We start from the raw sequence: 576716 nt of genomic DNA, 5'->3' as shown, positions 1-576716 counted from the left end.
GTTCACCAACATGTAAACAGGTAAATTGTGATATATCCAGATGAAGGAATATTACTCAGTAATAACAAGGAACTCAGTATACACAACAACCTGGGTGGATCTCAAAAGCATTATGTTAAGGGAAAGAAAACAAACACAAAAAAACTACACACCATTTGATTTCATTACATGAAATTCTAGAAAAGATAAAAGCATAGTGAGAGAAAGCAGATTGGTTGTTGCCTGGGTCTAGAAGTTGGGGCAGAAGATCAACTGCAAAGAGGCACAAGAAAACTTTTTAGGGTGAAGGAACTGTTTTATGTCTTGAATCCAATTACCAGAATTCATCAAACTGTGTATAATTACCAACATTCATCAAATATACACTTTAACTAGGTGACTTTTCTGTTATAATAAAGTAAAAAAATTAGCAGTAACCACAACAGTGTTGAAAAACAGACTAACAAGGTTTGATGGGAGAACAATATGTTATCAGTAGCATTGTATAGAATTGCGTGGTGTATACCATTGTATACCATTGGGTGGTGATGACAGAAAAACGACTTTGACTTTTAGTCATCCTTAAAGGAGAATGGGAATGAGGTATGGAAATAAAAACAAGATTTAGTCTGCATGATGACTGGGCCCCACAACTCCTCCCACACTGCTTCCAAAATACTTGTAGTCTCCGTGTTCCCCCAGGCATTTGAAGGGTTATTTTCTAGCAAAATAAATTAACCCCAGAGAAAAGTTCTTCAAATACGAATAGTGGTGGTCACCCAGTGGGTAGGTGGCTCACATCTAATCCCCTTAGAAAAAAAAATTCCTGCAAAGGGAAACACCACCCCTGCATACAGCTTCATCGTGCCTCACTCACAACCACTCATAGACAGTCTGGAATCAACAACATGATGTAATGAGAACAAGAAAAACATACAAAGAACAGAGAGATCAGGTATGGAACAGCAGGAAAATTTATGACTTATTATTAATATCTAATAAAGAACAAGAAAGATATTGCATCCAATCAATGCATAAATATTTGAAGCATAAATATATAACAAGTGAGACAACCGCTTGGCAGGAATAATTTCATTAATTCATTCTACAAAACATTTTGGGGACTCACTGCTGTTTTACATTGCGCTGGGCTTCATATTGTTGAATTAGATGGAATTTAAGTAATTCCAAGTAGTTAATTAGCTAATTTAATAGATTAATTTAAGTAGTGGAAAAATAGTAAAGTGTGCTTCACAAGACCATGTTTTGTGTTCTCACTAATAATTTACTTTTAAAAATCATTTATCCAGCATGGACCTCTGTTTATTCATTCCTGAACTGGGCATAAAAATATCTGATCCTGGGGCATGGAACGGGCAGTGACTGGAAGGGGGCACAAGCGATCTTTTGGAATTTTGGTAACATTCTCTTTCTTGATATGTGGATGTGTTCAATTTGAGAGAATTCATCAAGTGATACGCTTATGACTTGTGCACTTTTCAGTATGCATGTTGTACTTCAACAAAAAGGTTACTTCCAAACTTAGATGAGTTGTAAGGCCTCTTTCCAACCTGAATTAATTTATGATTCTATTACTGTTTTAAGTAAAGGATTATAGTAGAAAAAAGAAATCTGGACAGGAAATTTTAAAGCATGATTCTAGACCCAGTTTTTCACCAACTAGCTGTGACCTTTCACCAAACACCCAGTCCTTGAGGGACCACTTTTCTCACGTATACATTGAGGGGCTGAATCGATTTAGATTTTCTCTAACATCCCTCATGCTGGAAACATCTGTGATAATTGTTATAAACATTTAACCGCAACCAGTGGTTTAGCAAAGCATTGTCAAGTTGACTTGTTCGCAGCCCTTCTATTGTAAACACATAAGCATCAAATGAGACATTTTTGGTTTGTAAATTATACTAATGACAAGCATGACTTATTCTCATAATTGAGTTCTAGATCCTACCTGAAATCTTTCTACTATTAATTTGCTTAGGGAGCCATTCTCTCAGTAATAAAAATTGGGGATTAAGTAGTTTTACTGTACTCTGTAAATGCATTTTCGTGGGCATGCCTCAAAAGGCTTTTCTTCTCTCCTGCTTTGCTTTTACAGTCCTTCCCACACTATCCATTTCTTCCCCCTCAGAGAAAGAGCCTGACCCTCTAGCTTTATTCCTCTCTTGAAAAGCTCATAAAGCTTTTTAATTTAAAAATCATTGCTCTTTGGATCTGCCTATAAATCTTTATTTGAAACAGAGAAATAACGGGAGTTATTTTGAGGTTTTGACAAAGATTGTAAATTCTTTAATTCTTTTCTCTATAAACCATTTCATTTATAGGCCTAGTTCAGGGATTAATGGATCATCTAGCATGAGCTGTTTCTTGCCTCTGGATAAATGTTTTCCCCCAGAATTTAATAGACAGAAAGTACTTCTTAAAGCCTTAATGTTATTAACACTGTTAAAAAGATGAATTTTTCTAAAAACATTTTTATAGGAATCTCTCCCTAAGGTAGCTTCTTTGGAGACTCCCTTAGGCTTTTTTGGGGAGGGGGAGGGATTGTTATTGTTTTGTTTTTTAAAAAATAAATTATATATTTAAGATACACATCATGATGTTATGGGATGCATGTATATAGTTAAAAAGTTATTATAGTGAAGCAAATTAATATATCCATCGCCTCACATAGTTACTCATTTCTTTTTCTTTGTTTTTGTGGCAAGAGTAGCTAAAATCCACTCATTTAGCAGGAATCTCAAATACAGTACAATTTTATTACCTATAGTCCCTTGAGGCAATTTTCATGTTTGGGTCAGTTGCTGTTACATATTATTTCTGTTCTTTTACTACTTTGTTATTCTTTTGAAGAAAAGTGGGCAATCTGATGTTGGTCACTTTTTTTCTAAGCCTCTGGGAATTTGGACAATGGATCACTTTTCAAAATCATCTATCTTCGGCTTTCAGTTTTTCATCTTTCCTGTTCCCTTTAGAGACAGCATGTGGGCGCTGCTTTTCTGGGAGTTAACACTTAAGACAGTCAACCTAATGGGAAACTGTATTACATGCTTAACAAATTAGTCACTAATGTGTGCTTTCATGACATCTTGCTTTCAAATTTCATTATTTTTCCTCCTTTCTTAGAGGTCTCTGTACTAAAAAATACAAAGTCTTAAATGGCAAGAATTCACTATAAAAGATAGCTTGCCACATTATTCTTGAAGTGGGTATACATTTCTATTTTCCCTCACAAAGTTTATAGACTCAACAAAGAAATTGAAGAGACCTTGAAAAGAAATGCCCTTAAGTCACCTTAGAAAGGTAATTACCTCTCTTTTTCTTAAAAATATCCAGAAGTCTACCCAGGCCTCTGCTGGTAATGGACTGGGTTACCGCCAACTCTCAAGCAGACATAAAACCCTTCAGCATTCTCACTGTCACATTTTTCTTTCCTCTGGAAAAATCACTTTCTCTCCTCTTTGCCAAACAATATCCCTTTTGTAATTTTAAGTCCATTCTTCTCAATCCTTTCCTTTCAAAATAAGACTGACCCATAAAAAAACAATCATCTGTTTCTCGATGTGTCTAAAGATTTCTTCTCTTAGAGAGAAAGGGAGAGACCCTGAGATATGAGATCATGTTTCCTCCAGACCCTTTTCCTAAGATCGGAAACAAAAGCCTCTATGTCCCTATATCAGAATTTGCAAATCCAGTCTAAAGGGAAAGTACCGCTTACCGCGTAAGGATGTCCTGCCCTCCTTCAGATCAGCTGATCTCTAGTTAAATAATGGCAGCCACCAGAACCATGCACCCTGCACCCCATTGCCTGTTCTGTCCAGGTCACTGTGTCAAGCACTGGGAACACCAACAGGTCCAGGGGACTGTAGTCAACAAAACCATCTTGTTCACCTTACACTTATTCAGTGCTTTTATGCTTATAAGGATCTTTAGCAAACCTTATTACACGTGATTTTTACAACAACTCTCTGAGGGTGACCTGACGGGGAAATAGATTTTTCTCCCCCCGTTCATAGAAAGAGACTATGGGACTATTATAATACCACCTTTGCATTTTAGGAAACTGAAGAACTGGAATCCAGTTTCCCTTTCTCCAAGTCTTCACAACATCTACCTGCAGCCTCCAGTCTTAATCCTGACATATCCCTGGTATCATTTGGATACGGTTTGCTTACCCCTCACCAAATTTCCTGATGAAATTTATCCCCAGTGTTGGAGGTGGGACCTAATGGGAGGTATTTGTGTTATAGGGGCAGATCCTTCATGAAAAGATCAATGCCCCCTCTCTTGAGTGAGTGAGTTCTCACTCGTTTAGTTCTTGGGGAAAACATTTGTTTAAAAAAAGAGCCAGGCACCTCCTTCCCCACTCTCTTTCTTCCTCTCTCATCATGTGATCTCTGCACACACCTGTTCTTCTTTGCCTTCTGTCATGAGTGGAAGCAGCCTGAGGCCCTCACCAGATACAGATGCCCAGTCAGGATCTCTCCAGCCATCAAAATCATGAGCCAAAACAATCTTCTTTCTTTATAAATTACCCAGTGTCAAGTATTCCTTTATAGCAACTCAAAACAGACTAACACCATACCATAATAACTCCAATTGTTTGATTCTCTCCTCTCCTATAATTCTTTCATTGCAGATATGTTATATTGCCAGAGCACAAATGCCAGTTGCTTTTAAACTCAGAACCCAAATATGCTCTTTTTTTAAAAACTATTCTCATGTGTCAAGTTAATTGTACTAAATTCCTTTATCCAAGAAGGTTGAACTTAGTGATGATCCTTGTGGCAGCTTTCATTCTATCATGGTCGATAGTAGGCAAAGTCAAAAGTATATAGTTTCAGGAAAATCATCAATCAAATGGGTAAATACAAAACTATCCAGTGAGGAATAGAGCCTGCCATTACAAGTAAAGCAGAATTATAAAATACCATGGAGCGAATCTCTTAGTCTCCAACTGGCTAAGTCCCAGATATCATCTTTTTTCCTAAGCTCATCAGAAAGCAGGTTTTCAGCATGATCACTGTTTTATCTCACCACTGCTGTGAGTGAGTCTAAGAATATCATTAACAAGGAACATTGTCCCAGGACAGCTGCCACCCACATAATCCCCAGGATGGTTAATAAGTGTCTCTGTCTGCCTTGGCATTTGTCCTTGCCAATACACTATCAACAAAGCAAATGTACTTCAGGATGAGCGACCTCATCAAGGTTTGTGGAGTCATGCTGTCTGATTTTTAGAATAAATGATATCATTATTTATACCAACAAAAAAAAGTGTTTGTTGTTTGTATAGTATATGCAGGGCTCTGGGCTTGGACTGAATGATACAAGATGGCACCAGACACATATTTTTACCTGAAGGAACTGACAAGATAGTTGGGGATACAAGACTTGGATCTAAAAATTGAAAGTGCCGTTGCAATGTAGTACATTCACGTGTCACTGAATGATAGGAATACGTATTGAGAAACGCTTCATTAGGCAATTTCATCCTTGTGAGAACATCATGGTGTACTTACACAAACCTAGATGGTATAGCCTGTTCCACACCTAGGCTTTGTGGGGTAGTCTATTGCTTGCAGGCTACAAACCTGCACAGCATGTGACTGTGTGTACTGAATACTGCAGGCAATTGTAACATAATAGTAAGTATTTGTGTATCTAAACATAGAAAAAATATGTAAAAATACAGTATTATAATTTTATAAGAACACCATCACATGAGAGGTCCATCATTGATGGAAATCTCATTATGTGGTGCATAACTATACCTTTGAATCCAGGATGAGTGATGAGGAGTGAAAGCATATGGGAGCTCATAGGCTGGAACAGTTTGGAGAGTTGAAGCAGGCAGGAGAGTCCACTAAATCTGGATCTCACACACAATTTACTGGCTACGTTTACTCCTCATTCAGTCCTCAACATTATCATATGAGACAACATACTGTTATGGCCTGTGTTCCTCTTCTATTTTGCAAGTGAAAAAATTGAGGCTTGGAGGTAAGTAACTTGCCTAGTTCACACACCTGGTGTTCAGGCAGTCTGACACTGGAACACTAGCTCTTAACCACGTTGTAGATGAGGAAACCACCACCCTTCTCTGAACATTAAGATGATTGGGAAAGAGACCCATACAAAAGCTCAGAGAGAAAGATCACTGTAGCCAATGGACTCTGCTAACTGGAATTTATGATGAAATGCTGCAGAAGCTATCCAGGACGGTGGCTGGCTTTGCCACTTCAACTCCAGTTAGCAAGGATGACTAAAGAAACACAGCACCAGGAAAGGAACACCAACAAGTTGAGCAGGCAACATCCTCCAGGACACCAGAGTTTATGGAGAGAACTCTGGATAACAGACCTGGCAGACAAATATTTTAATATACACTGGGGTATAATATACACTGGGGTAACCAACCCCCAGAGTACAGCAGGCACTGTGGGGTGGGTCAGTGGCAGCTCCCAGAAGGAAGGTTAGTCACAAAAAGAACTAATATCCAGAAGTCATGGCATGACCTTTTTAACATTAAGTTAAACAAGGTACACCAACCTGCCACTGGCAGGAAAGGGTGCTGAATTTGTCATCAGAGTCAGATGTACTCTGGAAAGAGGAAAACCAAAGTCCAGTGGTAAGGTCCAAAGACAGAGACCAAGTAGCAGCAAAATTGACTTGATTCCAAGTCATATCTTTCCTGGCAAGAGCCTTGACATCTCTTTTCTCTGGGCCAGAATTGAGCAAAAGGCCCAAGATGAGATTGATTGAACCTATACTTAAGAATCAAAGATCCCTAGTTGTGGTTTAATAGGCCTTCAGAAGACGGGAACTAAGCAGCACCTATAATAATTTCTATTTTCTTTTAGCAAACATTTATTGAGTATCTACTATGTACCAGGCACACCTATAAGCGAAGGACTATGGTAGTGAGAAAGACAGACAGGTCTCTGTTCCCTTGGCACTTATATTCCAGAGGGAGCATAATTAAATAAATTAAGATGAGGCAAAAAAATGTTTTAAAAAAAGGTTTTTGCAAAGTCACAGAGGCAGTAAATGTCATGGGTTGTTTGAAAGAGAAATAACTAGTCTGGTTGCAGCAAAAAGTTTATGGAAGGAATCTAGGGAATTCATCCATGCACTGTATCCAGAATCACCAAAATGGTGCATGTTGGAGCTCAGTGAGTGGGCAGACCACCTGCCCAGTCCCTCCTGCCTGCAGAGGAGAACTCTAGGCTCAGAAAATGGGGGTGAATAGAAGCATGAAATGCAGATCTTAGTGAATGTAGGCCCTATTGCCTTTTATTTGGTGAGCACTCTGCAAATTATTAGTCCATGGATTTGGAGTGGCTTAAAGAAATGCAATGGTCATGGGAGCTGGATCCAGGCCCTCCTCTTTTACCCTTATCCATGACCTTGGGCAAACTCCTGAACTTCACCCAAAGCCTGGAGGCTGATGTTCCCAAAAGCCCCTTCCAATTCTGAAATCCTTTAATGCTTTAAATGATCTTAGCCTAGTGTATTATTCCATTTTCATACTGCTATAAACAACTGCCCAAGACTGGGTAATTTAAAAAGGAAAGATGTTTAATTGGCTCACAGTTCAGCATGGCTGGGGAGGCCTCAGGAAACTTACAATCATGGTGGAAGGTGACGGGGAAGCAAGGCACCTTCTTCACAAGGCGGCAGGAAGGAGAAGTGCCTAGCAAAGGGACACAAGTTCCTTGTGAAACCATCAGATGGCGTGAGAACTCACTCACGATCATGAGAACAGCATGGGAGAAACCATCCCCGTGGTTCAATCATCTCCACCTGGTCTCTCCCTTGACACGTGGGGATTACGGGGAATATGGGGATTATAATTCAAGATGAGGTTTGGGTGGGGACCTAAAGCCTAACCACATCACCCAGTTATCAGTGATGACTATTCAGAGGCATCAGCATGAGATGAGGAACAAGGGAGGCAACAGGCAAGCCGGCAGCAGGATTCAGGTTCTGGTCCTGATCACGGGCCCTGCTGGGGTCTTGAACAAATTACATAATCCCTCAATGTCCTCATCTATGAAGTGTGGGGTTGCACTAGTCCATCGCCAAGCCATCTCTCAGCTCTAGTCTTCTTTGAGCCTAGATTCTTAGCTCACTTTGACAGTGAAAAAAGACAAACACACAACTTTTTTTAAAAAGATACCAGCTCTCAATGAAAAATCTTAAAAACAAATAGCATTAATTGCCTGCTCCTTTACACCTCATCTCCTCCACTATACTTTGTAATTTTATGGAGTCAGTGGTATAAAATTTCAGTTTCAATGTTTGCTTTCAATGCTCATGCAGCATTTAAATAAATGCATTTTTAAGTAAAATGGAAAGGAGAATAGAGGGTCTAGAAAGAAGACAAAAGTCAATAAATTATTAAATCTATTTTTTTACAAATTAAATTGCATTGCATTGTGTACACAGGATTCTAATACAACCAAGCCCCCTCAGGCGGTTCACCCACATGGCTCTATAAATGCCATTAGCACTCTCCACAAGCTTTATAGCGCATAATGAATGTGCTTGTTCTAACAATACCATCAACTGTTTCTGAACCAAAGGCTGTCAAGATTTCCATTTCCTTTATTCTAGGTGGAAAAAAAAAACCCAACTCTAAGGGAGACTTGTAATCAGAGAGAAAAGTGACAGAATATTGGCTAATTTGCTTCCCTAAGGCCTCTTGGAAGTCCTTGCCTAGGGTCTTACTGTTTTATTATCCCAGTTTTTCTTATCACAGCTAAAATAATGGCGACAATTCAAGTTAAATCTTGCCGCTATAAAAATATTTTTTGTTTGCTTCAGGAAAAAGGACCCAAGTGTACAAACAAAAGTCAGAAAATATAATATGCACATTTCCATATTCATTCATGACTGTCATCTCTTAGCATTGCACTTAAATTACTGCAATGCAACTTTTAGAATGCACAAATAATAGTAGCTAGTGTATATTGAGCACTGACTCTGTGCCAGGCACTGTGCTAAATGATTTATATGTAGTGTCTCATCCAATCTTCCCAAAAACCAAATCTTGGAAGGCGTCAAATGCGTTGTCCTCTCAAAGCCAGCCCTGCCTCCTGGTTTTGCTATTTCAGTACCATGGTCCCATCACTCCACCTGCTATGTAGGCCTGGGAGTGCAGTTATTCTTATCAAAAGAGATTCAGAGACTCACCCTTTTGTGCAATGTCTGCCACACATGTTTTTTCACTTCCTTTCACTTGTTCACCTCATCTCTTCCTTCCCCACTGACCTCCTCTTTTCTTTATCAAAATGCTGCTGGTGCAGAAATGTCTAGCTTAAATCTCCCTCCTCACTGCCCACTTTCTCTCTACTTTCTGTCCCTGCCCCTTCCACATTCACACACCTACACACCTGTTTTCTAATTAACCTGGTCCTGGGTAATCTTGTCCAGCAATAAAGCCCACCCCCTCCCACAGCAAGGATTGACTTGGTTATGCAGTTGGCATTTTTACTTATGCTTACTGCTGGCTATCTCCTCAAATCCTTAAATCTTGTCTTTCCAAATAAAGTGCGATTCCTTGAGGGTAGGACCGTCTCTTCTGCAGCCACTAGCCTAGGGGCCCAGAAAAAGAAAATCAGGAATAGCTAAATAAGTCATGTATGTGGGATATAATAAACTAAGCAGTATTAATCATATTAACAATATATAGTGTTTACTAGGGGGTCAGACACTGTTCTAAGCACTTCAGATATATTAACAACTGTTAAATGTAGCTAGTGTTACATACGTGTGTTTCACTAATGAGAAAACAAAGTCACAGAAAGCTAGGTGACTTTCCCAAGGACACAAAGCTCGTAGATAGTTGGGTGAAGACTTGAACCAGGCTATCTGATTTCAACATCTATTCTTCTTGAACAACCAAAAAAAGAGTACTGGGGCTGTCTCCCTTAATCATCTTTTCTCCCTCAAATTTTCTATTTTCTATAGAAAAGAGAAATACATTTCTATTTTCTATAGAAAACAGAAATACATTTCTATTTTCTATAGAAAACAGAAATACATTTTCTATTCCCTTTCATTAGAGTTTCAATATCTGAAAAAAAAAAAAAGAAAACACTTAGTTGCCCAGATAACCGTAAACACACTAGGTGCCTGTCGTATACTTGTCAGCAAAATTTTAGCCCTCCATGAGTGAAAGGAGAGCTGGAATTCAAATTCATCCCCATGACTTAGGTATGTCTCCATTTGACTAATTTGCATTTATTTGGTTTGAACCCAAGAGAATGCTCAATGACCAGGCAAAAGTGGATGGCTGACCCTTAGAAGAAGCAAATCACTCCTATATGGTACTACTTCAGGCATATCAGGAAGGGAACACTACTATCAGACTTAAACTTGATTGGCCGGTGTCTGAATTTCCACCACCATAACTTCATCCTTTAGAGTAAGGTTTCAATGTTTGTTAAAAGTAAAATTCTCACAGAAAGAGAAGCACTTCAACTTGCAGCAGTCACTTCAATAAAGAGCTGAGATCATATTTCAATGAGTGGGAGTAGGAAGGAGTGCATTACTTGCCTTCTGTGTCTAGACAGGCAGCCTGGTCTGGTAAAAAGAAAGTATTAGGTATTAGCTGTGTATCAGAATAGCTGAATTCAATTTCTCACTTTGTTACTAAATTTGAAAAGCTTTGGACATCCAATTAGGCCCTCAGGACCTCAATGTCAGGTGTTGGAGGAGGATACTAGAATGATTTATAAGGCATCTTCCAGAGGTGTTGCCTACAGTGTCCCAACTGAAATACGTGCTCCCTAAGGCAGAGACCACGTATGTTTGGAGTCAACTCTAAATCCCAACACCCAGAACATAGCAGATATTCAGTGAATGTGTCTCAAAGAGTAAACGAATAATAACTTATAGCCAGGACAATGGCCTCTCCTAGAACTTTAGACCTTTATACTAACTGCTTCCCAGAAAATTTTTACCCAGATACGTCATTGTCATTTAAAACTCGAAATATCTAAGACTTGAATCACCACCTTGCTCCCAGTACCAGTTCCTTCTCCTTTTCAGTATCCTTGGCTTAAAAGGATCAACATTCCTGATATGTTGAAATTATATGGCTTGAAATGATCAACATCTCCTTTGCTTCTGTCTCTGAGCAGTCCTAAATCCCGTTAATTCCTGCTTAGAATTCCTCAGATCACCCTCTCCTTTCCGTCTCCTCTGCCAACCCTCAATCACGCTTATTACCTCTCGCTGGCATGTCTGAACCCTCCTGCCTTTCCCTCTTCTAAACAAGTCAGCCACATTTAACTTTCTGATACAATATTTTAAGAACATCATGTTTTAAATATATTCAACTATAATTTGTCAATTTCTAATTTTAAAAATAAAAATTGAAAGAGTATCATTTTTTTCCTCAGAAACCTTCAACAGCTCACCACTATCTATGTAAATGTGTGTTTGTCTTCCGTAGTCTCAGGTACAAACGTTGCATCAGCATAAGGTCCGGTCTGCAGACAGAAAACACCAGTAATTTGAGCTGGTAAAATTTAATATAAAGAATTGTTGGCTGGGCACAGTGGCTCACGCCTGTAATCCCAGCACTTTGGGAGGCCGAGATGGGTGGATCACGAGGTCAGGAGATCGAGACCATCCTGGCCAACATGGTGAACCCCGTCTCTACTAAAATACAAAAAATTAGCTTGCCTGTAGTCCCAGCTATTGGGGAGGCCGAGGCAGAGGAATCTGTTGAACCTGGGAGGCGGAGGTTGCAGTGAGCCGAGATCTTGCCACTGCATTCCAGCCTGGTGACAGAACAAGACTTTGTCTCAAAAAAAAAAAAAAAAAAATCGTTAACTAGGTAAAGATAGTTAAACACTAAAAGGTATAAAAGAAAATGCTAAGGTATTCTAAGGTAGCAACTCCAGAAAGCAGTTACTATCCCTAAGGCCAAGGGAAAGTGAATTAAGAAGGGATGTGGAAATTTAGAGGAAAGGGCCCTGCAAGACTTAGAAATACTCAGACTTCTGAGAAGGCATGGCTGCACAGAGATACACATATGACTGCTGTGAGAATGTAGAAACTTGATGGAGAGGCCACTTGGGAATCACCCAGCACTGAACTGTGGGAGCTTGTGCTGTGGTGAGCACTACAGGGATCTCCCGCACCCTTCCTCACGAGTCCACTTGCTATTGCCCAGGAACAATGCATGCTGGGCTTAATGCCTAGGTGATGGGTTGATGAGTGCAGCAAACCACCGTGGCACAAGTTTACCTATGTAACAAACCTGCGCATCCTGCACATGTACCCCAGAACTTAAAATTAAAATTAAAAAAAATTCTGCAACTTCAAATTTTGTACCAAATGGAGATTATAATTATTGATTTAAAATGAAAATGTGGGTAAGCTCCATTTGTACTTTTGCCTTAGGCCGTGGAAGTGTTAGGGGTGAGCCTGTGGAGGCACAGAGGGAGTGTTGAGGAGGAAGAGGTTAACCAGCAGGACAACATTTTGGCGGGGGTGAGTGGTGTTTTTTTTTTTGTTTGTTTTTTGTTTTTCTGAGCTCTTCTTTTGTATTATTTCTAAATAAAATACAAGAGTATTCAAGGTAAAGGGGAAAAAAGCATACTCAGTGAAACAGGCAAAGTCCTTTTTTCCTGCCATTAATACCTTGCAATCTCTTTTTATTATCTTTTACTGACAGAGTTGAGCATCAAATCAGAGAGCAAAGGAGAAGTGTCTGCAGCATTCAGCTCCACTATTACAAAGCAAGGCAAATAAGAGTGGGTTTGGAGCTGAGATGCACTGTTCTTTCCTTTGCTTTTAGAAAAAGAATATCAAAGTTCCCCACATCAGTTGGAAGTGACATTTCTTCTGAACTCCTATTTCACTTATTTTGGAGACCAACCATGTAACACTAATAGTGTGTTATTAGATATTCTAAATATTCTCACATAATGTGTTTTCCCTCATACTAGATTACAAATTCCTTAAGGACAATTGTCTTTTAAAATTTTTGTGTTAATTACAGAAATGGTATTTCAAATGTATAAAGTGAATATCCTTCTAACCATCGTCATGTCAAGACATAGAATGTGGTCAGCATCCCAGAAGTCCTCTGTGCCCTTCCCAATGACAACCCCCAACTCTGCTCCCAAGATAACCATTGGCTTCTACAATAATCACTTCTTAACTTTTCTTTATTACCCCAGTGTGCTTCCCTAAATCTTATAGCTCAGGTCTGTATTTTGTAATGTCTTTTAAATCGCTCAATTTATGCTTTCATCTCTGTCCTTTTTCCCCTATATTTTATTTGTGTAAGAAACTGGACAATTTATCCTATAGAATTTTCAACAGTTTATTGCATTCTCATGGTGTAGTATAATATGTTCCTCTGTCCTCTGTATTCTTTTGTAAATTGTGTTTTTTGTAAATCAAGAGGCACAATCAGATACAGGTTCAAAATTTTTAACAAAATTTGTTTAAAGGCTGTTTTGTTCTTTAGGGAGTACACGATATCTAATTCTCTTTTTGTGATGTCAGCAATCATTGATGTTCATTATCCAAGGGCTTTAACTCACTAGGGTTGCATACCAGTGACATTCCAATTCTATGATTCCTTGTCCATTTATTTACTGGGATACTTCTACAGAGGAAAGCTTCCCCTTTTCTACTATTTGGTTGCCTAATGTTACATTTCACCTAGAAAAAGCAAAACAAATGCCAGATTTCAAAATAAAGAGTTTGTTAAAAAAAAAAAAACAGTTACATGGAGTTTTATAATTCATTATAATCTTGTGGATTTTGCTATTGGCCTTATCGATGTTCAAACTGCCTTATCTTTAAGTTGGTTCCAACTTTTGACAAAACCTATTAGTCTTTGATAGCTTCCTTGATATCTGCTATGATGATACTCCAGGCTTATTGTACATTTTCTGTCCAGCACTGAAAGTAGCCATTTCCCCAAGATTCCCTGGTTTCTTTTAATGTGAAATAGTAATTCAAGACCAAAAACCAAGGGCTAGGGTGCTCATCTATAGTAGGCTCAATATAGTTTCCAGGCCTTTACAATGGACAGAAATACATATAACAGATTAAGCTAGGAGATATATAGAAATATATATATATACACACACACACATATACATATACACATACACACATATATAGTTATCATAATATATATACTTATATAGGGAGACAGTTATAATTTCTAGGTAATTTCAATGGGCAGACCTAGGAGGTAATTATCATAGACATAATGGACCAAGCTAGGAGAGAGAGAGAATATAACACTTTTTTTTTTTTTTTTTAGATGGAGTTTCACTCTTCTTGCCCAAGCTGGAGTGCAATGGCGAGATCTCGGCTCACTGCAACCTCCGTCTCCCAGGTTCAAGTGATTCTCCTGCCTCAGCCTCCTGAGTAGCTGGGATTACCAGCATGCGCCACCATGCTTGGCTAATTTTGTATTTTTAATAGAGACAGGGTTTCTCCATGTTGGTCAGGCTGGTTTTGAACTCTTGACCTCAGGTGATCCACCCACCTCTGCCTCCTAAAGTGCTGGGATTACAGGCATGAGCCACTGTGCCTGGCCGAATATAACACATATTCTGTAGAATAGAATAAACTAAGATAGAATGAATATCCTAGCTTGTCATTATATCTATACATTTTTATATATGTATAATGATTATGTGTATATTACTATATTGAAAATTATTTCTAATTGACATAAAAAAGCTCTTCTTCTTACTCCCACACTCAACACTTCTGGTCACCAAAATTGGTGGGGACTTTTCCCCATACAACAACCGATTCTCCAGTGGACACCAACTGAGTATCCTATAATTCAATTCAATTCTGACACAGTCTACCTGGAGTTAGAGTCAAATTCCCAGGTTAAGGGTTCAGTCCAAAGACTGCCCCCACTGCAGATGCTAATTAACATGTGGGCCTCTGAAACTTCTGACTGACTGGCTATAAATTGGAAGTAACCACTACAACCCGCTCAGGCTTGAGCATTTGCTAGAGAGGCTCATGTAACTCAGGGAAGCACTTTGTGTTTATTGGTGCATTATAAAGGATATTACAAATAATACAGATAAACAGCTAGATGGAAGAGATGCAGAGGTCAAGGTATGCAGGAAAAGGCAGGAAGCTTCTACGGCCTCTTGGGGCATGCCACCCTCCATGTCAGCAACCTGGAAGCTCCCCAAACTCCATGCTTCAGGAAAGTTTATGAAGGCTTCATTACATAGGCATGATTGATTATTAATTCAGTCTTCAGCCTCTCTCCTCTTCTGGGAGGATGAAAGGTGAGGCTAAAAGTTCCAGACTTTTAATCATGGCTTAGTCTTTCTGGTGACCAGCTCCCATTCAGGAGGCCACCAAGAGTCACCTTATTAGAACTCCTATCATCTAGGACATTCCAGAGGATTCAGGAGCTCTGTGTCAGGTGCTGCTGTCACTCAGGAAATTACAAAGGTCTTGGGAGCTCTGCGTTAGGAACCAGGTCAAAGAACAAATATTAGAACAAAAGATTCTCCTAGCACCCAGAAAATTCCAAAGGGTTACAAGTTCTGTGTCAGGAACCAGGTCAAAGACAAAATATTAGAACAAAGATGAACCTAGCTCCCTGATTACTCGGGAAATTACAAGGATTTTTGGAGCTCTGTGTCAGGAACTGGGGATAGAGATCAAATATATATATTTTTATTATGGTACAATTTCCTATTCCTTTAATAATAATTATGTATTTATCATTATAACTATTATTATTTCCTATAGAACGTACCTCTCTATCAGAACTTAGTCCTTTATATCTATTGATAATTCTATATAATTATATGCATGGTAAAATATATAAACAATAATTATATGACAATGATTATTTAATATATACAACTATATATGTAAATATCACTCATTTATTTAAAGATAAAATACCTCGTATGTTCACACTATAATTCAAATTCAGATTTCAATGTTACTTAAACTCTTCTACCTTATGTTCAAATCTCTTTTTGTCTTCAGCAAGAATCCTGGGTTGCAAGGACAATGGGGATGATTGAATGTTTTGTCCATGTCACACAAAACATTCTCAAAATAACACTATCAAAACTACTACCAGTATAATTACTGAAAAACTGTTTCAAATGTTTTTACATGATATTCTCATTCTCTCCTTGTTTTCTTTTAATTATGCTGTATCTATATTGTCAGAGCATAGAGCCATTACCACACTCTGTTCTTATGTCCTTCCTTTGTTCTTCACGTAAATATATGCTCAACGCCCACCATCCATCTTTATGTCAATATTTCTCTAGTAATTTTGGTTGTCTGAAGCTACTGTATACCCAAGGAAGGATTCACAGAAGCAGTATTTTTCAGTTCTGGCTTCCAGGTGACAGCTTGCTCCCTTTATACTTAAAAAAAAGTGTGGTTGAATATAAAATCTTGGGCTTACTGTTTCTTTCCCTTCAACATTTTAAATGTGTTACTCTGTTTTCTTCTGGTAGGAGAAATTGTTATTGAAAAGCATGATAACAATTCCTTTTTCTTTCCTTCATAAGTCACTTGGTCTATGGCTCAGATATTTGTTCTGGGTCAACTTTTCCAGGTATACAATGTGCTCCTTCAATACGTAACTTCACATTTTTTCATCTGATCAAAGTTTTGGTGCATTATAATCAGGTGCTTCTTCTAACTTGTTTTGATTTTTCATTCATGGATTCCTAATTTTTATATAGATACGTCAGATCTTCTCTGCCTGTCTTCTGAATTGATCATGTTCTTACTAACACTTTTCATCTCTTCCTTCATTTCCTTTTTCATTCCTTTCACTTTTTAATTGTGACAAAACACACATAACATAAAATTTACCATCGTAACCATTTTGAAGTGCACAGTCAGTGACATTAAGCACATTCACATTGTTGTGCAGTCAGCACCACCATCCATCTCCAGAACTCTTCGCATCTTGCAAAACTGAAATTTATACCCATCAAACAATGACTCTCCATTCCCGTCTCTCCCACCTAAGTCCCTGGCACCTTCATTTTTTTTTTTTTATATATTTAAAAATTTCCTTCTTTTCGTTTTCTATTTATTGTGAGTCATTACCAGTTGAGTCTATTTGCTCTTGTGTTATACTTCTAGTTAGACAATTTCTGAAATGAATGTTTAATTTTATGTTTAATTCTTTATTGATTTCTACCACTTTATTTCTAAGTTTTCTTTATTCTGGTTTATCTTTCAGATCTTCTTTCTGTTAGCTGTTTAAAAAATATAAATTATAGTTTTCTTTTTTTTTGTGTGAGAACATCTTTCTGGCATATCTTTATTATCTATAGAAATTCTACTCATTTTTTTCTCCCTGCCCTGTAATAAATTTGAATGTGATTTTAGCTCATTCTTTTCTGATGCTCATTTTTACACCAAATTAGATTTTCTGAAGTTTTAGAAAGGAAGCTTGGCTTGGAATCATTTTGGGTTCTTTACATTTAATGTCTCTCGACCACCCTCTTCTGGTTGTTTTTATAAAATGTCCAACGATATAAATACTTAAATTCTAAGATTTTCTGATTCTATTCTCCCTTACCACTTTTATCTGGACCTTATATTTCCTTGGTGTCTAGTGTCCCCGACCTGCTCATCTTAGATTCTCTTAACAATTTATTCTCAGTTTGGATCATAGCTTTGTCTTGGAGGAACCTTTGCTGGGTAACTTTGAGAGTGAAGGGACCTCAGAATATTCAATCTCCTTAGTCTTACCACGGACAGTTTTGGACCATGAAAGCCCCTCCTAGTTTCAGTTACTGTTTTCAATTTGGATCACTGAGTTTTCCAGATAAATGCTTGTTGGCTTCCTCGAAGTCAAGTTTGTCAGAGATCCCATTGCTTCCTCTTGGATAGATGCTGACACCAAGTAAATCTTTTAGCTATTGCTGATTGCTTTGCCCAGCTAATTTTTGTATTTTTAGTAGAGATGGGGTTTCACCATGTTGACCAGGCTGGTCTCAAACTCCTGACCTCAAGTGATCTGCCCACCTCTGCCTCCCAAAGTGCTGGGATAACAGGTGTCCTTTACAATTTTGACGCTCTTTGCTCTAACGTTACAAAGTGCCTAAAGAAAATGATACCTCTAACTTTTAAATTTGTTGCTCAAATAGTTATTAAACCTTTCCTATGTACAAGATATATTGAGCTGGAAACTAGAAAGCTCTGCTCTGAGATCTGGTGAAGTTGGCAGTGGCTTCTCCCAAATTCCCTCATAGAACACACAGAACAACTAAGATTACAAAAATAATTATGGGGCACAGACAACCTCCACAAAACTAGGGACCAGATATCCCCACAAATCCCAAATTATGAGCAACACTACACTACACTACAGCCTGGGCAACAGAGCCAGACCCTATCTCAAAAGAAAAACTTTGTAAAGGGGGCGAAGTTAATTCTTGTTATCAATCCACCAACTTTCCTGACAGCCAGCTCCTCCTTCTGTGCTTCTGGTGGGTGGCTCTCCTTTCTCTTATCTTCTCTCTTTTTTTTTTTTTTTCCTGTGAGACAGAGTCTTGCTCTGTCACCCAGACTGGAGTGCAATGGCAAAATTTCGGCTCACTGCAATCTCCTCCTCCCGGGTTCAAGCGATTCTCCTGCCTCAGCCTCCTGAGCAGCTGGGACTACAGGTGCACACCACCACACCCGGCTAATTTTTGTATTTTTAGTAGAGAAGGGGTTTCACCATGTTGGCCAGGATGGTCTTGATCTCTTGACTTCCTGATCCACCCTCTTCGTCCTCCCAAAGTACTGGGATTACAGGCATGAGCCACCACACCCAGCCCTTATCTCTTTTTTCTTTCCTCCTGAGGCATATTCCCTTCCTGCCCTCCTCGACCTATTTATACATTATACAATTTATACATTTATACATTTTGCTAATGTTTGCTTAAGATTTTTTTCTAAATTCATAAATTAGATTTTCCTTTCTCAAACTGTCCTTGGTTTGGTATAAAGATTATGCTGAAGTCTTATGATGATTTGTCAAATGTCCTCTCTTTTTCTATCCTCTGGAATAGTTTGTATAAGATTGGAATTATTCATTCTTAGAATATTTGCTGGAATATTTTGGTAAAACACTTTGTGTCTGTACATTTTGAGTATGATGATTTTTAACAAGTGAATCAATAAATTTGAGGAGAGTAAGAATATTAATATTTTCTGTTTCTTCTTGAGTCCATTTTTGTAAATTGCATTTTTCCAGGAATCTGTCCAATTCAGTTTTGCTGCTGTTTTGTTTTGCTGCTGTTTTGTTTTGTTTTGTTTTATCAAATGTATTCTTTTCAAATAATCAACTTTTGGCTTTGCTGGGCCTCTTTATTGCATGTTGGTATTCTATTTCATTAAATTCATATTCTTTATTATTTTTATCTTTCTACATTTTCTGGGTTTTTTTTTTCTTAACTTTCGAATATAGATGATTAATTTAATTTTCCTGTCTTTTCTTCTTATCTAATGCAAGTGTTTAAAGTTAAAACCTTTTCTCTGAGTACTGCCTTACCTGCCTCCAACAAGTTATAATAAAATAATTGTATTTTCTTTTAATTCTAAATATTTTCTGATTTATGATGTTTTTGACTCATAAACTACTTAGAACAGTTTCTTTCTTTTATTTTTTTAAAGAAAGTCTTGCTCTGTTACCTAGGTTGGGGTGCAGTGGCACAATCATGGCTCATTGTAGCCTTGAACTGCTGGGTTAAAGCAATCCTCCAGCCTCAATCTCCTAAGTAGCTGGGTGGGACCACAGGTGCATACCACCATGCCTGGCTAATTATTTTATTTTTTCAGAAATGGGATCTTGCTTTGTTGCCCTAGCTGATCTCAAACTCCTGGGCTCAAGTGATCCTCCTTCTTTGGCCTCCCATAATGCTGGGATTATAGGTGTGAGCCACTGTGCCCAGCCTAGAACAGTTTCTTAATTTTCAAACATACTGACTTTTTTTTCTAGTTATCTCTTTGCTATTGAATTCTAGAATGATTGTAATTTGGTCACAGAATGTAATTCCTATGGTGCCAAACCTTTGGAATTTGTTGAGACTTGCCTCATGGTCCAGTATGAATCAATTTGTATAAATGTTCCATGGGCCCTTGAAAAAAGTGAAATGTGTATTCTGCAGCTTACGTCCATTAAATTCAGCTTGTTAATTCTGGTGCTGAAATGGCCTAATCTGCATTGAGTCTTTTGTCTGCATTAAAATACTCTGAAAGAATACATAGGAGACTAGTACATTGCTTTGAGACAGGGAACCATGTGGCCATGGAGGAATGCAGAGCTCTCTCCATTCCAGATAGCATTGCATCTCCCCAGGCCTGGACCTTGCTATTAGAGGAACTGCAAAGGAGACCCCCAGACCACCTCCTGATCCTGGAAAGACTCCCAATCCCTGACACATGACACTCCCAGCTCACTACAACAGTCTGACAAAGACAGTAATCTTATGAAGGGGACTAAAATTGAAACCGACAGTATGTTTTCCCCTAAGAGAATGTCAGGAGTACACCACCCTTCCTCACACCCTTACTTATCTCAGTCAGTATGAACAGCTCAAGGTGTTGGGTCACATGCATTATTTTTTTACCTTTTTCATAAAATTCTGTACATCCGCTCATCTGACCTAATCCCACACACTGACCCATCCTAAAAACTTTCACTGCAATCTTGGGAACTGAGCCATGTATCAGCAAAATCGCCTGTATCTTCAACCTCTCCTCAAAATGCTCCTCCAACCTCTTACTTTGACTGAAACCTGCCACCTTGCTTTGTATTTAAGTGTCACAAAGTTGCTATTTGTTTTCTCACACCCCTACAGGGTCTGGAGCAGAGTGGATGTCCTCATTATTGCTTCTAGACCAGCGCTCTGGAAGTGTGGTCTACAGACCAGCAACAACCACGTCACCTGGGAGCTTGGAAATAGAGAATCTCAAGTCCCACCTGCAACCTACCGAATCAGAATATGCATTTTAACGAGACCCCCCAGTGCTTTGCATCAACACCATAATCTATTTTCAAGCAGAACACTCAAAGTAAGGAACAATCTGAAGCCCACAAAGCTACACCAGACATTGCTTCTGGTTTCTTCTATGACTGCCGCTTGTCTGTTTCTCCCACTTCCTTCCTTAGCTCCACACAGACTCTTGATGTTCCTCAAACACTCCAGCATGTTCCTGCTTCAGGAGCTTTTTATTTATAGCCTCCTCTGTCTGAGACACTTTCCCATCAGTTAACCTCACAGCCCACTCCCATACTCCATTCAGGCCTCTGCAGAACCCACTTTTCAGACAGCCCTCCTTGATTGACCTACATAAATACAGTAGCTGCCTACCTGCCCACAATTATTGCCTACTTTCTTTTTCTTCTAATAGCTTTAATATGTATATATTATTCATCTGTTTCTTTAATTCATTTTATCAATCTCTTCCTTTCTCTGTTTCTCTATCATCACACACACAACAATAAAAGGCCCACATCAGGAGAAATGTCCTCTATTTTTTTTGACTGCTGTTATCTCCAGCATGGAGAACATGTTTCCAGCATGGAAAACAATACCTGCATATTGTAAGTGCTCAATAAACTATTTCCTTACAAAGTAACAGATGAATGAGAAGCAAAGATGAAAAAAAATGCTGTCACTGTATAACCATATATACCTTCCAAATTTGAACCATGGGAACATTATTATCTGCTCAAGAAAAGATTACTTAAATGTTTATTGTTGCCGTCAGCAAAGATTTTAGTTATTTATTTTTTAATTTGTACTATTTTTATTGTTGTATTCCTATTGTTTTACTAATAACACTTTTTAAACTTTTAGCTTCATGGGTACATGTATAGTTTATTATATATGTACATTGCATGTCATGGGGGTTTGGTATACAGATTATTTCATCACCCAGGTAATAAGCACAGTACTCCTCCATAGGTAGTTTTTCACTCCTCATCCTCCTCCCAACCCCTACCCTCAAGTAGGCCTTTGTGTCTGTTGTTCCCTTCTTTGTGTCCACATATACTCAGTGTTTAGCTCCTACTTATAAGTAAGAACATGCTATTTGGTTTTCTGTTCCTGTGTTTGTTCATCCATGTTGCTGCAAAGGACCTGATCTCATTCTCATTCTCATGATCTCATTCTTTTTTACGGTTGTGTAGTAATCCATGCTATATATGTACCATATTTTCTTTATCCACTCTACTGTTGATGGGCATTTAGCTTGACTCAATGTCTTTGCTATTATGAATAGTGCTGCAGGGAACATTCACTTGCGTGTGTCTTCACGGCAGAATGATCTATATTCCTTTGGGCATATAGCCAGTAATAGGACTGCTGGGTCCAATGGTAATTCTAGTTTGAGTTCTTTGAGAAATCACCAAACTGCTTCTCACAGTGGCTGAACTAATTTACACTCCCACCAGCAGTATATGTGCATTCCCTTTTCTCCACAACCTTGCCAGCATCTGTTATTTTATGACTTTTCATTAATAGCCATTATGACTGATGTGAGCTTGTATCTCACTTTGATTTGCATTTCGCTAATGATCAGTGATGTTGAGCATTTTTTCATATGCTTGTTGACTGCATATATGTCTGCTTTTGAAAGGTCTGTTCATATCCTTTGCCCACTTTTTAATGGGGTTGTTTGTTTTTTGCCTGTGAATTTCTTTAAGTTCCTTACAGATGCTGAGTATTAGACATTTGTCAGATACATAGTTTGCAAATATTTTCTCACATTCTGTGTGTTGCCTGTTTACTTTGCTGATGGTTTCTTTTTGCTGTGCGGAAGCTCTTTAGTTTACTTAGGTACCATTTGTCAATTTTTTTGTTTTGTTGCAATTGTTTTTGGTGCCTTTGTCTTGAAATATTTTCTAGGTCTTAAGTCCAGAATGGTATTTCCTAGATTATCTTCCAGGGTTTTAATAGTTTTGGGCTTTACATTTAAGTCTTTAATCCATCTTGGGTTGACTTGTATATAGTGTAAGGAAGAGGTCCAGCTTCAATCTTCTGCATATGGCTAGCCAATTATCCCAGCACCATTTATTGAAAAGGGAATCCTTCCCCTATTGCTTGTTTTTGTTTACTTTGTTGAGATCAGAGGGTTGTAGTTGTGTGGCATTAATCCTGGGCTCTCTGTTCTGTTCCGTTGGTCTGTGTATCTGTTTTTATATCACTACCATGCTGTTTTGGTTACTGTAGTCTTGTATTGTCGTTTGAAGTCAGGTAATGTGATGCCTCAAGCTTTGTTCTTTTTGCTTAAGATTGCACTGGTTATTCAGGCTCTTTTTTCATTCAATATGAATTTTAAAATAGTTTTTTTTATAGTTCTGTGGAGAAGGTCATTGGTAGTTTGGTAGGATTAGCATTGAATCTGTAATTGCTTTGGGCTGTATGGGAATTTTAACATATCGATTCTTTCTCTCCAAGAGCATGGATTGTTTTCCATTTGTTTGTGTCATCTCTGATTTCTCGCAATTCTCATTGTAGAAATCTTTCACCTCCCTGGTTAGCTGTATTCCTAAGTATTTTATTCTTTTTGTGGCTATTGTAAATGAGATTATGTTCTTGATCTGGCTCTCAGTTTGGATGTTGTTGGTGTATAGGAATGCTACTGATTTTTGTACATTAATTTTGTATACCGAAATTTTGCTGAAGTTGTTTATCAAATTAAGGAGCTTTTGGGCTGAGACTATGGGGTTTTCTAGGTATAGAATCATATCATCTGCAAACAGGGATAGTCTGACCTTCTGTTTTCCTATTTGGTTGCATTTTGTTTCCTTCTCTTGCCTGATTCTTCTGGCTAGGACTTCCAGTACTATGTTGAATAGGAGTGGACAGAAAAGGCATCTTTATCTTGTTCCAGTTTTCAAGGTGTATGTTTCCAGCTTTTGCTCATTTAGTATAATATTGGCTGTGGGGTTGTCATAGGTGGTTCTTATTTTTGAAGTATGTTCCTTCAATGTCTAATTTGTTGAGGGTTTTTAACATGAAGCGGTGTTTAATTTTATGAAGTCTTTCAACATCAACTGAGATGATCACGTGGTTTTTGTTTTTTGTTCTGTTTATATGATGAATCACATTTATTGATTTGTATATGTTGGACCAAACTTGCATCCCAGGGATAAAACCTAATTGATTGTGGTGGATTAGCTGTTTCATGTGCTGCCAGATTCAATTTGCTACTACTTTGTAGAGGATATTTGCATCTATGTTCATCAAGATTATTGGCCTGAAGTTTTCTTTGTTGTGTCTCTGCCAGGTTTTGATATCAGGATGATGCTGCTCTCATAAAAGGAGTTAGGGAGGAGTCCCTCCTCCTCAATTTTTTGGAATAGTTTCATTAGTAATGGTACCAGCTCTCCTTTATACATCTGGTAGAATTGGGCTGTGAATCTTTATGGTCCTGGGCTTTTTCTGGTTGGTGGGCTTTTTCTGGTTGGTAGGCTTTTTATTACTGACTCAATTTCAGAACTCATTATTGGTCTGTTCAAGGATCCCATTTCTTTCTGATTCAATCTTGGGAGGTTGTATGTTTCAGGAAATTGTCCATTTCTTCTAGGTTTTCTAATTTGTGTGCATGGAGGTGTTCATTGTAGTTTCTGAGGGTTTCTTTTTTTTGTATTTCTGTGGGGTCAGTGGTAACATCCTCATTGTCATTTCTGATTGTGTTTATTTGAATTTTCTCTCTTTTTTTCTTTACTAGTCTAACTAGAACTCTTATTTATTCTTCCAAAGAACAAATTCCTAGATTTGTTAATCATCTTTTGTATGGTTTTTCACATCTCAGTTTCCTTCAGTTCAGCTCTGATTTTGGTTATTTCTTTTCTTCTGCTAACTTTGGGGTTGGTTCCTCTAGGTGTGATATTAGGTTGTTAATGTAAGATCTTTCTAACTTTTTGATGTGGACATTTAGCACTATAAATTTCCCTCTTAACACTGCTTTAGCTGTGTCCCAGAGATTCTGGTATGTTGTATCTTTGTGCTCATCAGCTTCAAATAATTTCTCAATTTCTGCCTTAATTTCTTTGTTTACCCAAAAGTCATTCAGGAGCAGGTTGTTTAATTTCCATGTAATTGTATGGTTTTGAGTGATTTTCTTAGTATTTATTTCTATTTTTATTGTGCCATGATCCAAGAATTGTTTGGTATGAATTCGGTTTTTTGAATTTGCTGAGAATTATTTTATGACCAATTGTGGTCAATTTTAGAGTATATGCCATGTGCAGACAGAAAGAATGTATATTCTGTTGGTTTGTGGTAGAGAGCTCTGTAGAGGTCTATTAGGTCCATTTGATCAAGTGTCGAGTTCAGGTCCTGAATATCCTTGTTAGTTTTCTTTACTGATGATGTGTCTAATACTGTCAGTGAGATGTTGAAGTCTCCCACTATTATTGTGTGGTTATCTATGTCTCCTCATGGGTCTTTAAGAACTTCCTTTATGAATCTGGGTGCTCCTGTGTTGGGTTCATATATTTTTAGGATAGTTAGTTTTTCTTGTTGAATTGAACCCTTTGCCATTTTGTAATGCCCTTCTTTGTCTTTTTTTATCCTTTGTTGGTTAAAGTATGTTTTGTCTGAAATTAGAATAGCAACCCTTGCTTTTTTCTGTTTTTCCTTTCTTTGGTAGATTTTTCTGCATCCCTTTACTTTGAGCCTGTGGATGTCACTGGATGCGAGATGGGTCTCTTGAAGACAGCATCCATTGGGTTTTGCTTCTTTATCTAACTTGTCTCTCTGTGCCTTTTAATTAGGAAAAAAAAAATGGAATGCTTCATGAGTTTGGCTGTCATTCTTGTGCAGGGGCCATACTAATCTTTTCTGTATTGTTCCAATTTTAGTATATGTGCTGCCAAAGCGAGCACTACTGAAATGGTTTTTAAAGTTGCCCTAACATCCACTGCTTCCCTCTATTCATTCACAAAGGAAGATGTGCTCCTTCTCTGGTTGAAAGACTACTCATCAAAATAGAATCTTTATTCCACTTTCTTCTGATTTCACATAAAATTGGCTCCAGCAATATTCCCTCACTCTACTTTATTTCCACTTAAACCTTTAAATGTAGTCAGCCTTTGAATGTAGTCAGGATTTTCCTTCAGAGAAAACAAGCAACCTGCCTAAAACAGACTATCCATTCATGCTTATCCAAGTCTCTTCTAAGTGTTGATTACACTTGCTGCCATTCACTTCTCAATGTGTTGCATTTTGCCCTTTGTTCCCACTAACCCACTTAACTTAAACTAACCCACTATTATCTCCGATTATTAGATACAATTTCTGTTTTTAATCTCACTGGATGGTGCTGTCCTGTTGTCCCCCTAGATTTTTATCTTTCCTTCTCATCCTTTTTCACTGACTCTTAAATGTTATGGTTCTCCAGGGTTTGCTTCAGACCCTTTCTTTCAATGTGACCTTCTTGAGTGGTCACATTCATTTTACAGTTTGTGTCTACATGTTGATAACTTGTAGAGTTAACTAATCTCTAACTCTGTCTCAGACTCGCCCACAGGTGTCTTTCTTATAAACAGCTAAAAACATGGAATAAAACAGATGAAGACATGGATATTACTATATCTGGGGAGGATACAAGGTCCTCCCTGGGATGGGCAATGTGGACCCTGCTTGTCTCTCTGGCCACATCTCCTTCTAACTCCAGCAACTCCCAAACATGTGATATTGTTCCTAGTCCTGTGCCTTTGCTCATGCTAACCATTATGCTTGTAACACCCTCACCCACCCCACTGCATTCCTTTCTTGGAATGACTAAGCATTCCTATCTCTCCAGGCTGGGCTAGGTGCCTTCCCGCATTCCCCATCCTCTGTAGCAACATCTCTCAAAGCATTGACTAATACTGTATTAAAACCATCTCTTTGTGAATTAGCTCTTGCCCTTTATCTGTGAGGTTCCTCAGGGCAGATGTTGGGTCTTATCGATCTTATTCTCAGTACCAAGCACAGGGTCTGTCATATTAAAAAGTGCTCAACAAACAGCTGTTTAACTGAACTGGTAATTACATTGACTATATTAGGCTCTAAGAAAAACTAAGGAAACAAGAGATGGTTTCCCCCTATTCTTTTGCAGGAATAAAACCACACAATAAAAGCCCTACCAGACAATTTTCACATGTGAATCCATCTGTTCTGTGAGTATACTCTGGAGGTGTTTGCTTCAGATCAAATCAGGCTATAAAAAGAGAACTGAATCTTGATCAGGGGTTGCCAGAGTATGGCCTTCTTTAGAGCTAAATGACAGCTCTAGTTATAGATTTTGTTTCTAAGGATGACATTGGTGCTGCAGTACATTGCAACAGGAATGCATCAGTGTGAGAGCACTTATGATGGTTTCCTTTCCCCCTCAGCATAAAAATAGCTTGTCCCTCTAGGAAAGATAGCCTGACTTTATTAATGAAAGTGAAATTCTTCCTAAGGCCCTAACAGTATATTTAAAATGAATAGAAAGCACCACCAATGACAGATAAGATGAATTTTGCCCAAATTGTCCTGGAGCCCTTTCCTATGTATTTTGGAGAATATGAAATAAATACATGGGTTACCATATCTTCTGAAAAGATATTGAAGACACATTTCTTTACTCTGACTTTCCTATATGTATTTCATTCTATACTTACACAACTTAAAGTTACTGTTCTGAGAAGTGGTTTCCAGTTTTCCCAATGAGAAGTAAAAATGAGTTCTTAAACCAGAAATAAAACTTTCATAAAGTCACTTTAAGGGTTTATATTGTATCCCCCAGCAACTTGTGATTAATAGATTGCATGTTTAACATTAATATCCATGTTTAAAGAGATCTCTGGTTACCTAACACAATTTCTTTATTCCTTTTAGCAACATAGTTCAATTTTTAAAATACAAGTGTTATTAAAAACATCTCAAATCTTTCCTTGCCTTGCTTTTTTCTAGACAATTGTATAAACTTGAAAGCACCAAGTAGCTATTACATCTTCCATTTTTACTTCTTGGACTTAGACTGTTTTACTTCCTATGAAGCAAATGCCTTTGATATATATACACTTTGATAATAACTGGTAACATTATCTGACCTTAAAGGTTATTGGTAGAGATGAACATATTATAATGTTTTCTTATTTCTAAAAAAAAAAAAATACATCCCGACTTCATAGCTTATAATTTTGCCCATATCAGATATGAAGGTAAGAAAAGCTACACAACCTATAATTTCTGTTTTTGATAATAGAGGATTATAAAACCTGTTCAGAATTTATCCTCATTCTGTAAGAATGTGCCCTATTCCAACAGACATTTCAGAACATCAATTACTATGCATGCAGTAATTTTGAGATATTATTTATAATTCCTTAAAATGAAACTAAGATCTTTCTACTCTAACCAGTTTTAAATAAGGATCCGTCAGTGAATCCAGGACTAGTACTACATGAAATTGTCAGAAAAAAAAATGTGTCTATTTTTTCAGGGAGAGAGGATCAGTGGTTTACATCAGATTCTCATTGTTCTCATTGTGATTAACAAAAGGCTAAATTCCACTGAAATAAGTAAAGCCTGCTCGTAGATATTCTTCCTTCTATCCTTTCTTTCATTTCTTCCAGTATCTTCTAGATTCAAAATTCACTGGAAAGTACATTGAACTAGAAGTCACAAAACCCAGGAGCTACTTCCAATTCTATTATTTACTAACCATGTGGCTTTGGGCAAATAGCATTTCTCTAAGCGTTAGTTCTCTTATCCTAAAATATAGATAATAATGCCCTACAGTTCCCCACCAAATGGGGAGGGCATAGCCTGAGTTATCAGAAACCAACAGCCGATTCCCCTTTCCTGAATGGAGATAAACATAACAATAAATCAACATAATAATTAGAATGTAAAAGAAGAAATCACTTTCATGGTTAAGACATTTTAAAATTTCACTCATCAGTTATGTAATGAAAAAGATGTCAAATCAGGAAAGGAAAAAATGTGATTTATTTAGTCAGTGGGGAGGACAGACACCCTGGTTGCCAACCATGCCGGTTCAGAGTGACAGCCCTGGAAGGCTGCTCTCGGATAAAGTCATTCCTGTCAGCATTCTCACTGACATTCTTTATAAGATACATTTTGCTACCATTACATTAAATTTAACTTATGTTATAAATGATGGGAAAGTTTTTGTCTTAAAAATAGTCACTCCATCTGTATTCTGAAATTATTCTATTTCACCGCCATTGTTTATTGTGCTGTCTCAACCAAGCACTGTAGTCCATTCCATATGGGACACATCAGAGTAGCAATCTTTTTGATGGTTCAAACCTCAAATAAAATAATGTATGCATAAAGATCCCTAAAGTATTTAGTTTAAGTGTTCTTGCACACAATTCAACAATTTCTGAGTGATGCTTTTTCTCCCATTTTCTTCCTTCTCTTTCTCTCTCTCACTCATCCTCTCAATAACAGACAACAACAAAAAATCAATATAATAATAACTAGATGTTAGTCTATTTTGTGTTGCTGTAAAGGAATACCTGAGATTGGATAATTTATGAAGAAAAGAAGTTTATTTGGCTCATGGTTATGCAGGCTGTGCAAGCATGGCACCAGCATCTGCTGGGCTTCGGATGAGGCTTCAGGAAGCGTTTACTCATGGAAGAAGGCAAAAGGGGAACAAATGTGTCCCATGGTGAGAGAGGAGGAGGTGCCAGGCTCTTTAAACAACCAGCTCTCACATGAACAAATAGAGTGAGAACTCTCATTCATTACCATGGGGAAGGCACCAACCCGTTCATGAGGGATCCGCCCGCATGACCAAAACAACTCCCATTAGGCTCCTGCCCCAACACTGGGGACCACGTTTCAACGTGACATTGGGAAGGGAACAAATTTCCAAACTATATCACTAGCATATAGTAGAACTTACTATCTGCCAACCATTCCACTCAATGCTAATAAACATATTTATGACATTAATGGATTCATGATCAATGTATTATTTCATTTAATGTTCTTTACAACCCTATGAGGTAGGTACTATTAATAATCCATTTTAAAGCCAAGGAAACTGAAGCACAGAGAGGCTAAGTCATTCTTGACATAAATGCTAAGTGATGGAGCTAAAATTAAAACTCTAGATATTAGGCTTCTGAGTCTCAAGCATCAAACACAATGTAATGAATGTGAAATAAGGGTAGGACACTAGCATTCTTTCAGCTGTCAACAAGTATTTCTTGAGTGTGTAGAAAGTGGTAGATCCTGTCCTATGGTGCTGGAACTATGAAGGTAAGTAAGATGTAATCCCAGCTCTCAAGAAGTTTACAGTCTATTTCTGTGCTGTCCAATATGGTAGCCCCAAACCACCATGTAGTTACTTTAATTTAAATTTAAGGAATTTTAATAAATAATTTAAATTAAATATTTATAATTTACACTTAAGATATAAATTATGATAAACTAAACTAAAACAATTTAATTGAATATAATTAAAATTAAATAAAACTTAAAATTTAGTTTTTGGTCATACTAGCCATATTTTGGATGCTTAATAGCCACATGTGACTAGCGGCTGCCGTACTAGACAGCACAGATTAGAACATTTTCATCATTGCAGCATGTTCTATAGGAAGTGCGGGTGTGCTTGTGTAGGGGTGGGGGGATCAAGTAAACAGGGAACTTTTCAGTAGCTTGTATCAGCGCTATGCAGAGTGACAGGGTGCCTTAGGAGCACAGAAAAGGGGACACCTGACTCAAGCCACAGGACTTAGAAATAGAAATGCTTTTCAGTGCAGGTGAATAGATCTAAGCCAAGATCCAGAAGGTTAAGTGAGAATTAGGCAGACAAAGTGAGGGAATGGATATTTTAGGCAGAGGTGAGATGTTTCTTAGCTATTTTTTAGCATGACTCTTCCAGATCAAATATTTGGTACTTAAGTACTATTCTCAAAGAATCTGAAATATTAAGGCAAAAATACCTGAGAGCCCAGGATGGAAATGGGTCATGGGATGGGGAAAGGAAATGCCCATCCTCATCCTGATGTTTTATACTCTGCCCTACAGCAATGCTGAGCTGCCAGCAAACAGGCGCAGTCTCCTCCAGCTTTTATCAGGCAGCCGCATTAATCAGAGACTTTCAACTATCATTCCATACCACAGCAATGTGAAATGCTCCAGGCTGTCACCTAGTCCTTTCAGGGTAGTTTCTCTTTATTTTATTTTAGTCCCATTTCTTAAAATGTAGGGACTGTCAGAGTGCAGTGACAATTATGAGAATTTCAAAGGTGACTTTGCCTATCAAGCCGATTTCCTAACAGCCTGATGGAGTGGATCATATCACTCATTATTTTCATGAGGAAGAATGCTGTAGTGTGGCGATTTACAGAAAAGGTTATTGAATATTGAGGTAATAATATTGTAACTTTTCCTCCACATTTCAAGGGCATAAGTTGGAAACTGTCATTAATATGGTGAAATCATAGATATTAACAAGGATTTAATAAGTTATACACACACACAAAAATCCATTCTCAAAGGAATACATTCAGAAGAATACTATTCATTAATTCATTGGCAAAGGATTATATGAATTCAAAAAGGAATTAAAACTGAATGACTTATGAGACTAAGTAGGAAGATATACAAATTTTCACTTTTAGGCCATCAATTTTCATTTTTCTGAGTTGAATAAGACTAAGGGGATTTTTGACTGAAAATAAACTTGGACATACAGGTTTGTCTTAACCTAAATTGGCCCCATGTTTTCTTTAATCTTTATTTACCTAGAAAGGCCCATGACTCTTTTTTCAAATTAGATTCTGTTTTTTTTCTCCTTACATAAAAAGACAACAGGAGAGGGAAGGCAGGGATAATTTCTGGGATCAAATATTTAAATTTTGTTGTCTCCTGAAATGTTTTTATTTCATAAATAGCCTCAGTGTGTGCCTCTGTAGTTATTGTTTCAGCCTACTGTTCTATAAACTAGAAGTAACCTCAACCATAAAACTCAGTATATTTATTATTATTTAATATTTTAATGCATTATTTAGCAAACGCATTCCATTTGTTAAACTTTTGTAGTACACAGAGCAGTATCCTATTTATCACCCTGGATCCACACAAGAGCCCTTTAATGTAGGCAAAACAATTAGCATTGCTGCCATTTTAGCAAAGAGAAAGTCTTGCTAGACTGAGAGAAAGTCTCAGCTAGGCTAAAATCGTGGCCCAAGATCATGGAACTGGTCCTCAAACACAGTCTCAAGATTCAGTGCTCTTTTCACTTTGAGCCAATAAATCTGGGGAAATAGAACAGCAACTAAACTAATAACTGTCATTCAAGGTCAGTCTGTTCATCTTAATTAACACAGGCTGGGAAGGCACAATCATTGATGGGTTCCTCTCCTTGAAGTTACATTATTGGCCTAGCTGGTTGTGATAGTGATTGGAAAAACAGAAACTAGCTCTAACGAGAAATATGTAACCTGGGTACAAATGAGTGGTGGCTCTGGAAACTCCAGCAAAGGCACGTACTCTGCAGTGGAAGCATGAGAAGGGAATGCTGGGGTGGGAAGGAGCACTGTAAGCCTGGAAAAGCAGCAGCACACATTTCTGATACTATTCCAAGGCTCTCATCCTTCTACTACAAGAGGAGGCATTGGTGATTCTATTGATTAAGAGAAGAGCACAGTGGAGCTGGAAAATGCCATAGAAATAATTTCTTTCAACCTCTTAATAAAGAAAGAAATGGATTTAAACAGGTTCTTCACCACCCCAGTGTCCCACAGCTTGACAAAGCCAGGACTAGAACCAATATCCTCGAACTGCAAGTGCAATGCTTTTTAACAGAGACTTTAATTCAGCATTAACCAAACTGTTCCATACAGCTTGAATATCCTGTGAGATGTGAACAGATACTTCTATAAATAAAGAAAACAAATAAATAAGGAAGGTTAGGCTTCCACATGCAAATAAGTTTGGGAAATGCAGTTAATCACTATTTTAAAACTTTATTTACTGTAAAAATTCTCAGAACCTTTACATGATAATAGGCACTATGTATTTTTAAGGGCAGCAGATATATTATGTATGATTTCCCCAATTTCTTTTTTACCATGGAACATTTCTTTGAGGAAAATCCTACTACTATCTATATCACAGCATATTACATTTCCACAGAGTATAGTTTGGGAAAAGCAGGTCTAATGTTATGAAATGTTCTCAATGGACTTTCCAGAGTTCTTCTGAGTGAGTTTTCATGTTTTTTTTTGTTTTAATGTTTGAAAATAGGGAATAAAAAGAAATAGTCTCAGCTTCTGGCAGCACAACTCTCTTTCTACAAAGAACTAGAAAATAATTTTATTAAATGTCTAGGCTCAAAGAAAGTAAGAACAGTCTTCAAGGGAGTCCTCCACTTCTAAAAAATACCATGAGCTAAAACCTGAGCACTGGGCCATATGTACATGCGAGTGCATGCGCACAAATACATGCACACACATGCGCGCGCACACACACACACTCCTAGGAGAAAGGAAGGCAGGGATGCCCTAAAGAAAGAGGCTGATATCGGCACAACACTCAAGAGAATAAGCCTTGACACAGAGGCAATAAGGACAAGCTGAACCTGAGGCTGAATTAAATTGAATTAAATTACAGACCCAGTGAAGATGCTAAATGGTAGCACATTCTGGCATCTAGCAGAAGCAAAAGTAAATTTCCGAAAAAGAAAAATATCCTCAACATAAGTCTTAGAATCACCGCAGGTTTGGATAGACCAGTTGTGGGCTCAAATCAGAATCACTGAACATAAGGAAACAAATAAGCATGAATGAAAGGCAGCAAGGAAAAAAAAAAGATTTCGGTCGCCAAGAATTTCATATACAACAATTATAAGAAAAATATTATAAAATAATTATGTAAGCAACATTTTTTTAGAAAACATAAAAGAATGGACTTCCACTTCCAGGAAGACAAAGTAGGACATACTTTTCCTTACTATTTTCACTAAGTACAACTAAAACCCCAAGCCATTATACAACAAACATAAGAAGCCTATAAAAGGTAGAGAAAAGGAAGCAAACCAGCTAAAAATCACGGGACCCAAGAAACAATAAGCCCCATGTGTTTTTTTTTTTTTGCTTCATATATTCCAGGCTTTGAGCTAACGAATCCAACAACCCAGAAACACCAGTGGGTACAGATAAGAAAAAAGTTCCAACAAAAGTCTGCTTTCTGTAGCCAATAGTCCAGCAAAGGAGCAGCCTATCAAGACAGAAAACTTCTAGATGATAACTACTCTATCCCTGTCAAACACCACAGGAAAACAGTGTGGCCCCATACCCAACCACACCAACAAAGGACAAGTAGGGCCTAGACTTCTACCTTCCAGTGTTGTTATGAGGCCCCCAAATACTCCCTCCAGAGTGATGTTAGAGAAGACTAAGTAGGGAAACAGGCTTTTATCCCCATTAGTCAATAACAATTTCCTTACCCATGGTGCTAGTGGAAACCACATATCATCCTAGACTTCTGTCCACACCCAGTAGTAGCAAGATACCATTCTGAATCCCCACTGATAGGGTGTCAGAATAGGCCTAGTGGAGAATTTTTTCACCATCACAGTGGTGATGGGGCCACAGCCACTATGGTGTTAGCGGAGATCACGTGGGAAGCCAGAACTACCACTCACTCCTAGCAGTAATGAGAAGCTTCACTATTGGTGTCAAAGGAAACTGAGTGGGAAACCTGAACTTTTATTTCCACATGTTATTAACATAGAAACATCCCTCCCTTTCCCTACTGGAGTGGTATTAGAAGGGGAAAATCACATCTTACTTATATGGGAGAAACAAGTAGAATGACAGCAGATTTCTTATGAGAAATCACAGAAGCCAGAGGAAAAAGTAGCAGAATGTTTTTTCAACTGCTGAAAGGAAGTGTCAACTGAGAATCCTAACTAGCAAAAATATGCTTCAGTAATGGAGAGAAAATCAAGACATTCTCAAATGAAGGAAATGAAGAAAAACTAAGAAAATCTGTCACCAGCAGACCTACCCCATATGAAAAGCTAATTAAAATTCACTGTGGCTGGGCATGGTGGCTCATGCCTGTAATCCCAGCACTTTGGGAGGCCGAGGTGGGTGGATCACCTGAGGTCAGGAGTTCGAGACCAGCCTGGCCAACATGGCAAAACCCCGTCTCTACTAAAAATACAAAAATTAGCCAGGTGTGGTAGCATGTGCCTGTAGTCCCAGCTACTTGGGAGGCTGAAGTAGGAGAATCTCTTGAACCTGGGAGGCAGAGGTTGCAGGGAGCCAAGACCGCACCACTGCACTCCAGCCTGGGTGACAGAGCGAGACACCATCTCAAAAAAAATTAAAAAAAAAAAATTCACTAAACAGAAAGAAGACAATAAAAGAAGGAAACTTGAAATATCAAACAGGAAGAAAGAACACAGTTGGCAAAAATATGGATAAATACTACTAACTTTCTTTCTCCTAAGTTTTTTTAAAAGTTGTATTTCACAAAAAATAATATTATATGGTGCCATTCTAAATGTATATATAGAAAACATTTAAAACAATTATAAATAGAGTGGGGTAAAAGGACATAAAAGGAGGTGATTTTCTATATTTCACTTGAACTGGTAATTTTATGACACCAGTAGACAGTGACAATTCTGTATATAAAATGTAATACTTAGAGCAACCACTAAAAAGTTATATAAAAAGGTATACTCAAAAGCTCTACAGAAACATCAAAATGGAATTATAACTAATGTTCAAATATCCCATAGGAAGGTGTAAAAAAGAAAGCAGAAAAGTTAAAAGCAGAGAAAACAAATAGAAAACAAAAAATAAGATGACAAACTTAAGTCCTAATATATGAAAAATGATAGGAAATATAAATGGCCTAAATACATAAATTAGAATAGAGATTAGCAAAGCAAATTTAAATCCACCAAAAGACATAAAAATCTTAAATGTGCATATGCCAAACAAAAGAGCTAAAAAAAATGTGAAGCAAAAACTGATAGAACTAAAGGAGAAATACACAATCGTCAATTATAGTAGAAGACTCCAACACTGCTCTCAACACTTGAGACAGCTAGATAGAAATCAGCAAGAACGTAAAAGAACTCAACATTATCATCCAACACCCTAATTGATATTTATAGAATACTCCACCCACCAACAACTGAATACATATTACTTTCAAGTTTCCGTAGAACATATATAAAGTAGACAATATCTGGGTCATAAAAATACCTCAACAAATTTAAAATAATAATATTTAAACTTATACAGTGTGTTCTCCAACCACAACATAATCAACCTAGAAATTAATAACCAAAAAAACAAAATCTCCAAACACTTGGAAACCCAACAATACATTTTTAAATAGGCTGTATGTCAGAGAGGGTGCCTCAAGGAATTTTTAAAAAAATATACATTGACTGAATGAAAATAAAAATAAAATATTTCAAAATTTGTGGAACATGACTAAAACAGTGAAGAAAGGGAAATTAATAGCTCTGAATGCATAGAATGGAAAAGAAAAAAAGTGCCAAGTTAATCACGTAAGGTCCCACCTCAAAAACCTAGAAAAACAGAAAGCAAATAAACCCAAGGCAAGCAGAAGGAAGAAGGTAATAAAGATAAGAGCAGGAATCACTGAAGTAAAACAGAAAAGCATTAGAAAATGTAAATAAATCAATGAGCTTGTTCCTTGAAAAGATCAATAAAGTTGACAAATCCGTAGCAGAACTGACAAATAAAAAAAGAGAAACCTTATGTTTATACAAAAACCTGTACATATATGTTATTAGCATATTTGTTTGTGATAACCAAACCTGGAATCAGTCCAGATATTCAGCAACAGGTGAATGGTTAAACAAACTGTGCAATACTGTGCAATACTCCTTAGCAGTGAAAAGGAATGAACTATGGATACACACAGCAACCTGGATGAATTTCCAGCAAATTATGAAGTGAAAAAGTCAATCTCACTTGTTATAGAATACATGATTCCATTTATGTAACATTGCTGAAAGTGACAAAATTATTGATTTCCAGGAGTCAAAGCCAGGATGACGTGGGAGGGAACTGGATGTGGCTATAAAAAGGTAACATGAGGGACCCTTGTGATGATGGAAATGTTCTATATATTAACTGTATCAATGTCAATATCCTGGGTATAATATTGTCCTATAGTTTGGCAAGATATTATCATTGTATAGTATCTTGTATTATTTCTTACAACTGCATGTGAATCTATAATTGTCAAAAAAATGACAATTTAAAGCATATAGTAAATAGGTAAAAGAATAAAATAAAAACAGACTACAAAAATGGTCAAAAATATTTTATTTTATTTTATTTTATTTTCTTCAACTTCTATTTTAAGTTCAGGGGTATATGTGCAGGATGTGCAGGGCTTTACATACTCTTGGGGCCGGAGTATGTAAAACTCCTGGGTCTCTATGTGTGACTGAGTGGCTGCTCTGCGGCGACTCCACACAAGTCTGTGTATCGGACCCAAGGCCCTGGTGATATGGGCTCACGACAGGATCTCCAGATCCGTGGGTTGCAAAGTTTCCCAGGCAGGTCACACAATCACTCACCGCTTCCCTTGGCTGGGGGTGGGGGGTTCATTTGGCTCCATGTGGCTCCCAGGTGGGCCAATGTCCACCAACCCCGCTCCTGCTTTCCTCAGTTCCATGTGGGTCAAGTTGTTTGCCTAGTCAGTCTCAATGTGAGAACCTGGATATTTCAGTTGAAGGTGCTGAATTCACTCATCCCTTTTCATTCCCCTCTGTGAGTGCTGCAGACCACACCTGCTTTTGATCAGTCATCTTGTTTGTTCCAAAAATATCTTTAAATTAGATCAGGCCAAGTGTGGTGGCTCACACTTGTAATCACAGCAATTTGAGAGGCCAAGGCAGGCAGATCACTTGAGGCCAGGAGTTTGAGACCAGCCTGAGAAACATGATGAAACCTTCCTATAAAAAATACAAAAATTAGCCGGGCATGGTGGTACATGCCTATAGTCTCAGCTACTCAGGAGGCTGAGGATTACTTGAGCCTGGGAGGTTGAGGATGCAGTGAGCCGAGATCATGACACTGCACTGCAGCTTGGGTGACAAAGCGAGTTTCTGTCTCAAAAGAAATTAAATCAAATTAAATTGGAACTTTTAGCATCTTTTGCTTCCTCTTTAATCACCAAAATTCCTCTCTCTAAGGAATAAGACATAAAAATTGCTGCTCTAACTTTGTCTAGGGGGAGAAAAGGGCCAAGAAGCTAAGGTACCGCTCTACCCAAACACACAGAACTGGCTCTCCTCCTTATAGTTCTAGTGTAAACAATTGCTGCAAATCTAAGAGCAAAAGGCTTCTGCCAGTCCCCTCGGTACTAATCCTTTAAGTTCAGTTTTTCATAAATTATGTCAATTGGAATCTGTCTAAATAACTTCTTAGGGCTGCCGGCAACATGTGGGACTTCTTACATCTCTTGCAGTCTGAAGCTACAAAGAACAATTTCTAAAAATTCTTTAGCATGCTCTCTAGTATTAGGAAGAATGTGAAGATGCCCAGATCTGCGATGCCATCGGCAGCAGAGGTAATTTACTAGGAAAACAAGCTCAAGCAGCAGAGGCAAAGGCTGATTTTCAGGTTGGCTTCCCTACCTGTCATCTTCCTCTTGACGTGTGAACATTTTTAAATGTCAAAGGGGTCATTCAGCAAGTTACAGAGACAAGAAGCCCTAGGGAGGAAAATATAGTTCTCCTCCTAACCTGGTCAACCTTCTCTATTACATATTTCCTTCAAGCACAGTAATCGCTTTCACTCTCACATTACCAACTCCCCTCATCGCTCCTTCCTATATCTTTTCAAATCAAGTCTCTAGAATTTTACAAATGAAAATCTAACCAAATCCCCTATTGTTACTGTTATGAATGACACCTGTTATACATCAAAGCCAACATCCACTCTTTTCTCTGGTGCAGCAGACAGACATTTGATGTCAAATACAACAGGATAAAATGAAAAGTACATGGAAGAAGAAGAAACATACATGTTGTTCCTAGTTGACAGTACAATGTAAAAAGGTAGGGACTGAATCACTTGATTGTCTTAATTATACTCAATTTTTCCAGACAGCACTTGGCACAGGCTTCAATATGCTATGTAGAGAAATTTAAAATTTAAGTCCATGGGGTAAAATCATATGGTTTAGAATGCTTTGCTTTCAGAATAGAAGTGTCTCTCTATAAAGCAACCTCCTTTTTTTCCAAAAGAAACACTCTGAAAAGAAGAGAGCATCTTCTATTTTTTTTTAACATTTCAATAGCATATTAGTAGGCAAAGTAGAAGCGAGTTTTATTAGATAAATAATAAATAACTTTCATTTGGACTAGAACCTCTTGAAAATGCCCTCACTAGAAGTCAGTAGTTTCGGTTTGTGTGTAGTCTCTTGTGGAAAGTTTAATATTTATTCAAGGAGTCACCAAAGAACATTAACAGGTCCAGAACTCGTTAGTTGTATAACCATATATTAGCTATGTAATCACTTATTGGCCCCATGAATGGGCAAATCACCTTTCCTCTCTCTATTGCAATTTTCAATTGATTCCAACCTGTCCCTACATACTTCTTGAGGATTATGAGCAAGCAGGCTCTATTTTATATTGATAATACTGAATTTCACATTCCATTCCATTCCATTCTAATCTATTCCACAATATGAATTAATTAGTTTATGACCCAACTCAAAATGCTATGAGGAAAAAAATGCATATTTCTTAAGCTCAGTGTTTGATAAATTATGTCTACTTGAAATAAAATCATGGTAGTAAAGGTTTCAATTAGAAATAATTTCTTCAACTCTAAACAGATTGCAAGAAAATGTGGTATGTGGGCAGAATGTGCAGAGATAAATGACTAATGGGGAAAAGTCATTTATCAGTTGATTCCTAGGAACTTGGATTTGGAAAAGACCTTAAAGAACATTTGGTCCAATGAAAGAATTTGTCTCCAGCAGCCAGAATACATGGTTTTCTCATAAGTTAATGAATACTTCATTTGATTAGTCTAAGACTGTGTTAGGCAGTTCTTTCATTCCTGGGCAGCTTACTTAGAAATGTCTTTTTTTCTGGTGAACCAGTTTCCCTACTTCTAACTGCCAAACTTAGACCTTAATTCTGCCTTTGCTGTAAGGCAGAAACAATGTTATCCCTTTCCCACCTGATAGCCCTGCCCAGTATTTGTAGACAGTCAGTCTGGCTTCCGTAATCTTCTTGGTTGTCGGTTAAATAACCCTTATGTGAAAGTGCTGGCATATCCAGTCTGTTTATAACAAAATCAACTTAACCATAATATGCTGCTTTGAAAATACCCCACAAAGAGTCAGAGTACAGTTTCAGGAAAACCATATTATTGGGTGTCAGAAAGTTTGGAGTTGGGTGTTGGCCCTAACACTTTCTAAATGTGTAAACTTGGGGAAGTCCTCTAGCATCTAACTGCTTGTACTGCCCTTGTAATGTTTTGTTATTGTATTAGTCCATTTCATACTGCTCTGAAGAAATACTTGAGACTGGGTAATTTATAAAGAAAAAGAGGTTTAATGGACTCACAGTCCCACACGGCTAGAGAGGCCTCAAAATCATGGCAGAAGGTGAAGGAGGAGCAAAGGTACGTCTTATATGGTGGCAGGCAAGAGAGCGTGTGCAGGGAATCTGCCCTTTATAAACCATCAGATGTCATGAGACTTATTCACTATCATGAGAACAACACAGGAAAAAACCACCCCCATCATTTAATTACCTCTGACCGTAGGGATTATGGGAGCTACAATTCAAGATGAGATTTGGGTGTGGACACAGCCAAATTATATCAGTTATCAAAGTTAAGCTAATTTTATCAAATGATTGGCTAGTATTCCCTTTTTTCTATAATCTGGAAGGATCTGTGTAAGAAGTCTGTTTTAAGTGATGAAGAAAGTAAAGTTCCATAAAGCAACAAATAGCATTTTAATAAGTTTCTGATAAGAGAAGATCTCTTTTTTTTCAGAATTAAATTTTATTTCACATTGATAGAAACCATGAAAAACATTTACATTTTCCCATGTTACAGCACAATATTTCAACGGAATATTTCTTGCCATAAATAATATCTTGCTGATTTGTAGAAGTGAAATAACAGTTTATGTTCTCCAAGGTAAAGAAAAATGACATAGTAAATGGTTGTTTAAAATTTTTAAATCCAGACATAAACATATGGCTTCATTATTAACATCCTATAAGGTCCATTACTAAATTATTTCCATTATCAATTAGCACCCATTTATAAAGATGCATTCTTAATATTGTTTTGGTCAGCTGGAATACAGCAGAAAAATTAACACAGTTCAGAAATATCAAGCATACATTTTTGCTACATATTAATCTGTATGGTAACTACATTTTATGTGTAGGGTTCTGACTAGCCTTTATTACCCATAAGTTTGTTTTCAAATAATTTTTACCAGTAATCTGGAAATTTTGACAATTTAAAATGATTGCTATTTTTATGTTTGCATGAAAAACTAATACAAAAAATAATTTGACTAAAATGAAAATTTCAAATAAGTCCACTGGCAGATGAAAGTAAAGCAAAAAATTACAATAAATTCCTCATCTTCTACAGTAGTTGGTTTCAAACATGTATACAAAGTAAACTCTATGCTATGGGAAAGTGAAATCATCTTAGAAGTTAGTTTTTAAGATCAGTCTTAAAGATATTTCAGAACATACTAGAATATGATCTAATTATTCTTTCAGCTGTTTACAGAAAAATAAAACCACAGAATTATTCCTGTTACCTGGGTTGAAGAACCTAATAGCTAGGTGTAAATTTGGATAAGGTACAGTAATTCGAAATAAGTAGTGCATGAAGTTTTAATGTCTGGTTTCTCTATAAAGCATAAATAGATTTTAAATACCTTATATCTGTGACCCAGAATGTCAAATTACAGCATGTATTGACAGTAGCTGTCTATGGCAGAGAGGCAATACTTGGTCTGCTATGAAGGACAAAAAAGAAAAAACATACTTTTTTTTTTCTTGAGAGAAAAGAGTATTAAATAGAAATAATATCAGGGAAAATAAAAGCCTGGTCCCAAAATAAAAGGGCCATTAAATGAAGAGAACGATTTTACTTTTTCTTGACAATAAACAGCATTATCCCTATTATTAGGAATAATGTAATACCACCTCATTCTTATTATGTATTATAATCATTATGTATATATGAACGCATATATAAAAATACAGACACTGCATAGTGACTAAGCAATTTTGGAATAAATCCATAGACTAAGTCACAACATGCATAAATTGTTTATATCTTAACTGCTCATTTATACCTGAACAAATTTTCATTAAGCATACTGCTAATTTTCAAATGATGTGGTAAAAAATCTGGTGGCAGTACTGTATTATTTTGCTGAATTACATTTGACAAAAAAGAAGCTACCTGCTTCATCTATTCTAATATAGTAGATCCTGGGTCGTCTTATAAGAATACATGTATAGAAACTTAAAAGATCATAAATTTCTCATGAGGAGACATTATTTGATCTGTGTTATTGGCATGTATTTGCAAAACATTTTAACACTGCAAAACATTAGAAATTTGAAGACTGGGCATGGGAAAAGGTTTATACTCTACTACAATGATGCTGGTGTACTTCTACACAAGGCCTCTTAGTGACGTCAATCAATTGGAGGTAGGAGTTTATCAATGAATTGCTTGACATTCATCATTTCCTGTTGACACGAACTGTGCATCATACCTTCATAGGTTTTAAAGGTCACATTGGCTGGATTCACCAATGTTTTTTAGTTTTTCAACCGTAAGAGAACCAAACATCAGGGGAACCAAAGGGTCACAATCCCCGTGGCACTGGAGAATAGAAATATCTCTATTAGCACCACCGATAGGACCCTGTGGAAAGGAAGCCCAAAGTGGAAGCCAGCAATTGAGTGCAGTGACACCTGCCAGTTTCTGGTGCGTGGTAAGGGCAGTATATAAAGATAAAGCTCCTCCCTGAGAAAACCCTCCCAAAATAATTCTGTTAGAAGGAATGCCATTCTTCACTTCTTGATCAATCAAAGCTTTTATATTTTGTGCTGCCTGTTTAATCCCAGATTCATCCTCCTGTGAATCTGGTGAAAGCCCAATAATATCAAACCATGAAGGCATAGCTATGTTCATATTTAATGTTAACAGGCCTAACAGGCGCATGCGGGCAGATATATTTGATATGTGAACTTATGATACCGGCAAAGGCTTCTGCCCATCCGTGCCCAGTATCTCCCAATCCATGCAGGAAAATCACCTCAGTGGTGGCCTTCCGGGGGGCGGGCACGATGGTGGGCAGCGGGGTTGACATGTTATTGCCGCACATACACCGCCTCAGCTCACAGCGCAAGCGGAAGGAAGAGCAGGCGCCCCGCCGCTGCCCAAGGGCGTGCGAGCGGCGAGTCCCAGCCGGCCCCACCGGCGAGAAGATCTCTTTCTAACTCACATTTATTCTGATATTAATTAAGAATTACAAATTGTACCTCTATTCTAGTTTGACTACTATAAGACTTTTTTAGGCACAGGGAAATTACAAGATAATTATCTGGGAATTTCAATGAAAAGAGCTAAGCTGTAAGAACAGAGTTTTCCAGCACTTCTAACCATCATCCAATTTTAGGTAATTGGATACGCACACATATACATAAAAATGCAACAAAAATTATATAATACATATTCTTGCTATTTGCAATGCCCAGTGATATTTTGGATTCTAGTTTGGTCTATATCTTTGTAGAAACATTCTGGTTGTGGCTGACATAGTTGATTTCATGACCCATTAATGTGTCACCAAATATAGCTTTAACACTCTAAGGGTCTTGGGATTTGTTTCAGACCATGACATTAATTCTCTGTATGACCCAAGTTGTTAATTTCTCTGTGTCTCAATTTCCTATAAAATTCCACTAAGCTTATATTTTTGCTGAAAGTATAATATGATACATATGTCTTAAGATTATTTTGAAGGAGGCAAAAAAACTTTTAAAAGTAAAAAGGTTGAATTCAGGGATTATTATCAGAGTCATAGCTCCTCCAGCAACCAAACTTTATGTCATAATACAGAAGTGTGGAGTTGGGAAGCAATTTTAAATAGTGAGTTTTAAGGATTATGTAAAATGTGCAACTACCATATGACCCAGCAATTGAAGTCTTGGGCATTTATTTTGGAGAAATAAAAACTTCTGTTCACATACAAACCTGTATGTGAATGTTCATAAAAGCTTTATTTGTCATAGCCTAAAACTGGAATCAGCTCAGATACCCTTCAACAGGTGAATGGTTAAACAAATTGATACATCTATACCATGGGATACTTACTTAGCAATAAAAAGGAACTAACTAGTGGTACATGTAGCCACTAAGATGAATCTCCAGAGAGTAATGTTGAGGTTTTTTTTTTTAAAGCCAATCTCCAAAAGTTACATACTATAGGCTTCCATTTATGTAATACTTTTGAAAAGACAAAAATTTAGAAATGGAGGAGAGATGAGCTGTTGCCAATGGTTAGGATCAGGACAGGGCTGGAGGAATGGAGTGAGTATGGTTATAAATGGGAGACAGGACAGGTATTTTTGGTGATGGAGCTGTTGTGTGTTGTGACTCTGATGGTTAGTACAAGAGCCTTCACATTTGATAAACTTGAATAGAACTAAACACACATGTGCATCAACATGAGTACACAAAAAACTGGGGAAACTTGAATAAGACAGGTGGATTGATTCAATGTCAATAACCTGCTTGTGTTATTGGACTATAGCACTGCAAGATGCTACCAGTGGTGGAAACTGCATAAAGGATATATGGGAGCTGCATGTATTATTGCTTACAACTAGATGTGAATCTATAATTATCTCAATAAAAACTCAATTAAAAATAGATTATTCAGAAGTTGTAGTACTCCCCTCTGTAAATACTCTCCTCTGCATGTGTGCTCACACACACACACACACAGACACACAAACACACACACACATACCTCTTCAGATCAGGGATACACTCCCAAACAATCTCTCTAAAGACCCAAGGTTAAGAATTCCTGTCTCTCTTTATGCCACCTCCACCTCAGCCCTTGTAGACATGGTGGCCTGCTCCCTGTGTCACCCTTCCCTTGACTGGGAACATTCCATGGTTTTTGCCCACCAAATCCACAAGTTACTCATTAATTAAAATAAGCCATCCATTTAAAAAAGAAGACAATTAGAGAGCAGTTTGTATTTCAATATGTTATTGGCAATCAGGAAATCTAGAAATCAATGCAGCCAGGTGTGAGAGACAAAGGTTCTTTCTGGTTGGGTACTCAGGAATTGCTTTTCAGGAAAGAGAAAGAATGATAGAGAAGGCTAAGATGTGTGGCTAGGACACAGGTAGAGTGTGGCCAGATTTTGCAGCGTCTTAGGTCCTGGCATGGTGAGCAGGGATTTCATTGTAGGAAGCGGAAGTATTTTAGGAAGATATCTGGAATGGCAAGGGAGAGTGTTAAAGATAGTGATATAGTTTGGATGCTGTCCCCACCCAAATCTCAAGTTGAACTGTAGTCCCAGTATTGGAGGTGGGGCCTGGTGAGAGGTGATTGGATCTTGGGAGCAGATTTCTCATAACTGGTTTAGTAGTATCCTCTTGGTACTGTGGTCAAGATAGTGAGTGACTTCTTGGGAGATCTGGTCATTGAAAAGTATATGCCCTGCCCTGCCTGCACCTGTCTTTGTCATGTGACACATCTGCTTCTGCTTTGCCTTCTGCCATGAGGCCCCTCCAGAAGCAGATGCCTGCACCATGCTTTCTGTACAGTCTGCAGAGCTGTAAACAAAGTGGCCAATCTGCCAGCTGCTTGTTTTCAGTCTGTGAGATGAGTACAAGAATTGAGAGTGTGAATTTGGAAACTTGTTCCTTCATTATGGATAGTTTGAGATTCATTACTTTACCATGGACATCTAGAGGTTAGGTGGTGTGGGCCTGGGAAGTGGTTAATCTAACAGAGAAAAGTGTAATCTGATAAAAGTTTAGACATGAGCTTTGAACAAGTGCTAAAAATTTGAAGTGGGATATGGCGTCATAAGCTATTATCAGAATACTGAAAGAAAAAAAAAGATAAACCTTATTAATAGGAAAACATTTCCCCCACAACTACTGTAGAAATTTCTGAGAAGAAAACCATAAGAATTCAATTCTTTTCATTCCAGACAAGGCTGCTTTTATTTTTCAAGAGAACATTAACGGAACAAGAAGTTTTTCAAATAAACACTCAGTAAGGGCGGGAACAGGCATAACTGATTTTTTTCAGTGTTTTATATTTCAAAAAAGCTATTAAAAGATTTGGATGCTTGAGGTATTACATAAATTATCCTATTATTGTAGCAATGAAAGGATTTCACACCCATACATTTATTCCTGATTTGATTTCCCTCCATGAAAATCCTTTGTTTTTTAAAAATATTTGTCACACTGCAAACATAATTCACAATAATCAAGCAATATACTTAAAAGGTAAGATTTTAAGTGCCTCATTAGGAGGGGGAAAAAAGCTGAACTCACATAGCTACTTAACAATCCACTTCTTTTCACATTGTATTTGCCAACCACCTAAAATTAATTGTCCTTAGAAACTTGTAACAGAAAGGTAATTTCACTTCACAATTTTTGTCTCTTATACCAAATAGCCTATTTGTTAGGGAGAATGGATGAACACTTGTTGGTTTCACGTCACTTGCAGACTCTGCAACTTGAAGGAAAGGCCAGCAGCACAGTGTTCTGGAATGTCCTGACACAAAGAAATATACATGATTAAATCCTAGGATATGTACAGAGATGATACTTTGAGGTGTTATCCTTCTATTCAAAAAAGTATTTTCTGTATCTGCCTCTTCCCACTGTCCCCTCCCCATTTAGGTCCATGGTCAGTACCTCAGGGGAGGGCAGAAATGAGCTCTCCAGTAGAAAACCCAGCTTTAGTACCCAAAAGCCTAAAAGGAGAGGACTGAGCAAGCATACATATGAAGGAAGATGGACTTCTCTAAGACCAGGAGAGGATTCCTCAAGGTTGGAAGGAGTAAAAAAAAAGAGAGCAGGATTCCCAAGAACCAAAGATATGGTCAGATGGTCATATCCCAGAGGTCAACTGCATTGTATGCCTGGGAAGGCGGGACCATAGACAGGCCAGGGAAGGATTTCTATGCCCTAAAAATGACACCACACAGCAAAAAGTGGGACCTGAGGGACCATGGGCACCAGGACTCTAAACACCTCAATGGCAATATGGGGGCCAGCAACCATTCTCCCTACCCCTACTTCAATTCAGTGAAACAGAGTAGGGTCTTGGAATTATTGAACCACACCAAGATGGTCATGTGGGGGTGGAACTTCAGGAAAGGGCTAATATTCTGCCCACTCTTAACAAACTAGGAGCTCAAAATCAAAAAACTAAGTTGAGTTATAGAATAGAAAGTCACAGTACTTACCCACCTGAGCTGATGGACTGAAATTCATCCTGCCACAAATACACACACACACATGCACATAAAAACACACAGAGCATGTGTATAGACACCGTTTAAGATTGGTGCCACTTGATAGACTATTATTTTTCACCTTGAACTATATGACAACTACAATATTCTATGTCATTAGAAATTTCCAAATTCATACTGTCTTAAAATGATTTGCATTAAAGGCAAAGCATTGTGTGTATTGTATGTATATAGGAAAACAGGTACAAAGGAGAGAAGCATTTCTTCATTATGGTGGCCTAGTAAATTCTTGTTTGCAAATATCACTGGAACCAGAATAGCTTGATGTGACCTACCAGATTTGCCTGAGTCTCACATTTACCAATGGTAGGCTTTCTCTACTATCACATTTTAGTCCTAAAGAAATGTCTTTCCAAGTTGATCTAGGATGGGAGTAGCAAATTTTTTCATTTACTTCATATCTGTCCAAATAAGCCTGCAAAAGCGTTATCTTCCTCTACAATATTATACTATCCCCAGCACAAAGACACATTTAGATATCCTAAATGGACAAGTCAAAGTGTAGATAATAAAAATTAACAAAAGAAGAATGGAAAACTATTAAAGACCTAACTTGCTTTCTTCTAGACTTTTGACTTCATTATCTGGGGAATATTCTTAATCCAAGAGACAAAACCAGGGGATAAACAAAAATTGTACATAAAATCTTCCATTTTAAATGAAGCTATCCAACTCAAAACAGTTCTAATGGGAATCAGCAAGCCCATTCAATTCCTGTTAGCAAATATGCTAAAAGAAACTAAATCAGTCAGTGCCTGTGAGGTGAGAAACAAGAGCAAATTGAAAAGCACCTCAAGTTTAAACATGAAGCAATTAAGAGAAAGAGACATGGCTAAATCTATCACAGTAAGCCTCCAGTCTATTAGCTTGTTTCTTAAAACTTGAAAGCAAAGTCAGAAACAAAAAAATCCTACTTAAATTCTTAAGTGCCATAATCAGAATGGGGCAAATGGTCTCCGTAAAACTGTTCACGTAAATGGATCAGGTGTCTGTCAAGAGTTGGGATTCAGGGATGCAAGGAGAAATCTCTACAGACACACATACACACATACACATGCACATACACACACACACACACACACACACCACCCCACTCCCATTTCCATGCTAAAACACACCCCCTCTAATCCTACAAAGTGTAGCATTTCCTCCTGAGGAGTACTTCCTTTGAGCAAAAGGATTACATTCAGAAAACCCTGCATAAGGCAGAAAACACCTCTGGAGGGATTAACATGACTAGCCTTTGCTGCAACCTGCAGGAATATGATTGCCGAGCAAGTAACAGGCAGTGCTCTGACTGGGGAAAACAACATGGTGTTCAGGAAGGGAACCCTGCTGGGAGCACCTTCATGAGCATCACTGGACTTTCAAAAGTAAGGTGCCTGATTAAGGAGAGTTAAAAGGAGAGGTGAGAGCCACCAAGGCCCTCACTATTCAAGAAATTCACTTTGGGGAAAAGGTTATGCAGTATTAAGGGCACAGGTTTTGGAATCAAAAGATCTAGGTTATAACCCTAGTCCTTTTCTTTACAAATAGTGTTAATCTTCTCAAATGCAAATTAGAATATAAATAATCATATGGTTTTAAGAACTCAAAGGGTAATGGCTAGTATCTATTAAACACTTTCTATGCACCAGTTACTCCATCTGGATTACATCAATGTTTCTCAAATTTTAATGTACACACAAGTCACTGAGACATCTTATTAAAATGCAGATGAGGTCGGGCGTGGTAGCACATGCGTATAATCCCAGCAATTCAAGAGGCCATGGCAGATGGATCACTTGAGGCCAGGAGCTTAAGACCAGTCTGGCCAACATGGTGAAATGAAAAATTAGCTGAGTGTGGTGGTGCACGCTTATAATCCCAGCGATCCCAGTGGCTGAGGCAGGAGAATCGCTTGAACCCACGAGGCGGAGGTTGCAGTGAGCCGAGATTGCACCACTGCACTCCAGCCTGGGCGACAGAGCGAGACCCTGTCTCAGAAAACAAAAACAAAAAAACAAACAACAACAACAACAAAAACAAATGCAGATGAATCAGCAGGTTTTGGGTGGGGCCGGAGCTTCTGCATTTCTAATAAGCTCCCAGGTGGCTGCTGTTGCTGGTGGTGGTTTACAGATCATAGTTTGAGTAGCAAGGGTTTATATCACTGAATCCTCACACCACACCTAGGAAGGCAGACTATTATTATCTATGCAAAGCCCCCTTTAGATGGGCTGGGGGAAAAGCACAAATGCTGTCATAGTGCTGGAATTTTTTAAAAAGACAGAAGGGAAGAAAGAAAGAAAGAAAGAAAGTAAGGCATTAGGCTGGCTTGTGTATGGCTTCTCCTTATTATTCAAGGTATAGACCCGAAGGCCAGCAGCCTCAGCATCACCTGGGAGCTTGTTAGAATGCGTACTCTCAGGCTTCAGGCTGGACCCACTGACTCCACATCTGCATTTTAGCAAGATCCCAGGGGATTCATGGGCATAATAAAGTGTAAGAAGCACTAGATTAAAGGGTTAGACTCAATTTTTAAATCGATATGCCTATTACTACTGAGAAATTTCCTTGTATAAAATTAAATTTTACATAAAAATTATAATTTTAAATAACAAAGGAAAACTATGAAATAAATCCCCTCCCCCTACATACACACACAGTAACAAGTAGAAATAGTCTTCCTAGTCACACCGTTTGTCAGAATGGCTCCACCACACTCTTGCTAAGATCTAACAATTTTGATTTAAAAAAAATCCTAACCAAAAGTAAAAACTAAACAACACTTTCAAGATAACTGCCCCTATATTCTATAAGTTGTCAAGTGCATAAAAAGTTGTAAACAAATTCTACTCCATTTAGGGCTCTTGAAATTCAACGCTAGGCATTACATATATTCTATTCCACAGATCTGCAAGGCTATATGTGCTTCTCCCATAAAGGATGTTAGGGAAACATTAGGAAGCTCAGATTCCATATTCAAGATGTCTATTTTATCTAAGAGGTGGTACAATTCTAGAGGAATTCTATCAAAGTTAAAGAACTACTGCAGAGGAAAAGAAAAGGGACTAATCAAACATCATTCGAGGAAAGACATCTTTACTGCATATTTGTGAGGCTTAGAAACTACCATCGGAAGAGCGATTTCTTAGCAAAATGACAGTGGACTGTCCCCTGCACATGGTCTTGGGATTGGTTGGGCCTAACTGAGGAGGCCCTTGCAGAACTCTGTCCAAAGTGCTCTGTAGGGAAGGAGAAAGGGAATGCCAGTCAGAGACAAAAGCTACAGAACAGGGAGCTGTGTTGTCCTGTCTCTCTCACACAGAGAAGAGCCTATGGCTATTAATCCCACTGTTATTCTTAACAGATGGGACTCAGTCAGTACATTTACATTTCCTAAAGACAGGAAGGGCTGAGATTCAGACCAGACTAGAGAAGAGACTTTTCAGTAATTACACATGAGCAAAGCATCCTCCCGAATCTTGGCTCACCACTTACTTGCTGATGATTGCCAGCAAGTTACTTAACCTGCATGTACCTCAGTTTCCTCATCTGAAAAATACAGGTGATAATGGGAGCTACTTCATAGACATTTTATACAGACTGAGTTAATATTTCTAAAGCACCCGGGTCAGGTGGTTTGGAGAGAAAGGCTGGAGTCTGCTTGTGGCAGCTCTTGAATGACTTGCTTTGGGGTGGATCTTAAAAACAACAAACCTGCATGTTCTGCACATGTATCCCAGATCTTAAAGTATAAAAAAAACAAACAAACAAACAAACAAAAAAAAACAAGAGGAAGACATTCAAGGCTTTGGATGGCATAAAAGTCAAAGTAACACAGAATATCTTTCCAGATATAACAACGCAAGACTTTTCTTCTTTGTCCTTGCATATAAATTCACTCATATATATCTTGAAAAAATGCTCAATGTCCTCATTTATTGTATTTTTTCATTTCAGTTTTTATTCATCTTTTGATTTTTACAATTGTTTTAAAATTTCTGGAGGGCTTACATTCATATTGCTTTAATAATTGTATTGCTATCATCACTAAGCCAAACTATAAGTATAGTTTGTAGTATGAAAATGTAGACCATGACAAAGGACATTCTTTTTCCCATCTTAATTGCTATCAAGAAAAATAACTGTTTAAAGCAAGCAAGACTTAATGTATTATATACCCATTATCAGCAAAATATTAGACTCATTGATTTCATAATTTATAAATGTAAGAATAAAGAGCCCCAGGGGTATGCTCCAAATGAGGCTAGGTTCAGGAATACAGAATTAATCATCCCACCTAGTGTTAAAACATCAGATTTATTATATTTAATTAAGTAACTCAATGATCTCTCCAACTCTAAGTTGTCTTTATACCAAGTATGGAAATACAGATATTAGCAGTCAAGGAAAGCATACAATCTTCAAATAGGATCATTTTCCTTATGAATAATTTTTGTCCTATTTGATCTAATTTTTTTTTCAACAAAGTACTGGTCGCCTGGTTCCCGCCTCACAGTCTCATCTCTGAGTCCAGTGATGGTGGGGAGGGGACATTTTCTTAGAGCCTCCACCCACTCCATCAACAGGGCCTCTCCTTCTGTATGCAGCCCATATTTGGTGTGAGCGCCCACTCAGTCCCCACACATGCTCAAGGGAGACTGAGATAAATACATGCTTCTTCTATTCCTCCCTCAGGTGGACAATTCTGATAAGCATCCTATTAAACATGCTGACAAAAAGGTACTGGTGGCATCAAGCCTCAGCCACCCACAGCAGGCCTGGGTGGTCCCTTCTTTGCCTTTTCACTTCCAACCTCACCTCCCACATAAACTACCTGATCACAAGTCTTTTTCTCAGGCTCTACTTTTGGGGGCTCTCTGGCCACAAGAGCCTGAAAGCACAAATCTAACACTGTACAGGGAAATAGTCATTTTGGCAAATTAAAGTGATGTCAAATATTTATACTAGTCCGTATCTATGGTCTGTCTATATTATAGAAGGGATATTCATTGAAGAAAATGAGTAGTGTTATATAAATATTCCCAACAGCAGTTTGACTTTATTTCATTCTTTTATTATTTTAAAGACTATCTGGGAAAGCTTTGAATGTATACAACAGTCATTTTGTCACTGCCATTGACATTTCCCCAGATCCTGGTTGACAATCCTACATTAAATCCAGGAATGTGCTAAATTGGGTGATAAGGCAGAAGGTTGAGCTTATGCCAGATATAATGACTATTGTAGCCTTTGTTTTAAATTGGGACATGTCAAAGATTACTTTTTAATGAAGATTCACTGATTATTAAGCAGTACCTTATTATCTTGGCAAAGTGATTTTATACAAAAATATCTTTATTAATAAAGAGAATGTGTTCAACACAGCTTTTTGAAAGCATCACTGCCACAGATAGAAATAATACAGAAGGCATAGGAATAAAGTCCAAGGTAACAGAACAATGATCTTTGTGTGAGAAAAATATTAAATAGGAAGGCATATAATCTTAAATATACTCAAAATATAAAATGCATCTGGAAACTCAGAAAACCCTATCTGAAAAATACAAAGAAGCATCTGGAAACTCTGGATCCAAGGCAGAGAAAGGAAGGAATTGTGCAAAATTCAGGGCCTTCTGTGCTGTTCTATATTGAGGAAAAGCAGGGGATAAAGGGACATAAAAAGCTCTGTCTTTAGTAGTTTGGGGAAATGTGTGTGGGGAGAACTAGGCACAACTAGCTGCAGGCCATACCATGATTTTCCCCATACTGTAGATGAGGAAACTGAGGCTCAAAATAACTTTCTCATGCTTCCAAAGCTCCAAGTGGCAGAGCAGCCGAGCCCTTGACTCATATGCTGTGTCATTTTTCTTGTTTTAACCAGGGCTGTCTCCACAGTGCCTACATGGCACCTGCTACATATGATGATCAATAAGTGTTTGTTTGGAATAAATGATTAAATGAAGGAATGATTAAGAAAAGGACAACGTGAGCACCTTTCCAGTCTCCCTTGGGGCATCAGGAGGCTACCCACACAAAAACAGTTTCACTGCTGATAACCCAGCAGAGTGAACCTCAAAGTTGGCTCTGCTAATATTGTAGTACCAGAGCATCCACTGTAGTGTGAGCAGGACAAGAAATATCTTACAGGTGCCTAAAATGTCTTTAATGAGTATAGGATATTGATCCCAAATTAGAAATTAAATGCTTCAAAAGAAAATGCCTAGTGGAGATAACCATGCATTGAAAGTCATTGCTATATCATTAGTCTAAATGACTAATGACAATGTTTTCCACTATTGTGTTAATTTGCTGGGGTGCAAGTTGTCAGCAAGTCAGCCTCCATGGGAGTCAGAGCAGTTACCAAATGGGGAAAAGGGAGCAGAAGGAAGAGGTACAACATGAAGAAACTGAAAAATTGCAAAACGTGAAGAAACTGCAAAACTCTGCTTCCATGGAACAAGTTTACCTTAAACTGGGCTAGAGTAAAAAGAATCTGCTCCTAGAGGAATTCTCAAACAAGTATGACTTAGAAGACCCACAGCTCTGTTTGCCAAACTTACAAAAAAATATTCTGTTTTTCTAACACAGTCAACCTCATTATAACCAAGCCCCTTAACTAAAAGTCTCAGACTGAATACGCTAGTTTCCAGCTAGGAAAACAGAACACTTTCTGGTTATTTCCAACTGAGTGACTGGTAACAAAAGCATTGAAATACAGTTTTAACAGGGAATTGGTTGCAAACATGTTGAAAGGGCTAAAGGAAGAAAACAGGATGGTGGCTGTACCCACGGCCCAGGAATTCTTCCTCTTTCTGAATCTGCCAGAGTCCCCATGGCAGAATTGGCACTGAGGTGGAGCAGAGACCTAATGCTTGCCACACTCTGACTTTGCTGGGCTCGAGAGTCCACAGGCTCACTGATCTGAGGGAGCCACCATCAATGCTGCACGGTGCAGGGGGCTGCACACGCACTCGCACTGCTGCAGAAGCAAAGGGGCTGCTGCCTTCCTTTCGCCTTCTGTTCTCAGGCGCGTCTTCTTCTAGCAGCTCATAATCAAAACCCAGTGGGCAGATGAGTCTTAAAAATGAAGTTTTCAAACTTGCCTCCCTGGGAGGACAGGAAAAATGTAAAATAAATAAATAAATAAATAAATAAATAAATAAATAAATAAATAGCAGATATAGGGCTTACTAGTAACAAACAGCAAGTGTAATGCCGTACCGAGGCAGCTTATTCTATGGATTTTACATGTAAATGTTGGAGATATAAAGTTTTTACAAGGACCTACTCAATTGGTACATTTTTAATCCCTGGTATTGGGCTGGCATGTGTCCAAGATGGTGTAGTTTAGGAAATTAGTCAAATATTCTGAATTACAAATCGTCAAATTACTATCCATGTACTTTATAAGGCCTTTAAAAAATTCCTATATCATGAATTGCATTTTCATATTTGAGGCCTACATATTGTCATTTAATAAAGACTCAGCTTTTAAAACATGTAAAAAATGTTTAGTTCTTTACTTCCTCATTATTGGTATTTTTGTGTAGCTGATGTGTTTTAAAATGATAGTTTGTTTCTAAGTAGAAAAGATCTTCTTTCCTCCATAGCTGAGGTTCTATAATTGTCCTTTTGTTTATAAGAAGGTCTCCAAAATAGTTCATCTTTATTGAATGGTAAGAGAAGAGATTAGGAGATTTAGTATCTTTTTGCTCTTCCAAGATTTAATTTCTGTTCTCATCAAAACTATAAACTCTTCAAAAATACAGGTTATGTCCCCATCTTCCTGGCTATTTCACCCCAGCAAACTGAAGGATTGAGGACACTCTGTAATTACTACAGGATGAAAGGATACTTACTGATTGTCTGGTTATTATTACCATTATGAAAGCAACATTTATTAAGTATCTATTTTGTTCATGGAAGTAGGCACTGGAGGTATAAAGAAATTAAGAAGTGCCCAAAAGGAGACTACAGCTTGATAAGGGAAACTAGACATCTTTAAAGGTAAATAAAAATGTATATTAAAAAGAACAATAAAACTGTCTTACTCATAGGATGAGTGACATATATAAAAATGCTAACATAGTGCTAAACTAATAAATGTTAGCTTTTTTACTGTTGATGTTACCATTATGTGTCAAGTGACTTGTGCACAGTAAATGCTATAGAACTTCAGGAGACATCACATCTTTTGCATGTCCCAGTTTAAAACAAAGACTAATCTCACCATGAGTGGATTAATAAAGAGAGTGGAAAGGATTTCTGAAGACTTGTTGTACAAACTGAGTCCTGAAAAACAGGTAGATATTTACAATAAGAGGAAGAGTAGACTAATCTTGTCACTGTTCCACAAACTTCATGTCTTTCTTATGCATACTAAGTAGTTTGCTCTGATTCAAGACTGACAGAGAAAGAATGAATTATGAAGATTCACCATAACTCTTTAATAGACAGAGTTACATTTGTAGCAAAAAGGATAGGATTCTGGAAAGATGACATTTTTTAACTTCTACCACCTCCCAATTTTAACCCATTTTTCTCTTCTAAACCTAGCAGCTGCTAAGGCCTGTAGGTAAAGGAAGCCAAGTCCATGTACCTTCCAGGAAAAGATGATCAGAGCAAGAAGCCTGAGGGGAGCTTGGCCCACAGAAGTTCCTATCTCCCTCCGTGCTCCAAGGCCTACATAGCCCATGTAAGCATGCCCACTCCTGAGGAGCTGGAGGGGAGACAAGCCAGTTGGCTGCCTTCTTTCTGGCCCCAGGGGCTGGAAGTCCTAACTGCAGGGGCTTTCTCCCAGTGCAAGAGACTAAAACCTACCTGTAACTCCTCTACCAACCCACAGGTAAAGACACCATCAGTCTTCACAGCTCTTGGAGTTCTCCCCATTTAAGGTACCCTAGCAAATGGATCAGAGACCCATTGAGCAGGCAAGGGAAAATAACAACACATGTAAGGGAGCCCGGAAGTCAGAGAGAAAAAGCGTCTCAGAATTTTCCCTAAAAAGGATGACTCCTAATGATAACCAGCCAACACATTTATGTAACCACCTCCCCAAAAGAAAAGAAAAGAAAAAGATTAAAACATTCAAGGGGTGAATTTAAGGAGAAGAGGGTTCCTATGTTGAAACAAGTTAGTGAACTGAAAATCAAGAAGAAATATCTCACAGCTCAAAACAAACATATAAAAATACAGAAATAATAAGTGAAAACATAAACAACTTGTAAGATAAATATAGGAGACCAAACATGCAAATAACATCAACGAAAGAAGACATTTAAGCTAGAAGAGAGGCAAAAATTAAACAGATTATTAAAAAATAGAAGACAATAGGAAAAAAATCACTCAGCTGAAGGGAGAAATTGGTCTTCAGATTATAAGGGATCATCATGTCCCACACATGCCCAAACAGCCTAAAATAGGGTAAATCTGAAAGTAAGCACACGGCTGAGACCACTTTTTTATTTACGGCTGAGCTCAGAATAGTGCCTTCCACATAGTAAGCACTCAATGAATATTTTTAAATGAATGAAAAATACTTTCTTACAAGCTTTCAGAGAGAAAGAACTAAGTATTTTAAAAGGTAAAATCAGACTGGCATTAATCTCCTCATGCAAAATTGGAAGTTAGATCAGGCAGAACAAAAAGAGAACAAAAACTGTGTGCCCCAAAGGTTCCATACACAGTCTTTTCCTATGAGACAACATTTCCCTATTAGACTGAGAGAAAGATAATTGTGCACTTGCTAGTTTTTGATATCACCCACATATCTGAAGAAAAACGTCTAAGAATGATGTCAAGAAGCAAATGTATCAGAACACAGATCTCAGGATAGAAAAGAATGAGGAAGAAAAGAAAAAATAGTGAGAAATTCTCATTCACAGAGCTTATTTCCAGAATATTAAGGTGGCTCAATATCAGGACTCTATCAACATTATCACTTACGTTAACGAATTAAAGGATAAATGTGTCATAGATGCAGAAAAGTTATCTTTGGTAAAATTCAGCAGCTATTTATTTAAATACTAAGGAAAATTGTTATATGAAAGCAGAGGTAAAATATGCAAATACCATTTACCAATTACCAGCAGTGAATATCATTCAAAACTGTGTAATACTAACCCATTAAAATTAAAATTAATTAATTAAAATAAATTAATTAAAATCAATAATCAATAGACAGTGATGCTATTATTGTCATTATTATTCAATAATGTATGGATTTTGGTAAATCCATTAAGACCAAAACATTTATAAATGATATATAATATATTATATATATATTATATATATAAGTATCGGATTTCTTTTGCCAGTGATATGAGTGTAGACTTAGAAAACATAAAATTCAATAGTCTAAAAAAATGAAAATCATAAAATTAGGTAAAGTGGGTAGATTAAAAGTAGCAGTTGTTCTCCATATTAGTAAAAAAACAACTAGAAATACAAATGGAAGGCAATGCTATTCATGGTAGCAACAAAAACTGTAAAATAAATATAACTATAAAAGCCCTAGATGAAGAAAACCATAAAATGTTATTATAAAGGACATCTGATTAAATGAAAAGACATGCCATGTTCTTCATTGTCATATAACATGGATGTTCATTCCCATAAAATTTATTTATAAATGGAATGATTTCCAATCAGAATCCCAACAGGGCTTTGAGCGTCATGGGAAAAGCAACAGAACTAGGGTATAATCTCAAGGTCCATAGGAAAAATTAAATACCCAAGAACAGTCAAGAAAATGCAAAAGAAGAATAGTGAGGGAGCACAAGCGTAGTGTGAAATCAAAACAGACTGGAACGAATCAGTGCTGACAGAGAACTAGGCAAATCCATCAGTGAAAGAAGACAGAAACTCCAGAAATAGATCCCCAAATATATAAGAATCTCATATGTGATAAAGACGGTATTTCAAATAATTGAAGAAGTGGGAGTTAATGTAATAAATGGTGCTGTCACAACTGGCTATCCTTTTTTTCTGGCCTTAAAGGAATGATAAGGGCTGGAGTGCAGTGGCACTATCTTGGCTCACTGCAAACTCTGCCTCCCGGGCTCAAGCGATTCTCCTGCCTCAGCCTCCTGAGTAGATTGGACTACAGGCACCTCCACCATGCCTGGCTAATTTTTGTATTTTTCGTAGAGATGGGGTTTTTCCATGTTGCCAGGCTGGTCTCGAACTCCTGATCTCAGGCAATCTGCCTGCCCCGGCCTCCCAAAGTAGTGAGCCACTGCGCCCAGCCCATAATTTTTTTTAATTAGTTAATTTTTAAAAATTGACAAAAGACTACATAATTAGAGTGTACAACGTGACAATATATGTATACACTGTGGAATGGCTAGATTAAGCTAATTAAGGTATCTATTACTTCACATGCTCTTTTTGTGGTGAGGACATTTAAAATCTACTCTGCAATTTTCTTTTTTTTCAACTTTTATTTCAGGTGTACATGTGCAGGTTTGTTATATAGGTAAACTCAGGTCACAGGGGTTTGTTGTACAAATTATTTCATCACCCATGTACCATGTACTAAGCCTAGTATCCAATTGTTATTTTTCCCAAATCTCTCCCTCCTTTCACCCCACACCCTCAAGTAGGCCCCAGTGTCTGTTGTTCCCCTCTTTGTGTCCATGTGTTCTCATCACTTAGCTCCCATTTATAAGAGAGAACATATGGTATTTGGTTTTCTGTTCCTGCGTTGAGTTTGCTAAGGACAGTGGCCTCCAGCTCCATCCGTGTTCCTGCAAAGGGCATGATCTCATTCTTTTTTTATGGCTGCTGAGTGTTCCATGGTGCATATGTACCACATTTTCTTTATCCAATCTATCATTGATGGGCATTTAGGTTGATTCCATGTCTTTGCTATTGTGAATAGTACTGCAGTGAACATTCGTGTTCGTGTGTCTTTATGGTAGAATGATTTATATTCCTTTGGATATATACCCAGCAATGGGACTTCTGGGTTGAATGGTATTTCTGTTTTGAGCTCTTTGAGGAATTGCCACACTGCTCTCCACAATGGTCACATCTATTTACATTCCCAGCAACAGTGTAAAAGTGTTCTCTTTTCTCCACAACCTCATCAGAATCTGTTATTTTTTTCTTTTTTTATTTTTTTGGCTTTGAAATACTCATTCTGACTTGTGTGAGATGGTATTTCATTGTGGCTTTGATTTGCATTTCTCTAATGATCAGTGATATTGAGCTTTTTTCATTTGCTTCTTGGCTGCATGTATGTCTTCTTTTGAAAAGTCTGTTCATATTCCTCTGCCCACTTATTTATGTGGTTGTTTTTTGCTTATAAACTTATTTAAGTTACTTATAGACGCTCAACATTAGACCGTTGTCAGGTGCATAGTTTGAAAATATTTTCTCACATTTTGTAGGTTGTCTGTTTACTCTGTTGATAGTTTCTTTTGCTTTGCAGAAGAACTTAAGTTTAATTAGATCCCATTTGTCAATTTTTCTTCTGTTGTAATTGCTTTTGGTGTCTTCATCATGAAATCTTCGCCCAATCTATGTCCAGAATGGTATGCCTAGGTTATCTTCCAGGGCTTGTATAGTTTTGGATTTTACATTTAAGTCTTTAATCCATCTTGAGTTGGATTTATGCATAGGGTTTCAGGAAGGGGTCCAGTTAATCTGCATATGGCTAGCCAGTTATCCCAGTACTATTTATTGGAAAAGGAGTCTTTTCCCCATTGCTTGTTTTCATCAGCTTTGTCAAAGATCAGATGGTTGTAGGTATGTGGCCTTATTTCTGGGCTCTCTAATCTGGTCCATTGGTCTATATGTCTGTTTTTGTACCAATACTATGCTGTTTTGTATACTATAGCCCTGTAGTATAGTTTGAAGTTGGGTAACGTGATGCCTCCAGCTTTGTTCTTTTTGCTCAGGATTGCCTTGGCTATTCAGGCTCTTTTTTAATTCCATATGAAATTTAAAATAGTTTTTTTTCTAGTTCTGTGAAGAATGTCATCATTAGTTTGAAAGGAATAGCACTGAATCTGTAAATTGCTTTGGGCAGTATGGACATTTTAATGATATTGATTCTTCTTCTCTAAGATCATGGAATATTTTTACATTTGTTTGTGTCATCTCTGATTTCTTTGAGAAGTGTTTTGTAATTCTCGTTGTAAAGATCTTTCCCCTCCCTGGTTAGCTGTACTCCTAGGTATTTTTTTCTTTTTGTGGCAACTGTGAGTGGAATCTTGTTCCTGATTTGGCTTTTGGCTTGGCTGTTATTTGTGTATAGAAATGCTAATAATTTTTGTACATGGATGTTATACTCTGAAAGTTTGCCGAAGTTGTTTATCAACTGAAGGAGCTTTTGGGCTGAGATGAAAAACTCACTGCTGGGGTTTTCTAGATATAGAATCATGCTTTCTGTAAATGGGTAGTTTGACCTCCTGTTTTCCTAGTTGGAGGAAATCTTGCCTGATTGCCTTTGCCGGAACTTCCAATACTATGTTGAATAGGATTGGTGAGAGAGGGCATGCTTGTCTTGTGTTGGTTTTCAAGAAGAATGCTTCCAGCTTTTGTACATTCAGTATGATGTTGGTTGTGGGTTTATCATAGATGGCTCTTATTATTTTGAGGTATGTTCCTTCAACACCTAGTTTATTGAGAGTTTTTAGTATGAAGGGATGTCGAATTTCGTTGAAAGCCTTTTCTGCATCTATTGAGATAGTCATGTTATTTTTGTCTTTAGTTTTGTTTATGTGATGAATCACATTATTGATTTGTGTATGTTGAACCAACCTTGCATTTCAAGGATTAAGCCTACTTGATCATGATGGATTAGCTTTTTGATGTGCTGCTGGATTATGTTTACAGGTATTTTGTTCAGGATTTTTGCCTCATTGTTCATGGAAGATATTGGCCTGAACTTTCTTTTGTTGTTGTGTCTTTGCCAGGTTTTATGATCAGGATGATGCTGGCCTCATAAAATGAGTTGGGGAGAAGTCCCTCCTCCTCAATTTTTTGGAATAGTTTCAGGTGGAATGGTACCGGTTCTTTATACATCTGGTAGATTTCAGCTGTGAATCCATCTGGTCCTGGCCTTTTTTTTTTTTTTTTTTTTGGTTGGTAGGCTATTTATTACTGATTCAGCATCAGAGCTTGTTATTGGTCTGTTCATGGAATCAGTTTCTTCATGGTCCATTCTTGGGAGGGTGTATGTGTTCAGGAATTTACCCAACTCTTCTAGGTTTCTAGTTTGTGTGCACTGTTTCAAGTCAGTGGTAACATCCCCTTTGTCACTTTTAATTGTGTTTATTTGGATCTTCTCTCTTTTCTTCTTTATTAGTCCAGCTAGAGGCCTATCTAATTAATGTTTTCAGAAAGCAAACTCCTGAATTTGTTAACATTTTGAATGGATTTTTTGTGTCTCTATTTCCTTCAGTACAGTTCTGATTTTAATTATTTCTTGTCTTCTGCTAGCTTTGCAGTTGATTTGTTCTTGATTTTCTAATTCTTTTGGATGTGAGGTTATGTTGTTAATTTATCTTTCAAACTTCTTTTTTTTTATTATTATACTTTCAGTTTTAGGGTACATGTGCACATTGTGCAGGTTAGTTACATACGTATACATGTGCCATGCTGGTGCACTGCACCCACTAACTCGTCATCTAGCATTAGGTATATCTCCCAATGCTATCCCTCCCCCCTACCCCCACCCCACCACAGTCCTCAGAGTGTGATATTCCCTTTCCTGTGTCCATGTGATCTCATTGTTCAATTCCCACTTATGAGTGAGAATATGCGGTGTTTGGTTTTTTGTTCTTGCGATAGTTTACTGAGAATGATGCTTTCCAATTTCATCCATGTCCCTACAAAGGACATGAGCTCATCATTTTTTATGGCTGCATAGTATTCCATGGTGTATATGTGCCACATTTTCTTAATCCAGCCTATCATTGTTGGACATTTTGTTTGGTTCCAAGTCTTTGCTATTGTGAATAATGCCGCAATAAACATACGTGTGCATGTGTCTTTATAGCAGCATGATTTATAATTCTTTGGGTATATACCCAGTAATGGGTTGGCTGGGTCAAATGGTATTTCTAGTTCTAGATCCCTGAGGAATCGCCACACTGACTTCCACAATGGTTGAACTAGTTTACAGTCCCACCAACAGTGTAAAAGTGTTCCTATTTCTCCACATCCTCTCCAACACCTGTTGTTTCCTGACTTTTTAATGATTGCCATTCTAACTGCTGTGAGATGGTATCTCATTGTGGTTTTGATTTGCATTTCTCTGATGGCCAGTGATGCTGAGCATTTTTTCATGTGTTTTTTGGCTGCATAAATGTCTTCTTTTGAGAAGTGTCTGTTCATGTCCTTCGCCCACTTTTTGATGGGGTTGTTTGTTTTTTTCTTGTAAATTTGTTTGTGTTCATTGTAGATTCTGGATATTAGCCCTTTGTCAGATGAGTAGGTTGCGAAAATTTTCTCCCATTTTGTTGGTTGCCTGTTCACTCTGATGGTAGTTTCTTCTGCTGTGCAGAAGCTCTTTAGTTTAATTAGATCCCATTTGTCAATTTTGGCTTTCGTTGCCATTGCTTTTGGTGTTTTAGACATGAAGTCCTTGCCCATGCCTATGTCCTGAATGGTAATGTCTAGGTTTTCTTCTAGGGTTTTTATGGTTTTCGGTCTAATGTGTAAGTCTTTAATCCATCTTGAATTGATTTTTGTATAAGGTGTAAGGAAGGGATCCAGTTTCAGCTTTCTACATATGGCTAGCCAGTTTTCCCAGCACCATTTATTAAATAGGGAATCCTTTCCCCATTGCTTGTTTTTCTCAGGTGTGTCAAAGATCAGATAGTTGTAGATATGCGGCATTATTTCTGAGGGCTCTGATCTGTTCCATTGATCTATATGTCTGTTTTGGTACCAGTACCATGCTGTTTTGGTTACTGTAGCCTTGTAGTATAGTTTGAAGTCAGGTAGTGTTATGCCTCCAGCTTTGTTCTGTTGGCTTAGGATAGACTTGGCGATGCGGGCTCTTTTTTGGTTCCATATGAACTTTAAAGTAGTTTTTTCCAATTCTGTGAAGAAAGGCATTGGTAGCTTGATGGGGATGGCATTGAATCTGTAAATTACCTTGGGCAGTATGGCCATTTTCATGATATCGATTCTTCCTACCCATGAGCATGGAATGTTCTTCCATTTGTTTGTATCCTCTTTTATTTCCTTGAGCAGTGGTTTGCAGTTCTCCTTGAAGAGGTCCTTCACATCCCTTGTAAGTTGGATTCCTAAGTATTTTATTCTCTTTGAAGCAATTGTGAATGGGAGTTCACTCATGATTTGGCTCTCTGTTTGTCTGTTGTTGGTGTATAAGAATGCTTGTGATTTCTGTAGATTGATTTTGTATCCTGAGACTTTGCTGAAGTTCTTTATCAGCTTAAGGAGATTTTGGGCTGAGACAATGGTGTTTTCTAGATATACAATCATGTCGTCTGCAAACAGGGACAATTTGACTTCCTCTTTTCCTAATTGAATACCCTTTATTTCCTTCTCCTGCCTAATTGCCCTGGCCAGAACTTCCAACATTATGTTGAATAGGAGTGGTGAGAGAGGGCATCCCTGTCTTGTGCCAGTTTTCAAAGGGAATGCTTCCAGTTTTTGCCCATTCAGTATGATATTGGCTGTGGGTTTGTCATAGATAGCTCTTATTATTTTGAAATACGTCCCATCAATACCTCATTTATTGAGAGTTTTTAGCATGAAGCGTTGTTGAATTTTGTCAAAGGCCTTTTCTGCATCTATTGAGATAATCATGTGGTTTTTGTCTTTGGCTCTGTTTATATGCTGGATTACATTTATTGATTTGTGTATATTGAACCAGCCTTGCATCCCAGGGATGGAGCCCACTTGATCATGGTGGATAAGCTTTTTGATGTGCTGCTGGATTCGGTTTGCCAGTATTTTATTGAGGATTCTTGCATCAATGTTCATCAAGGATATTGGTCTAAAATTCTCTTTTTTGGTTGTGTCTCTGCCCGGCTTTGGTATCAGAATGATGCTGGCCTCATAAAATGAGTTAGGGAGGATTCCCTCTTTTTCTATTGATTGGAATAGTTTCAGAAGGAATAGTATCAGTTCCTCCTTGTACCTCTGGTAGAATTCGGCTGTGAATCCATCTGGTCCTGGACTCTTTTTGGTTGGTAAACTATTGATTATTGCCACAATTTCAGATCCTGTTATTGGTCTATTCAGAGATTCAACTTCTTCCTGGTTTAGTCTTGGGAGAGTGTATGTGTCGAGGAATTTATCCATTTCTGCTAGATTTTCTAGTTTATTTGCATAGAGGTGTTTGTAGTATTCTCTGATGGTAGTTTGTATTTCTATGGGATCGGTGGTGATACCCCTTTATCATTTTTTATTGTGTCTATTTGATTCTTCTCTCTTTTTTTCTTTATTAGTCTTCCTAGTGGTCTATCAATTTTGTTGATCCTTTCAAAAAACCAGCTCCTGGATTCATTAATTTTTTGAAGGGCTTTTTGTGTCTCTATTTCCTTCAGTTCTGCTCTGATTTTAGTTATTTCTTGCCTTCTGCTAGCTTTTGAATGTGTTTGCTCTTGCTTTTCTAGTTCTTTTAATTGTGATGTTAGGGTGTCAATTTTGGATCTTTCCTGCTTTCTCTTGTGGGCATTTAGTGCTATAAATTTCCCTCTACACACTGCTTTGAATGCATCCCAGAGATTCTGGTATGTTGTGTCTTTGTTCTCGTTGGTTTCAAAGAACATCTTTATTTCTGCCTTCATTTTGTTATGTACCCAGTAGTCATTCAGGAGCAGGTTGTTCAGTTTCCATGTAGTTGAGCAGTTTTGAGTGAGTTTCTTAATCCTGAGTTCTAGTTTGATTGCACTGTGGTCTGAGAGATAGTTTGTTATAATTTCTGTTCTTTTACATTTGCTGAGGAGAGCTTTACTTCCAACTATGTGGTCAATTTTGGAATAGGTGTGGTGTGGTGCTGAAAAAAATGTATATTCTGTTGATTTGGGGTGGAGAGTTCTGTAGATATCTATTAGGTCCGCTTGGTGCAGAGCTGAGTTCAATTCCTGGGTATCCTTGTTGACTTTCTGTCTCGTTAATCTGTCTAATGTTGACAGTGGGGTGTTAAAGTCTCCCATTATTAATGTGTGGGAGTCTAAGTCTCTTTGTAGGTCACTCAGGACTTGCTTTATGAATCTGGGTGCTCCTGTATTGGGCGCATATATATTTAGGATAGTTAGCTCTTCTTGTTGAATTGATCCCTTTACCATTATGTAATGGCCTTCTTTGTCTCTTTTGATCTTTGTTGGTTTAAAGTCTGTTTTATCAGAGACTAGGATTGCAACCCCTGCCTTTTTTTGTTTTCCATTTGCTTGGTAGATCTTCCTCCATCCCTTTATTTTGAGCCTATGTGTGTCTCTGCACGTGAGATGGGTTTCCTGAATACAGCACACTGATGGGTCTTGACTCTTTATCCAATTTGCCAGTCTGTGTCTTTTAATTGGAGAATTTAGCCCATTTATATTTAAAATTAATATTGTTATGTATGAATTTGATCCTGTCATTATGATGTTAGCTGGTTATTTTGCTCGTTAGTTGATGCAGTTTCTTCCTAGTCTCGATGGTCTTTACATTTTGGCATGATTTTGCAGCAGCTGTTACCAGTTGTTCCTTTCCATGTTTAGCACTTCCTTCAGGAGCTCTTTTAGGGCAGGCCTGGTGGTGACAAAAATCTCTCAGCATTTGCTTGTCTGTAAAGTATTTTATTTCTCCTTCACTTATGAAGCTTAGTTTGGCTGGATATGAAATTCTGGGTTGAAAATTCTTTTCTTTAAGATTGTTGAATATTGGCCCCCACTCTTTTCTGGCTTGTAGGGTTTCTGCCGAGAGATCTGCTGTTAGTCTGATGGGCTCCCCTTTGAGGGTAACCCAACCTTTCTCTCTGGCTGCCCTTAACATTTTTTCCTTCATTTCAACTTTGGTGAATCTGACAATTATGTATCTTGGAGTTGCTCTTCTCGAGGAGTATCTTTGTGGCATTCTCTGTATTTCCTGAATCTGAACATTGGCCTGCCTTGCTAGATTGGGGAAGTTCTCCTGGATAATATCCTGCAGAGTGTTTTCCAACTTGGTTCCATTCTCCCCATCACTTTCAGGTACACCAATCAGACGTAGATTTGGTCTTTTCACATAGTCCCATATTTCTTGGAGGCTTTGCTCATTTCTTTTTATTCTTTTTTCTCTAAACTTCCCTTCTTGCTTCATTTCATTCATTTCATCTTCCATTGCTGATACCCTTTCTTCCAGTTGATCGCATTGGCTCCTGAGGCTTCTGCATTCTTCACGTAGTTCTCGAGCCTTGGTTTTCAGCTCCATCAGCTCCTTTAAGCACTTCTCTGTATTGGTTATTCTAGTTATACATTCTTCTAAATTTTTTTCAAAGTTTTCAACTTCTTTTCCTTTGGTCTGAATGTCCTCCCGTAGCTCAGAGTAATTTGATCGTCTGAAGCCTTCTTCTCTCAGCTCGTCAAAGTCATTCTCCATCCAGCTTTGTTCCGTTGCTGGTGAGGAACTGCGTTCCTTTGGAGGAGGAGAGGCACTCTGCTTTTTAGAGTTTCCAGTTTTTCTGTTCTGTTTTTTCCCCATCTTTGTGGTTTTATCTACTTTTGGTCTTTGATGATGGTGATGTACAGATGGGTTTTTGGTGTGGATGTCCTTTCTGTTTGTTAGTTTTCCTTCTAACAGACAGGACCCTCAGCTGCACGTCTGTTGGAATACCCTGCCGTGTGAGGTGTCTTGATGAAGGCATTTAATGCTACGAAATTCCCTCTTAACACTTCCTTAGCTGTGTCCCAGAGATTTTCTTATCTTTGTTTCCCTCTTAACACTATCTTAGCTGTGTCCCAGAGATATTGTATCTTTGTCCTCGTTAGTTTCAAAGAACTTCTTAATTTCTGCCTTAATTTAATTATTTACCCAAAAGTCACCCAGGAACATGTTGTTTATTTTCCATGTAATTTCATGATTTTTAGTGATTTTCTTCATCTTGACTTTTATTTTTATTGCACTGTGGTCTAAGAATGTGTTTGGTATGATTTTGGTTATTTTGCATTTGCTGAGAATTGTTTCATGTCCAATTATGTGGTCGATTTTAGGGTATGCACCATGTGGCGATGAGAAGAATGTATATTCTCTTGTTTTAGTGTGGAGAGTTCTGTAGAGGTCTATCAGATCCATTTGGTCCAATGTTGAGTTCAGGTCCTGAATATCTTTGTTAATTTTCTGCCTCAGTGATCTGTCTAATACTGTCAAGTGGAGTGTTGAAGTCTCCCACTATTACTGTGTGGGAGTGTACATCTCTTTGTAGGCCTCTAAGAACTTGCTTTATGAATCTGGGTGCTTCTGTGTTGGGTGCATATATATTTAGAATAGTTAATTCTTCTTGCTGAATTGAATCCTTTACCATTATGTAATACCCTTCTTTGTCTTTTTGTATCTTTGTTAGTTTAAAGTCTGTTTTGTCTGAAATTAGGGTTGCAACTCCTGCTTTTTTTAATTTCCATTTGCTTAGTAGATTTTTCTCCATCCCTTTATTCTGAGCCTGTGGGTATCATTACCTATGAAATGGGTCTCTTGAAGACAGCATACCATTCAGTCTTGCTTTTTTATCCTGCTTGCCACTCTGTGCCTTTTATGTGGGCTCTACTCCAGAGAGATGCAGGTCAGCAATTTCTCAGTGCAATCAGCCTGGGATGGGGAATCTGAGCTATGGGACCAAGCTGGGGTTCTCTGCCTAGTGACAAGCAAGGGGGGTGGCTGAGACCCATGAGAGACAGACTGGCATCTTTTTAGGTTAACTTCAGCTTGTTGGAGATATTGGTAAGACATTGAGGTTCTTTGTTACTTTGTTAGTCTGAGGGTAGCAGGTGTAGTACCACTGCAGAGGCAGTGGCAGGGAGGCTTTCTGTTGCCCCTGGGGCTCCACCTTTGAGAAACCCAAAGTTGCTGTTACTGAAAGTGCTCAGCCAGTGGGGTGGCATGGCTGCACTGCTGGCATGAGCTTGGGACTCCACTTGTTGAGGAGCAGGGGGTCAAGGGCTCACCAGGAGGAAAGACTTATCTCCTCTCCATATCGTGACTGTGGTGTGCTGTAACCTCAGGTGTAGTCTTCAGACTCTTTGTTTCTTCCCCAGACTGAGGGCAGCAAGGACAGAACTGCTGCTGTGGCCATGGCAGAGGGGCTGTTGGATTCCTCTGAAAGCTTCCTCCCAGGGAAACTCCAAGCCATTACAAGTGGGTATTCTTAGCTGTGGGTGGGGTGACTGTTCTGTGGTTACGAGCCAGGAACCCTGCCTAGTGAAGAGTTGGGGGGAGTGTTGGGGGTTCCCAGGAAAGGGGGGCTGGACTCCTCTCCATATGGGGATATGGTGTGCTAGAGATGCCAGTGTAATGACTCAGCCCTTTGTTCCTTCCCCAGCCCAAGGGCTGTTAGGGCAATACCACTGCAACTGTAATGACAGCGGGGTTGTGGGTTGACTCTGAGATTTCCTCCTTGGAGAAATGCTGGGCTGCCTCTGACTGTGGTGATCAGGCAGGGGCACGGGGGTTGTGCTGGAGTCCCAGGTAGGGTGGGCCTGCCTAGTGAGGAGAAGTGAGGACTGAGATCTGCATAGAGAAGAGTCTGGCCACTTTTCTGTGAGGTGGTTGCTCTGTGCTGGGGATCCGGACCAGTCCCCATTGTCCACAGACTCTCTAGAGCCTGGAGACAGCAAGGACAAGGGTTGTGAGACAGCAAAGTTGGAAACCCATCCCTTCCACTGGGAGCTCTGTCCCAGGGAGTTGTAGAGTTGCTACTGGCTCAATAGCCCCAATGGCAGGTGGCTAGAGACCCAGGCCTGGAGGACCCACCCAGTGAGGAGATACAGGATCAGGGACCCACATAAGAGAGTCTGGCCACTTTTTCATAGGGCTGCTGCAGTATACTGGGGGTCCACTCCAGTCCCCAGTCACATTGGATTTTCCAGTACCTAAAGGTATCAACAGTGAAGGCTGCTAAACAGCAAAGATGGTGACCCATCTCTCCCTCTGGGAGCTTCATCCCAGGGAGGTTTGAAAACCCTTGTTGGCCAGAAAACACTGGCAGGAGTGACTAGAGACCCCTATCAGAGATTCTGCCCAGTGAAGAGAAACAGGATTTAGGATCCATGTGAATAAGCAGTCTGATCTCTTCTCTGTAGAGCTGCTGGGCTGTACCGGGTGACTGCTTCAGTCCCTGGTTGCCTTGGAATTTTTAGAGCCCAAACAAAACAATGGCTAAGGCTGTGAAAATGGCTATCCGTTTTTTAAAATGTGTTGAGGCTTGTTTTAATGGTCAGCATATGCTCTTTGTATATTGATTTATTTCCCCATTCTTTGGCATACATTTAATACTGGAATATAAAATCCAAAAATAAAGTCCCAAATTATCACATAATGTTGGAAAAATGTGATAAATTCCCTCCATGAGAATACAGATTGTATATGGCAATTTCCACAAAATTAGAAGCTTAAAAACACCCATTTATTATCTCATAGTTTCTGTGATTGGAGTCCAGGTACCAAGCTCACCTGTGTTTTCTCCTCAGAATCTCACAAGATTAAATTAAGTTGTCAGCAGAGCTGTGTTTCCTCAGGATGCTCTTGGGAAGGCTCTGTTTCTAGGATAATTTAAGTTGGCAGAATTCAGTTCCAAGCAATTGAAGAACTGAAGTTCTTATTTCCTTGCTTGTCATCAGCTGGGAGTGGCTCTCAGCTTCTAAAGGCTATGCACATGTCTTCCCACATAAACCCTTTCAAACTTAGCAATGGTAGAACAAGTCCTGCACACTCTTTGATCTCTCTGACTCCCGCTTCTGAGGAAGTCTCTCTTCTGCTTCCAGCCAGGTAGAGTTCTCTGCTTTTAAGGAGCACATACTTAAATTGGGTCATTCAGATAATTCAGAATAATCTCCCTATTTTATGTTTATTTTATAATTTTTTTAATTTTTAATTTTTATGGGTACATAATAGGTATACATATTTATGGGATGCATGAGACATTTTGATACAGACATGCACACAATATGTAATAATCACATCAGGGTAAATGGGGCATCCATTATCTAAAGCATTTATCATTTCTTTGTGTTATAAACATTCTAATTGTACTCCCTCAGTTATTCTCAAATGTACAACAAATTATTGCTAATGGTAGTCACCTTGTTGTCCTATCAAATGCTAGATCTTATTTATTGTATCTAACTATATTTTAGTGCCCATGAACCATCCAAGTACCCCCACCCACACTACACTTCTCAGCCTCTGGTAACTATCCTTCTATTCTTTATCTCCATGAGCTCAATTGTTTTAATTTTTAGCTCCCACAAATAAGTAAGAGCATGTGAAGTTTGTCTTTCTATGCCTGGCTTATTTCATTCAACATAATGAACTCCAGTCGCATCCATGTTGTGGCAAATAACAGCATCACATTCTTTTTTATGGCTGAATAGTACTGCATTGTATATATGTACCACGTTTTCTTTATCCATTCATCTGTTGATGGATACTTAGGTTGCTTCCAAATCTTGGCTATTGTGAATAGTGCTGCAATAAACATGGCAGTGCAGGTATCTCTTAAATATACTGATGTCCTTTCTTTGGGGTATAAACCTAACAGTGGGAGCATTGGATCATATGGTAGTTCTATTTTTAGTTTTTTGAGAAACCTCCAAACTGTTCTCCACAGTTGCTATAAAATTTACATTTCCACCAACAGTGTATGAGGGTTCCCCTTTCTCCATATCCCTGCCAGCATTCATTCATTATTGTCTGTCTGTGGATAAAAGCCATTTTAAATGGGGTGACATGATAGCTCATTGCAGTTTTGATTTGCATTTCTCTGATGATCAGTGATGTTGGGCACCTTTTCATATACCTGTTTGTCATTTGTACATCTTCCTTCAAAAAATGTCTAATCAGATCTTTTGCACATTTTTAATTGGATGATTAGATTTTTTTCTGTTAAGTTGTTTGAACTCCTTATATATTCTGGTTATTAATCCATTGTCAGATGAGTAGTTCACAAATACTTTCTTCTATTCTGTGGGTAGTCACTTCACTTTGTTGATTGTTTCCCTTGCTGTGCAGAAGCTTATTAACTTTATGTGATCCCATTTACCCATTTTTGTTTTGGTTGCCTGTGTTTTGGGGGTATTACTCAAGAAATTTTTGCCCAGACCAATATCCTGGAGAGTCTCCCCAATGCTTTCTTTTAGTAGTTTTGTGGTTTAAGGTTTTAGATTTAACCTAAATTTTCTTTTTGTATATGGCAAGAGATAGGAGTCTAGTTTCATTATTCTGTATGGATATCCAGTTTTCTCAGCAGCATTTATAGAAGAGATTGTCTTTTCCCCATTGTATGTTCTTGGAACCTTTGTTGAAAATGAGTTCCCTGTAGATGTATGAATTTGTTTATGGGTTCTCTATTCTGTTCCATTGGTCTATGTGTCTTTTTTTTATGCCAGTACCATGCTGTTTTGATTACTATACCTTCATAATATAATTTGAAGCCAGGTAATGTGATTCCTCTAGTTTCATTCTTTTTGCTTAGGATGGCTTTGGCTATTCTGGGTCATCTGTAGTTTCATATTAATTTTGGGATTATTTTCTCTATTTCTGTGAAGAAGATCATTGGTATTTTGGTAGAGATCACTGAATTTGTAGTTTGCTTTGGGTGATATGGACATCTTAACAATAGTGATTCCTCCAGTCCATGAACATGAAATATCTTTCCATTTTTATGTCTTCTCATCAATTTCTTTCATCGAAGTTTTCTAGTTTCCATTGTAGAGATCTTTCACTTCTTTGGTTAAGTTTATTCTTAGGTATTTTATTCATAGCTATTGTAAGTGGGATTATTTTCTTGATTTCTTTTTCAGATTGTTCACTGTTGCATATAGCAATGTTATTGATTTTTATATGTAGATTCTGTATCCTGCAACTTTACTGAATATATTTATAAGTTATAATAGTTTTTTGGTGGGATATTTAGGTTTTTCCAAATATGAGATCATATCATCTGAAAACAAGGATAATTTGAATTCTTACTTTACAGTTTGGATGCCCTTTATTTCTTTCTCTTCTCTGATTGCTCTAGCTAGGACCATCAATACTATGTTGAATAACAGTGGTGAAAGTGGGCATCCTTGTCTTGTTCCAGATCTTAGAGGAAATGCTTTCAGTTTTTCCCCATTCAGTATGATACTAGCTGTGGATCTATCATATGTGGCTTTTATTATGTTGAGGTACATTCCTTCTATACCCGGTTTTTTGGGGATTTTTGTCATGAAGGCTGCGGCCGCCACAGCTGGGAATTTGCTGGGTCATGCCTGAAGCCAGTACAATACTAGATCTTGCCTAAGGCCCTTGGTGACTGCCCTCTAGCTACCACTGATGTTTATTCAAGGCCCAAAGGCTCTTTAGTCAGCAGATGGTGAATTCTGCTAGGACTAGTTTCTTTCCTTCAGGGCAGTGGGTTCCCTTCTGGCCCACGGTGGGTATAGATATATTGTCTGAGAGGTATGGCCTGGAATGGGGGCTTCAGGACTCTGCTTAGTGCTTGATTTTACTGTGGCTGAGCTAGTATCCAAGTTGGAAGACAAAGTCATCCTTACTCTTCCCTTTCTTCCCGGAGCTGTGAGCTGCACTCTCTGGAGCTGGGGGAGGGGTAACACAAGCACTCCCTTGGTCACCCCAGATGGTGTCTCACTGGGTGATGTGCACTCCAAGTCCACTGGCTCTGAACCCAGCACAGCACCAGGACTTGCCCAGTCCTTATGGTCTAGACTGATTTCAAGTTTGTTAGGACCCCAGAGTGCTTTTAGTCCATGGCAATGGGGCTAACCAGAAATCAGGTTTTGACCACTGGGATCGATGATTCTTTTCTGGCTATGGCTAGTTTAAATGCTCCCTGCATGAGTGCCAGCCAAATTCTGCCCTGTGTTGCTTTCTGCTATAATAGGATAATACTGACTTCTAATGCAAAGCCTCACAATCACTTTGCTCTCCCTCCCCGAAAATGCACAGATTCTCTCTCCATGCCATGCTGTGCTGCCAGGGAGTGAAAGAGGGGTGGCATAGGCAATTCAAGACTGTCTTTCCTACCCTCTTTAGTGCCCCTTTCCTTGACATGATGTTAAAAGCAGGTACTGTGATCGCTCACCTGATTTTTGGTACTTATGAAGGTGCTTTCTTGTGTGGGTAGCTATTCGGTTTGGTGTTCCTGTAGTGGGGGATGATTGCTGGAGGGTTATATTTGGCCATCTTGCTCCTCCTCCTTGATAATTTTTTTAAGAGATGGGGTCTCACTCTGTCCCCAAGGATAGAGTGCAGTGGCACAATCATAGCTCACTGCAGCCTCGAACTCCTGGGCTCAAGTGCTCCTCCCATCTCAGCCTCCTGAGAAGCTAGGATTACTAGTGTGAGTGTATTGATTTTTAATTAAGCTTCTCATTTTGAAATAATTGTAGATTAACATGCAGTTGAAAGAAAAGATAGAGAAATCACCCACACGCTTTACCTAGTTTCCCCCAATGCTAATATCTTATAAAACTATGGTACAAAATCACAACCAGAATATTGACATTGATACTGTCAAGATGCAGAGTATTTCCTTCACCACAAGAATCCCTCATGTTGATCTTTTATAGCACACCCACTTGCCCACACTTCCTCCTTAATTCCTTGACATCCACTAATCTGTTTTTCATTTCTGTAATTTTGTCATTTCAACAATATTATATAAATGAAATCATATAAAATATACTCTTGAAAATAATGTGTATTCCTCCATTATTAGATATAGTGTTATATGAAAAGTGTTCAGTTGTGGTAGATAATATTTTTCATGTTCTCTATGATCTTAGTAATTTTTTTTTGTCTAGTGATTCTATTATCTGTGGAGAGAAAGAGATCTTAAATCATGATGTAGATTTATCTGTTTCTCTTTTAATTCTGTACATTTTGGCTTTATACACTTTGAAGCTGTGTTAGTAAGCTTATACACATTTAAAATTGTTATGTCTTCCTAATTCATTAACCTTTTAATTATATGAAAATGTCCTTCTTTATCTTTAGTAATACTCTTTCTTGAAATCCAGAGATTTATCTGATATTAATGTAGTCACGCTAACCTTCTAATGCTTACTGTTTTCGTGGTAAGTCTTTTTCCATCCATTTACTTTCAGCCTGTGTCTTTACATTTAAATATACCCATTATAGATACCATATAATTGTATCTTTTTTTATCTGTTCCAAAAATCTCTGTCTTAATTGATGTGATTAGTCAATTAACATTTAGCATAATTATTGATATGTTTAGGTTTGGTCTGCCATTTTATTATATTTTATTAACTTTTCACATTTCACTTACAGTTAATATTTTATTACTTCTTATAAATTATAGAAATCTTGCAATCATATAGATCAATTTAACATTTTTCCAGTCATGATATTAAGTTACTAAATGAAATACACCTACATATATTGTAAACCCCAAAAGTCAGTATTCTAATTTTTACTTTAAAAAGTTATATAATTTATAAAGTAGTTAAGAAGCAAAAAGCAGAAATGCAAAAGCTCTTTTGCATTTACTCAGATGTTTACCATTTCCAGAGAAAAAGAAAGGATCTTTCTCAACTTGATAAAAAGCTAACATTATTCTAAGTGGTAACAGACTGAATGCCTTCTCTGTAAGGTTAGGATCAAAGCAAGGATTCTACTCTCAACACTTTTTTCAACATAGTGCTGTAAGTTCTAGCCAGTGCAATAGGGCAAAACAGTGAAATAAAAGTCATACATATCAGAAAGAACAGAATAAAATTGTCCCTGTTTTCAAATGACATGATTCTCTACGTAGAAAATCTGAAGAAAAGATTTAAAACTCTTAGAACTTATAAATGAATTCAGCAAGATTACATGATACAAGATAAACTTATGAAAATTAATTGTATTTCTATACACTAGCAATGAAACAATGGAAAGCAAAATTTAAATAGAATACCATTTATGATCACTCAAAAAACTGAAATACTTTGGTATAAATCTAACACAACATGCCCAGGAAATGTAAGCTGAAATGCTGATGTACACAATGCTGATGAAAGAAATCTTTAGCAATCTATATAAATAGATACACCACGTTTATAAATTGAAAGACTTAGTAAATAGGTCAATTCTCCTCAAATTTATATGCGTTTAACATTACTCCAACTGAAGTCCCAGCAAGATCTTCTCTAGATATAGATAAGATTGTTCTAAAATTTATATAGAAAAGCAAAAGAACTAGAATAGTGTTTTAAATTTTGAGAAGAAAGAATAAAGTGGGAAGAATCAGTCTACCTGATTTACTGTATAGCCACAGCTATCAAGACTGTGTTGTATTTGCAAAGGGATAGACACATAGATCAATGAAATATAATCAAGAACCCAGGAATAAATCCACACAAATATGTCCCACTGATTTTTGACAAAGGTGCCACAGCAATTCAAGAGAAAAAAGGTAGCCTTTTTCAACAAAGAGTGCTGGAGCAATTGGATATTCACTGGAAAAAAAGAAAAACAAACAAACAAAAAACCTCAACCTAATTCTCACATCTTATATGAAAATTAACTCAAAATGGATCATGGATTTATACGTAAAACATAAAACTTTAACCCTTTTAGAAAAGAAAACAGAGGCCAGGCACAGTGGCTCACCCTGCACCACAAAAAATACAAAAAAATTAGCCGGGCATGGTGGCGCATGCCTGTAGTCCCAACTACTCAGGAAGCTGAGGCAGAAGAATTGCTTGAACCCAGGAGGAGAAGGTTGTAGCAAACTGAGATCGTGACACTGCACTCCAGCCTGGGCAACAGAGTGAGACTCCATCTCAAAAAAAAAAAAATAGGAGAAAATCTCCTGGATTTAGGGCTAGGCAAGGAGTTGTTAGATTTGACACCAAAAGCACAATCTATAAAAGAAAAATTGATAAAATTCATCAAAATTAAAAATTTTTGGTCTGTGAAAGAGCTGTTAAAGAGAACAAAACAAGTTCAGAGCAATAGAAAGCATTTGCAAACTATATATCTGACCAAGGACTAATATTTAGCATATATTAAAACTCTCAAACTCAAAAGTAAAATTAAAATCCAATTTGAGTATGGGCAAAAGACATAAAGAGACATTTCCACAAAAAGGTGGTAGAAATGGGAAATAAATACATGAAAAGTTGTTCATGTGGTTGGTCATTAGGAAAAACCTACTTGGGGAAAACCTAATAAGGTTATCATTAGAGAAAACCACCATCAGATATCACTATATACCTATCGAAATAACCAAACAAAAAATGGTGGTAACACCAAATGCTGGTAAGGATGCAGAGAAATTATATCATTTCTATATTGCTGGTGGAGATGTATAGTACAGCCATTCTAGAAAACAGTTCCTTAAAAAAAAAAAAACTAAACATATAGTTATATGACCATATGACCCAGCAGTGGCACTCCTGGGCCTTTATCACAAAGAAATGAAAACCTGTTAACATAAAAACCTGTGCATCAAACTTTATAGCAGCTTTATTCATTAAAAGCCAAACACTACAAACAGTCCAGATGTCCTTCAATAGGGATGGTTAAACAAACTGTGGTATGCCCATATGGACACTACAAAGCAATAAAAAGTAATGATCATTGATAAACATGACCACCTAGATAAATGTTCAGAGAATTATGCTGAGAAAAAAAAAAAGCCAATTTCAAAAGATTACATGCTATTTGATTCCATTTACATGACATTCTTGAAATGACACAATTACAGAAATGGAGAGAAAATTAATGGTTGCTAGGAGTTAAGAAGGGAGTGGTGGGCAGGAGGGAAGTGGGTGTGGCTATAAAGGGCTACACGAGGAATCCTCATGGTAAAGGAAATATTCTGCACCTTGATTGCATCTATGTCACTACGCTGGTTCTGATATTGTACTATAGTTTTACAAGATGTTAGCATTAGGGGAAACTAAATGTGTATAAGAAATCTCTATTATTTCTTGTAACTGTAAGTAAATTTATAATTTCTCAAAATTTTAAAATTAATTTAAAAATCAATATACAAAAGTTAAGTGTGGAAAATATTGGGTATTTCACAAGTCCTTTAGAGGCACCTACAAAGAATATTTTACAGTATATTCTTGAACATGAGGGATGCATTTTCCTCCAGTTGCACCATCAGATCTAGTTTTCTTGTGGCCCATTCATTTCAGACTGTATTCTGGTGTCCAGGAAGACCTGCAACACCTCCAGCAAGGATTTAAAACAGCTCTGGGCCAGCTGACTCTCCCTTTGGGACCCTTACCAGGTCCATTAGAAACACTCACATATTTCTTGTTTTGACAGCTCTGGGACTGCAGACTGCCTAAGGCAAACAAACATTCTCTCTCTCTTTTTCTCTATTTCTGTCAGGGCATCCAACCAGTCTCTGCCTTATAATTTTTCACACATGAGTTACATACTAGTACATTTCTCTAACCACAAATGACACATGTTCTTCAGGTAAGCCCGCTTAAGACCTTTTTCGACCGAAGGTGAAGAGAAGATCTCATAGCTCTTTCTAAAACATTTTCTCCTCCAATAGCCTTTATAGTCTCAGCTTAATTGAGAGAACTATGGGTTGCAAAACTAACTTTTTAATGTTCTTTTGAAAATTTGCTTCTTGCTCTGGCCATTCATACGAGGTGTGTCATAGCTGTGTTAACTTAGTGCCCTAGTCAAAACTTCTAATTTAATGTTCTTCTTCATATATAATACCTAAACGGGGATTAAAAGTTGATAAGAGGACCGGGTGCGGTGGCTCATGCCTGTAATCCCAGCACTTTAGGAGGCCGAGGTGGGTGGATCATGAGGTCAAGAGATTAAGACCATCCTGACTAACACAGTGAAACCCCATCTCTATTAAAAACACAAAAAAATTAGCCAGGCGTGGTAGCACGTGCCTGTAGTCCCAGCTACTAGGGAGGCTGAGGCAGGAGAATCGCTTGAACCTGGGAGGCGGAGGTTGCAGTGAGCCAAGATTGCGCCACTGCACTCCAGCCTGGATGTCAGAGGGAGACTCCATCTCAAAAAAAAAAAAAAAAAAGTTGATAAGAATAAAATGATCCATGTAAATTTGTTTGAGTTCATTGTAAATTCTGGATATTAGCCCTTTGTCAGATGAGTAGGTTGCGAAAATTTTCTCCCATGTTGTAGGTTGCCTGCTCACTCTGATGGTAGTTTCTTTTGCTGTGCAGAAGCTCTTTAGTTTAATTAGATCCCATTTGTCAATTCTGGCTTTTGTTGCCATTGCTTTTGGTGTTTTGAACATGAAGTCCTTGCCCACGCCTATGTCCTGAATGGTAATGCCTAGGTTTTCTTCTAGGGTTTTTATGGTTTTAGGTCTAACGTTTAAATCTTTAATCCATCTTGAATTGATTTTTGTATAAGGTGTAAGGAAGGGATCCAGTTTCAGCTTTCTACATATGGCTAGCCAGTTTTCCCAGCACCATTTATTAAATAGGGAATCCTTTCCCCATTGCTTGTTTTTCTCAGGTTTGTCAAAGATCAGATAGTTGTAGGTATGCGGCGTTATTTCTGAGGGCTCTGTTCTGTTCCATTGATCTATATGTCTGTTTTGGTACCAGTACCATGCTGTTTTGGTTACTGTAGCCTTGTAGTATAGTTTGAAGTCAGGTAGTGTGATGCCTCCAGCTTTGTTCTTTTGGCTTAGGATTGACTTGGCGATGCGGGCTCTTTTTTGGTTCCCTATGAACTTTAAAGTAGTTTTTTCCAATTCTGTGAAGAAAGTCATTGGTAGCTTGATGGGGATGGCATTGAATCTGTAAATACAACCCCATCAAAAAGTGGGTAAAGGACATGAACAGACACTTCTCAAAAGAAGACATTTATGCAGCCAAAAAATACATGAAAAAATGCTCATCATCACTGGCCATCAGAGAAATGCAAATCAAAACCACTATGAGATATCATCTCACATCAGTTAGAATGGCAATCATTAAAAAGTCAGGAAACAACAGGTGCTGGAGAGGATGTGGAGAAATAGGAACACTTTTACACTGTTGGTGGGACTGTAAACTAGTTCAACCATTGTGGAAGTCAGTGTGGCGATTCCTCAGGGATCTAGAACTAGAAATACCATTTGACCCAGCCATCCCATTACTGGGTATATACCCAAATGACTATAAATCATGCTGCTATAAAGACACATGCACACGTATGTTTATTGCGGCATTATTCACAATAGCAAAGACTTGGAACCAACCCAAATGTCCAACAATGATAGACTGGATTAAGAAAATGTGGCACATATACACCATGGAATACTATGCAGCCATAAAAAATGATGAGCTCATGTCCTTTGTAGGGACATGGATGAAATTGGAAAGCATCATTCTCAGTAAACTATCGCAAGAACAAAAAACCAAACACTGCATATTCTCACTCATAGGTGGGAATTGAACAATGAGATCACATGGATACAGGAAGGGGAATATCACACTCTGGGGACTGTGGTGGGATGGGGGGAGGGGGGAGGGATAGCATTGGGAGATATACGTAATGCTAGATGACAAGTTAGTGGGTGCAGCGCACCAGCATGGCACATGTATACATATGTAACTAACCTGCACAATGTGCACATGTACCCTAAAACTTAAAGTATAATAAAAAAAAATAGATTTGGGGCAACACAAATGAAAAAAAAAAAAAGATCCAAAATGCAAATAGACAATTCACAGAAAATAATACCTTAAAGGCAAAAAGAATAAAGAAAAGATTCCAAAATACACTGATAGCGTGATTCACTTTAAGCCTATCAGACCGGCAAAAATTCAAAAGTTTATCTTACCAATCACTGATGGGGAGTCAGAGAAAAGGGTATCTTTGTACACTGCTGATGATAATGTAAATTTGTACTGCCTTTTTGGAAAGCAATCTGGAAACATCTGTTAAAATCAAAAATATGCATGGAAATAAAAGCTCAGTGTGCTAGTTCAGGTCAGTGTGCTAGTATGCCACATCAAGATTAACATGCAAAAGATTTATTAGAGAAAGTGCCTGTGAAGAATGATGACAGAGGAAGCAGGAGTAAGTGGAAACTCTATGGACTGTGATGCAGATCTGATACCTGTGAAAGGAGAAAGGGAAGGAAGGATTGCGTAAGAAGAGCCTGAGACTGCAGCACAACTCTGAGAACATTTCAGCTGTGCTGATAAGGAGTCCCCAAGCAGACTGCTCATTAGAAGAGTCCTGCATTGCAAAAGAATGAGACACACTCAGTCATTGGCTGGGGATTACAAATCCTTGTAACAAATTGCCTTGTTAACGAATGTCATAGTGATGAACCAAAAGAGCAAAGAGCTAGAGACTGTCAATTAACTATGCTCGCTGCAGCAGGGTATCTCAAAGAAGATCTAAGTGGCATGAGCACAGAGGCATGAGAGTATGGATATGAGGATATGGTGTTGAGAATTGTTCACGATGGCAAAACAACTAGAAACAAATTAAATACCCAAATTAGGGGAAAGGTTGAGTAAATTAAGTCCTATCCACGCCAAGGATTAATATGTAGTTCATCAAAAAGAGTGAAGTACGCCTTACTCTTGATCTAGAGGAGTTTCCACACATTAATGCTAAGAAAGCTAGTGTATGACAGCAACTCATTTATTAAAAATCAAAGACCAAGACTACACTTTCAGGGATCCTTTCTTCAGTTCGTTACTAGAGGTTTCTCTGAATATGTAGAGCACCAGAAACCACTAGAAGGAAATGCAGTGTGCTCTCTCCAGAGTGTGAAGCCAACCCTTGGTGTTGCTTGGCTGCAACTGCCGTTTACCATTGACAATTGTTCTCTTCCTCAAGAAGAATGAGAGGGAAAGAAGGCAGTCTGTGTGATTCCCATTAAAAAATAATAATTTTTTAAAAAATAAAAGACCAAAATACACAGTTACATGAGCTTAACAAAAAGTGCACAAGGCTACAAACCAGGCTGCTGGCCTGGTTTATTCATTAAAAGCCAAACACTAGAAACAGTCCAGATGTCCTTCAATAGGGATGGTTAAACCCTTTTATCACAGCCTGTCCACGTGACAGTCCTCCCACTAGACCAGGAGCCCCTTGAGGATTGCAACCTAACATGGCACCTGATACTTTCTGCTTAATAAGTACTTACTGAATGATTAAATAAATGAATGAATGAACTCAAAGGGAAGTTATAATTAACCAAATGGAACAGAGATAAGAAGCAGACATAGGAATCTTTTATACCTAAGAGATTGGAACTGGCAATACGCTATGAATGTAAAATCATGTATAAGCTTTTTATTATTAAATGACTTCCATGTCTCTTTATTCATTATTTTAATGCAAGTATTTCATCCCTCAGTTGTTAATCTACTTTCAAAGCCTAAAAGAAAGTTATCTTTAAGGTACCATAAAATTGTCACATTACTAAGGTTGAAAATAGAGTACCTACAACTGTTTTTTGAAAATAGAATCTTTTATCACTGGGCAGTACCAGCAATAGACATGCTGTTAGAATTCGCTGTAAATACAGTGACTGGCAAGTATGTACTTGCAGAGTCAATAAGCCTTCATTTCAAATACAGACTACCACCATTTAGCTGTTCTTCCTCAAATACCTCTCTGCTGCATCCCAATTAATTGTCAACATTTACAATCACCTGGCCCCACTAGGCTTCCTTCCCCCACCACAGAGCTCTCACCCACTGACTCAGCAAGAGCAGTTAAGAACATGCATAGGTCACAGGATGACCACAGTTATGTCCACTTCCACAGTAAATGTGACAGTTCACATGTCCACCAAAGGTAAAGGAAAAAAATAGACAAAACAACCTTGCTATCAAAAGTCTACACAATGGCAGTCTCATTCAACTAGAAGAAGGAACAAAATGAAAGGTGAGGAATCAATGTTAGAACCAGCCCTCCCATGAGGAACAGTTTTGATAGAAAATGAATGAAAGCAAGTAAACAGACTTCGGAAGCCCTGAAAGACAGTGAAACAGCCAAAGAAAAGACCAAGTTCAGGAAACTCTGTTGGGAAGATGATTAAAATGTCAAAAGACAGAATTGAAGAAAGGTATGTCAAAGGCAGTAAGGAAGCCCAAAGATCTGGGCTGTGTGTGTGTGTGTGTGTGTGTGTGTGTGTGTGTGTGGTGTGATATTCTCAGATGGGCATGCAATATTCTGATATAAGTACTTCTGAGCAGTTTTTACTTGCAAATGGATACAAATTACATGCTTTTTAATGATATTAGCCATATCAGTGGGTGGTGGTGAGAAAAGAAAAATGGAATCAGGGATGTATGGGTTCTGACTAGCTCTGTCATTAACCAGGCCCTGGGCAAGTCATTTAATTCAATAACCCTAAATCTGTTCATGACACACAATCCCCAGTTTTTCCAGACCTCTATAAAAATGTAAGGCCAGATCTCTGTTCCCTAAATCAGAGTCACCAGGGGAAATTGCCAGACCCAAGCCTAGAGACTCAACTTTGCTAGATCTGGGGTGAGCTCAGTAAGGTAATATGATTGATTTTTTTTTTTGATGGAGTTTTGCTCTTTGTTGCCAAGGCTGGAGTGCAGTGGTGCTATCTCGGCTCACTGCAAACTCCGCCGCCTCCCGGGTTCAAGCAATTCTCCTGTCTCAGCCTCCCGAGTAGCTGGGATTATAGGCACCTGCCACTATGCCCAGCTAATTTTTGTATTTTTAATAGAGACGGGGTTTCACCATGTTGGCCAGGCTGGTCTCGAACTCCTGACCTCAGATGATCTGCCTGCCTTGGCCTCCCAAAGTGCTGAGATTACAGGCGTGAGCCACCATATCCGGCTGGTAATATGAATGTGTTAAAAACTCCTTCAGCAACTCTGAAACTCAGTCAAGTTTGTGAAGCACTGTTCTGTATGATCTTTATGGTTCCCCCCAGCTCAAAAATCCCAGAGTGACTCCTGAGTCACCAAAAACAAACTGAGATGGTCATCCCATCATATTGAGTGTTTAATTTACACAAGCCATGGAAGTAACAGAGCTATTTATTTCATTTTCAAATAGACTCACTTACCAGACACAGCTAATTTTGTTTATTATCTGGTTGGGGGCTGAGAGGAAGGTGCATTTGGCACTGAATCATCTGCCTTTGTGTCAGTGAACCTCCAAGCCAAGTGATTAAAAGAATTGAAGTGGGCTGAGCATAGACTGGTGGATAAGCCTATTACAAGATCTAGAAAGAATTTATACGTTCCCAAGAGACTAAGTGAAAGCCATAAGTATAGAGAGAGCAAATGTTTTTATTTAATATTAACTTCCCCTTTCAGAGACCCCACTGAGCGCTGTGCAATGGGCTGGCACAGGCAATGACACAGACGAGTGAGAATCTGATTATAATGTATATGAGGAAAAAGTACCTCATTTAGGACTCCTCTCATCCTTCAGTCCTATTAGTTTCATTTACTAACAGTATAATATTGTTGAGCTCACCCCTTTATTAGAGGCTTCTTAAAACCACAAGTATGAAATTTTAATTTTGTACAAAATATTTGTGTTCTGACTTCTTATCTAGATTCAAAAATTCATTTTATAGCTGAAAAACATTATGCTATTTGTGGCCCCTTTAAAATGTCTTGAAATCTCTAATTGATTAAAACTATTTAACATTATGTTTCCTTATGGTATCGTGCACTAGGCTATAATAATTCATTTCATCACAGCTTCCCTAGGACCTCCTGTGATGTTTATGAGCTTGCTGCTATGGTGATTTTATTTTCATTTATAAAAGAATGTGTTACTACCTAGTCATCCCCATTTTCTAAGAAATCTTTTCTCTGAAATTAGAAACCAGGTATGAATTTTAACCTTTTGGGTCTGTGATAAGTGTTTTAATGGCTTCATTTAACAAACTATACTATTATTTAATTGCTTTGATTCATCTAATTTTGTGAAAAACCCAGGGAAATAGGGTTGATGTGAAAACTAAATTAATACTCACTGCCATGTATGAACTTCTTTCATACTCAGATGGCTCCTCAATGGCACTTCAGCTTCATGAGACACAATTCCCATGCTAATCCAAAGGTCTGGAATGACAAACTATTAGAAGAGGAAGGGATCTTAGAGCTTATCAAGTATAACTTCTTACTGGTTTGGAAATCTACCTATATATCAATCTATCTATCTATATCTATCTTGAAATGTGAGTAGTCAGCTTCTGCATGAATTCCTGGGACAGGAGAAAGCCTGCACCAGAGTTGGAAACTCCTAAGAATTACTTGGAAACCCCATCATGATATACAGGTGTTTACTACTAAACTCACGACTGTGACCTCTGAACAACTGAATAAGATTAATTCACTTCTCCTGACAGCCCTCAAATTGTTTGAAGACAGCGGTGCCTACAAAAACATCTCAAAGTTGCACATCCCAAGAGGCTGCAGGAAGAAGGCAGATGGTAGGCAGGGCTAACATGAATCTCCTACTTGCATGGTCAGAACAGTGTGTGGAGATTCACACTGTGAACTTTTGTTCCAAGAACTACTACAGGAAAACCAAAAGAATTTACCAGGAAAACCAAAAGAATTTACAGATCCTTTGAAAGAAATGGCATGCCATTGCAAACTCAGTGAGACAGAAGAAAAACTGTGAGTTCCCAAAGTGTGAGTGGGGAATAACCTGCCTCCAAACACACATCCCCACTGGGGAATCTGAAAACTCAGGTGGTGGGGGAAGGATTTAACCCTACCTAGAGCTGGAATGGATTTAGGGAGCTGTGCAAAATATAAAAGGAGAAGCAGCAATGGGAATAGCCTTTTAGGCACCCCCAGTCTCCAGCTTGAGCCCAGGGAAGTCATCCCTGACTATATCTCACAGGGCCCCTTGGGGAAGGCAGCCAGCAGAATTAGGGAGGGGTCACAGGGTGAATGAAACTGCCAGCTGAATTTTGTGATACTCTCTACTGGGCATCAACTTCCTTGAGCAGAATCTGGGGGGCAAAGAAGAACAGCTGCAGATATAGGCACAAGAGCTACTGCCATTGTGAACAGAAGAGCAGGGGCTGTGGCCTGAAAGCCATGCTTACTTTCTCAAGGAGGAGGCTTCTGGCCTAGGGCAAGTGTGAGTTTTGCACACAGGTTTCCCTGTTAGCAGGGCACTGCAGGAGCAAGATGGCCTTGCCAACTGTGTGGGAGGTAGATGAGGCCTTTTGCTACCGGCTATCTTGCACTTCCCTGGCAAACAATACTGCTAAACAGAGGCAGCCATACTCTCTTCTGTATGAACCACACCTTCATCCTCCACAGTGGCCATGGCAAGCTCTGCCCAAGAAGAGTTTGACTTCAGACACACCTAACCCTGCCCCCACCTGATGGTATTTCTCTAACTCAAATCCCTCTATAACACTGCAGCTGGTGTTCTATTATAAGTGCCACCTCCTGGCTGGAGGCCAACAAACTCAGGTCATTACAGCAACTCATGTCAGAATGACCCTCATCCCAGGAAGGAGAAAACAATACCTAATTCCACTGCCTGAAACATCCTGGCTAACCAGAGGTCCTGAGTGTATCCACACAGCAGCTTCACTGCTAGCACAGCCAGCATTCAAGAAAGCCAGCACACTAAACCTATCTACAGCCAAGGATTCTCACAGAGTCTACATCACCCCCCTGCCACCTCTACCAGAGCAGGTGCTGGTATCCATGGCTGGGAGACCTGAAGACTGATCACATCACAGGACACTTTGTAGACATTCCCAAGCCCTAGCCCAGAGGCTGGTACCCCACTGGGTGGCTATACCCAGAAGAGCAAATAACAATCATTGCAACCCAACTCCCAGGAAACCTCATCCCTATGGGAAAGGGGAGAACACAATATCAAGGGATCACCCACGGGATAAAAGAATCAAACAGTAGGCCTTAAGTTCCAGATCTTTTTGCTGGTGGGTAGTTTCTCACAACAGAGACACAATTGCAGTGCTGGGCACAGTAGGGAAAGTCTGCACCTCTACCCCAACAAGCATACACCCTCTAATCATGAAAGACCTTGCAGAAGGGGTCTTTGTTCCCCCTTGGCACTCCAATGCAGACAGAGCTGGGGCTTCCCTCACAGGACTGCAACATGGAGGCACCTATAGATAGCCTTTCTGGAAAAATCCAGGGTGAGTGCAGCCCCCAGGAGGAGTACCCCCAAGATTCAGGCCTACATAAGAAGCAGAGTCACAATTCTTCCCTACTTGGAACATCAACATTCCCTGGAGATAAAAACAGGTGCCTGTCTGAATAGCTGAAACATTAGGACAGAAGTGAGGCTGTGAGGTGAATAGTTTTCCTGCTGACCTGGCAGGAGAGTGGAGGTAGCTCCCACTCTTCACCCTGATAAAACCTCAACACATCTAATTGAGAGTTCCCCCAGTCACCCTCATCAAGGCTGGAACCTCAGCCCACTCTTGGGTATTACATCTTACTCACTCATCTTAGCTAAAACCAGTGCCTACCCAGGGATACCTCCCCTATTAGCTTTAAGCCTGAATCATCAACTCAGTAAATGAAACAATGGGAAAAAAATTAAATAAATAAACTATACACCATGAAAGAATAAGATAAGCTTCAAGAGATCCCTGCCATTTCAACTCCGTCAGAGACAGGCAACTCACTGACAAACCAAGAATATACCAGCATCAGAGAAAGACAGCATAAAAAGACTCTCTATAACTAATGAACTTATACAAAGTCTTCACCCCTACAAGCACAAGAACCAAATTAGGCTAAAATAAACACTATGGTCTGATCCTTAAGAGAGAGAAGAAGGCCGGGCACAGTGGCTGATGCCTGTAATCCCAGCACTTTGGGAGGCTAAGGGGGCAGATCACCTGAGGTCGGGAGTTCATGACCAGCTTGACCAACATGGAAAAACCCTGTCTTTACTAAAAATACAAAATTAGCCAGGCATGATGGCGCATGCCTGTAATCCCAGCTACTCAAGAGGCTGAGGCAGGAGGATCACTTGAACCTGGAAGGTGGAGGTTGCGGTGAGCTGAGATTGCACCATTGCACTCCAGCCTGGGCAACAAGAGCGACACTCCATCTCAAAAAAAAAGAGAGAGAGAGAGAGAGAAGAAAAAGAGAAATTTAAATTAAAAAAATACAGTTCAATCAAATATAAATTCAAGAAAAATTTGAAGAAATAGTCTACCAAAATGAGAAGGAAACAGAAAAGTAACTCTGATAAGATGACAAAACAGGGTTCTATAACACCTCCCAAATATTACACTAGCTCCCTGACAATGGATCCAAACCAAGAAGAGATCTCTGAATTGCCAGATAAAGGATTCAGAAGGTAGATTATTAAGATACTCAAGAAGATACCAGAGAAAGTTGAAAAACAACATAGAGAAATTAAAAAAAAAAAAACTATTTAGGATGTGAATGAAAAATTTTCCAGAGAAATAGATATCATAAAGAAAAAACAAGCACAACTTCTGGAAATGAAAGACACATGTGGGGAAATACAAAATGTAGTGGAGAATTTCAACAATAGGCTGCAACAAGTAGAAGAAAGGACTTCAGAGCTCAAAGATAAGGCTTTCAAATTATCCCTATCAGGCAAAGACAAAAGAGAATTTTAAAAAATATGAACAAAGCCTCCAAGAAATTTGAGATTGTTAAATGGCCAAACCTAAGAATAATTGGTGTTACTAAGGCAGAAGAAAAATCTGAAAGTTTGGAAAACTTATTTGAAGGAATAATTGAGGAAAAGTTCTCTGGCCTTGCTAAGAGATCCAGACATCCAAATACAAGAAGCTCAAAGAACACCCAGGATATTCATTACAAAAACATCATCACCTAGGCACACAGTCATCAAGTTATCTAAAGTCAAGATGAAGGAAAAAAATCTTAAGACCTCTGGGATTAAAGCATCAGGTAGCCTATAAAGGAAAAACTATGAGATTAACAGCTGATTTCTCAGCAGAAACCTTACAAGCCAGAAGGGATTTGGGTCCTATCTTTAGCCTCCTTAAACAAAATAATTGTTAGCCAAGAATTTTGTATCCAGCAAAACTAAGCTTCAGAAATGAAGGAGAGATAAAGTCTTTTTCAGACAAACAAATGCTGAGAGAATTTGCCACTACCAAACCAGAACTATATGAAATGTTAAATAGAGTTCTAAATTCTGAAGCAAAACCTCGAAATATACCAAAAATAGGACATCCTTAAAGCATAAATCTCACAGGGCCTACATAACAATAACACAATGAAAAAAAAAGTATTTGGGCTACAACTAACATGATGAATAGAACAGTACCTCACCTCTCATTACTAACATTGAATGTAAATGGTCTAAATGCCCCAGTTAAAGATACAGATTGGAAGAATGGGTAAAAATTAGCCAACCAAGTAACTGATGTCTTCAAGAGATTTACCTAACACATAAGGACTCACATAAACGTAAGGCAAAGGAGTGGAAAAAAAATATTCCACACAAATGGAAACCAAAAGTGAGCAAGGGTAGCTATTCTTATATCAGACAAGACAGACTTTAAAGCAACAAGAGTTTAAAAAGACAAAGAAGGATATTATATAATTATAAAAGAATTAGTCTAACAAGAAAATATCACAATCCTAAATATACACGCACCTAACACTGGAGCTCCCAAATTCATAAAACAATGACTACTAGACCTAAGAAATACAATAGACAGCAACACAATAATAGTGGGGGACTTCAGTACTCCACTGACAACCCTAGAGAGGTCATCAAGACAGAAAGTTGACAAAGAAACAATGGACTTAAACTGTACCCTAGAACAAATGGACTTAACACATATTTATAGAACATTCTACCCAACATCTGCAGAATATACATTTTTTTCATCCCCACATGGAACATTCTCCAAGATAGACCATATCATAGCCACAAAACAAGCCTCAATAAATTCAAGAAACTCAAAATCACATCAAGTACCATCTCAGCCCACAGTGGAATAAAACTGGAACTTTACTCCAATTTCCAGTTGGAAATACATGAAATACATGAAATGCATGAAATACATGAAAATTAAATAACCTGCTCTTGAATGATCTTTGGGTTAACAATAAAATCAAGATGGAAATTTAAAAATTCTTTGAACTGAATGATAATAGTGACACAACCAATCAAAACCTCTGGGATACAGCAAAAGTGATGTTAAGAGGAAAGTACATCGCATTAAATGCCTACATCAAAAAATCTAAAAGAGCACAAATAGACAACCTAAGCTCCCACCTCAAGAAACTAGAGAAACAAGAACAAACCCAACCCAAACCCAGCAGAAGAAAAGAAATAACAAAGATCAGAGCAGAACTAAATGAAATTGAAAGAAAAATAATATAAAAGATAAATGAAACAAAAAGATGATTCTTTGAAAAGATAAACAAAATTGATAGACCATTAGCAAGATTAACCAAGAAAAGAAGGGAGAAGATACAAATAAGCTCAATAAGAAACAAAATGGGAGCTTTTACAACTGATACCACAGAAATACAAATGATCATTCAAGGCCACTATAAATACTTTTACATGCACAATTAGAAAATCTAGAGGAGATGGAAAAATTCCTGGAAATAAACAACTCTCCTAGATGAAATCAAGAAGAAATAGAAACTCTGAACAGACTAATAACAACTAGCAAGATTGAAATAGTATTTTTTAAAATGCCAACAAAAAAGGTCCACGACCTAATGGATTCACAAATGAATTCTACCAGACCCTTAAAGGAAAAACAAACTGTAGAAATCACCACTAACAAAAGCTTTTCCATGTAACCAAAATCTGCATGTTTCCCAAAAACTATTGAAATATATATTTTTTTGTAAGTTGCACATCCCTACTTCCTACTGTGTCCCTCCCTCCCATGACATGGTTTTTCTAGGGCCCTTGCCCATTTCTTCTTTTAAATCTATTGTAGTTCCAGGATATAGGAATGTTTTGCCCTAGAAGGAAAAAGATTGTCTTTGTATAGAAGGGTTCATTCCTCTTTTAGAATTTAAAATTAAATATTTATTATAAAAAAAAAACCAAAGATGTGGTTTACACATTGTAATTACTCACCAGGCACCATCTACTCTTTGTATGAGCTTTTTATTTGGTAGATTAGTGCTCTCAAACAAAGACAATGTCATATTCATCTTTCAATCCTCTGCAACTAACAAACTGCCAGCACATGACCATCCAATATATGTTTGCCTTAATAAAATTTAAGACACTTCAGGTGAACTTCTAGAAACCCTCCAGTCTTGATTAATTGCACAATAAACACACCTCTAGTTCAAGATCTGCAAATGAATTAAAGTTCAGCTATTTGACTATAACAAAATGGTCTTGTGGATGCAATGTGGAACTTCTGTTCCCCAGTAATTTCTCTTTGGCATAATATACATCACTTTTCAGGATAATATAATTTTCAGTATTTTTCTAATCGTTTACAAAATCAAAGGACCTAATCCAGGAATTATATTTTCATTCCTACTTATAAAACATTACAATAGAACTATGTTTTCCTTTTAAAACCTATTTTAAAAAAACCTCTGTTGTTCATTAAAATATTAGCTATTAATAATAATAAATATTTCAACTGGACATCTTGTACCTTGGACACTTTTCAAAGCACTTCCAAAATATATGACATTATCATCAGCCATCCTTGTGAGATAGGCATCATTCTTTTGTTTGTTTGTTTTTTGAGATGGAGTTTCACTCTTTCGCCCAGGCTGGAGTGAAGTGGCGTGATCTCAGCTCACTGCAACGTCCGTCCCCCACCCCCACACCTCCCCCACTCTGGGGTTCAAGCGATTCTCCGACCTCAACTTCCCGAGTAGCTGGGATTACAGGCATGTGCTACCATGCCTGGCTAATTTTTGTATGTTTAGTAGCAATGGGGTTTCACCATGTTTGGCCAGGCTGGTCTCGAACTCCTGACCTCAGGTGATCCACCTGCCTCGGCCTCCACAAGCGCTAGGATTACAGGCATGAGCCACCACATCCAGCCTAGGTATCGTTCTTTAGTCTTTCATTCTTTTTTAGAGAGAAATCATAAAATTGCCTCTTTCTAAAACACATACATTAAAAAAAAAAAAATAAAACTTCCCCTACCTAAGGAATATCCCTGTAACCCACGGTTGTCACATTCCAAACTCTCTTGTCCTTTCTTGGCCTAAGAGCAACCCTAAAGAGAGCTGTATCTCTGAGACCAAGGCTATTTTGTACCCAAAGATTTGGGAGCAGCTCAGCCAGCCCCACAAGAACCCAAATAGTAATCCCTCATTTGTGCAACAAGTTTATGCAGGTCCCAAACACCACACTCCATCTTGTCCAACTTTAATAATGAAATTATGGTAAACTTTAAGTTTCCGTAAACCATGGCTCTTTTCAAGATATGCCAAGCAAATTCTCAAGGTGATAAGCTATGTGACAAAGCTGCCAAGTAGGGCAGCCTGCAGTGACCCCTTCTGCTGATTAGTCCCAGCCTTTGAAATGTCTAACTACAGCAAAGACCCCAAAATAAAGGTGCTTGACCCTACCTCTGCAAAAGTGATGTAGTGGTGTTGGTAGAAATAGAAAAAAAATTGCAACCAGGAGTAACTTTACTTCCTGCATGACAAAATTTCATTCGAGAAATATATATTGCACCCCCTCCATGTAACAGGCATGAATAATTTTAAATATTTAATTTTAAGTGAATTAAACTCCTTTGCATCTTGACTTATAGAATAACACATTTCTGAGAACCAAAGGAGAGTGAAGTTTGTTCATCTCAGGTAAGTAACCAGCCTGTATTACAGACTGAAGTATCAGCTTTCAATTTTTTTTATTGTTTCTACTCTTTCTTCTTCTTCTTCTTCTTGTTTCTACTTCTTCCTCGTCTTAGGTAATCATCTTAACTAATCCTTGGGCCAAAAACCCTCCCATGCAACTTCCATCAGTTGCAGTGTCTGTTATTTTCATCTGTCCAGTGTATTATAACCTGACACTGTTAGTTTATTTCATTAAAGCTCCCATATTTCTCTTTAAGTGTAACCAGATTTTGAAACTCATTTGAAAATATTTTGAAATGAAATTGTATAGGTACTTATTGACAGTGATAAGGGGATAATAGCCACAATAAATCCCAGGCTCATATCTAAATGCTGATGAAAATATTCTCAGGTCATGTGCTAAATTAAACCATGTTTCTTCAGGCGGACTTCTGCCAATTACATGTCGCAGTTTTGTTGACAAGAAGAAATTGCAAATATCTCTTAAAGAAAATTATTTGCAGAGGTTGAATTGTTAAATGCAGCATTGTAAATAGCACCAGTTATGTTTTGGATGTTAAAAGAAAAAAGTTTCATATGTAAATCAAAAAAATATATACAATAGTTTTTTCCCTGAATTTGTTTTTATATTTATTTACCAAAAAGTAGTAATTTTAAAATGGTATTTGCATGAACTCATTGCACAGTTACCTTTAGAAAAAAATCAAGTAATCATATTTAGAAGGCAGAGGAAAGAAAATAAAGGCACAGCCTAAAAAGAATCCAATTAATTCATAACAGGAAGTGAAAGTTGACAATCATTACTCTTGCCAAATTGCTTCCCAGACAGGATCTCAAATCAACTGTAAGTTGCCATTAAAGTCAACAAGATTTTATCCTGAAACTCATACTTTATTTGTGCCAGTTCTAATGATCATAAGAAGTTTTCTCCATTACAAGAATTATTGCATGGTATAGCACAGCCAGTCTGTAATTATATAATATGTTAATATAGTTATGTTTACATGTTCAATCAAAAAATATATATTTACTCTATACTTCCTAAGAGACTGGCTCTGGGCTGGATGCTGGAGTTACATCTGAAGGCAAAACAGACACCATCTCTGCCCTAATGGATCTTTTAATCTAGTGGTGCAGTTAGACATTAATCTCACTAATATATCATTGGAACTGCACTTCAGTAGCACGAGGTAAGGTCCAGGGTGTTATCAAAATGTGTACCCAACGGGACTTGATCTGAAGTGAGAGAGTGAACAAAGGCTGTCTTCTGGTTTCCGGGGAGATCAAACAGAAGAATGCAAATGAAGTCTTAGTGGCTTTTCTTGTTTTATTTGTTAATGATCTGACTTCCTGGCAGACTGAATTTGATAGATTCAGTGGTATATTATGCTATACCCATCCCTGGGGGGAGAAAAATATTTTAGCCTCGAGGTGCTCTCTTGACCTGTGTGCAAAATTATGCCATGTTCCTGGTCTCTTCCTTGAGCCAAAATCACGCTAAGTTCCTGTTTTTAATATGCCAATCACATTATAAAACAGGGTTAAACAGAATGAGAAAAGTAGACGTTGTAAAAATGCCTCTTGTTTTGTGTAATAAAATATTTATTATGATAAATAATCTTGTTTTGAGAAAGTACATCAAAGAGAGACATAATTCACAGATAGCATAGATTTACATATTGCAGAAACAGCATTATTAATGTTACCCATCAAAAGGATGGCATCTTTTTTGTCATAGATCTATATGCCAAAGTAAAAGTATTTAAATATTCAAAAGATTTCCAATTCTGCTAAACAGTATTTAGAAGTTTAAAGATAAGCTTTCTGAAGTTTAAAGATAAACTTTGTGAAAATACATAAGACTAATTCACCCTGAAATTTTCTGCATTTGTGAACTGAACCATGCAAATTTGAAAGTTTAAATATTTTGGACATCAGAGATGAACCGATATATTTAACTTCCTTTGGCATATACCCTCTGTTGATTACTAAGCAATATTGGTAGCCAGTACATAGCTACGTGTCCATTCAGAGAAGCATTTTGCCTGGATGGTCTGATGGGCTTAGGCTTGAGGGAATATCAGCACTTTCCTGGTTCCCTTAGTCCCCTGGTCCTGTTCTTCTCCCCTTTTCTGTTTCAGAGTCTTTGCCAGTTCCCACATCTTTTCACCTTCCTCCTAACAGGCTCTGAGAGTATGGACTCAACTTCCGTCTAAGACAGGCATTATCAACCTCTATTCCTGAATGTAAAGAAAAAGGGCTAGAGCTTATTTCTCCTTTCCAATGTCACAAAGCAAAAAAATACAGAAAAATTAAGGAACTTCTTGCAATATGCAGACTATGCTAATGCAGATCCCAAAATTCTGGATAAATATAGTATCACAATAATATCACATAGCTTAGATGAAAAGAAATCCTCAATTGGCCAGAAAACATACGTGAACTTTTCAAAACCAGGATGAAAAACATGAACAGATGATGTTTGGAGGTTGGAGAAATCATAAAAAATGGGTCTTGTTTTTTCCTGATATTTGTTTTAAATTTCACTTATTTTCATACCAATCAGTATTGTTTTTTTTTCTGGAGACGGAGTCTCACTCTGCTGCCCAGGCTGGAGTGCAGTGGCGTGATCTCGGCTCATTGCAACCTCCACCTCCCCGGTTCAAGCAATTCTCCTGCCTCAGCCTCCAGAGTAGCTGAGACTACAGGTGCTGCCACCACACCTGGCTAATTTTTTGTATTTTAGTAGAGACAGGGTTTCACCGTGTTACCCAGGCCGATCTCAAACTCCTGAGCTCAGGCAATCCAACTGCCCCGACCTCGCAAAGTGCTAGGTTTACAGGCATGAGACACCGTGCCCAGGCTCCAATCAGTATTTTCTATTCTTGCAGCACAAACTATTTTTATTTTATGTATGCAAATAATTTTTAAAATATCTATTTTTGTTACTTTGCATGAGAAATGTATTAATTTTTGCTCTTCTTAAATCTTTTGTAAGAGTTAATCAGAAGAAACATAATTTTTCAAAAGAGAGATCTTGTAAAGATTTTTTATGTAACTAATGTCATTAACTGTTATACTTAGAAGAAGACATACTTTAATAATCATTAGAACCATACAAAAATCAATTAAAATCCACAGGTTCCAATTTCTACTGACTTGAATATAACCCTGGGAAATTCAGTTGATATTTCTCTGTCTCAGTTTATCCACTTGCAAAATCAATTTAATAATATTCTTAATTTACTTTTAGTGTCAGTTGGAGACTTAATTAATGTTAATAAACTAATTTTCTTTGGTTAAAAGACTAGATAATTATGCATTACTTTAATGTTCTTAATTTTGAAAGTATTGTAAGATGTTTAAGTGATTAAGTCTGCAAATTTTTCATTGACTTTTATTTGAATTTGATTAATCACAATATGTTTTAATTTTTAAAGCATATATATGGTTTTTCAAAGTGATAAAACCTTTACCATTCAATAAAGCAAAACTACACCAAAACATTGTCTCCTTACTTTAAAACTCTGTGTCTCATTTCTTACATTGCTTTTGCTTTTAATTGTACTCAAAGCAAGTATATCTAAACTACGAGTGTTTATTTTCAGTTAAAAATATGTATAAATAGATTTTGAACGAGCTTTAAATGCTGGTCTCATTTATCTTATTTCTTCAAACATGGTGTGATTGTACGTGTGTGTGTGTGTGCGTGTAGTGGGATAGGAAAATTAGGTATGAGCTCAACGTATATGTGTGTTAGAAGTAAACCTCATTACAAATGTGTAATTGACATAAGTAGATCAAGGTGAACCAAAATAGGACTTGGATGTTTAAGAATCAAAATATATATTTCCTTATCATACCTCTTCTTCTAAAGATTTAACAGAAAAATAATTTTTCTGAGTTTTATCATAATGCCACTCTTTCTTAATATTCTAGCCTTCATTTTGCCTAATGCATTTTCTTCACTTCCTTTCTGTCCCCAAATGATAGGAGCTTCTTCTGAGAAAAGGTAATGTGGAGAAAACTGCCCTAAAATTAGCTATATACAAGAGATGACATAAAATATCAGCGCAAAGAAAGAAATAATAGGAGACCAAGGGGAAGCATGTCAGGGTCGGTGTTCTGGAGCATTTCTCTGCCTTTTTCATAAAGAAAGGCAGAAACTGTCAGTCCGCTAATAATGGTTTTTAGAAGATTTCAGTGTTCCAGGAATGGTGCTGAGGGACATTTGCAAATTCTGCCTTCACTAGCTGAAGAGTTGCTTTTTCCACAGGCTTTACACACGTTCCACTGGTGAAGACAGCCTGTGTCTCCAGTTCGGTCTATTTAAGAGCATCTGTGCTCATTATTGGCCCAGTCCCTCTGTTCATTTCCTTAGCCATTAACCTAGCTACATGTCCTTTCTCATTAAATCTCTCATCAAAACATTTGTTGGTGCTCTGGGGGAAATATAAAGTTTGGTCGGGCCTCAATTATCCACATAAAGGCTCTGTGTTGTACATTGCCCTTTTATTCCTCCTCCATTAAATCAAAGGGTGAGGGAGGAAGAGTGTATGATATAATACTGGAAAGATGTGTTGGAGTCAGATTACGGAAAGCCCCAAATGTTGTACTAAGGAATTTTGTACTTTATGAAGGATAGCAATGGGAAGCTATGGGAGGTGTTTGAGCAGTAGAGTATAATATTTTAATTATACTTAGAGAAAATACTTAGAATACATTAAAAGAAGGGAGGATGAAGCCAGAAAAATATTTAGGTTATTTTAATCAGTGAAGCAGTGATGTGATAACTCTATTGGAGATGGAGAGAAAATGGCAGGTGAAAGGGATTTCAGAAGAAGAGGTTGAGAGAGTCAGAGATTCTGCCAAATCTTCAAAATGAAGGATGAGGAGGATTGGGGTGACATCCTTAGAAATGAAGGATGAGGAGGATTGTGGTGACAACACAGAAGAAAGATCATAGGCATGTGGAGGTTTTACAAGCCAGTGGATCAGTCAGGTGAGACTAGAGGGGGAAGGCATTGTGAATGAGGGTGAGAGACTCCATAGGAAAGCTCAGTGAGGTCGAGGGAGGGTGAAAGAGCCAAGGAGAAAATATAGAGGAGAGCAGAGGGTGGAGGAGGGAATAGAAACTTCACCATTAGAGCAGGTGAAGGTGAGTGTGGAGAGGACAAGGTCAAAGAAAGAAAGGAGTTCAAGAAGGAGGAGAGTTCAGCAGTCTCAAAGATGGCTGAGAGATCAAGAAGTATGAGTGTGAAGAAAAGGCCACTGGATTTACCCCCCAGAGAGTAAGGGTACAGTCTTGACTAGCTGGACAGATAGTCCAGTTTTCAATTTTCCATGTTGCTGCTCCTCTCTCTAGCATGAAAAATTGCAAGTTGACTCTAAGACACATCCAACACTGCTGCATATCATTATGGTCTCTTCCCTTTTGTTTTTAGCCTATTGTCTTGCCTGTCCAATGGGCATTGTAAAACCTATGTCTGAGAACCACACCAACTCTCAAGCTCTGTGAGATGCTGGGAACCTGGTATCTAGATGACACGAAGTGTGCGTTGCAAAATTAACTCATTTTCCACATATAATCCATGGTTGTTATAATTCCAGCCCTATAGAGCAGTGAGTAAAATATTTCTTTTCAAAACAAGACTTTGATTTCTAGAAAATACTCTTTATTTTAAATGTGCAGGCCCTTTTCTAGGAGTAAATCGGAAGTGGCCTTTACCTCAAATAAGGGGAGTAGACTCTTTTCATCCATCTTAATCTGCAGTAAGTATCATTGTCCATCATGCCATCGCTGTCTGCTTTATTACCTAAGTGGAAACATGCACCTAAAAACACAGAAGGGCAGCCTGCAGCCTTTGTGTTGTGGAATTCAGAAGTCACGTGGCCTCTCACAAAGAAAATGGCCACCATTTGCCCAGCTTGTATTAGAGCCAGCTCTGTGGCTCTATTTTGTGATTGGCATAATACTTCACTCTAGGTGAGTAGATTGCCAAGTGCCAATGTGATGTGTTTTATTATCAGAAGTAGATTTACTATGAGGCTGCAATGAGGGTTAAGCTTGCATGGGCCCTTTCCATGTCACATATTATAAAATTTGCAGAAGTGAACTATTTTCACAAGATCAACTATAGTCCACCATGACTTTGAGACCCCACCCAACCCAACCCTAATCACACTTTCCCACCTGTCTATTGGTGTTGGGGCCGTGGGCATTTTTGGAATCCAGCCAAGAGAAACTTTATTTGAGAATCATTTAGTTTGAGATATCACTTCCAAGTTATTGCTAACTGTTCTGGTAAAAGAATGGCCTCAAAAAATCCTCCCATCACCCACTCTTGTGCCAACTCCCCTAACAACACAACAGAAAGCCAGACCAGAGGTTGTACGGCATTGTGGACCCATCTTGGAGAACCTGGTTCTAGAAGCATGCAGGTGGTACCAGGCCTGTCTGTAAAACAAATCTTGTGGCTCATACTAGGAGAAAGAAACTTGACAGTGGCTTTCCCAAACTTAACTACAATCCTAAAAGCTTACATGACATGAAAAATAATGAATTGTGATGCTGAAACAAATTTTTCTAATCTGTCAATGGTAAAAAAAAAAAAAAGAAAGAAGAAAGAAAGAAAGAAGAAAGAAAGAAAAAGAAAGAAAGAAGAAAAGAAAGAAAGAAAGAGAAAGAAAGAAAAAATTTTAATTAGCATGCTAAAAAGAAAGACTGAATTATCTTTCCAGGGTATTGAAAAAGATATTACAAAGTAGTCATCATATGAAGTAGTAGTCAAAAAATATGTAGAAAAAAAGTAAGACAAGTCATAGAAGTAAGTCCATCAGTTCATAAAAACATACTATTTATATTACTTTTCTGTATTTTATTATGCTGATAGGGCCAGCTCTATGAGTGTGCAACCTATGCAGTTGCAGGGCTCCACACTTAGAAGGGACCTGAGCTTGGTTTAATGTTCTGCTGAAATTCTTAATACTTTTTGAACAAGGGGACCCACAGTTTTCATTTTACACTGGGCCCTGGTGTGGTGGCTTAAGCCTGTAACCCCAGCCCTTTGGGAGGCTGAGGTGGGCAGATCACCTAAGGTCAGAATTTCGAGACCAGCCTGTCCAACATGACAAAATCCCATCTCTAATAAAAATACAAAAATTAGCCAGGCATGGTGGTGTGTGCCTGTAATCCCAGCTACTGAGGAGGCTGAGACAGGAGAATCACTTGAACCCTGGGAGGCAGAGCTTGCAGTGAGCTGAGATCGCACCACTGCACTCCAGCCCGGGCAACAGAGGGAGACTCTGTCTCAAAACAAAACACAAAAACAAAAACAAAACAAAACAAAAAAAACAGGAAAGAATTAGTACACTCATTGAGATGAGAAATGACAAATCCCAGATGAAGAGTTATTTCTCAGCTTTTTAGTATGTGTGTTTCCTTGTGATTTCTCATTCTGAATAACTGTATACTTTCATACCTAATATTGATTTCATAAATGGGTCTTCCTTTTCTTAAAGAAAGCCCCTGAAATTATATAAGCTTCATGCCCCACAAAACCTCCACCATGGTAAGTGTCCTTCAGGCTTTAGTTATCCAGAGCTGAGTAACAGCTGGCAAATTACTCAGACTGAATTCTTTCCCTTCTGTCCAACTTGTAATCATTTCTCAGCTTTTTTAGCTTTTACTTTCAGCAGAGGAAGGAGCAGGAGGCAGGAAAAACACAACTCGGCCAATTCTTGTCATTTGTTAAGAGCTCCAGAAATCAAATAGAAAGTGGAGGAGTTGAAGAGAAAGGATTTTGGTATTGTTTGCAACTTTCTTTTGAGAAGGCTAACCCTGTACCTTCATTTCCAACCTTCATGACTGCAGGGTGGTGTGTGTGCTTGTCTAATAATACCCTTATATTTTTCTTGGCAACGGCTCACGTTTCAAGTGGTGGGAGGACATTGCTCAGTCATGAATTTCCCTTGCTCTGTTTCTTCCCTCCACTGCAAGCTTGTTATGGTCGGGAAGCTGGAGACAGTAGCCCGCTCATTAATTTGGCTTTAGAAAGGGGCGGGTTTGGGTGAGCAGAGCCAAAGCTTAGATGTGTGTGACATTTCTCATGCACATCTTTCTCTCCACCTTCGGGAGTGACAGCCCCTAAATTCAATCTCACTTGAGTAGAGCTCTTTCCTATTTTAAGGCTGAATTCACATAAATTTTTCACTTTTATTAGAAGACAAACTTGTTTTCTTACACTGGTAATATTCTAAAGATAGTCATTCCTTTGGATAATGTTATGAATCATTTCTTAGTAGGTGGGTCTTTACCCATATTAACCATAGTTACTATATACAAAGTAAAAGAATATTTGAAACAATGAATAAACTGACTAATTTTCTTCAAGAAATCAATTACTGATAAATTCTAAGGAATTTGGCAGGAAGCTAGCCAGCAGTATAGGGAGTTTTTTCAATATATTAATTTTCATTTTTTTAGATGAGGTTTGAAATTAGATTCAGATTGCAAATTACAGCTTTGTATGGGCTCCCCACTGCTAGCTAGTGAAATCTTCTGGCTTCTGGGGATGAAGCAATTTGGCTTCCCATAATGGGACTGCAAGAACCTTATTTCCCACTGGTAGAATAATATGTCCACAGCCTGAAATGCAGGAATTCAACAATTGCTCTTTGACTGGGTCACCAGTAGGGACACGTTTAACTCTCTCTCACTCTCTCTCTTTCACACACACACACACACACACACACACACACACACACACACAAAGGCATGGAAAAATAGCGATCTGACTGTATATTTCAAATTCATTCTGAAACCTGCCCTCCAAGTCATCTTACTCAGCCTTCGGATATGGTTCACAAATTTGTATTTTCCTTTCTGTGAAAAGAACTAACCTTCGGGTGGTTTCTGGGCATGTGATGTATAAACAGTTGGCACCTCTCATACCCGGGCTACACAGTGGTGGATGCTTTCACAAGTTCTTTCTCCAGGCAGAAAAGGAAGTTTCTTTCAGTTGAGACGTCTGAAATATATCACAGATTACTTGATGACAAAGCACATGATGATTAATTGCTATGCATGCACCTTATAGGGGCTTCAGGAGTGGCCTAAAAGCTGGCTAACAGTACACACAGCTTCCATCTTTACAAGTTAAATATATACAAATGGACTGGCTGTCTTCATACTCAGTCAGGACTTTCTCTTTCTCTCTGGGGGATATTTCCCTAAAGGAGACTGTTGATTCAGTCATAGCACCTAGTTTTCAAATATATCTCCCACCTCAGAGTTTCTTGGAACTTCCTGCAGTTTCAATTAATTTTCTGCTTCTTCTGGTTACTTGGAGGTTGGGAGGAGAGGGGCGCAGAGAAAGAGAACAGATTTCATAACAGTTTGTCAAAATTATTTTGCCTCATGTGGTTTTCTGTTGCCCTTTCTGCTGTGTCTTTGAGTGTTTGGAAGCAATTTATGTTGCACTGAGACTGTTTTTCTTTCAGAAGTTCCTGCATTTGAAATTCAAATCTCAACTGTCAGCAGGCTGCTTGCTCCAAAGGCGCCTTTTCATAAGGCCCTTAGCAGGGTTCCTTATGGCATATTCCTCAAACAAGAAGCGTTCTTACTCCAAAAGCCCAGAAGATTCCCATTCTAGCTGGTGGGAAGAGAGAAGTATAAAACAGTAGGCTAATCCTTCTTGCTTTCATTTGGCAGGTACTACTGAGAGCTCTTTGCCTCCAATTCAGGTCATATAATCCCTGGCTTCACACACCTCTCATGGTTCTGTTCACTGGCTTGTCTTGTACACTCCTGTGCCTGTGTTGGCAGTGTTTGGCTAGAATGAGGACTCAGGGTTAGTAATCACCCAGGAAAACTCTCTCAATCTCTTTTTCTGTCTCTTTTGGCATCACTTTCCTTTTGACATAAGGTTCACAGTGCTTTCAAAGAATAAATAATATAAGATTTCTAAATCTTAAGTAATCACAACTTTATTCAAACTTACAACCTATGTTACCATATTTGTAATAGTTTCATGAACTATTCAACTTTGTTTAATACTAGGATTTTCCTTTCTACATTTGCTCATCCAAAAGGACCTTATTTGCTCCATTCCTCAAACAAGGTGGCCTGGGGAAGAGACATGGGGAGGGCCATATGGCAGTGGGCACAAAGTGTGAAGACTTTTGTGTCACATGTTAACACACACTAGAGATCATCCACCACAGAAGCGGCAGGAAATAGCCTAGGAGGTGAACAGATCCAGCTAGCTAGCTGCCATTAACCAGACTTTTTCATCGGCCACCCCAGAATGGCATGAATGGAGAGGTCACAGTGGTCAAACTGATAGAAAGATGTGCACCCAAGAGCATAGACTTCTATTTACCAAAGCCAATCTGGCTATTGCTGCCTCTGAATGTCTAACCTGCTAGGAAGAGAGACCAATATTGAGCCCCCAATATGGTTTATTCCTCAGAGACCAACTGACCACTGGGTGGCAAGTTGCTACCGGGGACCCCTTCTATCCTGGAAGGGCTGGCATTCACTCTCCCAGGGCTGGAAACCTATCCCCTGTATGGTTTTCCTTCACCTGTCCTCAAAACCTCATCCAGCACCACTATCTGGGGCCTAATTCATAGGCTTGAGATCCACACAGACTAGTATCTAACCGGGGCAAGCTTAAGGGAAATGTGGAGGGAAGCTATTACCACCCCGAGGAAAGAGTGAATCTGGAGTCTAGTGAGAATGGTAACTATGAAAGCACATGGAGGGGCACAGCCTCTGTTGGACCAAAGCAGGGAAGACTGGCAGAAAAAAAAAAATCTGAAACTTTTTATCCACCTTCCCTTCAATTTCGTGGTTCTTCCTCCCAGCCACCCGCCTCACCCCCATTGCCTGAATCCAACCTGGTGATGATATCCCAAAGTCTTCACCTTCTGGGAAATAGAGCAAGGCACAGAACAGAAAATGGATCTGGAAAGAGGATAAATGGAGGCTACTGCACACTCTGTCACTTCCCTCACCATGAGATATGGGGGATTGTGCCCCTGACCACTTGTTATATCACACAGTGTTCATGCAGAAGCAGCCAGCCTCATAGAGTTTGGGAATGGCTTTGTGAGGGCACGCTGAAGTGCCAGCTCAGAGACAGCACTCCGAAAGATAGGGTGCCATCCTTCTTGATACACTGTACACATTAAATTAGAAATTTCAAAATGGCACTCTCACCACAGCAAGAATACCTGGGTTTAGGAATGGAAGGGTTCTTCTCCCTGTTCCACTGTACTGTGGATGCACATGTGCAATAGCCCCAAAGCAAGGGTGGGATTACCAAGGGTTTTGACCCTGCAGCAGTGAAGGTTTGAATCACACCTTCCAAAGGCAAACCACCACAACCTGCTGAGGGGACAGCTGAGGGTGATGGGAATTTAGAGTAGAGAGTGGAGGACGGGGAGGAAGAGGAACGCATGTGGCCCTGAGACCAACTACAGTGGCAGGGACTTAGTTTGTTCTTAATAGAGTAACCTGCCTGTCTTAGTCTGCTCAGGCTGCTATAACAACAAACAGACAAACAAACAAACAAAACATCAACTGAGTGACTTATAAACAACAGAAATTTATTTCTCACAGTTCTGGAAGCTGAGAAGGCCAAAGTCAAGCTCTCACCAGATTCAGTATCTGGTGAAGATTCATTGCCTGATTCACAGGTGGCGCCTTCTAGCTGTGTTCTCAGTGGTGGAAGGGGCAAGGCAGCTCTCTCGGGCTTCTTTTATAAGGACACTAACCCCATTAGGAGGTGGGGCCTTTAGGAGGTGATTAGGTCATGAGGGCTTTGCCCTGCCAAAGGCCCACCCCCTAATACCACACTGGGGGTTAGGTTTCAACATACGAACATTCCGACCATAGCACTGCCTCTTTTAAGTTTCTCCTCAGAGAGGCCCACTGGAATCATTGAGGTTCTATTCCCAAACCTGGATGGAAAAAGTACATCTGTTCAGTACAAGGGGTGGATGTTATTGGCCATGAAAAGGAGCTTCCCAGATGTGCTGCAGCAAAGAGCACAGTGAGTTGACAGCCCCAGGGGCTGCCACACTCCTGCCTGGGCCCCATGTGCCTCAGCCTGCTGCTCCCTGCTAATGGTGGAGCATAGTAGGTGAACTACAGCAGGCTCTGCCTGTGAGACTCAGCACTCTTCTAATGGGCTCAGGGATTCCCTGCTGGCCTGGCCAGATCTTTCCCAGAACTGCTCCTCTGTGTGAGATTCTCGCTACCCAGTCCAGGGCTTCCTCTTCTTCACAGGGCTCTGACCTGCATCACAAGCTGAGGCTGTGTCTCAGAGGAACCACACAGGCAGTGGCGTTCCTAATGGCAGGACTAGCTTTTTAGCTCAATGATTTGTGGTTGGTTCAAGTCCTTCAAGAAGCAGCTGCTAAGATAAGACCCATTTATTGGGGGGCCCACATGTGAAGAATAAAGGGGGAGATCCAGAGAAGGCGATCCAGTGTTCACTTGACTGATGGCCACCAAAAAGATAAGTCCATATCCCAGAACCTGGGAATGTGGCCATATCTGGGGGGAAAAAAAAGAGTCTTTGCAGAAGTAACAAAGTTAGGGATCTTCAGATGACATCATCCAACATTATCCAGATGAGCCATAAATCCAATGATAATGACTTATAATGGAAAGACAGAGAAAGCTTTGGGGCAGAGATTGGAGTGATGCAAGCCAAGGAATTCTTTGAGCCATCAGAAGCTGGATGCAGTAAGGAAAAATTCTCCCACGAGCCTCTAGAGGAAGCACAGCCTTGCTGACACCTTGATTTAAACTGGCCTCCAAAACTGTGAGGGAATAAATTTCTGTTGCTTGAAGCCACCAACTGTGTGGTAATTTGTTACAGCTGCCCTGGCAAATTAATACTGGTAGGAAGAGCCTTCAGATCATAATGGAGGTCAGACCTTATAATGAGCAGGGAGGAAGGATGGAGTAGAAAGAATCAGAGACTGCAGTGCGGTTCCAAGGAAGGCTTTGCTAAGCCAATGAGGAGTACTCAAACCTGTTAAAGAAGTCTCTCCTTTGTCCTCCACAGGCTTTCCACCAATGAACCAAGACACAATATTGAGCAGAACAAGCCAGCCAGAAGAGAAAGCATGAGATTGTATTTCATCCATCCACAGTTCAAAAACAGGCAAACATGCCTCTTCTGTTTAGGAATGTCCACAGAAGTGGTACCACTACAAAAAAGAGCAAGATAGTGATGATCATGAAAGTCATGCTAGCAGTTACTCCTGGGTTATTTCTGGGAGGAGAGGAGCTGCAACATCAGGAGGGGGACAGGGAGCCCCTAGGAACTGGCAGAGTCCTATTTCTTCAAACCATGTTGTCATTACATGTGTGTTCACTTTATAGTAACTTTTAAACCATATTTACATTTTGATCCATTCTTCAATATTTGTAACATATTTCACAATTTAATAAAATAATAATAAGTTTAAGAGATTTAGGTCACAGGACACACAATGACAATTCACAAAATAAAAGGAATATAAGTGGCCAAAAAACTTGAGAAAAGAAGTTCAACTTCACTAGTAAGTTAAAAAATGCAAATAATTAAAGCGGGAGTTACAAGTTTTTACTTATCCATTGAAAAAGATGCAAAAAAAAAACCCCACAGTTAGTGATGCAAGGAAATGGGTAAGTTTGTACAATCCATGAAGTGGGTGGATATACACTGGCCCAGTTTTTCTATGTAGCAATATATATCAAAGCAGAACATACATCCTTATGAGCAAAAGGCCACATATACAAATATATTTTAAGATACTTTTTATTATTTTAATTATTAAATAATGTTAATGTTTTAATTGTTATTATTTATATATTCTTTATAATTATTTAAAGATAGTATTTAGACAAATATAAAAGATATTTAAGATGCGTATCAAGTCTTACATTTATAATAATTGGTATGCTATACATCCATATCTATTCAATCATTGCAAATTATCATGTGCAAAAGCCTTATTTATTCACAAGGAAAGATGAAATAAGGCAAAAGCCTCATTTATTCACAATAGGTTAAGAGAAAAAAAGTAGGTCAGAAAGCAATATGTAAAGTAAAATGATACATTAGTAAAAATATATGTGTGTGATGGGCAACTTGAAGTCAGGTCACTCACTGGATCCCTTGCAGACATTCCTCAGCACCAGCCCAGAGTCTGGTAGCCCCACTGGGTGGCTAGACCCAGAAGAGCAATAACAGACACTGCAGTCTGGCTATCAGGAAGTCTCCCTTGTAGGGGAAGGGAGAAATCACCACATCAAGGGAACACCCATGAAACAAAAGAATCTGAACGGCAGGCCCTGAGTCCCAGATCTTTCTGCTGGTGGGAAGTTTCTTACAGCAGAGACCCAATTGCAGTGTTGGGTGCAGTAGAGAAAGTCTTCACCTCTACTCCAACAGGTAGACAGCCTCTGTGATCATGAAGGGTCTTGGATAAAGGGTCCTTGTTTCCCCAGTACATCACTGCAGATGCAGCTGGGGCTTCTCCCATGGGAATATAGCATGTATGCACCTATAGACAGCCTTCTTGGAATAATTCAGGATGATTGAAGCCCCACAGGAGGAGTACTCTTCAGATTCAGGCTTGCACAAGAGGCAAAGTCACAGTTCCTCCCTACTTGGAACATCAACATTCCTACAGATGAAAAGATATGCCTGTCTGATCTGAATAGCCAGAACAGTGGGACAGGAGTAAAGCACAGAGGTAGATAGCTTTCCTGCTGGCCTGGCAGGAGATTTGAGGTGGCTTCCACCCTTCACCCTGATAAATCATCAGCACATCTAATTGAGAGCTTCCCCAGCCATCTTCATCAAGGCTGGGACCTCTGCCCACCATTGAGTATTACATCTACCCAACTGCTTTAGCTACAACTGGTGCCAAACTAGGGATACCTCCCTACTGGCCTGAAACCTGAAGTATCTACTCAGTAAATAAAATACTGGAGAAAAACTGAATAAATAAATAAAGTGTACACCACAGGAGAATGAGATAAGCTTCAATAGATCCCTGTTATTCCGACCCTATAGGAGACAGTAAACTTGCCCACACACCAAATGCACAACTACTTCAACCAGCATCTGGGAAAGTCAGCGCACAAAGATTCTTTGTAACTAAGGAACTCATATAGTCTTCACCCCTACAAGCACCAACAATCAAATTCAGCTATTATAAACTATAAACATTAAAGTCAGATCCTTAAGAGGGAAACAAATTTTTAAACACAGTCAAATCAAAAATAAATTCAAGAACATTTTGAAGAAATAGTTTATCCAATTGAGGAGACACCAGAAAAGTTAATACTGGTAATATGACAAAACAGGGTTCTATAACACTCCCAAAAGATCACACTAGCTCCCCAGCAATGGATCCAAACCAAGATGAAATCTTTGAAATACCAGATAAAGAATTCAGAAGGTTGATTATCAAGCTACTCAAAGAGATACCAGAGAAAGGTGAAAAACAACATAAAGAAAAATTTTTTAATCCAGGACATGAATGAAAATTTTTCCAGAGAGATACATATCATAAAGAAAAACCAATCAGAACTTCTGGAAATGAAAGACACACTTAGGGAATGCAGTGGAAAGTTTCAACAATAGGCTAGAACAAGTAGAAGAAGCAATTTCAGAGTTCAAAAACAAGACTATTAAATTAACCCAATCTGACAAAGATATAAAGAAAAAAAAGAAATGAACAAAGTTTCCAAGAAATATGGGATTATGTAAAATGGCCAGACCTAAGGATAACTGGTGTTCCAGACAGAGAAGAGAAGTCTAAAGGTTTGGAAAACTTATTTGAGGAAATAATTGAGGAAAACATCCCTGGCCTTGCTAGATATCTAGATATTCAAATACAAGAAGTAAAAAGAACTCCTGGGAAATTCATTGCAAAAAGATCATCACCAAGGCACATAGTCATCAGACTATCTAAAGTCCACATGAAGGAAATAATTTTAAGAGCTGTGAGACAAAAGAATCAGGTAACTTATAAAGGAAAACTCATCAGACTAACAGCAGATTTCTCAGCAGAAACCTTATAAGCCAGAACGGACTGGGGTCCTATCTTTAGCTTCCTTAAACAAAGTAACTGTCAGCCAAGAATTTTGTATCCAGCAAAACTAAGCTTCATAAATGAAAAAGAGACAAAGTCTTTTTCAGACAAAAAAAGGCTGAATGAATTGTCATTACCAAACTAGAACTACAAGAAAAGCTAAAAAGGAGTCCTAAATCTTGAAGCAAAAGTTCAATATGCACTAAAATAAAGCCTCCTTAAAGCATAAATCTCACAGGGCCTATAAAACAATAATACAATTTTTTGAAAAATCTAGGTAACAACTAATATGATGAATGAATGGTACTCCACATCTCAACATTAACATTGCATGTTAATGGCCTAAAAGTTCCACTTACAAGATACAGAATGGCAGAATGCATAAAAGCCACCAACCAAATATCTGCTGTCTTCAAGAGACTGCCCTAATACGTAAGGACTCACATAAATTTAAGGCAAAAGAGTGAAAAGTATACTCCAAGCAAATGGAAACCAAAAGTGAATAGGAGTAACTATTCTTATATCAGACAAAACTGACTTTAAAGCAATAAGAGTTAAAAAACAAAAAGACAAAGTAGGACATTATATAATGATAAAAGAATTAGTCCAACGAGAAGATATTATAATCCTAAATGTGTATGCACCTAACACTGGAGCTCCCAGATTTATAAAACAATTACTACTAGACCTAAGAAATGATATAGACAGCAACAAAATAATAGTAGGAGACTTCAATACTCATCTAACAGCACTGTACAGATCATCAAGACAGAAAGTCAACACAGAAACAATGGACTGAAACTATACCCTAGAATAAATGGACTTAACACACATTTATAGAACATTCTTCCCAACAACTGCAGAATATACATTCTTCTTGTCAGCACATAGAACATTCTCCAAGACAGACCATATGATAGGCCACAAAACAAGTTCAACAAATTTAAGAAAATAAAAATTATATCAAGTATCTTCTCAGACAACAATAGACTAAAACTGAAAGTCAACCCCAAAAGGAACCCTCAAAAGTATACAAATACATGAAAATTAAACAAAATGCTCTTGAATTATTTTTAGGTTAACAATGAAATCAAGATGGAAATTTAAAAATTCTTTGAAATGAATGATAATACTGACACAACTGATCAAAACCTCTGGGATACAGCAAAAGCAGTGTTAAGAGGAAACTACATAGCATTAAATGCCTACATCAAAAAATCTGAAAAAGCACAAATAGACAACCTAATTTCACACCTCAAGAAAGTAGAGAAACAAGAACAAACCAAACCCAAACCAGCAGAAGAAAATAAATAACAAAGATCAGAACTAAATAAAATTGAAACACACAAGAAAACCAATACAAAAGATAAATGAAACAAAATCTGATTCTTTGAAAAGAAAAACCAAAATGATAGACCCTTAGTGAGATTTAACCAAGAAAACAAGAGAGAAGATTCAAATAAGCTCAATGAGAAATGAAACTGGAGATATTACAGCCAGTACCACAGAAATATAAAAGATCATTTGAGGCTATTATGAACAACTTTACGCACACAAAACTAGAAAATTTAGAGGAAATTCCCAGAAATATACAACCATCCTAGATTAATAAATTCCCAGAAATATACAACCATCCTAGATTAAATCAGAAAGAAACAGAAACTCTGAACAGACCAATAACAAACAGTGAGATTGAATCAATAATTTTAAAAAAGTGCCAACCAAAAAAATGTCCACAACCAGATGGATGCACAGCTGAATTCTACCACACATTCAAAGAAGAATTGGTACCAATCCTATGGAAACTATTCCAAAAGATAAAAAGGAGTCCTCCCTGAATCATTCTATGAAACCAGTAACACCCTAATAAAAACCAGGAAAGGACATAATGAAAAAACAAACTACATTCCAATATCCCTGATGAACATAGATGCAAAAATCCTCAACAAAATACTAGCTAACCAAATCCAACAGCATATCAAAAAGATAATACATCATGATCAAGTGAGTTTCATCCTAGGGATGCAGGGATGCTTTAACATATGTAAGTCAACTACATCGCATAAACAGAATTAAAAACAAAAACCATATGATCATCTCAATAGACACAGAGAAAGCATTTGACGAAATCCAGCATCCCTTTATAATAAAAACCCTCAACAAAATAAGGGTAGAAGGATTTACCTCAAAGTAATAAAAGTCATATATGACAAACCCACAGCCAACATCATACTGAATGGGGAAAAGTTGAAAGCATTTCTTCTGAGAACTGGAACAAGAAAAGGATGCCCACGTTCACCACTTCTATTCAACATAGTACTGGATGTCCTAGCCAGAGCAATCAGACAAGAGAAAGAAATAAAGGGCTTCCAAATTGGAAAAGAGGAAGTCAAAATCTTACTGTTCTCAGACAAGAGAAAGAAATAAAGGGCTACCAAATTGGAAAAGAGGAAGTCAAAATCTTACTGTTCACTGACGATATGATTGTATACCTAGAAAACTCTGAAGACTCATCCAAAAAGCTCCTAGATCTGATAAATGAATTTAGTAGTTTCAGGATACAAAATCAATGTACACAAATCCATAGTACTGCTATATGCCAACAATGATGAAGCTGAGAATCAAATCAAGAACTAAATCCCTCTTACAACAACTGCAAAAAATAAAATAAAATATTTACAAATATACTTAACCAAGGAGATGAAGGCTCTCTACTAGGAAATCTACAAAACCCTCCTGACATAAATCACAGATGACACAAACAAATGGAAACGCATTCCATGCTTATGGATGAGAAGAATCAATATTGTAAAAATGACCATACTGTCAAAGCAATCTATAGATTTAATGCAATTCTCATCAAAATACTACCATTATTCTTACAGAACTAGAAAAAAAATCCTAAAATTCATACGGAATCAAAAAAGAGCCCACATAGCCAAACAATACTAAGCAAAAAGAACAAATCTGGAAGCATCACATTACCCAACTTCAAATTATACTACAAGGCTATTGTTACCTAGTACTATATTCTCCAGGATAGACCATATGATAAGCCACAAAACAAGCCTCAATAAATTTAAGAAAATTGAAATTATATCAAGTATCTTCTCAAGTTACCCAACTTCAAATTATACTACAAGACTATAGTTACCTAGTACTATAAAATCAGGCAGTGAGTACCATCATATTACCTGACTTCGATTACACTACAAAGCTGTAGTACTAATACCATATAGTATGGCATGGTGCTGGTATAAAAATAGGCACACAGGACAATGGAACAGAATAGAGAACTCGGAAATAAAGCAAATACTTATAGCCAACTGATTTCAACAAAGCGTACAGAAGATAAAGCGGGAAAAGGGCACCCTATTCAATAAATGGTGCTGGGAAAACTGGCAAGCCACCTATAAGAGAATAAAACTGGATCCGCATCCCTGACATCATACAAAAAATTAACTCAAGATGGATCAAAGACTTAAATCTAAGACCTGAAATCATAAAAATCTTAGAAGCTAACATCAGAAAAACTCTTCTGGACATTGGCTTAGGCAATGAATTCACTACTGAGACCCCAAAAGCAAATGCAACAAAAATAAAAATTAATTGGATCTAATTAAACTAAAAAAAAACCTCTGCACAGTAAATAACAATAATCAGCAGAGTAAATAGACAACCCACAGAGTGGGAGAAAATATTCCCAAGCTATGCATTCAATAAAGGACTAATGTCCAGAATCTACAAGGAACTCAAACAAATCAGCATCAGAAAAAAACAACCCCATCAAAAAGTGAGCAAGGGACATGAGTAGAAATTTCTCCAAAGAAGATACACAAATAGCCAACAAACACATGAAAAAATGCTCAACATCACTAATCATCAAGGACATGTAAATTAAAACAACAATGAGATACCACCTTACTCCTGCAAGAATGGCCACAAATAAAAAGTCAAAAAACAATAGATGTTGGCATAGATGTGGTAAAAAGGGAACAGTTTTACATTGCTGGTGGAAGTGTAAATTAGTACAAACACTATGGAAAACAGTAGGGAAATTCCTTAAAGAACTAAAAGTAGAACTACCATTTGATCCAGCAATCCCACTACTGGGTATCTACCCAAAGGAAAAGAAATCGTTATATGAAAAAGACACATGCACATGCATGTTTATAGCAGCACAATTCGCAATTGCAAAGATGTGGAACCAACCTAAGTGCTCATCAACCAACGAGTGGATAAAGAAAGTGTGGTATTTATACACCATGGAATACTACTCAGCCATAAAAAGGAATGAAATAATGTCTTTTACAGCAACTTGGATGAAGCTGCAGGCCATTATTCTAAATGAAGTAACTCAGGAATGGAAACCCAAATATTATATGTTCTCACTTACAAGTGGGAACTAAGCTATGAGGACACAAAGGCATAAGAATGATTTAATGGACTTTGGGGACTCTGAGGGGACAGTTGGGAGAGGGTGAGGAATAAAAGAGTACCTATTGGGTACAGTGTACACTGCTCAGGTGACAGATGCACTAAAATGTCAGAAATCACCACAAAAGAACTCATCTATGTAACCAAAAACCCACCTTACCCCAAAAAGATTGAAATTTTAAAAATCACCAATTAAAAAATGCACACATATGCTCACACATAACACTGAAAAAAATCTAAAGGAACAGAAAATAAACATAATTATCTCATGGTGAGATTATGATGATCTTTTTGATATGTTTTCATATATTGTAACTTTCTTTCAACTGGCAAATGTTATATTTATAACCAGGAAAAAAGTAAGTAAAATATTGGAAGTATTCTTTTTGAATTTTTAATTTTTGTGAATACATAGTAGTTGTATATATTTATGGGTTACATGAGATATTTTGATACAGGCATGAAACGTGTCATAATCACATCAGGGCAAATGGCATATGTATCACCTCAGGCATTTATTATTTATGTTACAAACAATCGAATTATACTTAGTTATTTTTAATGTACAATCAAATTATCTTTAACTATAGTTCTCCTGTTGTGTTATCAAATATTAAATCTTATTCATTTTTTCTAACTATTTTTGTACCCTTTACCATCCCCATTTTTCCCTGTATCCCACCCCTACTACCTTTCCCAGCTTCTGGTAACTATCCTTCTACTCTCTTTCTCCATGAGTTAATTGTTTTAATTTTTAGGTCCCACAGATAAGTAAGAACGTGAGAAATTTGTGTTTCTGTGCCTGTTTTATTTCACTTAATGACCTCCAGTTCATCCATGTTGCTGCAAACGACAGGATCACATTCTTTTTTTTTAATGGCTGAATAGTACTGTGTTGTGTATACATACCACTTTTTCTATATCTATGTATCCGTCCATCTATCCATTCATGGATACTTAGGTTGCTTTCAAATCTTGGCTATTGTGAATAGTTCTGCAATAAACATGGGAGTGCAGATATCTCTGATATACTGACTTCCTTTCTTTTGGGTGTACACCCAGCAGTGGAATTGCTGGATCATATGGTAGCTCTAGTTTTAGTTTTTTGAGGAACCTCCAAACTGGTCTTCATCATGGTTGTACTAATTTACATTCCCACCAACAGCGTACCAGGATTCCCTTTTCTCCACATTCTCACCAACATTCGTCATAGCCTCTTTTGGATAAAAGCCATTTTGACTGGGGTGAGATGATATCTCACTGTAGTTTTGATTTGCATTTCTCTTATGATCAATGGTGTTAAGCACCTTTTGTATACCTGTTTGCTATTTGTATGTCGTCTTTTGAGAAATGTCTACTCAGATCTTTTGCCCAGTTTTTAATTGAATTGTTAGATGTTTTCCTATAGACTTGTTTGAGATCCTTATATATTCTGGTTATTCATCCCTTGTCAGATGGATAGTTTGCAAATATGTTCTCCTATTCTGTGGGTGTCGCTTCATTTTGTTGATTGTTCCCCTCGCTGTGCAGAAGCTTTTTAACTTGACATGATCCTATTTGTCCATGGGAGTATTCCAATGTGTTCAGAGCCAGTCAAATGCTGTATAGCAGGGCACATGAACCAAAGTAAGTACCCAACTAAATTTTAAGCTTTTATTTTCTACAGGAACTCACTCGCAGTGCTACCATGTAAATATTTTTAGATGAATACTATTTCCTTTTTCCTGAAAGTTCTCAATATGTCTACCTACCACTTCTGAACATTGGCAACAAAGGCTTATGTAATTTTCCTTTTTGTATGTTATCATAACAAAGACAAACAAGTTTTAGAATCTAAAAATTCTTGCAGGAAGAATCTCTATCAATATTTATTCATTTATTCAATAATAGAGCATTTTTAGTCCAATGGTAAACTGAGACAAATAAATATGACATTATAATACAGAATGATGTTATGATGGAGCATATAGTAGAGCTGCTTAGAAAGCACCTGACCTACATTGTGGGCCTTGCTCCTCTCCATCCCTCCTCAGGGACTCCTAGCAGAAACTCAAATAATTTTGACTTCTTCAAAATCAATGACAAGATGTCTTTAAACTTCTCATGTAGGCGTACAAACAACTCTGATGTAGGTATGAAGGTGGTAGTGAAGGAGAAACGAAAGGAACATAAATCATACATAAATCTCATTATTTCTGACTCTTCATCAACAATGAATACACATTATAATCTGAATTAATTATACTGCCACACGGTTTATGGGGATATTTCTAGTTCAGTGCAGAGAGTGAAGGGTTTCACCACTGGTCACTTGATCCATAAAAGTTGGTGGATGCCTCATAGTATAGATAGATGCATTTCCCATCTATTGACCAAGGAGCAAGTTCAGGGAAAGTAACTTGATTTGTAACGATCAGCTATCTTTCTTCTTGCGGCATACATACAACGCTATATACTGTAAAATAGATGTATGTTAACATATGTTTATTCATAATTATTTATCTAATTGTTGCAAAAATACCAAATGTAAATCTTGCTTCTGCCTGGGTGATAATATTAAAAGGCTCCCATGTTCTTTGTGCAGTTTCTCAAATTGGCATCAGTGGTTCATTAATATTTAAGAGACCTGCAGTATCATATTAGCTAATCATACCAAAGACTCTCTTTGGAATCTGTCAAGCATAGACCTGGCTTCTATTTTTATAGCTTGATGTGCTCCATAGGCTGATCCGACTATTTTTAAAACTATCTATCAATCCCACTTTGACTAGAAGAAAATTGTCTGCATTAAAATGCATACTTTAACCAAGGTAAATATCACCTGAGATTAATATAATTTGAATTGCTTTTTCTGAGAAATAAAAATGGCAAATACATATCCTCCTTGGTTCTTTGCACAAGGGGGCCGATTTTTGTAAAACTAAAGGAGTAAGTCCTCGGGAAGGATTTGTATAATGTAAGACAGGACAAAGGATATCCACCGTCCCTCAGGCAACCCACATGGCTCTTCTGCTCTTGCTCTCCACTAAGTGCAGGTACTCCTAAACACGCACCAGAATATTCATCTGGATATGGAGTTATATGCAATGATCCCGCATGTGGTCTTGTCCAGGGGACCTACAGAACTAAATAGGAATATGCCTACATCAGGTGCAGAGACTATCTTTGTAGAGTTGACTTCATTCTCTGGTGACTGTGAAGAAACAGGAAAAATACTAAAGATTTCTCAGTTAGATTTAGTATTTACTGTATGTAATCATTGCCAGCCATTTCCAACAATAAGTAAACCATTATCAAGTGCTTACTGTATAAAAGGCACTCTCTCTGCTGGACCCTGTGGGAAAATCAGAAAGGTTAAAAAAGAACCTGCTCACAAGCCCTTACAACTTGGTTGGAAGGAGACTCTAAATATGAGCTGATGACCAACTAGTAAAATGAGGCATATATATGTACTAGATACTGGGGCAGGCTATGTAAGGAAGCCCTTATGAAAGCTGTTTATTTAATACTAAGCAAAATGTCCAAATTTTGGTGTATCGTACACTGGTTAATTCTCCCTGACCCGTAGTTTCCTCACTTTCCACAGAGCAATCTCCCATCTTTAACAGATGAAGCTTAACACAAGAGCAGCACAAAAACCGTGAAAAAGAAGGTAAGCTTATAGTGTTTCTTTAAAAATTTTTCCTCATTGTGTGTCTCTATCTCTTATAGTTTATGTTTAACACTAATTATCACCAATATTTTCAGGGTTTTTTAATAGCAAAAGCATTTATGAGTTTAGAAACATTTGTTTCATTCATTTCCTGTTATTTGGAGAAGGCCTGATTAAATGGTGTCTTAGCCCTGGTCTTCTAGAAAACAAAGCTTAAGGCAAAGATTAAATTGCTAAAAACATATTTGGGAAGTGCGAGCCCAGGGACGTAAGGATAAAGGAAAGGGAAGCAAAGGAAAATGTAATGCAAAGTGTTGCTACGTTAGCTATTGCTTCACAACTAGCCATGGAGAAATACAGAAGTTGCTCAGCAGGTGTGTTCACTCCACAGCAGAACTTCTCCAGAATGTTGTAAGGAGGAAGTACACCTTACAGTAGTCCACATTGCAGACAAAAGAAGGGGAACTAATAGCCCACTGCCATCTCGCTCTTCCCTTTGAGCAAGGTTTACCCCATTGGAGACTAACTCCCCTGAACTTTGAGGTTGCATGAATCAGCCCCATCTGTGAGTGCTCAGATCCTATTCAGCTCCCTGGTGACCGACAGATCTCATTCACTACAATGTAGTGCTTCACCCAAGTTCAAAAATGGAGGGCCAACCAGTGCAGGAGAGAGACAGAGAAGACATTATTATTACAGCATTATTGAGGACACTGGAGAAAGTGTACCAGATTTGTATCGGATGGAGATGGCTTACATAACATAATCTCAATTTCTCTTTACAGCTCTCAAAATATTTAACATAATCATTTTTAAACAGTAAGCATACAGTAGCTACTGGTTCAACAAGCAGCATGAGACATTGTAAGTCTATGGGTGGCAACCCCCAAACTTGCAGATATAATGTCTGTAATAAGCAGAAGAATGGCCCCAAAGATATCCATGTCCTAATCCCCAGATCTGTGAATATGTTAGGTTACTTGGCAAAAGGGACTTTGCAGGTGTGATTAAGCTGAGATAGGGAGATCAGCCTGGAATTATCCACGTGGGGAACTCTAATCACAAAAGTCCTTAAACATGTTGAAGGGAGGAACAAGGGAGGTCAGAGCAATGCCACGTGAGAAGGGCTTCACATGCCGCACTGCTTTGAAGATGGAGGGAAAAAAGGACACCAGTCGAGGAATGGAGGCAGACTCCAGAAGCCGGAAAGGGCAAGGAAACAGCTCCCACCCCGGGCCTATGGAAAGGACACAACCCTGCCTACACCTTGATTTTAGTCCAGTGAGACCAATCATGGCTTTCTGACCTACAGAACTGTAAGATAATACACTTTTGTTGCTTAAATCACTACTAAAGCAACAAGATGTGGTAATTTGTTATGTCAGCAATAAAAACGAATACTGTAGTCTCCCCTTATCTGTGGTTTCACTTTGTGCAACTTCAGTTACCTGCAGTCAACCACCATTTGAAAATACTAAATGGAAAATTCCAGAAATAATTCATGAGTTGAAATTGCATGCCGTTCTGAGTAGTGTGACAAAATCTCACTCCATCCTGCTCCATTCCCCCAGGAGGTGGATCATCCCTTGGTCCAGTGCATCCATGTGGTAGATTCTCCTTGCCTCTTATCACATAGTATCTGACTCGGTTATCAGATCAACTGCCAAGGTATCAAGTGTTTGTGTTCAAGGAACCATGATTTTACTTAACGATGGCCCCAAAGATCCAGAGGAGTGATGCCGGCAATTCGGATATGCTACAAACAAGCCATAAAGTGCTTCCTTTAAGTTAAAAGGTGAAAGTTCTTGACTTAACAAGAAAAAAAATGTCTTCTAAGGTTGCTAAGATCTATGGTAAGGACAAACCTTCTATCTGTGAAATTGTGAAGACGGAATAAGACTTTTGTGCTAGTTTTGCTGTTGCAGCTCAACTGAAACAGAAAAGCTATGGCCACAGTGTATGCTAAGTGCTTAGTTAAGAAGGAAAAGGCACTAAATCTATGGGTGGGAGACACAAACAGAAACATGTTTCAGTTGACTATAATCAAGTTTGGTTCTATTCTTGGTTTCAGGTATCCACTGGGAACCTTGAAACATGTCCCCCAAGGATAAGGGGACTGCTGCACAGTGTCTAGGAAATAAACAATTTCTGTGAGGCTCTTCTGTCCTTCTGTCACAAACCTTAGTTCATTCTTACCGTACCATCACTTTTTTTTAAGAAATAGAAGACTTAAATGGTGTATGTCTTAAATGATGTTGGTTTTATAATATCTCTAATTAGTTAGAAAAATAACGTGTTATAATGTTTAATGTGCAAATTTAAAACCATACCCACTAAAAGAGATGAATTTTTTTAATGATAAAGGAGCCCTTTACATGAATGGAAAGAAAAAGGAAACATGTAAATAGCATCATCAGTTGTTAAATATTGAGGAAAGCAAAGGAGGAAAAAGCAAGCAGGAAATTTGGTACCAGATTTGGCCCAATGTGAGGAAAAATCTTCTAAAAATTAAGTTGCATGAGATATCTCCCTATCTCAGAAACAAACTTGGGAGATGACTGTTTAAACACAGTTGGTATAAATATTTGATAGATATTATGAAGGAAATGAAAGCTTCTGATGTGTTACCTTTATGGTTCCCCAGCCTTAAAATCCTGTGATTAATCTAGGGAATAATTATATTAACTTTATTATATTAATGGCATAAAAAAGGAGAAATACAAAAAAAACAATAGAAACTAGATACCAGGAGTGTATCTACAGGCAAATGCAAAAAAGAAAAGTCAAGCTGAGTTAAGAGGAAAAAAGGAAACTCTGAAATGAAATGTCTATTACATTAACCATTGCTAGAAGTATACATTAAGATTGATTTGTGTGAGGTATCTCTCTAAAAGAAAAACTGTGCCATATCCCAGGTATTACAGAGACATAGTTAAAATAAGGAAATTGTGGCAGGAAGGATTTAAGATATCAAAGAGCTGTGTATATAAGAGATGCGTAAACATGACAAAGAGGAGATAGATGACATTAGTACTGGTGAATGACCTAATATTTTATAAGAGAAATGATGATATTAAGATCTCTGGCTGGCAAAAGGAAATCGTTTTGGCAAAATTTGCAATATGGACAAAAATGGTGGAAAGATAATTCTTAGACATGATGACATGGTAAGAAGTACATTTTAGGATAGATTTTCTGAATGTTATAAAAGATGGAAATGACAACACCACTGATCACAAGGGATTTGAATTGACCAGAAATTGTTTAGAGACTGCGCTATAAAAAAAAAAAAAAAGAAAAATCTGTTTCCTAAGTGTGCTGAAATGTGTTTACAGCCTTACATAAATTATTGAACAGTCAGCATCCTGAAAGCACATTTACACTTTCGTCCTTGGAAATGAATCAAATGTGTAATGAGGAAGACCAGAGCAGAGATGTAAAATGATTCCAGGCTGTCTACATTTACAGTATAATGGGCTTGGTGGGATTAAGATATGACTTAAAGGTTCACATCACTAACCTCTTTATGTTTCATCGCTCTCTTTGTGCAAAAAAGGTTCTGACTAAGTGAGCCCTATGTTTCTTACAGCTCCAGAGATTAAGGCTATGCTTTTCAGTATGGCCATGTAATATTTTTTTGACCTCAATCTAATTTTTTTTTAACCCAGGCCTCAGTGTAATAACTTATCATGCTCTTGTCTTTACGTTTCCATTTATAATGATTTGAAACTTTCCTCTCTTCAACAGTAGGAAACTTTTCCACTTTTCAACAACCCAAATCTACTTATTCCTTGGCCTACACCTGCAAATCTCATGTTTCACAGATTGTAGTTAGGGTCCTACCTAGTAACTACACTCTGAACTAGCCTGAAGTTTTTTTCCATCTCAGTTACTCACTCTGTCACTCACAACTCTTTAATTCATTTCTAGATCACATAGAAGCTTTTGAATATATATTAGTTCTCTATTGCTGCAAAACAGGATGAGAGATGGAACTGAAATGGGGTGAGGGTGAGTTCACTGAAAGTCTTTATGAGAATGACAGTGCACTTCAGATTCCCCACCCTAATCCTCATCCTTTATCTCTCGTCACTATCCCAACACTAAGGGCATAGTAGGGCATTTTACTCCTAGTCAAGATAGAGGGGTCATTTCTAAAGCAACTGAATTAACCATCTGGAAAAGCTTAAGGTTTAAGGTGTGGGATTGGAGTTTCAGCTAGCTTCCTACCAGCTAGTGCTTATCAGCAGACACACCCTGCCCTACCTCGTGATCCATATATGCACAGTATACTCAGAGCGATGTCCTGCCTATGGAAAAACTCACCTACTGTCACAAAGCAGGTGTGATATGTAGGTAGAGAGATTCTTCTGGCATCAACATTAGCATCAACATTAAAAAGAAAAACCAAGGCAAACTAACAGAAAATCTGACTCTGTTATCTGAAATGTTATTCAGGAGACAAAAGAGCACTAAAAAAAATAAAGCTACCAAGCACTGGGATGAGGCCATAGGAGACTAAGAAAAATAAGCAATGTTAGTAATATCTTTTGAAGAGAAAAGAAAGAAAGAAATGTCCATATCAAAAAAAAATATGCTTGCAAAGAAAATTTATGGAAGGACTACAGGTAAAAATAACAAGTATACCTTATTTAAATAAGCTGATTTTAAATTCAGAAACAAGCATAGAATCATAAAAAATATATATGTTAAAAAACGTCTCTGGCAGAAGGAATATCAGTTTCTATTAAGCTTTGAAGAATTTCTTCTCTTTCTCACTGCTACACAGGGAGGGAAAATTATATTCTAAGGTAGAAACAGAGGTGGCCTGGAAAGAGATGCTTGGGCCATCTTCCGAGGTCAATCACAGTGTGATCCAGAAAGCACTGAGTTCAGAGCAAGCAAACCTTGTGAAATGGGAGGTTTTCCCTTATTCCCCTCACCAGGTGTGCAATGGTGGTGTGGCTCACTTCTTTGGTGCTCCACTGCTCAAACCCCTAGGGGAAGCATGAGGATGGTCAGGTCATGGGGGGCAGTTTTGGGCTCCGACCCATGGCAGCATCTAGGGTTGAGTGTTTCCAGCTCCCGAAGCCCCAGTGGGTGTGTGTTACAGTGTGCTCTTTCGGCTTTGCTGTCTGCAAGTGGCTTGTGTTAAACAGCTCAATTAGACCCTTTGCCTTATTTCAAGGACAGCGGGCTTTCTGTATCCCAGGGTTCTTGCCCTAGTGTACTGGAAAAATCGGATCATGAAACAGGAGTGTTTGTCCTCACTTGGGTCCGTGGGCACAGGCCCGAGGGTGGAGCCCTCGCCAGGGACCCAGCCCTTCTCTACCCAGCACTTCCCTGACCCTCTACTGTATCACTTGGGCTCTAGTTCTGTCCCAGCCGGTAATTACTGAGCACCCTTAAACAAATCATTTCACATTTATGGGCCACTTCGTATGTAAAATGAGGCCATTTAATTACATGATCTGTGAGGCCCATTTCAGCTATGAATTGGTGATTTTTTTTTCACAGAGAGACTTCAGAAATGTACCAAAAGCAAAATCTGAACTAAGATGACCCATTTTTTGCTCTATTTTTATTCAAGAGAAAACAGCAGCATACAGACCACAGCCATTCAAGAAAGCCTCACCATCTACCTAAAGAATAGTTTTACATCCTCACTTTGAAATAGACATTTTGAAATACACCTAAACATACAGACAGAGAATAGAAATATACCAAAGGACATGTCGATACAAAGTAACATTTTTTAATTTATGGGGAAATGGCAAAAAATAATATCATGGCTTGATGTGTGGAGCTGATCAGAGTCCTGAGTGATGAGTAGGATTTACTTCCTGAGTCTGGATTTGTTAGAGCATCAACCATAAAAACAAAATTAGATAAGCTATAAATCAGGAGTCACCTCTAGCTTCATGTCTCTGCCTACCCTGACCAAAAGGAGGAATATTCAGCAGAAGTGACCATGGGCCCTTTCCACCCAGCCCTGCACAGGGGGAGATGACTTCTCTACTCACTCCTCTGTGAGTTTCCTTAATGACTTACCTCCCTGCAATTACTCCTTTCCACACAAAGAGATCTTCTCTATAGGCACTATAAATGCTGGCCTTCATTTGTGTAACACTTGCTAGTACACAAAACTCCCACTTGCTAGTACACAAAACTCCCTCACGTAAGGCCTTTCAATTGATACTCTCAACAACCATGTGAGATTAATAGAACAAGATGGAAGAACTCAGACTCAGAAAAGTTTTGCAGCTTGTGTTTCACAATCTGCTAAATCAAGGCAAGGCCAGCATTCCTTATAACATCAAAATAAAAAGGAAAACACAAGGCATCAAGTGACCAGAGCTCATTTAAGTGTTAGCTTTTGTTTCTCCTATAATTAAAATGTTAACCATGACCCATACATGCTGGGACACACTGTATGAAGGTTGGAGTCCTCGACCTTCCCAAAGACCTTGGGCTCCAGCACTGGGACAAGACAGACACACTTGGCTTATGGCTGCCTCTGCAAGCACAACCCAGTGACTGTCTCTCATGCACCTTGATCAGAAGACAGATTGAGTGCCCTTTGGAAAATTAATGAGTAAACTTCTCCCTTACCTATTTTTCTATCTATCCATTAATATCAAATTTTAGCAAAATTCTCCAACTACAAGAAATTTTGTACAAAGACCCTCAAGGCACTGCATAATTCTCTCTCTTGGTTGAAGATATGTAAACTACATAGGGGCCCAGTTTTATTCTTCGTAAAGAAGTAATAGTTACACCAATTAGCTCCATTCACTTCTGACAAAAGTGAAACATTTAAAATATGTACCCTTACACATCTCTATCATTCTATGCCTGTATCACTACTCATCTGTACCATTCTACACCTGTATCACTACATATCTGTATCATTCCACACCTGTATTACTATACAACTGTACATCCCACATCTGTATCACTACACATCTACATCATCCCACACCTGTATCACTACACATCTGTACATTCCACACCTGTATTACTACACATCTGTATCATCCCACACCTGTATTACTACACATCTGTATCATCCCACATCTGTATCACTACGCATCTGTACATTCCACATATGTATCACTATACACCTATATCACTACACATCTGTACCATTCCATATATGTATCACTACACATTGTATCATTTCATACCTATATCACTACACATCTGTACATTCCACACCTGTATCACTACGCACCTGTATTACTACAGATATGTATCGTTGCACACTTGTATTACAACACCTCTGTATCATGGGTCTGGGGCCCAATTTAGTGGATTTGGGTGGAGACTTCCCAGAATACCAGGGTAGATCTTCACAAAGTAGCACACACAATCACTCCTGTATTGTGTGTGTGTGTGTGTGTGTGTGTGCCTGCATCTGTATCTATCTATCATCTATCTATCTACCTATCTATATCTATCTATCTATCTAAATGGTTTTGAGTCTGTCTCCTCTTCTAGTCAATAAGCTTTTTCAGGAAAGAGACACTTACTCATTATTTTCCCCTATTCCCAGTATGGGTTAGGCAATCATTGAATATTTAATACCCACATAAATAAAAATATATGAGTCTTAGAATTAGACAAGCCTGTGTGGCATCCCTTTGCTACTATGTCTTAGCTGGGTGACCTTGAGCTAATTTTGTTTTTTTTTTTAAATCTGTATCTCAGACTTGTAGATAATCTGAATCTCAGATGTATAGAGTTCCTTTTCTATAAAGTGAAGATAGTGCTGCATAAGTTTCAGGGTTGCTGAGAGGATTAAGGGAAGAGTTATGAAAGTGCCTGGCACAGTCCAGGTATATTGAGGCACTCAGTAATGCTACTTTCCCTTCTCCCATAAAATTGAGATTGAAGTAATCATCAAATATGCATTGAATATCAAAAATGTACAAAAATTAATTTTCATCCAAATTTAGTACAAAAAAACAGGATATATTCTCACTAGCAAGGGCTACTCTAGAGGGGGACATAATATCATATTTGATACTTCCAAGAACTATGCTAGTTTATTGCCTGAAGAAATAACAGCTTTACATGCAGCAAGGATGAGCTTTCTGGCAGTTAAAACTGCTCTAAAGAATCACTATTTGTTGCCACTAGTTAACCCAGCCAATCGAGGCACACCCCGAAGGAGTCTTTTAGTGGAGAGAGTAAAGATTCCCAAGCTGCATTTTTAAATGCTTCTAAAAATGAACATCCCAAAGGGACGAATTTTTAAACGCTTAAGGGTATATGAATGGGGCATAGTATAAAATGAAGTCGAGATTTGGCAACCATCCAGCACAAGTATTTCTCTGCTGCTGAGGCAAACCCTCAAAAAGAGCAGGCAGCAGAGCCACAAGTCCTTCCTTGAAGAAGGATGTGGCTGGTGCCTCTCCATGTCCACTACTCCCATCCTGTCCCTGCAAAGCTCCCGTTAGAAACACCAGAAACTCACTCTGGTACTAAGACAGGAAGTGGGAATTCTGGAAAAATCTACAGGAAGCCCAGAGAACCAGCATCAAATAGGAAAAAGTTGGGAAAGGCATAGCCAAAACCCTGCCACCAAAACCTTCTCCTTAGCCGACACTGGACAGTGGACACCAACACAAGTCCACTCTAGACTATGCCTCAACCCCTCCAAACATCATGGCCAGCTGCCCCTTTAGGCCTCTCCCTAAAGAATTGTTTGTGACCTTAGGAAGCAATTAGAGGTGGTTTTCGGCAAAATCTATTTGCTGCTTGGGGTTCTAGGCAGCTTCCAGCTTGCTTCCACAAGATGAAAAGAAGACATATTTTTTCATTTGCTAGGGGAAAGAGGCCGTATCTCCCACCTATCTCGGGAATCTCTCAGAATCCAAAGGATATTTGGCTGCTATGTTGCCAAATGCAAATGTCCATCACAGCTCCCCATTCTCTGTTATTTTCCCTGTCTTACACTTGAGGAAATTTGCCAACAGAGCACAGGAAGTGGTAGAGTTCATGTAACTCCTTGAATATACACTTTTTCTGCACTCACTGACAAATCAAGTCTGATTTTAAAAAAATTAATTCAGTTTATCAGCTTCCTGACAAATCACTTTCATTGTTCTATGAAGGCATTGTCTAGGATTTACTATTGTTATAGTTCCTCCAGCCACTTAACTGCTTTTCTTTTCCCCTATAAAGGCATTTTCAGATACTATAAAATCTGAGAGTCTGCATCTCCTTTTCCATCCAAGAATAAATCACAGGGACAATACACTAAAGTTGCATGAAAATACACAAGCTGAGCTTCAGCCAAAGAGCCCGACTCACTCAGAAGCAACTGTGCTTATGCGTCAGGATGCTTTATGATACAGCTAAGTGAAGTCAAGTATCTCGCCCTCTCAAGTACAAAGATCCTTTAAATAGATGGCTATATGTGTGACTCTAATCGCCAAAATCTGGGATCAATTATGGAAGTTAGTCAGTCCTAAAATTTTATTTACTATCTGATACAGATATTTACTTTCACTTTCAGATTTCATAGTCAGCTGGAAAATTTATTTAGCTGTCCCAAGATAACCATTCGTAGGTGTAATTTCTCATGCCAAGAGTTTGCAGCCATTTGCTATCTGCTGTAGTTCTTGTCACTGCGAGGGGGAACTAAAGTTCCAAAAGAAATCTGCCATGAAAAAGTAACATAGGGTGGCTCAAACAAACCCAGTTCAACCTTATTTTCCTTTTCTTGTTTGACTACAGGTGGTAAAAAATCCATCTTCTCAGACTACCTTGCTGATGAAAAAAAATAGCTCTGTGACACAGTTCAAGCCGATGAGGTATGAGCAGAAGAGTTCTCTGACTGTCTGGAAAGTCTGATTTCCTGATACAGACACCACTCTTTTCCCCATGCCTGAATTCTAGATGTGTTGATAGATACTGTGGCAGCCATCCAGGGACCATGAGGGGTAGACCAAGAGAATTCCAGAAAGGTTGACTTTGTTATAACTTCAACCTCTGAACCACTTGCCTACTCTGAACTATGCTGAATGAAGCAAAAAATAAGTAAATAAATCCATATGTGTTTAAGGCTATATTAGTCTGGCTTCTGATATTCACAACCAAAAGCAATCCTTCCCTTACAAGTCTGACAAATGAGAAGTTATTATTCTTCCCTGGAGGCCATGCAATCACCCTGGAGAAGGTGGGACTGACGGTGAGATCAAGCGTTTTCCTGTGATCACAGAAATAATGTGGTGATCTCAGCCTAGAGCAATAATATGGATATATAGTGCATTGATCCCCAAAGCAAAAAGTCATCTTAACCTTGCATCCCCATCTTAAATATTACTGCTAATTAACATCCTAATCTCTCAGCCAGCACTGGATCTGCCAAAAAATAAAAAAATAAACATCCTAATCTCAATCGGTTAAGTTTATTTTGGAAACTATTCTAAAGCCATCAAAATCTGCTAATTGAGCAAAATAATGTATTACAAAATCATTGTTCCGCATTTAAACTTGCTTTTAATTCTGAAAAAGGTCTTTGGCATATAAAATTAAACATTCTATGTTGCTTTCTTCCGGATCCCTTTCCTGAACAAAACACTTCAATCGTTTCTTGGAATTTATAGAATGTAATCTAACTCATTGCCATGGCCTAAAAGCCTCATGTGATCTAATCACTCCCCAGCCTTATAAAATGCCTTCTCTCACTCATGCTACATCTCTGACATGTCTCGTCTCTGTTCCCAAGTCTGCAAGTCTGACCCTCCCCAAGATTTTGCCTCAGCGTTCTCTTCCCACACTCCTATAATGACAAGCTCTTTCCAGCTGTTCTTGGCATGAACATCTCATCTTCAAAACAGCCTTCCCTGACCGCATGACTACAGCAGCCTCAACACACTATTACTTTCATAGCACCTTCCAAATTCATAGCACCTTCCAAAATTTTAGTCATTTCCTGACTAAATAAATAAGTGGATTTATTTATTTGGTTACTAATTGTCTCTCCCCATCCTATTAATATAAGTCCTAATATAAGAACTTTGCCTATGTCCAAAAAATGTAACCTATAGATTAGAAAACAAATTGTTTAAATAGATTATTTTGTTTCTTTGCCAAGTGTTTTTCAACACACTAAGAACATCTCAAACTGTCTGTTTTCTAGATCATGCATACAATCAGCAAGAATAATAATAGCTAATGACAATGTAGTTCTCACTGTGTCAGGTAATATGAATGCTTTATATGTATTAACTTATTTCATCTTCACAACAATTCTGTGAGGTAGGTACTGTCATTAGAACCCCATTTTACAGATGAGGAAATGAGAGGGTTCCCTAGGGTTGCCCAGCTGGTAAGTAGCAGCGTTGGGGTTGACAGCCAGCCACTTGGCTGCAGGGTTCTTCCTTGCAAGCATGACCCTGCTGCTGATTGACAGCCTCCCAATAATGACTCCCTTGCATTGCTACAGTGCTTACCTCATTTTGAAGTTCTTTCATGTGTGTTATATTAGATGACATAAGGTTACGAACTTGTCAGGGATGATATTTATAGTCCTGTTCTATTGATGAGAATACTAAGATGCAGCCATAGTAAGTGATTTACTCAAAATCATAATAGCAGCTGGTAGAAGTGAAATGTGACCTGGGAGTTCTGATTCCTGGTCCAGAATTTTTCCTTTGGCACCATGTGGTCCATGGGCCTAACACAAATCCACACAATGTGTTATTCCCCTCATAGGAGTCCCTTTAAAAAATCCATTTCTAGTGGAAGTTTTATTTCTTTCCTACATTACGGTAATCAACAATGTATATTATATATTGCATCTGGACCCTAAAAAAATCTTTTAGAAGCAATCATGTCCCTACATGTTTAACTGATGATGTCACCCTGGACATAACCACTTTTGTAATGAATATGAAAGCAATTGGAAGCTGTGAGACACTTTACAAGCATGAGCATACTGGAAGTCACTGATTTTACATCAGTAATTATTCTCATGTATAATTGTCCTCTATCACCATTTACAAATTCCCAAGGAGCAAGAACTGCATAATACTTGTTTTTTGGTACTTATTTAGAACAGCTGAGAAGGCAATTTCCACTTGAGCAAGAGTTTGTTTCTTCTTTTACGAATCAGAATGAACAGTCCCAAAGGTTTTGAATGAGTTTAAGTTATCTCACTCTAGCTAATTCTGTCAAACAACAAATGGTTATCTGGCATCTGCTGCAGCCCAGCCCCATGCTAGGCACCAAGGAACACAAAGTAGTGGAAAACACCAGGCATGCTCCCAGGAAGCTAACCCTCAAGTTATGGATACAGAGTTAATGCATTGCAAACAATTAAAGAGCAAAATATAGCAACATGTAATTTATGATGAATTCTCTGGTACAAACAATACGAGAACTTAGGAAAGGAAAAAGAAAAACAGGAGGAGACTTCAACAATACACAGGCTACTTTCTGCACATGGACCTACAAGGTTTGCATAAATTGCTATCTTCATGCTTTAAATATATATAGCATTGAGTCGGTGACTCAAATGGTGTGGACAGTAATCATAATGTATGACTAAGAGATGCATATTATTTGAATAGAATATGTAGGAAGGAGGACATAGGAAGTGTCCCATCCTTTGATTAGAGGTTAGAGAGCAGCATTCTGAGAGATTTAGTATCATGTGAGCAATCCATGTGTATAGAACTCTTACAAAGACCAAAACTTAAAAGCTAAATATCTCCCAAGTATCTTCTCATTTGTTTTATTGTTTTCTGACTCTTAGAGTCAAACAGATATTTGAGCCCAAATATTTTTAAAATATAAAGTAGTGTGTATATTTAGGACTAGATTCTATAGAATTGGAGCCTGACTGAATGAGGGAAATGAGAAGAAAAAAGGAGTTTAAGATGACTCCCAAGTTTATACAACTAAGGAGATAGTGGGGCCATTTCCTGAAATGGAGAATATAATTAGAAACGTTGGAGGAAATGATGAGTTCTGTTTTGGACATGCTTAGTTCGAAATTCCATAGGGCATTCAGTGGAGATATATAAGAAGTAGGAAGAAACAATCCTCTCAAGTTTAAGAATAAGGATCTTGAAGACATCAGCATATGGATGGCAGTTGAAGTCATAAACATGACTCATCCACAGAAAGTATATAAGGTTGAGATTTTAAAGAACTAACTATTTAAGGGTAGGCATTTAAAGAGAAAGCTCAGACAAGGTAGCTAGAAAAGGAGCTGGCAGTCAGAAATGAGCTAGCTGGGGAATGAAAGCCAAGAAAAAAAGTTTTAGAATGGAGGAGAGATCTGTGGGATTAGGCATACAAAAGATCAAGTAAGGCAAGGACTTAAAACTGTCTACTATAAAAAAAAAGATAAAAGATTATTAGTAACCTTGGCAAGAGCAGTTTGCATAGAGAAAAAGAAAAAATGGACTGCAGAGTCAATGGAGTGACCAGAAATTTAGACCTACCCTCCTAATGAACACAACTAGAAAAGCTGAACAAAGTATACTAAAAACCATCTTGATGGCATCAAAGCATAAAAAAGATAGTGAAGTATCGTTGGGTCAGTATCTTGGGGAAGATAGATCTCAGAGAAGTAAGGCCAATATATGGAACCACTTTTCTTCTAGGGGCACTTGCCGCTTCTAGAGGTGTGCGACCAAGAACCTAAGAGCCTGAGTAGAGCTTTTACAGTTATTGAGAAGGTGGGGGACAAGGGTTGAAGTGTGTGTGGGTGGAGCTAGCTTTGAGTTAAGACCCCCCTACAAAGGCCACTACCCTCAGAACAAAAGTGAACCAAACATAGATCCTTATAGCAACTGCGACTCTACTTAGAACCATCACAGTCTTAGGTCGAGGTTGTTCTAGGGAGAAGAATATATGTCTGTTTTCTCTAGGGAAAGATAACATCACCCTAAGTGTCAAATTTTCTCACTGTTTTGCTAAAATAATGACTAGCATTCAATCAAAAATAACTAGGCATATTCACCAAAAGGTGTGTATAAGAAAGTTAGCCTCCCTGAATATTAAAGTACCAAACTGAAAACTATAAACAACATAATGCTAAATAAACTGTGATGCAGTCACACAATGGAATACAACATAGCAGTGGGAATGAAAAAAACCACAGCAACTACATGAAGTGGTATGAATGATGCTCACAAAGATAATGTTAAGTGAAAAATAGCAAAACACATAAAAACACATACTTTATTATTTCACTAATATAGAGCCCCAAAACCAGACAAAAACTCATCTATAGCATGTTGATGACAGAATAATGGTTATCATTGGGTGGGTAGAAGGGGAGAGAAGGAAGAGATAGTTTCTAGAAAGGTTTAAAGAGGGCTTTTGGGGATATTGATAATGATATGTTTATTGATATAAATAAAGGCTACATAGATTTAATTCGTGAAAATTTATCATGCTATATACTTATATGTGCACTTTTCTGCTTGAATATTTTACTTCAATAAATTTTTTAATTAAAAAACTTTTTAAATAACAAGGTACATAAGATAATTAAGCAACAAGATGTAAACACTTCAAAAAAAGAGACATTGTTTATACAACAGAGGCTCCATATATTTTTGGTATCAAACATAGGCTTTAAACTAACTAAAAGTTTATGTTGAAGGGGATAAAAGACAAAACTAGGAAATTTTTGGAGTACTGTAAATTATAAAACAAGGAACAAAATGGGAATTTTAACCTGCAAAATATAAAAACCAAAATAAAGATTTCAAAGAATAAATTTAGCAGATTAAATAGTTGAGAAAATAGTGAACTAAAAAAGAAGAAATTATTCAGAATAAACCATGGAAACTCAAAAAAGATGAAAGATACAGAAGAGAGGGAAGAGACATAAAGGATACAGTAAGAAGTTCTAGCATGCATGTAAATAGAATCCTATTAGTAGGGAAGACAAAGTAGGTAAAAAACAATATTTGAAAAGTTGATGACTAAGAGAATGTTCTAAAATTGATTAAAAACATGAAGCCAGAGACTCAAGAAGTACTATAAACTCCAAGCAGGACAAACAAAAAAGAATTTTCACTACATCATCATAAAGCTGCAAGACAAAGAGAAAAATACTAATGAGTGGCTGAGGGAAAGGACTGATTATCTTCAAAAAAGCCAAAATCAGACTGAAAGTTTAGTACTTAATATTAGAACTAGAAATAGAAGTCTAAAGAAAATGAAATAATGTATGTAAATGCTAAAAATAAATAATGGCAAACCTATAATACTATGTACTGGAAAAATAGTTAATGTTTTCAGACAAACAAAAACAAAATACTTGTCATCAGCAGATCTGCACTAAATAAAATGCTAAAAGGTGTTTTTTGGGAACAATGAGAATGATTCCAATAAAAGATCAGGGATATAAGAAGCAATTAAAAGCAACAAATGATCTTAACAGGGTTCTTTTGAAATAGGACCCATCTCTTCTTCTTTGCTTATCAGTCATTCCTCTGTCCTCATTGGTTGTGTAGGGTAGACAATGACCAAGTTCATCTTTCTCAGACTCATCCAGGAAAACCTCCATTATACACTAAAATGTATATCGAAGAAAAGTTTTGAGTCTCCAGAGTGGTTCAGGGGCAGTTCCCTGTCAAAGACTTCAAAAATAGGAATGATTTCCACAGGGAACAAGTCAATGCCCCTGAAATGTCAGTCCCATATTATTGGACAGGATCTGAGCACCAAAGTTGTCTGCCTCCACATGGCATTAATCTCCTTCCAGCCCACTGAGTCCCTGGGGCTGAAGATACTGGTGATGCCCAAGAGGCTATCATGCCATATGCCAAGCTTCTCACTAAAAATGTTGGTTTTCTCCAGCATGTTTAGCAAAATCTGTGCCTAAGGCAGCTGGTTTTCTTCATTCTGCAGCCCAGCATCCAGTTCCAACTGTTAAGGTTTAAATTTCCCATATTTGTTTTCCTCTGGGTTCATCTTTTCAGTTTCTACCTGAACTTCTCAAAATGTCCTGACATTTTTTTAGTTTATTTTCACTTCCTCCAGTTCCTGAATCTGATTCACTTTCTGAACTCAATCTATTAATTCTACTTTTCCTACTCACACATCATCTTCTTCTTTTCCAAAAGGTATTTGTAGCTCTGATATTCATCTTTCGTTATAAGAAGCTAGTTAGATATCTAGTCACTCTAAAAACCTATCAGAGCACTCCTCACACAGTGGGTCAGTTATATCTCTTTGACTTTGCAGGAAGTGAAAAAAAAATGACCCCAATAACCTTTAGAGTGAGGCTGAAGATATCAATGGTGTGCACCTCTTCATTATAGTGAAGCTTTTGAGAATTTATCACACATGATCCCCCATCCCCATCCCAGAGGGGTCACCATGAGGCTCCACCACATAAGGATCTGGAGTTACAACCTTTCTGGAGTTAGGGTCTTTCTCCAGGTTCTTCCCTGACTTCTCCTAGACTACCCTGAACAGCAGAGCTGGGAGCTCCTCAGATGGTAAAATCAAGATCTTGAAGCCTACATCCAGTTTCAGTAGCTGGCTAGAACGCCGGCGAATGCCATGCTCTGAGGACGTGGCAGTACTACCAGAAATCTGCAATCTCATCTGTTTTTTAATTGGAAAATAAATATATTTATTTTTAATTTTTTTATTTTTAATTTTTGTGGGTACATAATAGGCTTATATAATTATGGAGCACATGAGATGTTTTGATACAGGCATACATGCAATCCATAATAATCACATCATGGAAAATGGAGTATCCCCTAAAGCATTTATCCTTTATGTTACAAACAATCCAATTATACTCTTTTAGTTATTTCAGAAAGTAAAATTAAGTTATTATTGTCTACACTCACCCTGTTGTGCTAGCAAATAGTAGGTCTTATTCATTCTTTCTGGGTTTTTTTTGTACACATTAACCATCCCCACCTTCCCCCAACCCTTCCCTCCCACAACCATTCCCAGCCTCTGATAACCATCTTTCTAACTCTCTATTTCCATGAGTTCAATTGTTCTGATTTTTAAATCCCACAAATAAGTGAGAACATGTGATGTTTGTCTTTCTCTGCCTGGCTCATTTCACTTAACGTAATGGTCTTCAGTTCTATCTATGCTGTTGCAAACGACAAGATTGCATTCTTTTTATGACTGAGTAGTACTCCATTGTGTATATGTACCAAATTTTCTTTATCCATTCATCTGTTGATGGGCACTTAGGTTGCTTTCAAATCTTACCTATTATGAACAGTGATGCAACAAACATGGGAGTGCAGATATCTCTTCAGTATATTGATTTTCTTTCTTTTGGGTATATACTCAGGAGTGGGATTGCTGGATCATATGGTAGTTCTGTTTTTAGCTGCAATCTCATCTTGATCCCAAGCCTCCTCTGGCTCCTCAATTTCCTGACCTTTATTCCTCCTTCTAGAACACTGATCTTCCTCTAGAACCACAATCTTACTAATAATATCTTGACACTTTCCCATAAAACCTATCAATGCCCTCCTGGGTCCCTATACTTTTATACCTTCCTTTGCTCCTTCTAATCCAGTGGTCTTTCTAAAAGGGAAATTTGATTATCTCACTGGCTTCAAAACTTTCCATAGCATTCCTTCTTGGACAAGAGTGATCTTTTTTAAATGGACATTTGTGCTGGCACTCCCAGTATCTGTCTTCCTAACATCCTCAGGTTAAAGTGCAATTTTTGTCATAATTTGTCATACAGACCCCTACCTGCCTTTCCAGTCCCATCTCTTACATTCTTTGGCTTCTCCACTCATAGTTTCCTCCATATCTTCTTACCTGTACTGAATTGACTTTCAGTTATTCAAAGGCTGCATACTGTTTCATCAACCTGGAAGACTACTTCTTAGCCTGGCTAACTCACACTCATCCTTGACTTATATGTCACTTCCTCCAGGGAGTCTTCCTTGCCCTCCTAATCTAGTGTAGGTGCCAGCGAGTTTCCTTACAGTTACACCGGAACTCTCTTAACCCACCAAATTATATAAGTAAATGAGTGGGAGAAAAAAAAAAAAGAGTAAATGGGAATACAGGCACAAAGTCTAGATTCTCTTTTCTAGAAAGGTAACTTTAAAAGGATGAGGAACCATTAAATATAAATATAAGCAACATAAGATCATAGCCATAGCATGAAGTTACCAAGGATAAGCGGTATTATTAGTGGCAATGGATCCCTGAGGAATACAGAGGGGAGCAGCCCCAGGGCTTAGATGGCAAGGTTAGTCTTGGATAATTATAATAGCTAATATTTATTAATTACTTACTACACACAGAATGCTATTTTAAGTCTTTATAGATGAAGAAACTAAAGCACAATATTAGCTGAATTTTACTGCTTGTAAGTTAAAATTCAGGACCTAAATCCAGGCAGCCTGGCTCCAGAGAAAGTGCTCTTAACCACACTACTAAACTGGACCTAAAGAAGCACATTTTCTTCTTTAAAGCTGAAGGAGAAGGTTTATATAGTTTATCCAGATAACATAGGGTTAGGGAGAGGAAAGAGGGAGCAGGTCTCTACAGCTCCCACTTTTTTCAGGGAGAAATTAATGTCATTCACTAACATGGTGGAGGTTGAGGGGTAAGGTAGAGAGGAACTGAGGGGAACGTAAAATGTTGGGGTTTCTGCTGTGTTATTTGGAGGCATCTTATTCACAAGTGGGTTTCTTAAACCTGCACTAGTCAAAGTATGGTTCATGGTCCAGGGTTGGTGTGCAAGCAATTTGTTACCTTTCACCAACCCATAAAATATTGAAAATGAGATAAATATTTAGAATTTTATAGCAAGTTGACATTGTTGCAATATCCAAGTGCATGAGGCAGAGCCTCCTCTCCCTGAATAGATAGAGATGAGCTCAAGTGCTGCAGAACTCATGCATGTGGCAAGAACATTGGAAATTTAAAAAAATAATAACAATAATAGTAATAACTGTTCCTTTCTACCAGTAATGAGAGAAGCACCAATTAAGGAGAGAAGAAAGGAGTAAAGCTTTGGAGGATTGCAGAGCTGACTCACTCCAAGATGATCTCACATTACTCTGACATCTGAACTGCACTCCATGAAAAAAGAAAATGCAACTTCTCTAGAAATGGCTTTGCACTCTCTGGGGAATGGTATAAACGAACATGGACAAGTCATGCAGAAAATCTGCTGAGAGTACTGCCCTGTACTCTGTGACCGACATTACTGAAGCAGAGAGTTGTAACGAAAAGAATGAAAAGACCTTGGTTCTAGTTTCAGCTCTGCTCTGACAACCTCTATAATCTTGAGAAAGTCACTTAATCTCTTTAATCCATTTGATCCTCAGTGTGATCATTTAAAAAAAAAAAAGAGTATCTGAGGAACAAGAATAGGGGAGAAGAGTGTTGCCCTAGGTAATCCCTAAGACTTCTTTAAGCTTTAGTATCCTATTCTTATTCATCCGATGATTCTGAGAAATTCCACCTATGAACGCTAAAGCACATTTAGCCTGTGGCTTCTCAAGCAAGTATCATAGAAACAGAAATTATAAGTAGTTATTATATCAGGTGAGATCTCACATAAATAGGGTACGTGTGTTCCTTATAAGTGCGTTGCAGAAATGGCAAAGTGATTTTCTGGTATTTCTTGAGTTTATGACAGTGTTGCATGCAAATGCTTTATCTTCCGTAAGAGATACTGTGTTCCTGGTGTACTTTGTTTATGAAGAGTCTTGCTCGTATTTATATATATTTTTAAACTTCAGTAAAAATAATCATCAGAAAAAATAAATGCACCTAAATGTCCCAAATTCCATGTCTAACTATTGTTATATTAAGCCCCATTTGTCTCGGCTTTTTAGAACTAGAATCTAAACAAAATATTCACTTAATAAATAATTGGTATATTCATGTAAATATATGGCATTTTTGGCTTAATGATGGTGTTCAAGTTTTTCTACACCCTACTTCCTCTGTTGTTCTGTGATTTGATGGCCTATTTTTTGTGTATACTTATATAGAAACTGAAGGGCTCTGCAGAGCGTACATTATCCTCATTCTAAAGGGTTAGATAACAAAGGACCAAACTTGGGCCACAGCCCAATTGTTCATTTTTATTTTGGTGAGAACATTTCATTATCTTCCTGTAGGATCTAATAAAGTATTGTTTAACTGCTTCTGAGTAGTTCTTATAAACTATTCTATGTACCTCCTATTCTACTTGATTTCATTGAAAGAATGTCTCCAATTGAATTGTGATAGATAGCAACTCAAGATTGGTTTCTACAGAACAAAATAGTAAACCCTAAGTCACACTTCCCTTTGAAATCCTGCATCTTGGCAGGTGTTATTAAAACTCTTTGGTTTGCATTTAAATAAGGTGCTAATTTATTCCTTTACACGATTTTTATGAGAAACTAATTTTCCAGAGCATTTTCAAATCTGTGGTTTAATATTTGCAGACTTGAAGAAATACTGTTTTGCTGCCAGCATCTGGTCAATGACATATTGTTTATTTCCCGATGCACTATCAGGCACAGTTTTAAATAATAAAGGCAGATTACATTTATTCTTCTTTAATAAAAGCAAATTCTATGTCTTACTCAGTAATCATTTTAAAAGAATCAAAATACAGTCAATAAAAATAAATTAATCATTTTTGCCATTTACTTTTCCACAAATTAATGTTAATTATACTTAGATGGAAATGTCTTTGCTGTCAAATTCCTCCCAGAAAACATATTATGTCTGATTTTTTTTAATTCTGGCTTTATTTGGATACTCAGAGGGTATAAAAAATCTACTAGACCTTTTAGTATAATTATAATAGTGACAATATATTTAATCTGAGATTTTGGTTTTACCAAGGCAATAAGAAACAATCATAGTTTATTTCCAACCATCGAATCTATAATCCCTCATTGTCAATTGCCCTTAGATCCTATGGGAACTTTTTCCCTGAAGGGGAAAAAGAAGACCTTGAGAGCTTGTAGCCTAGGAAAATGACATACTGAAAAGGAAATATTGAGTAAGGAAATAACTGAAAAGTAAGCCAAAGAGAAAAACTAACACTCACCAACAATCTGAAAGTCTGGTATATTTTATTTATAAAATTTTTGTTTTTCAGTGTTGCATATGGAAATTTGTAAAATAAAATAAAATTTTTGTTTTATCTCAGATACATGGCCATAAAGCCATTTTGAACATTTTATGACTAAAACCCAAAGTCTACGTCCTTCTGTATTATATTGTAGCAAGAGAACTCTTTGTGCTAATTGTGTTACTGATGCTACTGAATTTGCCATTCATATCACAGCTTTTCAGAATTTTGATTACCCACAATGGTTATATTTTAAGGGAAAACATATATTTTATCTGCTAAAGAGTTCATAGCATTTGACCATCCCAAGTTCTTATTTGCCCCCCTGAGACAGGGAGACAGGGATTTTACCAACTTACAGATGTAAAACCCTGAGCACCCAGAGACTAGTTTACTGTTTTACCAAAGGTCACACCAGCTGTGGCAGAGCTAGGATCAGAAAACCAAGCTGAGCTGGTTTTTCCACTCGTGTGTTTTCTACACACTCCAAGGTTTTGGCTTCTATTCTTCTTTCAGGTTTCAACACAATTTAGTGGACATTTAATGATGAGAATAACATATGCTTTCTTGATAAACAAAAATGCACCATGGCTATGCTCAAACAATCAAGTCATCTCAGTGTTTGTGAATCTTCTTTCTCCTCTGCTTCCTGCAGAACAGGGAGGTATTTAATATCAATTAAAGATGCATTTAATAGTTTTCACTGAGGCTGAGCCATCTGTTACCAGTTCTGTTCAACTTACGGTTCTAGAAAAAAAATATTCCTCAATACCTGAATTACATGAACACCATTTCAAAGTTTGTATTCATTCACTATCATCCCAAAAATATAAAAAGTTTAATATAGGAAATTATTTGATTTACCAAATTTAGATTGTTATCTAGGCAAGAAACCTCCCAATTTTAAAAAGGAAATGAGGGAAGAGGTTTGGTAAAGATTGAAAAGATGAGAAAGGAACAAAGTTAGTATGAAAAATTAATTGAGAGAATGATAAAATGATGTGAAAAAAATACATCCCTTCCTCCTAATATGCTTTATATTGATCTTTTTTCATAACTATATATTTCACTTAATAGTTTGAGTCACTGAAGCTTGCCTGTTCTCATTTGCTCATTTTACTCTAACTTCAATATTATTTTACATTGTCTCATTCCTGTAAAACATTTGCTCATACCATCATTTAATATCAATTAAAAATGACTTGGTAGGAAGAGAAGATTTGATTAATCATTGAAGGTTGAAACTTATTTCAAATCCCACCTCTAATGTGAAACCATCCATTTATTCCAGGAGACACACGGATAGACCCCAAATGTGATGGTATGGTTTAAATGTTTGTCTCCTCCCAAACTCATGTTGAAATGTAATTGCCATTGTAACCATCTTAAAAGGTGGGACTTTTAAGAGGCAATTAGGCCATGAGGGCTCTGCCCTGATGGGAGTGGATTATATGGATAAATGGGATTAATGTCATTATCACGGGAGTGGGTCTGTTACTATGGGAGTGAGTTCCTCACAAAAGGATGAGTTGGGCCCATTTCTCTTTCTCTCATCCTTTCTTGTCCTTCTGCCTTCTGCCATGGAATGAAACAGCAAGAAGACCCTTCTGAGATTTCCCAGTCTCCAGAACTGTGAGAAAAGAAATTTCTGTTTATTATAAATTACCCAGTCTCAGGTATTCTGTTATAGGAGCACAAACAGACTAAGAGATGTGAAGAGCCCATGCAAGACCAGGGGAGAAAGGTCCCAGTGCACCAAAGTCAGGAGGGAAGGGGAGGGCGAGGGAGAGGGTGAAGAGATGAACACCCTCTGATTCTACCACCACTAATAGGCTGTAAATTCTCAGAAGAGTTACTAAAAGTTATGCAATGTCTTAAATCAGAGAAAATATCTCTGCTGATTTTTTTTGTTTTTGTTTGTTTGTTTGTTTGTTTTTTTGTTTTGTTTTGAGACGGAGTCTCGCTCTTTCGCCCAGGCCGGATTGCAGTGGCAAGATCTCGGCTCACTGCAAGCTCCGCCTCCCGGGTTCACGCCATTCTCCTGCCTCAGCCTCCCGAGTAGCTGGGACTACAGGTGCCCACCACCACGCCCGGCAAATTTTTTGTATTTTTAGTAGAGACGGGGTTTCACCATGTTAGCCAGGATGGTCTCGATCTACTGACCTCGTGATCCGCCCGCCTCGGCCTCCCAGAGTGCTGGGATGACAGGCGTGAGCCACCGCGCCCGGCCTCTGTTGATAATTTCTTAAAAAAACAACTGAGGCCGGGCGCCATGGCTCACGCCTGTCATCCCAGCACTTTGGGAAGCTGACGCGGGTGGTTCACAAGGTCAGGAGTTCAAGACTAGCTTGGCCAAGATGGTGAAACCCCGTCTCTACTAAAAAAAATACAAAAAATTAGCTGGGCATGATGGCGGATGCCTGTAATCTCAGCTACTCGGGAGGCTGAGGCAGAGAATCGCTCAAACTCAGGGGGCAGAGGTTGCAGTGAGCCGAGATCGCGCCACTGCACTCCAACCTGGGCGACACAGTGAGACTCCATTTCAAAAAAAAAAACGGAAAAAATGACTTATCTTTGTACCCAGACTAGCATGGCCAAGCCTGGGGCCGCTTCTGTAGATACTGTTGGAGTGAAAAGGCATAATTGAGAGAATCACAAGAAACTAAGCCAAACCCTGAGGGGGCTCTCGGGCAGGCCTCACAAAGTCTGCAGAATTGGGTTTGGGCCAGGTGCAACCAGATTCCCAGAAAATGGAGGTTGGCAGAGGATGTGATCCCTTTCCCACCACGGCCAAGCTGCTGTTGTCAACTAATAATAGTCTCATGCTTCTACCTTCCTTGCCTCATAATCATCTCTTCTCTGAAGCACTTAGCTCAAATGCATTTATTGACACTCTGCTAATTCTTGTGCTTTAGACTTGCAAACAATAATATGAGAGGGTCTTGCCAATAACGGGGTAAGATCAGGAAGGAATAAGGAAAAGAAAAGCAACAGCAAAATTTAGAATACTTCTTAGATGTTAGCCCTGCTTGTCTCTATGTACATATGGTCCTGATAAATTATTATTTACTTAGCATTATTTTCAGTTAATAATTTTAAGTACTTAAAGTATGTTCATGGATTTTCAGGAAAAAAATATGTGTAATAGTAGGTTACATGTATATATATATATGTATATATATACATGTAATAGTAAGTTACATGTATATATATGTATATATAATAGAAAAAAATATATGTATATATGTAATAGAAAAAATATATATGTATATGTAATAGAAAATATATATGTATATATAATAGAAAATATATATGTATATATAATAGAAAATATATATATATATATACAGCAGAAAAACATATATGCCAAAAAAAGACCTCTGAATTATCATTTATAATTAAAGAAAGAATGAAATACAGTAGAAAGAAATCCCAGAGTAGCCAAGCCTCAGCATGAGCCCCACCTCCATACTCTTCTAATTGTTCCCACCCACTGATTTTCATTGAGGACAATGGCCCTTGGCCACTTCACTCATAGATAGGGCTGTTCTAAGCCACATGACCTGGTACCTTGGTCAAGATGTTTGGACCACAAAGATAATAAGAAAAGGGTAACAAATCTAAAGTCTTCCCATAACCTAGAAAGGAAACTGGTGTGAAAGTTCATCCCAAACAAACAAAAAAATAACATGCCAACAGTTATAATAATTTGGATTGAATTACAGGGTAAACCTGAGCAGTTGGTAGGGGCAAGTGGAAGTGAAAGCACAGAAGAACAGAAGGCAATGTGCAGACTCCTGCTGTAAAGAAAATACATCTGAAGAAAAGAAAAGGTCAGATGGCTGTGCAAAGAATGAAGAGAAATCTGATGGATCAAAGCTAAATGAAAATGTGTCCAATGGGTCTTCTTTCTCAACTTTCTTCACTTCTTTCCTACATACCATGAGGTCATATTTTGGGTGGTAAAATTGCTTCTGCTTTTTAAGCTACACATATTAAGTAAAGTAGTTCGATATACCATGGGCTAATGATGAGAACTCAAAAATCCTCTTTAGAAAATTGACAATTTGTTTATTTCCATTGCTACTGTTAATCGTACAAGGAAACGACACAATCTTCTTTGAATATTTCTGAATGGTTAAAAATTTAAAATAAGATGCATTGTATATACTCACTTTTCTATGACTGTGCCTATATCCTACACAGTAAAAAGATTATGTTTGCCCAAAATTGAATTATTGTGCCCACATTAAAATTATAATGTTTTTGAGGGTCTCATTAAACTATTCCTACAATGTTGTTGGTTGTTCAAAATCAAGTATAAATCTATGTTTTTTAATACATATGTGGCTACTGGCTCCTCTGTCCAACTGCTGATTCTTGCACAGTGAACTGAATTTACTTCATAGGTATTTATTGAGCACTCATATGTGTAAGGTACTCTGCTATGTGCTTGGAGTTTTTTCCAATCTTTTACAATATTAAGAATCACTCAGAACATTTGTTTAAAAAAATAACTGAGGTCCAATCTAAATTCCTGAATCAGAATTTCCACGTAACAAGGGCTCCACATTATTCTTAGCCCCGAGGAAGTTGGAGATAACTGTGGTAGAAGACAGAAAGATGAGCAAAGCTCAGCCCCTATAGTCCAGTAATTCAAGAGTTGAGAGACACTCTTAACAATGGATAGATCGTTTAAACAGAAAATCAGCAAAGAAACATCATACCTAAACTGCACACTAGACCAAACAGACCTAACAGACATTTACAGAATGTTCCATTTAACAGCTGCAGAATACACATTCTTCTCAACTACACATGGAACACTCCCAGTATAGAGCATATGTTGGACAACAAAACAAATCTTAACAAATTTAAGAAGATAGAGATCATATCAAGTATCTTTTCTGAACTCAATGGTATAAAGCTAGAAATCAATAACAAAAAGAACTTTGGAAACTTAAAAAATACATGGAAATTGGAATAACCAATGGGTCAATGAAGAAATTAAAAGGAAAATGAAAAAATTTCTGGAGAGAAACAAGAATGGAAACACAATATACCAAGACCTATGGAATTCAACAGAAGCAGTTCTAGGAGTTCATAGCAATAAATGGCTACCTCAGAAAAAGAAAGATTTCTAATAATCTAACATTGCTACTCAAGGGACTAAAAAAATAAGGACAAACTAAACCCAAAATTGGTAGAAGGAAGGTTATAATAAAAATCAGAGCAGAAATAAATGAAATAAAGAATACAGAAACAATGCAAAAGATCAATGAAATGAAAAGTTGGTTTTTTGAAAAGATAAACAAAATAAACAAATCCTTATTAAATAAGACAACAGAAAGAATACTCAAAATCAGAGATGAGAAAAGAGACATAACAACTGACACCAGAGAAATACAAACGATCATATGAGACAATTATGAATAATTATGTCAAAACTTGATAGTCCAGAAAAAAAAATAAATTCCTGGACACATACAATCTATTAAGATTGACTTATGAAGAAAAAGAAAGTCCGAACAGGCCAATAACAAGTGAGGAAATATAATCAGTAATGAAAATTATCTCTAAAAAAAATACAGATAAAATACAGATAAAAATTTTTTTATCTCTAAAAAATAAACAGAAACAAAAAACAAAAAATACCACCTCAGAACCTGATGGCTTTACTGCTGAATTCTACCAAACATTTAAGGAAAAACAAATTCCAATACTTCTCAAAGTATTCACAAAAAATTAAAGAAAAGGTAATACTCTTTCTGTGAGGCCAGTATTTCCTAATACCAAAACCACAGAAGGACACAACAAAAAAGAGAACTACAGGCCAATGTCTCTGATGAACATAGATGCAAATTCCTCAACAAAATACTAGCAAACCAAATTCAACTGTACATTAAAAAGATCATCAATTATGATCAAGTGAGATTCATCACAGGGATGCGAGGATGATTTAACACGCACAAATCAATAAATGTGATTTGTCACATTAACAGAAAGAAGAACAAAGACCATATGATAATTTCAATAGACAGGAAAAGCGTTTGACAAAATTTCACATCCCTCCAAAATAAACAACCTTTAACAAATTTGATATACAAGGTACATACCTCAATTATATGGTTTGGATCTGTGTCTCCATCCAAATCTCATGTTGAATTGCAATACCCAGTGTTGGAGTTGGGGCCTGGTCAGAGGTGATTTGATCATGGGGATGGATCCCTAAGGAATGGTTTAGAACCATCCCCTTGGTGCTGTCTCCTGACAGAGTTCTCACGAAATCTGGCTGTTTAAAAGTGTGTAGCACCTATCCCCAGACCCTAGTTCTTGCTTCTGCTCCACCATATAAGATGTGCCTCCTTCTTCTTCATCTTCTGTCATGATTTTAGGTTTCCTGAGGCCTCCCAAGAAGTAGAAGCTGCTATACGTCCTATTCAGCCTGCAGAAGCATGAGCCAATTAAACTTCTTTTCTTCAAAAATCACCCAGTCTCAGATATTTCTTTATAGCAGTATGAGAATCGACTAATACACTCAACATAACAAAAGCCATATATGACAAACATATAACTACCAGCATACTAAGTGGGGAAAAATTGAAAGCTTTTCCTCTAAGATGTGGAACAATAAGAATGGCTACTTTCACTACCTATATTTAACCAAGTATTAGAAATCCTGGACAGAGCAATTAGACAAGAGAAAGAAACGGAAAGGAGGAAGTCAAATTATTCCTGTTTGCAGATGACATAATCTTATACATAAAAAAACCCTAAAGAACCCACCAAAAAGCTGTTGGAACTAGTTTTTACACAAATTCAGTAAAGCTACAGGATAAGAAATCAGTACACAAAAGTCAGTAGTGTTTCTACATGTCAATAGTAAATTATCTGAAAAATAAATCAAGAAAACAATTCCATTTACAAGAGCTACCAAAAAAATTATATACCTAGGAATAAATTTAACCAAGGAGGAGAAAAATCTCTATACTGAAATCTGTAAAACATTGATGAAAGAAATTAAAGAGGACACAATAAGTAGAAAGATATCCCACGTTCATAAATTGGAAGAATTAATATTGTTAAAATGTCCATTCTACCCAAAGTAATCTACAGATTCAATGCAACCTCTGTCAAAATACCAATAACATTCTTCACAAAAATAGACAAAACAATCCTAAAATTTCTATGAAACCACAAAAGATGCCAAATAGCCAAGAAGATTTTGAGCAAAATAAAAAAACAAAAACAAAGCTAGAAGTGTGACACTTCTAGACTTCAAAACATATATGTAGTTGTAGTATCCAAAAGAGCATAGTGTTGGCATAAAAATGGACACACACACCAATGGGAGAGAATAGAGAGCTCAGAAATAAATCTATGCATCTCCAGCCAACTAATTGACAAAGATGCTAAGAACACACCTTGGAGAAAGAATAGTCTCTTCAGTAAATGGTAATGAGAAAATTGGACATCCACATACAGAAGAATAAATCTGGACCCTTATCTTTCACCATATACAAAAATCAGATCAAAACAGATGAAAGACTTAAGTGTAAGATCTGAAATTATGAAATTATTTCAAGTAAATATAGGAGAAATGCTTCATAACATTGAATTGGGCAAGGACTTTTTTTAATAAGACCTCAAAAGCACAGGCAACTAAAGCAAAAGTAGACAAATGAGATTACATCAAACTAAAAAGTTCTACACAGCGAAGAAAATAATCAACAAAGTGAAGAAAAAACTCAGAATAGGAGGAAATATTTGCAAACTATTCATCTGACAAAAGACTAATATGAGTTGGAGCTCCAACAACTCATCAGCAAATAAATAAATAATCTGATCAAAAATGGGCAAAAGGCTGTAATAGATAATTCTCAAAAGAAGATATAATAATGGCTGACAGATATATAGAAAAATGCTAACCATCACTAATCGCCAGTGAAATGCAAGTAAAAACCACAATGATATATCACCTTACTTCAGTTAAAATAGATATTATCAAGGAGACAAAAGATAACAAGTGTTGGAGAGGATACAGGGAAAAAAGGGAACCTTTACACATTATTGGTGGGGATGTAAATTAGTACAGCATACTGGAAAACAGCATGGAGGGTCCTTAAAAATTTAAAAATAGAACTACCATATGATTCAGCAATTCCACTACTGGGTATATAAATCACTACATCAAGAAGATATTTGCACTCTCATGTGTATATTGCTGCACTATTCACAATAGTCAAGATATGGAATCAACCTAAATATCCAACAATGGATAAACAGAATAAGAAAATGGGGTATATATACACAATGGAATACTATGCGGCCACAGAAAAAAGAATGAAATCCTGTCATTTATGACAAAATAGATGAACCTGGAGGACTTTATGTTAAGTGATATAAGCCAGACACAGAAAGAAAATACCACATATACTCATTCATATACAGAATCTAAAAATGTTGATCTTATAGATGTAGTAAAGAGTGGTTACCAGAGACTGGGTAGGGTGGTGGGGAGAACGGAATGAGAAGAGGTTGGTCAGCGGGCACAAAGTTATAATTAGATACAAGGAATAAGTTCTGGTGTCCTATTATACAGTAGGATGATTATAGCCAACAAAAAGGTATTGTAGATCTCAAAATAGCTAGAAGAAAGTATTTAATGTTCCCACTACAAAGAAATGATAAATGTTTGAGGTGATGGATATGCTAATTACCCTGATTTGATTATTATACAATGTGTACATGTATTGAAACATCACATTGTACCCCATAAATATGTATAATTATTATGCATTAATTTAAAATAAAAATAATAATTTAAAGAAAACATGGAAGAATGAAATGAGTATATAAGAAGTAATATCAGGCAGAAGAGGAAGAGATCACATATGATGGGGAGAGTGATAGTTATGATGAGAGATATCATAAATGGATTGATAGATTTCATATGGTAGAGACGATGGCATTTCACTAGGCATGTACAGACAACAGCAGGTATGGATGTAGGAAAGTGTGATATGTACTTGAGAAATGGAGAGATGTCCAGCCTAATTTGACTATAATATATGAGTCTGGCATACAGTGGGAAAACAGAACCAATGGAGACAGGGAAGCCTTGAATGCCAAGGTAAAGAGTACCTTTTTATGCAGGTGGTAATGTGATTAAATCTATTCCTTATAAATACTAATCTGCCAGAGGTAATTAGAACAGTTTGAAGTAATTGAAAATGGTTAAGCCAGAAGCCCCAAAAGACATCATTTCAAAGGACCAAAGGACCAGTAATGAAGGATGGTGATGATGAACTAGAAAGACCATTATTTATGTCAGGTCACTGGAAAGATGGCTGTATTTCATCTTCACTGTCCTATTTCTTTAAAAATGCAAATGTATACAATGTTCACTCAACAAATATTTATCAAGCACTTTCGGCATGCCAGAGCCTTTGTAAGGTCCTGGCGTCCCAGCCTTTACCACTTTGCTAATGGGTTAACGTGGCAGACAGAGGCACCAAGGGGAGCAGGGGAAGGGTTAGGAGATTGAAAGCAATTACTCTGTAACATTCTTCTTGTGAATTTACTACATGGGTATTTTCTACACTTGATTTCCAATAAGGAGAATGTCTTAACTCCTTTTGCTGAACATATTAGTCTCAATTCATTGAAGCTGAAAGTTAAGAAAGAAAACTTACCAGACAAAACCTTGGAGAATAAATGCCTGTGTGGTTTGTGGCACTCCTAGACAGTGCTGTACTGTCTTCATCACCAATTTATATGGGATACTGCTTACCTGCTGTGTCCACTTTGGGCCCACATTGTCAAAATTGTGCTTAAATTCCCATGATCAGACACTTTTCTGAACCACATATGAATGGGTTTTTAATCCAGATCTTTAAAAAAAATTTATGAGTTGAGAATTTCTTGAACCCTACTTGTAATGGAAAATATTAAGTGTACTAAAAAGTCTGTATGTGGGGATATAAATATACACAGACACACACATTCACAAAATACAGACACACACGCGGTAATTGCACCTAGTATTCCAACATATTTACATAGATGTAAAGTACCAATCTCTTTGCTAGAGTACTACTAAAGCCCATAGCTTGAAGTATCCCTTAGCTTGAATAAAACAAGATAAGGATGCCATTTTCGTCAGCATTCTCTGCTTCTGTCATTGTGCAAACTTCACCCCTGACCCACCTCTCCATTCCACACTAGCATGTATCCCCACTGACAAATGCACTTCTGCCTAGACTCAGAATTTTCTTTTATCAAAACTAACAGGCTAAGCTAGGCATGTTGGCCTGTGCCTGCAGTCCCAGCTACTCAGGAGGCTCAGGCGGAAGGATCGTCTGAGCCCAGGAGCTCAAGTCCAGCCTAGGCAATACAGTGAAACCTTGTCTCTATACAAATAAATAAATAAATAAATACATACATACATACATACATACATACATACATACATACATACATACATGAGATGGAAAACTGACAGGCTAACTATATGGTGTTCTCAGTATCTGCATCAAACTGTTCAAATTTATCTCCTCCAGACTCAATATCTGCAGATGCTAATAGATTCTGCAAAAAGATCCACTCAAGATGCCTGCTGCAAAATCCTTAGCAGTGTCATCTGTGTTCTCTTCAGGCCCTAGAAGTCACTGTTTCCTAGTTGCCCTGCATCTTGCCAGAAGATGCTCCCTCTCCTGCAGTGGCCAAAGTTAAAAGCAACCCAGTTGAAACCTTGCCAGAGTGTGATGTTTAGTCATTCCTTGTTAACATCTGAATTTGACTTCGAGTTAGGGAAAAGCAATGAAAAGAGTAATCAAAGGGTACCTCATAATTCCATAAGATGGAAGAAAATACTCCTAAAATGCTCCCAATGGATTGTTTCAATACTAGAGTTTTCTTTCCCTTTTTACTTCTCAACATGATTCATATTTTTATTAACAAGCTTTGCAACTTTATAATAAATATATATGTGTTTTTAAATAACTAAATTGTGTCTAATGGGATATATATTGATTTTTGCTTAAATATGTTCGAAGAATACACAAGAAACCAATAATATGGAAGAATACACAAGAAACCAATAATATGATTACCTAAGGAGAAAAGATCTGGGTAGCTAGAAGATGCAGCGGGGCCGGTGGGGGCAGACTTTTTACTGCATACCCTCTTGTGCTTTGAATTTTGAACCATGCAAATGTACTTCCTAGTGGAAAATAAAATTAAAAACTAAGTCAGTTAGAACAGTAGGAAGGTAATAAGGGGAGGATTTATTCATTTATATATGCATTCTGCAGGCATTATTGGCTATATATGCCAGGCATTGTGCTAGGTGTTGGGACACAAAGATGAATAAAGATGCAGCTGATTTCAAGCAGCTCACAGTGACTGAGATTTGGATATGTTTCTTCCACAGCAACTATTTGTATTACTATTTGAAAGCCAGTGAAGAAAAAAAAAAACCTCAGGGAATTTTGTTATCACTGGAGGATCCAGAAATATTTATGCTTTCTTCTCAAAACTAAATTGTGTGCCTAGTTGAAGGCAAGTGGGTCTTGCAAAATTAGGCTGGACCTTTTATAACTAAAGAGGCAGCTGAGATTGTCCTTTAGAGCATGGTTTTAGGAATGAGATGAGATTTGATTTTTACTCTCAACTTTGTTCCTCACTAGCTGTATGACCTTGGGTAAGTTACTTAACATTTCCAAGCCTCATATTGTCTACAGAATGAAGATTCTAATGAACTTACCTCATAAAGTTATTGTGAGAATTAAATTTTAAATGTGTGCAAAGCATTTTTTTATACTTGTTATTATTATCTGGAGAGAAATCCTGGATTCTCAATAATAAAACTTGTCTACTTGAAATCTCTCACAAAGGTTAAAGAAAATACAATTCAATTTCTGCTGGCAGATTCCTCTTAAAGATGCCTATTATTTTTTTCTCCTAAAACTCTTGCTCCCCAAAATGAACATTTGGCTGACAGCTTAGCCAGAATGCAGAGTGGCTCCCAGGGAAAGGGGGCACCTTCCAAAAATCCATGATGAATATCCTTCAGCTATATAACTCCACAGGCTTAAATTCTACTTTGTAGCCAGGGCCTAGGGCATTAACCTTCTTGGCAGTTTCAAGTCACACACTGTGCAGAAATCAATTTCTTTGGGGAAAATATATCATGTATTGAAGCAGGTTAAGATCCATGATTTTTATGTGTATTCTGCATAGGTACTTTATTTTCACATTTTTAAGCTTTACATTAAAATAAGTCCATAGTGCCATGAAATAAAACATTGATAAATTTTACACATACAGAAATAATATATCCATATTATGTAGCAAAATAATAATAAGCAAAGTCAAAAGACAAATAAATTGAGAAAAGTATCTGCCACTTATGTAACATACAAAGCTAATCTTGCTAACATACAAAGAGTTCCCACAAACTGAGAAGGGAAAAAAAATCAATCTAATGGAAAAATAGGCAACAAATCTGAACAGATTGTTCACAAAAAAGGAAATGCAAATAGCCGTTAACATGAAAAGATGAGCAACCTAAATTGATACATCAATTTTTATTTAAGATATTGGCAAAAATATAAATGTTTAGTAATATACCCTGCATGGTGAGAGGTGGGGAAACAGTCACTCATCCATCAGAGGTAGACGGACATGCAAATTTGTGCAGTCCCCATGAAGAGTAATAATTTTCTGGACATGCCATCCCAAAATATGGCATCTTGGTGTTGAATATTTTAAGCTGAATGAATTTGATAAAACAGCAGATGCAGGGAGGTCACTCTGACCTTCCCCCTACCCCTCTCCCCTAAAGCAGGTCATAAGATTCTCATGTGAGAGGTGCCATCCCTCTACCCAAAGGAAAGAAACATCCCTTTCTCCAAAGACAAAGGAACAGAAAGGCCTTTCTACATTTCCCCACTTTATTATCAATAGATCATATTATTTTTTACCTTATCATATTTCTCCACAACTGTCCATTCTTCATCAAGCCTAGCATAAAGATACTCAGGTTTACCTTCTTTGGGTCTTCATATCTTTATGAAAGCTCTAGTGTCTCCTAAAACTTAAATTAAATGAACTTGTATGCTTTTCTCTTGTTAATCTGTCTTTTGTAATAGGGACCTCAGCCATGAACATAAAATGGGTAGGAAAAAAAAAACAGAAAAAAAGTTATTTTTGGTCTCATACAGTATCAATTTGGCAGTATTTGTCAAAACTTAAAATGCATATGTGTTTGATCCAGCAACTTCACTTTTGGAATTTATCCTACAGATGTATTTGTACACCTTCAAAATGATAGATGTACAAGATTATTTATTCACTATTATTTGTAACACAAAAGTTAGAAGCAATGCAAATGTTAAATAAAGAAATTAAGGTACTGTATTTCCATACAATAGAATACTGGGAAGCTGTATGAATGTATAGCTAGACAGAGAGACAGACATTATAATTTTTACCCAGACATGCTGGCTCAGGCCTGTAATTTCAGCTACTCAGGAGGCTGAGGTGGAAGCTCACTTGAGCCCAGGAGTTTGAGGTTACAGGAAGCTATGATTGCACCACTGCACTCCAGCCTGGGTGATGTCTCTACAAACAAACGAACAAGATACATATTACAATTTTAAGAAGGAAAGTTTACATATACTAACATGGAAAAAACTACTCAATATTTACTGTAAGTGAAAACAGCAAAATTTAGTAGTCTTTTTATTTGCTACCTTTTATTTTTTAAATTGACATACAGTAACAATCAGTTGCTTGGATGTGCATACAAAAAGCTCTGAAAGAAAATATATTGCAACTAACCACAGTGATTGGGCAGGCGAGGATGTGAACTTGGCAGAGGGGCAAAAATAGGAGGAGAAAAAAGGCACATACTGTTCCAAAGCTTTTGTTTTTTGGCCTACTTGAATTACCACTTGAATTTTTTTAATTAAAATTAAAAATGTAACTGGAGCTGGAACATGAAGCCCCTTAGAAACCATTGCCCATTTCTTCATGATGAGAACGGTTTTAAGATGAAAGGTTGGAGATTTCAGTTGGACACACTGAGTATCTGAAAAGACCATGTCTGGGGGCCATCGCAGGAACAGGAGAGTGTCATCTGTAGAGAATGTGACTGGGAACGGGGGCTGTGGCATTTCTCAGAAGATTCTGTACCATTCTAAGTGCTTCTTATTAACCTTACAATTTTAGTATCAGAGTGGATTTGACATCAATTCTCTCTTGTGTTTCATGTGAAAAGCCTTTATGTTTGTTTTAATCTTATGGGACTAATTGGGTACACGAGAGACTGCACAGTGTTGTAAGGAATTAAGAATCTGAACTGTGGAGCCTGACAGCCTGGGTCCAAACCTGGCTTCAATTCTTGCTGGCAACATGGCTTTTGGCAAGGACATTACTCCTCTGTGCCTCAGTTTTCCCATATGTGTAACAGGGATCACAACAGCACATCATCCTAAGACTGCTGTGAGGACTGAATTGGCACAGAGCACTCAGGAGAGCCTGTGTCTCAGAGCCACAGTAAGCACTTCCTGTGGCAGAGCAGGTTCTAAGGCCAACACAGAGCTGAGAGCTGGCATGACCTTCAATACTGAAGGGATACACGGTTCTAATTAAGGTGTCTATACACCCTTCTTGTTTTCACAGTGAGCAAAGCATTTGCCAACTGAATAAAGCAATACAATTTGCAGTTGTAATATCCTATTAAAGTAAAACCATTTAATTTTCCTAATGCAATATGGCTTCCTCCATTCTCGTGAGGTCCTCATTGCTCAAGTTTGGAATGGAAGTACAAGAATAGTGATGATTCCAAGAAAGGACTTAACCCATCATCTTTTCATCCACTTGCCTCAGCACACAGGGACTGAATGGGATAACCTAAAACAAGACCAAGGACAACTTCATATTGTGGACCCAGGGGGACCGAAAGTATCCAGTTGTTCAAGGACAAGACACTCAGCCCCTCCATTCCTATCTGTGAATACATGCTGTGGTCTTTGTTCTCAGCACCGTCAGTATTCTGGAGTTGTTAGCACTGCAGATTCTAACGTGTAGGTTAGGAATTGATTTGGCTTTCTGACTATGAAAAAAATAGAACACCTTTTTTTCTAGGGCCTTCCAAAATACGCAAAATCCAGACTCATACTTTCCATTGATTTTAATTATTCTCAAGTGCAATGTCTACAATTTTTACTGTGTTATAATGTTCTATAAGTTATATTATTACATGCAAGTTACAATAAAGCTTGAGCCAAACTATTATATGAAATTACTATAGTAATACCATGAAAAATGATGCACTCATGTGAATAAAGTGACAAATACATCAGAAAAAAAACAAGTCTGAATATCATTTGGAAGTGTACTCTAGCAGCTATGGCATCAAGACACTCTTTAGAGGATAATGTTTCTGGATGAACTCAAGCACTCCATATGCTGCTAATGATACCTAATGGAAGTCATTTAAATGATTCCACATCCTGTTATATATCGAAGTCAATAATCAGTGACTTAATTTGGGAAGCAAGTAAGTAGTTTTAAAATTATTATGTAAAAAGCCGGGAGCGGTGGCTTACACCTATAATCCCACACTTTGGGAGGCTGAGGTGGGTGGATCACCTGAGATCAGGAGTTCAAGACCAGCCTGGTCAACATGGTGAAACCTCGTCTCTACTAAAACTACAAAAATTAGCTGGGTGTGGTGGCACACGCCTGTAATCCCAGTTACTCGGGAGGCTGAGGCAGGAGAATCACTTGAACCCAGGAGGCGGAGGTTGCAGTGAGCCAAGATCGTGTCACTGAACTCCTGCCTGGATGACAGAGTGAAATTCCATCTCAAAAATAAAATAAAATAAAATAAATAATTATGTAAGAAGATACTATGTAGATTAACTTTTCTAGGTTTGCTGATCAATTAAGAGGTCACAATCAAGCAGAGCCTACATTCTTCTAAGTGCTGCAGTGAACCACTTTCCTCATTAATAAAATCCAACAGTCCTAAGTTCAAGCAGGCAGCTGTTGCATTTATCATACTTATATTTACAAATGACTTTAATGACCACATAATGTTGTTATTATCACCTTTTAGAAATGATCCAGAATTTGTTTTCTTTGAACTCCTGTGGGCCCTTGCATTTCAAATGTGGAATATATTTACTGTGTTTCAGCTGAGGGGTAGAAGTACATTTCACCAATTATTTAAAAGTAATGAATATACAATAAGCCAGACATAGAAGCACATTTCTTGCAAGTCCCACTTATCACAATACATTGTCATATGAAAGATTAAGATCCAAAGCTGGGGAAATTGACTAGCTATTGTACTTTCTAATAGTTGCTGGTCAAAATTTTCAAGTAGTTTAGATAAATCCAAATCTTGCAAGTGAATTTATTCTCCATCATAATTCTTGAACCTAAGTGTGTTTTATCGCTCATCTTCACTTCCTTTCCACCCAGCAGCCACCTTTGTTTTCATCTTGTGGATTAAGTCTATGTCAGATGAAATTCTAAGCATCCTGAGAATTTCAACCCTATCATAGTCAATTTCACCAAGAAGCTGGAAATGTACAATAGTGCCTTATGCACATTATCACCACCTCATCCCCTGCACTGACATCTCTAGAGCATGAAACGACATTTCTTCTTTAAATGAAGACAAAGAAACTATGAAGATAAGGGAGCAACCAGCACCCAAAACCTTCTTTCTAAGTCTTAAATAAGTGTGTCTTGTATAGCTTTAAATTATTGTGATGCGCTTTTACACCTACAGTTGAAAAATACAGGTTTATCATAACAAACATTCTAATTCAGGAAGAGAGGAAAGAGGGTTTAAAAGAGTTGTTTGCTTTGAGGAAATAGGAGGTAGTAAGGAAAGAATCACAGAATGCCTACTAGAATTAACAAGATATAAATTTCTTCCAGGGTGAGACTGTCTCGCTTCCCTATTCTTTCTCCTTCCCTTCAGCCCCACAACCACCAGCAGAGTGTTCTCTCATATTTTTTCCATCTGTTCAGACAGCTGTTCAAGGCAGACTATTTTTGGTTTATTGATTTCTTCATAAATTAATCACTGTGCAACAAGAATATATCAGATCAAATTATCCTCTCCATATAGGCTCCTGCGATAGAAAAAAATGTTATATACATGTATACATACACAAATGGGCACACGCACACATGAACAGAGAGCGGGAGAGAGTATATGAATTATTTATGAATATGAATCTGTCGAGGCACTTCAATAATAAAAGTACTTAGACAGTGGTATTCACAAAAGTGTTCATGGCAGTTAGAATGGTTTTGCATATATAGTGTATTTTTTTTAAACATCTATTGTGAGACTTTCTAACTGGATATTTATGTGTCTTTAACCCAACAACATAATTTCTTAGGAAGTTGGTCAGAGTATTATAGTTTTTGCAAAAAAAAAAACTCATTAAAGCTGATTTTTGAAAACCAAGGTACATATGCAATCTGTTTATTCACAATTTAGCAACAGTAGGGACCTTATTTTAAGATTAGCAATTAAGCAGTTACCTTTACTCTAGTCTAAAGCGATTTCTCTGGGGTCTTCCAAAATACTTTATTATTCAAATTTATTATTAGTCTTATTGTTAGAGTTAGAAAAAGAAAGGCTACAAAATAAATGAGCCGGTGCCAGCTTACAGGAACTAGATGCACTTGGAAAATAAGCACCAGTATTCAAAGCAACTTACTTAAAGTTACATTATTTGTATGAGAAAGAGAGGTGTAAAAGAAGGGTAGGTTTTTAGCATCATGATTCTTCTATGAGACACTAACACATCCTTAAAAAGTTATTCCCTGAGAAATGTCGATTGGTTATTTTCTGATCATTTGAGGTACAAAGAGTGTGAAAAAAGAACACACTCCAAAGAAACAAATTCTGGGTTATTTCGTTTTGTTCCAGGGCACAACCCAAGGTGTGCAAGCATAGAAAATAGTGACATTACAATGACAGCATAATAGGTGATTTGAACACCAACTTTTTTCTTTTTTTTTTTTTTGCAGGCAGTAAGAATTATTTACTAAGACAGTTATAGATAAAGAAAGGCAGGCTTATTCGAGAAGTAGGAAAACACATTGCCAGAAAGCAACAGCAAGAAAGCAACAGCAAGAAAGCAACAGCAAGAGAGGAGCTGACTGCAAGGAGACAAAGTCTTGCTGGGGATTTTTACCGGGTGGTGTCTGTGCTGTGTGCCAAGGAGGGCTTTGTGCAGTGTGATAACGACACGGTTGCAGCGAACTCACTTGCATTTTTCTATCAGCCAAGGGTCTGGTGATAGCTGGGTGCAGGAAGATGGTGAGTTATCTGTGCAGGAGGGCTGTGTCCTGGACCATGAAGAAAGGCAGACCTGTATAGCTTCTCCGCTTTGTCTTTTTGCTTTCTCTCTGTCCCACCAGCCTGGCTCCTTTTCCTTTATTAGGACTCCACACTTAGGACACGCCAGGCACATCCCATTTGCTCCAGAGAGGAGGCCATTGTTATTAGTAAAGGTGAAGATGGAATTGGGGTACTCCTTCCTAAGCTCAGATGATCCCCTGATTCTTTCACTCATCAGGCCACCTCACATCCACTCATTGTTTCAAGTCAACCCTGAGCAGAATGGGAAGGTGGGATCGGAGGCGCCTGAGGGAGCACGTTCTGGAAGTAGATGGTGGCGATGATGGGGCTACCTTGTGAATCCACGAAGGCCACACATGCTCAGTGTTTTGTGGATTCTACCACAATTTAAAAATGATCATTTTTTGTTTTTAAGTGCTTGTGCCCCTGCAATCCATGCCCTCAAGAGTGTACAGCCCCAGGGAGGATGTCACTCGGGATAAAGAGGTGCCTTGGAAACATCTGCCTCTCACTCCTTTATCCTCAGCGCAGTTACTGCTCATTGAGAAGGGGGTTTTCAATCACGGAGAAGCTTCCTCCAGCCACAGTGCTCCCATGTGGCCTCTCGGTCCTCAAGGGTCCCTTACTGCCACTTTTTATAGCCTCTTCTTTGAGAACTGCTTGGGGTCCTTCTGATCTCCCTCACTGTGGGGAGCCCTGGGGATCCTGGGGTTACACATATGGTCCTCAGAGAGGCCCGGGCACTCTTGAATCCGACTGTCACTATCCTTTGTTGGGGGAGCTGCTGGTGGTACCCGCACTGTACCTTCCTGGGAAGGAGACAGGTGATCCCTAGAGAGGGTTTAGCACAGCACCTGGGGCAGAGCAAGCGTGCAATGAATCGCAGCTGAATGCTGTAACTTCCACCATGCAAGGGACCCAGGTGGGAGGAAGCCAGTAGGTTTGCAGGCTAGCAATCCGTTCTTGGGGTCTGCACACTCGCAGTCAGCCCTCAGGGGCTACAAAGTCAGCCCTCGGGGTCTGCACACTGGCCGTCAGCCCTCGGGGTCTGCACGCTCGCAGCCAGCCCTCCGTTCTGTCTCCCCTGCAGGAGTTCATCCGTCTGGGCAGCCTCAGCAAGCTCTCGGGGAAGGAGCTCCAGCAGCGCATGTTCTTCCTGGTGAGTGGAGAGAGTGGCTTGTCCTCACAAGGACTGTGTCACCTGGGCAAGCAAGGCTCCCGAGGCCGGACCTCGGCCACCCAAGTGAGTGATCTGGGGTAGAGGAGGAGCAGCCAGAGGTGCCCAGGCCCAAGTTGTTGAGGACAGTGAAGGCACAGTTGAGGACAGGGAATGCTGGAGGGAGGCCTGCTGTTGAACACCAACTCTTATTTTGACCTTTTAAAATGTATAGATGCATACTTTCTACTGATTTTATTGAATTATTACTATAGTTACCATAAGTGCTAATCTGTTGCCAGTTATGTGTTCCTATTTATAAAGAATAAGTAAAGATCCAGTTGAGCTGTATAAATGCAAAACTGTATAGCAGTGTTAGGAATGTTATAGCAATGTTCTAATACATGAACGGAAGCTATAAATAAAAGTCGCAAAACAGGATCTCAAAATCATTTGGAAACTTAACCTGCTTGCTATCTATACTTACATATTGTTCACTGATCCTCAAGTTATAATAAAGGCTCTTGGTAGAGAATTCCATGCCTTACATGATGCTGATGATGCACATACAAATTCTGAGGCAGGCCAGGTTCAGTTACTCATGCCTGTAATCCCAGCACTTTGGGAGGCCAAGGTGGGCGGATCATTTGAGGCCAGAAATTTGAGACCAGCCTGGCCAACATGGTGAAACCTCGTCTCCACTAAAAATACAAGAATTAGCCGGGCATGGTACCACACGCCTGTGGTCTCAGCTACCCGGGAGGCTGAGACAGGAGAATCACTTGAACCCAGGAGGTGGAGGCTACAGTAAGCTGAGATTGCACCATTGCACTCCAGCCTGGGTGACAGAGCAAGACCCCGTCTCAAAAAAAAAAAAAAAAAAATTCTGAGGCATAGTCACTTCCTGCCCATATTCCCACCTCCAGTCTCTGTAAGCAGAAAGAAGACCATGGAAACACAGGCATTATGTTCCCATTCACACATAAACAAGGAGTTTCAGTCAGGTTGGGGGGTTGTTTGGCTCGCTGATGGGTTTTAAATAGAATATCTTCCCTCTTTTGTGGAATCTTGTGGATCAGGTCCCCAAGATAGGAAATGTTAACTATATGGAGAAAACAAAAAAAAAGAGCCATCACTAGATGTCTTTGCTGTGGCCTTGAGCAGACACCTAATTTATTTGGGCCTCAGTTACCTTGTTTAAAATAAGGTGTTGGACTTTATAATCTCTAAGTTTCCCTCCAGCTCTGTGGTTCTAAATCTAGATCTCTTATCTTCTTAAATATGTAGGTGGCCTAAACATTAACAGGAGACCTAAAAGAAGATCTTATTAGTAAGAAGATCTTACTAATACATAACCCATAAATGTGTAAAGTGAGAAATCATACTCTGATTTCTCAATTTACACCTCTGTGGGCTACTTTGTCCTTCTTTCGTGTGGCCTAGAGCTAGGGAGCATGTGCCTGTGAGCATGTTGGGAGCCACTTGGGCCCTGGAAGTTACCACTAAGCTCTGCTTTTCAGATGAACAAAGGGGCCAAGAGAGGACTCCTATAATTATCTGAGACTGTGATAATTTCCAAGAACCGACATTCATCAGTGCACATATTGGAAAGCAGGGCTTCCTACTTTCCAGATGGCACAGAGAGCTACTGGGGGATAATTCTGGAGAATAATGCAACTTACACTCAAATGGGGGCCTTCCAAAGGAGGTGGGCAAAGCAATATTTTCCCTCAATTATAGCTTTATAAGCCAATTCCTGTATTTTACACACCAAGAGTATGCAAATGTTCCTTTCGGGAGAAATGTTATTAAGCATATTGGCAAGAAAAGATGACAAAGCTGGGGTGTAGCTTAGCTATTTTAATAATACAAAGAGCCAATTGCTTATTCTTTGGAGAGTGACTATAGCAAGCAATTAAACTTCTAAAGTGTCAATAAAACAAATGTTGATTACACCCAACCTAAGAAACTGTAATAAAACAGAAACAACTTTTTTTCTCACTTATATGTTCAAGCATGTGGCTTTGAAATTACATATGCTTATTTTCTATTGTCATAAGGTAAGACATTTTCAATTATTGGTAAGAAAAATTAAAATCCTGGTTTCAAGAAAATTATCTTCAAAGATGATGCAGTTCCCCTGAAACAGTTGTAGTTTTTGTTTTCTATCACTCAAGTCTTAATGTTCTCAAACCAAGCCTGGGACTTTTATTTTACTCAGTGTTCCAAGTCAGAATTTCTACATTTAGTTCCTGAATTAGGCACATGGGAAAATTTAATTTAGTTCACAGGGATCTAAGCATTTTGCAAATGTTTCATGGCGTAAAAATGTGTTAAGATATAATTCTACATATTGTATCCTACTCCCTCCAAAAATATCTATTTGAAATGCACATTTGTGACACTCCAGATTAGGTTTTGGAAACTGGGTGGGTAGTTTTGAAAAAGAAAATATGCTTTATGAGATCAGACTGCAAATAAAGGACAATTATTATAATAACAGGAAATCCTAAAAACCTAGAGTATTTTTCTATTAACTTACTGGCTAGGATTTAATAGAATGTTTGCCAGCTATGTTTCCAAAGTCAATGTCCAAAATGCAGACATTGGAAGGAAAAGCACTAAATGTCCAGTGAGCAGCACTGAGCACTGAACACAGTGAATGCCCCAAATAGGTGCTCAAGAGAGCGTGAGCCTCAGCCGTCTGAAAGTTTGGAGTAAGACAAGGAAATGGCTTTGTTTCATCTGAGTTTTCGTTAATGTCAACACATTCTCTCTGAGTGCTGATATTAGAGTCTGGATATTATTTCTAGGAAGAATCTTTCACTGAGCAATACAAAAATGTAAAACACCCAAATGACTTCATAGTATTAACAATATTCCATGCTTGTCTTGTACTTTAAAGTGTTGTAGGTAAGAGTGTTCAAAGACTTTTATATATACCTTTTCAATTTTCAAAACTCTATGATGTGGACAGAAAATGTACTCCCACCTTTGTTTTGCAAATAAGGATTCCGAGATGCATAGAGGTTAAGAAACTGACTGCAGATGACTGGGCTATGAGTAGATCAGGAGGCCCACCCAAGTCTCCTGCTTCCTTCCCCAAAGTACTTTCACCACTCCTCCCTGCTTCATAATTTCTCAAAGGAGTCCTTCTCATCTTCCTCAGCAAACACAAAGCTCTAAAATCATCAATGTGTCCAGTGGAGGAAGGATCTGAGATTGAAGCATCCAAGAGCCTAAATCTCTTTTACATTCAGGCCATTTGTCTAAGAAGTAACTTAAGCTGTCTTTCCAGTGACCTGATTCCAAATAACATGAAAATTGCAGTTCTGTTTCACAGAATCATGTTTTATAATATTTCATTTTGATAGCTTTTCTCCATGGTCAGGTATAAGCCACCGTGGTAAATAAATGATATATTTGTTTGTGTCTTCCTTAAAGGTGGACCCATTCAATGCATTTCCCAGCGGCTCATTACCCAAGAGAGACTGGAGGGCTGGCCGCTTGCGTGACCTCATTTGCAGGATGTACTGCAGTCTGTCTAGCCCATTAGCTATCTAAACCATTTCATTGCAAGACAAACTCAGGGCATAGGGCAAGCAGACTATATTAGGCAACTGCCTCCTACCAGAACCTGTGCAGGTCAGAAAACCAATAGGTCAGTGTTACATGGGTATGTCTGAGCAGATGGCATCTTTGGCAGAGCCTATAGCAGAAGTTTCTAAAATGCCTAGTAATTGGTTCCAGCAGGATTTTCTGGGGTAGGTGTCTGAGGGCTGAAATAGTCAAGGTTCTCATTTCTCTGTGCCTTTTCTAGCAAGAGCCAGCCCTGTCAGAATCAAAGCTTGCTCTGTTTCAAAAGATGCTCTGTCTTTTAGTAACTTATTTTTATCGCTTGCCATTAGTTTTCAAAGAGTCATTCCTTTTACTCTCACCCTTCACATTTCTCCTTTGCTCTTGAAACCTGTTATGCTTTATACCTAAGGACAAAAGCAGCTGGAAATAGGAGTCCTTTCCACTCTCCCACATTGCTCCTTTTCAGACACAAAACACAAAAGCCAGGCTCTGTGAATGAATTGTTGCCACAGAAGTTTGATTGCAATTAATCCCTCAGCGATCATTTTAACAACACTAATAGAGATAGAACACATGCAAACACACACACACACACACACACTCACACTTATGGAAATACATGTGCCTTATATGCATGGCCTCTAAAGTGATTGCTGATGGACAATAGATCGCCTTTTCAAGCAGAAAAGGGACATTTTAAAATGGATTGCTTTCAATAGGTCTTTGACATCTCTGAAGCAGAATTTGTCAAAAATGTTGAGATTCCGACTGAAAGCACTCTCCATACACAAACATACCAAAAGCCTGTCTTGTTGTATAGCTACTTATCCTCTTGCATATTCATAATAAGCATTGTTGTCCTACCTCCGTGAATTCTCCTTGCTTTGTTAGAATCTTGTATATCAGAACTGAAAGAGAACAGATCAACCATCTTGTTTTTCACACAAGAAAACAACAGCCCAGAGGGAAAGTCACTCTGCCAAGGCTACATGATGGTGGCAGCCAGGCTTCGACACTCTGTCCAGTTCTTCTTCCACCACCAGGCCAGTCTGCTTCTCAGGGAATACAGTCTAAAATATTTTAGGCCTTCCACAAATATTTATTGGCCACAACCATGTGTCTGACCCTAGATGACGCCATGGGAAGATACAAAAATAATAAGATAAGAACTAGACCTTCATAAAGATGCCAACAGTAGAAACTAGGGACTACTGGGGGTGGAAGAGAGGGTTTAAACAGTAACTATTGGGTACTCCGCTCAGCATCTGGGTGATGGGATCATTGATACCTCAAACCTCAGCACCACGCAATATATTCAGGTAACAGACCTGCACATGTACCCACTGAATCTAAAATGAAAGTTGAAATAAATAAATAAATAAGAAAAAAATGTGGGGAGATAAAACAGAACTAGACCTTGAGGGTTACTTAATTCTTAATGTCTTTTGTTAGTTTGTTATTTAAAGAGAACACCAAGTAATAAAATATATTGTATAAGATGAAAAGTTTACAGTAACAGTTTTCTAGGTTTGTTGATGTTAGAGGAAAAAGAAGACTTAATATCTCTATGGATATCCCCCATAGTATAGATACCCTTGAAGCAAAATGAATGTCTTTGAAGACCAGAAAAGGATAATTTAACATCATAGAGAGTTTTTAGGAAAAGCACACACACACACACACACACACACACACACTATACAATATATTTGAAATTTAACACTAAACTCACTAACTCTCATTCAAATATCTCTATTTCATAACCAAATTATATTTAGAAATACATACACATAAAGTGTTAATGGATTTAACTTACTATGGTTTTACCTGTTTTAATGTTTCATACGGTAGAGTATATTGGGCCGATTAAATTTAGGGGAAAAAATCTATAAGTAAACAAGTCTTTGTTTCTTGTCTCTCGTTTTGCATTTCTGAAGTCCCATATAAATATATAGAATGTTTTCACTGTTAGTGAGGACACCCAAAGCCTTGCAAAATTGAGCATTCATTCTTCCCAGCCCTGAAGGACCGCCAGAGAAGTCAGGTTTGAAAGACACGTCATGTGACTCATTTCCCTTTTCTTCTATGCATTCCACCTTTTGATCATGTGGAGTTCCAGCTTCACTGTTGAGTGGCCTCGAGTTCAGGGAGATAGAGCATTAAATTTCAAACAGGAACAGATTCTGAATAGGCCTTGGGTGACTGACATACAACCTGGGGATGCAATCTATTTCACTACCAAAAAAAAAAAAAGTCGCTTGCTGTATCTGCAGGCTCTGTGAAGGCTTTCCTGTGAATAAAATCCAGCTGCTGAGCACCTGTGATGGCTGTGTGACCCACAGCAAAAGCTTACATTTAGATGCATTTTCCCCTGTACATGCTTTGCTTTTTTTCTCCTTCTTACTGTCAATGGTCCTTTAACATCCTCACAGCCTTTCCATTTTATATTAAAATAATAATAATTGTAACTATTAGACATTGATTGTATATCAAGCACTGTGCTAAGCACTTTGCATTTCACTAAAACTGCACACCAAGTATACAAGGTAAAAATTTGTAACCCACTTATGAAGAGTACTTAAGTAACTTAACCAATGTCCCCACAAGCAGCGAGGTGGTAGAGTTCAGATTCCAATGTCCAGTTGACATTGCCTGCCATGCAGATAATCACTATCCTCTTCCAACAGTGACAGAGTTTGTTATAGGTTTTTCACCTCAACTTCAAATCCCAAGTTTGCTTTCTATAGTCACTGAGTCACACTTTAAGGACACCTTATCCATCTAGTGGGCTCAGAGAACTAAAGTAAAACTCAATTAATTTTAGGGAAAATACTAGAACACTATTGTGTTCATTTCCTATTGATATGTAACAAACTTAGTAGCTTACACAAGTTAACCACAAACTTAGTAACTTACAACAACACAAATTTATGATCTCACTATTTCCAGGGGTCAATGGTCTGGCACATTTTAGGTGGGTCCCCTGCTCAGGGTCTCATAAGGCTGAAATCAAGATGTCTGCTAGGCTGGAGGCGGTGACTCATGCCTGTAATCCCAGCAATTTGGGAGGCCAGGGTGGGAAGATTGCTTGAGCCCAGGAGTTCAAGACCAGCCTGGGCAACCTAGTGAGACTTCATTTCTACTAAAACTGAAAGATTAGATGGGTGTGGTGGTGCACACCTATGGTCTCAGCTACTCTGCAGGTTGAGACAGGAAGATGGCTTGAGTTTGAGATATCAAAGCTTACAGTGAGCCATGATTGTGCCACTGCACTCCAGCCTGGGTGACAGAACAAAACCCTGTCTCATTATAAAAAAAAAAAAAAAAAAGATGTCAGCTATCCATGTTCTCATCTACAGCCATGACTAGCCAAAGATCTCTTCTCAACTCCCTCAGGTCATTGGCAGGATTCATTTTATTGTGGTTGTAGGACTAACCTCCTCATTGTCTTGCTGGCTGTCAGCCCCTAGAGGCTGCTCTCAGGGCCTCACCAGCCACGTGACTCCCTCCAGCTCAGCAACAGAGAATATCCTCACACCAAATTCCTTTCCTCTTTCAAATCTGTCTAACTTCCTCTTCTGCAATCAGCCAGAGGAAAGTTTCTGCTTTTAAAGAGCTCATGTGATTAGGTCAAGCCCACCCAGATAATCTATCTTAAGGTCAACTGACTGGTACCCTGAATTGCATCTGAAAAATCCTTTCTGCCAGTTAAGGTAACATAATCACAGGAGTAACACCCAGAGCTGGAGATCATAGGGGCCATATTAAAATTCCATCTGCCACAGCAATCCAAAGTCAAATCATCTTTAGCTTACGTTTAAATCTAATCAATTGTTATCTTCCATTATTTGAAAAGCTAATAAATATTGAAGAATAAGAGTTGCTATAACAGAACTTTCACCCATTGATTGCAAAGAAAAGATAGATTTGACAATGCTCTGATTTGCTCAAGCAATCCTCCTGCCTTAGCCTCCCACAGTGCTATCCATGTGTTATAGCAGTCCCAAGGCACACCAACTGAAGAGCTCTTGCCACTCCCATCTGCTTGTAGGAGTGTTTTGTGGATGACCCCATTTTTAAGGTATATGATTTTAGAATAAAATAAGATAATATTATATCTGTATGTATCTATGTTTTTAATTTCAAGCTGAATTTTAAAGAATGGAGTTTAGAGGTTCACATTAGTCTTTTGGGGCTGCTATAATAAAATACTATAGTCTGGATGGCTTATAAACAACAGAAATTTATATTATAAACAACAGTTCTGGAGGCTGAGAAGTCCAATATGAAGGTGCTGTCAGATCCAGTGTCTGGTGAGGGCTCACTTTCTCATAGCTGCTGCCTTTTCCCTGTGTCTTCATGTGGTTTCACTAGCTCTCTTGGGCCTCTTTTATAAGGGCACTAATCCTATTCAAGTGGATGCTGCCCTCATGACCTAGTCACCTCCCAACACGCTCCGCCTTTCAATACCAACAGCTTGGGGGGTTATGATTTTAACATGGAGGACAAACATTCAGACCAAAGTAAGGGCTAGCCCATCAATTTACCTTATAAGCTCAAACAAAGGGACCACTGTTCCCTGGTATAGCTAATACAGTATCCCCAAATAAAGCTTTTTAAATACAAAAGAACTAGAAAACAGTTTAAAGATCTCAAGTCCCAAATATATCTAATGTGGTTGATCTACATTTATTCAGTTTGAGAACATATTAGCAAAACACAATTTAAAAATGAAAAGCATGCAGACTACGGGTCAGGACAGCTGGATAATAGTTCTGTATTATAAATTACCTCAGCTGAAAACTAAAATAATTAATTTAGATAGCCTCCAGCGGCTACATGCAAATGATCTGTCTCAAGTGCGAAAGTAGTGCTGCTTGATTATCAAACTCCTAGCTCTCCAGGCTCATTCTACTGCAGTCTTCTCTGTCAAGAAGAATGGTCTTCAGACCCAATTAAGGAGAGAATATACATTGTTAAGATGGATTGGGAACTTGGGGTAGGTGAGAAGATTGTCAAATAGCTTCTACTGTTACCAGTGGAAGAGATCTGAGTTACCCCGAGTTATTGGCAGCGAATCTGTATGGATCCACAGCAATTTCAGCCCTTGCCTCCTCAGGAGAAAGAATTTGACTGAGGGGCATAAAGCAGAAAAAGAGACTGAGGCAAGTTTCAGAGCAGGAATGAGTTGATTGTAAAAGACCTTAGAACATGAAAGAAAGGAAGGTGCACTTGGCCCATGCGGGCACATGAAAGTTAAAGAGAGAAAGTCAAGTGTCCCATTTAACCATAATCCTGGGACTTCTATAAGCTCACCTCTGTGAAAGGAAAACATCTTGGGCTCCCCAAATCACTAAGCTAAAGAGAAATGTCAAGCTGGGAATTGCTTCGGACACCTCTGCCTCCCATTCTATTCAAAGCCACCCTCTGCTCACTGAGATAAATGCATATCTGATTGCCTCCTTTGAAGAGGCTAATCAGAAACTCAAAATAATGGAACTATTTGTCTCTTATCTACCTACAACCTGGAAGCCCCCTTCCCACTTCAAGTTGTCCCGCCTTTCCAGAACGAACCAATGTTCATCTTATGTATGTTAATTGATGTCTCATGTCTCCCTAAAATGTATAAAACCAAACTGTGTGCTGACCACCTTGGGCACATGTCATCAGGAACTCCTGAGGCTGTCACAGGCATGCGTCCTCAACCTTGGCAAAATAAACTCTAAATTCACTGAGACCTGTCTCAAATTTTGGGGGTTCACATCTTTCTCTAAGGTGGGCTTTCTGCATGCCCAGTGCTTTCCTTACCCTCTGGAATTGAGCACACGCCATGTGTTTAGGGAGCTATACGCATCACCATCTGAAGCTTTCTTCCCTTTTTCAGTGGAGTGTGCCCCCAGAAGATTATACTTCACCATTTTTGTCTCTTAACAGGATGCCCAGGAAGTTGCTTCTCCCTGGGACTGCATTCAATTAATGTTTTGATGTTGATAGGCGTGGACCATCAGGAAATGGCCTCTCCCTTGTGCTGCTGAATTATTATTTTTAGAGAGGCAAAGCAATAATTGCCCAACCATCACCCAACATTTCTAGTGGGTGAGGGAGAGAGCCCTCTCCTGCCCCACTCATGCCTAACTACCTATAACGCTACCTTCTCTAGATGGGGTTAAGTCTTGGACCTTAATTAATTACATCCCAGAAAGTGGCAACACCTGCAGGTGAAGTCCTTGATTCACTCCCTGGCTGGACGCCTGAATATAGGCAAATATTGATTTAATTTTTGTCAAAACTGGAAATCCTATAAACTGCAGACATTTATCCTATAAACTGTAGACATTTGTCCTATAAACTGTAAATAGATGATTTGGGAAGGCTTAGGAAAGGAAGTCCAAATGGCTAGGAAGTAGTACGGAGTCATAATAAGAACAAGTGTAAACTGGCTGGCCATATGTCCTGTGCAAATTGGGTTACTAGACTGATAAGGAAAGAATATATAGAACAAATCTTGTATCTGTGTAATTACAAGGGTCCCCAGAGACAGGACGGATGAATCTAAGTGTGGGGTAAAGAGCAAAGAGAAATAGGAACTAAGAAAGTCAGGGACAAGAGGGACACTAGTGAGGAGAGCCAAGACCACCTGGTGACCATCAAACAGATCATCTGGAGGCAAAACTCCTTATCTGGGAATTTAGAAGGGAACAAAGACCACCTGGTGACCATCAAACAGACCATCCAGAGGCAAAACTCCTTATCTGGGAATTTAGAAGCAATCAAATTTCCCTAGTTTCTAAAGTCAGCATGTGGTTCCAGGCCTCTTTCAACTTTTAGTTTAAAAGTAACTAAAATTTCTATACATCTCTGGAATGTCACGCTGAAACTCATTTTACAACCCTAAGCTCCTGCCTTAAGGTCCATAAATACCACTAAGGAAAAATCCACTGCGGTGCATTCAGTCCTCTTGCCAAAGCGCTCTACTGCACCCTCTTGCAGCATTCTTCCTTTCTAATAACTTTCCTTTTCAAACCTATTCTGTTGTCGGTAAATTCTTTTTACCAACCTGCGCGTCAACCACTTCCCAATACCAGGGCTCTGACACCTCTCCCGGCAACTAGTACAAGTGGAAGTGGCAGGGAAGACAAGAGAAACCTTAGCCCTGGAGGAAAGGAGGATAAGAACAACTCCCTTTGTGAAGAAGAGACCATGTGAACCCAGGAGGGTGCCCCACTCTCCCAGCTCAGAGGAGATGCTGCAGGAGTCTTACAGAATGGGGATGTCAGTACCAGTGCCCTGGCCTTGGGGCACACAGGGATCAGGATGCCAACCACACTGCAGGGAGAGAAGCAGCACAGGCAGAGACTGCAGGAGCCACCACAGCCCAAGGAGCTATGCAGCTGCTGAGCCAAGCTGCAGACAATGGAGCAATCAGCGCTGGTGCATGAAGCTCAAATTGGGTGCCCTTCAGCTTAAGAAAACAGAGTGCCTTTTCTTCTGTCAATGTTGTGAAGACCCACAGACTCATTTTTACTCCCTTAGATTTGTGGACAAACCTGTTAACTTGACTATTAGCTATTAACTTAGCTATTCAGCAGCGTGGGCTACAGGTTTCTGGAGTCCTTCTGACTGGGACTGAATCCCTGCTCCTCTGCTTATTAGTTCTGATGTGCACAAGTTTTATTCATCCATAAGATGGAGATAGTCAAACTGCCTTCCTAATAGGGGTGTTCAGAAGATTAATTGAGAATTATCCATGTAAAGTGATTAATAAATATTAGTTGTTATTAATACATTGGCTTAAGCCAGTGGTGCCTAGGGAAACCTTAACCAAGTCTCTCATGACATATTTGTGGACAAGATGGAGAAATGAGGAATAGGCATAAACACAATTTTGTGACTTGTAACTGGTTAAGTACCAAAGCAACAGAATGAAAATTAATGAGAGAATATCAGTCTGGAGAATTCCTGTGAATTACAAAAGACCTCCTGAGAGTCTTCAAATCGTTTCCCTACTGCAGGTCCTTGCTTTAATTCTAAGACAAAAAACTGACAAGCAATTCCACAGACCTTCATTTTTATATACTCCTAAAATTACTTAACAGTAACTTGCTAAATCAGTTATTGAAGATTCCTAAAATTTAATATTTACAATCTAACTAAAATTAGCCCATTACTAAAATTACCGAGGTAGCTATACAGCTCAACTTTCTCCAGGAAGCCCAGGAGCTAGATACTACTGAGCTATACTGCAGCACTCCTACCACCTGGGCACACATGCGACATCCAGAAACTGCATTGTTATCATTACATCATCAAGCTTAACATGAGCTGGTCAGAGTTTTTAAGTGCTGCTGTGCGTTACATTAACTTGTATATCACATTACATGTTAACCAATACTCCTCCATCCTCAATCACTTAATGAATATGCTCTTTATTTCCTGGCACTCAGAAGTGCCTGGATTTTTCCCAAGGAAGTAATCACCCTGCCCTGGGAGATTCCTTGAGTACAAGCTGCTCACTTTCCAACATCGCATGTGCCTTGGGTTCAGAAGATAGGGTGGGGATTTTGTTTTTGCTCCAGTGTCTCTCCCAGACCATGATTCATCCGTATTGAATAAAATTTTATGCAGGTTCCTTTGAGGCTCCTGCCTTCTGGCTCTACCATCCTGAACCCTCTCCATCCTCCCTCTAAGACTACGCCCCCGCCCCACACCCGCTGCTTTATCTTCCTTCACTTCCTCCTGATTCCTTGAGGACTTTGGCAGCTGATTCACAATCTTCCCCCTTGCCACAAGTGCTGCCATTATCCTGGGTGGTTGCAATGTTCGTGTGGATGACCCACCCAGATCCTGGTCTCTCAGTTCCTCCCTCTCCTCAGTTCCACTTCAGAGCATGCTTAGCTAAGAGAGCCACATGGGGTATCACCATTGTACAGTATGGCTCCACTCTGAATTTCAAACCCTTTCTAACTACAATCATCTCTCTATCCATAGAATTTTCAAGAGAATTTCTCATTCTCTTCCCTCTTATTCCCAGGACCACATAAATACCTCCAATTCCTCTACTACAACAATGCTTCCTTATCCATGCTTTTCCATATCTAACCCTGGTCCTATGGCCCACCCTTTACCAACTCTCTCACTGTATCAGTTTCCTGTGGCTGCTGCAACAAATTACTGCAAACCTGGTAACTTAACTGAAATTGATGATCTCACAGTTCTTTTTTTTTTTTTGGGGGGGGGACAGGGTCTTGCTCTGTTGCAGTGGCATGATCATGGCTCACTGTAGCCTCAACCTCCTGAGCTCAAGCGATCCTCCTACCTCAGCCTCCCAAGTAGCTGAGAATACAGGTGCATGCCACCACACTCAGCTAATTTTTCTTATTTGTAGTAAAGATGGGGTCTCTCTATGTTGCCCAGGCTTGTCTCAAACTCCTGGACTCAAGTGATCCTCCAGCTTCGGCCTCCCAAAGTGCTGGGATTACAAGCATGAACCACTGCACACTGCTTCTCTCATAATTCTGTAGGCAGAAGTCAGATATCAAGATGTCAGCAGGGCCACACTCTCTCCAGAGGCTGTGGGAGAGAATCTCTTCCATGGCTCTCTCCTAAATAGTTTCCAGAGGAGAAAGGCATGGAACAGATAGGTTCCAAGACTTCCTTGACTTGTAGCCATATCACTCTGATCTCCATCTGATATGGTTTGGATCCGTGTCCCTGCCCAAATCTCATGTTGAATTGTAATCCCTAATGCTGGAGGTGGGGCCTGGTGGTAGGTGATTGGATCATAGAAATGGTTCCTCACGAATGGTCTAGCACCATCCCCTTGGTGCTGTTCTCATGAGAGTGAGTTCTCGTGAAATCTGATTGTTTAAAAGTCTGTGGCACCCCTCACCTACTATCTCTTGCTGCTACTCCAGCCATGTAATGTGTTGCTTCCCCATCACCTTCCTGCACAATTGTAAGTTTCCTGTGGCCTCCCCAGAAGCCAGGCAGATACCAGCATCATGCTTCTTATACAGCCTGTGGAACCATAAGCCAATTAAACCTCTTTTCTTTATAAATTGCCCAGTCTCCAGTATTTCTTCCTTTTTTATTTTTTTTGAGACAAGGTCTCACTTTGTCACCCAAGCTGGAGTACAGTGGTTCAATCTTGACTCACTACAACCTCTGCCTCCCAGGCTCACATGATCCTGTCACTTCAGCCCCCATAGTGGCTGAGACCACAGGCACGCACCACCATGCCCAGCTAATTTTTTTTTTTTTTTTTTTTTTTTTTTTTTTTTTTTTTTTTTTTTTGCAGAGACAGGGTCTCACCTTGTTGTCCAGGCTGGTCTTGAACTACTGGGCTCAAGCGATCTCCCCACTTCAGTCTCTCAAAGTGCTGGGATTACAGGCATGAGCCGCCACACCCAGCCCTTCAGGCATTTCTTTATAGCAGTGCAAGAACAGACTAATACACCATCATCACGTCACCTTCTCTTCTGCCCGTGGGTATTAAACCTCCCTCTGCCTCCCTCTTATAAGGATACATGTGATGAACCTTACAGCCCACCTGGATAATCCAGCATAAGCATCTCCTTTTAAGTTCCTTAACTTAATCATACCTTTTGCCAAACAAAGTAACATTTATTCCTTTGCTATATAAGTAATAGTCACAAGTTTCAGGGATTAGGAAGTGAACATATTTTTAGGGAGCCATTTTTTATACCAAGCACAGTCACCATGAAGGTAGTCTCAGCCTCCTACCCTCCCTGGTGTTCCTCTGCTCCCTGACCAGAAAAGTGTTGACTTTCTTCCCTTCCACTCCTGGGCCGCCGATTGCTGCTGAATCATATCACACACTCTCATAGATAGACACCACTATAAATTCAATCTCTAATCCAGAAAATCAGATCTGTCACTTCTCTTCTGGATAGGCCACACTATTGAGTCAAGTCCAGGGTCACAGATGGGCATGAATGAGGACTTAGATTCAGTTTGAAGTTGTTTTTACTTTGATGCATCCAAACAAGAAGTGCAAGAGATACATACAATGCCAATTGGATGTCGTGGGCACATTCCTACGTCCTTCCTTTTCACTCATGGAGGTATACCAGAAGTTTTGTGGTGTCAGCCACTCCTGTGGAGTGAAGAGAGCCAGAGGACCAAAGAACCATGGGCTGGTTGCCTTTCCTGTGTCCAATAAGGTCACACGCTTAAAGTTGAGGGAGGAAGCTCCTCAGGAAGCCATGTCACCAAGCCCAATGTGCAGGTTCTGGGATTTGTGTTCCCTGCTGTGCCAGCACAGGGGTCTGGGAGCTTTCCATTTTGGCCTCTCTAGAGGCTTTTCATGCCTGCTTAGAATAGAAAGAGTCTCTAGTGATTTCCCATTGTGCTAAGAATAAAATCCAAACCCCTTGCATGACTCCATTATATTCCTCTTAAGTCACTTCTTTCATCTCTTAGCACTCCCCACCAGTAACACTAAAATGCTTGAGGTCCCCACAAGTATTCATTTTTCTCTCTTGCCCCTGAATCTTGGCACTTACTAATCTCCCTGCCTGGAATGTTCTTCTCCCCAACCTCCCCTGGCTTACTGCCACCACCTATCAGGAACCAGGCCCAGCTCCACATCTTCCCAGAGGCCTCCACCCAGCCTCCAAGTCTTCCTCCAGTCCCACCAGCACCACCACAACTCCTGGCTGCTTTAGGTCCCCTTTTCTGACTACAGCACCTTACAAGTTTCTCTGCCATAGCTTTCTTCATGCTATTTTCTGTTTCATCATATTTACAGTACTCTTTCCTGTGACACCACAGGATCCCTGTAGGCAGATGTATATATCCCCAGCACCTAGCACAGCACCTGACATATAGTGAGTGCTCAGTAAATAATGCATGAATAAATTAGTGTATTTTATCAATACAAATCATCTGTAGTGTTTAGGAGCTAGAGGTGTTCATTATTCATAGAAAATAAAATATCAGGAATGAGGAAGGTGTTGGTTCCCCCATTCCCTGCACTGATCAGGCTGGCCATGATGTTCCATGTGTGTGCACCACCATTCAGGAAGGAAATGGATACTGTAGCATGTCTGGTGAAGCCCAAACAGAAAAGCAAGGGCTGGAAACCATGAAAGATGAGGAACAGCTGGAGAAACTAATGATGTTTACCTTGGAGAAGATTTGGGTGCTGCCTATAGGAAGGCAATCTTCCAGTCCTTGAGATGATGCCATGTGGCTCCAATGGAAATGATCTACCAGTCAAAACTGGCCTCAGAATGGAATGGGCTACTTTGGGAGAGAGAGATTAATGTGCCTGAACATGCGGGAATCACTTGGGCTTGTAAAAGAGTTGTCAGCATCATGTGAGCAAGTCCAGGAGATGTTTTCTGCAGACTCTCCAACTCTAATGTTCTAAGGTTCAAATTAATTAGCATGCCGGGCACTTTGGTGCTTAGCAGTTCTGGAACATCCTCAGCTCTATTGTGCTGCACAGGAGTGCAGAGCATTGACAAATGCAGTCCTGGCCAAGCCAATCTCTGCTAGTTGAGTGGAGACAATTCCAGCCAAATCTTTCAGCATGATTGGATTTCTTCTCCCTTCCAACTGTCTGTCAGTGATTACAAAATTGTATGTTTTGCTTTGTAAGACTTGTGACAAACTGATTTAAGGATGATTCTAAAAACAAAGAGCAACCACTTATTTTCAGTTCTTCAGGAGCCATAGAATAGGATTCCAGACACTTCCTGAGCTGATATCATGGGTTCTTGTTTGTACATAGCATCATCATCATTCCTCAGCTGACATGTTTGATTTATGGCTCTTAATATCTTTGAAGTAATGCACTTGGTAATTGTAGTCACTCTATCGATTTTCAGAAAGCTACTTTATACACTGTGAAGCCACCTTCAAAGCCAGTGAATCATGCAGTCTTGATTTCCAGCTGCCCAGCCAGTAATGTGAATATGCAAATAGGGCTCTTGCCGCTATATGGACAACATTTACTCTGGGACAATATCTTTAACTACCCAAACTAATTTATCCATTAGGGAACTGTGTGTTGCTAATCGATTCACTGAACCTTGCTTTAACTATCTCTAGTGCTTTGTGTGTGTCCAAGATGTTCAAATAAAAAATGATCATATGGAGCAAGGAAAGAATTCCTTCCTTTCTGGAAAATACACACAAATAATAATTATTATTTTATGAAAGAGAATTCACAACTGCTAAGAAAATGATAGAAGCAAACACTAAGATTTAATCTCTGTCTGACAGAAGCTATAGTCTCTGTTGAGGCAAGTTTTCCTGATGGATTTCTAAGGTTTTAAGCTGCTGATTTTGGTCTTCTTTTATCCATGTGTATGTTTCCCTCTGAGGCCTATAAACAGCTTTTAGAAGTGGTCAATTTACTCATGCCTAACGGGCCGGGTGTATTTGCTGCTCTCTGCCCTGTAATTTGTTTGCTCGTCATCATTAATATTCAAAACACAGCTTTAAGGACTGGGCAGAACAGGTCATTAATCAATACTGCTAAGAGGAGATGACTGGATTCCCCTGTTTATGTTGCAGAAGCTCTGTCCGGATTAGGCATTTCCCAGTCTCTTCAGCATTGCCCTAAGTGTGCTGATTTATTTGTTGGTGCAATGCCATGGATTGGGAGTCAGAGGATGAGGGTTGCTTCCCATTCTGCCACTGACCAGGTGGGTGATAATATTCAAGCCAAAACTTCCTTAAACTTTGGCCTCATCTCTGTAAAACGAATAATAATTCTTCTACCTACCTCTCCAAACTATTATGAGAATCAAGTAATACAAGTAAGAAAAGCATTCGATAAGTCATAAGTCACTGATCAAACATATGGTCATGTATTTATCACATAAGATGACTGTGAGGAAATACTTCATACTGTTCATGGTAGGTAAAGAAAAAGAAAGGACATATATATAGGTGAAAAATTTCACATGTAGCACATACAGGCCTGTGTCAAGTGTATAGGGATTTTATATAATTTAAATCTGCACTAGTCTAATACAGGACCTTCATAAGCACAGAATTAGACAAACCTCCTACAGATTGTATGAAAGACAAATATGTGAATTCTTATCCAACTACATACAAGCAACAACATACAAGAGGCAGGATTGAGACCAGGCATGTTCTCCAGATGAATGTAATAGTCTCATTGCATTGCGTGGAGTTGAATTATTTACTTGTTCATTTCTCACACTAGTCTGTGAACTCCATGGGAACAATGACATTGTCTCTTTTCTTCATCCCTAGTCCCTAACAAGTGTAGTTTCCTAGGCTACCACCTGACTCTCTATGCAATGCAACTAAATCACTCACTCATTATGTTAAGTGAAATAAGCCAGGCACAGAAAGACAAACTTCACATGTTCTCACTTATTTACAGGATCTAAAAATCAAAACAATTGAACTCATGGACATAGAGAGTAGGAGGATGGTTGCCAAAGGTGGGGAAGGGTAGTGGCGGGATAGAGAGGAGGTGGGAAGGGTTAATGAGTACAAAAAGATAGAATGAATAAGACCTACAATTCAATAGCACAATAGGGTGACTATAGTCAATAATAACTTAATTATACATTTAAAATAACTAAGAGTGTAATTGGGTTATAACTCAAAGGATAAATTCTTGAGGAGATGGATACCCCATTCTCCATTATGTGCTTGCTTCACATTGCATGCCTGTATCAAAACATCTCATGTATGCCATAAATATATACATGTACTATGTACCCAAAAAATTAAAAATAAACAAGTAAATAAATAAAAAGGCAAAGAGAAAAATGTATGAAAGTGCCTTGTAAATGGCAAGAGCTATAGCAATCACAGGAGCAGCTGCAGAAGCAGCCACATTTTTAATTGATGTAGTGGCTGCCTGAGCCTTCAGAGGCAGGCTGGCAGAGAGAGACGAACTCTAACTGCGGCCCCTGTGTGCAACGGGCCAGCCGAGTGAGATGCCCTAGCTTAGAGCTGCGTGACGGCACCTGCAAACTTCTCTCACACATTCATTCTCCTCTTGAGTCTCTGTATTAAAAACTGGACTCTCCTCATTAGCATTTCATTAAGAAGATGGGATTCAAACCAACATAACATTAACAATATGTATACAGTATCTACTACTCGCCAGACACTTTATATATATTATCTGCTTTACTCCTTGAAAAAATCCTTATGAGGTCTATTATTGTCATCTTCATCCTCTTTTTTCAAAAGAAACCAAGGCGTGCAGCAATTAAGAAGTTGCTCAAAATCACACCTTTAGTAGGTACCAATGTCAGGGCTTGAATCCAGACAATCTGACCCAGAGCCTATGCCCAGCAGCAGTACATTACACCACTCATCAGCATGAGAGACATATCCTGTGTTCCTTTCCCTCTCATTCTCCTCTCAAACATGTAAACAACGAATGCACAGAAAGGAAAGGTCAGTCTTTGAGGTCCGTGTGTACATAAACAGGCCTTATCGGCTTGGCCAGTGTCCTGCCCATAGCACTGAGCTGACAGCTACAGTTGAGCAACACTGCGTTTAAAAAAAAAAAAAAAGTTAGAATGTGGCTACATACAGAAGAAATATAAATGTGGTCTTGATAGTGTTCATCCCAGTTTAGGAAATCATTGATATGCATTCACATAAGAAAAGCCTAGAGAGCCCATTATGAGTTTTGCAACTAGGATGTGATACTGAGTGCAGGAAATTACTGGACTGGTGAGTCTCTAGATGAAGTGAGCTAGGAGTTGAAAACTGATTGAATATTTCTCCAGGAAAAATCTGCAAGCTCTTCTACTGCTAGATATAAAAATACAGAGGTTTCAAACCTCCTAGGAATATTACAGTATCTAATTAGGTTTCTTGAGAATGACTAAAAGTACTGACACATTTTCTTTTCTTCTAAAGGGCAAGGTTTTATCCATCATCACTGATTAATACCCAGAGGCATTTTTCATAGCCCCAGCCAGCAGTCAGTGTCAGCGACCCAGGTGGAAAGAGGCTGGGAATATAATTTCCTGACCCGGAACAATGAAGATAAGCCTAGAAAGTGGGATGGAGTAGGAGATAGGCCCAAGATTAGACCATCCCAGTGACAAAGCAAGAGGCACCTAGGAAAGTTTTTAAATAGCCAAGTAGAGGTGGCAGTTTTCCCTTCTCTCAAATATCATTGAAAAGCAATAAGGAGGCCAGGCACAGTGGCTCATGCCTGTAATCCCAGCACTTTGGGACGCCAAGGCGGGTGGATCACTTGAAGTCAGGAGTTCAAGACCAGCCTGGCCAACATGGCAAAACCTCGTCTCTACTAAAAATACAAAAATTAGCCAGACATGGCGGTGCACACCTGTAATCACAGCTACTCAGGAGGGTGAGGCACAAGAATCACTTGACCCCGAAAGGCGGAGGTTGCAGTGAGCCGAGATCACACCACTGCACTCCAGCTTGAGTGACAGAGCCAGACTCTGTCTCAAAAAGAAAAGAAAAGTAATTAAGGAGAATGAGAGACATAAATGTAAACTCTATCTTTAATGAAACTAAGAGGTGTATATAACCCCAAACTTTAGTATTAAAGGAAAAGAAGTCACATGTGGTAAAGCTCAAGATGGGTGCTAGAAGATACTGAACGGAGCACAGTTCTCTAAAGTAAGTGGCACTCTCTGAGGGCAAAGTCAACAATCCTTTGTATGGAATAACAGAAGGGTTTATATGAGAGAGTGGTAGGAGCTAACCTAGACCCTACTTAGCACAAAGGAAAATTAGAGAAGATGGGGATGAATACAGAATCATACTGGATAAGCTATAAATGTAGATAGTCATTGGTCAGGAGACAGGATGGAGAAGACACACCACATCAGAAACCATGCAGCTGCCAGTATCAACTAAGTAGAGAGAAATTGAGACCAAAGTAATTCACACATACCTATGACCCTATAATATGAGGAGAATCCTGAAACACAGAACCATGATTCTCCTTATATTATAGAATTAATTATAATTCTTATGGAATTATATTTTATTCCATAAGACTGATGAAAATTGTGAGCAAATATATTGGCATGAATTCAAAAATGTATTAAGAAACAACTGTCACTATAAAATGAGGGCTCAGAGCAGAGATGCAAGAACTCAGATGAAACATGGGAAGACAATGGGAGCAGCAGCGTTCAAGAAGCAAGAGAAAAACAAAATCATTACCAAAGTGAAGGCCACAACAAAACCAGTCCAAAAGATAATAGACATTGCTGAAACCACCTAAGGGGTACATAGAGGACAGAATTGAGAAAAATAAGCAAATGAAATGGAAATAAATAGTATAAAAGAATTACAATAAAATAATAGAGATAGAAGTTTTTAAAAGATCTAACAGAGTCCTTTTTTGTCTCAACCACAAAAGAATTAAAAACTCAAATTTTAGAATAAGAGAAATATTTAATGATATAATTCAAGAACACTTTTCAATAATAAAAGATCTGCTTGAACCTACATTTGAAAGTACATATCATGTTGCAAGAAAAAAAAGTGACACAAAAGCATCAACACTGTGGCACATCGTGCTAATGTTATTAAACTTCAAAAATAATGAAAGAATTACTTGGACCTCGAAGCAAACAGTCAATTCATCTATTAATGAAAAAAAAAATATTTTGGTCTGAGACCCTGGAAAATATTACAACATTCCAAAAGCCTAAATAGTTACTAGTAAAGAACATATGATCTAAGAATTTATACCCAACAAATTGTTGTTCAAGTACAAACAGAAAAAAAACCCTCAGGGAATATAGCTGCCATGAGCAGCTCTTGAAGAAATTACTGGAAGAACACATTTCAGCTAAACAAAAGATGATGACAAAACTACAAAGGACAGGCTGGCAGTGAGCCCTAAATCTAACTGTAGGAGTAAAACTAAATGTAGGGATTGTGGCTAAAGGATAGAGTTAAAATGCTCTAAATGTAGACAAAATTGCCATAATATAACAAATAAAATTTAGGAAGAAAGAAGAAATTAATGGTGACAGATAATGTAGTGCACTGAATTCCTTATCTTTTATAACTGGGGATTAAAACAGCAATTAAAGACATTAAATCAATAAATAAAGGTATAAATGTATTATATGTAAAGGCAAACACAAACATATCATCAACAAAAAGGAAATGGGGGCAAAGGAGGGAAAATGGAAAAGGTGGAAATGTGGTAATTTATTTCTCAGAAAGATAAAAATTGAAGATTAAACACATACCTCTCTTGGTAAACTGGGAATGAAAGAGAACTACCTTAATCCATTAAGAGTATATACAAAAAATAGCAAATATGCTTTATCCTAGAAAGTTGAAAACATTCTTTTTATGATTGAGAGCAAGATAAGGATGCCCACTATCACCATTTTTATTCAACATTTACTAGAGATATTAGAATTGTAAAGGAAGAAACAATTCTGTCATTATTCGGGAATGGTACAATTCTCTACACAGAAGAATGCAGCACTCTTTCCTGGTATTAAACCACTGTTAAGAAATCAACTGCAAGGGATCATCATGGCAGACAGGAGGCAGAACTAGATTGCAGCTCTGACTCCGATGGACAGAGCAGCATGCGGAGGCTTGCATCATGAATTTTAGCTCCAGAACAACTGCAGGAATAAATCAGGAATCCAGAGAGGACCCACAGACCCTTTGAAGGAAGCGGACTGCTCCTGCAGGACCCAGAAGACACCCTAAATACTGTGAGTGCCCAAACTGCAGAAGTGGGAAAGGGAGTTCCTCTGCCCAGAACACCCACCCCCAACTGGGGAAACCAAAGGTCTACTTTGCAGGAGAAGATTCCGACTTTACCTGATGCTGAGTCAAGTTAGAGAGCTGAGTGAAATAAAGGGGTAGAGGAAGCAGCGGGAAAGGCCCTGGGAGTTTCCTGGATCTCTGAGTAGGCCATTCCTGCATAGCACCACAGGGATCCTTCCGGAGGGCAGCCAGAGGTGCAGGGAAAATGTCACAGGGAGAAGGAAGTCTCCAGCTGAACTTTGTAACAATTTGAACTGGCCAAGAAGCCTCCTGCGAGAACTCAGGGGAAGGGCATGAATCTGGCATGCAGACTCCACAGGCAGGGGAAGAACTGAAGCCCTTTTCTTTTGCAGCTAGGAGGCAGGTCACCTGGGGCAAGTTCTCAGCCCTGCTTTCTCACTGCCTGGAAACAGACCCGGGCTGTTGGCGGGTGGCATGGTGGGAGTGAGATCAGCTCTTCGGTTTGCATAGGCACTGGGTGAGGCCTGTGACTGCTGGCTTTCCCCCATTCCTGACAGCCTGCATGACTCAGCAAAGGCAGCCATAATCCTCCCAGGTACACAACTCCATTGATCTGGGAATCTCATCCCCATCCCTCACAGCAGCTGCAGCAAGACTCACCCAAGGAGAGTCTGGGCTCAGACACACCTAGCCCTGCCCCCACCTGATGGGCCTTCCCTACCCACCCTGGTAGCTGAAGACAAAGGGCATATACTCTTGGGAGTTCTAGGGCTCTGGCCACTGCCGGTTCCTCTCCGTACTAATGCTCTCTGGAAAGCTAATGCTCTCTGGAAAGCACCATCTCCTGGCAGGAGGCCAACCAGCACAAAAATAGAGCATTAAACCACCAAAGCTAAGAACCCTCACAGAGTCCATTTCATCCCCCTACCACCTCCAATGGAACAGGTGCTGGTATCCACGGCTGAGAGACCAACAGACGGTTCACATCACAGGACTTGTGCAAACAACCCCAGGTACCAGCCCAGAGCCTGGTAGACTTGCTGGGTGGCTAGACCTAGAAGAGAGATAATTGCTACAGCTTGGCTCTCAGGAAGCTAGGAAAAGGGGGACAGTATTACATCAAGGAAACACCCCACTGGACAAAAGAATCTTAACAACAGCCTTGAGCCCCAGACTTTCCCTCTGACAGAACCTATCTAAATGAGAAGAAACCAGAAAACCAACTCTGGTAATATGACAAAACAAGGCTCTTTAACACCCCCCAAAAAAATCACACTAGCTCACCAGCAATGAATCCAACCCAAGAAGAAATCCCTGATTTACCTGAAAAATAATTCAGGAGGTTAGTTATTAAGCTAATCAGGGAGGCACCAGAGAAAGGCAAAGCCCAGTGCAACAAAATCCACAAAATAATACAAGAAGTCAAGGGAGAAATATTCAAGGAAAGAGATAGTATAAAGAAAAACAGTCAAAACTTCAGGAAACTTTGGACACACTTATAGAAATGCAAAATGCTCTGGAAAGTCTCAGCAATAGAACAAAACAAGTAGAAGGAAGAAACTCAGAGCTCAAAGACAAGGTTTTTGAATTAACCCAATACAACAAAGACAAAGAAAACAGCATAAGAAAATATGAACAAAGCCTCCAAGAAGTCTGGGATTATGTTAAACAACAAAACCTAAGAATAATCAGTGTTCCTGGGGAAGAAGAGAAATGTTATAGTTTGGAAAACATATTTGAAGGAATAATTGAGGAACACTTCCCTGGCCTTGCTAGAGACCTAGACATAAGGACTCACATAAACTGACAGTAAAGGGTTGGAAAAAGGCATTTCATGCAAATGGACACCAAAAGCTAGCAGGGGTAGCTATTTTTATATCAGACAAAATAAACTTTAAAGCAACAGCAGTTAAAAGAGACAAAGAGGGACGTTATATAATGGAAAAAGGCCTTGTCCAACAGGAAAATATCACAATCCTAAACATATATGCACCTAACACTAGAGCTCCCAAATTTATAAAAACAATTACTAATACACCTAAGAAATGAGATAGACAGCAACACCATAATAGTGGGGGGGACTTCAATACTCCACTGACAGCACTAGACAGGTCATCAAGACAGAACGTAAACAAAGAAACAATGGATTTAAACTATACCTTGGAACAAATGGGCTTAACAGATATACACAGAACATTCCATCCAACAACTGCAGAATACACATTCTATTCAACAGCACATGGAACTTTCTCCAGGATAAACCATATGATAGGCCACAAAATGAGCCTCAATAAATTTAAGAAAACTGAAATTATATCAAGCACTCTCTCAGACCACAGTGGAATAAAACTGGAAATCGACTCTAAAAGGAACCTTCAAACCATGCAAATACATGGAAATTAAATAAACTGCTTCTGAATGATCATTGGGTCAAAAACAAAATCAAAATGGAAATTAAAAATTATTTGAACTGAACTATAGTGACACAACATATCAAAACCTCTGGGATACAACAAAGGCGGTGCTGAAAGGAAAGTTCGTAGCCCTAAACACCTATATCAAAAAGACTCAAATAGCACAAACTGATATTCTAAGGTCATACCTCAAGGAACTAGAGAAAGAACAAACCAAATACAAACCCAGCAGAAGAAAGGAAATAACAAAGATCATAGCAGAACTAAATGAAATTGAAACCAAAAAAACATGAAAGATAAATTAAATAAAAAACTGGTTCTTTGAAAAGATAAATAAAATTGATAGCCCATTAGCAAGAGTAACCAAAAAGAGAAGAGAGAAAATCCAAATAACTTCAATAAGAAACGAAATGGGAGATATTACAACTGACACCACTGAAACACAAAAGATCATTCAAGGCTACTATGAACACCTTTACACGCATAAACTTGAAAACCTAGGAGAGATGGATAAATTCCTGGAAAAATACTACCCTCCAAGCGTAAATCAGGAATAATTAGATACCCTGAACAGACCAATAACAAGCAATTACCAACAAAAAAAAATGTCCGGGACCAGACGGGTTCACAGCAGAATTCTACCAGACATTCAAAGAAGAATTGGTACCAATCCTATTGACACTATTCCACAAGATAAAGAAAGAGGGAACCCTCCCTAATTCACTCTATGAAGAGTGAATTATCACCCTAATACCAAAACCAGGAAAGGACATAACCAAAAAAGAAAACTACAGACTGATATCCTTGATGAAGATAGATGCAAAAATCCTTAACAAAATACTAGCTAACCAAATTGAACAACATATCAAAAAGATAATCCACCATGATCAAGTGGGTTTTATACCAGGGATGCAGGGATGGTTTAACATACGCACGTCAATAAATGTGATACACCACATAGACAGAATTAAAAACAAAAATTGCACAATCATCTCAATAGATGCAGAAAAAGCACTTGACAAAATCCAGCACCACTTTATAATTAAAACTCTCAGAAAAATCAGCATACAAGGGGCATACCTCAATGTAATAAAAGCCATCTATGACAAAACCACAGCCAACATAATACTGAATGGGGAAAAATTGAAAACATTCCTTCCGAGAACTGGAACAAGACAAGCTTGCCCACTCTCACCACTTTTCTTCAATATAGTACTGGAAGTCCTAGCCAGAGCAATCAGACAAGAGACAGAAATAAAGGACATCCAAATCAGTAAGAGGAATTCAAACTGTCACTGTTTGCTGACGATATGATTGTTTACCTTGAAACCCCTAAAGACTCCTCCAGAAAGCTCCTAGAACTGATAAAAGAATTCAGCAAAATTTCTGGATATAAGATTGATGTACACAAATCAGTAGGTCTCCTATACAGCAACAGCAACCGAGTGGAGAATCAAATCAAGAACTCAACCCCTTTTACAATAGCTGCAAAAAAAAAAAAAATACTTAGGAATATACCTTACCAATAAGGCAAAAGACCTCTACAAGGAAAACTACAAAACACTGCTGAACGAAATCATAGATGACACAAACAAATGCAAACACATTCCATGCTCATGGATGGGCAGAATCGATATTGTGAAAATGACCATACTGCCAAAAGCAATCTATAAGTTCAATGCAATCCCCATTAAATACAACCATCATTCTTCACAGAATTAGAAAAAACAATTCTAAAATTCATATGGAACAAGAAAGGAGCCCGCATAGTCAAAGCAAGACTAAGCAAAAAGAACAAATATGCAGGCATCGCACTGCCTGATTTCAAACTATACTATAAGGCCATAGTCGCCAAAACAGCATGGTTCTGGTATAAAAATAGGCACATAGACCAATGGAACAGAATAAAGAACCCAGAAATAAACCCAAATACTTACAGCCAACTGATCTTCGACAAAGCAAACAAAAACATAAAGTGGGGAAAGGACACCCTTTTCAACAAATGGTGCTGGGATAATTGCCTGTCCATATGTAGGAGAATGAAACTGGATCCTCATCTCCCACCTTATATAAAAATCAACCCAAGATGGATTAAGGACTCAAATCTAAGACCGAAACTATAAAATTTCTAGAAGATAACATTGGAAAAACCCTTCTAGACATTGGCCTGGGCAAGGATTTCATGACCAAGAACTCAAAAGCAATGCAATAAAAACAAAGATAAAGAGCTGGGACTTCATTAAACTAAAGAAATTTTGCATGGCAAAAGGGACAGTTTGCAGAGTAACATCCCACATTCTCCCACATACATTCTACCCACAGTTCTGAATAAAGAACTGAAAGGAAAAGGAACTGTGGGTTGCCCTGTCTTTCTCTTCCTTTATGCCATGAATTTTTCTGTAAGTGGTTGGCTAATGCAGAGAAGTGACATGAATGAAAAAGGATATGATTGGGTTTCTTGGCCATTCGTGTATGTCTTAGAATGTCATTGTCTTCTTTTTGCACTTTAAGAAAGTTCTGGTTTAAATGAAAAACATGGCCTCTTGGGGCTGTTGGCATTTCCACTTAGCCACATCCATAACACATTTACCTTGTATTCCTTTGAGAAAACAAAAAATTCTCATGTATTGTGGGTCTACCAGAATCCTATAGTCACAGGGCCTCACAAACACTACATGAAAACAGATACTGAGGAATGGTAGGCATGCTTATTGTGCATATCTCTGTTCACTCACATGCTTCGTTGTTCCATCAGACATAATTTCAAAAAAAAAAATACGAGTTCAGAGATAAAATTGTTAACAATTTCATGAGGATGACAGCTGGGCATTGAAGCAAGGGCAGGGCCCTCCTGAGCACAGGCCCAGTGCAACTGCACAGGTTACACATCCACAAAGCCAGCCCTGCATCCAGAAGTTTACTATTAAATGAGAAAATCTGGATGAGCATAGCTGGTTCTCACTTCTCAGTGTTTTTTTTGTTTGTTTGTTTGTTTGTTTTTTTTGGTCTAATGTAATAAATGCTTAGGAGGGACATTATTAGAGCCATCATATTGAAAATATGTCTGAATGACAGGTATTATGTTGTAAATTTTGACTTTTCAAGGTTCTATTTATCAGTTTATTATCAAACTGTCTCTATGTGAGAGAATAGAGTAGTCTTCTGAGCGTTCTTGGTGACATTGCTACTGAATTCTTATGATTATTAATGTGGGATATGGAAATTTCCCCTAAAGAATTAAGAATGAATTCTTAAGTCTGGAGTTATTCTTCAGGGAATACATTCAAACTGATAACTCCGGGATTAGTATTCAGTGGAGAAACAAATGGGATTTGGAAGTGCTACTTGCTCCCATTGTCAATGTGAAGCTTGTCAAAAATGTCTTGGGTTTCTCTGCATCATTTGCTTTCCCATGTAACAGAGACCACACAAATGGAAGAAAATATTTCAGTCGTTGTGATGCCTATCCTATTGAGAACTTTCCAAGACATGTTTGACTTTCAGTTGCCCCAAAAACAAAGTTGGCTCTATTATAGAAAGTGACCAGATGCCTGGGATGGAAAGGAAAGTCTCCATGTTTTTCATAAGCTGTATTGGGTGCAAACATGTCTGAAGAAAATGTCCTTGTAAGTAACCTGGGGTAATTCACTTAGCTCCTCAAGTGTGAAGGGGCTGGTAATAGCAGTATCTAGCTTAGAAGCTTAGTGTGATTTAAATAAGACACGAAAGATTGAGTATAGTGCCTGATTCAAAGAAAGTGCTCAATAAATGTTAGCTACTGTTATTAGCTGATTATTCCAAGTGCTTGGTAAGTTGCTATATATTAGTCATGTTAGAGGGAAAGATGATGGAAACAACCCACATAGTCCTATTCAGCCAGCTTCTGCTTTTATCCTGCTGGAATATTGATTGGAGATATTTATTGGAGAATCCTCTAAACGAGTCCTCCAGACCTTTACCATCATAGGTTCCCACCCTTAAATAATGTTTCCTGGACTTTATCAAATGGTCCAGATGATAGACAGGTTGAACAACTTATTCTATGGCCCCTTTCCCTGGGCACACAACCTGGCACTACCTCCAGAAGCTCACCTCTCTAGTGTAACCAGTCACAGTGGGTCCTCAAGGACTCCATTTCATCTTAAATGCATATCAGAATTTCTTCCCATTGCGGGCAGGAAGGTAAAGCCTAAGTCCCTCAAAACATTAAGAACATTAGAATATGTATCATCATAACTTTTTTAAAGTGTTGGAAAGTAGTATCTCAACAATCTGGATCACAGAAATCCTTTCCTAGAGCATGACTCAAGTGCCTGAAGCCCTAGAGTTTTAGAAATACTTTACACTAAAGATAGCAGAAACATCCCTTCTATCTCCAGCTGTGAGGCTAGTCCCAGAAGCTATTGATTAAATACATCACAGCGTTGAGCACACAGCAACTTCTCAGTCAAAAATACTTCACCTAAGATGAATAATCACCTTAATAATTACCATCAGAGCATCAGCCTAGTCCTTCTCTGCTTAAATAAATGCAAAAGAAACTGCAAGTGCCATAGGCAGAGGGGTATAGGAAGGTTTCCAGAGGGGGAAAAGAGCCCATGGAAAGAAAAATAACAAGAAATTAAATGACACACTGTGAAATCAACCATAGATAAAAGAAATCATGAGATAAATTATAAAATATTTTGAACTGGGTAAAAATGAAAATCGTATATAAAATTGTGTGGGATGCAGCTAAAGCAGTGCTTAGAGGGAAATTTATAGCTTCATTTGCTTATATTTGAAACACAGAAATAGAAAATAGACAAGTAATAGAGAAAATTAACAAAGCAAAAATTTAGTTCTTTTGAAAGATTAACAAAATTTATAAATGTTTAGCAAGGCCAATGAAGAAAAGAAAGAAAATACAAATTACCAATACCCAGAATGAAAGGTGAGGCCTACCTACAGAAACAACATATTTTTAATTGACTCATTGTAATTGTACATATATTTGAGGTAAAATTTGATGTTTCAGTACATATATATGTTTTATAATGATCCAACCAGGGTAATTAGTGTGTATCTATCACCCCCTGCATTTATCATTTATTTGTAGTGGAAACATTCAAAAGCTTCTCTTCTAGCTATTTTTTAATATTCAATACTTTACAGTTAACTGTAGTCACCTGCTGTGCAATTGAACACAAGAACTTATACCTCTTAATTGTATTTTATACCTATTACCCAACCTCTTCCCATTCTCCCCTTTCCCTACTCTTCCCCAGTCTCTAGTAACCACTGTTCTACTCTCTGCTTCTATGATATCAACATTATTTTTCAGATTCCACATATGAGTAAGATCATGCAATATTTAACTTTCTGTGTCTGGTTTATCTCATTTAACATGACATTTCCCTGGTTCATCCTGTTGTTGCAAATGATGGGATCTCATTCTTTTTTATCACTGAAGACTCTTCCAGTGTGTGTGTGTGTGTGTGTGTGTGTGTGTGTGTGTGTGTGCGTGCGTGCGCGTTTATCTCATGTTTTCTTTATGCATTCATTAACTGAAGCACACTTAGATTGATTCCATATCTTAGCTATTATAGTGTTGCAATGAACATTGGCGTGCAGACATCTCTTCAACATACTGATTTCATTTCCTTTGGATATATATCCAGTAGTGGGATTGGTGGATCATATGGTAGTTCTCTTTTTAATTTTTTGAAGAACCTACATACTGTTTCCATAATGTCTGTACTAGTTTACAATACTAGTGTTGGTGGCAACAGTGTGCGTTCCTTTTTATACACATCCTTGCCAAAATGTTTTTTGTCTTTTTATAGTAGCCATTCTAACTGGAGTGAGGTGGTATCTTATTGTGGCTTCGATTTGTATTTCCCTGATGATTAGTAATGTTGAGTATATTTTTATATACCTATTAACCATTTGTATATCTTATATTGAGAAATGTTTATCAAAGTCTTTTGCCCATTTTTAATCAGATTTTTGCCTTATTGAGTTGCATTCCTTAAATATTCTGGATATAAACTCCTTGTCAAATATATTGTTTGCAAATATTTCCTCCCATTCTGTAGGTTGTCCCTTCAGTCTGTTGATTGTTTTCTTTACTGTGCAGAAGCTTTTTGGTTTTGTGTAACTTATTTGTCCATTTTTGCTTTGTTGCTTGTGCTTTTTTTATTTCAATAGTTTTTGGGGAACAGGTGGTGTTTGATTACATGGACAAGTTCTTTAGGTGTGATTTCTGAGATTTTGGTGCACCCAACACCCTAGCAGTGTACACTGCACCCAATGCTTTTTCAGTCTTATTTTAAAAATCCTTGCCCAGCCCAATGTCATGAAGCATTTTTTCTGTTTTCTTCTAGTAGTTTCATGAATTTGGGGTTTTATGTGAAGTCTATAATTCATTTTGCATTGATTTTTTAATATGGTGAAAGGTAGGTCTAGTCTCATTCTTCTGCATGTGAGTATCCAATTTTCCCAGCACCATTTATTGCAGAGACTGTCCTTTCCTCAGTGTGTGCTTCTGGCATCTTTGTCAAAGATCAAGCTGGCTGTAGGTGCATAAATTTGTTTCTGGGCTCTGTATTCTGTTTCATTGGTCTATATGTCTGATTTTATGCCAGTATGTTGGTTTGGTTACTATAGCTCTGTGGTATATTTTGAAGTCAGGTTACTGTGATTCCTCCAGCTTTGTTCTTTTTGCTCAGGACAGCTTAGGCTATTTGGGGTCTTTTGTGATTCTATATAAATTTTAGGATCACTTTTTCTATTTCTGTGAAGAATTTCATTGGTATTTTGATAGTGATTGCATTAATCTGTAGATCACTTTCAGTAATATGACCATTTTAACAATATTAATTCTTCCGGTCCATGTACGTGGGATATCTTTCCATTTATTTGTTTTCTCTTCAGTTTCTTTCATCGGTGTTTTATAGTTTTCAACATAGAACTCTTTCACTTCCCTGGTTAAGTTTATTCCTAGGTACCTATTTTGTAGCTGCTGTAAATGAGATCATTATCTTGATTTCTTTTTTAGGTAGTTCAAAACTGGCACATAGAAATGCTACTGATTTTTGTATGTTGATTCTATATCTTGCAACTTTACTGAATTCATTTATTAATTCTAACAGCTTTTTGATGAAGTCTTTTAGGGTTTTCTCTGTATAAGATCATGTTGTCTGCAAATAGGGATACTTTTACTTCCTTCTAACTTCTTTCTCTTGTCCAATTGCTCTGGCTAGGATTTCCAGTACTATATTGAATAAAAGTAGTAAAAGTGGGTGTTCTTGTCTTGCTCCAGATCTTGAAGGAAAATCTTTCAACTTTTCTCCATTTAGTATGATGTTAGCTGTGAGTTTGTCATATATGACCTTTATTATGTTGAAATACATACCTTCTATACCTAGTTTGTTGAGAGTTTTTATCATGAACAGATGTCTAATTTTGTCAAATGCTTTTAAAGCATTTATTGAGATGACCATGGTTTTTGTCTTTCTACTAATGTGGTGTATCATATGTATTGATTTTGTGTATGTTAAACCATTCTTGTATCACTGGGATGAATCTCACCTGATCATACTGAATGATCTTCTCCATGTGCTATTGAATTCGGTTTGCTAGTATCTTGTTGAGAATTTTTGTATCTATGTTAATCAAGGATATTGGCCTGTAACTCTCTTTTATTGTTGTCTTGTCTGGTTTTGGAATCAAGGTAATTCTGGCTTTGTAAAATAAGTTTGAAAGTATTCCCTCCTCTTCACTTTTCTGGAATAGTTTGAAGAGACAGAAACAACATATTTTTAAAGGATAAGGAGCTATTATAAATAACTTTGTGCTAAAAAATTACCAAAATTTATTACATGAGAATTTTTTTAATGAATGGCCTATATTTGTTAAATAAATTGAATTTAAAATTTAAAACCTCCCCACAAAGTAATTTTCAGGCCCAGAAATTTTCACCAGTAAAGGATAGCTAAAACAACATTTAAAAGGAACATTGGATAACTTGTGTTACCTGATTTGAATTCAAGACTTCATATAAAGATACCATAATCCAGATAGCATGATATTAGTCCAAAAATAGGCACAATCCAGATAGCATGAAATAGTCCAAACATACCAATAAAATGGAATCAAAATTTAGAAATAGACCCATGCTTATATGATCAATTAATTTCTAATATATGCTAAGTGGTTTGGTATCATAATTTATTTAGTCATCTTATAAGGTAGCTACTTGTTATTAGTATGCCCTCATGAGAAAATTGAGACACAGAGAGGTTATATAACCAGCTAAGGGCTACACTGCTAGCAAGTGGCAGGGCTAATCTTCAAAACCAGGCAGTCTGCTCCAATAATCTATTCTCTTAACCCATGACACTGTTCTGCTTTTATGACAAGTTTTCCATTATTGAGTTAACATTGCAAACCTCTGGGAAAATTTATAATTAAAGGTATAAATGTTGATATAAATCAAACCTATAGTATTAATATTTTAAGCTATGTTTAGGGGGAAATATTAGTGAATATTTTATTTTAATTACTTATAATATTTAGAGACATGTATGAGTTATTATAGATAAGCCTAGAGACAACTTGGATTTGTTTTGCATTTGTTGTTGTATTGTCGTTGTTGTTGTTGTTTCTTAGAGAGAGGATCTTGCTCTGTCACCCAGGCTGGAGTGCAGTGGCACAATCATAGCTCACTGCAGCTTCAAACTCCTGGGCTCAAGCAACCCTCTCACCTCAGCCACCTGAGTAGCTGTGGGGGGCGCTTGCTATGTTGCTCAGGCTGGTCTTAACTCTTGGCCTCAAGTGTTCCTCCCACCTTGGCCTCTCAAAGCACTGAGATTACAGGCACTAGCCACTATGCCTGGCGTTAGATTGTCATTTTTAATGTAAAACTAAAAGAGAATTTGGCCAACATTCTAAGCAGTATTGGAACATTAAAGAGCACTTAAGATTACCCTGGGTGTACCAAGGGGTGCAGACTATAGAAGTGGTCCATTCCAGCATAAGGAGTATTTTGTCACTGTTATTGATAGTATGTCAGTACATGATGATAATAAAAGGCAGACCAACAATACTTAATTGCTTTTATTATTGTTTTTAAATTATCTACAGATCACATACCCCTTTACTGTCTGTACCCAAGAGTGGACCACATCTGTCACTCCCATTGCTATGTCACTACTTTAAACTCCCCATATTTGTAAGTTTAAAGTTTCATATTTATAAGGATTATTTAAGTTCTTTATATGATCTGTTTTTCAGACAATTGGATTTCTTGAAGAAAATAAAGAACACCAACTGTAGAAATGCAATTTAAAGTATATAAGAAAAATTAATTCAGTCGTAAATGTTACTTTAAAAATAATTGTTAAAATTTTATAGATTTATAAACAGAAAGCTAAGATTTGTGAGTTGAACCTAAAGGCTTAAGGAACGATAAAGTTTTTTATGTGCCAAGCCTTTTATAAACACTTTTTGCACATTAACTCATTTATTCCTCACAACTACCCCATTAGTATTCCCAGTTTACAGCAGTGGAAACTGAGACCTCAGCTAGAAGTAATAAAGGCACCTCTACAGAGTTGTGGTGAAGGTTAAATGATTTGATGTGTACAAGGATAAGTCCTTGGCCCAAAGTCAGAGTAAGGAGAGCTAAGACTCAAACACTGACACTGCTTGACTGAGCTCTTAAAGTTTTGAATCTGTAACTTTATTTAAATTGAATATTAATTTTTAAGATAAAGATAACCCCTGAAAATGGCATAAAAGCCATCCTTCAAGGATACCATGGGTGTCAGAAAGAACATTGACATTATCAACCCCATAAGTAAGATATTATTATTACAGAAGATAAAACTTAGATTGAGGTTTAATAACCTGCCCAAGGTTAACCACCTAATAACTGACAGAGGCAATATTCTGTCTCGAATCTGTCTAACTCCACAGCCAATAGTTTCAACCACGTGGGCCGAAAATGCCCTAGCACCTTGCTACTCAGTATGGTCCACAGACCAGCAGCACAGAGGCATCACTTGAGAGCTTGATTGAAATGCAGAATCTCAGGCCCCACTGGCAAATCAGAATCTGCATTTTAACTAGATTTCCAGGTGATTCCGTGCACGTTAAAATTGAGATACACTGCTGTCTCTGACCTGCCCTCTAACTCCCTGCCATTGAGAATCTCCTGGGCCTCTTAACACATCTTCATTATGTTTCTATGAAATTTTCTGCTCAGCCCTTCTGCTAGCCAAAGGGCATGAACAAGGGGGTAAAGATACCTGATTGATGAGCGTCAGAGAAAAGAGGTAGGTAATAAAGAAGAAGGGAAAGATGTTGAAGCTTTCTCTGAATGTTTTAACTGGAAATAATCTCGCTCATCCACATCACTCACTTAATATGTACTTAAAGTCTAATCTTCTTATCATTTCAAGTGTCCTTGTTTCATCTCTCTAATCATGTTTTAAGCACATTATACATAGGATGTGTATGAGTAGTGGATAGAATAATTTTTTATGTAGCCCTGACTACATGAACTCCCAATTTCAATTGGCTATGTTGAAATAATAAGAAAAAAAAATGTGAGTCCATCTTTTCATGGCTTAACATTTAAAGGATGAATATAAACCTTAATTCCATCACTAGTTCATTAGTTCAATTCTGGCTTAACACAGGTGCTGCCAACCTGTCCCCATTTTTCTTTTCTTTTTTTTTTTTTTAAACAACACTTCAAGCTTATTCTTTCCAAAATCAATTTAACTATTTTCCTCCAAAAATGACTTTTTATCTTATAGTATCTCAACTTACACTAAGACTTTCCATTCAGGCACCCCAGCATTACATCATGGACCTCAGTTCCTCTTTCTCTGTCCCTAATTACAATTGATCCTACCTCCTAAATCTCTTTCTCATTTGTTTTTGTGTGTTCATTCCTACCTCCATCAGCTCAGTTAAAGCCCCTAATATCTATCACCTGGACCATTGAAACAGCTTCCTAATTGCTTTTCCTGCCTCTGGTTCTCCTCTCTTCAAATGGTAAACAATTTCCTGTCTAGGAAACAAATCTGATCATGTCACTCTTCTGAAAAACCTCTAATGGTTCCACATTGTTCATGGGGCAATGTCCTGACTCTTAACCCAGCACTCAAGGCCCTTGAGAAATGCCCTGGCCTGCAATTTGGGCCTCATCTCCCTGCTCTTCCCCGTGTGCCTGGAACTTTAGTGTCCCTGAATGGCTCACTCATTCCCGGATGTATCTTCTCATGCCGTTCTCTGCCTGGCATGCTCATGCCCCCTCTCCATTACCAAACTCTTAATATTTATTACCAGTCCTAGCAGAGTTGTCACTCCTCCTTGAAGCCTTCCCTACCCACCACCACCCCCCTCTAAAATAGTGGTAGACAAACCATCAGTATCACCTGGAGCTTGTTAGAAATGCAAATTCTCAGAACCCACCGAAGACCTACTGAAGCCAAACCTCTGGGCGTGGTCACAGCAATCGGTAGTTTAACAAACCCTGCAGGTGATTCTAATGCACGTTTGTGTTTGAGAACTACTGCTCTAAAGACTATTTATCAGCTATTTCTCTTCATACTAATGGTAATTACCCAAGTTTCTTCTCCATTACTTAAGAAGAAGTATCTCACATGCAGGAAGCTTGTCTTACTCATCTTAGTTACTTCAGTGTCTGAAACATAGAAGTCTATCAATCGCTCTGCAAATCAAATCCGAAATAAATAAGTTGGGGAAGGGGCTGTGATGGGGAGATATTGGTCAAAGAATACAAAATTTCAGTTGGGATGAATAAATTCTGGAGATCTATTGTACAGTATGGTGACTATAAACAATAATAACATATACTTTTAAAAATATTATATACTTGAAAACTGCTGAGAGATTATCTTAAATGTTCTCACCACAAAACATAACTCCGTGAGATAATATATATGTGAATTAGCTTGATCAATCATTTCACAACATACACATATTTCAAAACATTACATTGTACATTGTAAATATATACAAGTTTTATTTGTCAATTATACCTCACTAAAGCTGGGAAATTTTTTAAATAAATTTTTTACCTAAAATTGAAGAACTCCTGTTATCATACTCCTGGCTTTTTACAGTCCTATCTATAACATTAAAATTTTTTAAACTATAGTTTTTCCTCATGTCCCTTCCCTAACTTGCCAGATTCTCCAGATGTCAATCCTTCCAGAGTTGGATGGTTCTTGTCCCCACAGAACAGAGTGTGAAATCCCAATAATCAACCCAGCATGGCAGGCAGCCTCCAACACCAGTTTTTCTTCCTTTGACAATGGACCCTGTGCAGCAAGCTTTTAGGAACCAGCTTTAGTCCAAGTGCCTGAAGCACTTTATACTCATTCATCTGAAATTGCTGGTTATAGGACAATTTCACAGACACAGACACACACACACACACACACACACACACCCCTTGTTGAAGGCCCAAGTAAATATTTAGCATTATCAATAAGGATAATCCCATTAAAGTGAAATAAGAGAAAAATGTTAATGGCTAAACTGAATATATTTGGTTATTGTTTCTCTTTTGAGAAATATATCTCGTGCCATAATGGTATTTTAGTGTAACTCTAAAGTGTGTTTATACAAAATTAGAGAAACTTTGGTTCCACTTTGTGGCAGCACCATAATGTCTATGTCACATGATGCCAACTATTAAATATTAATACAAAGGCAGGGATTTAATGTCTGTTTCCCCTAGAGGAGTGCCTGGTACGAGGTAGGCTGTTGATAATATTTGTTGATTATTGATTTTTTTATTGGTCCTAATAACTGAATTTTTAGTTAAGCCAAAAAATGCACACAGTATAAATATACAGTTTTCACATTATTTTTGTCTAAAAGGAGCTAATGACTAGCTCCATTTTGAACTACAAAATGCAAATTAGTTTCATGTTTTGTTTAAAATTCCTCAGTCTCCTCTAGCTGTCCCTCTGGAGAGTTCAGGTTCTTCCCATCATTTAATGATCTGTTTACTGAAGCCAAGGGCAGAGTTGCTAGTGGTTAACTTCCCAAAACACTGGTTGTTAATAGTAACAGCTGATACGCTGTTGTCTGGCTGCAGCTGTGCTGGGAAATCAATAGTTCTTTGTTGATTAATAACTGATTTCTCCACTGATCAAAATGCACAGATCAATGCACTGCTCCATCTGGTTGCAGCCTCCACCCCCGCTTCCTCCCCAAATAATGGATGCCTCAGCCAAACTGTAGCACCCATTCCTGCCATCCAATTCATGTTTCATTCTGCTCAGAATATGACTGGGATACCCTACGATGAACAAGAAGGTTGGGCCATACCCGAAATTTGGCTTTCAAATTTTATAGCCAGTTATCTGTGCACTACCCCTGCTTCCTGTCCACTAGATGGTGCTACAGACCTGTGTTTGTAACAGTTCACTAGGCTTTGAGAAAGATTGAAAACTGTAGACAGGTGAAATGCTGTGGAATGTTTAAAATCTATGAACGTTAATTCTTTAAACATTCTGGTCTGTGCATGTGTCTTGGCAGGCACTTTAATAAAAAGTCCATCTAAATGAATGGAAATTCACAACTTGCCCATTTATTTATTACACCTGGCAGCCTGGGGCATACACAATTTCAGGGCAAGCACCTCCTGGCACCTCTGTAAACAATATAAAGCAGCTGTTTACTCAGTGCATAACAATTAATGTGCTCCCTAAAGGGTAGAATTTATGACACTGAATACATAAGAGAATGCTTTGTGATCTCCCAAGACACTGCTCAGTAAAATCAGTGGGTTGTCATATCTCAGGTTCATTAATTGCTCTACGGATCCTAATACCCGGTAGAGAAATCAGAGTAGGAATTTAGCCAGTGAGCTTTTGTGTTTCCAGTAATCACCTTTCAGTCAAGATTGAGGGTCAAATTCATGGAGGAATCCAGTTTTTCAAGGAAACCTTGGCTTTTTTTTTTTTTTTTTTTAACTATGAAAGAACTTCCCTTCTGGTTATTTCTATACCAGTTCTACTGCTGGGGGGATGGGGAGCTAGTAGTAAATATGGCTCATTTGGAAAGTGATCTGAATCCTCTTTTGTAAAAAGGCTAATTTTGTTGTTCTATTGTGTTCTTTCCCTTTGTGGCACTGAAGACCTCTCAGCAATAACATAAATCAAGCAGATTTGGCTTGGAGGCAGCCATCAGCTTCCTGTCCTTGTGACAAAATGGACTTAACCTCATTTGCAATCGACCACCCCCTTTTCACTGATTTTGAATTGTTTGGTTAACTCACTTTGGGAAGGAGTATCAATAATTCAGCATTAGCCAGTTGGCATGTCACCCTGACAGATGGAAACAGCTACAGTGCTATTGATTCAGTTACTCCCTCTCAGGGGGCAGTGGTGAGATTCCACCCACCCTCACTCCCCCATCTCCTGTCTATGGGATTAGTGAGAGAATAGCAAATGGTTCCAACACAGTCACTAAACCCTGTCCAAGACCTCCTGACTACAGCCAAATATGCAAATTTCCCAGGATGTTTTCACATCAGAAAAAAAATGAAGAAGCAAGAGCAAAGGGGGCTGAACAAGGCACCGGAGAAGAGAACTGAGCACCTGGGGGTCAGCAAGAGGTGACCCAGAAAAAAAGCCAAGCCAGGGACCAGCCCCCCTGCTCCTGATTCAGCCCCCCTCCCAGACACATCAGCAAAGGACGGGAGGGAGAAGGAAGCGTGTGTGTCTGTGTGTGTGTGTGTGTGTGTGTGTGTGTGTGCATAAAACAGAGAAAGAGAAGGGGACAGAGACAGGCAGATAGATAGAAAAAGAAGAAAGAGATGGTAAAATTGTGGAGGTTTGGTTGTATACCATGTTTGTTTGGGACTGTGTAATTGTTGGCTTCCCTATTCCTCAGGTTTGTCAGCGGCTGTCACTAAGCACAGTTTAGGAAGGTGAGGGACGGTCAATAGTGATCTAGTCTGGTATTACATAGCTTATGGTTAAAGGCCTTAGTCAAGGAATGCACAACAAAAATGTTTGCTTTGTGTCTATAGTTGAAATAAACCTGTTTTATGTTTATGCTGTCTTTGGATTCATAAAAATTTAGAATTCCATAAAGACTTTGGAGTCTTTATGGAATTAGGACATACAAATTAGGACATCAGTAAGATGGCCAACTAGAAGCTCCTAGCACTCTTCCACACACACAAAACAGAACAAAACAATGAATAAATAACTACATTTTGACTAAAATAGCTAAAAGAGAGCACTAGGGAATAGGAAAAATCCAGCAGGAATCCTATAGAGCTCAGAAACCCAAGATGGCCACATAGAAAATGGAAGAAAATACCTCGCCTCCACCACTCCATCCCCACAGTTGAGATCAGCTTGGAACCAGGAGGGACTTTTCCTTGCAGGGAAAAGGTGAGCAAGAGGATCCCAGCACCCCCATCACCATCTCGGCTACCTGCAGTCTTCACTACTGGAGACTCCTACAGTCCTCACAGGTTCTGAGCCCAGCTGAGACAGTTCCCTGGAGTCCATATGCTGAGCTAACCTTAGAGGAGCCTATACTGCATGCCTCCACTAGCCTGTACTGCTACTTCTCTGCACCACTGTGGAACAGAAGCAATGTTAGAGTGAGCTCTGCTCCAGGGTGAGTAGCCATTGTATACCTCCATCCCAAGAGGCTCAGCCACCCCTGTCCCACATCTACCCAGGAGCCCAGTATCTCTGAGCAGAGTTGCTGCTACATCCAACCCCCAGGACCAAGCTACCACAAAGCCGTTTCATCCTGCCGTCTCAGTTGCTGGTATTCCCTCTCCTCAGGGACAAACTGAAGTGATACCCCACAGCCAGGGATCCAGAACTTTGAACTCTCAGAGCAGTCACACCCCTAGAGCTACAGCTGAGGCAGCATCCAGTCCTGTGGCCTCCTGAACACGGGAAAAGTCATGACCCTGGCCCCAGAGCAGATGTAGTAGCCCATCCACCAGGGACCTCAGGTCTTCTGCACAAGAGAGCAGTTGCACCTCCCAGCACCCCAGCTCATCCTGCACTCTACCATCAGGGATGCAGAGGCTCCACTGAACCTGGTAGCTGAAATTTCTAGGGCTCAGTAGACACAGTGCCTTGCATCCTGGGGAATCAAAGCCTTGGCTGAGCTGGATCACCTTGCCTTCCAGGCCAAGCCACCACAGTTCTCTGCCTACCTGGAACTGAACTAGCCCTGACTCAGGTCAAGCTACTGAGGCACCCCAATCTCCAGGCAGTAGAATCATCATTACACTCCTACCCATCTTCTGGGACAAAGCCACAGCAGCATCTTGCCATCTGGGTCCTTACTGCTGCTGCCCCTGGCCTCAAAGAGCCTGGGCTACTGCCATATCCCACCATCTCAGGGTCCAAAGTCACAATTCTGTGACTCTGTGTGGTACCTCATCCCTTGGGTCCCAAGCTGCCAAAGTGCCCTATTGGTTCTGAGTCCCAAATTGCAACTATGCCCTGATTCTTGGGGCCTAAGCCTCCAGAGCATGCCTTCTTCCCCAGGGCCATGCCAGTGGTATAACTTGCCCCCCAGGGTCAGAACCACAGCTACATCCCAGCCTCATGGGCCTAAGCTGCTGAGATGTGCCCTGGAGCAATAGAACTTGGCTTAGTGGAAGAACTCCAATTCTGTAAGTGTGGTGTGTAAATCATACTTATCTTTAGTATAAAGATGCAACATAAAAATGTTCACAAATAACTAAAGCTACAATAAGTTGTTAAAGACTACAGAATATAAAGAGATGTAAATTATGACATCAAAAATATAAATGGGGTAGAGGGTAAAATTCCAGTTTTTGTATGCAACAGAAGTTAAGTTTTCATCAGCTTAAAATAGTAGATTTTAAAAATAAGGTGTTTTAGATAAGCCTCATGATAACCACAAAACAGAAAAACACTACAGCAAATATACAAAAAGTAAAGAGAAAGGAATCAAAGCTTAGCATTACCAAAAAAATTCAAATCACGAAGGTAAACAAGGAAGGAATAAAGAAAGGGGCTTTAAAAAAAACAGAAAATAACAAAATGGCGGTAGTAATTCCTTACCTATCAGTAATAACCTTGAATGTAAATGAACTAAATTCTCCAATCAAAAGACTCAGACTGGCTACATAGATTTTATAAAAATAAGATCCAATTATATGCTACTTACAAGAGGAAACTCAAGCTTTAAGGAAACACGTACACTGAAAGTAAAAGAGTGGAAGAAGACATTTCATGCAAATGATAACCAGAAGAGAGCAGAAGTGGCTACACTCATATCTGATAAAATAAACTTCAAGTAAAAAGTGTCACAAGAGACAAACAAGGTCATTATTAAATGATGAAGGAGTCAACCAGGAGAAGAGAGCCATTGGAAATTTATATGCATTCAACATTGGAGCACCTAAATACACAAAGCAAATATTAATGAACATGAAGGGAGAAAGAGATAACTAGCAATGCAATAATAATAGGGGACTTCAGTGTCCCACTTTTAACAATGGGTAGACCAACCAGACAGAAAATTAATAAGAAAATACTGGAATTAAGTTGCACTTTTGACCAAATGGACATACCAGACATATACAAAACTTGCCATCCAACAGCAGCAGAATCCACATTTTGCACCAGTCCACATGAAACATTCTCTAGGATACACTATATGGTAAGCAAAAAAAATAAGTCAACAAATTTAAGAAGATTGAAATCATACTTAGCATCATTTTGGACTGTAGTGGTATAAAACTAGAAATCAATAACAGGAAGAATCAGGGAAAATTTACAAATATGTGGACAATAAATAACATGGTCAGAACTACCAATTGGTCAAAGAGATCAAAGGGAAAATTTAAAATAGTTTGATACAAATAATAATGGAAACACGGTGTACCAAAATCTACGGGATGCAGCAAAAGCAGTTCTAAGAGGTAAGTTTATAACAATAAATGCCTGTATATAAAAGAAGAAAGATTTCAAACACATTTGTCTAATATTACATCTCAAAGAACTAAAAAAAAAAAAAAACTACACCAAAAATTAGCAGAAATAAGGAAGTAATAAAAACCAGGACAGAAATAAATCAGAGAACACAAAAATCACAGAAACAATAAATAAAACTGAGTAGTTTTTGAAAAAAATAAATAAAACGGAAAAACTCTTAGCTAGTTTAAGAAAAAAAGAAAGAATACTCAAACAAGTAAAATCAAAAATGAAAATAAATTACAGCAGATGCCTCAGAAATAAAAAGAATCATAGTGACTATTATGAACAATTTTATTCCAATAATTTGGTTAACCCAAAGGACTTGGTTAAAGTCCCAGAAAAATACGATCTACCAAGATTGAACCAAGAAGAAAAAGAAAGCCTAAACAGACTAATAACAAGTAAAGGAAATTGAAGAAGTAATCAAATACCTCCCACTAAAGAGAAGCCTAAGACCAAATGGCTTCACAGCTAAATTCTACCAAGCATTCACAGAAGAATTAATACCAATAATGTCCTTCCCAAAAATAGAAGTAGAGGGAATACTTCCAAACACAATTTATGAGGCCAGCATTACCTTCCTACTTAAGCCAGGTACAGATTTCACCAGAAAAGAAAACTACAGGCCAATTTCTCTGATTAACATTGATGCAGAAATTCTCAATAAAATATTGGCAAACTGAATCCAACAACACATCAAAAAGATTATACATAATGGCTGTATTAGTTCATTCTCACACTGATGTGAAGAAATCCTGAGACTGGATAATTTATAAAGGAAAGAGGTTTAATTGGCTCACAGTTCTGCATGCCTGCAGAGGCCTCAGGAAACTTACAATTATGGTGGAAGGCAAAGGAGAAGCAGGCACCTCCTCCACTGGGTGGCAGGACAGAGTGAGTGCAAGCAAGGAAAATACCAGATGTTTATCAAACCATCAGATCATCCAAGACTCACTCACTATCACAAGAACAGCATGGGGGAAACCACCCCCATGATCCAATTACCTCCACCTGGTCCTGCAATTGACACATGGGGATTACTGGGAATATGGGGTTACAATTCAAGATGAGGTTTTGGGTGGGGACACAGCCAAACCATATCAATGGCCAAGTGGGATTTATCTCTGGCATGTGAGTCTGGTTTAAGATATGCAAATCAACCAATGTGATACATCACATTTACCAAATGAAAGATAAATCTACATGATCATCTCAATTAACATGGAAGAAACATTCAGCAAAGTCCACAAATTCTTTCTTGATAAAAACTGTCAAGAGTTTAGGTATAAAAAGAAAGATTCTGAACATAATAAAGGCCATCTATGAAAAACCCGCATTGTAATCAATGGGAAAAAATAGAAAGCTTTTTCACTAAGATTTAGTACAAGGCACTTCTATTCAACATAGTACTTGAAGTATTAGCAAGAGAAATCAGACAAGAAAAAGAAAAAGCATCCAAATTGGAAAGGAAGAAGCAAAATTATCTCAATGACAGGTGACATAATCCTATCCGTTAAAAAAAATTCCACAAAAAAAACCTATATGAACTAATTAAAGAATTCAGTAAAGTATTAGGGTACAAAATTAACATACAAAGATCCATAGCGCTTTTATACACAAATAATGACATAACTGAAGAAGATATCAAGGAAAAAAAATCCCTTTTATGTTAGCATCAAAAAAATTAAATATCTAGGAAGAAACTTAACCAAAGAGGTGAAAGATCTATACACTGAAAACTATAAAATATTCATGAAAAAAACTGAAGAAGATCCAAAAAGATATCAATGATTATGGATTGGAAGAATTAGTATTTTTTAAATGTTCATACTACCCAAAGCAATATACAGATTAAGTGAAATCTGTATTAAAATCCCAATGGCATTCTTCATAGAAATAGAAAAAAACTAAAATTCATATATGCTATGGTTTGAATATGTTCCCTGGAGTTAATGTGTCGGAAATTTAATCCCCAATGCAACAGTGTTAGGAAGTTGGACCTAATAAGAAGTGATTTGGTGTAAGGACTCTGCCCTCATGAATGGATTAATGTTATTATTGTGAGAGTGAGTTAGTTATCTCTAGAGTGGCTTTGTTGTAAGTGTGAGTTTGGGCCCCTCTTGCTCTCTCTCACAAGTGTTCTCTTGCTCTTCCACCTTCCACCATGGGATGACACAGCAAGAAGTCCCTTGTCAGATGGAGGCCTCTTGACTTTGGGCTTCCCAGCCTCCCTAACTGTAAGAAATCAATTTTTGTTCCCTATAAATTACCCAGTCTAAGGTATTCTATTACAGCAATACAAAACAGACTAAGAAAATATGGAAACATAAAGATCCCAAATAGTCACACTCAAAAAATCTGAGAAAGAAAAATAAAGTTGGAGGCCTCAAATTTTCTGATTTAAAATCATATTGCAAAGCTATAATAATCAAAACAATATGGTACTGGCATTAAAAACAGACATATAGGCCAGTGGAACAAAATTGAGAGCCCAGTAATAAATCCAAACATATATGATCAACTAATTTTTTGCCAAGGGTGCCAAGACAGCACAATGCAGAAAGGATAGTCTCTTCAGAAAGTGGAGCTAGGAAAACTGGATTTCCACATTGCAAAAGAATGAAATTGAACCCTTATCTTATACCATACATAAAAATCAACTTAAAGTAGATAATATACCTAAATAAAAGAACTGAAACTATAAAACTTCTACAAGAGAACATAGGTAGAAATCTGAACATCAGTCTTGGCAAAGATTTTGTGGCTATCACCCCAAAACCTTAGGCCAAAAAGCAAAAATAAATAGATGGGATTATATCAAACTAAAAAGCTTCTGCGTAGCAAAGGAAACAATCAACAAAATGAAATGCAGCCTATGGTTTGGGAAAAAGATATTTGCAAACCATATATCTGATAAGAAGTTAGTATCCAAAATTTATAAAGAATCCATACAATACAATAGTGGAAAAATACCCAATTAAAAATGGGCAAGACCTGAATAAACATTTCTTGTTAAAAAACTTAAAAATGGCCAACGGGTATATGGAAAGGTGCTCAACATTATTAATCATGAGGGAAATTGCAACTCAAAACCTCTGTAAGAAACCACTTCACACCCCTTAGGATGGCAATTATCAAAAAGTCAAAAGATAACAAATGTTGGCAAGGTTATAGAGAAAAGGTACTTATACACTGTTGGTGGAAAGGGAGACTGGTAGAGCCATTATGGAAAACAGTATGGAGATTTCCTAAAAAGTTAAAAATGGAACTACCATATGTCTCAACAATTCCTCTTCTGGCATACACCCAAAGGAAATGAAATAACAACCTTGTAAAAAACATCTGCACTCCCATTTTTATTGTAGCATTATTCACAATAGCCAAGATACGGAAAAAACTTAAGTGTCCATCTACAAATGAGTGGATAAAGAAACTATGGCACATATATGCAATGGAATATTATTCAACCCTAAAAAGAAACAAGATCTTGCCATTTACCACAGCGTGGATGAGCCTGGAGGAAATTCTGCTAAGTGAAACAAGTCAGATATAGAAAGAAAAATATTGCATGATCTCACTTATATGTCAAATTTTTTTAAAAAAAACAAATATACAGAGATAGATAACAAAACAGTAGTTACCAAAGGTGAGGGGAAGAGGAAATGTAGATCAGAGGATACAAATAGCAAGTATGAAGGATAAACAAGTATAGATATCTAATATACCACATGAGGACTATAGGTGATAAGAACCATATGGGAGTCATGCTAAATGAGTAGATTTTAGCTGCTCTTGCCACAAAAGCAAAAAAAAAAAGTAAATATGTGTTTTTATGGATATGTTAATTTGCTTCAATATAGTAACTGTTTTAATATCTATATGTATCCCATAATATCATGTTGTGTACCTTAAATATGCAATAAAATTTATTTTTTTAAAAAAAGGCTTTGATCATACCACCTAATTTTTTTATTCTTCATCCCCCAAAGTAGTCTTTGAAAATGATAAAACAGATGAGAGTATGAATAGATTGCTGTAAACAAGCTATTGTTTGAGCATGATGTTGTCCATTATGGGCACCTAGAAGACCTTACTTTGGGCTGGTTGGTTATTTAGGTACTTTTGCAAGGTCCCCTCTGAATTCATGTTCTTCCAGTCGCCTTGACCCCAGAAGCACATCTTCATTTGTGTTACCTGCTGGGCTGTCTAGCAGTCTGTCAATGAGCAACATTGCCATGTTGGTCAAGCCTTCTTTTTTTTTTTTTTTTTTTTTTTGCTTCTTTTTTTTTTAAATTATACTTTAAGTTCTGGGAAACATGTGCAGAACGTGCAGTTTTGTTACACAGTGGTTTGCTGGCATGGTGGTTTGTGGCACCCATCAACCCGTCACCTACATTAGGTATTTCTCCTGATGTTATCACTCCCCTAGCCCCCCACCACACGACAGGCCCCAGTGTATGATGTTCCCCTCCCTATATCAATGTGTTCTCATTATTCAACTCCCACTTATGAATGAGAACATGCAGTGTTTGGTTCTCTGTTCTTGCAATAGTTTGCTGAGAATGATGGTTTCCAGCTTCATCCATGTGCCTGCAAATGACATGAACTCATCCTTTTTTATGGCTGCATAGTATTCCATGGTGTATATTTGCCACATTTTCTTTATCCAGTCTATTATTGATGGACATTTGGGTTGGTTCCAAGTCTTTGTTATTGTGAATAGTGCTGCAATAAACATACGTGTGCATGTGTCTTCATAGTAGAATGATTTATAATCCTTCTGGTATATACCCACAAATGGGATTGCTGGGTCAAATGGTATTTCTACTTCTAGATCCTTGAGGAATTGCCACACTGTCTTCCACAATGGTTGAACTAATTTACACTCCCACCAATAGTGTAGAAGTGTTCCTATTTCTCCACATCCTCTCCAGCATCTGTTGTTTCCTGGCTTTTTAATGATCACCATTCTAACTGGCATGACATGGCATCTCATTGTGGTTTGATTTGCATTTCTCTAATGGCCAGTGATGATGAGCATTTTTTCATATATCTGTTGGCTGCATAAATGTCTTCTTTTGAGAAGTGTCTGTTCATGTCCTTTGCCCACTTATTGATGGGGTTGTTTTTTTCTTATAGATTTGTTTAAGTTCTTTGTAGATTCTGGATATTAGCCCATTTGTCAGATGAATAGATTGCAAAAATATTCTCCCATTCTGTAGGTTGCCTGTTCACTCTGATGATAGTTTCTTTTGCTGTGCAGAAGCTCTTTAGTTTAATAAGATGCCATTTGTCAATTTTGACTTTTGTTGCCATTGCTTTTGGTGCTTTAGACATGAAGTCTTTGCCCACGCCTATGTCCTGAATGGCATTGTCCAGGTTTTCTGCTAGGATTTTTATGGTCCTAGGTCTTACATTTAAGTCTTTGATCCACCTCGAGTTGATTTTTGTATAAGGTATAAGGAAGGGGTCCAGTTTCACTTTTCTGCATATGGCTAGCCAGCTTCACCAACACCATTTATTAAACAGGGAATCTTTTTACCATTGCTTGTTTGTGTCAGTTTTGTCAAAGACCAGATGGTTGTAGATGTGTGGTGCTATTTCTGAGGACCCTGTTCTGTTCCATTGGTCTATATATCTGTTTTGGTATCAGCACCGTGCCGTTTTGATTACTGTGGCCTTGTAGTATAGTTTGAAGTCAGGTAGCGTGATGAATCCAGCTTTGTTCTTTTGGCTTAGGATTGTCTTGGCTATGTGGGCTCTTTTTTGACTCTATATGAAGTTTAAGGTAGTTTTTTCCAATTCTGTGAAGAAAGTCAGTGGTAGCTTGATGGGGATAGCATTGAATCTATAAATTACTTTGGGCAGTGTGGCCATTTTCACGATATTGATTCTTCCTATCCATGAGCATGGAATGTTTTCCGATTTGTTTGTGTCCTCTCTTATTTCCTCAAGCAGTGGTTTGTAGTTCTCCTTGAAGCAGTCCTTCACATCTCTTGTAAGTTGGATTCCTAGGTACTTTATTCTCCTGGTAGTAATTGTGAATGGGAGTTCACTCATGATTTTGCTCTCTTTGTCTGTTGTTGGTGTATAGGAAGGCTTGTGATTTTTGCACACTGATTTTGTACCCTGAGACTTTCCTGAAGTTGCTTATCATCTTAAGGAGATTTTGGGCTGAGACGATGGGGTTTTCTAAATATACAATCATGTCATCTGCAAACAGAGACAATTTGACTTCCTCTCTTCCTATTTGAATACGCTTTATTTCTTTCTCTTGCCTGATTGCCCTGGCCAGAACTTCCAATACTATGTTGAATAGGAGTGGTGAGAGAGGGTATCCTTGTCTTGTGCCAGTTTTCAAAGGGAATGCTTCCAGTTTTTCCACATTCAGTATGATATTGGCTGTGGGTTTGTCATAAATAGCTCTTATCATTTTTAGATATGTTCCATCAATACCTAGTTTATTGAGAGATTTTAGCATGAAGGGCTGTTGAATTTTGTCGAAGGCCTTTTCTGCATCTATTGAGATAATCATGTGGTTTTTTTCATTGGTTCTCTTTATGTGATGCATTACGTTTATCAATTTGCATATGTTGAACTAGCCTTGCATCCCAGGTATGAAGCTAACTGGATCGTGGTGGATAAGCTTTTTGATGTGCTGCTGGATTTGGTTTGCCAGTATTTTATTGAGAATTTTCACATCGATGTTCATCAGAGATACTGGCCGGAAGTTTTCTTTTTTTGTTGTGACTCTGCCAGGTTTTGGTAACAGGACGATGCTGGCCTCATAAAATGAGTTAGGGAGGATTCCTTCTTTTTCTGTTGATGGAATAGTTTCAGAAGGAATGAATGGTACCAGCTCTTCTTTGTACCTTTGGTAGAATTTGATTGTGAATCCGTCTAGTCCTGGGCTTTTTTTGGGTGGTAGGCTATTAATTATTGCCTCAATTTCAGAACTTGTTATTGATTTATGCAGGGATTTGACTTCTTCCTGGTTTAGACTTGGGAGGGTGTATGTGTCCAGGAATTTATTCATTTCTTCTAGATTTTCTAGTTTATTTGTGTAGAGGTGTTTATAGTATTCTCTGATGGTACTTTGTATTTTTGTGGGATCAGTGGTGACATCCCCCTATATCATTTTTTATTGCACCAATTTGATTCTTCTCTCTTTTCTTCCTTATTAGTCTGGCTAGTTGTCTCTCTACTTTGTTGATCCTTTCAAAAAAACAGCTTCTGAATTCACTGATTTCTTGAAGGGTTTTTTGTGTCTCTATCTCTTTCAGTTCTGCTCTGATCTTAGTTATTTCTTCTCTTCTGTTAGATTTTAAATTTGTATGCTGTTGCTTCCGTAGTTCTTTTAATTGTGATGTTAGGGTGTCAATTTTAAATCTTTCCTGCTTTCCCTTATGGGCATTTAGTGCTATAAATTTCCCTCTACACACTGCTTTAAATGTATCCCAGAGATTCTGTTATGTTGTGTCTTTGTTCTCATTGGTTTCAAAGAATCTGTATTTCACCTTCATTTTGTTATTTACCCAGTAGTCATTCAGGAGCAGGTTGTTCAGTTTCCATGCAGTTGTGCAGTTTTGAGTGAGTTTCTTAATCCTGAGTTCTAATTTGATTGCACTGTGGTCTGAGGGACTGTTTGTTATAATTTCCATTCTTTTGCATTTGCTAAGGAGTTTTTTATTTCCAATTATGTGGTCAATTTTAGAATAAGTGCGATGAGGTGCTGAGAAGAATGTATATTCTGTTGACTTGGGGTGAAGAGTTCTGTAGATGTCTATTAGGTCTGCTTGGTCCAGAGCTTAGTTCAAGTCCTGAATATCCTTGTTAATTTTCTGTCTCATTGATCTGCCTAATATTGACTGTGGGGTGTTAAAGTCTCCCACTATTATTGTGTGGGAGTCTAAGTCTCTTTGTAGGTCTCTGAGAACTTGCTTTATGAATCTGGGTGCTCCTGTATTGGGTGCATATATATTTAGGATAGTTAGCTCTTCTTGCTGCATTGATCCCTTTACCATTATATTGTACCCTTGTTTGTCCCTTTTGATCTTTGTTGGTTTCAAGTCTGTTTTATCAGAGATTAGGATTACAACTCCTGCTTTTTTTTTTTTGCTTTCCATTTGCTTGGTAAATTTTCCTCCATCCCTTTATTTTGAGCCTATATGTGTCTTTGCACATGAGATGGGTCTCCTGAATACAGCACATTGATGAGTCTTGACTCTTTATCCAATTTGTCAGTCTGTGTTTTTTAATTGGGGCATTTAGCCCATTTACATTTAAGGTTAATATTATTATATGTGAATTTAATCCTGTCATTATGAAGCTAGCTGGTTGTTTTGCCCATTAGTTGATGCAGTTTCTTCATAGTGTCGATATTCTTTACAATTTGTTATGTTTTTGCAGTGGCTGGTACCAGTTGTTCCTTTCCATGTTTAGTGCTTCCTTCAGGAGCTCTTGTAAGGCAGGCCTGGTGGTGACAAAATCTCTCAGCATTTGCTTGTCTGTAAAGGATTTTATTTCTCCTTCACTTATGAAGCTTAGTTTGGCTGGATATGAAATTCTGGGTTGAAAATTCTTTTCTTTAAGAATGTTGAATATTGGCCCCCACTCTCTTCTGGCTTGTAAGGTTTCTGCAGAGAGATCTGCTGTTAGTCTGACAGGCTTCCCTTTGTGGGTAACCCAACCCTTCTCTCTAGCTGCCCTTAATATTTTTTCCTTCATTTCAACCTTGGTGAATCTGACAATTATGTGTCTTGGGGTGCTCTTCTCAAGGAGTATCTTTGTGGTGTTTTCTGTATTTCCTGAATTTGAATGTTGGCCTGTCTTGCTAGGTTGGGTAAGTTCTCCTGGATAATATCCTGAAGAGTGTTTTCCAACTTGGTTCCATTCTCATCACTTTCAGGTACACCAATCAAACATAGATTTGGTCTTTCACATAGTCCCATAATTCTTGGAGGCTTTGTTCATTCCTTTTTATTCTTTTTTCTCTAATCTTGTCTTCTTGCTTTATTTCATTAAGTTGATCTTCAATCACTGATATACTTCCTTCCACTTGATTGATTCAGCTATTGAAATTGTGTATGCTTCACGAAGTTCTCGTGCTACGTTTTTCAGCTCCATCAAGTCATTAATGTTCTTCTCTACACTGGTTATTCTAGTTAGCAATTCATCTAACCTTTTTTCAAGGTTCTTTGCTTCCTTGCATTGGGTTAGAACATGCTCCTTTAGCTCGGAGGAGTTTGTTATTACTCACCTTCTGAAGCCTACTTCTGTTAATTCGTCAAACTCATTCTCCATCCAGTTTTGTTCCCTTGCTGGCAAGGAGTTGTGATCCTTTGGAGGAGAAGAGGTATTCTGGTTTTTGGAATTTTCAGCCTTTTTGCTCTGGTTTCTCCCCATCTTTGTGGATTTATCTACCTTTGCTCTTTGTTGTTGGTGACCTTTGGATGGGGTCTTTGAGTGGCCGTGCTATTCCTTTCTGTTTGTTAGTTTTCCTTCTGACAGTCAGTCCCCTCTGCTGCCAGTCTGCTGGAGTTTGCTGGAGGTCCACTCCAGACCCTGTCTGCCTGGGTATCACCAGCGGAGGCTGTAGAACAGCAAAGATTGCTGCCTAATCTTTCGTCTGGAAGCTTTGTCCTAGAGGGGCACCTGCCAGATGCCAGCCAGAGCTGTATGAGCTGTCTGTTGGCCCCTACTGGGAGGTGTCTCCCAGTCAGGATACACGGGGGTCAGGGACCCACTTGAGGAAGCAGTCCGACCCTTAGCGGAGCTCGAATGCTGTGCTGGGAGGTCCGCTGCTCTCTTCAGAGCTGTCAGGCAGGAACGTTTAAGTCTGCTGAAGCTGCACCCACAGCCACCCCTTTCCCCCGGCACTCTGCCCCAGGGAGATGGGGGTTTTATCTGTAAGTCCCTGACTGGGGCTGCTGCCTTTTTTTCGGAGATGCCCTGCCCAGAGAAGAGAAATCCTGCAGTCTGACCACATCAGCCTTGCTGAGCTGCAGGGGGCTCAGCCCAGTTCAAATTTCCTGGCTGCTTTGTTTACACTGTGAGCCTAAAACTGCCTACTCAAGCCTCAACAGTGATGGACACCCCTTCCCCCACCAAGCTCGAGCATCCCAGGTCAATCTCAGACCGCTGCTGTGAAGATCAATCTCAGACCGCTGCTGTGCTGGCAGCAAGAATTTCAAGCCAGTGGATCTTAATTTGCTGGGCTCCATGGGGGTGGGACCTGCTGAGCCAGACCACTTGGCTCTCTGGCTTCAGCACCCCTTTCCAGGGGAGTGAACAGTTCTGTCTTGCTGGCGATCCAGGTGCCACTGGGGTATGGAAAAAAAGAACTCCTGCAGCTAGTTTGGTGTCTGCCCAAATGGCCACTCAGTTTTGTGCTTGAAACTGAGGGACCTGGTGGGGTAGGCACCGCAGGGAATCTCCTGGTTTGCAGGTTGCGAAGACCACGGGACAAGCATAGTATCTGTGCCAGAGTTCCTCAGGCTCAGTCCCTCACAGCTTCCCTTAGGTAGGGAAGAAAATTCCCTGACCCTTTGTACTTCCTGGGTGAGGCGATGCCCCACCCTGCTTCGGCTCACCCTCCATGGGCTGCACCCACTGTCCAACCAGTCCCAGTGAGATGAACTGGGTACCTCAGTTGGAAATGCAGAAATCACCCACCTTCTGCATCAATCTTGCTGGGAGCTGCAGACCAGAGCTGTTCCTATTTGGCCATCTTGCCAGCAATCTCCAAGCCTTGATTCTAAGTGTCTCTCCAGGGCCTCTCTTCTGCAACCTGTGCAGCCCCAATCCACTCCTCTTCACAGCAGTGGTTTGCGTGATGTCTCAGCATGTAACCAGGCTCTTCCTGTTGATTTGGGCAGCAACAAGCATAACTTCGTTGTTTGATTCCCTTTCCCTCAGTGAATGATTACTGGACTCTACAGGAGACACTGATAAAATTGCTAAAGATGCTAAAAGGAACAATAGTGTGTCTCTGTCTTGAGAGTGAAAACAGAAGGGTACATTCTGACCGTGAGTATTTAGCCATCTCATTTGGTCTTAGCCAGAAACGTCTCTGAACCTCCAAAATGACAAAATCAATCTTATTGATAATTCACTCTGGCAAACAGATTCACTAAATAGTCTTCTACTTAATAAAAATAACCCACATTTGCAAAAACTCCTTGGTTAATAGTACTTCATTTAATGACCACAAAACCCTTTGATAACACATTATTTTTAAAGATTATCAAAAGTGAAGTTCAGTGGAATTAACTGATTTGGCTAATGCTTCATGGCTGATAGATGGCAGGGCCAGGTCATTTGAATCTAAATCCCACCTTCTCTTTACCGCCTCTGCTGTAAATAATGAAATTCACTGGCTTTATACTGCTGTGTTAATTATATGACTGTATTGGTATAATACTGGAAAAAAAGTTTTCAAATGTTGCATGCTGTGCTATATCCTCACAAATCTATGGAGGTTAGAAAGAATAAAAAGGAGTCATAGAAGAATGGAAATAGCATGGGATTTAGGGTCTGAGTAGTCTGAGCCAGAATCCTCACTACTTATGTGACTTTAGGCAAAGTACTCAACAACAGTGGACTTTGGTTTTCTCATAAAATGGAGATGATAATTCCTACTCAATGCATGTGTTACGAGAATTAGAAATTATAACAAAATAAAAAGAATGTCTTATATTCATGGCACCTAACAAATACTAGCTTTTATTAGCTATTATATTCACTAACTTCAATATCATTTTATTTAAATAAATAAAAGGTAGGGATTTCATACAATCCCAGAATAATCTGTGAGTTTGGGATCTGACTTAGAAGGTGTAGTGTACAAAATAACAGAAAACAGGCCTTGTGTCTTTACAGATGGCAAAAAAAAGATGATGTTTTATCTGCTCTTGTTAACAACTTAATGTTTTCCCATTGTCTAGACACTAAACTGTTCTATTGTCTGTGAAAATGAGTTTGGTTTCAGAAATAAGTTCTAGAAATATTGAAACTTTAGAAGACATTGGGCACTTTGTTTTGTTAACCATCTGACAGTGATATACTCAATTTTGCATCTGATTTCCCCCCCATCCCTGTCATTGTCAATTACTTTGTACTATATCAGGATTTGGAAAACAGTTAATCAGGTTGGATTGCTAGGCAGCCTTGAATGTGCCTTTGATTTAATCACAAACACATGCTGCTGCATTCATCAATGTTCCCTTTATGTAAGCTTCTTCATTATTGTGATGCTTTACCTTTGGCCATAGCATGCCTGTTTGCTGATTTCCATGTCAGAGAAAAATGTTACATAACCGAAGTACTCACAGGAATGAGCACCAAAACTAAGGAGTAGAGTCAATGTAAAGATGTAACTTAGCAGAAAAGTTCAACTATTCCAAATCTATGAAATCTGTATTAGAAAATGTTATATGTCAAGAGATAGTAACAATGCCTGCATTCCACCAGGCCATACTTCTCTGGTTAAAGCAATACAATGGTTGAAGAAGTACAATGACAATATAAAAAGAAATTTCAAGGATGGGCTCAAAAAATGGAGCAAAGAACACTACAGGTATTGCATGAAGACACTAAAGGTAAGAAAACTATGGCAATATTATTTTATTATGGCCTTTATTTTTTTTAATTAAAGACTATTCTATTTTTTGTAAGTGAATTTAACAACAATGACTTTGTAGAATATCTGTGTATGAACTAGGAAGACTCACATAATTATTGGTTCTTCATGTCTCTCAGCTACTTCCAGCTGGAAATGTGAAAATGTGAAAGTTGTGTTGGCATTCATCAATGCAGCCAGTTCAGGAAATTCCTGGCACTTGTCCCTGTTTTTCTTGACACTTTTCTGGGTGTCACTTTCTATGTTTAAAATGGAGAGTTTGGACATCTAAAGCTATTTCCAACTCACCATTTGCAAATTTTGTAGCATTTTATATTTAACTCACTTATTATCTCTTATGAGCCCCATATTAAACTTTTGAGATAGGTCAGGAAGATATTCTTATCTTCATTTAACCCACGAAGAAACTGCTCTCCAGAAGCCACTGCCAAGCAAGTCATTCTAAGTTTCACTGCTAAAAACTAGACTGCTAGACAACCTACTACTTTGAAGAAGGCGTTTTTAAAAGTGCTATTTTTATTCAATGTGACATGCAGTATTATTGAAATGCAGATAAATTTTCAGTCAAACACTAAGATAAAGTAGCTTCTCTGTGACCAAGGATTTAACTTGATTAACTGGCAATTTCGAGTGTTTAAGGGTAGAAATTAGCAGCTTGACTGTGTAGGGCAATGGTTTAATATAAAAAAGGGAGCATTCAGAGAGAACACAAGAAGGTGTGTCTCTGGGAATGAAAGTACTTTATAACATCAGTGGACAGCCTAGAGCTATGTGAGTTTCTTCTTTCTCATTCAAATTCTTTCTTAGCAACCCTTCTCAAAAATAAAATAGAGTGGGGTGCAGTGGGTGGCACATGCTTGTTGTCCCAGCTACTCAGGAGGCTGAGGGAGGAGGATCCTTTGAGCCCAGGAATTTGAGGCCAGCTTGAGCAACATAAAGAATACAGTTCTTCATCCACGACTCTGTAGGGCCAGCCTCTAGAAATACTGCCACCAGTCTACCTATGACCTTGGAATTTCAGGGTCCAGAAACACAGAGATCCACCCTCAACTTTCCATTAGGGAAACAAGAAAAAGCTGGCCAGCTCCTGACACCACTGCCACTACCTGTAGTAATTAAAAACACATTTAAAAAATTTGTATACTTTTCCCTTCAAGCAGTAGAGCTTAATTCCCCTCTCCTTGAGAGTTCACTGGACTTAATGACTCTCTTACATAGAAATACAGCAGCCACAGGAAAAAATGAAATAAAATTCTGACACAGTTTGATCTCTCACTTTTATGCCAAAGCAGAAAGATTCATTTATTTCTTATTTATACTATTATAACATCATCCCCAATTTTTCAACTGTAATGTGATTTCAAAAATGAAGGCTGACTAGCTATGACAAGCCCACATTACAGTGACTCTGGCCCTTGAGTCTTCTGTGGCATCATAAATGTGAACTCAAAGTTATCTTCAAGGTAAAACCAGCTTAATTGTCCCATAGAACTGATGTTTATGGTTTATCTGAATAAACATAAAAATTGATCCTCCCAGTCTTAAAACTTGAGAAAGGTACAATTGTCTTATCTGAATTCCTTTCTCAGAAAACCAACCATCAGGCTTTCCAGATAATATCAAGGAACTGAAACACACCAGATCACTGCATCTGAACAATGTCATGCCAGACAGGTGGCAGACCCCTCACCCACCTGCCTCCTGTTGACCAACTTCTCTTCTTAGCCGCCTCTAATTCCTGTTTTCCCATACATGGTTACATTTCTTCCCTGCTAGATAAACCCCAATTTTAGTCATTCAGGAAGATGGATTTGAGACTGATCTCCATTTCCTCAGCTGCAGCACCTTACTAAAGCCTTCTTCCCTGGCAATACTTGTTAACTCAGTGATTGGCTTTCTATGTGTGAGCACCCCTAGACCGAACCCCTGGTGTTTTGGTAACAAAGGTAAGCTATAGGTGTAATAGGAGGCATAAGATTGATTTTTTTCTCCACAAACCAGAATGTATGTATGCAATTGAATTTTAGACCCTTCAAAGTAGGCATCATGGAGAGGATAGATCGTGCTGCTGAAGCTCAAAATATTTTTGGAAATGCCTTTAGAAAAAATTTGAAAGGCACAAAAGTTTGTCTCATTGTGGTCAGACAGTGCATATATACTTGTGTGTGCATGTGTGTGACTAAAAAAGATTTTTAGTGACTAAAAAAAATTGCCCAAGCTTGATTATTAACTATATGCACAAGAATTGACTTTGGGTACTCTTGGAAATAACTAAAATTCAATTCCATCTTTAAAAATAAAAATGTGATATTCAAGAGGAAGGTACTCAGCAAGTGCTAAGTGTTCAATATCATTATTCAATTGAAATAAATGTGATGTAGCCCCTTGAGAGTTAGAAAAATTCTCTCATACAGAATTCTCAGTCTCTTGCTTTCATCCTCCAGTATTTTGAGCCTTTTTTTTTTTTTTTTTTTTTTTGGAGATGGAGTCTGACTCTGTCGCCAGGCTGGAATGCAATGGCATGATGTCAGCTCACTGCAACCTCCACCTCCCGAGTTCACGCCATTCTCCTGCCTCAGCCTCCCAAGTAGCTGGGACTACAGGCACCCACCACACGCCCGGCTAATTTTCTGTAGTTTTAGTAGAGATGGGGTTTCACCATGTTAGCCAGGATGGTCTCAGTCTCCTGCCCTCATGATCCACCCACCTCGGCCTCCCAAAGTGCTGGGATTACAGGCGTGAGCCACCATGCCCGGCCAAGCCATTCTATTCTTACGTGGAAGGAGTATAGAGTCCTAATATTTGTTGAATACAAGAGAGTGCAAGTTAGTGCATTTTCATTTAGCCCTCATGCTCCACTGAGAAATAGGCATTATTACTACCATTTAACACAGTAATTGAGCAAATGAGGCCCAGGAAGGTATGGTAGTTTGGTAGTGAGTAATGAAGCAAGCAAAATGGCCAAACTCATTTGGGCTTAAAAGCCAGTATTCTTTTGATCATATTGCCACAACTCTAGAAGTAACCAAGTTCATTTTGGAGGTGTATTAGTCCATTTTCACACTGTTATAAAGAATACCTGAGACTGGGCAATTTGTAAAGAAAAGAGGTTTAATTGACTCACAGTTCCACATGGCTGGGGATGCCTCCGGAAACTTACAATCATAGTGGAAGGCAAAGGAGGAGCAAACACCTTCTTCACAAGGCAGCAGGAGAGAAAGAGCAAGCACAGGAGAAACTGCTACTTTCAAAACCATCAGATCCCATGAGAACTCCCTCACTATCATGAGAACAGCATGGAGGAAACCACCCTCATGATCCAATCACCTCTCACTAGGTCCCTCCCTCAACATGTGAGGATCAATTCAAGATGAGATTTGGGTGAAGACACAAAGCCAAACCATATCATTCCACCCCTGCCCCCTCCCAAATCTCATGTCCTTCTCACATTCCAAAATACAATCATGTCTTCACAATAGTCCCCCAAAGTCTACAGCCATTACAGCATTAACCCAAAAAGTCCAAGTCCAAAGTCTCATCTGAGACAAGGCAAGTCCCTTCCACCTAGGAGCCTGTAAAATGAAAAACAAGTTAGTTATATATAACAAGTTAGTTATATAACCCAATATACAATGGGGTTATAGGCATTGGGTAAATATTCCCCTTCCAAATGGGAGAAATTGGCCAAAGCAAAGGGGCCACAGGCCCCACTCAAGTCCAAAACCTGGCAAGTCCCTCATAAAATCTTAAGGCTTCAAAATAATCTCCTTGGACTCCATGTCTCACTTCCAGGGCAAGCCAATACAAGAAGTGGGCTCCCAAGTCCTTCAGCAGTTCCACCCCTGTGGCTATGCAGGGAATACCCCACACAGCTGCTTTCACTGGATGGCTTTGAGTACTTGCAGCTTTTCTAGGCACACAGTGCAAGCTGTTGGTGGATCTACTATTCTGGAGTCTGGAGGATGGTGGCCCTCTTCTCACAGCTTGGCTAGGCAGTGCCCCAGTGGGTACTCTGTTTGGGGGCTCCAACCCCGTATTTCCCCTCTGCATTACCCTAGTAGAGATTCTCCATGAGGGCTCCACCCCTGCAGCAGACTGCTGCCTGTACTCCAAGTGTTTCCATATCCTCTGAAATCTAGGTGGAGGTTCCCAAACCTCAACTCTTGTTTGCACACCCACAGGCCCAACACCAAATGGACACTGCCAAGTCTTGGGGCTTGCACTCTCTGAAACAATGGCCCAGGCTGTACCTTGGCCCCTTTCAGCCACCTCTGGAGCTGAAGCAGCTGTGAAGCAGGGCACCATGTCCAGGGTGTGGAGGGAGTGGCCTAGACCCAGCCCATGAAACCATTTTTCCCTCCTAGGCCTCAGGGCCGGTGATGGGAGACACTGCCATGAAGCTCTCTGAAATGCCCTGGAGACATTTTCCCCATTGTCTTGATGCTTAACATTTGGCTCCTCGCTACTTATGCAGATTTCTTCAGCTGGCTTGAATTTCTCCCCAGAAAATGGGTTTTTTTTTTCTACCACATGGTCAGGATGCAAATTTTTCAAAGTTTTACACTCTGCTTCCCTTTTAAACATAAGTTCCAATTTCATACCATCTCTTTGTGAATGCATACAACTGTACACTTTCAGAAAAAGTCAGGTCACATCTTAAATGCTTTGCTGCTTAGAAATTTCTTCTGCCAGATACTCTAAATCATACCGCTCAAGTTCAAAGTTCCACAGATCTCTAGGGCAGGGACAAAATGCCACCAGTCTCTTTGCTAAAGTATAGCAAGAGTGACCTTTGCTCCAGTTTCCAATAAGCTCCTCATCTCCATCTGAGAACACCTCAGCCTAGACTTCATTGTCCATACCACTATTAGCATTTTGGACAAAACCATTCAGCAACTCTCTAGAAAGTTCCAAACTTTCCCACATCTTCCTGTCTTCTTCCGAGCCCTCCAAACTGTTCCAACCTCTGCCTATTACCCAGTTCCAAAGTCGCTTCCACATTTTCAGGTTATTTTTATAGCAGTGCTCCACTCCTGGTACCCTACTTTCTGTATTAGTCTCTTTTCACACTGTTATAAAGAATACCTGAAACTGGGTAATATAAAGAAAAGAGATTTAATAACTCACAGTTCCACATGGCTGAGGAGGCCTCAGGAAATTTACAATCATGGTGGGAGGTGAAAGAGAAGCAAGCACCTTCTTCACAAGATGGCAGGAGAGAGAGAGCAGAGGAAACTGCCACTTTTAAAACCATCAGATCTCACGAGAACTCCCTCACTATCATGCAAACAGCATGGGGGAAACCACCCCCATAAATTGGGGTCCCTCCCTTGCCACATGGGGATTGCAATTTGAGATGACATTTGGGTGGGGACACAGAGCCAAATCATCTCAGGAGGTATGAATTCTGACACTATATATTTTTAATGAATTAAATGACTTTGCAATCATACCTCATATTTCAGAAATACCATATTTTTGGGGACTTTGGTATATATATATATATATATATATATATATATATATAGAGAGAGAGAGAGAGAGAGAGAGAGAGAGAGAGTTCGATTTCCTTTATTCTTTTCACAGCAGTCCTTTCTTGGTTTCCATTTATCTTATGTGGCTCATAAAACATTATTTATACCCTTTTAACTGAATTAGCTAAAAGGAAAACCTAAAGCAATTCCTAGTGATCTGAATAATGTTCATCATAAGAAAAATGCAAACTGTCAAAAACCATGCCCTATATATGGGCAGACACTGCTAACTTCAGTCCTTCCCACCATTAGCCTTTCTGAGTTGCCACCATACCTTCATCCTCAGGTTTTTTTCAATGGGTAAAGAAAGAGGGAGAACACTTTCTTTCCTCTGCCATCATTGATTATTTCATTACGTAAAAAGAAGGTATCAAACAGATTTGGTAGAGTATTAGCTTTTATAGAAGGAAGTAGGGCATAACATGTTTATCAGGCAGAACAGAGAACTTTAACAAAGGCAGAGGCTTTGGGGTACAGAGTGCAGTCTGATTAAATGTGCATTACTCACCAGCCCAACTCAAGTCTATGCTGTTAATCCCCATGGAGGCCTTTCAAACAGCACACCTGGAAATGAGTGAAAAGAAATGTTCTCCAGAGATGAGATCAGTTTCTTCAATTCAAGGCAAATGCTTAAAATAAGAGATAAAATTGTGCCAGGCATCAATGGGTTTTTAGTGATTACTTGGTTTACTGTCCATGCATGACATAAACATTGTAACTCCTTTTGGAGGGAAGCTGAGCAAAAAAGCTTTTTGCATGGTTGGATATGATTTGTTGCAAACACAGACATATTCAAAGGTAGTTAACTAGAATTTATAGAATGCTAAGGCATATTTTTTCATACATTTTTTTCTTCCTTAAATATTAAAACAATAGTAAACATTAAAACAATAGTAAACATTCTTTTTAAAGACTTTGCCTTAGATGTAGTCTACTTATCTTTTCCATAAAGGCAGGAAAAAATAATACCCCTACAAGATATGTACCATTTATCTTGGCAAATACATAAATCCTGTGTATTTATTATCATTAGGAATGTCATAGTGGAGCAAATAAAATTTCAGGAAAACAAAGATTGTACCTAAGGTGATAAAAGTTAGGCACATACAGACACCCTTATTCTGCAAACAAATCTGTCTAAAATGTATTTCTCTGACTTTTTAAAAGGAGTATGATCATTTAACTTTTACTTAGTGTCGTATGTTATCATTATAGACATTGGTTTTGGTATATTGTATTTTGATTCTCAGTAATGACCTTCAGTGCTAATAAAATATGTAAATAAATTTTCCTAGGTGCCTATATTTATGTAATTGAGGATTTTGCAATTTTCTGTATTCCAAAGGCTGTCGTTTCCCAATATATTGGCTTCTCAGTGAAACCTCCCAATAGCACACCCTCCTCACCTGCCCACACTTATGAGCGCACACTCAACACAACACATGCATTCATGTCCATCAGTCTCTCTCTATCTCTACTCTATCTCTATCTCTATTTCTCCCTCATTACATCTAATTCCCTGCCTTCTGAAACCTAGGAAGTACCAAAGATCACCAGAGAAACCAAATAAGCAAACTTGTTAAATCAAGTTTTACATAATTCAAGGTGTACCCTAAGGCAGGTTCCAATTTCATCCTACAGGATTTCCTCACTACCCAAAGAGGACTCCTCTTATTTTGAGTATGTAGCTGTCTAAGGAATCATTAAGAATGCCAGATATCCAACCACCAGATAGATGGGGCATGACTTTTCTATCTCCATCCAGTAATTTGGTTGAAATTTCTTTCTTTACTTGGGGCTAAATATTCTCACTACACCCTAATTATCCTGTACATTGGCAAACAAGATTCTTTTTCTATCCTCTTTCACACAATTGTAATGTATTATTTCTCTTAAAATATCTGATTTGCTTAATTTAAAAATTCCCAAACAGTATTTTACTGAACTTTCAAACACAAATTGAATATGAGTGAATTGTTCCAAGTTTTCTTTCCACTTTAGGAAATAATGATCTCATCCTTAATTGTACTGCCACAGCCCCAAAGCTGTAAATAATAATGTCTCAATCAAACTAATTAATTAAATAAATCAGGCAAAGTGACCCCAAGGAGAAATATTTAATAAAATATTTGTATTTTTTTGTGAGGAAGTGATTAGGAGGATTTTGTTTGCTATAAGCCTCTATGAGGAAAATGAATGACTGAAAACCAAACTGAGAGATTTAATTTTTTTAATCACCTTAAAAATCTGTCCTGGGTCAATGCAAATTTAGACTCATCTCTTAAAAACCCTTTATATCTCCACTTATGGTCCAATCCAAATTGATGTTCACAATGTTATTCCTTAGCCATTGTGAGAGCCTTAGTCACCTAAGAAAAAAATCAAGTATATTCAGTATATTCTACTCACTAGGGTATAACAGCAGCAATAAACTTCTGGAAAATTCTTAACAATAGTTAAACCATAATTGTCTTCTGATTAACTGTGACTTGACCATACAGTTTGCTTATCCAGAATTGCCTCTTTACCAAATTAAGATTAGTCAAGCTTTTGCCATATGCTTCTTTCTTCTTTAAAATACTTCATATGGTTCTCAAATGTCAAAATCTATTATATTGCTACTTTCTGAAATGTATTTTTGTGTAACCTACCTCGTACAAGAAAAAATTTGATTGTTTAAAAAATTCAAGCAATACAACCAGATAGAATTAGTTTAAAATAGGTTAGAAATCTGAGACATAGATTAATAGGTGTAGGAAAGTTAAGCTGAGACCTGGAGTGAGGTTAACACAAGGCATGATATAGAATTCTTTACTTTTGCTAGTATAAACTATTATTTTTGTCTTTAATCCTTTTAGCTGCCAAGCATTTACTCTGTAATTCTTCATTTCACAGAAAACCAAAAGAGCCATTGTGCTCAAGGGAGTAAGAGCCTACTAATATTAGTTAAAACCAGCTTTCAAAATCCCAACAGGAAAACTGAACAATTTTCCAACAACCTTTACAGATCATAAAATGCCAGAGGCAGAGTGAAGTGGGCAGTGTCTCCAGAAGCCATTCTGTGCAGATCCACAAAGCTACTAGTCTTGGCCCACTAGAGTGCAAGGGGAAGAGGCATAATCACATTACTTTGTCCCCAGATACCATTGACCCTTAGTCTGTGTCTTAGTCTGTTTTCACACTGCTGATAAAGACAAACCCTAGACTGGGCAATTTACAAAAGAAAGATGTTTAATGGATTCACAGTTCCACATGGCTGGGGAGGCCTCACAATCATAGTGGAAGGTGAAAGTCACGTCTCACATGGTGGCGGGCAAGAGAAGAGAGCTTGTCCAGGGAAACTCCCCTTTATAAAACCATCAGATTGACTGGGCATGGTGGCTCATGCCTGTAATCCCAGCACTTTGGGAGGCCAAGGCAGGTGGATCACCTGAGGTCAGGAGTTCAAGACGAGCCTGGTCAATATGGTGAAACCCCATCTCTACTAAAAATACAAATTTAGCTGGGTATGGTGGCACATGCTTGTAATCCCAGCTACTTGGGAGGCTGAGGCAAGAGAATCACTTGAACCTGAGAGGCGGAGGTTGCAGTGAGCCGAGATCATGCCACTGCACTCCAGCCTGGGCAACAAGAGAGAAACTCCATCTCAAAAAATAAAATAAAATAAAACGATCAGATCTCAGGAGACTTATTCACTATCACAAGAATAAGATGGGAAAGACCCACCCCCATGATTTAATTACCTCCCACCAGGTCCCTCCCACGACACATGGGAGTTGTGGGAGCTACAATTCAAGAAGAGATTTGGGTGGGGACACACCCAAACCATATCAGTCTGTCACTGTAAAATATCCTCATTGTAGATTATATTTTATCTATTTTCCATATAGTCTAAAAAGATGACCCTCCCCCCACAAAAAAAACCTAGCCAGCAGAATTCTAGCTAGCACAAAGTGAAAATAATTTTAAAAAATTATATCCATGTAAGTAAACCAGCTTCCTTAATTTTTAGTTTTACTAAGAATATCATAAATATTTAGATTTCCTTACCTGATAAAAAGGATCAGGGGCTCTGGAGGCCAGGGCAAGGCCCTGGTATGGATACCAGAAGGGGCTTCCTAAGAAAGCAACAGGTTAGATCCTGGCAGACAGTCTAAAATCCACCTGCGAACCTGAATGGTGCAACGCAATAGGAGGGAGGCAATTTATGTAGTCAAAGAAGCCAGAGAACAAGGGGAATAGAACTGGAATCATTGAAAGCAGAAGTGCAGTCTTTGGACAACACTTTCTTTATTCATTCCCTAAGGTCATCACTGCTGTGGGCCAGATGACAGCATTTAAAGATAACAAACAAATATGACAGTTATAAGGCTTAAAATGCAACCTAAATGCTGTCTGTCATATAATGGCTTTGGAATATATACCAGGTATCTTGTAAATCATAACTGAAGACATTCAGAACTGAAGAGAGTACTTCACCTAGTCTAAACTTGCTACTGCAGGGTTTCTGCATTTGCCCTCAAATTGTGATCATCTATATCCAAAAAGAGAGTGTTGATGGCTGAATAATGGATATTGGTCTTCCATAAGATGCAGGTGTTGTGATCCTCGCTTAGAATAGAGGAAAAAGATCTTAGGCTCAGTCTGTGTGTGTGTGTGTCGTGTTGAGACAAAGTCTCAAGGCAAGTGCAAGTAAAACTCAAAAAGAGCTTATTACTTTTTGATATGGTTTAGCTCCATGTCCCCACCCAAATCTCATGTTGAATTGTAATCTCCAGTGTTGGGGGAGGGGCCAGCTGGGAGGTGATTGGATCATGGGGGCGGATTTCCCCCTTGCTGTTCTTGTGATAATGAGGAAGTTCTCACTAGTTCCAGTTGTTTAAAAGTGTGGGGCACTTCCCCCTTGGCTCTCTCTCGTGCTCCTCCATGTGAAGAAATGCTTGCTTCCTCTTTGCCTTCCGCCATGGTTATAAGTTTCCTGAGGTGTCCCAGCCATGCTTCCTATATACCCTGCAGAACTGTGAGTCACTTAAAATGCTTTTCTTCATAAATTACCCGGTCTCAGGTAGTTCTTTATAGCAGTGTGAAAATGGACTAATACACTTATACATTTTACCATGTCTGAAACATGGAGATTTTGGAAACCTTTCACATCTAAGAAAATGAAAACACATGTTATACTATCTTTGAATTAGGCATTTAAGGAGAATGGAATAAATAGAATAAGACACTAAAGAAACCACATGAATCGACATACAGCAGAAATCTTTGTGAAAAGCCAGTGATCAAATTTGTACTCAAACTTCAGTTTGGATCATTTATACTTCAGAAATAAAAGGTAGATTCTAGATTCAATGGAATGAGAATTACTATAGAAGGTAGGAGAGTTGAGTTCTACTACAACCTCTGCCATTAATGAGCAGGGTGACCTTGAACAATCCTCTAAATCTCCCTAGGCCTCAGTTTACTCCTCTGAACAGTTAGGAAATTAAGATATAATATCTAAGTTCTGCTGGACCACAAATTGTGTGAGTCTAGTTCAGGTTTGAGAATTTTTGTGGTTGACATAATGGTGAAATGGCTTCCATTATAAGTTTTCTTTTCAGTTGAAGTAAAATCCATGGTAATTTGTTTAGAAAATTGAAGAAGAATATGAATTATGTTAGATGGGAGAATATTGTGAAGTATTTATTCTCTCTAGGTTGAAGTGTGCCTGTCAAACATATCTGGTTATACTGAGTCAATTTTTGCTTTTCTCCATATTGTAAGGGAGGGGAGAGGAATTGCTATTGAGATATGAGATATTACACTATAATGGAGCCAATTCAGTTCAATATGACGGAAGAAAGAAAAACATTTACAAATTAGAGCCAACATCACATACACATATCCAGCAAGTCAGAGTGGTCCCACAGAATATAATAATTATCATCTCATAATGGTCTGGGTTACATATTAAGTCAGCTTCATACTCACACTTGGTTTATATAATTCAATTCAGTTAACGTTTTTTAGCACCTTCTATGTGCATATCCCTATCCTAGGCACTGTGGGGAAGGCAAAAATGCACAAGATATGGCACTTCTAACAAAGATTCTTTGTTTGACCAAGCTTTAGCCAGGTTTCTGAACCTTCTCCTAGGCCCATCTGTGCACTTCCTTATAAAATTTAGTTCTGGCAAAGAACCCTCCTAAGTCAGTTTATCAAAAACCCTCCATGCTAAATATCTGATCATCTTTGATATTTGATTGGATTCTTCATCCTCCATCATTCCCTGGGTGATATCTGATTACCCTGGTCTGTCTTCATCAAGAATCCTGTTAGGTCAGTTTAGCCAGAATCCCTTCTACCCCTGATATATCCTTTTATTAATTTTCCATCAATTGACCCCCACCCTGCTCCTTGACTATAAATTCTCACTTGCCCATGCTGTATTCAGAATTCAGTCCAACCTTTCTCTCCCACTGCAAGACCCCATTGCAGTGGTCCCTATACCTGGTGGTATAGGGATCACTAAATAAAGTGAATAAAATCTGCCACTTGAATAAAGTCAGCCTCAACATCTTTAACGAGTGGTATGAATATTTTTTTTCTCTAACTCTTCCCACCAAGACCTCATAGAATAGGAGAAATTTGGAAGTAGGTTGTAGGAAAATGAGAAATACATATAAAATGCTAAGGCAAGATATGCTAATGAATACTATCAGCAAAGTGCAAAGTTAAGGAGAGATTCCACCTTGGAGAAAGTAGAAAGGATTTTGCAATTGTTGGTGTCAGTTCTCGATGTTGAAATTTGGGTAGGACTCCAACAGTGGGGCCAGGGTGGAGATGGAGGAAGCCATTTCAAGGCAGCAGAAGCAAACTCTTAACAAGGGAGGAAAATGAAAGGTGTGTGTCTTAGTCTATTTGTGCTGCTATAATAATTCTGAGACTAAGTAATTTATAAAGAACAAAAATGTATTTCTCACAGTTCTGGAGGCTAGGAAGTCCAAGAGCAAGGCACAGGCAGATTTGGAGTCTGGTGAGGACTGCTCTCTGCTTCCAAGATGGCAGCTTTTTGCTGCATCCTCACATGGAGGAAGAAGGCAAAAAGGGATGAACTCTGCGTCCTCACATGGCAGAAAAGATGGAGGAGCCAGATGTTCTCTTAAGCCTCTTTTATCAGGTCTTTGATCCAATTCATGAGATTGGAGCTCTCTTGACTTAACCACTTCCCAAAAGTCCCCACATCTGAATATCACCACAATGGGGATTATTAAGTTTCAACATGAATTTTGGAGGTACACAAACATTCAAATTGTAGCAGTTTGTCAAGAGAACAGTGACGTAATACATCATGATGTTTATTAGATAATCATGTGATTGCCATTCTAACTAACTTTGTTTGTAAAAGACTTAACCAATGGTCTTAAAACTTACCCAAAAATATCAGTAAAGTCTTAAATAATTAATTGTAAGTCTTATAGTAAGGCCACGAAAGACTCAGTGTTTCACATATATATGTTCATCGTTTTAAAGAACATTAACTTATCAATTGCAGAATTTTGTTTCTGTGAATTTTTAGTTACCTCGGTGAATGTCCCTCAGAAAAAAATCACAAAGCTGTTAAATTAATCCCTTTTACAGAACAATGACATTTTAGCTCCTTCATTTACGTGTGGTTAAATTGGCAATTGCAGTGTGTATTATTTGCACTTAATAGTTATAGTAGCTAGTTTTTCATGAAATAATCAATTTATATACAGAGGACTAAATTGGTTTTGCAGTCCAGAAGTACTGCAGTAAACAAATAAAGCAAAATGAAATTTGATTATAATAAATCTGATAAGGTAGATGGCATATATAATAAAACTCATGGCTCTTCATAGATAAGGAATCCCTAATATAGATGTGTCAAATAAAATGTTAATTATTCCATCAAAGAATTATATAATATCTCATCTTTAGTGAAAAAGACTGGAAGACTACAAAATTGTTTCACTGAAAAATTAAATAATATTATCTTTTTTGTAAAAAGTTAAGCCAAGAATCTTAATAAATTCTTGCCTATTTCTTCAGAAAAAAGGTATATTATTTTTAAATGGCCCAATACAGAACATTTTACATAGATGAAATAAGTATAGTGGAAATATTTGAGATTCATTCATATTTCCAAATTACATAATTATGAAGTGAATTAACTTATGTAATATATTTTCCAGTATGATAGATCAAAACTATGTCATTGTAGGGATCAAAAAATTGACTTGAAAAGATGAATTACTCTTCTGGTTTCCATTCTAAATGAACATAAATTTGGACAAGATTAAGATTTGAATATCGGAGAGTATTTGTAGAGATTTCATTCCTGAATGTCATGTTTTGTTCTTGTTGTTGAAATTAATTTGGTACGCAGAAAATTTTTTTCTGTGGTTCCATTTTTGTTCGTTTATATCTGAATTTTTCCTGAAAATTATTTATAGTGATTTTGAAAGATGCATAAAATATTGCAAGATAAAGTAAAAATTGATGAGGAAAATGAAGCAGAGAAAATAAAGAAAGGAAAGCAATATGAAGCCTGAGTGAGGTTTGTGTACGCAATACATGGCATGAAGTCTCATACTGTCACTTGAGCATGCCATACATTTGTCTGTAGTGCTTCCAAGTAGTTAGTATACAGAGTGGATGATGTGTCAGAGAGTCCTGTGGCCAATCATATTTCCCAAAAATGGACACACCAATATTTTCAGTCCCTCATGCTTCTCCAGAATCTTGCTACTCCCATTCAAGAGGTAGAATCTATTTCCCTTCCTCTTGAACCTAGGAAATGACTTGGGCTGCCTCGACAAGTAGAAAGCAATAGAAGTGATGCTATGTGATATCCACAGCCAGGCCATAAAAGATGATACAGCTTCTAATTAGTTCCCCTCCTCTCCCTTCCCCTCCCCTCCCCTCCCCTCCCCTCCCCTCCTCTCCTCTCCTCTCCTCCACAGCCAGGCCATAAAAGATGATACAGCTTCTAATTCCCTCCCCTCCCCTCCCCTCCCCTCCGCTCCCCTCCCCTCCCCTCCTCTCCTCTCCTCTCCTCCACAGCCAGGCCATAAAAGATGATACAGCTTCTAATTCCCTCCCCTCCCCTCCCCTCCCCTCCCCTCCGCTACCCTCCTCTCCTCTCTGGAGGTGCTCATGCTTGGAATCCAGCCACCACGTATGAAGATCCCAGAACACATGGAGAAGCCACATGTGAGTGTTCCAGCTGACAGCTCCAGATAAGGGCTCAGCCAAAGCCAGCATCAGACACATGAGGGAATTAACATATTGAAGATTCCTTCCTCCAGCCTTTGAATCTTCCAGTAGAGACACCAGATATTGTGGAGCTGGGACAGGCCACCCCACAGTTTCCTGTTGGAATTCCTGGCCCGCACAAGTAATGAGCAAAATAAATAATCATTTTATGCACTAAGTTTTAAGATAATTTATTATATTATGTAACCATAGCAACTGCGATAGTCCCTAAGAGAAAAACAAATCTGCAGATGCTCAGCCATTCCCAGTTCTGAGAGACTACAGACAAATTTCTCTTATAGGTTTTCATTGAGAAAACACCGTGAAATAATGAACAAGGTTCTCAACAATATTTGTACAACAACATGGTCTTGGTTTCCTGGGTCTCACCTTATAATGACTCTATGAGGAGGCTGATTGCATCAGGGCAAAGGGCAGGGTGGCCAGAACAAATATCGGAAGAGTGCATAAATGCAGTTCACATTTATGGTTCTTTGCTGCTCTGACCTGCTGCAAAGATAGGTTGTAGTAGGCGGAAGATGCATTCTTAGACACAGTTCAAAGACACCATTAATAGTGATTATTATAGAGGGGTGGTACTGCGGGCTAGGGGAGGTAGAATAAGAGTAAGACAACAGGAAACTTTTACTTCCTACTCTTTATTGGTAGTTGAAAAATTTACCCTAATCACATCCTTATTATTTTTTAAATTATACTGTAAGTTCTAGGGTACATGTGGACAGCGTGCAGGTTTGTTACACAGGTATACATGTACCATGTTGGTTTGCTGCAGCCATCAACTCGTCGTTTACATTAGGTATTTCTCTTAATGCTATCCCTCCCCCAGCCTCCACCCCTTGACAGGACCTGGTGTGTGATGTTTCCCACCCTGTGCCCAAGTGTTCTCATTGTTCAAATCCCACCTATGAGTGAGAACATATGATGTTTGGCTGTCTGTTCTTGTGCTATTTTGCTGAGAATTATGGTTTCCAGCTTCATCCATGTCCCTGCAAAGGACATGAACTCATCCTTTTTTATGGCTGCATAGTATTCCATGGTGTATATGTGTCACATTTTCTTAATCCAGTCTATCATTGATGGACATTTTGGTTGATTCCAAGTCTTTGCTATTGTGAATATTGCCACAGTAAACATACGTGTGCTTGTGTCTTTATAGTAAAATTATTTATAATCCTTTGTGTATATGCCCAGTAATGGGATTGCTGGGTCAAATGGTATTTCTGGTTCTAGAACCTTGAGGAATTGCCACACTGTCTTCTTCAATGGTTGAACTAATTTATACTCCCACCAATGGTGTAAAAGCGTTCCTATTTCTCCACATCCTCTCCAGCATCTGTTGTTTCCTGACTTTTTAATGATCGCCATTCTAACCGCCATGAGATGGTATCTCATTGTGGTTTTGATTTGCATTTCTCTGATGACCAGTAATCATGAGCATTTTTTCATGTGTCTGTAGGCTGCATGAATGTCTTCTTCTGAGTAGTGTCTGTTCATATCCTTTACCCACTTTTTGATGAGGTTATTTGTTTTTTTCTTGTAAATTTGTTTGAGTTCTTTGTAGATTCTGGATATTAGCCCTTTGTCAGATGGATAGATTGCAAGAATTTTCTCCCATTCTGTAGGTTGCCTGTTCACGCTGATAGTAGTTTCTTTTGCCATGCAGAAGCTTTTTAGTTTAATTAGATCCCATTTGTCAATTTTGACTATTGTTGCCATTGCTTTTGGTGTTTTAATCATGAAGTCCTTGCCCATGCCCATGTCCTGAATGGTATTTCCTAGGTTTTCTTCTAGGGTTTTTGCGGTCTAACATTGAAATCTTTAATCCATCTTGAATTAATTTTTGTTTAAGGTGTAAGGAAGGGATCCAGTTCAGCTTTCTACATATGGCTAGCCAGTTTTCCCAGCACCATTTATTAAGTAGGGAATCCTTTCCCCATTTCTTGTTTTTGTCAGGTTTGTCAAAGATCAGATGGTTGTAGATATGTGGTGTTATTTCTGAGGCCTCGGTTCTGTTCCATTGGTCTATACACCTGTTTGGGTACCAGTACCATGCTGTTTTGGTTACTGTAGCCATATATTACAGTTTGAAGTCAGGTAGTGTGAGGCCTCCAGCTTTGTTATTTTGGCTTAGGATTGTCATGGCTATGTGGGCTCTTTTTTGGTTCCATATGAACTTTAAAGTAGTTTTTTCCAATTCTGTGAAGAAAGTCAGTGGTAGCTTGATGGGGATGCAATGACTCTATAAATTACCTTGGGCAGTATGGCCATTTTCATGATATTGATTCTTCCTGCCCATGAGCATGGAATGTTCTTCCATTTGTGTCCTCTTTTATTTTGTTGAGCAGTGGTTTGTAGTTCTCCTTGAAGTGATCCTTCACATCCTTTGTAAGTTGGATTTGTAGGTATTTTATTCTCTTGGTAGTAATTGTGAAGGGGAGTTCACTCATGATTTGGCTCTCTGTTTGTCTGTTCTTGATGTATAGGAATGCTTGTGATTTTTGCACATTGATTTTGTATCCTGAGACTTTGCTGAAGTTGCCTATCAGCTTAAGGAGATTTGGGGCTGAGACGATGGGGTTTTCTAAATATACAATCATGTCATCTGCAAACAGGGACAATTTGACTTCTTCTGTTCCTAGTTGAATACTCTTTATTTCTTTCTCTTGCCTGATTGCCCTGGCCAGAACTTCCAACACTATGTTGAATAGGAGTGATGAGAGAGGGCATTCTTGTCTTGTTCCAGTTTTCAAAGGGAATGCTTCCAGGTTTTGCCCATTCAGTATGATATTGGCTGTGGGTCTGTCATAAATAGCTCTTATTATTTTGAAATACATTCCATCAATACCTAGTTTATTGAGAGTTTTTAGCATGAAGGGCTGTTGAATTTTGTCAAAGGCCTTTTCTGCATCTGTTCAGATAATCATGTGGTTTTTGTCGTTGGTTCTCTTTATGTGCTGGATTACATTTATTGATTTCCGTATATTGAACCAGCCTTGCATCCCAGGGATGAGGCCGACTTGATCGTCGTGGATAAGCTTTTTGATGGACTGCTGGATTTGGTTTTCCAGTATTTTATTGAGGATTTTTGCATCGATATTCATCAGGGATATTGGTCTAAAATTCTCTTTTTTTGTTGTGTCTCTGCCAGACTTTGATATCAGGATGATGCTGGCCTCATAAAATGAGTTAGGGAGTATTCCCTCTTTTTCTATTCATTGCAATAGTTTCAGAAGGAATGGTACCAGCTCCTCTTTGTACCTCTGGTAGAATTCTGCTGTGAATCCATCTGGTCCTGGAATTTTTTTGATTGGTATGCTATTAATTATTGCCTCAATTTTAGAGCCTGTTATTAGTCTATTCAGAGATTCAACTTCTTCCTGGTTTAGTCTTGGGAGGGTGTATGTGTCCAGGAATTTATCCATTTCTTCTAGATTTTCTAGTTTATTTGCGTAGAGGTGTTTATAGTATTCTCTGATTGTAGTTTGTATTTCTGTGGGATTGGAGGTGATATCCCCTTTATCATTTTTTATTGCATCTATTTGATTCTTCTCTCTTTTCTTCTTTATTAGTCTTGCTAGTGGTCTATCAATTTTGTTGATCTTTTCAAAAAACCGGCTCCTGGATTCATTGATTTTTGAAGGGTTTTTTGTGTCTCTTATCTCCTTCAGTTCTGCTCTGATCTTAGTTATTTCTTGCCTTCTGCCAGCTTTTGAATGTGTTTGCTCTTGCTTCTCTAGTTCTTTTAATTGTGATGTTAGGGTGTCGATTTTAGATCTTTCTTGCTTTCTCTTGTGGGCATTTAGTGCTATAAATTTCACTCTACACACTGCTTTAAATGTGTTCCTGAGATTCTGGTACATTGTGTCTTTGTTCTCGTTGGTTTCAAAGAATATCTTTATTTCTGCCTTCATTTGGTTATTTGCCCAGTAGTTATTCAGGAGCAGGTTGTTCAGGTTCCATGTAGTTGTGCAGCTTTGAATGAGTTTCTTAATCCTGAGTTCTAATTTGATTGGATTTGGTCTGAGAGATAGTTTGTTGTGATTTCTGTTCTTTTACATTTGCTGAGGAGTGCTTTACTTCCAATTATGTGGTCAATTTTAGAATATGTGTGATGTGGTGCTGAGAAGAATGTATATCCTGTTGATTTGGGGTGGAGAGTTCTGTAGATGTCTATTAGGTCTGCTTGGTGCAGAGCTGAGTTCAAGTCCTGGATATCCTTATTAACCTTCTGTCTCATTGATCTGTCTAATATTGACAATGGGGTGTTAAACTCTCCCATTATTATTGTGTGGGAGTCTAAGTCTCTTTGTAGGTCTCCAAGTACTTGCTTTATTAATCTGGGTGCTTCTGTATTGGGTGCATATATATTTATGATAGTTAGCTCTTCTTGTTGAATTGATCCCTTTACCATTATGTAATGGCCTTATTTGTCTCTTTTGATCTTTGTTGGTTTAAAGTCTGTTTTATCAGAGACTAGGATTACAACCCCTACTTTTTTGCTTTCCATTTGCTTGGTAGATCTTCCTCCATCCTTTTATTTTGAGCCTATGTGTGTCTCTGCATGTGAGATGGGTCTCCCAAATACAGCACACTGATGGGTCTTGACTCTATCCAATTTGTCGGTCTGTGTCTTTTAATTGGGGCATTTAGCCCATTTACATTGAAGGTTAATATTGTTATGTGTGAATTTAATCCTGTCATTATGATGTTAGCTGGTTATTTTGTCCATTAATTGATGCAGTTTCTTCATAGCTTTGATGGTCTTTATGATTTGGCATGTTTTCGCAGTGGCTGGTACCGGTTGTTCCTTTCCATGTTTATTTCTTCCTTCAGGAGCTCTTGTAAGGCAGGCCTGGTGGTGACAAAATCTCTCAGCATTTGCTTGTCTGTAAAGGATTTTATTTCTCCTTCACTTATGAAGCTTAGTTTGGCTGGATATGAGATTCTGGGTTGAAAATTCTTTTCTTTAAGATTGTTGAATATTGGCCCCCACTCTCTTCTGGCTTGTAAGGTTTCTGCTGAGAGATCCATTGTTAGTCTGATGGGCTTCCCTTTGTGGGTAACCCAATCTTTCTCTCTGGCTGCCCTTAACATTTTTTCCTTCATTTCAACCTTGGTGAATCTGACAATTATGTGTCTTGGGGTTGCTCTTCTCAAGGCGTATCTTTGTGATGTTCTCTGTATTTCCTGAATTTGAATGCTGGCCTGCCTTACTAGATTGGGGAAGTTCTCCTGGATAATATCCTGAAGAGTGTTTTCCAACTTGGTTCCATTCTCCCCATCACTTTCAGGTACACCAATCAAATGTTGATTTGGTCTTTTCACATAGTCCCATATTTCTTAGAAGTTTTGTTTGTTTCTTTTTCCTCTTTTTTCTCTAAACTTGTCTTCTTGCTTTATTTCATTAATTTGATCTTCAATCACTGATATCCTTCCTTCCACTTGATCAAATCAGCTATTGAAGCCTGTGCTTGCATCACAAATTTCTCACACCATGGTTTTCAGCTCCATCAGGTCATTTAAGGTCTTCTGTACACTGTTTATTCTAGTTAGCCATTCATCTACCCTCTTTTCAAGGTTTTTAACTTCCTTGTGATGGCTTAGAACATGTTCCTTTAGCACGGAGAAGTTTGTTATTACTGACCTTTTAAAGCCTATTTCAGTCAACTCGTCAAAGTCATTCTCCATCCAGCTTTGTTCTGTTGCTGGCGAGGAGCTGTGATCCTTTGGAAGAGAAGAGGCACTCTGGTTTTTAGAATTTTCAGCTTTTCTGCTCTGGTTCCTTCCCATCTTTGTGGTTTTATCTACCTTTGGTCTTTGATATTGGTGACCTACAGATGGGGTTTTGGTGTGGATGTCCTTTTTGTTGATGTTGATGCTATTCCTTTCTGTTTGTTGGTTTTCCTTCTAACAGTCAGGTCCCTCCACTACAGGTCTGTTGGAGTTTCCTGGAGGTCCACTCCAGACCGTGTTTGCCTGAGTATCACCAGTGAAGACTGCAGAACAGCAAATATTGCAGAACAGCAAATATTGCTGCCTGATCCTTCCTCTGGAAGCCTTGTCCCAGAGGGGCACCTGCCTGTATGAGGTGTTGGTCAGTCCCTACTGGGAGGTGTCTCCCAGTTAGGCTACACGGGGGTCAGGGACCCACTTGAGGAGGCAATCTTTACATTATCAGAGCTCAAACGCCATGCTGGGAGAACCACTGCTCTCTTCAGAGCTGTTGGTCTGCAGAAGTTTCTGCTGCCTTTTGTTCAGCTATGCCCTGCCCACAGAGGTGGACTCTATAGAGGCAGTAGGCCTTGCTGAGCTGTGGTGGGCTCCACCTAGTTCAAGCTTCCCGACTGCTTTACCTATTCTAGCCTCAGCAATGGTGGACACCCCTCCCCTGCCAGGCTGCTACCTTGCAGGTTGATCTCAGACTGCTGTGCTAGCAGTGAGCAAGGCTCCGTGGGCGTGGGACCCACTGATCCAGGCATGGGAGAGAATCTCCTGGTCTGCCGGTTGCTAGGACTGTGGGAAAAGTGCAGTATTTGGGCAGAAGTGTCCCATTTTTCCAGGTGCAGTCACTCACGGCTTTCCTTGGCTAGGAAAGGGAAATCCCCATACCCCTTGCGCTTCCTGGGTAAGGTGACGACCCACCCTGCTTCAGTTTGCCCTCTGTGTGCTGCACCCACTGTCCAACCAGTCCCATTGAGATGAACCAGGTACCTCAGTTGGAAATGCAGAAATTACCCATCTTCTGCGTTGATCATGCTGGGAGCTGCAGACCAAAGCTATTCCCATTCATCCATCTTAGAACATATCCCATATCCTTATTTTTTAAAAAATGTTTTACAAGTCAGTGAGGCTTTGAGCCTTATGTGAGGAATTTTCAGTCTTCCAAATGTGGGTTTTTTTTTTAAACCTAATATATTTTGCCCTTATCATGTTCTCTCCCAGGTATAGGTTTTAGGGATGGATATAAACTTTTTTTCCCTTAGTTGTCATAACCACCAGCAATTCATCTTTTTAGTTGACCCTTATTGCTTATGTAGTGCTAAATTAATTACCACTATCCTTTAGTTACTGAATTCTGAGAGCTGGCATATGTGTGATGACCAGGGAGTAAATGGAGCATGTGGAGTTCCAATTGGTTGAATTCCCTGATGTTCCAATTAGTCAGAATCTCAGTCGGTGATGCATCTTCCCAAGTGAGCAGGTTGCGGTAACAACACTTCCGGTGACATGATGATGAGTTCATTTTCTATTTTACATAACACATAAGAGTGTTCATTTTTTCTAAGTAGCTGACAATGTCTAGTTGCACAGATCCTGAAGATTAATAACAAACTAGTAGGGACTATCTCTTCACATATATTTTATAATATATATACTTATGTGACTGAGACAGATGCATGCCTTTATCAGACCCTGGCCCAGGCAATGCCTTCAGAGGTGGCCTAACTTGCCTTATGGCACATGTGAACTCCACGTCTATCTGGCTATACTTCATAAACATCCCTTCTCTCAGCAGAACTTTTGACTCATAGGAAGTTTGAAATTATACTCCTTGAAAAGTTACATGAAGTGCAGTACTTTATGTTGCTGGTTAAGTTCAGAGCCTAGATTAAGGCAGGCTTGGCTTCTTAGGGAAACTGGGATGGGATGAATCGGAATTCCAACCATGTGACTTGCCACTCCAAATGCCTGTTGCTTTTAGTGGCATACCATGACCCAGGTTAAATCATGGTAACTATGTAGTAAAGAATTTTTGCCTTGTCCAAAGAGAGGTCTAGCTTTGCCCTTGGCCCCTACAAGTAATCTCTAAAGCCCTGGAATGTCCTACCCGATTTTTAAAAAGTGTTTTTGTTTATATGGGGGATTTGAGTCACTACAACAATGTGATGTAGGCGGGGGCTTTGGATGGTATCAGCTTGAACTCTCAAGGGGCTGGAGACATGTTTGGAACTTTTCTGAACTCTGTTCTATGAGCTTCTTGTTTTGGTTGATTTTGTTCTGTAACCATTAGTTCTAATAATGAACAGCAAATATAACAGCTATATTATTCCATTCTCATGCTGCTGATAAAGACATACCCAAATGTGGCAATTTACAAAAGAGAGAGGTTTAATGGACTTAGAGTTCCACATGGCTGGGGAGGCCTCACAATCATGGCAGAAGGCAAGGAGGAGCAAGTCACATCTTACATGGATGGCAGCAGGCAAAAAATGAGGTTATGCAGGGGAACTCTTCTTTTTAAAACCATCAGATCTTGTTTGACTGATTCACAATCGTGACAACAGTACATGAAAGACCGGCCACCATGATTCAATTATCTCCTACTGGGTCCCTCCCACAACAAGTGGGAATTCAAGATGAGATTTGGGTGGGGACACAGCCAAGCCATATCAACAGCTTTCAGTGAGTTCTATGAGTACTTCTACCAAATTATTGAACCCAGGGACAATTTTGGACCCCCAAATTTGCAATTGGTGTCACAGTGAGGACAGTTTTGTGGTCTGTGCTCCTTCTAATATCACAATAACAGGGAAGTCTGTGAGCTATTGAATAATATTGCTGGCTCTGGCATGAGCTAGGCAAATAATAAGGATTATTGAGAATTACAGGGAAAATAAAATTGGGGTAGGACAATGGACCCATGTGAGTAGTTCCTCAATCAGAATTGATGGGACTTTCTGAAACTGAGTGGGAGGTTTAAACAATCAGGTTAAACAGCAGGCAGCCAGACAGAACCCATGATAGGGAGGGAGGGTCTTGTGAAGGGACCCACCTACCTGCTGGAAGAAAAATGTCTACATTAGAGATTTGGTCTCAGGTCTTGAGGAGATTTTAGGTGCTCTAATCGCCTTCCATAGGCTGACAAATGATTGAAGAAGACCAGTTCCCAATGTTTCAATGATTTTCCTGGGAAAGGCCCAGGCACAAGTGTTAGACTTGCCTTTCTTTTGCTTTATACCCTACTGTTCTAAGAAGGTCTGAGGGACCAAGTCTAAGTTCTGGTTAGTTTAGAAAACCTCCCAGCCAGGTAGAACTGAGCCACTTATGCAGATTTAACACTCATTCAAGGCAATTTCTCCTTGACCTTCATAAGGAGAAGAAACCGAGGAAGCCACATACTAAGATCATCTATTATAACCCTGTCACTGAAGGACATGAGCAATCTGGAATCAGGCCACTGTGAAAATGATGCTAAGAGTCAGGAACACCTCTGTAGTACCTGAACTGGCCATCCAAACCCATCTTCCAAATCTATCCAGACTAAAAAATCACATGATTAGTTACCAAGTACGGACTAGAGGCTGTGCATGGAGGAATGACCTCTCACTTGGCCATGTGACCTTGCATTCTGGCTCATGACATTATTAACACAATTTGCCCAAACTTCAGTGACTAGGTATCAGGGACTGGGGTTTTAAAATATGGAATCCAGGTGACTGAGAACAGAAACCCATCTAGATAGAGATTTACACCTGTGGGTCTCCTGAGAGTTAGTGGAGGCATTTTGGAGAACCTACTTTGAATGTGGTAGGAACTCCATAGAACAATGCTTCTGGAACTGTGGTCCCTGACTAGCAGCATCAGCATCAGTGGAAACTGGTTAGAAATCCAAACTCCCAGGCCCTACCCAGACCGGCTGAATGAGAAACTCTGGGGGTAGGGCCCAGTTTCTGCATTTTAGCAAGCCCTCCCTCCAGGTGATTCTGATGTGTGCTCAAGTTTGCGAACCACTGCCATTAGGAGAATGAGAGAGCTACTGCCAGAATTAAGGGAAGAGGGTGGAACGACTGTACCACCGTCACCACATTTGTATTTATATCACTGACCATTAAAGGCTACTTAAAAACTGAAGTGTAGGCCAGGCGTGGTGGCTCACGCCTGTAATCCCAGCACTTTGGGAGGCCGAGGTGGGCGGATCACGATGTCAGGAGATCGAGACCATCCTGGCTAACATGGTGAAACCCTGTCTCTACTAAAAATACAAAAAAAAAAAAAAAAAATTAGCCAGGCATGGTGGCAGGCACCTGTAGTCCCAGCTACTTGGGAGGCTGAGGCAGGACAATGGCGTGAATATGGGAGGCAGAGCTTGCAGTGAGCCAAGATTGTGCCACTGCACTCCAGCCTGGGTGACACAGCGAGACTCCATCTCAGAAAACAACAACAACAACAACAACAACAAAACAAAAAACACACACACACACACAAAACTGAAGTGTAAGAGAATAGGAAGGAAAATTTTTAAATAAGATAATAAAGGGAGGAGATAAATTTAACAGAAGAATAAAACAAGGTATTGAGGACAAAGAAAAGGAAAGGGAAAGAAAAAAGTAAACTTTAAAAAAAATAAATAAAAGACAGTACTGTGGTTTGGACTGGTTCGTTTGTCTCCACCAAATCATGTTGAAATTTAATCTCCATTGTGGTGGTATTGGGAGGTAGGGCCTAGTGGGAGGTGTTTGGGTCATGGAGGGCAGATACCTCATAAAGGGCTTGTTGTGAGTGGGTTCTGGCTCTTGAGAGACTGGATCAGTTCTTGGAGATATGAATTGGTTCCAGAGAGAATAGGTTGTTATAAAGCCAGGACACCCCTTGGATTTGGTACCTCTTGACACATGCCTGCTTCCCATCTGATCTTCTCTGCCATGATGTGATGCAGCACAGAAGCCATCCTCAGAAGCTGAGAAGATGCCGGCACACTGCTTCTTATACAGCCGACAGAACCACCAACTAAATAAACCTCTTTTCCTTATGAATTACCCAGCCTCAGGTATTCCTTTATAGCAACACAAAACAAACTAAGATTGGAAGCAGGAAACTTAAACTGGAGAGATACAGGCACGTTAAGTGAGGCTGTACAGCTAGATCTTAAAAATGTGTGCAAGATTTAGGTAGGCCTATGCTTATATTGTAGCTCCAGCACTCATTAGTTAAATGATCTCTCTAGCCTTAGTTTCCTAATCTGTAAAATGAAGTGACTACCTGGCCATATTGTTGTGAGGATTCAATGATATAATACGTTTGAAGGGCTTAGCACATTAAAAGACTGACACATAGTAACTATGGAATAAATAATAGCTGTTTTTTATTAGAAATACAAAAAAATTGTAAATAATCAGCCTCCATTATGAAGCTATGACAGATTCTGATGTATATCAGAGTACATTTGCAATGAAACAAGTAAAAAGAAGTGGAGATCAGGGCAAAAGGAAAGACAAGAAGAAAGGGAACTAGAGGAAAAAAAAAAAGAAACCCATCTGAGATGAGTGATTAGGTAACATGGGACCCTAATAAAGTCTTGAGTGGAGTTGTCTTTCAGAGTCCTGGCTCCTAACACCCAGGCCTTGATCCAGACCCTTTTACTGAGTGCATCGGGGGAGACATACAACATCTCTTTCGCTGTGTTTTGCCTCAGGCCCATCCAAAAACACAGGGACATTTCAGACAATTCGTCTATACCCACTCCACTCTGGGCCTTCCCTTCTTAGTTCTGCCTACTCTGGAGGAGCGGTTGCTGGTCTGATTGGTCAGAGACCAGTACATCGTTGGGACTACGATTACCAGTCCCACAGAGACTCTGCCTCCTCTGCTCTTTTCATCCTGCTTCCAGCTTTCAGAGGGGCATCTGACCTGGTGGGAGCTGGCTTCTGATCCAGCAAGCCAGCTCCTCACTCTCCCTTCAGGGTCCAGGCAGCCACATGGGTAAGTGGGCATAGGACTTTCTTGGAATGCAGCCGGCTTAGTCTCCCTTACTCCCTGCCTCTCTCTTAAGCTACACTTCTCCTCAAGGTCCCTGCTTTACATGATTCAAGTGAGGGCCCCTTCTCAAAAATGTTAATCTAGCTGTTTGCTAGAGCCCAGCTCTGGAATATCAGCGGTTACCCAGGTATTAATACATATGTGTTTTGTCCTGCTTTTGTTTCCTGTGTGTGTGTCCTTCCCTTGGGAATATGAAAAGAAGGCAGGAGTCAGGCTTTTATGGGTACCTGGCTTAATACTGGCAAAACTTCACCCTGGCAACAGAGATTGGCCTCTGTTGTGTGCTTGGGTCTGTCAAGGAAGGTCCTATCCACTTCAATAAATAGATCTCCACTTTTGTGAAGCCTGGGAACCAAGGAAGCAGCAATCTGTCAGCCCGTGCCTGTGAACTTGGGTCATTCATGGGCTTAGCCTTTAGACTTTTATTTTTAATACTTACAGAATGTTCTATATGGTAGTTAATTATTTGAATGTTTCCAATTATTTGAATGTTTCATTCATTCACAAGACATTTATGTAGTGCCTACTAAAGGCACGTAGGTGGGCACACTAATGTGCCATCACTGTACTGGGTTGGGGACAGGAAAACAGAATCATAGAGGGTCCTTATGTGAAAGTGTCTATTTTGAGTAGGTATAATTCATTCATAGTGTCCTTTAAGTGGCATGGGGAGCGGGAGAAGTTTAACAAGGCAATTAATTTCTAATTGTGAATCTGGAATTACTAGGAAGTTGTGACCTATGGGCCAGGTGTGACAATATCATTTCATTTCATCTGGCTCCCAGCAGGCTGAGCAAATGCCATGATAGCATTTTTATTTATGCCTTTACTCTGGGTATAAAAGGAACCACAGTCATGCAGTCCTCAAGGCAAAGTTCTGTGTGACGTCCTGTGGATCCATTTACATACATGAGTGTCTGTGACTATATTCTCTCTCCCCAACATCCCTTCATACTCCATTTCTACTTCTTTATTTCTCTATCCCAGTGCTGTCCAATAGCAGTTGATATGGTTTGGCTGCATCCCCAAAATCTCATCTTGAATTGTAATCCCCATAATCCCCATGTGTCAAAGGAGAGACCAGGTGGAGGTAATTGAATCATGGGGGCCATTTCCCCACACCGTTCTCGTGATAGTGAGTGAGTTCTCACAAGATCTGATGGTTCTGTAAGTGTTTGGTAGTTCCTTCTGCATTCATTCTTCTTCCTGCTGCCTTGTGAAAAAGGTGCCTTGCTTACTCTTTGCCTTCCGCCATAATTGTAAGTTTCCTGAGGCCTCCCTAGTCATGCTGAAATGTGCGTCAATTAAACCTCTTTCCTTTATAAATTTCCCAGTCTGGGGCAGTTCTTTATAGCAGTGTGAAAATGGACTAATACAGCACTACAATGCAAGCCATTTGTGAATTTTACATTTTCTAGTAGTCAGATTGAAAAGTAATGACACAGGTAAAATTAATTTTAATAATAGATTTTATTTACTCCAATACATCCAAAATATTATTTCAATATATCAATACAAAAATTAACAATGAGGTATTTTACAGTCTTTATATAAGACTTTAAAATCCTATCTGCATTTCACACTTCCAGCACATAGCAGTTTAAACTAGCTACAGCATTGCAAGTGATCAACAGCCACATATGGCTGACTACTGGCTACCCTACTGGACAGCAAAGCTTTAGCTCCTTGTATGAGGCGGGGTTCTCCAGAGACAAAGAACCATTAGGATGGATGGATGGAGAGAGAGAGAGAGACAGAGACAGAGAGGTAAGAGATTATGGGAATTGGCTTATATGATTATGGAGGCCATGAACTCCCAAGATATGCCATCTGCAAGCTGGAGAACCAGGAAAGCAGGTGGTATAATTCTTTCTGAGTCTGAAGGCCTGAGAACTAGGGGAGCTGATGGCGTAACACCCAGTCTGAGGTCAAAGACCTGGTTGGGGGAATTGGGGGGTGGGAAGCGTTGCATAAATCCTAGAGTCCAAAGGTCCTAGAACCAGGATGTCCAAGGGCAGGGGGAAATGGATGTCCTAGCTCAAACAGAGAAAGTAAGAGAGAGAATTTACCCTTTCTCTATGTTTTTGCTCTGTTTGGGCCCTCAGTGGATTGGATAATCTCTGCCCATATTGGTGAGGGCAGATCTACTTTCCTCGCTGTACTGATTCAAATCTAATCTTTTCCAGAAACACTGTTGAAGACACATCCAGAAATAATGTTTTACTAGTTACCTGGGCATCCCTTAACCCAGTCAACTTAACACATAAAATTAAGCATCTCATTCCTTCTCTCTTAAGCTTTTTGCCCTATTGCCATCCCCAATTATATCTCTGCCATTCAGCCTCCTCTCATATAACTCATATATCTTTGTCTATAACTGTGAAAACTGTAAAAAAGGTATAGTTTGTATCACTTTTGTCAAAAATGTAAGGTTGCATGCTGTCAAAAAGAACTAGAGTTGGACAATAGTTAAAATTGTAAAAACAGATATTATTTAGAAACTATTGCAATAGGAGAAAAGAGACATCAGTAAAGAACTGGGCTCAATGCCAAATACAGCATGGATAAGTGAGGATTTTCAGCTATGGAACAGGGCGGGAAGTCAGTGGATGAAAAATTATGAAGAGGAAACATCAGGGGTAGAAGGATTCTTACTAAACCGACCTAAGATTATTGCAAAAGGCAAGCCAAGGCCATCAGATATCTAGGGTGCGGAATGAGGAATTTGATGAGATATTGAGAGTGATCAGATATGAGAGAAATTCTCTCTCAACCGATTTAGCAAGATTCTTGCTAAATTGGGTGAGGAATACTTGAGAACAGAGTCCAAGGATGAGGCCTAGTTGAAAAGAGGGCTCAAAGGAGCCTGTCTAAAGTTTGGTCAAGGAGAGAGCCTTTGTCTGTACATTAACAAGTATGAGCCTCATAACAACCCTTTCAAGTAGGCACAGCTGGCTAGCACAGTTTGCCACTCCTAGTCAATTTCTCTAAAAATACCAGTAATAATACCAGATAACACAAGTAGCCCTCAGCAAGTGCAAGCACTATTTGAAGAACTCCATATATATCAAATAATACACTAAATTAATTTTCTAAAAATTTATATTATTAGAGACTTTTTTCCCCCTCTTGATAGTCAATTGCCCTCGTTAAAAAGAAAGAAAAAGAAAGTCATTCCTTTGAACCCACAGTTTGTATCCCACGGTACATCAATTACAGATGATCCAGTAAATACCCCCTTCTTCCTCCAGTTATAGCAAGTCTGATGCTGGCAGCAACAAAGAGGAAGCATGGAGTGCCAATAAATCCTTAGTCTCAAAAAATATTACCTTCTCTAAATACTGACTAAAATTTTTATAGAGCTATCCCTATTACAGATAGAATTTCACTCAAACACTATAGAAATTAATTCTATGAACTACCACCACAAGTTCTTATTGTTATGAGAGACAAAATAGGAGGGGCCAGAAATGGGACTTTGATCTTCTTACCCCAAATTCAGGCCTCTTTACTACCAATTTGTGCTTTTACATTACAATGACCACTTGATTACTAATTTTTAAAAATGCAAGCAATCAGTCCTATTCTGATTGTCACTGATTCACTGCATATTCAGAGGCCAAAAGTGGATCCTACACAATAATAATAATAATAATACCAGCAGCAAAAGCTTACTGAATACTTACTATATTATTTGATATAGTTTGGCTCTGTCCCCACCCAAAATCTCATCTTGAATTGTAATCCGAATTGTAATCCCCATGAGTTGGGGGTGGGACCTCATGGGAGATGATTAGATCATGGCGGCAGTTTCCCCATGCTGTTCTCATGATAGTGAGTGAATTCTCACAAGATCTGATGGTTTTATAAGGCACTTTCCCTGCTTCACTCTGCACTTCTCTCTCCTGCAACCATGTGAAGAAGAACATGTTTGCTTCCTGTTCTGTCATGATTGTTAAGTTTCCTGAGGCCTCCCCGGCCATGCATAAATGTGAGTCAATTAAACCTCTCTCCTTTATAAATTACCAGGTCTCATGTATTTCTTCATAGCAGCATGAGAATGCACTAATAGATTATTGTTCTAAGGATTTTACATGTATCAACTCATTTAATTACAACAACTTTAAATGCCGAAGTCACTTATGTTTAGAGATCTATTATCTATTCAACTCTTTCACATTTGTGGAAGACAGTTATAGTGGCAAGAATGTTGGCTTTGGAATAAAAAAATAGGATTGGATTCAAATTCTGTCTCTGACATTTAACTGGCTGTGTGACCTTAGAAAAGTTTCTTACTCTACCTACTTTTCAGGGTTATTGTATTTTAAAGTATGTTCAGTGCATTGAACAGACCCTGGTTCATGATCATTCATATACAGTGTCTCTTAGTTATAGGAGCATTATATTTATTTGACAGGTGAGGAAACAAGTTTAGATAGGTAACCAGTGAGTGGATACCTAGGATATGGACTCAGGTCTCCTGATTCCAATGCAACTCTTTTTCCCAGGTACCATGTTGCCACTCTCTTGACAAGACTGACCTGGATCTCAAGTAACTTCTAAAGACTGTAATAACTATGTCAGGTGGACAGCGTTTGCACACTTAGGTTTCTATGTTTTATTACCACCACTTTCTAAGTAATCAAGGCCTACCAGACCATATAGAGTGACACCCTGAGGCCTAGCTGCTGGACGTTATATTAGAATATGAATTTCATCTGGAATTTGAGGGCTTTTGTTTTTGGTTAGCTATAATGTGACTGTTAGAAATCATACTATAGTTTGGGAATGATGATTTTGCTAGCTTAATTGCATTTTATTTGAGTAGAATTCCAAGCACTTTTCTTTAAAAATAATGGACTCAATTTTTCAGACCTCGTGCTATTTCTGCTTCAGAACCAAACTTTCTTAATGGGCTCCTTTTCTGGGCATCCCTTAACCCAGTCAAGCTGACACATAAAATTAAGCATCCCACCCTTCTCTTTGTGTGGTTAAATTCCTAGGCTGGGGCTATAAATTGATAGAGGAATAAAGGAACAACCCCCCTTTTAACTTTAAGAGATTTATATTTCACATAGAACACCAAATATGTGCCTAAGCCAAGTCATACTTAACTTGGCACTCAAGAAGCAGAAATTAATAAATGTAGTCATTTCAATGGTCCACCTGCAGGCTCATAAATGCACCTGTTATAAAAATAATAAAAAAATTAATTCAAGCCACTGAACTACCACATTTAGACAAAAATGGAACTTAAAACATTGACAATGTTCCATTATTTTAATTATTATATTTTGGAGGTAGGTTGCTCATATAACATGTGTTTACCTACAGGAACTAGATTTACTTTTGAGAGAGTGGACAGGAGATACTTTCTTGTTTATGAAGATACACAAACCTTCTTTAATTATGTCTGCAGCTACTAGATAATATGCAACTGGTTATAAGATTTGGTAACACAATATGATATTAATAGTGTAATGCAAACCCATCAACAGAACTGGAAAAATATTCAAAGTACATTTCCTATGGAGTTTACCAAGAAACCACCTACACTCATTCATTCTACATACAAGAAAACTGAAGACCAGAGATCTGAGACTTGTCCAAGAGCTAGTCAGTAACTGGAACTTTCTATGGCCTTTATCTTATACCCACTCCCCATATTCATATTGTTTGCTCCCAATATTTGTACTCAACATATCCAAGAAAAGGCATCCAACTAAACCAACAGCCATTTGGAAAGAACATCTTTATTTAAGTAAACATAGATGGTTTGGATGCAGACCCTGCTTTCGCTAAAGTTTATTTTTAAAATTTGTACCCTCACCAATCTTCATACAGAAAAACTGTCTTGAGACAGGGTCTCTGTCACCCAGGCTGGAGTGCAGTGATGCCATCATATTTCACATATTTCATTATAGCCTCAAACTCCTGGGCTCAAGCGATCCTCCTGTCTCAGCCCCCCAAATAGCTGGGACTACAGCCATGCCCCAACACACCCAGCTAGTTTTGTTTTGTTTTGTTTTGTTTTGTTTTGTTTTGTAGATAGAGGGTCTTCCTATTTACCTAGGCTGGTGTCAAACTCCTGGCCTCAATTACAGGTGTGAGCCACTATACCCTGCCCAGGGGTTGTATCCTTGATCAAGATGTATCCTTGAGTGAATTACAGATAGATGTGATGAAAAGCTACATTAATTTTTAAATTTCATCTAAAATAGTAAAATGGCTTCATGATAAAATGACTGTAAATGCTTCTACTATCTTCTTGTGGAGGAAAGGCATGGTGACAGCAGTTTCTGATCTGGCTGCAGAGATGCCTGAGCCCACGGCCACCAATATGGCTTACGGTGGCCAGTACCAATCTGTTGGGGGTGACACATCTGGGCAAAACCCCAACTGGCACTACACTGGCCTTAAAAGCCATAGAGTGGGGTTAGATGATTCAACTAGTATTTACTGGGAAAGGAGGTTTTCCCGTGGCAGAAAGTTATGTCAGTTACGGAAGACAGTATTCACTTAGTAAGCCTTCTCTTTAGTCTCCTCCGTCAAGCCTGTTGCCTGCTTAGGCCTCTCGAGTACTGCTTAGGCCTCTCGAGTACCGTCAATCATACCATAGAGTCTGGATTTGAAATCCCACCCATCAATGTTTCACTTTGAAGCTTTGAGGAAGCTGATGAGTTCTGTACTCAGTGTTCTTCACCTATTCCTTTGTTCCCATGCATGCGTGTGCACACAAACACCTGTTGGTTTCATCCTATCATTATGCACAAGTTCCTATCAGATTATAATTGCACTACCACCATCACTTCCTATCTGTATTAGTTTGCTACAGCTGCTGTAACAAAGTTCCACAAACTGGGTGGCTTAAACAGCAAAAATTTATGTCTCACTGTTCTGGAGGCCAAAGGTTCAAAATTAAGGTGTCCACAGGGCCGCACTCACTTCAAATGCACCAGGGAAGTATCTGTTCCATGTGCCTCCCCTAGCTTTTGGTGGTTTTTTTGGAAAGCTTTGGCATTCCTTGACTGGTGGCAGTATAGCTCCAATCTCCACGTGGTGTTCTCCCTGTGTTCGAGCCCCTGTGCCCAAACATCCCCTTTTAATAAGAACACCATTCACATTGGATTAGGGATCTACCCTACTCCAGTATTAACTCACCTTAACTGCTTACATCTGCAATGACCCTGTTTCCAAATACGGTCACATTCTGAGGTACTGGGGGTTAGGACTTTGATGTATGAATTTTGAGGGGATACATTCAACCCATAATATTTTGCACAAATCAGGCACTTGATGTAGTTCTTAAAACAAGAGCAGTTGGAAGCAGTATTATCTTGGCAAACAAGTGGTAGAACATAACCTGTTTTACATATTTTAATTTTTTATCATGGGAATGTTGACACATACGCAAAAATAGGCCCAATAATATAAGGAACCCCAGGTCTTCATTTCCTAGTTTCAACAATTACAACCCATGGCCAATGTTGTTGCATGCCCCTCCTGTAAGATAGAGGGAGATTCTCTTACAGGTATGAACTACAGTGTCTAAAATTACATTCATCTACATTATCTTCTTTGATTTTCATAACAACCAGAAAGGTAGGTTATGTAGTTTTACAATAAAATTCATGTCTAACAAATTACTATTTTAATGTAAATGCCAATTTTTAAGATAGTGAGGGGAAAAAGAAAGAATGCCAGTATGTCTTTATGCATGTTTTATTGGTTTTTTTGTGCATTCTAATCCGTTAATAAAAGGAAAGGAAGGAACACTGGTATGCTATATCGTCAGCTCTTATTCACACTGAATGGAATTAGTTTTCAATGGAATTGTTAAGGTAAATTGCCAATTTCTACTTTTCTAGAAAATCACTTTTACTGAAAAACCTTGTTCCTAACCCATCCTATAAAAATGGGATTTTACTGAACTACCTCTAATGTCACATTTTGTACATAATGGCTGCAAATGTCTAAAATGTTAAGGAAACATTATAATTTAGAACAATTCTAGGCAAAAAGAGATATTTGTAGAGGATCCGGATGCATAAAAGAACAAATGAGCCATTTAATTTGTAGTTTAGATGTCATTTTTCTGACAGTTATCAATGAAACTGTCATGTATCCCTGGAATTTGGGGCTGTTAGAATTATTTATTTTGATATCATTCTTTCACATAATTGTGTCTGATATTTTAACAGAAGGTATTTATGTTCGCATGCATGTGGACATTATCAATACTTTCACGTTACATTATTACTCATACATGCATTAGTTCTGATTCTCTTCAAAACCTAATTTGCATAACTACAATATTATATATTTATAAATACTTAATTTTGTACAATCCTTTTCCTACTTGACTAAGAATATCAAAGATGTCCCCAAATGCTTACTTGAAGGTTGATTTAGTCACACTAGCAGAACCCCAGGCTCAAATGTCAAATGGGATCATTTCTGTACAGTGCAGTAACCATATTGCAGTCTTTCTGCTGCTGAAGTTACAGTTGCATATTACTCATCAAGGCAAAATGTAAATGTTTAGTGATTATATGATATGGTTTTTGTTAATTCCCCAAATGGGATTTTTTTTACCTTTGTTTATTTGAGAACAACAACTGAATGCTGAAATGCAGTGGCTGATGCCAGCAATCTAAGGCTTCATTAGTACAGACGAAGCAATGCTCACTTTGCTACATAAATAATTAGAGAGATTAAATGAAAATAAACACTGAGAGGATGTGCAGACGCTCCGAAGTTAGGTAATTATTTTAATTACTCTAGTGACTTCCAGCAACCTTCATTATCAGCCACAGATCAAGCTTAAATTGTTTTATGTAAGAATATCATAAGCTATATGGAAAAGTACCATAGCTTACTTAGTGATTATGCTTCATAAAAATGACATTTTCTCCAAGCTCCCATTTAAAGGAGTTGTTTCCATTCCAGCCCCTGATAGACTCGTGACATATTTTTAAAGTATAAGTTTTTGCACTTAAAAATGTTTTGCCCTGGTTTTGTACTTCTAATGGACATCCTTAATGATAATTTTCGTATCTTTATATCTTTGCTCAGATTTGATCATAAGAGATTCGGGGCCACATATTGAGTGGCTTAATGTAAAACAATATGGCATATTCAGCCATCTGAAATAAATGTCACTTGGAATCATGTCATCCTTATTGCATGACAAGCTATACCTTGCATTTGGGGTAAATTTATTTCTTCTTTCTTCCACTCCCTAGACCAACTTGGGAAGACTCTAACATACACTCTAGGAATTATCTTCATTACAAGCAGAGGTACTATTTAGAAGCATTATCAGTCCTGTTTAGATTTCATTTTATATTCATTTGATAACGATGATCCATCAAGATCTCTTGTGTTAAGGTGTTCTTTTGAGGAAGGGTTATCTGTATTGAAATATCATTTATTGACTGCCTGTGTAATAATGGCTCTTCTTCAAACTACCCAACATACACCATTTAATCCTTGCAAGATTCCCATGGAGTATGTATTATTAACCCCATTTTCCAGATGAGGAAACAGGCCTTGGGAGGTTCACTGATTTTCTAAAGTTGCACAGTAGAAAGTATCCCAGAGGGGACTCAAACCCAGGTCTGCCTGACTCCAAGAACCATGAAGCTCCCCAACAGATGACTGAATGAAATAAACCTGGGTACAAATGCTAAGGGTAATAGAAAAAAATGAAGTGACAGTCTGTGATGTGCTAATTAAGTGTTGTGTTTTATGACACCCATGAATTCTGGGCATGAGCTAAAGTCTCAAACTGCAAATTCAATTGATTTTGAAAGTGCTTTGGGCTAGGCACAATGGCTTACATCTGTAATCCCAGCACTTTGGGAGGCCAAGGCATAAGGACTGCTTGAGCCCAGGAGTTCAAGACCATCTTGGGTAATAGGAGACCCCAGTCTACAAAAACTAAAATGAAAAAATTAGCAGGGTGTAGCAGCTTATATCTGTAGTTCCTGCTACTCAAAAAGCTGAGGCAGGAGGATTGCTTGAGCCCAGGACATCGAGACTGAAGTGAGCTGTGTTCAAGTCACTGCACCCCAGCCTTGGCATTGAAGAGAGACCCTGTCTGTCTGTCTTTCTCTCTCTCTCTCTCTCTCACACACACAGACACACACACACACACACACACACACACACACACACAGTGTTTCATCTCTGAATAGCCCTGGTTCCTGGAGAGGATGTAATAGCAAATAGGTTTTATGGCATAGTTGGACCAACCAAAAGTTCCCCACTAACAAAGGTTAGTGATGTTTTTAGTACAATTCAGTAACAACATGAATTTTATTCCAGCAAACACAAGGCATTTTAACCAAATTTAAAATTTCCAACAGGATGAACCAGACTTCAGTAACTTAGGGGAGAGGGGTGCACTGCTTCCTAAGAAAAACCTTTTCTTAAAGGGAGGCCTTGACTTCTTTCCTCTTCCCCATCCTGGCATGATGCTGGTGCAGAATACATTTCCAAGGTTGTGTTATATTCAGAGGCACATTAGGCTATTCGAGAGAATGGGAAGAGGTCTAATGGCTTCGTTGTTTTCTATGTTTAGGATGCACTAATCTGCAGAGTTTAATGTATGAGTTGTGGATGGCACAGGGAAGTTGGGACAGAAGGCTAGCTCTAGGGAGTTGTTGGGGTGGCTGGGTGTTAGTCTGAAATTTCACTCTCACGTTTCAGAATCTGAAGAGGAAGTTAGGGAAATTCACAGATGAGCCAATGCCTTTTAACAGGTGGGGGGTTCAGGGGTAGGACTGGGAGAAGAGGAGCTGTCAGAAAAGCTGGAGAGCCATTCGCCCCAGAGCTCTCAGTTGCACCAGAACGCACAGTCGGAGAGAGATTTATTTGTGAACAAGCCCGAGAAAGGCAGACAACCCAGACAAGATGGGCTCAGAAATTATTTATCATAGGCTAGGGCAGAACAGTCTGGAGCTTTCCTTCTGCTTTGCAAGCACTTCCCTGGGACCTGCCTGGGAAGCACAGCCCTTCTTCCTGGTAAGTTACAGAAGGTCAGGCACTCAGCTAGTAGGCCAGCTAGACAGCAAAAAGTGTCTAAACTAAGTGCCAACTGTTTACTTGGGGTCTTCCAGACCCTATCATGGTTCTATTCGTCATGGTACACTCTGTTTGATTTCAATCGCACCATCTTTATATGTAGGAAGGCCAAACCGGCCCGGCTGTGTTGGGTGGGATTTCTGCAGGCCATGCAGTGAGGACGCCACTAGCTATAGACACACGCAGGAGACCCACGTTCTATTTCCATATGCCACTTGCCACTGACCTCAGAGAAATCATTTTAAACCCTGAACCTCAGCTTCCTTATCCTGAAAATGAAGGCCATTCTACTTCTTAGGCCTTCTTGACAGGAGCCTTGGGAGAGCCAAACGGAGTAATTCCGGTGACAGCGAAGAACTGGGAGGGACCGTGACTCCAAATTACTGAAGAAAAATAAGTTAAACATGCTCGGCTGGAGTTTTAGGAATTCCACCCGCCCCCACCCGCCATGATCAAACTGCAGTCAGGCAGCAGCCCTCCGAATTGATTCTTTCTTATGGACTGTCTCACATGCCAAACACCTATGTGCAGCACCCCTCCATCTCCGTGGGCTCCTATTGATGTCTGCCTTGCAGTGAAAGCGCTTTTTGTTGCCGCTGTTCGATACACCCCAGCACATCAACGCAGCAGCTGGGAGCAGGAGGAGGAATCCCTTCGCTTTCTCCCCTCCTTTCACTCCGAACCCTAGGCATCAGCAGCAACGCGCGTAGCCCGGCAAATTTCCGCACGTGAATGGATTTTCCTGGCTCATCTCCAAAGACCTTGCGGTATTTCACAAAGCTGAAGAGAGGTGAACGAGCATCACCCCCTCCAGGAGGTCGTGCAGCCCCGCGGGGACGCTCCTCCCGCTCCTCCACCCGCGGTGCAGCGGCCGCCTCCCGAGCTTGCTCGCGGGGCCGTTAGCGCCAGACCCGGCGGAGAGCCAAGGGGTCCCTCCGCGCCTCCCTCTCGCAGCCCCTCTCCACCAGTAGCAGCGCTGCTGTCTTCCCACAGGAGGACTTGGGAGGACGCTGGATTCTGCAGCGCCCCCGCCCCCTCGCTTTTTCTTTCTTTCCTTGCTTTGGGATCTTGCTGCTGGATCCGGAGAGGTTCTGAGAAGACAAGAGCAAGGGACTGAGAGCAGGCTTCCGCTGCGGCGCGCGAACACAGCCGGGACACAACCCCCAGCGTCTCCACCCGCTCCTCGCCACCCCGGCGGGAATGTGAGGAAGGAAAGCCCCCAGCGCCGCCGCCCGCCCTCGAAGGCGTCCCAGAGAGCGTCCTGGGGGCCCGCGGCTGGAGCCCTTGTGCCCGCAGCACCGCCGGACTGGAGCGGCGAGGCGCACCGGGTGCCGCTTCTCGGCTTCCACTCTTCAGAAAGAGCGCGGTGGGGATCAGCGCCTTTCCCGCACTCGGCACAACTCCGGGACCGGCGGCGCGCGGCTGGACCGAGTCCCGCTTCCCGCCAGCTCACCTGGAGTCGGGGGCAGCCCCTGCCCGCCCGCCTGCACCCCTTGTCGCTCTAGCTTGCGCGAACCTGCCGCTCCTCCACGCCCAGGTAGTGAGCCCCGCGGCTCCAGGTCTCTGCAGCGCCCTCGGCCCCATGGACAGCGCACCCATCACCACTCCCTAAGTGCTGGCGCCGCCGCTGTCCAAGCTGCGCACTGGGGTCCCTCGGCTCGCCCCTCTCTGGGGTGTCCGAGAGGCCAGGGAGCGTGCACCATGAAGTCCGCGCTTTTCACCCGCTTCTTTATCCTCCTGCCCTGGATCCTAATTGTCATCATCATGCTCGACGTGGACACGCGCAGGCCAGTGCCCCCGCTCACCCCGCGCCCCTACTTCTCTCCCTACGCGGTGGGCCGCGGGGGCGCCCGACTCCCGCTCCGCAGGGGCGGCCCGGCTCACGGGACCCAAAAGCGCAACCAGTCTCGGCCGCAGCCACAGCCGGAGCCGCAGCTGCCCACCATCTATGCCATCACGCCCACCTACAGCCGCCCGGTGCAGAAAGCGGAGCTGACCCGCCTGGCCAACACGTTCCGCCAGGTGGCGCAGCTGCACTGGATCCTGGTGGAGGACGCGGCGGCGCGCAGCGAGCTGGTGAGCCGCTTCCTGGCGCGGGCCGGGCTGCCCAGCACTCACCTGCACGTGCCCACGCCGCGGCGCTACAAGCGGCCCGGGCTGCCGCGCGCCACTGAGCAGCGCAACGCGGGCCTCGCCTGGCTGCGCCAGAGGCACCAGCACCAGCGCGCGCAGCCCGGCGTGCTCTTCTTCGCTGACGACGACAACACCTATAGTCTGGAGCTCTTCCAGGAGGTAAAGGCCAGCCTGCCCCGCTGGGTGGGCGAGGGCGGGAGTGGGCCTCCGGGCCGGCCGGGCTGCAGTCACACGCCCCTTGCACTCCGGGTGCACTTTTGAGTTCTCAGTTCTCCGTGCGCGCATTCGGGGCACCGAGTGGAGCCGCTCCTTGCTGGCACTCCGCAGCCTCCGCTGGCCGTGGGGGTGGAGGGGCTGTGTGTGAGAGGATCACTGTGGCTTAAGGGGCGGGAGTCTGCCCTGGGGCTTTTCTGTGTGGAGATTGTGTCAAGAGAATAGCACAGGTGTGAGGCGCGGGAATGATTTCCAGGGGCCAGGCTCCTGACGACCTGAGGATGGAGCTTAGACCTGCAGGCGCTGGCTGCGATAGGAGATCAGGGAGGGACCTGCACCGTAGCGGGTGGCGGTGGAGGGGTGGGGGTGGTGGGGACGGGTAGGCTAGGTGTTACTCGAGGCTTTTCAGTGCCTACAGGTGTGATTCTCAGTCTAGGACCATATAGGGAGAAAGGTGGAGATAGCCTAGAGAGAAATTTGACTATTGCGGCCCACTGGCACGGAAATGGTTGTTAGAAGAAACACTGACTTCTATGGAGGTCCTTCCTCTCTTTCCCACACCTCACAAAAGTCTTTTCTGACCCTCAAGATTACTTTTTTTTTTTTTTTGCAAGAAAACCCTTTCTGGAAAATAAACTGTTCTGCCCTGTGGTTACGTCTTTTTTGCAGCCCAAGGTAAACATCTGGGCTGCCTGATCCCTTTTCACAACCTTTCTCTAAGGCCTCTTTTTGGCGAGTTAGCCAGGACACATTTGGCGGGGCCTTTTGCGTCTTTCTGGTGCAGCCAGGTCCTGAGTGCATCCGGGCTCCCTGCTGTTGAGATGGCCCATGAGTTCCCTGGGATGGCCACGCGCGCACCGCCCCCCCCCGCCGCCCCCGGCAGGCACAGGGTTAGAACAGGTGTTCTTCCTTGAGGCTGGTATCTTGCGGTGTGTGTGTGTGTAGCCTGCAAATGAGACTGAGTGGCATGGGTTTTCTCAGTTTTCTTCTGTCTACGCAATTACAGCCAAAGAAAATCTTCTTGATTGATTTGACGCCCTGTGAGACTGTTGCCTTCCTCCACCTGAAATTTCTTGACGTCCTGCTTCAGAGACTCCCCCTCAATTCCCCTTCTCCCAAGTAAACTGGACATTGGGAAAATACTATGTGTGAGTTGGACACTGAACTGCTAAAATAATCTGTGTGTCTGGTCATCAGATACCCTAACTGCTTCCCACACTTTCATCCTCATCTCTGGGTTGCTTTCTTAACCCCAGGGCAGAGCTATTCTGTACTCTTCCAGTTTAATTTTTCTGTGTGGCTTTAAAAAAATTTTCTTAAAGGTAATTGCCGCCTTCATTTCTATTCATCCTCTCTTTCATGAATAAAAGGCACAGTAATTGTCCTTCATCTTTTCTTTTCCATCCTTTCACTGTAGAGGGCTTTCTTTCCACGTTTCTCCAAATGAATAAATAAGCTTGGCATTGTATAGTATGGTCCTTACTCAACCCAAGATTAGAGATACCATCTGACGTTTTTAACTGGGCTTTTAATCCTGCATCAGTGCTCCCCCCTCCAAAAGAAAAAAGTGGCTTGCATCTGAAGCAAAGACTGTACATTTCAATGCACCACAATTTTTAAACCGCAAGGTCTTTTTATTTTCTTCTACAACTTCGAAGTTGCCTCGTCTGTGACAATATGTGGTCTTGTTGAAGTAAAATAGTGCACATTACTGTTAATGAACACTGTAGGAGGCTAGATTGTGAAGGAGGAATGATTTAGTTTATTCCGAGCTTCTAGCCTCTTGGTGTGAGGTGTTAGAAGAATTGGCACACGCAGGCAGTGAAATGATTCAGGACACAGCCTTCCTTTGATGCTTCCCAAACTGAAAGGAGGGTTTGTTGGTGGGGGATATTAAGCATCAGGAGAAAATTCCAGTAGGTTTTTCATTAGTCCATATGGGGGAAAATATAAAATGAGGAGAGGGTAAGGAGAAAAAAATAGTGTTGTCAGAGAGGACATTATAAAGGAAAAACGCAAAACTTTCAAGACACTAAACTTTTGTACAATTGGAAGTAATGCAATAAAATAAAATAAGAGCATATGCAACATTTTTTAATGGTGAGGTGCCACATATACAAAAAATACAACAGGTTTATTGTTTCTGTTGTCATTTTAAGCATAATAGGCATGACATACTTAGAATTTAAGTTTTCTATCTCCTGGAGGTCACTCCCAGACAGTAATTTTATGACTAGTACCTTTCTCTACCACTCCCCCACCAGCATTGTTTTTGGACAGATTAGGCCTTTGTTTGACATATATGTATGCTGATACATTCAGTTTTCTTTATTATAACATTTTCCATGCATGGCAAACATTATTGAATTCCATCATTAGGCTAGTGGAATTTATGAATTCTTAGTCTTGTGCATTTTCCAGAATTTGGAAATCCGTAGGTTTATTTGTGAGACAGCCTACCATACACCCGTTCTCAGATTAATGATTCCGTGTAAATTATAGTTTAGACATTGTTCTCTGGAGAAAACGTAGGACCAGATAAAACATTGAAAATCTACAGCTCCTTGGGGGAAAGCAAAGATGCTGATTAGGAATGCTATAGGGCTGAGGCATATATCTCAGCCCTTTATATTGTGCATGCACACCAATTAGTTTTTCAGTAATTCACAGTACTTAAGGAAAGAATACCCCAAGTCAGGTTTCATCTTTTATTCATGGTGCTTCTAATTTCCATGGTTGATGTTAAAGTGGATAAGATAAAAGGAGGAAAATGAACCACGTACAAATTAGCTCCGTAAGTATTGGCTGCAAATGAAGGAAAGCAAAGGATGAAAGGTCTCCAAATTAAATTAAAGACGCAACAGGCAATCTGTGTTCAATTATTCCTCCCTGGTAACTGGAATGGTGCTTTGTCATCTCATACAGCTAACTAATTTTCAGCCTTTCCTTTCAACTGATCTGCATTGCCAGGAAAGAAATATTTGCATTGAATACTCTTATGTTAACAGCCAAATCCATTTGCAAATGAAGTTTAGTGTGAATCTTAGCTACAGAAATGGGCCTGTTCATTGGAGAAGGAGGTGGTGGGGTTTTTCAGGTTTCAAAAATCTCAACAGCTACTCCTCTTCTTCCTGTGGCATTGATGGGGTTTTGCACTGTGGATCACAGGTAATCCTGCCTCCCTGTGCATCCTATCCATCTCCCTCTCTGGAAAAGCTTACTTGCAAAGGATTTAAGCTGCTTTAATAAAAGCCACAACTACAGATAAATGTGACTTTATTTTTAGTCATGTTTTCAATAACACTATTGATCAGATTTCTGTTTTTCACCAGAAAACCTTCAAAGCTTTCTTAAATTTAAAACAGATGCTTTTCAGGTGAAGTTGGTTTCACCTCTGGAAATCAATTGAATTGAAATACTAAAAAAAAATAGCACTTTCCAAGCAAGAAAAAAAAAAACTTTAGAAATTTTGAAGTTAATGAAATAAGACTGGAAGACAGGCTGGCTCTCAGACACTTAAGGGGTTATCAAAGGAGTCAGTGACTGAGATTGCATCTAGAAGATGTTTCTGGAAAGCAATGAACTAAAGAAGCCCCTTGCTTGAATCTTTTGTTGGGTGCTATTCAGCTATTTGTGTACTAGGCAGATAAAGGAGTTTTGAGGATTAATTCTGTCTTGCTTTTTTTTCAGAAGTATTTGTGTGCTTTCCCTCTTTACCTGCTGCTTATTGGAGTCATAATCTGAAGGATATACGAGTTTACAATGTTTGGCCCTTTCCCCCCTAAATAGTACTTCTATTTATGTTTCCTGAAAGGAAACATGAGATTTACCTTTTACCCTTGGTACATTTACTTTATTTAGGGTAATTCTTTTTAAAGTGAAGGAACCTAGAAGATTTTCTTGGGTGGAACATTAAAAGACCATTTTACCTGAAATGTGCCCCTTGTATTTTATTTCTTTCCCTCTGAAAGCTATTAAGAGTCATGCCATAGGTCTGATAAAATGTGAGAATTTTATAGAAATGTATATATGAAACTACAGCCAATTTTCTTAGGCTATAAATGTTAGGTTTTCTTTATTCTCCCTGGGTGTACAGTATTTGAATTATGGTTCGTTTTTGATAAGAGTTTTCTTTGGAGACCAGTAGTTTTCATTTGGATGTTGATATTTTAATGGACCAGAAATAACAATTTGGGCCTAAAGATGTTCTCCCTTCTGCCTCTTCCTATTGTCTTTTTCCATCATTCTTCCTCTCTCAACCTACTTTTCACTGATGATTCTGTCTCGTGAATAGACATGAAAACATGTTCGGATTATTGCTTGGTGCAATGAATGTTGTATCTTTTAAACATTTAGGCTGTTGCTGCTTCTTGGAAACCATTGTGGGTGGCTCCCTTTTTTCTGTCTACTCTGCTTGCCTCTAAATTACAAGCTGGTAAATTTTCTCTTGTGTGAACAGTAATGGAATAGTAATTGCTTTTAAGGCATGCTGCAAAAGCAAAATAGAAAATCCAAAGTCAATGGTCTTATTTATTAACTATTTCAGGTGGTATTCAAGTAGTGGTAGGTTTTTTGTTGTCGTCATTGTTTTTTGCACAGAATTCAATATTGTACAGATATGTCTATTTAAATGTTTTGGACTCTGGAATATTCAGCCTGTGTAAGTTAACACATATATATTTGATTCACAGTGCTTGTGAAGCATGAAATTTAAGTTTTGCATGGAGCTCAAATTCTCCCACCAAAATACAAATAAAATTGTTATACCAGTACATAGATAGATGCATAGGTAGGTTTAGAATACATCTCCAAAGCACAGAAATAAAACTAAGATAATTTGTTGTTCATGCCTGGTAATTTTTGCATACAATTTTAAATAAATGTTAATACCCTATATCATGGATACAAGCAAAATATAGTTGACATAAATTGAGCATTTACTATAGGCAAAGAAGTACCCTTAGGGTTTTACGTGTATTATTTAATCTTCATAACACCCTGAGGTAGGTAATAGTACTGTCTCTGTTTGTTTGCTGTTTTAATACTAATGCTAATATTTAGTTATGGACGCAGTCCCTTGGTGAGTACAGAGGACTTAAACAAATGCAACCTGACGGTAATATAGTTGTTTACCTCTGATCTATATAATCAGTATCCCCGTTTTTAACAGAAGCACTAGGAAGTAACTTGAAAATGTCATGTAGCTGTTATGTGGCAGAGATAGAATTTTGAACCCAGGTGCCCTGGTTCTAGCGCCTGCATTGTTGACTGTCCTGAAACTCATGTCATTTAACACATGAAAATATGTCATCATTATAATAAGTAAAGCACCTGATTAGCAGGAGCCTTGTGATATTATTACTGTCTTCTGCCATTTTTGAATTCAGGTCTTTCTTCTTGGTTATGTCAACTCTTAGCTTTCTCCTTTGACCTTTTGTTACTTTTTTCCTTTTTGTTGTTAATGTATTACATTGAAAAATAAAATTTTTTTTTTTTGCAAGAAAATGTACTTTATTAGCTTTCTTTGTTCTGTGGGTTGATCTTCCTGGATATTTCTTTATTTTATTTTATTTTATTATTATTATACTTTAAGTTTTAGGGTACATGTGCACAATGTGCAGGTTAGTTACATATGTATACATGTGCCATGCTGGTGTGCTGCACCCATTAACTCGTCTTTTAGCATTAGGTATATCTCCTAATGCTCTCCCTCCCCCCAACCCCCACCCCACAACAGTCCCCAGAGTGTGATGTTCCCCTTCCTGTGTCCATGTGTTCTCATTGTTCAATTCCCATCTATGAGTGAGAACATGTGGTGTTTGGTTTTTTGTCCTTGTGATAGTTTACTGAGAATGATGATTTCCAATTTCATCCATGTCCCTGCAAAGGACATGAACTCATCATTTTTTATGGCTGCATAGTATTCCATGGTGTATATATGCCACATTTTCTTAATCCAGTCTATCATTGTTGGACATTTGGGTTGGTTCCAAGTCTTTGCTATTGTGAATAGTGCCGCAATAAACATACATGTGCATGTGTCTTTATAGCAGCATGATTTATAGTCCTTTGGGTATATACCCAGTAATGGGATGGCTGGATCAAATGATATTTCTAGTTCTAGATCCCTGAGGAATCACCACACTGACTTCCACAATGGTTGAACTAGTTTACAGTCCCACCAACAGTGTAAAAGTGTTCCTATTTCTCCACATCCTCTCCAGCACCTGTTGTTTCCTGACTTTTTAATGATTGCCATTCTAACTGGTGTGAGATGGTATCTCATTGTGGTTTTGATTTGCATTTCTCTGATGGCCAGTGATGCTGAGCATTTTTTCATGTGTCTTTTGGCTGCATAAATGTTTCTTTTGAGAAGTGTCTGTTCATGTCCTTCACCCACTTGTTGATGGGGTTGTTTGTTTTTTCTTGTAAATTTGTTTGAGTTCATTGTAGATTCTGGATATTAGCCCTTTGTCAGATGAGTAGGTTGCGAAAATATTCTCCCATTTTGTAGGTTGCCTGTTCACTCTGATGGTAGTTTCTTTTGCTGTGCAGAAGCTCTTTAGTTTAATTAGATCCCATTTGTCAATTTTGGCTTTTGTTGCCAATGCTTTTGGTGTTTTAGACATGAAGTCCTTGCCCATGCCTATGTCCTGAATGGTAATGCCTAGGTTTTCTTCTAGGGTTTTTATGGTTTTAGGTCTAACGTTTAAGTTTCCATCTTGAATTAATTTTTGTATAAGGTGTAAGGAAGGGATCCAGTTTCAGCTTTCTACATATGGCTAGCCAGTTTTCCCAACACCATTTATTAAATAGGGAATCCTTTCCCCATTGCTTGTTTTTCTCAGGTTTGTCAAAGATCAGATAGTTGTAGATATGCAGCGTTATTTCTGAGGGCTCTGTTCTGTTCCATTGATCTATATCTCTGTTTTGGTAACTGTAGCCTTGTAGTATAGTTTGAAGTCAGGTAGTGTGATGCCTCCAGCTTTGTTCTTTTGGCTTAGGATTGACTTGACGATGTGGGTTCTTTTTTGGTTCCATATGAACTTTAAAGTAGTTTTTTCCAATTCTGTGAAGAAAGTCATTGGTAGCTTGATGGGGATGGCATTGAATCTATAAATTACCTTGGGCAGTATGGCCATTTTCACGATATTGATTCTTCCTACCCATGAGCATGGAATGTTCTTCCATTTGTTTGTATCCTCTTTTATTTCATTGAGCAGTGGTTTGTAGTTCTCCTTGAAGAGGTCCTTCACGTCCCTTGTAAGTTGGATTCCTAAGTATTTTATTATCTTTGAAGCAATTGTGCATGGGAGTTCACTCATGATTTGGCTCTCTGTTTGTCTGTTATTGGTGTATAAGAATGCTTGTGATTTTTGTACATTGATTTTGTATCCTGAGACTTTGCTGAAGTTGCTTATCAGCTTAAGGAGATTTTTGGCTGAGACAATGGGGTTTTCTAGATATACAACCATGTCATCTGCAAACAGGGACAATTTGACTTCCTCTTTTCCTAATTGAATACCCTTTATCTCCTTCTCCTGCCTAATTACCCTGGCCAGAACTTCCAACACTATGTTGAATAGGGGTGGTGAGAGAGGGCATCCCTGTCTTGTGCCCGTTTTCAAAGGGAATGCCTCCAGTTTTTGCCCATTCAGTATGATATTGGCTGTGGGCTTGTCATAGATAGCTCTTATTATTTTGAGATACGTCCCATCAATACCTAATTTATTGAGAATTTTTAGCATGAAGGGTTGTTGAATTTTGTCAAAGGCCTTTTCTGCATCTATTAAGATAATCATGTGGTTTTTGTCTTTGGTTCTGTTTATATGCTGGATTACATTTATTGATTTGCGTATATTGAACCAGCCTTGCATCCCAGGGATGAAGTCCACTTGATCATGGTGAGTAAGGTTTTGATGTGCTGCTGGATTCGGTTTGCTAGTATTTTATTGAGGATTTTTGCATCAATGTTCATCAAGGATATTGGTCTAAAATTCTCTTTTTTGGCTGTGTCTCTGCCCGGCTTTGGTATCAGGATGATGCTGGCCTCATAAAATGAGTTAGGGAGGATTCCCTCTTTTTCTATTGATTGGAATAGTTTCAGAAGGAATGGTACCAGTTCCTCCTTGTACCTCTGGTAGAATTCGGCTGTGAATCCATCTGGTCCTGGACTCTTTTTGGTTGGTAAGCTATTGATTATTCCCACAATTTCAGAGCCTGTTATTGGTCTATTCAGAGATTCAACTTCTTCCTGGTTTAGTCTTCGGAGGGTGTATGTGTCGAGGAATTTATCCATTTCTTCTAGATTTTCTAGTTTATTTGCGTAGAGGTGTTTGTAGTATTCTCTGATGGTAGTTTCTATTTCTGTGGGATCGGTGGTGATATCCCCTTTATCATTTTTTTTGTGTCTATTTGATTTTTCTCTCTTTTCTTCTTTATTAGTCTTGCTAGTGGTCTATCAATTTTGTTGATCCTTTCAAATAACCAGCTCCTGGATTCATTAATTTTTTGAAGGGTTTTTTGTGTCTCTATTTCCTTCAGTTCTGCTCTGATTTTAGTTATTTCTTGCCTTCTGCTAGCTTTTGAATGTGTTTGCTCTTGCTTTTCTAGTTCTTTTAATTGTGATGTTAGGGTGTCAATTTTGAATCTTTCCTGCTTTCTCTTGTGGGCATTTAGTGCTATAAATTTCCCTCTACACACTGCTTTGAATGTGTCCCAGAGATTCTGGTATGTTGTGTCTTTGTTCTCGTTGGTTTCAAAGAACATCTTTTTTTCTGCCTTCATTTCGTTATGTACCCAGTAGTCATTCAGGAGCAGGTTGTTCAGTTTCCATGCAGTTGTGCAGTTTTGAGTAAGTTTCTTAATCCTGAGTTCTAGTTTGATTGCACTGTGGTCTGAGAGACAGTTTGTTATAATTTCTGTTCTTTTGCATTTGCTGAGGAGAGCTTTACTTCCAACTATGTGGTCAATTTTGGAATAGGTGTGGTGTGGTGCTGAAAAAAATGTATATTCTGTTGATTTGGGGTGGAGAGTTCTTTAGATGTGTATTAGGTCCGCTTGGTGCAGAGCTGAGTTCAATTCCTGTGTATCCTTGTTAACTTTCTGTCTCGTTGATCTGTCTAATGTTGACAGTGGGGTGTTAAAGTCTCCCATTATTATTGTTTGGGAGTCCAAGTCTCTTTGTAGGTCACTCAGGACTTGCTTTATGAATCTGGGTGCTCCTGTATTGGGTGCATTTATATTTAGGATAGTTAGCTCTTCTTGTTGAATTGATCCCTTTACCGTTATGTAACGGCCTTCTTTGTCTCTTTTGATCTTTGTTGGTTTAAAGTCTGTTTTATCAGAGACTAGGATTGCAACCCCTGCCTTTTTTTGTTTTCCATTTGCTTGGTAGATCTTCTTCCATCCTTTTATTTTGAGCCTATGTGTGTCTCTGCACGTGAGATGGGTTTCCTGAATACAGCACACTGATGGGTCTTGACTCTTTATCCCCAGTCAAGACCCATCAGTCTGTGTCTTTTAATTGGAGCATTTAGTCCATTTACATTTAAAGTTAATATTGTTATGTGTGAATTTGATCCTGTCATTATGATGTTAGCTGGTTATTTTGCTCGTTAGTTGATGCAGTTTCTTCCTAGCCTCGATGGTCTTTACGTTTTGGCATGATTTTGCAGTGGCTGGTACCGGTTGTGCCTTTCCATGTTTAGTGCTTCCTTCAGGAGCTCTTTTAGGGCAGGCCTGGTGGTGGCAAAATCTCTCAGCATTTGCTTGTCTGTAAAGTATTTTATTTCTCCTTCACTTATGAAGCTTAGTTTGGCTGGATATGAGATTCTGGGTTGAAAATTCTTTTCTTTAAGATTGTTGAATATTGGCCCCCACTCTCTTCTGGCTTGTAGAGTTTCTGCCGAGAGATCGGCTGTTAGTCTGATGGGCTTCCCTTTGTGGGTAACCCGACCTTTCTCTCTGGCTGCCCTTACCATTTTTTCCTTCATTTCAACTTTGGTGAATCTGACAATTATGTGTCTTGGAGTTGCTCTTCTCGAGGAGTATCTTTGTGGCATTCTCTGTATTTACTGAATCTGAATGTTGGCCTGCCATACTAGATTGGGGAAATTCTCCTGGATAATATCGTGCCGAGTGTTTTCCAACTCGGTTCCATCCTCCCCGTCACTTTCAGGTACACAATCAGACGTAGATTTTGTCTTTTCACATAGTCCCATATTTCTTGGAGGCTTTGTTCATTTCTTTTTATTCTTTTTTCTCTAAACTTCCCTTCTTGTTTCATTTCATTCATTTCATCTTCCATCACTGATACCCTTTCTTCCAGTTGATCGCATCAGCTCCTGAGGCTTCTGCATTCTTCATGTAGTTCTTGAGCCTTGGCTTTCAGCTCCATCAGCTCCTTTAAGCACTTCTCTGTATTGGTTATTCTAGTTATACATTCGTCTAAATTTTTTTCAAAGTTTTTAACTTCTTTGCCTTTGGCTTGAATTTCCTCCTGTAGCTCGGAGTAGTTTGAACGTCTGAAGCCTTCTTCTCTCAACTCGTCAAAGTCATTCTCTGTCCAGCTTTGTTCCGTTGCTGGTGAGGAACTGTGTTCCTTTGGGGGAGGAGAGGTGCTCTGCTTTTTAGAGTTTCCAGTTTTTCTGCTCTGTTTTTTCCCCATCTTTGTGGTTTTATCTACTTTTGGTCTTTGATGATGGTGATGTACAGATGGGTTTTTGGTGTAGATGTCCTTTCTGTTTGTTAGTTTTCCTTCTAACAGACAGGACCCTCAGCTGCAGGTCTGTTGGAGTTTGCTAGAGATCCACTCCAGACCCTGTTTGCCTGGTTATCAGCAGCGGTGGCTGCAGAACAGCGTATTTTCGTGAACCGCGAATGCTGCTTTCTGATCGTTCCTCTGGAAGTTTTGTCTCAGAGGAGTACCTGGCCGTGTGAGGTGTCAGTCTGCCCCTACTGGGGGGTGCCTCCCAGTTAGGCTGCTCGGGGGTCAGGGGTCAGGGACCCACTTGAGGAGGCAGTCTGCCTGTTCTCAGATCTCCAGCTGCGTGCTGGGAGAACCACTGCTCTTTTCAAAGCTGTCAGACAGGGACATTTAAGTCTGCAGAGGTTACTGCCATCTTTTTGTTTGTCTGTGCCCTGTCCTCAGAGGTGGAGCCTACAGAGGCAGGCAGGCCTCCTTGAGCTGTGGTGGCCTCCACCCAGTTGGAGCTTCCCAGCTGCTTTGTTTACCTAAGCAAGCCTGGGCAATTGCGGGCACCCCTCCCCCAGCCTCGCTGCCGCCTTGCAGTCGCCTTGCAGTTTGATCTCAGACCTGTGCTAGCAATCAGCGAGACTCCGTGGGCGCCATGTGTGGGATATAATCTCCTGGTGCGCCGTTTTTTAAGCCTGTCAGAAAAGTGCAGTATTAGGGTGGGAGTGACCCGATTTTCCAGGTGCCCTCTGTCACCCCTTTCTTTGACTAGGAAAGGGAACTCCCTGACCCCTTGCGCTTCCCGAGTGAGGCAATGCCTCGCCCTGCTTTCGCTTGGGCACGGTGTGCTGCACCCACTGTCCTGCGCCCACTGTCTGGCACTCCCTAGTGAGATGAACCCGGTACCTCAGATGGAAATGCAGAAATCACCCATCTTCTGCGTCGCTCACGCTGGGAGCTGTAGACCGGAGCTGTTCCTATTTGGCCATCGTGGCTGCCAGCTCAAAATTATATGTTAATATATTTGTTGTGTAGACTATAATGTTTTGATATAGGGATACATTGTGGAATTACTAAAGCTAATTAATATATTCATTACCTTACAATTTTATCATTTTTTGTGTGTGTGGTGAAAACATTTAAAATCTCCTCAGCAGTTTGCAGGTGTACAATACATTGTTAATAACTATAGTCACCAATTTGTGTTGCAGTTGATCTTCTAAATGTATTCTTTCTAACTGAAATTTTGTATCCTTTGACCAAACATTTCCCCAATTCCTACCCCTACCTTTTTTCTCCTGATAATATTTGGTCTTGTGAAAATTTTATCTCATCTCTCACTATCTCTGATTTATAGACCATTTGATATTTATTTTTACAAGCTAGATAAAAACTGCCAAGTTAGTATATAAACTGTAGTCTTTTATTTTTTAAACTACGTATTCTTGTGAATAAGAATTGATAACTTCTATAGATATTAAAATTAAGTTTTTCCTCATTTGCTATGTATACATCAACAACTCTGTCTCCTAGGCGTGTATCATGTCAGGGCAGGCAGAACTGAACGGAAGAATAATTTTCAGGGTAGAATGGGAGAAAATACAGAATTATGTGAAGCAGGCTCAGGGGTTTATTATTGAAACAGAGGAGAGGAGCTGGGGGCCTGAGCCAATTTGCGCTGAAGCCAATGTGGCTGAGATGGCTCCTTCTGGGAACAGAGATGTGCTTGGAGGAGCCTTGGTTCTCCTCACCAATATACCCCTTATGTTGGCTGCTGCAGGCAGCACTACCAGGTTCATTTGACTGCTCACTTGTTGGTAGAAGGTTTGTTAATTTTCTTGTCCGATTTCTTCTGAGATTAGGAATTTCCTTGGATTAAAAACAAAATAAATCATTGGTTGAGTCTTTTTGCAGGTTAAAAAAAACAAGAAAACTTGGAGGTGGATTTGCTGAGGAGGACAGCCATGTTCTCTACCAGAAGTCAGATTGGGTCTTTTTCCTAAAACAACTAAAAACGCAGTAGTTTGTTTACTTTTTAAAATCCGTCTCCTCCACCTGTGGAAAGAGAACTTTAAACACTATTTATGTTACATGCTGAATCTAAGACTGTTGTTCCTTCAGCTTGAACTGCAGATATTCCTAAATTGTACCTGCATCTCTAGTGAAAGCTGAGTGTGCTAAATGCTGACCATTCTCCATTAACTGAGATTTCAGTTATCTAAGAGATTTGCATCTTAGCAGTACTACTGTATTACTCTGTAAGATTCCTTCTACCTACCTGAGCTCAAACTTCATCCTATTCAGAAGATGTTTTAATATAACAAGTCAGTAGGCCTTCTCTACCACTTAACAAATATTAATTGAGCACCTACTGTGTACAAGGCACTGTGCTTAATTAAGTCAGGGAGTATTTCAGCTCCCTGAAACAGAGAGCATCTCAGCCCTCCCAGATTGATTCTCTGGACTAAATATGCATGGTAGCTTCAGTGCCTGTTGAGAGAAATGAATGTGTCTGGGAGTGTAAAGCAGAGGTCCCTAATGGAGTTGTTGATTGTAGGAGTAATTGTGGAGGAAGTGACATTTGAGCTGAGAAGTAAAGAACAACAGGGCCTAGTGGGTGATGGGACAGGGATGAAGGAGCCCTCCAGAGAGAGAAAACCATATTTGTGGACCTGAATACTCAGAGACCTGAAGGATGTTCTTGATGGCAAGAGGCTGGGTGGTGAGAAGATGAGGTGGAGAAATAGGCAGCCACTTTTCCATCTTCTGCATGTCAAAGTGCTGTTCTCATCTTTGAGAGAAGCTGTCCTGTAAAGAACTCTTCAGGTTCTGTGTATTTGGAAGTGGCATCTAAATCATGCCCATTGGAATCTTCTTCCTGGATACTATCATGTCTTTATGTAAACTTGTGAATTTAAAAGTATACATAGCAGTGTCGGAGCAGGCTTTCCTTTTTATTTTTTTGCATCTGGTTTTCAGAATGCCCATTAGGCAAATTTTTGACCTTTAACTTTTTCAATAGGCCTTGGATAAGGTGGGTGGTAAATTGATAGGAAAACTATAGATAAGTATTTGTCCATCTAGTTGTACCAAAGAAGTGGTAATATAGACTTTTGTGGATCCTTTAGAGCACCTGATATCACATTAAATAATATGATACCTGAATATGTATTTCAGTTGTTTCTCCCACTAGAATACCAGGGTAGGAATTTTCTTTTGTTTACTGTTGTATCTGTAGTGTCCAGAGCAGTGCCTAGCATGCAGTGAATGCTTATTAAATATTTTTTGAATGAATGAATTATAAGACACTTGGAAGCTGAGGGAATTTATTATAAACAGAGTTTAATCCCTGAAAGGAGTCCTGCACAGAGATTGTCAATCAAATCATAGTTTTGAAGTCTGTGTTGTATGTCTAAGATTGTATTGAGCCCTTTAAATAGAAACTGGAAGATAAACGTGGTCCCTACTCTGATTCTAAGAGCTTTTATACTAAAAGGAAAGAGAATGTCATGAGCATTTATGTATATAGCAAGGCATTACCATCAACAGCCATTAAAAGGGGAGGTTTGTCAAGGTGGTCGTGAGTCAGTTGAGTATTTGGCCTCTTCACACGTGTGAGAGGCTGGAGGCTGGTGGGGAGCTCACATAGGCGTAACAGCCCATGTTCAAATCCAGCTTCACTGCTTAGTGTTTGCATTACATTGGCAAGGGTTGACTGCCTCGAGTGATTGTTTTAAGTGCTCTAGGCAAGTAATAAATATTAGTTCTTTTTGCCTTGTTCTTTCCACTATGGGTGACTGCCCTAATTGAGGGTATACCAGATAATTGCACTGTCTTGATTTGTTAAGTGCCTCTAAATGTTCTTCTCCTGACATCTGGACTATGTTTCTAGAGGCCTAGGGGGAGGAGGAGGTAAAGGCACTTGACTTTCCCAAATTAGTCTGTACCCAAGTGGAACTGCATAAATTGGGTACCTTAATTACACCATTGGGTATTACTAGGGTGATTACAGGGACAAGAGTTAAATAGGGCTTGTCTACAAAGAGTCCTGGGAGGAAGTGAGATGTGAGAGAACTAAAAGCATCTAAAGGACATTTTAGATGGAGAGGAGGTGAAGGGTGTTCTCCTGTGGGTTCTGACTTCTGATGCTAACTCCTAACGGTGAAAGCTAGGAAGTTGACTTACATGTAGCTCAGAGGAGGATGCTAACCTGGCTCACTGCAACTTCCACCTCCTGGATTGAAGCGATTCCCCTGCTTCAGCCTCCTGAGTAGCTAGGATTACAGGTGCAAGCCATCATGCCTGGCTAATTTTTGTATTTTTAGTAAAGGTGGGGTTTCAACATGTTGGCCAGGTTGGTCTCAAACTCCTGACCTCAGGTGATGCACCCACCTCGGTTTCCCAAAGTGCTGGGATTACAGGTGTGAGCCACGGTGCCTGGCCCTAGGTGTGGTTTTTAATTACTATGTAATCCCAGGGCCCAGTGTGGACCTAGGACATAGTTACTACATGATACAGTGATTATCGTTGGCACAAATGAATGAATCAAAGAGATAGTATGTTACAAAGGAGAGGGCACGAAATAGATTTTTTTTTTGAGCACATGATTAGAAGCAGTATTTTAAGGTCATTTCCTGGGCTGGGAAGGTTAGGAATATTCTTCTGACCAGCACCTGTTGGAGGAGGTGGAAAGGATCCCAGATGCCAGCCTTCTCTGTGTCCACCCTTCTCCCAGCCTTGCCTGGGGACACTGAGCCCCTTGCTGGGCTTCAAGTGCCTGATGCTTTTTTGGGAAGCCCCATAAGCTTGCTTCTCTTTTTGCAAACATTGCTTAAGTTTTCATTAATAAAAACATTCTAAAGCTTATTTAGTCCAGAATGAGGAAAATGTAGGAGAGAGAGAGGGTGTGGGTGTGTGTGTGGGGCGAGGGGGTGTCTGTGTGTGGTTTTACCTACCTATGTGGTTGCCCCTTCTTACCTGTGAATGCAGTGGCTGCTTTCCTTGTTCCTTCTCCACAGACCCTGTACCCTCCATTTCAGTTTCTGGCAAGAATTGTGGCCAGACCCAGGGATCTGATGCAGTGGTCCCCAACATTTTCTGGTCACATAATTTCTAAAAGAATTTTGTAACATTAACCCTCTGGGATATTTTTTAATTGACATCTACATTTTATTTTTTTTATTATTTTATTATTATTATACTTTAAGTTTTAGGGTACATGTGCACAATGTGCAGGTTAGTTACATATGTATACATGTGCCATGCTGGTGTGCTGCACCCATTAACTAGTCTTTTAGCATTAGGTATATCTCCTAATGCTATCCCTCCCCCCAACCCCCACCCCACAACAGTCCCCAGAGTGTGATGTTCCCCTTCCTGTGTCTGTGTTCTCATTGTTCAATTCCCATCTATGAGTGAGAACATGCGGTGTTGGTTTTTTGTCCTTGCAATAGTTTACTGAGAATGATGATTTCCAATTTCATCCATGTCCCTGCAAAGGACATGAACTCATCATTTTTTATGGCTGCATAGTATTCCATGGTGTATATATGCCACATTTTCTTAATCCAGTCTATCATTGTTGGACATTTGGGTTGGTTCCAAGTCTTTGCTATTGTGAATAGTGCTGCAATAAACATACATGTGCATGTGTCTTTATAGCAGCATGATTTATAGTCCTTTGGGTATATACCCAGTAATGGGATGGCTGGATCAAATGGTATTTCTAGTTCTAGATCCCTGAGGAATCGCCGCACTGACTTCCACAATGGTTTTACTAGTTTACAGTCCCACCAACAGTGTAAAAGTGTTCCTATTTCTCCACATCCTCTCCAGCACCTGTTGTTTCCTGACTTTTTAATGATCACCATTCTAACTGGTGTGAGATGGTATCTCATTGTGGTTTTGATTTGCATTTCTCTGATGGCCAGTGATGAGCGTTTTTTCATATGTCTTTTGGCTGCATAAATGTCTTCTTTTGAGAAGTGTCTATTCATGTCCTTCGCCCACTTGTTGATGGGGTTGGTTGGTTTTTTCTTGTAAATTTGTTTGAGTTCATTGTAGATTCTGGATATTAGCCCTTTGTCAGATGAGTAGGTTGCGAATATTTTCTCCCATTTTGTAGGTTGCCTGTTCACTCTGATGGTAGTTTCTTTTGCTGTGCAGAAGCTCTTTAGTTTAATTAGATCCCATTTGTCAATTTTGGCTTTTGTTGCCAATGCTTTTGGTGTTTTAGACATGAAGTCCTTGCCCATGCCTATGTCCTGAATGGTAATGCCTAGGTTTTCTTCTAGGGTTTTTATGGTTTTAGGTCTAACGTTTAAGTTTCCATCTTGAATTAATTTTTGTATAAGGTGTAAGGAAGGGATCCAGTTTCAGCTTTCTACATATGGCTAGCCAGTTTTCCCAGCACTATTTATTAAATAGGGAATCCTTTCCCCATTGCTTGTTTTTCTCAGGTTTGTCAAAGATCAGATAGTTGTAGATATGCAGCGTTATTTCTGAGGGCTCTGTTCTGTTCCATTGATCTATATCTCTGTTTTGGTACCAGTACCATGCTGTTTTGGTTACTGTAGCCTTGTAGTATAGTTTGAAGTCAGGTAGTGTGATGCCTCCAGCTTTGTTCTTTTGGCTTAGGATTGACTTGACGATGTGGGCTCTTTTATGGTTCCATATAAACTTTAAAGTAGTTTTTTCCAATTCTGTGAAGAAAGTCATTGGTAGCTTGATGGGGATGGCATTGAATCTATAAATTACCTTGGGCAGTATGGCCATTTTCACAATATTGATTCTTCCTACCCATGAGCATGGAATGTTCTTCCATTTGTTTGTATCCTCTTTTATTTCATTGAGCAGTGGTTTGTAGTTCTCCTTGAAGAGGTCCTTCACGTCCCTTGTAAGTTGGATTCCTAAGTATTTTATTATCTTTGAAGCAATTGTGCATGGGAGTTCACTCATGATTTGGCTCTCTGTTTGTCTGTTATTGGTGTATAAGAATGCTTGTGATTTTTGTACATTGATTTTGTATCCTGAGACTTTGCTGAAGTTGCTTATCAGCTTAAGGAGATTTTTGGCTGAGACAATGGGGTTTTGTAGATATACAATCATGTCGTCTGCAAACAGGGACAATTTGACTCCCTCTTTTCCTAATTGAATACCCTTTATGTCCTTCTTCTGCCTAATTGCCCTGGCCAGAACTTCCAACACTATGTTGAATAGGAGTGGTGAGAGAGGGCATCCCTGTCTTGTGCCCGTTTTCAAAGGGAATGCCTCCAGTTTTTGCCCATTCAGTATGATATTGGCTGTGGGCTTGTCATAGATAGCTCTTATTATTTTGAGATACGTCCCATCAATACCTAATTTATTGAGAGTTTTTAGCATGAAGCGTTGTTGAATTTTGTCAAAGGCCTTTTCTGCATCTATTGAGATAATCATGTGGTTTTTGTCTTTGGTTCTGTTTATATGCTGGATTACATTTATTGATTTGCATATATTGAACCAGCCTTGCATCCCAGGGATGAAGCCCACTTGATCATGGTGAATAAGCTTTTTGATGTGCTGCTGGATTCGGTTTGCCAGTATTTTATTGAGGATTTTTGCATCCATGTTCATCAAGGATATTGGTCTAAAATTCTCTTTTTTGGCTGTGTCTCTGCCCGGCTTTGGTATCAGGATGATGCTGGCCTCATAAAATGAGTTAGGGAGGATTCCCTCTTTTTCTATTGATTGGAATAGTTTCAGAAGGAATGGTACCAGTTCCTCCTTGTACCTCTGGTAGAATTCGGCTGTGAATCCATCTGGTCCTGGACTCTTTTTGGTTGGTAAGCTATTGATTATTGCCACAATTTCAGAGCCTGTTATTGGTCTATTCAGAGATTCAACTTCTTCCTGGTTTAGTCTTGGGAGGGTGTATGTGCCGAGGAATTTATCCATTTCTTCTAGATTTTCCAGTTTATTTGCGTAGAGGTGTTTATAGTATTCTCTGATGGTAGTTTCTATTTCTGTGGGATCGGTGGTGATATCCCCTTTATCATTTTTTTGTGTCTATTTGATTTTTCTCTCTTTTCTTCTTTATTAGTCTTGCTAGTGGTCTATCAATTTTGTTGATCCTTTCAAATAACCAGCTCCTGGATTCATTAATTTTTTGAAGGGTTTTTTGTGTCTCTATTTCCTTCAGTTCTGCTCTGATTTTAGTTATTTCTTGCCTTCTGCTAGCTTTTGAATGTGTTTGCTCTTGCTTCTTTAGTTCTTTTAATTGTGATGTTAGGGTGTCAATTTTGGATCTTTCCTGCTTTCTCTTGTGGGCATTTAGTGCTATAAATTTCCCTCTACACACTGCTTTGAATGTATCCCAGAGATTCTGGTATGTTGTGTCTTTGTTCTCGTTGGTTTCAAAGAACATCTTTATTTCTGCCTTCATTTCGTTATGTACCCAGTAGTCATTCAGGAGCAGGTTGTTCAGTTTCCATGTAGCTGAGCGGTTTTGAGTGAGTTTCTTAATCTTGAGTTCTAGTTTGATTGCACTGTGGTCTGAGAGACAGTTTGTTATAATTTCTGTTCTTTTACATTTGCTGAGGAGAGCTTTACTTCCAACTATGTGGTCAATTTTGGAATAGGTGTGGTGTGGTGCTGAAAAAAATGTATTTTCTGTTGATTTGGGGTGGAGAGTTCTTTAGATGTGTATTAGGTCCGCTTGGTGCAGAGCTGAGTTCAATTCCTGTGTATCCTTGTTAACTTTCTGTCTCGTTGATCTGTCTAATGTTCACAGTGGGGTGTTAAAGTCTCCCATTATTATTGTTTGGGAGTCTAAGTCTCTTTGTAGGTCACTCAGGACTTGCTTTATGAATCTGGGTGCTCCTGTATTGGGTGCATTTATATTTAGGATAGTTAGCTCTTCTTGTTGAATTGATCCCTTTACCGTTATGTAACGGCCTTCTTTGTCTCTTTTGATCTTTGTTGGTTTAAAGTCTGTTTTATCAGAGACTAGGATTGCAACCCCTGCCTTTTTTTGTTTTCCATTTGCTTGGTAGATCTTCCTCCATCCTTTTATTTTGAGCCTATGTGTGTCTCTGCACGTGAGATGGGTTTCCTGAATACAGCACACTGATGGGTCTTGACTCTTTATCCAATTTGCCAGTCTGTGTCTTTTAATTGGAGCATTTAGTCCATTTACATTTAAAGTTAATATTGTTATGTGTGAATTTGATCCTGTCATTATGATGTTAGCTGGTTATTTTGCTCGTTAGTTGATGCAGTTTCTTCCTAGCCTTGATGGTCTTTACGTTTTGGCATGATTTTGCAGTGGCTGGTACCGGTTGTGCCTTTCCATGTTTAGTGCTTCCTTCAGGAGCTCTTGTAAGGCAGGCCTGGTGGTGACAAATTCTCTCAGCATTTGCTTGTCTGTAGAGTATTTTATTTCTCCTTCACTTACATTTTAAAAATCATTTTAAACTGTTGCAAAACTTTTGATTTCCAGTGCATTATAAATGTTGACATTTGTAATGAAATTTAAATATATCCAGTAGATCTATAAATATTGTTAACAGTTTGATACCCACCACCATTCATTTAATAAACATACTTTTCAATGACATTTGGATGGAGATATATATATACACATATATATATTTTTAAGTGAGACAGGGTCTCTCTCTGTTGCCCAGACTGGAGTGTAGTGGTGCGATCACAGCTTACTGCAGCCTCCACCTCCCTGGGTCAAGCAATTCTCCTGCCTCACCCTCCTGAGTAGCTGGGACTACAGGCACATGCCACCATACCTGGCTAATTTTTATTTTTATTTTTTTTTGGTAGAGACAGGGTCCTCCTATGTTTCCCTGGCTGGTCTCAAGCTCCTGGCTTCAAGCAGTCCTACCGCCTCATCTTTCCAAAGTACTGGTATTACTGGTGTGAGCCACCACACCTGGCCACGTTTGGATATTTTATATTGCTCTTTTTTTTTTCTATCTTCATTCCTCCTCAGAATTTTATCTTAGCATAATATTTTGAGGTTCAAAGTCATCTCCCTATTACACATATCTACAATGACAAAAAGAATATAGATAGAATTTAAAGTTTTATAATCCTGTGGCTATCAGCCTCTGTCTTAGAAAAGCTTCAGGACTGACTTACCATTACAATTAGTATTGGTAAACAATTAATCAAAACAACAATAAATGTTACAGGGTTGGGTAATTAACTATTAAACATAAAAGCTACATTTATTAGATTTCTTAGTGACATGGATGGAGCATTTTGTTGTTGATTATATATTCTGTATTGACAAATATTACAGATTGCTAGAGATAGAATTTAGTATAAATTTCATTCCTATTAGGTCAACTTTTTTTTACGTAAAGAAGTAATTAAGGTGGGAATCATTTTCTTACAGCAGTGTTTCTCAGTTTTTTGAACTCTCAAGCTTTAAGCCAAAAATTACATGGTGATCTGACAGCAAAAACTATTTTAATGATTTATTAATGATATTAGGTCACCTCCAGTTTTGTTGAATGCAAATAGTTAGAAACCTCTGGTTGCCCCAAAGGATTTATTACCCATTCATTAGAGACATTGGCTTTCTTAATAAAGATAGCAATATTTCTGATTACCTTTGTTTGGTGCCCTGGAGGTTATATTAGGTGGGACAGTGCATTTAATAACAATACAGGATGGGTGAGCAGTCAGGCCCTTTGTGAAGTGGGAGAAGGGTGATGTGAAGTGGGGTGGGGCGGGGGTGGGGGGCAGAGCGAGAGAGAAGCATGGAGAACCTGCCCCTATCCAAGTGGATCAGTTTTAGGAAAGCTTATGCCGTATGTAGGGATGCCAAGGGTCTGGGAATTTATTCCCTAACTTAAAGTTATCTGCATTCACATATTCCATGGAGAGTTGTATGCATTCAGGTATCATGCACTCCCAGTCTGAAAAACTGCTCTTTTGGTTGAAAGAGTATAAGGACTTGGAAGATGGGGCCTCTAGGCCTGACTGAGCCAAAGGCTCCCATGACCTCAAGGGAACTGACTAGTGCTTTTTTCATTTTTTACTGCGTTCTGGGTCCCACCCTTGGCATTCAGATGTGTGCATGAGCTGCTGTTTAATTTTCATCATCTGCTTTACAAATGAGGAAAAGCCCTGATATCCAGCTCCCTCATAGGACCTGATAATAATACATATGGTTCTGAGAATTAAACGAGGTAATAGGTACGTAAAGTGGGTAAACAGAGTAACTTCACTCTCTATTTGTACGTCTCTCAGAAGTCTGGGGCAACAGGAGCTGTGGAAGGCTCCAGAAGACAAGATGTCACAAAGCCACCTAGCTACTGTGGCTGTACCAATCCTGACAGTCATAGCGGCCCCAAGGTGCTGCTCTGTTGGCTGATGGGAATGCAGATTTACGTATGGTCCATATATGGACGTGTTGTTTTACATCTAAATAAACTTGGCATTGCAAGATGAAAATGCCAGTATCATTTTTAAAGGTCAAGTGACAGTTTGGGAAGATTTTTATAACTTTGATAAGTTCCTCAGCTACATCTGTTCACACTGGCAAGAGTGCTAGAGACATTCTTGGGAAGTCTTTTCTATCAGAGGAGCTGCAGCCTTGCTCTGCAGAAAAGTTCTGATGACAGTCATCAGAGTATTTGGGGCTCATGCACTAACTGTTAATTATTTTCATTTTTCATTAATGAAAATTTATTTTAATTTTTTTCATTCTTCTTTAATGAATTTAACTATTTGCCTCTACCTTTGCTTCCTGCTTTGTATACTGATAAGACAGGTTTTGGGGTTTTTATGTTTTCTGGTCTTGCTTTTCCCCTTTGTTTTAGGATTTAAAAAACAAAAAGGTTAAGAGGGTAGGTTGACAGTGCTTGCAGTTTCTGTTTTACAGCAATCCCAGCTGTTCCTCTGAAAATTGGTTGATTGTCCTATAGTTTAAAATATATAGATGTTCATTTGATTGGCTCTTGTAAATCTAGTGACATTTAAAAGTACATGGCAGCTAGTCATGGTGGCTCACACTTATAATCCCAGCACTTTGGGAGGCTCAGGCAGGAGGATGGCTTAGCCCAGGAGTTCGAGACCAGCTTGGGTAACATCATGAGACCCCAACTCTACAAAAATTTTTAAATAGTTGTGAGTGGTGGCATGTGCCTGTACCCTCAGCTACTTGAGAGGCTGAGGTGGGAGGATTGTTTGAGACCTGGAGTTTGAGGTTGTGGTGCTCTATGATTGCACCACTACACTCCAGCCTGGATGATAGACTGAGACCCTGTCTCAAAAAAGAAAAAGAAAAAAGTTCATGTCTATTCTGTTTTTTGTTATGTTACTTTCCTCTAAACATGAAGAAAAGCAGTGAGGAGAAACAAAAATTGAGTATTCCTGTGTTTTTTATCATAGTAAAATATACATTTGCCATTTTATATTTATCCTGATAACCTTCAGTGTTGTAAAATACACATTCACAATTATTCATTTAACCTGATAACCTCTAATCTCTTTTCCATGAATCGGACTAGGTACCTCATATAAGTGGAATCATACCATATTTATACTTTTGTGTCTGGTTTATTTCACTTAATGTCCTTAAGGTTCATCCACATTGTAGCATGTCTCAGAATTTAATTCCTTTTTGGGGCTGAATAACATTCTATTATATGTATATTCCACATTTTGCTTATCCATTCATCTCTTGATAGGAAGTTGTGTTGCTTTCACATTTTACCTATTGTGAATAATACTGGTACCAATATTAGTGTACACATAATCTGAGTCCCTGCTTTCCGTTCTTTTGGGTATATACACAGAAGTAAAATTGCTAGACACAATGGTACTTCTATGTCAGTTTTTTGAAGAACTACCCTACTGTTTTCCATAGCAGTTACACCATTTTACATTTCTATCACCAGACCACGAGGGTAACAATTTCTCCACACCTTAGCCACCACTTGTTATTTTTTGTTTTTTGGGTAATAGCCATGCAAAAAAATATGAAGTAAAGTGAAATATCATTATGAAAGGTGTGAAGTGATATGTCTTTGTGATTTTGATTTGCATCTCTCCTATAATTAGTGATGTTGAACATCTTTTCATGTGCTTATTGGCCATTTGTCTGTCTTCTTTGGGGAAATATCTCTTCAAGCCTATTCTGCCCATTTTTGAATTGGGTTTTGTTGTTTTTAGGAATTCTTTAGATATTTTGGATATTAGTCACTTATCAGATATGTGATTTGCAAATGAGGATGGCCTTTTTATTTTGTTGATTGTGTTCTTTGCACAATAGTTTTTATTTTTGATGAAATATAATTTTCTATTTTGTGCTTTTGGTGTTATATATCTAAGAAATCATGCCAAATTCAATGTCATGAAGGCTTTCTCCTGTTTTCTTCTAATAGTGTGTAGTTTTAGCTCTTTTGTACGTGGTGTTGGGTAAGGGTTCAACTTCATCCTTTTGCATGGGAATATCCAGTTTTTTTCCCAGCTGCATTTGTCAAAAAGACTCTTCTTTCTTCCGTTGAATGATCTCAGTGGAAGTCACTGATCTCATCAAAAATCACTGACCATATGTGGGAGCATAACCACCTGATGGGTTCTTCTTGCCTGCTGCCCAAATATAGCTGGTTTATCAAGATGGGAATTGCAATAGAGAAAGAGCTTTACACATGTACAGCTGGCTAAATGGGAGACTGGAGCTTTATTATTAAATAAATAAGCCTCCCCCAAAATTTGGATGCTAGGGTTTTCTCTTTTTTTTTCTTTTTTTATTATTATACTTTAAGTTCTAGGGTACATGTGCACAACGTGCAGGTTTGTTACATATGTATATATGTGCCACGTTGGTGTGCTGCACCCATTAACTCATCATTTACATTAGGTATTCTCCTAATGCTATCCCTTCCCCCTCCCCCCAACCCACTACAGGCCCCAGTGTGTGATGTTCCCCACCATGTGTCCAAGTGTTCTCATTGTTCAGTTCCCACCTATGAGTGAGAACATGTGGTGTTTGGTTTTCTGTGCTTGAGATAGTTTGCTCAGAATGATGGTTTCCAGCTTCATCCATGTCCCTACAAAGGACATGAACTCACTCTTTTTTATGGCTGCATAGTATTCCATGGTGCATATGTGCCACATTTTCTTAATCCAATCTGTCATTGATGGACATTTGGGTTGGTTCCAAGTCTTTGCTATTGTGAATAGTGCCGCAATAAACATACGTGTGCATGTGTCTTTATAATAGCATGATTTATAATCCTTTGGGTATATAACCAGTAATGGGATGGCTGGGTCAAATGGTATTTCTAGTTCTAGATCCTTGAGGAATCACCACACTGTCTTCCACATGGTTGAACGAGTTTACACTCCCACCAACAGTGTAAAAGTGTTCCTATTTCTCCCATCCTCTCCAGCACCTGTTGTTTCCTGACTTTTTAATGATCGCCATTCTAACTGGTGTGAGATGGTATCTCATTGTGGTTTTGATTTGTATTTCTCTGATGGCCGGTGATGATGAGCATTTTTTCGTGTGTCTGTTGGCTGCATGTCTTTTGAGAAGTGTCTGTTCATATCCTTCGCCCACTTTTTGATGGGGTTGTTTGATTTTTTCTTGTAAATTTGTTTAAGTTCTTTGTAGATTCTGGATATTAGCCCTTTGTCAGATGGGTAGATTGCAAAAATATTCTCCCATTCTGTGGGTTGCCTATTCACTCTGATGGTAGTTTCTTTTGCTGTGCAGAAGCTCTTTAGTTTAATTAGATGCCATTTGTCAATTTTGACTTTTGTTGCCATTGCTTTTGGTGTTTTAGTCATGAAGTCCTTGCCTATGCCTATGACCTGAATGGTATAGCCTACGTTTTCTTCTAGGGTTCTTATGGTTTTAGGTCTTACATTTAAGTCTTTAATCCATCTTGAATTAATTTTTGTATAAGGTGTAAGGAAGGGATCCAGTTTCATCTTTCTACATATGGTTAGCCAGTTTTCCCAGCACCATTTATTAAGTAGGGAATCTTTTCCCCATTTCTTGTTTTTGTCAGGTTTGTCAAAGATCAGATGGTTGTAGATGTGTGGTATTATTTCTGAGGGCTCTGTTCTGTGCCATTGGTCTATATCTCTGTTTTAGTATCAGTACCATGCTATTTGGTTACTGTAGCCTTATAATATAATTTGAAGTCAGGTAGCAAGATGCCTCCAGCTTTGATCTTTTTGCTTAGGATTGTCTTGGCAATGTGGGCTCTTTTTTGGTTCCATATGAACTTTAAAGTAGTTTTTTCCAATTATGTGAAGAAAGTCATTGGTAGCTCAATGGGGATGGCAGTTAATCTATAAATTACCTTGGGCAGTATGGCCATTTTCACAATACTGATTCTTCCTATCCATAAGCATGGAATGTTCTTCCATTTGTTTGTCCTCTTTTATTTCATTGAGCAGTGGTTTGTAGTTCTCCTTGAAGAGGTCCTTCACATCCCTTGTAAGTTGGATTCCTGGGTGTTTTATTCTCTTTGAAGCAATTGTGAATGGGAGTTCACTCATGATTTGTCTCTCTGTCTGTTTTTGGTGTATAGGAAAGCTTGTGATTTTGCACATTGATTTTGTATCCTGAGACTTTGCTGAAGTTGCTTATCAGCTTAAGGAGATTTTGGGCTGAGACGATGGGGTTTTCTAAATATACAGTCATGTCATCTGCAAACAGAGACAATTTGACTTCCTGTTTTCGTGATTGAATAGCTTTTATTTCTTTTTTTAAATATATATTTTTATTATACTTTAAGTTCTAGGGTACATGTGCACAATGTGCAGGTTTTTACATATGTATACATGTGCCATGTTGGTGTGCTGCACCCATTAACTCGTCATTTACATTAGGTATATCTCCTAATGCTATCCCTCCCCCCTCTCCCTACCCTGGTGTGTGAAGTTCCCCTTCCTGTGTCCAAGTGTTCTCATTGTTCAATTCCCACCTATGAGTGAGAACATGCGGTGTTTGGTTTTTTGTCCTTGCGATAGTTTGCTGAGAATGATGGTTTCCAGCTTCATCCATGTCCCTACAAAGGACATGAACTCATCCTTTTTTATGGCTGCATAGTATTCCATGGTGTATATGTGCCATGTTTTCTTAATCCAGTCTATCATTGTTGGACATTTGGTTTGGTTCCAAGTCTTTGCTATTGTGAATAGTGCCTCAATAAACATACATGTGCATGTGTCTTTATAACAGCATGATTTATAATCCTTTGGGTATATACCCAGTAATGGGATGGCTGGGTCAAATGGTATTTCTAGTTCTAGATCCCTGAGGAATCACCACACTGTTTTATTTCTTTCTCCTGCCTGCCAGCTCCTCCTGGTACCTCTGATAGAATTCAGCTGTGAATATGTCTGGTCTGTGGCTTTTCTTGCTTGGTACACTATTAATTATTGCCTCAATTTCAGAGCCTGTTATTGGTCTATTCAGGGATTCAACTTCTTCCTGGTTTAGTCTTGGGAGGTTGTATGTGTCCAGGAATTTTTCTATTTCTTCTAGATTTTCTAATTTATTTGTGTAGAAGTGTTTATAGTATTCTCTGATGGTAGTTTGTATTTCCGTGGGATTGGTGGTGATACCCCCTTTATCATTCTTATTACATCTATTTGATTCTTCTCTCTTTTCTTCCTTATTAGTCTGCTAGTGGTCTATCAATTTTGTTGATCTTTTCAAAAAACCAATTCCTAGATTCATTGATTTTTTGAAGTTTTTTTTTTTGTGTCTCTGTCGCCTTCAGTTCTGGTCTGATCTTAGTTATTTCTTGCGTTCTGCTAGCTTTTGAATGTGTTTGCTCTGGCTTCTCCAGTTCTTTTAATTGTGATGTTAGGGTGTCGATTTTCAGTCTTTCCTGCTTTCTCTTGTGGGCATTTAGTGCTATAAATTTCCCTCTACACACTGCTTTGAATGTGTCCCAGAGATTCTGGTATGTTGTGTCTTTGTTCTCGTTGGTTTCAAAGAACATCTTTATTTCTGCCTTCATTTCATTATGTACCCAGTAGTCATTCAGGAGCAGGTTGTTCAGTTTCCATGTAGTTGTGCAGTTTTGAATGAGTTTCTTAATTCTGAGTTCCAATTTGATTGCACTATGGTCTGAGAGAGTTTGTTGTGATTTCTGTTCTTTTACATTTGCTGAGGAGTGCCTTACTTCCAACTAAGTGGTTAATTTTGGAGTAAGTGCAATGTGGTGCTGAGAAGAAAGTATATTCTGTTAATTTTGGGTGGAGAGTTCTGTATGTGTCTATTAAGTCCACTTGGTGCAGAGCTGAGTTCAAGTCCTGGATATCCTTGTTAACCTTCTGTCTCATTGATCTAATATTGACAGTGGAGTGTTAAGGTCTCCCATTATTGTCTCCCATTATTATTGTTTGGGAGTCTAAGTCTCTTTGTAGGTTTCTAAGGACTCGCTTTATGGATCTGGGTGCTCCTGTATTGGGTGCATATATATTTAGGATAGTTAGCTCTTGTTGTTGAATTGATCCCTTTACCATTATGTTAACGGCCTTCTTTGTCTCTTTTGATCTTTGTTGGTTTAAAGTCTGTTTTAGCAGAGACTAGGATAGCAACCCCCGGTTTTTTTGCTTTCCATTTGCTTGGTAGATCTTCCTCCATCCCTTTATTTTGAGCCTATGTGTGTCTCTGCATGTGAGATGGGTCTCCTGAATACAGCACACTGATGGGTCTTGACTCTTTATCCAATTTGCCAGTCTGTGTCTTTTAATTGGGGCTTTTAGCCCATTTACATTGAAGGTTAATATTGTTATGTGTGAATTTGATCCTGTCATCATGATGTTAGCTGGTTATTTTGCTCATTAGTTGATGCAGTTTCTTCATAGCATCGATGGTCTTTACAATTTGGCCTATTTTTGCAGTGGCTGGTACTGGTTGTTCCTTTCCATGTTTAGTTCTTCCTTCAGGAGCTCTTGTAAGGCAGGCCTGGTGGTGACAAAATCTCTCAGCATTTGCTTGTCTGTAAAGGATTTTATTTCTCCTTCACTTATGAAGCTTAGTTTGGCTGGATATGAAATTCTGGGTTAAAAATTCTTTTCTTTAAGCATGTTGAATATCGGCCCCCTCTCTCTTCTGGCTTGTAGTGTTTCTGCTGAGAGATCTGCTGTTAGTCTGATGGGCTTCCCTTTGTGGGTAACCCGACCTTTCTCTCTGGCTGCCCTTACCATTTTTTCCTTCATTTCAACCTTGGTGAATCTGACAATTATGTGTCTTGGGATTCCCCTTCTGGAGGAGTATCTTTGTGGCGTTCTGTGTATTTCCTGAATTTGAATGTTGGCCTGCCTTGCTAGGTTGGGGAAGTTCTCCTGCATAATATCCTGAAGAGTGTTTTCCAACTTGGTTCCATTCTCCCCGTCACTTTCAGGTACACCAATGAAACGTAGATTTGGTCTTTTCACATAGTCCCATATTTCTTGGAGACTTTGTTCATTTCTTTTTACTCTTTTGTCTCTAAACTTCTCTTCTCACTTCATTTCATTCATTTGATCTTCAATCTCTGATACCCTTTCTTCCAGTTGATCGAGTCAGCTACTGAAGCTTGTGCATTCGTCACGTATTTCTCATGCCATGGTTTTCAGCTCCATCAGGTCATTTAAGATCTTCTCTATGCTGTTTATTGTAATTAGCCATTTGTCTAATCGTTTTTCCAGGTTTTTAGCTTCTTTGAGATGGGTTCGAACACCCTCCTTTAGCTCGGAGAAGTTTGTTATTACCAATCTTCTGAAGCCTACTTCTGTCAACTCATTAAAGTCATTCTCCATCCAGCTTTCTTCCTTTGCTGGCGAGGAGCTGCGATCCTTTGGAGAAGAGTCGCTCTGATTTTTAAAATTTTTGGCTTTTCTACTCTGTTTTCTCCGCATCTTTGTGGTTTTATCAAACTTTGGTCTTTGATGATGGTGACCTACAGATGGGGTTTTGGTGTGGATGTCCTTTTTGTTGATGTTGATGCTAGTTTTGTTGATGCTTTGTTAGTTTTCCTTCTAACATTCAGGACCCTCAGCTGCAGGTCTTTTGGAGTTTGCTGGAGGTCTACTCCAGACGCTGTTTGCCTGGGTGTCACCAGCAGAGGCTGCAGAACAACAAATATTGCAGAACGGCAAATGTTGCTGCCTGATCCTTCCTCTGGAACCTTCATCTCAGAGGGGCACCTGGCTGTATGACGTGTCAGTCGGCCCCTACTGGGAGGTGTCTCCCACTGGGCTACTCAGGGGTCAGGGACCCACTTGAGGAGGCAGTCTGTCCATTCCCAGATCTCAGACTCTGTGCTGGGAGGACCACTGCTCTCTTCAAAGCTGTCAGACAGGGACGTTTAAGTCTGCAGGTTTCTGCTGCCTTTTGTTAAGTTATGCCCTGCCCCCAGAAGTGGAGTCTACAGAGGCAGGCAGGCCTGGTTGAGCTCTGGTGGGCTCCACCCAGTTTGAGCTTTCTGGCCGCTTCGTTTACCTAGTCAAGCCTCAGCAATGGCAGACGCCCCTCCCCCAGTCTTGGGGCCGTCTTGCAGTTTGATCTCGGACTGCTGTGCTAGCAGTAAGCAAGGCTCCATAGGTGTGGGAACCGCCGAGCCAGGCACGGGTTATAATCTCCTGGTGTGCCGTTTGCTAAGACCATTGGAAAAGCGCAGTATTAGGGCGGGAGTGTCCCGAGTTTCCAGGTACCATCTGTCACGGCTTCCCTTGGCTAGGAAAGGGAATTCCCTGACCCCTTGTGCTTCCAGGGTGAGGTGATGCCCCGCCCTACTTTGGCTCACACTCCATGGCCTGCACCCACTGTCCAACAAGTCCCAGTAAGATGAACCCAGTACCTTAGTTGGAAATGCAGAAATCTCCTGTCTTCTGCGTCACTCACGCAGATGCATGAGCTGTAGACTAGAGCTGTTCCTCTTCGGCCATCTTGTAACGATCCTGCTAGGGTTTTTTCAAGGATAGTTTGGCAGGGAGAGAGATGACAAAGGAATGAGTGCTGCTGATTGGTTGGCGGTGCAATCACAGAGGTGTGGGAAATGATCCTTATGCTGAGTCCACTTCTGGGCGAAGGCCGCAGGACTGGTTGGCAGGTCAGGTGGTGCCATCTGGTTGTCAGAATTGCAAAAGCCTGAAAAGACATCTCAAAAGGCCAACCTCAGGATCTATAATAGTGATATTACCTGCAGGAGTAATTGAGGAAGTTGCGAATCTTGTGATTTGCAGAATAATGACTGGTAATTGTTCACATCTATGTCTTAGTAGAATTGAGGCTCCTCTCATTCTCCCATTCTGGTGGTCTTTCATTAGTTTTACGAAAGTAGTTTAGTTTGGGGGAAGGGCTATTATCATTTAAACTACAAACTAAATTTCTTCCAAAGTTAGCTTGACCCAATCCCAGGAATGACTAAGGGCATTTGGAGGGTAAAGGCAAGATGCAGGCTGGTTGGATCAGATCTCCTTCACTGTCATAATTTTCTCACTGTTTTAAGTTTTGCAAGGGTGGTTGCATAGGGTTTATTTCTGGGCTCTCTATTCTAGTCCATTGGTCTATATTTCTGTCTTTATGCCAGTACCACATTGCTTTGATTAATGTAGCTTTGTTATAAGTTTTGAAATTGGAAAGTGTGACTTACTTATTCTTTTCAAGATTCTTTTGGCTATTCAGGGTGCCTTGAGATTCCATGTGAATTTTAAGATGTATTATTATTCTGTTACTGCAAAAAACATCATTGGGATTTTGATAGAGATTGCATTGACTCTGTAGATCTTCTTTAGTAGTTTTGACATTTAGCAATATTAACTCTTCCAATCCATAAATATGGAATTTTGTTCCATTTATCTTTGTGGTCTTTAATTTCTTTCACCAGTGTTTCATAGTTTTTAGTGTATATGGTTTTTGCCTCCTTGGTTAAGTTTATTTATGATTTTTTATGCTGGTAGGTTTTATTTTTTAAATTTTGGGGGAAGTGTTTTATTAATACAAATGTATGGGTTACAAGTGCAATTTTGTTACATGTATAGATTGTATAGTGGTGATGTCAGGACTTTTATGGTATCCATCACTCAAATAACTTCCATTGTACCCATTAAGTACACCCCACTCCCACCTGTTAAGTTTTAATAAGTTGGTTTAGTCTCTGTTCTGTCTCTGAAAAATGTCAGATACTACTAACAGAACTAAAAAATCCAGGACTGAGAGAAACTTTAAGTACATACAACAATATAAACAGATCTTAAAAATATGATACAGCATAGAAAAATGGAAACCAAAACATATTCCACAATGTCATTCAGTACTTTTAAATTACTACACAGAAAGTGTTATACATTTCACAAAAATGTATAAGAATAGCACACACAAATTATCAACAAAATAATACAGGGTTTTCTGAATTGTCTACCTGTGAGATGTTTCTAAGCAGGGTTTTATTATTGATTGATTGATTGAGACAGGGTCTGACTCTGTCGCCCAGATTGGAGTACAGTGGTGCAATCCTGGCTTGACCTCCTGGCTCAAGTAATCCTTCCACCTCAGCATCCCAAGCAGCTGGGACTATAGGTTCACACAACCATGCCTGGCTACTTCTTTAAAAAAATTTTTGTAGAGAGTCTCACTACACTGCTCAGGTGGTCTCAAGCTCTTGGGCTCAAGCAATTCTGACACCTCAGCCTCCCAAAGTGCAGGGATTACGGGTGTGAGCCGTTGCACCTGGACTAAGCAGGGTTTTAAGTGACTTGGTTCTTGTTTATGTTGACACTAAACATGCATCAAAGATTAACCTTCTAAATTCTGGAACACAGAAAGAAGGGCAGCCCTTATTTCAGGGCTGGGCTGATGATAGAATTTACTTGATGCAGTTTTTCATAGAAAGATATGTGTCTTTTTGTTTTAAACATATAAGAAAAGAGTTTCCACTGTTTACCTGGTACTAGGTCCCAATGTCTAAACCAAGTTTGGAGAATCACATCCTCTGAGCAGCCTATGTTGATGATGATGCTGATGACAATGATGACAGAAGACACTTATATGGTACTTATTTATGTAGCAGAACCATAGTCCTTTATATGTTTTAACTCATTTAATATTCAAAACAACCCTATGACATGGTACATTGATGTTGTTATACCCATTTATATGTGTGGAAATGGTCATACAGTGTCTTATTAATTTGCCTGAGGCCACACAGCTAATTAGTGGTGGATCTGAGGTTGGATTTCTAGGAGCCAGATTCACAAATCCAACACTGCACTTTGCTTTTTCTCTATTGTCTATCGCTCATTGATTTTTTTATTCTCAATTTTATTTCCTTCCTTTATTTTTGGTTTAATTTTCTCTTCTTTTTTTAGTTTCTTGAGATGAAAACTTAGATCTTTGATTTTTCTACCTCTCTTCTTTTCAATATTTATTATGCTTAAAGCTTTACACTTCACCCTAGGCATTGTTTTTGTTGCATCCCACATATTTTGATGCTGTATTTTTATATTCAGAATATTTTCTAATTTATATTTATTTGTTCATTTTAAAAATAATTTTACTAAATAATATAAAATGCTAATTTTGAAATACTTAGGATTTTCTTACATTTGGTTTTGATTTCTAATTTAATTCTATGTGGTTTTAAAATATAGTTTCACTCAATTGAAATTTATTGATTTACTTTATATTCCTGCATATGGTTGATACTGGTGCATGTTGCATGTACACTTAAATAACATTTATTCTGCGATTGTTGGATACAGTGTTCTATATTTGTCAATTAGATTGAGTGCTGCTCAGATGTTCTATATTCCTACAGATATTTCATGTGCTTATTCTATAAAATACAAATTGTTAATGTTTCTGATTAGGACTAGAAGACTTTTCTTTTACCTTTTAAATATATTTTTTATTTTATGTATTTTGAAACTATGTTATTTGGTGCCTATACACTTAGATTTTTTTCTTGAGGAATTGATCCTTTATCATTATGAAATATCCTTCAGGCACCCCGCTCCCACAGATGTATGCATCTTGCTGTACCCCTGCTTCTGCTGGCACAAATGCACAGGCATGGATCCTGCTGCCACCACCTTGATGAAGTGTGTGGCCAGCACCCCCATCAGAGTACTGTTACCAGCATACTGGGAATACCTTGCCCCCAGAGTGCAGCAGCTTTCTAACCTCTATGGGGCAGAGAACAAAGTTGGGGGGCCCAGTACCAGCCCATCAGCGTTACATCACATAGCCCATGAGTGATGAGCTGAGCCTTGGTGCCCTGAAAGCATTCAGAATGAAGCCAGTCAACTGAACCGACATTATACCACAATCAAACCCTCAAGAATATCAAAGAATATAAAAGTAAAAAGCCCTATCCAAAGGATAGCAACTTCAAAGATTAAAGGAATGTCAGCCCACACAGATGAGAAAGAATCAATGCAAGAACTCTGGCAATTCAAAAAACTAGAGTGCCTTCTTACCTCCAGACAACCCCACTGGTTCCCTAGCAATGGTTCTTAACAAAACTGAAATGACAGAGATAGAATTGAGAATCTGGATAGAAAAAAGATCATTGAGATTCAGGAGAAAGTTGAAACCCAATCCAAGGAATCTAAGGAATCCAATAAAACAATACAAGAGATGAAACGAAATAGCCATTTTAAGAAAGAACCAAACTGAACTGATAGAGCTGAAAAACTCACTACAAGAATTTCATAATGCAATCACAAGCATTGTTAACATCAGAATAGACTACTAACATCAGAATAGACCAAGCTGAGGAAAGAATCTCAGAGCTTGAAGACTGGTTCCTCAAATCAACTCAGACAAAAATAATGAACAAATAATTAAAAAGAGTGAACAAAACCACTGAGAAATATGAGATTAGGTAGAGACCAAATCTGTGACTCATTGACATCCCTGAAAGAGAGAGAGAAAAAGCAATTTTTCCAGCCTTGCTAGAGAGGCCAAAATTCAAATTCAGGAAATGCAGAAAACCCCTGTGAGATACTATACAAGACAACCATCCCCAAGACATGTAGGCATCAGATTCTCCAACGTCAACATCAAAGAAAAAATACTAAGGCAGCTAGAGAAAAGGGGCAGGTCACCTACAAAGGGATTCCGATGAGGCTAACAGAAGACCTTTCAGCAAAAGCACTACAAGCCAGGAGAGATTTGGAGACCTATGTTCAGCAAAAAAAATTCCAACCAAGTATTTCCTGTGCAGCAAGACTAAGCTTAATAAGCAAAGGAGAAACAAGATCCTTTTCAGACAAGCAAATGCTAAGAGAATTCATTACCACCAGACATGCCTTACAAGAGGTCCTTAAGTGAGTGCCAAATATGGAAACAAAAGACTGTTACTGGCCACCACAAAAATATACTTAAGGACTAGACCTCTGAACACTATAAAGCAATTACGCTATCAAGTCTGCATAATATCCAGCTGACATCATGATGACAGGATCAAATCAACACATATAAGTATTATCCTTAAAAGTAAACATGCAAAATGCCTGACTTAAAAAGTACAGAATGGCAAATTTGATAAAGAAATAAGACACATGGAGAGTTGCTCCAAATGGCAGGATAGGAACAGTTCTGGTCTACAGCTCCCAGCAAGATCAATGCAGAAGACAGGTAATTTCTGCATTTCCAACTGAGGTACCTGGTTCATCTCATTGGGATTGGTTGGACAGTGGGTGCAGCCCATGGAGGGCAAGCCGAAGCAGGGCGGGGCATCCCTCACCGAGGAAGTGCAAGGGGTCAGGGGATTTCCCTTTCCTATCCAAGGGAAGCCATGAGTGACTGTACCTAGAGGAAAAGTACACTCCTGCTCAAATACTGCACTTTTCCCACGGTATTCGCAACAGGCAGACCGGAAGATTCCCTCCCATGCCTGCTCGGTGGGTCCCACGCTCATGGTGCCTTGCTCACTGCTAGCACAGCAGTCTGAGATCGACCTGGGATGCTGGAGCTTGGTGGGTGGGGAGCGGCGTCCACCATTGCTGAGGCTTGAGTAAGCGGTTCTATGCTCACAGCGTAAACAAAGCAGCAGGGAAGCTTGAACTGGACGGAGCCCACTGCAGCTCAGCAAGGCCTACTGCCTCTGTAGATTCTACCTCGGGGGCAGGGCATATCTGAAAAAAATGCCGCAGACAGCTTCTGCAGACTTAAACATCCCTGCCTGACAGCTCTGAAGAAAGCAGTGGTTCTCCCAGCACGGGGGCGTTCAAGCTCTGATAACGGACAGACTACCTCCTCAAGTGGGTCCCTGACCCCTGTGTAGCCTGATTGGGGGATACCTCCCAGTAGGGGCCAACAGACATCTCATACAGGCGGGTGCCCCTCTAGGACGAAGCTTCCAGAGGAAGGATCAGGCAGCAATATCTGCTGTTCTGCAGCCTCCATTGGTGATACCGAGGCAAACGGTCTGGAGTGGAACTCCAGCAAACTCCAACAGACCTGCAGCTGAGGGGACTGTCTGTTAGAAGGAAAACTAACAAAGAGGAATAGCATCAACATCAGCAAAAAGGACATCCACACGAAAACCCCATCCGTAGGTCACCAACATCAAAGACCAAAGGTAGATAAAACCACAAAGATGGGGAGAAACCAGAGAAGAAAGGCTGAAAATTCCAAAACCAGAACGCCTTTCTTCTCCAAGGATCACAACTCCTCGCCAGCAAGGGAACAAAACTGGACAGAGAATGAATTTGATGAGTTGACAGAAGTAGGCTTCAGAAGGTCGGTAATAACAAACTTCTCCAAGCTAAAGGAGCATGTTCTAACCAATCGCGAGGAAGCTAAAAACCTTGAAAAAATGCTAGATGAATGGCTAACTAGAATACAATAACCAGTGTAGAGAAGAATATAAATGACATGATAGAGCTTAAAACCATAGTACAAGAACTTTATGAAACATACACAAGCTTCAATAGCTGATTCAATCAAGCGAAAGAAAGGATATCAGTGATTGAAGATCAAATTAATGAAATAAAGCAAGAAGACAAGATTAGAGAAAAAAGAGTGAAAAGAAACGAATAAAGCCTCCAAGAAATACGGGACTATGTGAAAAGACCAAATCTACGTTTGATTGGTGTACCTGAAAGTGACAGGGAGAATGGAACCAGGTTATAAAACACTCTTCAGGATATTATGCAGGAGAACTTCCCCAACCTAGCAAGGCAGGCCAACATTCAAATTCAGGAAATACAGAGAACACCACAAAGATACTCCTCGAGAAGAGCAACCCCAAGACACATAATTGTCAGATTCACCAAGGTTGAAATGAAGGAAAAAATGTTAAGGGCAGCCAGAGAGAAAGGTCGGGTTACCCACAAAGGGAAGCCCATCAGACTAACAGCAGATCTCTCAGCAGAAACACTACAAGCCAGAAGAGAGAGGGGGCCGATATTCAACATGCTTAAAGAAAAGAATTTTTAACCCAGAATTTCATATCCAGCCAAACTAAGCTTCATAAGTGAAGGAGAAATAAAATCCTTTACAGACAAGCAAATGCTGAGAGATTTTGTCACCACCAGGCCTGCCTTACAAAAGCTCCTGAAGGAAGAACTAAACATGGAAAGGAACAACCGGTACCAGCCACTACAAAAACATGACAAATTGTAAAGACCATCGATGCTATGAAGAAACTGCATCAATTGATGGGCAAAATAACCAGCTAACATCATAATGACAGGATCAAATTCACACATAACAATATTAACCTTCAATGTAAGTGGGCTAAATGCCCCAATTAAAAGACACAGACTGGCAAATTGGATAAAGAGTCAAGACCCTTGACTGTATTCAGGAGACCTATCTCACATGCAAAGACACACATAGGCTCAAATAAAGTGATGGAAGAAGATCTACCAAGCAAATGGAAAGCAAAAAAAAGGGTTTGCCATCCTGGTCTCTGATGAAACAGACTTTAAAGCAACAAAGATCAAAAGAGACAAAGAAGGCCGTTAACATAATGGTAAAGGGATCAATTCAACAAGAAGAGCTAACTATCCTAAATATATATGCACCCAATACAGGAGCACCCAGATTCATAAAGCAAGTTCTTAGAGACTAAGTCTACAAAGAGACTTAGACTCCCACACAATAATAATGGGAGACTTTAACACCCCACTGTCAATATTAGATGGATCAACGAGACAGAAAGTTAACAAGGATATCCAGGACTTGAACTCAGCTCTAGAGCAAGCAGAACTAATAGACATCTACAGAACTCTTCTTCCCAAATCAACAGAATATACATTCTCCTCAGCCCCACATCACACTTATTCTAAAATTGACCACATAATTGGAAGCAAAACACTGCTCAGCAAATATAAAAGAACAGAAATTACATCAAACTGTCTCTCAGACCGCAATGCAATCAAATTAGAACTCAGGATTAAGAAACTCACTCAAAACTGCACAACTGCATGGAAACTGAACAACCTGCTCCTGAATGACTACTGGGTAAATAACGAAATGAAGGCATAAATAACAATGTTCTGTGAAGCCAATAAGAACAAAGATACAACGTTCAAGAATCTCTGAGAAACATTTAAAGCAGTGTGTAGAGAGAAATTTACAGCACTAAGTGTCCACAGGAGAAAACAGGAAAGATCTAAAATCGACACCCTAACATTGCAATTATAAAAGAACTACAGAAGCAAGAGCAAATGAATTCAAAAGCTAGCAGAAGACAAGAAATAAATCAGAGCAGAACTAAAGGAGAGAGAGACACAAAAAACCCTTAAAAAAAATCAATGAACCCAGGAGCTGGTTTTCTGAAAAGAGCAACAAAATAATTACATGACAAGCAAGACTAATAAGGAAGAAAAGAGAGAAGAATCAAATAGACGCAATAAAAAATGATAAAGGGGATATCACCACCGATCCCACGGAAATACAAACTATCATCAGACAATACTATAAACACCTCTACGCAAATAAAATAGAAAATCTAGAAGAAATGGAAAAATTCCTTGACACATACACCCTCCCAAGACTAAACCAGGAAGAAGTTGAATCTCTAAATAGTTCAGTGACAGCTTCTGAAATTGAGGCAATAATTAATAGCCAACCAACCAAAAAAAGTCCAGGACCAGACAGACTCACAGCCAAATTCTACCAGGGGCACAAAGAGGAGCTAGTACCATTCCTTCTGAAACTATTCCAATCAATAGAAAAAGAGGGAATCTTCCCTAACTCATTTTATAAGGCCAACATCATCCTGATAACAAAGCCTCACAGAGACACAACAAAAAAAGATAATTTTAGGCCAACATCCCTGATGAACATCGATATGAAAATTTTCAAAAAAAAATACTGGCAAACCGAATCCAGCAGCCCATCAAAAAGCTTATCCACTACGATCAAGTCGACTTCATCCCTGGGATGGAAGGCTGGTTCAACATAGGCAAATCAATAAATGTAATCCATCACATAAACAGAACCAACGACAAAAACCACATGATTATCTCAATACATGCAGCAAAGGCCTTCAACAAAATTCAACAGCCTTTCATGCTAAAAACTCTCAATAAACTAGGTATTGATAGAATGTATCTCAAAACAGTAAGAGTTATTTATGACACACCCACAGCCAATATACTGAATGGGCAAAAACTGGAAGCATTCCCTTTGAAAACTGGCACAAGACAAGGATGCTCTCTCTCACCACTCCTATTCAACATCGTGTTGGAAGTTCTGGCCAGGGCAATAAGGCAAGAGAAATAAATAAATGGTATTCAATTAGGAAAAGAGGAAGTCAAATAGTCTGTTTGTAGATGACATGATTATATATGTAGAAAACCTCATCGTCTCAGCTCCAAATCTCCTTAAGCTGATAAACAACTTCAGCAAAGTATCAGGATACAAAATCAATGTACAAAAATCACAAGCATTCCTATCCACCAAGAACAGACAAACAGAGAGCCAAATCATGAGTGAACTCCCATTCCCAACTGCCTCAAAGAGAATAAAATACCTAGGAATCCAACTTACAAGGGATGTGAAGGACCTCTTCAAGGAGAACTACAAACCACTGCTCAATGAAATAAAAGAGGATACAAACAAATGGAAGAACATTCCATGCTCATGGATAGGGAGAATCACTATCATGAAAATGGCCATACTGCCCAAGGTAATTTAAAGATTCAATGCTATCCCTATCAAGCTATCACTGACTTCACAGAATTGGAAAAAAACTACTTTAAAGCTCATATGGAACCAAAAAAGAGCCCACATAGCCAAGACAATCCTGGGCAAAAAGAACAAAGCTGGAGGCATCACACTACCTGACTTCAAACTACACTACAAGGCTACAGTAACCAAAACAGCATGTTACTGGTACCAAAACAGACATGTAGACCAACGGAATAGAACAGAGGCCTCAGAAATAACACCACACATCTACAACCATCTGATATTTGACAAACCTGACAAAAACAAATCGGGAAAGGATTCCCTATTTAATAAATGGTGCTGGGAAAACAGGCTAGCCATATGTAGAAAGCTGAAACTGGATCCCTTCCTTACACCTTATACAAAAATTAACTCAAGATGGATAAAAGACTTGAATGTAATACCTAAAACCATAAAAACCCTACAAAAAAACCTAGGCAATACCCTTCAGTGCATAGGCATGGGCAAAGACTTTATGACTAAAACACCAAAAGCAGTGGCAACAAAAGCCAAAATTGACAAATGGCATCTAATTAAACTAAACAGCTTCTGCACAGCAAAATAAACTACCATCAGAGTGAATAGGCAACCTACAGAATGGGAGAAAAATTTTTCAATCTATCCATCTGACAAAGGGCTAATATTCAGAATGTACAAAGAACCTAAACAAATTTACAAGAAAAAAAAAACCACTGCATCAAAAAGTGGGCAAAGGATATGAACAGACACTTCTCAAAAGAAGACAGTTATGCAGCCAACAGACATATGAAAAAATGTCCATCATCACTGGTCATCAGAGAAATGCAAGTCAAAACCACAATGAGATACCATCTCATGCCAGTTAGAATGGCGATCATTAAAAAGCCAGGAAACCACAGATGCTGGAGAGGATGTGGAGAAATAGGAACACTTTTACACTGTTGGTGGGAGTGTAAATTAGTGCAACCATTGTGGAAGACAGTGTGGCGATTCCTCAAGGATCTACAACTATAAATACCATTTGACCCAGCAATCCCATTTGTGGGTATATACCCAAAGGATTATAAAGCATTCTACTATAAGGACACATGCACACATATGTTTATTGCAGCACTATTTACAATAGCAAAGACTTGGAACCAACCCAGATGTCCATCAATAATAGACTGGATATATAGTATTCTATGTCTGGTTAAAAAAAAAGTTATTCAATTTTATGGATTTGGATTAGGATCATTCCCATTTCTGTAAATATTTACACCTATAAGGATATCAAGAAGGAATGTCAGGCAGTTTACTAGTAACTTTTCAAAGTCTTAGAAAAGTTGCATTTTTTGCTGGCACCAAGAGGGGAAAACATCATAAAAATAGTTTCAAAATCTACAATCAATGCTTTCTCCAAAATAAATGTCTTTGTTAAAAAAAATAATAATAATAGACTGGATAAAGAAAATGTGGCACATATATACCATGGAATACTATGCAGCCATAAAAAAGGATGAGTTCATATCCTTTGTAGGTACATGGATGAAGCTGGAAATCATCGTTCTCAGCAAACTATCACAAGGACAGAAAACCAAACACCGCATGTTCTCACTCATAAGTGGGAGCTGAACTATGGGAACACGTGGACACAGAGAGGGGAACATCACACACCGGGGCCTGTCAGAGGGTGGGGGACTGGGGGAGAGGTAGTGTTAGGAGAAATACCTAATGTAAATGACGAGTTGATGGGTGCAGCATACCAGCATGGCACATGTATAACCACGTAACAAACCTGCATGTTGTGCACATGTACCCTTGAATTTAAAGTATAATTTAAAAAAAGAAGAAGAAATAAGTCACAATTGTATGCTGTCTTCAAGAGACCCATCTCATGCAGAGCTACCCATAGGCTCAAAATAAAGGTTTAAAGAAAAATCTACCAAGTAAATGGGAAAAGAAAACAGGAGTTACTATTCTAATTTTAGACAAAGCAGACTTTAAAGCAACAATGATCAAAAAAGACAAGCGCATGACATAATCATAAAGGGTTCAATTCAACAAGAAGACTTAAATATCCTAAATATATGTACCCAACACAGGAGCTTGCAGATTCATAGAACAAATTCTTAGAGACCTACAAAGAGACATGGATAACCACACGGTAATATTGGGAGACTTCAGCACCCCACTAACAGTATTCAATCATCAAGGCAGAACACTAACAAAGATACTTGGGACCTGAACTCAGTATTTGACTAAATGGACCCAACAGACATCTACAGAACTCTGCACTCCAAAACAACAGAATATACATTCTTCTCATCGCCACATGGCACATACTCTAAAGTCGACCACACAATCGGCCATAAGTCAATTCTTAGCAAATTAAAAACACAAGAATCACACTAACCACACTCTTGGACCATGGCGCAACAAAAGTAGAAATCAGCCCCAAGAAGATCATTCAAAACATACAGCTACATGCAAATCAAACAACCTGCTCCTGAATGACTTTTGGGTAAACAATGAAATTAAGGCAGAAATCAAGACATTTTTTGAAACTATTGAAAATAAAGATAAAATATACGAAAATATCTGAGACACAGCTAAAATAAAGATAAAATATACCAAAATCTCTGCGACACAGCTAAAGCAGTATTAAGAGGGAAGTTTATAGCACTAAACACCCCTATCAAAAAGTTAGAAAGATCTCAAATTAACAGCCTAACATTGCACCTAGAGGAACTAGAAAAACAAGAGCAAACCAACTGCAAAGCTAGCAGAAGAAAAGAACCAAAACAAGAACTGAACTGAATGAAATTGAGACAGGAAAATGATATAAAAGACCAGTGAAACCAGAAGCTGGTTCTTTGAAACAATAAATAAGATGGATAGACCACTGATTATACTAATCAAAAAACAGAGCAGATCCAAATAAACTTAATCAGAAATGACAAAGAGGACATTACCATCAACCCAACAGAAATATAAAAAACCTTAAAAGACTATTACAAACACCTCTATGCAGACAAACTAAAAAACCTACAAGAAACGATAAATTCTTGGAAACATACAGTCTCCCAAGACTGAACAAGGAAGAAATTGAAACCCTGAACAGACCAATAACAAGTTCCAAAATTGAATCAGTAGTAAAAAGCCTACCAACCAAAAAAGCCCTGGACCAGATGGATCCACAACCAAATTCTGCCAGATGTATAAAGAAGAGCTGGTACCATTCCTACTGAAACTATTCCAAAAAATTAAGGAGGAGGGACCCCTCCCTAACTCATTCTATAAGGCCAGCATCATCCTGATATAAGGCCAGCATCATCCTGATATAAGGCCAGCTTCATCCTGATAACGAAAACTGGGAGAGACAACATAAAAAGAAAACCTCAAGTCAATATCCTGGACAAACATAGATGCAAAAATTCTCAATAAAATACTAGCAATCTGAATTCAGCAGCACATCAAAAAACTAATCCACCATGATCCAAGTAGGCTTTATACTTGGCATGTGAGATTGGTTCACCATATACAAATCAATAAATATGATTCATCACATGAACAGAACTAAAAAGAAAAACCAAATGATAATCTCAATAGATGCAGATACATCTATTGAATGCAAAATTCAGTACCCCTTCATGTTAGAAACCCTCAACAAACTAGGCATCAAAGGAACATACCTCAAAATAATAAGAGCTATCTGTGAAAAAATCACAGCCAGCATCATACTGAAAGAGCAAAAGCTGGAAGCATTCCCCTTGTGGAATAAGACAAGGATGCCCACTATCACCACTCATATTCAATATACTACTGGAAGTCCTAGGCAGAGCAGTCAAGCAAGACAAATAAAGAAAAGGCATCCAAATAGGAAGAGAGGAAGTCAGACAATATGATTTTATACCTAGAAAATTCCATAGTGTCTGCCCAAAAGCTCCTAGATCTGACAAACAACTTCAGCAAAGTTGCAGTGTACAAAATCACTGTGCAAAAATAAGTTGCATTCCTTTACACTAACAACATCCAAGCTGAGAGCCAATCAAGGACACAATCCCATTCATAATAGCCACACAAAAAATAAAATACCTACGCATACAGCTAACCAGAGAGGCAAAATATTTCTAGATTGAGAATTACAAAACAGTGCTGAAAGAAATCAGACAACACAAACAAACGAGAAAACATTCATTCCATGCTCGTGGATAGGAAGAATCAATGTTGTTAAAGTGGCCATACTGCCCAAAGCAATTTACAGATTCAATGCTATTCCTTTCAAACTACCAGTGATATTTTTCACAGAATTAGAAAAAACTATTCTAAAATTCAGGTGGAACCAAAAAAGAGCCTGAATAGCCAAATCAATCCTGAGCAAAAAGAACAAAACTGGAGGCATCACATTACCAAAATTCAAACTGTACTGCAAGCTTACAGTAACAAAAACAGCATGGTACTTGTACAAAAACAGACACATAAACCAATGGAATAGAGAGCCCAGAAATAAAGCTGTGTACTCAGAACCATCTGATCTTTGACAAAATTGACAAAAACAAACAATGGGGAAAGGACCTGCTAGTCAATAAGTGATTCGGGATGGATCGCTACCCATATGCAGAAGATTAAAACTAGACCACTTCCTATCACCATATATAAAATCAACTCAAGATGTATTAAAGACTTAACTGTAAAAACTATAAAACCCTAGAGGAAAACCTAGGAAATACCATTCTGGACATAGTCCCTGGCAAAGATTTCATGATGAAGATGCCAAAAGCAATTGCAACAAAAAAACGGCAAGTGGGACCTAATTAAAGATCTTCTGCACAACAAAAAGAAACTATCAAGAGAGTAAACAGACAACCTATAGAATGGGAGAAAGTATTTGTAAAGTATGCATCTGACAAAGGTCTAATATCCAGAATCTATAAGGAACTTAAACAAGTTTACAAGAAAAAAAAATTTTTAAAGTAGCTAAAGTAAATGAACAGACACTTTTCAAAAGATGACATACATGTGACCAACAAGCATATGAAAAAATGCCCAACATCACTAATCATTAGAGAAATACAAATTAAAACCACAGTGAGATACCATCTCACACCAGTCAGAATGGGTATTATTAAAAAGTTATAAAATAGCAGATGTTGACGAGGTTATGGAGAAAAGGGAATGCCTATACGCTGCTGGTGGAAATGTAAATTAGTTCAGCCATTGTGGAAAACAGGGTGGCAATTTCTCAAAGTACTTAAAACAGAACTACCATTTTACCCAGCCATCCACTTATTGGGTATATGCCCAAAGGAATAGAAATCATTCTACCATAAAGACACATGCACACACACGTTCATCGCAGCACTATTCACAGTAGGAAAGACATGGAACCAACTTAAATTTCCATCACTGGTAGATTGGATAAAGAAAATGTGGTACATATACACCATGTAATACTACGTAACCATAAAAAAAGAATAAGATGATGTCCTTTGCAGCAACATGGATAGTGCTGGAGGTCAATACTCTAAGCGAACTAATGTAGGAACAGAAAACCAAATGCTGCATGTTCTAACTTATAAGTGGAAGCTAAACATTGAGAACACATGGATACAAAGAAGGGAATAATGGACACTGGACCTACTTGAGGGTGGAGGGTAGGAGGAGGATGAGGAGAGAAAAAATGACCTAATATGCTTATTACCTGGGTGATGAAAATCTGTACACCAAACCCCCACAACATGCAATTTATTGATAACAAACCTGCACATGGACCCCTGAACCTAAAATAAAGTCTTAAAAAAAGAAGAGGGGCCGGGCACAGTGGCTCACGCCTGTAATCCCAGCACTTTGGAAGGCTGAGGCGGGTGGATCAGGAGGTCAGGAGATTGAGACCATCCTGGCCAACACGGTGAAACCCCATCTCTACTAAAAATACAAAAAATTAGCCGGGTGTGGTGGTGGGCTTTTGCAGTCCCAGCTACTCGGGAGACTGAGGCAGGAGAATGGCATGAACTCGGGAGGTGGAGCTTGCAGTGAGCTGAGATCATGCCACTGCACTCCAGCCTGGGCAACAAAGCAAGACTCCGTCTCAAAAACAAAAGAAAAACAAAAAAACAAAGAGGAGGAAGAGGAAAATAAGGCCCATGGTGCTTAAAGTCACACATGTGCCAAAGCCAGCTAGTAAACAAAGCAAAGATCTGAATTCAGATATTTGTTTAACTGCTGTGGTTCTAATTATATCACGCACCTTGGACTCAAAGCAGGATAGAGAAGGTTGGGCAGTGGATCACAAAAGATATCAGCATAAATACACATCATTTATTCTGTATTATCTGATGCCAAGCAGTGTGCTAAGCACTTTACATACATCATCTTATTTGTACATCCCAATTACCTTCTGATACAGCTGTCAATTCCCACTTTTATCAGGAAACTGAGGATCAAAGAGGGTAAGTAATACATCCAGAGTTACAAAGCTGTTAAAAATATTAGAGGGTCTGACTCCAGTGTATATATTTTTAAAAGCCCCTTATTATCTCTGGTAATCACTGTCTTGAAAACTACTTTGTCTGATATTAATAAAGCCACAGTAGCTTTCATACACCTTCTTGTTTACATATGATTTCCCATATTCTTTTATCCCATCTATGTTATTAAAATGTGTCTTGTCAATAGTATATAGTTTGTTCTTGTTTCTTTATTCATTTTGTTTTCCTGATACTCTTTTCCCAATTAAGGAGGTAATAATCTGTAAGCAAAGCCTTATTTACATAAACACTGCTGTGATCTTATACCAAATAAACAGCCCTAGCATGTGTGTGTGTGTGTGAGAGAGAGAGAGTGTGTGAATGTGTGTGTGTTTGGGCTTTCTGAATTAGATTTTCTTTCAAGATCCACCTACATCTTTACTTTTGGCCTAAGTAATGGTTGGTCATGTTAACTGTGTAAAATATTAATCTTTTTCTGAAGCTACAAAGAGTCCATGTCTACTTACTGTTCTAGGAAAAGTTTTTTCAAATTTGGGAAGTGTCTACCTTTTAAAATATTTTCTGAGAGTGTTTAATTACTTCTATGATCTTAAAAGGTTCTCTCCATTTTACTTTTATCCAGCTGTCACATATTCTGAGTATGTTTTCCACCAGGAGAACCTGAGAATTTTTTTTTCTCTTAGATTTTGAGTATAGAGATAAGATTTTATCCTGCATCCAGTTCCAACCTGTTAATATAATTCTATGCAAGTTTCCTCTCTTGTTGTGTTTATTTCCCTTTATCCTTATCCTTAGTCATCTATTCCAATGTTTATGCTGTGCATTATTATATTTTCATGTATCCTTGTGAAATGTAGAGTGCTTTATGTGCAATATTTTAAATGTACATAAATGGCATTATAGATTAAAACATTTTTTCATGTTGTACCATGTTTTTGAGGTTTATTTATATTGCTATGTATACCTCTAGTCTACTGCTTCTAACTGTGAAACATTTTTTTCAAATTCAAATTCTCATAAATGCTGTACTTATTTTGGAAATTAGAATTCAGCACAAGGTACTTCTCTGTATTCAACACCATAGCATTTTAGCGCTTTACTAATGGGTGGAAAAATTAAACTTCAGTCCTACTGTTCAAAGAGCCTATTTAGTCAAAGATGGCCAAGATGGAAAGCTTCCACTTTCCTGTGAGTCAGGTCCTAGTAAATGTGAATCTTACACAGAGATGATTAGTTATAGCTCCTAGCACTAACTCCCTGGAGGCAATGTCCTTGGTGCCCCTGACTCTCTTCCATTTAGGCACTCATCTTTGTTAGATGCCTTAGGTTTATTTACGTAAAATCATGCTGCACTTCTCCCTGATACTGTGGTTAAAGTTTTTATGGCCTTGCACCAAACCAACAGCCCAGAATAGCTACATGCCAGGGAGATATTGTCAGCAAGGTTTGGGCATTAATATGAAGAATCTTGTATATTGTTGAAACTTCTGGTCCAACAGAATGGAAAGTGTGCCAAATAGGAAGCTTTTGGGTACAGGTGACAAAAACCCCAACTCAAACTGGCTTCAACGCTAAGCACATATATTATCTCACTATATTAGCAGAATAACTAAATATTGGCAGCTGCAGAGGCAAACCCTGACTACTGAGAGGCTTGATACAGTAAAAGCTTATTGCTTGGTCTCACAAAGTTTGCCAGGGGTTGGTGACTCTCCTGGGCAGTTAGTGACTCAGATATGTCGCTTTATAAGCAACACATGACTTGTAAAGTCACCCCTGCAAGGGAAGAGGACTGGTGGATCACATAGATTGTTTTTAAGGACCAGGCTGGAAATTGACTTATATGAATTTTGCCCATGCTCCAGTGTGCATAAATCCGTCATCAGTCATATGACCCCATCCTAACTGCAAAGGATGCAGAAACATGGAGTCTTCCTGTGAACTTAGGAAGAGGAAAAGTGTTGAGCAAGAAGCCACATTCCATAACAGGAAGTCCAGATATACAGCAGGTTTTAGGGATGGATGACTTAGTGACTCAGTGGTGTCATCACCGTCCTGAAGTCTTTCCAATGCTCTCCACCCTGCCGTCCTCACAATGTCAGCTTTGTCTTCAGGCTGGTTCTCTTCCTGGTTGCAAGGTGGCTGCTGTAGTTCAGCCATCACAACCAGACATGGCAATGTGCTGGGACAGAAAGGGACCATCCTTAGGAGTGAGGGCACTTTTCCCAGAAGCAGCCCAGCACACTTCCTCTGATGGCCAGGACTGCCAGGCCCAAACTAATCACTGACAACTCAAGATTTATCCCTGGCATTGAGAGACCATCACCCTCTTGGCAGTCATGTGGGGGAAGGGCTGGTTACCATTTGAACCAAAATGAAGCTTAGCCAATAAGGAAGAGAAGAAAGTAGATGTTGAGTAGGCAACGAACAGTATCTGCTATAGCCCATCCCTGGACTCGCTGAGGTTTCATGGTAAAGTTTGTGGTTTTCATCATGTTCCTGCACCATTCTCAGTAAGTTGATGCCTAGCATTGCATATTTTCTTTTGCTATTGTAATGCTGTTTCCATGATAGTTGCTTGTGTATAGGATTGTCATTGATTTTTCACTCACCTTTGTTCAGTTTTCTTTTATCTATGTGTCTGTGTAATTGCCTTAAATTCTTTTTTCAAGCAGTATTAGATGTTAATTAGAGACTGAGAAACCCAGAGGTGGAAGGATCTTAAGTGGAGCAGGGGATCGGATTAAAGAATAAGAAAGCAAAGAATACTGTATTTCATTTCTGTGAAAAGAGAGGTTACATTTCCTTGCATGAGGAAAAAGTAGGAGTGTGTGCTTTTCTCAAAACTTGCTATAAGGCTGGGTGCAGTGGCTCATGCCTATAATCAGCACTTTAGGTGGCCAAGGCAGGAGGATTGCTTGAGCCCAGGAGTTTGAGACCAGCCTGGGAAATCTAGTAAAGCCCTGTATCTACAAAAAATAAAAAATTAGCTGAGAGTGGTGGTGCACGCCTGCAGTCCCCAGCTAGCTGGGAGGCTGAGGCAGGAGGATTGCTTGAGCCCAGGAGGAGGTCAAGCTTGCAGTGAGCTGTGATCATGCCACTGAACTCCAGTCTGGGTGACAGAGTGAGACTCTGTCTTAAAAAAAAATTGCTATGAGAGAATGCTCTAGGTATGTGTGTGGTCGTGGTAGAGTATAGGGGTGTACGATCACTGTAATGTGCTGGAATAGTACCTAATTTTGAAACTGCATGGTTAATAACATCTTTTAAGAATGTCTAAGTGCTTTAGAGACTTCTTTTCCCCCATTCTCCGTGAGAAGAATAGGAGATAGATCGTTGGTTTTCGTGTGGAAAAATTAAGAAAGAGAAATGAAGCAGTTTAAATTTCCTCACATTATCATGGTATTAAGTAAACTAGAGCAGAGGTCTTTGGGTTAGAACTCATTTGGGAAAATAGATTGAGTGTGGCCAAGGCAACCATTCCTGTAGTGAACTCAGCTCCCTTTTATGTAGTGAAGATAAATAGTTGAACAATCCAATACATGCCCCAGTCCCTCTCTCTCTACACACACTGCACACACACACACATACACACACACACACACACAGTGCCAGGAGACATTCCGGGACCATATTTTTTTAAGAAGAAAAAGTATTATTATGCTTTCAAGTCAGTTATGTTAATTTATTCCTTTTTTGAGATGTAGAGTAGCTCCTTTGTATCTGAGTTTGCCTATTACATGAAAAGACTAGTGGATAATGATACCAGCTATCCTATGTTACAAAAAGCTGCAGATCCCCATGCCAAGTGGACTATACAGCTACACAAACCTTCTGTTACCTGTTGGACACACTGCCACAGAGGCGAGCAACATGCTGTCTGCCATTAAAGAACTCGGGACCCTTGAAACCCATTTTGGGGAATATATGTAGCAAATAATCCAATTTTAAAAGGGGCAAAAACGTAGGTTATCGGAGTACATTAGACATGCTAATCTGCAGCAGTTTTGTGCAAACCTAAGTATAATTTAATTTTGTATTAAGTTTTCCTTTTGATATCCAGATAAAGATTAACATAGTCATTGGCAATTATATTTGTATTTTCAATAAACATCACATTTTACTGAAGTATACAGATCTATGCAAGGGATAGTGAAATAGACAAAGCTCATTTGACTTTTCCAGAAGGAATGCATTTTAACATTGGTGGCTCCTGTGGTTAGGGGGACTTCCAAAGCAGTAACTCTTGCGTTTCCTCAGCAGCATCATCATAATTACACCACTATACACAATAATTATACTCCTAGCTGTGGTTCTATTCTACAGCAGTTGCTGCTTTCCTGGAAACCTTGGGGAAAATAGAAATTTAAATAGCTCATAGATTTGGCTATGATAAGTTCACACAAAGACAAAATTGCATTTGGCAGTTTAGTTTCCCCAACCTTTATTTGTTTCCTGATAACTATATTTAGTCTGAACCTCTTTGTCAAGGACACCACATAGGTTATATTGTCTTCCTCTTTGCATCCAATGAAGCAGCATATATTGCCAGGTCATTTTTTTTTATGGTGATGCCAAACTTGACCACTTGGCCAAGGGAGTGACTGCCATACCTCTTATTGTGAAGGCACATTTTCCTCCTGTAATTAACAAGTAACCCCAGGGGTGATACCTTGAGACAATGAGAATATTTTGTTTTCCAATAACTTTTACCCAAGAATAGCTACACACACCCCCTGTAATTATAGACTTATGGGTCAGTTTTTCTCACCATGTGTTTTAATCCATCGATGTCATTCTTTCTGATATTTAAAATCGTTCACAGATTGGCCAGGAACCCTTCAGACCAGCTTCTGTCTTCATTGAACTTGTCCTTGTTTAGCTTTGAGCACTTCTTGGCGTTTTTGGCCCAAGATATCTTAGGCTTATCTCGTACTTTCAGTACTCTGGACGTGTGTCAGACCTGAAATCAGCCTCTTCTCCAAGGAGACCTGTTTCCCTTTAGTGGAAAATAATATTTACAAACCAAGAGTTGGGTGTTTGTGTTTTACTGCTACTGGGGTGTTAATTTTTCTAGGCTCTTTAATCGTGAGTTCATATTGAAACCACCTAATTATTTTGTTTTTATTTTGAATTACCTTTCTTGAGGTATAGTTTACCTAAACGAAAGTGTACTCATTTGAAGTGCTGAGTTTGCTTCATGTTAGCAAATTCATATACCCTGAACTGTCACCCTGTCACCTATGACCTTTTGCAGTCAGCCCTCTTTCAGCCTCTGACCTGCTTTGTGTCACTGTAGATTAGTGTACCTATTCTAGAATTTCATGTAAGTGGAATAACACTATATGAGGCCTTTTCTCTGGCTACTTTTACTCAGCATTATGTTTTGGAAATTGGTACATGGTATTATGCATACCAATTATTCATTACTGTCTCTTACTGAATAGCAGTCCATTGTATGTATGTTTTGCTTATCTATTTGTTTATCTATTTACAAGTTGATGAACATTTGGACCATTTCCAGCTTATGGATATTATGAGTGAAACTGTTTGAACATTCAGGCACAAGGTTTTGTATGGACATGAGCTTTCATTTCTCTGCAGTAAATACCTAGGAAAGGAATTGCTGTGTCATGTTTTTTAACTTTATAGGAAACTACCAATTTTTTTTCCCAAGTAGTTGTTACCATTTTTTACTACCACCAAGAATGTATATGAGACCTAATTATTCCACATTGTCATCAGCTCTTGGTATTGCCAATCTTTTCATTTTAGCCATTCTGGTGGGTCAGTAGTGGCTTTAATTTCTGTTTTTTAATTTTGTTTAATTTCTGAAATTTTAATTTTATTGTGGTTTTAATTTCCATTTCTGTAATGGGTGATGACACAGAGCATCTTTTTGTGTGATAATTGGTCATTCATATATCTTGATGAAATGTCCATTCATATCTTTCACTGACTTTTTTAATTGGGTTGTCTTTTTTCTTGAGCTATGAAGTTCTATGCATTCTGAATACTAGTGTTTTGTCAGATGTATGTATTAGGATATGTTCTCCCAGTCTACAGATTACTTTAAAAATTTTCCTAATAGTATCTTTTGGAGAGTAGAAAATTTTAATTTTGATGAAGTCCAATTTATAGATTTATTTAAGGTTCCTATTATTTATGTCGTGTTTAAGGAAGTTTTGCCTACCCTAAGACCTCAAAGATTTTCTCCTGTATTTTCTTCTAGAAGTTTGTAAACTTAAAAACTTTAGCTTTTGTGTTTGGGTTCATGGTCCCATTTTAATTTAATTTTTATGAATTTTGTGAGATATAGGTGTTGTTCTTTTTCTTTCTTTTTTAATTTTTTAGTTAATAAAAATGGTATATATTTATATTGTATAACATGATGATTTGATACATGTATACATTGTGGAATACATATTACCTCACATGGTTATCATTTTTTTGTGATAAGAACACTTAAAAATCTGTCTCAGCAATTTTTAACTATATAATATATTAACTATAGTCACCATGATATACAATAGATCTCTTGAACTTATTCCTTCTAAGTAAAAATTTGTCCTTTGACCACCAGCCCCCCTGCCACCCCTCACTCCCTGTCCAACCTCTGATACCACCATTTTACTTTCTGTTTCTATGAGTTTGACTTTTTAAGATTCCATTTATCAGTGAGACCATTGGTATTTGTGTTTCTTAGCCTGGTGAATTTTACTTAGCATAATGTCTTCCCAGTTTTTTTATGTTGTTGCAAATTACAGGATTTCCTTCTTTTCTAAGGCAGAATAGTACCCTATTGTGTTTATGTGTATATATATATATGTGTGTGTGTGTGTGTGTGTGTGTGTGTATATATATATATATATATATCCCATTTTCTTAATCCATTCATCTGTTGATAGGCACTTAGGTTGATTTTGTATCTTGGCTATTGTGAATAGTGCTGCAATAAACATGGGCATTCTCTTTGACATACTGATTTCATATCCTTTGGATATATATGTTCAATAATGGAATTGCTGCATCATTTGGTAGCTCTATTTTTAATATTTTGAAGAGCCTCCATACTGTTCTCTACAATGGCTATGCCAATTTACATTTCTACCAACCATGTACAAGGGTCCCTCTTTCTCCACATCTACTTTTTTTTTTTAGCATGGATGTCCATTCATTCCAGCCCTGATTGCTGAAGAGACTGTCCTTTTCCCCCATTGAACTGCCTTGGCATCTTAGCCAGAAATCGACTGACTATATGTAGGAGGAACTATTTCTAAATTCTCTAGTCTCTTCCATTTATCTATGTATTTATCCTTACACTAATGCCACATTGTCTTGATTTATATAGCTTTATAATAAGCAGAGCCCAGTCAGGCCCCTCCTAGACAGTCCATACCAGAATTCACAAATACATATGACCTAAAGCAAGTAACATAATTAAGTGAAGCTGTTCTTGTATAAGCAGTATTACTTTATTTATATTAAAATCTAACGGGCTAAAATTTCAACGTGGTTCATTTTCATTTATTAATGTTTTGAGTCATGTCCCTTTCTCACATGTCTCATGGTTCTTATTATGGTTTATTTCTAATGATATCTTTATACACATACTTTTCACACTAAATATTTAGGAACATTCCCTGTTTTCATACATAGAACAATACTGCCTCCATACATTTTTGAAATGCGTGGCCCATTTGATCTGTTTTTCAGTTTCCCACTTCAAAGAGAGGAATACAGTATCTCCCATGACAGCATCAGCTGGTTAATGAATGGTGATTGGCATGCAGACTCAGCATTGAGACTGCAGTGGGGAATGATGGGGACACTGTGGCAAACGGGGGAGGGCTGGCACTGCTGAGAGGGGCACAGCCACTCTACGCCACTTTCATAACATCATGTCAAATGTACACAAATTCACCATTATTTATTTTGTTGCTCAAATTATTCCAGCTTTGTCCACTAGGAGCTGTTTCAATTGGCTATGTCCCTTTGACACACACACCAATGTGGGTTTGTTCGGTTTTTTGTCTTATTTGAATGCTTCTTTCCTTTCTGGCTCCTCCAGGCTTATCTTGTGTATTTCCCATCCCAGTCCTAGAATCAGCCATTTCTCTAAGAATCCCTGGTTTCTTTTATAAGAGAATGGCATTAGAAAATGCCACAGAGGTTAAGTGTCATTCCCATCACATCATAGCAAGGGTACATACTATCAACACGATTTATGACTATCGATGTTACCCTTAATCATCTAGCCAAGATGGATGGTGAAATCATTAGGAGGGGGATGCAATAAAGAGGAAGAAAAGCAGACTTTATGTTCATTTTCAAGCTTGTTCCAAAGGAAAGTTATAGGTGTATTTGATCATATAAATATCGTTTTGTTTTGGAAAATCACGTTTAGGGACAATAAAATTGGAAAGAATCCTTGCTTCCAAATCACCTCTGTGTTCAAATCTTCATCATATTTGCACTGCCCTTTCCTTTGTGTTCTTAGTTCATGGGTCCCATTGGATTTGATGGGTTTCGTTTACTTTTTGCTACTGAAATTGTTAGTTTAAAAAAACAGGATACAGAGTGTCACATTTTTTATTGTAACTCCACTTTCTTGAAGTTGCCTATAGCATTTTAAATTTCAGAAGATCGATAACTTTATTCATTTCCCTTTGGAAAAAATAAAACAAGATTTTAACTAGTGGCATGTCTTCAAGGAAGCTAAAGACATTTAACTTTTTCTGTTTTGCTCTAAGGGCATTCTGATGATTGCCTGAATGTGATCTTCTGAGTGTTCCAGTCCCTGGAGCTGGCTGTTAGCCATCTCCCAAGGAGGGTCGAAAAGAACGTAGCAGAAAGCTGCAGAAAGAAAAGCTGGCTAAAGAAACAGGAGCTGCCAGCCAGGGCAACATAGTGAGACCCCAACTCTATAGAAAATTTAAAAAGCTGTCCTGGCATGGCATGCCTGTAATCTTAGCTACTCAGAAGGCTGAGGTGGGAGGATCACTTGATCCCAGGAGTTGGGGGCTGCAGTGAGTACTTCCAGCCTGGGTGACAGAGGAGACCCTGACTCAAAAAAAAAAAAAAGAGCCGGTTGTTGTTAAGGGCCACCAGACTGGAGTGCATGGTAGTCACCTGCCTCCCTCCTTTCCTGGAGAAGATGACAACGTGATGAACAAGCACCACTACCCTGGAATAGTTTAAATGGCATTCAGCCTGGAGGAGTGTGCACATGCACCAAATATATCTTGTGTGTCCTTTGTAGCCATTGGGTCTATGGAGATTACTCTGGCTGTGAGTTTGGTTGATTAACATTGCTATGCAAGCCCTGTCCATTTAGCTGGAGGTTATCACAGGAGGAATAAACCACAGAATATGACTTTGGCATTGAATAAATGGGAAGAGAGTGCTTTTGGGGGCCAGAACTGTTTGTAATATTATAACTCCTATAAATACATGAATTGCTGCCCCTTTATCATAATATCCATTGCTTTAATGCTCTGTTTTAGATTGGAGTTCACACCAGACACCTGAGATTGTGTTTGTTATGTAACTGCTATTTCATGTTGAGAAAGTAGCAAAGCTTTTAAATACTGAGAATATTTTAGTTACATGAAGATACTTTTAGTAGTCACTGTTGTTGTTACATTCCCCCTACCCCTCAGAAAATAACAGGGCTGTTAAGGAATCCTCAAAGAGCATAGATTGAGTGAAAATGACACAGAACAAAGGACAGATCCCAGGAGTGAAATGAAGAAGTTCTGTAAATAGCTGTGCCGTTTTCCTTTGAAATGTCTGGCACACTCTATATAGTATAGTGGTCGAGGATAGAGGGGCTAATTCTGTGATGAAGCATTCTGCATGGAATTTCAGCAGGGCATAGATGGTGAGGGCATCTGGATCTGTTTGAGTTTTTAAACTAATTATATGACAAACTTTTTAAAATGTAGCATACCTGGAAACATCATCCCGCCACGTCATCTGCATTTAAATAATCATTGCCTCACCTTTAACACCCAGCCTCTAGAAAAATAAAGCATGAACAAATGTTAGCTCTGAGCTGCTCTCAGTAATTTGGAGTGTGCTAAGCAAAACCTACATTTTCTAGCATGAAATTGGCACAGGAATGCATGCAAAGTTTTGCTTCTTTGATTCATCTGGTTACCTAGAACCTGAGGCCATTCTGTATTCTGTGGACAAAACCCTATATACCTTTCATGACCCAGCTTAAATGAAAAGTCTAATGCAAAACATGCTGAATTTCTGTGGCCATATTTAATTGTTCTAGTGGTCCCACAGGTATAGTTTATTATTCTTTTTAATTCCCTTTAATGGCAATTTCTCTTTTCCTTTTTTAAAAATGTCTTTTGCCTTCTGTTCATTTATTACCTGTCTCCCTTTTTTATTGTGAGCATGTCTCTTGCACAGCACAGACACATAGTGATTTCTTGTTACATGTGGGCCCACATTTATTTTTTATTTCTATTTGTTTTTCATTCCTATTTATTTATTTATTTATTTATTTATTTATTTTGAGCCAGGGTCTTGCTTCATTGTCCAGGCCAGAGTGCAGTGGTGCAATCACATCTCACTGCAACCTCTACTTCCCGGGCTCAAGCAATCCTCCCGCCTCAGCCTCCCAAGTAGCTGGAACTACAGGCACACACCACCAACCACACCTGGCTAATGGGCCCATATGTAAATGACTAATTAGTATTTAAACACTTGCCAAGAGTTGTTTAATACCTGCTGTGTGCAGGGCACAATCTTATACATTCTTAAGGGAGCACAGAGGTGTCAGATGGGGTCTGCCCACCAGTTTTTCACAGATTTGAATATTTAGCGTTCTGGGCAAAAGCAGTTTAGGAGCTGAAAAATCATGGCCATTTTAAGAAGATTATCTTACCCAAAAACCCACAGTACTATTGTTATTGCCTTATATATAAAGCCATTCTGTTAATTTTTTAAAAGTATGTATTAGGTTTAACCTGGTTTCTCTGTGTTTGCCATGTTTAACATCTAAGGCCAAAAATTTGAAATATTTTTACTTTCTGAGTATGTCAGGAAAGAGGAGTCTGAAGCTGGAGTGAGTTGGGGAGGTGGGGGGGACTATATTTTTATGAAAATTTTAGTAAATTTCCTGGGTTTTTGTCCCACCTATGGGGAAGATCTAGGATACAAAAGCATTAAATGTTAATATTGATTCAAGAATTAAATCATCAAAACATTGCTGGGAGAAATTAAAGACCTAAATAAATGTAGAGAGATCATGTTTATGGGCTAGAAAACTCAATATTGTTAAGATGTCACCAAATTAATATATAGATTCAATGCAATCTCTATCGGAATTTGCTGAAATTGACCAACTGACTCTGAAATTCATGTGGAAATAAAAAGGATCTATAACAGTCAAAACAACCTTGAAAATGAAGGATAAAGTTGGAGGAGTAATACTATCTGATTATAAGACTTATTATAAAGCTATGGTAAATCAGGATATTGTGGCATTGGTATTAAGATCACTGAAGAGACCAATGGACCAGATTAGAGCATCCAGAAATAAACCCATACATATATGCATAGCTGATTTTTGAAAAAGTTGTAATGGCGGCTCAGTTGTTCCAGGACAATTAGATATAGTTGGAACAATTAGTTATCCATATACAAAAAAAGAAAAGAACTTCAATCAGTTCCTCATACCATATATAAAAATTAACTGAAAATGGATCATAGTCTAAATATATTACCTAAAACTATAATACTTGTAGAAAGGAGGAGAAAACCCTTGTAACCTTGAATTAGGCAAATATATATATATATATATATTTTTTTTTTTTTCAAGCAGTTCTCATGCCTCACCCTCCTGAATAGCTGTTGTTACAGGTGTTCCCCACCACACCTGGCTAATTTTTGTATTTTTAGTAGAGACGGGGTTTCACCATGTTGGCCAGGCTGGTCTCGAACTCCTGACCTCAAGTGATCCGCCCACCTCGACCTCCCAAAGTGTGCTGGAATTACAGGCATGAGCCACCGTGCAGAGCCACAAAAATATTTTAAGTAGAACATCAAAAGCATGATCCATAAAATAACAAATAGATGAATTGGACTTCATTAAGATTAAAACTTCTGTTTTTCAAAAGACACTGTTATAAGAATGAAAAGATGAGCCACGGAGTGGGAGAAAATATTTATACATCATATAAAAGATTTGTGTGCAGAATATATAAATAACTCTCAAAAGTCAATAGTAAGAAAACCTTTTTTTTTTTGAATGTGCGAAAGATTTGAACTGACTTTTTGCCAAGGAAGAGATACAGATAGCAGTAAGCATATTAGTCATTAAAATAATGCAAATTAAAACTATAATGGGATACCACTATTAGTAGTATGTATTAGAATTACTGAAATTGAAGATCGACAATACCAAGTGTTGGTGAGGATGTGGAGGAACTAGACGTCTCTTACACTGCTGATGAGAATGTAAAATGGCAGAAGCACTTTGGAAAATAATCTGACAGTTTCTGAAAAAGTTAAATGTATACCTAGTGCATGATCCAGCCATTCCACTTCTATGTATTTATCTTAAAAAAAAGAGAAAGAAATTCGCATAAACTTGTAAACACGTATTTAGTTTGTAGCAGCTTCATCTGTAATAGCCAAAAGCTTGAAACAACCCAAATGTCCCTCAGCAGGTGAATGTGTAAACTGTGGTATGAACTACGCAATAGAATACCATCCAGTAAAATAAAGGAGGGAACTATTAATGTACATTACAAGTAGATGAATCTCTTTATAACTATGCCAAATGAAAGAAGCTATATTTACACATACACACATTCACATACACCCCACATGCTGAATTATTACATTCATACAAAATTCTAGAGGATGCAAACTAATGTATAGTTATAGAAAGGAGATTGGGGTTTCCTGGCGATGGGTGATATAAAAAGGGATTGGAGAAATGGATTAAAAGCACAAGGAAATTTTTGGGGGTGCTGGGTGTGTTAATTATATTCATTGTGGTGATGGCTTCATGGCTATATACATATGTCAAAATGTGTCTAATTTTAGACTTTAAAAAGCGCATTTTATTCTATATTAGTATTTCAGGGATCCCAAGACAACCCTGTTTGGTGGTTTACTAGGACCTGTAGCACTCAGCATATAGTCGTTCTTAGGGCTAAGACTTATTACACTGACGTAGAAGGATACACAGGTGGATCAGTAAGGGGAAATGACATCAGGCAGGGTCCAGAGGAATCCATGTGTGGGTTTTCTGTGTTCCCTCCCTCCCTCTGAGATCACACACAGCATACCACCTCTCCAGTAGTGAAAATGTAGTCACAGGCGTACAATGATTATACCCAGGGAAACCCACTTAAGACTCAAGAGTTCAGGGTTTTTGTTCAGGGCTTGTCACATAGGCACTCTTGCCCACCAATATTTCATATTCCTGAAAGGAAAGCAGTTGTTCAGTGCCCCAGACAGATAAAATAACCTTATAAGGGTAGGAAATGTTTCAAAAGCTGTGTTCCCGGACACTAGCCAAGGGCAAGCCTTGCAAGCAGACCTTTCTAAAGATAAGGCTTTAGATAAAGTCTCAGGCTTGTTAACACTTTTCTGCAGTCACTTATACCTCAGCTTGTTAAAAAAAAAAAAAGTTGTAAAAGTTAGTGTGAGTTAGCACAAGACAGTTGCAGTTCATTTATTGAAAAAATGATAAGAGATTATAAAAAATAGTAACTTTAGATTTGAGGCAGACCAATGCAGTGAGAACCTCATTACCTGGAATGCTTCATACCCTTAAATCCCCTCTTTGGAATTAGCCAGGAGTGTTGGTGGGTGGCTGTAATCGAGCTACTCAGGAGGCTGAGGCAGGAGAATTACTTGAACCCGGGAGGCAGAGATTGCAGTGAGCCAAGATCACACCACTGCACTCCAGCCTGGGCAACAGAGTGAGACTCTGACTCCAAAAAAAAAAAAAAAAAAAAAAAAAAATCCCCTTTTTGGAACAAGGTAGGATAATAATAAGTAAAACCAGGAAGCTTGGCTAATGGGAGCTTCTAATTATTTTTACTCTTTAATATTGTGACTTTCATTTCTATTGTATTTGAAAATCTTTCCAAGGTATATCATTTTTTTCCTTTCATAAAAAATTCCTTGGTTGATGTTCATTATTTAACCACTGGTTAACTGATTATGACCCAGTTCAGTTCTATAGCAAATAAAAGATAAAGCACTGCTGTTGAAATTATAATTACCTCAACAACAAGACCACCTCATGCAGTTGTGCAGGTTATACCTCGTCCAAGGCACACCCAGCTGTGAGGGTGCGTGGAGCTTAAGTCCAGCTTGTACTTTGCCAAGCTATGGGCTCCAGCATGGGGTGTGTCTGCCCGAGAAAGGGGCACCTTTTTCTAGTTTATGCTAAGATGCCTTTTGAGCTGTTCAGCATGAGCCCTGGAAAAAGGTGGTGGTAGCGATTTTCTCCTACAGTGCTGCCTAATATCAGCAAGCTTTCTTGTGGGCATCTCTTTCCCCTTAAAGAAATCCAGCTAGTAACTTTCAGTTGAGCGTCATGTTTAACCAGGATTCCACTGTGTGTAACAAGGACAAGCGATTCCAACGGTCTCTAGTTTGGCCCAATTGCCCTTAAAAGGCAGGCAAATGTTTAGGGTATGTGTTTCTTTTTATCACTCTGGAAGAAGCCAGGTTCAGGTCTGTATCTGGATCCCATTATTAATGTCCCCAGCCAAGAATTCTGTGTATGTATAGCAATAGAAAAGTCAGAGAAAGGACGCTCCTGTGACTTCTCTGAAGTTTTTGTTCTTCCTGAGTAATGAAGTTTCCTAAAGGGGAATTAAACTTTCTCACCTCGGAAGATAGAAGTATTGTTTAAAGATTCAACTTTGAAACAAATAGGAAAATATCTGATAGTTGCAACTTAGCTTCAAATCAGCGATGTCCAGATATTGACAACCATTTTATTTCTCCTAAACCTTGAGCCCTAGCCCAATTTATGACCGAGTAGAGATCATGGCACAGCAGCCAGCCTAACAGATGGGGGCCATACTCTAGCAGCAGAAGGATTCTGTTTTGAAACCTTCAGCTTTTGAAATCTTACACCACTACCAGCCCTACTTCTTCTACATAGATCACATTCATTTCCTCCCTCTTTTTCCTAAGGAAACTTAAAACACATGTCTTTTCCCTTTTTATAGATGCGAACCACCCGCAAGGTCTCCGTCTGGCCTGTGGGCCTGGTTGGTGGGCGGCGCTACGAACGTCCGCTGGTGGAAAACGGCAAAGTTGTTGGCTGGTACACCGGCTGGAGAGCAGACAGGCCTTTTGCCATCGACATGGCAGGTGAGCAGTGTGGGTGATGACATTTGTTCCTGCTGGACTGTTCTTATGCTCTTGTTTATAACGATGCACTAGATGAAGGAAGCTTTAAAAGACAAATTTGGATAAAACCCTACATCATATCATATTCAGGAGATGAAATATTTAAACCTTCAAAATAGGCTCTTTGGTTAGATCAAGTGGAAATTGATTTGGAGGGTGATTAGAAAATGCCCTTTCTGTTCCATTTTGTCCCCTGTCTGTGCCTTTATCCCACAAGCGTCTACATGGCAGCTACTGGGTTGGCCACTGGGGATTCGGTGGTGAGAGCTAGACCTGGCTCCTGCCTTCCAGGGGTCTGTTAGCTGGAACCTTTTGACTCCCTTTTCTAGAAGACTGATATATTAAAATATATCATGTTTATTGATAAATTTAACAATGATATAAAAATTGACAAGTCATTTTAATGCTTATTGATAGGTTTAGTGCTTTATTGATATATTTAATACTAAAATATAAACTTAGATTTCTGGTATTTCAAGAATTTATTGAGTATAACTGTCTTAAAGTTTTTATTCCCTGAACAACCAACTGAATTGAATTAGCCCTGCAGTAGGACCACACGTTCTAAAATGCTACTTTATCATAAAACAACTCATTTTCTATGGGTTATAGAAAATGATGCCTGTGATAACTGTGGAAGGATGGAGTTTGAAACATGAGGCTCAGAGGCAAAAAAAAAAAAAATTCGGTGACATCTATACTCTTAAAAATGAAGGCAGAAAGGCTTCAAAATTGATCTCATCAATCTTGAGCTCTGAAGCACAGCTCTGTCGGGCTGCCAGCCTGTGCTTGCCCCATCTTCTGTGCATATTTCCCAGCCGTAGTCAAGATCTCCGCGTTCAGAATTCTGATGGGATGGAGGCTGTCTTCTGAACTGGATTCATCACTTTTATTCTGACAATACTATAAATCTGAGGGAGCCAGAGGACGAAGAATACCAGGAGTCATCTGAGGGGCACAGCGCTCATGGACAGCTGTGTGGTGGGTCTTGTCACATGGCATCGTGGGAGAGGACAAATAGGAGATTTTTACTCAACATTTAACACACATCTCCACAGCACCAGCCCTCAGCCAGGCCATGTCTCAGGCCCCTGACCTCTCCATCCCTCTGTTACTCCAGCTGTTTGCTTTGGTCTTCAGTTCTTGCAGCTCCAGAACTGAGCTGGCATCTCAGTCTAGGTCTCCACCTGGAGGCAGAAGGAGAGGCAGCTGAGCCATCTTGGACGGTCCTGAGGACCCTCGAAAGAGGCCTGCCCTCGACCCGCTCAGAGTGCATGGCCCTGAAAACATGGGGCATAGTGTATCTTTTGAAAATCGGGCTTCTTGCTGACCAGAAGTGTACCTTAGAGCAGAAAATTTAGACAACATTAGGGAAAGTCCTTCTGCTTCTCTGGGATGTAGTTTTCTTGTGTAAAGTGAGGCAGCTGCCGGAGATGACCACCAGGGCCCTCCAGTGCAGCCCTCCTTTCCTGGCCTCCCACCTTGGAACTCTCAAGTAAGAGCCCAAGCTTGGGCTTCTAAGTGAGGATTGTGACTGCTCAAGCAGCCGCAGACAGACTTTTGCTTCAGATTTTCCCAGAGCCTTGTTTCAACACGGACTTCCCAGACATATCTCCTTAACACGTGGGATGTCTGCCCATTTCCTTGCATGGATCATGCAAGGTGAGGGCAACTTGGGTAACTCTTCCTGGATTTTAATCTAGGAACTTTATGTAGATGATCAGGTATCAAATAGACTTGTTGAATATTTGCATTGGTTCCCCTAGAATTTGGGTCACATTGATATTTCTAAAATTAAAGATGTATGTGTTTGTGCATTAGGGCTGGCCTATCTAGGACTGCCAAATTCTGTGGGAATTCTTTTTTCCATGACAAGACCAATGTTTGGATTTTTCTAAGCATTTCAGTATATTTTCAAAGCATATTAAAAACACCCATCATAATAAGATATGAATTATTTCCTTGCTCTGTATTCATTATCATGGTTTTAAAATAGGAATAAAGTGTCTCTAAGGAGACAACTTTTGTCACACTAAATAATTTTTTTCACTTCACACATGAACTTGCTTTGCATCTTAGCTTTCAGTAAATTATTGATATTTTTGGAAGTCTTTAAGTGTAAGTAATTTGGTCGATAGGATAGTTATTCTGTTTTTGAGGCAGTTTGTTCTAATTCTAACTTAAAAATTTGTGGCTTTGTTTAGATTCCACATACAATTCATTTATTCTCTGGGAAGAGGGAAAAGACCTTTTAGGCCTTCATGTTCAATTGGTGCTTCCCACCTCATTTCCAAGTTACATGTACACACACACACACACACACACACACACACACACACAATCTGAGCTCTGAGGAGCTCTACTTTGAAAATGCTCTGTGATAGTCAAGTGAGAGCACCATATTGGAGCCTGGGTCTGTCTTGCATTTGCAAAGCGGATTAAGAGCCCAAATGGAACATTTGTGGGTTTGAGCACATTCAGTAGAAGCCCCTCAGAGCCTGTCCTGTTTGTATCTCTGTGAGGTCATCACATAGCCCATCACTGGAAACTCATTTGAGTATCAAACATTGAAACTGCGATGTTTCATGTCATTCTAGTAGTTCTTACACTGTCATTTTATTGCCATGTTGAACTTGCCTGATACTGAAATTTTGCTCTCAGGTGACATGAAACATTGTTCTTGAAATAATCTTATGTTTACAACCATAATGGCAGAATTAAGATTATTTCTGTTCCATTGGAGGATATTTTTTAAAATAATGATTACTACTTAAAAAAATTAATATGCCTGCCCACAAGATGGAAAGAAAACACTGGAGGCAGCCCCACTGGTGGTGTGCAGTTGGCTTCAAAGCTGACCAGTAGCCATATAGCTCTGCCAAGCCAGTGAGGCCCTGGGGGGTTTCTACTGTTCTGTGCCTCAGAATTCAATTCTTACACCTCAGGAATCTGAGGATTGGCTAAAAGTGAGGAAGTCCACCAAAGGTTTTAGCTCTGTTTTGAAGGGAGGCAGTTAATTTCAAGTGACAGACTCACTTCAGCCACTTCCAGGGAGGTGTCAGTAAGAACGACTGCTTGAAAGAACTGAGCTTAAATCAATCTTCACCCTCACCAGGAGGTGTAGATTTGTTCAAGTTGAGAACTTAAAACAGATATTTATTAGGAATTTTCAACATTGGCATGTGCCTTATTATTAATTCTAGGATGTGGCCCGTGGGACACGGTGCTCCATTAATGACAGTATATGCAGTTCCCAGTTGAGTTGCTGGCACACAGTAGGTACTTTATTCTGCTAAAAACACAACTAGGTGTACTGCAATTAGATTCTGACACCACCTGGAGTTGGTGCAGACCCCACAGGTTAGAGGGCACAGTCTCCAACAAGACTGCCCTTATTTCACATGCCCCCCACGCGCTGGAGAGTCCCAGGCCACCTGCACTTCTGATCAACTGACTACACTGGATGTTTCCCACAATCTCCTCAGGTTTGCTAATTTGCTAGAATGACTCACAGAACTCAGGAGAGTGCTGTAATTATACAAATTATCATTGTAATCAGTGTTATAAAGAATACAAGTCAGGACCAGCCAAATGAAGTGACACACAGGCCAGCAGAGCCAGGTGGAAGGAGCAGGCTGGGAGCATACAGGTCTTCTGTGCCTTTTCCTCATACAGGTGAAGTCTAGGAAAGCTTAGTTTTCTGGTCTGGAGTCCTGTGGACCAGGGTGTGTCGAAGCCCTGGGGATGGATGTGCTCCCACAGGGAGACTCTGTGGCAGCCTCGGATTGCATCCTGGGGGCAGGCATTTAAAGTGACTGCAGGGGGGGAGCCAGGGAAAGAGACAAGGCCCAGCAAGAGGGTGTTAGGGTGGACAGTGGCGAGGTCACTGGAGAGAAGGGGTGGATGAATGATGAATTCCGTTATTGGATGTGGGAAGAGGAGGACCCTTGGTGAGTATGGGAGAAAGACCGCTGGAAGCAGAATGGTCTGAGCAAAGTTAGGTTTCTGGACGGGCATGGTAGCTAACACCTATAATCTCGGCACTTTGGGAGGCTGAGGCAGGTGAATCACCTGAGGTCAGGAGTTCAAGACCAGCCTGGCCAACATGGTGAAACCCCGTCTCTACTACAAATACAAAAATTAGCTGGGCGTGGTGGCAAATGCCTATAATCCCAGCTACTCAGGAGGCTGAGACATGAGAATCACTTGAACCAGGAGGTGGAGGTTGCAGTGAGCCGAGATTGCACCTCTGCACTCCAGCCTGGGAGACACAGGGAGACTGTTTCAAAAAAAAAAAAAAAATTAGGTTTCTAATGGAGCAGAGGGGGAGAGATTTGATCTGGGAAAGGCTTGGGGAGGTTCTGTCTTGGCTGGACAGGGATTTGAAAGGATGTTGTGATGATGAGTGGCCAGGAGGTATGGGTTAGGAAGAGGAAGGGTGCAATGGCCACTGAGGTCCCCTCCAACTCGAGGGTTGTGTGATTTTGACAAGTTCTGATTCTAAGGACTGAGGTTGTGTAAGGCGGTGCACCTGGTTATACTTGTCTTCTGTCGGCAGCCAACTCCTCCTCGCCTACGGCCTATCACCAGCTTTCCAGCTGGTGGTAGTTTCTATTCAATGGAGGCTTAAAAGCCCTGACTTTTGTGGCGAGTGGGTGGACAGTGGGGGTGGGGAGCATGACTAGGAGGCAGGAGGGCCAGGAGACAACTCTTAAGAAATGCGGCAGCAAATGAGTAGGAAAGACAGATGGTGGCAGTTTCAAGGGGTATAACAGCTTTTTCCTCTTTCTTTAATGATGGAGGGGGAGAAATTGAAGTTTTAAGAAGTGATAAGTGTTGAAAGTCCCAAAGGAGAGGAAATGAGGGGAGATCAAGACCTTAGATGGACAGGTTCACCTAGATAGAGTCACCTCTGACTCCCAGAAAAAAGGTGAGATAAGTAAGGAAGCCAAGGGCTGGGAAGGTGGAGGGGCCAGTTGTTGGAATTGACCGTCCGCCAAATGTTAATAGAGGGAGAAGTGACATTTGGCTGAATTCCACACACACTGAATGTAGCAGCCCCTCGCCTCAAGGAGTTTTGTATCTAGCAGAGAGAGAATGTCTACAAGAGCATGGCAGATACATCGTGGGGTCGAAAATGAGTACAAGTGGAATGATTGGGGGTTACATTTAAAGAGAAAACCACAGCCACTGGGGGAGTTTCGGGAAAGGTCTTGGGAAGAGGTGACATCTGAGAGGCACCTTCCGTGCTAGGCCCAGGCCAGGGTAGGGAGGGATCATGGGCAGGGTGTGTTTTTGGAACAAGTTATCCCAGGGTATGTGTAGCTCTTGGGAAGGGCAAGCTGGGGTCAGATAGTGAGGACTGAGTGCTAAGATGAGAAGTTTTTCTTCATTTCTGTGGACATTGGAGAGTCTGACATTTTTCAAGTAGGGGACTGATGTGATTAGAAATACAGTTTGAGAACCACATGTTGGCAGTGTGGGATGAATGGGGGAGGAGGGCTGGGCCTGGAGGCTCAGGCAGCCATCTGGGTAATGAGCCCGTAGCGGGCTGGGAGGTGAGAGGAGGTCTTAAATACCACAGCTATTGGGGACTTATAAAATTTTAACAGCCTTTTCAGATTATACTCTAAATCAGCAGACACTTAGATCTTTTTAACACCTTTTTCTGTTGTATGGTATGGTGATAAATGATGTATTAAATTTAAGTTTGGTTAATTTTAATTGGTGTAATTTGTATTATCCTTTGAGTCGTAATTTATGTGTAGAAAATACAGTGATGTTGGGTAATTAAAACATTCTTTTAACCAGAACACCTATTTTGTGTAAAATAGGAGTCTGCATATTAGGAAAAAAAAAAAAAATCACATCACCTGACTGAAGTTTTCAAGCTCAGGATTCACTGTGGGTGTGTTGTCCCAGTGGAGGGTGTCGAGGCTGAAAGTGAGGAAGACAGTGATCACGCCTGGCTGGGCCTCCTGTATCCATACCTGCCCTCTCCCGTGTCCACTCCACCTCGAAGCAGGAGGAATCTTTCAGGAATGCAAACCAGATTCTTGGCAGTCCCTTGCTCATAGCTCTTCAGGGGCTACTCATGCTCTTGGAATAAACAATTCCTTGTCACTGGCACCTGCCAGGCCCTGCCCGGCCCACCCCTGCCCACCTTACTATTCTTGTTCCCCTCTACTCAATCTTTGCGGGCAGAGATCACTTCCTCCAGCACATTCTACCCTTCCCTTTGGGGCCTGCACTGATGCCCCTGCCTGGAAATGCTCCTTCCTCGTTCAGCCCTACTCATCCTTCAAATCTCAGCTTAAAGGCTGCCTTCTTGGGGAAGGTTTTGCTGATGCTTCAATTAAGATAGCTCCTCCCGTGTTATAATGTGCTGTTCTCTCAGCCTCCCATACCTCTGCACCTTGTCACAGTGGTTGTACATCTCTCATTATAATTGTTGAGGCTCCGCCACCCCGACTCCCAGAATGCATCCTTCCTGTAGGCAGAAGCCGGACTATCCTGCCCTCCACTCCTTGCCCAATCCCAGCCCCAGGTTTCCCCTAGCCCCAGCCTGTGAGTGGGGCTGAGTGACGGCACTATCCCAGAGCAGCTGTCCCCGCTACAAGTTTACCAGGCAAACCTTTAAAAAATTATTATAAATGATGACCATGAAACTGGAGGGGGTCGAGGGATCACTCTGGGCAGGTTGCTGAAGGCTGCTTTCTGTGGGCTCTCTGCAGGGACGTGGGAATGACAGTTATTCTGGGTCTCCTTCATCTCAATGTTTGTCAACAAGGAATTTTGCCTGGGTTAATTTATTTGGCAGACCTTTTCTCAGTAGATAATGCTGTGATCAGCTTCAGCCCAGCCCGGATCAGATGATCATCAAAGCCAAATGAGCAGTCAAAATTAATGACGTTTTGCTTTGCTTCATGAATATAAATACTGCAAGAAAATGGAGGGAATTGTCTTCCTGCCACTTTGGAGTCATTCGTGATTTAAGTGTGCTGTTTTCCATGCATGAATGTTTTCTATGAGAACTATAAAGTTACTGAATCTTCTCAGTAGAGTGACTTGATGTGTCATGTGGTACCTTTTAGTGCAGGATCTAGGGACCAGCTTGGGACTTTGTCCTTGGGTTGGTACAGTGTGATTGTCACCGGGAGAGGACTGCAGCTGCCAGGGGGTGGTAATTCTGTCCCAACAACTTATAGAACCACAGGGACAGGTGGCAGAGTGTTGGGGCAATAGGCAGCCTGCCACTCAGTTTTTAATCTATTTCTAGAACATGGTGCAGTCTAGAGACTTGCAGGGATTTGATGCCCACAGTACTGTGTCTGGTCCTGTCTGCATGTGCTGTGGCCAGGGCTGTGCTGGGTAGAGGTGGGCGTGTGGGGCAAGGAGCACATGTGCATCTGTGTGCTCATACTCAGGGTGCTTGCTCTGGAGCAGCTGGTAGTGGGGTCAGGTGGGGTGGACGTGGAGAGGGAGGGCTCTGCAGAGGCCTTTCAGGGCTGAAGGGGAAGTGGGGAGACGGGTTTCCAGGCCTCTGTCCACCTCAATTCTAGCAGCTCTGCATTTACATATTGGAGATCCCCTCAAGATTTCAATGGAATAAAACATTCATTCCAGGACTAAAAATTTTGAAAACCTGAAGTTTTCCTTTCTATCAGGATGTCCAGCAGACTCAATAATTATATATTGTTTGCTTAGCATTTACCAAGCATCAGGCATTTGGAAGCATTCTGTGTTCTTTCTTCATGAATCCTCACTTAGCTGTGCAAGGGATATGCTAGTTTTATTATCCCCACTTACATATAAGGAGCCCGAGGCCTAGGTATGCTAAGTGAGTTGTCTGGGATTCAGAGTCAGGTCAGTGTGTCTACAGAGATGGTCTCCAACTCACCCACCTACAGCCAAGTCACTGAGTTCTTGGTCTCTGAGCCTGCAGAACAGTTTCTTGGTTTCTTCATCTGCAGAACAGGGAAAATGAAATTTTTCACAAAATCAGACATCACGTGCAAAGCAGCCAGGAGTAGAACATTGTAGACACTTGGTGAATGTCACTCTTAACCAAGAAACAAGACTGTGCCTTTGGGTTCAGCTGGCTCACACATTTATTTTGATGAATTAGGTCAGTGTTTTGTTTGATTATCACAGTGGTGAGGTCCATGCAGGTAGCTGTAGGGTGGAAGAATCACTCATCCTTGGGTCCTGCTCTGACACATACAGGCTGTGCAGCCTGAAGATCTAGGGGAATATCTGTTTCTTCCTAATACCTGTAGATTAGGGATCATTGCTTCTTCCTAATACCTGTAGATTAGGGATCATTGCACCAGCTTTCTGGGTTGTGTTGAGGTTGAAGTAAAACGAATACATACAGAAGTTCCTGCTGTTCTGTGAATATTTGAATCTGCACCCACTTGTAGCTTTGTGAGATCACTCTTAACGGTAGTATTTAAGAACATTTGAACTCCGCTGTGGGCTCATGATGAACTTCATTTCTCTTCTGGCGGGTGGACCTGTGCTCATTATCATTCAATGAATTGGCTCAGCATGCAGGATGGCATGCTGAGATAAACGCTAGCCCTTACTTTAGATTAAATACCCCCAAAAGAGAGTGATCAACAGGAGAAAATCGAAGCCAAAAAAGATCATTAAAGAGTTGTTTAGGAGCAGATACGTGTTCATTGTTAAAATTTCCCAGCTGAAAATCTAAACAAACAGCACTTGAGCTTTCAGAAGAAAATGCCATTTGTAACATTGAGATTTGCAAGGCATTTGGTGCCATGTGAGTGCCGCTTGCCCCTGTAGGTGAGTCTATGTAGACCACGAGACAAGTATTCAATATGCAAATTCCTGATGGCACATAGGGAAGGATTTAAAAGAATGATTCTCATGCTTTCTAATCAAGTCACAAGGGGGCAAATGTCCTTTTTCACCACCTCGACTTTCCTAAGAGTCCCTAGGAGAGCATCTGTAGGTAATAGTTTTCATCTAGAATCTGTTAAATAGGTATTATTTATTTTACTCATGTAAATAGTTAGGATTAAGGGTTGTTGCCCTGCACTGCTAACGTGGGGGCCGGGGTGCAGACCACTTCTCTCTTTGGCATGCAGGTTGTTTGCTGTGACTACTACACATTTTTCTGCACTGGCTTCAGAAGTTAAGCCTTGCAGGCATTCTTCCTGGGCTCCCTGAGCAGCTGTAATCACCCTGACCCCAAACACTCTGCACATCAGTTCACCTCAATTTTAAATCCCTCAGGCCAACCGCTGTGGTCAGTCGGCATTGCCCTAAGCTGATGGGCCTGATTAAACCAAGAGTGGCACACACTGCCCTCCAGCCTAGGATATGCAATGTCACTTTTCTTCTCACGTTTGCCTAGCTAATTTCCAGTTACTCTTCCAGACTCATTGATGAGGCAGGAATCGCTTTTTCTGGGAAGTTTTTCCTGATTTTCCATCACACGTGGATGCCCCTTTCTACCTTTTCCCCTAGAATCCTTGGCTTATGCAGTTATGAATATTTCCACAAGGTGGCGCTCATGTCAGTGTCCTCCCTGCCCCTGGCCGCCTTGCTAGCCCGGGAGTACACTAGGAGGGCGCTCGGGTCTGCCTGCATCTCCAGGCCGGGCACAGTCTCTGATGGTAATAGCTTGAACAAATGTTTGCTGAATTCATGAATTTTAACATGTTTTCCTTTTCTAGTGTAAGGATTATCAAAATTAAGATTTAAAGCTTCTCGCTTCTGAGACAACATTGCCATTATTTAATGGTGGAGGTGTAAAGGGGGATGCCGAGCTGTATACTCCAGAGCTCTCTGAGGAGGGTCTAATTCAGCGGGTCTCCCCATGGCTTCGCATCAAAATGGCAAGGGGCTTTGAAAAAACACCCACACTTGAGCTCCACCTAGGAGCAAAGAGACCATATAGTCTCTGAGGGTGAGGCCTGGTATTTGTGTGGTTGCGGGTTTTTTTTGTTTTTTTTTTTTTTTTTTGAGTCTTGAGGTGATCCCGAAGTGCACCCAGGAGTAAGAGAGGCGGGCGAAAGTGATCAGAAGCGACTCCTATTTCCTTCCTGTGGCTCGTTATCGTCTCTCAGTGGTCACAGTCCTTTCCCAGGCCACCCCCTGTGTCCATCTCAGGTGGGATAACCTCATGACAGAGTTTGGGAACGCTCAATAGAGTCACTTCCATAGAAAATACGTCTTCCATTGCTCAAGCAAGAAGAGAATTTGAGCATAGGACAGGAATATTTTAATCATAATAACTGAAAAACACCAGCAACAATATAAACAAAAAGATTGCCTGTATTCATTGGGAATGCAAGTTTTATCTGTGTTTTGATTGTGGTGAAATATACGTAACATAAAATTTACCATTTTAACCATTTTGAAGTGGACAGTTCAGTGGTATTCAATTCATTCACATTGTTGTGCAACCATAACCACTGTCCAACTCCACACCTTTTCCATCACTGAACCAAAATTCTATGCTCACTAAACAATAACTCCTGACTTGCCCCTCCCCTCAGCCCCTGGTTACCACAATTCTACTTTCTGTCTCGATTAATTAGACTATTCTAGGTACCTCATATAAGTGGAATCATATTTGTCCCTTTTTTTTTTTTTTTGCTTATTGAGCATAATATCTTTAAGGTTCATTCATATTATATTATGTATCAGAATTTCATTCCTTTTTAAGGCTACTAATATTCCATTGTTACGTATAGTCCACATTTCGTTTATCCATGCATACAGCCATGGACGTTTGGGTTGTTTCCACCTTTTGGCTACTGTGAATAATGTTGCTATAAACATTGGTGCACAGATATCTGTTCGAGTCCCTGCTTTAGATTCTTTTGGATGTCCAAAGTAGAACTGTTGGATCACAGGTAATTTTTTGTTTGAATTTTTTGAAGAATCACCATACTATTTTCTACAGCAGCTGCATCATTTTACACTCTCCACAGCAATGCAGGAAGGTTCCAGATTCTCCATATCCTCACTAATACTTATTTGCTTCTGTTTTGTTGTATTAGTTTTTTTAATAATAGCCACCTAATGGGGATGAAGTGGTATCTCATTCTGGTTTTGATTTGCACTTCATGTGCTTCGTGGCCATTTGTACTTCCTTCTTAGAGAAATGTCTATTCAAGTCCTTTATACATTTCTATAAAATGTTTATGTATTTATTTGACTTCACCAACAGAAATGGATTTTCTCACAGTTCTGGAGGCTGGAGGTCCAAGGTCAGGGTGTCAGCATGTGAGTTCCCTTGAGGCCTCTCCTTGCTCACAGATGGCCTTTCCTCTGCGGCATGCATTCTCCACTCTCTCCTCTTTTTATATCAGTCATATTGGACTTTGCCCATTTTTGAATTGAGTTGTTTGGTTTATTCTTGCTGAGCTGTAGAAATTCTTTATATTTTGGGTATTAATCCTTTATCAGATATGCTATTTACAAATATTTTTCCCATTCTATGGGTTACCTTTCCCACTCTGTTAATACTGTTCTTTAATGCACTAATGCTTTAGTTTTGGAAGAAGTCTAGTTTATCTATTTGATTTATTTATTTTTATTTTTTATTTTTTGAGATGTAGTCTCGCTCTGTCCCCCAGGCTGGAGTGCAGTGGCATGATCTCGGCTCACTGCAAGCTCTACCTCCCGGGTTCACACTTTTCTCCTGCCTCAGCCTCCTGAGTAGCTGGGACTACAGGCACCCGCCACCATGCCCAGCTAATTTTTTGTATTTTTAGTAGAGACGGGGTTTCACCATGTTAGCCAGTATGGTCTGGATCTCCTGACCTCGTGATCTGCCCGCCTTAACCTCCCAAAGTGCTGGGATTACAGGTGTGAGCCACCACACCCAGCGTACCTATTTGATCTTTTGTCGTCTGTGCTTTTGGTGTCATATCTAAGAAGTCACTGCTGAATCCAATCTCATGAAGCTTTCCTCGTTGTCTTCCAAGAGTTTTATAGTTTGAGTTCTTTAGCTTTAGTCTGCTGTTAGAGAAAGAATAACAAACCTTCATTTATCCAGAATGGTTGAGGGTTGGGGGCAGAGTATGGTCTTTTTTATAATTAACTGTAATAAATTTTACCATTTCTACATTCCTCCATCCATTAAAAAGATCAGGATTAGAAAGTAGGAAAATATCTAAAACCATGCTGGAAAACAGAAAAGGACATGTACAATGAAGCTTCTGGGAGAAATGTGAGGCTAAGTTTGGATGGACAGACAGACAGAGGAGGGGGATCATATGAGAAGTAAGAGGATGGTGTCCTCATGGGAGCCCCTGGACACCCCTATTCTCAGAGTGCAGAGATCCAGTGGGCTGAAGGGGGCCGTGCCTCAGACACATGCCATCAAGCCCCTACACAGCTTCCTCGCATGGCAGAGAATGCCCCCACATCAGGTGGGGGTTGTGTGGTAAGCTCCTGGTTCTGCCTGACTTCTGGGCAGTTTCCTCCCATTAACATGGAGGGAAAGGCTCTATCACAGCCCACTGGTGAAGCCGCCTCTGAAGTGTTGAGTTTCCCTGAGTAACTCCCTGGTTTTTCTGTGGAAACCGCTCAAAGTGGCCACAGGTGTACCTAAAATAAAGCCTCTCACAATTGCTAACAAAGACCAATACAAGCCATCAATGCTGTTCAGCCTTGACTTCTGTTTGCAAATATGAGTAGATAATTAAAAAAAGTAAACCAAGACACAGGAGTTCCCACTGAAAGAGTATAGGAATCAAGAGAGGGCTTTTAAAATTTCTAGAGTTCATTCTCAGATTTTAAAAGATGTGGCATCATAAAACAAGAGCCAGCAGCTGTGAGGAAAGAGTCATTGGAGAGCAAGGATTCCTGTAAATAAAAGGCATGACTGCTGGAATAACCTCATGTGAGAGGGTGACAGCATCGAGGCTCTAAGTGTCAGTGATACTGTTAGGGTTGCAATGCAGAGGAGTGGATCCCAAAGCCCTCCTGGAAGAATCCTCCAGGAATTCTTCCAAAATAGGAGCAAAAGTACAAAGAAATAGAAATGTCAGTGGAAGGAGACTTATAAATCCAGCATGTTCAGTAAGAGTTTCAGAATTAGAAAATAACTATATATGAAATATCAAGAAAGAAACAGGGCTGGTTGTGGTGGCTCACATCTGTAATCCCAGCACTTTGGAAGGCGAAGGCAGGAGAATCGTTTGAGGCCAGGAGTTTGAGACCACCAGCCTGGCCAACATGGTAAAACCCCATCTCTACTAAAAATATAAAAATTGGCTGGGCATGGTGGTGCACGCCTGTGATCCCAGTTACTCGGGAGGCTGAGGCAGGAGGATTGTTTGAACCCGGGAGGCAGAGGTTACAGTGAGCTGAGATCATCCCACTGCACTCCAGCCTGGGTGACAGAGCAAGACTCACAGAGCAAGACTCTGTTTCAAAAAAAAAAAAAAATTAGCCAGCTGTGGTGGTGCACGCTGTAGTCCTAGCTACTTGGGAGGCTCAGCCAGAAGGATCACTTGAGCCCAGGGGATTCGAGGCTATAGTCATGCCACTGCACTCCAGCCTGGGTGACAGAGTGAGACTCTGTCTCTAAAAATCAGAAAGAAACAGGATACAAGTTCCTATAATACTTGAGTTTTGAGAGTGATTCCATTGCCAGGTTTGAATTTGGGCTCTGCTACTTCCTCAGAGTAAGCTTTTAAGCAAGTTACTTAGCCTCTCTGTGCCTCCATTTCTTCATTTGTAAATTATGGTAGTAATAGTATCTACCTAGTGGGGTCACTGTGAGGATTAAGCAGGTTAATACAGACAGAGCACCTAGGACAAGGCCTGGTTCACTGTGAATGTTTCCTAAAATGTAGCTGCTGTTAAGCCAACCGTCACTGCCACCACTACTCTTAGTTCTTAGAATGTACAGGTATGCGGCTGCCCTGTGAAAGCTTCACAGTCGGTCCGGTTTACCACTCCAGTCTCTCTCTCTACCTCCTCTGCCGCATTGCCACCTCCACCCCCACCCCCACCCCCACGCCCCGTCATCTCTTACCTGGACCAGCAGTAACCTCCTAACTAGCTCCACAGCTTCATTTCTTATCCCCAATAATATGCTCCCTGACCCGTTAGGCTCCAGGTTAAAACATTTCTGCAGCTCCCCTTGCACTTCGTTTCTCCATGGCCTCCCAGGCCCTGCATGGTTGGGCATCCCCACCCCCGAGCCTCGCTCAAGTTATTTTCCTTGTGTTCTCTGTGCACTCAGCTTCAGTGGCTTGCTGTCCCATCTCACAATCCCGCCATCACGTGTACTTGTCTCTGCCTGGAAGGCTCTTTCCTCAACCCACCTGCCTCTCCCACACCATCCTTCAGAGTCCAGCTTAATCATCCTTGGTCCACCCTGGAGGGTCAGATTTCTTCACATAGCACCCGCACCCTTCCTTCATAGCACTCACCACCGTGTGTGCACCTGCACTATTAGCCAACATTCCACCTCCCTGACAAGCCTGCACCTGGGCTATAATGACTCTAAGATGCAGATCATGACTGATTTTGCTTACCACCTTCTCCCCAGTCCCTGGCAGTTTGCCTGGTATGTATGTTTTTGTTGAATGAATGAATGAATGAATGAATGAATCCTAAGTTTAGAACAACTGTGCCAGGATTTAATAATAAAACAATCCCAAGGGTATTCACAGGGGGTCAGGGGGAAAACTGCTTCTCTATGAAGGAGGGAAAAATCAGACTAGCATCAGGTTTTTTTCTGTAACACTGAATGATACAGAATAATGGAGAAAGGTGTTTAGAGTTCTGAAGAAAAGAAATGGATCCTAGGATTTTTTGTACCCCGTGAAATCATTATGTCTGTGTGAGGGCAAAAGAGACATTTCAAATATTTTTCTCAAAAAACAAACAACAACAACAACAAAAACAAAGTCACTTAAGGAAAGCGCTTTAGCCAAAGTGAATTAGAATAAGAAACTAAAAAATAGGAAGATTGCTGTACCAGATAAAGTAGTAAGCAACAAAAGTGGCAATTTTAACAATTAAAAGTGGATAGTAACTAACATGACTGTGAAGTTTAAAGCTGTTTGTTGGAATCTGGAAATAGGAGAAGCAAAGTGAAAATGAAGTTTTCAAATAAAAACGTTGGTATATTTCAATGCCTGCTGGTGACGGAGAGGATAGGAAATGGGAGAATAGGTGCCCACTAGCAGATGTAGTCTCATTCAAAAAGGTAAGGGGGAGGGGGGGCAGAGAGAGGCTTTAATTCATGATGATAAGAGAAATATCAGTTCCTTAAAAGCTCCTTAAACAGTTAAAAATATTTTAAATAAGGAATTTTAAAGGTAACCACAGTAGAATACATATAAAACAAAACCTTTTCAACAATTAGAGGAAGAAGAGAAACCAAAATGAATTCAAAAAGAAGAAGGGAAAAAAGCAAAAAAAAAAAAGTATGTAATGCACCTAAGATAAAACCAAACATGATAACCACACTAAGTGTGAAAAAAATTAAATTGCTCTAAATAAAACACAGCAGCAAAGCTATATCTCATATAAAAGACATGTAAAAATGTGATGGAGATGGACAATAAAGAGATAAACTATAGTATCCTAAGGAAGGACAGACAACAAAAGAGCAGGAGTGTTCACATTCGTGTTGAACAAGGCAGAAGTCAAGGACAAAAATATTGAATGAGAAGGAGAGGAACATTTTGTATTGACGGAAACTATGTATACTACAAAAGTACAGCATTCATCAGCCATTGTGTATGAGTTATCAATGAGTCCAAAAACTAAAGGCAGACATAGATAAAAATAGAAAATTTGACAAAACCATAATCATAGTAGACATGTTTAACACACTTATCTAAATCTGACAGATTTAAGTAGACAAAAGGCTGTAGAAAATGGAATATATAAAAAACTTGATCTAATAATTATATATAAAACACTGTACTCAATAGACACAGAATATACCTTTATTTCAAGTGTTCATGAAACATTTATAAAAATTGAAACTGTATCAGGCCATAAAACCTTAAAAAAGTGCTTGTATAGGCTCAAAGCACTACACTAGAAACTAACAAATAATAAATTACATAATAATGATAATTAAAAAGTGGAGTTAGATCTGTTGACAAGTAGATGACCAGAGGTAAACTGACAGCAGGGCTGGAGAAGCATGGATGGTTTGATCCTTGCTCAGAAGCCTGGTCCCTGGCCAGTCTCTCCCTGTGCTTCCCCATCAGCATTTGCAGGGAGGAACACAGGATTACAAAGGTCATGGCTGGCTTATGGAAACACAAGCTGAAATTGAATCTCAGGTATCTATGCCTTTGTACCTTAGGACAGTGTGTTTTACCCACAGTTCTTTTTAAAGTGGGGAAGCGTGGACAGTCTTACAGGCAGGTGCCTTGAGCAGCTCCACCCCCGCCGCCACCACATTCATGTCAGTCTTGGCCTGAACATATCTTCAGGCTACACCAAGGTTCAAAGCCAATGTAAGGTAAGATTTGGCTACAGGATTTTGCATGCAGAAACCATCAGCGCTGTTAGAAGCCCCTTTGAAGGAGTGAGAAGGAGAAAAACCTGTACAGAGGAGAGCGTACAGGTTACTCTAGGTACTTAAGACCAGGACTTGATGGTAAGAGAGCCTACAGGAAATGTCCAGGAAGAACCCATAGCTCTGCAGAAGAGGCAGAGGGTCGGGGGAAAACTGCCTGGCCATGGAGTGAGAGTTGGACCACCCCAATCCTGCTCCTTCTCTTTTGTGTCTTGGGTGAAAGAGTGAAATGCCTTCCAGGTTCTGATGTAAGCTCCTTCTTTGTCCCAGTGTCCAGGCCTGCACTGGTGACCTTCTCCAGCACTCTCTGTACCTGTGCTGAACACCCCCGGTGGGGCCCATCTGTCTGCTCTTACCTGAACCATCTAGTGCAGCAGACACTTTGCTGGTCTCTCTACCTCAGGCAGTTACCATACTGCTGCCAGAGAAATTTTCCTAAAATTGACTTTTGATTACAATCTGGAGCCAAGGTTGCCTGCCACAGAGTAGGGTGCAGAGTCCTGGGCACAAGCAACTTGACAGCCTTGTCACCCATCATTGCTGCTCCAGCCTAAGACTTGGCCTCACAGGTCTCCCTTCCTCTACATGGATGCTTCAAAGTCCCTCTCAGATTTCAGTGTCTCCAAAGCCCTTACTCATTCTAGTCAGATAGCATTTGCTTCTCCAACTCCTGTGCTCCCAAAGCTCTCTACTTACACCTTTTATAGCATCTGTGGCACAGCTGTGCCCATATCTGTTCTTCTAATTAAACTAGGAGTTGCCAGAGGGCAGAGACCACATTCAGTATTGTGTTACCAATACTGAAAACCAGCAATGGGCCCCTAAAGAGCTTCTGAATGAGTGAATAATATCAAAAGGAAGATGAAAAATGAAAGATAACATCCTTTAGATTGGTGAATAAGAATGCTCTTTTTTAATGATTATGCTTAACAAAGAATGCTTACTATGTTTCCAGGTAAATATTTGTTTACATATATTCATTTAAGATTTACAATAACCGTATAAGATGATAGCTATCTGCATTTTACATTTGTGTAAACCAAGGCACAGAACAGTGAAAGTACCTTCCTGAGTCACTTTAATAGTAGATGGCAGAGTAAGGATTTGAATTCAAGCCCTCCAAGTTACAAGCCTTTACTCAACTACCGTCCTTCCCCGCCACACTATTTCATTAAAATAGGTCTTTAGGAAACTCTGAAGATTTCCAGTCAGAAACCAACATAGCTTCCATGTGAAACTAGGAGGTGATGTAATAGCTTCATTAGTGAATCCCTGAAGAGCTACCATTTAAAAAATTATTTCACTAGGATTGGGGAATAAGTACCTTCTTCACCATGCTCTGCTATATTTTCTGGGTTGGACTAGAGTGGCTTAGTTTGACCAATTCAGTAGTACCATGGCCTCTTACCCAGGCCATGTCAAGCATGTTGACTCTGCCATGCCCAGCATATACAAGTAAACTCTGAAGGGTTTATTTCCCATCAGAGTCTTTTTGGTTCTAAACTTCAGTGTTAGTTGTGCCCACTAAAAAATAATTCATGGATATTTTCCGTATTCAGTTAATTAAACCCCTTTATATTATGTTTGGTTATTAGGATCAGATTTTCCATCCTTGCTCAGCATCCTGATTGTTTCCTTAGAAGATTCAGTTTTCTATGATGGTTTTTTCAGAGTAGAGATTTAAATGAATTGTTTATAGATTAAATAAAGAACACTTCTTGGAAATGCAGAGTGTTTCACTTTTTTCCATGGAAAATAATGACTGCTAAATACCTTTTGAGGAATTTTTAAAATTAGACTTTTACTTAAGTTTCACCTTGAAGCAATTATAAAGTTTCAGTCAGTAGTCAGCAGATTAACAGACCTGTTTAACAACCAAGGCATGCTTTTTCATTCTTCTTCCACACCAGAAGAAAATAATTCTAAATTATAATTGGAAGTAAATGCGGGAAGCTATGGTTCTGTTTACTCAGTAGGAAAGGGTAGATTTGGAAGAAAATCTATCATGGCTGTGAAAGAACACTTCATGACATATGAGCATTCAGTCTTAGAGCCATGAAAATTATAAAGGAACACTTGCAGGAAACAGTGGCAATTTGGGATAGTAAATAAGCAAAGGAAACATTCCTTTATATAGCCTTCTTTTCTGCTTTCTATATTTGATTTAAATCTAGTGGAAATGATTCCTAAATCAATTTTACTAACACATTTGTTTCTCACTTGGATAGTTTTGAGATGCCAGGGCTGGAAAGTACAGGGCCAGGGGAAAAAAAAGTAGTTAAGTAGCAGTTTTCTGTTTTCAATCATCAAACCCTACATTACAGTATTTTGTTTTTCTTCTATACTTACCTATAATGTGGTACTGGGATTTGGGGTTGCAAAAAGAGTAATGTCATTGGGAATGACAGAGTAAGGACTTCTGAATATTCTCATCCATAAAAACAGTGAGAACACTGGCAAAATTTGTCAAAGTCAACTTCTTAAGAACTATGGAAATTAGCTAAAAGTATGCAAGAATCTGGGGAGTTTTGTTTTTTTTTTTTTAAAAAAGGCTAAATCTTGGTAAGAGCAGTATTGTAGTATATCAATTTGCCCTATTTCCATCCCCTTCTCTCCATTTCCTCCATGGTAGCTTTGAAAACCAACAGCCCTGTAATTGTGGTGAAAACCAGCAGCATAGCAGTTACTAGAAGGGCAGAACAGGGTTGGAACTCATTCAGAGCTCCATTTTAAGAGAATTGTCATTATGTGATCTGTCCAGCAATTCCCTAGAAAACCCTGTTCACAAGGCTTGTCTTTATTTGACCTCATTCACTAGAGCAAACAGGCTTTTCCCTGGGGGCGTTTGTCAAAAACAGCTTGTGGTGATTGTTTACCATCACAGCTCCCTGAGGCAATAACAGTTGTGGCAAACAAGCTAAGCAAAAAACTTCATTCCGTAGGGGCATTTGAAAAGCTCTGACATATTTCTGGAAGGCCTTGTGGATGTGTAGGACTATATGCATGCCCAGGGCTATGTGCTTGTTCAAGAAAATCCTTACAAAGTCCTCAGTCTTCCCCCTCTTAGTACTGTGAGCCCCTGTGCAATCAAGAAGTGAAAACTAAAGCAGTTGTACATTGCCTGGCTGAGTGTTGAAAGCATGCCCAAATGGACACAGAGCATCTTGGCAAAGACTGAGAGACTCTGGTTCCAGGCATTTAAGGAAATCTGTGTCCAATATTTAGTTGACCTCTTAAGCTAACTGAACACAGACTTCATTGCCCACACTCAGCAAAGAACACAGACTTTACAAAGTTAGTTCAAGGAAGTCACTAAAACGATAATGACAACAATAAAAGAACAACTAACCTTAGAGAATCTGATTTCCAGAGTTGTCACATTATATTATTTCAAATGTTCAGTTTTCAGCAAAAGAGTACAAGACATGCAAATAAACAAGAAAGCATGACCAATACACAAAAAAGAAAGCAGTTGATAGAAACTGTCCCTGAAAATGTCTGGACATTATATTTGGTAGGTAAAAACTTTAAATCAGATATTTTAAATATATGGAGTCCACTAAAGATAACCATGTCTAAATAGCTAAAGAAAAATGGGAGAATGATGTCTCACAAATAGAGATCAATAAAGAGATAGAAATTATATATTTTTTAAAAAGAACCAAATAGAAATGCTGGAGTTGAAATGTACACTAATAAAAACAAAAAATTCAATAGAGGGGCTCAAAGCAGTTTCAGCAGGCAGAAGAATTAGTGAATTTGAAACATAGATAAATTGATATGATCCAGTTTAAGGAACAGAAAAAAGAATGACGAAAAATGAACAGGACCTCATAGTCTTATTATTCACATATACTAATATACATATTATGAGTCGTAGAAAAAGAGAGAAAAAGGGACAAAAAGAATATTTGAAAAAAAATGTTAGAACTTCCCAAATCTGTATGAAAAACATTAAACATCGAGGAAGCTCAGTGGATTCCAAGTAGGATAAACTCAGAGATTCATACCTAGACACATCATAATCAGTTGAAAACCAAACATGAAGAGAATCTTGAGAGTAACAAAAGAAAACTGAATATGATTAACAAAGGCTCTTTAATAAGCCATTGTTTATTAACAAAGACTGATTTCTTATCAGAAACCACAGAAGCTAGAAGGCAGTGGGATGACAGATTCAAAGTACTGGAAGGAAAAAAAGAAAGATCAACCAAGAATTCTGTATCCAGCAAAACTATCCTTCAAAAATGAAGGAGAAATGAAAATATTCCCAATTAACAAACACCATGAAAATTCATTGCTAGCACATGTGCCCTACAAGAAATACTCAAAGGAGTCCTTTAGGCAAAAGTGAAAGGATGCTAGACGGGAACTGTAATCCACATGAACAAATAAGAACACTAGTAAAAGTAACTACATAGGTAATTTTGAAAGGCAGTATAAATGTAATCTTTATAGCTCTTTTCTCCTGTTTTGAAAAACAGCTACATAAACCAGTCATCAGAAATCTGGTTTGAGGAGCACAAAATGTATAAAGATATAATTTTTATGACAATAATAGCACAAATGAGGGGCAAAGAATGGATCTGTGTAGGGGCAAAGTTTTTTTATCCTGTTGAAATTAAGTTGGTATTAATCTGAACTAAACTGTTAGAAATTGAAATGTTAATTATAATCCCCATGGCAACCTCTAAGAAAATAACTCAAATGATAAATGACAAGAGAATTAAAATCATACACTAGGAAATATTTGTTTAATAATAAAGAAGGCAGTAATAGAGAAATAGAGGAATAAAATAACATTAGACATGTAGAAAACAAACTTCAAAAAGACAAATGTAAATCAATTTATTGGTAATTACATTAAACGTAACTGGATAAAAAACCCAATCAAAAGGCAGATGGACAGGATGTATAAAAATGATCCAACTATATGCTGTCTACAAGACAAACATGTTAGATTCAAAGACACAAATAAATTGAAAGCAAGAGAAGAGAAAAAAGTATATATCATGCTAACAGGAACCAAAAAAAAAAAAAAAAAGAACGGGAATGATTATATGAACACCAGACAAAATAGACTTTAAGACGAACTGTTACTAGAGACCAAAAAAAAGTTATAATGAGAAAAGGGTCACTCTGTCAAGAAGATATAACTATAAACATATACGTGACTTACAGCAGAGCTCCAAAATACACAAAGTAAAAATGACAAAACTGAAGGAAAAAATAATTCATCAATAATCATTGCAACTATCAACATCCCACTTTCAATACTAGACAGAACAACTAGATAGATCAACTGGGATAGAAGACTTGAAAAACACTGTAAATCAATTAGATGTAACAAACATCTATAGAACACTCCACCCAACAAGAATGGAATACGCTTTCTTCTCAAAGGCACAATGGAACATTCTCCAAGATTATATACCATCTTAGGCCATAAAGCAGGACACAATTTAAAATAACTAAAATTACACAAAGTATGGTCTTGGTTTATACTGGAATGAAATCAGAAATTAATACCAGAAAGGAGTTTGTGAAATTCACAAATATATGGAAATTATACACACACTCCTAAAAAAAATCAATTTGTTAAGAAATCACAAGGAAAATTGGGAAATATTTTGAAGAGAATGAAAATGGAAAAACAACATATGAAAACCTATGGGGGTACAGCCAGAGTAGTGCTTAGCAGGACATTTATAGCTTCACATACCTCCATTAAAAAGAAGAAAGATCTCAAATCAATAACCTAACCTTCTGCCATAAAAAAACAGAAAAAGAAGAGTAAACTCAAAATAAGCAGAAGGAAGTTATTAGATTAGAGAAAAATACAGAATATAAAAACAATATAAGAAAATCCATAAAAATGTTTTTTAAAAACCAACAAATTGGGAAACCTTTACTTAGACTGTCAAGAAAAAGGAGAGAAGCCTCACATTACTAAAATCAGGAATGAAAGCACGAATATTAATACCAACCTTACATAAATTTTATGAGAATACTTTAAAAAATTGTATTGCAACAAATTAGATAACCTATATGAAAATGGACAAATTATTGGAATGACTATTAAAACTGTCTCAAAAAAATCTAAATAGGCCTATAACAGAGAGATTGAATTAATAATCAACAAAACTTCCCTCAGAGAAAAGCCCATTTTCAGATGGCTTTACTGGTGACTTCTACCAAACATTTAAAGAATTACCAATTCTTCACAAATCCTCCAAAAAATAGAAGGGAACACTTTTGAAGGAATTCTACCAAGCCAATGTTACCCTGATACCAAAACCAAAGACATCACGAAGAAAAAAAAAAAACAAAAAAAAAAAAACAGACAGACCTATATCCCTTTTGAATACAGATGCAAAAATCCTTAAAAAAAAAATACTAGTAAAGTGAATTGAGCAACATATAGAAAGGATTATACACCATGAGCAGGTAAGATTTATCCCTGGAATATAAGATTATTTCAAATATAAAAGTAAATCAATGTAACACACCATATCAATACAATAAAGAACAAAAGCTGCACAATTATATCAGTAGATGCAGAAAAAGCACCTGACAAAATTCAGCATTCTTTCATGATAAAAACACTAGAGAGAAGATCAATAAACTAGGAATAGGAGGGAACTTCATTTATTTGATAAAGCATATCTATGAAAAATTCACAGCTAACATTTTTAATAGTTGAATGCCGAAAGCTTTTTCCCTAAGATCAAGAATAAGACAAGATGACCCCTCTACCCATTTGTATACACCATTGCACTATAGCTTATAAAAGGCATCCAGATTGTAAAGGCATTAGTAAAACTATCTCCATTTATCAATGACATGATCTTTTACATAGAAAAATCCTAAGGAACACACACACATAACTGTTTTTTTGTTTGTTTGTTTGTTTGTTTTTAAGAGATTTTCTTGAGGGTTTATTTACATGGCTGTTTGGACATCTCTGTTGAAAAGGAAAACTCTTTTTTTTTCTTTTTTTTATTATTATTATACTTTAAGTTTTAGGGTACATGTGCACAACGTGCAGGTTTGTTACATATGTATACATGTGCCATGCTGGTGTGCTGCACCCATTAACTCGTCATTTAGCATTAGGTATATCTCCTAATGCTATCCCTCCCCCCTCCCCCCACCCCACAACAGTCCCTGGTGTGTGATGTTCCCCTTCCTGTGTCCATGTGTTCTCATCGTTCAATTCCCACCTATGAGTGAGAACATGCGGTGTTTGGTTCTTTGTCCTTGCGATAGTTTGCTGAGAATGATGGTTTCCAGCTTCATCCATGTCCCTACAAAGGACATGAACTCATCATTTTTGATGGCTGCATAGTATTCCATGGTGTATATGTGCCACATTTTCTTAATCCAGTCTATCGTTGTTGGATATTTGGGTTGGTTCCAAGTCTTTGCTATTGTGAATAGTGCCGCAATAAACATACGTGTGCATGTGTCTTTCTAGCAGCATGATTTATAATCCTTTGGGTATATACCCAGTAATGGGATGGCTGGGTCAAATGGTATTTCTAGTTCTAGATCCCTGAGGAATCGCCACACTGACTTCCACAATGGTTTTACTAGTTTACAGTCCCACCAACAGTGTAAAAGTGTTCCTATTTCTCCACATCCTCTCCAGCACCTGTTGTTTCCTGACTTTTTAATGATCACCATTCTAACTGGTGTGAGATGGTATCTCATTGTGGTTTTGATTTGCATTTCTCTGATGGCCAGTGATGAACACACACAACTGTTAATGCTAATTAAATGAGTTTAGCAAGACTGCATTGATACAAAATCAATATATGAAAATCAATTGTATTTATATACACTAGCAATGAACAATCTGAAAATTAAACTAAGAAAATTTCATTCACAATAGTGTCAGAAATAATAAAATGCTTAGTAATAAAGTATGACTTACACAGGAAACTATAAAATATCACTGAAATGAAGAACTAAATAAGTGGAAAGATATGTTCATGGATTAGAAGACTTAATATTGTTATGGGTCAGAAGACTTAATATTGCTAAAATGGCAATATTCCCCCAATTAATCTACAGATTCAATGCAATCTTTATCAAAATTCTGGCTGCCCTTTTTGTAAAAATTGACAAGGTATTTGTTTCTAAAATTGATATGGAAAGTGATGAACTCAGAAAGAAGTTAGGGGATTTATACTTCCCAATTTGAAAACTTATAAAACTACAATAATGTCATCACCAGATGGAGCGACATGCACCTTATAGTCCCAGCTACTCAGGAGGCTGAGGCAGGAGCATCCCTCGAGCCCAGGAGTTTGAGACCAGCCTGGACAACATAGGAAGACCCTGTCTCAACTTAAAGAAAGCAAACTACAGTAATACAGTGTGGTACTGACATAAGGATAGCCATATAGATTAATGAAATAGAACTGACAGTGTAGAAATAAATCATTTATGGTCAGTTGATTTTTGCCAAAGGTTCTAAGACAGTTCAATGGGAAAAAAAGTCTTCTCAAAAATTGGTTCCCAGAGTTATGAATATGCTAAAACCGCCCTTAATCATACCATATAAAAGGACAAGTTTTAATATATGTGAATTATATCTCAATAAGGAGGGGTGGTGGGCAGGAAAGGTGGAAACACACAACATTCCAAAAGGCAGTGTATGCTTTGCTGGGAAGAGGTATGAAAGGAGAGTTGGCCGGCTCAGAATTAGAGGAGGTCCCACACATATCTTTCTTTCTCCAGCAAGTTCCATGACTGCACTGTGTGTATATACTTTTTAATATGAAAGTTGAAATCTCTTTTTCTTATTGTTTAACGTGGGGGGGGAAAGAGAGGCTTTTGAAATTACCTGATAGCTATTGGTAACACTAAACATGTGTCAAGAGCCCAATACTCTAGGACAACTACCCAGAGTGATTATTACACAGAAAAAGCTGTTAGTATCTTTCTTGTGGCCAAACTATAAAAGTCTTGTTGCCAAAAGTCATCGTTTAGAAACTGGAACTAGTTCTTATTTGTAACAGCCTTGCTGAGATTAGATGATGTATAGTTGGAGAAGAGAGAATGTGGCAGTGGGATGAGCCTATGGAGGTGAGGCTAAATTGATACTTACACAATAGAAGAACTGAGAAGCACTATTGATACTGTTAACTGTGGCTGAAGGAAGAAGAGGAGGCTTGCTGTACTTCTTCCTTTCCAATATTTCTGCCTTTTTTGTGGGGGTGGGAGCCTTATTTAAATGGCCAGGATCTCCAGGACTTTGTTGAATAAAAGTCAAGAGCAGCCATCCTTGCCTCATTCCAATCTTCAGGGATTTAACACTCAGTCTTTCACCAATTAAGTATAATGTTGGCATTAGGTATTTTTGTAGATGTCCTTATTAAGTTGAGAAAGTTCACTTCTAGTCTTAGTTTGCTGAGAGGCTTTTATTTCTTCTTTTCATTATGACTAGATGTTAGATTTTGTCAAAGCATTTTCTCCAGCTATTGTGATAGTCAGATTTTTTTTTTTAGTCTGCTAATATGGTGAATTACATTGATTGATTTTGAAATTTTAAACCAACATTGCAATCTGGAGATAATCCTCAAGTGGTCATGATTTATTGTCTTTTTATTGTTGAATTTGATTTGCTAAAATTTTGAGAATTTTTCTGTGATCATGAGGATTATTAGTCTGTAGTTTTCTTGTAATGTTTTTGTCTGGTTTTGGTATCAGGGCAATGCTGGTCTTACAGGATAACTTGAGAAAGATTTCCTCCTTTTCTATTTTCTAGAAAAATTCATGTAGAATTGCTGTCATTTCTTCCTTAAATGCTTGGTAGAATTTACCAGTGAAGCTCTCTGGTCCTGGAGGGTTGTGTGTATGTGTGTGGAAGATTTTAATTATAAACTTAATTTATTTGATACAGGGCTATTTCACATTATCTATTTCTTCATGAGTGAGCCTTGTAGCTTGTCTTTCAAGGACTTTTTCTATTTTGATCTAAGTTGTCAAATTTACTATCATAAAAAGTTGCTTATAATAGCCCCATATTATCATTTTAAGGTTTGTAGAACCTATCTCTTTCATTTCTGAGGCTGGTAATTTATATCTTCTCTTTTTCCTGATAAGCATGGGTAGAGTTTATCAATTTTATTAACTTTTTTTTCCTAAATGACTAGGTTTTTATTTCACTTATCTTCTCAATTGTTTTCTATTTCTACTTTAGTCGTTTCTGCTCTCATATCTATTAGTATAGTCGTTTTCTCCATTTACTTTGGGCTTCATTTGCTTTCTTTTTCTAATTTATAAAGGTAGGAGCTTAGGTTATTGAATTCAGACCTTTCTTATCCAGTAAGTGCTTAATGTTTTCTAAAAACTAGTTTCCCATCTAAACACTCCTTTAGATGTATCCTACACATTTTGATATGTCTTGTTTTCATTTTCATTCAGTTAACCACTTTATCATTTCCCTTTTGATTTCTTCTTTGGTTTGTATTTTGCTTAGAATTATATTGTTTAGTTTCCAAATATTTGGGATATTTTCCAGGTATCTTTGTATTTACTGATATCTATTTTAATTCCACTGTAGTCAGAAAACATATTTTGTACAATTTAAATTATTTTAAATGTATTGAGACAGATTTATGGCCCAGACTATGGTCTAACTATCGTGATAATGTTCCATGTGTACTTTAAAAGATTGTATTCTGCTGTTGTTGGGTGGAGTGTTCTATAAATGTCATTTAGGTGTAGTTGAAAATGTTATTTAAGTCTTACATATCTTTCCTGAGTTTTCAAGTTTGTAAATTTTTCAGTCGTCATTTCTTCAAATTTTTTTCCCTGTCTCCCTCATTCATTCACCTTTGACTCTGTTCCTGTGACTCTGTACGGTGTGTGTGTGTTGGTCTTGCCTTTTCTGTTTCATTTTGGTAGTTTCTATCATTATGTGTTCGAGTTTACTCAACTTTTATTCTGCAGTGTCTCCTCTGCTGCTAATCCCATCCAATGTATTTTTCATCTCAGACATTGTATTTTTCATCACTGAGGTGTCTTGGGCATCAGGCATTTTGAATTTTATGTTGCTAGATACTGGATGAGAGAGACATATATGTATACACACAACCATACATAAAAACACATATATATGTAATGTTATACTATATTATAAATACATATGTATTCTTGAGCTTTGTACTGGGACACAACTGAGTTAACTTGGAAACATTTTGATCCTTTCCAGGCTTGCTTTTGAAGTTTGTTAGGCAAAACCATCTCAGCCTCTAGTTTAGGGCTAATCAATTTGACCTTACAACAGGCACGATAACCTTCCAAGTTCTCCTCCAGGTGCTCCAGCTGTTACTAGGTAGCTCCACTCTGGCTACTGAGAATGGGAACTAGTCCCCTCCAGTAATTGATTCACCTGCTCCTTGCCAGTGGTTCTGTACCTGGCCTGAGGTAGTTGTGTGAGCATTTGCTCTTCATACTCAGTTGAAGAGTTGAGGAGAGCTGTCTACAGATCAGCAGAGTTCTTCCTTCTCTAGTACTCCACCCTGCATATCCTAGTTGTCTTGGCCTCCTCAAATTCTCAGTTGTTTCCTCAATTCAAGGGGACTGCAGAGCTTTCCGGGTTCCCCTCCCTGTGGTGTAGCCTGAAAACATACTTCAGGCAGGAAGCTGGGGCAGTTGTAGGGGTCACATTTCTCTTTTCTCAGAGATCTCTGTCTCATGTGCCTCTTTTCCAATGTCTGGAAACTTTTTTCAATCATTTTGTCTGCCTTTTTGTTATTTAAAACAAGTGAGGAAAAACCAGTCCCTATTGCAATTTTGTCCAGAAATGTAAATAGCTTGTTGGACTTTTAAAGTCTTACAAATTTTCTACTCAGTAATCAGTAATCATATATGGAGGTAGGCCCTATCCCTCTGCCTGAGAGGGAATAGTTATTCCTGAGTATCCATAGGGAATTGGTTTCAGGACTGCTACTCATACCAAAATCCATGGACGCTCAAGTCCCTGATATAGTGTTTACATATAACCTAGGCAGATCCTCCTGTATACTTTAAATCATCTCTAGATTACTTACCTAATACAATGCAAATGCCATGCAAATTGTTGTTATACTATATAGCTTTAAAACTTGTATTATTTTGACTGGCTGCTGTAGCTCACGCCTGTAATCCCAGCACTTTAGGAGGCCGAGGGGGGCAGATAACTTGAAGTCAGGAGTTCAAGACCAGCCTGGCCGACATAGTGAAACCCCGTCTCTGCTAAAAATACAAAATTAGCCAGGCCCACGTCTGTAGTCCCAGCTACTCGGGAGGCTGAGGCAGGAGAATCACTTGAACCCAGGAGGCAGAGGTTGCAGTGAGCCGAGATTGTGCCACTGCACTCCAGCCTGGGCAACAAGAGTGAAACTCTGTCCAAAAACAAAAAAGCCCTATTATTTCTTGTTGTATTGTCATTTTTTTGTTTTATTTTCAGATATTTTTAATCTGAGGTTAGTTGGATCTGCAGATGCATCTGCAGATACAGAGGGTGACTGTGTATCCTCCCCACCTAGCTCTGCTGAAGAAGTCAGGAAATCCTGCCTTCTCAGTGAACAATCATTTTTATTTGCATTTTTTTTTTTACTCAGCTGACCAGGGCAGAAAATCCTACTCCCATGACTTTCGTAAGCATCTCCAAAGTAACCAACATCTTTAAAGATAACGAATCTCACTAAAAAAGGAAAGATATAATACTTGAAGTATAAATACTTGGAATTACCCAAGAAAACATCTTAGGTTGGAAATCAATGGTTTAGGATTCCCTTTACTGTGATTTCAGAGGGGAGAACTCTTTAACTCTGCCCCCAGCTTCACAGCGGGTCAGATTCCCCAAAAGTAACCCAGGGGTTGACCTAGTTAACATGCAGTCTCTCCTGCCAGCTGTGACCTGCTTCCTTTCAAGAGATCACTGAGCAAAGGAAATTGCGTTAGCTGATTGTGGGGCATCTGAATTGTGCTCCTCCACCCCTTTGTATTAGAGAATAGAAAAACACTTGGGTACTGTGGAGAGCCACAGGCTAACATGTCTCCAGGGTGCTGGCCTTTCAGGTGCGCACCATTCTCTAGTGACACCAGGAAAGGAGACCTTGCTGCAAAATGATGTATAGCTTCACAACTGGCTGTTAACTTTACATAAATTGTAGATTTTGCCATGTCATTCTGTGTGAAGCGCTGGAAGGATATTCCTGTGCTAAGGAAAGCAACAAAAGAATCTGAATCCTTCAGTGGTCGTGATGGTTAATGTGTTAAAGTCTTAGGGGAAAATGAAGGAAATCAGATCCAGGTGGCTCCATATCATTTCCAGAAATCACCTCTGCACAATTTGGATCCCATGTTTTTGAGAGAATGGGGAAATACAACCAGTATCCTGAAGCCATGTGAAGAATGTATCAGGAGTTTCAGTATGACTGAGAAGGGTAGGCTCTCATCTGAATTTAAAAAAAAAAAAAAAAAAAAAAGGATAAAGCTTATTTATAAGCATGTGGGAAAAAGCAAGAAATCTTTTAACACTAAAATCTGATCTGACCTGTTGGAAAGGACACTACGTTATCAATTTGAACCTCTGGCTTTTGTTGAGGTGTCTGGTGGTTGTCCTAGTTGTGTCTAAGGAAGGCTGTGGACTTGTTACCAGAGTTGCTATCACATGTAGGTGTCCTGGCTTTGCTACCTGGAACTTTCCCAAACCTTTTACATCTGTCAACCAGTATTCTTTCAGCCATAAATGGTGGCTGGCATCACCTGCCCCTCATGATCACACTGACAATAGTATTTTTATTTATATATTGTAGTATCTTTTGAACAGTGCTTTGCAGTCAGTGGAGTCTTTCCATACCTCAATTTTTCATCAAACATTGAGTTGAAGTGTTACACTTCTCTCGCAAATAAAGAAATGGGGAAGTTAGAAAATCAAGAAAGGTTAAATGAGTTGGCCAGTGTCCCAGGGGCAGGGACCTAGGCAAAAACAAAAGGCTTCTAATTCCAAATCCAGTATTCTCTGCTAAAATGTGCCACCTCCCTCCCTTTAGGGTTGGTGGAGGTATCGATACTGGGGCTAGTCCTACAGCTAATGCTTTATGATTCTTTGTTCTGCTTCACTCAGCACCTGCTGTACCACGTTATGTTTGTAAGTGGCTTAGTGTTAACTTTTCTCCAAAAGGCAGCAGGGTCTGGAACAGGAGACTGGCCCAGTCTGGCATCTGGAGAGGATGGTGGTTGTGGTGTTTTCACAGCTCCTCCATTACCACCTGGTATCATTTAGTATTACTTTGCAAACTGAATCATAAATCAACTCATTTAATGTAGAGAAGGGCAAAAGTTGCTGAGAAATGTTTTGTGGGTTGGTGCCCGGAGCTTCAACTCTGGGAGGGTGCCTGACTTGACAGTATCACCTTAGTCACTAAGGAAAAAGAGATCCAGGGCTTCAGACCTTCAAAACAATTATTACTTGCTGAGATGGCAAAAACAATTGTAGAGTGCTTCAATGGCTGAGCTTTAAACAGTTTGTTAAACTACAGATTAAATACGAATGATTCTTTTTTCTTTGAGACAGGGCCTCATTCTGTTGCCCAGGCTGGAGTTGCAGTGGCACAGTCATAGCTCACAGCAGCCACAACCTCATAGGCTCAGGCAATCCTCCCACCTCAGCCTCCTAAGTAGCTGGGACTACAGGCACGCACCACGTGCCACAACACCCAGCTAATTTTTGTATTTTTTGTAGAGACAGGGTCTCATTATGCTGCCCAGGCTGGTCTTGAACTCCTGGGCTCAAGAGATCCTTCTGCCTTGGCCTCCCAAAGTGCTGAGATTACAGATGTGAGACACTGTGCCCAGCCAGTAATGATTTTTCGTATGACCAAACCATTGAAGAAAATTTACACTTATTTTTGGTAAATGAAATACCAAAAAAAAACTTTATCAGATGATGGCCTGATATCTCCTGCACTGATTTCTGCCCCACATACCCTTTTTAGATTGAACCAAATTAGAAATATAAACCAGATGATTAAAAATTAGGTATGATTCATTTTCCAGCTAATCGGCTTTACTTCTGTTGCTCCCTCTTCTAAATGCAAAATGAATCCAAGCAGTGCTGGATTTAAGGAAGCATACATAATTAATATTACAGGGCAGGCAGGAGAGCTGGGCATGTGGTCTCATACCCCACATGTAGTTAGGTAAGCATGTATGTTTTTCAGCTGCATTTATTTCTTAGTTATTCCTAGTGGCAAATGTGGGGGGTTGATGATCACTGTGAAACAGCAGCTTATAAAATTCACCCTTTATTATCAACAGACTAAACTTCCTATTTTGCGTAGATGCTCCTGTGCACGCCTTTATTTTACACGGAATGTAAAATATTGTAATGACTGATTTTCCTTTGAGACTGTAATACAGGTAATGTTCCTATTCAACTTTGTAAACCAAGACCTGACACACAGTAGGTATTTTAAAAACTGTTTTGATGTGACCAAAATTATACAGAAAAAAAGAGAAGTACACCAGGATTTTAAAGTCTCTTTTTTTTTTTTATTTTTCACAAAGGATTTGCTGTAAGTCTTCAAGTCATTTTGTCCAATCCAAAAGCTGTATTTAAGCGTCGTGGATCCCAGCCAGGGATGCAAGAATCTGACTTTCTCAAACAGATAACAACAGTCGAAGAACTGGAACCGAAAGCAAATAACTGCACTAAGGTATTCATTACACTTGTGCTGCCCGACCTCGAGTGTCACCATGAAGAGTGCGCTACCCAAGCTATTTCCTTCCCCTTCAGGTTCTCGTGTGGCACACTCGGACAGAGAAGGTTAATCTAGCCAACGAGCCAAAGTACCACCTGGACACAGTGAAAATTGAGGTATAAATTGAAGCAGCAACTGGTGCAGTTTGTCCAGCCAGTGGATCCATATGGAAGAGGATGTTTGGAGTTTAGGCTACAGAGCATTCAGGTATTGTTTGTTTTACTTCAGTACAGCAGCCTTTCTTGTCATCTGATGGACATCTGTTTAAATGGAGCTTGTCAGTTAACATAAGCTAATTGGATGGTTGGTACAAAATGTATGTTTTGTCTTCATTTGTTCTGCATGTTTTCTCTACAACAACTAAATTGGAAGATTTTTTTGTACAGTGCCGATACTGCAAGATACCACTCTTGAGTATATATTTTTTCTTTTTCTCCAATTTGCCCTTATAATTGGTAGACTTGAACAGGTTGGTAGACTTGAACAGGTTTTTAAAACAGACAAGTATTTTGTCAGCTAAACGTTCCTGATGATTCCTGACTTTGCAATACTAAGTAATTTTTGGAAGGTTAGTGGCAGTATACATCATAGGAAATAAAAACCCACAAATGAAAAGGTCTATGGAGTCATGTTTAATGTAGGGAAATAACATTTTGTCAATACTAGGCACCATAAAATGTAAACACAATTACTGTCATAAACCTAGATATACCTTCAAGGATTGAAGATTGAAAGTGGCTTTGTTTTAGTTAGTTACCCTGTTTGCATATAGTGCAGAAAAAGGTCTTCATGTTAGCACTATGTACATTAAGAAGAGATCCAAATTACAAGAGAGGCAGATAAAATTTGAATTCTTTAAGCATTCATTAAACGAAGTTTTGGAGTAACATCCACGTTTATCTTCCTTTCACTAATCACGTTCCCTGTTAAGCACATCATAACAACAGCACAGTGAAGTGAATGATGAAATAAGAGCATTTTGATACACTAGAAAACAGTGCTCAGTGAGACATTTACATTCTATTTATATGATTAAACATTTGATCATACAGTACCTTCCTACAGGATTACTGGCTAATTTTGGGGTGGGGTTTATACTATTAGAGGTATTACTAACATGATAACTACTTCCCTTATATGCAAACATTAGAGCTATAATTTTATTGAGAGGAAAACTGATTTTGCAAGTTGAGCAGCTTCTCAAATAATGCAGTACATGAAATCATGGGAAATATGAGCAAAGCTGCCCTTGACATAAAATGATTTATCAACCTGCTTTTCACCACATCAAATTGAATCAGTACAGACCAACACGGTCAATCAGATCATTCTTAATATGAACAAATGGGTAAAAAGAAAAAAAATATGCATATGAATAAACAGGGGAACTAGATGCGTTTCAGCAAGGAATGTCAGGTGGTAGTTCTGGATGAAACTTGTATTGCAGTTTTCATTTCCACAGTTGTGTGCTGAGAGTCTGACCTGATGAGCTTCCAGACCATCCTGCTGTTGTGCTGGAGGGCTGGCCAAAACCTGCAGTAGGGGTTGCACTACTGATACTCATGCCAGCCATCTGCTGATTCATCTGTGAAACATATAAAAGGCTTAGTTCAAGAGGCTTACTTCACTTTTAATTCTTGTTTCTTTAGCCACACAGTTGGTCATTTTTTCATTAATGTGACAACTAGTCCAAGCACTGGAATAAAAACAGAGTACCATACAAATATTTCTTAAAGCAAATAGCTACTTTGTTCCCTTCTTTATCTACTTTCTAGATACAGTTTCCCCAAAGATTAACCACAACTTACTTAAAAAAAAATACCAAAGCAATCTTGGGATTTTAATGAGTCCGCTACTCTAACTAACTTTCACCTACACTAGGATATTGTGCTTTAACTACTAAGGAGTAAGAAAATTTTAGGAAGTAAAATAGTCTAAAATTATCCTATAAACTTTGTATGATAGATATTATTCTCTATTAAAATCTTATATACTTCCTAAATATTTTTAAAGTGGTCATAAAGCATTTATTTCTCTCGCTGATCTAACAACATAAACATCTAAAATTTATTTTCATTGTATGCAATAAAGCATAAGATTACATGTATTTTTCTTCAAGACTGGAGTCAAATATATATATATATAAGCATCTTAACCCTGTGATTCTCTTACTTCCAAAATTGGTGATAAGAGAAGGAAAGGCAAGATTTACCATATAGTGAGTGGGTTTAAAACTTACACTCAGAGTTAGACTGTGTTCTTAATTTAATACATTTGACTTGACTTATTTACAGTTTCAAAGACACTAACATAAACTACATCACTAATCAGGCATAAGTGTCTGAAGAAGCAGATCACGTCTTCATACCTACTAAAGGACATTTTAACCACCTTGTCATTGGCCAGTAGATTGCACTGATGGAGTGCTGGAGAACAGCATCACCCTTCTGCATTATCTGGAAGTAAGAGCCAGTATTAACTCCTTCCTGGTTCATCTAGCACCTTAACCTGAGCTGGGTGTGCTTCAGCATGTTGACCATGTGACTGACACTTAGCACATACAATTTTTTAGATTCCCAGCGGGTAGAGACCAATGTTTTACCTATATTCTTGTAAATGGTGGTAGCAAAATTAACTGTGATATATAGTGATTGTGCTAATGTTAGAAATCACTCTAGACTATTCCCTGAATGCTCTAAAGGTAAAACAAGTGACCAAACAGAAACCAAGATTGCCAAAATGCTGGAGGAACATCAATGGGAAGTGTAAAAGGAAGAAGAGTGGGAGCATGAACCTCTCTAAGAGCCTTTGTCTGTGCAGCTAGAGAAAAGTCAGAACACAGCACCTGAAATAGAAATGTTCTATCTCAGCTCTAACTTAGGTAGAAATAGGATTTTATAATATGAGGGGATGTCTGGTTCACACCTTATGGGAATTGAATCTTTTTGTACTCTTTTTAAACATAAAAGTCATTATAGGGTATGTAAAAAGAAAATACAACTTTACAAAGGTTTCTCAACAAAAAGAATTTTTACAGAGCCATGGGGCAGTAATCATCCGACCTGAAAAATAGCCTTAGATCCCTCATAAAATAGTGCTTTGAGAATATGAGGCTAGATTTTTATTTTCTAATAAAAGATCCTAAAATTATTAGTGAAGCTAAGTTGTCTAAGTGGACTGTAAAAATGTCCCACCAGCAAGCTGGATAAAGCTTAGTGCTAATCTCAGAGGTGACAGAGAGGGAGTCTCATGATGCCTGAGATAATTTCTGGCCATTAGTGGTGTTCACGTTACAGTTACATTACAATTTGAAATGAAAGATGTTTAACCTTTTTTTTACAGAATACTCTAAAATAGCGATAATAACACATCATTTGTCTATCTGATACAACTTCATAATATTTATAGATACTTTTGACCCTATAACATATTATCCCTATTGAATTCTTTCTGCCAGATCACTAGACTTAAAAAAAAAAAAAAAAAAAAAAAAAAAAGATTTAGAAAATAAATCTGGTTTGATTTGGGAGAAGCTAGAAAGTAAATGACCCCTACCTGTGAGAGGCTCCACTGGGGCTGCTGAGCTTGCGGCAGGCCAAACTTACTCTGGGGTGCACCCATTTGTCCCACCATTCCTCCTTGGGGGCCAACAACGTTCTGAGGAAGTGGCATCACACCAGTTTGTGCATTTCCCATAAACCCATTGGGCATGGGCATGCCCACCATCATGCTTGGACTCTGTCCCATCACATTTCCTATAAGGCCAGGAGCTGCAGGCACAGGCACGCCCATCGATGGAAAGCCCTGAAATGCAGCTGGTGCTTGTGAGGTAAATGGTATATTTGTGGGTCCCATAAATACACCTGCACCACAAAAAGAAAATGAATGAAGACAGAGCTATCACGTGTAGTTGCACTCATCTCTATAATCACAGAAAAATTGCCTTTCTGAACTACTCACAGCAAACATTTTAATTCCAGTTTGGCTGCTCCTACTACTCAGACCAACCCACACCTAAACCCTGAGAGCTGGTTGTTTCTAGGATGCAGACAAATCAGTTATTAACCTGAGTAAATTTAATTAAGAAATGTAAATCATATGCAACAGCCACACAAAATATCTTCCACTGTGAAGACCAAACTATGTAGCATGACATCATACACTGTTTTATTGCTGATTTGTACCACTGGTCCCCCAGTACGAAACAGGGAAGTGAGAGCTGACTATATCTCGCTTCAATAGGTGTAGTGGGCTGCCCAACAATTTTAGCTCACATGTGAAATGCAGCTCATTATTTTAAAGGAAATGGTGTGAAAGATTAAAACTCTGTAAACAATAAGGCTTATGCTAATATTTTGTTATGATTACAAAAAAATTCATAGATTTTTTTTAATCCATGTGGTAACTCAAGACTGTTTACCTGCAGAGAAAATACACTGTACGCAGTCATAAACTTCATGCAAATCGTTTCAATAATTCATCAAAGATAATCCATGTTCTATAAGCTTGTGAAACAACATTTAGTGATCTATGAACAGCTTGTTAATTCCAAATAAAGTTCTGTGAATCCTGTACATGCCTCTTAATTTTTTAATTCTAATGCTCATTCATTTCGGCTTCATAGTTGTATAAACTGCAACAACAAAAGCACTCACTACATGGAACAATAAAAGATATATAATTGATCTTATTATATAATTACAAAGGATGTACTTCTAGTAATGTCACTGAAAGCAGATATCAAAATTCATTACCAGGAGTACTTTGCTGTTGAATGGTTCCTGTGCCATACAGAGATAAGATGGAGTCTTTGGAAAGTTGTTTCTTTGCCACTTCTTCTGATTTTGTAGTTTGCTCAGTGAATAAATCTAGATCCCCAGATGTTACTGTAGACAGGGTTGCAGCTGCTGGTGCAGAGGGTGTCCCCTGAGACAAACACCAAAATAAGCTATCAAATTCTGCATAGTAAAGCGCAGCTTATCCATTACTTAAAATCCAAATAAAGTTATAAAATTAGATAGGAATCAAACAATTGTAGAAGGTAAAATGGTGCCATTCAAGAGGATCACTTACAAGCCCAAGCCCATATAAAAACATCTACAATCAAGACAGTACTTCTTAATTTGAATCTGTTAATGTAGGTAGACTGAAGCATTTTCACAGTAAGTTGCATTTACTACCTAAGGTGACACCAAGTTTTTGCTCATCAAATCCTGGGGCTCAACAATAGTTAGAGATGAGAGGACCACCACTCCATAGCAACTACTGCTTCAAGAAACTGGTATCCTTTGGAATAAAGAACATTTCTACAACTACAACAGACTGTAAGAGGATTTGCAATGGCTACTTAAAAGGTTTTATCTTTTCAAAACCTGTATCATAGGATTTTTATACATCTAATCAGTTTTAACTACAATATTAGACTGCTTCTAATCTATCCAGAAATGAAGGTACAGCAAAACTTTGACCATCTATTGTCTGAACATATCCTGCCCTTCACTTTTGGACAAGGGGGCAAATGAACACAAATACAAATAAACATGTAGATATTTAATATAAAATATTCTCAATCTCATATCTTGCACACACTATTATACAATCACAACTGCTAACCTTAATCATCTCCGTAGTCACTAAACATTAAATCACATTCACATGTTATATGGACTTGTTTTGAATATGAAGAGAGTTTCAAAGAATTCTATGAAGACTAGTAAAAGCTGGCTGATCCTTCTCAAACTACAGAATAAGGTGAGTTGCAAGTGGAAATTAAATTCAAACATTTAATGTCCTCCTAGAACACCATGCAATAAGTTACCATCCAAACATTGTACTTATAAACTACACAGTATTTTGAATCTTATGACTAAGCAAGAATTGTAAGCGACAAAAAGCCGCTTAATTTTCCAAAAATTCAAATATGTAAGAAATTAGATATCATGGAATACTAAATATCACAATACCCCTGAATAAAATATATCTAAGCTACCAATGAAGCAGCAGCAGATCATAGAGCTAAGAGCATGGGCTGGAGCCTGTCTGCCAGGACTAGAGCCTGCCCCCATGACTTTCTGTGGTACACTCAGACATGTTACTTTACTTCTCCTTTCAGTCTCTCTCCTATAAACTTGGGATAAGCTTAATGATCACAAAAGTGTTCTGCACAATGGTTGGATTAAGTACTTGGTGTTTATTGTTAATATTGTTTATAAAACAAAGCAACTACATCACTAAGTGATCTTTTTATCACACTTAGTATCTGTTCAACCTAAAAGTCTGCTGAAAACCCTGGGGTCTATTCCCTGTGGATAAGAGACAACTATAAGAAAACCCAAAATGTTGGGAAGCTATGATTCCACTCTCATAGTAGAGCAGCCTAATATTCACATACTGTAAACATCATAATATGAAATATCTACCTCAACAAGGACACAGTCTAAAAACAGCCAAACCAATCAGCAGGACTAGTAAGCACTCAAATGTCCACTTACTTTCTGGTGCTCCACTCGCCAGCACTACGACCCCAGGATAAAAGGGAAACAACTTCTGCCTCTCATTTTACACTTCAGGAAGCTGCAGAGCATCTAATCGAAGGCTCTCTGGCCTTCTGGGACCCAAGGGCTTAACCAAGAAAAAACAGGACTTAGCCCTTGTGTATGTCTAGGTACTGTTGGTATATGTATATGTATATGTATATGTATATGTATATGTATATGTATATGTATATGTATATGAAAGAACAGGAAAGGGGTTTCTCCATGTCAACAATGAAGACTCTGGAACTGTTCCTCTCCAGCCCCCAAAACACAGGTACACTCCTGTCAGCTAAGTATTTCTAACTAACCCCTTTAAGAAAGACTAGACCCCAGACAGGTAAGGCAGATGGTAAAATCAATCTATTTCATATTCATAAGTTAGAAAATATTGTACTAGAATTTGTATATACTCAGAAAATAACACAAGGAGTGAAAGAATACAGGGTTCAGAAGAATTCAAAATCTTGGTGTCCACAACTAGTTTGAGCTCAACTTCACATATTAAAAACCCACCAAAATGACTAAATTACATGGTAGCAATATATGCATAGAATCTGTAGTTTCAGCACCATCCCCCATTTTCAAAGGCATTATTTTGAAAATATGTCTGGATTTTTTTTTTTTTCCAGACGAAGTCTCACTCTTGTCCCCCAGGCTGGAGTGCAATGGCGTGATCTCCGCTCACTGCAACCTCTGCCTCCCGGGTTCAAGCAATTCTCCTGCCTCAGCCTCCCGAGTAACTGGGATTACAGGCGCACGCCACCACGCCCAGCTAATTTTTGTATTTTAAGGAGAGATGGGGTTTCACCATGTTGGCCAGGCTGGTGTTGAACTCCTGGCCTCAGGTGATCCACCCACCTCAGCCTCCCAAAGTGCTGGGATTACAGGCATGAACCACCATACCTGGCCAAATATGTCTGGATTTTAATCTCTACATGAAGTTTAGACGAAAGATACTACTGTTCACCAAATATTTTACAGGGCTCAACATAACTTGTACAGTCTAACCAGTGCTCAACATAACAGTGTTCCAAAAGAAGTATTAGATATGATTTTAAAAATTAACCCTATGTCCTACCAGGTAATGCTCAGAATGCCTAAAGTCTGAAGGCCAGCTGCCACCCCTCTTAAAGCCAGAGGCTACACTCCTTGTCATGGCACTACTTGTGCTTAAGAATTAAACGAAGTCTGCATTGTTCTACTTGCTGCTTTAATACAGAACAGAACACGTGAAGTACACTGAAACCTCAGAGGTGGGATCTAACTCTCTTAAGCAGTTGCAAAGCAACTGTCAGACCCCAGTGACAGTGCTAAATAAGTCTAGCAGGTATAACAGCCGCACTACAATGCTAGACTAAAAATAAATGGCTTTTCACATTCTGGTTGTCAAATATCCTAAATGCTTCTTTCCAAAGACACAATATTAGACAATTTTGTCACATGTACACCTATGCCTGTACCAATTTGTAAGGTAATTAATCTTAATTGAAATAACAGTAACAATATTCTCTTTTTTATGTGTGTTACAGGAGGGGAAGAAGGGGCAAAGCCATAAAATAAGCTATTTTGCTGAAAATAAACACTACTGCTGCAGACAATTTTGATAAAGATCCATTTAATCATTCCTAAGAAATCTACTTGTTCCATTCTAATGGTAACTATATAATGACTATCATAATAACAATAAATATGTGCAACAGAAATATGTTCCTAGCCTTATAAGACATTGACTTTTTCTTATTAAAACTGTCTACCAGAACAATTCAGATTTGACTCAGTTTTTCTATGGAAAAGGAAATATTTTATCTCAAAAATTATGCTGCACAAACTGCTTGTTTATTTGTAAAGTATAAACTTAAGATAGAATCTTAATGTTGTATGCTTAAGAGTAGTTTGTTTCCTGAAAGTTCATACAGTTCACATTACAAAAATTCCATGTAATGTTAAGAAGGCAATTCAAAATTTCTTCACCATTAATACTTTTATTAAAATATCCCGATCATTATTATTACTGTTCTAGATTTTTAAAAAATCACTTAAAAAAAAAAGCAAGGTAGATTTTAAGGCTAACTTAAAACATAATTTACCTTCATTTTGCCTTTATTTTAAAAAGACAGTACTAAATTTGCTAGAACTTCTGCAGTCAATATTTACAAACAGCCACAGTTTTAAAAGCTCTGAAGTAAGTGACCTTGTTGATCTCAGGAAAGTTGAGGTAGTCAGGGTTTTTCCACTTGTTCATTCTAAATACTGTTGTTTCCCTAAAGCAAGGGTTAGAACTTTAAAGACAGTGAATATTTTAGGTTTTGTGGGCTATACATTCTCTGTTTTTAATATTTAACTCTGCTTTTGTAGCAGGAAAGCAGCCACATACAGTACCTAAACCAGTGGGAGTGGCTGTGTGCCAATAAAACTTTATTTGCAAAAACAAGCTGCTGGCTTAGTTTGCTAAACTCTAGCCTAAAGAACAGGAGACTTTTAAATCAGTTACTGCTCAGAAACAATTCTTCCAAAATTGAAATTTTGAAACTTTTCAAAAAGGAAATAAGCAGTGACCATATAAAACCATATTCTTATCACATACCTGAGCTGGGGGCATGACAGTTGCAGGTAAGGGATTAGAAATCATCGGTCCAAAGATGTCCAGATCATCGTTCAGGGGTGGCACCGTTGTGTTCCCGTTGGTCACTGGTGCCACAGCAGGGCCATCTGAAAAGAATATAGATTCTCGTCTTAACGTAGAATATCTTAAATTACTTGAAACATGGCATTATTTTAAAAATTGATATATGGTTAAAAAAAAAGAACAGTTCAAAAGTTGGTAAAACATTTGTTCTCCTTCTACCTACCCCCGATCCCCTTTCCCAAAGAAACCATTTCCAGTTTTGTTGATTCCCCCAGAAATATTCTTTATCCACTGGTTTCTAGGTATATATCCAAACCTCCTTTTTAACCAATGGTATCATACTATTCACATTATTTTGCACCCTAATTTTTTTTAATAAGATCATAGATTTTTATGGTGCTTCCTATATGCCAGGCACTGTTCTGGGTACTTCACATGTATCAACTCATTTAATCCTCATAACCTTATGAGGTAAAAACTACTTTTGAGATAAGGGGCTAAGGTGGAATTTGATACCACACTTATTAATAATCCCTCTCCATAAATGTATGTGTGAGGGTGTGTGTGTTTTGGAGATAATATCATTTTTACCTACCATGGAAATAAGTTTTGATGATCTAAAACATCTGAAATGTTATGTTTTGAAGTCACAACATGGAAGAAAACTAGATAGAAAAAACAAAACACACATACAATACTTAAACTGATTCTACAGGAAGCATCCATAAAACTCCAAAATAAGTCCTTTATTTATTCCAGCACAGCCACTTTTAGTGATGGCTGTACCAAGCCACTGCAATGTACAGGGAAAGGGACTCTGACAGAGCTTCCTACTTAAAAATTCAAATTAAAAAACAGTTTTTAAAACTGTAATTTCAAGAATTCAAAACCGGTTTATTTTATATCCCCTTTTTATGTTAGTGAACATTTATAAGGGCTGGGGGCAGGAGATGAAGTGGAGTGCTATAGGTCGAGTTTGCATGCACAGCACTCCAGGACTGGAACATCTCACAAGGTTCAGTTTTCTGTAACCACAACCAAGTTAACAGTTCAGAGCATCACAACTCCAGCCTCTTGAGAGTTATAGCCTAATTAACCTTCTATCTTAACAATTTACAGTCTCATTTGATATCTCTTTGGTAGACCATACTCTCATCAAAGGGAAATCTGTCATCTTTGAAAACCTTTTCAACAATGAATGGGGTATCTTGCACAAAGTAGATACTCAAATACTGACAAATTCAATGGAGGATCTACCATCTCATTCATATTTCCACCACAATCCACAGAAACTTAGAGAGTTCTTGTCTTTTTCCAAGTACAACTAGAGAAATTGGTATCTTTTATTTCCCTGTTTAAGCTTCAATTACAAAGAATTATTAACACATAGTCACGATAAAATATTTTTTGCTATTTAATTTACAAAAGAGTGTGTAAAGCCCAAATTAGGTTAATCTGAAAGTTATTCAACTGCAAATTTTTCAAGTCATTTTCAGTGATATCACATTATCACAACCATTAAAAGAAATATATTGATATGTATTATACATATCTATATCAAGTACTATGGACAATTAAAAGGTGAAGAAATAAAACAATGTACATAGATTATAATTTACAATATATAGAATTTTAAACTGAGACAACTATCAAAGAATTAAGACTCATACATGAAAATACTTTTTTTCATTTCTAACCCTTTCAAATGGCAATATTCACTTTAAAGTTAGACCTCCTTAAAGCGCTACTTTGTTTTCCAGTTCATTCCATACCCCATTTACATGATGTATAGTACATTATAAATATCAGCCAGAAATAAAGTGATATTTTAAAGGGACAAGGCATTCTAGGTTTAAAAACACAACTAAGGAATATCTTTTTTGTTTGTATCTACACTTCAGTAAAGGAAGTCCAATAATAATGACATATAAGCCAGTGGTGATTTAACTCATGAGCTACAGAGTTAGAGATGGGCAAACATCGTCATCAATTAGACATGTTTCATTCTATCACATGAATTGAGGAAGCACTTTATTAGCTGCAAATATAATTATATATATAAAATGTATATATACTTATATATGTACAAATTTTAAATGTTTATAAAATTTAAACTCAAATAGAAGCACATGTCCTCTAAAACAATGTAAACTGCAACCAAAATAAAAGGAAAAAAAACGGTGACAAGCTGAATATAAGCAACTATTTCCAGTTTTTCCGTTATAGTTGTTTTTACTTTATTAAGTAGTAGTTAACAAAATCAGACAAATTTATGGAAAAAAAAATTTAACATGAGAAAATCCCGTTGATTTTTTGGCAAACTGAGAAAATACTATCAATTGCTTTTTACCACAGCACATGTCAGTCTAGTTCACAGAACACCAGTGTGCCCAGGATGCATTTAGTGAGAATCACAAAGCGCATCCACTAAAAACCAATGCTATGTCTTATTACTTTTATAAACTGTACAGCTTTCCGAAATTTTAAGTCTGTTCTACTTAGTACCTTAGACTCCTCTCAGAATATTTACTTATACTTTCAAATCTAAACCACATTTGGTATCTAGCAATACATTTTCTAATCCGTAAAACAACACACAGCATATTACTTGGTTTCTGAAGTCTTATTTTACCTTTAACCCCCTTTAGTATCACATATGTGACTAATAACTTGTCCAGTGTCACAGAGCAGGAGCAAAGTCTTAGATTGTAATCTTATTCAATGTTTACTGTAAAAGCAACACATTCTTGTAAAAGATTCAAACCATGCAAAAATGAAGAAACTAAAAGTACCCACCATAGATGGTGGTGACAGTTGTGCAATGTGAGTGTACTTAATGTCACTGATTATACATTGTAAAATATTTAAAATGGTAAATTTTATGTGTGTTTTACCACAAGTTTAAAAACAATGTATATAGGATCATACAAAAATAGTCTTCTTTATATAAAATTATGTATGTGTAGGTAGGGGATTTGCATTCTGTGATACTGCATGTGCCTATAATAATTTATTTATTCAATGTGTGACTCAAGAGAATTTAGGTAGTTTCCAGATTTTCACCATAAAAGCAGAACATTCCTCTAAATAAAGTCTACACAGCTCATGTCCCTTCACTGCAACATAACTTGAATTCTGTTTTTACCACTGCACTATAAACAAGTCCATATTCTCTTTCCATGTGTTTTTTTTATTATTATTACTATATTAAAATTAGCCTCTTGAAATTTCTGGCATTTCACACAAACAACAAAGTTGTGATCTCTCTGTAACCAGCCACCATGGTTAATGGAGCTGTCATGAAGTCAATTCACAAAGTAAGTCTGAGGGACTTCAGAATCCTTTTTAGAATGAGACAGAGGAAGCACCTGCTTAGGGACAGCAATCTTTGTGGCAAGGCTGACACTGTTTTCAATTGATTAAGGAAGACTTTTTCATACCCCCCCAAAAACCTGAGGTAAGGAACTTTCTGCCAGGCCTCACCAAGATTTTTCTCTACAGAGCATCCTTGTGATGAGCATAGGTGATTGCTCTCTGCTCTCACCATCTGCAACATACCTGCCCCTCTTTTGTCTCTACTCCATCTTCTCCCCATGTGATTGATCCCTTAACGGTGGGTTCTGGATTTCACAGCCATCAATTTTTCTAGTTACTATCAAAGCTATGCATTCACAGAATTGTTGAAAAAACAAATTCTTAACCTAAATGAAAACTTCTCAGCCTTGCAAAATTGGTAAACACAAGTTCCCAGTGGGTTTTCAATAGTTGCTAATTTTACTTACAACATTTGGCTTGCTTAACACATTATTTAAAAGGGATTGCTTCAATTCATTTTGAAGGTCATTGTGTTTTTAATTTTCAGTGTTTAAAAAAGACAATTAAAGACTCGTTATCATTACCATCATTATAAACATCACATTCATCCTGGATGTTTTTAAAGAATGTTTACATGTTATCATTTTTGTCCCGATGCAAGATGAGAAGGGCATCTCCTCCATTATCTCCAGTTATACCAACTAGGACACAGAGCAATGAAAAGACTTCCTCAATGTCCTTCACCTTTTTAAGCAGCAAAATTTGTACCAGAACAGAGTCTTCTCACATCTAGACTAGAGCTCTTTAAACCACATTTCATCAAAAGCCATGTAATTTCAACTGCGCCTAATTATAAACAAATCACTTAAAGTTCTGAAAATTAAAAAACAACTTTAAAATAGTTTATAATTATTTGTACTAAGTTTGAGAAGCAGTTACTTAAACAGTCTAAAAATCATTTGGTGCCACACTCAAAATTTTCCTCATCATGTCCCCACTCCACTATCCTGTACTGACACCAGTATCTTTTCAGTTTTTAGGGAGGGATTCAGGTGGATATGGTCATCAGTGAGCAAACTGGGCTCCTGGAAGCAACTGTGGGATATAATCAGGCCTTGGTCAACTAAGAATATTCACAAATTATTGGGAGTTAAATGCATCCTTTTGATCATGGGCCCACTAATAACATGGTCTTTGCTGATTAATAAAAGCTCAGAGGCCACAAAATCAAGAAAATACCAAGATGCTGAAAACAGTTATTCAGATAAATAACTTTAACATTTAGAAAGCATAAAGCTTATTCAAATTAAATAGTGTAAATCACCATAATGTGAGAAAAACATTTAAATCAGCATGGGTTATACCTTGTTGGTGCATGCACACACATGTAGTCACACAAACACACACACACACACTTCCTCTTTCAGGGGAGAGAGAACATCAGACCACACAGTGCCTTCTATGAGATTAGGGGATGTCTGTGAAAACTAATCAGAATTCACCGTAGACATGCACCTTGCTCAGCTACGGAATGATGGTGGGAGCAGCAGGAGGCAGCAGTCCCCCTTTAATTAGTATGCAGAAACAGCTGGTGGACAATAAAAATAATGGGAGATCCAGAGTACAAGAAAAGCCTAGGGCAAATGGAGGAAATTCAGCTGGGAACATCATAAAGAATGATAATGAAGCACAAAGGACCCCTTGAAAAGGCAATGAGCAAACAGAAGAAATTAGGACAATGCAGTAAAATGAAGATGGGATTTCCATCTTAAAGGCAAGACATCAAACCTACAGTTAAGTAGCTTGTGGTAAGTATTTTCTTTCTTCATTACCTTAAGATGTTAGGCTAGTGTCTTATTTGGGAACTGAATTGATAGATGAATGTTTTTAACTACCCACATATGAGAAACCGACAGGAAAAGGTTAAAATGTTTTCAGCTGCAGAAAAAAATTGTTAAAATCAGTGCTACAACTTCCAAGAACAGAAGGCATTCCCAGCATGCATTCACTGGCCCACTTCACATCATGACACTGAGAGATGTTAGAAAGAGGTAACATTTCAAATATGACAAAGTCATGAGGGCCAGTCTCTTGTCACCTAAAAATCCTCAATTTGGGAAGTGAGCCAAATGACTCTATTAACTGTAACTATACCAGAATTCATCTGACGCCAATAATCCAAATGAGTATGAGGTAAATAAAGTATTTTTAACAATATTGTCTTCCCCTTGGTGCATTCCAAGTGCCTTTAAATTTATAAACTAAAACTAAAAGGAAATAAGAATACAACACTTCATATTTTAATACAAGTTTAACCACTAATATTTATTTAAGTACTATGTGCCAGATACTCTGATCAATAAAGTATCTCAGTTTAATCCTTACCTCACCTGGAGGGAATCTGCACAGTAAGCCTAGGACTTCAACACGGGTCTCAATGGTGCACCCGGAAAACTCAACTGCTATAACCAGTTTGAGAAATGTTTCCTGGTGTTCTCAGGCAGAAACAGGTGCCCATTCCCTACCCAGAGTTACAATGATTTACATGACCATTGACCTACCTCCCTAAAATAGTGCCCTGAGGGCAGGGGCTGGCTTCACTACCCAGCCCAGGCATAGTACTTGGCACAAGCTCCTTTCTGAGGCACAGGATGACTCCTGAGCCCACAACACCCAGCACCACCTCCACTGCAGGCCATACCACCCACAGCGGGTCAGTCAGGCCTACCAACTCCACCTCCAAATGTTCCGCTAATCCAGGGGCTGCAAAGTAGAAGCCTTCCCAAGCATCTTATCCTTTTCATTTTTAGTTTTTATGGCATCGGAATGTTCTTAGGCTGAACAGGCATGCCCCAGTACTCCAGAAGCCTCTTTACTCCTCGCTGGCACCACTTTTATAGCCCCGAGCCATGACCAGTCCCACCTGCTTCGTCACCAGGAAGAGTGCAGCTGCCTCCTTAATTCAATGCGTGGATTAAGGCACATACTCAATACATGATTAATTGAAATGCTTTCCAAACACAGGTTATGGGAGGATTTCTTGGTGACAGCAGAGCCATGGCGGAAAACAAATAGTAGTTCAGGTGATCCTACTTTTGTGGGAGAAAAGTGAAATAATGACACTATTTTTGAAAAGTACAAGCAATCTCCTGGCTACAAATCCTTTTCAGTCCTCTTCCTACTTACCACCAGCACATTTAGCCCTAGCTGATCCTTCTCCTGTAAAATCGCCTCTCTTAGAGTTTACAGCCACATTCTCCTTGAAGACTCCACAGCCATTGCTACCAATATCCTGGACTGGCTCCTCTTCCTCTGTTTTCATAGACACAGCTTCCACACAACTATCTGCCTATGAGATTACAACTGCTTCTTAACTAGAATCCCTACACCAGGGCTTCCCCTTTCCAGTTGAACAAGTACAGTGAGGCTGGAATTCTTTCTCTCAATCATAAATGTGTCTCCAGCGCCCCTCTGTCCAAACCTCAGTGCATCACTGTTGTCACGGCACCTCCCAGGACTATTCTACCTGCTACCTCACTGGTCGGAGCCATATCTTACCCTCTTGCTCATCTGTTCCAACTGTCCTAACATAGCACTTGTGTGCCCTATGATAAGATACAGATGGGTTTTAAATCATAAGATCCTCTACAAAGGTACAGCTCTAAAAGCTGCATTTATCTGGGCATTTGCTTATCTTTTCCAACTGTTATTCACTCTAAAGGTGATGTCCGTAAAACATTAGATTTTACTTGAAATAAGTTTGCATAGTACAAAATAAACTTATTTTATTCTCCTCTAGCTGCAGCAAGAAAAAATCAACCTCTGAATTAAGGAAAATAGAATTTAAATTGGAATTTTAGCATTAATCCAGATTTCAAACTGAATCCTCACAACCAGTTCTCTTAGATAATCCCATCTTTTCCCTCAATGATAATTCTGTCTTCCAGTTTCTGGACAGCAGCCCCATCCCCCTCTTGCACTACTATAAACACACAGAGCTGCATCTTCTGGTGTTTACCAGTGTTCCATGAACTCTGCTGGTGCTCAATAAATATTAATTGAATTCATCCTTTACTTGAATGTCAGAGGCATTAGCTGATCATAATCTATTTGCACAAATAAGAAAAAATGTCAAAGAGCAACATGAGATTTTATGTATTACTAATCTAGTTTAAGGCAGATAAGAATGTGGCAAATGGCTGTTTTTCATTACCATTTTTGACTGAGCATGAACCTTCTACCTGTAGTACACCCTTGCTACAATGAAAACTCCCAAATCTAATTCTTCTTCCATAACTAGTGAAGCGTCATCATAACCAGTGATGAAATTAAAGTGGAAACAGCACTGTTTAAAGAAGGCTGCGTCCATGATATGAAGTGATTCTCTCCTTAATGGCAAAACTCCTTAAAGCTTTCTAAATTTTCACGTTGATCAAAGAACCCTTTTTATTTTCTACTCAATAAGCCATTTAAAGTTTTCTCCTTAATTTTTATTATTACTTGGAATTCCTTTATATTAAAACACAAGACTTGATTTGTAACATCAACTCACATGTCTTATTTTAGTAAATTCAAGTCACAAATGTCCATTTGAAGCATATTAAACTTTTCAAGCTTTAAGTTGTTTTCAATTTGTTTAAGTGTGCCTGAGAGCTAACTGGAGCTATTTATTTTTATTTTTCAGTTAATTTTTTATACAGTTAAATAGTATTTAGGCTAATTTGCTAAAATGACTAACATGGTCTTAAAAGATAATCCTAATCCTCTTACTGTATTTGGCCCTCCCTTTTCAAGCCACTACCAAATGCCAGTCTACTGTGCCAGCAGGGAAATCTACTACACATTTCTACAAACCAGCCAACTTTTGATCAGGGGATTCTCTTATGCACAGGCACTATGATGCTCTGTAAGGGGAAGAGCCCCATGGTGCTACTGTCTTTCAGAAGACACCACACACACATGCACACATGTGTACACACACACACGCACTCTGATTTAGAGCTATCTGAAATAGCTGAGAAGTGGTATAAGGAGGAAGCTTTGTAGAACTGATTGTTTAAAAAATAAATATATATCAAATCACTGCACCATTTTATGGCCTCAAAAAATAAGAAATATATAAATATGAAACCAGATTGTATAACCAAATTTCTTTCTAAATGTTTAAAATGGTGATAAACTAGATTCCTGAGGCCACCCAATTTCCTCAGTTCTTTTAGTCAACTGCAAATCCATCAGAGGCCACAGACCATGCTTTGCAATCACTGTTTCCCTCTATCTCCCTCTTTCTCTCTAATGGTAGTGGCTATTAAAGGAATAACCCAGCAGGAGTCCTACTGTGTGTTACTCAGCATAATTTTTGAGTCCCTTCTCCACACATTCCTTCAAAGGCCTGTACTACCTCTTGGTGATCTCCCATGACCTGGTGTTCAGGTTATAGTCTCAGCACAGGACTGTGTGCAAGTTACTGTGCTAGGTGCTTCACATAAAGCACACCATTTATTCTGGCCCTCAGCTACAGAAGAGTTCCTATTTCCATTTCCCAGACGAAGCTGCTAGAGGGCAGACAAAACCCAGGTACTACCTCTAAACCAAGTGTCCCACCCCCATGACTTAATACTGCCATCTATTGATTTGATGAATGGGTCCAATGTCTATTTCGTGTATAGCACAATCTCACCTGTTAGAGTTTTATTTTCTATCACAGCTCAACATAGTGTTAAGAATCTGAGCCCCGAAGTCAGACTACTCAGTCTAAATCCCAGTTTTGTAATCTACCAGCTGTGTGACCTTGTGCAACTCACTTAACCTCTCTGTGCCTCAGTTTTCTCTTCTATAAAAGCGAAATAATGATAGTTCACCAATCTCAGGGCTGTTGCAAAAATTCAATAAATAAATATCTGTCAGCACACAAGACAGCCCCTGGCATCTAGTTAGCAGTATCTGATTATTAAAATAATAAGATAATTTAATACTTGGGTTAGATGCCTTGCTTTGGTTCATCTTAAGAGCTGAAATTAGACTTTGGCATTAAACACATCTAGGTTTGAGTCCCAATTCTATACAGTACAGCAGCAGTGCCTTGGAAATTAATTTTTGTTAGCTTATTAGTTGTTAGTTTTATTATTAGTTAATTTTAAAAAGGGGGGGGGGAGTGTGTGTGGGTGTGTAAAATACTCTCTACCCTAAAGAGCTGCTGTCAGGATGAAATGCAACTGTGCCAGATACCACAGACTGCCAAAGCCCCATCTGGGCGCTTCTTGCTGGCACAGCCTACCTCCATTCTATAGGATGAATACTATTTTCCTAGCCTCTCTTGCAACTAGTGAGGTAATATAATCCAATTCTGACCAAGCGTACCCTGGGAATCCTGCTGGGGAATTTTCTGGCAAGTTTTTACTCCTGAGAAAAGAAACTGGTAAGGAAAAGCCATCCTTTAGGCGTGGTCCTGAGGATAGGATGCTGCACCTTCCATGTGTTGGCCATAAGGTGACAAGCCTCCAGAGTAAAGCCAGTGCTGTGATGAGGGCGGCAGAATGAGGAGAAGCAAAGAGGAAGCTGGCTCCCTGCGCTCACTGTTCCACCACTGCACGGCCCCAAACCACCGTGTCTCCCGATTTCTCTTCAAATGAGATAATTAGATGTCCTTATGTTTAAGCCATTTTCAGGCTTCCTGTTACTCGTAGTTTGAAGTCGCCTCATTCAGAGGTCAATTTTACTCCTCTCAACACCTAACAATTCTTTGTCCTATCCACCAGCACATTCTCTGGAGGTTCTGTGCTGTTTCTAAGAAGCTGTCCCTTCTTGCTCTCTTCTAAAGTCTGTGATATCATCAACTCACCCAGCGGCACCCGTTTCTGGTGTCAGTTCACCAACTGCCCTACTACTGACTCAGGACCACTTGCAAGTATCCGCCCATTGCTAGTTACCTTACACCAATATATTCATGTAACTGCATTTTCTTTCCTATGCAGTGTGACTACATAAGAATAAACCAATCCCTGAGACCTCCTTTTTGAAAGGGTAATAATAGTTCATAATAATAGTTCACTGAACATACTTTTCTGAGCAGAGGCAATACAAGTTGTTATCAGGTTTTAAACCATCTCTGAAAAACATAACTTGACTATAAAATTTTCTTGGGCACTTCTGCTACAGTCTTCCTCACCTTCAATCCTCCTCCAAGAGAAGGGGAATGTGCACATAACTACACAAACGTCCTCCAGATCTGATCAAATAGGTAGCTCTAGGACACCAGCGGTTTTCCAGGTCCACTGGTAACTGTGGATCACCAGGACCACTGCTGCTAAATCTGGCATTCTTTTACTCAGCTCATTCCCAAATTTGCTTTATATAGCACATGGACTTTGAGAAATGGCTAGAAATTTCTCTGTAGGAATCTTCTGTTTGAAAGGTAAGTAGAGTACTTTCTGTATTCACCTCTCTCATATAAAACTGGGTATATGTTGCTAATAATAAAATGGGTTATATACTAATGGCTTAATTTCACTAGCATTGTCTTGACCACTGTCATATGTTAAAGCCTTTATTTCCTGAACACAAACATGAATGGGGGAACTAAAATTTGCAAACTTTTCTCATCGACTTGCCCAAAACTGTATGTTCCTTTGAGTGTTTCAATTAAGAAAAAACTGAGGGAATCTCTACCTACTTCTCCATATAGTTCAGTATTTAAAATAATTTAAAGTAAAAGTTATGAATGTTTAGATAGAAATTTCCCCAGATTAAAGTAACGAATAGAATGGATAAAATCAAATCAGTTTTATATAAGCAGTGAATAGAGAAACACATGATGTACACCCCTGAGCTAGATTTTCATTACCAAGATCATGACTCGATTCTTTGTGAGATGCTTTCTGGGGCACTGAGAGGATGCGGTCCCCCCAGACAGCCTCGGCAGTGCACCCGACACATACAACTCTGTGTCTGGTAGGACTGTGGGTAACGCCTCCTGACAAGGAACCAGGCTGCTCTGCAGTGCGCATGTGGTACACAGATGGCCACAAAACAGAACCCCTGCAGGAACCATTAATGGGAGGTTGAAATGAAACCTCTAAGGTCACATTCAAGGCCACTAATGTGTAATTCTTCTCAAGCCTTATGCCCAAAGCATGTGCTCGCCCTTGAAGACTTTATTCTCAGAGGCGGTCTTATGCCCCCACACTCTAAAAATGAGCCCCATTGAATAGAAGCATTAGTCGGGGGGAACTGTCCTAACCAATTGGTAAGCAGTCTGTCAATTTTTATCATCTTTAAAACTAATAAACAACAAAGAATAGACACTACCCTAACAGTATAATTCACAGTCCTAAACTAGCTTCCTAAGTAAGGGGACCCGAAGAGCACTCTTCTCACAAACCCTAGAAGCTGATTTTAATTCTATTTTAACATAGGACGTGCATACTCAAGTCAGGATATGTCTGTGTTTGATTCAAATCTGGTACATTCAGAGATTATTCAATCTGGCACTTAGTCAAGAGGGGCCCCAGGCCCTTGGTAATTTCTAAGACGAGGCAAGTCAAGTATCTCACCCTGTTTATGGTATTAGAGAGTAAAGTACTATAATAAATAGTAGTCCTATAGCTTTCAAACACAAATTAATATCTAAATATGAGGCAGCTCTTGTAGGTACTATTGGGAACATAAAGCAGGGGTGAGCAAACCCTAGCCCATGCCTGTTTTTACAGTTGATAGGAACACAAGCATGATCGGAACACAAGCATGCTCATTCATTTACATGTTTGTTTATGGCTACTTGCACACTACAATGGGAGTTGAATAGTTGTAAGAGATCATAAGGCCTGCAAAGCCAAAAATAATGTCTATTTGGCCCTTCTTGGAAAAAAATGGACAACCTCTGCTATAAAGTATATATAATATAAAGCATTTTATGTTTGAACTTTGAATGGGTAGTAGATCAGGAAAGGTGAGCTTAAGAAAGGTTTTACCTGAGTTACTGGGTTACACAAAAGAAAGTAAGTTCATTAAAGTCCCATATAAAGGAAAGATCAAAAACTAGTCTTAAGTATTAGGCTATTATGAAACTGTTAAGAGTGATAAAGAAGGCCGTGAGTCCCAAGGATCCATAGCTGTGTTAACTGAACTATCGCTATACAAGTTCTCTCTATATTTTCTGGAAATGTTTTAAGTTAATGTCTGTTCTAGTCTCACTCATACGGAGATATGCTGTCATCTTTGCATGACCATAAATCATACTTCAAGGCACCTACGCCCCCAATCCCCGCTGTGTTTCAATTTACAGGGGAAAACCAGGGTCCCATTGGAGGAGAGCGGCATGCTTCTGAGCAGATAAATAGCCTGAGGCCCAAGGTGGACACCAATCATCAATCCAGATTTAGAACCACTGTTTGTTTTGAGCTGAAAGAGACCTTTGATTCTCTGTAGTCTCCTGGACTTTCATGAATTCATCGATTTTATGCTGAAACATAGCTTTTTTAAAAAAAAAGTCTGAAAATATTTTTTAAGAGTTTAGGAAATTGATAACCAGCAGATGTGAAGAGCTGTATGTGCTCTGGGTAAGACACTTCCTCTTCCCTGCTGCTACAACTCCCTCACAGCAAGACAGCCCTCTTTCTAACCCCATCTCCCACTCCTCCTATCTTTGGAACTCTTCTGCCAAATGATCTAATGACCCACTGTGAGTCATTGCAAAATCCCCCTTATATTCTTAACCTTTTTTCACAAACATTCCCTAACTTCTCCTGCTAAATGAACTTTGGTTCTCCCTTAAAGACACTGTCCTGAAAATGTTCCACTGTCCAAAAGAGTGACATCCCAGCAGACCTACAGGCCCATGAGTGACAGAAATAAATGTTAGTTGATGTAAGCCACTGAAATTTTGGAGTTGTTTGCTATGTAACACACACAGCAAGAGCTGACTACTTTAGAAACTGATACAAGAAGGGTGCTGCCACAACCAAACCCTAAAATCTGTGCAATGACTTTGAGACAAGGTGGTAGAAGATAAGGAAACACTGTTGGAACTTAAAATGGAGACACATATTGCAATAGTGAAATGGCTGGTAAAAAGTGCCCTGCAATAATCAGGAAGGTAGAAAATGTATCAAATGAAGTTACAGTAGAGCTGCCCTAGCTGACCCACAGAAAGAGAAACAGATGTTTAATGTTGTAAGCTGTTGAAACCTGAGGCTTATTTACTATGCAGTATTATTCCAACAATAATGGAGTATCTGAAAGGCCACTCATACCGTTTGTCAACTAGATCCCATCCACTCCGGGCTATTCAAGGACACTGCTAGAGCAATTTTTCCTTGTCCTGAAAGTATCAGATTTACCTCTCTACAAGCTCATTTCTAACACTAAACATCTTGTAATGTCATCCTTAAAAAAACCCTTTCCTGTCCACCTTGCCCTACTATAATCTAGTCTCAGCACAACCGCCACAATAATTCTTCAAATACAAAAGTCAGATTATTTCTTTTCAGCAAATTCCTCCAGTGTCTTTCCAGGTCACTCAGAGTTAAAGCCAAAGTCCTGTTATACTCAGCTTGCCCCCTCCCTACCCCCTCCTTCCTTGTCTCCTCTGTTACTACTCTCCCCTAGATCATTCCACTTTAGCCACACTGTCATCCTTGCTGGTCCTTGCACACTTCAAGTAGGCTCCTACTGAAGAGCCTTTGCATCTGCTGTGTTCTTCTCAGAATACTCTTGCTTACAGATCCAGATACCCAGACCTTCTTCACCTCTTTGCTCCAATAAGACATCTGTGAATGCCCCCCGTCCACCCTATTTAAAATTACAACCATCCATTTTTGTTTTCTTTCATCTATAGTATTTACCACATATAACCTACAATATATTTTATTTAATTGTTTATTCACTGTCTCTCCAGATGGAATGAAAGCCCCAGAAGGCAGGGGTTGCAGTCTGTCCTCTTTCAGATCTATCTCCCTAGTATCTACAATGGTACCTTGACACACAATAGACAGTAGCTATTTGGTGAATGAATGAGTGTAAGATATGAATCAGGCCTAGATTATATTTTATATTTCTAAGTTATGAACTAATAAACCAGGCATGTAGACTGGAAAAGAAATGCTGCAGTGAAGATAATGATATACTAAAGTTTTACTAAGATTTTTTTTTACTTTAATAATAATTTCTTTTCTTTTTCTCTCATTTACAGTAAAGGAAATAAAACAAGAAATTATGAGGACTACAATTCAACATAATTATATTTAGAGCCCCTGGACTGAAGCCTTATTTTCAAAATTACAGTTATTTTTTATATTTCTAATACACAACTTTTTACCATCATAGAAGAATTGTACCTCCAGGGAGTATATTTGTACGATGTACCAGCTTCCTAAGAAATGAATAAAACATTCAGCTATAATTCTTAAAACAGACAACAATTTATTCAATAACAACTAGGATCAATTTTTTGGAAAGCAGTACATGAAGGTCAACTCTTCCACTTCAACTAACTGCCTTTCACTCTTTTCCTTCTCAATCTTTCTCCAAACTAAAAAAAAAGAAAAATTTAAATTATTCCTGTGCCAAGGCTCAGGTATTACTAAAAGTAACCTTTCATCAAGCCAATTCTTTTAGAAGAAAAAAATGTAAAAAAAAAAAAAGAGAGAGAGAGAAGCTAACAATATTTGTAGATAAGCACACTATAAACACTCCTTGAATGAAGGCCTGTTTACTTACCACATAGACAATATATACCTTTCAGCCATGAGAACAAACAGGACATTATATTAAAATTAGCACTTCTTATTCTCATTGAATAAGTTATATGAATCTAGTCACTAGATCTGGATGCAAAATGTGTTGCTTCAGTTAACCAAAATTAAATTTTATTTTAAACCAACGTATTTTACAATAAGGCTACCCTAGAATTATTTTGCTAAGAGGAAAAATCCCCCACAAAACTAAAAATTCGAGAAAGAGAGAGAGAGAAGAGAAAATAATCCACTCTTTATTGTAAGCGCTAAAATGTCACATCCAGCAAGCCTTTGAAGATTACTTTGATATCTTCTTTTCCCCAAAGAACTCATTACTTGTATTTCAGTGAAAACAGTGCTGACAGACACTGGCTCCCTTATTAAAGATTTCTTTTTTGTGGGAAGTTAGCAAACTAATCATACCATTTTCAAATTCAGTTAACAGGTACGTTTTGGCATACTCAAGATAAAGCCATTATATTCACTCCAAGTAAAGGTTTCAATTGTTTTGTAACTCCAGCAGTGACTTTTATTTTTTATTACTTACCAAGTCCTAAAAGATCCACAGTGGGCTCCGCAGCTTTTTTAGGGCTGGTACTTTTTTTAGGCTCCAGTTGCTGATCTTTCTTCTGCAGCTTTAAAGTAAATAATTGGATTTATTAATTTTTCTTAAGTAAATTTAACAAGATTTTAAGCCCCAATTAATTACAGGGTTCTGATAAAGTTAGTGTAAAAAAAATATGAAACATAGTATAATAAAACCTAGAATATTATTTGTCATATACAAAACAAGCGAACATGACTGTTGAAGTTGCAATGACAATCCTCACATATTGGGACCCCAAAATAGTGAATAAAACAATTTAACTCTTAATATAATTGTCCTTAACTACTAGCTCTTTTATATGAAATTACACATTTTAAAGAAATGCATTTCATATTAGTTCCTAGCTACTATTAATGTACTTCTGTGATAGAGTTTGGCTGTGTGTCCCCACTCAAATTTCATCTTGTAGATCCCGTAATTCCCATCTTTTATATGAAATTATATATTTTGAAGAAATGCATTTCATATTATTTCCTAGCTACTACTAATGTACTCCTGTGATACAGTTTCGTTCTGTGTCTCCACCCAAATCTCATCTTATAGCTCCCATAATTCCCATGTGTTGTGGGAGGGACCCAGTGGGAGGTAATTAAATCACGGGGGCGGGTCTTTCCTGTGCTGTTGATTTGACGGTATTATAAGGGGTAGTTTCCCTACACAGGCTGTCTTTGCCTGCTGCCATTCACATAAGATGTGACTTGCTCTTCCTTGCCTTCCATCATGATTGTGAGGCCTCCCCAGCCACATGGAACTGAGAGTCCAATTAAACCTCTTTCTTCTGTAAATTGCCCAGTCTCGGGTATGTCTTTATCCGCGGCATGAAAACGGACTAATACATCCTGTTAGCTGAGACTGGGGAGGCCTTGGAGTCTTCGTGAGCACACTGTTAGCCCATCATCCACACACTGTATGATACATGAGACACAACTGCCAGGAAAAGCCTAATGAAATGGTATTTGATATACTTTCTTCCTGAATCTACATTATTAATTACTTTTTAAATATAATATTCTTCTAGTTCTCAGGAGCCGAAGTCATAGTTACACATTCCAAACTTACTTTCTCACAAAAAACATTGCGTAGGACAGAATGAAAAAACCTACACCTACTGGATTATCAATTCTAAAGCCTACTTCTAATAAACTAAGAAAATAAAACGTTCAGTTGAGTGCAGTGACTCACACCTGTAATACCAGCACTTTAGGAGGACAAGGTAGGAGGATCCCTTAAGCCCAGGAGTTTGAGACCAGCCTGCGCAACATAGCAAGAGTCTGTCTCTACAAAAAATGAAAAAATTAGCTGGGTGTGGTGGTGCACACCTGTAGTCTCAGCTACTCGGGAGGCTGAGGCTGGAGGATTGGTTGAGCCCAGGAGGTCAAGGCTGCAGTGAGCTATGATTGCACTACCGCAGTTCCAGCCTGGGCAACAGAGTAAGACCCCATCTCTTAAAAACAAAATGAAATAAATAAATAAAGAAAACATTCATTCATTTCTCAAACCATTTCAAGATCATTTCTTCTACAACTACCTGAAGAATTCACAACTTAGTTGTTACATGAGTTCATTTTTTGTTAGCTATTAGAGATACGTTAACTTCTAAGAACACATATCTACCCTTATTTGTTTTTTAATCACTACACTCTCCCTTAGAATTATTGTTTAACCAATTAGCCTACTATTACCAGGTGTCAATTCTTTTTTTTTTTTTTTTTTTTTTGAGACGGAGTCTCGCTCTGTAGCCCAGGCTGGAGTGCAGTGGCGCAATCTTGGCTCACTGCAAGCTCCGCCTCTCGGGTTCAAGCCATTCTCCTGCCTCAGCCTCCCAAGTAGCTGGGACTACAGGTGCCCACCACCACACCCGGCTAATTTTTTTTTTTTTTTTTAGTAGAAACAGGGTTTCACCGTGTTAGCTAGGATGGTCTCCATCTCCTGACCTCATGATCCGCTAGCCTCGGCCTCCCAAAGTGCTGGGATTACAGGCGTGAGCCACTGCGCCCGGCCCAATTCTTTAATAACTCTCTCAAATAAAGAATTAGCCACCTGTAACAGTATATAATTTTCAGAAGTTTAACATAATCCATTTCACATTCTCTATTCTTTCACTTTTCAACCTCTAATACAGGTTCAGACTTATCTTGCTTAGCAAAAGGATTTCAAAATAATTTCAAGAAAAATATTCCCTGTAGTCATGAAGAAAGGAATTCTTTTCAACTGATTACTCAATCTGCTACTATAAATAATCAAATCTGCAAGGGAATCTGAGAATCGTGTGGCCACGAGCATGCAAACTTCAAATATTGCAGGGCAGGATCCTAGCAGCTTCCTGGGGTGGGTCTTCATTGGTCTCATCACAGCCTATAATACTCTGAAGAGTGTCTTAAAGTAGTCTTTAAGTAGGTAGTTAAGTCTAATCCCTATTTTAATTTGGCTTAAAAATCAGAAAACTTTGAAGTTGAAAATAAACTTAGAAAATCTGGCCAAACACTTTCATTCCGCAAATTAACTGAGGCTCAGATGTTATGTGCCAAATAGGAATACAGGAACTAAAATTCTTATTTTCTGCCACTCCAAATTTAGCATTCTTTTTTTTTTTTTTTGGTGTATTTTACTGAATCTTCTTCCATGGAAAAAAGCATAAAACAAACTAAACTTGTGAGGAATTCCTTCCTATTTATTTTCTATGATCTAAGACTTTGGAACCTCTTCAGGCTAAAAAGGATCTTTTTTAAAAATTCAAATAGAAACTCTTGTTTATAAGGCATTTGTCACCAAATTAGAACTACCTTTTAAAATGCTGCTGAGTATGAAACTATCTGTCATAGTTTGAAAAGGAAAGAAAAAGCTAAATTGAGCAATGCAGAGGTCCTCTAGTAATCCCAACTCCCACCCTCAGAACTACTGCAAACAATTTGGAAAATATCTTTCCTTCCAGATGTTCACACATGTATCTGTGTTCTAAAAGCTTCTCATCTTCCTTACATTTCAATTTAAATGGGTAGTCATCAACCATTTTCATAGGAAACTGTATAAATGAGAACATATATATAGCTGTGCAAAATAAAGAGAAACACTAAGGCGAGAATAAGAGAAATCCTAAACAGTTTATCAAATTGCAGGTGGGGCCCACTAGCAGTTTTTGAAATCTATTTTATGGGCCACAACGAAACTTTTTTTGGCATATAAAAATGATACAGAATAGAAAATAGAGTACACTGACTGCATAAAAGAAAGGTAAATATTCCCAGATTGTTGTTTTGCACATTTGCACACACATGTGAGCACAAATCTGGATCATAATGTAAAATGTATTTCTTAGCAGAGTGGTAGGTTGACAAATGCTGCTCTAAAGACAGTCTGCTCCTTTGCTCCTACAATGGTCAGATTATGAATGAGAAATGTCTATGCCCTAAACCCTATTATTCCAAATAGAGTTGGCTATTCTAGATGGATTTCAACAATTCAGACATGAATTATCCTTAGAGTTGGCATCTGAAAGGTTGTCCCACAAATCAAAAAAGCAAAAGGATTGATCACTTTAAAATTTACTTTGTATCCCTCCATTATCAAATCTTGTGGAGGCCGTAACCTGAACACAACGTGTGGCAAAGGTGATTTTAGAGATTACTTTTCTATGTCTTCATAGTATATACAGTATATACTTCTTCATATATATTAGTGAAAGCTACAAAGATTAAATTCAGATGATACTCTTCTTCACTGATAATTGTAAACATAAGAAATTAACCTCACTATTTTTATTTTTAAAACATTTAAGGACAGATACACCAAAGCACAAACTACATAGGTAAGGAATCCTTCTAAAATTCTAGATAGAGTAACAAATACTTAATCTTTTAGAGCTTAATATCCATTAAGAGTTATTAATTTTCTATACAGTTTTCTTGAAAGACTTCAACAAAAACTGAAAGTTATTTCTTATTTATATTTAAAAATATTTTTACAGATTTTTGTGTAAAACGACAGGAAGTAAGTACTTATGTTCCTAGTCCTAGATGAGTAATAATAACTTAAAATACAGACTCAGGAGATGCTATTGTTGGAATGTGTCACCCAAAATTCACATGTTGGAAATGTAATCCCAGTGTAACAGTGTTGAAAGGTGGAGTCTAGTAAGAGATGATGAGGTCAGGAGGGCTCTACTCTCATGAACAGATTAATATCATTACCACAGGCATAGGTTAGTTATCAAGAGAGTGAATTTGTTATAAAAACAATTTCGGCCCCCTCTTGTTCAAGTGCTCTCTTGCCCTTCCAGCTTCCAACCATGGGATGATACAGCATGAGGGACCTCACCAGATGCTGGAGCTGTCCTCTTGGACATCTCAGCTTCCAGAACCATGAGCAAATAAACTTCTTTTGTTTATAAATGAGTCTGTGCTATTCTGTTACAGCAGCACAAAACAAACTGAGATGGAATAAAGAAAATCTTTGCATAGATACTGCCATTATGAAGGTTCCAAAAAACCTGAAAACATGCAATCCCCTAATAAAGATACACACACACATAGATTCAATGTTTTTTAAAAAAATTTTTAAATAGCTAGGTGTTGTGTTTTATTCCATTACATTGTACATTTAAACCCAATACTATCACCAGTAAATCAAGGTGGGCAAAGCCTATCAAAAGACTACTTCCACACCAAAAGCAATTGCAAGAAAAACAAAAATTGACAAATGGGACCTCATTAAGCTAAAGAGCGTCTGCACAGCCAAAGAAACTACCAACAGTAAACAGAAAACCTACAGAATGGGAGAAAATTTTTGCTAAGTATGCGTCTGACAAAGGTCTAATCTTCAGAATCTATAAGGAACTTAAACGAAATAACAACCAAAAAACAACCCCGTTAAAAAATGGGCAAGGACATAAGCGCTTTTCAAAAGAAAACATACACGTAGCCAACAAGTGTATAAAAAAATGCTCAACATCACTAATTATTAGAGAAATGCAAATCAAAACCACAATGAGACACCACCTCACATCAGTCAGAGTGCCTATCATTAAAAAAATTTAAAAAATAACAGATGCTGGCAACGCTGTGGAGAAAAGGGAACACATATACACTGCTGGTAGGAATGTAAATTAGTCCAGTCATTGTGGAAAGCAGTTTGGCAATTTCTCAAATAACTTAAATGGAATTACCATTTGACCCAACAATCCTATCATTGGGTATATGCCCAAGAGAATAAAAATTGTTCTACCATAAATACATATCCACACGTATGTTCATCGCAGCACTGTTCACAATAGCAAAGACATGGAATCAACCTAAATGCCCATCAACAGTAGTCTGGATAAAGAAAATGTGGTACATATACACAAGGAATACTATACAGCCATAAAAAAGAAGGAGATCATGTCCTCTGCAGCAACACTGATGGAGCTGGAGGCCATTATCCTAAGCAAACTAATGCAAAAACAGAAAATTAAATACTGCACGCTCTCACTTATAGGTGGGAGCTAAACACTGAGAATACATGAACACAAAGAAGGGAACAACAGACACTGGGACCTACTTCAGGTTGGAGGGTGGAAGGAGGGAGAGGATCAAAAAACTATCAGGTATTATGCTTATGACTTGGATGACAAAATAATCTGTACACCAAACCCCTGTGACATGCAATTTACCTACATAACTAAAACCTGCACATGTACCCCTAAACCTAGAATAAAAGTTAAAAAAAAAGTAAAAATAAGAAAAGACTACTTCCAATCATTATATCATGACCACTGCTAGGATGCCTAATATTGCCATATTCTAAAAGCTGACAAGACAGGTACTCAGTCTCTGACTGAAGGGGAAAATCATGGCTGGCCTCAGCTATTGGACTAGGAAGAGACAGTTGAAATGATAATTCTCTTTTGTCACATTGAAGAATCCAGCATTTCAAAAACCAAACATTTAAAATAATTAAAATCAAATCTCATGAAATAAGATAGGAAGTTCAGAATAATTTTCTTCTTGTCCCTCATTACAGTATCTGTAGCAACAAGGCAATTTAAATAATCCAGATTAATCAAGAAGAGAGCAGCAGTACCCTGTGTACATGCTAAAAATCCTGTCTCATGGCCACTCTAAAGTCTACTTAGTTTCTACAGCAAAGCACATTTGATTCTCTTTGTCTTTCTTTACAATATAAATCACCAATGTTAATGTGTAGAGAGGAACAACAGATTTCCAAAATGTATTCCAATTAAATATTTTGGTTAACAGACACAGACATATGTGTAATGGATTATGTCTTCCTGAAAACTTTCTAAAATGGAAAAGTCTTCAAGAACATGTTTGACTTTTTCCAGGTTTGCCTATAACATAAGAAGTCATTTTTATCAATATTTTCAAGACATAAAGGTTGTAAACCTTAAACAACAAACATGAATACATAAACTATCAATTTGTACTTTTGCTCTGTAGCATACCAACTGTATTGTACTTTGCAAAGACTTACAAGATACAATTATTTAAGATACTTAAAATATAGCTATCACATAAATACAAAGTAAATAATATCTGGAAGCCAAATTTTAGAAGATTTAAGAATAAAAATGCTATTATCTTGTTAGGATTTATGGGCAGGGATACTAGTGTGTGATAACAGTAAATTAATACCTTGATGACCACACCTTCCCTCATTTAACTGTCATCCTTTTGATACCTCACATTCATCTCAGACATGGCAAGCAACAGATACAGACTCACTCCACTTTAAATTCTGCTGCTATTGAAAACATTGCATAGGAAATTTGTCTTTTAATAAGTGAAGAATGCAGTCAACTGTGGGTAGATAAAATTAGGCAATCTATAATTTATTAAACAAAATTTTCTAACAAGCAAGAACATAAGTCTACTTAGATAAAGCAATTTTATAAAATGTAATTTCCTTAGAATCACATTGAGCAGATGTCTCGTTCAAATTATTAAAGCTTTTATTAGCAGAAGCTTTACTACCCAATCTTTTTGTGATTCATTAACGCTACCCCACAGAATATAATTGAATAAAAAACTATTTAGGTCCCAACTCCTACATTTACCACCATTTCCTAGCCCTTTAAATAACAGACATAACAGCTGAGCCTCTAGAAGGTGATTCACTATTCTTCAGCTGGCCAGTTAATGTAGACAAGAGCATAAATATATAGTCAATAGGAAAGCTATACAATTTTCTAAGTTCTAGTGGTAATTATTCAAAATTTTCTTTTAAAACTGACATCTCAAATTATAACTTAGTTTATTTATAATCAGTTTCCTTTAATATTCCTAGAATCTTAGAACAACAAGAAACATAAAATGTATTACATTCAACTTTTTCATTTTAACATTAAGGAAATTAAATGACATGATTTGTCCAAAGGCTCCGTAAGTGGCTATCGTGGCAAAGGTTAATCTCCTAACAGGGTTCCTTGCCCTGCACCATGGTGCCTTTTGCTGAATAATTTCTATCTATCAAAAATTAGATTTAAAAATAAATATTTACCCAATGCTTAACAATACATGCATATTCTTACAATGACATAACAGAAAACTGCAATTTAAAAAAATCATGCCAGGTGGCACGTGACAGTAGTTCCGGCTATGTGTGAGGCTGAGGTAGGAGAATCGCTTCAGCCCAGTAGTTGGAGAACAGGCTGGACAACATAGCAAAAACACATCTCAAAAATAAAAAAAACAAAAACAAAAACAAAAAGAAGACAAAGAAAAAAACAGAAAAAAAAAATAAACACAATCTGATAGAGGGTCAGAGCAAGCATGCCAATAATTTTAACTCAAGGTACACTATAAAGACCACATGAAAAGTATGACTCTTTGAAGTTCAAAGGTAATGGTAGTCGTGGGTGATTAGGATTTTATAAAGGTAGTGACATTAACTTTTGTGTATGTAGGAAAAATAGGAAAGAGTCAAATAGGAAACACGGTGCACTCTACTGCCCAGGCTAGAGTGCAGTGGCAAGATCGCAGCTCACGGCAGCCTTGATCTCCTGGGCTCAGGTGATCCTTCTACCTCAGCCTCCCAAGTAGCTGGAACTATAGGCATGCACCGCCATGCCCAGCTAATTTTTGTTTTGTTCTGTTGGGGTTTGAGACAGAGCCTCACTCTTGCCCAGGCTGGAGTACAGTGGAGCAATCACCACTCACTGAAGCATTGACCTCCCTGGAATTGGCAATGGCACCATGTGAAGAACACTGAGTGGGAAAGGTGCTAGATGGTGCTTGTATCTGACTGACCTCTAGTTCTACATGTAAGGAATAAAAGATGAATCTGAAGATTTTTATTCTATTTCCACAATGTGGAAGGACCTAAATAAATAGCCAACTAGAGCTAGCATTCATATATGTCACTGTTTTTCAATGGGGGTAGTGAAAAGAAAAAATATTACTCCTGGAGAAGTATGTTGTGCATATGAACTGCAGTGAGGAAGAAAAATCTGACCACCATTGTTGTAGGTGGGAGGCTTTGTGACTGTGATGTGGTCAGAGCAATACTTTAGGAAAAAACTAATCTACGGCCTCAGTAGAACCTGATTATCTGAGATACATTTTCTAACAAGTTACTCAACAACACATAATTCCCAGAATACTAACCTATCTTGATTACCTACTGAAATCTTCATAGGTTTAACCTTTAATTCCCAGAATACTATCCTATCTGATTACCTACTGAAATCTTCATAGGTTTAACCTTTACTAAAATTTTCAGTAAAAAATTCATGAGTTAATATTATCCACTATATTACCTACATTAGTTGTTTACTCAAATAAAGTCTTTTGACTATATGCTATAAATACATTAATAAAAACCAGTCTTATATTCCTATATAGATTGATAGCTATAATTACTATATCTGTTTGTATTTGTATGCTTTCAAAACTGAATTATATACAACCTTAAAACTATTTTATGTGAGAAAAAATTTTGCATATAATTCTTGTTTATTCCCAATATCTTATTTATTCAAAATCTTTAGTTTCTTTTTCTCCTGTTTACCATTCTTTATAATATAGATCTTTTACAAATTAAAGCTGTCAACACATAGAGTACTCTTTTTGAATTTAATATTCTTTCTTAAATTGTATTTTTAGGATTTATTACAATCTACATTTTATTTCCCCAATCATATGGACATCTTTCAGTAAATGTTCTCTGTAAGACCTATGGACACTACCGCCCCAAACAGTATCTCACTGGGCTGGAGAAGTTATCAAGGATTTACACAAATTGCAGAAGTCGGAGCAGCCTTGAAGACATTTAGTGAATTATGTGATACACAAAACACTACTGTAACATCTCTCTTACACGTCCATTCTCTCTGTAAGAAAATCTTCCAGTGTTATGGAATCACTGCATATGATGATATAGCATATTTTACATTTGGATAATTACAAATATTAGAAAGTATCCTCTTCAGACAATTTGTAACATCTACCCATTTAGCCATACTCTCTATGCTACAGCCATGCATAAAACAAATGGAGGAATAAATTTGTGGAGCTGACCTTCTCCAAAGCAACAGAAGACCATTAATTCATACCAGACCTTTGGTCATCTAAAATTCAATGACATTTTCTTTTGTGCTATATTCAGGACAGTTAAGTTTGGGTACATTTGCTTCAGAATTTTACATTTATCCAATTTGTTGGCATTTATTTTAACACTATCTGAGGGATTTATTCTGTCATTTGATATCTTAACTAATCTTTATTGCTTGGTCATTTGAAAATTTGAACAATATGGCACAGATATCCACAGTTAATAAAAATGCTGAAAAGAATGAAGTTCAGTATTGACCCCTGAAGAAAGCAGAGAACTTCCTCTAAACTGACATCAATTCTATTAATTGGATAGCTGTCTATCCGGTTCATAATCTACCTTACTATCTGATCATCAGGCCCACCTGTCTACATCTTGACCAGACGCATATTTAAGAATCTTGGCCAATAAGCAAGCTTAGTCTGACAGGAACTGTGGGGTTTTTTTTTTCTTTTCTTTTTCTTTTTTTTTTTTTTTTTTTTTTTTTTGAGACACGGTTTCACTCTGTTGCCCAGGCAGGAGTGCAGTGGCAAGATCACAGTTCACTATACTGCAGCCTCGATCTCCTGGGCTCAGGCGACCCTCCTACCTCAGCCTCCCAAGGAGCTGGGACTGTAGGCGTGCACCACAATGCCCAACTAATTTTTGTTTTGTTTTGTTGGGGTTTGAGACAGAGCCTCACTCTGTCATCCAGGCTGGAGTGCAGTGGTGCAATCACCACGCACTGAAGCCTTGACCTCCCAGGCTCAGGTGATCCTCCCACCTCAGCCTCCCAGGTAGCTGGGACTACAGGTACAAGCCACCACGCCCAGCTAATTTTTTGTAGAGATGGAATTTCACCATGTTGCCCAGACTGGTTTTGAACTCCTAAGCTCAAGCAATCCACCTGCCTCGGCCTCCCAAAGTGCTAGGATTACAGGTGTGAGACACCATGCCAGCCAGGAACTGTTCTTAAAGAATCCATGGCAGGCAACCAGTGAGTGCTGGTAAGACTATGGAAAAGAAGTAAGTTGTTAAAAAAAAAAAAAATCCTTTTGAATTTTGCATAGAATCCATGTCAAGCTTAATGATACAGCATTCATAATCCACTACATTTTCCTTCTGAAAATCAAGACGTGAGCCCATCTCTAATCTCCTGGTTCCCTAGTTTGTAGCATTTCTCAAAGAATGACCTAGAGTGCTTTATAAATGGTTCTAAAAAGTTTCTTATTATTCATCCCAAATACTGAATGGCTACACTGGTAAGTTTCCTTAAAATAATACTTTGCAGGATTTTTGTGAGAAGTAAGCAAAGTAATTTAAAGAGAGTCCCTTTCACAGTAGCTGGCACATAAGTGCTTCATAAATGGTAGCTGCTAGTGGTTGCAGTAGTACATTTTATCGTTACATACCAGGACTAGTAAGCACTAGGGATACAAAAATGAAGAACACGTTTCCTAATCTTAAACTCATACTCTAGTTATGCACATGGACACAAACATAATCTGGTTCAGTGTGGACCAGTGTAATGATGGAGTTAGAAAATAGAAGTTTTCTGGGGCACACAGGAGTGGCATGCTTATTCGGCTTAGCATGTGTGTGAATGAGAGGCAGGTGAACACAAGTCCTGGTTTGCTCAAAATAACTCCAGCTGATGCCTGTTATTCCAACTTAACTGTTTAATAGTGCCTGCTTTCACTCTTACAAGTATCCAATTTGAAATACCCATCATAATTATACTTAGAGCCTTTAACTTTAGACAGGAATTGGCTACAGTACTGCTAAACTTGTCATTAATAGGTTCCTCTCTTGACAATGGTAAGCTCCTGTTCGTAAGACTCTATGGATTGCACACAAATGCCCAGTCACCTCTCAGTAGTGAATTAGCAAGATTTTTTTTAAAAGCAGTAAACCCAACAGGAGTGGCTATACCTACAGCTATATCTTTAACACTCATCTCACTATTGTTATTCTTGTTTTTACACAGTATTCTGGAGGTTTGCAGAGAAGGAAAAAAAAAAGTAGTTTTTGATAATACCACTTATTAGCAAAACTATGAAAGAAAAAAATTAGCCAAACACCTGAGTTTTTAACCCCAGCATGGACACTTCCCAGCTGGGTGACTGTGAACAAGTCACTTAGTATCTCTGAACATGGCTGGCTTCATAGGTTTGCAACCTATGCAGTCTCACAGAGCCCCAATGCTACCTTTAATATTTTCCTATGGCCATCTTGAAATTTGTAATAATTTTCTCTTTGAATATCTATTTTGTAAATCCGATGGGACATAAGCTTAAGCACAGGATATATGCGCAATGTGTGTCCCCACTGTTCCTTGCTGTACATCTGCATACAGGGCTCATGATGCTCCATGAGCACAGAGTCACAGTACAAGACTGCAAGTGAATACAAGATAAGTATATTAGCTCTATGACAGGGTGAGCAGGGTTACTGACAGCCGCAAGAGACCATGATTTCTGTTCCTATTAGAACTTGCTTCAAAAGCAGAAAGAAGGCAATGGTGTTCTAAGAAACAAGGAAGACCAAAATATCCTATCCTATCTTACTCATGTCACTTCCCTGTGTTAGCCAACACATACAGTAAAAATGATGACAGAGAAAGAAAAAAGGGCAGCCGACAGTTCTTTTTCCTTTCCTCATCGGTAAACTGAAGGTAGAGTTGATAGAAAATATGTGTATCAAGAAGTGAAATAAAAACAGTAGAGTTAGTTTCTGCATGTTTCCACTGCTCTGCTAAGAACAAGTGACATATGCATGTGGAAGCTAAGAATATGAAGTGTATCATTTCATTGATTCCATATGTGGGTTAAATGCTCTTATGTTTGCAATTAAAACTTCACTGCATAATATAAATAATAAAATTCATATTAAGAATGTAAAATTTTAATTTTTCTTGATTTAAAACAACATTAAGTAACAAAAACATACCTTCATAAGTACAGAGACTGTGGAAGAAAAAAAAGCTTTATATTTTAGTACCTTTAACGGTACTTTTTATTCCTGTTTTCTAAACAAGAGGTCTCTAATTTTCATTTTGCACTGGGCCCACAAATTATGTAGCTAGCCCTGTGAGCCTAAGCTTTTGATCGGTAAAATAATAATAATAATAGCTATCATACTGACCTTATGACTGCTGAAATAATAATTAAGATTCATATTATGAGACTTTCCACTTCTGGTCCAGCAAGCAGGGAGCTTGCAAGTCACCATCCTGTTTTAACGAGTAAAAAGCTGAACGAACTGGAAAATAAACAACTCTTTTTAAGCCTATCAAAGAAGTGAAGTCATAAGGCAAACTGTAGCCCTGAAAACAAGAGAGACAGGCAGGCAGATAGACAGAATCAACTTATGGGGATAGAAACCCAGTCCCAAGGTAGGAAAACCTGAACTGTAATTGATGAACTGCTGGAGGCTCAAATATAGACAAGTCTGAGAGATTAAAACTTCAGGGGATCCAGGTCATAGGGTGGCCCTCACCCTTCTGAGTTTTACCTCCAGGATCTCAAGCAGGTTCCTACAATGAAGATTTAAAAAAAAAAAAAAACCCTTGGGCTCTGGCAGGGGGAACTGAAAAATAACTACGGTTGGCTCTCTATCTGTGGGTTCCACATGCATGAATTCAACCAACCACAGATTATAAATATCCAAAATAAATAAAAATAAAAAATAATACAACAAAAAATACAAATTAAAAAACAGCCTAACAATCTGCATAACATTTACATTGTATTATGTATTATAAGTAATCTATATATTATTTAAAGTATATGGGAGGATGTACATAGGTTAGACACAAATATGACACTTTATATAAGGGACTTGAGCATTTGTGGATTATGGTATCTGCAGGGGGTCCTAGAACCAATGCCCCATGAATACCAACAGACAACTGTATTTTGAAATATGATGGAACATTCTGTTCTTTTTAACAAGGCCTGCCCTGAAGAGAAACTATTTTACCAGAGCCTGACCTGCTAGGAGTTTTATTAGAGCTTAACCTACCTAGAGGAAGGAAAATACCCAATTCTACTCCCCTCCAGCCATCCTGTCTCACCTAAGGGGTGCAGGATAGAGGCACTTGTGAAGTATATAACATAGGGGCACAGGCTCATTAAAGGACTGAGACCTAATCACAGGATTATAGAACACTTCCCCTCCCCCGAAATATTAATAAAGTCCTATTTATCTGAGTTCCTTTCACCCACTACATCATGTCTAGCTTTCATTAAAACATTACAAACATACTAAAAGGTAAAAAACACAGTTTGAAGAGAAAGATCAAGCATCATAGCCATACTCAATTATGGCAGATATGTTGGAATTATCAGACCATGAATTTAAAGCAGCTATCATTAGTATGCTAAGGGCTCTAATGGAAAAAGTAGACAATATGCAAGAATAGATAGGTAATATAAAGAGAGATGAAAATTCTAAGAAAGATTAAAAAAGAAATAAAGAGATCAGAATTGAAGAACGCTTTTGGTGGGCTCATTAGGAGACTGGACACAGCTGAGGGAAGAATCTCTGTGCTTGAGGATACATCAATACAAACTTCCAAAACAGAAAAGCAAAGGAAAAAAAAAACACTGAAGAAATGGAAAAGAATATCCAAGAACTGTGGGACAACTAAAAAAGTGTAACATACATGTAATGGAAATACCAGATGGAGAAGAAGGAACTGAACGTAAGAAATATCTGAAACAGTATGACAGAATTTCCCCAAAATTAATGTTGGATACAAAACCACACATCCAGGAAGCTCAGAGAACACCAACTAAGATAAAAGGCCAAAAAATTATACCCAAGTACATCATGTTCAAACTGCAGAAAATCAAAGATACAGAGTTGAGGTCCTTTGCCCTTACCTTTTCTTGCTTCTTTCCTTCCCATTCCTATTTTTGGATGTTATAGAAATAGACTGAAAAGCCATATAGCATATTGGTTAAGGATACATATTCTGAAGGCAGACTGATCATATTCAATTCTCAGCACAGCCACTACTCAATAGCTGTGTGACCATGAATAAATTGCCAAACTTCTGTCTCTCAGGTTCTCATCATAAAGGAGAATAATAATGGTATCAACCTGATATAACTATTGTGAGGACTACGAAATAATATATTTAAAGAGCTTAGAACAATGCCTCACAAACATTAAGCACAAAGTATGTGCTTGCTATTTTTATTACCTTCAATGACCCATCTAATCTAATTGTTGACCCTTTCACCTGGGCTGCAACATTCTTAAGTATAAGCTTTAACTTAGTAAAACTACCCTCTATCAAAGTGTATATATTCAGGAAGTATTTTCCTAATTTTCTATTTCAGGAAATTTCTAATTTACTAAGAAGAACTGTAAAGCATGCATGCTTAGTGAACAAAAGCCTTTCTTTCATTAACTAGGAAATGAAAGCTCTGCACATAAAGTAATTGGATTTCTTCCCTTTTTATTGCCTCACTTGCAATAAAGCTTCAAATGATTGCAAAAACATTTTAGAAATTCCATGAAGAAAAAAATGTTTTCAATTTACTACAAGCCTGTAATAGAACCTAAAATATGGTTTTCTGCTACAACCTACACATTCTTTATCATCACAGTTACTTTGATAATAAGCAAGTGTTAAAAAGCTATTACATCTCTGGCGGGTTTCTTCTTCTAGGCTTGCGGGCATTGTAGTAAATGGTTATTTAACTAACAAAATAAAGTTACTATCATCTTGCTATTGCTTTCTGTTAAGTAATAATTCTTATTTTAGGTATTCAATTCGCTCTTTTTAAAACTAGGTAAAACAAAACAGTAAGAACAGAGCAAACCATCTTGGCTGAAAGAGCTTTCTTCACGTAGTAGTCAATATTTTTTCAGGCTAATTAAATTTACTCATTTAAAGATAACCTCTCAACTGCCAGGAAATTCTGTACTCTTGATTAGCACAGAATAAGAAAAAGATTAGTTTCTATACTCACTAGGATATTTTTCTTCATGACAATGCCATATATTTATAAGAATGTTCATAGCAGCTTTACTCATTGAAGTCCTAAGCCAGAAACGACTCAAATGTCCACTAACAGCAGAATAAAAAAAAAAGTATGGCATATGTAGACAGACAATAGAAGAATGTTCAGCAATAAGAAATGAGAATGCAATGACATAAATGAATCTCACAGACGCAATGATCAGCAAAAGAATCCATACAGAGGAAGAGTTGCATGGTATGATTACATTTACATGAAACTCAAAAACAGACAAAACTTAATCTTGTTGATATAAATCTAAATAGTGATTCAAAGTTTTTAATAATCCTCTTAATTTTTCTCTTTAAAAACAGGACATCTTGAGAAAATGGGGCAGGGAGGGGGGGAAATCCTAACAGGAACTTCAAGTGCTACCTAGAGTGATATCTACTAAGGAAAAGGATACAGAAATCAAACTTTAGACTTTACAAGGTCTAAATCCAGCAGCTATTGATTATTCCCTTGAACCACTGTTACTGTTTGTATTAATTAGTTTATTTACGTATGATAGTTTGGCCTACTTAAAAATAAGAGTCGAAAAGCAAACTTCTAAATAATGCTTATTATAAAAAAGCAAATCAACACACTCTGCAAAATTAAATGGGAAAAAATAACCAAAAAAATCTGCTAGACTGTCTTAGATGGAAGTTCTCTCTCACTTGATCAAATTATCTTGAACAATAAAGTTTTCTTTTTTTTTTTTTTCCGAGATGGAGTCTCACTCTTAGCCCAGGCTGGAGTGCAGTGGCACGATCTCGGTTCACTACAACCTCAGCCTCCTGGGTTCCAGCAATTCCCCTGCTTCAGCCTCCTGAGTAGCTGGGATTACAGGCACCTGCTACCACACCCAGCTAATTTTTTGTATTTTTAGTAGAGACGGGGTTTCATTAGCCAGGATGGTCTCGATCTCCTGACCTCATGATCCGCCCGCCTCGGCCTCCCAAAGTGCTGGGACTACAGGCGTGAGCCATTGCACCCGGCCTAAATAATAAAGTTTTCATAATATTTCTCTAGTCTCTGTATCAAGGCATACCATAGTTATCACAATCAAATTAAAGAGTTTCCTTTTCTTTTTTAATTAAAAAGCTCATAACATCAATTATGACTATTACCTATAGAAAAATGACATGAAAATCTATAAACAATATCTCTACTGATACATCCAATACATATAATGCTTATATATTTAATCAAAAGAAGATATTCCTTAAAGGTATAAATACAAGAAGAATTTGAAATCATTTTTTATATTTTTGCTTATAACATTCTGTCATCAATATATGGCTCCAGAACCTTATCTTTAATCACATCCCTATAGCTCCAAACACATGAGAAAATATTAAAAGAAAAAATCCATAAGATTAGTCAGGCTCAGAACCGAGGTAAGTATCTTCCTGGAGCAGAAATCAAAGAGAAAGGCAAGCAGACAGTGGGACTGAAGCCACTATCCTATAGAGCCTTATGGGCAGGAAATAGAATCTCACATAGTAATAGGGGATTTCAAGTCCAGTCCAATGTTTGAAACCACAGGCTAAGACAGGTTTTTCCAAAATGATCTGAAGTAGAAGCATATTACTGTAATTCAGAAGAATGTACTCTTCTTCTTAGCAGAATTTAGTTTAAGTAACAATATATGTGGGCAACCTATTTCGAAATCTTGGAAATAACACTGTTCTTATGCGACTTCAACATATTCTATTATAATTAAAAACTGTATCCTTTTAGCATTCAATTTGACTCTCATTATATTACGATAAATAGTGCTCACTATTTACCATCTGGGTCTAAACAACCTTCTTAATTTTCCTGTATATTTTCAAGTCATTTTATGCTTTGGAGAAGAATAAAGGGAGACTGAAACGCTCCATTAAAATTTTCAATAAAAATGGAAACACAGCAAACTCAAATTTTAATTCCACGTTTCAGGTTTTGATGGTATGAAGACCTGAAACAGGAAACATCCTTTGAATGAAACTATCATGAATGAACATAGAACTTATCCATCTTGTAAATATTTATTCTAGATTTAAAATACCTGTATTAAGTTCTAACATATAGTTACTCTGGTTCCTTTTTTTTTTTTCACCCTTACATCATTAAAACATGGTATTTTTTAAAACACTGGCAGCTCATCTTTTTGTTGATGAGAGAATGACCATTTCTTTGCTCTATAAGTGCAAAAATAGCAAAAAAAAAATTGCAAGAAAAGAATGCAGTACTTTTACATGCTACAAACATGGATAAGCCTTGAAAAGACTATGCTAAGTGAAAGAAACCACTACGAAAGACCATATCTTGAATAATGTTTACATAAAATGTCTAGAATAGGTAAATCTACAGAGACAGAAAGATTAGTGGTTGCCAGGAGCTGTGGAAAGGAGAAACAGGGAGTGACCACTAATAGCTGTAGGGTTTCTTTTGGGGGTGATGAAAGTGTTCTAAAACTGACAGCGGTGATGGCTACGCAACTGCTGATATAAGAGAAGCCACTGAACTATACATTTTAATGAGTGACATGGATGACATGATATATGAATTAAAATATCAATAAAGTTGATATTTTAAAAGTAACATCGTAGAAAAATTTTAAATTGGGGAAACGTTACTAGCACAGTTCTCCTGTAAACTGGAAATAAAAAGGCTGCTGTGACCATACTTTAGCAGTGAATACATATTCCAATCCAGTTTGAGGAATGCCAACACTCTACAGGGACAGTCTTCCATTACCACAAATTTAGCATCCCCCAGCCCAGCTCCACTATCTCATCTGAAGGAAAAGAGGGATAGAAAGCCAGGAAAGAAGAGAGAGATGACTACGGGAAGCAGGTTTGATAAAGAAACCTCTCCACTTCAACATCCTGCCTCAAGGCCAAAAGTACCTCCTGGATACCAATTCCTAAAAGAATTCCCCGTTATAACCTTCTTTATTCTATTTTGCTTGCAAATACATTTGTATGTGGCAAAATAGCATAATATGAAAACCCCAGAAATAGGCTTTTTTTTTTGAGATGGAGTTTTGCCCTTTTTGCCCAGGCTGGAGTGCAATGGCACAATCTTGGCTCACTGCAACCTCTGCCTCCTGGGTTCATGTGATTCTCCTGCCTCAGCCTCCTGAGTAGCTGGGATTACAGGTGCCTGCCACCATGCCCAGCTAATTTTTTTTTTTTTTTGTAATTTTTTAGTAGAGACGGGGTTTCACTATGTTGGCCAGGCTCATCTCGAACTCCTGACCTCAGGTAATCCGCCCGCCTCAACCTCCCAAAGTTAGGTTTTCATTATAAAGAAGATTTGATACACTCCAGAAACTCTAAAATTACTTGAATATTCAAAAGTAGAATTTAGAAAGAGGAGAAAGTGAAAATAATGGAGAAATGGGAATGGAAAGAAATGCCTGATGCTGACGGTTCTTGAGCAGCAAATCACAAATCTAACAAGGTCATTGTTGGCTATTTTAGTCTGGAGATACACTTTTTCATCTAATGAAACAAGAGTTCTAATTTCAAATCCAAAATCTGCTTTTGATTTGCTTTTGTTTCAAAGACAATTCTCAATTTCTAAAATTCTCAATCCTTAGTCTTTGGAAATGGGTTTGAAGGGTAACCCTTTAGCCCCTTACAGATTTTGATTGGCTTCTACCTGGTTTTCAGGGAACTCAAAACAGCCTGGTTGTACAAAATAAATACCAAATTCATTTTTTGACCCCTCTTTAAAATCAACAAAGAGATGGGGCCAAAGAAAACTCTGTGAACATCTTTGAGAACTCAGAAGTACAATCACAAAGGGGATAACAATAAAAACAAACTTTTTAAAGCAAAGAACACTCTCAATAAGTCCTGGACTATTTGGTTGTCATTTAAAAGGGACTTTTTAATGAAGGGGAAGACCTTAGTCCACAGCTGTGTTTGAAGAGAAAAAGTCCCAGTTTTCTGAAAGCAATGGATAAGAGCTTGCAGAAAAGAAGACTCTATTTTGTATCACTGCAAGGAACTATGATTATACAAACCACTTTTGAACTTTCCAAAGATCAGAAGAATCAAAGAACCTCAAATTGATCTTTCCTTAGATGTTTTTAAATCAACTATGAAAAAAGGATTGCTTTTCCTTCTAGCAATCAGTTCCAGAAATTTAAAGTCTACAATACTAAAGCAATAAAGGTCCTAAGGTGTGGTGAGAAAACATAGGGACAATGAACTAATATCTATTCAGTAGAATAATAATGTGCGGCTTGAGCAGGGTTAGTAGTTAAGAAGCAGAGAATATGGCAAAAAAAAAATATATATATATATATATATTCTAATACAGTTTTCTAATATAGTTGGAGAGCTACTGCTTCTGGGAAAGGGGTCCTGTCACTAAAATCTACCGATTGGAAGTGGGAAGAGATGGAACTGGGGGGACTTGTTAGATGCAATGCAATGTCCATAAATCACAAATATATCCGAAATAGACATTTGCTTCTTTTGTGTTCATTTTATATATTATCCCTTTTATAATTGTTATAAATGCTGTCATTAAAAACAAATTACTAAATCTTTAAATCTTTAAATGCTATAAAGTTTAACGCCTAATCATTAGTTTTAAAAAATCTTCTAGGAGATAAAATACAGAGTTGGCAAAATAATATTTTAGGCTTTTGGTTAACATAAAGCAGTGGTAGTGACAACTACTAACAATCACACTAATACCTTTTATTGATAAAGCACCATATATGTTTGAAATGATTATATGTGACAGCAGGACATTTTGTTTTGTTTCTACTATATCCCCAGTGCTGGACATACAGTGACTGCTCAATAAAAACTCACTCAGTGAATAAATAAATGAATCTGATAAAGCAGGCCTTGGAGTTTGGTAAGGCTGTTTGTTCAAAAGCAAAGTAAAAAAGTATTTCAATCATTCTTTGAGAAGCAGGTTAGGCTAATCTACCTTTATAAATAGGACTGTACATCAAGCTCCAATTATCTCTCTCCCATAGCTTCTTAGCTAGTTTCTCTTTTTCTAACCTCACCTGCCTTCAATCCATCCTACATACTACAGCCAGGATTTCATCTTACTAAAATGAAGTATACTTCCCCACTCAAAATCAGAAACAATCCACTATTTATCACGAAATTTAAGGCTCTCTCAATATTATCTTTATTGGTTTGTACTCCATTATTGTCCTATACTTCAGTTAAATTGGATAATTGCCAAAATATGCCTTACAATTTCCATTCTTTTAATGTTCTTCTTCTCTCTGCCTGTTGCTCTCTCCTCCTAACAATGTTTCAAAGCTCATGTCAAATATAAACAACTTCCATGAAGACTTTCCTAATAATCTCAACATGATATCTCTCAATTCTCCAAACCTCCACACTCTGTCTCCTATTGTATCATATCTGCCTTTTGCTAGAGTTATTTATCATATCATCCCCTTTTAATCACTAGTTCTTTCTGAATTTTAAGATTCTTGAGGGTAAGCTGTTTTCATCATTTTTATATTCCTTCCAACCCTTTAGCCTGCCTTACACACTGCAGGCATCCTAAGAGTTGCTACATTCAATCCCAAGATTTCCTCCCAGAAACCTTTCAATGCATTTCCTTAAATAATACACAAACATACACAAATACATATATGCAAATATAAACATATGTCTATGTAAACTTAAAAAAAAACACCTTGAGTGTATGGGGATTGACAGCAATCATCCTGTTTCAGTCTAACTGCCTTTTGAGCTTATTTCATCTCAAGGGAACCATCCTGTCTTTAAAATCCCTACATTCCACTATCAACAGTGGGGTGGGGCATGAAACAGAATTAAAAGTTTTTAGATGCCACATGGAAGGTTTCTCTCCTTTCTAGCTATAGGTCACCTGCTCGGCAATCTGCCCCACTCCCCCCGCCAAAAAAAGTATTCTTTCTAAAGAGGACCTTAAAAATGTTTTTTGCATAATTATGCTTCTCACACATCTTACATACATAGTCCTTTACTAAGAGTATCATATTCCACAAATATTTTATGCAATTGTTATGGGCCAACCATCAGGACTGCCAAGGTAACTTACACAATTGGACTGCCCATCATAAAGCACTAAAAAGGTAATTTACTGTTCAATTTTATGTATTGTATTTTATACAACTACATTCAAATAAATTAGACTTTAATGTTAACCTATAGTTTTGGTCCTCTGGGTAGGTATTCTACCTTAACATTTTGGTTAGCATTACAAAAAATCCTTGGGACAGTAAATTACTGTACCCAGATAAGACACTAAAAAGGAACATATTTATTTAATCAGCATAGTACCACTTACGAGCAATTAGTGTGAGCAATGCCAAGGTCAGGAACAAACCTACAGCAGATAAATTTTATAAAATGCTAAGATTATCTTTGTCATTAAAAGCTGGGCTCCAGTCTAACCTCTGAGTAGGAAAAACACAGCTAGTTCCATATCTGTCCATCCTTTGCCTATTCATTTGACCCTTTATGAGCTGAACTATCCCTAGATGATAGGTAAACATTTAGCAATGTACAGAAGCTAACAACACAGTGTGTTGATAAGATGGTAAGTGTGACTGATAGTTCACTATAAAATGAGACAAATGTAAAACGGTGGTAACATTTAATCTACCACCAATCTCAAGAACAAACTGTCAGACCAAATCCTTCTTAAGATTGCTTTTTTCAGCCTCACTCTTCAAGTCACACTGAATGTCAGAGTGGCTAGAAGAGCAATGCCTCCTTAGTCCTAAGGCCTGCTTTATACAGTAAAAAGAGGAGGGCTAAGTGTGGGTAGGCAGGACGAAATCAGATGGTATACTCAGGAGACTAAATTCAGACGAAAGGAAACAATAGGATGTAAAACACAGCACAGAGCTGAAGGCTCTAATGACATCTGATCAAAGCTATGCAGTCTATAAATCTAAAAGGGAAAGTTTCAAATGATGAAAGGTCTTGAGAGCATTGGCACAGGGAAAAAAACCAGGGCTGCATAGTAGTCTCTATAAGATTATTACATCCACTGCTATCAATGTTCTCATCAGAGTCTACAGATGTTCCTATCAGGTAACTATGAAGTGATAAGACTGATTTTCAAAATCCATACATAAAAGCCATTGTTGATACTTTTGATGCAATATCTCAATTATCATTGCTATCAAAAGAGAGAGTCTCTATTTCTTCCGATCCACAACGAAGAATGTCAAATGATGGGTCAGTAATGGGTCCAGGCTGATAGTAGGAGGCCATAAACCTAGGAAAGAGGCAACTGTAAAAGACAGAACAGCCATCTTTTGGCAGGCAGCAAACCAGGGAGACTAGAAACTCCCAAGGCCAGAAGATGCTTTACTATAAATAGGTGCAATCATTTTTAAAAATAGAACATGGATGCCTCCCATGTTAGTGGAGAGACATCTCCTTTCATCGCTGCACATTTTTTACTTTCAGGTTAAATTTTATTTCCTTCAGTTAAATGCTACCAGATGAATTAAGGATTAAACAGAAAAAATGATTTTCAACTCATTAAAATTGGATTATAAAGATAAAATTGTATATGTCTGCAATGTATCTTTTTAAAACTGTATTTATTAATTTTTTATTGTGCAACATAGCATAAAACCTACCATCTTAACCATTTTATGTGTATTGTTTATTTAACAGATTTTAAAAATTTTCTGGGAGATTTTGTGCATTTAAAATATTTTTTTAAAAATGTTAAAAGACAAATATTACCAAAGGAAGCATATATTAACACATCTAGAACACTACAAGTTTAAGGCTCAATATATACGTCCTTCTGCACTAGTTTTATTGTGGTGGGGATGGGTGAGAGGGAGGGAGTAGGGGAAGAGAAGGTAAAAAATGATTTATCAAATTTTAATATTTAAAAATTTTGAATAATTATGAAAACATAATATTAAACCCTTAATTACTCTCGGTAGTTTATTACACAGTATGTAAGTGGTTGGTGAAGAGAAGCATCTAACAGAATTATATTTATTCATTTAAACAAAATATATTATGCAAATATATTTGTATAACTTAAGCCTATTTTATTTTCAATTCATTGCTGTTCTCACTTGTAAGGATGGAATAATAAATGGGAAGATAAAATATCCTTATTCCCATTTATTAACTGGTAGGTAATCTTTACTCAGTTGGAGAAGCAAACCCTTGCTGGGTACTCTCCAGAAGCCTGTGACATACCCCCACCTCCTACACTATCATAGGCCAGTACAACACATTACCATTAAAGGTAAAATAAATGCTTATAATACAACATTAAATTGGGGGTGAGAGAAAAAATAAAAAATACGAAACCATACCATCTACATTCCCAAAAGAGAACTAGAAACAACTAAAATGTTAAAAGTGGTGAGACTCCAGGCAGTAAGATGTAAGGTGATTTTCCTTTTTATTTTTTCCTCTATTTTCCACAGTTTTTATAATAAGGGAAAACTGCTAAAAAAAAAGAAATGAGGCTGAACATAATTATCACAGTGATAAAGATTTAGAAGGAGATGTAGACCTTGTTATGTAGAAAGGAGAGACACACTGGGGGCACGAGTATAGAATTAAATCAGAGCTACTGAGACAAGAATAAGAATGCCATGTTCAGAAGACAGTCTCTATTCCGGTTCCCTGAAACTTCATAGGTTTCAAAAGAATAAACTGAAATGAAATGATAGGTGAAAACATAGGTAATGGACAGACTCTGAAAGGGCTAGGCTTTATTAATATTTATTCTGTAAGCAATTGATTATCTTTTAATTTTTTAGCTTATAATTTCTCCCTGTATTCAGGTCCCTACTAAGTTTTGAAGAAGTTAAAATATTTCTTTCCTGTCTCCAGTTTTTCTGGCACTGCAATACTTTCAAATAAATGCAGTACTCTAGAAAAACTATTGTTAAGTACCACAAAAGTAATATTCCAGAAGATGAAGAATAACAAAGTGTACGGCTACAGGCCAATGGTTTCTGTGGCTCAAGACTACATGTCTAATCAAATTTTTATCCTAACATTCTGTTCTGTTTTCTTCCTCCAAAATGCAGATAATTCTAATCAAATAAGAATTAGATAAAAAGATGTGTGATTTTGAAAGATAAATCTGACTTTGGATAACTTATAATTAAGAAAACGCTAATTTCTGATTCACTCGATCGTGTATTTTACTTTCCACCTAATGGTATTAAAACTTTTCTTCATATACACAACTATATTATTTCCTTCTGGCATCCGAGTAAAACCTGAGAAAAAGATCTTGTGTCTACAGCAGTCCCCCTTACCTAACGTTTTGCTTTCAGTGTCTTCAATTACCTACAATCACAGTCACAAACTATTAAATGGGAAATTCCAAAAATAAGCAATTCATAAGTTTTAAATTACACACGGTTCTGAGTAACATGATGAAATATTGTCCCAGCGATGTGAATCATCCCTTTGTCCAGCACATCCACGCTTTATACGCTACCCACCTGTTAGTCACTCAGTAGCCATCTCACCTATCAGATCAAAATCATAGTATATACAAGATTTGGTACGACCCAAGGTTTCACTGGCTACATCTTGGGACATATTCTCTGCAGATATGAGAGGGACTACTGGATACAGTTGGCCCTCCATTTCCATGAGTTTCACAAATTCCAAAAAGCAAAACTTGAATTTGCCATGACAGGGTACTACACTGAATCCACAACAATAAAGGGATCTGCAGGCATTGTACTGTATTACTATATAAGTAATCTAGAGATGATTTAAAGTATATGGGAGGATGTGCAATAAGTTATATGCAAATCATGTCATTTTAAATAAGGGACTTGAATATCCACAGATTTTGGTATGTGTGTGTGTGTGTGTGTCAGCAGGGGTGGGGTCCTGGAGCAAATCTCCCACGGGTACTGAAGGACAACTATATTCAAAGGAAGCCTTGACTGATCTCACCGGTGCCCTCCCGAGGATCGCGTAACAGGCAGGTTTTCATTCTTCTATCGAGACCCAGTTTCATGGATCTAGATTTTGAATCAACAATTCTCAAGTGAGAAGTGATTATGCTTCCCAGGGGGCATTTAACAATGTCTCTGAAGACACTTTTTACTGTTAGGACTGGTAAGATGCTGCTGAACATCCTACAAGAAACAAAACAGCCTCCTGGCCACTCTATCCCTAATGCCAAAAATAGCACTTGGCATGTAGTAGGTACTCAGAAATGTCCAAAAAGATTTACATATGAAGAAACTGAGGCACAGAGTAGTTAGACATCTAGTAAACAGTAAAGTTGAGAATCAAATTAAAGTCTTGTAATCAAGTATAGGTTCTTCTATCTGCATCTTTTAGTAGTTTGTTAATATTTTTCAAAAGGCTTTTAAAAGCCTATTATCCTTTGACTCAGCAACTCCAGTTTTAAAAATTGATTGTAAGAAGTTATTACACAGTTGTACACAGATTATGTATACAGATTTTCATTATCCCAAAGAGAGATAAACTTTAAGTAGAGTCTTACTGTGCTCAGTGGAAGGTAAATTATGCTACATCCATTTGATGGAATGTTAGTAAAGACAGAAAGGCACAGTATATGTATCAATAAAAAAAGGGGAGCCAGGTGCAGTGGCTTATGCCTGACTTGAGGCCAGGAGTTCAAGACCGGCCTGGTCAACACAATGAGACCTCAACTTTAAGAAACTTTTTAAAAAATTAGCCAGACATGATGGCATGCTCCTGTAGTCCTAGCTACTTGGAAGACTGAGACAGGAGGATTCCCTTGGGCCCAGTTTGAGGCTACAGTGAGCTATGATCACACCACTGCCCTCCAGCCTGAATGAAATAGTGAGACCCTGTATCTAAAAAAGAAAAAAACAAAGAAAAGTCAGTCAAAATATTGTCAAATGACAAAGGGACAAAGTAGGTTACAAAATAATATGTATAATATGATCCCATGTGGATATATATATTTCCATGGGAAACAATTAGGAAGGATGAATGCCAAGGCATTAGTGATCATTTTTTCTAAGTGGTAACATTAATTTTTTCTTCTTGCTTACATGGATTTTGTGACTTCTTACAAATGTATATGGTTTGAATATTATGGGGAAGCAGAAGAAAGAGACTATCAAAAACCTACTAGGAGAGACAGGCACATTGGTGTATGCCTGCAGTCCCAGCTAGTCAGGTGCAGAAGGCTGAGACAGAAGGATCCTTTGAGCTCAGGAGTTCTACGCATGCCTGAGCCCCACAGAAAGACCCTATCTCAAGAAAAAGAAAAGAAAGAAAATACACTTGGAGGAAACATACATTTACCAATTTCTTGGTTAAAGAATAAGAAACCCTATACATTTACCAAACAAGACAGATTATTTATTTTTACTGAGGGGTACTACACTGTAATCTTTCCTGCTTCAGAGGAAAAAGATTTTTTCTTTTTTAATGCCTCCTAGCTAAAGAAAGATGAGGAGTTGTTAACAGCAACTAGCATTCTATACCATAATAAAACTTGGGCAACAGGGAAGCAACACTAAAATGCTTCCTAAACCTAATATATAGTGATACTGAATCTATTATTTCCTTTAAAAATCTATAAACAAAAGATCATCATCAAACTAATCTTCAAGATCTAGCTTTAAGCTAGAAATGTAAAGATTTGAGGAAAATATAAAGAATCTTCCAAAACTACTTATACAAATGTTCTGTGAGACATCTGCTGCATTTACTCACCTATACCATGTTTCTATGATTTTTATAAAAGTATTATTTATTGAAAATATCTTGTTCTAAAATGCATTCACGCATCATATGAAAGGTTTATTTAGCTTAAATTACAATGAGAGCTTGGTGGGTGTGTAAATGTATCTGTCAGATTGTTAAACAACATAACCTATCAATCTAGCATCTGGCAATGAGCCATTTAATTTAATGATTTACTAAGAATAATTTATTTGATTTACAAGTGGTTGTCACTTTTACATGGTTATATTGAAATTTCAAGTTCAACAGATTTGCAATTGTTATCTTGTGCTTATATTAATAGGTTAGCTGACATATTTATCAAATACAAATGTATTTTTTAAATTGTATTAACATAAAAGGTTTGTTCAATGAGGAAGTTTGATGGTTGTTTTCATTTCTTTCCCAACTAATTTTTTTTAAATCATTATTCATCTACATTATCTCCTTAAATACCCAAATACTTGCCGTATCTTGAAATAAATGTATTGATGCTGGTAAGTATGTATTATCAAAAGCAGTGGTCTTCTCTTATAGCGTCACTGCTTCTCCACTTTCCTTCCTGGAATTTTTATTCTACTTTTATATACTTTGTGAATTGATTTTCTCTTAAAAACGTCAAGAAGCTAATGGCAAATATCTGCACAAGAGACATTATTTTACATTAAAAAATATCACAATACATACTTTAGGGACTCTATGCCAATGAAAACAATCTATTTTAAACTAAGAATACTCCACCAAGGCATATATGCAAGAAACCAGTAAGTGTGTACACACACACACACACACACACACACACACACACACACAGGGAAACAGCCTGCACTAGAAATAAATGGTTCTATTTTCTCCTAAATTAGACTTTGTGTTTTAACAGAAAAAAAAAAAACCTGATTAAAGAGAGCAGTAACTAATGTAGGCGAGAAACCAGTTTGAAATAATAGTGAGGAAAAGTCACTGAATAAAAACTAATTATGTAGCTATCTGAAATCCACCTTTAAGGATACTGTTAGATGATGTTTGGAATCAGTCCCTATGTTCAATAGGCGAAACAAGCAATTCTAAATTTAAAGCTATGTATTGGCAAAAGAGGCTCTAGAGATCATCGAGGCAAATCTTATCACTTAATAAAGAAAGAAAAGGAGGCTCTGGACAGTTAAGTGACTGATGGATCAGGAGCTGGAGCCTGGCTCTCCACCTGACCCTGCTTCTTCCGCGGCAACCGTTTCTCACTGTAAGGAGCTGGGGAAGGAAGTGTCTCAATAAATTGGGCTATCTGTTTTTAAAAATAAAGTTTTCATGGAACACATTCACTTACTGCTTTTATGCTATAAGAAAAGAGTAGTTGTGAAAGACACATTAAGGTCTATAGCTTAAAATATTTACTATCTGGTTCTTCACAGAAAAAAGTTTGCTGATTCCTACATTACAGATTTCTTAACACATGATCAGAAGTTTCAGAACTGAATACATAATAAGTACAGCTGACCCTTGAACGACATGGGTTTGAACTGCGTGGATCCACTTACATGTGGATTTTCTTCCACCTCTGCCACCTCTGAGACAGGAAGACCAGCACCTCCTCTTCTTCTTCCCCCTCAGTCAAGTCAACATGAAGACGATGAGGATAAAAACCTTTATGATGATCTACTTCCACTTAATGAATAGTAAATATATTTTCTCTTCTTTCTGATTTTCTCTAGCTTACTTTAAGAATATATTCTTATATATAATATATAATTAAGAATATATCTAATACATGTGACATACAAAATATGTATTGACTATTTATGTTATTTGTAAGGCTTCCAATCAACAGTAGGCTATTAGTGGTCAACTTTCTGAGGAATCAAAAGTTATATGAGGATTTTCAACGGCACAGTGGGGGTAAGGGCCACAACTCCAGCACTGTTCTAGTGTCACCTGTATATATAACATGTTGTAATAAATAGTACTATAACCAGAAAAGAGTAGCAATCATCTTAAAAAGGCTTAACTTCTTTTCCCAGCAAAGAAAAGATTATTTTGCATGTTCCATGCTTTGATATGTAAACCTTTGAGAAAACCTATAAAACTTAGAAACTTCCAAAGGACAAATTAAAATCTGATTAAACTGAAAGATAACTCATATAACATTCCTTTAATAGAGTACTCCTCATCTACAGAAACATATTTATAGATCATTGATTACTTGAGAGACAACCTGGTACATAAATCTAAACTAAGTGAATTAAATAGAAATGTCCAGTGAATGACAGAGTATTTTAGAAAAAACGAAATTTACACACAATTTTCTACTGGTATATCTTAAGCATAAAAGAGAGATATCTATTTAAATATCAAAGGCATCTGCCTTATTAGTCACTTGACTCATTACATTTTTAGGTTTTACCTTTCTCCTCCCAGAAAAAAAGTAAGCCTAGCTCCAACTGACACAATTAGTAATAGTTTCTGGAACACTACAAAAATGTAAACCTCAATGAGACTTAGGTATAAACAAAATACAATTTAAACAAAAGTAGTAGACTGCTCAAGGAAAACAAGTTTACAGAAGGAAGAAGTTGCTAACTGGAAACTCACAAATCAATGAAAGTTATTAATTCCCTAGTTAGCATAGTATGGGATGAGGTTATATATGAACACAGTTCTTTTACAGGGAAGCCTGGATAATTCATTATAAATTATGTAGAATGTACAACAGCACTTTAAATTGCAATAAAGAACCTGAAGACATATATGACAAATAGAAATACACACACACAACACAGGGCTTGAAACCAGAAGACTTGGGTTCAAATTCCTGAGCTGCCAGCAACTAGTAACACTGAGCAAGTCACTCCTGAGAGACTTTAGGTCCTTCGAGGATTTAGTTTACTTCTTTATAAAATAAGGAACTTAAATGAGATAAGCATGGTTCCTTCCAAATCCCAAATATGTTTAACTGCTTATTAAGCTATTACTATGTGTCAAGAACTATATTAATGGCTTTAATTACTTATAGAAATAAATTTGACTTGAAAAAACTAATTCTAGAATAAATAATCCCTATCGAGCATCTTCTTTCAAACTCATAACGAGGTGGATCTTCATCCAAGACAGCTCCGGTCTGCAGCTCCTAGCATGATCGACGCAGAAGATGGGTGATTTCTGCATTTCCAACTGAGGTACCTGGTTCATCTCACTGGGACTGGTTGGATAGTGGGTGCAGCCCACGGAGGGTGAGCTGAAGGAGGGCGGGGCATCACCTCACCAGGAAGCACAGGGGGTCACGGATTTCCCTTTCCTAGCCAAGGGAAGCTGTGACAGACTACCTGGAAAAACGGGACACTCCTGCCTAAATACTGTATTTTCCCCAAGGTCTTAGCAACCGGCAGACCAGGAGATTCTCTCCCGTGCCTGGCTTGGCAGGTCCCACGCTCACAGAGCCTTGCTCACTACTAGCGCAGCAGTCTGAGATCAAACTGTGAAGCCGCAGCTGGGCAGGGGAGAGGCATCCGCTATAGCTGAGGCTTCAGCAGGTAAACAAAGTGGCTGGGAAGCTCAAACTTAGCGGAGCCCACCGCAGCTCAGCAAGGCTCACTGCCTCTATAGACTCCACCTCAGTGGACAGGGCATAGCTAAACAAAAGGCAGCAGAAACTTCTGCAGACTTAAACGTGCCTGTCTGACAGCTCTGAAGAGAGCAGTGGTTCTCCCAGCACTGCATTTGAGCTCTGAGAATGGACACACTTGCCTCCTCAAGTGGGTCCCTGACCCCCGTGTAGCCTAACTGGGAGATACCTCCCAGTAGGGGCCGACAGACACCTCACACAGGTGGGTACCCCTCTGGGACGAAGCTTCCAGAGGAAAGATCAGGCAGCAATATTTGCTGTTCTGCAGCCTCTGCTGGTGACACCCAGGAAAACAGCGTCCACAGTAGACCTCCAGCAAACTCCAACAGACCTGCAGCAGAGGGACCTGACTGTTAGAAGGAAAACCAACAAACAGAAAGGAATAGCATCAATGTCAACAAAAAGGACATCCACACCAAAACCCCATCTGTAGGTCACCAACATCAAAGACCAAAGGTAGATAAAACCACAAAGATGGGAAGAAACCAGAGCAGAAAAGCTGAAAATTATAAAACCAGAGCCCCTCTTCTCTTCCAAAGCATCACAGCTCCTCGCCAGCAACAGAACAAAGCTGGATGCAGAATGACTTTGACGAGTTGACTGAAGTAGGCTTCAAAAAGTCGGTAATCACAAACTTCTCGGAGCTAATGGAACATGTTCTAACCCATCGCAAGGAAGTTAAAAACCTCGAAAAAAGGTTAGACGAATGGCTAACTAGAATAAACAGTGTAGAGAAGACCTTAAATGACCTGATGGAGCTGAAAGCCATGGCACGAGAACTTTGTGACGCATGCACAAGCTTCAATAGCTGATTTGATCAAGTGGAAGGAAGGATATCAGTGATTGAAGATCAAATTAATGAAATAAAGCAAGAAGACAAGATTAGAGAAAAAAGAGTAATAAGAAATGAACAAACACTCCAAGAAATATGAAACTATATGAAAAGACCAAATCTACGTCTGATTGGTGTACCTGAAAGTGATGGGGAGAATGAAACCAAGTTGGAAAACACTCTTCAGGATATTATCCAGGAGAACGTACCCAACCTAGCAAGACAGGCCAACATTCAAATTCAGGAAAAACACAGAACACCACAAAGATACTCTTCAAGAAGAGCAACCCAAGACACATAATTGTCATATTCACCAAGGCTGAAATGAAAAAAAAAAAAAGTGTTAAGGACAGTCAGAGAGAAAGGTCAGGTTACCCACAAAGGGAAGTCCATCAGACTAACAGCAGATCTCTCAGCAGAAACACTATAGGCCAGAAGAGAGTGGGGGTCAATATACAACATTCTTAAAGAAAAGAATTTTCAACCCAGAATTTCATATCCAGCCAAACTAAGCTTCATAAGTGAAGGAGAAATAAAATACTTTACAGACAAGCAAATGCTGAGAGATTTTGTCACCACCAGGCCTGCCTTACAAGAGCTCCTGAAGGAAGCACTAAACATGGAAAGGAACAACTGGTACCAGCCAATGCAAAAACAGGCCAAATTGGAAAGACCATCGATGCTATGAAGAAACTGCATCAATTAAAGGTCAAAATAACCAGCGAACATCATAATGACAGGATCTCATTCACACATAACAATATTAAACTTAAACGTAAATGGGCTAAATGCCCCAATTAAAAGACACAGACTGGCAAACTGGATAGAGTCAAAACCCATCACCATCAGCGTGCTGTATTCAGGAGACCCATCTCACCTGCAGAGACACACATAGGCTCAAAATAAAGGGATGGAGGAAGACCTACCAGGCAAATGGAAAGTTAAAAAAAAAAAAAAACAGGGGTTGCAATCCTAGTCTCTGATAAAACAGACTTCAAACGAACAAAGATCAAAAGAGACAAAGAAAGCCATTACATAACGGTAAAGGGATCAATTCAATAAGAGCTAACTATCCTAAATATATATGCACCCAATACAGGAGCACCCAGATTCATAAAGCAAGTCCTTAGAGACCTACAAAGAGACTTAGGCTCTCACAAAACAATAATGGGAGACTTTAACACCCCACTGTCAATGTCAGACAGATCAACGAGACAGAAGGTTAACAAAGATATCCAGGACTTGAACTCATCTCTGCACCAAGTGGACCTAATAAGACATCTACAGAACTCTCCACCCCAAATCAACAGAATATACATTCTTCTCAGCACATCACACTTATTCTAAAATTGACACATAATTGGAAGTAAAACACTCCTCAGCAAACGTAAAAGAACAGAAATCACAACAAACTGTCTCTCAGGACACAGTACAATCAAATTAGGACTCAGGATTAAGAAACTCATTCAAAACTGCACATCTACATGGAAACTGAACAACCTGCTCCTGAATGACTACTGAGTAAAGAAATGAAGGCAGAAATAACGATGTTCTTTGAAACCAATGAGAACAAAGATAGAACGTACCAGAATATCTGGGACACATTTAAAGCAGTGTGTAGAGGGAAATTTATAGCACTAAATGCCCACAAGAGAAAGTAGGAAAGGTCTAAAATTGACACCCTAACATCACAATTAAAAGAACCACAGAAGCAAGAGCAAACAAATTCAAAAGCTAGTAGAAGGCAAGAAATAACTAAGATCAGAGCAGAACTGAAGGAAATAGAGACACAAAAAAACCTTCAAAAAAATCAATGAATCCAGGAGTGGTTTTTTGAAAAGATCAACAAAATAGACTGCTAGCAAGACTAATAAAGAAGAAAAGAGAAAAGAATCAAATAGACGCAATAAAAAATGATAAAGGGGTATCACCACTGATCCCACAGAAATACAAACTACCATCAGAGAATACGACAAACACCTCTACGCAAATAAACTAGAAAATCTAGAAAATGATAAATTGCTGGACACATACACCCTCCCAAGACTAAACCAGGAATAAGTTGAATCTCTGAATAGACCAATAACAGACTCTGAAATTGAGGCAATAATAGCCTACCAACCAAAAAAAGTCCAGGACCAGACAGACTCACAGCCAAATTCTAACAGAGGTACAACGAGGAGCTAGTACCATTCCTTCTGAAACTATTCCAATCAATAGAAAAAGAGGGAATCCTCCCTAACTCATTTTATGAGGCCAGAATCATCCTGATACTAAAGCCTGGCAGAGACACAACAAAAAAAGAGAATTTTAGACCAATATCCCTGATGAACATCGATGCGAAAATCCTCAATAAAATACTGGCAAACCGAATCCAGCAGCACATCGAAAAGCTTATCCACCACGATCAAGTGGGCTTCATCCCTGGGATGCAAGGCTGGTTCAACATACGCAAATCGATAAACGTGATCCATCACATAAACAGAACCAAAGACAAAAACCACATGATTATCTCAATAGATGCAGAAAAGGCCTTCAACAAAATTCAACAGCCCTTCATGCTAAAAACTCTCAATAAACTAGATATTGATGAAACATATCTCAAAATAATAAGAGCTATTTATGACAAACCCACAGCCAATATCATACTGAATGGGCAAAAACTGGAAGCATTTCCTTTGAAAACCGGAACAAGACAAGGATGCCCTCTCTCACCACTCCTATTCAACAGTGTTGGAAGTTCTGGCCAGAGCAATCAGGCAACAGAAAAAAATAAAGGGTACTCAATTAGGAAAAGAGGAAGTCAAATTCTCCCTGTTTGCAGATGACATGATTATATATCCAGAAAACCCCATCGTCTCAGCCTAAAATCTCCTTAAGCTGATAAGCAACTTCAGCAAAGTTTCAGGATACAAAATCAATGTGTAAAAATCACAAGCATTCCAATACAACAATGACAGAGAGCCAAATCATGAGTGAATTCCCATTCACAACTGCTACAAAGAGAATAAAATACCTAGGAATCCAACTTACAAGGGATGTAAAGGACCTCGTCAAGGAGAACTACAAACCACTGCTCAATGAAATAAAAGAGGACACAAACAAATGGAAGAACATTCCATGCTCATAGATACGAAGAATTAATATCGTGAAAATGGCCATACTGCCCAAGGTAATTTATAGATTTAATGCCATCTTCATCAAGCTACCAATGACTTTCTTCACAGAATTGGAAAAAACTACTTTAAAGTTCATATGGAACCAAAAAAGAGCCCGCATTGCCAAGTCAATCCTAAGCAAAAAGAACAAAGCTGGAGACATCACGCTACCTGACTTCAAACTATACTACAAGGCTACAGTAACCAAAACAGCATGTTGCTGGTACCAAAACAGAGAGATAGACCAATGGAACAGAACAGAAGCCTCAGAAATAACACCACACATCTACAACCATCTGATCTTTGACAAACTTGACAAAAACAAGAAATGGAGAAACGATTCCCTATTTAATAAATGGTGCTGGGAAAACTGGCTAGCCATATGTAGAAAGCTGAAACTGGATCCCCTTCTTACACTTCATATGCAAATTAATTCAAGATGGATTAAATATTTAAATGTAAGACCTAAAACCATAAAAACTCTAGAAGAAAACCTAGGCAATACCATTCAGGACACAGGCATGGGCAAGGACTTCATGATTAAAACACCAAAAGCAATGGCAACAAAAGCCAAAAATGACAAACGGAATCTAATTAAACTAAAAAGCTTCTGCATGGCAAAAGAAACTACCATCAGCATGAACAGGCAACCTAAAGAATGGGAGAAAATTTTTGCAATTTACTCATCTGACAAAGGGCTAATATCCAGAATCTACAAAGAACTTAAACAAACTTACAAGAAAAAAAAACCACATCAAAAAGTGGGCAAAGGATATGAACAGACACTTCTCAAAAGAAGACATTTATGCAGCCAACAGATATATGAAAAAATGCTCACCATCACTGGTCATCAGACAAATGCAAATCAAAACCACGATGAGATACCATCTCACGCCAGGTAGAATCGCGATCATTAAAAAAGTCAGGAAGCAACAGATGTTGGAGAGGATGTGGAGAAACAAGAACACTTTTACACTGTTGGTGGTAGTATAAATTAGTTCAACTATTGTGGAAGACAGTGTGGCAATTCCCCAAGGATCTAGAACTAGAAATACCATTTGACCCAGCCATCCCATTACTGAGTATATACCCAAAGGATTATAAATCATGCTACTATAAAGACACATGCACACTTATGTTTATTGTGGCACTATTCACAATAGCAAAGACTTGGAACCAACCCAAATGTCCATCAATGATAGACTGGATTAAGAAAATGTGGCACATATACACCATGGAATACTACACAGTCATAACAAAAGGACGAGTTCATGTCCTTCACAGGGACATGGATGAAGCTGGAAACCATCATTCTCAGCAAACTATCACAAGGACAGAAAGTCAAACACCACATGTTCTCACTCATAGGTGGGAATTGAACAGTAAGATCACTTGGACACAGGGCAGGGAACATCACACACCAGGGCCTGTCAGGGGGTGGGGGGCTGGGGGAGGGACAGCATTAGGAGATATACCTAATGTAAATGACAAGTTGATGGGTGCAGCAAACCAACATGGCACATGTATACCTGTGTAACAAACCGGCACACTGTGCACATATACCCTAGAACTTAAAGTATAATAATAAAAGAATTAAAATGAAAACAGAAACAAAATTAGACACAATGAAGAAATAAGGTATTTGCAAACACTTAACTGAAAAAGGACTAGTATCTCCCATACATTATGTATATGTGTATAGAGAGCTACAAATCAATGAGGAAAAGCAGGCAATCCAACAGAAAAATAGGCAAAAGACCTGAACCAGGCCTATGAAAAGGAAGATTTTTGTTTTTTATTCCCTTCTGTATTTTTTTTTTAAAGGGTGTCTTGCTGTGTTACCCATGCTGGAGTGCAGTGGCTATTCACAGGTATGATCATAGCACACTGCAGCCTCAAACTCCTGGGTTCAAGTGATCCTCCCACCTCAGCCTCCCAAGTAGCTGGGGACTACAGAGGTGCACCATCACACCCCATTTAAAGTTTCACTTTTTAAAAAACACGTGCCTTATTTTCACATGTATTATTTTCATTTTTTAAATGTAAAATAAATGAAGCTATAGTGAAAAAAAGAAGGCAAAAAAGACATGAAAAGGCACTGGGCCTCATTCTGTAATCAAGGAAATGAACAGTAAAAATTTAATGAGACACCATTACATACTCACCATATTGCAAATGCTAAAATCCCTGACAACACTATGTGTTACATAGAATGTGAAATTACTTTGATGGTAAGAGTACCTTTGGTATACACTTTGGAAAAAAGTTTGACATTATCCAGTAAACTTCAAGATGCACATACTTTATGATGCAGAAATTCCACTACTAAGTCACCCTAAAAACATACAAGCTTAGATTCCATATACAAAAGTTTCAAAGCAGCATTATTTAGAATAGTTAAAACCTGTATATAATCCAAATGTTCAACAGCAGAATGGATCTTCTTTCTTATATACAGTACTTCTATTATGTACTTTAAATGGATGTACTTTGCAGTATCCAATTTATGCCTCAATAAAGTTGATTTTTAAAATTTCAACAACTAAAATCAAGGATGCTCCCTTTACTGACAATTCTCTTAGTATGATTCCATACTCTTATGATGAAATGCATTCAAAGCCAAGCCACCATAAATATTTAACCAATCCCTTTACAAAGTACAACATTCTCACTAGCTGTAGTTCGCCTAATCACATCTATCCTGCATATCACTGCTAAAATAATTTTCAAAAAAACCCTTCTGAATTAGGAGTACCATGTGCTTTAGAATTTGAAGTGCTGCTCACAGCCTTTCCTCCCCCCAAAAGAATAAACATCTACAATTTGAGTTCAATCTACCATTCTGGTGTTATTTTTCACTAGTTTCTATACATAGACAAATCCCTTTCTTCAAATTCACTATTTTTCTAAACATTTTATTTACAATTTTCATACATTCTTCAGGCTGTTCTCTTAAACATGTACCCGTTTTCCACCTTAATCCTACCTATGTTTTAAGAGGTAGCTCAAAGGCTAACCTTAAGCAGAGTCTTTTCTGAAGTCCCTTTCATTTATGTTCTCTTCATTCTCTAAAATTCTAAGTCTTCTAAGTCTGATTGTGTATGAAAGCTAAAAACACCATTCTCTATGTCATTCACAGGAGAATACCTGTCTCCAAGGAACTCAGAGGGTTTATACCCACACATATAGATAACTGATTACAAATAATACAGAGACAAGCTAGAAGGACATGCTGAGCACACAGCATTCACTCAACAATTGCTTGTTGAAAATAATGATTATTTACATATTATAAATATCCAGAAAGTCATTAATATATAAGTATACAAATAAAATGGTAATCCTAATAGATTATTTTTAAAAAAAGAATTTTACCTTTTCAGCTGTAAGTGGTTTTGCCGGCTTTTCTGGCTCCTTTTCTCTCTTTTTCTCTTCCTTTTTTTTTTCCTTTTCTTTCTAAAACACAGCCCAAAGTTTTGATAAGTTTACTTTTTTAAAAAATGGCAATTTTTGACTCATCCTTATTAGTTTGAGTAATCATCTGAAAAAGGTAGAAATATTCAGTAATTACAATATCTACGTGCTACTGAAATATAATAAACAGTAAATTCATATTCTCATTGAGGTTATATGCTGATGACACTAAAGAATATCTGTTAAAAAATTAAGACAGAGGCACAGCGGTAAGACAATTTAGAACTTCTTTGATATAGTAGGGTTTGTTTCATGCTTGTTTTAAATGAATGAGATCTCCATTCAATAAATTCTCACTATATCCTTTTATTAGGTTAGACTTCCTAACAGCAATCACGAAGTTGAATTTTGAATGGAAAAAAAAAAAAAACTAAGTGATAGAACAGACTTCTTTATTACACAAAGATAAATTATAATAGGCAAATATAAGGGGAAGACTATAAAATCAGCTTTTTTTATCACAAAATATCTTCAGTCCATTATCATAGATTTTGCTTTAGAAAAAGGAGTAAATACAGTGATTTTCTCATGAAAAAAATAATGTTCAAGATAGTGCTTGGGGACCACAGCCAACTGACTAGTGTAAGGCAGTGAAGTATAAATGGCATTATGATATTCACAATTTGCATTTCCAATAAGGATTAGATATAATGTTAAAAACTTAAGGATTAAAAGTATCAACAATAAATCTTAAGGGCCAATAGAGGAAAATGAAAAGAGATTAAACAAAGAGCATTCGTAAGGCATTTAGAGGAAAGAGATGACTAGAAACTGAGAACTGAAAGTCTACTGCAACTAAACACTAACCTGGCCCTTAGTTTCCTGGCAGCAAAAAAAGAAAAGATAAACTGATGAACCTAGGGAAGGCAACATGATAAACATGCAGAACTTACTCAAAATACCTAACAGCTGCATTTGTACCTATGCCTTTAAAATGGTGTCTGATGCAACCTCTGTCAAAGTAAATCTGCCATTTGTAAATCAGGAAATATAATATTGGCAATTCCCAGGCCATAATGTGAGAGAAATAATAAAAGTTCAAAGGGCTTTGCAACCATTCATATAAAGTTCAAAAACAGGCAAAAATATGATGTTTGGGAGGGTACACACTAGTATAAAACTATTTTAAAAAGCAAAAAAGTAAAGACGATGATGATAAAAATCAGGATGTTAATTACCTTTAAGGAGAAGGGATGAGGTTATTTGGGAACAGAGTCACACAGGAGCTTTCAAAGTGGTAATAACATTGAGTTTCAATATTCATTACACAGTGATAGTCTTCTAAGTATTAAACCAGATATATATTTAATGTGCATTTCAACACTAAAAAGAAAAAGGCACTAAGAACCTAGAAAGCAACTTTGCAAACTATAAAGCACTACACAAATATGGCACATTATAATTTTAGTGTTTGTTGTGTGATTTTAAAAAGAGGAAAGGAAAAATTTACATCTTAGTTCAAAATTTTAAAAGAAATTCATAGCAAAGATCTTTATATTTGGGGCATGAATAAGCAATGTCTTCAACTGCAATTTTAAGAACAGGGAAATTCTAAAGCATTTCTCTTTTTAACCTTTTATTAGCCATTAATAAAAGGCAGTAAGTGTTATAATAGTAATTCATCAATTAGTGAAAGCATTTAAGTAGAGGACAAAGCTAACAAACTATTGGTATATTGCTTTGCAACAAAAGAAGAATACATGGATAGAATTTCCAGAATCTGAACAGTTTATATATCAGGCTCCTTTAGACTAGGATTCTCTAAAATTATGTTTCAATAATGCTGTTCAGGAACAGGATAAAAGTCAACATAAAGTTGAACTTGTGCTAAAACCTGAAGAGTAATCTATATGCTTTAGTTACCAGAAGAGCATATGTCAAAAGTGACATTTTGCCTTAAACATTAAGGATATTAACATAGTCTAGCACAGACAGAAGACCATCTAGAAAGTTGGGATAGTTCTCAAAAAAGATCTTCATATCTACTCAAGTGCCTGGGCTTTATACTGGAAATAAGGAAGATGTAACCCTTTAAGGATAACTAGAAACATTACCTACTGCTGACTCAACCATTTCCCAAATCAAAACCTTCATTTCCAAAACACAACTACCACTTATTAAGTGCTTCCTATGGGCCAGGTGATAAGCACCTTATTGTCTAATTTAATCTTTGCAACAATTTTCTGAAATAAAAACTTTACCTACTGTCATCTTACAAATGAAGAAACAAAATCTTAAGAAGTAATGCCCAAAGCAACACAGTTAATCAAAGCTAGTAGCAGGACTGAGGGACTATGGAGCCCAAACTTCCAGGTCTCACTACTAACTGTGGTCCAGTGGAGCTTTGATATTTATTATTGCTGTTATTATTCCTTACAGTAACAGCTAATACTTTCTGAACCGTTACTATGTGCCAGGCACTGTTTTGGCTCTTTTAATCCTCACAACAACTTTATGAAGTTAGTAATATTATCCCCATTTTATAAGTAAAGAATAAATAGGATGTGCAAAAATTTTATATATATTATAAAATGTTTTCTATATATTCGTAGTAAACTATGGTGCAGAAAGCAATGTGACAGAACATTTTCATTAATATGTTGAGAAGGAGGCCGGGCATGGTGGCTCATGCCTGTAATCCCAGCACTTCGGGAGGCCGAGGCAGGCCTATCACGAAGTTCGAGACCAGCCTGACCAACATGATGAAACCCTGTCTCTATTAAAAATACAAAAATTAGCCGGGCGTGGTGGCGGGCGCCTGTAATCCCAGCTACTTGGGAGGCTGAGGCAGGAGAATCACTTGAATCCAGGAGGCGGAGGTTGCAGTGAGCTGAGACCATGCCATTGCACTCCAGCCTGGGCAACAAGAGCAAAACTCCATCTCAAAAAAAAAAAAAGAAAAAGAAAAATATGTTGAGAATGAGTTGCTCCCTAACCTCTCAGAGCTATTAGTTATTGCTATGGTTTGAATGTTTGTGTCCACCCCAAAATTCACATGTTAAAACCTAATCCCCAATGTGATATTATTAGGAGGTGGGGCCTTTGGGAAGTGATTAAGTCATGAGGATGAAACCTTCATGAATAGGATTCACACCCTTATTAAAAAGGCCCCAGAGAGATTTCCTGCCCTTTCCCACTATATGAGGGCACAAAGATGTATCGTTTTATGAACCAGAAAGTGGACCCTTCAGAAGACACAGAATCTGCTGGAGACTTGATCTTTGTCTTTCCAGCCTCCAGAACTGTGAGAAGTAAATTTTTGTTGTTTATAAGCTACTCAATCTATGGTATAGTGTTAGAGTAGCCAGCACAGGTGAAGACAGTTATTTCTCAAGAAGGCCATTGTCATGAGTAGGAAAGAAGTTTGACTTCCTAATCACCATGATTGGTGGGCACATATGAAATCACTAAAAACAAATCAAATTCGCTTGCTACATTTACTAGAGGGAGAGCATGACTTGATACTCTTTAACACCAGAATTCAGCTGTAAAAATACAGCTGTCAAGACACATGCAGCACATCTATGTTTACTGCAGCACTATTCACAATAGCAAAGACTTGGAAACAACCCAAATGTCCATCAATGACAGACTGGATTAAGAAAATGTGGCAATGAGGTCAGGAAATCGAGACCATCCGGGCTAACACGGTGAAACCCCATCTCCACTAAAAATACAAAAAATTAGACAGGTGTGGTCATGGGCACCTGCAGTCCCAGCTACTCGGGAGGCTGAGGCAGGAGAATGGCGTGAACCCGGGAGGCAGAGCTTGCAGTGAGCTGAGATCGTGCCACTGCACTCCAACCTGGGCGACAGAGTGAAACTCCATCTCAAAAAAAAAAAAAAAAAAGAAAAGAAAATGTGGCACAATACACCATGGAATACTATGCAGCCATAAAAAAGGAAGAGTTCGTGTCCTTTCTAGGGACATGGATGAGGCTAGAAACCATCATTCTGAGCAAACTATCACAAGGACAGAAAACCAAACACCCCATGTTCCACTCATAGGTGGGAACTGAACAATGATATCACTTGGACATAGGGCGGGGAACATCACACACCGGTGCCTGTCGTGGGGTGGTGGGAGATATACCTAATGTAAATGATGAGTTGACGAGTGCAGCAAACCAACATGGCACATGTACACCTATGTATCAAACCTGCACGTTGTGCACATGTATCTTAGAACTTAAAGTATAATAACAATAATAAAAATATAGCTGTCACCTACTCTGATTCTGGCAGTGGTATTAGGATACAGGCTTCGAAGTAATATTAACAGCATGGGTTCTAAACTCATCATGCAGTTTGACCCACAGATGACTCCCATCCATAGAATCAAAAGCTGCTAAAAGATCTAAAAGTACTGTGAAAACCTAAGTTGTTTTAAACTATTTTCTCAGCAAGAACAAAATACTGCAGTATTTTATATTTTAAAATAGTCGTTCTTGAAACCTGGTGGCTATATGCACAAGTGACGTAGTGAAACAGCTGACCTCCTGTGCAAGAAAACTGGTTAAACATTCAAGTCCAGTAAGATGGAGGTAAGTACATACTGGGTTCATTATAATCAAACTATACTTGAGTGATTTAAATAAAGACATAGGGCCGGGCACAGTGGCTCACGCCTGTAATCCCAGCACTTTGGTAGGCTGAGGTGGGCAGATCACCTGAGGTCGGGAGTTCGAGACCAGCCTGACCAACACAGAGAAACCCTATCTCTATAAAAATACATAATTAGCCAGGCATGGTGGCGCATGCCTGTAAACCCAGCTACTCGGGAGGCTGAGGCAGAAGAATTGCTTGAACCCGGGAGGCGGAGGTTGCAGTGGGAGGTTGCAATAAGCCGAGATCGCGCCACTGCACTCCAACATGGGCAACAAGAGCGAAACTCTGTCTCAAAAAAATAAATAAATAAATAAATAAAAATAAAATAAAGACATAGTTTCCAAAATTTTTAAGCTTTCTCTCTCTCTCTCTCTCTCTCTCTCTCTAACTACTCTCCTCCCCTTTTCTTTCCCATGGGCCTAGACCTGTATATCCAACCAACTACTAAACACCTCAATGTTCCACAGTGACCTCATACTTAACACGTCCAACTTCTAATTCACCTCTTTCCTTTTCTGCTCAAACCTGTTCCTTCTTTTCAGCTTGTATCCTTGTCTCACTAATTGGCACCATCATCTACTAAGATGTTCAAGATAGAAACTGGAAGTCACAAGCTTCCCAAAGCACCTCCACAAGACACCAATTACTAAACCCCATAGACTGTACCTTCTTAAGACCTCTCAAAATTACACTCTCTTGGCCAGGCGCAGTGGCTTATGCCTGTAATCCCAGCACTTTGGGAGCCCGAGTCGGGTGGATCACAAGGCCAAGAGATCGAGACCATCCTGGCCAACATGGCGAAACCCTGTCTCTACTAAAAATACAAAAATTAGCTGGGCATGGTGGTGCGCACCTGTAGTCCCAGCTACTCAGGAGGCTGAGGCAGGAGAGTCGCTTGAACCCAGGTGATGGAGGCTGCAGTAAGCCGAGATCGCGCCACTGCAGTCCAGCCTGGCAACAGAGCAAGACTCCGTCTCAAAAAAATAAAATAAAATAAAATAAAATTTAAAAATTACACTCTCTTTTACATTCCCTCTGTTACTACTTTGGAACATGTCCCCCTCATTTCATTACTGGATTAGAGTAATAGGTTAAGTCTTTTCCTCACCCATGACCACAAAATTCACTCCCCACGGAGCCTGTAAAGTTGTGTTACAACATGAAAATCTGATTCTGTCACACCCACCCCCCAACGCTTAAAACTCATCACTCAAGTGCCCGAGCCTTCAGAATCAAACTCCTTCAGTGGGCTCATGAGAAGGCTCCTTCATGAGAAAGATAGGAGCCTTGCCGTTCTACTCATATTTCAGTTATGCCATTCTACTTGCAACTCCCCAAACACTGCACTTTGCCCATATGTTTTTTCACAGGCTAGTTTCCATGTATGGAATTCTTCCTAATCCTTCCCCTTATATCTAATGCTTATTCAGAGCATAAGATGCATCAAAATGATGCCTCCTGCAGTACAGTGAGCGTACCTCAATCACAGCCCATAATATATTGTATTATAAACTGCTATATAGTTATCTGTTTTCTTGCCTTAGACTGTAAGCTCCTGGAGGGCAGGGGCTATATCTTGCCTTTGTATACCACACATCTAGCCAACCATTTATCATTTATCCCATGTCTACGGGAAAAAATGATAGTTGAAAGGATGCCTGAAACTAATTTATTAAGGCCAATGTAACAAAAAAAAAAAAAAAATAGGTAAAGAGTCAAAAGAAATGAAAACTCTCAAATATTTGTACAGATGACTTTAAAAATACATAGTGGTAGTATCTGCACCCTAACCACTTCCACCCAAAATGCATTCTAACAGTTGTCATTGATGATTCTGAACTCATTATCCCATAATACACGTTTTATCTGTATGATGTTTACTATTGCTTAAAAAAAAGAAACTTGACATTAACTTTCTTTAAGTGCTTTTAACAACAGAATCATAGAAAGAAAATTTTTTTTAAAAAAACGTTCCTGTAAGTATAAGATAGTAATGGGCGCAACAACAAAAAACTAACTGCTTCTTAACTGTTGAGATACAGCCATGGCACCAATAAATCAGTCATTCTGAAATTAAATATAGATTCAAAGTTCTTTAATCATACCTGTGGTATAAAAAAATTCTAGAAATTGCTGTTTTAATTCTAGGGATCATTCAAAATATCAACAACTATTATAGTGTTCCCGAATGACACACTGCAAAAGGAAGTTAATTTACCATTTAACACTACATAATGTAGCTGGTTAAAACATGACCATACCTCCAATTTATTTTTGTCAACAGCAGCTTGCAGAGAAGGAGAGGATACCAAAGGCTGAAGAGGAGCATCAGAGGAGGAAATCTGTGGAGTACAGGTGAAAAGTCAGGAGGAAAAAAACAAAAAGAAGGTAATGAGAATTGACAGGCACAGGAAAGAAAAAATCCCTGTATATTTTTGAGATATAGAAGCACTTAGAGGCATGTTAATAAAGTAAAACAATGCATCAAGAAATAAGTACTGCTTTTTAAAAATTTCAATTTGAAATTTATAAAAGGATTTCGTACTGAATAATATATGATTTAAAATGGATTTTACTAGGATATAAAATTTAAAATGTAGTCAGATAAGATCATACCAAAAGTATATGGAAAATAATTAAGCTTCTCTCATAGTTCATCTTTAGTCGACGTGACTATTGAAATACAAATGCTCTGAAACGTAAAGACACACTGTCCCAAGTAGTAGAAGAGCAAAAATGAGTTTTTGTTTTTACTTATAATACCTTTTAAGAATGAAAAATAAAACGGAGTTGAAATAGCAAAAGTTAATTAAAATTTTAATCAACTGTTTAAGAAAACAGAAAAAAAGCTAGGAGAAAAGAAGAGCAGATTAATGTAATATAACAGCTGAGCAGCAGACTTATTATAAAGCAATTTATATGCTTCATTAAGATCAGCAGACAAACACCATTTCCAGTGCTATACTTGCTGAATTACCCCAAAGCATTATGAGACAGTTATATATGCAGCACAGGCAATTTACACACGAAAATGGGTTTCATCTAAAAGCTTTTTTCACACATCTTCCTGCCCAATTTCTGCATGCGTAGTTGATCACTTTAATGGAAGCATTATCTTCCTGCTCTTTTACTGCCAAAATGTAACTGAAATACATTTATAAAATGCACAGATCTTTGGGGCCATAAAACTGACATCTCTATACTGCCCTATCATATCAATAGTGCCTATGAGGAATTTTTAAAACTAAAAGGTGCTATTACAGATAGGTCATTATGTAATGTCAAAATAACACTGCAAGATGACAAGTCCTCCCTCAATCTGCTTGTTATTAAGTTAGTTATGGCAGTAATTCCTGAATCACAACACAAGACTATAAACTTCAGGGAATTTTTTTCTCCTTGCTTACTCACTGTTGGCTCTGTTATAATTGTGTAAGCTAGCCACTTAATGAATATTAATGCAAGTTACACAGGATAGAAAATAAACAACACAATAAAATGTAGATCTTCCATAAAAAAAAGGCAAAGTCGAGCCTTAAAGCCTGGCTTAAAACTGGTTTGTCCTATTGGATATTTACTTGCTAGAAATCTTTAATTACTACTTTATACAGAAAATAAGAATAAAGCACTTTGGGAGGCCAAGGCACGCAGATCACTTGAGTTCAGGAGTTCGAGACCAGCCTGGCCAACATGGGGAACCGTCTCTACTAAAAATATAAAAATTTAGCCAGGTGTGGTGGTGCATGCCTGTAATCCCAGCTACTTGGAAGGCTGAGGCAGGAGAATCACATGAACCTGGGAGGCGGAGGTTGCAGTGAGCCAAGATCACGCCACTGCACTCCAGCCTCGGAGACAGAGCGAGACTCCGTCTCAAAAAAATAAAAAATAAAAAGAATAAAAAGCCGTACGATCACTTTAGAAGATAGCTGTATCATAAAGACCTCTTTGCCCAAGCTCATGAAAAGTGGAACAAAAATATAAAAGGATAATACGGGCATTGAGTATGTCAAAAGTTACTAATCCTTAGAAAGCAGCAAGATAATTCATTATATAAGTGCTTGTCCTCCATTTGAGAAGATGATAAGCTGATGTGGCCACTTTTAAAACCCAGTAGCAGGAATATAAAATTCCATTCAATAAGTATCAGTAATTTAACAACAACAACAAAAATTCAGACAGGGTCTCACTCTGTCACCCAGGCTGGAATACAGTGTGAAGATCATAGCTCACTAAAACCTTGAATCCTGGACTCAAGTAAAAACCTTTTTCATTTCAGTAACCACTTTTTTTTTTTTTTTTTTTTTTTGAGACAGAGTCTTTCTATGTTACCCAGGCTGGACTCAAACTCCTGAACTCAAGCAATCCTCCTGCCTCTCAGCGTCCCGGATAGCTGGGATAACAGATGCACATCACATTTTAATACCAAAAAAAAAAAAAAGAAAAAAGAAAAATAAATGATTTAATACCATGTTCCAGTTGGGAAAGAAAACAAACTTAAGAAGAAAGACATTTGAAAAGTCAATGGACAGATGAACAGGTGAATTCATAACAAATCAGAAACATAACGGAAGAAAGACGCAAAAGGGTACACAGTGTGTATGAAACCACTCACATAAAACTCTAGAAAAGAAAATATAATCTATGGTGATTAAAAAAAACAGATCAGTCACCAAGGCCATGGTTGGGGGCTGACTAGCGAGGGGCACAAAGAAACCTTTTGGAGTGACGAAAAGGTTCTATATCTTGACTGTGGTGGTAGTGGTTACACAGCGATATGTATTTGTAAAAATTCATTGATCTGTACCTTAAAATATCTACCTTTTATTATATATGAATTATATTTCAATAAAGTCACTCTTTAAAGTCATATTAGCAGGGTAATATACATTATGTGAGCAACGAATAAAGAAACAGAAATCAACATATTGACAACTGGAAGCAAGTGACAGTACAGAACACAGGGGTAAATGAGGGAAGAAAAAAGGGCAGTGAAAAGGAGAAAACAAATACAGAGACATGAAAAGCTAGGTACTCGAGTCTTCTTTCTAAATCTCTAGTAGGAAATCATCAATATCCATCTTCTGGATTAGTCCTCCTAACTGGTCTCCTTGCCCCAAATCTTGCTCCTCTCCAAATCTATTCTCCATACCATGTCATTCTCGAAGTAAAACTGACCACCACATATCACTGCTTAGAAGGCCTGAATAGTTTATATACATTATATAAGGACAGAGTACAAACTCCTTAATCAGGCCACAAGTGTCATCTCTACCTTATCCCCCTATTCTTTCCTCCCCTGGCTACATTCATATACACTCTGCCCAGCCATATATGACTCCTTCTGGTTTTTCTCTAGTCTGCTTCTCTGAACTCTAGGGGCCTTTCCTCTTGCTAGTCCCTCTTCTTCAGAAACCCATGCTTCTATTAGTTCCTACTCATCCTTTAATTTTGAGTTAAAACTGCTTCCTCTGGGAAATATTCAAAGTATTCCTTGATCTCTCTATAGAGTCTGGAGTACGCACCTCCTATAATATTTCCCTAATATGTAAGTTTTTTTTTATTTTATTTTTTATTATTATGATTACACTTTAAGTTGTAGGGTACATGCGCACAATGTGCAGGTTTGTTACATATGTATACATGTGCCATGTTGGTGTGCTGCACCCATTAACTCGTCATTTAGCATTAGGTATATCTCCTAATGCTATCCCTCCCCCCTCCCCCCACCCCACAACAGTCCCCAGAGTGTGATGTTCCCCTTCCTGTGTCCATGTGTTCTCATCGTTCAATTCCCACCTATGAGTGAGAACATGTGGTGTTTCGTTTCTTGTCCTTGCGATAGTTTGCTGAGAATGATGGTTTCCAGTTTCATCCATGTCCCTACAAAGGACATGAACTCATCATTTTTTATGGCTGCATAGTATTCCATGGTGTATATGCGCCACATTTTCTTAATCCAGTCTATCATTGTTGGACATTTGGGTTGGTTCCAAGTCTTTGTTAATGTGAATAGTGCCACAATAAACATACGTGGGCACGTGTCTTTATAGTAGCACGATTTATAGTCCTTTGGGTATATACCCAGTAATGGGATGGCTGGGTCAAATGGTATTTCTAGTTCTAGATCCCTGAGGAATCGCCACACTGACTTCCACAATGGTTGAACTAGTGTACAGTCCCAACAACAGTGTAAAAGTGTTCCTATTTCTCCACATCCTCTCCAGCACCTGTTGTTTCCTGACTTTTCAATGATTGCCATTCTAACTGGTGTGAGACGGTATCTCATTGTGGTTTTGATTTGCATTTCTCTGATGGCCAGTGATGATGAGCATTTTTTCATGTGTTTTTTGGCTGCATAAATGTCTTCTTTTGAGAAGTGTCTGTTCATATCCTTTGCCCACTTTTTGATGGGGTTGTTTGTTTTTTTCCTGTAAATTTGTCTGAGTTCATTGTAGATTCTGGATATTAGCCCTTTGTCAGATGAGTAGATTGCAAAAATTTTCTCCCATTTTGTAGGTTGCCTGTTCACTCTGATGGTAGTTTCTTTTGCTGTGCAGAAGCTCTTTAGTTTAATTAGATCCCATTTGTCAATTTTGGCTTTTGTTGCCATTGCTCTTGGTGTTTTAGACATGAAGTCCTTGCCCATGCCTATGTCCTGAATGGTATTGCCTAGGTTTTCTTCTAGGGCTTTTATGGTTTTAGGTCTAACATGTAAGTCTTTAATCCATCTTGAATTAATTTTTGTATAAGGTGTAAGGAAGGGATCCAGTTTCAGCTTTCTACATATGGCTAGCCAGTTTCCCCAGCATCATTTATTAAAAAGGGAATCGTTTCCCCATTGCTCCTTTTGTCAGGTTTGTCAAAGATCAGATAGTTGTAGATATGCGGCATTATTTCTGAGGCCTCTGTTCTGTTCCATTGATCTATATTTCTGTTTTGGTACCAGTACCATGCTGTTTTGGTTACTGTAGCCTTGTAGTATAGTTTGAAGTCAGGTAGCGTGATGCCTCCAGCTTTGTTCTTTTGGCTTAGGACTGACTTGGCGATGCGGGCTCTTTTTTGGTTCCATATGAACTTTAAAGTAGTTTTTTCCAATTCTGTGAAGAAAGTCAGTGGTAGCTTGATGGGGATGCAATGACTCTATAAATTACCTTGGGCAGTATGGCCATTTTCATGATATTGATTCTTCCTGTCCATGAGCATGGAATGTTCTTCCATTTGTGTCCTCTTTTATTTTGTTGAGCAGTGGTTTGTAGTTCTCCTTGAAGTGATCCTTCACATCCTTTGTAAGTTGGATTTGTAGGTATTTTATTCTCTTGGTAGTAATTGTGAAGGGGAGTTCACTCATGATTTGGCTCTCTGTTTGTCTGTTATTGATGTATAAGAATGCTTGTGATTTTTGTACACTGATTTTGTATCCTGAGACTTTGCTGAAGTTGCTTATCAGCTTAAGGAGATTTTGGGCTGAGACGATGGGGTTTTCTAGATATACAATCATGTCATCTGCAAACAGGGACAATTTGACTTCCTCTTTTCCTAATTGAATAACCCTTTATTTCCTTCTCCTGCCTAATTGCCCTGGCCAGAACTTCCAACACTATGTTGAATAGGAGTGGTGAGAGAGGGCATCCCTGTCTTGTGCCCGTTTTCAAAGGGAATGCTTCCAGTTTTTGCCCATTCAGTATGATATTGGCTGTGGGTTTGTCATAGATAGCTGTTATTATTTTGAGATACGTCCCACCAATACCTAATTTATTGAGAGTTTTTAGCATGAAGGGTTGTTGAATTTTGTCAAAGGCCTTTTCTGCATCTATTGAGATAATCATGTGGTTTTTGTCTTTGGTTCTGTTTATATGCTGGATTACATTTATTGATTTGTGTATATTGAACCAGCCTTGCGTCCCAGGGATGAAGCCCACTTGATCATGGTGGATAAGCTTTTTGATGTGCTGCTGGATTCAGTTTGCCAGTATTTTATTGAGAATTTTTGCATGTATGTTCATCAAGGAGATTGGTCTAAAATTCTCTTTTTTGGTTGTGTCTCTGTCAGGCTTTGGTATCAGGATGATGCTGGCCTCATAAAATGAGTTAGGGAGGATTCCCTCTTTTTCTATTGATTGGAATCGTTTCAGAAGGAATGGTACCAGCTCCTCCTTGTACCTCTGGTAGAATTCGGCTGTGAATCCATCTGGTCCTGAACTCTTTTTGGTTGGTAAACTATTGATTATTGCCACAATTTCAGAGCCTGTTATTGGTCTATTCAGAGAGTCAACTTCTTCCTGGTTTACTCTTGGGAGGGTGTATGTGTCGAGGAATTTATCCATTTCTTCTAGATTTTCTAGTTTATTTGCGTAGAGGTGTTTGTCGTATTCTCTGATGGTAGTTTGTATTTCTGTGGGATCGGTGGTGATATCCCCTTTATCATTTTTTATTGCGTCTATTTGATTCTTCTCTCTTTTCTTCTTTATTAGTCCTGCTAGCGGTCTATCAATTTTGTTGATCCTTTCAAAAAACCAGCTCCTGGATTCATTGATTTTTTGAAGGGTTTTTTGTGTCTCTATTTCCTTCAGTTCTGCTCTGATTTTAGTTATTTCTTGCCTCTGCTAGCTTTTGAATGTGTTTGCTCTTGCTTTTCTAGTTCTTTTAATTGTGATATTAGGAGTCACTTTTGGATCTTTCCTGCTTTCTCTTGTGGGCATTTAGTGCTATAAATTTCCCTCTACACACTGCTTTGAATGTGTCCCAGAGATTCTGGTATGTTGTGTCTTTGTTCTCGTTGGTTTCAAAGAACATCTTTATTTATGCCTTCATTTCGTTATGTACCCAGTAGTCATTCAGGAGCAGGTTGTTCAGTTTCCATGTAGCTGAGCGGTTTCGAGTGAGTTTCTTAATCCTGAGTTCTAGTTTGATTGCACTGTGGTCTGAGAGACAGTTTGTTATAATCTCTGTTCTTTTACATTTGCTGAGGAGACCTTTACTTCCAACTATGTGGTCAATTTGGGAATAGGTGTGGTGTGGTGCTGAAAAAAATGTATATTCTGTTGATCTGGGGTGGAGAGGTCTGTAGATGTCTATTAGGTCCACTTGGTGCAGAGCTGAGTTCTATTCCTGGGTATCCTTGTTAACTTTCTGTCTCGTTGATCTGTCTAATGTTGACAGTGGGGTGTTAAAGTCTCCCATTATTATTGTGTGGGAGTCTAAGTCTTTATGTAGGTCACTCAGGACTTGCTTTATGAATCTGGGTGCTCCTGTATTGGGTGCATATATATTTAGGATAGTTAGCTCTTCTTGTTGAATTGATCCCTTTACCATTATGTAATGGTCTTCTTTGTCTCTTTTGATCTTTGTTGGTTTGAAGTCTGTTTTATCAGAGACTGGGATTGCAACCCCTGCCTTTTTTTGTTTTCCATTTGCTTGGTAGATCTTCCTACATCCCTTTATGTTGAGCCTATGTGTGTCTCTGCATGTGAGATGGGTTTCCTGAATACAGCACACTGATGGGTCTTGACTCTTTATCCATTTTGCCAGTCTGTGTCTTTTAATTGGAGCATTTAGCCCATTTACATTTAAAGTTAATATTGTTATGTGTTAATTTGATCCTGTCATTATGATGTTAGCTGGTTATTTTGCTTGTTAGTTGATGCAGTTTCTTCCTAGCCTTGAAGGTCTTTACAATTTGGCATGTTTTTGCAGTGGCTGGTACCGGTTGTTCCTTTCCATGTTTAGTGCTTCCTTCAGGAGCTCTCTTAGGGCAGGCCTGGTGGTGACAAAATCTCTCAGCATTTGCTTGTCTGTAAAGGATTTTATTTCTCCTTCACTTATGAAGCTTAGTTTGGCTGGATATGAAATTCTGGCTTGAAAATTCTTTTCTTTAAGAATGCTGAATATTGGCCCCCACTCTCTTCTGGCTTGTAGAGTTTCTGCCGAGAGGTCAGCTGTTAGTCTGATGGGCTTCCCTTTGTGGGTAACCCGACCTTTCTCTCTGGCTGCCCTTAACATTTTTTCCTGCATTTCAACCTTGGTGAATCTGACAATTATGTGTCTTGGAGTTGCTCTTCTCGAGGAGTATCTTTGTGGCGTTCTCTGTATTTCCTGAATCTGAATGTTGGCCTTCCTTGCTAGATTGGGGAAGTTCTCCTGGATAATATCCTGCAGAGTGTTTTCCAACTTGGTTCCATTCTCCCCGTCACTTTCAGGTACACCAATCAGGCGTAGATTTCGTCTTTTCACATAGTCCCATATTTCTTGGAGACTTTGTTCGTTTCTTTTTATTCTTTTTTCTCTAAACTTCCTTTCTCGCTTCATTTCATTCATTTCGTCTTCCATCACTGATACCCTTTCTTCCAGTTGATCGCATCGGCTCCTGAGGCTTCTGCATTCTTCATGTAGTTCTTGAGCCTTGGCTTTCAGCTCCATCAGCTCCTTTAAGCACTTCTCTGCATTGGTTATTCTAGTTATACATTCATCTAATTTTTTTTCAAAGTTTTTAACTTCTTTGCCATTTGTTTGAGTTTCCTCCCGTAGCTCGGAGTAGTTTGTTCGTCTGAAGCCTTCTTCTCTCAACTCGTCAGAGTCATTCTCTGTCCAGCATTGTTCCGTTGCTGGTGAGGAACTGCGTTCCTTTGGAGGATGAGAGGTGCTCTGCTTTTTAGAGTTTCCAGTTTTTCTGCTCTGTTTTTTCCCCATCTTTGTGGTTTCATCTACTTTTGGTCTTTGATGATGGTGACGTACAGATGGGTTTCTGGTGTGGATGTCCTTTCTGTTTGTTAGTTTTCCTTCTAACAGACAGGACCCTCAGCTGCAGGTCTGTTGGAGTTTGCTAGAGGTCCACTCCAGACCCTGTTTGCCTGGGTATTAGCAGCGGTGGCTACAGGAAAGCGGTGGCTGTAGAACAGCGGATTTTCATGAACCGCAAATGCTGCTGCCTGATCGTTCCTCTGGAAGTTTTGTCTCAGAGGAGTACCCAGTCGTGTGAGGTGTCAGTCTGCCCCTACTAGGGGATGCCTCCCAGTTAGGCTGCTCGAGGGTCAGGGACCCACTTGAGGAGGCAGTCTGCCTGTTCTCAGATCTCCAGCTGCGTGCTGGGAGAACGACTACTCTCTTCAAAGCTCAGATGGAAATGCAGAAATCACCCGTCTTCTCCGTCACTCAGGCTGGGAGCTGTAGACCGGAGCTGTTCCTATTCAGCCATCTTGGCTCCACATATGTATATTTCCATACTGGCCATCTGGGTCAGTGGAGGTTGTTGGCCTCTCTTCAAATCCAAAGAACAATAAAGCCCTCACTCAGAGAAACAGAGCAAACAGAAACATCCATAGTAGGGCTAGAAATTCCAGGGGAGGACCAAGAAGGCATCTGTCTTCATGATCACAAGGTCCCAAAATAGGCTGTCTGCAAGCTGAAGAGCAAGGAGAGCCAATTCAAGTTCCAAAACTAAAGAACTTGGAGTCCGATGTTTCAGGGCAGGAAGCATCCAGCATGGGAGAAAAATGTAGGCTGGGAAGCTAGGCCTCATATGTAAGTTTTATCACATGTTGTCTTATAAAAATCTAGTTACTTATCAGTATTCTTTGTTCAACTAAAGTTATCTGTGGCAGATATTATTTCTATTCGGTTCACCATCTTTAGCACCTGACATTCAACAGGTCTCAATAAATATTTTCAACTGTTACAGGAAAAGAGGAGGAAGGAAGCATCTCAGAAGGAGAACCAAAAGGAGGCTCAATCTCAGTAATTGTTCTTTGAAAGTTCATTGGCTTGCTAACATACTTTACTGAAATCCCATAGAAGTTATCCATATTTACTTTCAAATTTAGAATTTATTTTGTAACAGATATTAATTCCATTTCACTGGCTCCTAGTACTTTTATACATGTAGAGTATAAGACTCTGACCTTAGAAAATTTTGCTGGAAATTGGTGGTGTCAGTGAATGCAGTAGTCATACTTAAATGTCCTTCCGAACTCCCACCCACCCCATCTATCCATGAGATAATACGCAGTAGAAATCCAGTAAAGACATTCTTCAGAAACAAAATGAGTTTTCTTCAGAAATAAAATGAGTTTAACAGTCCTTCCTTCAATTATTCTTAAGCTCAGACGTTCTTCTCTAGGCCACCATCAAAGTAACCGATATGTGAAAAAACTCCCAGAACACTACAATTGTATAAACTTACCTCATGCAAAAGAAAAACTGACCACGTAAAACAAGTTCCCAACTCCCACCTACAAGAATAAGGTGAACAAACACCCTTTGAAAAGGTATGAAGTAATTGAAGGCCATAAAGCATAATGTTTAAAATTTTCTTGATGAATTTTTTGAAATATTTGCTACTACCACCCTTTTAAACAGAATAATGCTATGAAAATTAAATCTGGTGGTCCAAAGCAGTGAAAAAGATACAGTCACTGAAAAACATCTTATAGATTAATTATTGGCAATGGATTCCTCCAATCTCATTTTAGAAATTCCTGGATGTGTTTTCTAAGTAGAAATTTTATCACAGCAATTCTCAAATGGCTGTCTCATGAGCTTTTAGTATACCATGAAGCTCAAGTTTTTCAGAAGTCTAGAAATCATTTTAAATATATGATTTCCAGTTTTGCACTCCATGGCATATCTTGGATTAAAAAAGCTGAAAACGTAAACATTTACTAAATTAGTATATAACCCATACAAAACACAACATCAATGAAACTCATCCATAGGAGGATTAAAAGACATTGAAAACTTACCCAAGTAACCATAGCTACCAAGTGTGTAGAAGAAGCCTAAATCTTAATATTTAATATTTTAACTTTAAAATCTGTGGCCAAGTCAATAAGAAATATGTAGAATTCTGGAAAACTTAAAAAAATTTTAAGTCCTTTACATGCTCTATTGGGGTGTCCTATAATTAAAGGGCTGATTAAAGTGTGGAGCAATTAATGAAACAGAACTCAAGCCAAGATTTCTCCAATGATATAAACTCTTATAATTAAGTTTGAGTATTCATTTTTCTTATCTACCTGCTTACAGTCATTTCCTGCCATCACAATAGCTTATATTGCAAGTGGTTATGTGCTAGGCACCCTAATAAGAATAGAGTATACTTCATCTTAATTCTTGCAGCAATACTATGAAATTCAGACACTATGACATCCTTATTTCACAGAAGAGGAAGCAAACTGTAATGAAAAGAAGTAACAAAGAAAACCAAGTAGAGACCCTGCTCTTTTACGCTAATCTCAACTCACTAGCTGAAGAGACACAGAGACAGCATGGCGCAAGGGGAAAGAGAAAAGCTACTGGAGGAAAAGAGCAAATTATGTGGCAGTTCAGCCTCATCTACCTAAGTCCTCTTGTATCTCTTAAACTCACTTAAAATACTTTGCTTCCCATTGTGATTCACTACTGGTAAGTGAGCAAGGGAAGGAGGACAGACAGGACAGATTTCTCTTTTTCTTTTTTGAAACAGGGTCTTAAGTCTGTTGCCCAGGTAGTAGTACAGCGGTGTGATCACAGCTCACTGAAGCCTCAACCTCCTGGGCTCAAGCAACTCTCTCACCTCAGCCTCCTGAGTAACTGAAACTACAGGCACACTCTACCACATCCAGCTAATTTTTCATTATTATTTTTTGTAGAGACAGGGTCTTGCCATGTTACCCAAACTGGTCTCAAACTCCTGGACTCAAGCGATCCTCCTGCTTCAGCCTCCTAAAGTGCTGGGATGACAGACATGAGCCACCATGCCTGGCCAACAGGACAAATTTCTGCAAACTGTTGTCAAATTTCCCATCACTCAATGAAATCAGGCAGAACAAGGGAGGTAGACTCATTCTATATGACCATAGTAGGCAGAATTCTGACAGCCACTAAAATTTCCACCCCCTGGTATATACACTCTGTATAAACACCAACCCTGAGATTGTGGGCAGGACTGTGGTAAATCAAATAATGAGCGGGCCATATGTGGGCTAAAGCAAATGTCAGATTCTGACTTAAAGCCTGCCACCAGATGCAGCCGTACAGTTGAAGTACATCAACTCACTTGCCACTATAAAGCCTGCCACCAGATGCAGCTTAATTGTCACCTACTACTCAATGACAGGGTTTTGATATGAGTCTGCAAGCAACTGATTTACTATGGTCTCTGTGCAGTCAAACCTCTCTGCCAATGTTGATCTGTGTTTGTAGCCACTCCCCAGCACTAGCATCACTGCTTCAGCTCCACCTCAGATCATCACGCAAAACATTCTCAAATGGAGCACACAACCTGGATCCCTCACAAGGGCAGTTCTATTCAACATGCTCTATTCAACACATTGAATAGAGCACTAGGGGAGAACAGTAGGAATCAGTAAGTAAGTGACAAGGAAGCTCAGAGGCAGGGAAACTCGAAATGGCAGCATCAAGAGGGAAGCCATGCAGCTAGCCAAGATAGGCTAGAAGCCAGGAAGGACTCCCCATCATGGTGGCAAGGTAAGCAAAAATCCTTAACAGTCCACATTCCCACCACAGCCCCTGCAATCTTAGCTACAGAAGAGTCCTTCAGCCCTCACAGGCCCTGAGTCTAGTATAAGGAGCTGCCTGGAGTCCACGCAACTAAACTATCTCAGAGAGAATTCATACTGGATCTCACCCACCCACTGGGACCAAGCTGCTGCTGCACAGTGCCATTTTGACAGTACCGCCAACACTAGACTACATCCAGCCCTGAAGCCCAATAATCCCAGCATCTTGACATCTGTGGGATCTCCCTCCCAACATCACTTGACATCTTCCCGGAAGGTCTCAGCATCAGAACACCAGCTAGACTCGGCAGTGCAGCCAAGTCCCTGGCACCTGAGTCCTGCAGAAGCCTACACCCTGGAGAAGAGGCAGTCTTGCACATCAGGGAGTCTGCTCCAGGATATAAGGAGCTGAAGCATGTGCTCTCCAGACCTGAGAACCGCCTGCCTGGGGCTGCCACCACAGACAGTGACCCTGCCCATTCCAAGAGCAGAGCCATTGTGTATCCACATACATTGCCTGGGACACCAATGCAAATGCCTGCACATGCTGCCCAGGGACCTGAGAAGTGACTGGCCCGGTTGGCCACCATCCACACACACTGCCTGTGCAGTGGACAGGACTGAGGAATGGCTTGTCCCTATCACTGTCAGTGCCCACACACCCAGCCCAGAGACCCAAGGAAGGGCTTGGTTAGAGGTACCCCATGGCCACCATATATATCTGGAAAGTCCTCCTGGATGCCTGAGAACAGGCCTACTCAGAGCTGCTGCCACCAACACCAGCATGGACTGCCCAGGGGCCTGACAACCGACGTACTCAGACTGACACTGTTGTTAGCATCCTCCACCTGGGGACCCAAGAACCCTCCCACATAGCCACAGCCACCACCGCCCACATGACCCAACCAGGGGCTTGAGGGTTAACTCATCTGGGTCCTATGACATCCATTGCACATGCCCAATCTGCTCATGATCAACTGGGATTTATCCCAAGCATGCATAAATGGTTTAACATATACAAATCAATAAATGTGATACATCACATCAACAGAATGAAAGACAAAAACTTTATCATCTTTTCAACAGATACAGAAAAAGAATTTCATAAAATTCAACATCTCTTCATGATAAACATTCTCAACAAATTAGGCATAAAGGAACATACCTCAACATAATAAAGGTCATATATGACAAACCCACAGCTAACATCATAATGAATGGGGAAAAGCTGAAAACTTCTCTTCTAAGAACAGAAAAAAGACAAGGATACCCACTTTCACCAATCTTATTCAACATAATATTCAACATAATATCCTTTGTGTTTGTAACACAAAGGATAACACTTGAGGGGGTAGATATCCCATTTTACATTATGTGATTTTTACACATTCCATGCCTGTATTAAAACATCTCATGTCTCCTATAAATATATACACCTACTATACACCCACAAAAATTAAAAATTATTAAAAATAGATTAAAGACTTAGCTGGGTGTGGTGGCTCATGCCTGTAATCCCAGCACTTTGGGAGCCCGAGGCAGGGGGATCACTTGAGGCCAGGAGTTCGAGACCAGCCTGGGCAACGTGGCAAAACCCCATCTCTAACAAAAATACAAAGTTAGCCAGGCATGGTGGCACGCACCTGTAATGCCAGCTACTCGGGAGACTGAGGCAGGAGAATCACTTGAACCCAGGAGGCGGAGGTTGCAGGGAGCTGAGATTGCACCATTACACTCTAGCCTGGGTGAAACAGGGGGACTCCATCTCAAAAAAAAAAAAACTTAATAATGAAGACTTAAATAGGAGACCCAAAACTATAAAATTTGTAGAAGAAAACATAGGAAACACTGGTCTAGGCAAAGATCTTATGAATAAAACTTCAAAAGCACAGGCAACAAAACCAAAAATAGAAAAATGGGACTACATCAAACTAAAAAGCTTCTGCATGGCAAAGGAGACAATTAACAGAGTGAAGAGACAATCTGTAAAATAAGAGAAAATATTAACAACCTACTCATTTGACAAGAAACTAGCATCCATAATATACAAGGAACTCGAACAACTCGACAGCAAAAAATAATAATAAAAAAATAAGCAAAAGATCTGAATAGACATTTCTCAAAAGACACAAAAATGGCCAACAAGTACATAAAAAAGGTCAAATCAATAATCATCAGAGAAATGCAGGAGGAGCCAAGATGGCCGAATAGGAACAGCTCCGGTCTACAGCTCCCAGCGTGAACGATGCAGAAGACGGGTGATTTCTGCATTTCCATCTGAGGTACAGGGTTCATCTCACTAGGGAGTGCCAGACAGTGGGCGCAGCAAATCAAAACCACAATAAGATATCTTACCACAGTTAGAATGGTTTATTATCAAAAAGATGATAGATACCAGAGAGGATACAGAGAAAACAAAACTCTTAGATACTGTTGGTGGGAATGTAAATTAGTACAGCCACTATGGATAATATGGAGGTTTCTCAAAAAATTAAAAACAGAATTACCATATAAGCCAGCAATCCCACTACAGGGCATTTATCTAAAGAAAAGGAAATTAGCATATCAAAGAGATACCTGAACCCCCATGTTTACTGCAGCTCTATTCACAATAGCCAAGATACAGAATTAACCTAAATTTCCATCAATAGATGAACAGATTTTTAAAGTGTGATATATATACACAATGGAATACTATTCAGCCATAAAAAGAATGAAATCCTACCATTCACAGCAACATGGATAATCCTGGGGGCCATTATGCTAAGTAAAATAAGTCAGGCACAGAAGGATAAATGCCACGTGTTCTCATTCTTCTGTGTGAGCTAAGAAAAACTGAACTCATGGAAGTAGAGGGAAGAACTATGGACATTAAAGGGTAAGGGAGAGGAAAGGATGGGGAGAAATTTTTAACAGATGTGACAGTACAGCTAGATAGGAGGAGTACGATTTAGTGTTCTGTAGTATTATAGGGTAAGTACGGCTAACAATAATTTAGTGTATATTTTCAAAAAGCTAGATGATACTGAATGTTCCCAACACAAAGAAATGATAAATGTCAGCAGGGTGTGGTGGCTCACACCGGTAATCCCAGCACTTTGAGAGGTCGAGGTGGGCAGATCACGAGGTCAAGAGATCGAGACCATCCTGGCCAACATGGCAAAACCCCGTCTCTACTAAAAATACAAAAATTAGCTGGGCGTGGTAGCACGCCTGTAGTCCCAGCTACTCGGGAGGCTGAGGCAGAAGAATTGCTTGAACCCGCAAGGCAGAGGTTGCAGTGAGCCAAGATTGCGCCACTGCACTCCAGTCTGGCAACAGAGCGAGACTCTGTCTCAAAAAAAAAGAAAAGAAAAAGAAGAAATGATAAATGTCCCTCTGTGGATACCCCTTAAGTACTCTAGTACTCCTGGAATACCTTAGATATAAGGTACTTATATTTTTTTAAATCTGTTCCTGTCTCCACTGTGATAAATGTCTCTAACAGTCATGTCCTCTTTGTTTTAGTATCCTAGGAGATTGTGAGCATAGTAAGTGATCCAAATTTATTTGGATGAGTGCTCAATCTATTACTGAAGATGAAACACTGAACAGAAATATGTAATTCTCAGTAATACCTAAGATTAGTTACTTGCTCACTGATCACCATGAAAGAGGAAAAAATCCTTTAAATCTGCTACAATATAAACTTATTTATTATTATTTTGCTTATATTGGAATAGGTGGAATACATTTTCCCTTGGGTTTATTGTGACTTTTGTAAATCTTTCTGCATTTTTATTTCAATAGTACTATAAACTCAGGAGTATATACTGAAGTAAACAGACTTTTACCTTAAAATTTTTACTCTCAAGCCTACATAAAAAAAGGAAGGAACTGTAGAGTGAATACCTCTATAAACATCATTAATATTAGTCAAATACTAACATTAGCCATATTTGTTCTCTCTCTACAGACACAAACACACAAAGCTGCTAGGTTTCACCAAACCACTTGAAAGTGTTAGGTATCATAACATTTAATCTCCAAGTATTTTATTCTACCACGTATCTTATAAATGAAGGAATTTTTACAACTAAGCATACCATTATTACACCTTGAAGGGGGGAAAAAACCCAACTCAGTAACAGCTACCATCCCAAAATAAAACCATCTTACACATTACTATGTAAAAATAATTTCCTAATTATTGCTAAGAAAAGAAACATAATACAAATATAATTTTTAAAATTATATTTTAAAAGTGTTTAATATGAAACAGTATGTTCCCTAAAATAAACTAAAATGATTTCTTAACATTTCATATGAAAATACATTACACTTTTAAGTTAGTCCTTTCCCCCATCAATGCTTACAGCGGCCTTAATTTTATAGACATAAATATTCTCAATACTGTCAATTTTTAATCAACCCTTCAACAGATTTCCTCACATCCACTGTAAATGCAGCTCCAATGCTACACACAAGGATATCTTTGCTCTAAAATACACACTAATGATACTTGAAAACTTAATTTTTTTTTTTTTTTTGACACAGAATCTTACTCTGTTGCCCAGACTGGAGTGCAGTGGCTCAATCTCAGCTCACTGAAACCTCTGCCTCCTGGATGCAAGCAACTCTGCCTCAGCCTCCCAAGTGGCTGGGATTACAGGCATGCACCACTGGGCCCAGCTAATTTTTGTATTTTTAGTAGAGACGGGGTTTCACCATGTTGGCCTGGCTGGTCTCAAATCCACCTGACTCAGCCTCCCAAAGTGCTGGGATTACAGGCATAAGCCACCATGCCCAGTCGAAAAAAAAATAAAAATTTTTTTTAATAAAAAGAGATAGGGTCTCACTATGTTGCCCAGCAGCCTGGTCTTGAACTCCTGGGTTCAAATGATCCTCCCACCTTGGCCTCCCAAAGTGCTGGGATTACAGGCATGAGCTACCATATTGAGCTGATACTTAAAAACTTTTTTAACAAGATTTTTTTATGGCCAAAGATAGCATATTAAAATATCCTAACTTTATTAGGATTTTACTGAATTTTTAATATATTGCTTCTCCATATGGGCCAAATAGGAAACCAGTTTGTATGAAAAATGAGATGAATCTATTTCCATAGTATCTAAATTGCTTGACAGATGACTTCACCAAAAGATTAACTGGTTTATAGCTTATCAATCTAGGAATCAAAGTCCAAAAATGATTTCAACAATAAAGGCAATTAGCCTTAGAATATAATTAACTTGGATGAGAAAATTTTTAAAAAACTAAAAAGAAACAGCTGATAAAACATAACAGTCCTGTGTCATTTAACAATTGGGATACATTCTGAGAAACATATCATTACATGACAGCATCATCGTGCAAACATAATCGAGTGTGCTCATACAAACCTAGATGGTACAACCTACTACATACTTAGGTAATATGGTAACATCTATTACTCCCAGGCTACAAACCTGTACTGCATGTTACTATAGTGAATACTGTAGGCAATTCTAACACAATGGTAAGTATCTGTGTATGCAGATATATCTAAACATAGAGTACAGTAAAAATAAGGGATTATAAACTTATAGGACCAACGTTGTATATACAGTCTGTCATTGACTGAAACCTTGTTATGGGTACCTGATGGTATTTGATTACTACTGTAAAGACTTAACTATTAGGAGTATCAAAATGCTTGCTAATAACAAATGTAAATGCCATCTTTTAATATATTCCTGGGCTACTGGTTTCATTTCTCAATGGACCAACCAAAGAAAGCCCTTAGAGGAAGACATATATTTGCCTTTTTTCTTTTTCATACATTTCTAGAATCTAGGGGAAAAAATTTCTCTCCCACCATTTTCAATTAGTGGTTCTAGCTTTTTTGCAAATTTCAAAAATTAACTTAATTAAATGCCATGTAAGTGGTTATTAGATTTAGAATATGCTCCTTTCTAAATCAAGACTTCTGCTCTGCAAGAGCTCAACATTATATAACCAAAAAAGTTCCAATATTCAAATGTAAATATATACAACTAGTATGTTTTCACAATAAATAAATTAAGCTGTATTGCATGTTAAAAGTTTGAAATCTAGTCAACAAACAATTGATGAGAGATGAAGGTTTTACTTACATTTGTAATAGCTATGGCATTTTTATCGTAGTATTTCTTCTTTTCATATTTATCTCTGATGAAAAATTCCACTGCTCTGAAAACAGATAACTTAAGGAAAAGCATGAATTCAGTGATATGTACACTTCCCTTTATTCACGCCACTCCACAAAGCTGGGACTCTAAATTTAATTTTCCTACTCCTCAATCTGTGCTCTCTTTCACATTATTTCTGCAACTACATTCTGTAAACTACTTTTCTTTCTCTTAAAGAAGTCTACCTCTTTCAGGAAATTTTCTCACTGAACAAAACTCATCCAAACTAATTCTAGAAAGAAAAGTAAATGACAATTCTTAATTCCTACATCACCACCACCACTATCAATGCATCACCACACTTTAAATTCAATTCAGGTTCATTTGGGGTTTTTGGTATAAGAAATTAACATCTATGCAAGTACCCACACTGAGCCAGACATCCTATACTATATATGCTGTACATACTTTGGGTCCTTTAATTCCTCCCACACCCCACGAATGTGCATATTATTAGTTCCATATCATAGATGAAGAAACAGCAACTTGGAAAGATTAAGCACTTGTGATTCCAACATCTATGTTCTTTTCCACTATATATGCTGTCCCTGGGCACATCATATAGGATTCCACATGTATTAGAAGAACAGTGGCCAATTTTATCCTTGCAAAGTTGAGAAATGGAAAAGTCAAGATGATAAAGCCAACGTTAGTCTTCTTTAAATTCTTGAAGTTGTCTGGACTCATCTTACCTGTTAATAGAGTGAGTAATTTATACTGGGATTGAGTGTTTAGAGTTACGTGACATCAATAACTTCTCTTACCACTCATCATATTCCACTGAAATGGAAATTCTTAAAGGGGTTCTTAACCTCTTTAGTGACATGAGCTCCTCTGGTACTCAGGTAAAGCCTGAAGACTCCTTTCTGATAATTATTTTCAATGCATAAAACACACATAATTACAGAAAAAAACCCAATTACACTGAAATATAATATCTCTGTGGATCCCCCAAGTTAAGGGGATCATTCTAGTCAAAAGAAAAGTTACCTGGGCGGTAATACAATACAGTTTCAGTCAATAACCATTCATAAAAATTTTTTAAAAAGCCTTTTAAAATGACAGTTGAGGCAACAGGTAATAGAAAGGGATGACAGACCACACAACACGTCCCAGAATAATGTTGTTTTCTTACGACACTGATGAAACAAAAAATTTATTTCTACCCGAGCCACTGTCTGTGTAGACTTTCCAAATTTTCCCCTACCTACTTGGGTTTTCTATGGGTACTCAAGCTTCATCTCATATCCCCAAGATATGCACATCAGGTTATTTCACATGTCTAAATGGCCCAGTATGAGTGAGTGTGGGTGTATGTAAGTGCACCCTGCAATAGAACAGTGTCCTGTCCCAGGATGGTTCCCACCTTGTGCCCTGGGCAGACGGGACAGCTCCAGCCACCAGCAACCCTAACCTGGAGTAAGCAGGTTGAAAAGTGAATGAATAGTTATTTGGAGCCAAGATGGCCAAATAGGAACAGCTCCGGTCTACAGCTCCCAGCGTGAGCGACGCAGAAGATGGGTGATTTCTGCATTTCCATCTGAGGTACCGGATTCATCTCACTAGGGAGTACCAGACAGTGGGCACAGGACAGTGGTGCAGCACACCGTGGGCGAGCGGAAGCAGGGAGAGGCATTGCCTCACTCGGGAAGCGCAAAGGGACAGGGAGTTCCCTTTCCTAGTCAAAGAAAGGGGTGACAGACGGCACCTGGAAAATCGGGTCACTCCCACCCCAACACCGCGCTTTTCCGACGGGCTTAAAAAACGGTGCACCAGGAGATTATATCCCACACCTGGCTCGGAGGGTCCTACGCCCCCGGAGTCTTGCTGATTGCTGGCACAGCAATCTGAGACCAAACTGCAAGGCGGCAGGGAGGCTAGGGGAGGGGCGCCCGCCATTGCCCAGGCTTGCCTAGGTAAACAAAGCAGCCTGGAAGCTCCAACTGGGTGGAGCCCACCACAGCTCAAGGAGGCCTGCCGGCCTCTGTAGGCTCCAACTCTGGGGCAGAGCAAAGACAAACAAAAAGACAGCAGTAACCTCTGCAGACTTAAACATCCCTGTCTGACAGCTTTGAAGAGAACAGTGGTGCTCCCAGCACACAGCTGGAGATCTGAGAATGGGCAGACTGCCTCCTCAAGTGGGTCCCTGACCCCTGACCTCTGAGCAGCCTAACTGGGAGGCACCCCCCAGTAGGGGCAGACTGTCACTTCACACGGCCGGGTACTCCTCTGAGACAAAACTTCCAGAGGAACGATCAGGCAGCAGCATTCATGGTTCACGAAAATCCGCTGTCCTGTAGCCACCACTGCTGGTACCCAGGCAAACAGGGTCTGGAGTGGACCTCCAGCAAACTCCAACAGACCTGAAGCTGAGGGTCCTGTCTGTTAGAAGGAAAACTAACAAACAGAAAGGACATCCACACCAAAAACCCATCTGTACGTCACCATCATCAAAGACCAAAAGTAGATAAAACCACAAAGATGGGGAAAAAACAGAGCAGAAAAACTGGAAACTCTAAAAAGCAGAGCACCTCTCGTCCTCCAAAGGAACGCAGCTCCTCATCAGCAACGGAACAATGGTGGACAGAGAATGACTTTGACAAGTTGAGAGAAAAAGGCTTCAGACGATCAAACTACTCCGAGCAACAAGAGGAAATTCAAACCAAAGGCAAAGAAGTTGAAAACTGTGAAAAAAATTCAGACGAATGTAGAACTAGAATAACCAATATAGAGAAGGGCTTAAAGGAGTTCATGGAGCTGAAAGCCAAGGCTCGAGAACTACATGAAGAATGCACAAACCTCAGGAGCCGATGCAATCAACTGGAAGAAAGGGTGTCAGTGATGGAAGACGAAATGAATGAAATGAAGCGAGAAGGGAAGTTTAGAGAAAAAAGAATAAAAAGAAACGAACAAAGTCTCCAAGAAATATGGGACTATGTGAAAAGACGAAATCTATGTCTGATTGATCTACCTGAAAGTGACGGGGAGAATGGAACCAAGGTCGAAAACACTCTGCAGGATATTATCCAGGAGAACTTCCCCAATCTAGCAAGGAAGGCCAACATTCAGATTCAGGAAATACAGAGAATGCCACAAAGATACTCCTCGAGAAGAGCAACTCCAAGACACATAATTGTCAGATTCACCAAGGTTGAAATGCAGGAAAAAATGTTAAGGGCAGCCAGAGAGAAAGGTCGGGTTACCCACAAAGGGAAGCCCATCAGACTAACAGCTGACCTCTCGGCAGAAACTCTACAAGCCAGAAGAGAGTGGGGGCCAATATTCAACATTCTTAAAAGAATTTTCAAGCCAGAATTTCATATCCAGCCAAACTAAGCTTCATAAGTGAAGGAGAAATAAAATCCTTTACAGACAAGCAAATGCTGAGAGATTTTGTCACCACCAGGCCTGCCCTAAGAGAGCTCCTGAAGGAAGCACTAAACATGGAAAGGAACAACCGGTACCAGCCACTGCAAAAACATGCCAAATTGTAAAGACCTTCAAGGCTAGGAAGAAACTGCATCAACTAACGAGCAAAATAACCAGCTAACATCATAATGACAGGATCAAATTCACACATAACAATATTAACTTTAAATGTAAATGGGCTAAATGCTCCAATTAAAAGACACAGACTGGCAAAATGGATAAAGAGTCAAGACCCATCAGTGTGCTGTATTCAGGAAACCCATCTCACATGCAGAGACACACATAGGCTCAATATAAAGGGATGGAGGAAGATCTACCAAGCAAATGGAAAACAAAAAAAGGCAGGGGTTGCAATCCTAGTCTCTGATAAAACAGACTTCAAACCAACACAGATCAAAAGAGACAAAGAAGGCCATTACATAATGGTAAAGGGATCAATTCAACAAGAAGAGCTAACTATCCTAAATATATATGCACCCAATACAGGAGCACCCAGATTCATAAAGCAAGTCCTGAGTGACCTACAAAAAGACTTAAGACTCCCACACAATAATAATGGGAGACTTTAACACCCCACTGTCAACATTAGACAGATCAACGAGACAGAAAGTTAACAAGGATACCCAGGAATTGAACTCAGCTCTGCACCAAGCGGACTTAATAGACATCTACAGAACTCTCCACCCCAGATCAACAGAATATACATTTTTTTCAGCACCACACCACACCTATTCCCAAATTGACCACATAGTTGGAAGTAAAGCTCTCCTCAGCAAATGTAAAAGATCAGAAATTATAACGAACTGTCTCTCAGACCACAGTGCAATCAAACTAGAACTCAGGATTAAAAAACTCACTCAAAACTGCTCAGCTACATGGAAACTGAACAACCTGCTCCTGAATGACTACTGGGTACATAACGAAATGAAGGCAGAAATAAAGATGTTCTTTGAAACCAACGAGAACAAAGACACAACATACCAGAATCTCTGGGACACATTCAAAGCAGTGTGTAGAGGGAAATTTATAGCACTAAATGCCCACAAGAGAAAGCAGGAAAGATCCAAAAGTGACACCCTAATATCACAATTAAAAGAACTAGAAAAGCAAGAGCAAACACATTCAAAAGCTAGCAGAGGGCAAGAAATAACTAAAATCAGAGCAGAACTGAAGGAAATAGAGACACAAAAAACCCTTCAAAAAATCAATGAATCCAGGAGCTGGTTTTTTGAAAAGATCAACAAAATTGATAGACCACTAGCAAGACTAATAAACAAGAAAAGAGAGAAGAATCAAATAGACGCAATAAAAAATAATAAAGGGGATATCACCACCGATCCCACAGAAATACAAACTACCATCAGAGAATACGACAAACACCTCTACGCAAATAAACTGGATAATCTAGAAGAAATGGATAAATTCCTCGACACATACACCCTCCCAAGACTAAACCAGGAAGAAGTTGACTCTCTGAACAGACCAATAACAGGAGCTGAAATTGTGGCAATAATCAATAGCTTACCAACCAAAAAGAGTCCAGGACCAGATGGATTCACAGCCGAATTCTACCAGAGGTACAAGGAGGAACTGGCACCATTCCTTCTGAAACTATTCCAATCAATAGAAAAAGAGGGAATCCTCCCTAACTCATTTTATGAGGTCAGCATCATCCTGATACCAAAGCCTGACAGAGACACAACCAAAAAAGAGAATTTTAGACCAATCTCCTTGATGAACATTGATGCAAAAATCCTCAGTAAAATACTGGCAAACCGAACCCAGCAGCACATCAAAAACTTAACCACCATGATCAAGTGGGCTTCATCCCTGGGATGTAAGGCTGGTTCAATATACACAAATCAATAAATGTAATCCAGCATATAAACAGAACCAAAGACAAAAACCACATGATTATCTCAATAGATGCAGAAAAGGCCTTTGACAAAATTCAACAACCCTTCATGCTAAAAACTCTCAATAAATTAGGTATTGGTGGGACGTATCTCAAAATAATAACAGCTATCTATGACAAACCCACAGCCAATATCATACTGAATGGGCAAAAACTGGAAGCATTCCCTTTGAAAACGGGCACAAGACAGGGATGCCCTCTCTCACCACTCCTATTCAACATAGTGTTGGAAGTTCTGGCCAGGGCAATTAGGCAGGAGAAGGAAATAAAGGGTTATTCAATTAGGAAAAGAGGAAGTCAAATTGTCCCTGTTTGCAGATGACATGATTGTATATCTAGAAAACCCCATCGTCTCAGCCCAAAATCTCCTTAAGCTGATAAGCAACTTCAGCAAAGTCTCAGGATACAAAATCAATGTACAAAAATCACAAGCATTCTTATACACCAATAACAGACAAACAGAGAGCCAAATCATGAGTGAACTCCCATGCACAATTGCTTCAAAGATAATAAAATACTTAGGAATCCAACTTACAAGGGATGTGAAGGACCTCTTCAAGTGGAGAACTACAAACCACTGCTCAATGAAATAAAAGAGAATACAAACAAATGGAAGAACATTCCATGCTCATGGGTAGGAAGAGTCAATATCATGAAAATGGCCATACTGCCCAAGGTAATTTATAGATTCAATGCCATCCCCATCAAGCTACCAATGACTTTCTTCACAGAATTGGAAAAAACTACTTTAAAGTTCATATGGAACCAAAAAAGAGCCCGCATCGCCAAGTCAATCCTAAGCCAAAAGAACAAAGCTGGAGGCATCACGCTACCTGACTTCAAACTATACTACAAGGCTACAGTAACCAAAACAGCATGGTATTGGTACCAAAACAGAGATAAAGATCAATGGAACAGAACAGAGCCCTCAGAAATAACGCCGCATATCTACAACTATCTGATCTTTGACAAACCTGAGAAAAACAAGCAATGGGGAAAGGATTCCCTATTTAATAAATGATGCTGGGAAAACTGGCTAGCCATATGTAGAAAGCTGAAACTGGATCCCTTCCTTACACCTTATACAAAAATTAATTCAAGATGGATTAAAGACTTAAATGTTAGACCTAAAACCATAAAAGCCCTGGAAGAAAACCTAGGCATTATCATTCAGGACATAGGCATGGGCAAGGACTTCATGTCTAAAACACCAACAGCAATGGCAACAAAAGACAAAATTGACAAATGGGATCTAATTAAATTAAAGAGCTTCTGCACAGCAAAAGAAACTACCATCAGAGTGAACAGGCAACCTACAAAATGGGAGAAAATTTTTGCAACCTATTCATCTGACAAAGGGCTAATAACCAGAATCTACAATGAACTCAAACAAATTTACAAGAAAAAAACAAACCACCCCATCAAAAAGTGGGCAAAGGACAGGAACAGACACTTCTCAAAAGAAGACATTTATGCAGCCAAAAAACACACGAAAAAATGCTCACCATCACTGCCTGTCAGTGAAATGCAAATCAAAACCACAATGAGATACCATCTCACACCAGTTAGAATGGCAATCATTAAAAAGTCAGGAAACAACAGGTGCTGGAGAGGATGTGGAGAAATAGGAACACTTTTACACTGTTGGTGGGAATGTAAACTAGTTCAACCATTGTGGAAGTCAGTGTGTTGATTCCTCAGGGATCTAGAACTAGAAATACCATTTGACCCAGCCATCCCATTACTAGGTATGTACCCAAAGGATTATAAATCATGCTGCTATAAAGACAGATGCACATGTATGTTTATTGTGGCACTATTCACAATAGCAAAGACTTGGAACCAACCCAAATGTCCAACAATGATAGACTGGGTTAAGAAAATGTGGCGCATATACACCATGGAATACTATGCAGCCATAAAAAATGATGAGTTCATGTCCTTTGTAGGGAAACGGATGAAATTGGAAATCATCATTCTCAGTAAACTATCGCAAGAACAAAAAACCAAACACTGCATATTCTCACTCATAGGTGGGAATTGAACAATGAGAACACATGGACACAGGAAGGGGAACATCATACTCTGGGGACTGTTGTGGGGTGGGGGGAGGGGAGAGGGATAGCTTTAGGAGATATACCTAATGCTAAATGACGAGTTAATGGGTGCAGCACACCAACATGGCACATGTATACATATGTAACAAACCTGCACGTTGTGCACATGTGCCCTAAAACTTAAAGTAAAATAATAATAAAATAAAAATAAATAAAAAATAAAAAAAGAAAAGTGAATACAAATTGTAAAATAAAAATTTGTCAAGTATACAATCATACAAATGCACAATAAATAAATGATGTGGTAAGAAAGTCCTCAGGAAGCCCATCATATTTGTTGTTTTTCAACTTCATTATGGTAGGAGGTGCTCAATACAATTTTTGCTTTACAAACATTTATTCCTTGATTTGACCCACCACCACTATGACTATCACTCATAGATTCACTAAAAATTGGGTAAATAATTATCTCACTTGTTTTTACTAGTCTTCCTTAAATGTATGTATATAACTCACATTTATTTCAAACTTTGGTATTAGACATGTTATGGGTCTTTATTTAGAAATGTCATATATTTGTGACCAGAAATATGCCATAGGAACTTAACTTTTGTTTACATCAACTAGCCTAGGGTAAAACCGGTTTCATTATATGTCATTTTGCTTAAAGTCGTGGTTTCTAAGAACCTATCAAAGACATTAAGTGAGGCTCTATATGGTGGATATGAAAAGAATTGGGGCATTATGAAAGCACTCACAGTGGGCCAGGGACGCAAGCTGGACATAAAATCTAAACATTCCATTTATTAAGAGGAATAATTGGACACTGTTTATAAAGACAAGTTTTCTGGCTGGGCAAAATGGCTCTTGCCTGTAATCCCAGCACTTTGGGAGGCCCAGGTGGGCTGATCGCTTGAGCCGAGGAGCTCAAGACCAGCCTGGCAACATGGCAAAATTCCATCTCTACAAAAAAATACAAAAATCAGCTGGGTGTGGTAGTGGTGTGCCTGTAGTCCCAAATACTCAGGACGCTGAGGTGGAAGGATCACCTGAGCCTGGAAAGTCAGGGGTGCAGTGAACTATGATCGCACCACTGCATTCCAGCCTGGGCAATGGAGTGAGACCCTGTCAAAAAAAAAGAAAAAACACTTGAAAGTAAAACTACTCCTTTATCCATGGGCTGCAGAACAGATGTTGTATTGACAGGCATGAAACAACATGTTTGTGTATCTCCATCAGAGCTCTTGGGTTACTAGGAGCATTGTCAATGAACAGTAATACTTTGAAAAAAATTATTTCTTTCTGAGCAGCAGGTCTCAACGGTGGACTTAATGTATTCAGTAAACCATGCTGTAAACAGATGTGCTGTCACCCAGGCTCTGTTGTTCCACTTAGAGAGCACAGGCAGAATAGATGTAGCTTAATTCTTAAGGGCCGTAGGATTTTCAAAATAGTAAATAAACATTAGCTTCAACTTAAAGTCACCAGCTGCATTTTCCTAACAAGAAAGTCAGCCTGTCTTGAAGCGCTGAAGCCAGGCATTGACTTCACTTCTCCAGTATGAACGTCCTCAATGGCATCTTCTTCCAACAGAAGGCTGTTTAGTCTCCACTGAAAATGTGTTGTTTAGTGTAGTCACCTTCATCAATTATCTTAGTTACATCTTCTGGATAACTTGCTCTTTCATCTTGATTTTTATGTTCTGCAGATGGCTTCTTTTCTTAAACTTCATGAACCAGGCTGGGAACAGTGGCTCATATGTGTAATTCTAGCACTTTGAGAGGGTAAGGCAGGAGGATTACTTAAGCCTGGGAGTTGAAGAACAGCCTGGGCAATATAGCAAGCCCATCTTTACAAAAAAAAAAAAAAATTAGCTGGGCATGGTAGTGTGCATGTGTAGTTCCAGCTACTCAGGAGGCTGAGGCAGAACGATCGCTTGAGCCCAGGACACAGAGGCTGCAGTGAGTTGACTGCCCCACTGCATTCCAGCCTGGGTGACACAGTGAGAACCTGTCAAAACAACAGACAAAACAAAAACACAAACTCATGACTCAACCTATGCTAGCTTCAAACTTTTCATCTGAGGCTTCCTCATCACTCTCAGCCTTCACAGAACTGAAGAGTTAAAGCTTTGTTAAGGATTAGGCTTTGGCTTAAGGAAATGTTGTGGCTGGTTTGAACTTCTATCCAAACCACTCCAACTTTCTCCATATCAGCAAAAAGGCTGTTTTGCTTTTTTATTATTCATGTGTTTACTAGAGTAGCACTTTTTAATTTCCTTCAAGAATTTTTCCTTTGCATTCACAACTTGACTATTTGGTGCAATAGACCTAGCTTTCAGCCTATTTTTCTTTCCACATGCCTTCCTCACTAGCTTAATCCTTTCTATTATAGCTTTTTGATTTAAAATGAGCAAGGTGAGACTCTTTCTTTTACTAGAACACTTAGAAGCTACTGTAGGTGTTAATGTTGTATCACAGAATACGGAGTGCAGAGGAAAAGAAAGGGAAAAGCTGATCAGTGTAGTCAGAATGCAAACTTTTATAAATTAATTAAAAACATGCATTTATGTTATAATTTTGTTATAACATTTGCCACCTTATACTGGTGCAGTTCCCAGTGCCCTGAAACAATTACAACAGTAGCATTAAAGATCACTGATGACAGATCACCATAAAGATATACTACTAATAAAAAAGTTTGAAATATTCCAAGAACTACCAAAGTGTGACATGGAGACCCAAAGTAAACATGTGTTGTTGGAAAATATGGCGCCAACAGACTTGCTTTGCATAGGGTTGCCACAACATTCAATTCGTAAAAAAAAAAAAAAAAAAAAAAAAGTAATATCTGTACAGTGCAAATAAAGCAACATGCAATAAAACAAGGTATTCCTATGTAGAATACTACGATGGTTTTACAAATACTGAGTTTGTGAAAGTTAACTATGTTAAGTATACAATCTTCTGGAGTTGAATACAATACTAACATCTGGTATTATTATCTGTATGTTGCTGTGAATTTTCCAAAATAACATGTATCTGTGAAATCTTAATTTATATTTAATGTATTTTATATAAATAATTCAAATGCAGTTGAGAGTCTCACTTCTGTTTACAATAAGAAATCCTTTCAGAACTTATCTCTAGGAAGTATACATTTTTTAAAAATTATAAGAAGCCAAAGTTGGTATGTTTGGTACATAGTGTTTTTCAAAGATATAAAAATAAAGCATTAGGGTAGAAGAACTTACTAGAACCTTCCTAATTATTAACATAAGATCACTTTTTATACTTTTTAAAAGGCAATCCAAGTACACTACAAAGTGAATTTTTAAATTCCATGGAGTCACCCAAGGAAGAAATCTAGTTTGGAAAACATGCTATATCTTTGGTTGCTCTCAGTTCCTATGTGCCTCCTACTGCAAGAATGTCTCACACAGTCCTTGTATATTTTTGTACAAGGTCCCAAATGCAAGCCAATTCTGTACTGTTAGTTCACCTAAAGAAACAGTTATTTATCCCAGGGGTTGGCAAACTTTTCCTTAAAGGCCCAGAAAGTAAATGTTTTAGGCTTTGTGGGACAGTTGGTCTATGTTTCAATCACTCAACTGTCCCTTCATAGCTCTCCAAAGCGACCACAGAACATTCATAAATGAATGTACATGGCTGGGTTCTAATAAAACCTTATTTACAAAAACAGGCAGCTAGCTCATGGGCCTGTAGTTACTGATTCCTGAATTCTATTCAGTACTAGAGGGCAAAGAACAGCCAAATGGATTATTAGGGGTACATGTGTCTGTAAACTGTCATCATAAACAATCTAAAGATTTTCGAAGGAAATTTTTACCATAGTTTTGCATTATATGTTGACATTCTCAAAGAAGATAGTCTCCAATGTACAGCCTCATTTCCAGTACAGGTAGGCACTTATTATTACACCGGCAGTTATTGTGACCTTTAGGTTAGCTGATCTATTGAACCTATACCTAGATATGTAAAAAAGATAGTAATACTCACCTCACAAGGTTGACAAGAGTTTGAAGATTAAGATATACATAAAGCACTTAGTATAGTATCTAACAGTAAGAATTTAACGTATGAATTTAGTTTTATTTTTATATACTTTGGTGCCTCGGTTTCATCACCTTTAAAATGGGGATAAAACCAGTATCATCTCATAGGATTATTATAAGAATTAAATAAGCCAATAGTATCTAAACAACTAAAATAGTAGATGGTACATAGTGTTATTTAAGTTTTAGCTCTTATTATTAACAAAGGTATTCTGATAGGCAAATCACTTAAAAGATAGGGTCCATGGTAGCAAGAGGAAACAGAATTACTGTACTGAGGGCTAAGATGGCTTGCATACCATCAAGTTTAAACAGATGAGTAAATGAGAAACGACAACAAAAGAACCAATGAATCTGGAGATCAGGAACTATTTATCTTCATTTTACAGTCTCCAGAAGTCATTTGAGATATAAGGACTTAGTTATACTGACATAGATCAATAATACAACCCAAAAAATTAGAAACAGAACAATAATATTTTCAGGGAGTCAGATAAGAAATACATTATTATAATAACAGTTCAAGTTTTAATTTGGGAATTACTTAGTAAACAATATCAAACTATCCCAGAATCTTCCCCATGCCTACAGTTATAAAGCACTCAGTACAGCACCCCTAATTCTCCCTGTCCCCAAAACTAACAATTGGTACTATACAAGCCTACAAAAATTTCAACATTATTATACGCTTTATCTTTTAACATGTATCTATATATTTTAAGATTTTTTTCTTTTCTTTAAAAATATACCATTTGAAAGACAACTAAATTAATATCTACTCCCAAAGAAGAAAATCTTCCAGTTTCAAACACACAGCACTGACAGCAGTAAAACTTTGAAAAGCTCAAAGGAGAACTGCTGATTAGCTTTGGTACACAATAGATCTCATGGAACTGAAGTAATTAAAGTTTTTTAGATAAGACAAAATATCCTAATAATGAAAAGCTTAATGTAAAGCTTTATCATTTGTCATGCACTAGGACATGCAGCCTATAATTAACCACATCCCACATTAGAAATTACACTTTCACAGCAGCTTTTGCATAACTTTTGTAAATTGCAAAGCTTTTTAAAAAGTGACAAATCTTGTTAAGAATGCAATGAGGTCCCATATTATATGAGTTTAACTTAGTTTGGTTATACTTGCTCTAGGGATGAGACAACTATATTTATATCTATAAAACTACAGAAATGTTAGGCTTTTCAAAGAGCAATGAGCTTTAGAAAGATGGATAGATGAAAGGAAAGACTGGAGGGAGGGAGAGAGAAAGGCAAGCCGGTTTTCTTACCAGCCTCTCCCTACAAAACCTCCAAATTACAGTGTTTCATAATTAAAAGAATAAAAAGTATTGTTATAATAACCAAGGTAATTTTTTTAAAGGCTACAGATTACATTAGATATGGGGACTAGTCTCATGGTCCAAGAATTGTCATCTTATACTCTTAACATAAGTAATCATCTAGCTCAAACATGTTAGACAAAGACCCTCTTTAAACAAGTCTGACAACCATATGAACAATAAAGATCAATACCTCACATAAATATGACCATAATTTGTAAAAAGGAGTAACATTTAGTTTGAAAAATTAAATAAGAATGACTGAGGTAACAACAGCAAATATATAGTTAATCCAAAAGCCTAACATAAATCATACCAGGTAATGAAAAGTTGAAATCTTCACCTAGATCTTACAATCTAGCTGCCAAGAGTGCCAAATTATAATAACCCTATTTTCAAAGGCAATCAAGACTTAAATGTGGCAGCACTGATTTTACTCAGACTACCATCATTAAATAATACTCAAGTGTCCCGATACAGGAGGGAAAGTCTGGAGGCTTTAGGAAGTTTCTTAATAGCTCTTTGAGCATCTCATCCTTCCCACCCCACTCCCCACAAAAGAAAATATTATGCTCTATGTCACCGAGTTATTTTGAGAAATAAAAAAGATAATGTACATAAAATGCCATGGTCAGGGCTTGGCATAGGGCAAACACTTATTAAGCAGTAAAGTTATTACAGCTGTTGTTTCCAGTATTATATCTTCACTGTGTCGAACGTCAAGGATTTACCAATATAGACACCAATCAATTCACTATAAAAATCTCATCTTTCCTGAAATCTATAGAAAAGGACCAAATATTTTAAAATATATCAGCCAAGATAACAGAACTAATAATGCAATATCTCATTAGCACTTTAGCTCTCTAAGGTGCATCATAAAATTGGTGGTAATGAAGAAACAGTATTCCTACCAACCTACACAAAATGGTGCATAGAATAGTTCAATAAGTGAGGATACCAAGAAGATATATACTGTCCTGCCCTCAATATCCTTCATGATAATTTGAAAACAATATGGAATCAGTGTAATAAATTAAATAACTTGGAAGCTACTCTCATGCATAGGTAACACATAAAGGATGAAACCAAAATTTTCAAAAACGTCAAGTAATTTACCCTGTTATATTCAAGGGACACCTAAAAAATCCAACCCAACCCAACCTCCCCACCCTGCCACAGACACAAACTTCCAGAAAAGGAGGATTCTTCAATTCGAGGGGTCATATATATCAACTCAGCCTAGTGAGTGGGGGGCAAAAAAAGAGGGAATAAATTAATGTAACCAGCAAGCAGCTGGTAACAACCACCTACAATGCTGATTTGTATGCTGGGCTGTTTTTCCTTCTACCATGCTTTATTCTTCAGGATTCAGCCACAGGCTTTCCTTTTCCAGAGAAGGAAAAGAATTCTCAGGATTCTCAATAAAATCTGCAAAATAAAGAACTGCTGCCCTAGGTAAACATAAGCTGACCCAGCACTTTATATCATCACCTACATGCTAAGCGACTCCTCAATCTGAATGTACTGCTCTCTTCTAGGGTCCAGACTCATGTTTCCAGCCACCAAATGGGGTAACTCCATGTATATGTGTAACAGAAGTATCAATCTGCCCAAAGTAAGAAAGCATGGCTCATTATCTTTCATTTCTAACTCTTAATCCTCCTGCTGGTAATGAATTCCTTCTCCCAGTGAATAAGCTTTATGGTCAACCAAGCTAGAAATTTCAGGGTTATTTTAGTGACTCCCTCAGAACCAAAGCCAATCTTAATGTAGCTTTCCCAACTTGTTTCCAATCTCTCCAATTTAATCCTGCCCATTCCCAATGCCACTATCTAACTTAGATTGTCATTGCTAATTTTGGGCTGTATAAGTATTTCACATGGTCTCTCTGCTTCTAGGCTCTCCTCCCACCTCCAACTATTCTTCCTTACAGTGGAAGTTAATGTTTCTAATGTTTCTCCTGCTTCAAAATCCTTCATGTGTTTTTATTTTTATTTATTTATTTATTTTTATTATACTTTAAGTTTTAGGGTACATGTGCACAATGTGCAGGTTAGTTACATATGTATACATGTGCCATGCTGGTGTGCTGCACCCACTAACTCGTCATCTAGCATTAGGTATATCTCCCAATGCTATCCCTCCCCCCTCCCCCCACCCCACCACAGTCCCCAGAGTGTGATATTCCCCTTCCTGTGTCCATGTGATCTCATTGTTCAGTTCCCACCTATAAGTGAGAATATGCAGTGTTTGGTTTTTTGTTCTTGCGATAGATTACTGAGAATGATGATTTCCAATTTCATCCATGTCCCTACAAAGGACATGAACGCATCATTTTTTATGGCTGCATAGTATTCCATGGTGTATATGTGCCACATTTTCTTAATCCAGTCTATCATTGTTGGACATTTGGGTTGGTTCCAAGTCTTTGCTATTGTGAATAATGCTGCAATAAACATACGTGTGCATGTGTCTTTATAGCAGCAAGATTTATAGTCCTTTGGGTATATACCCAGTAATGGGATGGCTGGGTCAAATGGTATTTCTAGTTCTAGATCCCTGAGGAATCGCCACACTGACTTCCACAATGGTTGAACTAGTTTACATTCCCACCAACAGTGTAAAAGTGTTCCTATTTCTCCACATCCTCTCCAGCACCTGTTGTTTCCTGACTTTTTAATGATTGCCATTCTAACTGGTGTGAGATGGTATCTCATTGTGGTTTTGATTTGCATTTCTCTAATCGCCAGTGATAATGAGCATTTTTTCATGTGTTTTTTGGCTGCATAGATGTCTTCTTTTGAGAAGTGTCTGTTCATGTCCTTCGCCCACTTTTTGATGGGGTTGTTTGTTTTTTTCTTGTAAATTTGTTTGAGTTCATTGTAGATTCTGGATATTAGCCCTCTGTCAGATGAGTAGGTTGCGAAAATTTTCTCCCATTTTGTAGGTTGCCTGTTCACTCTGATGGTAGTTTCTTTTGCTGTGCAGAAGCTCTTTAGTTTAATTAGATCCCATTTGTCAATTTTGGCTTTTGTTGCCATTGCTGTTGGTGTTTTGGACATGAAGTCCTTGCCCATGCCTATGTCCTGAATGGTGATGCCTAGGTTTTCTTCTAGGGTTTTTATTGTTTTAGGTCTAACGTTTAAGTCTTTAATCCATCTTGAATTGATTTTTGTATAAGGTGTAAGGAAGGGATCCAGTTTCAGCTTTCTACATATGGCTAGCCAGTTTTCCCAGCACCATTTATTAAATAGGGAATCCTTTCCCCATTGCTTGTTTTTCTCAGGTTTGTCAAAGATCAGATAGTTGTAGATATGCGGCGTTATTTCTGAGGGCTCTGTTCTGTTCCATTGATCTATATCTCTGTTTTGGTACCAGTACCATGCTGTTTTGGTTACTGTAGCCTTGTAGTATATTTTGAAGTCAGGTAGTGTGATGCCTCCAGCTTTGTTCTTTTGGCTTAGGATTGCCTTGGCAATGCCGGCTCTTTTTTGGTTCCATATGAACTTTAAAGTAGTTTTTTCCAATTCTGTGAAGAAAGTCATTGGTAGCTTGATGGGGATGGCATTGAATCTGTAAATCACCTTGGGCAGTATGGCCATTTTCACGATATTGATTCTTCCTACCCATGAGCATGGAATGTTCTTCCATTTGTTTGTATCCTCTTTTATTTCCTTGAGCAGTGGTTTGTAGTTCTCCTTGAAGAGTTCCTTCACATCCCTTGTAAGTTGGATTCCTAGGTATTTTATCCTCTTTGAAGCAACTGTGAATGGGAGTTCACTCATGATTTGGCTCTCTGTTTGTCTGTTATTGGTGTATAAGAATGCTTGTGATTTTTGTACATTGACAAAATCCTTCATGTGTTTTTAAACACTTGGGCCAATGAAATGAGGTCTAAACTACTCTACATCATACTGAAAACCCTTCGCAATTTGGACCAAAATACCTTCCAAGCTTCTTCTGACCTAAAAGGTCATGTTCTCTCATACCTCCATACTTTTACTCACACAATTTTTTATACCTGAAATGAACCTTCTACCATTAACCCTGCAAACTTTCTATAACAAATACAGCTTCGGATATCAGACTGCTAAATTTGTGAGAAAGGAGTGGGGCGAACAGAAACAGAAAACGCCAAATACAAATTACTAACTTCTCAATTATAATTTAAAAGGTTTCTGTCCAAATGTGGAAATAAACATATAATGACCTATATCTCTGTGTGAGAAAAGATATTTCCTCCACTGGCCACACAAATTGTTTTACTATACAAATGGGTACAATATAATTGATCGTTAATAAACTACATTTTATTGTCAAAGTCACAAATGTTACCTTCAAACAGAATCCACGTACCTACAATTAATCAGATAATCTTATTTATAAAGCAGCACAATTTTGATGAGCTGCTTTTTTAAACTATGAGTTATAAAAATCCTACAGAATTATGATTTTATATTTAGAAAACATAAAAAACATATTAAAATGTTTTCATGGGAAACTATTCTATCCACTCATAAAGGTGGATTATGTGGGAAACAATTCTATCCACTCATAAAGGTGGATTCATAAAGCAAACATAGTTGTGCAACCTACAACAGAGTGTCAGTAGTGTAAATTACTCAGAATTTACGCTATGTAAAAAATACTATGTAATTTGCCTTCTAAATGCCACAATGCCTCACATAAATATAACTACTATATAAAGGTAATCAAAGAATATATGGAAATGATTTCTAACATACTCAGGATGCTTACAAATCAAGTTTCTAGTAACAGTCTAAAATAATAAACAGCATATACTTTCCAATTGAGAGATGGAGAACAATCAAGAAGAATCAGTCATAACATTTTACACTTAGTAACAGAGATGCCCCTCAACTTACAATGGGTTAGGCCCCAGTAAACCCATCCTAAGTTGAAAATATTTTAAGTCAAAAATGCATTTAATACACCTAATCTACCAAACATAGCCTAGCCTAGCCTACATTAAATGTGCTCAGAACACTAACATTAGCCTACGGTTGAGCAAAATCTTCTAACACAAAGCATATTTTTAATAAAGTATTGAATATCTCATGTAATTTACTGAATACTGTACTGAATGTGAAAACAGAATGGTTACACTAGTACTCAAAGTACAGTTTCTACCAAACGCATACTGCTTTCTCACCATCATGAAGTGGAAAAATCGTAAGTCAAATAATCATTGTGAATCAGGGGTCTGTAATCACATCTAAATACCATATGTATCGTGTATTTTTATGTAATTATGTAATCTGTGTGCCAAATTCCTACTAAAAACCTACCATATACAAAGCACAGCTCACAGCAAGTCAATTTCTATCTTTAATGAACAGTAGCGTGATAAAGTTCACATCTTCCTAAATACTAACAGATAAAATATGAACTGTAAAAATGAGTTAATGTTTTTTAAACTCAAAACAAATAAGTTTTAAAGGATACTGATCTGTCTGTGGTCTTCGAAAGTTCTCTGGAAGATTGGCTTCATAGAGTAGTCTTGCTTTAGTATTTCCCATATCTTGCATGCACTATAATAAAAAAAATTTTTTAATTACTCACATAAACATTAAAAAGTGATTCCTGCACATACATACACATACATACATATACACAAATACCAAATAATTTATTATTTCCAATATATATTCTCCTTAGAAATATAATTTAAATCACAACTACGAAATTAATCACTCAAGTTAAAACAGAAGCATATTTTTAATCCTTCACATTTATCAACGTATGTTGATCCATAGTCCATAATCTAAATGTCTTTTTTTGTGAAAACAGTACCACCTTTACACTTACTACTTCCTAACAGTGAATTCCCTCATAGTTTGTAGGCAGTACTGCCATTTTTTCTAGTGCACCACTTGAACAATGCTCCCGTTTCCAGGGCTGACAAGTTTTCTTTCTTTTGAGCTTTGAAATACCCTGGGATTCTACTGATTTACAATCAAGATCACAATGAAGGCCAGATAAGAGAGAAACAGTGCTGACCTAAAACTCTGTAAAAATGTATTAATTTCTTTTGAGTTATTAATAATAATCCCTTTGAGGAGTTTCCCTACAAAACCCTAATAAATTGTGCCTAATGCCCAAACTTTACATATAAGTTCAGTTCATAGAAACTCCTCCCTAAAAATCTGTGAATTCCAATGGTAAGAACAATTGCTCAGTAAGAATAAAACAATTTGATAATCATTTCAACCAGTTTAATTAGGTTTCAGTGTCATCTATGAGGAATGACTATGCAAACAGTACTTCCTTAATATTCTATTATATTAGAAACTAAATGTAAGATTTAAGAACATTACAATATTATATGACATCATTTACACAGAACTTCAGTTCCTTAAAATGTTTTAACTGGTAGAGAGATCAGTTTTCATAATATTTCTTTTTCTTCCTGTTTCCCAGACACACACCCCTATGTCCTTGAGATGACAATCCAGATTTAACAGGTTACCTGACATCTGCGTTGAGTTGTAGCCCTCAAGTATACACAGAACTATCTTTCTTCAAACAAAAAATATAGTGACTCTTCTCCCAACTGAGAGTTTTAAAGTGCACTAAATTCCAATATACAATCACCTCTAGGTATCTATTCTTCCTCACCTCAATGTAAGTATTCTCTCAGAGTAAACTACATTTCTAAGTCTTCCCTCTAGAGATAATGAGAAAGTGAAGTAATGGGCGGGGGGCGGAGGGCAGTGAGAAAAATGGATTAAAGGGGCGGGCTTTACCATTAAGCTCCAAGATGACATAGAAGGCAAAATAAATCTGAGCTTCAAAATTGTGTAAAATAAAAAAATTATAAAAGGTAAACAGTATAAAGTCAGAGGGCTCTATGACATCACAGTGGCTACTAGCATGAAGTTAGCATAAGAAGAGTTAATACGTAATTCTGTGTGTGGGGAGAGGAGCTGAGAAAATTTCAGTATAGCTCACCCTTCCTGAAAATCGAAAAAATGTTTTCCATCTCAAGCATTCAAATGATGCTGCATCTTTGTGCCGTGATGGGAATTTGTAAACAGAAGATGATCAAGTTATGTAATCATAAAGACATTAAACATTTGGAAAGAACTAGACCAAGTAAAAATGCCTTAGTCTGCAATGAAGCAAAAAGTAATTCAGATACAGTTCACTGAAAGTGCAAAAGTAAGAAAATTTGAAAAGTTTCTATCAAGCAAGAATATATAGAAATTTTAACAGAAAAGTTAAGATTAAAAATGCTATACTATATCTCATCAATCCTCGTTTACATTTTTTCATATTTTAACGTCTTTGAAATAGGAATACATCTCACAATTGATGGTGTCTAATAATTGGTATTTTTTTTCTTATTGGTCCGTAAAGTGGATGTGCTTCTTAAAATCAGCAGTATCTTATATTCAATGACTATGACTGTACATATCTATTTAATGTAGCTCATTAATATCTCGGGGGGGAAATAAAAAATAATTAGGAACAAGGCAGATATGTACATTATACCAAACTATTAAACACTGTTCTAGTGATGTTATCACAAATAGTAACATTAAAATCTGAAAGGTAGAGGTGATGTGGAATAATGAGTCATTTCTATAGGAGACCACTGCCAAAAAGTGACTGCGTAAAAGTGCATGGATGTGTTTGTTAGTTGGGATTTGGGGAAATAAGAATTCAATGACATCACAGATGTAGAGAGATCATTTTGTGACTATAAAAAATATATTGGTAAGCTTAGTTTCTAGGTTTCTAAAAAGTAGACTAGAAAAGGGTGGGAGGTAGGGGAGCAGTGAAAGAACCAGTGAAAATGAAAGATTGGGCAATTTGGAAATGAGAGGGCAGGGGAAAAAAACAACAGGAGCTGATGTTTTGGGGAGGCGATAAAGAATATGGGGCAAACTAGCTGTCCTCAAGGACTCAAGGCCCTGAAGAGTAAACTCTGCCCAGTAAGTAGCAGGAAAAAAATAATAAAAATAGCATAATAGCTACAGTGACACAAGCATTAGCCTCAACACTTTACCTATATTTGCAATTTTAAATTTCAAAACAACCATGAGACAGGCATTATTATCCTAATTTTACAGGAAAAGAAACAGAATCTGTAAAGATGTTAAGTAACAGGCCTAAGATTCTATCAGTCTCCATAATTCAACTTGCAATAGAACCAACATCACCCATCAATGATTTTGATATTTCAGGCTTCATCCAGTGGAACTGGGACTATGTCCTGCAGGGCTTACTAACAGCAGGCTCTTAGTTTTAGAGGCCTGGTTTTCACTTTACAGAGAGGAAACTGAGGCACAAAGAGGTTGTATGATTTTTCTACTGGTTAATATAATGCATTAGTGACACGGCTGACACTAAGATTCAGTTCCTTCACTCCCAATCCATATCACCATGCAGCAGCTAGTCAAAATAAGTATCTAGAAAATTTTACGACAAGACAGAAGATGCTATAAGTGTTACCTCTATTATTAAAACATCATTCCTGTTGTTAAAACATTATTCCTTTTCTTTTAGGTTCTCTCACCAAAAATGCTTCTGCTTATTCTTTGGCAATTAATTATTCAGTTTTCCAAAGCTACGTCAAGCAGACTGGTTGCAAAAAAACAGGGGGTGTGGAGGGGATAAGTGACATGTACTTTTGTCTAAAAGAAAAACTAAGTTCTATTTTTTAAATTATTGGTAATAAACTAGCTATCTGAACCTCTACCATCTAGTTCCTATGAATCAAGACGGACCCTAAGTACTATTTTAATACTTAGTACTTAGCATCATTTTGAAACACTTAAATTTTCTAAACTTGCTTTCACTTCTACAGGAGGGATAATTGTGAGGCTATCAAATAAATCACTAAAAATTCAAAGATCTTAGTAATTTTGAAAATTCTTTGGCTTTAGAGAAGTCACATCATTCCCTGTCAGTATTTTTTTTTCTCTTTATCTCACACTTCAAGTATGAAAAAAGAAAGGGGAGGACTCTGAACTACTTAAGTTAAAGTTTCTATTAAATTTATTTTTTAAATATTTTTAAGTAGACATTTATTTACTCATTAAACTATACTTCATCTCAAAATGAAGATTTAAAAAACAAGTCAAGCAAGTGAGGAGAAAATGTATTGATATTCTTGACAAAGTAAGAAATGATTGTAAGAATCTATTGAATACAAACTCAACATTCATGTTTACTTTAAGAAAAATATATTAACATATTGAGGAATAAGTGAACATGTACTTCTGCCAGTAGACTGAACGTATTTTTATTTTTATTTATTTTTTGTAAGACGGAGTCTCACTCTGTCACCCAGGCTTGAGTGCAGTGGCACAATCTTGGCTCACTGCAACCTCCATCTCCCAGGTTCAAGTGATTCTCCTGCCTCAGCCTCCCAAGTAGCTGCGAGTACAGATGCGTGCCACCATGCCCAGCTAAGTTTTATATTCTTAGTAGAGACGAGGTTTCACCATGTTGGCCGGGCTGGTCTCAAACTCCTGACCTCAGATGATCTGCCCGCCTGGGCCTCCCAAAGTGCTGGGATTACAGGTATGAGCCACCGCACCCTGCCAATTGAACATATTTTTAAACTACTGTTATTGACTTTTCCCATTAAATTCAGCCTGTTCTCATTTAACGTATGTTCCCAGAAAGATGAATTTTGTACTGCACTTTTTTAGTTGACTCATCTTCATCCAAACTTACCACCCTTATAATTACAAAGGCAGGCTTCACCTGGAAATGGTGTAATAAACCATTGAAGAATCCTAAACCTTACTATTAAAAGTATTTTGCCCTCATCAATCCATAATCGATGTGTTTTTAGTTTCCCCACATAATCTAGTACATACAACATCACCAGCCCAAAGCATCACATCACTTGGAAGTCAATATTTTAAAATACTTTTTGAATTGCTGAAATTCATCTACTGCCCAACATACTGTCACTGCAATCTAATGTATATGAAACATTTCTATTTGTGAAACTTCCTAAGTACAAAACATTTTACCCAATCACAGTTTTAGCATTAAAACAGCAAAACCCCTATTCTAAAACAATTTTAAGTCATTTATATTTTACAGAGACTGAAGAGAATTGGGGCTGTCAATTTAAAATTTTAAATGACATTTGCTTATCACATTTGTCTAATTTAAGAAACTAAAACATACAAAAAATAACACGTATAACTAAACATGGGAATAGATAAAAAGAAAGTAGGTAGAATCAATGAGTAAGCAAGCAAATGTAATAGGAGATTTCATTCATTTTTAACAGTACTGTAAATATTTTTTTAAAAAATCACTGTTTTATGTCAACAGGGCATCTCCAGTGACAAATGGCAATTAAGCAGCACATAACAGCTTTACTGAAAACAGAACCTTGAAATAAATATGTGAAGATAAAGAGTAGGAACAGATAAAACAAAGTGTGCCCAAGTTTACGTCACTGTCAGGATCAGGAAACAATAATTAAATATAATAAGAGGCAAAATAAATGACATACCACCTGAAATTCCAAATTAATAATGCATTCCCCTGAAAAGAAGACTTGTCAAATATTTTGTTTTAATCTTCCAAAATCTTGGAAACCAGAGGTCTCTAAGTGAATAATCTACTTCAAGGTATGGCTTCTACTTGTCCTAGGCCAACTAAAGCCAAATACAGTCCATTCCATGCTCAGTGGCTAAGCCTCATAAATGTGGCTTCTTGGACTTTCCTTCTTTATACATCTCCCTTTTTCTCAGTATCTTCTTCTTACCCCTGTACTTTGTCCCTCAGATGCTAAGAAGTACCTGAACAACAGCCATTAATAGTAAAACTAAAATTCATTCTAACGTATTGTTTCAGGAAGCTATCTGCATAGTTTTCACAAATTTGTATATGTGTACTGACTTGTCCTTTGAGGTTTACTGGTTGTTGTTTTTTTTTTAAATGAGGTAAGTGGGGGAAAAATAGAGAAGCAGATATTGCAAATGATTAGGTTACAATTAAGTTGCAATTACATCTTCTAAATTCCCAATGGCAAAACTGCAAAATGTTAAAATAGTCAAATCTTAAATATCAATGTTTAACAGAAGGATGCCACATGCCTATGTTTTAATCTGGAGGAAGAAAATTAATCTAATAACTATTTAAAATAGTTTTCTACCCAATTGATATGGTTTGGCTTCGTGTCCCCACCCAGATCTCATCTCGTAATACCCACACGTCAGGTGTTGGGAAGGGACTTGGTGGGAGGTGATTGAATCATGGGGATCTGTTCCCCCATGCTGTTCTCACGATAGTGAGGGAGTTCTCATGAGATCTGATGGTTTTAAAAATGGCAGTTTCCCCTGCACGCTTCTCTCTCTCCTGCTGCCATATAAGATGTGCCTTGCTTTCCCCTCGCCTTCCGCCATAATTATAAGTTTCCTGGGGCCTCCCAGCCATGAGGAACCGAGTCAATTAAACCTCCTTTCCTTATAAATTACCCAGTCTCAGGTGGTATTTTTATAGCAGTGTGAGAACACACTAATATGCCAATTTTCTTCTACTCCATTTTCTGAGGAACTGATTGAGAGAAAGAAGAGTCCTACCTATGGGTCAAAAGATTTTTGTAAGGATATAAAAATGTATGCCAACTATAAGTCTGTGTATATATATATATATGCATAAAATATGTGAGGAAAAATATACAAAAAACTGATAAATATGGTTACTTCTATGGAGGGCAACTGAATGACAGAGACAGAAGTGGGAGGGAGAATATTCACTGCACTTTTGTCCCCTTTAAAGTTTGTACCATGTCCACATATTTTCTATTCCCAACAACTAAATAAAATAATTAGAAGGGGCTATAGTAATCCTGCATTGTTTCTAAGTAAAATACTATCTAGAGGGAGCTTCAGTAGGGTATCCAAGCAGCACTTGAATCAGAAAAAGGAGACTTCCTCCTTTACTAAGGAGAAAAAAGTCTTCTCATAAATCAAAAAGATCATGAATATATATTTTAAAAAATCTCATCCAAGCAGATCTTACACTCAAAATACATTCAAAGCATAAATATGGCATTTATTTACCATGCATTTTTCCAGTATCATCATCTTATAGAAACATCATTGTTGCTGATGATTAAAACTTTCTTAAATTTTTAATGTATTTGTGTGGGAGGGGGGAAACTACTTGCTCTATTATTTTCTATTCATTAAAAGCTTTAAAACACAAAGACTAGGATTTTCAACTGAAAATCTTATTTCCAGCTAAATATACATATTTTTAAAAACTTTTATAAAGAAAAATGAATATTTTTAGTCCCTGGATAAATTCTTCATGGCAGTAACTCACCTCTACTACCACTTGAAATTTTCGAGAAATTTCTCTATCTTCCTCTCAAAATTCACCAGGATTTCTTGCATAGGAGCAAGCCTTTCAGGACTGGTTTCAAGATCTTTTGGATTCCAGCTGCTGGAAAAGAAGGGCCACCGTTTTTGGTCTCAGGAACTCTTTGGAAATATTTAATACAGAGTCCATTCCTTCAGTTTCATAAACTTGTTTTTTAGGGGAAGCTGTTCTCTGTTTTAATTATTTTTTTAAAGAATAAACCACACAATTCAAATTTTTTAATGATGATGTGGAATTAGAGGTAGCAGTTTTCATACTTTTCACAATTTCTAGATATTCTCAGATATTGATTTATCTGTTGCAGCATTTGCTAATTACTACAAACGGAGAGAATGTATTCTTTTTTGTAAGCAATGCAATTAAACATTGTTATGACAAAATTGGAAAAGCTTCACATTACACTCTTCTGTCATCTCTACTTACTATAATATCCATACCACTTAAAGTCCAGGAATAAACCATCACTTTCACTCTAGGTGCTTAAGGCCCAGCTCAGGAATCATCCTGGACTCTCCCCTCTTCTGCCAAAAGTCTTGGTTATTCTGACTCCTCAATATATTCTTTGTAGGCATCTCCTGTTTATCAAGTCCACTGCCATTACATTAATTCAGGATCTAGTCATCTATTGCCTAGGCTATTGCAGGAATATTTTAAGAGCTCCCTACTCTCTCCCTACTATCACTCATAAGATCAGCACCAAACCAGTCACTGGCTGTAACCTTCACCTTTACCTCCTCTGACACATATAACTGCACCTAGCACTCTGGTCACAGAACACTACTTTCTCAAACACGACATGCTTTCTTCCACCTTTCTACCTGAAAGGCCCTCAGCACATTGTGGTATGCGTTCAGTGATTGGTAAACAAATAAAGGTTACTATACAAATAATAGTGATACATTTAAAAAATATTAAAACTTACCATATGACCAGATAATACAATATTTTTTAAAAGCCACTTTCTTCAAGTACTGAAGATCACCCACCATTTAGTTAATAGAGCCAGAAGCAGAACCCAGTTCTACAGTCCCAGGCCAGTATTTTAACTATGAATGCTATCTTCTACCATTATATTCACACAAAGCAGGAAAGTGAATACACCTCTAAAATATTATGTGCAATAAAATTAATAATTATGTTTCTAGATGACTGATACATACATGTATTCTTTCAACACCACCTAACAACTTCCTGTACTCTATAGGGGGACTTAAGCCCCTATCTCCAAATAACTTATTATTTATTCTCTCTCAGTTCTACCTAAATTAGGCAGTTTAGAATTTAGACTTAAATCAGCCTCTGAAATTGAGGCAATAATTAATAGCCTATCAACCAAAAAAAATCCAGGACCAGATGGATTCACAGCTAAATTCTACCAGAGGTACAAAGAGGAGCTGGTACCATTCCTTCTGAAACTATTCCAATCAATAGAAAAAGAAGGAATCGCCCCTAACTCATTTTACCAGGCCAACATCATCCTGATACTAAAGTCTGGCAGAGACACAACAAAAAAAGAGAATTTTAGACCAATATCCCTGATGAACATCGATGCAAAAATCCTCAATAAGATACTGGAAAACCGAATCCGGCAGCACATCAAAAAGCTTATCCACCAGGATACAGTCAGCTTCAACCCTGGGATGCAAGGCTGGTTCAACATAAGCAAATCAATAAACGTAATCCATCACACAAACAGAACCAATGACAAAAACCACATGATTATCTCAACAGATGCAGAAAAGGCCTTTGACAAAATTCAACAGCCTTCATGCTAAAAACTCTCAATAAACTAGGTATTGATGGAATGTATCTCAAAATAATAAGAGCTATTTATGACAAACCCACAGCCAATATCATACTGAATGGGCAAAACCTAGAAGCATTCCCTGTGAAAACTGGCACAAGACAAGGATGCCCTCTCTCACCACTCCTATTCAACATAGTGTTGGAAGTTCTGGCCAGGGCAATCAGGCAAGAGAAAGAAATAAAGGGTATTCAATTAGGAAAAAAGGAAGTCAAACTGTCCCCATTTGCAGATGACATGATTGTATATTTAGAAAACCCCATCGTCTCAGCCCAAAATCTCCTTAAGATGATAAGCAACTTCAGCAAAGTCTCAGGATACAAAATCATGTGCAAAAATCACAAGCATTCTTATACACCAATAATAGACAAACAGAGAGCCAAATCATGAGTGAACTCCCATTCACAATGCTACAAAGAGAATAAAATACCTGGGAATCCAACTTACAAGGGATGTGAAGGACCTCTTCATGGAGACCTACAAACCACTGCTCAACGAAATAAAAGAGGACATAAACAAATGGAAGAACATTCCATGCTCATGGATAGGAAGAATCAGTATCGTGAAAATGGCCATACTGCCCAAGGTAATTTATAGATTCAGTGCCATCCCCATCAAGCTACCAATGACTTTCTTCACAGAATTGGAAAAAACTACTTTAAAGTTCATATGGAACCAAAAAAGAGCCCACATTGCCAAGACAATCCTAAGCAAAAAGAACAAAGCTGGAGGCATCACACTACCTGACTTCAAACTATACTACAAGGCTACAGTAACCAAAACAGCATGGTACTGGTACCAAAACAGAGAGATAGACCAATGGAACAGAACAGAAGCCTCAGAAATAACACCACACATCTACAACCATCTGATATTTGATAAACCTGACAAAAACAAGAAATGGGGAAAGGATTCCCTATTTAATAAATGGTGCTGGGAAAACTGGCTAGCCATATGTAGAAAGCTGAAACTGGATCCCTTCCTTATACCTTATACAAAAATTAATTCAAGATGGATTAAAGACTTACATGTTAGACCTAAAACCATAAAAACCCTATAAGAAAACGTAGGCAATACCATTCAAGACATAGGCATGGGCAAGGACTTCATGACTAAAACACCAAAAGCAATGGCAACAAAAGCCAAAATTGATAAATGGGATCTAATTAAACTAAAGAGCTTCTGCACAGCAAAAGAAACTACCATCAGAGTGAACAGGCAACCTACAGAACGGGAGAAAATTTCTGCAATCTACCCATCTGACAAAGGGCTAATATCCAGAATCTACAAAGAACTCAAACAAATTTACAAGGAAAAAACAAACAACCCCATCAAAAAGTGGACAAAGGATATGAACAGACACTTTTCAAAAGAAGATATTTATGCAGCCAACAGACACATGAAAAAATGCTCATTATCACTGGTCATCAGACAAATGCAAATCAAAACCACAATGAGATACCATCTCACACCAGTTAGAATGGCAATCATTAAAAAGTCAGGAAACAACAGGTGCTGGAGAGGATGTGGAGAAACAGAAACACTTTTACACTGTTGGTGGGACTGTAAATTAGTTCAACCATTGTGGAAGACAGTGTGGCAATTCCCCAAGGATCTAGAACTAGAAATGCCATTTGACCCAGCCATCCCATTACTGGGTATATACCCAAAGGATTATAAATCATGCTACTATAAAGACACATGCACACATATGTTTACTGCAGCACTATTCACAATAACAAAGACTTGGAACCAACCCAAATGTCCATCAATGATAGACTGGATTAAGAAAACATGGCATATGTACACCATGGAATACTATGCAGCCATAAAAATGGATGAGTTCATGTCCTTTGTAGGTCATGGATGAAGCTGGACACCATCATTCTCAGCAAACTATCACAAGGATACAAAACCAAACACCATATGTTCTCACTCATAGGTGGGAATTGAACAATGAGATCACCTGGACACAGTGTGGGGAACATCACACACCGGGGCCTATCGGGGGTGTGGGGCTGGGGGAGGGTTAGCATTAGGAGAAATACCTAATGTAAATTACGAGTTGATGGGTTGCAGCAAACCAACGTGGCACATGTATACCTGTGTAACAAACCTGCATGTTGTGCACATGTACCCTAGAACTTGAAGTATAACAAAAAAAAAAAAAGAATTAGGAGTTAAATGAAAATCCTCCACTAAGTAACATCTTAACAATTTTGTTCACTCCTTTGACATAGTGATAATCACCTACATGTAACAGAAAATTCTAAAATATGCCATTTCCAAAAAAACTATTAGTATTACTGACCTTATTTAAAGTTTAACCTTAAAAATTTTTAACAAATCAAGAGGAAAAAGAAAATATAGGGCATAATCTTGCACATTCAAATTAAAAATTTATATACTTTTTTCCAAATGGATTGCTTAAAATGCAAATCTCTTATTAAACTTCACAGATTAAATTTTGTTATAGACAGTACCACTTTCTTTCTTTACCTCAATCTTCACATGCAGGCAATACAATAACCCAATGCTATAGGCTGCTCCCATTCTCTGCTCTTCTTTGAAGATGCATTTAATGATTCTAGCAAGGGTTCAGCATCAACTGAATCTCAATTAACTTAAAAAGTTAAGCATATACCTGAGGCCCTAATTTGAGAAATGTTGTTAGCTTGATCAAATTATAATGAGAAATCCTTCCACAAAATAAGAAAAAAGGCTTTTTGGCCTATGGTTTTCTTGAATAAATGTATACCAAGAATTGTTTACTGAAAGCTTATTACGTGCCTGGTTCTACAAGACACTATGAAAATTTATCCAAGGGCCAAACCCCTAAGAGATTAAATAATATTCTAACACAGAGTTCTCCAAATTACCTTTAACTAAAATTTTATTCTATGAAATGTTGCTTATCATAAAAATTCTTTAACAGCAGAAATAATTTTCTAAGTTCCCAGAATCTCCCCAGAAAAGAGAAAACAGAAAGGCATAGGTAGAAAAACTAAAAACCAATAGATGATAGTTACAACAAAACTAACTAACTGATTATCCCCACAAACTTCAAAATGCCATCAGGTAGAAACAAACCACTACAATGACCACTAGACCTGCCAGAAACAAACCACTACAATGACCACTAGACCTGCCTGATGGCCTGCAACTAATGGGGAGTCCAATGGATCTGAGAAAAAAATACCAAAACATTCAAGAGATATATAAACTGGAAATCACAATGAACCAATCTGAGAAAAGCACAGGAAGTTGAAAAGGATTTTTCCCCAGTCTGATATGGTTTGGTTCTGTCACCACCCAAATCTCATCTTGAATTGTAGCTCCCATAATTCTCAGGCGTTGTGGGAGAGACCCAGTTGGAGATAACTGAATCATGGGGGCGGTTTTCCCCTTACTGTTCTCGTGGTCATAAATATGTCTCACAAGACCTGATGGTTTTATAAGAGGAAACCTCTTTCACTTGGCTCTCATTCTCTATTGTCTGCCGCCATGTGAGACGTGCCTTTCACCTTCTGCCATGATTGTGAGGCCTCCCCAGGCATGTGAAACTGTGAGTCCATTAAAACCTCTTTTTCTTTATAAATTACTCCAGTCTTGGGTATGTCTTTATCAGCAGCATGAAAACAGACTAATACAGTAAACTGGTACCGGGAGTGGGGCACTGCTGTAAAGATACCAAAAATGTGGAAGTGACTTTGGAACTGGGGAACAGGCAGAGGCTGGAACAGTTTGGAGGGCTCAGAAGAAGACAGGAAAATGTGGGAACATTTGGAGCTTCCTAGAGACTTGCTGACTAGCTTTGACCAAAATGCTGATAATGATATGGATGATGAAACCAAGGCTGATGTGGTCTCAGATGGAGATGAGGAACTTGTTGGGAACCGGAGTAAAGGTGACTCTTGCTATGTTTTAGGAAAGAGACTGGCTGCATTTTGCCCCTGCCCTAGAGATTTGTAAATCTTTGAACTTGAAGGAGATGACTTAGGGTATCTGGCAGAAGAAATGCCTAAGCAGCAAAGCATTCAAGAGGTGACTTGGGTGCTGTTAAAACCATTCAATTTTAAAGGGGAAACGGAGCCTAAAAGTTTGGAAAATTTGCAGTCTGATGATGCGATAGGAAAGAAAAACTCATTTTCTGAGGAGAAATTCAACCCGGTTGCAGAAATCTGCGTAAGTAATGAGGAGTCAAATGTTAATTAACAAGACAATGGGGAAAATGTCCTCAGGGCATGTCAGAGACCTTCCTGGCAGCCCCTCCTATCACAGGCTTAGGGGCCTAGAAGGAAGAAATGCTTTTGTGGGCCAGGGCCAGGGCCCCCTGCTGTGTGCAGCCTAGGGACTTGGTACCCTGCATCCCAGCTGCTCCAGCTGCGGCTAAAAGGGGCCAATGTATAGCTCAGACCATGGCTCCAGAGGGTGTAAGCCCCAAGGGTTGGCAGCTTCCCTGTGGTGTTGAGCCTGCAGGTGCACAGAAGTCAAGAATTGACTTTTGGGAACCTCCGCCTAGATTTCAGAGGATATATGGAAATACCTGGATGTCCAAACAGAAGTTTGTTGCAGGGGTGGGGCCCTCATGGAGAACCTCTGCTAGGGCAGCATGGAAAGGAAATGTGTCATGCAAGCCCCCACACAGAGTCCCCACTGGGGCACTGCCTAGTTATCTACGAGAAGAGGGTCACCATCCTCCAGACCTCAGAATGGTAGATCCAGCAACAGCTTGCACCATGTACCTGGAAAAGCCACAGGCACTCAATACCAGCCCATGAAATCAGCCAGGAGGGAGGCTATACCCTGCAAAGACACAGGGGCAAAGCCATAGGGGTGGAGCTGCCCAAGGCCATAGGAACCCACCTCTTGCATCAGTGTGGCCTGCATGTGAGACACAGAGTCAAAGGAGATAATTTTCGAGCTTTAAGATTTGACTGACCTGCTGGATTTCCGACTTGCATGGGGCCTGTGGCTCCTTCATTTTGGCCAATTTCTCCATTTGGAACAGCTGTATTTACCCAATGCCTGTATTCCCACTGTATCTAGGAAGTAACTACCTTGCTTTTGATTTTACAGGCTCATAGGTGGAAGGGACTTGCCTTGTCTTGGATGAGACTTTGGACTATGGACTTTTGAGTTAATGCTGAAATGAGTTAAGACTTTGGGGGCCTGCTGGGAAGGCATGATTGGTTTTGCAAGGTAAGGGCATGAGATTTGGGAGGGGCCAAGGGTGGAATGGTATGGTTTGGCTGTGTCCCCACGCAAATTTCATCTTGAATTGTAGCTCCCATAATTCCCATGTGTTGTGGGAGAGACCCAGTGGGAAATAATTGAATCATGGGGGCGGTTTTCCCCTTACTGTTCTCTTGGTAGTGAGTAAGTCTCATGAGAGTCAATGGTTTTATAAGGGGAAACCCCTTTCACTTAGCTCCCATTCTTGTCTGCTGCAATGTAAGATGTGCCTTTCACCTTCTGCCATGATTTGAGGCCTCCCCAGCCACATGGAACTGTGAGTCCATTAAACCTCTTTTTCTTTAGAAATTACCCAGTCTCAGGTATGTCTTTATTAGCAGTGTGAAAACACACTAATACACAGTCCAATAACAATTAAGTGTGAATGGGCCACAATAAGCTTGGAATGGGGAGAGACAGTCTAGCCCCTACAAACTCTCATATCTGACCATGAAGTTTCTCTTCCAGGATAGGACCCCAAACTGAGAAAAAGAAAAAACCTGGGAATTGACTCAAAATTGAGCAGGACAGGTATAACAGAGATAATACAAAAGGAGATGGTCCAGATAAAAGTGCAAAAAGGGAACAGAACAAGAACATCTCAACAAATGGCCTTGGGTTTTTTTTTTGTTTTTTTTTTTTTGAGATGGAGTCTCCCAAGTAGCTGGGACTACAGGCACATGCCCTATGCCCAGCTAATTTTTCTATTTTCAGTAGAGACGGCATTTTGCCATATTGGCCAGGCTGGTTCGAACTCCTGACCTCAGGTGATCCACCCACCTTGGCCTCCCAAATTGCTGGGATTATAGGCATGAGCCACCGCCTCCAGCCATGGCCTTGTTTTTAAACATTACATGAAAACAACGGAAGAGGGAGGTATGTGAAGTTAAAAAAGCTATCTTGAATAGGACTTCCTCCTAAAAGTAAAGGAAAATTAATATTGCATAAAAATGATCAGCAGAAAGAATCAAGGTAAAATCTCATATAAAGTTAATATTAAAAGGAGTAAGAATAATAGCTCTACAATGAAGACACATCTAGAAAACTTTTCCCAAAAAACAGATTAAAACTGTAACCTACTACTTCAGAACTAGCTAAAAGACATGTATGTGATGAAAAAACATATAAAATTAAAGACATGGAAAAACAGAACAACCAAATTTGAAATTTTAAAATAAGAAATATTCAGAATTAAAATGACAGAATCAAGAAAAAATTGGAAATAAAAGAAAAAACATTTCAGAAATAAACATGAAACAAAATGAACCGTAGACAACAAATAATAGTCTAAGAAAAATGGAAAGGCAGACGGAAAAAAATGTAATTTAAAAAAGTAACAAAAAGGATCCAAAAGCAAATGATAAATATTGCCATTAGGTAATAAAGATCCAACATACAGGTAAGAGGAGTCACTGAAGAAGAAAACTAAAGCAAGAGAATATTAAAAATAAACTGTAGTTCAAAAATAAACTGTAACTCAAAAAACTTCACTGAAACAAAAAAAGATATAAAACTACATACTGAAGAAGCATACCATATGTAGGTATTTTTGGTCTAAAAGAAACTCACTTTATATTTAAATATATAGTTAAACACATAAGCACAGAAGATTTATCAAACACCGAGCAAAGGAAATCTGCAGTGGGTACTAGTGTATGCATAAAAATTGATACATCTATACAACTGCTGTGCAACAAAAGATAAAGTGAGCCAGTTATATCATTTTAAATCTCTATTAGCCTCATTTAAAAAAATTAAAACAGGTAAAATTGATTTTAATTATATATTTTATTTATGTTTCTCTTCTGCAGAACTCACATGGAAAATACTATGCTTATCTCACCTTCATCCACAGACTTAAAAAATAGTGTCATGAAAACTTTTTTGCAATAAACTGATAATCTAATTACTCACCAATATCTAAGACAGCACCCAGGAGGAAGGATCAAAGCAATACATTCTTGGAATCCGCTCTAAGTAAAACAAACTTGCACATCTCATGTAAAATTTAAATTTTGACTGCCTATCAATATTCTAGGTTCTCTCCAGTTCCAGATTTTTATTTTTTAAAGATAGCAGAGGTACCACACAAATATTGTACTTTAATCAACTGTAAGTCATTTTATTTGAAAAATTAATGTCCTTCTAAATAACAAAATTTATTCCAACTTTACTTGAAATAACTATGTCAGAGTGAAAGAGCAGAAAACTTCTTTAATGTACTTAGCCACTTTCATCTCCTCTTATAATCCTAAACATCTCAATTTAACACTGAATATTGGGACAACATGACCACTAACATAAGTAGTGCCTGTAGTTTTAGTTGTTTTTTAAGCTACCGTAAAATATTTATGTTACCTATCAATACTCTTTTGCCTGTTCACTCTGTATTTGGCCTGACTAAGAATTCAAGTTGAGGCCACAGAATACAGCAAAGCTTACTTATGAAGACTGATGAAAACCCCTGATTTTGCCTTCCATAAGAAATTTTTTCTAGGAAAGATCAAAAGTTTAAATTAAGACAAGCAAGTCAATACTATGACATAGGTATTGCTAAGTTAAGTTAAAGACTACCCAGTTAGCTCATAGGTTTTTCTAGGAATAACTAGGTTACAATAGAAACCTGTATCCACTGGTTTTTTTTTTTTTTTCTTAATAGAAAATATAAACAGCAAGTGTGTTCAAAAACATTCCTTCCAGATTCAGAAAAAAAAATCTGTCTTACAGATTTAACCTGAGAATCTTTTCACACTCTTTTGACTTATGTGAGAGTGCCAACATTTTTTATCCTCTGAGGTTGAATTTCACTTTTGGTAAAAGCTGAATCACCATCACTAACCATGATATAATTTTTATGCAAAGACAAGAAATGAAAATGTTTTTGGAACTGCTATGGTAACTAAAGAAGACTGACTATACAACTAAAACATTCTCAAGAATGGAAGAAACTTCAGAGTCATCTAAACTACTCCTCATCTACCTAGTGAATGCTTAAATCCCAGCCACACGATTCCAGGTGGTTGTCCCGCCTCTTTACAAACCATTCCAGTTAAGAGTAAACCAACCTATCTTCCAAGGCAATCGATTTCACTTCTGGACAGTTTTAATTATTGAAAAATACTGCCTTTCTAGTACCTGCATATATTACCGTTGGAATTTTCATATGCTAGCTCAAGTTACCCTCCCTAAGGCTGCTGTATTTTTGGAATTTTAAAGCGAAACAGGAACATGAGGTGAAAAGGACAGAGATCAAGAAACAAAAAGAGACTATATAAAAATACAGGCTAAATGGGGAAGGGGAGTGCATGATTCTTTTTTCTCCATTCCCCATTCATCGCTAAGGATAATAAGCGTTATCTCACAGAATTTAATCAAACCAAAGACTGATTCAGCATGCCATTAAAAAATCAAGTGCATACTGTGTTCCTAGCATAGTGGAAGCCACCACAGCACTACAAAGACACATATGATAAATGTTCTAACTGCTGGAAACTTACAATTTAGTTAGATATAAGCAAAGGTAACAATATATGGTACTTGCCATAGATAATTGAGCACATACTACATACAGAAGAATCTTTTATTAAAGTAGAGATTTAAGCTGGGCTTTAAAGAATAGGAAGGATCTGGTTTGCCACAAGGAATATGCAAAATACATTTCCGGCCAAGCACGGTGGTTCATGCCAGTAATTCCAGCACTTTGGGAGGCCAAGGCAGGTGGATCACCTGAGGTCAGGACGCTGAGACCAGCCGGGCCAACATGACGAAACCCTGTCTCTACTAAAAATACAAAAAAAAATTTAGCCAGGCATGGTGGCTCATGCCTGTAGTCCCAGCTACTTGGGAGGCTGAGGCAGGAGAATCACTTGAACCCAGGAGGTGAAGGTTGCAGTGAGATGAGATTGTGCCACTGCACTCCAGCCTAGGTGACAGAGCAAAATTCCATCACAAAAACAACAAACAAAAAATACATTTCCAACAAGGACAATAGCACAACCAAAACAAAACAAAAGAACACACTATCAGATTGTTTCAGCAGAAAGAACTGTCTGGTACAGCCAAAGCTATTTGTTGTAAAGCATCTGAAGTAAGGTCAAAGACAAATGATGAAGCCAGAAGGCAGAGGAACATGAAGACCAGTTTAATGAAAATAAAAAGTTTTATGAGTCTCACAGAAGAATCAATGCAAATTTCTTAGGATGGAAGTAAAATAACCAAAGCAATGTTCTAGGAAAATTACTCTGAATGCACTGTGTAAAACAAATGGAGATGTGACACTGATGAGAACATCAGAAATAAGGCAAAGCCTTGGACTTGTCGGAGAAATGAAACTAGAAAGCAGCAGAAGCAAGAAAAGAATTAAGAACACAGAAGTAAAAGGGAGAAAGGAGTAAGAACCATAGAATATACAAGTTTTTAAGAGTAACTGGAACAATGACATTAACTTTCTTTCCAAACAGCTCATTATTTCAATTTTAGTTTGTCAAGCTGCAAGTAGAATAAAGACATCTACTAATCTTAATATTTACAAATGCTAAACATTAATAACTATCACTATAGACCAAATTTCCATACTGAAACAATTTCATAAATCCTTGTTTCCTGTATCCATATGGCATATACAGGGATTTGTTTGATACTGCTATAAAACAACAGTTAATTCTGGTATTCCATTCTTTACTCCACCCAAATGTATAATATCTTGGGTGGGGGGAGGGGAAGGAAGCTATAGTATTTATAAAAGTATAAAAAACTTGGTCCTTTCCAAAAATTTGAGAAGTACGTGACAATAAACCCAAGACCAAACACAATTAATCTGACCATGAACCACATTAAAAGAACTTTTAAGACTTTTTTACAGTGAGTAACTTTATTTCTATGTTATTAAAAATCAAAGTAAGTTTTGGGTAACAACTATTTTCTTTTAAAAATAAGCATACAGCAATTCTAACAGCTGTACATGTTGTGCTCTAAAAACTGAAACACATAACATATACATAAATAACAGATAAAAATATGGTACATATAATATCAGTTTATAAGTAACCTTGAGGAAAAACTTAGTATTTACATTTTACAGAATTATACACACACACACACACAAAGAACATTTTTATTTAACAGCTTGACTGGGCTCAAAGATTAAATCATGTTTCCATATTTACTAATAAAAGGTATTTTTAAAAAAATAGAGCTAGCCAAAACAGTATCATCTTTGAAAATTAGAAACACAATTATGAAATGTTGCAGGGAAAGACAAAGGGTATAACTATGTAACTATGTACAGTAAAAGTATTTCTCTTAGTTCCATAAATAAATACCTCCCAAGTACTTCTTTTTTAGGCTGAGTCTCACTCTATAACTCATGGCGGAGTGCAGTGGCAGGATCTTGGCTTACTGCAAGCTCCACCTGCCAGGCTCAAGTGATTCTCCCACCTCACTTTCCAGAGTAGCTGGGACTACGGGTGTGTGTTACCACACCCTGCTAATTTTCGTATTTTTAGTAGAGACGGGGCTTCGTAATGTTGGCCAGGCTGGTCTCAAACTCTCGGATCTGCCCACTTTGGCCACCCAAAGTTCTGGGATTACAGGAGTGAGCCACCGCTCCTGGCCTCAAGCACTTTTTATATCAAAGAAATTATTATAAAATATCATATGAATATGGAACATTATATCACATTGTGATCATCACTTTTGCCCATCTGAATTAAACGTCAAAGTTAATAGGAACAGCCTCCAAAAAGACAGACATTTTAATGTATAGCAAAACTAACCCAATGGGATAGAAATCAGTGTAGTGTATGCCCCTGGGGGACTTGACTGGAAATTGGCATGAAGGAACTTTCTAGTGTGACAGAAATGCTCTATCTTCACTGGGGTATTGGTGACATCATACAGACATTTGCCAAGACTCATAAAACTAAATGAGATCTGTGAACTGTTCTCTCTGTAATTATAAGTCAAGTTTTTTCTTTTTTTGGTTTTATACGTTTATTTTCAGAGTAAAACAATTACACAATTTAAACCCAGGTCTAACAGAATTACTCTGCCAAAGTCAGCAATAATGCCAAAATGCATTCTCACTTCCAGACACTCACCAGTATCATCTGAGTCTTCTCCCAGTGAAGCAAAAGGGTCTGATATTTTATTCATATACATCTCTCTTATCTGCAATATAATCTACAATTTCTTGTGGACATATTAACTTTTCCATATCTATACCAGGAATTTCAAACCCAAATTTATCTTCCATGACCATGCTTACTCTCTACTTGGTCCAAACTGTCCAAGCACAGGTCTTTCATAAAGTAAGAATTCACTGAGAGCTTCTCTGGGTCAATCCTGTCACAGGGTTTCAAGATATAAAGAAGACAGTCTTCGATTCCCTCTAACATCAAAGGGGGCAAGTCACTATACTGACAGCACGACTGTGTAACTTCTACCCAGCACGTGCGCAAGCACCAAAGCCCGCTGTGGAGCCAGCTGCAAAGCCCCAGCCTCATCAGAGTCCCCACAGAGCACAGGCGATGCTGAGCAGCAGGCTGTGGCCAGCACGGGACCCGGTGCATCAGTGTGATGGCCAAGGGCAGGTGGCAGACACAAGCTGCCATGGCTACCCCGACCAGGATTTCCTACCTCAATTTTTTAAAAAGAAACACAGGAGACCGGGTCCAGTGGCTCATGCCTGTAGTCCCAGCACTTTGGGGGGCCAAGGTGGGCAGATCACTTGAGGTCAGGAGTTCGAGACCAGCCTGGCCAACATGGCAAAACCCCACCTCTAATAAAAATACAAAAATTAGCAACACATGGTGGCACGCACCTGTAATCCCAGCTACTTGGGAGGCTGAGGCAGGAGAATCGCTTGAACCCAGGAGACAAACGCTGCAGTGAGCAGACATCACACCACTGCACTCCAGCCTGAGCAATAGCATGAGTGAGACTCCGTCTCAAAAAAAAAAAGATGGGAAGAGCAGGGGAGGGGGGCCAGACAGAGCAATTCCTATCAAGAAGTTGGCAAATGCAATCAAATAATGTTCAAATACAATTTCAAATATTATTATTTAATAACTGTTTTTAAAATCCTTACATTGTAAAAAAAAAAAAATCCAATATATTGCCATGTACTTGTAACCTATGCCAAAGAAAACCAGTGAACTGCAGCCCTCTGATTACAAAATTCTACTCTAAGCTATACAGCTGCCCATCTCAAATAATTTGCTATTCATTTCCTCTCAACAACCTAATTGAGAAAAATATTTCTGAATAACTGAACTGTTGAAGGATCTCGTGTTTTATCCTTAGTTTGAAATAAGCCATTAAAAAAGCAGGATACTTCGGTCGTGAATGCTTTGTACCTCCATAACCCATTACAAACACCAAGTTATACTGTCAAGCTACACCTCACACGTTTCTTGAAAAAGAGTTACAACATCAGCTGGGCATGGTGGTGCATGCCTATAGTCACAGCTACTTGGAAGGCTGACATGGGAGAATCGCTTGAGTCCAAGAGTTTGAGACCAGCCTGGGCAACATAGCAAGACCCTGTCTCAAACAAACAAAAAAAGACTTACAACATCATGACATCTGTTACCATATTCTACAGAGATACTAAGAACACTGCCTTACAGGAAGTGTTTAAAAAGCTCTGCTTCTTTGATATAACTAGTATGTTTTCTCCTCAAGGATCTTGAAAGTACATAAAAGATTGCATTTCCCTTTATGCTCTAGCCAGCGAAAAGCTCAAAAACTAATTTAAGATGGAACCAAATAAATTATGCTTGACTTTATAGCCTGAAGATCTCCATTCTGTTTTTCTACCTTTACTTCACCCCATTCATGTAAACTATTGGGTTAAGATTCTGAGATGTATCACTGAGTCTCAACCACATATATTTATGTATTTAGCACTTCATAGTGACTTAAAAGTAATTTCAAAAGGGCATAAATAAGTGGTGTAACTTCACTGTGAATTACATAATAAGACCAGTAGAAGTACTCATTTTTACAATAGTGGCCAACCTTAAAGATAAAAAGTAAGATTTTGAGAATTTAAGACTGTCACATTGGGAAAATGGCAAACTTTTAAAACTACAAATCTACCTCTAGCAGAGTTAAACCACTCATAAGTAAGTTTAGGTTGGTCATAAGAACATTTGTTCACTGGGTTGTCTTACAACTTCTGGGCCTTGTCTGAAAACTAAGAACACCTCAGAACAGAAAGGAAATTACTCAAGTCCATTTTTAGGCTACAGGTGGTTTTTTATTTTATCTTTACCCAGGCTCCCTCCACTGAAAAAAAAATAAAACAAACTATGGAATTATACTGGCAAATTTTATCAACAAGAGAAATGATACTTTAAAAACACTTTAAAATCAACATTTTAGAAAGTATAGATTAAAAACTGACTTTACTATAGACACAAAATGAAATAAACATCTGTGAACTGAAAATTCAAATATTCCAATTTTATACGTGGCATATGCCATTTCAACATACAAAACTACTTTTCAATGTTAATCCTTAGATGCAAGAAGGGTTAAATATTTTTAAATCATTTTAAATATTTTAAATAATTTCTTGGTAACGTCATGTTTACCTGTATCTGTTCTGCTGTCCATTGGTCTAGGTTGACTGATTTGACCCTGGATATATGAACCCCAAGATTTCTATGAATTCCAGCACATCTGATGCAAATAAACACACCAATATTCCAGGAAGCCCATCGAGGACCTAATTTAGAAGAAGAAACCACAAAAAAAAGCAAATGTTAAAAACAAAAATAAACATAACAGCATATTAGAAGCATTCTCGGTTTTATATAATTATAATGGAAGCTTACAGAAGTCACATGCTCAAATTTTCAAATGGTACTGGCGGCAGTCTGCTAAGAAGACATGTGTCTTGGCAATCTTTAAGAACCTTATTGATTTTACTCATTTTGCTTTCCTAGAAACTTCCCCTCCACTCTAAGATTTTAAAACTAATTTATATAAACAGCTTCTTCACTTAGCATATTTGAATCAGGAATAGTAATAATACCCTACTGTAAAAATAATTTCTTTATTAAATGCATAAGATATGCACAAGATTAACAACAAATAAAAAATCAAAGACATTTCAAAAATTAAATGTAGAAATTAATAAGAAAAAGACAACCAGCCCAATGCGAAATAAGCAAAAAGATATGAATGAATAATTCACAGAAGAAATTTATGGCCAATAAGCATGAAAATATGCACAGTCTCACTGGTAATTAGTGAAAGTGCTCTTTAACTCTACAGTTACTTCCATTTTGCACCCAACATTCTGGAAAAAAAAATTTTTAACTACTAATTGTTGGCAAGAAGGGGAAACAAGGACTGCTTCAAAAAGCGTTGCATCAACATGGCTAAATCTCAAATATAACACTGACATTAAAAAAGGTCACAGATGAATATATACAGTGTGAAACCATTTACATAAATTGAAAAATATGTAAAATAATAGCATACTGCATATTAATTAAATGTATCTACAAATTTCGTGAAACTGAGGCAGGTAACTGGTGGTAAGGAAAGAGGATGTGATCAGGGAAAAGTTCACTGTGGGCTTGGAGAGCAATAGTAGCACTCAATTGCTAAGCTGTATGGCAAGAATATAAACTTTTGTTTCAGTAACATATAATACGCATATATGAACTGAGGTGTGCTACAAAATGTTAGTTCTTCAGTTCATGGTCAAAAAGTTCTGAAAAACACTGCCAAAAAACTCACATATGAATACAAGAATACAAGTCTTAGCTGTACAAGTCTTCATACCTTTGAATATATTCTTTCATAATAATTTTAAAAATTGCTTCAGATTTTTTCACATATTGCTTGTAAAATTAATAAAGTAAAAATGGAAAAATAAAAGCAATATCTGGAAAATATGCCAAATATTCAGAATCATATTACTAACAGACTTCTATAAATTAGTTGATTATGAAAAATGTATGTATATAGTAAGAGATATCAATAAAAATCAAGTAGCTGGACACAGTGGCTCATGCCTGTAATCCCAGCACTTTGGGAGGCCAAGGCAGGCGGATCACTTGAGGTCAGGAGTTTGAGAACAGCCTGGCCAACCTGGTGAAATCCGGTCTCTACTAAAAATACAAAAATTAGCCAGGCATGGTGGCAGGTGCCTGTAATACCAGCTCCTCAGGAGGCTGAGGCAAGAGAATCACTTGAACCTCAGAGGCAGAGATTGCAGTGAGTCGAGATCCCGCCACTGTACTCCAGCCTGGGTGACAGAGAGAGACTCTGTATCAAAAAATTAAAAATTAAAAATAAAGCTTTTTTTAAACATAGCCTTCTGTTTTAAGTACATGCTGTTTATCTAAAGGTGACACTGCTCTACACAACAACATTAAAGCTAGTAAGTACAATATAGTAAAATTAAAAATAATGCCCCCCCAAATTCCTTAATTACACAGGAGGAAGATTATGCACATGCAACTTATCCTCAAATATCCTGCTTTTAAATTTGAGAAATTACATCTATAAACTGGCAAACATACATCTGGGACATCTGTGACAACTCTAGATAGAGCTGCCTCCCCCAGTTACTTTCCACTCTGTCTCATCATTTCTAACACAACAATTTACAACGTTATCTATCTGTTTTGAAGCTTACACATTAAGGTAAATAGTTACAGAGCAATAGCTGGAGGGTTTAATTATTTTTAGCAAGTAAGTCTCAAACTAAGAAAGGTTAAACAGATATGCAGTGGGCCAGAAACAGTGGCTCACACCTATAATCCCTGCACTTGGGAAGCCAAGGTGAGAGGATAACTTGAGGCCAGGAGTTTTGAGACCAGCCTGGGTAACATAGTGAAACCACAGTGGTCTCTAATAAAAATTGAAAACTACACACCACACGTAGTGGTGAGTGCCTGCAGGTCTAACTACTTGGGAGGCTGAGGCAGAAGGATAGCTTGAGCCCAGGAGTTCAAAGGTCCTTTGAGCTATGGTGGTACCACCGCACTCTAGTCAGAAAAAAAAGGAGGGTCAGGGGGAGAAGGGAGAGAGAAGGGAAGCAGAAATGCACAGTGAATTCTAGATCAGTGTCTCTCAAACCCTAATGTGCATGCACATCAACTGGAAATATCATGAAAATGAAGACTCTTAATTCTGTGACCCCCAGAGTAGCTCCTAAGGTTCTGCATTCTAACAAGTTCCCAGTGATGCCCATGCTGCCATCCACAGATGACATTTTGAAGAGCAAGGTTCTAGAGCATTCTCCACAATCTTTAACTCAAGCATTCAACACACTTCCTGATTTGCTTTCACATAACTAACGTAATTAAGGGACTGATAAATGTGGCAGCAGTAAGAATGGAAACGAACAAATATGAAATCACCAGGAAGAACTGACAGGGCTTACTCATAGAAAATACAGTGGCAAAGGAGAAGGTAGAGGCCAAAATGCAAGTTCTGCACCTAGGATATAAAGCATGAGGGTCCTCGTGGAGTCAGAAAACTGCAGGAGATCCATTGAATGCTTTAAATGATAGTGATACACCAAGATGAAAATGTCTGGCAGGCGATTTAGAATATAGGACTAAAGTTCAAACTGGATACATACACACATACACACACACACACACACACACACACACACACACAACCTTCTTTTTTTTTTTTTTTGAGACGGAGTCTCGCTCTGTTGCCCAGGCTGGAGTGCAGTGGCGTGATCTCGGCTCACTGCAAGCTCCACCTCCCAGGTTCATGCCATTCTCCTGCCTCAGCCTCCTGAGTAGCTGGGACTACAGGCGCCCGCCACTTCGCCCAGCTAATTTTTTGTATTTTTAGTAGAGACGGGGTTTCACCATGTTAGCCAGGATGGTCTTGATCTCCTGACCTCGTGATCCGCCCGCCTCGGCCTCCCAAAGTGCTGGGATTACAGGCATGAGCCATCACGCCCAGCCTCACACCTTCTTTTAAGATGAGAGTTGCAGTATCAAGAACAAAAAGAGCAAAAAAGCACAGTACTAAATCTTAGGGAGAAAATGAAAGGCAGTAAAAGTAGAGAATGAGGTCGTTTCAAAGAAAAGCTGTTTTCAAAAACAGGGAAAAAAAAAAGATGTTCAATAGTATCAAATATTCCAAAGAAGTCAAGAGTAATTGGGCTAAGAAAGAACATCTGGATGTGGTAACTGAGGCTGAAAAGTATTAGGTAACCTCAGAGATTAGGCAGAGCAAAAGGGAGGGAGCTCATCCACTCTGAATTCATTATCAGAAGAAGAGGGAGAAAGATAATTCACCCAATCTGAATTCCATTACCAGTTTACACTCTCGCACCATTTCAGTTTCCAACTCCAAACCTTTAACAGTTTCCTGTTTTCCTCTATATTAGATTATAGGAAATATTTATCTCCTGTAAATGTCTACACTCATAACAGCATGTGACACAGAATGTGCCACAATAGGCATCTACTCTTTTTTCATTTGTAATTAGTTCTGTCTCCTAAAGTAGATGGTAAAGTTCTCACTAGGAAGGCTCTTATATAACCTTCTGTATCACCTACAGTAAGGGAATCGACTGTATAATTTTAAAAATCTGCTAGATCTGATGACTCAGTCAAATACTCAAATGTTTTGATTCCTGAACAACTGATCTACTATTTTTAAAAATGGAAATAAATCTGAAAATTATGGCAAAAATCACTATCTTTAATATCAATTTTCCCATTCTTCCTTTAAGTAATAAAGGCTTCTGAATTTTACCTAGAAATGTGGCTGTCCTGATAGGAAGACTACATTTCTCAGCCTCTCCTGTAGAATGTAAACAGAAATGATATATTTTGCCATTAACCACACTGGGCCTGTGTTCCCCTGGCCTCTTCCCCTTTTCCATTTGCTAGGAGACAATAAGGAATGAACCTGCAACCTTGGATCCAATTACAAAAGCCCCATGGTGAAGATGACAGAACTACTCTACCCATACTGGACAGTTCATGTCCAGACCAATGTGAAGGAGAAATAAACTTCTACCCTGTTTAAGCCACTTTTTTTTTTCTTTGAGACAGGGTCTCACTCTATTGCCCAGGCTGGAGTGCAGTGGTGAAGATCTTGGCTCACTGAAATCTCTGCCTCCCAGGCTCAAGTGATCCTCCCACCTCAGCCTCACAAGTAGCTAGAACTACAGGCACATACCACCACGCCCAGCTAATTTTTGTATTTTTTGTAGAGACAGGGTTTCACCATGGTGTCCAGGCTGGTCTCAAACTTCTGGGCTCAAGCATTCCACTTGCCTCAGCCTCTCAAACTGCTGGGATTACAGGTATGAGCCACACTGCACACGGTCAGTGTGAATTACATTTGAATGTTGGTAACAGCAAACAGAACACACAATAGATTTAGCAATCCCTGATTTTAGAGCCCAAATTCTAAGACGGGTTAAAGAATAATAAAAGACTTTTTCATCAAACCTGAGTTTTCTAGATCCAATTTAAATCACCAGTTATCTATTATGTGTTTATTTTGACCGAAGTATTAAACGAAGATGACAAAACACAAATCCTGCCTTCAAGGAGCTTGAACTCTAATAATCATATAATGGTTATAGTAATAAGTACAAATGACACAGGAACATAGAAGAGGTAAAAATTAATGTCAGCCAACAATATTAATGGAGGCTTTGTAGAGACAGTGGCATTTGATGTGATTATTATGTGGGTTGGGCGCAGTGGCTCACGCCTGTAATCCCAGCACTTTGGGAGACTTAGGTGGGCAGATAACTTAAGGCCAGGAATTCAAGACCAGCCTGGCCAACATGGCCAAACTCCATCTCTACTAAAAACACAAAAATTAGCTGGGCGTGTTGGTACGTGCCTGTAGTCCCAGCTACTCAGGAGGCTGAGGTGTGAGAATCGCTTGAACCCTGGAAGGCAGAGGTTGCAGTGAGCCGAGACCCTGCCAATTCACTCCAGCCTGGGTGACAGAGGGAGACGCTGTCTTTAAAAAAAAACAAAAAACAAAAAAAGACCTCAAGTTACACAGCAGGTAAAGTCTGGACAGGGTAAAGAACAAGGTACATTCTTGGTAAAATGAACAGTGCCCCCCCCATCTTGAAGAGTTTCAGCTATACTGTAATATATAGCCAAAAAATATAACATTGCAGTACCTGATGACTGCTAAGCTTTTTATTTAAATGCTAATTTAAATTTCTACACACACACACACACACACACACACACACACACACACACCCCTAAAATTTGTATAATATTACATGACTACTAACTTTCAGATAAAAATGACAGTTTTAAGGTATGGAAATCCTGCAGAAAGTGGAAAAATTAGGTTGACTGATAAATCACTATTAAGTATAAATAGTGTAAAAGACATTACATGTCTAAAAAATGAACAGGAATTTTATTGAGATCTCAATACACTTGCCTTGTAGCTTTCACATGATTTGAGAAATAAGATAAAACTGTGTGCTCTTCTGAGAAGAAATTTCTCTTCAGTTTCTGATTACCATGATGAACTAGCAAAACAGAAAAGCTTTCTTAAATATTTTTTACAAAGAAAATACGATGAGGAACAAAGAATTTAATGCTAACTAATGGTAATTTTAAGACTTATTCTATAAAGCCTTCTCCAATGCCCCAAGAGCACTTTTAAAATAACATTTATCACAATGACTTACAGTTAATTGTTTTATCTGTCTTTTCTGAGAAACAGTGATCTCTTTGAGAACAGGGACTTCATTTTATTGATCTCTGTATGTTCTGTACCCAGCACAATGTCTGGTATAAAAATTTAAGCAGTCTCTAGCTTACAAAGGATAGCTAAGACCTTGAGCCATCTGGGTTACTGCTGCCAAAACTGCTAAGGGAGCATTTTTAGAGGAAACTACCATCTTACTAAATAAGTAAGACATTATTCATCATATTTCCAAATATACTGTCTGGTTTAATCCTAACAAATATGCAAAGTAGGTAATATTACCACTCCATTTTAAAGATTGAGAAATTTAGGCTCAAAACATAAAGAAAAAATGGAGAGCCAGCTGAGACCATGACAGAGGCAAATCTCCAAATGCAACTGTGAATACTGTGTCTCCTACTATGGTAATTCCATCATTCCAAACGAAATTCCCTTATACTGGCTGGGGGATTTTACTCTACTTTGTCAGCTTTTCGAAATGCTAAGTCACTTCCGTTGAGGCTAATGATATAGGTTTAGAGATGCAAATTATCTATTCATCTCTCCAGAACTATCAATCCTTCTAAAATTATTATAAGTTTGCTTTATTTCTTTCCTCATAATACCCAAGATAAAAAGAAGTAAGAATTGGATTTGGTTTGGTTTTATTTGTTGGAGAGGGAAACTGCAAAGGGTAGAGAATTTTGCCCAAGGAGGAACAGAAGAGGAGGGCAAAATCAACTGAGATGTAAACGTTAATTCTTGAGGCAGCATCATAGTAGTGGATGCCCAGGGAAAGAGACACACACCAAACTCAAAGATCTCAAAGAGAAACTACATATGTCAAAATATTATCCAGGATCAGGCAGGAAACAAGGAACAAACCCTTCTCTTTCCATACCACAGGCCCTTTGTTCTTTACGCAAGAGCACTGACTAGCCCTTCACTGCTCATGGTCAGCTATACTATGGGTCGGGTATGTTTGTGAACTACCAGGAAAACCAGGAAACAAGCCATAAAAACAAGTTTTCCCTCACGCCTGTAATCCCAGCACTTAGGGAGGCCGAGGCGGGTAGATCACGAGGTCAGGAGATCAAGACCATCCTGGTTAACACGGTGAAACCCCGTCTCTACTAAAAATACAAAAAATTAGCCGGGTGTGGTAGCAGGCGCCTGTAGTCCCAGCTACTCGGGAGACTGAGGCAGGAGAATAATGTGAACCCGGGAGGCAGAGCTTGCAGTGAGCCGAGATCACGCCACTGCACTCCAGCCTGGGCGACAGAGCGAGACTCCGTCTCAAAAAAAAAAAAAAAAAAAAAAAAAAAAAAAAAAAAAAAAACACTGGTTAATTTAGGATATGGAGTCTGAGCAAATACACAGAAATGCCAGCTAAGAAGCCACTGACTCAGACACTACCATATTTAAAAGATTTCACATTTCAACCCAAAAGTTTAAATAGAAGTTTCATAAATAGTATTTGGACAAAAGTTATTTTACATTTCCAAAAGGTTTCTCCTAGCAAATACACTCAATAGAATGTTTGGGAGTTTCTTAATATTAAACATATTTCATTATATAATATTTTATTAAGAAAAAAGTTCTTTAAAATATTCCTTTTTAAGTAATCTTAAAGCTACTAACATATTTTGCTATGACCTAGTCACCTGTGGTTATCTGTGTCACGTTCATGTTTTCCTGTAAAGAAGCCTCGGCAATGCTAAAAGATGACATGTAGGTATAACATTTTACAACTAGACTTCCTGCAAAACCTTTATAAACTTCAAAAGAGTTTAGAAGAAAGTTTCCACATACTATTGCTGATTAGAAGAAAGTTTCCACATACTATTTAATTAATCATTTCCTAAAATGAAGCATTAATGGAAGGCAAGTGATTGTGATCACTCAAAAAAATAAGTTCACAGAACATTTCCTATCTTGACCGGGTGCAGTGGCTCACGCCTGTAATCCCAGCACTCTGGGAGGCCGAGGCAGGCGGATCACCTGAGGTCAGGAGTTCAAGACCAGCCTGGCCAACATGATGAAACCCCTTCTCTACTAAAAATACAAAAATTAGCTGAGCATGTGGCAGGCGTCTGTAGTCCCAGCTACTTGGGAGGCTGAGGCAGGAGAATTGCTTGAACCCAGGAGGCAAAGGTTGCAGTGAGCCAAGATCACAACACTGCACTCCAGCCTGGGTGACATGATTGAAATTCCATTTCAAAAAAAAAGGAACATTTCCTATCTTAAAAAAAGAAAAAAAACAAAAAAACAACAACAACAACAAAAAAAAAACCTTAAATACCCCAGCAAGTACAAACATTACCCATAAAAATGGACATAGTTAATTCTTCTAAAATTTGTCTGAAACAAGACTGACATTAAATAATAAGAAAACATTTTCATTTTATTAAAAAACAAAAGAATTGATATTTAACTCATTGCAATCTTTTTTTTTCAATATACTTGGTAAGAAAATTGTGTAGAACCAAGCAAACCAATAACATAATAGAAAATAAAACCTTTGAAAGAAAAGTTCTAAAATAAGTTATTTTAAAGCTCCCCTACTCAGAAAGACAGCACCTAAGTTGTAGTATTTAAATAATTCCCTCGGAATTGCTATTTTTTTAGGAAAAAAATAATCTGTCACATTCAAACTCAGAATAGCAGCACATGCATTCACCTCACAAAGATTTACCAAGAGTCTACTACATCAACACACTGTTAAGGGCTCTGGGGATATAGTAGTAAACTAAACAGATAAACTCCAGCCATCATGGAACTTATACTCCTATGGAAGGCAGTATACAATAAGCAAACATGTGAAAGTAATAGTGTATCAGTGTGGTGAATTTTATGGAGAAAATGGATAGGGAGTACAGGTGAGAAAGGGGGAGGGAAAGGTAGTCATCATTTGGTCAGGGAAGTTCTATTTGACCAGTGATCTGAAGGAGTTAGGGGAACAAACCATGCAGCTATCTGGGGAAAGAGTAATCAAGGCAAAGGGAACAATAAGCACAATTAAGGTAAAGGGAACAATAAACACAAAGGCCTTGAAGAACAATATGGCTTCTTCACATTTAAGGTATACATTGAGGGATTCCTTAAGAAATGTTTAATGTATGTTTAAGAAATACCAAGGAAAGCCTGGTGCAATGGCATGTGCCTATAGTCCCAGCTACCTGGGAGGCTGAGGCAGAAGGGATGCTTGAGCCCAGGAATTCAAGGCTGCAGTGCTGGAGCCACTGCACTCCAGCCTGAGCAATATAACAAGACCCAATCTCTAAAAAATAAAAAGAAATACCAAGAAGGGTCCAAACAAACAAACAAAAGAGTCTATAAAGGGCCACTTTTACATCCCTATAAAATATAATAAAAGTTTACTCAGAAATGTTTTTAAGCGGTTGCTGCCCAAACAACCTATTCCCTAAGTATAAAACAGCACAATCGGTACTGCTGGGGATAGGCCCCCAAATCTGGCCATAAACTGGCCCCAAAGCTGGCCATAAACAAAATCTCTGCAGCACTGTGACATGTTCGTGATGGCCATGACGCCCACGCTGAAGGTTGTGGGTTTACCGGAATGAAGGCAAGGAACACCTGGCCCACCCAGCGTGGAAAACCGCTTAAAGGCGTTCTTAAACCACAAAAAATAGCATGAGCGATCTGTGCCTTAAGGACATGTTCCTGCTGTAGATAACTAGCCAGAGTCCATCCCTTTGTTTCCCATAAGGAATACTTTTAGTTAATCTATAATCTATAGAAACAATGGTTATCACTGGCTTGCTGTCAATAAATATGTGGATAAATCTCTGTTTGGGGCTCTCAGCTCTGAAGGCTGTGAGTCCCCTGATTTCCCACTCCACAGGCTATATTTCTGTCTGTGTGTCTTTAATTCCTCTAGCACCACTGGGTTAGGGTCTCCCTGACAGAGCTGGTCTATGCACAGTACATACACATAGTTCTATCATTTTAATTCAGTGCTTAGCACATGCTAGTAAATATGAAAGGAGGACAAGAAAGAAAGGATTAAAGCTAAGTGAGGAAAACAATGCTAGAATTCCTCCAAAGGATGTTCTGGGCATGCGCTACTGTTTCTGGAAAGGGTCAAATGGCAAAAACAAAAATAATTTGCTCTCTACTACTCCCTACTCTCCCTAAAATTCAAAGTCAAATTGTGGGATATAGGGCAGGCAAATATATTAACAGAGGCTGATGGCCATTAATTATCTCAGAAGGCAACCTCTTTACAAATACTCTAATTTCAATCTAACAGTATGCTTTATTTATGTGGCACTGCCCTTCATTAGTACTTGTAGAGCTTGACAAATTTGTTGTCCCTGACATTATTGTGACAATTGATGAAATGTAAGTTCTATAGATATCAATGATAATTTCCTGATTTTAATAAACGTACTGTGATCATGTAAAGTCTTTGTTATTAGGAGATGATATGCTTTGGCTGAGTCCTCATCCAAATCTCAACTTGAATTGTGTCTCCCAGAATTCCCATGTGTTGTGGGAGGGATCCGGGGCAAGGTAATTGAATCATGGGGGCCGGTCTTTCCCATGCTATTTTCGTTATAGTTAATAAGTCTCACGAAATCTGACGGGTTTATCAGGGGTTCCCACTTTTGCTTCTTCCTCATTTTCTTTTGCTGCTGCCATGTAAGAAGTGCCTTTCACTTCCGACCATGATTCCGTGATTCTGAGGCCTCCCCAGCCATGTGGAACTGTAAGTCCAATTAAACCACTTTTTCTTCCCAGGCTCAGTTATGTCTTTATCAGCAGCATGAAAACAGATTAATACAGTAAATTGGTACCAGGAGAGTGGGGCGTTACTGAAAAGATACCCAAAAATGTGGAAGCAACTTTGGAAATGGGGAACAGACAGAGGATGGGACAGTTTGGAAGGCTCAGAAGACAAGAAAATGTGGGAAAGTTTGGAACCTCCTAGAGACTTGTTGAATGGCTTTGCCCAAAATGCTGATAGCGATATAGACAATAAGGTCCAGGCTGTAGTGGTCTCAGATGGAGATGAGGAACTTGTTGGGAACTGGAGTAAGGTGACTCTTGTTATGTTTTAGCATAGAGATTGGCAGCATTTTGCCCCTGCCCTAGAGGTTTGTGGAACTTTGAACTTGAGAAAGACAATTTAGGGTATCTGGCGGAAAAAATTTCTAAGCAGCAAAGCATTCAAGAGGTGATTTGGGTTGTGTTAAAGGCATTCAGTTTTATAAGGGAAGCAGAGCATAAAAGTTTGGAAAAAACTTTGCAGCCTGACTATGCGATAGAAAAGAAAAACCCATTTTCTAGGGAGAAATTCAAGCCGGCTGCAGAAATTTGCATAAGTAGCAAGGAGCCTAATTTGCATAAGTAGCAAGAAGCCTACAAATCATTTTCATAGAACAAGTCCTTTTCTCTCTAACCCCAAACTTTTCTTGCTAATTTCACCTACTACTGTTAAGAGTTCATAAGATATCAAGATATTAATCCCCGTGACCATGGGGAAAATGTCTCCAGGCCATGTCAGAGACCTTCACAGCAGCCCCTCCCATCACAGGTGCGGAGGCCCAGGAGGAAAAAGTGGTTTCATGGGCCGGGCCCAGGGTCCCCATGCTGTGTGCAGCCTAGGGACTTGGTGCCCTGTGTCCCAGCCTCTCCGCTCCAGCCATGGCTGAAAGGAGCCAATGGCTTCAGAGGGTGGAAGCCCCAAACCTTGGCAGCTTCCATGTGGTGTTAAGCCTGCAGGGAAACAGATGTCAAGAACTGAGGTTTGGAAACCTCCTCCTAGATTTTAGAAGATGTATGGAAACGCCTGGATGCCCAGGCACAAGTTTGCTGCAGGGGCAGGGTCCTCATGGAGAACCTCTGCTAGGGCATTGTGGTAGGGAAATGTGGGGTCAGAGCCCCCACACAGAGTCCCTACTGGGGCACCACCTAGTGGAGCTGTGAGAAGAGGGCCACCATCCTCCAGATCCCAGAATGGTAGATCCACTAACAGCCTGCACTATGTGCCCAGAAAAGCCACAGATGCTAAACACCAGCCCATGAAAGCAGCCGGGAAGGAGGCTGTACCCTGCAAAACCACAGGGGCAGAGCCGCCCAAGACCATGGGAACCCACCTCTTGAATCAGCATAACCTCGATGCAAGACCTGCACTCATGGAGATCATTTTGGAGGCTTAAAATTTGACTGCTCTGCTGGATTTTGGACTTGCATGGGCCCTGTAACCCCTTTGTTTTGGCCAATTTCTCCCATCTGGAATGGCTATATTTACCCAATACCTGTACCCCCATTGTATCTGGGAAGTAACTACCTTGCTTTTGATTTTATTTTACATGCTCATAGGCAAAAGGGACTTGCCTTGTCTCAGATGAGAATTTGGACTGTGGACTTTTTGGTTAATGCTGAAATGAGTTACAACTCTGGGGGACTGTTGGGAAGGCATGATTAGTCTTGAAATGTGAGGACATACAATTTGGGAGTGACCAGGGGCAGAATGATATGGTTTGGCTGCATCCCCATCTAAATCTCAACTTGAATTGTATCTGCCAGAATTCCCACATGTTGTAGGAGGGACCCAGAGCAAGATAATTGAACCATGGGGGCTAGTCTTTCCCACGCTATTCTCATTATAGTTAATAAGTCTCATGAGATCTGATGGGTTTATGAGGGGTTTCCACTTTTGCTTCTTCCTCATTTTCTCTTGCTGCCACCATGTAAGAAGTGCCTTTTGCCTCCCACCATGATTCTAAGGCCTCCCCGACCATATGAACTGTAAGTCCAGTTAAACCTCTTTTTCTTCCCAGTCTCGGGTACGTCTTTAACAGCAGCGTGAAAACCGACTGATACAGGAGACAAACGCTGAAATATTCAGGGATATAGGAGCATTTTGGCTATAAGTTCAGGGGGGAAATGGGTGTGTTTGTACACATATATAAAGGACAAAGAGAATAAGTGTGGTAAAATGTTACCATTTGAATCTGGATGGGAGATTCAAGGGTGGATGAGAGAACTGTATTAATAATTTCCTTCATTTCATTCTTGCTTCCATTTGTAAAAATGAATAAAAAATGAAAATACTTGTGTATAACCATTCAATGACAATAATAATAAAAAGAATTTTTTAAAAAAGTATCCCTGTATCCACACTATGAAGATCAGTTTCTTCATTTGAAAATACAAATACCACCATCTACTACATTCAGGTAACTGCTATGAATACCAAACGACAAAGTACATATAATGAAAGCACTCTATAACTACAAATCATTTTTCATAGAACAAGTACTTTTCTCTGTATCCCATACTTTTCCTTGCTAATTTCACCTGCTACTGTTAAAGAGTCCATAAGATATCAAACCTTTAACTCCAAAAATCTACATTTCTTTAGTCATGCAATTCCACTGATTATATATGTTATAAAATAGTTTTTAAATGTTTTTATAATAATCTTTTTAAGGTGAAATCACACATTAAAAATACACATTAATTATTAGATACTTGTCAAGATGAGAAAAACAAGAAAGGACTTTTTAAAATAAGAAAATGTGGCATATCTCTAGTCTTCATCCCTTCTCCAAGCAACACTTTTTTTTTTTTTTTTTTTTTTTGAGATGGAGTCTTACACTGTCACCCAGGCTGGAGTGAAGTGGTACAATCTCAGCTCACTGCAACCTCTACTTCCCGGTTCAAGGGATTTTCCTGCCTCAGCCTCCCAAGTAGCTGGGATTACAGGTGCCCGCCACCACGCCCAGCTAATTGTTTGTATTTTTAGCAGAGACGGGATTGGATCATGTTGGCCAGGCTGGTCTCCAACTCCTGACCTTGTGATTCACCCGCCTTGGCCTCCCATAGTGCTGGGATTATAGGTATGAGCCACCATGCTCAGCCCCAAGCATCGCATTCTTATAACCAACTTGGATAATGCCAATTAAATATGTCCAAGATGGAATTCATTTTTCCTTTCAGCCCTTCCCTCTCTCTTCCTCCCTCCAACATTGCTTTTTCACATTCCCCCAACTTAGTTGGTGATGTAAGGGGAGAAATAAAAATGTCATTCTTGCTCCTCTCTTTCTTTCATTATCCTTAACCATTTAATCAAGCAAACATCTTGATTATTTTATCTTCTCTTTTCAAATTCATGACTTTACCCTCATCCCAGCTGGACCTCTGCCCCAGTTCAGGATCTCATTAGCTACAATGTCCTCCTGGTTCCAAACACTGCTTCTCAGATTCATTAACCCATTAGATAAAATTTAATTTAATATGCATACGTACACATGTGTGCATGCCTGGTTGCCAGTAAACAATAAAATTTTTTAAGTCGGAAGGGGAAAAAAAAACACCAAAAAAATTGGAAGGGGAGCTTGTGGAGCTTGTGGGGAGGATGGAATATTAATAAAATAGTCATTTTATTTTAGTCATTGCTTCTATAACAATCTGCTCTGTGAAAACCGGCAAGTGATAATTCATCTAACTTTTTCCTTTCCCAATGAACAACACTAAAATAGATATATAAGATAAACTTCCTGAAATTCAATATATTATTTTCTCATCATCAAGTATTTAATCTTCTAAGAGAATATACCCAGGAAAAAGGAGAACCAATTCTTAAAGATGCCATGCTAGTAAAATGTAATGTTTTTAAAAACACTCCTGGTTCTATTTGAATGGCATAACCAGAAACAAAACCACCTAAAAATGTGATCTGAAAATGTGTTAGCAGTGACATCAGCAAGATGATGGAAAAGGAAGCCCGTAGCTTTACTTCCTCCCACAGAAGTACTGAATAAACATGTATACACAGATCAATTTCCTCTGAGAGAAAGCCAGAAACTGGCCGACAGTCTCCTATACATGGGGCAACTGAGAAAACATCCACATCCAAACAGGTAGAAAAAGTTTAGACACACTTGCACACAAACCCCTCCCTGTGCACTGTGCCAAACAATCAAGAAGGAATCCCCAATACCCAGCTTCTAACTAAGGAGTGAAGGGTTGGACCGTGCGTGTAAGTGACCCAACTTTTGCAGTTCTCTTAGAGGATTTGGCTCCTAAATCACCTAGCCCTAAGAGCAAGAGTGTCTTGGTATTCGTGAGTTTTCCTGAACTGTGGACAACAAAGAGACAGTGCAGCCTAAATAAGTGTGCAGGCATCTGCCACAGATCCTCTCTCCAGCTTAGTGTGGAATGAATGAGAGATAAGCTCTGGCTCTCAGCTTCTCCCTAAAGATAGAATGAACTGCAACACACTTCTAACACACCAATCTTCCCACCTGCATCTCAAGAAACTAGCTTCTAATTCATCTGGCAGAACTTGGCACACCCTAATTACTGGAGACCACTAAGAAAGAACAAAGAGTGTAGTTTGGACAAACAAAAAGATTTTAGAGGTACCTAGAAACTCTGGCTGGCCTAACTGGTAAGAATCATCTCCTACACAACACCAGTCTCACAAGACTAGTAGAGGCAGTAGTCTTATCTAATGCACAGAAGCCAAACCAAGAGTGAGGGCAATAAAGAAACAGAGAAATATGTTCCAGATAAAAGAACCAGGTAAATTTTCAGAAACTGACCCTAAGGAAATGATGATATGCAATTTACCCAACAAGGAATTTTAAAAAATGGTCATAAAGATGATCACTGAGCTCAACAGAGCAATGCATAAACAAACTGAGAACTCAACAAAGTGACAGAACATATTTTGAAAGCACCAAACAGAAATTATACAAATGAAAAATATAATAACTGAACCAAAAAGTCAAAAGATGGGTCCAGTAACAGACTAGATCAAGCAGAAGAAAAGATCAGTGAACTCCAAGACAGGTCACTGGAAATCATCCAATCTGAAAAGCAAAAATAACAAAGAATGAAAAAGAGTAAAGACAGCTTAAGGCAGGAGCCTCCAACCCCCAAGCCACAGACCAATACAGATACTGGTCTGTGGCCTATTAGGAACAAGACCACACAGCAGGAGGTGAGTGGTGGGCAAGTGAGCAAAGCTGAGCTCCACCACCCCTCAGATAGGCAGTGGCATCAGATTCTCATAAAAGCACAAACTCTGTTGTGAACTGCACATGCAAGGGATCCAGGGCACATGCTCCTTATGAGAATCTAATGCCTGTCACTGTCTCCCATCACCCCCAGATGGGACCATATAGCTGCAGGAAAACAAGCTCAGGGCTCCCACTGATTTTACATTATGGTGAGTATATAATAATAATAGAAATAAAGTGCACAATACATGCATGTTTACAGCAGCACAATTCCCAATTGCAAAAATGTGGATCAAATGCCCATCAACAAGTAGATAACTGTGGTATGTATCTGTATGATGGAATACAACTAAGCCATAGAAAGGAATGAATTAATGGCATTCTCAGCAACCTGGATGGGATTGGAGACCATTTTTCTAAGTGAAGTAATTCAGGAATGGAAAACCAAACATCATTATGTTCTCACTCATAAGTGGGAGCTAAGCTATAAAGATTCAAAGGCTTAAGAATGATACAATGGACTTTGGGGACTGGGGGAAAAGGGTGGAAAGCGGGTGAGGGATAAAATACTACAAATTGGGTTTAGTGCTCGAGTGATGACAGCACACCAAAATCTTACAAATCACCACTAAAGAACTTACTCATGTAACCAAATACCACTTGTTCCCCCAAAACCTATGGAAATAAAAAATAAAATAAAATAGAAATAAAGTGCACAATAAATGTAATGCACTTGAATCATCCCAAAACCCTCCACCTCTCCCACCTACCCTACTCCACCATCCCAAGTCCATGGAAAAACTGTCTTCCACAAGACCAGTCGCTGGTGCCAAAAAAGTTGGGGACTGCTGACTTAAGGGACTTAAGTGAAGCCATCACAATATAGGCATTATCAGAGTTGCAGAAGAGAGAAAGAAAGGGACTAAAAACACATTCAAAGACATAATGGCTGAAAACTTCCCATGCCTGGGAAAGAAAATACAAATCCAGATTCAGGTAGCCCAAATGATACCAAATAGGATTAATCCAAAGAAACCCACACAGGCTAGGTGCAGTGGCTCATGCCCATAATCCCAACACTTTGGGAGGCCAAGACAGGTGGACTGAGCCCAGGAGTTTGAGACCAGCCTGGGCAACATGGAAAAACTCTGTCTCCACACAAAATACAAAATTAGCCAGGCATGCTGGCAAGTGCTTGTGGTCCCAGAAACTAGGGGTACTGAGGCAGGAGGTCCTGAGCCTAGGGAGGTCAAGGCTACAGTGAGCCATGATCACACCACTGCACTCCAGCCTGGGCAACACTATAAGACCATGTCTCCAAAAAAAAAAAAGGAAAAAAAAAAAAAAAGAAACCCACACAGAGACAATACATTATCATCAAATTGTCAAAAATTAAAGACAGAGAGGATTTTGAAAGCAGCAAGAAAGAAGCAACTTGCTAAGTACAGGGGACTCTCTATTTCTTATTAGATTTTTCAGCAGAAACCTTGCAGGCTGAAGGGAATAGAATTATATATGCAAAGTGCAGAAAGAAAAAAAAATTGTCAGCCAAGAATACTATACCCAGCAATCCTGTCCTTTAAAGCTGAAGGGGAGATAAAGGTGTTCTCAAACCAATAAAAGCCAAGGTACTTTATCCACTATTCCTGCCTTGCAAGCATGCTAAAGGTAGTTATTCAAGTTGAAATGAAAAGATGCAAAACAACAACATAATGTTTTTTTTGTTTTTTATACCAAAAAAAGTACAAAACTTGTTAGTAAAGTTAAATATACGGGCAAAATAAAAAGAATATTTTATTACTATAACAGTGGTGTGAAGTTAATTATAATCCCAGTACAAAACCTAAAAGATAAAAGTACTAAAAACAACTCTAACGAAATTATCTTAAATACATAATACAATAGATCTAAATTGTAACTCAATAACATATAATTTGAGGGTAAGAAAGGTAAAAATGAGTGCTCCTGCATGGAAAAGAAGTTAAGCTGTTATCAGCTTAACACAGATAATTACAAGATATTTTATATAAGCCTTCTGGTAACTACAAAAAAAACACCTATAGAAGTTACACAAAGAATCACAGCATTACAAAAAGCAACAAGACGACAATAGGAGAGAAAAAGGAGGACAAAACAACTACAAAACAAACAGAAAACAGTTAACAAAACAGCAACGGTAAATCTTTCCTTGTCAATAATTACTTTAAATGTAAATGGACTAAACTCTCCAATAAAAAGATAAAGCAGCTAAATGAATTTAAAAAAAAAAGATCCAACTATACATTGTCTACAAGAAACTAACTTTAGATTCAAGGACACACATACGTGGAAAGTGAAGGAATAGAAAAGAATAGTCCATGCAAATGGTACCCAAAAGAGTGGCCATATTTGCATCGAAGTACACTGTAAGTCAAAAACTGTCTCTAGAGACAAAAAAAGGTCATTACACAATGACAAAAGGATCAATTCAACAAGAAGATATAACAATTGTAAACAAATACACACCCAACATCAGAGCACCCAAGTATATAAAGCAAATACTGACAGAACTGAAAGAAGAAACTGATAGCAATACAGTAATAGTAGGTGACTTCAGTACCCCATTTTCAACAATAGATAGGACATCCAGACAAAAAAATTAATAAAGAAACGGGGCTTGAACAACACTACACACCAAATAAACTTGACAAGCCTATACAGAACGTTCTACTCAACAGAAGAATATACATTCTTTTCAAGTGTACATAAAATATTTTCCAGGACAGATCACATTAGGTCACAAAACAAGTCTAAACAAATTTAAGAAGTTCAAAATAATATCATCAAATACCTTGTCCAACAACAATGGAATTGAACTAGATAACAAGAAGAACATGGAAAATTCACAAATACTAAATAACGCACTATTGAACAACCACTAGGTCAAACAGTAAGTCAAAAGAGAATTTTTTAAATATCTCAGGATAAACAAAAACAAAAAGAGAACAAACCAAAACTTACGTGATACAGCAAAAGCAGTAATAAGAGGAAATTTTGTAGTGATAAATGTCTGCATTAAAAAAAATCTCAAAATAAACAACCTAACTATACACCTCAAGGAGCTAGAATAAGAACAGACTTAACCCAAAGTTAGCAGAAGAAAGAAAGTAAAAAAACACAGATAAATCAAATAAAGCATAGAAAAACCACAGGAAAAAAAATCAACAAAACTAAGAGTTGGTTGTTGAGAAAATAAAACTGACAAACTCCCAGGTAGTCTAAGAGAAAGAGAGAGAAGACTAAAAATCAGAAATGAAAGAGGAAGCATTACAAAGGATGTCTCTGAAATATAAAAAAATCACAGGATGGGTGCAGTGGCTCACACCTGTAATTCCAGCACTTTGGGAGGCCGAGGTGGGTGGATCATTTGAGGTCAGGAGTTCAAGACCAGCCTGACCAACATGGTGAAACCCCATCTCTACTAAAAATACAAAAAATGAGCCAGGTGTGGTGGCACATGCCTGTAATCTCAGCTACTCAGGAGGCTGAGGAAAGAATCACTTGAACCCGGAAGGCAGAGGTTGCAGTGAACCATGATTGTGCCACTGCACTCCAGCCTAGGTGACAGAGTGAGATTCTGTCTCAAAAAAAAAAAAAAGAAAAGAAAAAAAGAAAAAAGAAAAGAAAAGAAAAGCAATAAAAAAAAATAAGGAACTACTTATAAACAACTAGGTGCCAATAAATTGAATAACCTAAAGGAAACAGATAAATTCCTAGGAACATAAAACCTATCAAGACTGAATCAAGAAGAAACAGAATTTCCTCAACAGTCAAATTACAAATAGAGATGAAAGAAGTAATCAATAACCTCTCAACAAAGAAAAATCCAGGACCAGATGGCTTCACAGCTAAATTCTACCAAACACTCAAAGAAGAATTAACACCAATCCTTCTTGAAGTTTTCCAAAAAATAAGTAGAGGGAGTATTTCCAAACTCATAGTATGAAGCCAGTATCACCCTCAGGGTAGTACCAAAGCTGGACAAAGATGCCACAAGGAAAGAAAGCTGTAAGCCAATATCTCTGATGAGCACACATTCAAAAATCTTCAGTAAAATACCAGCAAACCAAATTCAACAACACATTAAAAAGATAATACACTTTGACCAAGTGGGATTTTCCTCTGGGATATAAGGTTGGCTTAACATACACAAATCAATCAAGGTGATTACCCCTCATTAACAGAATGAATGATACAAGCCACATGATCATCTCAATAAATGAACAAAAAAGCATTTGACAAAAGTTCCACATCTTTTCATAATAAAAACTTTCGACAGAATAAGTATAGAAGGAAACTTCCTCAACATAATAAAGGCCATTTATGAAAAACTCAAAGCAAACATAATAATCTGTGGGGGAGAAACTGAAAGCTTTTCTTCCAAGATCTGGTACAAGGAAAGGATATCTATTCTCACCACTTCTATTGAACACAGAATTGGAAATATTAGCAAGAGCAATCCTACAAAAGACATAAACAGCATCCAAATCAGAAAGGAAAAGGTAAAATTATCCTCATTTGCAGATGACGTAATCCTTTATGTAGAAAATACTAATGACTCCATTAAAAATATATACATATTAGGCCAGGTGCGGGTCCCAGCATTTTGAGAGGACGAGGCAGGTGGATCACCTGAGGTCAGGAGTTCGAGACCAGCCTGGCCAACATAGTGAAACCCCATCTCTACTAAAAACACAAAAATTAGCCGGGCATGGTGGCAGGCGCCTGTAATCCCAGATACTCAGGAGGCTAAGGCAGAAGAATCGCTTGAACCTGGGAGGCGGAGGTCACAGTGAGCAGAGATCGCGCCAATGCACTCCAGCCTGGGTGACAAGAGTGAAACTCTGTCTCAAAAAAGAAAAAAAAAAAAAAGAGCTAATAAATTAATTCAGTAAAGTAAAACACAAAATCAACATACAAAAATCAGCTGCATTTATTTATACCAATAGTGATCGATCTGAAAGAGAAAACACAACAAAAGGAATAAAATACAGTCAGGCTCTGCATAATGACCTTTCAATCAATGACAGACCACATTTACAGTAACAGTTCCATGAGATTATTATGGAAATAAAAAATTCCTATTGCCTAGAGACATTGTAATTATTGTGACATCGTAGCACAACAAATTACTAACATGTCTGTGATAATGCTGGTGTAAATAAACCTATTGCACTGCCAGCTGAATAAAAGTATAGCACACACAATTATGTACTTGATAATAAATGACTATGGTACTGGTTTATGTATTTACTATACTTTTTACTGTTATTTTAGAATGTACTCCTTCTACTTATTAAAAAAAGTTAACTGTAAAATAGCCTCAGGTAGGCCCTTCAGGAGGTATTCCAGAAGACAGCATTATTATTATAGGAAATGACAGCTCCATGTGTGTTATTGCCCTTGAAGACCTTCCATGGGATAGGATGTGAAGGTGAAAGAGGGATACTGAAAATCCTGAACCTGTGGAGTCCTAGGCTAATATGGGTGTTCGTGTCTTAGTTTTGAACAAAAAAAGCTTAAAAAGTAAAAAAGCAATAATAATAATAGACAAAAGCTTATAGAATAAGGATATAAAGAAAATGCCTTGTATAGCTGTACAACGTGTGTCTTAAACTGTTATTACAAAAGAGTCAAGAAGTTTAAAAAATTTTTGAAGTTTTTAGATAATAAAAAGTTACAGTAAGCTAAGGTTAATTTATCAAGAAATTTTTAATATCAATTTATTCTAGCCTAAGTGTACAGTGTTTACAAAGCCTACAGTAATGTCTTACACCTTCACATTCATTCACTATTCACTCACTGACTTACCCAGAGCAACTGCCAATTCTGCAAGCTCCAATCATGGTAAGTGCCCTATATGTGTATGCCGTTTACCCTTTTTTTTTTTTTTTTTTTTTTTGAGATGGGAGTCTCGCTCTGTCACCAGGCTGGAGTGTGCAGTGACGCAATCTCGGCTCACTGCAACCTACGCAATCTCGGGTTCAAGCGATTCTCCTGCCTCAGCCTCCCGAGCAGCTGGGACTACGGGTGCATGCCACCATGTCCAGCTAATTTTTGTATTTTTAGTAGAGATGGGGTTTCACCATGTTGGCCAGGATGGTCTCTATCTCTTGACCTCATGATCCGCCCACCTCAGCCTTCCAAAGTGCTGGGATTACAGGCGTGAGCTACCACACCCAGCCTGTTTTTTATCTTTTATAGCAATTTGTACTGTACCTTTTCCAGGTTTAATTGTTTTGATATATAAACACTATGTGCTACAATTGCCTACAGTATTCAGTACAGTAACAGGCTGTACAGGTTTGTCGCCTAGGAGCAATAGGCTATACCATGACAGCCTAGACACAGAGACAGCTAGTTTGTGTAAGTACACTCTATGAGTCTCCCACAATGACGAAATCACCTAATGACTCATATCTCAGAATTTATCCCCATCATTAAGTAATGAAAGACTGAAGTTAGGAATAAATTTAACCAGGGAATGAAAGATCTACACACCGAAAACTATAAAACACTGATTAAAAAAAAAATTGAAGACACAAATGGAAAGATACCTTGTGTTCATGAATTGGAAGAATTATATTATTAAAATGTCCATGCTACCTAAAACAATATACAAACAAATGCAATTCCAATGACATTTTTCACAGAAAAAGAAAAAAACTGTAAAATTTGTATGAAACCACAAAAGGCCCCAAGTAGCCAAAACAATCTTAAGAAAGAAAAATAAGGTTGCAGGCATCACACTTCTTGATTTCAAATCATATTATAGGATGGGTGCAGTGGCTCACACCTATAATCCCAACACTTTGGGAAACTGAGCTAGGAGGATTACTTGTGCCCAGGAGCTTGAAACCAGCCTGGGCAACACAGACCTGTCTCTACAAAAAATTTAAAAATTAACCAGGCACAGTGGCACACACCTGCAGTCGCAGGCTCAGGTGGGAGGATCACTTGAGCAAGGAAGTCAAGGCTACAATGAGCCATGATCGTGCTACTGTATTCTAGCATGGGCAACAGAGCGAGAGCCTGTCTCAAAAGAAAAAAAAAGTATTATAAAGCTATAGTAATCAAAACAATATGGGCATATTGTTTATGGTATGGGCATGAAAATAGACACAGACTAATGAAACAGCATAGAAAGCCAGAAATAAATCCAAGCATATATGGTCAAGTAATTCCTGACAAGCCCGCCAAGAAGACACAATGGCGGAAGTACAGTCTCTTCAACAAATGGGGTTGGGAAAACTAAATATCTAATGCAAAAGAATGAAACTGGACCCTTATACCACACACACACACACACAAAAACCTCCTTAGAAGAAAATATAGGGAAAAGCTCCTTCATACTGGTCTGGACTGATTTTCTAGATATCACAGCGAAAGCTCAAGCCACAAAAGCAAAAATAAACAAGTGGGACTACATCAAACTAAAAAGCTTCTGCAATGCAAAGGAAACAATCAACAAAATGAAAAGGCAGCCTACAGATTGGGGCAAAATATTTGCAAACCATCTCTCTGTTAAGAAATTAATATCTAAATTTTTTTTAAAACTTACTAGCAAAAAACAAAACCAAAAAAACACTTACTTAAAAACGGGCAAAGGACCTGAATAGACATTTTTCCAAAGAAGGCATAAAAATAGCCAATACATATATCAGAAAGTACTCAACATCATTAGTCATCAGATAAATGCAAATCGAAACCACTGTGTAATATCACTTCACACCTGTTAAGAAGGCTATTATCAAGAAGACAAGAGATAACAAGTGTTAGAAAGGTGTAGAGAAAAAGAAACCCTTATATACTATTGGTATGAATGTAAATTGGTACAGCTATTATGGAAAGGAGTATGCAGATTCTTCAAAAATTTAAAAATAAAATTACCATAGGCCAAGCAATTCCTCTGATTTCCCTAAAGGAAATGAAATCAGCACTTCATAGAGACATCTGGACTCCCATGTTCATTGCAGCATTTTTTCCCAATAGTTAAGATGGAAATGACCTAAGTGTTTGTCCATCAACGGATGAATGAACAAAGAAATTATGGTGTATACATACAATGGAATATAATTCGGCCTTGGGGGAAAAAGGGAGAACCCACCACTTGAGACAACAGGGATGAATCTGGGGGACATTATGGTTAGTAAAATAAGCCAGATATAGAAAGAAAAATATTGTATAATCTCACGTATATGTGAAATCTAGGGAGAAAAGTAAACAGAAACAGAGAGTAGAATGATGGTTACCAGGCGCAGGAAAGGAGAGGAAACAGGAAGAGGGAGGTCAAAGGGTACAAATTTACAGCTATGTAAGATTGCTAAGTCTAGAGATATAATGTTCAGCATAAGGACTATAGTTATACACTGCAGTGTTACTACACTGCAATATACTGAAAACTTGCTGAAAGAGTAGGTTTTAGGTACTCCTACCATGCCAAAAATGTTGACTATGGAAAGTGGTGGATATGTTGATTTGTTTGACTGTAGAAATCATTTCACTATATATGTGTATCAAAATGTCATGCTGTACAGCTTAAATACATGCAATAAAAAATAAATTTTAAAGCCTGGCCAACATGTAGACATAGTGAAACCCCATCTCTACTAAAAATATGAAAATTAGCTAGTGTGGTGGCATGCGCCTGTAGTCCCAGCTACTCAGGAGGCTGAGGCAGGAGAATCACTTGAACACAGGAGGTGGAGGTTGCAGTGAGCTAAGATCCCACTACTGCACTCCAGCTTGGGTGACAGAGTGAGACTCTGTCTCAAAAATAAATATAAATAAATAAATAAATGTTTAAAATGTGTTACATTAACAATATTAGGTTTCAGATGTCTATTTTCAAGCTTTTTTAAATGCCAAAATAGTTTGCTTTTGAAAATATGTGTTTAGTTTTCTTTTCGCAAAGGCAACAGTAAAAGACCTTTACTGTTATGTTAATTAACAGATCATGCTCTCAATAGCTTTCAGGCTGACTTTCAACATACATCAATTTTGCCTACCATTCCTTTTAGCTAAAAAAAAAGTTAATGAGGATAATATAAAAGTTTTATTTAGGATTACCAATTTAAGATTAACATCCTTTATTACTGAAATAATAAATCACATTCATGAAAAGAGAAAGAATGGACACAAGTGAATATATTCAGAGATGATGTTTATTTATTTTGTTAAACAAATCAAGCTCAAATGTTCCATGCTTATGTGATCAAAATATGACAAAATCTCATGAATCCAAATTCCAGTACATCATAATTGGAATAAAGTTACTCTAATAGTATAAAACTAACATATAACAAGAGAAACCATTAATGTCAAAAACAGCTGATACATAAAAACTATTGATAAAAATCAAAGAAAAACCCAGAATAAGGAAGGACAAACATATGTGGCAAAATACAAAACAGCTATATTCCTAATCCTAAATTTTATTCTAACATCATTCTAATGACTAATGATTAAATTCCAGAAACTATATTAAACACTGGCTTATTTGATATATCCTGGGGCTATACATTAGCAACTCATTTATTCTACTTCCTCTTTTATTCGTGAATTCTAGATCCCATTATTATTTGACCATACATTCATGCCAAAAATCTAACAATACACATAACACAAAATAATTCAGAAAATGGTGTGGGCATCTTAATTTGGATTAATAGAGAGCGCCATCTGGTGGTACAACGAAAGTTTAATATATTTTTTCATTTGTTTAAAGGCATGTATTAAATACAAATAGGGTTATGCAATTCTTAAAAATTTTTAATTATGCAAACATTTTAAGTGTACAGAAAAGCAGAGAGAAAATCTGCCAATAAAACAACCAAAAATATGAACTCACTTTACCTCTTTAACCTCTGTATAACATGATGGTTTACCAGATCATCCAGAGAGCAGCCAGATAAAAGTATAATATGCCAGTTTACTAAGGTATGTCTGTTCCATATGAAACCATGAAAAAAGACAAGTTCAAAAAATGCATTATTAACAAACACGATCTTCACTAAAAACAAGAAGTTAGTTGACTGGTTTTAACCAGTCAAGATTTTTATCTTAAGATTTTAAGATAGTTGGGGGGAAAGGACTTATTTTTACTGTAAGACTTAATTTTGTTGTTTCTCTTGTATCATATAAAACAAAAACCAGAGCAATAAACCCCAATAATAAATGTTTCTCTAAAAAAATCAAAATAGGATCCACCAACTTCGTTGTCAAAAACCTTGACATATCATGAGGCCAAAATAGGAACAGAATGATAAAGTTTGGTACCTCTCTTTCCCTTTCGGTGTTTCTAATTATCCCATTATCCAAAACTTTCTTCTCTTCCTAACCACCAAGTGCTGTCATTCTGCCCCATTCAAGCCTTCATTTCTTGGTAGAAATGCCAAACTGTCATACCTTACACAATCATAATGGACTCTGAGTTCATGAAGTAGTTACACACTAAAGGCAGTATAACAGCTCTTCTACAAAGAACTTGGGTTTGCTTTATCAATCAGACGCTTATGGCTATGGAACTGTAGACAAATTTTATAGGCCTCTCTAAACCTCAGTTTCCACACTAAAAAATAGGCAAAGTTGATCTATACCTTGTAGGGTTGGGGCCTTTGAAATTAAAGGGCGTGAAATACATAAGTACCTGGCACAATAAGAACGCTATACCTGTCACTCCCCTCCCTTTTACTGACAAGGCCATCCTGCCACTCCTTAAACACTTTAAGTAATAGAATGTTTCCTTCTTGCTGTCTACTCCAACTGTGTGCAGTTATATTTGTTAGAAAATTCTCTCTTAAACTGGCAAGAAAATGCCAAGAGTTCAATGAAAAGATCATAATGGCCCCAGCGTGGCGGCTCATACCTGTAATCCCAACAGTTTGGGAAGCTGAGGCAGAGGATCACCTAAGTCAGGAGTTTGAGACCAGCCTGGCCAACATGATGAAACCCCAGCTCTACTAAAAATACAAAAAATTAGCCAGGCATGGTGGCAGGCGCCTGTAATCCCAACTACTTGGGAGGCTGAGGCAGGAGAATCACTTGAACCCAGGAGGTGGAAGCTGCAGAGACCCAAGATCACACCACTTCACTCCAGTCTGGGCAACAGAGCAAGACTCTGTCTTAAAAAAAAAAAAAAAAATCATAATGAACTGAAATAGTTGGAGAAAATTTCATTCAAAAAACACTTCATAAATGCAGTATAACTTTGAACTAGGCCTGGAAAGATGGATGAGATATGGAAGAAGGGAAAAGACTCAGAAGCTTAATTGTTCATTCACTCATTCATTGACTCACTGTCATCAAAAATGTGGTTAATGCTTACTATATGCCAAGAACTTTCTAGTTACTGGGTATCCTCAGGGAAATAAAACAGATGAGAGTCTGCCATCATGAACTACAAATCCCAAGAAAGCAAGACAGAGAAAAACAAGTTAGATATTTGTCTTTGGATGCCTGCCTGTTCAATTAATAGCCCCTTTCAGCTTGAAGTGGAAAAATTAACTAAAATAATAAATGTCTCCATATATTAGAACTTTTGCTTTTTAAAAGTCTTGATATAAGGAGAAGCAGAAACTGATGGCTAAAATGACACTCTGAATTAGATGCAGAGTCCAACTACTTTCTTGTCTTTCAAGCTCACAAATAATGGATACGGTTGACTAATCCCACTTAATGTCTTTGATATCAGTAACAATGAAAATTGCTATATAAAGATTTTTAACAAATACAACTGTGGAATATATTAGCCTTGTTTGCATTTTAGCAGGAAGAATAAACTCAAAGACTAAGGCAAATTCTGTACCAGTTTGACAACAGCAAACTATAATTACATAAACAGATGTTTTCACCATTCTATGAAATGGAAGGAGACGTTATTTGAAACATGAACAATTTAAATAACTTGCTGCAGAATATAACCATTTTAATTTGACTTGAAAAAAAAATCTGTAATATTAGCAGTCAGCAAAATACAATCAAATTTATATATGAAGAGCACAGCACATCACAGGAGATTTCCTCTATAAGTTGATTCAGACTTCAAAGAATCAGGAGGAGTAATGGATTAACTTGTTTTGTATCATTCACTTAGCAGTATCAAGCTTTCATTGGAACAGAAGAGTACTAGTAACATCAATAGTTTTCATTTTCTCCTGTAATTTGTTAATAGCTCTAAAAATTACATGAGGACAGATGTTATAAATAAACTTAAATGTAACTGTTCTCTTCAATGAGCCTAGGAAAAATATAAGTTTCAATAAAAAGAAACAAGGGGTTTAAAAGTAATTTTCTTTTCATGGCTTTTTCTACTAAAATACCATATTGAGTTGTTTTCTAACCAAAATATGAAGGAACAGACGCTGAAATTTGCCCAATCGACTAAAGCAACTTTAAATCCAAACAAAATATATAACACATTGCTGAAGAAACTGGAAATCAAGAGATGGAAAACAAACTAGGTGAGAGCCTTACAATGAACTCAGCTTACTGTCCAGGGAAAGTGTCTAGGCCATGGCAAAGGGAAGATAAATCCAGGGGCAGCCCAGTGGCCTCCCTAACTCCAGGAAATGGATCTAGGAGTTCACAGAGACTAAGGTGGCTGAATTTCATAAGGCAGCATACAAGAGGAGAGAGATGCACAGAGAGAAAACTCCTTAAACATGCAAAAAGTCATCACTGAATATTTAATTGAGTACTGATTGGTGCACGTGTGTGAGGAAACTACAGAAGGTAGGGAAAACCCCACCCAAAACAATTAGAGGAAACTAACTTGAAAACTTTATTATTAATGGATCATCAGATATGGTATTCGAAGAATTTTTGCCTCACTAATGGAAAAATTAATTCTATAAAGTCCTGTAGTCTCACCTAGTAAAGCTTAAAAGCAAGATCTGAAAAAGTCAGGCTATTTCCAAGTAACTTAACTGCATCCAAGAAAAAAGGTCAAAAATATTTATAAAAATACAAAAATATCAGGAACCGATACAATTCCCATATCTAGCATTCAATTGAAAAATGCTGGCTGAGCGTGGTGGCTCACACCTGTAATCCCACCACTTTGGGAGGCCGAGGTGGGCGGATCACTTGAGATCAGTTCAAGACCAACCTGGCCAACATGGTGAAACCCTGTCTCTACTAAAAATACAAAAATTAGTTGAGCATGGTGGCAGGCATCTGTAATCCCAACTACTTGGGAGGCTGAAGCAGGAGAATCGCTTGAGCCCAGAAGGCAGAGGTTGCAGTCAGCCATATCGTGTCACTGAACTCCAGCCTGGGTGACAGAGCGAGACTCTGTCTCAAAAAAAAAAGTCGTGAAAAAAGGAAAACATAATCTATAAAAAGGAGGAAAGTCAATCAATCGAAACAAACCCTCAAATTACACTTGAATTAGCACGCAAGGCACAAAATCCATTATCATTGACTTCTATATGTTCAAGAAGCTATAAGAAAGACTGAACATGGGGACAGGCACAGTGGCTCATGCCTGTAATCCCAGCACTTTGGAAGGCCAAAGCAGGTGAACTGCTTGCACTCAGGATTTCGAGACCAGCCTGGGCAACAGGGCCAAGACCCTGTCTCTATAACAAACACAAAAATTAACCAGGTGTGGTGGTGCGCACCTGTAGTCCCAGCTACTCAGGAGGCTGAGGTGGGACAATGGCTTGAGCCTGGGAGGTTGCAGTGAGCTGAGATCACACCACTCAACTCCAGCCTGGGTAAAAGAGCTAGACTCTGCCTCAAAAAAAAAAAAAGAAGAAGAAGAAGAAGAAGAAAGAAAGGCTGAACATGTGAAGAAGAGGCATGAGGCATGGAGTGCATGTGTGTGTGGACACAAAAGATCCAAATCAAACTTCTATAAGATGCAAACTATAATGACTGGGATAAGAACTACACTGGATAGAATTAAGAGATGAGACAATCAAGAAGAAAAAACTGCTAAAAGAATGTGAAGACAAAGCAATAGCAACTATCTAAAATGAAACAAATAAACAGACCCCCTCCCCAAAAAAAAAGCATGTAACTGAGCTCTGCAGCAGTTTCAGCAACCTAATTAACTTTTAATTGGAATTCCCAAATTAAGAGGTGGAGTGACAGAAAAAGTAAAATAATTGCAGAATTTTTTCCAAATGCATTGAAAACTATAAACCCATAGAACCAAGAACCTCAAAGGAACCCCCCCCAAAAAAGAAACATGAAGAAAGCTACCAAAAGACAATTCATAATCAAACTGATTAAAACTAAGGATAAACAGAAAAAAATCTTAAAAGAAGCTGGGGGAAAAGGCATTACGGACAAAGGAACATACAATGATGACAGATTTCTCACAAAATCAACGGAAACTCACAAACAGCAAAATATCTTAAAAGTACTGAAAGTAAAATACTGTCAACGTAGAACTTTTTGCCATACTAAAACATCTTTTGAAAACAAAGGTGAAATAAAGGTCAGGAAAGTAATCAATGAAGTAGGAGGCAGAGCAAGATGAACAAACAGAACCAATAATCATCTCCCCTGCAGGAACACCAAATTGAACAATTATCCACACAAGAAATCACCTTCATAAGAACCAAAGTATCTGGTTTTAATATCATATTGAGAAAAGGGGCACTGAAGAGGTTAGGGAAGACAATTTTGAATTGCCTACACTACCCTCCTCAACCCCCTGGACAGCAGCTGTATGACAGAGAGAGAATGTGTGCTTGGGGAAGGGAGAACGCAGTGATTGTGGGACTTGGCATTGAAACTCTGTCCTGCCAATCATGGTGGGAAGCGACACAGGGCAGAAATCAGCTGGGGCCCAAGGAAGGAACTTTTATACCAGCCTTAACCAGAGGAAAATCATCCATCCCAGCAGCGAGAACCTGAGTTCTGGCTAGTCCCACCAGTGCATGCTAAAGCACTCTAGGGTCCTAAATAAACTTGAAAGGCAGTCTTGGCCACAAGGACTGCAATCCCTAGGCAAGTCCCGGTGCTGTGCTGGGCTTGCAGCCAGTGGACTTTGGGTGCACGTGACCTAGTAAGACACCAGGCCAGGCATGGTGGCTCATGCCTGTGATCCAGAGCCGGGTGGATCACTTGAGCTCAGGAGTTCGAGACAAGCTTGGGAAACATGGCAAAACCCATCTCTACCAAAAATACAAAAAAATTAGCCAGGCATGGTGGTGTGTGCCTATAGTCCCAGCTACTAGGAAGGCTGAGGTAGAAGGATTGCTTGAGCCTAGGAGGTGGAGGTAGCAGTGAGCTGAGATACCAGCTGGGGCAGCCAAGGGAGTGCTTGCATCACCACTCCCCCAATCCCAGGTGGCACAGCTCACAGCTCTAGGAGAGACTCCTTCCTTCCGTGTGAGGAGAGAAGAGGGGAGGGTAAAGACGACTTTGCCTTGCAACTTGGATATCAGTTCATCCACAAGAGAATGGAGCACCAGGCAGAGTCCTGAGGCCCCCATTCCAGGACCTAGCTCCCCGATGACAATTCTAGACACACCCTGGGCCAGAAGGGAACCCACTGCCTTGAAGGGAAGGACACAGTTCTGGCAGGATCCATTACCTGCTGACTAAAGAGCCCTTGGGTCTTGAACAAACACCAGCAGGTAATACTTGCCGGTACTTGCTAGTAGCCAAGTAGAACTTGCTGCAGGCCTTGGGTAAGACCCAGTGCCATGCAGGCTTCAAGCATGACCCACCATGTTCACAGCTGTGGTGGCTATGGGGAGAGACTCCTTCTGTATTAGGTCGTTCTTCTGTTACTATACATAAATATCTGAGGCTGGGTAATTTACAAAGAAAAGAAGTTTAGGCTGGGTGCCATGGCTCACACCTGTAATCCCAGCAATTTGGGAGGCCAAGGCAGGTGGATCACTTGAGGCCAGGAGTTTGAGACCTGTCTGGCCAACATGGTGAAACTCCATCTCTACTAAAAACACAAAAATTAGCCAGGCATGGTGGTACATCCTGTAATCGCAGCTACTCTGGAGGCTGAGGCACAAGAATCGCTTGAACCTGGGAAATGGAGGTTGCAGTGAACCGAGATCATGCCACTGCACTTCAGCCTGGGTGACAGTGAGACTGTCTGAAAAGAGAAAAGAGGTTTAATTGGTTCACTGTTCTGCTGGCTGTACAATTATGGCACCAGCATGTGCTTGGCTTCTGCGGAAGCCTCAGGGAGCTTTTACTCACGACAGAAGGTGAAGCAGGTGCTTGCAGGCCATATGGCGAGAGAAGGAGCAAGGGGCAGAGGGAGGTGCCACACACTTTTAAATAATCATATCTCATGAGAACTCACTCACTATCTCAAGAACAGCACGAAGGTACGAGGAATCCATTCCTGTGACCCACAAACCTCCCACCAGGCCCCACCTCCAACACTGGGGAATACAACATCTCAACATGAGATTTGGGTGTGACAAATACCCAAACCATATCACCTTCTGCTTGAGGAAAGGAAAGGGAAGAATAACGGGGACTTTGTCTTACAGTTTGGTTGCCAGCTAAGTCACAGTGGTGTGGAGCACCAAGCAGGCTCCTAGGATCCCAGATTCCAGGCCTTGGCTCCTGGATGGCATTTCTGGACCCACCCTGGGCCAAAGAGGAGCCCACTGCCTTGAAGGGAGAGACCCAGGCCTGGCAACATTTACTACAAACTCACTGAAGAGCCCTCGGACCTTACGTTAACATCAGCAGTGGCGAGGCAGTACTCACCACAGGCCTTGGGCAGTGGTGGTCATGAGGAAAGACTACCACTTGAAGAAAGGAGAGGGAAGAATGTTAAGAACTTTGTCTTGCAGCTTGGATGCCAACTCAGCCACAGCAGAACAGTGCATTAAGTGGAATCCTAAGCTTCCTGACTCCAAGCCCTGGTTCTCAGGCATTTCTGGACCCACCTTGGGCCAGTGGAGAGCTCGCTGTCCTGAAGGGAGGATACAAGCCAGGCCGGATTCACTACCTGCTGACTGAAGAGCTCTTGGGCCTTGAGAGAACATCAGTGGTAGCCAGGCAGTGGTCGCCACAGGTCCCGGGTAAGACTCAGTGCTATGCTGGTTTCAGGTCTAATCCAGCGCAGTCCCAGTGGTGGTGGTCACATGGGTACTTGTTTCATCCCTCCCTCAGCCGCAGGAAGCTCTGCACAGAGAGAGAGACTCCATTTGTTTGCAGGAAAGTAAGGGAAGAAAACAAGAGTCTCTGCCTGGTAATCCAGGGAATTCTCTCAGATCTCACCTAAGACCACCAAAGCAGTACCTCTACCGGTCTGCAAGAGTCAGTGTTACTGGGTCTGGGTCCCCACTAATGCAGATGCAGCTGCAATAAGCAAAGACTTAGATCAGGACACTCAATTCCTTTGCATACTTGGACAGCCTTCCCAAGAAGGATGAGGACAAACAAGCCTAGACAGAAAAGACCACAATAAATACCTAACTCTTCAATGCCCAGACATCAACAAACATCCACAAGCATCAAGACCATCCAAGAAAACATGACCTCCCCAAATGAACTAAATAAGGCACAAATGATCAATCCCAGAGTGACAGAGATATGTGACCTTTCAGGCAGAGAATTCTAAACAGCTGTTTTGACGAAGCTCAACAAAATTCAAGATAACACTGAAAAGGAATTCAGAATTCTATCGGATAAATTTAACAAGAGATTGAAATAACTAAAAATCAAGCAGAAATTCTGAACCTGAAAAATTCAACTGACATACTGAAGAATGCGTCAGAGTCTCTCAACAGCAGAATTGATCAAGCAGAAGAAATAATTCGTAAGCTTGAAGCAGGCTATTTCAAAATACAGTCAGAAGAGACAAAAGAATAAAATGATAAAAAAGAATGAAGCATGCCTACGAAATCTAGAAAACAGTCCTAAAATGGCAAATCTAATAGTCATTAACCTAACAAGGAGGTAGAGAGAGATGGGGTAGAAGGCTGATTCAAAGGGATAATAACAGAGAATTTTCCAAACCTAGACAACAATATCACAATTCAAAAGCACAGAGAGGTTACAGATTTAACCGAAATAAGACTACCTCGAGACATTTAATTACCAAATTCCTAAATGTCAAAGATAAAGGATCCTAAAAGAAGCAAGAGAAAAGAAACAAGTAACATACAAAGGAGCTCTAACACATCTGGCAGCATATGTCTCAGTGGAAACCTTACAGGCCAGGAGAAAGTGATATGACATATTTTAAGTGCTGAAGGAAAAAACTTTTATCCTAGAATAGCATATCAAGTGAAAATATCCTTCAAGTGAAGGAGAAATAAAGACATTGCCAGACAAACAAAAGCTAAGGGATTTCATCAACACCAGACATGTCCTATAAGAAATGCTGAAGGAAGTTCTTCAATCTGAAAGAAAATGATGTTAACGAGCAATAAGAAATCATCTTAAGGTAAAAAGCTCACTGGTAATAGTAAGCACACAAAAAAACGCAGAATATTGTAGCATTGTAATTGTGGTGTATAAACTGTTCATATCTTGAGTAGAAAGGCCAAGAGATGAACCCATCAGAAAATAACTACATCTTTTCAAGACACAATACAATAAGATAGAAATAACCAAAAGTTAAGAAGTGTGGGGGATGAAGTTAAAGTGTAGAGGTTTTATTAGTTTTCTCTTTGCTTGTTTGTTTTGGCAATTAAGTTGTCATCAGTTTAAAATAATGGATTACGTTATTTGCAAGCCTCATGGTAACATCAAGTCAAAAAACCCTACACAAGATACATAAAAAATAAAAAGCAATGAATTAAAACATACCACCAGAGAAAATCATCTTCACAAAAAGACAAGAAGCGGCCAGGCGTGGTGGCTCACGCCTGTAATCCCAGCACTTGGGGAGGCCGAGGCAGGCAAATCACGAGGTCAGAAGTTCAAGACCAGCCTGGCCAACATGGTGAAAACCCGTCTCTACTAAAAATACAAAAAAATTAGCTGGGTGTGGTGGTGGGCACCTGTAATCCCAGCTACTAGGGAGGCTGAGGCAGGAGAATTGCTTGAACCTAGGAGGCGGAGGTTGCAGTGAGCTGAGATTGCACCACTGCACTCCAGCCCCAGCAATGGTGTGAGACTCTTGTCTCAAAAAAAAAAAAAGGAATAAAGGAAGAGAAGACCACAAAACAACCAGAAAACAAATAACAAAATGGCAGTATTAAGTCCTTACATATCAATAACATTGAATATAAATGAATTAAACTCTCCAATCAAAAGACAAAGAGTGGCTAAACGGATAAAAAAGCAACATCCAATGAACTGTTACCTACAAGAAACACACTTCACCTGTAATAACACACAAAGACTGAAAATAAAGGGATGGAAGAAGATACTGCATGCAAATAGAAATCAAAAAAGAGCAGGAGTAGCTTATATTGGACAAAATAGATTTCAAGAGAAAAACTACAGAGATAAAGGTCATTTTATAATGATAAAGGGGTCAACTCAGCAAGATGATATAACAATTGTAAATATATATGCACCCAACACTGTAAAACCCAAATATATAAAGCAAATATTATTAGAGCTAAAGACAAAGATATACCCCAAGTTAATAGCTGGAGATTTCAACACCCCACTTTCAGCATTAGATCATCCAGACAGAAAATTAACAAAGAAACATTGGACTTAATCTGAACTATAGACCAAAACGGACCTAACAGATATCTGCAAAACATTTCATCCAACAGCTGCAGAATACACATTCTTCTCCTCAGCACATGGATCATTTTCAAGGATAGACTATATGCTGGGCCACAAAACAACTCTTAAAATTCAAAAAATTTGAATTCACATCAAATATCTTCTCTGACCATGATGGAATAAAACTAGCAATCAATAACAGGAAGAACTATGGATACTATACAAATATATGGAAATTAAATAGTATTCTCCTGAAAGGCCAAGGCGTCAATGAAGAAATTTAAAAGGAAATTTTAAATGTCTTGAAACAAATAAAAATAAAAACACAACATACCAAAACCTGTAGGATAAGACAAAAGCAGTACTAAGAGGAAAGTTTATAGCAATAAGCACTTACACTAAAAAAGCAGAAGACTTCAAATAAGCAACATAATGATGTAGCTTTAAACACTAGCAAAGCAAAGGCAAACCAAGCCCAAAATTAGAAGAAAAGAAATAATAAATATCAGAGTAGAAATAAATGAAATTGAAATAATACAAAAGATCAATGAAACAAAATGCTGTTTTTTTTGAAAAGATAAGCAAAAGATAAGCCAGACGAAGAAAGAAGACACAAATAAATAAAATCAGAGATGAAAAAGGAGACATTACAACCAATACTGCAGAAATTCAAACCATCATTAGAGGCTACTATGAGAAACTATATGCCAATAAATTGGAAAAGCTAGACGAAATGGATAATTTCCTAGACACATACAATCTACCAAAATTAAACCACAAAGAAATCCAAAATCTAAATAGACCAATAACAAGAAATGAGATTGAAGCTGTAATACAAAGTATCCCAGCAAAGAAAAGTCCAGGACCCAATGGCTTCACTGCTGAATTCTATCAAACATTTAAAGAAGAACTAATACCAATCCTACTCAAACTATTCGGACAAATAGAGGAGGAGGGAATACTTCCAAACTCATTCTACAAGGCTAGTATCACCCTGATACCAAAACCAGACAGACACATCAAAGAAAAGGAAGCCAATATCCTGATGAACACTGGCGCAAAAATCCTCAACAAAATACTAGCAAATCAAATTAAACAACATATTAAAAAGTTCATTCATCATGACCAAGTGGGATTTATCCCAAGGATGCAATGATAGTTCAACATATGCAAATTAACCAATGTGATACATCATATCAACATTGAATGAAGGACAAAAACCAAATAATCATTTCAACTGATACTGAAAAAGATTCTGATAAAATTCAACATCCCTTTATGATAGAAACCCAAAAAAAATTGGGTATGGAAGGAACATACCTCAACACAATAAAAGCCATATATGACACACCCCTAGCTAGTATCATACTGAATGGGGAAAAACTGAAAGCCTTTCCTCAAAGACCTGGAACAAGACAAGGATGCCCACTGTCACTACTGTTATTCAGCATAATAGTCAAACAATGTCTAGCTAGAGCAATCAGACAAGAGAAAGAAAGGGCATCCAATTTGGAAAGGAAAAAGTCAAAGTATACTTGTCTGTAGGTAATATGATCTTATATTTAGAAAAAACTAAAGACCCTACCAAAAAACTACTAGAATAAACAAATTCAGTAAGGTTGCAGGATACACAATCAATATACAAAAATCAGTAGCATTTCTACGTCAAGAGCAAACAATGAGAAAAAGCAATCAAGAAAGTAATCCCATTACGACAGCTACAAATACAATGAGATAAATAAACTTGAAAAGAAATGGAAGATCTCCACAGTGAATAGAACATTGATGCGAGAAACTGAAAAAGACGCACAAAAAAACGGAAATATATTCCATGTTCATGGATTGAAAGATTCAATATTGGATTTTTGTTGTTGTTGTTTAAATTATACCTTTGATCCTAAGACCAAGCAGTTAAATAATTTCAAAAAGTAAACAACAGACATTATCCTCAAGTTATTAAGGTGTTTACAAGGTACCTTTACCCCCAAACCCTATATGGTATACAGCCACACAGGTGAGAACCAAATTCAGGTTTCCAACAAAAATTATAAAATGCTATTCAGCAAAAGCTGCAATTCTCTATGGCAGCTTGTGAGATTACTCTGGATTCTTCTGCAATTGCTGTCAAGACTGTAAGCCTCTCACATTCTACTTGGCTAACAGGCTAGGTCCAAGGAAGTGAGAGCCAACAGTCACTCAACACTTCATTGTGTCGCTTCATATATACTATTATGTCTCCTTGCTTTTCAACAACTTCTTCTAGGTTTCAAATAGTCCTGAATCCAGTCTCTGAGGTAATACTGCTGGGTTAAGTACAGATTTTTCCTTCTTCAAGTACATCAGGATATGGCTTAGCTTTATTAAACTTCCAGATTTTCACTGTGTAAATGAGCAGACACATCAGAAAACAGATCAGCACCAGGGCCAGGATGGCCAGAAGGAGATCAAGATATAATCTGATCTGCTGGGTTCCAGGAAGGAATGCTGCAACACAGTATGAAGAGAATTATTGTGTTGCCAGTGGAGTGTATCATTAACATAAATCTCTTGAGATGCCTTATCCATCAGTAGATCAAGTTATAGCCTCGATTTCTGACTTTGCTGTGGTGATACTGGATGTAGCATTCAAGATGTAAACAGAAAATCCACCACAAAGTAACTTTCCAAAGGATTACAACCATTTGAACTTCAAGAGGGTTGGTATAGTTTCCTGGGCACCTGTCTTCATTTAGATTAGGGTAAGAACAAACCACATCTGTTAAAAATGCTAAAAATAACACAACATGAATAAACAAAAGATTTGTTATGATGACTGTAGGAAAAAGATAGAATCAGGGTCTAAAATGAGCTTCTAGTGAGCAATGTTAAGAGAAGCTGGGTATCCAAAGATGGGTCATCTTCAATACTTTGAGTGATACCCAAGAAACCCCTTAAATTTTTAACCAATTTTGCTTTAAATATATGAGTCTCAAATCAACTTCCAGGTCTCACAGTTTTTCATTTTCTCAACCCCTCCATCCTTCCCCCAATGCCATTTTCCAAAGCTGGAGGCCAAAGCTTTAGCCAACCTGGCCTCTCCACCTGTCAGAATCAATATTGTTACAATGTCCACACTACCCAAAGCAATCTACAGATTCAACGCAATCCCTATTAAAATACAATGATGGCCAGGCACGGTGGCTCATGCCTGTAATCCCAGCACTTTGGGAGGCCGAGGCAGGCGGATCATGAGGTCAAGAGATGGAGACCATCCTGGCCAACAAGGTGAAACCCTGTCTCTACTAAAAATACAAAAATTAGCTGGCTGTAATGGCACACACCTGTAGTCCTAGCTACTCAGGAGGCAGAGGCAGGAGAATCGCTTGAACCTGGAAGGCAGAGGTTGCAGTGAGCAGAGATTGCACCACTGCACTCCAGCCTGGTGACAGAGCAAGACTCTGTCTTAAAAAAAAAAAAAAAAAAAAAAAAGAAGATGACATTCTTCACAGAAATCCTAAAATTTACATGAAACCACAAAAGACCCAGAATAGTCCAGGCAACAAGAACAAAACTGGAGGAATCACATTACCTGACTTCAAATTATACTACAGATCTTCTAAAACAGCCTACCAAAACAAAAACAAATTATAGTACATAGCTATAGTAACCAAAACAGCATGGTACTGGCATAAAAATAGACACATAGGCTGGGCGCAGTGGCTCACGCCTGTAATCCCAGCACTTTGGGAGGCCGAGGTGGGCAGATCATGAAGTCAGGAGATCAAGACCATCCTGGCTAACATGGTGAAACCCTGTCTCTACTAAAAATACAAAAAATTAGCCGGGCATGGTAGTGGGCACCTGTAGTCCCAGCTACTCGGGAGGCTGAGGCAGGAGAACAGCGTGAACCTGGGAGGCGGAGATTGCAGTGAGCCAAGATCACGCCACTGCACTCCAGCCTGGGCAACAGAGCGAGACTCCATCTCAAAAACAACAACAAAAAATAGACACATAGACAAATGGAATCGAATAGAAAACCCAGAAATAAATCCATACATCTAGAGTGAACTCATTTTTGACAAAGGGGCCCAGAACATACATTGGGTAAAAGAGCAGTCTCTCCAGTAAATGGTACTGGGAAAACTGGATATAAATATGCAGAAGAATAAAACTTGACTCGTATCTCTCACCATATTCAAAATTCAAGTCAAAATAGATTAAAGGCTTAAATCTAAGACCTCAAACTATGAAACTACTAAAACATTGGGGACACTCTGCCCAGGCAAAAATTTCTTGAGTAGTACCCCACAAACACAGGCAACCAAAGCAAAAATGGACAAATGGGATCACATCAAGTTATAAAGCTTTGGCACAACAAAGGAAACAACAAAGTGAAGAGACAACCCACAAAATAAGATAAGATATTTACAAACTCTCCATCTGACAAGGGATTAATAACCAGAATATATAATGAGCTCAAACAACTCCATAGGAAAAAATATAATAATCTGATTTTAAAATGGACAAAAGATCTAATCAGACATTTCTCCAAAGAAGACATACAAATGGCAAACAGGTATATGAAAAGGTGCTCAACATCACTGATTATCAGAGAAATGCAAATTAAAATTACAATGAGATATCATCTCACTCCAGTTAAAATGGCTTTTATGCAAAAGACTGAAAATAACAAATGCTGGCATGGATGTGGAGAAAAGGGCAAATTAGTGCAGCCACTATGAAGAACAGTACGGAGATTCCTCAAAAAAACCAAAAATAGACCTACCATACGATCCAGCAATCCCACTGCTAGCTATATACCCAAAAGAAAGGAAATAATTATACTGAAGAGATACCTGCACGGCCATGTTTATTGTGGCACTATTCACAATAGCCAACATTTGGAAGCTACCTAAGTGTCCATCAACAGGGGAATGGATAAAGACAACGTGGTACATATACACATTGGAGTACTATATTCAGCAATAAAAACGAATGAGGTCCTGTCATCTGCAACAACATGGATGGAACTAGAGGATATTATGTTAAGTGAAATGTCAGGCACAGAAAGACAAACTTCTCACATTCTCACTCTTTTATAGGAGCTAAAAATTAAAACAATTGAACTCATGGAGATAGAGAGTAGAATGATGATTACCAGAAACTGGGAAGAGTAGGGGGTTGGTGCAGAGGGCCACAGAATTGAGATGGTTAATGGGTTTAAATATATAGTTAGAATGAGTAAGATCTAGTATTTGATAACACAACAGGGTGATTACAGTCAACAATAATTTATCACACATTTTAAAATAACTAATAGTATAACTGTAATGTTTGTAACATAAAGAAATGATAAATGCTTGAGGTGATGGAAACCTCATTTACCCTGATGTGACTATTATGCTTTGTATGCCCATATCAAAATATCTCATGTACCCCATAAATATATCCACCTACTATTATATGTACCCATAAAAATTTTAAAAAATCAGTGAAGTAGAAAACCAAAAGGCAACAAAAAAGTCAATGAAAATAAAGACTGATTATTTGAAAAACATCAATAAAATAGGTAAATCTCTAGCATGGCTGATGAAGAAAGAGAGAAAATACAAACTACCAATATCAGCAATGATAGAAGAGACATTACTACAGATTCTACAGATACAATAAAGGAATATCATAAACAACTTTATGCTATAAGTGCACCAACTCCTTGAAAGACAGAAATGAGCTCTCTCCAGAAGGAAAAGATAACCTGAATGGCCTAATATCGATTAAATAAACTGAATCTGCTCAGCAAAAAACAAACAAAAACTCAAGGCCCAGATAGCTTTACTGGGGAAATCTACCAAACGATTAAGGAATAGTGTCAGTTCTATACAAACTCCTCCGGAAATTGAGGGGAAAAAAAAACAGTGGGGAAGGGGGGAAGGGGGAGGAGGAGAATACTATCTAATTCATTTGGTGAGCCTAAAATTATTCTGATACCAAACCAGACAAAGATATCACAAGAAATAAAACCTACAGTTCAACACCCTTCATGACAATATGTAAAATCATAGCAAATCAAATTCAAAAATATATATATATATATATATAAAAGATACATCAAGACCAAGTGTAGTTTCTCCCAGGAATGCAGTTTAATGTGTGAAAATCAATGTAGTTCAATATATTAAAGAACTTAAAAACCGGCCGGGTGGCCTGTAATCCCAGCACTTTGGGAGGCCAAGGCGGGCAAATCACCTGAGGTCAGGAGTTCAAGACCAGCCTGACCAACATGGAGAAACCCCATCTCTACTAAAAATACAAAATTAGCTGACCGTGGTGGTGCATGCTTGTAATCCCAGCTACTCAGGAGGCTGAGGCAGGAGAATCATTTGAACCCAGGAGGCGGAGGTTGCAGTGAGCCGAGATCGCACCACTGCACTCCAGCCTGGGCAACAAGAGCGAAAGTCCGTCTCAAAAAACAAAAAAAAAAGATTTTAAAAACTATATGATCATCTCAAAAGATGCAGAAAAGCATTTGATAAAATTCAACATACATTTCTGATGAAAATTCTCAGCAACCTAGCAACAAAGGAAATTTCCTCAACTTGATAAAAGGTATCTGTAAGACTTTTACATAAAAGATAAAGTCTGAACCCTTTCTCCCTTAGTATCAGGAACAAAACAAGCAAGTCCAGTTTCACCACTTCTATTTTTACTAAAGGTTCTAGTCAGTGCAATAAAATAAGAAAAAGGAAATAAAAGGTATTCAAATTGGAAAAAAGCAAAAATTGCCTTTATTCGAGGATGATAATTGTCTAGGTAGGAGACCTAATAGAATCCACGAAAAAAGCTATGAAAACAAATAAATGAGGTTAACTAAGTTGCAAGATGTCCTAAGTATGCAGCAACCTACGGTATTTCTATATACTAGTAATAATCAGAAATTAAAATTTTTAAAGTATCTTTTACAATAGCATTAAAAAATAAAACCTTATGGAAAAATCTAACAAAAAATAAGGAAGGCCCATACACTGAAAACTATAAAATACTGCCAAGCAAAATTAAGTAAGATCTAAATAATTGGAGAGATATATTTTGTTCAGATTGGAAGACTCTATATTAAAAGATGTCAATTCTCTCTCAAATGGATCTACAGACTCAAATGATTCCCCATTGAAATCTGAGATTATTTGTAGAAATTGACAAAGTGATTCTAAAATTCATATGAAAATTCAAGAAACCTAGAATAGGCATAACAACTTCGAAAAAAATAACAAAGTTGGAAGACTTACACTACCTTACTTACTTCCAGGCTTATTAAGAAGCTACAGTAATAAAGACTGTACAACATTGGCATAAAGGCAGACAAACAGATCAATGGAACATAATAAATTTCAGAAGTGCTCCCTCCTGGACATACATGGTCAATTAACTTTTTTAAAAAGGTGCAAAAGGAGAAAGACTAATCTTTTCAAGAAATGGTTCTCAGGCCGGGCACAGTGGCTCACACCTGCAATCCCAGCACTTTGGGATGCTGAGGCGGGTGGATCACCTGAGGTCGGGAGTTCAAGACCAGCCCTGCCAACATAGTGAAACCCCATCTCTACTAAAACTACAAAAATTAGCCAGGCGTGGTGGCGCACACCTGTAATCCCAGCTACTTAGGAGGCTGAGGCATGACATGAGAATCACTTGAAGCAGATTGGGACGTAGGGTATGCAGTGAGCCCAGATCGCACCACTGCATTCCAGCCTGGGTGACAGAGTAAGACTCTGTCTAAATGTTCTCAAAGGATCAAATATCCATATGCAAAAAAAAAAAACTTTGATCCATACCTTGTATCATATATAAAATGCAACTCAAAATGGATCATGGACTTAAATATAAAACATAACACTGTAAAACTTTTAGGAAACAATATATGAGAAAATCTTCAGGATCTAGGGTTAGGCAAATTGTACTTAGACTTGCTAAAAATACAGTCCATAAAAAAAATTAATAAATTGAACCTCTTCAAAACTAACTTTTCTTCTATGCAAGACCATGTGAAGAGGATGTAAAGTTAAGCTACAAAGTAGGAAAAAGTATTTGCACATATCTGACAAACGACTAGTATCTAGAATATATAAAGCACTTTCAAAACTCAACAGTAAAAAACAAAATCTATTTAGAAAATGAAACATGAACAGACATTTCACTGAAGAGGACATACAGATGGAAAACTGGCACATGAAAAGATGTTCAACACCATAAACCACTAGGAGAATCCAAATTGAAGCCAATATCACTGTTACAACACATCTAACATAATTACTAAAATAAAAAACAGTCACAACACCAAATGCTGGCAAAGGACCAACTAAATAGCTCACATCATTAGTAGATGTATAAAATGGTACAACCACTTTTGAAAAGTTTGGCACTTTTTTTATGGATCTAAGCATGCAATCACCATACAACCCAGCAAACTGCACTACTGGGCACTTATCAGAGAAATAAAAACCTACATCCACACAAAAATCTATACAAAAATGTTAACAGCAGCTTTATTTTTAATACTAAAAAACTACAAACAGTCCAGAGGTCCTTCAACAGATGAATGGTTAAACAAACTATGGCACAAACATATCACAAAATTCTATTTAATAAAAAGAAAAGAACTATTAACAGACGCAAAAACTTGGATGTGTCTTGAAAGAATTACACTGAGTAAGGCCGATCCCAGAAGGTTACATATTGCATGATTCTATTTTTATAACATTTTTGAAATGGCAAAATTTTGGAAGTGAAAAACAGATTCATGGATGCTATGGGTTAGGAATGGATGGGTGGGGTGGGACAGAGAAAAGTATGTGTGGTTTTAAGAGGGCAACACAAGAGATTCTTGTGGTATATAACTGTTCCATATCTTGACTGTGGTGGCAGATATATGAATCTTCACTTTTGATAAAATTGAATAAAAATACATGCACACACACACACAAATTACTGTACAAGCAAAACTGCAGAAGTCACAGTAAGATTGGTGGGTTGTATCAACATCAGTATCTTGGTTGTGACATTTGTCTATAATTTTACAAGATGTTACCATTAGGAGAAACTGGGTCAAGTGTCTATGTATTTTTTTAATCATCCAACATATATTCAACTGTGATTCACACATTATAGTTTCTCTATGTATGTTTTGATTCATAGCTTTCCTTCCATCCCAAACATGCACCAAAAGAGTAAAGAAGCTATTATCTCAACTAAATGGCGGCAAAAAAATGACCATTATTCTTAACCTAACTTTACTCTTCAAAACAGAGAAGCAAAATACTAGAAATACTCAATGCCCTACATTGAGAAAAATGTACTATAATCATTCAGCAATAAATATATAAGTTGCAGCAAATTACATGGTACAATAAAATCTTAATAACCTAAAATCCTACTAAATATATTTCCCTTGGTTAATTGGAATTGTTTTTTGAGAAACTGCTGTAATGTGAAAAGAATACATGGCAAAGAAATTCATCACAAATTTAAGAAAATGATTACTTCATGAAAATGATAATCCTCATTTTTTAAAATTTAAAAATTAAAACAGCACTGTCAAACTGTACTTTCCATGATGCTGGAAACATTCTATAATCTGCATTATCCAATACATTAGCTCCTAGCCACAGTGGCTATTAAGCCTAGAAATGAGGCTACTGGAATTAAGAAAGTGAATGTTTAAATTCGGTTAAATAGCCTTATGGCTAGTGACTTCCACACTGGACAGGACAAACCTAGAACTTACAGAAAAACTTAAAAAAAACACAGAGAGACAGCCACAATGTAAAAATCATCATCATCAGTATATTAGGTCAATATTTCTCAAACAGGGCACTACTGGCATTTTGGGCAGAATAATTCATTGTGCAGAACTGTCCCAAAGAGAATGTTCCTTTCAAATGATAAGGGTATTTTTTCCCAAGTTTAGTTTTATGACAACTTTTGAAATTACAGAGTATTATTACATTCAAAGAAATTACTAAAGCTGTTAAATTCACAGCAATAACGCATTTTCACCAGCAGAGGGCAGATATATGTTATAAAACCACCACTTCGTATATACTGTATTCAAATATTTAAGAAGCCCAATTGTACTGAAAAGACACTATTATATTCATTTATACAAAAAGAATTGTACTTCTGTAAGATAAGAAAGCAAATGTGCTAAAAAAGAAATGTGTGTTTTTTCAAAAATACACTGACAAGTCTCCCAGAAACCAATTTTTGTCAACTGTATCAGTTTATTCAAGAGTTAACTATAATTCCTCAAACAAAACAAAGTAACCCTGACAAAAGTTCCATTAAGCCTTATTTCAAGGGCCATTTACACCCATATTAATAACATTCCTTCCGCTGCGAAACAAATTCCAAACAATTTTCTTCACAGACCACATAAGTTGTCAGAATCCCAAGAGAAAATATGTATTTGTTTCAAAAGTAAACTAAACACAGAAAACAAAACAAGCAATGAAATGTGGCAAAGGTGTTAAAAATGGTAAAGGACTGCCTAAGAAAAGCATAAAAATACTAAAGATTCACTTTCTTAAATCTTACTGCACTGCATAGCAGGTAAAAAAAACAGACTCTGAGGCAATTTGGATTCAGCTTCACCACAGAAATTTTCATAAGAGCTTAGAAAATAGTTTTAATGTCTACCAAAAAAATACAAAAATCAAATGGCGTTTTCTAGTTCCTCTGATGGTGGCATACATCTGTAGTCCCAGCTACCTGGGAGGCTGAGGTAAGATCATTTGAGCCCAGGTGTTTGAGGCTGCAGTGAGCCATTGTGGTGCCACTACACTCCAGCCTGGGTGACAGAGTGAGGTTCTGTGTTAAAAAAATAAAATAAAATAATAAAAAAATTAAAAAAACCTCTTCTCCCAAGGCTTCTCTGTTCTGGTTTTCCTTACAGTCTTCCTTCACAAAGAATGGGACGATTCTACTTCATCCCATTGCCTCTCTACAAAATCTTCATCATTGACCCTCTGGTTAGACAAGTGTTGAATGGAGTAATATGGCTTTAGGAAACACTTCTATGCCGATAACTCCCAAATCAACAATTGTCCCTTTGTCTATTTTCTCCCTGACATTTCTGCCCAGTACTTACACCTGTCTTCAGAAAGGTACGTACAAAGCATGTCCACTAAGTATATGCACAAACCTGTTTACCTGGTTATTCCTACATGAAATAACTTTGCCATTCTCCTTTAAGTTTGATTTCACTCTTCCTCAAGAACTACCTCTTTTATTAAAAACCTTCCCCAGCCCCCATTCTTGGTGATTTTTACTTTCTCTGAATTTATTTAACATCTAAAGCTTGCATTACACTTTCCAGAATACACTCTGTGTTTATGGCCTGCCTCTTTAAAGTAAAGGCTCCTCAGGGCAAGGTAGGGTAGGGTTTCTGCTGTGTATCTCTCACTAATGTCTACTCTAGTGAATCAGCAGATAAAAAGTTAAAAAAAAAAAAAAGTATTAACTACTTTATTTTCCTGAGGCTTCCATCAAGTATTTTTGCACTGGTCTAGTCTCAGAATCTCTTCAATTACATTTTTTACCAAACAAAATATAATTCACAAATGCTTCCTGCAAAGTAATAAAGTGAATGAGTGCTCAAAAAAAAAAACTAAGACCTGGCATAATTACCAAACACCTACTCATTTATCAAACCCTTACTTTGTGCCAGACATTACTTCACAAGCTCAGTTAATCCTCACAACCCTGTGACACAGGTATTACCATTCTACATGTAATGACACTGGAGCTCATAAAGTTTAAATACCACACCCCCACCACGAAGAAGGAAGGAGGGAGTGAAAGGAAAGAAAGAAATCAGAGTCAGCAGTGGGAGAGCTGAGCCTTCAAAACAGAGCAGTGAGCTTTCAAAGCCCATGTTTTCCCTATCCTAGTGTGCCTCTAAAAGAGAAGAGAAGAGCAGTGACTACTAACCCACAGACAACTGGAGGAAGAATATTACAGAGGAAATATTACCATATAACTACTTTTTTTTACTTTATCACATAAACTTGGGTAGAAGGAATAAAAATGTAAACAAGTTCAAAATATCATAAGGACACTGAAAAACTTAGAAAGTTCTTTAAGGAACTAATAAAATCTACACATACAGCATTCACTCCCCTGAAATTTTTTAAATGTTAGTTTACTTTGGCAAAGAAGTTGAACTTTGGTGATCATTTAAGGATTTGGTGGTCATTAGAATGTTATAAAATAAAAGGAGAAATGAAAATGAAGCTTAATTTTTAAGAATCCATAATCCTTGCTTCACCTGATGGTCTTAAAGTTTATCCCTTGCCAAATCTATAATTTCTTTCTTTGCCCAGGTGACTTAGGATCCTTAAAAAAATCAGCTTAAAATTTCAAAAGTCTGATCAAGCACAGTAAAGCCCTCTTTATTTTGTTCACCCCTTCACCAATGCTCTAGTGCTTTCCATCTATCTGTACAATCTCTCTCAAACACAAAAATATTTACAAATACCTCTTATTTCCACGCTATTTACAGATTTATATAGAGATAACCATTTGTTCCTAGTTAACACTGCAGATGACAACAAATATCCCAAATTTTGAAAACATGTTTACATTACTGCCAAATTTATGTTTGAATAAATTGGCTAAATAATAGATAATCCTTGCTCACTCTGATAACCAATTATCTTGTTAATATGCTGCCATTACATAGATAACGGTTTGGTTAAGCATAAAAACCCACAATTTACCTCCCTTCTCACTGTGCACAAGGACTGAATTTAAAGAGAATGAAAAGATTAAAAAGTTGGGTGCTATCTTTTGTGAAGGTCAAGGGTAACACATTAATACGTGACCTGACAAAGTAACAGACAGATTTCCAGAAGACCTGGGTTCACTCCCATGTTCTCTCACTGTTCCATTGCTTTTAACAAGTCATTTAACCTCTTTTATCTCTCTAGTATAGCAGACTCGAACAGATACCATACAGGTCTCTTGTATCTCTAAACTTTCAACAATTCCATAATTACTGAAAAATATATAGATATAGATCTGAAACTGAAAATATTTTTCCAAAATGCTCAACCCACTTATTCACGGTCTTATGGGTGGAATATGGAGATGAATGGTGTGGCCCACCAGGATACCCAGAAGAATGAATGCTGTCTGGAATTTTGTGTTCTCTTGGCCCAATGACTGGTCAAGAGAGAAATGTGAAAAGGGTTGCCAATCCCACCCTCCCAAAATGTAGGAGCAAATCCTAACAGAATAGAAATGACCAATGAGCACATTAAAAAATGTTCAATATTCTCAGTGGCTCATGCCTGTAATCCCAACACTTTGAGAGGCCAAGGCGGGTGGATCACAAGGTCAGGAGTTCAAGACCAGCCTGGTCAAGATGATGAAACCCCGTCTACTAAAAATACAAAAAAAAATTAGCCAGGCGTGGTGGCGGGCACCTGTAATCCCAGCTACTCCAAAGGCTGAGGCAGAAAACTGCTTGAACACGGGAGGCGGAGGTTGCAATGAGCTGAGACTGTGCCACTGCACTCCAGCCTGGGCGACAGAGTGAGACGCCGCCTCAAGAAAAAAAAAAAAAAAAAAAAGTTAAATCTTAAGAGTATCAAGAAAATGCAAAATAGTATAACATTTTCACCAACTGTATTAAGGAAGCCTTTTAAAAATATGAATACCCAGTAACAGACTGGGTACAGTAAGTCAGCCACTCTTTTTTTGACATGGAGTCTCACTCTGTCGCCAGGTTGGAGTGCAGTGGCACGATCTCCTTTCACTGCAACCTCCACCTCCCAGGTTCAAGTGATTCTCCTGCCTCAGCCTCCCAAGTACCTGGGATTACAGGCACGTGTCACCACGCCTGGCTAATTTTTGTATTTTTAGTAGAGACAGGGTTTCGCCACGTTGGCCAGGCTGGTTATGAACTCATGACCTCAAGTGATCGGCCTACCTCGGCCTCCCAAAGTGCTAGGATTACAGGCATGAGCCACAGCACTTGCCTAGCCATTCTTTAGATAGTAGTGGTGGGAAGGTAAACTGGTCCCAACACTTCTGGCAATACAGATCAAACGGGTTTTAATCTGGTATACTCTTTAACATAGACCTTAGATTTTATTCTGAAAAAAAAAGTGCGCACACAAAGCTTTATAGCAGCAGTATATGTAACCACAAAAGTTAGAAAACATACCAATCAGTGGAGAGGGATTATTTTTTACAAACTTTTAAATTATTTTAAAACATTTACTATTAGCCAATATTCTGTGCAGAGGGCCGGGCGTGGTGGCTCACACCTGTAATCCCAGCATTTGGGGAGGCCAAGGCAGGTGGATCACTTGAGGTCAGGAGTTCGAGACCAGCCTGGCCAATATGGCAAAACCCCATCTCTATTAAAAATACAAAAGTTAGCTGGGCGTGGTGGTGGGCGCCTGTAATCCCAGCTACTTGGGAGGCCAAGGCAGGAGAATCGCTTGAACCCAGGAGGCAGAGGTTGCAATAAGCCAAGATAGCCCCACTGCACTTGAGCCTGGGCGACAGAGGGAGACTCTATCTCAAAAAAAAAAAAAAAAAAAAAAAAAAAAAAAAAAAATCTGTGCAGAGAATAACCTTAAATCCCCTATGATGTCCCACTATCCTTATTTTCAGCAAATGACTTCATCAACTAATTGTCCCCTCACATTTCAGACCCATCTTACTCTCTCACAAATTGATCCATATTCTTCCTGATCTTTTTTCTCCTGTCAAAAGCTAACCATTTCATTTGTATTTTAAATTTTCTCAAAACCTTGCATTAATATATTGCCTAGATATGCCACACTTGCTTCTTAGAGAACTTGCTTGCTCTTAGTCATGAAAAAGGAACCCCTACCTGCTATTCCTGCAGCCCTATTAGCACCTAATAGAAAATCCTGCACCTAGAGACATCAAAAAACCTGATGTTCTAAAGATTCCACAAGCAACTTTAGAGCTGTGTATGAATAACACAACTCCTCAAGAAAAACAAAACATTAAACCACTGTTTTCCATAATGTTTTCAAAGTACTCATTAGTATTCTAATTGACTTGGCACACACAAATAAAAAACACACACACATACAAAAGGCACCAAAGGTTTTTCATTCTTTAAACCAGCATCAAGAAGTTTATCACTTCTGCAAAATCTTTACTCAGACCATTAAATTTATTTTCAAGGAAGATGAAAATAACTTTAGGAGTGTATATGTTACAAAAATTCAAATAAAAGAATTGAGAAACTGCTACATAATCTACAGTAACTGTTAACATCAGCGAAAGAAGTAAACAACATATTTGCATGTTTTTTGTTTTTGTTTTTGAGACAGGGTCTTACTCTGTTGCCCAGGTTGGAGTGCAGTGGCACAATCACGGCTCACTGCAGCCTTGACCTCCTCAGGAGATCCTCCTACCCTAGCCTCCCAAATAGCTGGCACCACAGGCACGTGCCACCACACCCAGCTATTTTTTTTTAATTTTATTTTCACTTTTTGTAGAGACAGAGTTTCGTCATTTTGCCAAGGCTGGCCTTGAACTTCTGGGCTCAAGTGAGTCACCTGCGTTGGCCTCCCAAAGTGCTGGGATTAGAGGTGTGAGCCACCATTCCTAGCCTATGCATTGTATTTTTTTTTTTTAAATAAACTCCCTCATCCCGATCCTTAGCAACCACTGACCTGTTTTCTGTCCCTATAAGTTTTATCCTTTTATTTAATAGAAATCCGTGTAATTATGGCCAGGCGCAGTGGCTCACAACCGTAATCCCAGCACTGTGGGAGGCTAAGGCGGGCAGATCACCTGAGTCAGGAGTTCGAGACCAGCCTGGCCAACATGGCAAAACCCCGCCTCTGCTAAAAATACAAAAATTAGCTGGGTGTGGTGGCACGTGCCTGTAATCCCAGCTACTTGAGAGGCTGAGGTAGGAAAATCACTTGAACCCGGGAGGCAGAGGCTGCAGTGAGCCGAGATCATACCACTGCACTCCAGCCTGGGAGACACAGTGAGACTCCAACTCAAAAAAAAAAAAAAAAAAAAAAAACAGGAAATCCATGTAATTGTAATGTATACTCTGTTGTCTTTTGTGTATGGATTCTTTTGTAAATATAATGTTTTTATGACTCATCCACTAGTTCATTGCTTTGTACTGTAAAACATTATTCCACTGTACGGACGCACTATTTTCTTTATCCATTCGTCAACTGATAAAACATTTGAATTGTTTCCAGTGTTTGGCTATTATGAATAATGCTGCTATGAACATTCAAGTGCTTGTTTTACTTTGTCTTATTATTAAGTTGCATTATTTCTTTAGATATTCTGAATAAAGGTCCTTACCAGATAAAATATTTTTCCCAGCCATCTATGATTTTTAAGTGTCTCTTGAAAAGCAAAAGTTTTTAATTTTAATGAAGTTCATTTTCTCAATTTTAACTTTATGGAATATAATTTTGTGTCCTATCCAAGAATCCTCTGCTTAATTCAAGGTCCCAGAGATTTTCCCCCATGTTTTCTTCTAGCAGTTTTATAGTTTTAGCTCTTAAATTTAGTTTTATGATCCATCTCAAATTAGTTTTTGTGAATGGTCTGAGGTAAGGTTCAAGGTATTATACATTCTGTTGTTGTTGTTGTTGTTGTTGTTGTTGTTGTTGAAAAGACTATCCTTTCTCTCCATTGAGTTACCTTGGCACTTCTGTTAAAAACTGACCATAATATGTGAGTCTATTTCTGGACTACGTATTATGTTCCACAGATAACTATAGCTTTTTAATAACTGTTAAAGGCAGGTTGTGTAAGACCTCAAACATTCTTTTTGTTTTTCAATGTTTTGATTTTGGAAGGTCCCTTGCATTTCATTAAAAATTTTAGAATCAGCTTGTCAGTTGCAACAAAAAAAGCCTTCTGGGATTCTGACTGGAATAATGTTGAATTTAGAGACTAATTTGGAGAGAACTGACATCTTAAAAATATTGAGTCTTCTAATCCATGAGCATGATATCTCTGATACCTCTCTCCACTTCTTTAGGTACAGTATTCATTAATTTCTCTCAGCTATCTTCTGTAGTTTTTGGTATACAGGTCTTGCACGTATTTTGTTAAATTTATCCCACAGTTTTCATATTGTTATGCTATTATAAATCATAATTTTTATTTCAACTTCCAATTATTTGTTGCTAGTATATAGAGTTACTTTTTCTATAGTCACTTTATTTCTGTAAACTTAATAAACTCAATTATTCATTCTAATAGCTTTTCTATAAATTTCTTGGGATTTCCTACATAAATGATCCCATTGCAAAGAGATTGTTAAATGACTCTTGCATGCATGTATTTTTAAATAGGTCCTGTGAGAAAGGCTAATTTAAGTAGTACTTCATCATCCCATACCATCTTAAATACACCCAACTCTGTACCACTTATAAAAATCTAGATTCTGGCCAGGCGCGGTGGCTCAAGCCTGTAATCCCAGCACTTTGGGAGGCCAAGGCAGGCGAATCACTCGAGGTCAGGGGTTTGAGACCAGCCTGGCCAACATAGCAAAACTCCGTCTCTACCAAAAATACAAAAATTAGGCGGGTGTGGTGGCACACACCTGTAAGCTACTCCAGAGGCTGAGACAGGAGAATCGCTTGAACCGGGGAGGCAGAGGATGCAGTGAGCCGAGATCATGCCAATGCACTCCAGCTTGGGCGACAGAGTAAGACTCCATCTCAAAAAAACAAAAAAAAAAAAACAAAAAATCTAGATTCCATATATAATTTTTATCACAAATCCACTTTGTTAGGCAGAATAATGGCCCCCAAAGAAGTCCTGTTCTATCCTTGGAATCTCTGTGAATAACTTAAGGACACTGAGATGGCAGTATTGTCCTGTATTACCCAGATAAAGCCAAAAGGTCATAAACATGCCAGAGAAGATGTAATGATGGAAGTGGAGGGCAAGGAGGAGCAGAATCAAGGATGACACACTGCTAGTTTCAAAGATGGAGGAAGGAGCCATGAGCCAAGGAATGCAGGTGGCCTCTCCAAGCTGGAAAAGAAAACAGATTCTCCCCTAGAACCTCCAAAAGGAATGCAAGCCTGCTAACACCTTGCCTTTAGCTCAATAAGACTCTTTTTGGACTCTGACCTGCAAACCTGCTAAAATGATAAATTGGTATTGTTTTAAGCCATTCAGTTTGTAGGATTTTTTAATAGCAGCAACAGGAAATTAATATACTGGTGATGATCATTTCACTTAAACATTCTTCTGTTAATTTTTTTGTCACTGTGCACCATCATCACCCTACACCAAAAGCAACTTCCAAGAGTAGAAATGCATGAACTAAATAACGCCCTAGGCTAAACATAATTTTTATGAATTTTTCCTATAATGGAAGATAAAGCTATCCCAAATATTATTTCCCACAGAATTCCCCTTATTTTCTTAAGTTTAGGCTTGAGCTCATCACTGCTCAATGAAAGGCACGCTTTATAAAAGATCAATAAGAGACATCTGAAGGTCTACCATCAATCACTTGGATCTCTAGTCAAATGGAGACCAAAAATTGCTGGGGTATAGGGGCCACAGAGAATGGAAGATTATTAGAATTACTTTTAATTCTCTTTCCTTCGGACCCTCAAGGTCCTCACATTTATCACTCAAAATATATGTAAACATCAAATTAGCATGTTTCCAAGAGCACTTTATCTAAGCTCTGTTTTAAGTGAAATAATTTTAAAAATCACTTCTATATGATACTGTAACTAAATGCCACTCCAAGTTAAACACAGTTCTACCTAACATCTGAGTAACTAAATGCCACTCCAAGTTAAACACAGTTCTACCTAACATCTGAGGTAGAAATACTGACATTAATAGTAAGAAAGCATTACAGTGAAACAATTTTAAACAAAAGGACTCCTCAACCTGTGGGGAAGAGTTGTATGAGTTGTGTGATATAGCTTGGGATAATTAAAGATAATACTAGGTAAATTTGCTCAGCAAGACCTAAATCATCAGTGAAAAGCTTTAAATAAAAACTATAAAAGTTTGATGACAATCCATATCTCAATAGGACTCAAAAAATAAACTCTCAATAATATAATTTTTTAATAATAATAGTAAACACTGACATAGAAGTCACAAGGTATGCGGCGAAACCCCGTCTCTACTAAAAATACAAAAAATTAGCTGGGCGCGGTGGCGGGCGCCTGTAGTACCAGCTCCTCGGGAGGCTGAGGCAGAAGAATGGCATCAACCCGGCAGGCAGAGTTTGCAATGAGCCGAGATCGAGCCACTGGCACTCCACCTCAAAAAAAAAAAAAAAAAAAAAAAAAAAAGAAGTGACAAGGTATGGGATTCAAGAAAGAACACAGACCATACAAGGTTGAAATAAATCTTTGCAATAAGGATTAAAGAGAACAAGGACAACTGGTCACTAAGCAAGTCAGAGGCAAAGCTTGGACTGAATCCTAGCTTTGCTCAACCAAGCTAGTGTTCTTTCAATTCTATCATGCTGTTTCTATGGTTTAAAAAGCCCAGGTAGATGACCAGTATCTGACCTAAGGATATAGCAAAAAAAAAAAAAAAAATTATATATATATATGAAGACAAAACAAAAAACAAAGAAAAACACTAAAGCACTTATCTGTGGACTCAGTAAGTTTCTAAAATAAAGTTTACGCAAGGTGAGGTGGCTCACACCTCTAATCCTAGCACTTCAGGAGGCCTAGGCAAGAGGATTGCTTGAGGCCATGAGTTTGAAAGCCCAAACAACATAGCAAGGCCCCTCCCCACCACACCCAACAAAAAAATTTTTTTTAAATTAGCCATACATGGTGACAAGCCTGTAGTCCCAGCTACTTGGGAGGCTGTGGCAGGTGGATCACTTGAGCCCAGAAGTTAGAGGCCGCAATGGGCTATGATCACGCCACTGCACCCCAGCCTGGGCAACAGCATGAGACCCTGTCTCTATAACAAGGAAAAAATAAATAAATAAAATAAACTTTAGTGATGAGACAAAAATTCCAATTTGTTTAAACTGGTATTTTGAAGTTATGGTGGTTCTGCTATTAAATGCAAGGAGGGAAACTAAAATGAAGATATTGTCCACATTTGAACACATTTGGCAATAATCTGAGAAAAACCTTAAGTTAGCCGAAGGTGACAGTCTTCCCAACAACAATCTCTTACATCACAAATTTCTACAACAAAAACAGGTGTTTTATCTATCATACCATCAAACATAGTTAACAGCACAGACTATATCTCCCGGGCTCAAATCCTGACTCTACAGTTCAGATTCCCACCCCTATCTCATCTCAATAAAATCACAATTTCCCCAGGTTATAAAAGCCTCTAATGTTCATCCTTGCTCCTCCAGACTGTACCCTTATTAGCAGGCTAGGTTATAGAGCCAGCACAGATATACTGAGGCTCCAACATGTCCTGTATAATATACTGGAAGAAAATATATATTACCAATTATGCTTTGAGTTCCCCAAGACCACCCTCATGTTCAGTAATTTGCTAAGAAGATTCAAAAGATTCAATATACAGTTGTACTCATCGTTATGATTTATTATAGCAAAAAGATACTAAGCACAATCAGCAAAGGAGAAAGGCACAAAAAGTCCAGGGGAAATTAGGAGCAAGCGTCCGGGTGCTCCCTTCCAGTTGAGTTGCAATGAACACACTTAATTCTCCCAGCAGTGAGCTGTGACCACACATGTAAAATGATGCCAACCAGGGATGCTCATCAGAGACTCAGTGCCAAAGGTTATTAGGGAGACTGGTCATGTAGGTAACCCTGGCTGGCACATATGCCAATTCCAGAATCCCAGAAGAAAAGCAGATATTCAACATAAACCATATTTATTATACAAACAACTTAGGCACAATGACAGACTCATCACTTAGGGTGGTGGGACCATCCCCAAGATTCCCCTCAGATGTCAGCCAACCACCGCAAGGCCTGCTTTGTTAACTCTTTTCTCCACACCAATGACTAACAGATCCTTTTGAGCATGAACCTTATCTACCTATCCCCTGCTAATCCCCAGGTCCTAAGAAAGTGCCAGTCACTCCCCTCCAAGTTGTTTTTTTCTTTTTTTTTTTTTTTTGAGATGGAGTCTCGCTCTGTTGCCCAGGCTATAGTGCAATGGCACGATCTTGGCTCACTGTAAGCTCCGCATTCCGGTTTCAAGTGATTCTCCTGTCTCAGCCTCCCCAGTAGCTGGGATTACAGGAGTGCACCACCACACCCAACTAATTTTTGTATTTTTAATAGAGATGGGGTTTCACTATGTTGGGCAGGCTGGTCTCAAACGCCTGACCTCAGGTGATCCACCCACCTCGGCCTCCCAACATGCTGGGATTACAGGTGTACACCACTGCTCCAGGCCTCCTAAAATTTTTTTAATGAAAAAATTTCTGGCTCCACTACTTTAAGTTCTGTGTACCTGGGTAATAATATTACCTACCTCAAAGGTTGTTTTGAAGATTATATGAGTTAGTATATGTAAAGTGTGAAGTACATCATCTCTGGTAAAAAAAAAAAAAAAAAAAAAAAAAACACTATATAATTTGTGAGTATATATGTAATGTTATTATTTGCTTTTTTTTTTTTTTTAACATTCTCCAGGTCACAATGGAGCTACCCTATCTCTAAACTTCTAATGAATCTACCAATGTAAACATAGATTAGAAGTTAACTGGTAATTGTTTCATGTCTACTGAGATCTCTAACTAGCTTGTAGACAACTATATCCAAAACTTTTTGTTTTTGTTTTTTTGAGATGGAGTCCCACTCTGTCGCCCAGGCTGGATGGAGTGCAGTGGCGCCATCTCGGCTCACTGCAACCTCCGCCTCCAGGGTTCAAGCAATTCTCCTGCCTCAGTCTCCCGAGTAGCTGGGACTACAGGCATGTGCCACTGCACCTGGCTAATTTTAGTATTTTTAGTGGAGACAGGGTTTTGCCATGTTGGCCAGGGGTGGCCTCAAACTCCTGGCCTCAGATGATCCACCTGCCTCAGCCTCCCAAAGTGCTGAAATTACAGGCATGAACCACTGCACCCGGCATCCAAAACTTTTTTAACACACACAGTAGTATCTAACGTAGTACTTAATCTTTTTAGTGCCCAGAAAATATTGATTTATCAACAAAATTAAATGTCTGTTAAATCAACTCTTTACAGTGGTAAGAATGTAAGGCGGTCAACTCTTCTGATAATAACTACAAAATGGCCTCCAAGTTTCTTTGATCTTCTTTCATTGAGAAAATTGAGAAACTGAACTAAAATGGCTTAATTCTAATCCGTGAAAAGACGATTAGTAGAAGCGTTTGAAATAAGCAAAAGGGGCTGGGTGTGGTGGCTCACACCTGTAATCACAGCACTTTGGGAGACTGAGGGAGGCAGATCACTCGAACCCAGGAGTTCAAGACTAGCCTGGGCAACATGACGAAACGTGGTCTCTACAAAAAATACAAAAATTAGGTAGGCATGGTCGCACACATCTGTAGCCCCAGCTACTTGAGAGGCTGAGGTGGGAGGATTGCTTGAACCAAGGAGGGAGAGGTTGCAGAGAGCCTACATCGCACTCCAGCCCAGCGACAGAGTGAGACCCTGTACCAAAAAGAAAAAAAAAGAAAAAAAAAATGCCAAAGCACTTTTTTGAGTTTATAAAGTATATCGTTTTAAACATTCTACTTTGCCTTAAAGAGAGCATGGATTCAAGTCTGTTATAGGTTAATAAAGGTGGAGAAAGATATATATATATATCTTGTACAGCAACAATTTAGGAGATGTAAGCCTCCTTAATTAATGAAGTCAAGTACTGAAAGTTTTATCTTAAACAAACAAACAAACAAACAAAAAAGACAAAGAAGAACTGTGAAGAACAAAAGGAGGGGAGACAACATGCAGCCCAAGTTTTAAACTGATGAGTCAGAGACCAATGATTTCCATCTCAGCTCTGATACCAGGGCTCTGCCCAATCAGGAAAAACCTCGAGATCAGCAGAATTACAAGAACAACAGACCCATCAGACTGAAGTTTCACATTTTGAGGAAACTTTTAGATTGGCAAATTTCTTTAGGTGAATTATAATCAGACTTTCACTTATATAAATTTGTCCTATAAGCATCAACATCATAATAAACACCAGTTCCCCAAGGTGAACTTTACTTTTTAGTAAATATTACTACACTTTAAAAGTAACAACTCTAAAATATCAAAGACTTAATGAAAAACATGAACTCTTGGATTGGCTCTTGCAATCAAATGGGCTCTACACGTTTCTACTTTTTGAAAAAGTTAGAAAGCTAAAAGACTCCCTTGAAGGCAAGGTATTGGACATAATTAGGATCTGCCAATTATCTGCACATGGAAAGCACAAGTGGGACAGAGGCCACATTCCTACAGAAAGGGCAACTAACAAAAAACGTCTACAGACACTAAGTGGTTGCAGCTCCATAGGCCTTATGCCCCCATCAGCATACCAGTCTCCTGGGTGAGAAGCAGTTATGACAGTGGGGCAGCGGTAGCAGTGGTGGTATGTGTGGCCTTGAAAGCAGTTCAGCAGTGGCTCCCTGACTTTCCCTCCTCCAGCCCTTCCAATGACTTGGTAAGTACCTGATTCCTGAAAATAGCTACAGTGGATCTCTTTCCTGCTCTATACCCTGACTTATATATTGACATTGTGTGAATTTAGGTCCTCTTGCCCTCTTCTTGGACCACTGTTCAACATCTCCTAACTCAGGATTTGCCTGCAATCCTCACTATCCCAGTTCTTCCTCTGACCTGAGACTACCAAAACTGATCATGCTTAAAGAAAGCTTATCTAGTAAGGGCCGTATGGAAACTTCTTCTGTTCTTTCATACTGGTACATGTGTGTGTGCAGCTGTGTCCTTTAATTCCTTCTCTATCTGATGAAATCCCACTCCACCTTCAGAACCTAGCTCAAATGAAGACTCCTTCTGTGACTGGTCCCAACAGGGTCACTCCACATGCCACTCCCTTTCACAGGTGCACTCCCTTTCACACACCCTGCTGCCTGCCAGGGGCTCTGTGCTCATTCATTCACACATTCATTCATTCAAAAAATATTTGCTAAGTTACATTTGCCTACCACATGTCCTGAAAACTGGGGATACTACCCTAACCAAGATAAACAAGGTCTCCTCTCTTACAGCTATAATCCAGCAGGGATACAGTGTACCCCATAATTACCTAAATAATGTTTAATTACAATTGTGATAAGTGCAATAAAAGATTCAGGGTGTTGTCTTTTATGTATAAACGGAAGCCTAACCTAATCTCAGAGGATCAAGGAGAATTATTTCCCTTGAAAAGACATTTAAGCAGGAATTGAAAGATGAGCAAAAGCTGAGCAGGCAAAAACTTGTTAGAAAGCTTCCCAGGCAGAAGAACAGCACGTGCAAAGGTCTTGAAACAGCATTCTAGGAACTGTAAAGACCACCAATGGGCAAAAGTCAAGGTGCAAGGGGAACAACAGCCCAAAATAAGTATAGAGGTAGTTATTTCTTAAAACCATTATTACAAGCACTTAGCACATCGTTTTAGAATCATTTATTTGCAAAAACACAACCCACACTAAACAAACTCCTTTAGGTCTTACAAATTTTTTTAGCTCTCTTACCTAATACAATATCTAACAGTGTGTCTTCAAGTCAAGATCTGCGGAACAAAGAAACGAGTGTTTGATCTCAGCAATGAGCTTACCCTCTCAATATCAGACAGGCTAAACAAAACAATCTCTAGAGTTAAAAAACCTTATGTTTCTGACTACCCAAAATTGAATGGGCAAGAGACTCACTTTCATACCAATTTAAACATGCTCAAAATCAAACCTAGCAAAAGATGGAAACAGACCAAATGTTCATCAATAGACGGATAAATTGTGGTCTATCCATACAATGGAATATTATTCAGCCATAAAAGGAGTGAGGTACCGACACATGCTACAAAATGAATGAACTTTGAAAACATATGAAGTCAAAGTCAGAAACAAAAGTTCATATGTTGTATTATATTAAATATCCAGAACAGCCAAACCTACAGAGATAGAACATGCAATAGTGTCTGCCAAGGGCTGGGGAGAGGGGATAGTGGGAAGAAACCGCTCAATGTGAATTTTATCTATATGTTTTGTTTTTGTTTTTGTTTTTCCCTGAGACGGAGTCTTGTTCTGTCACCCAGGCTGGAGTACAGTGGCGCGATCTCGGCTCACTGCAACCTCCGCCTCTCCGCCTCCCAGGTTCAAGCAATTCTCTTGCCTCCGCCTCCCACGTAGGGATTACAGGTGCCTGCCACCATGCCTGGCTAATGGTTTTTGTATTTTTAGTGGAGACGGGGTTTCACTATGTTGGCCAGGCTGGTCTTGAATGCACTTTTAAAATCTCAGAAATATACATTAACAAGCATGGGACATGTCAATGTGGTACCTGCCAAGCCCAGCGATGTTTTCTAGGAGCCCTACTCAGCCAAGTTCAGGCTACTCCTGATGTCCAACACAAGATGCCCTATTCAGAGCATGTGAAAGAATAGAGAAGTGAAAAAAAAAAACAAAAATCAAAGCTAGAATTACCTGTAGATAACACTTTAAATACTGAAAACTAAACTTGAAGCTGGCAAGGCATTCCCAGTCCTCACTGCTCCCTAAAGTGCCACCAACTAATAACCAACAAGAGCTGCTTTAAACTCCCACTGAGTCATGAATGCAGCTAGGAGAGAGGAGGAGTAGTTCCATCTGCCTGTTCTTAAATTCTCCAGTTGTTCAACAGATTTGGTAAGAGCAGGATCAAGAGCAGGAAACTGGCGCCTATGCCATCCTTTTCTCCTTCGTTGCTTCCTAAATACTGTCAATCCAGGAAACACAGCTGGTGATTCAGTAAGAAAATGTCAAAACCCAATTGACATACCTCTACCAACTATGATAAGGCAAGATAATACAGGCACCTCAAATCCTAAGCTTTAGTTTTGGTACATATTCTCAAAGATCAGTGGAAGAAGCTTCTTTGAAAGAAAGAAAATTGAGTTAACTAGGAAATAACTTTGAAATACAGTACATGAAAAGTTTGATGCAATTTACTAGACAGTGAAGAAAACATCAATACATACACAGAATGAAACTTCTTAGTAACTGAGCTGTAGAGTAAGACCTTTAACATATCTTTTAAAAGTACTATATTTATTATGTCATCCTAGCATATAGATCCAAAATCATGTAACAAGCCAAGAATTCTACTAAAAAAGCCTCCATAATGTACTTCAACCTTACCAAATACTCAAAAACTGTGAAAATATATTTACATCAATTGCTCTATCATGTCGAATTTTTCAATTATTACAACCATGAAATCAAGTCTAATTAAATCAATAAGTGGCCTTACCTGTGATTTTTTGCCTGAAAGATCAAGATAAAACAATGAAATTATTTACAAGATCATTTTAATATTCTTCTAGATTTAGTAGCAACAAGAAAAAAATAATCCTTGTAAATTATACTGTGGAGTTCATGCCCTTCAAGCTGCACCCTTGTACTCTTGATACCATTCTCTTCTCTCCCACTTCCTTCACTTCTCAAAACAAGTAAACCAACAAAAGGCCAGACAAAACCAAAATACAAAAGACATTCATTCAATATATATCTACTGATTTCCGTGGCAATACAAACACTGAGCAAAACGAATACTTCCTATTCTTCAGGTCCAAAGAAGTAAAACTTTTGATCCTAATTTAAGAAGTACATGATTCTCTTCTCCCCACCTCAAAAGAGTAAATAAAAAAAAAAAAAGTTAACATGGTTAATAATGGCTTTTAAAAATCTGTATTATTTTAGAAAGCATTAGTGAAAATCTGATTTTATAAAGTACTTTTTTGGAGACAGAAATTTGAACAAAAATTAAATTATTTTTAATAAAGTCTGTAGATGAAGGAAGGTTAATTCTGAAACTGTTACTATTCGACTTTTAATGAACAGATTTAATATTTACCAGCATCTCTACTTAACCATGTTATTACTCAAAATGACAAAATGTGTACTATTTAGCTTCAGCTTCTTTCTTCTTCTTGGCCTTTTAAAGGACCATTTTTCAGTGTTTTGCTAGTGCAGTCAATGAGCAAGCAACTGAGCCTAAACACAGTGCAGAACTCCCAAATAACCACACACAATCAAGTTACTAGGAAAACAAGTATTACAAGAACCAGGCACGGACTTTGTAAAAACTCATCACCTGAAAAGGTTACATAGGATAAATATAATCTTGACTCAATCAAGTTACTATATTGAAAAGTGCTTCATAAAAATAATCTAGTTACAGTATTCCCGCATGATTCTTCTAGTAATTCAGTACCTGTTACGACAGTGAAGTAACCTGCTGATGCTGTGTGGCTCAGTCTAGTCAAATATTATCAGCCTACTGAAATGTGACTCATTTATATAGTATTGAGATAGAACAGTAAAGCTTCAGGAAAAGTCTAAGTCAAATAACACAGAAATCTTAAAGGACATTCCCCAAAGAGACTGTCTCCTGCTTTAGAGAACTACCCTATTTCTCACCCAATAACGAAATAAACCAATTAAAAATATACACGATCTTTTCTTAACTACACAAGACATTTCTTTAAAAAAAAAAGAAATATTTCCCTTGAGATTACTTACAAGACATTAAACATAAATCAGATCTCCAAACACAAAACATAGCAGCTAAAAATAGTATATCTGTTTCAAAGGCTGAGGCAGAAGCCCTCCAACCGAAAAAACTAAAATTAGGTTTTTTCCATCTCTAGATCTTTAAAATGAACCTTCAGCATTTATGAGGTACACAAATCAGTGTCCACATATTCTCCCAAACTAGCTGGTCAGAGAAAACCTAATTACTAAAATCTTCAGAAATACAAACCCACCGTCCTCCAAGAGACTCATGTAATGAAATTCCTCTTCATTCTGGCTAATAACCAGACTAAAAAACAATACTACTACTAATAAAGACCTTTCTCCAATTAATTTATTCCGTAAAACTCAAACCCACCGAAAAAGACCACCATACTCTTTTTCAGGAAGCAGAGATAAAAGCCTTGTACAAAAGCTGTCAGGTGGGCAGGCAGGTAGGGCTCCATCTAGGAGACCAAGAATCCGAGCCCGGAGTGGGAGGACGTGGTCACACCGGAGGGTAGAGGAGGGGATCCAGACCTAAGCGCGGCCCCACCCACAGAGATAGCTATGAGCAGAGCTAGGAGGGCAACTCTCTAACCCTAAGCTCTGCCCAGACCCGTGCCCGGTTCCGCGCTCCCAGCCTCGCTCCTACCCCCAGCCCTGTGGAGGGTCCGAGCATCGCTACCCTGGCACCTGCTCAAACCCGTGTCTGGGAGGAGGGGAGGCTGGGGCCACTGACAGGGCCTGCGGGCCTGACCTCGCCGCCGCCTCTGGCGGACTTGAGGGTCGACAGGAGCCCCGCGCCCGCCCGCTCAGCCACCCGCCCTCCAGTCAGGGCAGGAGCCGGCCAGCGAAGCCGAGGCGTCCGCTCGGGCCCCGAGCGCCGCAGCGGCGGGAAGGTCACCGGTCGCAAGAGGCCCCGACCGTGGGCAGCGACGACGTCCAAGCTACCTTTGGCCTCGCAGTCGGCGCAGTACTTGTTGTCCTCCTCCCTCAGAAGCTTGGATAGGATGAGCTGGTGCTGCTCGTTCAGCTTCTGAGCCTTCTCCCGACAGGAGCGCGTCGCCATCTCGGCAGCGGGGCGGGGAGCCTGGGGCAGCTACGGCGGCGGCGGACGCTGGCTGGAGCCGGGCAGAGTGAACGCACCTGGCGCCGCCGGGACCGCGGGCGGACTCAGCCCAGGAAGCGGCAGCGGCAGCTGGAACGGGAGGAGGGGCGGCGGCGGCGGTGGCGGTGGTAGCGCCGACGTGTCCCGCCTCCTTGACCGGCCTGCCGGCACGCACCACCCTAGCCGGCGAGGGGAGGGGGAGGGGGACTGGGTCGCGCCGAGGCTTCCGGGTGGCGCGGAGGAAGGAACCCGGGCGCCGAGCGCGCTGCGCATGCGCCGAACCTACGGGGCCCGGGCTGCCGAGTCTTTTTGCAAAAAGGCCTTCTGCCCAAGGTGATTCCCGAAAGGTAGCTGGCACTGCCTCATACGAGCTTTCCCCCCTTTTGAGATGTGATGGTCCGCAAGGGCCTCTAGTAAAACCCAGTAATGGAAGACCTTTTACAAGAAGCCTACTTTGACTTGCCCATTTGCCTTTGCTCTTGCTGGCACAACATTGGAAATGCAGAAATAACTAGCGACTGGGTGGGTTCATTTACTCATTCGAGGTTTATTCGCCTGCAGTTTAGAAGCTGGAGACACGGATGGAAGAAAAGAGGAAAAACGGTCTCTTACATTTTAAGGGCGAGAAATAATCTAGTAGTGACATGTATTAGGGGATAACATTTCATTGAGTGATTACTCTGTTAAACGAACTGTTAGCTCATTTAACCCTTTCCCCAACCTTATGATATTGTTATCCTCATTACACAGGGGAGGAAAGTGAGGCATAGAGGAGTTAAGTAACCTGACCAGATTACAGAACTACTAGTGGAGGAGTTGAGATTTAAATCCAAAGCAGTCTGGCTCCAGAGTCTGAAAGACCTGGCAGTAAGCCCTTCCATAAGGGGGAAAGTGTGACCAGGAACCCAAGTACTAGGCGGTGATACTTTAACAAGAAGCTGTGTAAATAGTGATCCTTAATGCAAGAGAAAGAGAACTAAAGAAAACACTTTTCATTGGAACCCAGACCCTAATCCAGGCTCATGAAGTTTGAACTCCGGGTGACGCAGTTTCGATGATTTGGCATGTTGTATATTATGAGGAAGTTCTAATATGGGGCTTATGCAAGCCAAATAAACACAGTCCTTGCCTGCGATGAAGCAGATGCTAAGAAAGGCAATGAGCAAGAGTCGGTCTTACACTTCTTAGTAAGGCCAATTTCTAGCCCCTGTCCCTGCATAAAAGTGACCCTCATTGCTACCTAGCCCTGTTCTTGGCACAGGGGCTCAAAAATGTTTCTGGAATTAAATTGAATGGATATGGCAATGAAGATGCTCAGTAATTAAACAAATTAGAGCTTATACTACATAGCTCTGACAAATAACTACTAGGGAGATATTGGTGAGTTCCAATGAACAGAAAAAAACATTATGTGGGAGGTAGAACTTACGAGCCTTGTCCTGAAGATACGCTGGATTTAGATGGGGACTGGGGAGGGAGATATTAAGAAAGAGCAGCTTGCACAAAAGCATGAAGACCTGAAGTACCTTGGAAAACAGACTGGAACAAAAGGTACTACTTTTGAGATAAGGCTGCATAAGTAAACTATGATAGGGTTATGGAAGACTTGGGAAGCCAGACAAAGTAGTCTGGCCTTGATGCAAATTGACAGTAGAAAACCTGTAGATTTTTGCCAGGCACAGTGGCTCACGCCTGTAATCCCAGCACTTTGGGAGGCCGAGGCAGGCGGATCACCTGAGGTGGGGAGTTCGAGACCATCCTGACCAACATGGAGAAACCCTGTCTCTACTGATAATACAAAATTAGCCGGGTGTAGTGGCGCATGCCTGTTTAATCCCAGCTACTCAGGAGACTGAGGCAGGAGAATCGCTTGAACCCGGGAGGCAGAGGTTGCAGTGAGCGGAGATCAGGCCATTGCACTCCAGCCTGGGCAACAAGAGCAAAACTCCTTCCCCACCCACCCCCCCCCCAAAAAAAGAAAAAGAAAACCTGTAGATTCTTCAAGTAGGATAATAGCATAATAAAAAGGATCTTTTGGGAAAGTTAGTCCTGCAGTAACCAGTAAACAAACACCATTTTTTGAGTACCTCTCCTCCCTACAAAAATTCTGTTCAGCACTGTGAGGACTCAGAAAAACAGAATACAGGTTTACCACCAAAAAACAACCTTCAGGATGGATTGAAGGGTCACAGCAATGTCCAGTACAAATACTTGCGTGCCACACGTATAACTTTAAATAATGCAGTAGCCACATTTAAAAACAGAAAAAGAAACATAAAATACATTTTACTAATACATTTGATTTAACTCAATGTATCCAAAATATTTTTGAGATGTAATATAAAACATGGCATATTTTCTTTCCATTCTTGTTTTCATATTCTCTTCAAAATGCTGTATAACACAGCTCATTTCATTTTGGAGTGGCTGAATTTATTTTTTAATAAAGAAATTATCAAAAAATTGAGCCTAGGAGTTCGAGACCCTGCTGGTCCATGGGGTCTCACTATGTGGGCCAGCATGGTCTTGAACTCCTAGCCTCAAGCTATCCTCCCACCTTGGCCTCCCAAAGTGCTGGGATTACAGGTGTGAGGCACTGCGCCCAGCCTGGAGTAGATGAATTTCAAATGTTCAGCAGCCACATGTGACTAGTGGATACATTATTGAATAGTGTGGTTCTAGATGGTCAGCTTAGAGGCTATTAAAATATAAATTTGAGTTGATTGTATTTTAAGACTATAGTAGGAAGAAAGAGACTGGTCCCCAAAACATCCTGGGAAGAAAACAACATTGCATTTATTCACCAGTATTTATCAAACAACTTCTATCTAGTACACTAATAATCAGAAGCTTACAGTCTACTATGAGCTACAAATATGTAAATAGAAAAGGACTACACTGTAAAGTTTATAGCAATTATAAAGTGTTCTCGGAGCAAAAGGAACAGAACATCCAGTAGCCTGGGAAAATCTGGGAAAGTTTCACGGAGGAGGTGATGCTTAAACTTGGCTTTTAACAGATGGGGGAATTTTTCAAGTGAATGGGGGTGGAGCGGAGAGAAAGGAATTGCTTTAAAAAACACGTATGGACTTCTGAAAGTTCAGGGTTATATGCTAGACATAGTGAGGATATGAGGCCCAAGAAACCTAGAATGTGTTTGGAGAACATGAAGGTAGGAAAGGAAACAAGATGGAGAGGTAGATTGCCACCAGAGGGTTAAGAGCTTTGTAGCCAAGCAACAGAGTTTGAACCTCATGGGTTTATAGAACCAATAGAAGCTTTTACACGGAAAAATGGCTTGATAAGCTTTCTTCTCAGTAACTCTCCATACAGTGGCAGTATGGAGAACATGGTGGGGAAAAACTTATCAAGGGAACAGATTACAGGCCTGTCTCAATAATAGTCCAAAGAAGATATGATGAAGGCCTATTTTAAGCAAGTAGCGTAGGGTTTGGGAGAGACAGAATCAAATGATGGTTTAAAATTAGAAGCAGCAAGATTTGGCAGCTGACTGTATGTGGAGGGCAAGAGAAAGAAGGTGAGAATAACATCAAGCTTTCTAAGTTGGGAGAAAGGTAAATGGTAATGCCGTTAACCCAGATCAAGAATAGAAGAGGTAGGCCTCTAGGTCCAGCAGTCACAGGGCTGAGCCAGCAGCACTAATCCTCCCAGTTCTCCATGTGCTCAGCTTCCTGCTCTGCAACCATGACACAACAGGCGATCTCCTTTGCCAAGGACCATCTGGCTGGTGGCATTGCTGCTGCTGTCGCCAAGATAGTTGTGGCCCTGATTGAGCAGGTGAAGCTGCTGTAGCAGATGCAAGGCGCTAGGAAGCAGGTGACAGCTGACAGCAGTGCACAGGAATTGTGGACTACTTTCTTAAGCAAGCCCTCAACATCACATTCAAGGATAAGCAGACACAGCTATTCCTGGGAGTATGGATGAACACACACAGTTCTAGAGCTGTTTTGCCCACAATCTGGCCTCCAACAAGGCGGCCAGAGCCACCTGTCTCTGTTTTGTGTACTTGCTGGGTTTTGCCAGAACCCATCTGGTGGTCAATGTTGGGAAATCGTACACAGAGCTGGGATTCAGGTTCAAAGACCTAGGAGACTGTCTGGTGAAGATAAGTAAGTCTGATGGGATCTGGGGCCTGTACCAGGGCTTCAGCATCTCTGTGCAGGGCATCATCCTTTTCTGGGCAGCCTGAAGGCCTAAGGCATGCTCCCTGACTCCAAGACCACCACATCATGGTGAGCCAGATGATTGCCCAGACTGTGGTGGTGCGGCCAACATGACCTTCTACCCATTGGGCCCTGTGCAGACCCAAAGGAGCCAACATACTGCACATGGGAACCCTCAATTGCTGGAGGAAGATTTTTAAGGAGGAAAAGGGAAAGCCTTCTTCAAGAGTGCATGGTCTAATGTTCTCAGAGATATGGGAGGAGCTTTTAGGCCTGTCCTGTATGTGGAATTGAAGAAGAGTAAGTGTGTTTCCTCACTAGAAATGAAAACCAAGAGAATCATGTAGCATACTTAACTGTTATGGACCACTGACCTTTGAGAAATTTCATTTTCTTGGTCCTGGCCATAGTACCTCTGTAGAGGACTAGAGAAGGCTTTAGAAAAGGGGTTCACCATGATCATATTCAACCATTGGCACCCTGAATCCACGCATTGATTACTGGCGATAATTATGACATCACCATGGGTCAACAAACAAGGCAGCTCCTTCAAACAGACCTGTAGTCCAGGCACTTGTAGAACCCAAGTTGTGTTTAAATATTTATTTATTTATTTTGTATTTATTTATTTTAGTTTTTATTTTTTTGAGATGGAGTTTCACTCTTGTTGCCCAGGCTGGAGTGCAACGGCACAATCTTGGTTTACTGCAACCTCTGCCTCCCAGGTTCGAGCGATTCTCCTGCTTCAGCCTCCCTAGTAGCTGGGATTACAGGCACCTGCCTCCATACCCAGCTAATTTTTTGTATTTTTAGTAGAGATGGGGTTTCACTATGTCGGCCAGGTTGGTCTCGAACTCCTGACCTCAGGTGATCCACCCGCCTCAGCTTCCCAAAGTGCTGGGATTACAGATGTGAGCCACCATGCCTGGCAAATATTTATTTTTTAAAAAGTCATGTCTCCCATTTGTATTTGAGCACTATCTCCTCTTTTGCATAGCCAAATATTTGCAATCATGTTGTATGTTGGGCATTCTTCTGCAAAACAGTAAAAAGAGGACACTGAAAAAACAAGAAAGAACAAAAGAGATAGTCCAGATTTGGGGTCGGGGAGAAGCAGCATTTGCTTGGGGACATGTTAAGTTTAAGATGTGCCTAGGACATCCAGCTTCATGTGTCTAATGAGATATTGTATATTGACTTCTAGAACTCTGGAGAGGAGTTACTGCTGGTAAAAGTCATTTGGGAATTATTTGCATTTAAAGGGTCATAGAAGCTGTAAAGATGGATGACATTCCCCCGGAGAAAGCACATAGACAAAGGAGAGGAGAGACCTAAAGACAAAATTCTGGGGATTGCCTACTAAATGAAGAGTGGACAGAGAAAGGTGAACCATTGAAAACAGTGGAGAACCAGAAGCCAGGGAAGGAACAGTTTTGAAGAAGAAAGGGTGAACACCAACCAATGCCAACTATTCCAGAAAAGTCAATTATTTCCATTTTAGACAGTACATACAGCATGTGGTCATGGGTCTGCACAGTTCATTGTTTTCTTTCATAGCTCAAGAACAAGAGAAGATAAATCATCTGATGAGACTTCCAAAGCCTGTGATTGTCTGGAGGGTTCCATGAAATATTGAGGGAGGGATGGGGACGGTTAGAAGGGAAAAAAGAAAAAAGGTACAAGGATAGGAAGCAGTGCTAGAGTTAACTATTGAGTGTAAAGTAAGGAAAGTGTCCAAAGTGTGTGTGAGAAGTGAAGTAGGAGCAAGCAATGATTATAGGTTTCTTTGAGGCCAGAGGTGATGTGGTATGGTTAGGAAAAGGATGCGGACAGCTAAATGAAGAGAAGTGCCTAGTGACACCTCTCAGAGGGGTGTAGTAACTTGTCCTGATGAACTCCTGGAAGTCAAGGTGTCTATGGATGCTTGCTGGATGGGGAGTGAAGTTGAAGGGTCTGTTTTTGCAGATTCTTAGAGAGATGAGGTCACTTTTGACTCTAATTTTTTGTTTCTGGTCAGACGAAAAAGATGAGAAACAGGTTTAGGGAGTTTGACTACAATGGAACCAGGATTCAACAGAGGATATAAGTAAAGAGGGAAAGTGATGGAGTAGGAAAATGAAGGAAAAAATTTAGGTCAAGTGAAATGGACAAGAATGAGCCAAATATGCGGGTGTAGGTGGAACAACTGGTAAGAGCAGTAGGTATAGACAACTGGGAGGATGAGCATAATAGTAATAAGAACCAGTGTTTTTTAATCTCCCACTGTGGAATAATGTAATCAATCTTATTATACTATTTTTCACATCAGGAAACATCAGCCAGGATGAGGTATTTCATGTTGAGATAACAAATAACTTCAAAATCGTAATGGCTTCAGACAATAGAATTTTCTTCTTGGTCATGCTACATGAGCATTGGGCTCATAGGGATTCTACCCTATGTTGTCGTCACTCTGGTACCAGGCTGATAAAGTCTCTATCACTTTTCAGGGAAAAGGCAGGAAGATGACTTTTAAAGGTCTCTCCCCAGGAATAATACATATCCACTTCCACTTTTAAGCCATTGGCCAAAGCAAATGCATGAACCCTCCTAATGTCAAGGGAACCAGAAGTGCAATCCTACCATTTACCTAGAAGGAGAAACCGAAATATCACTGAACAGCACAGAAACTGTGGCCCAGAGATGTTAAGTACTTGGTTGAAAGTTATCGATATCTTGGTTATCAATCAAGTATCTTGGTTGAAAGCCTAGATATTAAGTAGCAAAACTGGCTTTCGAGGTTATGTCTTGTTGGCACTGAGGCCCTGGTTTTTTATAAGCTATGCTGTCCCTTGAGATGGAAAACAGAGTAGAACAATTTAGACCCATCAATAACAAGAGTTAAAGAGAGATCAAGTGTATTGAGTCAAGAGGAACACATATGTATTGAGGAAAGAGGAACATTTATTATGGAGATAGGTAAACAAACATCATATACACACCCACAAAAAGAGGAAACCCAGGAAAGACCCTAGATTTTTTGTTTGTTTTGCCTTTAAAAGTTACATCAGGGGGCCGGGCGCAGTGACTCACACCTGTAATCCCAGCACTTTGGGAGGCCGAGGTGGGTGGATTATGAGGTCAAGAGATTGAGACAATCCTGGCCAACATGGTGAAACCCCGTCTCGACTAAAAATACAGAAATTAGCCAGGCATGGTGGTGCATACCTGTAGTCTCAGCTACTCAGGAGGCTGAGGGAGGAGAATGGCGTGAACCCGGGAGGTGGAGATTGCAGTGAGCCGAGATCACACCACTGCACTTCAGCCTGGCAACAGAGTGAGACTCCGTCTCAAAAAAAAAAAAAAAAAAAAGTTAACATCAGGGAACCTTAGTGTGTTTGTGATTCCTAAAAACTTAGCCCAACTGGTGTACTCTTTTAATTTATGCTCAGATACCAAGGAACTCTCCTCAGTGTGGGGAGAGGGAGGTCTCTGTTGAAAATTTGCTACTTCCACACAATTCTTCCCCACCTTCCTTTGGAATTATTTCCAAATGTAATTTTTTTTATTTTATTATTATTATACTTTAAGTTTTAGGGTACATGTGCACAATGTGCAGGTTACTTACATATGTATACATGTGCCATGCTGGTGTGTTGCACCCATTAACTCGCCATTTCCAAATGTAATTACACACAACCTCCCACTGCCAGGAAAATATAATTTCCAAAATCCCAATTTCTCAGCTTTTTACCCTCCAGTACAGAGACACTGAAATTTTTTGAGTGCTCATATGGGCAACTAGTATCCCCAGTCGCAAAAAAAAAGCTTGATACAAGGAGTCAGAAGAACATATTCAACCCCTGCAGTCCTGCGAGGGAGAGAGGAAAACCAACTTACACATATATTTGAAGGCAGATGCCTGATGGAACCATTAGAGGGGTATCTAGGCCTCAAGTTTGGCTATGGGAACTCTAACCATTCTTTGAAGCATTTTGTTGAAGCAGAATTAAACAACTCAGAAAATTTTCCTGAACTGCCCTTCTTATTATCCTCCACAGTCCTGACCCCACCAGCCTTTTTTTTTTTTTTTTTTTTTGAGACAGGGTTTCACTCTTGTCGCCCAGGATGGAGTGCAATGACATGATCTCAGCTCACTGCAATCTCTGCCTCCTGGGTTCAACCAATTGTCCTGCCTCAGCCTTTGAGTAGCTGGGATTACAGGTGCGCACCACCATGCCTGCATAATTTCTATATTTTTTAGTAGAGACGGGGTTTCACCAAGTTGGCCATTCTGGTCTCAAACTCCTGACCTCAGGTGATCCACCCACCTTGGCCTCCCAAAGTGCTGGGAATATAGGCGTGAGCCATCACACATGGCCCCCCACCAGTCTTTTGACAGGAAAATTGACGGCTCTCCCTGTTCATCTAGTCATCCATTCAACAATATATTTTTGGCCGGGTGTGGTGGTTCACACCTGTAATCCCAGCACTTTGGGAGGCCAAGGCAGGTGGATCACAAGGTCAGGAGGTTGAGACCATCCTGGCTAACACGGTGAAACCCCGTCTCTACTAAAAAAATGTTTAAAAAATTAGCCAGGCATGGTGGCGGCCGCCTATAGTCCCAGCTACTCAGGAGGCTGAGGCAGGAGAATGGTGTGAACCCAGGAGGCGGAGCTTGCAGTAAGGCGAGATCGCACCACTGCACTCCAGCCTGGGCGACAGAGTGAGACTCTGTCTCAAAAAACAACAACTACAATATATTTTTTAGTTATTTCTATGCTTCGAGCACTGTGATAGGTACTAGGGATAAAACTTAGTAAATAAAACAGTCATACCCTGATCCCTCACTCCTAAAGTAGTTTATTGTCCATATTTTATAGTGAGGATCAGCTTCCCTCACTGTCACCTTAGAGATCTCCAGAGCCTATACCACTAATGCACATGGCAAGCCCTTAATAAATGTTTGCTGAATGAATGAGCAAATGAAGTTCAATATAGGTGCTCGCATGTGAAAACATTTAACTTTGATAAGCAGATTGAAGAAACATAACTTTTTAAGCATTTTTTTTCTAAATTAGAGATAAGGTCTTGCTCTGTCACCCAGGACGGAGTGCAGTGGTACCATCATAACTCACTGCAGCTTCTAACTCCTGGACTTAAGGAATCCTGCTGCCTCAGCCTCCTGAGTAGCTAGGCTATAGGCACATACCACCACACTCAACTAATTTAAAAAAAAAATTTGTAGAGATGGGGGTCTCACTATGTTGGCCAGGCTTGTCTCAAACTCTTGGCTTCAAGGGATCCTCCTGCCTTGACTTCCTGAAGTGCTGGGATTACAGATGTAAGCCACTGAGACTTAAGTGACGTTTTTTAAAAAAAGGGACCCTAATGCACAAAAATCCTGTTTATGTCACTCCCAATTCACTTCCAATCTTGGTCAAGTTATATTTTATTTCATGTTTCTGCCTTTTCCCCACTTAAGATTAGATTTCACAGAGTTTCTGCATCTCAATTTTGAAAGATAAATTCTAAGTAATCAGAAATACACTGTCAACTTCAAGAGCTAAAACAGTAACAACAAAACTGATCTGGGATGAAAGTTAATCAGGTAGACTCGGCTTTCACAAATCTAAACTTGGCAGTAATTTAACTTAAGCCTGGTTATTTGAAGGGAAGATAAGTGAATAAGCAATTTCATCCTACTTAAGATAAAAGACATGAACACAAGTTGGAAGATGTATGTTCTGCCTTTTTAAGGGTATAATAAACATCTATTGTTTTTGTCTGCCCAGAGTCCCTCCTCCCTTCTTCTAGCAGCACTGCCCCAATTTTACTTTGGGGAACTATTCCTCTTCCCTACTGAATACAGTTTCGAGGGCATGACTGTCAACCAAGGTCTCTGTACTAGGCATGTGACCAAATTAGGCCATACAGTGATTAAATTAGGCCATGCAGGTACTTTCCTCTTGCAAGTCGAGTTTAAGGGGATTAACCCAAAGACAGAAACAGTTGGAGATCATTCATCCCTATAGACGTCAGTTCATCTGTTTCATCCTGCTCTCTTGATCTTCACAGCTACTGTAGCTCCTGTTTTTTCTGAAGACTTAACTTTTTAGCTTTCCTTCAGATTCTTTGACTACCACCCATAAGTCTTCCAATGCATTCCTCTTTTGCTTGTTAAATTTTAAAAGTCATAGAACAGATTTATGTAGAGCACCAACATTATTGATAGTGAGCCATGCACCATTTGATGAAAGTAGAGGGGAATGTGCTATGGTCTGAATGTTTGTGTCCCCCTAGATTTTCATGTTGGAACATAACCCCCAATCTGATAGATGTGGAGCCTTTGAAGGTGATTAAGTCATCTGGACAGAGTCCTAATTAATGGTATTAGTGCCCTTCTAAAAGAGGCCCAAGGCCGGGCTCAGTGACTCACTCCTATAATCCCAGCACTTTGGGAGGCTCAGGTGGGTGGATCACCTGAGGTCAGGAGTTCGAGACCAGCCTGGCCAAAATGGTGAAACCCTGTCTCTACTAAAAATACGAAAATTAGCTGGGCATGGTGGTGAGCGCCTGTAATCCCAGCTACTTGGGAGGCTGAGGCAGGAGAATCGCTTGAACCCAGGAAGTGGAGGTTGCAGTGAGCTGAGATCACACCATTGCACTCCAGCTTAGGCAACAAGAGTGAGATTCTGTCTCAAAAAAATAATAAAAAATATAAAAATAAAAGAGGCCCAAGGGAGCTTGTTGAGCCCTTCCACCAACTGAGCAAGCAATAAGAAGGCCTCATCTATGAACCAGGGAATAGCTCCTCACTAGATACCAAATCTGCAGGTGCTTTGGTCTTGGTCTTCCCAGCCTCTAGAACTGTGAGCAATAAATTTTTGCTCTTTGTATGCCACCAAGTCTAAGATAGTTTGTTATAGATGCTCAAATGGACTAAGACAGCATGCTCTTTAAAAAGTTAGCTTCTTTTTCTGGTCTTTAAAGGAACTCATTTCTAGGCCTTTCTTCTAGGCCTTTGCAATTTGGTAACTTTGCTGGAATGAAACATTTTACACATGAAATTTTCCACCATTTTTCATTCTTGACCTTCTTACCAAAATAGTGTATATCATCTCAGTGATTCCAAACTAAAAGTAGCATAATTTTAGGAGCAAGACGGAAAGGAAATAGGCATAGGTTTATTTTAAATTGTTTAAAAATGTTATTTATTCATTTCCACCTTAGAATAGGCAGAGATTTTTTTAGGACACAAGATGCACTGACCATAAAAGAAAAAAAATTGAAATCAGACTTTATTAAAATTTAAAATTTCTGCTCTTCAAAAGACACCATTGAGAAAAAGGCAAAAGTCAGGCTATAGATTTGGAGAAAATATTTGTAATATGTGATAAATACAAAGGACTTATTTAGAGAATATATAAGGAGCACCTGCAAGTCAATAATAAAAAGGCAACCCATTAAAATGGCAAAAGACTTAAAGAGATATCTCAAAAAGATACATGAAGAACCAGTAAGCTCCTGAGACATCATTAGTAATTAGGGAATTGTACAATAAAAACTAATGAAATGCCACTTTATACCTACTAGAATGACTAAAATAAAATGAATGATAATATCAAATGGTAAGTAGGTAGTGAGGCAACTAGTATTCTCATTGCTGTTGGGAGCATAAAATTTTATAACCAGTTTGTCAGTTAAAGTTAAACATATACTTCTCCTGTGACCCAGAAATTCCACTCTGAGAAATGAAAAAAATATATTCATAAAAAGACTTATATAAGAATGTTGATAATAGCTTTAGTCACAGTAGTCAAAACCTGTAAACAACTTAAATGTTCATAAACAAGAGAATGGATAAACAAATAATGATATATTTATGCAATAAAATATTACTTATCAATTAAAAAGACAAACTAGGCCAGGCGCAGTGGCTCACGCCTGTAATCCCAACACTTTGGGAGGCCGAGGCAGGCAGATCACCTGAGGTCGGGAGTTCGAGACCAGCCTGACCAACGTGGAGAAACCCTTTCTCTATTAAAATTACAAAATTAGTTTCTGTATTGGGGAGAGGGGTTGGAAACACATAATATTTATGTTCAAGGAAGTAACAAAAGACTTGTATTGATACTGAGACCACAAAGGGCTGCATGGTACAAGGCCAGGCTGGGGAGGTAAGCAGAGATCAAACCATACAGGGCTTTTCAGTGGTCATAAAAGCCCACCACTCAGCTCTTCTGCCACAGGGGAGCACAGGCAACTGACAGTCTGAGCCACTGCTCTCCTGAATCCGCCACTGTGTTCGCACCAAGGCCATGCTTCCCCTGGGCTGCTCCCAGCCAATAACGAGCATGCACTGGTAGGGAGGGTGAGGGAAGGCAACTGATATAAGACAAGAGACTCCTTTAACAGGCAATGTTGCCTCAAAGACCCCTGCTGACCTGGCCAAAACTTTCTCAGAACTTTGCTGCCTCTTCCTACCCAATCTGAGCCTCTTCCTACCCAAATCCTCCTTCCTGCCCCGTCTCTTCCACAGGTGTTAGACCTGCCTCACAGTCTGAAAGTTCTTCTGCATTCTCTTTCTCCTGTTTATTTTTATAGACATCCCCCCTAATAAACATCTTTCAGGTCTAATCCCATCTTAGCATCTGCTTCTTGGAGAACTTGAATTAACACAGCTTTGTTAAATAAGATAAATTGCAATTAGGGAATTACCTTTATACCAAGAGTAATAGGAAGTTATTGGAGTATTATGAACTCTGACTGACATGATCAGATTTATGTTTTGAGGGAAAAAAAAAAACCTTCTTGGCAGCAGTGTAGGGAAAAGACTGGATGTAGGCAAGAGCAGATGCAGGGAGACCAGTTAAGTGCCTTTGGCAGTGGTCTAGAAGAGATGACAATAGTTGGATTAGGATGGTGGGGTTTTTTTTTATTTTTTATTTTTTTGAGATGGAGTCTCACTCTGTTGCCCAGGCTGGAGTACAGTGGCATGATCTCGGCTCACTGCAGCCTCTGCCTCCCAAGTTCAAGCGATTCTCCTGCCTCAGCCTCCTGAGTAGCTGGGATTACAGGCATGTGCCACCACTCCCAGCTAATTTTTGTATTTTAGTAGAGATGGGGTTTCACCATGTTGAACAGGCTGGTCTTGAACTCCTGACCTCAGGTGATCTGCCCACTTCGGCCTCCCAAAGTGCTGGAATTACAGCCATGAGCCACCTCGCCCAGCCAGGATGGTGGTTATAGAGATAGTAAGAAGTAGGTGAATTTGAGAAATTTAACAAGATAAAATCAACAAGTCTTGGTAATGGACAATAGAGGCAGTAAGGGAGAAGGAGGTATCAAGACTGACTCTGAAGTTTCTGCCTATGCAGCTTAGGTGGATGGTGCCATTCACTGAGCAGGGCAACACCCAGAGGTATGTTCTAGGGTGATCACAAGTCTGAAGTGCCTTTGAAATATACAAATAGAGCCCGACACAGTGGCTCAAGCCTGTAATCTCAGCACTTTGGGAGGCCAAGGCAGGTGGATTGCTTGAGTCCAGGAGTTTGAGACCAGCCTGGCCAATATGGCAAAACCCCATCTCTACTAAAAATACAAAAAATTAGCCGGGTATGGTGGCGTGCACCTATAGTCCCAGCTACTCAGGAGGCTGAGGTAGGAGAATCACCTGAGCCCAGGAAGTCGAGGCTGCAGTGAACCAAGATCGCATCACTGCACTCCAGCGTGGGCAACTGAAGTGAGACCCTGTCTTCAAAAAAAAAAAAAAAAAAAAAGCTGTCAGGCAGACAGTTGGATATCTGAGTCTGGAGCTCAGAGAAGAGGTCTGGGCTGGAAGTATACATTAGTGATTGAAAGTATAAACATGGCTGGGCACGGTGGCTCACACCTGTAATCCTAGTACTTTGGGAGGCCAAGGCGGGCAGATCACCTGAGGTCAGGGGTTCAAGACCAGCCTGGCCAACATGGAGAAACCCTGTCTCTACTAAAAATATAAAAATTAGCCGGGCATGGTGACACGGGCTTGTAATACCAGCTACTCGGGAGGGTGAGGAAGGAGAATCGCTTGAACCTGGGAGGCGGAGGTTGCAGTGAGCCAAGATCACACCATTGCACTCCAGCCTGGGGGACAAGAGCAAGACTTCTTCTCAAAAACAAAAAAAAAGGAAAGAAAGTATAACATGGTAATACATACATATATTTTTTTGAGATGGAGTCTCACTCTGTTACCAGGCCAGGCTGGAGTACAGTGGCGCAATCTTGGCTCCCTACAACCTCCGGCTCCCAGGTTCAAGTGATTTTCCTGCCTTACCCTCCCGAGTAGCTGGGACTATAGGCATGTGCCACCACACCTGGCTAATTTTTGTATTTTTAGTAGAGACGGGGTTTCACTATGTTGCCCAGGATGGTCTCGATCTCTTGACCTCGTGATCTGCCATCCTTGGCCTCCCAAAGTGCTGGGATTACAGGCGTGAGCTACAGCACCTGGCCTAAACATGGTAATATATTATCACACTAAAGAAGCTATGGAAGTAGAATAAATCACATGAGAAGGAATAACTGAGTAAAAACAGAAGATGGCCTTGGATTGAGCTTTGAGGAGCATCAATATTTATTATTAATATAAGCCAAGCATGATGAACCTGCACAGGTGTCTGAAAAGGAGCCCTCAGAGAGACAGGTGAAAATCTTTCATATTAAAATTTGTATCATTTATTTACTATTACATAACAAACCACTTAGTAGCTTAAAACTACAACTTAGGCCAGGCTTGGGAGGTAAGCAGAGATCAACCTTAGTAGCTTAAAACAATGACTATTTTACTGCTCAGAATTCCATAGGTCAACAATTATGGCTGGTCTTAGCTAGAAATTCGGTTGTCTCACCTGAAGTCACTTATGTGATTTTAATTTTCTGGTGACTCAACTGGGCTGGCTGGTTCCTGATGGCCTCCAAGCCTGGATGATTGGAATGACTGGCACAGCCAGGCCCCTCTCTTCATTTTGTTTTCTCTCTCCCCAAGGAGACTAGCCTAAGCTTGCTCACACAGCAAAAGCACCATTACAAAAGACAAGGCCAGGCTCAGTAGCTCATGCCTGTAATCCCAGCACTTTGGGAGGCTGAGGCAGGTGGATCACCTGAGGTCGGGGGTTTGAGACCAACATGGAGAAACCCCACCTCCACTAAAAATACAAAATTAGCTGGGCATGATGGCACATGCCTGTAATCCTAGCAATTCAGGAGGCTGAGGCAGGAGAATCACTTGAACCTGGAAGGCAGAGGTTGCAGTGAGCCGAGATCACACCTCCATTGCACTCAAGCCTGGGCAACAAGAGCAAAACTCCATCTGAAAAAAAAAAAAAAAAGACAAAGCCCAATGCACTAAAGGTCATATTGGCTAATATCCTATTGACCAAAGCAAGTCACATGTCCAAGCTCAGAGTAAACTTGGGAGGCAATGATATAAAAGCAGGGAGCATGGGACAAGTGATTCCTTGGGAGTCATGAAAAGTAAGAAACCACCATGGCAATTATGAATCTACAATGATTTGTTTCCCATCAAGTCTAATCTAAATTACTTTTCACCATGGAATACTACTCAGTGTTCTATCAAGCTAGTTCTTTCCTTATGCTTCATTCTTGCTGTGACCTCTACTTGAGATTCCTTCTCCATGTCCCAGCCTTCTCCATCTGGTGAATTTTACCCATTTTTTAAAGCTCACCTCATCTTCCACATTTTTGTTCATTTTACTTTGTCATCCTAGAACACCACCCCCTACTCTGCTCCCCAGTCCTAAGGCTATGCCAACATCTGACCGATTCTAATCTCAACTTCCCCATGAAGACTTCTGAAATGGCTCCAGCCTTCATGGATCTGCCTTGTCTATATAATGATCTAATAATTATACCAAACAATTTTGAACTTAATTATGTGTACTTTGTACTTTATGTAATTATGTATATTTTGTATTGTTGGCTTTAAATATACCTCTTTTCTACTAATGGATTGCAAATGTCTTGATGAAAAAAACTGTGTCCAATACTTCTTTAACATAATGGCATATAAAGATGAACAGTGTTCTCAAGAATGTTACTGTCCAACAGGGGAGACCTGCCCCACCCCCAAGTAAACAGGTGATTTTAATAGAGTACAGGTGCTATTTCAAGCATAAGTGCAGGATGCTGTGGGAAAACGGTGAACAGGTTCTAAATTTGTTGCTGTTGCTAGTATCTTTGGAGTTTTTTGGTTTGTTTTTATTTCTTAGTGGGGCAGGATGTGGTCAGGGAAGCTGATCTCTAACCTGAAAGTCCAATGATGGGTTAGCCAAAGGAGGGCGGGGCATGGAGAAGGAGTTTCAGTCTGAGGTTTTACTAAGAATGTAGGTAAAGAGGAAAGAGATATCTCGGTTCTTTAAAAACTGCAAGTACAGGACTTAAAAGCTGGGGAATAGTGAGAGAAGAGCAGTAGTGAGATTGGATGCTAAGGGCTTCAACCCTGGAAACTCCGTCCATGTTTGATATGGTCCGAATTGTCTCTGCAAGACTCATGTTGAAACCTAATCCCCATTGAAGTGATATAGAGTTGGGCCCTTGGGACAGTAATTAAGTCACGAGGGCTCCACCCTTATCAATAGGATAAGGGTAGTAATAAAATTGGCCTAAGGGAGCAGAGAGCCTCTTCGACCATATGAGGACACAGAGAAGGCACCATCTTTGAGGAACAGGCCCTTACTGGACACCGAATCAGCTGATGCCTTGATCTTAGACTTTCCAGCTTCCAGAACTATGAGAAATAAATTTTTATTGTTTATAAATTACCCAGTATAAGGTATTTTTGTTACAGCAGCCCAAATGGAGTAAGACAATGCTTTTTTGTGTTATTCATGATGCTATTTTGGAGGTAAGTATTGGCCCAGTGTCAGTAGGGCATTGAAGGAACCTCCTAATCCAAGGTCGGGATACATGAGAGGGGGTCCTCGTGGTCACGTTTTCTCAACTGCCAGACTCCTGTGCTTTATCCTGTCATTTCTGTACAATACTGAAGGAAAGGCCTGCAGAAAGACTTTAGCTCTAGCCTGTACCTTGAAAAATTAATGAAGACCTCTGTGAAAACAAGAGGTCAGGGTTACTGCTATCTCTTGCCTCAACGTGTAAGATTGTGTGAAATCATGTAGTTGGGTAACAATGATTGCAATAGGCCCAATCTCAGAGAGTGATAAAAAAAAATCCTGGGCCTTGTTCCTACACAGTAGCCACACTATAACACTGTGGTTGGTGAAAAGTAATTTTATAAGCAAGTCACCAAACAAATACTTCTCTCTATGTGATTTTTAAATAAAAATAGCTACGATCCCCAATCAACGTACAATACTAATTAGTCCCTTCTCAAATCTTATAAATGGTTAGTCAACCTCATTTTAGAAAAGGCCAGCTGTTTTGCAAAAAACTCATGAGAAGAAAAAGACAAAAATAAGTTTACTCCACCAAGCTGATTTAATGTGGGCTCCCAGGGAGATGGCAAGCATTTCAGTGATGTATCTAACACAGAATTTTCTTTAGACATTTCTGAAGCTCTAATAAGCCAGATCCTGCTGTGGAAGTAAATTAATCCCAAATACAAGTTAGGCATTTCGCAAAGTGCATTAACTCTTTCAAGTCTCCTGATCACAAAATATCCTGGAATGCCCATTAATAGTGAGATCGAATTGAATAGAGGGCAAGTGAAACATCCCTAGTTACAGTGGTCATTTGGGAAAATCTAAATGTGCTCCCAAACGACCTACTGTGTTTACATTTGAATCATTTGGAGGTGAAAGAAAATAGTTTATTTATCTGTCAGGGATCCTCATTCTGTTTCCAGTCTGAGTTCTCTCTTTCTATTAGTAATTTAGCAAATTATACAATAGCTGAACATTTACCTTGCCTCCCCGCTAAGAAATTATCAGGCATTTTCAACACTGAGGCCATATAACAAAAAATAAATTCATAAAGGTAATTTCCTGTGAGGTTAGCTTTAGTATTTTTTCACCTTTCATGTTCTAATAATAATTTTGTTTATATACAATGGTCGTAGTAACTAAGACTCAAATGGGTCAGTGACTCATCTATGTGTGTTTGTAAAAAAAAAGGGAAAGAGGCAGAAAAGTTGAATATGATTAAGGTTCATTTAATTTCAGTAATATTTCAACTAGAAAGGCGTTCAGTTAGGAATCTGTATGTAGTTATATAAAATCACAAAAAAAGGGCCGGGCGCGGTGGTTCATGCCTGTAATCCCAGCACTTTGGGAGGCTGTGGCGGGTGGATCACCTGAGGTCAGGAGTTTGAGACCAGCCTGGCCAACATGGTGAAACCTCATCTCTACTGAAAATATAAAAATTAGCCGGGCATAGTGGTGCACGCCTGTAATCCCAGCTACTTGGAGGCTGAGGCAGGAGAATTGCTTGAACCTGGGAGGCGGAGGTTGCAGTGGCCAAGATCGCACCACTGCACTCCAGCCTGGGTGACAGAGCGAGACTCTGTCTGAAAAATAAAATAAAATAAAATCACAAAAAAGAAACAACCTAAATGTTCAATAATAGGTAAGAGGAAAAATCACGTATGACAGAGCCCCATAATGGACTATTGTATAAATATTAAAGTGATATTTATGAAGAATTTATATGTCATGTAACTATATGATTACAATTACATTCTAATTAACTGGCAGAGTAAACCTCTGGAAGAAAACATATCAAAATGGTAACAGTAGTAGACTTTGAGAGAAGAACCTTTAATATTTTTCTCTACATAACAAAAATTTCAAAGTTTCAACAAAAAGAATATGGCCAGTTTTATAAATGGAAAAATTCTACTTTTAAAAAAAACACAAAAATCCATCTTAAAAATTTATATTTTACTAAAACCAAACTTAGTGACTGTAGTACCTATAGTGCTTTTACAGTTTACGTGGCACTTTTACATTTGTTCTCTACTGTCTATTGTAATTGAGACCTTAGCACACTACTTATTTCATATCATGTGAAGCTAATTGTATTCCACTTTTCACAACATGATATTAAATCTGGCAAATGTTTTAGTAGACATAGGATAATTCCCAAATGTAATTTTCTTTATGATTGCTCATAAAATACACATTATAGATGTAGTAATAAAAAAGCTTATGGAAATCATTATATTGAAGTATTTTAAAACCCTCAAAGTGCTACATTCCCTCCTCACTGATTCCTCACATAACATTTTAAACCTTTAAAACTCTCCCTCAGGCCAACACACAGAATTCCCCCACTCTCCCACTTGCTCGCCTCCAACTTTCCAGAAAAGGAAAAAAATAAGCTGAGTATATCAGGGCTGGACTCCCTCAACATCCCATCCTCACACTCGGGTTCAACTACATAATTTGCAGGGCTCAATGGAAAATGAAAATTCAGGGCCCCTTGTTTGAAAGAGCAAGAGAAACTGCAGTTGAAAGTAATAAAATACTCCATCTCAAAAAAAAAGTAATAAAATATGAAAATTTTTTTCCCTTAAAAATATTTCATTACATACAAAATAATATTTTGGGTGTCAATTTTATATAATATAATGAATAACAATATTTTATTTTATTTTTTTCTTTCTTTCTTTTTTTTTTTTTGAGACGGGGTCTCGCTCTGTCGCCCAGCTGGAGTGCAGTGGCGCGATCTCGGCTCACTGCAAGCTCCGCCTCCCCAGTCCACGCCCTTCTCCTGCCTCAGCCTCCCGAGTAGCTGGAACTACAGGCGCCTGCCACCACGCCCGGCTAATTTTTTTGTATTTTTAGTAGAGATGGGGTTTCACCATGTTAGCCAGGATGGTCTTGATCTCCTGACCTCATGATCCGCCCGCCTCGGCCTCCCAAAGTGCTGGGATTACAAGCATGAGCCACCGCGCCCGGCCTAACAATATTTTATTAATGTGACATTTTAATCACATGATTTTTCTGGTTCACTTTTCTCCAAATTTATTAGATTGTCAAAGTTTTCATTTTTAGCAATTTCATTTTCAATGCATATAATTGAAAGCAATGTCAATTATTTTTAAATGAAAGATGGCAAGTAATTTTTGATAATTCTTAATTCTGAGAAGAATGTGTTGATGCAATTGTTACTGGTGCTGTTAAGTTAATGTTTTTAAGCTACAACAACATTGAGATACATATCTGATAAATTTTGAAATATAAATTTTAGTACATCTAGAGCTGATGATTCTCAGGGAACAATTTTTCCAAAAAGATTTAACACTTCACATACATCAGTTTTGTGTTAAGTATGATTTTTATTTTAAAAGTAAATTTCTACAATGATAACTTAATGGATATTTGCTTGGCAGTGTTGCAGTAGTTAAAAACCAGAGATTCTGAACTCTGAAAGATTCTAATAAGTCAATGATATGCTTAATTGCAATGCTCATGTCTAACACTTCTATTTTACAACAATTTATTTACAAAGTTTGCCTCTTGAGCCCCAAAATTTCCTCTCCCAGGGTTCATGCTGGAAAGTTAATATTTGTGCAGATGCCACAGAGTTGGGATCCTGGGACAGATATAAAGTGGCCTCCCTCTGCAGATCCTGGGGCTGCCTCATGCTGAGCCCTGACTCTCTCCCAGGGCTGGGGCCATGGCCACAACCACATTGCTTTTGCTGCTCCTCCCACCATCACACCTGCCAATCTGGACCCAACTCTCAGCCCCTAACACCCCTTCAGGGTTCTGTGGCTCCTCAGAATGCTTCAGTTGCATGCATGTATGCCAGGCAGCCAGGCCTAAACTTGAGTGTATGTTCGCTGCTGCCAGTCATATCTTCTTTGCTCATGCATGTGTTCCATTGTCCCCTGGATTTCACTTACAAAACACAAGTTCAGAGACAACGTTATTAAGAATTTCAAAGTGGCCACAGCAGATTAAATCAAGCCTCTTCTGAGAGTGAGCCCTGTGCAACTGCCAAGACTATACTACCAAGAAGCTGGCTGGCCCTGCTCACACCTACACATTTACCTGTCCCCAGCGTTTCTCTTCTCAACTCTTCTTTCTCTTGATGCAATCCCTCCCATTACCTGAAGGAGCTTGCTTATTTCTCTCCAGTCATCCCCTAGTCATCTTCTTTCTCTCTAGCTTTTTTTTGTTTTTTTTTTTTGAGACGGAGTTTCGCTCTTGTTTTCCAGGCTGGAGTGCAATGGCGCCATCTCGGCTCACTGCAACCTCCACCTCCCATATTCAAGTGATTCTTCTGCCTCAGCCTCCCGAGTAGCTGAGATTACAGGCGTCTGCCACCATGTCCGGCTAATTTTTTCTATTTTTAGTAGAGATAGAGTTTCACCAGGTTGGCCAGGCTGGTCTCAAACTCCTGACCTCAGGTGATCCGCCCACCTCAGCCTCCCAAAGTGCTGCGATTATAGGTGTGAACCACCACGCCCGGCCTCTCTCCAGTATTTTTAAATTATCAACTTATTCTTTACTGATACCTTCTAGATAGCTGTGAGATACTCAAATCTCTCCATCTTTAAATAAGTCTATACAGAACTTTCTCCTTCCCTCTGAAGCCAGGTACTGGAATACTAGACTGACATCATTGTTTTGGCTTTCTGACTTTTTCCTTTATCTTCCATCAGACTTCTATACTCAAAACTTCACCAAAATTTGTTTTGAGCAAGGCCACCAAAGGCTTCTTGACTTCCAATCAAAAGGACTCCTTTAATTTTTATTATGGACTAAATGTTTATATTCTCCTCCTCTTATCACCAAATTCATATATTGAAGCCGCAACCCCCAATACGATAGTATTTGGAGATGGAGCCTTTAGGGAAATAATTAGATTTAGATGAGGTTATGGAGCTGGGACCCCATGATAGGATTAGTGTTCTTATAAGAAAAGGAAGAGAGACCAGAGCACTGTTTATTGCTTCCAACCACATGAAAACACAGCAAAACAGGGCTGTTTGCAAGGTGGGAAGATCAGTTCAAGGTACTGAATCAGTAGGCACCTTGATCTAGAACTTCCCAGTCTCCAAAATAAAATAAAAGTGAGAAATAAATGTCTGCTGTTTAAGCAACCCATTCTATGGCATTTTGTTATGGCAGCCTGAGTTGACTAAGCTAATCCTTATCTTACTTGGTAATTCCCCTTTCTTGAAATTCCTCCCTTAAATTCTGAAACACCACCCTCTCTCTGTTCTCATTTTACTTCCAACCATTTTGACTGTTCATGGCTCCTTTTCATCTGTGCATACTTAATGTTATCCTTATATTGTTTTTCTCCTCCCTCAGCATACTGAGAAATCCCAATGCCCAGGCTAGAACAAAGTGATATGTGTTCAAATAACTTCTGAACTCATACCTTCAACCCAAACCTCTCTCTGAGCTTTTGACCCATAAAATTTATAGCTTCCTGGGTGTCTTCACTGTGATATCCCTGGACACCTGGAACTCAGCCTGTCCAAGAGAAACTCATCTCCTCTCTATATTTGTTACACTCATCTTCATTTTTTGAGATGAAGTTTCACTCTTATTGCCCAGGCTGGAGTGCACTGGTGTGATCTTGGCTCACTGCAACCTCTGCCTCGCAGGTTCAAGCAATTCTCCTGCCTCAGCCTCCTGAGTAGCTGGGATTACAGGCACCCGCCACCATGCCTGGCTAATTTTGTATTTTTAGAAAAGACGGGGTTTCTCCATATTGGTCAGGCTGGTCTTGAACTCCCGACCTCAGGTGATCCTCTTGCCTAGGCCTCCCAAAGTGTTGGGATTACAGGTGTGAGCCAAGGCACACGGCCCATTACGCCCATCCTATCTCAGGTGGTGGCACCACCATCCAAGTGCACCCAAGTCAGAGAACAGAGGCATCCTTGACTCCCTTCTTTCCCCATATTCAATGATATACCAAATCTGAGGGATTCTGTATTTTTAAGATTTCTTGGCTTTGTCCCCTCTTTCTCCATCTCCATAGGTCTTCCCTCAGTTCAGGCCTTTGTCATCTTTCTCCACGGCTATCACAATAGTCTTTCTTTTTAACTATTCCCCCTGCTCCAGGGGTGTGCCCTATATAGCTTATCTTCTGCTTTGCTCTAAGAGTGATCTAACACAAATCAGCTTATGTTTTCCTCCACCTAAGGCTTTTCAATGATTCCTCATTGCTGCAAAATAAAGTTCCATGCTGCCTAGTGAATAATAGAAGACCTTCCATATCTGGCCCCTGTGTATTTCTCCAGCTTTTATCTCTTACATCCCTTGCTCTCACTATGTTAAACTACTAGCAGTCCTCCAAATATATCATCTTACTCTTTCTTGCTTTTATTTTCTTTTGCTGAGAAAGCTTCACCTTATTCTCTTACCCTCTTATTCTCCTCTACACACTCAGGGGCTTCTCAAATGGTCTGCCATGGACCACTAGTACATGAGATATAAAAGTACTCAGTCTCTGGAGAAGTCAGAGAAGAGCTGAGGGTGGCCCAATATGGTAAGAAATGGGCAAATTTTCTAACAGTTTGGGTGTGAGACAAAAGAGGAGTCAAGATGACTCCAAGGCTTTTTGGCCTGAACAGTGGGAAGAGTGGAGTTGCCATCAACCTTGAAGGAGGAAGACTGGGTGGTGTAAGTTTGGAAGAGCAGATAAAGTGTCAGTTTGGGATATGGTAGATTTGAGATGCTGACTAGATGGTTATATATAAGCTTAGAGTTCAGGGGACAGATCTGGACCAAAGGCAGAATCTAGGAATCATAAACATACATGCGGCATTCAATGCCATGTGGCTGGATCAGATCACCAAGGGAATGAATGGAGATAGAAAAGAAAAGTCCAAGGTCTGTGCTCTTGGATGTTCAGAAGGAATAGCCAGTGAGATAAAAGGAAAATCAGAAGAAGACTGTGGTGTCCTGGAAGTTAAGTGAAGAAATGGGTTCGAAGATGAAATCCCTGACAGATGGAGTAAAATGAGGACTGAGAATAGATGAGATTTTGCAATATGGAGCTTCAGTGGAGTGGTGGTAAGGAAAGGCTGATTAAAGAGGGTTCAAGAGAAAATGGAAGGAAATTTAAAACAGTGAATATTTTATCAACTCTTTAACAATTTTCTTTCTATAAAGGGAAAGGGAAAGAGAAAGAGGGTAGTAGCTGGTGGAGGGAGCAGGATAAAAAATGGCGTTTTTTAAGATGGGAGAAATTACAACATATATCGTATAACGAAAGAAAAATCAAGAAAAGAGTTTGAAGAAACAGGGGTAGATGGGAGAATTGCTGGAGTGTTGTCCATGGGTGGTGAAAATGGAAGGTTTCGGAGCAAGTGGAGGAGCAAGGAGCACAGTGAGGGCATCACCGGGTCAGCACACAAGTGCACAGACGCTGAGGGTTAGTGATGGGCGCAGACTTAGGGAAGCTCTCTTCTGATTGCTTCTATTCCTCAGCCAAACACACAGAAAAATAGCTAATAGTTAGCTAGGAGTGAAAACCAAGGAGAAGGTAAAGATTTTAGGGGAGATGAGAAGGTACAGTCACCAGGGAAGGTGAGAGAGTAATTTTGATGAGAGAAATATAATACCACTGCTGAGTAGAATTATAGGCATCCCTGAGCTGCTGAGTTTAAATTTAACGTAAAACTAGTTTAGGCTGGGCACAGTGGCTCACGCCTGTAATCCCTGCACTTTGTGGGGGTTGAGGCGGGCGGATCACCTGAGGTCAGGAATTTGAGACCAGCCTGGCCAGCATGATGAAACCCTGTCTCTACTAAAAATACAAAAAATTAGCTGGGCGTGGTGGTGCATGCCTGTAATCCCAGCTACTTGGGAGGCTGAGGCGGGATAATCGCTTGAACCCGGGAGGTGGGGGTTGCAGTGAGTAGAGATTGTGCCACTGCACACCAGCCTGGGCAACAGAGCAAGACTCTGTCTCAAAAAAGAAGAAAGAAAGAAAGAAAGAAAAAAAAAACTAGTTTAGTTGGATGTTTTTCTCCAGCCATATTTGGGACGAAGGGGAACTATATGGAGAGTTCTATTTAAATAACGTTGGGGCTTTGCCAAATGAGCATGAAAAAGAGATGGGGCAAGGAAGTGGAAGCTATATTCAAGGGGATGATTGTGATTGATTAAGAAATTTAAGCTAGATAAGGAGGAGGTTGAAAGAAGAGTGAGAGATATGAGAAGGTGGTAAGCGTGGTGTTAAGAATTGTTGCAATTGAGATACTGGTGTGAATAAACTAGAAATCTGGAATGTGGTGATCAGAAAGTGGAGTGCTTGAAATTGAAATTATTGGAGTGCAGCATCTCATAGATATTCTCTCTTTATCAGCCATAGTGATCTTTTAAACTATGTATAGTTTTTCTGTATATCAATTATACCTCAATGAAGCCATTAATACAGATACACAAAATCATGCTCATTTCCTGTTCAAAACCGTCCAATGACTTCCATCACATTTAGAATAAAATCCAAACACTTCATCATTACTTACAAAACCCTACATGATCTGATCTGAACTTCCTTCCCCCACTCCTCCCTTGAACCTTTTCACCTACCAAAAACTCCCATAAATTCTTAATTACACTTGATTTTAAAGCCAACTCATACTTTGTAGCTGAGTAAACTTAGGCAATCTAGTTATCCTTTTTGGATCTCACTACTGAAGGCAGAGGATATTTTGAAATCTCTCGTAGCTTTAAGAGCTTTAATTAAAAATTTTTCAAAGTAATGTACTTAACCTGATCCAATGATGTTCAAGGAGGGGGCAGTGAGGTGGGTGTTAAAATATTATGTGCCAATTTCTTCTACTTACTTTTTTTTGTATGATACTGGACTATTCTTGTTTATGAATTATAAATTGTAATATTTGCCCTTATGTGGAAGAGGTTTCTTAGGAATTGTTCTGTAAATACATGTGTCAGTTAAAGTATCAGGCATGTTCATCCTGCATTTCTGTTCCACAGAACTACCATGGCAGCCAGTTGTTTGGCTAGGTGCCGGAGATATACAATTGCCCTATCCTTAAAAACTGAGTGAGAGGGAAATGTAAACAGATGGTTAGAATATTTAATAAGAGACATATGTCCAAGATACAGAAGAGGTAAGTGTTGGGATATCAGGAACCGTTTTCTAGGATGTGCACAATGGCTCATGCCTGCAATCCCAACACTTTGGAAGGCTGAGGTAGGAGGATTGCTTGAGGTCAGGAGTTTGAGACTGGCCTGGGCAGCATAGTGAGACCCCCGCCATCTCCATTAAAAAATGAAAAAAATTGGCCGGGCACAGTGGCCCATACCTGTAATCCCAGCACTTTGGGAGGTTGAGGTGGGCAGATCATGAGGTCAGGAGTTTGAGACCAGCCTGGCCAATATGGTGAAACCCTGTCTCTACTAAAAATACAAAAATTAGCTGAGTGTGGTGGCGCACACCTGTAATCCCAGCTACTCAGTAGGCTGCGGCAGGAGAATAACTTGAACCCAGGAGGCAGAGGTTGCAGTGAGCCAAGATCACGCCATTGCACTGTGACAGAACAAGACTCCATCTCAAAAAAAGAAAAAGAAAAAGAAAAAAAATTAGCAGGGCTTGATGGCACATGTGTTTAGTCCCAGCTACTCAAGAGGCTGAGGGAGGAGAATCACTTAAGCTCAGGAATTCAAGGCTGCAGTGAGCTGTGATCACACACACCACTGCACTCCAGCATGGGCAATAGATAAAGATCCTGTCTAAAAAAACATTTTTTTTAAAGGAAAGGTTTTTAGAACAGAAATAACAGCATGTTAATGAAGATAAATAACAGAATACATTGGAGAGGAACATTCATGCAAAGAACACATTTACAAACATGAAATGTTGTATATTCAATGTTTGCATATTTAAGAAAATGAAAGCAATTTTGTATTACTGGAGTTGAGTATAGGCAGTAGAGGGGTAAGGAGGCAGGGTGAGGGGAGACATTAGGAGGTAAGGTTAGAAGAACTCTTAGAAGTGGTTTATTCCAAATTCCAGCCCAATGTGGGGATTTCTTCTAGACTCTATAGCTGCACTCTCCAATATAGTAGCCACTGCTCTATGTAGCTGTTTACATTTCAGTTACAGTTACTTAAGATAATTCAGTTCCTTGGTCATATTCAACTGGTCATGTTTCAAGGGCCTTTTGTAGCATGTGACTAGTGGCTACTGTATTGACAGAACAGAAATGGGACATTTTCGTCACCACACAAAGTTCTAATGGACAGTGCTGCTCTAGAGTATCCCTGACAGGTGTCCATTTATCTTCTGCTCGAATGGTGGGGAAATGGCTACTTTCCAAGATAGTATATGCTAAGATAGTCTATGCCATTTTTATATAGGTCTATTTGCCAGAACATTGTTTTAAATAATTTAACCCATAATGTATTTCATTCCAATTTCTGTGCAACAAGCCTAGCTCTATGGATAAATATAAAACAAGTTCACATTTTCTTTCACTTAATGGCTCTTTGTCTAGTTTGCAAATTTGTCCTGTCTCCCTCTCTTTTGTTTTCTTCCCCAGGTCAGCCCTTCTGTGCTTCCTCTCATGACTGTTTCCAGATTCTGGAAAATTTGATGGCCCTCTTCCATATTTCTCCTAGATTATGTTTTCCTAAACTGAACGCTTTATTTCAGTTGTGGTCTGATCAGCAGAAAACAGAACTACTACCTTCCTGTGCTGCAAGCATTTTATTTCCATATATAGAACCTAAGTTTATTTTGCCTTTTGGTTTTTTTTTTTTTAAAGCATCTGTCATTCTGCTGTGCATATTAAGCTCATTGGCCGCTAATATCTTACTTTATTTTTAACACAAGTCACTGTTCTAGTGAGTCTCTGAGCCTGTATCAGTCAAGCAACAATTTTTTTTTTTTTTAACAAACCTATGTTTAATTTCTTATTGTTCCTGAAAGTCGGTTACATACATCAGGGAAAAAGGATTGGTAAAGGACAGCAAAAGAGGGAAAAATCTCAGGGAGGTAAAAAATAATTCAGAAATAATATGATTTATTAAATCTGTCTCATAAAAATATTAAATTGGATATAGAGGAAAATATAAAATATAGAAGTGATAACCTTTGGCATAAAATGGTAATACAATTACCAACTGAAAATGGGCTGACAATGAAGTGCTCTTTTCCAGAAATGACTTTTAAACCCTCCTTAGGTTAACGCGTGTGCTGAATTATTAAGCAATATTGTATTTCTTTGCCATATTACTACCTCTTTAGTGCATAGGAGTTTTAGCTCATCTTTGGGGATACAGATATATGTGTGACAGTGTGCTCACCAGTTGCGTGGGAATGCATACACAGTGTTCTGTCCCTGCACCTGGAAGGCCCTCAGGAACTGCTCAGGGCTAGCTCTGTTTCACCTTCAGTCTTTACCTTACCAGGAAAAAAACTCCTTTTGTTCCTCTCCTCTGGAACCACATGTGGAAAGGGCATTCCTAACCATTAATAAGAGTTATGAGTTATTAAAATTGCCCTTTGATTAGGACATCTCTTCCTATTCTTCCTGTACCAACCTTTGAAATGACAATTCCCCCAAGCAAGATGGAGTGGTATATTTATCACAGCAACCATGAATCTGTGAGGCCCCAGTAATTTAAGTAACTCAAACCTTATCCTGATATTACTGCATAATCCTAAAATTGCATATTTGACAAACAGCTTCATCTCGGATGTTTCATTAAGGTGCCAGTTTACACACTTTAGTGAGCAGTGTATCCCTAGTATGTTCTAAGCCAGTAGGCCTGTGGTGGCTTCTCAGTTCTATCTCCTCAGAAGATTCTAAAACCTGATAATTGAATATATCTATCTATTGTATCCTTTTTAAGATGTTTTCAATACATAATCTACATATGCTGAATAGGTAATTGATGTTTAGTGAAATGAATAACTCTTTGGACTTGGCAAGCCTCTTCATATCCATTATCTCACTAGATCCTTCCAACCCCTTAGGAGAGAAGTAGAGCAGAAATAATTCCCTCTTTTTATAAGAGGAATTTTAGGTTCAAAGAGATAAAATCATTTTCTCAAGGTCATACAGAAAGTAAGCGGTGAGCCAGGATTCAAACCTCATATGAAGAGCAACATGCTTTCTAGTCTACCATGATGCCTTCAACTTTCTCACTTATTTCAATAAACTGTCCTTTGTAGATGATTCATTTTATCTTAGAAAGAAATAGCCAGACTTGTCCTGTGGTACATTCTATGACATCCAACCCTATGAGATGAAACTAAACACATGGTTTTTACAAAATAGTCAGCAGCACTCAAGTTTCAAAACACATTAATCACCATTTTCTAATGTTTGTACCTCAATTTATAATGGATTCTTGGACATTTTCTTTTGAACAGCTTCACAAAGTATGATGAGAAAATAGAATTTTGAGCCTGGAAGGGACTTTTACCTTTTAAACCTTTTAAAATTAGCTTTTTGTAATTGAAGAGTTTATATGTGCATACAGAGAAGATCCAAATAGGGTTAGAAGGTATATATTTTTTTAAACACACGAAAAAGCCCCTCATCCTAGTTCCTTAATTTTCCTCTCCAGAGGCAATTTATAGATACTCCCAAAATTGTCTAAGCACACACAGAATATAATTGCAAATGGAAGCATGCTGTACACACTATTCTCTATATTGCTTTTTTGTTGTTGTTTAAAAATATTTTTTAGGCCAGGCACGGTGGCTCACGTCTGTAATCCTAGCACTTTGGGAGGCCGAGGAGAGTGGATTGCATGAGCTCAGGAATTCGAGATCAGCCTGGCCAACATGGCAAAAACCCATATCTATTAAAAATACAAAAAATTAGCCAGGCATGGTAGTTTGAGCCTTTAATCCCACCTACTCTGGAGGCTGAGGCAGGATAGTCTTTAGAACCCGGGAGGGGGAGTTTGCAGTGAGCCGAGATTGCCACACTGCACTCCAGCCTGGGCGACAGAGCGAGAATCTAAGACAGGGTGTTTCTTAGCAGTACATTGTTTTCCTTGGCTGTATAGTATTCTATACTACAATTTATTCAACAAGTCTTCTAATGATAGACTTCTTTTTGCTATATTCAGTCTTTTGCTATTATAAACAACACTATAATAACCTTTACATATATCTTAATTGAAAGTGGAACGGTAGGTCAATGTCTATGAATTTTTCTTGTACCTGTTTATCACTCTAAAGTCACTATCGTTGTCTACTTTAATGCTTTTTCCTGTAAATTCAATCTTATCTGTTTTGTTTGTTTGTTTGTTTGTTTTTGAGACGGAGTCTCTCTCTGTCACTCAGGCTGGATTGCAGTGGCGCGATCTCGGCAACACTGCAACCTCCCCCACCGAGGCTTAAGCGATTCTCCTGCCTCAGCCTACCAAGCAGATGGGACCACAGGCATGCACCACCATGCCCTGCTAATTTTTGTGTTTTTAGTAGAGACGGGGTTTCGCCAGGTTGGCTGAGCTGGTCTTCAACTCCTGACCTCAGACGATCCACCCACCTCAGCCTCCGAAAGTGCTGGGATTACAGAAGAGCTACTGTGCCCCGCCAACCTTATCTGATATTAATATTAGGGTCTGTATTTTCATTTTGTGTGATTTTTGGGACACATTTCTTTTTTCTTTTTTTTTTTTTTTGAGATGGAGTCTCGCTCTGTCGTCCAAGCTAGAGTGCAGTGGTGCGATCTCTGCTCGCTGCAACCTCCGCTTCCCAGGTTCAAGCAATTCTCCTGCCTCAGCCTCCCGAGTAGCTGGGACTACAGGTGCCCGCCACCACGCCGGGATAATTTTTTTATTTTTAGTAGAGACGGGGTTTCACCGTGTTAGCCAGGATGCTCTCCATCTCCTGACCTTGTGATCCACCCGCCTCGGCTTCCCAAAGTGTTGGGATTACAGGCGTGAGCCACCGCGTCCGGCCCTTTTTTTTTTTCTTTTTCTTTTCTTTTCTTTTTTTTTTTTTTTTTTTTTTTTTAGTCAGGGTTTTGTTCTGTCACCCAGGCTGGAGGGCAGTGGCACGCCCATAGCTCAGACAGCCTTGAGCTTCCAGGCTCAAGTGATTCCCTCCACCTGGGCCTCCTGAATGCTAGGATTACAGCCATGAGCCGCTGTGCCTGGCCCATCCTTTTACTTTCAAATTGAGTCACTTTGTTTTATATGTGCCTCCCCTTTGGTGCTTATATTTAGGTTTTGTTTTATAGTTCAAACAGATTTTTAATAAGTGAGTTTATCTGTTTTATATTAGCTCTGTTTTCCAATTTTGTTATGTTTTCAGTTTTTAATGCTTCTTTTTACTTAGTTGCTTCTCAAAAGTCTTTTCCTAAAAAGAAACGCAGGAAAGATAACAAGAAATGAATAAAACTGGTCATATACAGGGCTTGGTTAGAAACAAAGTGGAAAGAATAAAGGAAGGAACAACAGTTCTCTGAACTGTTTAATACTGATATTTAAATGTATATGAATATTTCAATATACAAATGTTTAAATATTCAAAAAGTAAAATTAAATCGATAGGATGGAGAAAAAAACCCAAATTGAATATAAACAAAACAAATGAACCTAATTGTGTCTCAAATGAACATTACAACTACAGAGAAAAAAAACTAATCCAAGTAATTTATGAGCAGTATTTCATTATGCTAAGAGTTTATAGATAAAGTACTATTTATCTAAGAGTTTATAAACAGTACTATCTATAAACTCTTAGCATAAAATTTTTTTAAACTGCCAACAAATATTAAAGTCTATAATTGGTTAGGCATTTCAGTTACTTAGTTTTTTACTTCAATTAAACATTTTCTTTTTAAAAATAGCTTATAATATATAATTCATACACAATTCACCCATTCAGTGTATACTATTCAGTGGTGTTTATTATAGTCAGAGTTAAACAACTATCATTACCATTTTTTTTTATTTTTTTATTTTTTTGAAACAGAGTCTCACTCTGTTGCCCAGGCTGGAGTGTAGTGGTGCAATCTTGGCTCACTGCAACCTCCGCCTCTCAGGTTCAAGTGACTCTCCTGCCTCAGCCTCCTGAGTAGCTGGGATTACAGGTGCCCACCACCACACCCGGCTAATTTTTTGTATTTTCAGTAGAGATGGGGTTTCACCATGTTGGCCAGGCTGATCTCAAACTCCTGACCTCAGGTGATCCACCTGCCTCGGCCTCCCAAAGTGCTGAGATTACAGACATGAGACACCGTGCCCAACCTATCATTACAATCAATTTGGAACATTTTCATCACCTCCAAAGAAACCCCATACTGATGAGCACACGTTCCCCATTTCCCCCTAATCTTCCTGCTAGTTCTAGACAACACTAATGTACTTTCTATTTTTACAGATTTACCTATTCTAGACATTTCACACAAATGGAATTATGCAATTTTTGTCATTTATGACTAGTTTCTTTCACTTAGCATAATGTTTTCAGTATCTTGTTTCTCTTCATTTGAATATATAACATATTCCATTTTACATATATATCACATTTTATTTTCAAGTAATCAGTTTGACATTTGGGCTATTCCCTTTTTTTTATTGTTACGAATAATGCTGCTATGACCATTCATGTATAAGTTTTTTTTTTTTTTTTTTTTTTTGAGACGGAGTCTCGCTCTGTCGCCCAGGCCGGACTGCGCGGACTGCGGACTGCAGTGGCGCAATCTCGGCTCACTGCAAGCTCCGCTTCCCGGGTTCACGCCAGTCTCCTGCCTCAGCCTCCCGAGTAGCTGGGACAACAGGCGCCCGCCACCACGCCCGGCTAATTTTTTGTATTTTTAGTAGAGATGGGGTTTCACCTTGTTAGCCAGGATGGTCTCGATCTCCTGACCTCATGATCCACCCGCCTCGGCCTCCCAAAGTGCTGGGATTACAGGCGTGAGCCACCGCGCCCGGCCCATGTATAAGTTTTTATGTGGATGTGTATTCATTTCTCTTGGACATATATTCAGGAGTAGAATTGCTAGGCCATATGGCAACTCTACATTTAACATTTAAAGAAACTACCTAACATTTTCTTAAAGCAGCCACACCAATTTACATTTCCACCAGCAATGTACAAGGATTCCAGTTTCTGCACATCCTCACCAACACTTGTTTTTCTTTATTTTTTATTTTGCTGTTTTATTTTATTTTGAGATAGGGTCTCACTTTGTTGCCCAGGTTGAAGTACAGTGGCACAATCTTAGCTCTCTACAGCCTCAAACTTCCAGGCTTAAGTGATCCTGCCATCTCAACCTCCCAAGTAGCTGAGACTATAGGCATGCACCAACACACCTGGCTTTTTTTTTTTTTTTTTTTTTTTTTTTGAAACGGAGTTTTACTCTTGTTGCCCAGGCTGGAGTGCAATGGTGCAATCTTGGCTCACTGCAACCTCCCCCTCCAGGGTTCAAGCAGTCTCCAGCCTCAGCCTCCCGAGTAGCTGGGATTACAGGTGCGTGCCATCACGCCTGGCTTATTTTTTGTATTTTTAGTAGAGACAGGGTTCCATCATGTTGGCCAGACTGATCTCGAACTCCTGACCTCAGTGATCCACCCACCTTGGCCTCCCAAAGTGCTGGGATTACAGGCATGAGCCAACGCACCTGGCCCACCTGGCTAATTTTTAAAATTTTTTGTAGAGCTGAGGTCTCATTATATTGCCCAGGCTGGTCCTAAACTTCTGTCCTCAAGCAATCCTCCGACCTGGGCCTCCCAAAGTGCTGGAAATTCAGGCATGAGCCACTATGCCTGGCCTGTTTATCTTTTCGATTATAGCCATCATAGTGGGTGTGAAGAGGTATCTCATTGTCATTTTGGTTTGCATTTTCATAATGACTAATATGATGCTCACATCATTTCATGTATTCATTGGCCATTTGCATATCTTCTTTGGAGAAGTGTGTATTTGGATCCTTTGTTTATTTCTATTTTTACTACTGAGTTAAAAGTATTTTTCATATATTCTGGATACAAGCCCTTTGTCAGATAAATGAATTGAAAATATGTTCTCCCATCCTCTGGGATGTCTTACATTTTAAATTTTGATGAAGTCCATTTTATCTTTTGTCACACTTGTGTTTTTGGCATCATATCTAAGAAATCACTCATTATTTGACTCAAGGTCATGAAGATGTACTCCTATGGTTTTAACAGTTTTATAGTTTTAGCTATTCCTTAAAGGTCTATGGCCAATTTTGAGTTTGTTTTTGTATCTAGTGTAAGGAACAGGTACAACTTCATACATTTGTATGTAGCTATCAGTTGTCCCTGCATCACTTGTTGAAAAGATTATTCTTTCTCCACTGCATTGTCTTGTCACCCTGGTCAAAAACCAATCAACCATAATGTGAGGGTTTATTTTGGACTCTCAATTTTTTCCTTTGATCTATATGTCTATTCTTATGCCAGGACCACACTGTCTTGATTACTATAGATTTTAGTAAAATTTGTAATCAGAAAGTATGAGCCCTTTATATTTTGTTCTTTGTGTTATTGTTGTTAATTGTTTTGGCTATTCTGGGTCCCTTGCATTTCCATTTGAATTTTAGAATCCGCTCGTCAATTTATTCAAAAAAGGCAGACGAAGGCCAGGTGCGGTGGCTCACACCTGTAATCCCAGCACTTTGGGAGGCTGAGGCAGGCAGATCACCTGAGGTTGAGACTAGCCTGGTGAAACCCCGTCTCTACTAAAAAAAAAAAAAAAAAAAAAAAAAAAAAATTAGCTGGGCATGGTGGCATGTAGCTAGTAGTCCTAGCTACTCAGGAGGCTGAGGCATGAGAATCAACTGACTCCTGGGAGGCAGAGGTTGCAGTGAGCTCAGATCATGCCACTGCACTGCAACCTGGGCAACAGAGTGAGACTGTCTCAAAAAAAAAAAAAAAAGGCAGATGAGATTTCAATAAGGTTTGTGTTGAATCTATACATCAATCAGGAAGTGGGAAGTATTGCTATCTTTTTTTTTTTTTGAGACAGGGTCTCCCTCTGTCACCCAGGCTACAGTGCTGTGGTAGGATCATAGCTCATTGCAGCCTTTACCTCCTGAGCTCAAGTGATCTTCCCACCTCAGCCTCCTGAGTTGCTAAGACTGTAGGTGTGCACACCATGCCTGGCTAGTTTTTTGTGTATTTTGTAGAGAGGAGGTTTTGCCATGTTGCCCAGGCTGGTCTTGAACTCCTGTACCCAAGTGATTTGCCCACCTCAGCCTCTCAAAGTTCTGGGATTACAGGCATGAGCCACTGCACCCAGGTAAGTATTTCTATCTTAATGATGTTAAGTCTTCTGATCCATGGAAATGGAATGTCCTTGCATTTATTCAGGGCTTTAAATTTTTCTATCAACAAACTCTTGCATTTTCCAAAGTACATGTTTTGCACTTTCTTTAAAAAAACAGTCATAGGCTAGGCACAGCGGCTCACACCTGTAATCCTAGCATTTTGGGAAGTTGAGGTGGGCAGATTGCTTGAGCTCAGGAGTTTGAAACCAACCTGGGCAACATGACGAAACCTCATCTCTACCAAAAATACAAAAATTAGCCAGGCATGGTGGTGCGCACCTGTACTCCCAGCTACTCAGGAGGCTGAGGTGGGAGGATGGCTTGAGCCTGGGAGGCAGAGGTTGCAGTGAGCCAAGATCATTCTACTGCACTCCAGCCTAGGCAACAGAGTCAGACTCTGTCTTTTTTTTTTTTTTTTTTTTTTTTTGAGACGGAGTCTCGCTCTGTCGCCCAGGCTGGAGTGCAGTGGCGGGATCTCGGCTCACTGCAAGCTCCACCTCCTGGGTTCACGCCATTCTCCTGCCTCAGCCTCCCAAGTAGCTGGGACTATAGGCGCCCGCCACTACGCCCGGCTAATTTTTTGTATTTTTAGTAGAGACGGGGTTTCACCGTTTTAGCCGGGATGGTCTCGATCTCCTGACCTCGTGATCCGCCCGCCTCGGCCTCCCAAAGTGCTGGGATTACAGGCGTGAGCCACCGCACCCAGCCCAGACTCTGTCTTAAAAAATATATATATGTATAGTTACATACTTATAAGAATTATATTTGCTTTGATGCTATTGTAAATTAAATTGTTTTCTTAAT

The 576716-nt window shown here is 38.7% G+C and overlaps 3 protein-coding genes, 1 long non-coding RNA gene, 1 other non-coding gene and 6 pseudogenes across 16 annotated transcripts, besides 16 other annotated features; 3 read left to right on the top strand and 8 right to left on the bottom strand.

Annotated features, from left to right (window-relative positions):
• On the bottom strand, positions 25794-25900 carry RNU6-411P (RNA, U6 small nuclear 411, pseudogene; annotated as a pseudogene).
• Positions 26712-27006: a silencer, noted in NCBI's record as "tiled region #8662; K562 Repressive non-DNase unmatched - State 24:Quies". NCBI's record gives its function as "represses a minimal TATA promoter and a strong SV40 promoter by Sharpr-MPRA in K562 cells {active_cell/tissue: K562}" and the evidence as "EXISTENCE:reporter gene assay evidence [ECO:0000049][PMID:27701403]".
• On the bottom strand, positions 41056-43532 carry LYPLA1P3 (LYPLA1 pseudogene 3; annotated as a pseudogene).
• Positions 81407-81619, top strand: LOC124901508 (small nucleolar RNA U3). Its single transcript, XR_007059939.1, has one exon. It is a non-coding gene; the product is annotated as a small nucleolar RNA U3 (small nucleolar RNA).
• On the bottom strand, positions 132197-133251 carry BECN1P2 (beclin 1 pseudogene 2; annotated as a pseudogene).
• Positions 179618-180817: an enhancer, noted in NCBI's record as "MED14-independent group 3 enhancer chr6:71737398-71738597 (GRCh37/hg19 assembly coordinates)". NCBI's record gives its function as "activates an origin of replication core promoter dependent on BRD2, BRD4, P300/CBP and CDK7 cofactors, and independent of MED14, by STARR-seq in HCT116 cells {active_cell/tissue: HCT116}" and the evidence as "EXISTENCE:reporter gene assay evidence [ECO:0000049][PMID:35650434]".
• Positions 198141-198641: an enhancer, noted in NCBI's record as "H3K27ac hESC enhancer chr6:71719574-71720074 (GRCh37/hg19 assembly coordinates)". NCBI's record gives its function as "activates a minimal SCP1, AML or CMV promoter by ChIP-STARR-seq in primed H9 embryonic stem cells {active_cell/tissue: H9 hESC(primed)}" and the evidence as "EXISTENCE:reporter gene assay evidence [ECO:0000049][PMID:30033119]".
• Positions 209353-210050: an enhancer, noted in NCBI's record as "H3K27ac-H3K4me1 hESC enhancer chr6:71708165-71708862 (GRCh37/hg19 assembly coordinates)". NCBI's record gives its function as "activates a minimal SCP1, AML or CMV promoter by ChIP-STARR-seq in naive H9 embryonic stem cells {active_cell/tissue: H9 hESC(naive)}" and the evidence as "EXISTENCE:reporter gene assay evidence [ECO:0000049][PMID:30033119]".
• LOC124901229 (uncharacterized) lies at positions 249595-252084 on the bottom strand. Its single transcript, XM_047419611.1, has 2 exons — positions 251984-252084; positions 249595-251880 (listed from the first exon to the last, which is right to left on the bottom strand). The coding sequence occupies exons 1-2, from the start codon at positions 252082-252084 to the stop codon at positions 251154-251156; spliced, it is 828 nt and encodes a 275-aa protein (XP_047275567.1). The 3' UTR covers positions 249595-251153.
• On the top strand, positions 251452-351833 carry B3GAT2 (beta-1,3-glucuronyltransferase 2). Of its 2 annotated transcripts, NM_080742.3 has the most exons (4): positions 251452-252673; positions 314240-314384; positions 346534-346682; positions 346763-351833. In NM_080742.3, exons 1-4 carry the CDS (start codon positions 252083-252085, stop codon positions 346847-346849), a joined length of 972 nt encoding a protein of 323 aa, NP_542780.1. In that variant the 5' UTR covers positions 251452-252082; the 3' UTR covers positions 346850-351833. The 2 variants fall into 2 exon arrangements, with proteins under 2 accessions (NP_542780.1, XP_047274165.1); XM_047418209.1 differs by having other exon boundaries at positions 346534-347342.
• Positions 251677-252192: an enhancer, noted in NCBI's record as "H3K4me1 hESC enhancer chr6:71666023-71666538 (GRCh37/hg19 assembly coordinates)". NCBI's record gives its function as "activates a minimal SCP1, AML or CMV promoter by ChIP-STARR-seq in primed H9 embryonic stem cells {active_cell/tissue: H9 hESC(primed)}" and the evidence as "EXISTENCE:reporter gene assay evidence [ECO:0000049][PMID:30033119]".
• Positions 251677-252250: a biological region, named in NCBI's record as "H3K4me1 hESC enhancer GRCh37_chr6:71666023-71666538".
• Positions 252121-252250: a silencer, noted in NCBI's record as "silent region_17325". NCBI's record gives its function as "represses an Ori minimal core promoter by ATAC-STARR-seq in GM12878 lymphoblastoid cells {active_cell/tissue: GM12878}" and the evidence as "EXISTENCE:reporter gene assay evidence [ECO:0000049][PMID:35858748]".
• Positions 252721-252860: a silencer, noted in NCBI's record as "silent region_17324". NCBI's record gives its function as "represses an Ori minimal core promoter by ATAC-STARR-seq in GM12878 lymphoblastoid cells {active_cell/tissue: GM12878}" and the evidence as "EXISTENCE:reporter gene assay evidence [ECO:0000049][PMID:35858748]".
• LOC105377850 (uncharacterized) lies at positions 303282-322370 on the bottom strand. 2 transcript variants are annotated; one of them, XR_001744196.2, is made up of 5 exons: positions 322328-322370; positions 320297-320360; positions 308971-309038; positions 303790-304017; positions 303282-303366 (listed from the first exon to the last, which is right to left on the bottom strand). It is a non-coding gene; the product is annotated as an uncharacterized LOC105377850 (long non-coding RNA). The 2 variants fall into 2 exon arrangements; XR_942676.3 differs by lacking the exons at positions 320297-320360; positions 322328-322370 and adding an exon at positions 313280-313681.
• Positions 346497-540629, bottom strand: SMAP1 (small ArfGAP 1). 10 transcript variants are annotated; one of them, XM_047419227.1, is made up of 12 exons: positions 539796-539982; positions 509062-509237; positions 476001-476134; positions 453447-453532; positions 435087-435162; positions 416743-416823; positions 409775-409855; positions 371484-371571; positions 355848-355972; positions 351482-351653; positions 350283-350590; positions 346497-348312 (listed from the first exon to the last, which is right to left on the bottom strand). In XM_047419227.1, the coding sequence occupies exons 2-12, from the start codon at positions 509096-509098 to the stop codon at positions 348178-348180; spliced, it is 1323 nt and encodes a 440-aa protein (XP_047275183.1). In that variant the 5' UTR covers positions 509099-509237; positions 539796-539982; the 3' UTR covers positions 346497-348177. The 10 variants fall into 10 exon arrangements, with proteins under 10 accessions (XP_047275183.1, NP_001268369.1, XP_047275185.1 ...); NM_001281440.1 differs by lacking the exon at positions 509062-509237; XM_047419229.1 differs by lacking the exons at positions 509062-509237; positions 539796-539982 and adding an exon at positions 460308-460427 and having other exon boundaries at positions 476001-476060.
• Positions 350860-351009: a silencer, noted in NCBI's record as "silent region_17323". NCBI's record gives its function as "represses an Ori minimal core promoter by ATAC-STARR-seq in GM12878 lymphoblastoid cells {active_cell/tissue: GM12878}" and the evidence as "EXISTENCE:reporter gene assay evidence [ECO:0000049][PMID:35858748]".
• Positions 436504-437004: an enhancer, noted in NCBI's record as "H3K4me1 hESC enhancer chr6:71481211-71481711 (GRCh37/hg19 assembly coordinates)". NCBI's record gives its function as "activates a minimal SCP1, AML or CMV promoter by ChIP-STARR-seq in naive H9 embryonic stem cells {active_cell/tissue: H9 hESC(naive)}" and the evidence as "EXISTENCE:reporter gene assay evidence [ECO:0000049][PMID:30033119]".
• On the bottom strand, positions 473550-474009 carry NDUFAB1P1 (NADH:ubiquinone oxidoreductase subunit AB1 pseudogene 1; annotated as a pseudogene).
• Positions 495265-495314: an enhancer, noted in NCBI's record as "active region_24734". NCBI's record gives its function as "activates an Ori minimal core promoter by ATAC-STARR-seq in GM12878 lymphoblastoid cells {active_cell/tissue: GM12878}" and the evidence as "EXISTENCE:reporter gene assay evidence [ECO:0000049][PMID:35858748]".
• On the bottom strand, positions 513694-514673 carry LOC100419975 (transmembrane protein 192 pseudogene; annotated as a pseudogene).
• Positions 531071-531640: an enhancer, noted in NCBI's record as "H3K27ac-H3K4me1 hESC enhancer chr6:71386575-71387144 (GRCh37/hg19 assembly coordinates)". NCBI's record gives its function as "activates a minimal SCP1, AML or CMV promoter by ChIP-STARR-seq in primed H9 embryonic stem cells {active_cell/tissue: H9 hESC(primed)}" and the evidence as "EXISTENCE:reporter gene assay evidence [ECO:0000049][PMID:30033119]".
• Positions 539888-539947: a silencer, noted in NCBI's record as "silent region_17322". NCBI's record gives its function as "represses an Ori minimal core promoter by ATAC-STARR-seq in GM12878 lymphoblastoid cells {active_cell/tissue: GM12878}" and the evidence as "EXISTENCE:reporter gene assay evidence [ECO:0000049][PMID:35858748]".
• Positions 540068-540297: a silencer, noted in NCBI's record as "silent region_17321". NCBI's record gives its function as "represses an Ori minimal core promoter by ATAC-STARR-seq in GM12878 lymphoblastoid cells {active_cell/tissue: GM12878}" and the evidence as "EXISTENCE:reporter gene assay evidence [ECO:0000049][PMID:35858748]".
• Positions 540448-540847: a silencer, noted in NCBI's record as "silent region_17320". NCBI's record gives its function as "represses an Ori minimal core promoter by ATAC-STARR-seq in GM12878 lymphoblastoid cells {active_cell/tissue: GM12878}" and the evidence as "EXISTENCE:reporter gene assay evidence [ECO:0000049][PMID:35858748]".
• SLC25A6P6 (solute carrier family 25 member 6 pseudogene 6) lies at positions 544233-545010 on the top strand (annotated as a pseudogene).
• Positions 550456-550545: an enhancer, noted in NCBI's record as "active region_24733". NCBI's record gives its function as "activates an Ori minimal core promoter by ATAC-STARR-seq in GM12878 lymphoblastoid cells {active_cell/tissue: GM12878}" and the evidence as "EXISTENCE:reporter gene assay evidence [ECO:0000049][PMID:35858748]".

The sequence above is a fragment of the Homo sapiens genome, chromosome 6 (assembly GCF_000001405.40).
Source record: "Homo sapiens chromosome 6, GRCh38.p14 Primary Assembly".
Lineage (NCBI taxonomy): Eukaryota > Metazoa > Chordata > Mammalia > Primates > Hominidae > Homo > Homo sapiens.
Note: the sequence above shows the minus strand (reverse complement) of the source record. Positions and strands in the feature narration are given on the sequence as shown.

Coding starts and splice junctions, on each gene's coding strand:
- LOC124901229 (XM_047419611.1), bottom strand. CDS start 252,084: ATGGTGCACGCTCCCTGGCCTCTCGGACACCCCAGAGAGGGGCGAGCC. Junction 251,881..251,983: donor GCGCCAGCACTTAGGGAGTG/GTGATGGGTGCG, acceptor CGCAAGCTAGAG/CGACAAGGGGTGCAGGCGGG.
- SMAP1 (NM_001044305.3), bottom strand. CDS start 540,488: ATGGCGACGCGCTCCTGTCGGGAGAAGGCTCAGAAGCTGAACGAGCAG. Junction 476,135..540,370: donor CGCCGACTGCGAGGCCAAAG/GTAGCTTGGACG, acceptor CTTCTAAATTAG/GTCCTCGATGGGCTTCCTGG. Junction 355,973..371,483: donor TGTGGATCTTTTAGGACTTG/GTAAGTAATAAA, acceptor TATTCTTTTCAG/ATGGCCCTGCTGTGGCACCA.
- B3GAT2 (XM_047418209.1), top strand. CDS start 252,083: ATGAAGTCCGCGCTTTTCACCCGCTTCTTTATCCTCCTGCCCTGGATC. Junction 252,674..314,239: donor GTCTGGAGCTCTTCCAGGAG/GTAAAGGCCAGC, acceptor CCCTTTTTATAG/ATGCGAACCACCCGCAAGGT. Junction 314,385..346,533: donor TTTTGCCATCGACATGGCAG/GTGAGCAGTGTG, acceptor TTTTTCACAAAG/GATTTGCTGTAAGTCTTCAA.